Consider the following 567,834-nt stretch of genomic DNA (forward strand, 5'->3'; position numbering starts at 1 on the left):
ACATTTCAATGAAGAAGACCATCAGCTAGTGTCTTGGCAGAGTCCGGAGTTGCTGCTTTTCTGCTCCTTTGAATTTTCGACTGCATGAAAGAGAATATCACTGTGTATTTTTGTAAACAACAACCGATAGTTAAACTTTCTATTGCTCTAAAGTTGTGACCAGTTATCATAAGCTATCATCATTCTTTGACTGTTGAGTCTGATAACCACAAGTACATAATAAAATATTTCAAAAATGGAACAATGCCTTCATATCTGTGCAATTTCTATATAGAGCAGAATAAAAATAGAAAAAAAGAATGTAAAATAAAGAGGATTTATAGCAGTTAGATGCATGATGTTTAACATCTAATTAACCTTATGAAATTATGATCACCCAATGCATAATCATTTCATCATGTTATGATGCTTTTTACAATTCATTTGAATTTATTCCAAATAAACAAACCAGAAAAATGCATGATAAAACATGGAAAAAGAGTTGTGTGACCTTCATACAAAATCACGCAAGTTGAAATCTGTTCATCTAAACTAAAACCTGAGTTTTAATAAAAACCAACCCCCTTAGAAGAAAACAGTGTCCAAATTTAGAAGCATTTAAGTTTTATTGCCATTTTGGAATTGTGTCTGTATTGTGTAAAATGCTGTAGGCTTTTCGGCTTCTTTCATAGAGGAAAGGAATGGCATACTTTGAATTGGCCTGACGGGATTTTCCTCTAAAGCCATCTCCAGTGCGCGCGCACTAAGACTGCACTAGACAAGAGAAGAGCGTAGCGGGAGGCGCAGGTCAGACAAACACTCAGCTCATCCTGAGCTCTCCCGAACGGAAGGATGTTTACCATGAAGCCATCAAAAGGAAACGGGGAATAAACCCATCAGCTGGAATATATTTTGTTTCCATTATTGATTTGTTTTCTTTTTATTTGTTTCGGGTTATTTATTTATTTTTTATTTTTTCTAATTTGTATTTTTGATGTCGAGGACTAGAGAGCGTTCCAAACAAACAAAGTTTTTACCTCACTTTATCTCTCCTCCACTTTTCGTTCCCTCCCTTTATATATTAAAAGCACCCCGCGTAAAGGACTGATGGACATGTGGTGGAAAGTGGGGCTCGTGCTGGTGATGTGCTCGGGTCTCACGAGCAGCGAAGCCCGAGAGGAGCACCGGGATTCGTCTCCGCGCAGCATGATGCTCAGATTGCCGGTCGAAACGTTGGACTTTGGCTTCGTGCCATCTGTGGTGTACGAAACGCACGCATATTACGAACCGGGTCCCATCGGCGTTCTTTTCCACATGGTCCACGCGTTTCTGTACGTGGTTCAACCCAACCCTTTCCCCAAAGGTGAGACGCACACTGGCATTGAGAACGCGCAAAAGTTTTCCACATTCTTGCGCGTGTATTTGTGGGTCAGTTTCACATGACAAACGTCCACATATTCTTACAGAAGCGAGTTGTAGACTTTAGATAGATGAATATCGCAGGTGCATGCTTTAGTATCAGATAAAGGACTTCTTATGGCATCTTAATTATGGCAAGCCGTTTTAACATTTATATTTCTTAAACCTACCTATCTCTGGTAACACATAACGGTATCATTTGTTACACTATATTTTAAGTTGTCATTGTGTACATTTAAGTACTGAATAATATTAATTAACTACATGTACTTATGGTTAGGGTTAGGATTAGGGTTAATTGCATGTAATTGTGCATAATTAATTGTTATTATAATAGTACATGTAACATATGTAACAAGGACACCTTAAAATAAAGTGTTACCGTAACATTTTAAGGTGTCCCTGTTACAGAGGAACCACACAAGTAAGTAGTAAGTAATATGTATAACAACATGTATTTAGTATACACCAAAAATTTGGTCAGAAATTTTTTTTTGGTCAGAAATAGCTAGTAAATTTCACAATTATTTAAGAAGAAACACAAGTAACACGTTGGATTAAATGTTAAATTTTGAAATTTTTGTAAAATATACTCCAGTAATCTTTGTTTTCTTTGCAACTTCTATAAATTAGTAAATAAATAAGATGCTTGTAATTGTGCATAATTTACTGTTATTACTATAATAAGGACATGTAACACTTTAACAAGGACACTGTAAATGCAGTGTTACCACTTTAAATGTTAATAGTGGCCAGTTTAATTAATTAAATAATCTGAGTTGCTAAGTATGTTTTTAAATTTCACTTGTTATTTATTATATACTAGGCCCACTTATTGCAGTAGTGACTTAATATGTATTCAGTTACCATGATAAAAATTACATTGCTTCTGGTAACAAATGGTTAATAATGACTTGTATTAACTTACTTGTAATTTTTATTTGAAATTAGCGGATTTGTAGATAAGATATGAGACACTAGTATTCATCTCATTTGTTACCTTCAGGAAACGGTAGATGTGAAACTAATTGAACAGATGTTCGCTACTGGAATAAGTACTAGTATCTAATAAATATAGGGATAGGCACAACTACTCAAGTATTTAGAAGTGACACCAATGGTCAATTATGAAAATTCTAAATTCACTATCAATTTTACAGAAACATGTCAAAAAGCACTTTCTTCCTGAATGGACCAGAATGCAACGGTTAGTGGCAGATTTGGTCAAGTCAGTCACAGTTAAGATAATTACATGATGCCATCTGTTTTGATTTGCAATTTTGTAACAATAATAATAATAATGATGGATATGCAATATCAGTGAAGCACAAATCTCTGATTTACATAGACACATATTTTTAAACAATCTGCACCTCTGACACAAAAAGTTATACTTTCTAGATTTAAGGAATAAATATTAAACCAATTAAATTAAATATTAAATGGCTTGCCATAAATAAATGAATTGAAATAATGTGATTTGATGTAATGTTATGCCTGGATGCACTCAAGGATCCACTCATGATTCATTCATCATTTGCTTTCTGAACCTGCAGAAAGTGTGGATATGCTGGAATGGAAATGATTGCTATACACTGGATAAGACTGCACTGGTTTTGTTACTGTACTGTTTGTACTAACAGTAAAGTTAATGAATGTACAGATTTCCAGGTATAATTCAAAAAGTGATGTTCGGTTTATTCAGTGAGGTAATGAGGAGTGCATAGAGACTGGAATTATGTGCAACATACTGTTGCATAGTATAATTGTTACATTATAGTGCATAGGTGAGACCAGTGCTAGCTGTTACACAGAGAATTTGGCACAAGTCACATTCATATTGGGGCAGTTTGTCTCATGTTAATATTTTTGTAAATATCACCAATAATAATTTTAAGACTTGTTTTGTGCTTTACAATTCTTTTATATATCTGTGTATCTGTGAATATAGTGTGACAATATGCCCCACTATGGCAATAATGGTGAAAATGTTTATATGTTATGTAGTGTCTTATATTTATATTTCATCTATATTTTTAGACTTCATGGCATGTGTCTATACACAGAAAGGAATTTCAAAAATAAACCTACCCTAAGAAACATTCACTGCAGAAAAAAATAAAAAAATGAAGAAGTGACAACTAGCCTCGGTCTATTTAAGGTCAGGCTATTGGCAGGTGGATTTCTTTGTGAGGTCAGCATGTTGAGCATAGAGGAGAGCTTGTGTGTGTGTATGTGTGTTTTTAGAGTAGAATAGGATTGCATGGTTAAGTCCCTGCTGCCTAACCAATTAGCCGATCTGCTCTATGAGTCACCTGCCCAATCAGGTAAGCTGATAATCTGAGTACCATATGCTCCAAAGGTACACGCAATGCAATGCTCCTAACAAAACATACGGCCAAAACAAACAACCATTTTGCAATATTTCTGACCGTAACCTACCAATTTTAATGAAAAATATCCCAATATAAGAAATGGGATGCCATTTTTAATCCGTAAATATGTGGGTGTGGATTTAGAGGCAGACACACATCAAACACAAGCCACAAACAGATATTATTCCCTCTGCAATCTCTTTAGTACCGCTAAATCATTCTTTGCAGATTTGTAACTCCTGATCTTATAGAAAGGTACTTCTGATGTGGAGATGAGGCTGGATTACTGGATTAAACAGCAACAGTAACATACACATGGTTCAGGTTAAAGACCTATATAAAGCTATATTTCTCTATTCCGTCTGTCTGCAACTCTTTTTCCAGATTAGTCACAGCTCACAGGTTTGAACACAGTTGGAGCGTGTTGTCTGTGAAGGAATAGATGGATTTATGCACGATAGACATAATACAGTTTAATATCATGACATTCATTCTGTCTAAAGTCTGGGCTTTAATCCGGGGACTCCCTTCGTCTCAGCCCAGATAAAGCTTAATATCACTGATCACTGGATTTAAAAAAAAAATGCACTGTAATTGAAGGACAGGAAGATCAGCACCCAGATATGACCCAGTTATGCTGGCGTTGTCTGTGTGTGAAGTGCTGTTCTTTATTTATAATATCATACTGCTTTTGAAGACTTTAACTGTTCAGTGTATTTGAATGGCTTGTTGTTTCTGTGAGAAAAGGAGGGAAGGAAGTGAGAGTGTGTGAATAGGGGGTAAGGATTAAATAGGAGAGGAATGGGGTTTGGTAGAAGAAGGGAAAAAAAAGGGGAAAGAAAGCATTAAGGGAGAGGGACCACTTAACTGCCCAACAGCAAGACCAGTGTAAGAGGATTAACCATATGCCATTATAACCAGTGATATCTTTCCTGTTCACACAGGATTGTTCTTGTTCTCTCTCTCTTTCTCTTACACAAATGCACAATTTGAGATAAAGAGTTGCCATATCTCACACACACACACACACACACACACACACACACACACACACACACACACACACACACACACACACACATTTATATTTTAGAGTGTCTAAAAGTGAAAAGTCAGGACATAGATTTGTATAATGACAAAGGTATGACATAGGTATTACAAGGTGAAGGTGACATCTCAGGACATTGACCCATGTCCCCACTTTTCAAAACGCTTATAAATCACTCAGAATGAGGTTTTTTTGGGGAAAGTTGACATGCACAGTCTCCTGTAAGGGGTAGGTTTAGGTGTAGGGTTGGTGTAGGACAATAGCACATACAGTAAGTACACTATAAAAACCATTACGCCTATGGAATGTCCCCACTTTTCACAAAAACGAACATGGGTAATTTTCACGGTAACACTGTGTGTAATATAAGAGGTAATACTGTAACGTCACGTAATGTAACATCAATCTTTTTTTTGCTGCTCAGGAAACATTTCTTCTTATTATTAATGTTGAAAACAATTGTGTTGCTTAATATTTTTGTGGAAACCATGATACATTTGAAAGATTTTTCAATAAACAGAAAGTCCAACAGCATTTATTTGAAATCGAACAATTATATAACATTTGTAACATTATAAATATGTTTACACTTCACTTTTGATTAATTTAATGCATCTTTGCTGAATAGAAGTATTAATAAAAAAAAAAAATAGTACTGACCCCATTGTTATATTTAATATCTCACTGATTCTTTAGAAAAACAGGGTGCAATGTTGAAAAATAAAATAAAATCTTGTACTCAAAAGAAACTATATTGTTGTATCTTACATGTAAGCTACTGAGCTATGCTTTGATGCAACCTCCCAACTTTTCTCTTTTTCATCAAAACGTGCTTTTTACCCTGCCATCACTTATTTTGCAATCAAGATGTTTTTAACATTTCAAAACACATTCTCATGTTAGCAGACAGATTACGTTTTCAGATGTGACCAACAATTCCTCAACAAATATAAAATATCATAATGAAATATTATCAAAATATTTAACTGACGTAGGTGACTGACCTGACACATGTGAGTTAACACATCTGACGGTGGTGTCGAAAACCTGAATTTGTAGTAATTTTAACTATCAAATACATTGAATCAATTACTGTATTAAAATAAATACAACAAACAGTGAGTAAGTTATTGCTTATAAAGCTTTTATTCAAGATTCATATTAAAATGATATATCATTGGAACACAAAATTGTTTCTATTTTCTCTCATGTCAGAACAGTATGTCTGCTGTGCATCTGCTATGGTGACAAGGTAACTTTTAAAAACAGTTAAACGAACAAATAAAACAATTAGTTGTTACCTCCCTCCATTTACATTCACCAGGAACTTAATATTCACATTTAAACATCTTAACAAATGATACAAACATTATCAGAACACATATAATCAGAATACAAACAAACTGTATTATGTATAGATGTTTTATCCAGTGTTTTGTGTTTCTTCAGCCTTATGTTCCCTGAATCTTTTGTTCCTTCAACCCTAACTCTGATAAAAATGATGATTATCAATCCACAAGAGCAATATATGCTGTATATTTAGTATTTATACATTATTAGAAAAAATAAACACTATTTTATTTTGACTCTGTTGATGCTAGCTGCTAATAGAGCCTGCTTCAGGAGAATAAACTTATCAAAATATTTCAAATCATTTCAAAACATTGGAAGATGGTGTTACATATCATGATTGTGACACAGGACATTTTAACATTAGGATTTAAAATATCTTAAAACTATAAAATTGACCCGAGCCTGTTTGACATTGAGTTACTCTGCAGAGGTACAATGTAGCAAGGAGTGACAGCTGCCTCTGATATTCCCTGATTTTATTACATTTTAATGAATGTATGAAGATGTTTACAAAAAACAGGGACAAAACTTTGAAACCTTATGAAACACACATGTGTCATTGAAAAACAACCTTGCTTTGATATGAGATATTATTAAGTGTTGCTTTTGATATAAAACAAGCTCTTTTTCATCATAAAAGAAAATAACAAAAATAATCAATTTTATAGCATTTGAAAGATTGAACCCTTCTCTGTGGACACACTGTTAGATGTAATGAGAAGACAATAATTGTCATAGATTTCATATAATTATGATAAAAATAAATAGAAGGGGATAATTGCGTTAAATACATTCTGTTATTAATCCCTCATAACATTTACAATTGACCTAATAGTTTTAATGTTTTAAAGACCTAATGTTTTGTCCCATGTCTTAAGAATCAGTAATAATGTATTCTATCTACAAGCTTTTGGGAGACTGCAGAGGCATTATTAAAATGAGCTAACTCAAAGTATTTTGTGATAATGTTATATTGTTTTGAATGAGTGGGGATCTGTGAACTGTTGTAAATAAGTGCTGCATTAGTTAGTGTTGTACAGCGCAGTCTTGGCCATGGCGTTATATTTTGGATCATGCTGTGTTGATCTCCCTGCAAGGTGTCATGGCAGAAAAAAATACCTGCTAAATTTAGTACAACTGTAAAGAAGCTTATCCTTTATGTAAAGGTGTTTTAGGGTTAAGTGTTTGTTTATGTTCAGGTGTGAGCATTATCAGTTCACTTGTGCAGTACACAAAATTGCCACTAGGGGAGGAGACGTTTCGTAGATGACACTGCCTGTAGCAATTCATATTCAATCATAATATCTCTACATACATGAACATGCATTCTCTTTGTGTATGTGTGTGCATATAGATGGAAATCACGCTTACTCCGTGGTACAGAGGTCACGTTTGTTCGCTGTACTTTCTGAACCTCACTTTTATTGCAGAAACATTTCTGCATTTTTTTCATTAAGAATATTATTTAGTTTTCATTGGGCAATAGGCTGTTTTATTTAATTTAATTTAATTACATTTAAATAGTTTGATACAAATACCCAATAATGTCTTAAAAACATAAGAATGCATAAGGTTTTCAGGAAAGGTTAGTTTCAGAGAGTTAAATTTAATTGTATGTGGGTTTTCCAATACTGCCATCATTAACACACTTAGAGGTGAGGTGTATAAGTGCATTAAGGCTATGTTTAGTTCAGATGAGGTAAAACGTGATGGGTGAGACTGTGCCATAGGGTATCAAGGTAAGTATCTTGTAGCTTTCAAAAGTAGATTTCAGTTTAAATGGAACATATATATTATTCTGACAGTCTCTGGCATTTTATTAAGTAAAAGGCTTTTTTCATGCCTTTTTCATTTTTTCAAGGTCTACTTAGGGTTCCTTTTCCATTTTTTTTTTAATGTAGTAGACATCATTGATATTTAATGGATATTGGTTTAGAGTGTAGAAGACTAAAATTAGCTATCAATTGTTCAACCTAAACATGAGCATACATATTACACAGAAATGTAGGCTGAGCAGATGGTTTGTAACAGATGCTAACTGTAGCAATAGCATTAGCACTTAACAGACATCTGCAGTGCTTTATTTATGATTAACATGAATCTAATTTGTTGTTTTAGCATAACGGTGCATGACCCACTATTGGTAACTGTTGTTTGAATCTAAGAGCATGTGTGTACTGCTGTAGCCCCTTCATTAAAACAATGATGGTCAGCCTAAACGAATCTCAACAGATCATTTAAACAACAGAAAACATTTTGTTTTCTCGAACTTGTGTGTCACATGTTGACCCAGTTTTCCTCTGTTCCCTTATTGGTTAATTAACTCCTCACCTGTTTCTGTTCCCCCTTTGATTACGTTGATTATTTAAAGCCTGTGTTCTCCCATCATTTTTGTCTGCTATTATAAGTTTGCCATATGTGTTTTGCTACTCCGTCCTAGCCCCTGGAATTCTACTGTGGATTATTAATAAAATACTTTCTTTTGTCCTGCTCCTCGTCGTGCGCCTCATTAGCAGACACATAACGTTACAGAATAGCAGACCGATACAGTGAATTATTAAGCGGCGTTTTCTTTATTTAAATTTTTTTTTTCTGTCCTCTCCCGGAATGGATCTGCCCGCCGTCCAACTCCTATGCCTGAAGCAGATGGACCGTTCGCTGGAGGACCATACAAGGGACTTTCTCAATCTGGCGTGCCTTACACACTTCCCGGACTGCTCGCTCTGTGTTTTTTACATCATCAGCCTGAGCGAGCAGTGTAAGGCACGCCTGCCAGCGAACAGAGTGGGTGCTGGAGAATAATGGACTGTTTTTCTCCGTCTGCCCTGCCGAGGACGACTCCAGCCCCACTCCCGAACCAGAGACCAGCCAGCCATCACCTCGATCTACGGAGACACTGCCTGAGCCCACTTCAGACGGAGAGCCTGGGCCCGCTGCGACTGAGCCGCTACCATCCACTGACCAAGTGCGTGAGCCGGCAACATCGTCCGTCGCTGAGTGAGTTGTGGTGGTACTCGAGGGCTTGGAGGGAAGCCCCGCCCACACTCCTACGACTGAGGGTGAGCTACAACTGGTTTCTGGGAAATATGAAGAGGAACTGAAGGACATTTTTCAGATAGACCTTATTGACTGGTGGGGAGAAGTACAAACCTGTGCTCCCGAATCTCCTGCGTCTCCACTGGTTCCGTCCAACCCTGAATCTCCTGCGTCTCCGCTGGTTCCGTCCAGCCCTGAACCTCCTGTGTTCCCTCCCAGCCTCCCTCTCCCGCCTCCTCTCAAGCCAGTCAATCCTCGCCTCCAACACCGCTGATGCCTGTCAGTCCCTCAGCTCACCCTCAGTCAGCGCCTGCCATGCGCTCTGTTCCGCCGCCTCGGGACTTCCAGTCTCCAGCTCCGCCCAGACATGCAGATCCCCTGTCTCCACTCCCAGCCTCCGAGCCTTGGACTACACCTCGGCCCTCCGACCCATCGGCTCCACCTCGGCTACTAGCTCCCTCGTCTCCACCGTTGCCCGTCATCCCACCGGCTCCACCGTTGCCCGTCATCCCACCGACTCCCTCGTCCCTCCGGCTCCGCCTTGGTCAGTTGTCGACCATCCGCCGCCTCGGGACTCCACTCCTCTGGCTTTGCCTTGCCACTCCATCCCTCCGGCTCTGTCAGGCTCCTCCTTCCCTCCGGCTCCACCTTCATCTTCAGTCGCACCGGCTCCACCGCGGTCTTCTGGATCCCTGCCTCCGCCTCAGTCGCCTGAGCCTTCAGCTCCGCCTTGGCCCTCCGGATCCTCAGTTCCGCCCCGGCTCTCCGTCTGCCCAGTTCCACCTGGGTCCCCTCCTCCAGCTGCTCTGTCTCTGTCAGTCGGCCCCCTGGTGTCGTCGGCCCGTTCTCCACCATGGCTCCTCCCGCCGTCGACTCCGCCGTGGACCGCTATCCTGGCTGGCCTGTGGATGTCCACCTGGCTCCTCCTGCTCCGGGCTCCTTCCTCCATCAACTCCACCCTGGCCCCATGAACTTTGTCTCTTCCCCATTGCCTGCCCTCCTCCTGCTCCACGCCCACCTCCAGAACCCCCACCCTCCCTCCTCTGTTGGACTGTTTTTGTTGGCGCGGGGACGCACCGTTCAGGAGGGGGCGTTATGTCACATGTTGACCCAGTTTTCCTCTGTTCCCTTATTGGTTAATTAACTCCTCGCCTGTTTCTGTTCCCCCTTTGATTACGTTGATTATTTAAAGCCTGTGTTCTCCCATCATTCTTTGTCTGCTATTATAAGTTTGCCATATGTGTTTTGCTACTCCTTGCCCCTGGAATTCTACTGTGGATTATTAATAAAAGACTTTCTTTTGTCCTACTCCTCATCGTGCGCCTCATTAGCAGACACGTAACATAACATGGTGAGCTAATCTGGTAAATTCTCTGTTACAGATCTCATTATTAAAATGGTCCAGCAGAACATGGGAGGAATCAAAGGGAATGATTACAAAAAGGTGTGTGAGTTTGGTTGTGCTAAGGATTTTTGTGCCACACTGTATATTATATGTATTTTATATAACAGTTTATATCAAATCACATGCTCCAATCACAGTTTTTTTTCTCTTTATCTTCGGCATGCACACTAATGATGTCTCTTCAACCCTGCAACAATGCAGCCAGAGAATGTTGTGTTATTACTACAGGTATTGTTTAAAAATGAAAACTCTAAAGACTTATGGTTTTATCTCACAGTTCTTACTTTTTTCCTCACAATTGCAAGTTTATATCTCCCAGTTCCAAATTTTCTACTCGGGAGTTAAAATCTTGCGATTCTGACTTTTCTCTTGAATTTGCATCTCACAATCTTTTCTTAGAATAGCGAGTTTATATCTCGCAATATTATAGAATAGGGAGATATAAATCCAGAAATGCAAGAAAAAAGTGAATTATGAAAAAAAAGAATTGTGAGATAAAAGTCACCTTAATAAAAGTACCTCTTTATTTTTCATCTCCTATAGTTATCAAAGTTACTGTTTATATAACTAAATATATAATGTGTAAGTTGTATCTGACCCATATATAAATTCCACACTACAGCATTTGAAGCTGTAACCCCAATTCCAGAGAAGTTGGGACATTTTGTAAAATGCAATAAAATCAAGAATCTGTGATTTGTTCATTCTCTTTAACTTTTATTTAATTGACAAAAGTACAAAGGAACGTCATTTTACTGACCAACGTAAATGTATTTTGTAAATATGAACTTGATGGCTGCAACACACTCCAAAAAAGTTGGGACAGAGGCAAAATAAAGTGAATATCAAAGGTTATAGAATATCCATGTTCACAGTAAGCAGGTGAATTGGTAATAAGTGAGGGAATCATGTTTGGGTATAAAAGGAGCATCTCGGTCTTCGCAAGCAAAGCTGGATCATGGCTCATCACTTTGTGCCAAATTTCATGAAGTGTCAAACAAATCAAAAACCACATTTCGCAATGCAAAATCGTAAAGAATTTAGGTCTTTCACCAATTACCATATATAATAATGTGAAGAATCAGGGAATACCGAGGAATCTCAGTCTGTGTAGGGCAAGGCAGGAAAGCACAGGTGAATATGCATGACCTTTGAGCCCTCAGATGGCATTGCAAGAAACCGTCATGCTGCGGTGTTAAATATAGCCACATGGGCTCAGGAGTACTTCAGAAAACTGCTGTCAATTAACACAGTCTGCTGCTGCATCAAGAAATGCAACTTGAATCTCTGTTACTCTAGGAGAAAGCGATACATCAATTCTATGCAATGATGCTGCCGGGTTCTCTGGGCCAGAGCTAATCTCAGATAGTGAAAAAGACTGTGCTGTACTCAGATGAGTCCACATTTCAATGTGTTTCTGAGAAAAACAATGTTGATTTCTCAGTCCCAAAGACCAAAGGGACCATCCAGACTTTCATCAGCGACAGAAGCAAAAGCAAACATCTGTCATGGTTTGGGGTTGCATTGGTGCAAACGTCATGGGTGACTGGCATATGTGTGAAGGTACCATTGACATGGAGGCATATATTGGAATTGTACAGAGAAATATACTGCCATCAAGATTATGTCTTTCATGGGAAGTCCATGGTTATTAGATCAAGACAATGCCAGCTCTCGTTCTGCATGTGCTACAACAGCATGGTTTCGTAGAAACAGAGTGAATGTGCTAGACCGGCCTGACTGCAGTCCAGATCTGATTCCTATTGAAAATGTATGACCAGTCATGAAAAGGAGAATCGGACAACGACAATCACAGACTGCTGTCCATCTGAAGTCTTGTATCAAGCGAGATTGGACAAAAATTTTGCTCACAAAACTTTAACAATTAATATCCTCAATTCCCAAACAACGAAACATTATAATTAAAAGGAAAATTGATGTGACACAGTGTTAAACGTGCCTCTGTCCCAAGTTGATGTGCCTCTTTTTAAAAATGTTCAAAATAAAATTAAGTTGGTCAGTGAAAACATTGGAAATTTTTCTTTGTACTTTAGTCAATTAAATAAAAGTTAAAGAGAATGAACAGATAACATATTCTTGATTTTATGGCATTTCACAAAACGTCCCAACTTCTGGAATTGGGGTTCTAATTAAGCTTTGCTATCTTCATTTGGGGGATTTTCTCAACAGTATATAGTGTAAGATTAATTGTGATTAAATGCTCTCCTCCTCTCCAGGCTATCTACTATGAGCTCGGCTTTATAGTCCTGACAGTACTGGGGGTGATAATTGTGCTGCTCATGCCAATAGTGGGCCTGTGTTTCTGTGTGTGCCGCTGCTGTGAGAACTGTGGGGGTGAGATGCATCAGAGACAGAAGAAGAACGGCGACTGCCTACGAGGCTTTTACATGGCCACACTCATCGCTACTTCTGTCTTCCTCGCGTGAGTCTTCCTCATCTTCAAAGAGTGTTTGTGACCATTCATAACAGTTTATACATTCCACATGCTTGTGAAAGTCAATTGTTATACATGAAAACATGAGAAATTTGCTAATTATGAATTTGTTCAAATTGGCAAATATGTACTAATGAGATTATTGGTTGAGATTATTGGCACCAACCAATAATTTGTGCCAGTGTGTCAGTTGGACAGCCTTGTTAGTAGATATAAATATAGTAAAAAAAAAATATATATATATTATGCATGAATGTTCATACATTTTAATCGTTTAACATGACTTTTTGCATACTTTGTAGCAGAAAAGTACACATATTGTAACCCAGAGTGAGTCATATGACATTTACAGCTCAGATGTTTGGTTCAAAGGAAGATGGCAGATTTGAAAAGGAACGCTAATTGACAGCCTTCTCTAGTTATTATAGACTGGAGACAGTAGTGCAAGATACTGTTCCCAGATTATATCACTCAATATTCTAACATAAATATATGAAATATTATATTAAATATATAACAATAATTTAAATAAATTATTATTTATGAAATATTAATTTAAATATTTACTAATAAAATAAAAGTATTAATTAAATTACAATATACCTCTTTTAATAATAACTTATATAACAATATGTTTTTTTTTTCAAAGAAATTTATATTTTTATTCAGCAAGGATGCATTAAATTGATCAAAACTGTTCTTATATTATCTCTCTCATTCACTCACTCACTCAGAAACAAATAAAAGTGGAGTATCCAATATTATATAAAATATTAATATATAACACAATTATTAATTTACTTATATATTTACATTACATTTATAATTATATTTAGTCTTTTAGCAGATGCTTTCATCCAAACTACTTACAAATGAGGACAACAGAAGCGATCAGAACCAACAAAAGAGCAATAATATGTAAATGCTGTGCCAAGTCTTGGTTAGCCCAGTGCAGTACAAGGATTTTTTAAATAATAAATAAAAAGAAAACAGAATAGAAAAAGAATACAGAATGCTAGTGATAGAGGGTCATTTTCTTTTAAATAAATATAAAGAAAACAAGTCAAAATATATAGTTACATTGGAAATGAAATAGAGAGTGCTAGTGTTAGAGGGTCAAGAGAAGATGGAAGAGATGTGTTTTTTGCCGTTTCTTGAAGATGGCTAAAGACTCAGCTGCTCGAACTGCTGTAACTTATCTAACATTATATATAATTAATAAAGCATATAATATATATAATTGGTCAGACTGGAAGTTCCACCTTACAGCCAATCACCTGTTTGTTTACTCTAGAACATACATGTGCATTAGCTAGACAAGCCTGAAAAATTTGGAAGCACATTAATATCCTTGTTGTCAGATTTGATTCCTGATATGAAATGTTATTTAAATGTTTTTTGTTTTTTTTGAAAAGCATACTATATAAACATATATATACGTATATAATCAAAGTAGTTATGGATCAAATACAGTATATTATGTATTGTAAAGAATACTTAAAATATTTATTATTATTAGAAAATAATTGTGTCACTGTATGTGGGCCAGTTTGTGTGCAAATGTGAATTCTAGTTAAAGTACATTAGAGTTATTTAGATCTAGAAATAGAATAGAGGTCACAGGTACAGTACACTGAACCACCATCATCCTATCACTGCGCTCTCTCTCTTGTGTGATAAACACAGGCTGTGCTGCTCCACACTAATCTAGCTGGGTCTGTGTGTGTGGTTGAGCAACTGTGTTTTCTGTTTTCTGTCACATTTGTATTATTATTAATTGTTAACTGATACTGACATTTTAGGAGAAGAAAGATAATGATTAGAATAAATAAGAGACATTTTGGGCACATAGTCAATTGGTTTGTGTGCACCATTGCTAGAGAGTGTAATGAACACACCTGCAGTGGTCTAGAATGACACACACACAGACACATTCACACATGTGACATTGATAGCCCTGACTCTGTCCAGAGAGAAAGACCCCTCTTTATTTCTGTACCACATCCCCCCCTTTCTTTTGCCTCTCTTTTTCTTTTCTGTTTTCTTTCTGTGACAGTGCTGACAGCAGTTGCTTGGGTCACAATGAGCGTTTGTGAGGCATAGACTGTACTGTGTGTGTGTGTGTGTGTGTGTGTGTGTGTCTTGATGGACTTTCAATGACTTACTGAGAGGTTTGCAGTAATTGTGCAGGACGAGGCCTGGGAGCAGAGAACATGACTGTGCAAATCTGCTCTTTTTCTTTCTTCACTCTTTTCTTTTTCTCTCTCTCTCTAAGGCATCCTTTGTTGAATCACATTTCCCCTTTATTAAATCTTGAGAGAGAGAGAGAGAGAAAGAGAGAGAGAGAGGGAGAGAAAGATGAGAGAGAAAGAAAGAGCGAGAGAGACAGTGAAAGAGGAAACGGGAGAGTGGGGGAATGGAGAAGGAGGTTTGTCTGGCAATAATCTGTAATCAGATGCCACAATTTAATATGTATCTGCACCACTCAATTAGTACAGTTTTAAGTTACACTTTACTTGAAGGGGTGTGCATAAGACTGACATGACACCTTCATAATCATGACATGACACATGTCATGAATATGAAGGGTTTTTTATGCATGTTTATGACAACTGTGATTAAGTGTCATTTGCTCAGTTAATGCAAAGATGACATTGTTTGAGATGTCTTTGTTATGGGCTAGGGTTAGGGGTAAGGTTAGGGGTAGGGTTATGTTAGGTTAGGTCAAATAATATCATCTTTGCATTATAAATGGCATAACTGAGAGAATGACACTTAATAACAGTTGTCATAAACATGCATAAAACCTCCTTCATATTCATGACATGTGCACACCCCTTCAAATAAAGTGTTACCAAGTTTTATCTCTAGTTTGTGGCCATGTGAGCACCACTGTATGTGTGTGTGTGTGTGTGTGTGTGTGTGTGTTCACTGATTCATGAAGTTTGAGTTCAATGTGACATTTTAAAATGCATACACTGTAAAAAGTTATAAGTTGACTTTACTTTAAAAAAATTGAGGAAACCCGTTGCCTTAAAATTATTAAGTAAATAATAATTTTTCAAAAAAATGTTAAGTGAACTTGACAATTCACTTAACTTATTTTTTTAAAATTATCATTTACTTAAAATTCTTAAGGCAACAGGTTTCCTAAATTTTTTTAAGTTAAGTCAACTTATCACTTTTATATATATGTGTGTGTGTGTGTGTGTATATATATTTGTAACAATGTAAATGTAATGCATCCTTGCTGCTGGATAAAATAATTAATTTATTAAAAAACTAAAACTTTCTGACCCTAAACTTTTGAACGGTAGTAAATATAAATATTTTGAATATATATTTTTTATAAAATATATTTTTTAAATAATTTTTAAAATATAATTACAAAAATACTTGTATTATAATTGTAAATATTCAAATTCACTTTTAATCAACATTTATTTCATTTAATTGTATATTTTATATGATAATTAATATATTTATTATATAATATTGATTAAAAATATCTGGGAACAGTACCTTGCTCTACTGCTCTGTTGCCAGGGAGGTCTATAATACTTGGAGAAGGTTTCTGTTAACATTCCCATTCATACCAGTGCTGTTGTTTGGCTAGTGCAGAACCTTGTGTCTGAAATCATATGTTTGAAGTCTGCCATCTTTGCTCCAGGCTTTGTTGAACCAGTCACCTGAGCTGTAAATGTCACAAGACTAACCCTCCCTTCAAATATGTGTACTTTTTTAGATACAAAGTATGCAAAATGTAATATGCCAAATTAATAGGATGTCCAATATCTCAGTATTCATGATCTAGCTGTCGAACAAATACCCATCTTGGAAGTGTGCAGTCAGTGGTTACTTTGCTTTCCTATAGGGTCACAGGGGCTACAAAGCCATCAGAGTTGGAGGATCTTTGCAAACATAATGCTGATTGGGAAATAGCTGTCAAAAAAATAAAAATAAAAATAAAGTTTTGAATGGTGAGAAAAATGCTCACTTGTTTGTTTCCAGATGGTGCAGTTTCTACCAGGGGCGAACAAGGCCAAACTAACTGTATCCCAAAAATTGACCCATGAATCACATTACACAAACAGTTAGGCTGTTCTTAGCACAACAACAGTACCACACTGTGGCCGTCTGATATTACTGCATGTCACTGACAGCAATATACAAAGAAGGCCTACCTGAATTGTGAATATATTGAAATCACTATCTCCCTCCCTGAGAGTGTGTAGAGTTTACATTACATGTAATTTGGTGCACTGGCTTTATTGGTGATAGATAAACGTTCTAATTTGCTGTTATTCCAAAATGTACAATTTCACTATCATAACAGAATGTCATAACAGTACTTGTAAGCACATTATTTCAAACAATTTGTGTGTGTATTGCTTTGTTTACAGAGTGGGAGTGACAGTTGCCTACGCAGCAAATCAGAACATCACAAATCAGATCAAGAGCACCAGACGCTTCGTCAGCACTAACATAAGAGACCTGAAATCTTTTGCCAACTACACACCAGCGGTAAGTCATAAACTATGGAAGCATATGTGTAGCAAAATTCAAATTGCAATGTAATATGCAAAATGCCAATGCAATATGTAAATGGCAATGGCAATGCATTTTCCCATACATATGTGATCCTGGACCACAAAACCAGTCTTAAGCCCAATAGGGTCTGGCTGCAGACATGCACTTGCATTTTCAGACTTGCACTCTCAGACACCTGCACTTCCGCAAGTGACGTCACTTGTAGTCGTTTTTTTTATTTTTTTTTAAATTATTAAGTATTTTTTAAATTGAATCTCTCAACATTTCACACAAGTAGCCAGGTGGTGAAGACAAGAAAAAATAAACAAAATTACGAAGTTACTTGCAATCGCTACTTGCACTCCTCGCTGCCTGCGACGTCACTTGCAATCCACACAAATCGTGCGTGTTGCCAATGGAGACAAGACGCTGTGGTTAAACGATTAAAACTAATTTAATATCATAACATACAGGGTCCTGCAAGTCATCTGTAAGAGAAAAAGACAAAACCCACAAATACGTGGCCACAGAACAGCAGAATATTTGAAAATCTGGAATCTGAGGGTGCAAAAAAAAAAAATCTAAATATTGAGAAAATCACCTTTAAAGTTGTCCAAATGAAGTTCTTAGCAATGCATATTACTAATTAAAAACTAAAACTTTCTGACCCTAAACTTTTGAACGGTAGTAAATATAAATATTTTGAATATATATTTTTATAAAATATATTTTTAAATAATTTTAAAATATAATTACAAAAATACTTGTATTATAATTGTAAATATTCAAATTCACTTTTAATCAACATTTATTTCATTTAATTGTATATTTTATATGATAATTAATATATTTATTATATAATATTGATTAAAATATCTGGGAACAGTACCTTGCTCTACTGCTCTGTTGCCAGGGAGGCCTATAATACTTGGAGAAGGTTTCTGTTAACATTCCCATTCATACCAGTGCTGTTGTTTGGCTAGTGCAGAACCTTGTGTCTGAAATCATATGTTTGAAGTCTGCCATCTTTGCTCCAGGCTTTGTTGAACCAGTCACCTGAGCTGTAAATGTCACAAGACTAACCCTCCTTCAAATATGTGTACTTTTTAGATACAAAATATGCAAAATGTAATATGCCAAATTAATAGGATGTCCAATATCTCAGTATTCATGATCTAGCTGTCGAACAAATACCCATCTTGGAAGTGTGCAGTCAGTGGTTACTTTGCTTTCCTATAGGGTCACAGGGGCTACAAAGCCATCAGAGTTGGAGGATCTTTGCAAACATAATGCTGATTGGGAAATAGCTGTCAAAAAATAAAAATAAAAATAAAGTTTTGAATGGTGAGAAAAATGCTCACTTGTTTGTTTCAGATGGTGCAGTTTCTACCAGGGGCGAACAAGGCCAAACTAACTGTATCCCAAAAATTGACCCATGAATCACATTACACAAACAGTTAGGCTGTTCTTAGCACAACAACAGTACCACACTGTGGCCGTCTGATATTACTGCATGTCACTGACAGCAATATACAAAGAAGGCCTACCTGAATTGTGAATATATTGAAATCACTATCTCCCTCCCTGAGAGTGTGTAGAGTTTACATTACATGTAATTTGGTGCACTGGCTTTATTGGTGATAGATAAACGTTCTAATTTGCTGTTATTCCAAAATGTACAATTTCACTATCATAACAGAATGTCATAACAGTACTTGTAAGCACATTATTTCAAACAATTTGTGTGTGTATTGCTTTGTTTACAGAGTGGGAGTGACAGTTGCCTACGCAGCAAATCAGAACATCACAAATCAGATCAAGAGCACCAGACGCTTCGTCAGCACTAACATAAGAGACCTGAAATCTTTTGCCAACTACACACCAGCGGTAAGTCATAAACTATGGAAGCATATGTGTAGCAAAATTCAAATTGCAATGTAATATGCAAAATGGCAATGCAATATGTAAATGGCAATGGCAATGCATTTTCCCATACATATGTGATCCTGGACCACAAAACCAGTCTTAAGCCCAATAGGGTCTGGCTGCAGACATGCACTTGCATTTTCAGACTTGCACTCTCAGACACCTGCACTTCCGCAAGTGACGTCACTTTTAGTCGTTTTTTTTATATTTTTTTATTTATTAAGTATTTTTTAAATTGAATCTCTCAACATTTCACACAAGTAGCCAGGTGGTGAAGACAAGAAAAAATAAACAAAATTACGAAGTTACTTGCAATCGCTACTTGCACTCCTCGCTGCCTGCGACGTCACTTGCAATCCACACAAATCGTGCATGTTGCCAATGGAGACAAGACGCTGTGGAGGTTAAACGATTAAAACTAATTTAATAACATACAGGGTCCTGCAAGTCATCTGTAAGAGAAAAAGACAAAACCCACAAATATGTGGCCACAGAACAGCAGAATATTTGAAAATGTGGAATCTGAGGGTGCAAAAAAAAAAAAAATCTAAATATTGAGAAAATCAACTTTAAAGTTGTCCAAATGAAGTTCTTAGCAATGCATATTACTAATCAAAAATGAAGTTTTGATATATTTACGGTAAGAAATTTACAAAATATCTTCATGGAACATGATCTTTCCTTAATATCATAATGATTTTTGGCATAAAAGAAAAATCGATAATTTTGACCCATACAATGTATTTTTGGCTATTGCTTCAAATATACCCCAGCGACTTAAGACTGGTTTTGTGGTCCAGGGTCACATATGTGCGACATTTAGTGCAAAATGAAAATGAATATTCAATTATAGAATTGAAATTTGCCATTTTCTACACTAGTTTTAATATGCAAATTAAAAACATATTTTAAAGCTTTATACTGACCTATCGTGCGTCTTGTTGCCGAGCCCCGCCTTGATGTAATGATTGACAGCTGGGGGCGTGCTTGGCTCGGAATGCATTTTCAAATCCACAATGACTTAAACTATATTCATCGCGGGGTATTTCATAAAATGCAATTGAAACGTCATATATGTCGGTGTCAATGCATTTAAGAAAAATAAAAGACATTTAAATCCCCATTTTGCTACCCTTTTGCTGCACCTTTGGCTCAGAATGCGTTTTGAAACTCTCATTGCATTTTGCTACAATTATCCCGCGGTATCACGATGAACATGCAATCCCAAGTGTCCTACCCCTAAATCTAAATGCATTTAAGAAAAACAGCATTTAAATGATAATTTTGCTACAGTTTTTGCTTGGACATGTTAAACATATCTAATCAATTTTGGTAATACATTTTCATTTTCATTTTGCAACTTGTAAAGCTTTAAAATATGTTTTTAATTTGCATATTAAAACTAGTGTAGAAAATGGCAAATTTAAATTATATAATTGAATTTTCATTTTCATTTTGCAATAAATGTCGCACATACGGTATGGGAAAATGTCATTTTAAATAAAGAAATACATTGCAATTTTACATATTGCATTGCCATTTTGCATATTACATTGCAAATTGAATTTTGTTACACATATGCTTCCATAATAAACAGGTTCAGATGGTATAGTAAAAGTGGTAAAATGTGTAAATAAAGCTATTAAACGGACTGCTATTGTTAGCTGAAAAGCTAAGAATTCAAATCTGCAGATTCTGTGTGAGTCTGATCATAGACACACATGAACATATTTTCACACACTAAAGCTGAAACTGTTTGTCTTTGTTCTTTTATTTTATAGCAAATAGACTATCTCTCTGCACAGTACACAACAGCCAAGAACAAAGTATTATCAGACTTAGACAGTAAGTATTCTGTCTTTCTTCCTCTGTTACAGTTTGTATCAATGTTAACATTCACTAACATTCAAAAGTTTGGGGTCTGTAGGAGTTTTGCAATGTTTTTGAAATACAGTGAAGCAGTGATATTGTGAAATTTAATTACACTTCAAAATAACTGTTTAAATATATTTTAAAATGCAATTTATTGCAGTGATTCCAAAGATTAATCTTCAGCAGCCATTATTCCAGTCATTTTAACATGTCGGTTTGATGCTCAAGAAATATTTCTTATTATTATCATTGTTGACAGTTGTGTATCATTATCAATGTTGCTGACTAATATTTTTGTGAAAACTGCCACTGTAAAAAGTGATAAGTTGACTTAACTTAAAACAATTTAGGAAACCCATTGCCTTAAAATTATTAAGTAAATAATAATAATAATAAAAAAAAAAGTTAAGTGAACTTGACAATTCACTTAACTTATTTTTTTAATGATCATTTACTTAAAAGTTTTAAGGCAATGGGTTTCCTAATTTTTTTAAAGTTAAGTCAACTCATCACTTTTTACAGTGTGTGATACATTTTTTCAGGGTCCTTTGATGAATAGAAAGTTCAAAAGTACAGTATTTATTTGAAATAGAAATCTTTTGTAACAATGTCAATGTCTTCACTGTCACTTTTGGTCAATTTAATGCATTCTTGCTGGATAAAAATATTAATTTCTTTGAGTAATAAAAAAAAATCTTACTGACCACAAACTTTTGAGCATCATTGTACTTGCTGGAGCTGTGTTTACTAATTTATTAATTTGTTATCATTGTGGTTTATCAGATATTGGGACTTTGCTGGGAGGACAGATTCATAATCAGCTGGAGAGAGAAGTGATGCCTGCTTTAGACAATGCTCTTCGCATGACAGCAGGTGCAAAACCAATCAAATAAACACACTTCACTAAACTGGTCGTACTTTTTTTAACATGTGGCATTTCAGTGCAATCCTGAATAACCTGAATAAAAAAACAGTAGTTTAATTTCACATTGTGAGATATAAAGTACGAGAAGTAAAACCGCAACTGTTGGATTTAAAGTCACAATTACCTGAAGTCACATTTGTGAGGTTTATTGTCACATTTTGAGGTATAAAGTCGCAATTAAAGTCATAAAGTTGAGACAGGATTGGATTTCTCTTTATTTCAGCTTATTTGAGGAGCAATTTGAAGTTAATTACTTACAATAGCTACTAATTATCTTCGTTCTTATTCTTGCATGGGGTTTCATAGTTTAATCTAATAAAACTAAAATCAAACTACACTGACAAACCTTAAATGTCATACCCTGACACCTTCACAGTTTTTCACTGTCCTGCTCACACATGTGCACAGTGTAGAAGTACTGTAAGTACTGCAAGAGAGGCCTGGACCAGAAGGTGGCAAATGACAAAAAGAAACCAAATTTAAAGGGTAACTCCACCCCAAAATGAACATTTTGTCATTAATCACTTACTCCCATGTCGTTCCAAACCCTCAAAAGCAAAAGATATTTTGGATGAAAACTGGGAGGCTTGTGACTGTCCCATTAACTGGTTCAATCTGAATGTTATGAAGCATCAAGAATGCTTTTTGTACGCAAAGAAAATAAAAATTACGACTTTATTCAACAATTCGTCTCCTCTGCGTCACATAACATTCAGATTGAACCACTGATGACAGATGGACTATTTTGATGATGTCTTTCATACTTTTCTGGGCCTTGACGGTGTTGTTTACTTGGCAGTCAATGGGACAGTCACAGGCCTCCCGGTTTTCATCCAAAATATCTTAAATTGTTTTCCGAAGATGAACGAAGCTTTTACGGGTTTGGAACGACATGGGAGTAAGTGATTAGTGACAAAATTTTCATTTTGGGGTGGAGTAACCCTTTAAAGACATTTTAAGGACAAGTAAAAACTACATTACCTAAAGACAATCCAAAAATACCTAATATAAATGATATAATAAAGAAAAATTAACAAAAGCAAAATAAATAAATACAATACTTATTAAAATACTCATTGAACCCATGACCTTGATGTTGCTACTACCACACTGTAAAAATTAAAGTTGACTTAATTATTAAGTACATAATAATTTAAAAAAAAAAGTTAAGTGAACTTGACAATTCAATTAACTTATTTTTTTAATTATCATTTACTTGATAACGGGTTTCCTCAATTTTTTAAAGTTAAGTCAACATCACTTTTTACAGTGCATGCTCTACTGTTTGAGCTACAGGAACACCACGAAACACACATTCATGGTAATATTATTCCTGTTAATTTGTTCCTTTCTTTTTCTGTTGCTTGTGATTTTGGATAAAAGTTAAAGTGGAGGGTGCTATTAAAGGTAAAAGCCAGTGGTTTCAGCCACGTGTTTTGTGAACGTAGAAATTGTGGTTGTTGTGCATCCTGTTGTTGTTTTAAGTATTGTTGTGTATCTTTATGCATTGCTGCCATATTTTTTGCATTTCATCATGTTTTTGTTTGATGATGAAATGAGAACTTTAATAGCTAAAGACAAAAACACATTTATACAGAAAATGGCATATACATGGAAATGTTCTGTGATCAGTTGTGTATTTGCAGTAGTGTAATCCCTCCCAATGGTTCATATATGATTTGCATGTGGGCATGTGTTGTAATGAAGGTGTTCTGTGTGTGTGTGTGTGTACTGCAGCCATGCGGGAGACCAAAGAGGCGTTAGAGAGTGTGACCACATCACTGGAGACCCTGCAGGAAGGGACAGGAAGACTCCAGAACTCTCTTCAGTCTGAACGTGCGTCTCTCTCAAACACACTCAACGACCCGGCCTGCTCTAATGGAGATGTAACACACTCCTGCAACACCATCCGCGGAACACTCAGCCAGCTCGCTCTCAGCGCCAACTTTCATGGGGTAACACCCACACACACACACACACACAAAACCCATATATACTGTACATATGTGTTTATCAGGGTATATAGGAAACTGTCAATTATTAGACAGTACTTTGAGGTGAAATATTTCTTGATATTATGTCTCAGTTTTATGTGCAGAGACAACAAAAAGTAAATCATTCTTACAGTAGGAACTATTAGTAGAAAAATACTTAAAAATACTTATAAAGCATTTACTAATACATTATTAAAATCAAAAGTTGTATCTGTTATTATTTAATGAACCAGAGCTGACATGAATTAATAATGAACAGTTTTATTTTTATTAACTAACAGTAACAAAGATGAATAAATACTTTGAGGAAATTATTGCTCCTTGTTGATTAATGTTGGGTAAAGTGTTGCCAACTTAACTTCTAACCCTAAACATGAATTTTAATTTCAGTGATGAACATCCCCACATTCCCGATTGTCAAAATCAAGCCCGGTCACATAAACTTTTTTTTTGTTTTTGTTAAAGGGGTCATGACATGAGAAACCAAATTTCCATTGATCTTTTGAAATAGAAAAGGTCTTTGTATGTTTAATACATCCTGCAAATTTCATAACTTAAATGACATTAGCCAATCATAACAGTAGCTGATTACTGAGTAGCCTTAAAGGACCCGCCCCTTAAAACAGGTCGTTTTAGAGAGAAGGTCAGAATGAGGGTTGAAAATCATTTTCCACACACACACACATATATATATATATTAACATTATAAGTAAACCGTAAGGAACATATTAAAATAATTAAATCCATGTCATGACCCCTTTAAAGAAACCATTTCACTTAGATATATGTAATCACAGGGAAGAAAAGCTCATTGCAATGTTAATGCCAAATTGAAATGCCAGTAAGCATTAATTACTTTACAGTCATGATCAATGATTGGCTGACCTGCTAGACAGTTGCAGGTGCCCCTAATGAAAGGGGCATTGTCATTCTAGAAAGCATTTGATTGGACAAAAATCTTTGTGGTTTAATTGTAACTTCTATGTGTCATCCAATAGTTGCCTGATGTTGAGGCACCTTTGGCCAATCTGGATGCTGTGCTTAAAACAGACCTCAGCAATATTGTACAGAAGGTCAGATGGGTCTATCTTTATCATGCACCCACTTTAAGTCTCCTGTAATGTACTGTGACAGTTTTTTCACCTCCTTTTCTTTTTGTTTATCTCTTTAGGGCTACTCTTCCTTTAATGACACACCAAGGTTGGTCAGCGAACAGACAAAAGAAATTGTGTCAGGTGAGGGCGTTCTCTTTATTCATCTCTTTAGCGCTGTCCCAAAACCTGTTGTGCTGCTTTGCTGCCTACATGGGTAATATTGCCTATGTTGCTTTAATGTGCTGCCTTCATAAACCCATTTCAACAGAGCATCTGTTGGTACTGTTATTAGGCCTACAGCTTTCTTTGTTCTCTTTCTCCATGCTAACCTCATTTGTTCTCTGTAACTAAAGAAAACACAGAAAAACACTGAATATTATTCTGCTGTTGTTCTCATATCTATCCTTGTGCATGCGGGAACCAATCTGTCTCTCTTTAAAAATGAAGCTCTACCCAGTAAGTTTTGCTGTGTATAACATTAATCCTCACAGAGTTTTAGTGCCAGATGGAAAATCCCTCCACATTCACAAACACATATGCACTTTGTCTTTCTTTGTCTGTTGAAGAAATGAAAGGGCTGCTGGATAGGTCTGGCGGAGAGATAATTGGTTTCACAAGGATGTTCCCGATAGAACCAGCACTTGAGAACTTCACAAAGTTCTTGACAGAGAGCCAGAAGAACATTGAAGCGTACTATCCACAGATCGACCAGCTGGACTTCTACAGGTACTTCTGTAAACTCTTTTTCTGGGATGTTATTTATGGGAGTGACAACCATATGTTGTCATAAAATTCTAGTAGCGACAAATAAATTTACATTAAAGCTAACAGAGTGTGTAGAACCAAACTGAACTGGGCTGCATTATGTACTTAAGCTGACGATGCTTTTGGGAAACACTGCCCTGGTTATTAATGACATATTTAAAAGTGCAAAATATTTATACAATACCAGTCAAAATGTTTTTGAAAAACTAAGCTACATTTACATTTTTTGATCAAAAACACAGTAAAAATGGTAATATTGTTAAAACTGAAATATTCATGCTTGAATATACCTATCTGGTGCTCAAGTAACATTTCTTATTATTATCAATGTTAAAAATAATTGTGCTGCTTACAGTTTTTCTCGATTGCTAACACACTGTAACTGATTCATTTGGCCCAATTTTCCAAACCATTCATACAGTTCTCGAAACAATGACACGTTTCTCAAAACTTTTAACACATTCCACCTGTTTTCACACATGCTCCAATTTGCTCAATGTTTTCTGCAAAACTTTACACAAGAACAGCATCATTTTGCAAAGGTTTAACCATGTTCTCATTTAGAAAACACAAACACACTATAACTACCTCAAGAATCACAAAATGAACACAAATAGCACACATTTATCCGTGTTTGAACATTCAGTAGCAAAACTGATGACACGGCAGTCAGAATCTCAGGATGATATGAACAAGAGCACAGGTGATTATGTGTTTTGGAAAATGAATCCTGGTAGTGGGAGACAAAGAGAAATAGGAGGAGAAAAGAAAAATTAAGGGGATGAGGTCAAAGGTCACTTGTTCCTGATGAAATGTAAAGCACTATAGTTGAGCATGTTCTTGTGCATGGAATGATCATAAGGAATGCTGCCTGCAGGCTCATCTACTTACACATTACAATTACAGTACATCGCAGTACTTCAGATGAGAGAACTTTCACTATTCTTTGTACTGTAAATACTGCAGCACACACCCTCAAACTCGTAACTGTTGAATTGATTTGTAGCCAAGTACTTTTTACATGTATTTGTGCAGAACTGAGAGTCGACTGTCTAGGGGAGGAAGAGAAAGTCTTTTCTCAGAAGACTAAGAAACTGTTATAGTATAACAAATAAGGATATTACCAATACTGTAATGCAGCTTTGCAGAGGATGCTTTATTTATTTATTTACTGCTGTACAGAAACTGACAGTATATTCCAATGTGTGTTTACTGTATATTCAGTTGTTTGGTTATTGCACTTTTCTCTTCTAGTGCTCTTCATCTACTGTAAGATAACTTTACAGTAGTGTAATGAAAGTAAACTTTTCTTAAAATGTATTGGTGAATTTTACCGTATCTGCACAACTCTATTTATGCTGCATACTGTAACAGACATTGACTTGCAAGATGTTTCCTGTTTCCCAAAAGGAGGTTTTTGTAACAGTGTTTTGAATCGATCTCACTAGTGTTCACTAGTCAGGAAAACAGTCTGTGTATTTGACAGCTTTGTGTGTCATCTGAGGCCAAAGATTAGATTTTGACAAAAGAGAACAAGTTTTTGACTAAAATGTTTGACTTTGACCTGGAAGTTTGAAGTTTGCACAAGTTGGTGTGTAGTTTTGAGATTGTGTTTATAGTTGTGAGAAAATGGTGAATTGTTTCATGAATTGTGTGTTAGCAATCGAGAAAAACTGTAATATTTTGGTGAAAACCATGATATATTCTTTTGTTTTCAGCACATTTTTATGCATGTATTTGAAATAGAAATCTTTTGTAACACCTTCAAAGTCTGTATTGTCAATTTTGATCAATTTAATGCATCCTTGCTGAATAAAATGATTAATTTCTGAAAAAAAAAAAAAAACTAAATATTTGTAGACCAATGCAGTGTACACTCTCACTGTCTTTATCTTTGTGTTGGTGTCTTTAGATGGATAGGGTGTGTGGTGATTTGCTGTATGGTTGTGTTGGTTCTGGCCTTTAATTTCCTGGGTCTGCTGTGTGGATCATGTGGCTATGATAAAAATGCCACACCCACAACACGTGGCTGTCTGTCCAACACCGGAGGAAACCTACTGATGGCGTGAGTTACAATGACAACACCAACACAACAAATACTGTATACAATAACACAATTTGTTAACCTTACCACAAAGTGCTTATAAAATATATATTTGATGATAGTTAAAGTTAGATACTAAAATTCTTTTGCATTTTTTGTTTTGTTTTCTTGATGGTCAGTTCTGTTGGCTTCAGCTTCATCTTCTCCTGGGTGCTCATGGGAGTTGTCGTCACCACATTTGTTGTTGGGGGAAACATAGAGAAGCTTGTGTGTGAGCCGCTGGCTAACAGACAGATTTTTAAGGTACTGGTTCACTACTCTATAATAAGAAACAACAATTTGATTTTGTGTTTTTCAATAGATGATAGCTTATATTTACAAAAAAAAAAAAAAAAAAAACTCTACTTAGGTAAATTAGCTATCTTGGGTTACTTCTTGCACACTTGTAAGTACAGATGTAAGCACAAACTCTGTGTAGTTTTTTTTTTGGAAAGGAGAAGAGAAACAGACCAGTATATTCTTAAATAACTCACACACAACACTAGAGTCCTTGTATTTATGTTAAACTGTGGTTAAGTTTGGGTTGTGTGTGTGTTTGTTGTGCTTAAGCAAAAGTTTAAAAAAGGGGGTCGGAAATTCAAAAGTAAAACTGGGTTAGTTTCAGATCACAGAGAGCAAAGCATTTACTCACAAACACTTCTGACCTCAAATATATTTAAAAGATCCTTCTTGTGGCTTATGTTATATACATGAATTTTAGCAAGTATTAAAGGAAAAAAATGTTTCTCTTAGAGCTGATCCTTTCACGCAGCACAGATGCACTTAAGGCAAAAAATTGTATTCAAATCCTGGCTTGTGGTCCTTTCCTATCCTGTTCCCTCTCTCCACTATGTTGTCTTAAAAAGTTGAAAATTTGTTATTATTACTCATGACAGTTTGTACATTAATATTAAATGAATATTGCTGGTCCACAGAATTAGAAAAGTCATACACGTTTGCAACAACACAAATGTGTAAATGGAATTTATGTAAATCATGACAGAATTACCATCATAAATTTGTGTTTTTTTAAATAAAATGCTGTTCAGATCATCGACACACCATATATGGTCCATCCGGCCAAAAAGAACTTCCTTCCTGGTATGCTGTTTCAAGATCCAAACATTGACCTTACTATTGGCAGTATGTACAGGTAAGTGTGTGAGCAAAGATCAACGCTAAAAATCAGTTACAAGTAGTTAATCTTGAAGAGCTATTCTGTCATCAGTTACTTGCCCTCATGTCATTCCAAACCCTTGAGACTTTCTTCAAAATACTAATGAAGATACTATTTATAATGAAACCAAAGTTTTGGAACAACATAAATAAATAAATAATTAAACACAGAAGGCTGTTTACTCTGTTTACTTTTTCCCCCTGCTCATAGGGATTGTTATGAGAATAATGGTTTATATTCTGCACTACAACTGGAGACCAAGTTCAACTTCAACAAGTTTCTCAATGCCACAGTGGTGCGTGAGCAGATTTAAGAAATACATTTCATGTATTTTTGTGTATATCTGCATACTGAACATGACATCAATTCTTTAACCATGTGTTTGTGATTTCTTGACAGTATAACCCGGAACTGACCAAGATATTTAACAGTGTGAATGTGGATCTCCGGGGGATGTTTCTTCTGGAACAGGAGGGCAAAGATAACCTCATTGACTTTGCCAACACAGGCATTGGAGATATCGACTATCAGGCTTATCTGACTGAGGTAACCAACACGCTCTCTCAGACACTTACAGACACAACAACCCAAGACATTTTAATGAGAATGGTTTGATTGACAGGTGAATAAAGGAGTGACAGTTGTGGATCTTTTGTCCTACGCAAATGAACTCGAAACTCAAGCTGACCAAGTGGTGAGTCAAATACAAACCACTTTCAGTTAGTAATGATTCCAGCCACTTCATGTATAATATTTGAAGATATTAGGTTAGGTATTATTTACTGTATGTATCAAACCAAGTGACGTCAATTAACACCCAGAGGCCAGTCTCTGGAACATTTTGAAACTTTTTATAGTGATCTCCCCTGCAGTGTAGAGGGACACAAGCACTTCATTCATGAGGGGAAAACACACAGCTACAGGATGTGTGGAGCTGCAATGTGTGCATGTACTTATAGGAATATGACTGAGGGTCTTTTACAGCACTTGGGCATAAAATGTTGGTCTGAGATGTGAGCCTGTTTGTTAATATTGCAGTTAAATAGGTCAAATTCTACCTGTATTATTGTAAGTCTTTGCCTTTTAAAGTAGGAGGATGACCCAGACCCAGCCGTTAAATCTTAAAATATAAAAATTCATTATAACATTTTTAAAACCATTATCTATAATCTACACAAAGAGTGAATAAATGAAACATTTCAGTATTTATTGAATGAAGTTCGCAGAAATACAGCTGCTACAGTTTTAGTCCCATTTCCATAATGACCAATAATATTGCAATAATTAAAAAACAATTTAATTGTATTTGTTTAGGGTTAATAACATTCTAGCTCTGAAATTAGACTTAGATTATTTCATCTTGCAATTTATTCCCAAAATGTTTCAAATTTCCAACATGTAATGCTGTTAAAGATGTGGTAAAAATGTTTCTGACTTAAATAAAAGAAAAGAAAATACAAAAGTGACAGATCTTAATTCTCTTGTGGTGCATGTATGTCCACTGCTGAATTTGTTATTGGACAAGTTAATTAAACAAGTGAAAGTAATTTGTAATGTGTTTTTATGGAAGGACAATTCTATTCAATTTCTTTCTCTCTATCTTTTTCTTAGCCACGAGGGGCTCTTGAGAATGCACTTAAGGGTCATGCCAGCAGTATTAGACAGATCCACAAAGAACAAGTGGTGCCAATGGAACAGGCTATGGTAAACATGCACACACACACACACACACACACACACACACTTACTTAACTATCTAAATTAAGGCATTCCATAGACTTCTCTTTTTTAATGCAGCCAGTTATAAATACTATAACCTAAATCTAACAGAATTTTTTTTGCCATGTAAAAAAGTATTTACTTTATTTTTAGACCATTTTTATATATGATGATGTCTCCAAAAGGAGGTTTTGTAAGATGTAGCTCATTTCTGGGTACAAATTTGTCTCCAAAATATGGTTAAGTACTGTAGGTACAAAAACAATCACACACAAACTGGCATATATATGGTTTACAGGGATTCTCCATAGGCATAATTGTTTTTATACTGAACTAGTCATATTTACTATGCCTTAAACCCACCCCTAAATATAACCCCCTCAGAAAACGTTTTTACTATGTTTTAAAGCTGTTTTATTTATGAGGATGCATGAAATTTCATTCTAAGGTTTATTCTTTATTTTGTTTTTAATGGAACCAAAGAAATTTGTGAAAGCAAGGGTAAGCCAGCAGTTGGTACTGTGATGTGATAATCCAAAAAAATGAATGTTTTTTGAAAACTGTTTTAGTAAATGTGGACTGCAGTTTGTGTTTTAGTAAATGTTTGTGTTTGCAAGTTTGTGTAAATGTCCTCTTTTTGGCTCATTGTGTTTTGTTTGGCTCATTGTGATTTTTCAGCATCTGTAATTCAATGATGGGTTCAAAAGAGCACACTTGAGCCTAACTTACTGAAAAGATTTAAAAGAATCAGAATGAAAGAAACCAGTGACTCTTTGAGGGTTAACCAGATTGTAAGTGATTTATATAGTATTTTATATGTATTTAAATAGAATGTATATGATTTTTTCCTTGTAGGGCACTTTAAGTCAAAGCATTAAACTGCTTCAGAAAACATCCAGAGAACTACCTGTAAGTACAGTAAATACACAAATCTTTATGAAAAATGTTCTACATAATAAATAGCACTTGGCTTTTGATATTTGTATGACGCAGTGACATTTATACATTGTTACGAGTGGATAAGGTGTTAATAATTATGTGATATTCCTCATGTTTTTTCCTCTAGGTTAAAGTCACAAATGTCTTGAATGCAATCGAGGCAGTAGAGTACCTCATCGCTAACAATGCCTCACATGTGGTCAAACAGGTACAAATACATTTATTTCATTTATTAATCTAATTTATTCATTTACTGATTATTAATCTTGATCTATACAACCATAGACTGCAAAAAACAAACAAAACTTCATTATTTCTCTTGTTTTACTGGGGAAGATATATATTATATATTTTAAGGTCAGTTATAAATGCTCTGTATGTATGTTTTCTTTTAACAGTTTGTTGTTGTGTTGTTGTTAATTTGTCACAGGAGACTGATAAATTCATTAAGAACATTGTGGGATATTTTTCACAATATACGGAGTGGGTCAAGCACTCTGTGAGTATGCTAATACATGATAAAGTCCAAAAGAGCAGCACTTTGTCATGTAACACTGCAACTTAATCAGTTAAACTAATGTCTGTCTCTGTATGTGCAGCTGGAAATGGAGGTCGCCCAGTGTAAGCCCATCAGCAATATCATAGACTCCATAGAGATCGTAGCCTGCAGCTTCATCGTTGACTCAGTGGTAAGAAATACAAAACCGCATTCACACATATAACACATACAAGAACCCACACTCATGAAACATATAACCATGAACATGCGCAGAATATGCATGAATGTTCCTAAACACACACACATATACAGAGAACAAGATTGGCAGTGTTCACATTCAGTGTTCACAGTGAGTATGCTTGTGTGAACTGAAGCCATGAACTTACAAACACACTCACTTTTCACACAAAAAAATTCCTACAGTATGTGTGTTCATATATGCCTATATAATTTAGACAGTCTAATAATACTCTTATGAGAGTTTGTTGACATGTAGTTGCAACATTACTTATAGTCAACAGAATGTTCAAAAGGGACCATCAAAATAAAGTGTTACCAAATTATTTATATGAGGTGTTTATTGTGCGTTTTAGAACACATTCTGGTTTGGTCTGGGAGGATGCTGTTTGTTACTCATTCCCAGCATCATCATGTCGGTAAAACTCGCCAAATTCTACCGCAGGATGGACACTGAAGACGTCTATGATGAGTGAGTGCATACATACTTGCTGAATTTATACTGAATAGCCACAAGATTGTGCTACGTGTCATATGTGAAGTGAAATATGGCAGCTTTTTCGAAAAGACTTCACATTCAGAACTGCAACTAAACTGAAAATCTTTTCATTTATAAGATTCGAGGATATTCACTCCACATGTTTGAAACAACCTTGTTTCCTTCTTTCAAGAATCATCTTAAGTCTCTTATATCCTGAAGTTTTTCCATATTCTCCATTTGTTCGCATTCTGATAACAAACCACTTCTATTTTCTCATCTTTTCATCTACAACTTTACGTTTTTACTTATCATTGCACACTGAAATTGAAAAATGCCTTTTTTATTTTTACTGAAATCATGTCATTCTACTTACTGTAAATCATACATCTCATGCTCATTTTATAAGCAACTAATGTTTACATTCACTGTTTTATTTACAGTAGTATGGATGTTGTTGTAAGTGGTTATCATAATGAGTCTATATATGGCATAAACAACCCCGTGATGAGCAGGTAGAGTTTATTCCGCCTCTTCATCTCTGCATGATTAACTGAAGTCAATTGTGTGCATGTGCATCTATATGTACAGTATGCATGTGATATCAACATGAGCTGACTTTGAAGATTCTATTATTAATATATACAATATATATTTGACTAGGTTTAAAAATGAACAGATATGTGTCTTTCATACTGTACATGAAAATATTCTATTGCCTGAATGCACTTTAGCATGTAAAACTCTGGTTAGGGTTTTAATATTTTTTTTCTTTTTATGTATTTAGTTTTAAACAGACAACATAGCATAGGTCTGTTGTTTCATTGGTCAAAGTTTGAAAATAGTTGAAAAAATTGGTGGACTTGTTTTGATACCCAAAATTAATTGATCTAAAATTTAATGAAACTAAATGAAATGCACGCATAGTGAATAATGTAATAGCATGATATTTTTCCCAGCATCCATCTCTATCCATCCACCGCATGACAGTTTTCTGCTTTTTTGGAGCTAATTGAAAGATATATTTTCAGTTAACAGTTTTCACAATTAACCTGGATTTTTTTCAGCTATCCATCCTATGACACAATGAGGTGGTATCCTCGGGCCTCAGCCCCCCCAAGACAGCCTGAGTGGTGACACAAATTCACACACACAAACACACTTTCACACGTGGTATGCAACCGTATATGAATCCTACAGGTACCAAACCTTTCAACAGTTCATCTGTTCTCCTTTTATTGACCTTCTTTCTGTCTTTGCATTGATATGTCCATACGTCTCCTCTCAAAACACATTCGTTCATGTCAGTGTTCATCTTGTTTTAAAATTTCTGCTTTATGTCTCAACTTCTCAACTGACATCTCAACTCGAATTTTTCTCACTTAGTATTTATTCATGCTCAACCACCATTACTTTTGTTGTCCTTCTTTCCATCTTTCTCTGTCATCGGGAATTCACCATCTTTCCATGTTCTACGCAGTCCTGTTTATGTTCCTCATAGTTACTTTCAATTAATGTTTCACTTGAAATCATCTGTGTTGATCTTTCATATATTCTTCCGGTAACATTGCATGACTTTCCATGATCTTTGACTCATTTATATCTTACTCTCCATCTTTGTATAATTTAAGTCATTGGAAATATTGTCATTTCTGTGACATTTGAGTAAAATGTTCTTCTTTTTCTTCTACAGTGGTACTGAGAACTGGAACTAAAGAGAGTTTAGCAGGTAAGACAATCATACTCTGTCACATGTTATGGTACCTTAAGCTTTTAAGATTTTTATGTATTTTTTCAGTCTAAATTGATTGATTGTTTTGTTTTTAGTCAGGGATTGTCATTCTTAAATAAGATTCTGAGGACGACAACCGAAGATGGAAAAAAGGGAATATAATCAGTATAAATTTAATTAATAACAGTTTATTCCAGTTTCTAACAACAATACATACTCAGACCTTAAGTGAAGAATTCAAGCATATTCTACATACAGTTCATCATACATGGTAAACAACAATGTGTTCTTTTTATACACTTTCAACAAGTTTTTGAAAGTTTTGTATGCATTTTGTTAATATCTGTTTTATAAAATGTACTTTAGACAATTGTGGGTACATCTAGATTTTGTATTGGTCTTTTTATCATTTGATATAAAGCGGAAAGAAAGGTCTGGGATGTCAGTCTGTGCACTGTGATATTGTCTTTTCAGTTATTGATCATGAAACCATGAAATGGTGTTTCTGAACCAAACATCTCAAGTCTGAAGGTCAAAGCAGTTTCTGAAGTATTTACAGTAGAAAGTGAAGTTCTTCATTTATCAGTTCTTCTGTGAAATGTTACTTTTTTGTACATTTTATTGTTCAATGAATGAATCAAGTATTAGTTTCAGAAAAATCTTTTAGTAAGAGGAAATTTGATAACTACGTTGAATGCACTGGAAAAGACTCAATGTCTTGAAAGACAAATTAAGCCAATGTCCTAAAAGACTTATTGATCCTATATGTTTAAAATATCAGTACTTTTGATACAAGACAATAATTACACCACTAAAAATAAATGACTATTATAGATCAATTTTTTTTTTTGTTTCTTGTTCTTGTCTTTCTGTTTTCTTCTTTTGAGTGTCTTACATATTTGATTTTCTTTTTGCGTCTACTTCAATACAAGAAACTGAAAATAGTTTAACATGTCCAGTTTGTAATGTACTGTAATTTCTTCAAATGCAGGTTTCAGTACAGCATACAGTGTTCATACAATTCCACATTTAGTCCTTTATTGCAAAAACCAAAGGTTTTTCTCATGATATACCAAAAAAGGTTTGTGAATGAAATTGAAACTAAATTCCAAATCTGTTACTGATACCCACAACTCCAAACATCTCTCTCATGGCCTACTGTGTGCCACTGTATGCACGTGTTCTTTGGCAGTGGTACAGTACAGATCCCCAGGGTCTTGTTGTCACCCATGTTATGAGCCTCAAAGGCACTTGTAGCAAGTGTTTTGGATTTTTATAATGTTAACCCCATTGGAACTGGAGGCTGTGTTACAATAAAAACAATCAGCTCAAAATGCTTTGTGTTTGTGCTTTGTAAAAGGTACAGATATATTAATTAAATGTATGCCACTTTTGCATCAGGTTTATTTTAGTATATAGTAATATGTATTATTAACATTTAATTTTTAAATGAATTAATTAATTTTTATTCATTTTTTATTTCAGTCTAATTTTAGTTATTTTAGTAAATCAATTTAGGCTAATGAAAATGAGAAATGTTGTCTTGGCAACTAGCTGAAATAAGTTTGTTTTTCCACATATTATTTCAGTTCACCTTTAAAGTAACAGAAATGTTTGTTCGTTTTTTTTGTTTTGTTTCTGGTTTTGGTTAACTTTAATAACCCTAAAGATTGAAAGATCCAGTCAACATTCATTGTAATTGCATAGAAAACAGTGTTTACATTGTTCAAAATTTCTCCTTTTTGTTTTCAAAACAAAGGAAATCATTTACAACAGATACAATAAAGTTTTTTTCAGTAAAAAATCAATGTGCTTGCATCTCAAGTGTAGTTTAGCCATTAAGTTCATTTTCTTTAAATTACAACACAGTATGTCAGTATAAAGATTACAGTGTAACAGTTATTAATCAACTAAAAGTTACTATTGTTAATAAATGATGTCATTTATAATCATGTTCATAAAAATATAAATTTACAAAGAATATGTATGAAAGCTTTCTTAAAGGAATGATCTTTTTACCTTCTTCAAACAAACGATATGCAAACATATAACAGCTAAGGAAAGAACTGTCTGGAACAGTTTTTTGTATCTTAATGTCCTTTTCTATCAGTGTCCATTACATTTTTCATAGAGTTTCATAGTGGATGTGTTCTTATGAACTTGTGTGTCCCCCAGCATCACTTTCTCAGCCCTTTCATTTATTAGTCCTGTACTTCACCTGCTGATGTTGGGTTCCTCCTGTAGTTTTTGTATGGCCTCTGCCATGAGTTTGCATGCAGGCTTGTGCTTGGGCCAGTGTTTCACCTGACACTCTCTACAAAGAAAGTCCAGACAAATAGATTAATAAACGATAATATAATCATGAACAAATAATGGCAAAGCCAAAAGTTAAGGGGCATTTATTGTATATTACCCTTCTCTTCATCTAGTTTATAAATTAAGAAATTAGTATAGTAAAGTAACTTATTACTCAGTTAAAGTGGTCAAATCTGAAAGACTGAATCATTATGTCAGAAAACAAACACGTGTTGTTATACCTGTTGCAATACCACTCTCCCTGACAGCGGGAGCAGCGTTTTGCACCTGTTCTTCCACAGGCTCCACACTTGGGTTTGTCTGGGACTAAATTCTCCATCACATCCAGATTATATGTTTGAGCCAACCTGATCAGAAAGGCGCAAATAAACAGTTATACAGTATATATGCATACTGTTAGACTAACATTCTATAACTGCATTTCCTCATCCCTCACGGAGGACATTTCCAGATAGACATCAAGCCTCACCTGCTAGCTTGTTCTCTTAATTCAATTTCAGAGGGGTTGAAAACATGTGTCACTTGGTATTTAGCAATGGCTTTCCACTTGTTGCTGTTCTTCGTTACAATATTATTCCATATCTCTGGTATCTAAACAAAGAAAGAATTTTGTTGTTGTTGTTATTCTAAAGTTTTAGGTTGGTAAGATTTTAAATATTTCTTTCAAGTATTATCAAAAATAGAGTAAAAACACTAATATGCTGAAATATTATTAGAATTTAAAATAACTGTTCTATTTGAATTTATTTGACTTAATTCTTGTGAAGCAAAGCTGAATTTTCAGCATCATTACTCCAGTCTTCAGTGTCACATGATTCTTCAGAAATAATTTTGATATGCTGACTTTTTAAAAAAAAAATTATTATCAATGTTGAAAACAGTTGTGCTGCCAAATATGAAAAAATTGATCACTTTTAGGATTCTTTGATTAGAAAAAAAAACTGCATTTATTTAAAATAAAAATCTTTTGTAATGTATTTACTGTCATTTTTGATCAATGTAATGCATCCTTGCTGCATAAAAGTATTAATTTATTTTTTAAAAATCTTACTGACCCCAAACTTAGTAGTGTACTGTATGTGTATGCTGGAATACCTGCTCCAAGATGAGATCTTTTTTAGGGGCTGCTGGATCTGTGATAGAAAGTTGACTGAGAAAGTGCCTGAGATCAAGTAGATTTGGTAACTGATCTATCACAACCTCTGTCAAAAACCTACGAAGCTGGATAGAAATAATTATAATGATATGATATACATGACAGGCATAATTTATAAATAGACTATATATATATATATATATATATATATATATAAGACGAGAATGATAAAATCATTCAGCATGTTATAAAGCTGATTAAGTGCCTTAATTGTTTGCTGTTTCATAAATATATTATTAAGCTGGTATTGTTCAAATATGCAGGCATGTTTTTATATTCTAATTTACTATACTACAAGAGCCCTATACTGGCTCACCCAGCAATGCTATTTTAACAAACGATTTTTGCCCCTGTGCAAAATCTTACCTTTAAAAGCTGTGTTTTGTTAAAGCTATTGAAATCATATTTCCGTTGGCAGTCTGGTTTGAGCAGCAGGTTCAGTAAAGCCATCCACACTTGGCCATCATGTTTACTCAACTTTAGCTGATCTTCAGGCGGGACGGTTCTCCACTTCCCCTCTGTGTATTTTTCCAGTGTTCCTACATGGGAGAAAAAGACTATGTAGTCAAAAATGTTACTGACCAATCCAACCTTAGCAACAGTTGCTGTCTGCCATATTATCAGAAAAAGCTTTGCTCTTTTCTAATGTAAGTCTAGGGAGGTGTTTGGATAGATTGAAGCAGTTGACGTTTATGCAAATTATTACAAATATGGTAATTACAAACTGCAACTGTGATTATGATTTTTCTTAATTAAATTTTGTAACAATTTATGAGCGATTTTCCTTATAAACGTTCTGCTCATTGAAATATTTGATCCACTTCTATGTGACATTGTGTATTGCTGTTCTGTAATTTGAGTCTTATGTATTCTGATTGTGAGAGGTTCTTGAATGGAAAAAATACAAATAATAAGAATTATTATATATATTCCATATATATATATATATATATACTGTATGCTTAAAATACAGTACAACTTGGAGACTAACCTCTGTTCCATGGGCAATTTTCCACCAGCTGTACCAGCACACAGGGCATATTATGAGTGCACAGCATCCTTGAGAGCACACTCAAACCCAAACTACATTAAAAGGAGAAATTTCAACATTTATTAGTAGACATATGTTTTAAAACTGTTTTTAAATATGTATTTTATTTTATTTTTTTATTTATGTAAAACGTTTAAAAGAATAGTTCACCCAAAAATGAAATTTGCTAAAAAAATTACTCCAAGATGTACAGTAGATGAGTTTCATCAGAACAGATTTAGCATTACATCACTTGTTCACTAATGGATCCTCTGCAGTAAATGGGTGCCGTCAGAATAAGAGTCCAAACAGCTGATAAAAACATCATAATATTCAACAAGTAATACACACATCTCTAGTCCGTCAGTTATTGTCTTGTGAAGTGAGACGTTGTGTGTTTGTAAAAAACAACTCCTAATTAGGGCATTTTAAACCATCACTTCTGGCAAAAATACAAGTCCATAATCCATATTAACACTTCCTCCAGTAAAAACTTATATTTGGACTCTTTTCAATTCCAAACGGAGCTTGAACTGTGCACACTTCCTTCTGATTCAAATGGGACAACGTTTTTCACAGCAGAAAGCAATATTATGGATAGAGAACTTGAATTTTAGCTAAATTTATCCAAATTTGTTCCAAAGAAGCAGCAAACTCATCTATATGTTGGATAGAGAAAATATTCAGCAGATTTATTTTTTTTTTTTTTGGGTGAACTATTCCTTTAATATTGTCTATATAAATAGACAAATAGCTTAGATACCTCTCAATGTGATCAGTGATGTAGCAAAGTACTGACAGAGCCTTGATCGAGATTTCAAACTCTAACATGTCACTTTGTCTTTGCAGATCCTGCAACAAAAAGTGTACAAGTTCTGGTAAATGTAATGTAAATTATGCTCATGAGAATGAGTTAGAATTACATTTGCTGTAGTGTTCTTCACCTGTACAGACGCCGTGTCTGACATCTGTGCATGTGTAATTCGGTCCTCAGTTGGGATCTCTCCAGAGACAGAGCGTCCTGCCAGTAATGTCAGTTTGCGATGACAGTAATCCACTAAATCAAGTACACTATCACCAGCAGCCTCACTGGACTCCTGCATGTGCAACACATCAACATTTAGGTATTCTCACATTGCTATCAAATTAGAATGTGGTCAAAAGTTTTTGGGTCATCTACGTTTGCTGCAAATTTTTGTTTTAAATCACACTTTCAGATATATAAAAACATGTTTCTCAGTGAAGATGTGCTTACTTTGTGGTACATAATTGTCTCCAGCAGGTTTATAATGGTAGCTTCATGATGAATCTGAAATTAGGAGAAAATGTAATGACAAAGAGAAAATGTATTTAAATCATAGCCTGGTAACTTGAAGCTGAGGCCACTTACCACCATGTGGAGTAGAAATGTGCTCTTTGGATTAAAGTCCTGGAGTTTGCAAATTATGGGAAACACTTTATGTTTCCAGACTTCTGTAAGTATCATTGAATGTACCAGTGTGGGTATCTGGAAGAAATCCAACAACAGCAGCTGTCATTCATTTAAATGATCTCATCTCTGTATGCTAAAAATAAGCTTTTTCACAACATGAGAGGGTAATGTGTCAGTGGGAAAGCTGATCTACGATCAAGTAATACACTACCATTAAAAAAATTTGGGGTTAGTATTTTTTTATATATATTTTTGAAGTCTTTTGCTTATAAGGGTGTTTTTATTTAATCAGAAATACAGTAAACCTGTATATATGTTTTTTTTTTTTTTACTATTTAAAGTACCTGTTTTCCTTTTCAATACATTAAATTAAAATTAGTTTATTCTTGTGGTGACAAAGCTGAATTTTCAGCAGCCAATACTCCAGTCTTCAGTGCCACATGATCCTTCAGAAATCATTCGAATATGTTGATTTGGTGCTTCAAGAAACTTTCCTTATTTCTTTGAAAATAATGTTGAAAACAGTTGTGCTGCTTATATTTTTGTGGAAACCGATATACCTTTTTTTTCAGGATTCTTTGATGAACATAAATTTGAAAAGAACAATATTTAAAATTCGCAACGGAATAAAATAATTAATTTGACTAATTTACGTTACCTTTCCAAGAGAAACAAAGAGGTCTTTTATGAATTCCTCCTGATTGGCACTGGCATTCAGAATAGCTTGCATATTCAGCTTCTCAATGTATTCATGTTGATGAAACCACCTTTAGAAAGAAAAAATAAATAAATAAAAAACATAACGTACACGGAATGGCATCGGTAAACATTAGATTAAACCTGTTTACCGGTACTTTTATATTAGATATTCCCGTACCTTGGGCTTCCGATATCTCGCAATGACATCTTCTCCAGACTCTGAATATAACCTTCGGCCTCTCCATGCAGAAGTACTGAATCCATCGCTTTTGAAAGCTGTATAATGTAAAAGTTTTATGTTTTCGTCCACACAAACACCTTCCGTTTCGTCACTATGGTTACAGGTACACACACTGAGTGCGGAAGTGACGAGCTCTAATCCCACTGACCGGTTATTTGAATGGCAGCGTTCAGATGGAGGCGAAAATGGTAATTCAATACAAATATTTAGAAATAATGCAAAAAGTTTTCTTTAATGTTACCTTGTTATTCAACGGCCCAATTGCTGAGGTATCATTAGGCCTAAAATGTATAACACACTGTCAAAAGCACTTCCCTGTTTGTTTTTTGTTTAATACCATTTTTTTTAAGACCACCCCTTTTTAAGTCTCCTAAATTTGGAAGCCCAAATTACATTCATTTTTCTCTCAGATGCTGAAACAATGCATGATTTCACTATACAAAGTATTAATATATTATTATAATATTTATTTAATAAGCACTGGTTATTTTTTTTTTTTGCTGTTGCAAGTTTACCAAATCGAATTCTCCAACAGACATGAGTGCTACACTGACCACCCAGAGTGAACACACTCACATTTTATCTTTGAGTTACTACAAGGTTGTTATTCTACACACATGCAGAATAAAGTATAGAAAGGTAAGTTTTACAATATGTTGTAAAGGCAGTATTCTATAAAACAACACACATATGCACAAAACTTTTCTTTCTATGCACTCTTTTATTCTAAATTCTAGTACATGTAGTACTTCACGTAAACCAGATGTTAACCGCAAAACATGACTGGGTTCCAGGTGAATTACTCTCCTTGTCTCTTCGCCTGAAACTAAAACGTCTTTCACATCAATAGTCAATAGCCCACTTATGTTAGCATGTATGATTATATAATGAAGACCATGAAGAATCCATGAATGTAACCACACCCATGTCCTTCACCTCAAACCATCAACACACACTCAAGGAAAATGAACCACAAAATCATCTACACAAAGATCAACACAATCTCTTAGCAGCTTGTAACTATTTTACATTTTGTTGGCTAATTTGTATGGAATTATTTCATTTGAACGTTTTCATACAATCTGCTTAGATCCCAGCGATGGTTAAGTTTAGGGGTGGACCTTCATGCTTTTTTTCTTTTCCCCTAAAAATGGTACATTTTGAGACTAAATTGCTCACACACACACTTCTCCAAATATTCCTACAATTAGTTCTTTCAGGCAGCTCCAGACTGGAGACTAGAGGCCCCCCAGTCTGGAGGGATGTATGCACTCTGTCCTGCTCAAAGACCCCTTTGTGGGACTTGTATTTATAAAGCCAGGCTGCATCTGCAACACCTTCGCTGAGTCCTTTCTACACCTCCATCATGAGAGCCGTATGCAGCGCCGCTTTTCTTCTGGTCTGTTTTATTCAGGCCACTAACGCTCAGGCACAGAACAGCAGTAACCAGGGGAACAGCATTAACCACATCGAAAGCACCCAAAACAGTCGACAGCAGCAGCCGCAGAAAGGAAGCATCTGGGATGAGCCCATTCGTTTCAACACCAAAGCAAAAGATAGCTGCTCCATGGTGATCTCTGGCCAGACCAACTTCACCAAGCTGCGTGTCTCCTGCAAGAGCAAGGGCAAGTCATACTGGTGCGATTTCCTGGGCAAACCTAACCTATGCAGAGCATATAGCAACAACCCTCGGCACTACTTTACTCAGATCATGTGGGACATGAGGAAGCTTCACAACGCCTGCCAGGGACCACGGGTATACAAGCCGCAGATGTGCCGCTCTGCTTCAGATGAGGTCCAGATGGTGTTCCATGCCTCTTGGCCCAAAATTTCCATCCCAAAACCTACCCAGGCTTCCCCGAACCAGCAAAAGCAACAGCAGCAGGTCAAGTCCAGCATCACCCCTACCAAACCTCCAAGCTCAAAGCAGCAGCCTAAACCCCAGCAACCAGCCAAACCAGCCTCCAAACCAGTCAAGCCTGCCATTACCAAGACTGTGCCACCACGTAAACCTGTAAAGACCATCACAGCGAGACCCACTGTGGCAGACGAGAGTCAAGCAAACAAAACGGCAGAGGAATACTGCTGGAAGAGTCTCCAGGGCATCTGCGCATACTTCATTAGCTGGTTCCAGAATTAATTCATCACCACCTCTGGTAAACATGTCATTATATAGCAAATAACTAGTCAATGCTTGTAGTACTGTATGTGGAATCTAACTCTAAATCACGTGTAAGAAAGATATATCAACTGTATCTGACTGTAGCAAAAATAAACTAGCTTGAAGGAACCACATCATTCTGATGAACAAACTTCAGGTAGGCTATTTACGTAAACAGAGAAGGTTAGCCACAAATCTAACTTAATGGATTGTCAACTGCTTTACACCCAGCGCCTGCCAAATCTCAACCAAATTTCAACAGGATATTTATATTACACCTCCGCATTTTTCCAAAATAGCTCAAATTAAATTTGTTACAGAAGTAGATATTATTTCTATCCATTGTTGCTCATATTTTAATCTTTTGACCCCTTATCTCCTCTCTGTAGGTTAACAGTGTCAGAGACTTTAGATTGTCTGACAACCGGCCAAGTGTTTACTCCAGAGACCACGGCTTTATGTGTATATGTGTCTGTGTGTGTGTGTGTGTGTGTGTGTGTGTGCAGAAATGCGGAAATGTGTTTATGACTGCACTTTTGAGGTTATGTGAGTCAATGTACATGCTAAGTGACAACAGGAATGAAATAAATAAATTTGTAATATGTTGTTTAATTAAAAAAAAACATATTTCTTAATTCTCTGTGTATCATGTCTGAATAAATATTTATTTATTTGTGCTTACTTTCTTATTAAAGCAGATAATGTAATGACGTGAACAATAATTGTGTTAAGATACATTTTTCGCAATAATGGTCTGAAGGATGACATAAATCTGAATTTGAATCTGAATTTTAAAAATACTCTTTAATCTCAAGTTCTCACATTTTATAGTTAGGCTACTCATTAATTTACAACTAAATTATTTTCAGAAACATATATAATCCTGGGCAAAGATTCCAATAAAATATTAATACAAAATAAATAAATTTAAAAAACAAAAATCATAAAATAATATATGCATTCTCTAAATGACAAAAATGGAGGAGGTGGGGAGTATGAGGAGTACTATGTCAGAGTACATCAACACCACTAGAGGGCAATGTTACATGTAATTTAAAAAGACTCAATAATTATGATTTTTGTTTCACTCGACATGTCAGAGCACATCAACACCACTAGAGGGCAATGTTACATGCCATTTAAAAAGACTCAAATTAACTGGTTACAAAACCCATGTGGATTTAATGTTTGTTTGTTTTTCTAATGGAGGTCCAGCATCTCAGTGGCAGTTGCTTACGCAAGACAGAACATTTTGAGCCAATCTCTTGAGCTTAGTAATTACTCTCGAGCAGCTGGAGCATTACTACATCATGAGAACGCTGATTAACTAATGGCACCATAACACTCTCAGTCCCAAAACCTTTATTACTGACCATCCTAAATTGTGACATCAAAAGCAGCACCTTTTAAGAGCCCTCAAAAAAGAATCAGACACTGGTAAAACATCGACTTTACTATAATCAAAATTAGCAATTTAAATTTTGCTTTTAAAAATATGCATTTATATATTTAGTCAGAATACACAGCTAATTTTGAATGACAGTCAATGGAGAAAAATACTTTTAAAGCCAAATAGCATAGTTAAAGGCACAGTCTACACAAAAATTAAAATTATGCCATTATGCTCAACCTTATGTTGTTCCATGACTTTCTTCTGTGAAACACAAAAGAAGATATTTTGAAGAATGCTGGCCACTAAACAGTTTTGGTACAAATAGACGCCCATCATGGACAAAAACTGCACTGGAAGTCAATGGGAACGGAAACCAACAACATTCTATCTTCTTTTGTGTTCAGCAGAATAAAGATATGCACAAATTCTGGAATGACATGAGGGTGAATAAATGACAGAATTTGTATTTTTGAGTAGACTATCCCTTTAAGTCATCTGCTATAGCAGGGGCTAATGGGGCTGAGCTAACCAGCCAAACTGTAAACCCTAGAGCTACAAAGACTGACTGGAATTTCTAAATCTCAAGCTTCTAAATGACAGCTTCTTTTTTTATAAATATATTCCAAAAGCTCTTAGCAAACATTTAACCAAAAGAAAGAAGAATGCATGTATTTGTATTACAAAGAGCTCAAATCCCTTTAGAGCCCTGTAATGTTATGATTTGAATATGTCGCACAGCTGGAAGCTGACACACCTGCCTAACACAGACACACCCTCCAGACACAACTCATGCATTAGAGTTGCACAGTATTTTCTGTCTTAAGTTCCTCACAACCTCTTCAGTGAGGCTCAAGTGCCTCATTCATTCATTAATTATACTATATCATATAGCACCATCAAAATATTATTAGTCAAACCATTTTTTTTTTAACAAAGCAAATTTGCAAACACCTGGAACCTCATATACGCTGCAGCCCAGGCCCTTCCTGTAGCCTAAATAGGTCATAGTGGAATAATGGTCACCAAATCAATAAGCACCAAACCATTTTTGTGATAGAATTCCAAGATGAGTTCATGAGCTTCTCCACCACAGTATCACTAAAAACAGTATCACTAAAAACCATCACACATGCACAGTATCACTAAAAACCATCACACTCACATTCATTAACGTACACATGGCTTTATGAATTTGTGTATGCGAGATCATTACATTACTGATAACACTGATGTAGAGCTTAGCTATAACTACAAAGAATTATTGCTTGGTTATACAATTTCTCTTCATCTCTTGATTCCTTGGTAAATAAGTAATGAATATGCACAAGGAAATTGGACTTTCATGGATGACTCATTGTTCATAACTCAAACAAAACTCCAGCGTGCATATATATAATATAATATAATATAATATAATATATATATATATATCAGTTAAATTTGGATTTTTTTCATTTAATTTTATTATGAAATGAACCTGAACGCATATACAAATACATTTTAAAACTCTCTTAGTCCAGCTTTCTGTACCCCATTTCTAACCCTTCCCCTTCAAAAGTGACCTAAATTCATTAAACTCCACTTAACAAGTTACAAACACCTCATAAAGACAAAGGTGGTTTTTTGCACTGCTGTTGTTGTAATATTACTTATTTTACACTTATTTGTGTATGCAAATAGGCTGCGAATGCAATGAGGTTAATCAATAAAGCACATTAAACTGATATTAAGAGGGAGGGGTGGAGTGGCTGTTAAGCTATAGAGGCCACAGATACAGGCACAATCACAGGGACCCCTCACCCCTACCACATGAGTGCACACTCACAATGACCCTTTAACAAAACATTTTTGCATACCAGGGCATATTACACAAGCATAACAGTCTTAGGTATTTGCAGCCATATAGCCATGACTCTTACATACATGGAATTCAGGAACAGGTTGTGGTCTTGTGAGCCCCCAGGGGACTAGCTGTTTGGAATCCTCCCCCACCCCCAAAAAATATTCCCATCTTGGCTCAAATATTCAATCTTGGCTTCTTTCAATATTATGGTGAACATTGCCAACATTATCCACAAATAATGCTTTTTGTTGCACTCAAAATCTTATAAGTGCATATAAGCTCAGATCAATGAAAATTTTCAAGGTTTAAAAAAGCCTCAGGACCAAGGACATGACAACTGCAATTCCTATCTTTTAGTTCAGCCCCCTCTAAAAATGCTAATATATGAATGACGTAAGCAGTGGATTCCTGCATGTGTGCAAGAGCTCATTAAAGGGCTTTTCTCATGTGAAAGAATCTGATTGTCCTGTAGTAAGTGAAGTGGGTGTGTCACTTGACATAAAAACCACGAGTGAGTTCATTTTGACGTAAACTAGTGAGGGAATCTCATCACACATCTGTCCTCATAACTCTTATTGGTAAGATCAATTAACTTTTCTGTGTAAATCAAAGTCCTATATGAGATTTGTTTTCTTTACCTTATACAAAGATGTTACCTATTTACTATAAGCCTATTGGATCTTTTAAAATGTAATAAAGGACATAATATCGTATTTATTCTCATAATTAATATTCCTTAGATCGTTGCGTCACTGAAGGAAATGTCTTTCCGTGGGACTCTCGCGCTCCTGCTGTTCCTCGCGTGTCTTTCACAGCTCATCTTCACTGCTGACAGCTTTAGGAGGAGGAAAGGAAGGAGGCAGGAGAGCCGAGGTGATAATAACATTTCCGTACAAAAAGGAAAGTTCAAAACCAAGGGCAATGCGCAGTGCTCGTGGGTGGCACGCGGAGAGGACGAGTACACCATGACTGTTACATGTAAGCCTAAAAGCGGGGATGGATTCACCTGTAAATATACTGCAAAGCCAGCGACGTGCACCGAATATGGGTCTAATCCCGAGGGCTATTGGAAACAGATCGCCAGATCAGTTAAAAAGCAGAAGAAACTTTGCGCGGATCCGCGCGCAATGATCCGCGCGGGCATGTGTAAGCGCGCGCCGCTGGATTCGCACTTCAAACTCACCGAAACGCCTCAAGCGAAACCCCCCAAGACAGAAAAGACGCCGATAGCCACGAACACAACGCCTCCGGACACCAAGCGTCAGTGCACGGAGCGCGTTGACCACAGCGAGGTAGCTAAAGAGAAGTGCGGAGATTCCTGGGCGAGTCTCTGCACGTTTCTCTTCACTATAATCCAGAGCGATGACTGCTGAGCGCGCGCGCTTTTATTCGACGTGTATGTATGTGTTTGTGGGCACTGTTATAGGCTACTACTGATAGTTTTTTAAAGGTGTAAAATATCGCGTTTTTTATTGTAAACACAAAAATGCACTGTACTGATTCTGACAATTGGGAAGGTGGGTCAAGATGCGCTTGTTCCCACCACTTGTTGTTGCCTTGACCATAGTGGCACTAAATTTATTCTTGACACATTTACAGTTTTTAATGATGACATTTAATCAGATAATAGTGATATGTCTATTTATATTATGTTGAATATTACGTTTTTATTTATATTTATTAAAGGGGCATTTTGAGGGATGTAGGAAAAGTAAATAATTGAGATGTTTGGAGTTATTTTTATTTCGAAGTGAAAAGTTTAAATAGACCCCTAGGGTTCGACGACCCCAGTGGCTTTTTGTTGCTACTTTTATGATTATTAGGCTATAAATAAGTTGTTTTATATCTTTCAATGAATTTGATTTTAAAAAGGGGAAGATAGGCCCTTTAATTTTGTACATTATGTACATTTGTTTCTCATAATAAAAAAAAATGGACGATGTTTCATCCCCACTATCACCTTCATCATCATCTCGTTTTAATATCCAGATGTTGTTACACAGCAAATATAGCCTAAAGTATTTTCGTCAGTCTACTGTAAAATACAAGACTCATTGCATTGTAACATGACATGCAAAATAAATATTTTTTTGTATCTGTGTTGAAAGACACCCATTCTTGTGAAATGACCACAAGATGTTTGATTTAATACAAGCTTGATTTTTAAAATGCAGCTTTGAGGCAGAGATGATTAACAAAAATTGCATTTATATTTGGATTTTCAGTCGGGAAGTTTTAAAATTATATAAGTAAAAATCACACAAACATATAATCAGCCTAAACAAGTGATAAACCTTATCCAAATTTTAACCATAAGAAACTTCCTGTTCATGATAAGCTTTTAAGGATGTTGTCAGATCCCTCCACTACCCACACACACACAAACTTTCACTGTCTGTGGAGCAACAGAAGAGATAAGGTAACCACAGATTCCAAACAGGTCTCTCTCTGTCTGTCAGTGTGTGTGCGTGTGTATGTATTGCCTATGTTATGGGGAGCAAATGACCAACAAGTATAGTAATACCATGAATTTTAAACCTTGTGGGGACATTTTTTGATCTCCGTGAGGAAAACAGCTTATAAATCACACAGAATTAAGTTTTTTTAAAATCTAAAAATGCAGAAAGTTTTGTGTGAGTGTTAGGTTTAGGGGTAGGGTTAAGGTAAGGGGATATAAAATACAGTTTGCACATTATAAAAACCATTACGCCTATGGAAAGTCCCCATAAAGCATGGAAGTGTGTGTGTGTGTGTGTGTGTGTGTGTGTGTTGACTGAAGTAATCTGAGTATAGAAGCTGGAACTCGTCATTGATACTTTGCCTTTATAACAGCATTCTTGGCAGTAGCCTAATACTTGTAGGTGAGTGTGTGTGTGCGTGTGTGTGTACCTGGTGTTGTGGGTTGGGTATTTCCAACATTATGAGGACCAAATGTCCCCACAAGTATAGTAATACCAGTAAATTTTGACCTTGTGGGGACCCTTTTCTTTGGTCCCCATGAGGAAAACAGCTAGCTTATAAATCATATAGTATAAAATGTTTTGAAAATCTAGTAGCAGAAAGTTTTGCACTGTTTCTTGTATTTATAAAATGAAATAATGAAATACACTGATGATGAAAAAGAAAAGTGAGAATTAAACCTATGTTATGGATTTCAATATAAAGTATGATCTCAAATGGAACCTTGACAACAATCATGTGACCATGATTTGTGAGGTAATTAATACATTCCATTTATATGACATCATATCAAGACGTGACAAATCATCCATTGGGGTCAAAAAGGCAAGGGTTTGTAACGTGTACATTTGTTTTTGGAGATACTTTGTCACTGTGCATTCATAATTTGGCTCCCTGTCTATGGTTAATATGTAATCTTTTGTGTTACTTACAGAGGAGATTGAAGCTATTTGGTAATACTAATTACAGTTCGGAAAACTTCACCCAGTCATTTTTTTATACTGTCATGAAAATGTAATTATAAATAATAACAGTCTGTATAAGCTGTCATATCGCCATAGAAAACTATGGAATAAAATAGTCACCCAATCACAGACTTCATGTAAAAATGGTACGCGTTTTTTTGTTTTTTTTCCCCTTTCCAAATATGATTCCTAAAAATGCTTTTAGAAAGGTATCTTTATTCTAAAACATCTTGTCCCTTTAGAGTAAAAATAAAAATCATACCAAACTGAAACTGTCCACCCTAATCAATAGCCAAGCCTTTAAAACACATATAGGCACATTTTCAAAGACTGATTGGATGTGAAACTGATGAAAAGAAAAGCACACACTGTGAAGTTTAATATGTGAGGTGCACCAGATGTCACACACACACACACACCTTTCCTGTCCTACAAAAGATCTCATGAAACGTTCCATTCCCACTGAAGTATGAAAAACGTAACATTATAAAACTAAACCCATAATGAAACTCTTTCTTCTGCTCCTAAATGCCAAATGATTGCTCTGTCACATGACCATCCATGACATTTCCTTTAGCAAGAATACTTTTTCTTTAATTTTAGTTTCCCATGGGCACTCAGGCAGACACACACAAAAGCTGAACTTACATGTTTATTCTGTGATAAATCCTCAAGGTGGTCTAGCATGTGTGAACGTGTAATACAGCAGATGGTGCAGATGTGCACATGATGAGCAGGAAGCATAAACAACAGGTTTACAGCACTGGATTGAAAGAGGATCAGTGGAAAGCACATACATACATCTTGTAGACATTTACTTTCTGCTGACTTGACTTCTTAAAGGAATAGTTCACCCAAAAATGTTTGGAATAACGTGAGGAATAACGCTGATATCAAATTAACAAGGGTCTAAGATTACTACTACTTGTTAGAATGACTGTAAGTACAAATCAATTTTATGACAATTTGCCCACACATACACAAGAACACGTGAGCATGTTTTTGATTGGCCGATATTGTGGATCATATCATGCCCATGGCCAATAAGAAATACTCAACTTCTGATAACAGTTACTGATTTCTTTCTTTCTTTCTTTCCTACACACACCCAACACAATATTTATATTGTGCAATTTATACTTTACAGTTTGTGTGATCACACCACATTCCACTCCAACACACACTTAACGTCAACACAGTTAACGGTCAAAGTTTAAGATCATGTCATCATGCAGTCAAGACCAGGTTTTTGGACCGTGCCATTTTGAAAATGCTATTTTTAATATATCTTGTCACGTCTTTCTGTCAGTAACATTTGTAATATAATTATGCAAAATATAATTACAGTTGACAATAACTGTATTATATCTAAATATATTTTAAAATGTAATTTATTCCTGTAATGGCAAAGCAGAATTTTCAGCAGTTATTACTCCAGTCTTTAGTGTCATATGATTCTTCAGAAATCATACTTATTTGGTGCTAAAGAAACATTTCTTATAATTATCAACATTGGAAATGTTTGTACTGCACATAATTGTCAATTCTGATCAATTCAGTGTGTCTTTGCCAAACTCTCAAGGGAACACTCAAATCACACATTGGATATCAATGAACGAAATATTATAAGTTATTATCATACAAAATATTATAAATATTATAAGTTAAATAATATAAGTTGTAAATCTTTACTTATGTACATTGTGTAATTCATTGAGAATAAAACGATGTGACAATGGTCAATGGAAACCCATCAACCCATTGAGGGCTGGATTCAAAATCAGTAAAAATTTGAAATGATCCAACTTGCATGAATTTCATCAAAGCAACTTACAGTATAAAGTAAGTCAGGGACAGGGACGAGGAAGAAATGTTTATGTTGCACTAAGTAGGAGACCATGAATTCAATATTACTGATAAAACCTTCACATATTACCGCACACACACCATTTAGGCTGAACTGAAGTGAATCTTAAAGCTGTACCTAATATATGAGCTCACTTAACATTAGGATAAACTCTATAATCTCTTCAAGCCAAAAGAAAAGTTAGACAGGAACACAGTGCACCTCTCATAGTATCAAATACAGTTCAGACATCAGTGTGTGGGTGGGTGTGTGTGTAAAGGGAAGGTTCAAGTCTATTCAAGTTGCAGCTCAAACAGACCCAGGTATTCACTGGAAGTGAGCAGACTCTTTGCACACACATATTTGCGAATGCATGTGTGTGTATTCACCTGTAGAATATCTCTTCCTTTCAAAGGTCATGTTCTTACATGACTACTGTTGCACCTGGTTTGCCAGAAGAAGAGATCAAAGTCATACAATTTCCTTAAAAGGGGGGTTTACCTTCCCACAAACTATCAGATGCATGGGGTTCATCCACAAAGTTTCCACAAATACTGAATATAAACATCTAAATGTGATGAACACATGCATAACAACACACATCGGCCTATATTGTGTCATTACCTCAAAACTGCAATCATACAGGCTTAGTTCATCGTGACAGTAATGCTTCCTCGCTTTCATTCACTCACACACTTGGGAGGTGAGCGTTGTTTGGTGGGATAGGTTTAGCATGCATTGTTCCTTTGTGTTGCTTGAGGTGGCCTGACAGTCCCACCCCTGAATTCAGACAGTCCGATTGGCTGATATCCTGCTATGAAGTCACACCTATCAGTACAACATCTGCTCTTCTCTGAGGCTGAGGGTGGAAGTGACATACATAAGGGTCTATAATCAAAACTGCTCTCTTTGAAACTTATTCAGTTGACAAAATCTGAAGCACATCCACAAGCAGAACTAAAGAATTACATGTACATCACCCCAATTTTTTTTTTTTTTTTTTTTGAGGACAGGTGTGAATGAAGCTTGTCTACACTTGCAGTACATTCTCCAATATGCCTATAGTGATACAAGGGAGAATTACAAGCCGGGTGTCAGTTTTCCTGGAAATTTATTTTACTGTAGGCTACCTTAGCATTATGATTACTTCACCAAATAATAGGACCATTATTAGAGCATATTTCATATTTCAACCAATAACAAACTACATGTAATGTAGTCGCAAACTGGTAAGCATTAATAATCTAATTCCTTAATTGTTTCACTCAGTAGGTAATTTGAGCCCAGTCTCATTAAAATGTGTATACATTTATACACATTCATAGTACGCCAAATAAAAACAGAACATCGTGGTATTGATACACAAAAAATGACATTCTACCTCACAAAACCTAATCCTACCCATTGCGTATCATATGCACGCCAAAGTCAGTTTTTGCGTGTAAACAGTACGCCAAATCGATACGCACTTTCATGAAATCGGTTTGGTCATTTGACGCCTTCTGTCTGCTCTGTCAGTTCATTCTTTGACTACAGCGCCCCCCTTTGGTCAATGATGATAGCGCACTAAAATATAGCACTAAAAGTCACTGAATAAACAATTAAGTAGTTTCATTTTCACATTTAAAATAGGGGGGGTCAGTAAAGGTCCTTGGGCCAGGATTCAAACTCAGGACAACTGTAGTTGAGCAAAGGTGCTATATGTTGGCACACTGCCCACAAGGCCAAAGACTTCATACACTGACTAATAAATCTGTTCTGGTAGTGTGTACGTTTGGTGAGCAAAATTACACAAAAAGGGTGAATTGCTTTACAACAACAAATGCACAAAACAGCCCAGTTGTCATGATATCAGTCACACAGGAGACTATTTGCTTTTATTTCATCAGTGTTTATTGTGAACATTATGGCAATGAAATATTAAAACATTTTAGTAAGTAGCACCTTTTTCTTTAGCTTTTAATAAATATTAATAAGCTTAAAGAGGACAAACTTTTTGCTAATCTTTATTTGCTGGGTGTAATTATATATATATATATATATCAATGTGCCAATCATGGGCAATATGTTTAACTTTAACAGTGGAATACTGATGAAATGACCTTCTTTTTTTCCAAACCACTGAAACCAAAAGTACAGTGAATCTTTCCTTTAACTACCACAAATCTAGTTTAAAACATACTCAGACAGACCTTGCTAACGATGCCAATTATGAGACTGGTTCTTATACTATATTGCTATAAACTGAAATATCAAGGAAGTTAGTAAGTATACAAACAATAAATAAGTGAAAAATTGTTGAATGCATATAAAATATTGCTTCATCCAGTACAAATCTTTGGTCTTAATGTATATTTTGAGAAACTTCATAAGGCTTGAGTTTTCATCTTTAAAAAGAAATGGCTTTTTCTTCCATGATAGACTGCATAAGACAAGCAGAGAAGTGTTATGTTTTTCTCTGAGTCTTTGAATATACTAAAATATTTTTCCTCTCTAAATCTATTATGCAATTCATGAAATATAAGTGCCAAAATTTGCTTATTGCTAATTTGAATTAAGTAATTCTGTGCTATACAGAGCACCTTCACAGTTGGACAAAAGATCCTTCTTTTGATTTGGAATGTCATGTTTTTGCAATTTGTCCTGAATTGGGTTCAGAAGGGGACTAGGCCCTCATCCCATAGACCTGCCCCTGAGGTGGGAGTCATGTGATCCGACCCAGGCAGAGAGGGTGGCAGGGTTTATGCATCATCACCGCCACACAGCAGCAGCAGGGCTTTACGGTAGTCACCTGCGGTATCACCCTGCGGTAGCGGAAAGAGATTTAAGAGAAAGATGAGAGAAGATTCAATTTCAGTGATGTGGATAAAGAATAAAATTTCTAAGGCATTAACTACTAAATACTAACACCTGTATGCATGAGTATACCTGAATCATTTTGTGCAGAGAGGTAGCAAACCTCTTGCGGAATTCAGCACGTATATCCAACATATCCACCTCACTGCGGGAAACCATGATCCTGATCAAGGTCTGGTCATCGGTGCCTGCCCCCTGCAGGATGAAAGTAAAATTAAACCAAGAGGTAAATTCTTTGCAGGGTTATTATAGTTAACTAAAACTAAAATCATAAAAAATAAAAAAAAAATAAAAAAAAAAGTTTTTAAAATGTTAAACTCTTTAATTTCGCTTTCATTTAGTTTAACTTGATGTACTAAAATAACTAAAAATAATAAAACCTATATAGCAGGAATGGGCAAACATGCTGACTTGAGGGTAAGTGAGGGGTCGCATAGTATATGCATGACAAATAAAGTTTAGATTTGTTTATTTATATATTTTAAACTGACACTCAGTTACTACTGTACTGTATACAGTGGGTACGGAAAGTATTCAGACCCCCTTAAATTTTTCACTCTGTTATATTGCAGCCATTTGCTAAAATCCTTTAAAGTTCATTTTTTTCCCTCATTAATGTACACACAGCACCCCATATTGACAGAAAACACAGAATTGTTGACATTTTTGCAGATTTATTAAAAAAGAAAAACTGAAATATCACATGGTCCTAAGTATTCAGACCCTTTGCTGTGACACTCATATATTTAACTCAGGTGCTGTCCATTTCTTCTGATCATCCTTGAGATGGTTCTACACCTTCATTTGAGTCCAGCTGTGTTTGATTATACTGATTGGACTTGATTAGGAAAGCCACACACCTGTCTATATAAGACCTTACAGCTCACAGTGCATGTCAGAGCAAATGAGAATCATGAGGTCAAAGGAACTGCCTGAAGAGCTCAGAGACAGAATTGTGGCAAGGCACAGATCTGGCCAAGGTTACAAAAAAATTTCTGCTGCACTTAAGGTTCCTAAGAGCACAGTGGCCTCCATAATCCTTAAATGGAAGACATTTGGGACGACCAGAACCCTTCCTAGAGCTGGCCGTCCGGCCAAACTGAGCTATCGGGGGAGAAGAGCCTTGGTGAGAGAGGTAAAGAAGAACCCAAAGATCACTGTGGCTGAGCTCCAGAGATGCAGTCGGGAGATGGGAGAAAGTTGTAGAAAGTCAACCATCACTGCAGCCCTCCACCAGTCGGGGCTTTATGGCAGAGTGGCCCGACGGAAGCCTCTCCCCTCAGTGCAAGACACATGAAAGCCCGCATGGCGTTTGCGAAAAAACACCTGAATAAGATTCTCTGGTCTGATGAGACCAAGATAGAACTTTTTGGCCTTAATTCTAAGCGGTATGTGTGGAGAAAACCAGGCACTGCTCATCACCTGTTCAATACAGTCCCAACAGTGAAGCATGGTGGTGGCAGCATCATGCTGTGGGGGTGTTTTTCAGCTGCAGGGACAGGACGACTGGTTGCAATCGAGGGAAAGATGAATGCGGCCAAGTACAGGGATATCCTGGACGAAAACCTTCTCCAGAGTGCTCAGGACCTCAGACTGGGCCGAAGGTTTACCTTCCAACAAGACAATGACCCTAAGCACACAGCTAAAATAACGAAGGGATGGCTTCACAACAACTCCTTGACTGTTCTTGAATGGCCCAGCCAGAGCCCTGACTTAAACCCAGTTGAGCATCTCTGGAGAGACCTAAAAATGGCTGTCCACCAACGTTTACCATCCAACCTGACAGAACTGGAGAGGATCTGCAAGGAGGAATGGCAGAGGATCCCCAAATCCAGGTGTGAAAAACTTGTTGCATCTTTCCCAAAAAGACTCATGGCTGTATTAGATCAAAAGGGTGCTTCTACTAAATACTGAGCAAAGGGTCTGAATACTTAGGACCATGTGATATTTCAGTTTTTCTTTTTTAATAAATCTGCAAAAATGTCAACAATTCTGTGTTTTTCTGTCAATATGAGGTGCTGTGTGTACATTAATGAGGAAAAAAAATGAACTTAAATTATTTTAGCAAATGGCTGCAATATAACAAAGAGTGAAAAATTTAAGGGGGTCTGAATACTTTCTGTACCCACTGTATGTATATAAATATATAGTGCTGCTTGAAAGTTTGTGAACCCTTTAGAATTTTCTATTTTTCTACATAAAGATGACCCAAAACATCAGATTTGCATATAAGTCCTGAAAGTAGACAAAGAGAACCCGAATCAAAAAATATTTAGAGAAAAATATTTTCTTTGTCATTTATTTATTGAGAAAAATGATCCAGTGTTACATATCTGTGAGTGGCAAAAGTATGTGAAATCTCTTGGATTAGCAGTTTAATTTAAAGATGAAATTAGAGTCCATCTGTGCAGAGGTGTTTTCAGTCAGTGCGTGACCCGTTTTATTCAAAGAACAGGGATCTATCAAAGTCTCATCATGTTTGTGGAACTGAATCATGTCACAAACAAAGGAGAAAAAGGGGGTCACACCAGATACTGAAAGCAAAGATTCACATACTTTTGCAACGCACAGCTATGTAACACTGGATCATTTTTCTCAATAAATAAATGACAAAGAAAATATGTTTTGCTCACTTGTTTGATTTGGTTCTCTTGTCTACTTTCAGGACTTATATGAAAAATCTGATGATGTTTTGAGGTCATATTTATGCAGAAATATAGAAAATTCTAAAGGGTTCACAAACTTTCAAGCAGCACTGTAGCTAATAAACAATAGGATAAAAAGACAAACTATTTCCATGTTTGTCCCATGAAATTACTTTTTATTCTCAATAAAAAGCAAACTTTTACAGATTCGCTATTGGTAGAGACGCATGCTGCCAAAGAATGTTGAGAGATGAACATGCAGTACTCTGGTACACTAATTCACACATGCTTAATCTCTCTCTCTCTCATAACTGCATTAGTTTGCATATTAAAGGCTGAAGCTGCTGTTCCATGGATTATGATTAATTTTTATTTGCTATTTTGGGGTGGTAATATTATATATTAATAGGCAAGAGGGCCGAAACATTTATTTTGCCTATGTCTTAATAAAGGGTAAATCCGACTCTGACGATATTACTGAGCACATTCTAATTCTGAGTGAATTGCGTAACTCTTATCTACTGTGCCATTTATTGGATTTTGCTGACATTGCATAAAATTAGTCATTTTGGACCAACTGACTCGCAGGCCGGATGATAGTGCTAGGTGGGCCGTTGTTTGTTCCCTCTGCTATATAGACATACTAAAATAATAATAATAATAATAACAACAACAACGATAAAAATGACAAAAACACAACAAAATTACTAAATCTTTAAAATTAAAATGGAAAACAAAAATGAAAACTATAATTGTATTTTGATGATAGTAAAATAACAATTGCTTGCAGTCCTTTTTTTGGATCAGAAAATCTTCTAATCAAAGAGATGAATACTACACATATATAATTTTTCACAAATATTAAAACATAGATTCACCTTCATGGCACCGTAAAGGCTATCGGCAAAATAACCTGGCACACTGCGGGCACACTTCACTGAGGAGGCAGAGAAAAGAATGTGTTATGAGACGAAACAGACACATATAGAGAAAATCCCATGATTTGTTTGCTTATTCCCTCCCCTAATATGATTTATTTATTTTTTAAAGTGCAGATTTCTCTATAATAAATTATAAAAAGTAAAATAAGGAAAATTCTATTTTGCACTTGACTGAAGAATTGACCATATTTAATTGACAGAGGAGTGTATGTTTGTGTGTATGTGTGTGTGTGTGTGTGTGTGTGTGTGTGTGTCTTACCCACAGCCAGCAGTACTTCTTGGAGAGTTCCTGATGTCTCTCTCTGGATGCTCTCCTCTATTTCATACCCTGAGAGCTTCCTATACTCCTCAAACACTGCAGAAAAACCATTAACAAAATAAACGAATATATAAAACCAAAAATACTAATTCCATTACCTACACGCATGTGTCACACTAACCTCTCCTAAGGTGAGCATTACTACGGTTTCCCAGTATAGTGATGAACTGGCCTTCATCAGTTCCATACTTCTTTTCTCCTGCGGCAAACAGAGCCTACACCCAACACAAGCAGTTTTTAAACTTTTAAAGACTGACAAACTGATATTACACACAACAAGCGCTAGATGGCAGCATTTCACCTCATTTTAAGTCAAAAGATGATGCACTTTTTATTCCACATCCAAATTTTTTTTCAGAGTGTGACAATTTTGAATCCAACTCAACATGACAAATAATTTAAACAAGTATTTGCAAATATTTAGTTGCATTGGACTTGATGTGAACTTACAAACTTACCTGGGCATCGCTTTGGATGAGGTCTTCTTGTATACCCTGCTGTCTGCTGGCCTATAGAGAAATCATATAATATCAAATGAATGAACAGTAATACTATAAATGACAAAACATGCACACTTAAGCCTATTAAGTCTATTTAAAGTGGCTTGAAATTTCCAGTCTCATTTTATAAGAACTATTCACATACACCGACACATTATTGTTGATTTAAATCTTGCATTTTCATTTTTATTGTTAATGGACAACATACTTGTAGCAAAACAACCAGCATCCTCTCGAAATGACCTCCAGTGTCACCAGTCACATCTTCCTCCAGGTCATCATTATTCTCTATAATACATGTATAGACATCATCAAGAGTAAAGAACTAAGAATGAGAATACAAAGTCAAAGACTTATAGTACACAATCCACACAAACACAGTTACCTTGCTTGTATAAACTTTTGATCTGGTTGACTTCATTAGGTGACCTAGATGCCAAGATCTCAACCAACACCTTCTCATCTGTGCCTGCACCCTAAGACAACAAAATGCAAATGTACAGATATACACCGATCTGTCTATTAAACTGTCAAGTGTATTTCACTACAAGTACTTTTACAAAAAAATAAATAAAAATCTTAAAATTGTCTTAATGTCTTAAAAATGATTGACAGCCCATAGTTATTGGTATGTACCTTAATAGCATCCCGCAGACACATGACCGCATACATGATGGGAGGAGTCATCAGAGCCACTATCAGACTCTCAAACTTCCCACCCAGCTCTGACTTCAAATTATCCACCAAATCCTAAACAGAGATGAAAAAATAAAAAATAAATAAAAAATGTATACACCTTTTAAATGTTCTGCATTCATTCAAATTAACCGGTGTAAAGAGTACATAAGTAATGCTGATGATATTACCTTTCCATGCAGGGTTTTGTATGCAGCTTTGATTTCTTGGCGCTGTGCATTACTGCGTGCTGTCAACAGCTGGATAATGGCATCCTCATCAGTGCCTGAGTAAAAAAAAAACAATTCATGTTGATGACCATTTCATAACAAGTAGACCGATATCCATGTCCTACACCCAGATGCAATGTTTTGGGTTATTCGTGTATAAGAATGAACTAAACCGATTAAACAAGCAAAAATCATAATAATAAATAAGTCACACCATGTGTAAGATCTCTGCTATTCTACAGCATTATAGATTCTAATTTGCAGTTATACTGGTTGTATTGATATAATACTGTGTTGAAATACAGACATGCATTTGAAGGTCTACTGATAATTAATGTGTCAATATTGACATCTAATATGTTTGTCAAACTCACCGAGTCCTTTCATTGCCTTGTAGAGAACTTCAGCATCACTATTAGCATTGAATCCACTGTGGGGCTTCACTGTACCTTTGCCAGCCTAATTAGAAAAAAATCAAGTGTTAGTTTCATGTTCTCTTTTATGGTATGTATATATTTAACTTTAGGAACTTAAGTAATGCATCCATGAGTCACAACCACACCCACACCCACATTTCCTCTGCAGCCAGTGCTCTGACTCTTTAAGAAGATGTGCATTTAACTTTTACATGTGGCAGTTTTCCCACATGGAAACTTTGAGCAACTACCACAAATCTTCTGTAGCAATAATGTTTTGGGGAGGCGGGGGATGATACCAGAATACTGGATGTGGACATACCATACAATTCATACAATACCACATATAAATGAATTTAAAAATTGTTTTCCAAATATTGTTCATATTTACTTATCTCCATCGTATCATATTTGTGACTTAAAAGAGATACTACTGTCCACTCAAATTCAGAAAGTTATGCAAGACACCATAAAATGTCTTTAATTACCAACTGATGTAACTGAAAATCTTGTGAGAACAGAGTAAAAGACCATGCTGATCACGTGATCTTTAGGGAAACTCACATGCTTTTTAACATTTTTCATACAATTTAATAAACTTCAATGCAGAAACACTTTCCCAGTTAATTTCCCTGGGTGACAAGACTACTGACAAAAGCCCTCAGCAAGGCCTCATTAAAAAAACTGATGCTGGTAGGTCACATGACAAATGTAGTACATTGGGATTAAATTCATACTACATAGAACTAGAGCACAGTTTCAAAGTAATAACTTAGTCAAAAGAGGTATACGATTTTGGACACAGCCATATGGTATTTCTGAATTTGGACCCGCATATTAGCGCATTACAGTTACTATTTTATCATATCTTTCTGTGGCAGGAGTAGTAAGGGTAGTATGCTATAAAGCGATTCTGAGTTTGGCATATGTGCCGAGGCTATTATATAAGGTCAAAGGTCAGAAGCTGTTAAGCCCCCAGAAAATGTCCAATAAGCAAAGTGAACACGTCTATTGTTTACAAACTTGTGAGTCTAAATCAGCTGCTGTCTGCCACTCAGCGGTTACTTGCCAATTACTACTCACAGCTTTTTATTAAATAAACTAAATTACATTCTGTTGTTTGGGATAGGAAATGTATTGTTCGTCTCAAGCCTAAGTTAATGTCTCAGCCACAGGAATGTGTTGAATAGCTCAGGCCTGAATGCTTTCTGTGGTTATCTAAGAATCTGCAGCCATCCATTCAAAATCTAGGTCCAAACAGAACAGATTCCTGCTTTTGCATAATGGCAACATACAAACTGATTTTAAATAGTTTCATCTGAAATGTTACACAAAATAAGCAAAATATGATTCAGATCTGGCCGTGGTGACAATTCACTAGATGAAGCTGAAGCGAATGCTAATTTATATTAAATATTTGACAAAACAGAAGCAAGGCATTGCACCGTGATATATGAATACATCTAAACATGCTGTGCAGATTATTCCAATTTCCATAACCCCCCCAGTACTCGAGGCTCAGTGAGCTGCCAGTTGGAGTCATGTTACTCAGACTATTTCCATACAATAAAGTGAACAAACATATTTCGAAATGAAAGCAATATTAATTTACCTACTTTACCTGAGCAACATGTGTCAGAGTGTTTTCCAGTCTCCCTGGCATAAACAGCTAAAAAATAACTTATTTTAAAATGCAGCTGCAGCTTTCACTCTATGAACAACAGTGATTTCAAACACGTTTAATGCAATGGTTATACTGACAGTAGGCTAAACGTCTGATAGTAGTATCAAAACATCACATTACTGACTTTGTCCTTTATTAAATGTTATAATTATCTGCCACGATAGCGGAAATAATCCATCAGTTTACTTTAACTCAGCGGAACAAGGGTGAAGTAGAGAAGAGAGGATAGAGTGGAGAAACTGAGAGGGACACAGACAGGAACGCCCTTTGGGTCATTTAGCTCACGCGCATGAGTCATCGTTGCTCTCATTTACAACTATTTTGTTTCTTTCTAAACATTTGTGCATGTTTGTGAAAACTTAAACTCTCTCTGAAACAGCTGTAGTCCATAAAACATAGTTATATAAACAGTACGATCATTTCCAGAAACACGTGTCGCCTATTGTTGGCTAATAAAGAAGCATCGTTTCATTCTGTAGTAAGTGTAAGTGACAGCGAAACATCGAGTAAACGGACTTATATGGATCCTGTGCCCCTTTAAGTAAGGTTTTTTTTTTTTGTTCTTACTCAGCTGTCATGGGCGTCGACACATGAACTGTCGGAAATGTAATATAGTATTATTCTCTATAGAAGATTAAACATCGGCACAAATAAAGGCGTGTTAAAACTTAATGCATGCTAAAATGATGATAGACTTTTATTACAGCAATAAACAAATAACTTACCATCTTTGAGATTCACGTACACTTCAAAGAGCTCGAATCTAAAAAATAATAATAATAACAGTGGAGTAATAAACATTAATGTGAATATAAATCATGTGAATATAAATCATGCGAGTATAAAATGATAAAAAGCTTAGTTTATCATGTACTGAGATAGGAAAAAATTGTTTCGAAGATTTTCAGACAGGTAGGGCTGTACGTGTGTACTCTATAGAAATATAAGTACGAAAAGTTTAAGCATTAGTGTTTAAGTGCCGTTTTCATTTACTTACCGAGAGAAGAGTTTCAATTTAGGAGCAAAGGACTGCAGCACAGACCGAAACAGCAGCAGGTGTGAGGAATAAAATACGCTAGTAGGAGGATTAAACTTGACTACGATGTGTTGAGCCACACCCTGGCAAATAAAGCAGTCGCTGTGACTTCTGGGTAGTGGTGTTTCTGCTTTCTTCTGTTATTTCAAATGTGCATACGAAAGCAAAGAATGAATCACATCTGAAGGCCATTTCAGAAGAATACAGGCCTTTTTTTTTTTTTTTTGTCTCATATTGTAAGTATTTACCACGCAAAATTGTAAACATAAACCTTTGCCATCCAGGAAATTTATGAAATCTGATGCGGTTGTCCCCCACCCTGTTGGTCAACAAACTGTTGTTCCAGCAGGTGCTTTCACTGTTTAATAAAACAAACGGGAAAAACTATTTGCCAAGCAACATTAAGTCTAATCAAACACAAAGATGAGTGTCACATTACAGAATTTTTTTTTTTTTTTTTGGAAAGTAACCCATTGTTGATCATTTCCACATGGTTGAATGCAAGACTTGCTGATCAAATTTCAAGCCCTAACACAATTGAACTGCATTATGTTCAAAGACTTAGCATGACATTAAGAATACATATAGCTGATGAATATATATAAAAAGCCATACTCTTGTCCTTACAATCACATTTTAGGTGAAATTGTCTGTAATCACGGTACAGTGTGCACATGTACTGTTTATTCACCTGGAACCTTTATTGCTTGGCACTATTATTGTTTTTTTTTTCCCCTACCCGAAATCAGCCATTTATAATGTACAGGATCCTTGTACATGCATTTACAATGAATGAGGGACTGGAGCTTTCAAGTTTTAAAAAGGACACACAAAAAAAAAAAAGAAAAAGAAAAAATGATAAAATCATCAAATAATAAAAGTTGTCCATATGATCTATGCAGTAGGCTATATTTCAAGCCTTATGAAGCTTTATGTGATTAAACTGTTAACATTTTCACCCAAAAATGAACACTTGATGAAAATTTACTACCATCTGAGATGTGAGTTGTGAGATGTGATCTGGAGAAATTTATCACCACATTGCTTGCTCATCAGTGGATCCTCTGCAGTGAATGGGTGCCATCAAAATTAGAGTTCAAACAACTGATAAATCATCACAAACCCACATGACACCAGTCCATCAGTTAACACCTAGTGAATCAAAAAGCTGTGCTAATAAACAAATTCATCATTAAGACATTTTAAATTCAAACAATTGCTTCTAAAAGATGAATCCTATATATCCATAATATTATTCGGCAGTCATATCACCCTGTAGCCCAAGACTGGTTACCCACTAAAACTAAGCAGGGTTGAGCCTAGTCAGATGGAAAAGCTGGGAAAACTAGGTTGCTGCTGGAAGAGGTGTTAGTGAGGCCAGCAAGGGGTGCTCACTCAGTGGTCTGTGTGGGTCCTAAACCCCCATGACGGGGATGCTATACTGTTGAAAAGCACCATCCTTCGGATGAGATGTTAAACCAAGGTCCTGACTCTCTGTGGACATTAAAAATCCCAGGATGTCCTTCGAATAAAAGTAGGGGTGTAACCTCGGCATCCTGGCCAAATTCGCCCATTCGCCTCTGTCCATCATCATGGCCTTCTAATCATCCCCATATACTGATTGGCTTCTTCACTCCTTCTCTCCATCAATAAGCTGGTGTGTGGTGGGCATTCAATATTGATTGGTGCAATATGGCTGCCGTTGCATCGTCCAGGTGGATGCTGCACATTGGTGGTGGTTGAGGAGATTCCCCCTTCCATGTAAAGCGCTTTGAGTACCCAGAAAAGTGCTTTAAAAACGTAACAAATTATTATTAAGTAATTAATATTACTTTCTCCAGTGAAAAAAAGAAGTCTGAATCAGGAGAGAAATATGAAAAGAACTGTTTACAAGTAAAAACAGTCCAAAACTGTTCTAAACAAATATGTCAGTAGATTTTGACAACAGGGGATAAGATTTATTTATTTATTTTTTTCACTGGAGGAAGCATTATTATAGATTATGGGCTCGTATTTTGGCCTGAAAAGACAGTTTAAAGTTAAAACGCCTTAATGAAGTTATATCTTACAAATACTCAGCTTTCCTCTCCAAAAGATGTTCATTGATGGCCTGTCACATGGAATACTTGTGGGCTATTGTGATGTCAGATGTTTGATGTTGTGTGATGTTTGAACTCTCATTCTGACGGCACCCATTCACTGCAGAGGATCCAGTGGTGAGCAGGTAGCCTATGTTTTGCTAAATTTCTCCAAATCTGTTCTCAATCATCCGCTAAAGAAACAAACATCTATATCCTAAATGGCCTTTTTCCAGCAAATTTTCATTTTTTAGTTAACTGTTTCCTAATTATTACAATTGGATCAGTGGGTCAGTGAACTGAACCCAAGAGATCAGTCTAATTTGTAAATAAATGATTCATATTGGTTTTGTAAACTGGTTCAAACAGTTCATTGAAATGATTTTACTCAAAAGAAAGATTAGAATTGGATATTGCTATTGCAGTACTGTAAATAGTCCCTAACTGTAATGGCCCTGTATGTTTTAAAAATACATTTTTATTTGTTAGTCATTCAATCCTCATTCTCTTTCAAGATGAAGAGTCAGCATGTCCTTCAAAAATGAATCAAATTATTGTAATAATAATCAATATGCATATATACCTCTGTGTGTGTAAACTGGTTTCACAAACACAGAAACAGGAGTGACAGTAAATCCACTTAAATTGGACATATTTAAAAGATATTAAAAAGTGCAAGTCATCAGCTGTTATTTCAACAGAACCACTCTGGTCAAAGTAAAGTGTTATGTGAGTTGGGTAAAGTTTAATTTTGTCCCTCAATTCTGATTTATGCAGCTTCGAGTCATTAACGTGCTCTTACTTAATATTTTGTCCATACTATCTAAAGTAAAATGTCACTAATTCTTTTTTTATTTTAATCAAATGATCTGAGCTGGAGAACTCTGGTAGCTTCCAGAATCGGCCGATGGCGGACCAGTCTATTGCTGGAGAATCTTTGCTGGAGAAACCAACTTTCCCCGTTTCTCTTTCTTCCGTTTTACGTTGACTTTTTCCGACACTCTAAATATACAGAAAAAAGTGACTAGCAGGGTGAATATGTGTGTCAGTAGTTCATAAATAGCTCGTGTATCTGGGCGGACACCCCTCCGGTCTGCGTAAATGGAATATGACCGGTCGCATAAATGGTCCTCGTGCTCCTCCAGTCTGGTTTATGTTTTCTCGGGCGGCGCCTTTCTGAACTCTGAGGAGTGACACTCAAGACTGTCTGCAATCATGGAGTGGAAACCTATGGAAATAAACCCCGAGGTTTAACGCTTTATCGTGATTTATCCTCGCTAGCTGATTTGTGTATCGTGCATGCTTTCGCTTTCTCTTGACAGACCATGACCGACGTATTTGTGCGCTTGTATTGTTTCAGATGCTGAATAAGGTACGTTCGCTGAGTCATAAGATGGGGTGATGATGAGACTGTCTGCTGGACAGGTCTGTGGCGTCTGGGACTGAACTGTCATGGACCCCAATCTGAAATGAAAGGGCGTGGGCTTACACACAGCATCACCTGCTATGCACAATAACACGCAGCATTTTTATATGCATGCTAAACGCAATAATTTGTAATTTAGCATAATAGCACAATTAATAGTTATATTAGTCGTTTATGATACACGGTAATTCCAAACTTTGAGTAGGCTATATCTGACATAGATTTTGTTTGATTTGAATAGATAACGAGTCTCGAATAATGTGATGTACGTAAACCCCTTTTCTGTGATTCTGTGTAGGTGTTAAGTAAGTTGGGTGTGGGCTCGAGTTGGCGTTTTGTGGATGTTTTGGGTCTGGAAGATGAGTCTTTGTCAGGGGTGCCCTCACCCTGCTGTGCCATGATGCTGCTCTTCCCTTTAACGCAACAGGTACGTACGGACGCACGCACGCAGGCACGCACGCACACAAAGCATTACAGTAAACGCGGGCGTGGTCATCTCTCTCACGTGAGGAATAGATACGTGAAGACCTTATATATGCTCAAAGTTGTGTAGTTTTATTATAGGTAAGAAATATTTTTGGGTTTTAGTAAATAGTATTTCAGTTGGAATTTAGAGCATCTTTACAATAATTTTCTTACTGGCATACCATATAAATTGTATAGGCCTATCTTTAACCCACATCTCTCTTCTTTGTTTTAGCATGAGGATTTTCGTTCCAAACAGTCTGTTGATGACTCTAAAAGTGTATATTTTCTGAAACAAACTGTGGTCAACTCTTGTGGAACTGTGGGTTTGGTACATGCTGTGGCCAACAACCAGGACAGTATTGATTTTGGTCAGTGAAAAAATGTGCCATAAACTTTCACTCCTACACAAAATGCTGATCTTGAAGAACTGGTGCCGAATAGAACGGATAGCTTTGTTGATTTAAAAATAATGGATTTCTAATTTATTTAACTGCATAATTTGACTAGCTAAATAAATTCAAAAACATTTAGACTCGTAGTCATGTTAATCCAGACTGCAATAATTTACATATGCATCACTACAGTTGAAATACAAAGTTACAAATTGACAATACCTTTTTTTTTTTTCGTTTTGTTAATGTAACTTCTGGATCATTAGCCGCTGTTGGTAAATAATGAGAATAACAACAAAGTGCAGTAAACAGTAAAACTGTTTGGACTACAAACCAGTGTGTTCATAATTAAGATAATACATTAAAATATGGTGAAGACACACCGGTTAGCAATATCAGGCTGCAAAATAAGCTGTTTTGTACAGATAAAAATAGCTGGAAGCAAATGACACCGGAAGCCAGACACATTAAACTTAGAAATTGCCATGCTTGCTCTTATGGGAAAAATAAGGTGATTGGTGAGAGAGGCAGATTTATGATTCAACAATTATTTTTTAAATTTATTTATTTTTTATTTTTTCCCTTCTGTCTATAGACAGTGACTCTGCACTGAAGAAGTTTCTGGAAGCCACCTCAGGGATGTCTGCCACAGAAAGAGCCAAAGAACTTGAACAAAATAAGGTATTACTAAACATGTGATTTGCCACAATCTTTGCCAAAAACAAAGATTAACTTGAAGTGTTAAGTTCTTGCAGCTCAAAGGCCCATTTAATTTTTTGTGCAGTATTCAACACAACCAATAGGTGGGACTACTGTAATGTTTTTATTTTCCATGTTTATTTTTTGTTTAAAACAAATGCATTCAAACTTGATTTGTGCTTTTAAAATTGTTACCATTTTATTCAGGCCATCCAGGAAACTCATGATGCAGTTGCTGATGAAGGACAGTGTCGGGTAAGACAATGTCATACATACACAAACACTAGAAGTAATGACTAAATTAATAATTTTTTTTTCTTCCCTCCATCTCTCTTATTCTAACAGCCAGAGGCAGACGAAGTCAACTTCCATTTCATTACATTTGCCAATGTAAATGGTCAGCTTTATGAGCTGGGTAAGTGGATGACACAAATTGGGTTGTAGTGCCTGTTTCTGTGCCAACGACTTGCATTTAAATATAAACTCCTTAAATGTCTATGAGAATAAAAGGTGAGTGTTTTGTTGTCTCAGATGGAAGAATTGATGGACCTGTGAATCATGGACCTACAAAACCAGAAAGCTTTGTCATGGTAAGCGGAGTTTGTAGTTAATTGCAACTGTAGCATGTTCTCTTGTAAACTGTCATTAGTCAGAACAGCATCTTAAAGCAATGAGTCATCTTCCCATGACTGAATAACTGACATAATCTCTCTCTGTAGGATGCGGCAAGGGTGTGCCGTGAGTTTATGGAGCGAGAGAAAGGGGAGGTGCGTTTCTCTGCTGTAGCTCTCTCCAAAGCCTGAGAGGAGCCAGACAACTTAGCTTGAACCATGAGCAGTTTCGGAAAACCCTTCATGCATTTATTATACAGAGCACAGAATCCAAACCTATACAATCCCTTGATACATGCTACACAAACTGCCTGCCTGTCTGACTGTGAATTACTGTAATTTCTAATTTATTTTATTTTGTCTCCTTATCAATCTACAACTACTATGCTCTTTGTAAACATCAGTATTTATTTTTAGCTTTTGTTGATGTACCTCATTTAGTTCTAATATTTTTGGGCACTTTTTTTGATGGGGGCAACAATTAGCAGAAATTTAATGTGAACTCATAAGCTTGGAGGCGTATGTTCAAAATAAACAAAACCGAGAAGGGTAATTTGCTTTTTGTGCAGTATTGTTTTTGACGTAACGATGCTGGAACTATGACATCACTGACTGACAATTTAACTTCTCATTTAGACATTACATTAGGTGCTTGCTGAATACTGCAGCATATATACAGTTTATTTAAACTTAATTAACCCATGCGTACCACCTCATATCCATAAACTGAGAGCTGTGACTCCAGCTAACCGAAGGGGATCTTGGCCTGGCTTTTCATTGATTTCAAGAACTCAGAGATTTAAAAGGTACCCAGAGATGCTTTTTTTCTTCCTTGACAGGTAAGATTGAATTGATTGATATAACATGCTGTAATTGTAGGATGAGTTCATTATAATGTTTGACCATAGCTGTAATCATGTCTTGAACACTGAGTAGGGAAATAATTTTGAACAATTTGCAAATATTTAAAAATAAGCACACATTCACTCGTATGTTAAAAAATATAAATTACATGTAACATAAAAATCACAATAAACGAGGAGTTTACATGCATCAAATTATACCAAAACGGCTATATAAAAATGGGTGTCATTCACTAATAATTGCAATTTTTTTGTATTTACACAAACTTTCGAACTTTTCATGTTCCAATTCACAACGTATGCATACGTCTTAATTTGCTAATTAAGAAGAATACCATATATACCATAATGTTTTCAGATACTTAGAAAACGTTAACATGTCGTTTCTCTGAAAATCAATGCTACAACTAGTTCCCTTTCGAATTTGGTCTTTCTACATTGTCATTAAACGCTGGATTTTCAAAAGTATGTGAAATATTTAAAGTTTGCGGCATAGAATTTTTACACACCAGTCTGTTATTGATGCGACATTTCCACGTCTCGAAATGTGAAGTTGAACGAAACGAACTGTGATTGGTTGTTAGACATGTCGGTCATACGGCCTCATGGGCGGGCCTTGGCCAATGAAAGCTGCCATGGAATCCAGACCTTCAGCAGTCTGTCTGAAGGTCTGGCTACACCTATTCCCAATTTTAGGATCTTTTGTACTGATTTGAAATTATTTTATGAATCTCTCTGCTCATCGCTTAATAAGAAAGCTGTTAAAACAACCGTTTTGATGGAAAAAATAATGACACTGTTGTAAGGGTTACCTCCTGAGTATTCTTTGAAGTTGATATTTTATGTGTAACTTATTTATTTTTTATTTTTTCTTACTATTGTTTAGGTAAATAATTTGTATTTTGACTTGTGTATGATTTTGTTTGTTTGTTTGTTTTGTTTTTTGCCTTGACTGTATCCCCTGTGAATGTTATTAGTTCAATAAAATAAAGTAAATAAAATAAAATAAAATAAAAAAAAGGTCTGGCTACACGAGACTATTTTGCCGGGATCTTTGAGAGGTCACAGAAACCTTTCCGATGTAAGTTAAATAGTAATAATCATTTGGAAGAAATACAAAGTGTTCCATGTTTTATTGGTGCTAAGGTGAGTATAATTATTTTGTAGGCTACAACATTTGTAATTGCTGTTTATCACTTAATTAGAAGCACCACAAATCAAATTGTGTCATCTGCTATAGGGACTACTAAACAATCATTTAGAAGTTAATTTTAAAATACTATGAATAGAAAATAAAAATAAATCTATGTAAACACTTGCAGTTTTACAACACTATAAGTGTGTCCCATCAGGTAATGAAAAGTTCTACACACACTTGTGTTCTGCATGGTCACTTGAACACTTGGGCCAAAACAGGAAATATGTCATATAATTAGTCAAATGGTCAAGTGCAAAGACCCCAAGTGTGGATATTGGGACAGGGCAACTGATTAGCTTGTTCAGATGTGTTTGATTAGGGTTGGAGCTAAAGTCTGCAAGATAGTGGCCCTCCAGGACCAAAGTTGCCCAGCCCTGGCTTAATGGCTTTCCTTAGAATCTTTTCCTTCAGACAATCTTCTGTAAGCCTATCATTTTACTCACCATGATTGACAAGCCACAGCAGATAACGGCCTCCTCATCCCCTGCTGTGTTCCGGTGAGTCATTGGATTAAGAATACAATGTCTTCTCAGGATTCCACCCCAGTGCGGAGCCAATTGAACCATCTGATGGCCACGGGTCATGTGTCTTCTGCCAGGGCCACATCCACGCAGAGGCGTTGCTTAATGTTTTGGACTACCCCCACTGCATAGACATGAGCCTCGGGACTTTCCGGCTCTGTGTGGCCATCATTTAGGGTGTCAAACTTGCCCTGCAAGCCCTGCCTCGCTCTTCCTCTGCCACCTCTTTTGAGCCAAGGAGGAAGGTGCCACGAGCCCCTGATCTGTCAGTCCTGTGCGATTTGTCAGTCCCCTCCCCCGACACCCAGGATGTTGTGTCCTTTGGGGCTATGAAGGATTCTGAGAATGAAGATGCCATATTAGTGGCCCCTTCAGGAAATGTTTAGTGGTCTAACAGCCCGCTGGATTACACCATGGACCATAGCAGCGATGCTGGGGACCTCCATAATGGTGATGTCGAGCTCGTACACATCCTAAGGCAGTTGAAGAGCTTGGACTGGAGTGGGCACCTCCTACCAAGCCAGCCAGAAGCCATCTTGATGAGTGGTACCTCAAGTTCGATCACGGCCAGAGAGACGCCCCACGCCGCTCACAGCTCGGGTGCACAACCCTGAATCTTCCCTCCTGTCTTCCATAGACAGCACTGACCAGGTGGGGTATATGCCAAACTCCCCCCGTGGAAGTCGTGGCCTAATGGATAGGGAGTCGGACTTGTAACCCGAAGGCTCAAAAGGTTTGGATCGACTTGAGGGTGAGTAATTATTGACAGAATTTTTTGGGTGAACTAAACCTTTAATATGTTTTTAAGATGCTGAATAAAACACAAATGTCAGGGCATTTCAAAACTACTCCAGGGCCTCAAAACCGCCTCAGACCCCAGAGGGTTAAAGGGAGCAAGGGGACTAAAACCCCCTCACCCTTGCTTTCTGCCCTCTTGGGATATGGCACTTGTGTTGGATTCTCTCATGGGATCCCCGTTCGATAGTCTGCCAGCTTGCATGCGCTCTCTCTCAAGACTGTGCTCCTGTTTGCATTAGCCTCTGTTAAAGGGATAGTTCACCCAAAAAAGAAAATTCTGTCATTGTTTACTTACCTTCAAGTAGTTCCAAACCTGTATGAATTTCTTTGTTCTGCCGAACACAAAGGAAGATATTTTGAAGAAAGTTTGTAACCAGGCTGTTTTGGGGCACCATTGACTTCAATAGTAGGAAAAAAAATACTATGGAAGTCAATGGTACCCCAGAACTGCTCTGTTTCCCACATTCTTCAGAATATCTTCCTTTGTGTTCAGCAAAAAAAAGACATTCATACAGGTTTGGAACTACTTGAAGGTGAGTAAACACTGACAGAATTTGACATTTTTGGGTGAACTATCCCTTTAAGCGAGTTGGGGACCTGCAGGCATTGTCAATTGACAACTCGTGCATTGATTTTGGGCCGGGTGATTGCAGAGTCACTTTAAAGCCTAGGAAGGGTTATGTACCTAAAGTGCTTTTGACTCTGTTTAAATCACAAGTCATAACACTATCAGCTTTGCACCCTGAGACATATATGTCAAGCTCTCTAGACAGTTCAGGCTCTCAGGACAACTATTTGTATGCTTTTGCAGAACACACAAAGGCCTGCCTGTGTCTAAGTAAAGACTCACACTGGATTGTCACTGCGATTTGCCTTGGCTTATGGCTCTAGGAATGTGAAATGTCCTATTGGGGTACAAGCCCACTCCACTAGGGGAATGGCTTCCTCCTGGGCCTAGGCAAATGTCATATCTGTTGGTAGCAGGTTGGTCATCACCCAACACTTTTCGTGTGGTTTGATTACTTAGATGTGTCATCACTTGCTTCACATGTATTATCCATGCGAGCAGCACAACTGTCCACCCAATTATTATCTGAGTCATTCGCCTGTTTTCCACTAGGTTGTATACACCTGTAGTGTTTAAATGCAATCAAGATGTTCGATCAGGTTTTAGGCATCGTAAACTTTCCCTCCTCCCTTGTTGTAACGAAATTACAGATGCATGTCTAACGTCCACCTCTGGTTCAAAGGGCGCTATCACCTCTCCTATCTTCTCCAACGCTAGCAGGGACAGTCGTCAACTTTCTCTTTGAGCTTCAAAGAGATTCCGGGGTGGAAGGAACGAGTCCCCCATCCCCACGAGGAGCCATTACCAGTGGCCCAGACACACTCAAAAGCCACAATACACATAGGAAAGGACACTGGCTCCATTTATCCACAATCAAACTGTTCCAAAATGTATATAGTGTATTCCTGTGTTGTATGCATGCTCCTAGGTTATAGTAGCTTAGTTACAACTCTGTAGCACTGTAGTGAAGCTCCAATTACTTGGAACTAGACATATGAATGTATCACTGCTTTAATGGTTTCCAAACCTTTACATGTTAGGTATCAAAATGACTGTCTTCTGATTCCCAGATTAATGGTGTATATTATGTCACCATAACTTGCACCATACTCTTTTTACCATACTCTGACTTAATATTGGACAAATCCTCCAGACCACCATAAACCGTGCAAATAAGGTGTTGCGTGAGACAAAGGAACCTCTCCCGCTCAAAATTCACACTTCTACATTGGTCAGTCTGCCAAAGATGGCTGTGACCAGGGACCGTTAAAGGTCCCTAACCCAAACCCATCATTGCTCAATCCCTTTGAGACACACTCTCTCAGACTCACCCCTGAGTCTGACCTTCCAGCAGTTTTTTTTCTTCTTTTTTTTTTCTTCAAGTAACTTTGTCGATTCGCTGTGGACTCTCTGTCTCCTCAAAGAACTCCTCAAGAACCTCCGTTGTCTATCGCATCAGGACTCTTGTTCAGCAACAAAGCCAATGCAAGTAACCGTTTACAACTATTTAGATGCATGTTTAAGTTTGAGCCCCTTTTTAAGGTGATTTTTGATTCTTTGATGATTCTCATTAGGTTGTGGTTAATTGATGTGAAATACTGCCATTCTTTGTTCTTCTCTCTCTTTCCTTACTTTCCTTCATTCTGTACAGTATATGTATGTTTTGCTTAGTCTAGTTGTGTGTTAGCTGTAGTTTCATTTATTAAATTCATTATATTCACAATTGATTGCCTCTGTGTGCTGCTCATAATTCGGGGTCACTGAATGTTGATTTTGCTACATGCTAAGTTAATGCTAATACTGTATGAAGTAGGAAAGTTATTCTTTCTTGGCCAGGAAAATAATCTTTCCTAGAATTGATAAATGATTATACTGTCGGTGGACGAACAGATTAAATCATTGTAATATTGATTCTGCTACAGTTAATTCTAAGATCTGATCTAAATATTCATAATTAATTATAACCAGTTAATATTAATTATAAATATTTCCCTTTCGAGCTAATTTGCTACACACCCCTGTGCTGATGCTATACTGATCCAGTATTCTTGCTGCCCTACTATACGACACGATTCATATGTACTCTGTAACTTCACATGCTTAGTTTGGCCAAACCCCTCACTGTAACATTTTATTTGTTCCCCAAAAGTGTTAATGACACAATGTAGAGAGACTGAAATCAAAAGGGAACATCTCCAGTTAACGTGAATTGGGTCACAGATCGCAGATCTACCCAACATAAAAAAAAAAGTCTCGGCATCCATCTAAAAAGCTCTAAAGGAATATTAAACATGAGTAAAACAACTCATCACACTTACACTGTAAGGCTTATTGGCTAGCCTTGTCAGTTGCGCTTGTTCCTTGTTTAATATAGCAACCTGCGTGAGTGTTGAGTAAGCGGTGGGTGGGACAAACTGTCAATATTACATATGCTACTGCACCTTCTAATATCTTCTAACCCTTCTATTACATACTGTATGTTTTAATGTTAGTGAATGTGGAGTATTCTAAATGAGCGCCACATGCCCAAGGTTAGTTATTTGCATAAACATGCCTAAATCATCTCCATATAAGGGCTTTCCGTGGGACCTTTCCTTAACAGCCTTTCCTCTAGAGTCTAGACGAACATATTCCAACCCCATATGCCGGTTTCTACAGCTGGGCCATTGCCAGATTCTTGAGCAATGCCAAGTGTGCGGTCCTCAAAAGCAATTAAAACACGCAAACAACTTTTATACAGACCATATATGAATATGAGAGCGCACGCGTGACAGGAAGTGCACATAGCTGGGAAGGAATACGTGAAAAATCATGAAGATTGGGCACTTCTGGAAAAGTTTTTGATTTTTGGCAGGGTGTTAGGTATGGGCCTAAGGTTTTCAAAAATCCATGGATACAAGTTGTGGTGGCCCCTAGTGGTAGTTATCCATAAAATCCAAATTGGCCCCTGACAAAAAGAGAAAAGGTTATATCTCAACTTCCTTTAGTCTAATTGTTGTATAATTACACTTTTTCTACTTAATATGTTACAAGGACCATATGTGAGGTAAGTGTACAGTGATTTTACATATTTTAGTGATAGGAAACTAGCTTTTACTTTTACTAACTCGTCTCAGAAATAATTTGAAATTCTTTGTAAGGATTATCTAGAGGTGTATAAACCCATTTTCACCCACATTTCAAACATGGGTGACTTGATTCTGCTCAACAGCCTTCACCAGAGCTTCATGTTTGCTGATTAAAGCAAGGTAGGCCTACAGTTTAAAGTGATATTGATTACTGAGGTAGCTAGTCATACAAATGTAGCCCTGGAATGTATATGTAGCCAATTTAATTGTTAAATTAATTTAATTTAAAAGTCTCTAAATATTAGATGACATTTAAATTCTGATGTGGTAACCCTTTTACATTTCAAGTTTCCCCTCTTCATATGTCAAGCCTAAAGATCTCTCATCATGAGTGATGAAAATCCGTTAATTACAAGAAGAGAAACAGATTGGACATTGTGTTGCTTGTGTCAACAAAAATCTAACAAAGATTTGCGATGTCCATATAAAACTGACCGTCATCTTAAAGCATATCAAACCCTTGAACATGATTTGACAGCATTTGCTGAAGCTAATATCCCATTGCCTCTCGGAGTGACGGTGGAAAGTTTAAATGATGGATCAGGGATAGCCCGCACCTTGGAAAAAAATCAGGCTAAGTATCATCATGGATGTCGAGGACACTTCCGGTCTCATATTTTGCAGCGAGCTAACAATAAGAGACCAAAGGAGGAGTCGAACAGTGAAGTGACTACTTTCAGTCCCAAAAAAACCAGGTCAAGTTTTAATGCTAGCCTAGACCGTAAAAAACTGCAGTGTGTTTACTGTGAAAAATATGAAGATGATACCACTGAGCCCATTTACAGGGCTAGGAGTGAGAACTGTTCAAAGAATCTCAACAAATGGGCCCTGGAATCAAAAAACTGGGCAGTTTATGCCAGGCTAAACACTGCAGTTGATGCAGGAGCTGGAGATGTTAGTTATCATGCATCCTGCTACACAAAACTAAACAATGATGCTCGTGCAGAAGAAAGAAAGAAATCAGAAGCAATGAAAATGCCAATGCAGTATGATCCATTAGTTATTGCTCAGCTTGTAGCATATGTACAGCATAATGAATCTACCTTTAAGCTAGCTGACTTGAGGAAACTTTACGATCGTCGTCTAGAGCAACTGGGCTCAGACTGGAGTGGAACATATGTGCACCAGAAACGATTCAAAGAGCACCTCCTAGAGAAGCTTGGGCCTGAGTGGTCTGCTTTATCAGAGGGTCGTGATGTCTACATATCCCACAAGAAGATAGTTGGTGCAGCTGTGGCTCAGACCTCTTGCCTTCAAGTGACCGAAGATGAGGCAAAGACAATAGTTGAAGTGGGTCTTATGCTGCGCAAATACATCCTTCTGCAACAGATGCCTTTCAATGGATCCTTTACATCAACCTGTCTAAGTGAGCCAGTTGCAAAACCTCTTCAGACCCTTCTAGATGTTTTGATTCAAGGCTCAAGCTCTGTTGAGCAGAATGAAGAGAATCAGGCCACCATCAGTGCCAGGGTCAGAGTCGCCTGCACCATAAGTCAGTTGATATGCAGCAATGCTGCAAAGCAAAGTAGTCGAGCCCTCACCCTCTATCAGAGGAAGGAGAGAGAGACACCCTTTCCGCTCTATGTGGGACTGAAACTGCATGGAAATGATCGCAATAAAGGCATCATCAAGAAGTTCCATGCACTTGGCATATCAGTATCTTATGAACGAGTCATGGATGTCAGGGGCCCTTGCCCGTGCCATGTCAAGGCAGTTTGCAGTTGATGGAGTTGTTGTTCCATCAAACATGAAGCGGGAGTTTTCACTACTGGTGGAGTTGATAATATTGATGAGTCTGGTCGATTTGAGCTCCATGGTACTGCTATATCCCTAACCAACCATCTCACTCATGACAGCATGGGGGTGGACCCTCCTCCTCTAACCCTTGAAGGTTCTGAAGGCACCTTTATCAAGCTTCCAAATGACTTTGCCATTGTGCCGTACATCGCTGAATATGCTGGGAAATCAAGCTTTCATCAATTTCAGATGGAGCAGCCAGACCAGCTTTCACTGGGAACACTCGAGCAGGAGTGCCTGACGAAGCATGGCTAGACCATCTCCAAACGGTCCTGATAGAAAAAGATGGAATACTTCAAGACACACCAGTGACCTACTCTGGATTCTTCTCTCATGGCCAACGCAAAGAAGATGTCAGGCCAAGGGCCACAGTTGGTGTTTTCCCTGTTTTTTATGAGAAGGCCTCATCTATGGCCATGCAGAAACACTCAATGCTTGTGGTCATGAAGGCAACCGAGTTCGTGAATCCTGGTCAGGTTCCAGTCATAGTGGCTGACTGCCCTCTGTATACGCTACAGAAAAATGCCAGTGGAAGTTCCTGACGAGGTTGGTGAATCAAAAATTGTGTGCTTCATGGGCTTCCTTCATATTGAGATGATGTCCCAAGAGTGTGAAGGTAAGCTTTTAGCTGGCTCTGGATGGGACCGGATGTTTGCCCTTGCAAAGATCTTCAATACTGGTGTTGCAGCATCTCTACTAAGCGGCAAGCATGTCAAACGTACACGGTATGCCTACCAGCTTACCCTTGCCTGGCTCCATGTTCTAAAAATACAGGCATATAAGGATTACTGCCAAGAGGGCTATGGGCCTCATGAAAGCATGGAGATGTGGGAGTGTCGACTCAGGAATAATGCTCCAACAACCTCTTACTGGCTAACAGTTCGAGACTACCTAATGATAAACTGCTGCCTCATCCGTGGTCAGCGAGTGGGGAATTGGCCACTGACCCTGAATGCCCTCGAAGATTTGTGCCCGTGGTTATTTGCCTTTGGGCATACAAATTATGCCCGCTGGATGCCAGTATTCCTGAAGGACATGGCAAACCTGCCAGATACCCATCCAGCAGTCCACGAGGCGTTCATGGAGGGGAAGTTTGTGGTCCAACGTGGAGATAAAAAATTCTCCCTTATGGCGCTTGATCAGAGCCAGGAACACAGTATTAAGTTTCTGAAGGAGGACAGTGGTTCAAAGGGTTTGTATGCCCAGCAGGAGGAGAAGGAGATAAACGAGCTCTCAAAACCGGAAGTGCTACGGGCCATTGATGAGTTTGAGGTTGCCTGTTTCTCTGCCTCAAGCGAGAAGGAAAGTCTGGAACATCCAGAGTCTTCAGCTGCTGAACAGAAGAAGTTCCTCAATCATCTGAAAGAACTATGCGAACTTGCAAAGGAAGATAAAATAGTCAATCCCTTCAAAGAAATGGGTACAGAGCTCATCACCCTAGACACTGGTGAGGTCATTGACCATGAGATCTCCAATTCCCTCAGGGAAGCTCCTAACATCGGTAAAGCCATGTTCACAGGGTTTGTAAGGGACAGAATAGAAAAAGCCACCAAGCCCCTATCTGATGTCATTCCAAGGGCCAATTTGTTCACATTCACGAACAGGCCACCCGTGGATCTGAAGAAGGGTGCCAGCAAGTTGGGGTCTGCCAAGGCAAATACAGCTCTTGTCACCAAACTCTTCATGTCCCTACGAGCCCGTCCTGATCTGGACATCGATGACTTCTTCAAGCATGAGAATCAGCGTGAGCCTCCATCTTTGTCCGATCAAGGCAAGCTGCGATCAGGAACCAAGTCAGATATTCTTAGGTGCTTACCAGGAATGCCAGGTCTGTATATATCATATTTTCTGTTTGTCTTAGATAGGGTTAAGAAAGGTTCGGCACCTTTAAGCTCTGCTTCTGCCGTAACCCTTTTCAATCGGCTAGTCTTCATTTAAAATCTTCTGTTCATTTGTATGATCTGCTGCTGCTGGTTGAAATAAACTCATTCATTAATTCATTCAGGTCCTGGCCCCTCTTCATCAGCCAAAGAAGCTTCTGTGGTCGTGCTTGATATGGCAGCATTAATACACATCATCAAAACCCAGCGTGCCAGAGTGTTTGGAGAGTACACTCAGATGGACTTGATTCCATACTTACACAGCCTGATGACTGACAAGACGACAAGAGTGGATGCAGTCTGGGACAAGTATATAGAGGCAAGTCTCAAAACCCAGACTCGTGTTAAGCGTGGTGGGACAGCAGGGTACAGAACACGAGTCTCCGCTAAGATACCTCTGCCAAAGGGAGCTCAATGGCAGAAGTTCCTCAAGGACAGTCAAAATAAAGATGAGCTGTTTCAGTACATCAGTGACGAACTTCTGAAGACTACAGCTGGCTCAAAGTACCTCCTCCTCACAACAAAGGCTAATTTGGTCCTGAGCAACAAACCTACTGACCTAGAAGCATTGTCACCATGTCAGCAAGAGGAAGCAGACACACGAATGATGCTACATTTACATCATGCTGCCGAACAGGGTCACATGCGTGGACAGCTTACCCAGAAGTCACCGACACCCTCATTATGATCACCCAAGACCCAACCAGCCTCACACTGGAATCCGTGCACATGCGAGTTCTCGAACGCTGGACTGTACTCATGTATAGTAAGAACTGCGGTGTCAAGTCAGTCAATGAAACCCGGAAGCTTCTTTTCACTCATGGAATCAAGTCCCTGGATTCAATCCCCCCGACCCAGCATGCCTTACTCCAGCATGGGTGAAAACTGTGCCCTGCACACTGCAGCGTTTGTCTGGAAGCAGTCCCTCTCCAAAAATCCAGAGATTCCAGACCCCAGTGAGTGGGGTTGGGAATGGAATGACAGAACCAAAGTCTGGGTGCCATATTGGACAGATCTGGAAGATGTCAGCAAGGGATGCTCACTCCTCCTCAACTGTGGCTGTGTGGTGGCCTGTAAGGGCAACTGTAAGTGCCACCGCGCTGGACTTCGCTGTACCACACTGTGCAAGTGTGAGGGAGGCTGTACTAATAATGATGAAGAGTGAAACAATTTTTTTTAATAAATACATGACGTTTAAGTATGTATTGTTTTTTTGTGTGTTATTTGACTAAAATGTAATATTGATCCATGGTGAACAGCCTAAAATAATTTTTCACTGTGGCATAGTTCTGAAGTGTTAATTTAAAGCCTCAACAATGGTCTTTTTGGTCATAACATGTGATTTTTGACACTATAATGATAGTGACCTGTCCAATCAACAAAGAAAAGCATACCTTGGAGGTAAAAATATGGGTCTAGGGCCCTGAGTAATATTTAAATGTGACCTTTTCAGAGATATTGACAGTTTATTTGAGCTAAATATGACTATGATAATAGATTTAACATGGAATTGGACTTAAAATAAGAAGAATATATCAGAATTGGATTCCTTGTATCAAACAATGTAGAAAAAATGTCATTATACAACAATTTAAGACTAAAGGAAGCTGAGATATAACCTTTTCTCTTTTTGGCGGGGGCCAATTTGGATTTTATGGATAACAACCACTAGGGGGGCCACCCCAACTTGTATCCATGGATTTTTGAAAACCTTAGGCCCATACCTAACACCCTGCCAAAAATCAAAAACTTTTCCAGAAGTGCCCAATTTTCATGAATTGCATCCTAGCTAACAAGACTGTCCCAGGTCTTAAAAAACGCCAAAGCGCAGTGACCTTAAAGCACACTAAATCCAGGAGAGCAGGGAGAGCAGTATTACACGAGTGCTGTTTGTCCCGAACATCACGAGTTCCTTGATTATTATGCCGGAATGAGAGTATAGTTCCTAGCCAAATCGCCCTAGAAAATCGAAACTTTTCATTTTCTGCCGGTCTTAGTACCCGATATAACTACAGAAGAGTCAAGTTTTAAATAGGACAAATATTGAAACTCTTTGGTAATTTTTGAACGCGATGCTACTGGTGTAATCGGATTCAATGATCTATGCTAAGCTATGCTAAAAGTGCTATCGCCAGACCCGGAGATCGGCTGAATGGATTCCAAAACGGTAAAACTCAACTTATTAACTCTGGGGGAGTTGGAGAATGAGCCTATTTCCAAAAAAAGTGGAGTGTTCCTTTAAAGAGTGGAAACGGCCAATGAGTGATCATATGCTGCCTTCTACTGGTTATAGTGGGAATATCATGTCATTTTCCTACAGGTGTCAGAAATCTTAAAAGGATAGTTCACCTAAAAATTCTGTCATTAATTACTAGCCCTCATGTCGTTCCAAACCCGTCAGACCTCCGTTCATCTTTGGAACACAATTTAAATGAAATAAAATAAAATATTCTTTAAAGATTTACATAGGCCTATAATGTTTCCATTTTATATAAAATATATAACAATATGAATAATTTATAGACAAATACTATAAATAAGAATATACAGGGGGTGTCAAGACTGATCTTGCATACCCCTCAGCAAATGTACAGTTGTGCCCCTGCTCTGCATCCCCTCATATAAAGATCTGGTTTCACTTTATTTTGATGGTCCCTTTAACACATTCTATTGACTATAAGTAATGTTGCACCTACATTTCTACTGACTCTCATTAAAGTGTTAGTAGTGTATTAGTTGACTGGTAGGGTTAGGGTTAGATTAAGTTGACAGGTTCTTGCAAAGTTACTTATAGTCAGTAGAATATCTGTTGGGAGACCAACACAATAAGGAGTTAGTAGATATGAAGCAGACAGTTTACTAATACTCTTATGAGAGTTTGTTGACATGTAGTTGCAACATTACTTTGTGTCAACAGAATGTTCAAAAGGGACCATCAAAATAAAGTGTTACCAAAGATCTTTGCTGAAATTCATATGTGACTATGTGATAATTCTTGCTAGGAGTTGCAGGCCTCCCCCTTGTGTAACCTATGGTGTTATTTTGGGCTCCAAATTAGGATTTTGTAATAACATTTATTTATTTATGACCAAAAATGCAGCCTCACACAACACATTTAGTAAGACGCGAGGTCATACTTTAGAATGCTATGAAAAGGATGCTATTATTATCCAAGGGGATGCCATATTAACCTGTTAACATGGGTGCTGCTTGTGCACCTAGTGAGAAATTGGCCTTTCTATGGAGACACTGCTGTTTCAGTGTAAATTGTGCATTGTGGTATGAATAGAGAAGCAAAAGTTTGCTAATCTACATGCCTTCACTTTCTTAAGCTTTCATTTTAGTCTGCAGAGAACTGTCTTTAAAATATGTAACCTATTAAAGAAGGTGCATAGTATAATGTACTGTATGTTGTCGCTAATTAAACTTATAAAGTGCCATTTATTTGGAGGGCTTAAAAGCTGCCACTCTTCTGTTGGAGACATTTAGTGGAGAGTCAGTAATGTGTTTATAGGGTTTTGTTAAATGTACTGGAGTTTTTTTTTCTTTTCTTCTGAAATATCAAATATCTGTTTTGATGTTATGAAAAATCATACCGGTTTCTGTGACTGCGCTGCTGTGGCTTACCTTTCTGCTTTCTTTTTTTCAGGAAAATCTTCTAGAAGCTAGCAAAAGTAGACATTTCTTCTCTTCACATCTTAAAATGGGTAAGCAATTATTTCAGTCGCTTCACTTTTGCCACTTTCAACACTGTGAAAGACCCTTCTGCCAACTCTGAGAACAGAGTGTCATCTTCATTTCATGGATTTCTACCTGACAAGAAGACACTTCAGGGTGTCTTGACCAGGCCAACTATACTCTTAAAAATAAAGGTGCTTCACAGTGCCATAGAATAACCTTTTTGTCTAAATGGTTCCATAAAGAACCTTAAACATCTGAAGAACCTTTCTGTTTCACAAAAGGTTCTTTGTGGCAAAAGAAGGTTCTTCAGATTAAGAGATGGTTCTTTAAAGAACCTTTGACTGAATGGTTCTTTGTGTAACCAAAAATGGTTCTTCTATGGCATCGCTGAGAAGAACCTTTTGAAGCACCTTTATTTTTAAGAGTGTAAGTCATATCAGTTAGCTGGGAAACCTTTTGAATCAGTGGGCAGGATCCTCTCTATTTGCTGTACTCAAAGTCACTGGACCCAGTCATTCAGGTATAGCCTATGGTTCTTTTGTCCTTAAGGCTTTTACCAAAATGATTCATAATTTAGCTGTTTGTACGATAATAATGTTTGAGTAGCCACTAGAGGGCGTTATTGTACCGTGAATGATCTCTCAGTCCCATTTATTTTGATTAATGTCTAAGGTACAGAATGCCTTTTCATGGTTTTACAAGATTTCAAGTGAAACAAGGTGAAAGTTTGAACATATTTAGAGAATAAAGTTAACATTTGTATGGTGGAAATGGTTGAGAAATATTTAGCTATTTTCTGTGTACTCTGTTTTTGGTAGAAAATATTAATCTGTGCCTTAGTAATTGTGAATAAGTGTAAGATACACAGCTGTTTAACATTATGCGTATTGTTATGTTAATACAGTTAAACTTGTGAGGTTTTCTAATGTAAGTTCTAATCGCTTTTTGGAGTGTATTAATCTAAAACCCCACCTTGTTTGTTTGTTTCTTTTTTTTCCATTAACAACTCATTTTGTGTTTATACTGCAAGCTTTCAGCTGTGTTTTAATGAAGAATGACCTTTCTGGTGCATGATTCTGAAGAATCTTGCTTGATTGAACCAATCTTCCCCCTCTCTCAGTATCTTTCTCTGTTTGCCATTCGTTCCTCTCTACCCTGGAGGCTGAAGCCTTGAAGAGACAGTAGCGGGTACTGGGTGAGAAAAGGCTATGTGCATGCAATGTGTGTGTGTGTGTGTGTTACTGTAGGTGGGTAAAGTATTTGAATAGTCTGGAGGCAAGGCTTAATCGACTTTAATCGACTGAGCCTCTGAGATTACAAAAAGCTCCTCGATTTAAAAACCCGGATGGTGCATCATGATTGTATTTGTTATGCAATCTGTCCCCCAAAATCACACAACCATGAAACAGACACAGGGACAGAATGTGCAGTGACATCACTGAAACACTGAAAAATGAATGAGCACGGGCTACTGGGAGTTCTCCTATCTATTAAACATTAAAAATGAAATTCACAAACAGTGACTTGAATACACCTCTTCTATGATGAGAATATTCTAAGATTTTGTATTAAAATTAATTTCAAAAGTTTTAAGGTACAGAAAGTAAAAAAAAAAACAGTTGCATTGATATCACAATGAAGAAAATAGTCTTATCAAAGGAATATAGAAAAAAAGTAGTTTGGCAGAATCTTTTATTATTGTTATTTCTTCCAAAAAATACTTCACTCATTATTAATATTTCCACAATCAATCAAATCAGAAAGGACAACTGTGTTAACAAGTCTTATGTAATATTATAAATCTTACAAGTCTTTTAATGATAAAGTAGGTTGTAAAATGTCATGTGGTGCGACTCTCGAAAATAATGATTTTTTTATGAAATATTCATTCAAAAGATTTCTAAAAAGGTGTGTTTACAAAATTTTTACAAATTTTACAAAACTGCATTTTATTTAATTATTAACTATTTGGATTTCTTACTTTAAAATGAGTTAACACAAAAAATGTTTTTAGATGTAAGATGTACTCCATGATTCGGTGGCGGTTGCTGGTTTGAGCTGAAATGAACAGGCAATAAGAACACAGGCCTGTCTCTTCGGGCAGATACTGACCCCAAGATGGTTCACAGTCGAAAACAAAAATGCTGGTCAGTGTTTTGAATGAGTGAGTATGAGCGCTGTGACTCCAGAGGATGAGAGAGAGATGCTAATTAAATCTAACCCCACCTAAGGGCTTCACACTGACCTCATGTGTCAGTCAAGGAGACTTAGGGAGGCTGATTCAACATATTCAATTATATAATGCTGCGCTGATCTGTGACGACTGGCCTGTACCAGAATGCTGAATCCCATTAGACTTTCTAATGCTACGCTTGAGTGTTACCTCAAGTAAACATTGTGATTTGGTCGAAGGCACAAGTTGTAGCCGAGTGATGTTAATAACACACAACTTCAAATATTCTTTACTTTTGGTACAAAAGTATGTGCGTTTTTTTTTCTTTGTTTCGACATCACCACTATAGATTTTTCTTACAGTCAGATCTGGCCTTGATACTGTACAGTCAACATTTACTGGGAAATATCCAAAAAACAAACAAAAAAACAAACAAAAAAAAAATCAACAAATAATCAACAGTTTGGTGTATTCTTATTAAAAAAGGATGCACTGGTGAGTTCAGTTACATAAAAAGGCCTTGGTCACTTGTGTTTATTGATGATTTGACAGATGACAGAAGCAGCTGGATGAATTCTGAAGTGTATAGGATACACTGTCTGACCATATTCAGCCAAATGCAGCAAAGTTGATTGGATGGTGCTTTACAGTACAGGTGGACAATGACCTAAAACATACTGCAAAGCAACCCAGGAGTTGTTAAAGAACCTGAAGTCAAAGAACCTGATCGAGCATGCATTTCACTTGCTGAAGACAAAACTAAAGGCAGAAAGACCCACAAACAAACAACTGAAGACCGCTGCAGTAAAGGCCTGGCAAAGCATTACGAAGAAGGAAACCCATGGATTCCTGACTTCAGGGAGTCATTGCCTGCAAAGAATTCTCAACAAAATATTAAAAATGAACGTTTTATTTATGATTATATTCCTTTGACCAAATTACATTTTAGCCCCTGAAAATTGGGGGACTGTGTATAGGTTGCAATTCCTTAAGGCTGATGATACATGGGGCAACGTTTTGAGCAATTTTGGCGGGCAACTTTTTTTGAGCAATGTTGCTTGGGCATTTTCCCCACTGAGAATGGTTAACAAATTTGGATTCTTTAGATCAGTCGTGGGATCTGTGTCTCACCTAGTTGCCCATTGATGGCAACATTAACCAAAGTTGCCCCAGTATATCATCAGCCTACATTATAAATTAATTAAATTTATATAGATCTAACTGTACTACTTAAATAAAAAAAAAAATTAAAAAAAAAAAAATGAAAGAAAGTTGTTGGATTGCTGTGACTCACAAGCAATTCTTGTTGTAATATAATGAAAAGCCTAGTTGGCATCTTCCAGGGCAAAGGTCATCTTCTGGCTTGCAAAAACTAGTCAAGAAAGAATCTTAAACTCATGACCTCACACTAAAGAAGTCATTCAGTGGAAGTTTGCTTGATTATCTGTCAAGCCCCAAGCACAGTCCAAGGTAACTCACCTTTTACGTTATGAATAGAGCCGTAAAACTGAATATCATGTTCAGTTCAACTTTCTGAACATTTTCTAGCATGCCTTTTATGAAAACATGCTATTTTTCTTTCTTTCTGTGCTTAGGGGTGTAAAGAAGTTCAAAATAACATTCACTCACTGTTTTCACTCTGTCTGACCTTGATGGATGAAACAGAGGAAATAAATCAAAGATTTCTGCACTCTAAAAAATGCTGGGTTAAAAACAACCCAGCTCTGGGTGAAATATGATGGACAAACCCAGTCCATAGTAACCCAACCACTGGGTCAACACAACCCATTAGCTGGGTTTGTCCATATTTTACCCAGGGCTGGGTTGTATTAATCAGCCTACATCCTTCACCGATGGACACTGCAGTGATTTAGGTTAAAAAAGAATTAAATACTCATTAATGCATTAATACTCAATAACTCAATGCATGAGGCAGTCGTAGCCTAATGGTTAGAGAGTTGAAATTGTAAGAGTTGAGGCTGTGGGTTCGTGTCTCAGGTCTGGCAGGAATCGTCATGGGGGATGAAGCTCAACACTGTTGAGGTCAGGTAAATAGCTTTGTCACACTTTATATTCAATAGAGTGTACCACACATTCCACACAAAGAGATTTGTGATGTAGAGACTGTTTTCTATCAGTCAATACATTACTTTCTTGATTACATCTCTTTTTTTTCTCTCCCTCTTTATTTATTCAGCACTTTTGATTTTCTAGAAGGCAAATGTTGACAGTCGGCAAGTAAAAAATATGGTTATTTGCAGTGCAGTGAAACGGATATGAAACACACATGCAGGCACATCAGTGAATGATAAGAGCAGAGGGGAGCTCTCATATTCAACAGCACTAATATAAGAGCTAAACCGATTATACATCAAATCTAATGAGAAAGAGAGAAAAAAATGCCTCTGTCTTTTAAATATCATCATTAAGCTCTTTTGCTCATCATCAATATATCAGTAATATATGAAGAGTTCAGAAGCAAAAGCCTCTAAGTGCTATGTTTATGTTCAGTAATTTTACTCTAATGGCAATGTATAGGTAATTTTCTATGCAATTAAAGTGAAATAACTGAACATAAATATAGGACAGTGATTTAAAATGCTAATTTTAGAAGAACATTTCAGACGGTTCTTAGAGGCTTTTGCATTTTGCAACTCTTCATATACACCATCAGTTAAAAATAAATAAATGTTTAATTGAATCAAAGACGTTTGCTGAAGTTGAAGCTTTATTAAAGTGTTTGAAATGAAGATCAAGTGAGTTTTAATTGATATGCTTAACATAATGCAGTACTCCGTAACAGCTTTTGAATCAAATTAACTCTTGATCAGATGAATTTGTGTTTGAGAGTACCTCTCATGAATAAAAATCAGCTCATGAGACTAACAAGACTTGTTCAAGGGGACTAAATCTCTTCTTAATTGGCTCTGTTCTATGAGTGAATGTTCAGATTCATTACACTGGCTAAACAGTCTAGACTCTTCTGAAGTGTGTTTGTGTGTACAGATAGTGTTTTTTCTTTTCTCATTATCAGTCAGGATTTCTGTATGTAAACATTTGAACTAGACATAAACATTTAACTGTTTTAATATGAGGAGAAAAAAGCATATGGTACAACATATGGAGTAGATTTTATTAATGTATACTATACTGTAAAAATCTTATTTTTTTCTATAGATAAAGACAGACAGACTGGATGGATGGATGGACAAAGCCAAATTATCAAAACATGCCAACACACTCAGCCTGAATTGGTCAATCAATCAAGGGATAAACCCTTTAGGATGGAAGAAGGCGAAGAAATGTGATATGGGTCACTGGAGTCAGTGTTTCTCATAAAAAGGAACCAATTCAAAAGTATGCTTAGACACTTAATGCTGATCGGATTAGTGTCCGATGGTGAAAAAGCTTATGCGTCAGGAAGCAGTGGAGATGGACAGCAATCCATTTTTCTCAAACCACTTCAAATGGTTTGAAGTGGATTGTGGGCCTGTTTTGGCACTGACAAACACGGTTGGAAAGCAGGAGAAACCCATGTCGCATTGTGGACACACACACACACACACATTTATTTACTTAGCTATCTAAATGGGGACATTCCATAGCCATAATGGTTTTTATACTGTACAAACCATATTTTCTATTGCCCTACACCAACCCTACACCTAAACCTACCCCTTACAGGAAACTTTCTACATTTTTACGATTTCAAAAAACCTTTGTTTACTTTATTTTTAAACTGGTTTTACAAATGAGAACGTCCCCAAAGGGAGGGTTTTGGAGATTTTGTCAGGTTTAGCTCACTTTTGGGTACAAATTTGTCCCCAAAATATGGTTAAGTAGGTACACACACACACACACACACACAAAAATAATAATTCCATCTAACAAACAGAGGCACATTTTATGAGACTGAGTGTAAATAGAATATGGATAAATTATAACTGAATATTATAAGTGAGTAAATTTGTGCAGATCTTATTTATTGCGTAAATGAAAGCACTAATAAGAGCAAATTATGTGAATGTATACCAGACCTTATGCTGTTCCTGGCTGTGTACAGCACCTACAGCTCTGCATTTTCTTCTGAAGAATCCCAATGGACCCTTTTCACAGGCTGTGATTATGCATTTCCACAGTTATAAACACTGTAATCTACCAAAGTTTATTATATATATATATATATATATATTTTTTTTTTTTAATTAACGTACATTTATAACACTATACTTTGTGTTATATTGTCTTGGCATTAAAATGACTGAAAACTAACATTTCTAACACAACGGCTGAGAGAGTGGTGGTAGAAAATTCAGATTTTATATGTTACAGTTCTGACTTTTTATATTCTCAGAATTGTGTCCAAAAAAAAGGTTCTTTTGAGAGAAAAAGTCGCAGTTACCCCCTGTGGGATTACATATGCTTTTCAAAGTAAATTAGCACTTGAATTTAATGTTTCTGTGAATATTGTCTGAATACGTTTTTAAGTATACTTGCTTCAGTCTCTAAACCCATCTTTCCCACGGTGTTTTATCCTCTTCAGTCTAAAATTGTGCATGGTTTTGTGTGACTTCTGTTTCTCTGTCTCCCACAGTGCTCACTGTTGCTAGAATAATCACATTATCCACAGAGTGCCATGTGCACAGATGCTGCAAACTCACAGAGCATGTGGCAGTGCAGCTGAGCTTGACATTTGACTCAACTCAACTCCACAACAGTGCATTTACATTTGCCACATTCCATCCGTCCCCATTGGGCCAGAGGAGACAACAAATTAACACAGATTCCCAACGGCGAGCCAATGAGGCGGGAAGAGAGCAGCGCTATTGTGAAATGACACTGGGGCAACAGGGGCATATGTATATATGATCTGTATTTCTGTTGTTGTTCTGTTTTTAATGAGGAGATACAGCTGGAACACATGGTTTCGTATAATGCTGAAATAAACTATTATATTGGGAGTGCAAGGTACAAAAAAAACAAACAAAAAGCAGCAGAAACATCCTCAGCAGAACTGGTATTTTGTGGATGAGGGAAGGGGAATGTGTAATAACCTTTAATCGTGTGCTTTGGATTCGATTTGAAAGCATTACTTTGATCAGCTCTCTCGTAATCCCCTGGCCACTGGATTCTGTGAAGGAGCTCCATAATCTACAGCTCAGCCGCGTTTAACCACTAGAAGGATGTAGTTATAGAGTACTGTAAGGCACAGTGCACTTCAAGCAACATCAACTTGGTAAAAGTAAAAATGTGTATAATGTATTATGTAGTTCATGAATCTGGGTCAATGTTTTTGTCCTGTCTATTAATTTATTCAGAAATACATTTACATTAAAATTGCAATTCATAGTTACAATGACTAGAATACACCTATTCTATGAAGTTCATGCTTTGATTTAACTGTCAGAAAAAAAAAGAATTAAATTTTGAAGAAAACCTTAGGTGTAATCTTTTAATATTTTTTATATAAGCAAAATTGTACCATTTTAACAAATCTGTATTTATTTTTGGAATGTGGCATGACCAACAAAAATGATGTTGTGTAATGAACAACAAAATGAGAAATGATGTCAGAGAGAAGGACCCCTGCAGACCCTCGTGACATGACATATCAAATAATGTGACATTTATGACAAGGCAGGGTTACTTCAGGTTATAAAAGGTCATGTGAGTGTATTCAACCCCAAATTCAATTATATTTTTGAATGAATTTAAAATAATTTTTATTAATATGATTTGTTAATATAATGAATAAGATGTATTCAGTGGTGTAAGGAAATGTTTCAACTGCATCAGTCAATAAACTGCATCAGTTTTTGAAAATGGCATAAAACCATACGAAAACCTGTAAAGTTGAGAGTCAGTTTCAGTTTAGTTAGTATTTTCTTGTGTTGGTTTGTCTTCTGTTTTGTATGATAAGAAATGGATTAGATCCACCTTCGCCTTCCAAGCATTAACAAAACCAACATGAATACAAAGAGTACATTTTTAAGAAATTGGCATGCGTTATCAACTAGATTTTTCCTTTGTTTTAAAAGAGTTTTTCCTTTTTTATTGCGGACACCCTTATATCATTGATCCGTGTGTCACTATACCGACCCAGTCACAACTCTGTCAGTCAACACATCAGTTCAGTGTTTTGGAATATTCTTATGTGCTGTGCTGTGTGATGCTGCTGAAGGGCCTAAACCTAAAACACATGCACAATCACAGGGGAAGACTGTGGCGGCTCAAAGCTTATACACAGGCTTTTGTTGGTTTCTCCAGTGGCCATTTGCCGGCATGCAGACATTTAAATGCTATTATTACCTGTTCTAAAGGAACAGGAAGCTTAGGCTTATATCCCATAATGCATCATGCAGACCACATAGTATGTTGGAAGGCAGGCTGTTGTTGATGTGTTCTGTTCTTTGTACACTGCTAATACTCTTTTAGTCCTGCAGGAGGAGAACGCAATCTGTTACATTCATCTCAATGGCAGTTGCTCAACTGGCTGCCATCTTTGCTCATTCAGTTCCACATACTGGTTTTTCTGAGCCAATCACCTGAGTCATAATTTAGATGCAATTAATTATGCTGGATCCACACTGAAATGATGTCATAATAACAATGTCCAGCACAGTTTCCAGCCTTTCACAAGCAAATACACCAGACATGGAAAAATATTCCTTTACATTTGTTTAAAGGGACAATTTACTCTGCACCCTCATGTTGTTCCAAACTTACTTTCTTCTGAGGAACAAAGGGTGAACTATGAATCTTCCCCAGTTGATTTTTGAGTCAAGCGGATTTCCAACAGGAAAAAAATAATAAATAAATAAATAAAATATTTTTACATTTGAGTATTAAAGTTCCACGATTATTGTACAAAATTAATTGTTCTCCAGATTTGTTGTCTGTTGGTGAATTTCGCCAAATGCCAAAGGCATTAATAATGAATGCTCTCAATTCAGTTCATATTAAATTCATAAATACATTTTAAGTTAAATTTTATTATAAATAAAATTTAAAATTAGGGTTGAGGTTTTCCTATGAAACATTATAGTATTATCAAAATGTTCCGCTTTTTTCCATACATGAAAATGTAGGGCAATCACTGGTAGTCTAATTTAGTTGTTTCATTATAAAAATAATGCATATTATATCAGGATTTGATCCTGGCCCCCATGCATATACTAAATTACACCACTAGAAAATCATGACTCACACTGTTAGGAAGAAGTAGCAGAAATGCCGTTGGTGCCCCCTAAAAATAACTAGGTACTTGACCCTGCTGCCTTTAGGAGTCTTTCAATTACACATAAATTGCAAAACTTTACTATGGCAAAACTTAATTTACTCTAATGACATATGCAATTTGTATAACATACACATTTAATGTTCAGTTTTTGACTAAATCACATTAATAGACTGTCAACATGTTTGTTCAGGACATGCTTTTTTCATACTTATTTTTTCTTCTCATTTGTAGAGAATTTTCTTTTTTCACTACATACGTAATTAATCAGTAATATTTGGTTGAACTGGTTAAAATGAGCTACTTTGACAGCAACGCAAACAACAACAAAAAACATGCTTAACTGGAGTAATGGGTAATGGCACTTATTACCTTGCCTGAATAATTTTTGTCCTTTCTGATTAGAAATGGTGACAGAAAAAGAAGGCTTTGTTGGAGAGAAGGATACCTGGCTGTGGACAATCAGGTACTTCCAGTTAAGGGTGAACAAAATCTATGAGAAATGTCAAAGCATGATGTCACAGTGCCAGTTTATTCTAAACTTTAAAATCAGAAGATGAAGAAAAAAGAGATTGAGGAAGTTTCAGACTTGCAGTAATTCTGTCAAAAAATCACACACACACCCCCGGCCCAGTGTCTGTACTAGGTCATGCTGAGTAAATGTTTTTGCTGATATAGTCAAATTGAAAGAAAAGCAGTGCCAAATCTGGCATTTCTATGACAGGAAATACCTTGTGGGTGTGGGTGTATATTTGCATATGTGTGTGTGTATGACAGACAGTGTCAGAGATAGTCCCAATTACACTTTCCTCAACTATAAATTGCTCTGCACTGCCCCTGAAATGGAGTTTGACCTTTGGTGGTGCAGCAGTCAGGGCTAAAGCTTTCCACTGTCTTTGACCTTATGATCTTGCTGCCACTTTCATGAAATAATACAGCTGAATGAACAAAATCACATTCAACAAGGGAAAAACACAAAAGCACAAAATGACTGGCTTTAAAAGCTGAAGTGTTCAGTTTTTGTGACACAACTGGAACCAAACTAAATTGCAAAACACGTGCCTCAAGCTCATGCCAGTGTTTGAGCGCATGGGTGTGTGTGTTCCAAAGAAGGGTCTCTTAATATAGAGGCCTACAAATTCAAACATTAACCGCAAAAGTTACCTCAAGTTAGGGCAATCAACAGACACTCTTGATCACAAATCACTCGCCTGAGAGTTTTGTTTTATTAGTAAAATTATTAGCATTTGGCTAATTCTGTTATGGGTGCCAATAACAATTTGGGTTGCTTGAGATGAACCTCAAGAGATTGTGCCATGAACAGGGCTGGATTTACCCCTTTTTGTGAATTTTGGACCCCTTGATTATCGATTGTGGTCCAAGGGTGAATATTACTGTGTTTATTATATATGATTTATACACGCACATGTTTAAAAATAAATAAAAAGCACATGCCCCTGTAATCCTTAATAAAAAAACAATGACTTGAGCAGCAAACACAGATGATCCAATCAATTTCCGAAGGACAAAATCAGGCCCCGTCCTAAATTTTCTCTCTTTCACGAAATTGTTTGAACCTTGAATGCATGAATGTTTTGCCAATCATTATTACATATTCGGGTCTGGAGATGCTCTGACACAGTCATCTGTCCATCACTATTTGGCTCTCATCAAAGTCATTTTTTCGAGCTTTTCGCTTGCTTCCAATCCCTGAAATTCCAGAAAAGACTGTTCATTTGCTGCCTAATATATCCCACCTCCTGACAGGTGCCACTGTAATGATATAATCAATGTTACTCACTTCACTTGTCAGTGGTGTTATTGTTTACTTTAGGCTGATCAGTGAACATCACAATTTGTGAAGACAAACACAATTTCCGTTTTATACCAACTGTAAACTCTCTCATCATTTACTCACTGGAATGCCACCCCAGATGTAAATGACCTTCTTTCTTCTGTAAATAGACTTTCTCTGTGAGTCCATATACTGCAAGTGGTCCCTCAAAGTGAATGCAAAAACCATGCGAAGTGAACTCAATGGTAATCTCTGAACTCTAACTGGTAACCCCAGTTGAAGAATCAATGCTAATGAGAAGTGACGGTACTTCTGCGTCACATGTTGTGCAGGTTTTACAATGTTTCAACATGTGCTGATGTTTACATCAATGAACATCAAAGAACGTTTGACAGTTGGCCAGAAGCAATGGTTTATAGTTTAAAAGGTTAAAAATATTACTATTTTCTCAAACACATATCGTTTTGCTTCAGAAGACACTGATTCATCAACTGGGGTCAAATGGAGGACTACCGTGCTCATTTTGCATGGTTTTCGTCAACTTTGAGGAACCCATGAACTTGCATTATTTGGACACACAGCGATTATTTATTTTTCTAAAAATCTCTGTTTGTGTTACACACAAGAACAAAAGTCATATACATCTGGGATGACACAAGGTTGAGCAAATGATGAGAGAATTTTCATTTTTGAGTGTATCCCTTTAAGACTCTGCCATAAAAACTAATTTACTAGCATTATATATGTGGTGCCCACTCATAGACTGACCACATGTGTTTGTGTACCCAGGAAGACAAATCGCTTTATTTAAACTATTAACTGTCCTCGGCTGATCTTGAACACAGTACACACTTATATCAACGACAGTTGTAGAAATATAGTGGAAAGTGTCTGCTGTTTGCCGGAGGGGTAGGATGTGGAGGATGGATCAGAGCTGTAATCTCACCTCTCAGAAGACAGGTGTTTGTCTTCCAGGAAAAAGAATAAAAATGGTACATCTAATGAATCATCCCTTACCCTTTTTTAAATCTGTGCCCATCCCCCAGATATTACAGAAATCTGTCTCTCACAAATCTTTGCCCGTCAATCTCTTTTACTGTGGGCCACACAAGGCGAGATGTGATTCAAGTCCATTACGACAGATTGGAATCTCCATCATCCCGTAAATGGGAGGTATGTGAGAGCACAATTTACGCAACACTTCTCTGTCATAAACCACCTCTACACCTAATATAGCAGCCACAGCTTTGATTGAAATTGTAATGACTCAGTGTGAAAGAGCTGTGTGTGTGTTTAAAGCAGCAACAGATCTATGGATAATTACAGTACATAAGGCACAGAATTAGGATAGTGGTAGTGGTGGTTAAATATGAGAATACTGAATACTGAGAATACTGTTAGAAGAATGTGCCATAATAACAAGCCATGTCAGTAACACTTTAAAATAATGTTTAATTTGTTAATATTAGTTAATTCATTACGGTAAGGACTGAGAGCAACAATAAACAAGGCTAGCAGCATTTCATTCTACAGTCTTGTTCTACATGTATTTACTATCTGCTTACTAGGTACTAAGCCTGAACCTAACCCTAACCTTACCTTAACCCATATTAAGTCCAAGTAGTACCTATATATTACTCAGTACTTTCTTGTTTAAATACACTGTAAATACATACTCTAAAATAAAGCACATCCACAATTCTTCCACAGCATTTATTTATTATTATGATCATTTTTATGTACACATTTTACATTTAAGTTGTGCAAATTCAAATTATTAAAGGAATAGTTCACCACAAAAATGAAAATTCTGTCATTTACTCACCCTCATGTTGTTCCAAACCTTATGTTTCTTTCTTACGCTGAACATAAAATAAGATACTTTGAATAATGCTGGTACATAAGAAAGAAACTTATTTGGAAAGACATGAGTAAATGATGACAGAATTTTCATTTTTGAGCTGAACTATTGCTTTAATACATGCATACATTGACATATAAACAAAGATGAATTAACAATAAACAATAGTACATTTACTGTATAAATGAACATAGCTTAATAAATGTATTTAAAACATTATCAAATGTGTCTTTCTGGATGTCACTCTTGAAGGAAGCCAATTATAAATTGGGTTATGATCCAGCATGTTTATGGATTAGATTCTCTGGATGCCAAAGATGTCAGTCTTTATGCAGTTTTGCCACATTACACATCTTTATAATCTTTCTCAACATTAACATCAATATATACTGTACACTAGGTGCCACACTGAAACGAGTGTCTCAAATGTGAGTGTCTAATGACATAATGAGAAATAATGAATCTGTATTGTACAGTATACATGACAGTGTGTATGTGTGTGTGTGCATTGTGGAGATTTTTCTATGCTGTGAACAAGATTCTGCTTTTAACAGTTGGCAGGTTACCTACTGCGGATGTGGAATGCAGAAGCTGGCCTTTAACCTCACTATATCTACTTGTGTTGTGTTGTCAGTGTGTGTGCAAGAGAGAGAAAGAGCAGGCATCTGCAGAAACGTCATGCCCATTTAAACAAATGGTGTCTGAAACATGCCCCTCAAATCTTTTAGTCAAGTGGATTTTGACTGTAACTACTTCATCATTTTATCTAAAATGTAGACAAAATCACCATTCATGTACACATTTGGTCAGTCAAATTGTGTTGCTTTAAACGGAATATTCTGTCATCATCTACCAAAACTTATCAAAAGGTTGTTTTTAATTAATCATTTTGTTAAAATGTATTTATATTTTACAGGTAGAAGATTTGGTTTATTTATTTATTTGTGTGTGTGTGTGTGTGTTTTCTCTGGAACTGAGAATGTCCAAATGAGAATAGGAGGATATTTTTGACAGGTATGTGTGGGTCAGCAACTAATAGAAGGATAATACTTCATGTAACAACCATAGTTAATTAATGTTAGTTAATGCATTATCTAATGTAAACTATGGGACCTAATTCTGAAGTGGTATACCACAATATTTCTATAAACGTTTTGAAGCATCAAAGTTTTGATGGAATAGACTTTCAGTCAGGTCTCATAAAAATACCTTCAAAAATATTATGGATAACAGAAACGATAGCATCATTAATAAATCTGAATGACAACGTGGGAATAAAACGTGGAAATAAGACAGACAGAATGGTTAAAGTGAAACATCTTTAAATTAGCATGCTAAATGTTTCATCAAATACCTGTTATGAGCCGCTTCCTTCACCTCGCTCGCGCTGTCTGTCACGTGGTCCTCCCGGAGCGATGTCCCATATGAGAATGAAGCTATTTCTCACAGATTATTGCACAGCATCCGAAGATCACTCTGCCAGGAATACACAAAATAACAGTGCAATAGTCTTAAAATATTGTCACTACCTAAGAATGTGAGCTTAAAATAGCAGACGTGTGAGGGAAATTGAACAGTCTCGCCGGAAAAGGCTAGTTCTCAGAGTCGGTTCTCGCGCTTCATCGCTTAAAAGTTTACCCGGAGCCGGAGTCTGCTGTCATTTATTTTCTTGTTGTCGGGAAACATGTTTGCAAATGCAACAACGGTGTTTCTTTCTTGTTAAGACATGCGTACTGACTTGATGAATGTCTTAAGTGTGCTTCAAATATAAGCGCGCGTAATCGGACTGGAGTCTGTGGACGGTTTTGCGCTTCTCTCGACGGACTGGAATACATTGTATTAACGCGAGCAACACATCTGTCGATGACTGGGAGACGGCTGCTGAATACTGAGAGAGGAAGAGCAAAGCCTGGAGCACAGAGAATAAGCTTCTGTGGGGTTAAACACGACAGCACCCGTCCTGGAGAGGACGAAGGATTCTGGAGGGTGATAGTGGCTGTGGACTGGACATCACTGTGAACCTTCACCCGGGACAGAGAGATAAAGAGAGAGAGAGAAAAATGGTCTCCGTGATGGCATCAAAGTGGCTTTTATGTTTCTGCCTGCTTTGGTTGTGCGTGACAAGTAAGAAGCTATTGCATACTTGTATTCAAATAACACCTTTTTTGTTTGTTTGTTTGTTGTTGTTGTTGTTGTGGTGTATGTTTTTGTTATTGTTTGTGAAATATTCAGAAAGTAAGCATGCAGTATTTTTTTATTACTGACATTGGTAACATTGGTGCTCTCTCTCTCTCTCTCTCTCTCTCTCTCTCTCTCTCTCTCTCTCTCTCTCTCTCCCTAATGGAAGACTTGTTGATTAGGTTTATTTTTGTTCACTGTGTAATAAGTAGCCTAGGTCAAATACAATTCTTTCAGTTTCCATGTTCTGAAACTTCACGAAATTCATATGTAATTTTTAAACTGTTTGAATTTTATGTTCTGCAAATCTATCATATTGCTTCAGAAGACTTGAAATATTGTGCTTGAGTTGTATAAACCGCTTTTTATGCTTTTATGATGCTTTTTTAAAATTAATTTTTGAATCTTGACAGTGCCTGGTCTCCACACTCTAAAAAATGCTGGGTTAAATACAATCCAGTGCTGGGTAAAATATGGACAAACCCAGCAATTGTATTGTTTTGACCCAGCGGTTGGGTTACTACCCAGAAACCAAGCGCTGGGTCAAAACAATCCAATTCCTGGGTTTGTCCATATTTCACCCAACGCTGGGTTGTATTTAACCCAGCATTTTTTTTTTAGAGTGCATCCACTTTTTATTGTATGAAGGAGAGCAGCATGAACATTCTTTACAACTTCTTTTGTGTTCCATCCAAAATATTTTTAGTTAAGATGTTTTCCAAGCTGAATTATTTATTTTTAGGTTGTCCAAATGACCATACACTCAAAACAATGCTGGGTTAAATACAGCCCAGTGCTGGGTGAAATATGGCCAGGAAATATGGGTGAAAATTTAACCCAGCATTTTTTTAGAGTGTAGACTCTTTTCAGTTTTAGAAAGTGGCAGTAAATTAAGTAAAAATAGAGGTAAATGGAAAGCCATAGCAAAACAAATTCCACTTGCACTATTTATTGAAATGAATGCCAGTGTTATATAACACAAAATACAGAAAACATTTTCTATATTTACAGGCTAAATTAAATCAAACTGTTAAAAGAGTCCATATATTTAGATTAATTTACTGTAATTCTGTAGATATATTGATTTGGATTCACTTTATAAGCATTCTGTTTATTTTACAGAAACATTATGGTCCAAGACTTTGTGACTGTTGGTGCCCACAACCAGGCAGAAAGACTAGCCTATATACTGTCATCATCAATATATTGAAAATCAACTGTATATGTAACAGATTCGAAAATACAGAATTAAGATTGATGTGCAGATATAATCTAATAAAGACAGCATGTAATTTGGATTTATTTGCTATTTTCATTAAATTACCTTTGCACATTGAAAAAAATGCAATTGTAAATTGAACCAAAATCAAAGGTGGAAAACAGTAACCATGATGTTACAAAATTGGTCATGGAATTGCTGGTAAAACAGTATACAGGCAAACAATTTTATTTTGTTATGGTTGTGCCTGTGTAATGTTATTACTATACAGTACTGTTGGATAATGTGAGGGATGAGAGCACTTAACATCCATTAAAATCAGAGCAAGCATGACAAAAACACACAGCCTCTTCACAGTAGGGATGGGATGATACAGCTACCTCCCGATTTGATACTATCACGATACATGGGTGCCGATACGATATGTATTGCAATTTTTTTTAAGAATTTCGATTCTGCAAGTATTGCGATTTGATATTGCTATGTGTTGCGATGTTTTTTTTGTTTTTGTTTTTAACTCTATGGGAAAAAGTTGAATGATACACTTAATATACAGACTGTCACAATTAAAAAAACAACAACAACAAAAACCCCACATCTTAGCAGTTACTATTGCGATTCGATATTACAATTTATTGTGATTTTTGTTTGCTTATTAAAGACTAGACAATGGAAAATAGTTGATTATACCCTTAAAAGAGACTGTATATGATGAGTAATATTAACAAAAACAATGCATCACATCTTTCTAAACTTTTATTTCAGGAGCATACACAGTGTATATTTAAAGTACCTTGAACCATGAAACTTTAAAGTACCAAAACCCTGAACTTGCACATGAATATAACAGTCAAATGTTCAACAAAACGAGTAGAAAAAATACTTTCTGAAATAAAATAAAGTGCTATGTTACACTATAAAGTTTAGTCATGTTTAGTCATGTTTTCCCGGCAGGCGGGATTCAAAACATGAAAGGTGCAGAAAGAATTCTGGAAGAGGTTTGATCCTCTGCCTCAGTCATGGTTTTGCTTTCTGGCGCCGGCTTTAAACGTATATGACGTCATCTAATGCAGCGGCACTGCGCGCGCAGAACGATCGTTGTATGAATTCAAAGCACCGCAAGAGCTACAGAGAACATCAGGCGGCTCCCAAGAGGCGAGTTCGACTTGAAGCGGCGCTGCGCAGAATGATCGTTGTATGACATCAAAGTACCGCGAGAGCGATAAGAGGAGCAGATGGATCCTGATGCTTTCAAATCGCTCTCGCGGTACTTTGACGTCATACACTGATCATACTGCACAGCGCCGCTTCAAGTCCAACACACATATACATTTCGCCCTCTTTTGGAATTAAAAAGCGCTAACTTCTCCCTATCACCTGTTAGGAAAAATAAAATTATGAAATAAAAATAGATTCTGAGGTAAACCAATCGATTTTTAAATCTTTTTGAAAAGAATCGCTATAGTTAGGTGAATCGATTTTTTCTCCCACCGCTACTTCACAGGCAGTTCAGTCACATGCACATAAATTACAGCTCAGCTGAATAGCCACAAACACACATAAAGTGTAAATTATAGCTTCATGATTTATTTCATCTTTAATTATCAGCTTTTTCAAGAGTTGTTGCTTATGTCGATGTGTCTTTTACACAGCCTTTTTACTAAAGAGTTGCACAGTTTAGGAAAAGAAAAGCATCTACAGGCCTCATAAGTAAATATGAGATCACTGATGACATCAAGAAGAGTAAAGATGATCACTCTATTCTGTCTGTAGTATGATGTAAAGGCTGGCTAACAGCCTAAAAGACGGCAACAGGGTCAGTGCCCAAATTGTCAGTGCCACGTCTTATTGGTCAATAAACTGTAAGTCAAAGATACATATCAATAGCACAATACAATTCTAAAATAAATTTAGGTCTAGTATAATGACTAGCATTCATAGTAAGTGTATTGTACTTAAAAATAAAATAACCCAGATTTTAAATATCAATTGAATATCAATATATAATAAATACATCAAAATGTTCATTATTTTAATTTTGCAATAACTATATAATTGCCGTTATTATTTTTGCTGCTACTACTACAAAAATATGTGGGCAGCCCCAAGTCTGTTGGTGTTTGTTAGGACATTGTGAATTCTCCTTAACATGATAGTATAGCATATAGTTCCAGCCTTTGAATTTTAATGGCCAAGAAACGCTTGAACCAAGAGTTTTGATATACAGTCCAGTGAATCAGTCAGCTTCTCTGTGTTTGTGGATTGCAGACAGCCTATCAGTCTGTGCATTATTGGTGGAATTTTTTAGTGACACTTTCTGCAGTTAATATTGTCATGTCAGTTGGTGATGACAAGTGAGTCACTGAATCATTCAATCAAATGATTCATTCCCAAAAAAAAAATCTATTCTATTTGAAATCTAGTTCAAATCTATTAACATATTTGCTGACATATCACGTGAGACTTAATGATATAAAAATTATAATTCAACTTTATTTGGAGTATCGCTTATGCATTGCATTTCTTATATTAAGCCTAAAATGTGTTTTAATATCACTATTGATGAGAATTGTATGATCTTGAAATATTTAAAGTGAACCTAAAGTATACTTGCAGTAGTTCCACTTTATATCTTTATATCAAATATACAGTATATCTTTAGTTGTACTAAAGTACAAAATTAGTTGTTCTAGTTTAGCAGACTTAAAGTATACCGTTTAGTATACTAAAAGTACAATTGCAAGGTATTTTTATTAAGTACATAAGTATGTAAGTTTATTTGTACTATACTTAGCATGAAATAAATGTATTTTAAATTTTAGTATATTATTTTCACTAGGGTAATTCAGGAACAAAACACCACTTGTATTTATACTACTGTTCAAAAGTTTTGCCTTGGTAAAATTTTAAATGTTTTTGAAAGAAGTCTCATCAAAGGAACATTCATTTGATCGAAAATACAGTAAAAACAGTAATAGTGTGAAATGTATTAAATTTATTACAGTGTAAAATAACTGTTTTCTGTTTTGTTATACTTCAAAATGTATTTTTTCCAGGGATGGCAAAGCTACATTTAGCAGCCATTACTCCAGTCTTCAGAGTCACATGACCCTTCATAAAACATTCTTATTTGCTGATTTGGTTTTGCATTTCTATTGAAAACGGTTGTGCTGCTTAGTAGTTTTATTAAAACTGTGATACATTTATTTTATGATATTGATGAATAGAAGCTCAAAAGAACAAATTGATATGAAATAGAAATATTTAGTAACATTGTAAATGTCTTTACTGTTACTTTTAATATATTCTTGCTAAATAAAACAATTAATTTCTTTAGAAAAAATACACAACAAGTTGATTCTGCCTTGCGTTTGTTTGGAACAGTTTTCACTGGAGATAACAAAAATGCGGTCTAAAATGTAAAATATTACATTCTTGTTTATTTATAAACATTCTCATAATTTTATAAGGAGATTTTGGTCTTTAGGTATCTATTACTGTATTTGAATCCACTCTAGCTCATAAAGACTGGCAAAGAGAATGAATCAATAAAATGGATATTAGAGTCAGATGCTGCTGCAGATGTTTTTTCTGTCTGATGAAGCGCTAAACTGGAAATGATGGTCACACACAGATGGGTCTGAGATTAAAGGTATTAAGTCAGACACACATATACTCACTCACTGATTGTCTTTCGACTCGCATAGGTGAGAGTCATCTATGGCTTTTGCATGGGTATAACATCCTTGAGGACTGAGTTACACAAACACATAAACTGATATGAAGTGGATCTGGACCTTGCTTTGCTTAAAGGGACAAGCCATGCAAAATGACTAAAGCTCAACGTAGCCACAAAAGCTCAAAGGTGTGTGTGTCTTCCTGTGTGGAATGGATCACACCAATTGAGTCTGACACAATCTTGGATTCATGACGGAAACTAGGTGTGTGTGTGTGTCAGCGTTCTGTTTTGAGAGGAGGAGTGCAGTCACTGGAGATCTTATCCCACATGCAGTCGGGAGGAAATGGCGTGTGTTTTGTGCGTGCGTGCGTGTGTGTATGTGTGTGTTGCTACCATCTTGGCAAGTCATTGTTTTGCCATGTCATTGGCACACCCCCTCCACAGCATTGGTGGGCTTATGAGTTATGATGGGATAAGATGCAGAGGAAAATTTTTCTGACATGTTTGTGTGTTTTTGCTCTGCAGTGAAAGCAGATTACATGCAGCTTAGCAGACACTTCTGGCCTTTTCATGATATTCTCAAAAACTCCAGAACTATAAAAAAAAAAAAAGGGCAGGAGATGGCACTGCTTTGTGACACCAATGTCTGCCGATGATTATTTGATATGTAATAAGATAATTTCAAAAGGTTTTGGCAAACAGACACTAGATACAAAGCTAGAAGGGATCATATCGTACACTTTAAAATGATTTCAAATTAAATCCAATACCAATCTTTTTCAGTGCAGTATGGTATGTTTTGTTGGCTGGAACATAAAAGAATGTTTTTATTATTATTATTATTATTTTATTTTCCTTTTTTTGTGATCAATGAATGTGCTAATGGATTTTTGACATAGAGAACTTTCCTTGATCAAAGATGCATTAGACTAAAAACAGCTCAGCAGACATTTGACTTCAACAGTCCGAGCAGCACATTTAAGAGTGGATTATTGTGTTAACAAGACTATTTATAAATGACTATAAATAAACTAAATTGCTTTGCCTATATATATATATATATATATATGTGTGTGTGTGTGTGTGTGTGTGTATAAAGAGGAAAAACTGAAACAGTATTTTTTTTTTTTTGTAAAACAGACTTCAATAATCTTCTATAATCATTTTAAATTTTAAAATTGCTTGTAAATTTCACAAATAATTCCTCACAATATGACCCCTTAAATGAGTAAAAGGCATTTACCATGTGTTTATGTTTAAAAAAAATTCAATCTCCATGTAAATCTTTTTGTGTGTGTATTAGGGTCTCTTGCTGCTGATGCTGAGGAGAGGCTGGTAGATTTTCTGCTTGGTCCTGAGCGCTATAATAAACTTATCCGGCCTGCGGTCAATAAGAGTCAGCAGGTCACTATTGGCATCAAAGTCTCTCTAGCACAGCTCATTAGTGTGGTAAGTGTTTCTCATATACACACACACCAATCTCTAAATACTAGAGCAGAGGAGGCCAACTCTGGCCCTCAAGACCTACTGTACTGAGTTTAGCTCCAATCCTGACTACCTGTGATTTTCAAGAGATCCTGAAGACTTTGTTTAGATTTTACAGGCGTGCTCAATTATCATTGGAGCTAAACTCTGTATTAGAGCATATAATTTATATAGAATGTGTGACTTATTCAAATAAATGTGTGATATCAGCATCATAAATATATGAACTCATGACTATATGAAACTTTTTTTAAGAGATTCTGGGTAAGTCTGCTAAATGTTGTAATATTCTGCTTAATATGTCATTCATTACTGTTTAAAAGTTTGGGGTTAGTAAGTTTTTTGTTAACACTTTATTTTAAGATGTTCTTGTTACACGTTACATGTACTTATTATTATAATAATAATATATTATGCATAATTACATGCAAGTAACCCGAAGCCAAACCCTAAACCTAACCATATAGGAAGTACACTAATTAATATTACTCAGTACTTAAGTGTATAATTATACTGTAACAAGGACACCTTAAAATAAAGTGTAACAATTTTTTTTCTGTTTTTGAAAGAAGAGTCTTATGTTTAACAAGGTTGCATTTATTTGATTAGAAATAGTAATATTGTGAAATATTATTACAATTTAAAATTTGACACAATTGCATTAGAGCCATGGTTTAGCAGTAACATACCCTTGACACATTAGAGACTTAAGGAACATTCACACTGACAGGTAAAATCACATTGACACTATGTTCTAACCAGGCGCAGTGCCACTGCGTGACAAGCGACAAAACAATTTGGTACTATTTTTGTCATGTTGCACTGGGTAGCCCCGCCCACTGCAGAATCTCATTTGTTCAAATCTGTGCTTCGCACAGCTGTATATTAAACAGCAAATATATTCAGACTGACTTTTATCTTCAGTAATAACAGAGACACTGGAACCCTGTCACGTCATGTCTGGTTAGAGCACATTGTTAGTGCTCACACGGGTGATGCAGGTTTGAGTCTGGATTGTGTCATGTCCTGATCTCATTATATCCCTGTCACTTCGCCCAATAATTTTATGTTCCCTTTTCACTGTTACGTACAAAAACATGCAATGTTCTGTTCTTTTTACAGAATGAGAGGGAACAAATCATGACAACGAATGTGTGGCTGACTCAGGTAAGCTCACCTGCTATGCCTGTGCACTCATCTGGATAGTGTTATAAAACACAGTCAGATGAGCTGTCCTACATGAGTGCACTCACAGCACGTGGAAGATTTGAGTTGTAATTCAATTATAGTTCACTTTTAGGTCATTTCTAAAAGTGATGGGAAATCCTGTTGAACTTAGTTTAACTGTTCTGTTTTAAATGAGTTTGGTACAAATGCTAGTACATCGTCTGATCCAATTTGAACAGTTTTAATCACATTGTACTTTCTCTGTAGGAGTGGAATGACTACAGACTGGTGTGGGATCCGAATGAGTACGAGGGCATCAAAAAACTACGAATACCATCGCAGCACATCTGGCTTCCTGATATAGTACTCTATAACAAGTATGCCATATTTATACCATATCACATACTGTATATATATATATATATATATATATATATATATACTATACTATCTATAGAATATATATATATATATATATATATATATATATATATATATATATATATATATACTATCTATAGACCTCTATTCAAAAGTTTGAGAACAGGAAGAGTTTTAATTTATCTTTTTAAAGTCCCTTATGCTCAGCAAAGCTGCATTTATGTGATCAAAAATACAGCAAAAACAGTAATATTGTGAAATATTGTGAAAAGTTTTCTATTTTAATATATTTTAAAATGTAATTTATTCCTGTGATGGCAAAGCTGAATTTTCAGCAGCTATTACTCCAGTCTTCAGTCACATGATCATTCAGAAATCATTCTAAAACGATGACTGTCACTTTTGATCAATTGAATGTATTCTTGCTAAATAAAAATAAGTTCTTTCCAAAAAAAAAAAAAAATTAAATAAATTAAATAGTACTGACCCTATTATTTTGAATGATAATGAGCATAATATGATAATATAATGCGCATAATATGATCATATGATTTGGTTAAGTAGTTCTATTGGTTGAAAAGTTCAGATGTGTATTTGACCTGCCAACATTACACTGGACCACACCACAAAATAAAGAATTTTTATTTTAGCAATTTATTTTATTATTTGCTACAAATGTATATAAAATTATATGTAATTATACATAAAATCTAAATTATTTAAATATTTAGATATTATTTTCTTTAAAGTAAGAAGATGTGGAACAAGCTGAAAATGTTATGGTCATAATACATCTATGTAAGTAAAACACTTTGGTCACACTTTATTTTACTAACTATTAACTACAACTTTTGCCTCAAACTCCTAATTTGCTGCTTATTAATAGTTAGTCAGGTAGTTCTTAAGTTTAGGTATTGGGTGGGACTAAGGGATCTGAATACGGTCGTGCAGAATCTGTGCTTTATAAATACTAATAAACAGCCAGTATGCTCGTAATACGTATGTAAGCAGTAAGCATCCAGTAAGCAACTATTTAATGGTGAGAACTGTTCCTTTAATTAAAGTGTTACCAATAGTTTTTCTGGAAATTATGTGGGCCATGCGCTGAACTGATATCATATCCTGTATATAGTTATACAAGTCTTATACAAGTCTGATGCATATCACAGCGTCTGATAAATGAATGTTTTATTTGGAATAGCTCAGAGCAGTAGCTTTGGAAACAGTTCTTAGTAGCACACTTACATGTGTTAAGACTTCATTTTTGCAGCTTTTCTCATTAAGCTCTATTACTGTTCTTATTAAGGCCATAAGCCTTGTAAACTTTTGGGATGTTTTGAGACTTTGATACACAGTCAGTGTTTAGTGACAAACTCAATACAACAAGCAAGCTGTCACTGTTCCAAGAGACTGACTAATTATGCTAGAAAGTTGCCAAAAGCAAGAGCAGTCTCCTCCCTTGTTGCTGTTCTTTCAGGTTGTTCACGTCTACACTCTTGACAAAGCTCAGAAGAATGAAGAAAAAAATAAGATGAGTGACAAGCAAAAATGTTTAAACTGTTTGATCTAGGTCAGATGTGTGTTCCTAGTGGATGCAATGTGTGTTATATAATCCCCAGTTTAGTTGATAAAAATGGAGGATGCACTTGCACATGTTCATTGCTTAAATGGATAAATTGGGTGGGATGAGACTTTAATTTGCTTAAGAGGCATTTCCTCATGTAAAGAGACACTGGTGCATGTAATCCTTTGCTAAAATAAGCATTGTATTTCTATGCTAATTTTAATTGAAAAGCTGTACACTAATAATTTTTCAAGGGCACAGAGGGAGAGAGATCCTGGATTAAAGATCTGTTAATTAATGCATACTAATCAGCAACTGTGTGTGATGAGGAGGCGTTCTCAGCATCTCATATACATGGGTTTTTCAAACTGGGGGCCGTAAAGAAGTGTATTGGAAAATTTGAAAGACAAGATTCTTACAAAATGCTCAGAACAATCAAGGTTAACTTGTTATATTATATACTTGGGATATTAGTTTAATATGTTTAGCATAATTTGTAACACATCAAATTTTATATTTTCATGAAACCATGATCTTAACCACAATTATTTTACTGGATTTCCAGCCCTAATATATATATATATATATATATATATATATATACACTGTAAAACATTTCACTGTTAAATTACAGTAAACTACTGGCAGCTAGATTCACAAGTATAATGCTGTAATTTTACAGTGTACCTACTGTAATCTGCACTCAATGGGTTTCCAGTCCAACACACATTCATGGCCATACGCTTGATCTGATATTAACCCATGGTTTTTCTATTTCAAATATTGAAATCAGTAGTGCATCTTTCTCTGATCACAGACCGGTCTTCTGTACTGTCCCTCTTATGGGCCGAGTCCTCAGAAATCCATCGCTGTCGCGTTTGACTCGCTCTCTTACTCAACATTCTAGTGAAGAATTTTCTGTAGCCTACCGTGATGTATGCAACTCTTTGGAGTCTGAATCTACTCTGTTTAATCTGGACGCTGATGCACATCTTAATCTTTTTAACTCTACCTGTGCTGACATCATGAATTCTATTGCCCCCTTGAAGTATAAAAATCATAAGCCTGTACCTGTGCCTTGGCACACTGAAACTAAACGTACTCTGAGAGGGTCTTACAGACAGGCTGAACGCAAATGGAAGAAGGACAGATTGCAGGTTTCCTATGAAATTCTGAGAAAATCATATAACATGTTTCAGAAAGCTGCAAAAGCTGCAAAATGCAAATATTTGTCTGAACTCATTACAAATAATTGTCACAAACCTCAAGTTCTGTTTTCTACTATTAACTCTGTCTTAAATCCCTCTGTGCATTCTATTCTTGAGTCTTCAACTTCTCTTTGCAACAATTTTGGGACGTTTTTTGTTGAGAAGATCACAACATTAAGATCCCAGCTGTCTAATTCAGTATATATTTTGCATGATGTTCCATTATGTTCTTCTACCTGGTCTGAGTTTGAGCCTATTGATTTGATTTCATGTAATGAAATTGTTGGTCACCTAAAACCAACTATCTGCCCTCAAGATATAATTCCACCTCTGTTTCTTAGACAAATCATGGACACAGTTGGTTCTGGTCTGTTATTGGTTATTAACAAATGTTTGTCTACTGGTTCCTTCCCTAACAGTCTTAAATGTGCTGTGGTGACGCCTTAACCTGGATCCACCAAACCTGGATCCTTCTTCTTTTTCCAATTTTCGTCCTATTTCTAATCTACCCTTTATTTCAAAGATCCTTGAGAAAATTGTATTGACTCAATTACAATCTTATCTGACTGTTAATTCTGTTCATGAGATGTTTCAATCTGGCTTCAAAGCTTTACACAGTACTGAATCTGCCCTTTTAAGAGTCTCAAGTGATATCTTTACAGAAACTGACTCTGGGATCCCCATGGCTTTAGAATTTAAGATTTGGCTCTCAAGTAATTTTTTACATTTAAATGAAAATAAAACTGAAATAATTTTATTTGGGCATAAGGAAAATTGTGTGTTGGATGTTGACTGTGGCCCTCTGGCCCCATATGAAACTCAGTGCGCTAGAAATCTGGGCGTTCTATTTGATCATAACTTAAAATTTGACAAACAGATTAATGCTGTTGTAAAATCATGTTTTTATCATCTCCGTCAACTTTCTAAAGTAAAACCCTTCCTATCACAGAGTAATTTCCAAACGGTGATCCATGCTTTTGTAACAACTCGTTTAGATTATTGTAATTCACTTTATTATGGTGTTTCTCAGTCTTCTCTCTCCCGTCTTCAGCTAGTGCAAAATGCAGCTGCTAGACTTCTTTCTGGTACCCGCAAGTATGAGCCAGTAACCCATATTTTATCGGCATTGCACTGGTTACCCATCAAATATAGAATTGATTTTAAAATTCTTCTATTTGTGTATAAAGCCCTCAACAACTTGGCCCCTCAGTACCTGACAGACCTGCTTCATCCATACACCCCTTCTAGAACTTTGAGATCTAGTGATCTCTATCTACTCATCGTGCCTAGATGTAGACTTAAAAAAAAACGAGGCGATCGCGCTTTTGCGACTGCAGGTCCGAAACTCTGGAATAGTCTACCTCTTTATATCAGATTAGCCCCCTCTATCTCTGCTTTTAAGTCTGCTCTAAAGACATATTTCTTCTCTCTAGCTTTCAATACCCCTTGATCATTGGTTGAATTGTTGTTTTGTTAGTGTTGTGTTTTAAATTTGATAGTCTTGTTGTATCTATCCTATTCCTGTGTTTTTTTTTGTTTTTTTTTGTTTTTTAATTCTATTCTGTACAGCACTTTGGTCAACCTTCGTTGTTTTTAAATGTGCTTTACAAATAAATATTGTATTGTATTGTAATATTGTAACAACAGTTTATTACTGTAAAACATAGTACAGTACCGTGCCGTAGGACATATAAGCTTTACAGTCTTTTAATACTGTCATTACACTGTTATTTTAGTATTCCAACTGTAATTTCATAAGCTCTTTATTACTGTAAAATGTATTAAAGTACTGTAGAATGTGATCTTAACATTGTAACACTGCTAGAAGCTAATGATTTAAAATTTACATTCTAAAATTAAATACAACTTAAAATGACTTGAACACAAATTGCTCGGACAAGAGATGGCTTTAAAACATTAGGCTTTTATTAAAGCATTATTAATGACATTTTTTCCACTTCACCAGTGAGACTGGACTGAATAAAACAAAATGCTATGATTTCTGGTTGAAGAACATGTGACTTCACCTTACTAAATACTGTCCCACTCAAAGTTCAAGAGGTTTTTATAAAACCTTGCCCTGTATTCTTCGACACCACCGTCACTTGGCTGGCCTTTGTTTCCCTCTCGTGGTTCACACCAATGAAGTGCCTAAAATGTAATAATAGAGAAATATTGGATGTTAGGCGTGGCAAGTAAAGATTAATTGGGGTCAATTATCCAGAGCTGTATCCAGACCTACTGTGTTTGACAGAAATAAAGAAAGAGAGAGGTGGGGTGGGAGGTAAAAAGAGAGAATGACTATTTCTGAACAAAGCTGGGAAGAGGGGCATAAAAAAAGAGATATATTTACCTTTGAACAAACTACAATGTCCTTGTAGCTTTCTCTTGGTTTTGTAAGTTGAAGACAGTAGCTGGCTTTTAATACTGATCATCCAACCTCCAATTGTGACAAATCAGCCTACACACCGTAACAGCAAAATACAGACAATCTTTAAGGTTCTCTCTGACAGAATAATAAAATGATGCTATAAATTATAACTGTTAGCATAACTTTAGTGCACATTTCAATAAACCGAACAACAAATGGTAAAATAAAGCCCAGTCTAACATAGATTTTACAAAAAAAATTCAATGGATGATCACATATACCACGGACATTTGATTAGATTGCAAAATAACAAAAGTTAAACTTGAATGAACAAGCTTGCTAACTTAGTTAGCTGATTTGTTTACTGTTCACTGGATATGAAAAAAAAAAATAATTGAATTGTTATTGGTAACTTCATTCAATAAGAAGATATAACAGTGTGTAAATAATATTTAATTAATAAAATTGCAATTACCTTAGTCGGTGAGTAGAAAAGCAAGCCGAATGCGCCGTCCATTTCGATGCTGGCAGCTCACAAAAATAGTCTTTAATTCTGCTTCTTATTGTTCTTTCTCTCGTTAATAAAATATTGTAGCTCAGTAATTTTAAACCTGCATGAGTGCACACCTCTTGACTGTTGATGGGAGCTGATGCGTCGTGCTCAGATGAGTTATGAGCGGGCTCAAGCAACAACGTCAAACGTCTGACTAGACTAAAAAAATACTGTATTATACCGTTAAGACTGAACAGTAGCTTGCTGTTAATATTTTATCCTCATTTATAGTGTTTTTTACAGTGTATATATATATATATATATATATATATATATATATATATTCATCTACATGCAACATTACTCTAATAAAAATAAACCCATTTAAAATTATATTTTTATTAGAGTAATGTTGCATGTAGATAATTATATATATATATATATATATATATATGTATATATATATATATATATATATATATATAAAATTTATATTATCTACATGCAACATTACTCTAATAAAAATAGTTTAAAAATAGTATAATATTTTAATACTAATTAAGATATTAATTTATTTAGAAATTAAATAATTTTTACATTTTTTAAATAACATTTATTTTTAATTTTTTTTTTTACATAAAAAAGGTATTTATAAATAATAAAAAAATGTTTTTAGCAATGCTGTGCTAACAAAAGGTTTGAAAACCCCTGTGTCAATGCATGCATGTTGCAATTGTAACTCACTTTATACTCTTTAGGAATACACAGCATACATTTAATTGAAATAATATTTATTCTCTTGTCTTACAGTGCAGATGGTGTGTATGAAGTATCATTTTACTGCAATGCAGTTGTCTCCAACACTGGGGATATTTTCTGGCTCCCTCCTGCCATCTACAAGAGCGCCTGTGCTATTGAAGTCCGTCACTTCCCCTTCGATCAACAGAACTGCACGCTTAAATTTCGTTCTTGGACCTATGATCGCACAGAACTCGATCTTGTCTTGACGTCCGATTTTGCCAGTCGTGATGATTACACACCAAGCGGTGAATGGGATATTGTGTCGCTCCCTGGCAGAAAAAACGAAGACCCCAATGACCTCACGTACCTGGATGTCACGTACGACTTTGTGATCAAGCGCAAACCTCTCTTCTACACGATTAACCTCATCATTCCATGCGTCCTCATCACTTCTCTTGCGATTCTGGTTTTCTACCTTCCTTCAGACTGTGGAGAGAAGATGACACTTTGTATATCAGTTCTTCTGGCTCTTACTGTGTTTCTGCTCCTGATATCGAAGATCGTTCCACCGACATCCCTGGCTGTTCCATTAATAGGGAAGTATCTGATGTTTACGATGGTGCTGGTCACATTTTCTATTGTGACGAGTGTGTGTGTGCTCAATGTTCACCACCGTTCTCCATCGACACACCGCATGCCCGAGTGGGTCAAGCGTGTGTTCCTGCATAAGCTTCCTATTTTCCTTCTGATGCGACGGCCCGGAAGGTCTAATGTACGGGAAAGGTTTCGACGGAAGCATCAGCGGAAATCATTCTCATCTGATCCGAAGGGCATAAGGTTGGACGGAGACTCATTCTTCTTAAGTGATGACCCTGGGCGTGTTTGCGGGGCCTGGAGGGTCGGTGACCTTCCTGAGGGTTCAGAGTTCAGGCAGAGAGTGAAATTCAGGCATGACCCAGATGTGGATGAGGCCATAGAGGGTGTGAGGTTCATTGCTGAACATATGAAGATTGAGGATGATGATGAAGGGGTGAGAAATATTTTTGTGTTTGGCATATTAAATTAACTGATTAATTGAGTTTGAGTAAATGAGTTTAATCAGTTTGAGATTTCAAAGTGAATCACTCTTAAGAACCAGTCATTTAGTAAGTCAAAAACATACAGAACAATAAGTGTAGTCTGATTCGAATAAATCTTAGGAGCTGGTTCTTTTTAGCGAATCAAAAAACATGAGCGTAACCTGTGTAGTCACATTCTTGCACGAATGACTCTTATGAGCAGATTCTTCTTAGTGAATGAATAAACATACAGGACTAACAGTGTTGCCTGATTCCCAAATAAATTACTCTTATGAGTCAGTTCTTTTTAGCGAATAAAAAAAACAAAACATGTAGTGCCAGTGTAGTCCGATTCTTGAACTTATTCTTTTTAGTGAGTCAAAAAAACATGCAGTATAGCCTGAACAAATGACTCAAAAGAGTCAGTTCTTATTAGTGAATCAAACACACAGAGCTTACAACTAACTTTAAGATTTAAAGGGGTCATCGGATGCTCATTTTCCACAAGTTGATATGATTCTTTAGCGTCTTAATGAAAAGTCTATAACATACTTTGGTTAAAATTTCTCAATGGTAGTGTAAAACAACTCCCTTTTTACCTGTCAAAAACAGCTCTGTTCACAGCAAGCCATTTCAGTGCATTGTCCTTTAAATGCTAATGAATGCCAAGAATCTCAGAACAGCCTGATCTGAGGAAGTTATCTTGGTAACACTTTATTTTAGGGTCTCTTAACTAGTTGCTTATTAGTATGCAGATTACTAGAATATTAGCCATTTATTAGTACTAATTAAGCACATATTAATGCCTTATTCTACAAGACCTTATTCTACATCCCTAATCCTACCCAATACTTAAACTTAACAACTACCTTACTAACTATTAATAAGCAGCAAATTAGTAATTTATTGAGGGAAAAGTTGTAGTTAATAGTGAATTAGTGTTCCCTATTCTAAAGTGTTACTATTATCTTTATTATTGGGGATTTTAAAAAAAGCACTGGGTGGATTTTTATCGGGTGGATGTGTGTGCACACTGCCAACACACATTTATGTTCAAACAACATGTAAAAATGAGTTTTGCATCCGATGACCCCTTTAATTCATTAACTCAGTCCAGTGCAATTTTTGTGTGTGTTTTGTCAGTACAATTATATAAAAATGAATGAATAGTAACGATTGATATTTATTTCTTTTAAATATTAAAAGAATCATTAATGGAACTGTTAAGAAGCTGGTTAATTCTTAACAATTCCCATGCCTAGACCTGAGAAACTAAGTCTGAAATATAGAGAAAAATTGCAGTGCTGAATTTATTTGTGAAAATACCAGGCAGGCATGAAAACTGTGCTAAACCCCCATGACTATGCATATATGTTATAGCAATGAATGTTTTTTGCTTGCATGTGCCATATAGATCATTGAGGACTGGAAGTATGTAGCCATGGTGATCGACCGGCTCTTCCTCTGGATTTTTATCCTGGTGTGTGTCGTCGGCACACTCGGACTCTTTGTTCAGCCTCTCTTTCAGAGCTACAACACCCCCGTGGCAGAAGAAGTGTGAGTCACATCTTTCTTTCTCTACTCCTTCTCTTTAATTCATGATAGAGGAGTGTTTGGAGGCAAGTGCCTTCCGGATTTTTGTAAACTTCTTATGCATTTAACAGTAGTGTCACCTCCAATGTGGAAAAGTTTACTGACGTTAACTGATGCATCTGGTTCTCTCTGTCCCTCCCTGCCTTTTCCCATCATATTCTTCTCTTTACTGTATCTTCCTTTTGCAGATATGGGGATTTCTAAAATATCTGCTGAGTGATCCTGTGACTTTTGGATGAACTTGTTGACCGAGCTTTGACATATCACAAACACATATCCACATTAATGTTCAGCAGAACAGAACCATTATGGGAATTCACTAAACAGTTGCATTGGCGTATGATGTTTCAGCGCAAACATATGAATCTTATTCACAAACCACCCGCAATCCAGTTTAAGCAGGCACAAAATAGCATTTTGCATTTAAATGAATTATTTTCAGCGCAAAAACTTTCTATGCAAATTAGGCTTCTTATAGCATGTGTATTCAAAAAATGAGTGCTGTTTGCCTATAGTACAATTAATGTTGCATTATTATCGCCCATGGAAAGCAGGCTGTAAACACAATTTTATTTCAAACTGATATTTGTTTACATTTTCTATTGATCATGCTTGCAGTAAATTATCAAATGATGATTAATTGGAGTAGAGCGTTATAATCAGCCATTACCTGATTTGCATAATTCCTTTAGATGCAGATAAACACATCAGCTGGTTCAGTTCCTTCTTAGTGAATTCCCCCTGTGTGTCAACACTCTCAAAGCTATTAACCAATGATCCTGTTTCTTTAAGAATTTCTCATTTGAACAATAATAGCAATATATGACAGCTATCAGTGCCACTCAGTCATCATCTTTGTAGCCAAATCGTTGCATAACTATATTTATATGGCTTATGTAGTGTTTACTTTTATATTTTTTCAAGGCACACATTCACTTCTTTCAAAGTAGGTTTACAGGGTTTCAAGAGCAGGACGATTATTGGAGACCTTGATGCAAGGACTAATTTTCTAAGACCTTTTTTTTCTCCTCCTTGCTTGACCTCACACAAATGCATTGACACACAAACTGTAGTTCACTCAGCATTGTTTGATATGAACGTTTGATTAATGGCTGTGAGTGGTTTTCCGGAACTGAATCACATTTTAATTGCCTTAAAAGAAAGTTTTATTCAGAAATAAAACTTGAAAAGCACTTCACCACCACAACAGTATGATCAATAGACTTTTCAAAATAAGCATTGTAATTAAAAAAATTATTCAATAAAACGTTTTTCCTTTCCTTTTCATGTGAGAGCAGTATCTTTCTTTTCACATTTTTTCTTTTAATGCACTTTCAATTTTTATGTCCCATCTTTGAATCTAGAGTGTCCATTTACAGGGTGCACAATTGCACGATCCCTAGTAGAAAATCCTGCATTATTGATATATGGTTTATATATTATATGATACACACTGTGGTGCATATCTGTTTGAATATGTCTGTATGTCCATGTCTCCACAGGTATCAAGACGCAGACAAACCTTTACCCTTTTAACTGATTAATAAAATGCAGGTGCTGGCAACATAATGAGTGTAGATGCCTTTGCTAATCTTTCTTCCAACATTAGCATGGAAAATATTCCATTGCCATGGAAACCACTAAGACATGGGTGTGTGTCCATTTTAAAGTGGCCTTCCCCATGTCATTCATATTCCCTGTAAAAGGATTAATCTTTCAAGTGGTAACACTCAAAGCCAGAGCTTTAACATTTATTCTTCAAAAATAAACAATTATCCTTTTAACCCTGCAAGGCCTGACAAATGACTGAAAAATCGATGAGGTCTTTCTCTATAGCAGTATAACAGACTACTTACAGTACATAAAAAAACCCCTGATATTTCCCAATAATTTCTTAGCAAGATGATATTAAAATGTGTTTTTTTTTCTGAAACTGTAGTTTTAATACAGAACGGCAAAACATATAATGCAATGCAAAACAGTAATATGTGAGAATAATGTACCAATGAACATTCCTCAAAAGACTGATGTATCATATTTGATACATTTGAACATTTTTCTGAAATTATGATTTATGGATAATCATGTAAACCTTGCTTCAGTACAGTAAGTGCTCATCTTGAAATATTACTAGTAATAGTTATTCTTACTTTTTTTTTCTTCTTACACATCATTAAAGATGTCAAAACAAAAAGGCATGCATACCACAACATAAAGGGAGAAGTTTTCAGAATTATACTTAAGACCTTTTACTAAATATAAACCATCAATCAGACGACAGAAGGCATGTAGTAGTTTGTGATCATATTGACAATATAGAAGGCATTAGAATTTTGCATAGAAAATATGATACAGGCTTTATAAAATTAAAGCACATAGAATATGAATGGAACATGGGATTTTTTCAAGGTCTGACTTCCAGGAATAATTAGTGTTCTTACCGAAATGCACTTACAAATGGTTGATGAGCCACTCAGTGGATTCTTGAGTAGTGATGCTATCTGGAATGTAGCCGTTGTTACTGAAAACTGTCTCACCATGCTAGGAAAATGCCTAAATGTATTTCTAATGATCCTTGAATTTGCGAGAATGCAATACTGGGATCCCTGCCATAAGGCAGCATGCAAGACAAATGAACCATCTTAGTGAAAATTGGCACCAGCATTTCACCCAGTGAAACAGAGGCCAAAATTGGACTGTAATGCATCAAAGCTGTCCTCACCTTCAGTTTAACATTTTTTCCCTATAAATTGAAACTATTCTCTTCTTTTGTCACCCTTGAAACATTCAACTTGTGTGTGTGAACAACATTCAATTACTGAGTACTTCATAAATGAATTAGTCTTCTTTAGAGTCACGCTTCTCTCTATGGCTCTGGGCCCTACATGACCCTAGTTACCTGTGGTTGGCCTGGGACGTGCGTCACTCAGAAAACAACAGGCCAATCAGAAGAGAGGCTCATGAATATTAATTAGGCCAAATCGACCTGTTCTTAGCAGAGCTCCTGAGAGAAGAGCTTTGAAAATATATTGAGATGGTTTTTGGTACTTATACCGCAAATATATATTCTTAAGGACATCACAACCTAAAATAAAACTCCAGAAAGGTGTACAATATGGGATCTTTAAATGAACACATAAAACATATAAGACCTAATTGAATGTCCTCTTCTCTACTGATCTACTCATCCATTCTGTCACATCAACAAATTACACCCACTTCTCAGAGTGGACATAAAACATTACTGATGTGTTGTTTAAATCTCTGTCAGGTATACATAACATCTAGACAAGTGTCACAAGAAGCTGTGTTTGTGGTAAATACGCACTTAAGCTGATCTTAATTTTGACTAAAAATGATTTGAAATAAGGAGACAATTAGAGCTATATGAGAATATTGTGGCTGTAAAGTAAGAGGAACGAAAGAAAATCCATGAAATATGTTATTTGTCGAGAGCTGAAAGACCATATTTTGTATTGCCTGTCGGGTCTATTTATATATTTATTTTTTTATTTGCACATATATTTTCAGCTGCCCATAGTGATGATGTCGGGGGGAAGATTTAACATGGTGGAAACTTCATTGCCTCAGCAGAGACAGCCGCTGTTGTCTGCAATGCTGCTGATCAGCAGAAATGCCCCTCCACTGCTTATGGCGTGCTGAGATATTGACGTCTCTCATATTTACTGTCAGATTCTCACATATGCACTGGTGCATTCTGAAATGTGGAGAAAGGAAGGATTACGTTTGTTGGTTTCAGTGTATATCTTTAATACAATATATTGTATAAATGGCAATAATAAAATAGTAATAATAATAATAATAATAATAATAAACAGATTTATGCTTAAATAGTGTGTTTATTATCTAAACAGAAACAGTAGAAATTGGTGTGTTTTGGGGAAATGGCCTTTATACAAGGTCATATTTTTTAGGGGGGAAAAAAAATACACATTTTTGCTCAATTTATATGCACAATTAGATTTTAAGAAAAAGAAGAAATAGTTTGACCTAATCTTTTATATGTATATATGTCATTTTAGAAAATGTATTTATTACAGGATAAAATATGGTTTTATGAAATATTTTCACTAAGTGTATAAAAGTTCACAAAGCCTCCAGAGCTCTTCAGATTATTTCCAGAATGTTTGCTTTGGTTGAGCGTGGCATTTCTGGGTTTGTTTCGCCAAAATTATCAGTGCAAACTGCTTGGCCCTTTGGCCAAACCAGTCTTCTGCAGATTTGTCAGACTGCTCTTTGCCTGTTGTTTTGCTCTGATTTTACAGCTGGAACACTGCCCATCTTAAATGTTGAGGGAGAGAGAGGATGAGAAAGAGAGAAAAAATGAAGAAAGCATGTGACAAAGAAAACTATAAATACCATTAGAAAGGGGTATCTAAGGAGCCTATGCAGCACACACACAGACACACACACACACACACACATACAAACATAATTTCATTAGCTTGTGAGCCTCTCCCAGATATCTCTCATTAAATATTGTCTTAAGGTCACATGTCCCCAGAGGCTTATGGGGAGACTAGCTGTGCTTGCGTTTGATCACTCTTGCTGCCATTGAAGATTAAAAATAACAGAAAGCAGTGACGTTAACTGCTAACACTAACCACACACAGCTGTCATTTCAAAACAAGCACGTAAGGACTCCTTAGCACTCTGTTAGGACTCTATACTCACAAGGTCAAATTTGCAGGCATGCTTTGATTGGATAATTGCTGCCTTTTTGCTGTATTTCTGCTTGATTAAAAAAAACAAAAAACTATTTTGATTCATGATGAATCGTGCACTCATTCAAAATGAATTCTGTCTCCATTTAAATGTCATGACTCATGTGGGTGTTTCCTGTGACTTATTAAAAAAAAACAAAAAAAAAAACAATATAGTTCATTTAATTTGTTCTCTAACAATGTGCAACAGTGGACATGCATACATCTTTTTTTTGGAAATTCTACCAGTGTCATTTCCACCGCACCTCAAATGATGTGTTGCGTTTAAAGGAGATCTATTATGCCCCTTTTTACAATATAGAACATAAGTCTCAGATGTCCCCAGAATATGTCAAAATCAGCTCAAAATACCCCACAGATCATTTATTATATCATTTTACAAAATGCCTATTTGAGTATAAACAGAAACAAGCTGTTTTCGTGCATGTATCTTTAAATGCAAATGAGCTGTTGCCCCACCCCCCTTTTCCAGAATAGGGCTGTGCCTTATTCCTCAGATACTTTGCTAAAAAAAAAAAACATCTGTTTGGTTTTGATTATCATGTCTATCGTGCTGAAATCATGCGTTTTAAACCATTAGTTTAAACTTCTGATATACGGTTTTCTGGGTGCACACATCCAAAGCACGCACACAGAAAGCAGCTGTCACATGGCATGTGAGTACTAAACTAAGTCCTCCTTCATGTCTTATTGCACTTAAACTGTCAAATACACAAAAGGTTATGTTAAAAACACTCATGAGTTACAAAAACAGTCCGTTATGTCTGTGAAGGTAAACAGCTGGGAAAGAAATCCCATGTTTATATTAGATCTGTGTGGCAGCAGCATAATATACAGTAAATAAATCAATAAATCCACTGCTCTCTCGTCTCCTCTGAGGCTGGGACTCTAAATAGTGTTCTGTGTTCGTCAGTGCAGTCAAAGACAGAACAGTAAGGATGCTTTGCTCGAACTTTCACCATGGCGTTAGAACTGGTACATTGAGGGTGGAAACTTGCAGATTAAGGGGCGGTAACATTATAATAAGATCCCCTCTCCATGTCACTTTTCACAAGTCATTTTTTCACAAGTTTGCATTGAAAGGCTTACCAAAACAAAGTTATTGGGTTGTCATTTTTCATGTTTTCTGGGTTGGTAGATGCACCAGGGACCTGGTTATAGCACTAAAACACAGAAAAAGTCTGATTTTCATGATATGTCACCTTTAATATCCTTCTCTAATGGGAATGACATTTAAAACATTCTGTCGACTCCACTTTTTTTGCTTAAGCTAATTTCATAGCAAGAATATTCCTTGCCATAAATACACAGAAATTTGTACATCATAAATGACATTTGTCACACCTTTTGCATAATTTGACAAAATTACATCCATCCATCCATTTTCCACCACTAAACCTGGGACCGGGTTGTGGTGGCAGCAGGCTAAGTAAGGACAACAATATGTCCTTCTCCCTGGCCACTTCCTCCTCGTTCCCAGGCCAGACGAGACATAATTCCTATATCTAATTTATAATAATTCCTCCAGCGTGTCGTGTTTTTGCCCCGGGGTCTCTTCCCAGTTGGACCAACCACCAGAAGGCGTCCGGGAGGCATCCTTACCAGATACCCGAACCACTTCAACTGGCTTATTTCAATGTGGAGGAACAGAGGCTCTACTCTGACTCAGAGTCTCTCCTGGATGTCCAAGCTTTGCGTCTTGTTCCTCAGCGTTAGCCAAGAGACCCTGAGGAGAAAACTCATTTCAGCCGCTCATACCGGTGATCTCATTCTTTCGGTCATTACCCAAAACTCATGACCACTGGTGAAAGTTGGAACTTAAATCTACTAGTAAACAACCATGTCAGCCCAGTACAATGACCATATTACTGCTGCTCCACTGCTTACATGCTCCAACCTACCCTCACTTGTTAACAAGGTCCTGAGGTACTTGAACTCCTCTACTTGGGGAAGCAACTCAGTCCCTACCCAGAGTGGGTAATCCACGCTTTTCCAGCTCAGAATCATGGCTTCAGATTTGGAGGTGCTGACCCTCATTCTTGCCGCTTCACACTCGCTGCAAACCAGCTAAGTAATATTATAAATATATTTAATGTATTTGCCATGAATTTTCATATTGTAAGATTACAAGTCAGTGTCTGAGCCAAGGATAAAACAACAAAATCTAGACAAAACATATCTGAAAAGTACAGTAGCAAAAATATTCTAAGACAGTTTTGAAAATTTCAGAAAAACAAAGTAGACAAGAAAAATACAATAAATAAATTAAAAAATAACTGATGGAATATACAAGTGCCTGAAGTTTAAAAAACCCTATATATTTTGTACAACTAGCACAATCGCTCTCTTCCTCCTTTAAAGAGGTAGTTTACTCCCAAAATGAAAATTCTGTCATCATTTACTTACCCTCATGGAATTCCTTGTATGGCTTTCTTTTGCAGATATTTTGAAGAATGTTAGAGACCAAACAGTTTTGGTTATCATTGACGTCCATCGTATGGACAAAACACTTAGACATTTCTCAAAATATCTTCTATGTTCTACTGAATAATATCAGTCAGGTCATGACAGGAGGGTGCGAATGAAGACATGATTTTCATTTTTGCGTGACGTATTCTTTTAAGATGATCTATCCTTGAAGATCCCTTAGACTGACATTGGCATGTCATTGATACTGTATATTATTTTAGAAAAAAAAACAAATTCATGTTACTTCCATGCAAGCCACTACCAATTCAAAATCTCTTTACATATAGGCTATTTCACTGTAGTTTTTCACAGAAAAAGAGTGAGTGAGAGGTAGAAAAAAGGGAACAGAATGTGGAAATCCTCTTCATCATTTGACTGTCACAGCCAGTGAAAGTCATGGTGGCCTCTGAGCTTCCTGTAAGCTGGTTAAAGACTAGCAATACTTGAGGCAATAGACTCTGAGTCACTGTATTATGTAGCTGCAAGATTGTATTTGTCTTTGCATGTCTTAGTATTCATGTTTGTAGTGTAATGTTGTTCTCCACTGACTAAAGTGATTTGTTATTCAGAAATAGTTTGGGTCTTTAGGTCTTAAGGTGGTGACTGGTCAAAAAAATCTTAGTGTCTGTGAGAAATTCAAGAAAAAAATGTGAAAACAGACTTTTTTATTACAAGTGCAATGGACCAGGTGAGTTTTCTTAATATTAATGCTAAATAATGTTAACAATGTTAATGACTTACCTGGAACACGTCAAATTGAAAATTACAGGATTACTTTGAAGTTGACAAAACCAATCCAATCAGGCTTTATTGGTACCATGACATTAAATTTCTCTGTTAAGGTTTGATCCTGAGTTCATGAATAACTATGGAGCATGTGCTCATGACATGACATTCATTTGCTGAAAATGTACTCACTCTCAGGCCATTCAAGATGAAGATGGGTTCCTTCATCTGAAAAGATTTGGAGAAATTTAGCATTACATTTAATCTCTGTAGTGAATAGGTGCCATCAGAATAAGTGTTCAAACAACTGATAAAAACATTACAATAATTAAGTAATCCATACGACTTCAGTCAATTAACATCTTGTAAAGTGAATAGCTGAGTGTTTGTAAGAAACACTTTCATCATTAAAGGCATTTTAACCGCCAAAATACAATAAATAAATAATTAAATAAATAAATAATTCTAATCTATAATTCATAATGTTTTCTCCTTTCACATTAAAACAAAAATTATAATAAAATAAAACTGTAGTTGATCTATTCATATTTTTCTCCTGATTCAGGTAAGACAACTTTTTCAACAGAGAAAGGAATATTATGAATAGAGGACCTATTTGCCATTAAAAATGTCTTAATGAGAGAATTTTTTTTTTACACATTTTTTATCACAAACACTCTGCTTTTTGCTTCAGAAGACGTTAATTGATGGTCTGGAGTTGTGTTATGGATTATAGTGATGTTTTTATCAGATGTTTGAATTCTGACAGCACCCATTCCCTGCAGAGGATCCATTGATGAGCAAGTAATATAATGTGGGATGTTTTAGATAGTTTGAGAGTCACACCCGTTGTTAAAAATGACTTTCAATTCCAAACACTGACTCTATGAATGCTGCCTAAAGCAAACAGGACAATATCAGTAAGTAATTGGTAACAGAGTCATCCAAAAGATCATTGTATTTACCAAGATCTTGACAGGAGCAGCTGGATTTGTGGGTTTGTCTGTGATGATGGTCTCTGCTTTTTCTGGTTTTCAGTGCACCCATAATGGATGATCGTGATTCCAGATATTCCCGCTGTACTAGCAAAGAATAAAAGCACTCAGGTATAATCATCTAGGTATTGTAGATGTGTGAGCTGAATAATTTACAAGGCCATAAAAGTCCTATTGGGGAATGCAGCTTTATTTTTCTATTTTTAATATGCACTTCACTAGAAGATGGCAGTCCTGTTCCAAAGAGAGAAGAAGCTTTTAAAAGAATGTTTGGGACACGGCAGGGTGGATGGAGAGACAGGAAAAGCAGACACACAGATTTAAGAGAGAAGGACAGCGAGAGACGAGAAAAGAGTGAGACATTAATGGCTCTGTGACTCACTACGTCTTGCTTTTAGGAAGCCATGAATTAAAGATGGAGAAAAGAGGAAAGGAGGAAGGGAAAAAAATCATGGTGTGATTCTAGTTCCACTGCTGATTTATGATGGACACATCATCCATGACCTATTCACTCTGTCCACCTCTGAATCCTAATCCTTTTCCATTACGATTCACTCAATTCTAAATAACACATTGTTTATACAAATAGTACCAACTCCTTAAACTCAGTGTTAATATAGTAATATTTATATACCATTATACTATTTATTCATGTTTTTTAAGCTTTTTCTTTTCTTTTCTTTTTTTGTGTCCTTTTGACATTTATTATCATTATTACTATTTTAATATTTCTTTTTAGATGTAATTTATTTTAATTTTAATTAAAATTTTAGTACTTTTAGTACTTAATCCTATATTATTAGTTAGTTGCTAAGACAACATTTCCAATTTCCATTTTTTAAGTTTAGGTTTTAATTTAATTAATTGAATTGAATTTTCATTTTATTTTAGGTTTATTTTAATGAATTAAATTAATATTTAATAGTTTTATTTCACTTTTATAGTCCACCCAACATTGAAATTCTGACATCATTACCAAACAGTCTCGGTTCCCATTGATTTTCATCGCACCATCTTGTTTAGAGGTTACAGGACTGGAATGACATGAAGGTGAGTAAATGATGACAGAATTTTTATTTTGAGTGGACTATCTCTTTGACAAAAACAACACTGTTATTTTTAACTGAACAGAAAGAAAAAAATCTCACTTTTGCCTCCTTTTGTGGCAAAAGGCATCTACTGTAGCCAAAAAAGAAATATGGCACATGATTATTTCATTTATTTTATTATTTTTAAACTTTAAAAACTACAGACATCCTGATAAACTATGTAGTGCTTTTGTATAATACAATTATATTTGTGCTGTCACTATTTTGAAGGAGCTAAAGTACTCCTGGAGGGTGTCATGTCCTGATCCCACCCCATATCCAGGCATCACTCACTTCCTTGTCTAATTAAAGGCGAAGAGCTGAAAATATAAGCATCATGAAAGCAAAAGGCTAAAAAGTATCAATAGTACCCCAAGGTACTAGTCAGTTTACATTAACAGACACATAAAATATTCCTTCAAAAACAGGGAAAGCTTCATAGACACTGCTTTGACCACAAATCAATGTTTAGCACCATGGACAGCGGCAGCTCCGTAGCCATAAAATGGTCTAATTCTCCCAAAGTATAGACAAAATATCGACCATTTTGCATGCATACACACAGTGATTTCTTAGCAACGCACACATTTTATCTCATATTGTCCCATTTCAAAACCATGGACAGGGATTTTTCTGCTGTTGTAATTGCTAACTATCTAACAAAATCTATCTAAATTAATGTGTTATGTTAGTACTGCAGACTACTAAGCAAGCAACAAAGGATTAAATTAAGTAACATGCATGTATTTTCAAAAGGTTTTGTTAATATTTATGACTGTTTTTATTGATGGGGATGGGGAGACTGTATAATTACATATAATTATGCACATTTTCAGTTTACTAGTCATATACATTTTTATATTCTGAAATAATTGAACTAAATTTGAACTGATTTGTTTAATTGAAATGAAAATATGTGTGTGAGGGAAAAGACAAAAGCCCCTGATTGAACTAACAATTGTGTAAAGACTGATACAGGCCTTCAAATTGCTGCACCTGCTCCCTCTAGCGTACACACACTTAGAGAAAGAGAGAGAGAGAGAGAGACAGACAGGGGGGGGGGGGGGACTAATGAAGACAAACTGTTCCCCTACTGCACACACAAAATGAGTTAGAAAAATAATTACACTTCTTAACCTTGCTCCCAAACTATACACAAATTTGTTTACAAAAAAAGAACATCTTTTTCCAATAAAGAATTTCTGTGAAAATTTAACACAAACAAACTCCCAACACTTGTGAAACACCATATTGACAAAATAAGCAAAGCCAAATGAAAAGGGGTGGGACATACCATAAATAAATAAATACCTTTATTCTGTGTACATTATTATAATATTACTGTTATATTATATTATAATTATTAATGTTTAGCCACAAGCAATGTTTTGAAGTTATAATCGTTATAAAGATGGATTTGTTTCTTACAAAACACATACTTCTTGCTTCACGAGATGTTGATGGACTGGAGTCGTGTGGATTATTGTGATGTTTTTATCAGCTGTGTGAACTCTCAGTCTGACGACACCCATTTCACTGCAGGGGATCCATTGGTGATCAAGTGATGTAAAGGTAAATTTCTACAAATCTGTTCCAATAAAGAAACAAACTCATCTAAATCTTGGATTGCCTAAGGCTGACTAATTTTCCAGCAAATTTTCTTTTTTTTTTTCTTTTTTTTTTTTTTGCGTGAAATATTCCTTTAAACATTTCAATCTGAAACACACATACACAGAGAGAGAGAGAGAGAGAGAGAGAGAGAACATACTCCATAAGATGATATATCTACTAAAAAAACAACGAAAAAAAAGACCGCAACTTGGATAATACAGATATTTTACACTTCTCTAGATAATTTAGACATGATCATATTTTCATGTGAAAATGTACACTGCTAATAGCACTTTGAAGGATGAAATGAACATTATATTTCTGTATACCCTGTTATTATCCAAAGATTTAATTGTAAGGACAAATCTCTCTCGCTCTGTCTATTTTTCTTTCTGCGTGTAAGCATTTACACATGGATGGTTTCTTTGCTTGTGCACATGTATTGAAACTTCAAAATGTTTCTCTCCCATTATCATCACAGCACACATACACAGATAAATGCAGCCGTTTGATGGGAAAACAATAACAACAGCTGCTGAGCCATGTGTGTCCATCTGGCCTATACATTTGTGTTAAAGGTTTAAATGTTAAATATGGATTTACACAAATGAAAGACCATCTTTTACCTCCTGTGAAGCCTTTGTGCTTGCTCTGTATTATTAAAGTGAGATTTACAGTTTTTTTTTTTTTTTTAAATTGCTAACAAGCGTTTACCAATACTTAAAGTACTTTTTCTAAATTCTTAACACAGCAACACACCTACATCACACAATTAGTCAATTAGTTAACTTTCTGGCCAAAACCACATTTTGTTAAATAAATACAAACTCAACATTTCAAACTGCTGAATACCTTTTTCTACATATACTAACTCTATCAAAACACAGCAAACCTGATTCAAAATCGAGTCATTTGGTCAAAACTTTGGCACTGGTTTTCTGTCCAATAGGAACATACAGTCAATCATAATGCATAGACTGTCAAAATGATAACAATTAATGGCATTACAAAAACTGCATTACTTGTCATGTCTCAGTTCTACCTGCATATAATAGACAATATAAAAAAATCCACAGTTTTTTGTAATTTAGCCTTCAGTTTACCTTCATCTGAAAACCATTTTACATTTTTAACATTGTGTTTTTACATTTTTACATTGTGTTCATTCTTGGCAACACACTATCTAAAATTGAATGAGTCATTACTTATAGAATGTACAATAGAAAAAAATAGGGTCCCCTATGCAGAAATTCAATTGGAATCTTGATTGAAATTGCTTTCCAGTGGGTGAGGGTTGGAAGTGGATGGTGCCCCCATGGAGCTGATGCCAGTGATCAACAAAAAATCCAACATCCTTTGGTTACTATGCAAGCTTGTTTATACGTTATACTATATTTAAGGTTTGGAACATTAGGTCTTCAATTCTGACATGCTGTGTTTAAGCATTTGTAAATATGGCTAAAAAAGATCCATGATTTTGGTTTTGGGTAAGCTTGTATAAAAAGAAAATGTAAGCATTTTAGAAACATGGTAATTGACTGCATATTGTGTGAAAACAACACAAATTGTGCTAATGGTATGGTCACAACAGACGGGTGTTGTGCTAATTGTGTTTAGAGTTTTGAAAATGTGACTACAGATTAGACAAAAGGATGTTAGCGATTGAAAAAACTGTAAACTACATTTTCCTAAACACTGTTTGATGATGTCAAAGGCAAGGCTTTTATAATGGCAAGCTAAATTTAATCAATATTCCTGAGGCTTTTCCAGCGGCACTTTGTTAGTCACCTGCTGTAACCCGGAACACTTTATCGACTGCTCTGCTTTTAAAACTTGACAAAAAACTTTATGTAGCCTACCTCAGAAAGCCTCTTCAATGTGCAATTAAGGGAAGATAAACCTCCTTCATAGAGGTCACATTTCTGTCTGATGTTCTGTGATGCCTAGGGTGATATGAGAGTTTTATTGTGATAAAGGGACAAAGGGAAGAGAATGTGTTTTTAAAGAAATAGTAAGTAACTCCATTGACTGTGTATATGTTACAGAGATAATTCCAACTACAATCTATGAGTATGTGTAACAATGGTTTAAAGGAAAAACTTGTTGTTGCTTCACAAACAGCTGTAACTGAGTAGATTTGCATATTATGAAGTAAACAACTGTAAAAGGATAGTCCATCAAAAAATGAAAATTCTGTCATCATTTACTTAGTTCATACTCGTCCTGTATGGCTTACTTTCTTCTGTGGAACGCAAAAGAAGATATGGTTTGCTTAACATATATTTCTATATTTTTTATCTTTTTGACCATACAGTCAAAATCAAAGGTATAAAATGTTTTGATTAGCAAACATTTTTCAAATGTTTTTCAAATATGTTCATACAGGTTTTTTCATACAGGTATTCCTTTACAGGTTATTCTGTCAGCATTACACTGTTCCAAAACTATTTGTTTTTTTCTTCTGTGAAACACAGAAGGTGAAATATTGAAGAATATGCTGATGAGTTTTTCCAAGAAGTAATAATAAATTATGAGCGTAAAGTAACGTGTTATATAAGTGGTCCAAATTAAGTCTTCTGGAGCCATTCAATAGTAAAAATGTAAGTTTCTATTCACTGAAAAGTCTGGTGCCTTGATGAGAAAGAACGGTGATTTCTTAATGAACCAGCTGAAGGAACAGTTCATTTGAGCCGGATCGTATCAATGAATCGATCGAGCCATTTCACAAAACTCTTAATGATTTGTTCGTGAATTAGAATTTGGGACTGTTTATCACACAAAGCTATCGTATGGCTTTAGAAGACAATAATTATACATGAACTACTTACTTTTATTGTGATTTTGCATCTTGAAGCGTCTTCAGGCACCATTCATTAGCAATACGCGAGGAAATAAACAGAGTACATTTGTCAAAATGCCTCCTTTGGTGTTCTGCAGACAGTCTAGCTGGACGTGAAAGACGTCAAGTTGGGTAAATGATGATAGAACTGTCATATTTGCAAATACTACTTCTTTAAATTGCTGTATAAAAGACACTGTAATTGTGCGGCTCATTAATGACACTTGCTTGAAGATGCGCGTGGGGAAGGATGCACGCGCCCAGGGGGAGGGACGAAATCAAATCCACCTCACGCGCTTCTTCTGCTCGCGGAAAACACAACTCCAGTCACACAACCGGGATCCACAAACATCCTTTCTACAGTTTGTTCCTTTTCGTCTCTTTTACGAATTTGTTACTTTCTTCTGGAAAGGGAGACTGACTCCCTTACCTGCGACGCTCGATGAATTCTGCTGGGAGAGTCACTTTGTTTTTTCTTTTAATTGTCCTGATAACGCAAGGTAAGTTCCACTGTATTTAACATATTTATACATTTTATAAACACAAAAACTTAGAAAAATATTATTTGCTCTGCGCCTCTTTTGCCCATTGACTTCAATAGTATTGAGATCAAGTGGGGGAAAAGTATTAGCTCATGCTCTGTCAGTCGTGAACTAATGAACAACCATGCTCTAGCCTATAATTGTCCTACCAAGTTTGTTAAAGGGCATTTTCTCAGTTGTCATGTAATTTAAAGGAATAGTTCGCACAAAATGAAAATTCTGTCACCATTCACTCTTATGGTTTTCTAAACCCGTATGACCCGTAAACAAAAAGATATAGGCTATTAGGCAGAATGACAGCCCCAGTAACTATTTACTGCAGTATATGCACAAAGATGAATGGAAATCGATGGTTGTCAGTCACGAATATTCTACCCCTTTTTTCGTTCCACGTAAGAAACTAAGTGAGAAAGGGTGTCATCAAAATGGTGATAAATAATTCATGACATAATTTTTGGTTTTGTTAATGCAAGATATAGCCTAACACAAGTTGACTGTCTTAGGCTTGTTCATTTAAATTAGTAAATAGTCTGTTGGCGTGACCGTGACATTCACTTCGTATCTGTCTATAGGTGAGTTATTTTGTTTTGATAATAATCTTAATAACGATTTATGCCAAAGCGTTACGTTTTAATATAGTCAAATCCGTTCTTCACGCTTTTGGCGTGCGCGCGGAACGCGGAGTTTCGGGCGCATATTCGTCTCGCTCGGGAGACACTAACTGCGGGGAATCCGAAGGCTATTTTAGACAACAGCAATAGCACAATTTTGTTTAATCACTTTAAAGCCTTTTATCGGCAGAATGAAACCGGTAGGTGAGCCCAGTGGCATTGTTGTAATGAAATGCGTGTTAATCACTTCGTTTTTCACTTTCTTCAACACCCGCTTGTGCGTCACAGCGTTGAAATATTTACAGTCTTCTCGATTCAAAGAAAGCTGTTTACGTAAAATTAGCAACAAGTCCACGTTTGGTCGTGTTCACTTGTCACTCGTTCTCTTCTTGTTTGGAGTAGCTGATAAATCTGGATCTAAATAAGAAACAAGAGGCTTCACTTTTTTTGTCACTGCCATGCAATGTGTCACTCAAGTGTGAGTCATACATTTTGGAGATAAACTTAGAAGCAGGCAAACACTCAAAGGAAACACACCGTTTTCATCCTGTTGAGTTTTCACATTGCTAAATTCCTTATGCTATTCTGAGCTTGGAAAAGAGGAGCTGTCTGAGGATGAACTTGTGTTCAACTCCAGCTGTATGTCATTCTTGCTGCAAGCATTCTCTCCATGCTGGACTGATCACAAGGCCACTGTGTGAAGTGAGGAGCAGGAAAGAGACAGAGAGAGAAAGAGAGAGAGAGAGAGAGATGTTTGGAGAAAGACACCAGATCTATGGTTTCTCAGGAGATATGCACAAATACAAAGGTTTGGTAAGCACTATATATTTGTGTGCCAATGATTTGCAGTGGAATGGTCATTAAATTATCCATTGATTGTCATCGGTGAGGATGGATAGCTTATTTTTGTTTGAATTGTTTTTATTTTATTATATTATTTCTTTTATCACCTGCTGCAGAGTTAGACACAACATCAATAAAATTCAGGTTTTGTAGGGTTAGATGATGAGCTATATAATCCCTTTGAAGCAGCTGCCAAAAAGATGTATTTTGAGACACATCATGCATGTAGTTTTACAAAGTAAGGCAGTGGCTTTTTGTAGGTAAGTGACAAATTTTGATCGTGTAAAATAATGTAATGACTAAAGAAAGACTGAATGAGCATTAGAAACATTTCTGTCTCACACACACACACTAAATTTTATAATTGAGAATACTGTATATATTTTTAAAATATATTTGTGAACATTGCACAATTGTTTTATTTTAAATGCAGTACTTACATCAAAGTATTTACATGACTTTTCCAATTCTAAATCAAAATTTTGAATATTATGCTAAAATACCTCATATATCTACATTTTGCGAGACAGTGGAAACCTTGGTTTATTCTAGGGTGCCAGGCACCCTGGTGGTACCCCTAGGCCTAGAATATCTGCATGTTTCTTTTACTTGGCACCTCTTTTGGGATCCATATTACTTTTGTCATTAAAGAAAATCACAAATATCAACTATAAAATATAATAAACGAATATGAAAGTATCTGTGAAAGTGATATTTTCATTGTATTTGTCACTTTATGCAAAAAGAACATTTATATTAAGTAATAAATATTTATTTATTTATTTATTTCATTTTATTGACTTTAACACCAGGTGTTACAATGCATAATACTGGTGTATGTGTGTGTGCAAATTCATAATGTAGGCTTTACACATATATCCAATGTTAAATCTCGCCCAGATCTCTGGGGAGGAACATTCTCAGGGGAGGATTGCACTTTTATCCACCCAAGCGCTCTTTTTCTATAGCTTCACAGCTGTGTTTTGGTGCTGAGGAGAGAAATCAATGAAGTTCCAGCAGGGAGAACGGTTATGGGAGGCAAACTCCTCTGCTCCAAAAGAGAAAAAGAAAGAAAGCTAGAGAAAGTAAACAAAAGAAAAGCGAAAATGAATCTCTTCACCTCAAGAATGGGTGTAAAGACATTTTGAATTGTTTCCCGTTCTTTTTCTTTCTTTTTCATCCAAGCTTTGCCACCTCTATTTCTTCTGCCTTCCTGAGGCTGGTTTATATAGATGATGTCAAAGGTCTTAGAGCCCCAGGACCCTGCAGCTGCACAATTTGATGTTTCAGTGTGATATGAGGTAATGCTCCAATTCATATGTAGGGTGAACTGAGAGAAGAAATTATGATTGCCCTAAGTTCACCTCGAGACTACCAGAGAAGCTTACCTCTTAAAGAATGGATGACAGTGCTGAAAATATGAAGATTTCCAGGTGGCTTAGTGTCATTCTTCCTGCATTCGGAATTAGTCACAAACTCACATAGACACACATATCGCCCATACTCTTTGTTCGTGATAGCGTGCACACACACATATGCACCACATGCACAGACAGTGACGCATGTCCTGACAGCACCTCACACACACATACAGAAGCACACAGTCTGCTGTGGGGAACAGGCATGTGTGTGCTGCTGCAGGCTCAAGTCTTTGGGCAACAAGAACAGCTCACCTGTCTGATTCTATCTGTAATGCTTTTCCTCCACTGACAGAGAAACACACTTAGTGTCCCGCTCACTTTGAGAGGAAGAGATCTCTCTCTCATTACTGCTAAATGAGGTCATATGTGCTCAGCAGCAGTTCATGAGTGACTTACACACATGGCTTTATATTATCACAGATGACTCTTTAGTCTTTCCAACTGATTGAACATTCTTCATCACTGTTGCTGGTGCTTGTGTGTCTCTCTGATCTTCAGCAAACCAGTTTCTGGAAACATTCATGTATTTTGGATAATATGTTATTGCACTAGCAAGGTCGGGTAGTATTGTTAAAATATAGAGCATTTTTATGATATTTAAGATGAATATCTTGGCTTTAAAAGAGTAATTTTACATAAACCAAAATGTTTAATGCAAGAAAAATCCAGGGTAACACTTTATTTGAAGGTGTCCACGTGTTATGTGTACTTACTATTATAATAACAATAAATTATGGATAATTACATGCACGTAACCCTAAGCCAAACCCTGATCCTAACCCTAACCATATAGTAAGTACATGTAGTTAATTAATATTACTCAGTTCTAAAATGTATAATTACACTGTAAGGACACCTTGAAATAAAGTGTAACCAAATCCAGTTATAAATAACTAACTATTTTTGTCACTGATATTTAAAATAAAGATGCTATTGAAACATGTACAAGTTGTGAGATATGGAAGGATTATAAAATTAACTGAACAACCTGCTCTTTAGTAAATTGAATGACCAAATAAAAAGTGTGTTAAAATCATTTGAAACATCAAAATGCGCCCTTTTTTTTTTTTTAGTATCACTAGTAAAATCATTGTTCACATCTTGTGAATATTTCATATATCACCAATCCCTAGGTACTAGTGCCTTTAACAAAAACCCTTTTATATGCCTTATTGGAGTTTTATCATACCCTGTGCTCAGGAATACAAATTTACCAATAATGTGTAAGGCCACAAGGTGTATCATCTGTTAGAGGATAAAGGAAGTGCAGCACATGCACAATCTCAGGTATACTTTATTTTTTCAGAAATCTAATTTCAGTAAAGAGGGAAAAAATTCCACAGTGACTCATACTTTTTTTTTTCTTTTTTTTTTGGATGTAATTGCAATTTTAATGGGCTTCAGTGCTGAATCCAGTGGACCAAATCAAATGTGTTGGGTTTAACTGTTATGAACTGTAATTTTAACGTAAGTACCGCTGCTATTTTTGACCAGGCTCCATCCTCATTGTGGCCATTGACAGCTCTCTTGCAATTATGATAATGTCTTCTCTGCTGCATTCTTACGTTTTTATGTGAATTGGGCTCTGAAATGAATAAATACGATGTAATTGCCAGATTTTGTGAGTAGTATCTTGGACATAAAATATGGATTCATCCTGTTTTATTTTTGTTTTTGACTGAGAGTGTTAATACAACATATTATCAATTGGCAAATATTTTCCTGCTTTGCAAGTTTTAGTAAATACTCAGTATCATCTCAGTTACGTAGAAGGAGGGAACGGAGACGTTATGCTGAACATGACTGACTGAAAGGGAACCTCCAAACTCACTGGACAATAATGTATAGTTAAAAAACATTTCTTAAAAGAAATTGTGCACCCAAAAGTTTACTCACCCTCATGTTACCGTGTATATTTGAAAGATATTTATTTTTATCATACAATGGAAGTCAATGGCAGTAAACTTGGTTATCAACATTTTTCAAAATATCTTCTATTTTGTGTTCTTCAGAAGAAAAAAAGTCAAAGTTTGGAACAGCATGAGGGTAAGTAAATCAAAAATCATTTCATTTATGGTGGACTATTAAGTTTCCCACCAGGGTCTGTTTAAGAGTTCAACTTTAAGAGACTTTATGGTCCATGTGGACACTGTTCTACTTTAATTTAAAAGGGTTATCTTAAGCTTTATGGGGTTCAGAAAAACTAACTCTAAACTTCAACTCTCCACTTTGTATCTTAGGTATTTGAATGAGGGTTAAGTCTGTTTAATTAATGGAAGCAGGGCCTTGCTATCCTTGGCTAACCCCATTAACGGAGGGGGCCATTGGAGAGTTAACTAGTTGAAGTAATTAGAAGAGGAAAGTAAGAGCCATACACGCATGAGACAGCAGCACTGAACTCTCAGTGTACATGAATGTGTCTGGGTGTTTAAATTCACGGCAATTGATTTTCTAAAAGACTCACTGCATTCAGTCCTATCCTATTTTTGCTAGACATTTACAGAGGTCATAACTGCAAAGTATTGTTTACAAAATTCAGCTGAAGTCAATTTATGGAGCAGTTATATCACAGAAACTTATACAGGGCATAATGTCACCAATTATGATTACATTATTTCTTGAAACCACATATAACACAATTCAGTATACTTTCTCCACACATTTTGTGTCTTTCACATGACAGCTACAGTATAGCATAAAACGAATAATTCTTAACTTAAATCTTAAAGGAACAGTTTACCCAAAATTGCTGAACGTTTGCTTACCTTCATGCCAACCAAGATAAAGTTGACTTTGTTTGTTCATTGGAACAGATTTGAAGAAATTTAGCATTATATCACTTACTCACCAGTGGATCTTCTGCAGTGGGCCATCAAAATGAGAGCTCAAACAGCTGATAAAAAACATCACAAGTTGGCGGTGAAAGCCTCGTGGTTAGTGCGCTGACATATACAGTGCAACTTCGCTCACGGCGACCCGAGTTCAATTCCCATTTTGAGGTCCCCTCCCCTCTCTCTGCCCAATGCTTTCCTGTCATCTCTCGACTGTCCTATCTGAATAATAAAGGAATAAAAAGCCCATAAATATAACTTAAAAAAAAAAAAAAACATCACAAAAAATAATCCACACTACTCCAGTCCATTAAGTGTAAAGCTGAGTGTTTGTGTAATATTATATAATGTAAAAGTTTGTTCAGTATCCATAATATTGCTTTCTTTAGTGAAAAAGATGTCTCGTCTGAATCAGGAGAGAAATATGCACATATCAAGCACTATTCTAAACATGTATGGATTTTGATGTGAAAGGACAACAGGCGATTATTAGCGTTATTATGAATTATTATGTATTTATGTAATTATTATATTTGGCCAGAAGCTACAGTTTAAAGTTAAAATGCTTTAATAATGTATTTGTTTCTTAAAAACACAGATTTTTCACTTCACAAGGCATTAACTGATGGACTGAATTTGTGTGGATTACTTGTGGACTATTGTGATGTTTTTATCAGCTATTAGAACTCTCATTCTGATGGCACCCATTCACTGCAGAGGATCCATTGGTGAGCAAATGCTGTAACTTACATTCCTTCTGTTTATACTTTTTGCATCAGTAAAGTCAAACATCATATGTGATTACATGTTCGACCAGTATCCTATTAGATTTGCCTTAAGAGAAATTGGTGCAAACAAGTTAAGTTCAAAGTTACAAACGAACTAGTCCTACGCAGTGAAATTTTATATCCCGTTTCAAGTAAAAGTTCGACCCTAACCTGTTCTTGACTTCTCCTGTGTTCTTTAGCATTCCTTTAGACTTGTCTAGCTCCATCAGAGTGCATTATTTTAAAGTGATTCCATTTTCCACTTGACTTCACCTGGTCTCTTTGGTAATAGTTGATGATGACCTCTAACCTTGAGAGCTATGTTTGGTGCACTTAGAGTGTCTGGTAGGACAGTGGCTCTGACCCTGAGGAATGTGCTAAAAGCAACACAGTGCACACACTCACATATTTACAAAAACACACATTCAAAATATAAAGCAAGAAACAAGAGTTTGGGCATAGCCACAAAAAAACAACAACAACGCAATTTTGCTTTATCAAATGCATTAATAGTTGGCCACATAATGCTGATTGTTTGAAATTGAGGCTCTTCGGAATATACAGGTATAAATGATTTGAGATTCTGACAGAAACCAACAGCTGTTGTTGGATGACTGGCAGCTTTGTCAATGGATTGTGCACTGGATATCACTCAACTACTGTTGCTGATGTATAGCACTCCTGATACTGAATGTTATATAGCATGCGTCTCGTTCTCTGTAGTTCCTATTTCGCCACCCACTGTATTATGAATGAAGCTTATCCCTGGGTCCCACCCAGTGCACTGCATACTAAAGTACATTTCTATTCCTGTGTGTGTTTGTGTGTGCGTGCGTGCGTGCGTGTGTTTATCTCTGTATGTGCAGATTGTTTCTCATCTAAAGGAGAAGACAGGCTGTTTCGTCGTTTATTCAGGAGGTATAATCAGTTCATTCGGCCAGTGGAAAATGTGTCCGACCCCGTCACAGTGGAGTTTGAGGTCTCCATCTCACAGCTTGTTAAAGTGGTAAGAAAACCAGTGGCCACTGCCTCAAAATACTTAACCTGCTTCTCATCCAAATATTGGGTTTTAGATGAGATTTAAGCCTGTAAAATTGTTTCTTGACTTGCATTGCTATTAGTATTACAAGGGTTACACAATATATTATTTTTTTATATTAATAATAAAAATACTGGATATTGTTCATATTGTTCAAATTGTATTTCCTATTTTTACATTTAGATTTCATGTTCAATAATCTAACATTCATTTACATCTTTAAAACCAATTAAATTACAATGCTAATTGTAATCTTTAGCAAATCTCAATATGAATCTATATTTTTCATATTGTACTGTACATTATAATGTTGTGATGCCTAAATTCACTTGTAGCATTTAAAACAATGGATTGTTTAGGATTATTACTTTTTTTTTTTTTTGTAGCCTAACATTTATTTAGAAAACAAATGTGGATATTTAATATTGACTATTATCTGACATAATATAAACTTCATATTATTCATAAATCATCATATTATTTTAAGATTGTGGAAAGAATCAAGCAAAGCTGAGACAATAGTGTAAAACACTAGAGAAATTTACTCCACATTAGTTAAAGTGTACAAATTTAAGCTCAAACAAATACAAGCACTTTTAATGTCTTTATAAAGATAATAGTGTGTGAGGTCTTTTTTCTAAAATGGAAAAAAATGAGATTTGCTCCGCAGGTGGCTTCCTGTGAGTGGAATTCTGTGCTGTTTTCAGTTGTTGTGAGGGCTTTTTGTTTCATTTACTGTGGTCAGAGAGAGCAATTGAGTTAAAAGCCTTTGCGCCCCACTGTTACAGGAAGTAGTGCAGACTCTGTGATTTTCCTGGCGTCATACAAATCAGCACTTCTCTTAAAACTCCTGGATTAAATTTCCACTTCACCAGGGAAAGCGGCCAAGATTATCAGCACACCTTCTTTTCTTGCTTCACAGAGACAGACACCTGAGAGATTAACAAGCCATAACCCACCACTCTAGAGAACACAATCCTGGATTATAGATTATACTCACTCACTCACTCACTTACTCACTAACTCACCCACCCACTCACTCACTGGATTAAGGAAAATTTGCTCAACAAGCATTTTTTTTTAAGATTTTTCTTGTGAATATGCAGGACCTATTAGTACTGTTGAGGGTACTGTGATGAATGACTTGAAGCTAGTAGATGAAAGTACTCCAAAGTACCTCCAAACTCCTTTTCTTGTCAGACCTCTCTTTCCCATTAGCAAGAACTGTATTGATTTTATTGCCAGAACATGTTCCATTCTAAATAATAGAGGATGGTTGTCTTTCTTTGTTTCTTTCTTTCTGATTGTTTCTGTCTTTGCCCCTGCCTGTGTCTTTCTCTCTCTAGGATGAAGTCAATCAGATCATGGAAACAAATCTTTGGCTGAGACATGTAAGTGATTTTTGTGTGCAGCATGTAGGCCTTGTGCACATGTTTGTGTTAACACAAAGATCTAATCTTCTTTGGGCCTGTTTACACCTGGTCACTTCATGCATTTTCTCTGATTGGATAGCTATCCAATCATGAAAAGACCAGGTGTAAATGCCCTCCGAAACGCTTTCGAGACGCATTTAAATTCGATCCCTCAAACCACTTCAGGAGGTGGTCTGGGTTGCAGACGAAACTGGATAAGTGTAAATGCATCTGGTTGTTGAAAAGCGCAAGTTTCACTCCTCCCAAAATATTAAAAATAATACACGTGTGAGAGCGTTTTAAAGGCTATATGGCATGTTATAGTAAGATATGACAGCGCTAATGCAACACACATCGCCGCGGATGAGTAGCTGAGTATCTCTTCAGCAAACCGACACGCAAACTGCCGCAAATTAAACTGAAAGTAAGTCGCAGAGGCTCAACACACAATCATCCTCATTAAAAGTAGTGAGACTAACCTATCTTTCCAGTGCTCTCTCCTGTTGCAGTCTTTGATCTTGAAATTAGCCGATAATGAATAAAATGCAGCACTAATTTGTTCTTTCGTTAATATGAACTCCGTTAAATTTGCATATAGCGTGGGAATTGAAGACTGGATTCATATCCGTTTTGCGAAGACACATTTATGGAAACGTTTTAACAAATCAGATAGATATCCTATCAGAGAAAATGCATGAAGTGACCAGGTGTAAATAGGCCCTTTGTGTCTTGTACCACTGTCAGTAAGAATGTAACAAGAAAATGTGTATAGCATAAACATACAAAGGATGAGATTGAGTAATGCAGGCGAAGAACAATACAGTACATACTGTACTGTATATACATGGAGCAGATGAGTAGGTGGAAACAGCACACCATGAAAAAGAAAAGTTATGTAAATAATAGAAAACTAGGTATAGCACAGTAGTTATCAAAAAGGTAGCACAGTAGTTATCTCCAAAAACGAATGGAAAGAAAGAGGTTAAAAAGATGGTAATATATGTGCAAAAAGAGTCTAGTCTAACTAGATCAAACATTTTTTTTTTTTAATAACCAGCAGAATAATAATAAACTACTGTTGTTTCACAGTCAGCAAAGATTGTTTTGTTAGTTATTTAGTGAACTTATTTATTTAGCAAACCTATTTTTCATCCTCCAAGCATGAAGATACATGCAGGAAATGAACTTAGCTTTATATGTCTGAAGTGCTTTGTTCTTATTTCATACTGAAAATATTTTTGTGCTTTGTTATTCTTTGTGACTGTCTGCTTGGATAGATATTACTTAGATACTGTACATGTTTTCAGTGTTTATAGTTGAGAGTGATTTGTGTGTGTGATATATTGTGTAATATTGTTACTAAGAGTGTGTTGCCCTAGCTGGGTTGGGGAGGGTTCTGGATTTGGATGAATATTTGCTGAATTTTCTGAGAGTGTGTATGTGCTTTTGTTAAGCCCTGTAGTATTGTACAATAAGTCTGTGCAATGCCTGATAACAGGATGCTTGATATCACTGAACACAGAGAGATCAGCAGTCCTAATAACATATCTCTTCACAGACATGTCAACAAACCACAAAATGAAACAGAAATGGGCACAAATACACAGCTCTGCAAATACACTATTGTACACATTTACACCTTAGTTTGCTAAAAAAACTCAATAAACAACATGCCTGCTCAAGCAGAAAATGTGCTTTCTTTTTTCACTGCTGATGGAGAAATGCACATACAAAAATAAAGGCTGTGAAAGGGCACAGGTGACAGATGTATAAATACAGATTAAAACTGTGTCACTTGTATGGGCACCAAAGCCTGAAGCATTTGCGTTAATCTATAGTTTATGGTTTAAGCATAAAATTACAAATTATTTTTTTTTGTGATTTTATCATAGATATGGAATGACTACAAGCTGAAGTGGTCACCTATAGAGTTTGATGGAATTGAGTTCATCAGAGTCCCATCAAATAAAATCTGGAGGCCTGACATTGTACTTTACAACAAGTGAGTGGAGTCTTCTAACCTAACTTTAAACTTCTATGAATTTAAATTCATAGTAATTTTGGGCATATTTCCAGGTCCTTTTTTGTTTTGTGCCAAACGAACATGATCAGAGCTAGCACTCTGAGAAAATGAAATATGAATGCAAATATGAATGAATGAATGTTAGCGGTCATAACATTCAAATGTTCTTTTTCTGACACAGTGCTGTTGGGGACTTCTTGGTGGAGGACAAAACCAAAGCTCTTTTGAAATATGATGGAACCATCACTTGGGTTCCTCCTGCAATCTTCAAATCATCCTGCCCTATGGACATCACATACTTCCCCTTTGACTATCAGAATTGCTCTATGAAGTTTGGTTCCTGGACATATGACAAGGCCAAGATTGACCTGGTACTTATTGGCTCAAAGGTAAACCTTAAAGACTTCTGGGAGAGTGGAGAGTGGGAGATCATTGATGCACCCGGTTATAAGCATGACATCAAGTACAACTGCTGTGAAGAGATCTACCCAGACATAACCTACAGTTTTTACATACGGCGACTGCCCCTCTTCTACACTATCAACCTTATTATCCCCTGCCTCCTAATCTCCTTTCTGACAGTACTCGTCTTCTACCTTCCATCAGACTGTGGTGAGAAAGTGACATTGTGCATCTCTGTACTCCTCTCTCTCACTGTGTTCCTTCTTGTCATTACGGAAACCATCCCGTCCACCTCACTCGTGATCCCTCTGATAGGCGAGTACCTTCTCTTCACCATGATTTTTGTCACCCTCTCAATTGTCATCACCGTCTTTGTATTGAATGTGCACTATCGCACCCCTATGACCCACACTATGCCTAGCTGGGTCCGTACCGTCTTCCTCCGAGCTTTACCCCGCATTATGCTCATGCGCCGGCCTCTCGATCTATCAGAGTCATCTGGAAAAGGAGGACTAGAAAGTGGGGGCTCGTCCGGGACTGGAGCAGGACGAGGAGGAGAGGGAAAGAAGAGGAAAAACAGTGGATCTCAGCAGGGAGCAATGAACTCTTTGGAATTTGGAGAAGGGAAAGCAGCATTAGAAGGAAAGAAAGGCGGATGCCCATGTCACCCAATGAAAGAGGCAACTGAGGGGGATTGTGGGAAAGTAAGTCGTCAGTTGAGTCCACAGGCTATTAACACAGTTGTGGCTTTCTCTGTGGTGTCACCGGAGATCAAACAGGCTATTGAGAGTGTGAAGTACATTGCTGAGAACATGAGGAGCCGCAACAAAGCCAAAGAGGTAAAGTGATTACCATTCAGTCAATCCACTTGGTACAACACACTGACTATAATTGTGCCAAACACACTGCCAAAATTATTATTCCTTAACATGGAATTTGGATCCACATGCAGAGCTTTTCCATCCCAGCAGAGATTAGTCATATTAGAGTCAGCTGGGCAGCAAACTGCACTTGTGTGTCTGCTCGGGCTGATGGCCCCTATGATAGCAGAAGTCAAATTAGACTTCATGTTGGTGTAAGCTTTTCAGTCCTCAGTTTTTTCCAGCCATCTGTGTATATCCTATTCACAGGATGGTGGGAGTGACATCTCTAGGCCCATGGAAGGATCCTTTTTACACAGGGAGTTCCGCAGGGTTCTGTTTTGCCAAATAGTGACAAAAGGCACCGGAATTGGGAACCATGTAATGTCTCTTTGTCTCCCATTATACAGGTCAGCATGCTCTGATCAGAACAGACAATACAACTGTTGTGTCTTACATAAGCTAAATAGGACCTCTGCACCAAGCAGGGGCGGACCTCCTTTCCAGGGGAGGACCTTATATCAGGGAATGGTATCTTCAAGGGTGAACACAGATCTTTTATGTCAGTATAGGTCTCTTCGAATTGTGTGGAAATGTGAGGTGTCCTATGTTTTTATACCAAAACAGATCAGTGTGCTTCTCTAGGAAAATGCATCCGTGCATCAGTGGTCCAAGGCTATTCATTTATGCATTTATTTTTGTACCATCAAAAACATGGTATGCTGACATCATCAAACTCCTAGTAGAACAACCTTGGTGTGTCCTATTTGTGTACAGATCTGCTCAGCCAATCAAAAGGGGAAGTTATGCATCCCTGACCAGAGCTGTGGGGTTTTGAGGTCAGTGTTGTGGGCTGAGTGTTGTTTCTACAGTTCATAATGGTAAAGCCTTCTCTACAAAAGTCTTTCTTTTTCATTATTTTTTTAACATCTGAAAGTCTAGCAGAACTTTCAGCATGTCATGAGGAAATCTGTGGGGTTCCCTTGAGAGATGCATCTCAAGGTGAGGTGCATCACACTAACTATTCAGCTGTATGTCTAGGACCTTTCAGATTGTTTGATCAACTCTTTGTCTGTTTTGCCAACCCGGCTCATTGTACATTGCAGCCTAAGAAACGTCTCTCTCACTGAATTGTGGAGACTCTTGGCATGTAACAGCCTGAGGGAGTGCACAGTCATTCAACTCGTGGGATGGCTGTTTCTGAGCTGTCGTATTAATTCCTGTTCTATATTTGCTAGATTCATTGGGCGTGAGCATTGGTCCTGTAGTCAATGTGTTGCACAGAGCAGAGCAACTATATATAACTATGAATACATAACAACTGTCCCAGAAGCTGGGGAACAATGTTCAACACATCACAGTTCCTCTCTACCTTAGCTACCGTGAAGCGCCTCCTTTAACGATAGGAATGACGTACACAGCAGTATTTGTACTCCTGCCTGGTGGATGTAGCTACCTGGCATCACTGTGTGTTAATGGCTTTTCAGGCATTCATTTCTGGTCTGATTTCCAATAGTCAATGTGTTGTACCTTGTTTCCCTCTGGGAAAAGTAATTATTTGCTTAACTGTACATTTACTCACATAACAAGGCATGCACTCAATCTGTCAGTCATTGTTTCATCCGCTTGTCCATTCACACGTCATAATGTCTTCATAATAAACAACTGCACTGCCCATTGGATAATGGATATGACTCAAATTCCAACATCATGTCATGCTTTGGTTGTAATGCCCTCACAAGGACAGGTTATACATCACAGACATCTAGCATAAGCTTATGGAAACGACTCGGCTGCTCTCAGTGGAAATGTTTACTGAGTGCTTCACTGACAATAAGTGCTTTAGATCCCTCAGTGGAGACATCACACTTTGATATGGAAAGTCTCACCACTTCATCCTTCATCTTCACTCTTGGCTCAGAGCCTCACTACTGAATCACATTAGCATTGTAATTCACCCAATGCCTAAATATGTGGAGGGAAAATGTTTCGCGTTGCTCCGCTTATAGTAGCACAATCTAATTTAGCTTATCCCCGTGTAGTGTGAATAAAGCATTCTGGACAGTCAGCAGACCTGCTTTTCACTCATTCTCATCGTCTCGTTGCCATTTTCTCCTCCATTTACCTTGCTTTCTTGTGTTCAAATTTTCCTTCTTTCTCTCATTTTCTTTCCCTGTTACCTCTAACCTCTCTTTTCTTTCATTTATTAACCTTCCATCTCTCCTTTGTCTCTGTTTTATTGTGTGCCCTTTCTCTCTTAGGTGGAGGATGATTGGAAATATGTTGCCATGGTGATTGACCGCATCTTCCTTTGGGTCTTTGTGCTGGTGTGTGTGCTGGGAACTCTGGGCCTCTTCCTGCAACCTCTGATTGGCTTCTTCTCGTAATTAACTATGCCAGCTTGCCTGTTCTAACCAATAATTATCTGAGTCACTAACATGCTCCATATTTAATTAGTATCACAAGTGTTCCGTCACTACAACAAAACTCTCCTACTATATACTGGTGTTCTTGCGCAGCAAATAAATAATCAGGTGTTCTGTTTTTCTCTCTGCCACTCATCAATTGGAGACTCAAAGACTGTTTTTTGTCTTTTTAACAATCAATCACTCCAAGTGAACTTTCTAATCACCATCTATCCTGAAGCACTGACATGTCCATAAGAAGACTAATCAGACTGATTGGTGTTCTGTGTCCACTGCTCAAAATTACATTCCACTTACAATATCTGATTACACACGATATGTGGCGTTTTATACCAAACAACATGGCCATTTTCTCTCAACTACTTGACAGTCACTCAGGAAAATCTTCAAAAGACATTGATGGTGTTTTTCTTGCCAGTGGGAATAGAGTAGAAGAAATCCAGTTTAAGCACAAAGAAATGTGTTGTGTAGATTAGTTCACCAAAATCTTCGAGGATAAACAGTGAGCCGTGCGATTATGGGATGAAATTAGTCAAGAATATGGGTGATCTATAAATAACTTTGAGTTGTAGCATGGCTGCACTCCAGAATAAAAATGACTAATCAGGTCCCATTTATGCCAAATAATTTGTGTTTAGAATGAGATTAATTAATCTGTTTTTTTTCCTCAGTGTCTCATCCCTATGATATTGCATGGTAAAGATTTTTTTTTTTTTTTCATTTGAAGCAGATGTGTTGACCAAGATGTCTAAATCCTTAACTGTTTTTAGTGGTGTGCAGGCTATTAAAATGACTGCTTTCCCTCCCTCTCTTACTCTCACGCTCTCTCTCTTGCTCCATCAGCAAGAGACATAATCCCCTCTTTAATATCAGCATTTCAGTTTTTTTTTCACTTCCACTTGTCAGCTTCTGACACTTTTGTAAAACATTTTTTAAACAGATGTCTTTCAAATAAAAATAAGTTCTTTTTGTTTGTTGTACACACTATGATCTCTGTCTTACTGCCTCTGTGTTAAACTCGGCAAGCAATGAGTGTATTTATGTGGTGTGTGTCTGTGAAACGCACATGCTTATCTTGGTTTGGCTGCTATAGCAGAGGTTGGAAGTGCCTCTGGTTTTATGATTGGTTTTAGTAACATTAGGTCTTTTGAAGTAGCAGCTTTTTATAATCATTTCCTAAGTGTAAAAGCAGTTTCAGAACTATCTGACTTAATTCTAGCACAGTTGTAATCCTGTACCACTGTTTATGGTGTGTAGGAATGACAATTTTTGCAACTTAAATGCAACATAATGATTTAGCAGATCAGTCTGCAAAGATTAATCTTTATTAATGTGCTATATTTATATATACTACAAAACTAAAACTCTTCAATATGACTTTAGAGCAATTCAGAAACTCTAAACAAATAATAATGAAAAATAATTAGATAAATAGTTTTTTATGTCTAAAGTACATTAATCTGGCAGCAATTCATTTATAATTAAATTTTCAAATGCTGCATGAAAATGTTTTTTTTTTTTTAATAGTAAACGGTTAATTGAGGGCAGTCAAAGTCCCTACACTGCCATCATTTTAGAGAGAGAGAGAGAGAGAGAGAGAGAGAGAAAGGCAAATGAATTAGGGTAGAAACACTAAGACTGTGCTGTGTCTGCACTGGTTTATGTTCAGGAATGTATATTTTCTTCTTTATATCAGCGGAATGTCTTGAATCAATAGCAATACAGACTGCAGTTGCATCTTTGATATGTGCCAACATTTGTCTGTGGCTCCAAAGGCTCATGTAATTCATTAATTCCAAAGAAAAAATGTTCTATACACGTTCAGATTGATGTAAAGAAAAAAGCTAATTACCAACATTTGACTGGAATTACCATAAAACTAAAGAGTCTTCTTTCTTTAATCTGCAATTTTGCACACAACTGCTCATTATTCACAGAATAATGCAGAAAAATGACTTTCCTGAGTTTATTTGTTTGTTTGGGAATTAGAGGACTATCAAGGGGAAAATGCACCTCTCTGCCCCATTGTATGTATATGGAAAATCATAAAGTGTATTTGAATATACACTTTAAAGTTCAATACCAGTATAACATTTAGGGTATAAGTGAAGAGATCTGTCTTGCACTTCATAATTCAAAAAAAGAAAAAACAAATGCAAGTCACACAGGGTAAAAAAAATAAATAAATAATAGTGTTCACTGTTGTTGTCTCTCATATTACAGCCTAGTGGAATTTGGGACACAGATAATAGTCCAAGATCTGTGTTAATTCGGTGATCGTAATAAATGGATTTATTCATTTAGATGTCTTCTTATGGAAAGATGAAATAAAAGATTAGAGTTTTCTATTTGTGAATGTTTGCTCAAATGGATGAACATTATGTTCATTTTCTTGATTGTTGTTTAAAAAGAACTTTGCATAAAAGTACTCATCAAAACCTCTTCCTCTCTTACAGTCTTCCTTTCTGTGTTTTCATCTGATTCATTATACTGATTACTGTGGATGTGCTGCCATATCCAAAATTAACATTTGTTTGTGCATTTGCATGTTTTTGCATTTGTATTACTCTCCCTTTGTCATTCTTTTTTTTTTTTTTTTTGGTTGCCTACAAAACTGGATGTGTGTGGCTGTGGCATGAGAATGCATAAGATCCTCAAATAAATTGCACACATTTACCTTCCTGCAATCCTCTCTCTTAGAGGATAGTACTTTTGATATTGTTCTCTTATTTTGCAGTGCTTAAATTCTGAGGTCAGGCTTACCTCAAAATACCACATTTCTGTCCTCCCAGGATTAGTCGGTCAACATTGTGCTGTTGTCATATTATTGTTACTCTTGTTATTATAGTTGTTTTTGAGCTCTTTGTTGTGGTGTGCCTTGGTCTCCATGGTCCAGGCTATAGCCTCCTTGTCACTATATATGGAATCTGAAGCTTTTGTCACGGCAACAGCAGCCCATAATCCAATAGCAAAGCCTCCTTCTCCAGAGCGTATTGTGTATGTGTTCTAACAAACACACCCGCTGCTGTAACTGGGCTGAGACAGCAGGAACTGCTGTTCCTGTAGTTTGTGTTCTTTTTTGAGAGTGTTCTTGTAGCTCAAACAGTAGGACATGGTGCCAAGGTCATGGGTAAAATGCATACTTTGAATTCACTGTAAGTTGCTTTGGATAAAAGCATCTGTCAAATGCCTAAATGTCAAGCAAAACAAAAATGCAGTTTTTACAGAAAAAGCAAATGGCAGCTGTGGTCCCAAGAATAATCTGTAAAAATACAGTAATAATGTAAACATTGTTACAGAACAACCTATGCATAATAATAATAATAATAATAATAATAATAAACATTTTGATCCAGTAGTCCAACATCCCCTTTAAGCAGAATAGCAAGGTCAAATTTCAGAAAAGTACCAAAAGAATCAAACTTTATCTCAAAACATCATTATGGTAACACACATGACACTAAAATAATGCCATAAACATTAATCAAACAATATAAGCTGTAAAATATAACTGCACATATTTGTCAACACACACACACACACACATATACAGTATATATTATATGTAAGGAATAATTGACGAAGGGCCGTTGGATTATTAGAAAAATAATGCACACCTGAGGTGGTGATGCGGTCACGATGCGAAGCGGAGTGGCCGTTACACCTTTTTTTCATAGTCCTCTGTCGAGATGATTAATTCATGCCATCTCATAGTGAGAGAACTGGGATTCTTATTAATGTCAAACTCAAGGCTAGTGATCATGCTATGACATTCAACACCAGAGACCCAATCATAGAGCTTCCTACAGCAACACCGTACCTTCATAACTCAAACACAGATTCTGCTGCTGTCAGGTTGGTTCATAGCGGACTGACCTATTTGTGGTATGTGTCTGTCTAAGGAACTGTATGTTAGTTAGATATGCTTCCGAGACAAAATTGTTCTTACAGTTTTTTACAATCATTTTTGCACTAATAACAGAACCTTCATGTCATTTTTCAAAACTCTAGACACATAATTCACAACCGATGATCAAAATGCATTTTTCAAAACACAACACTTTTTCCAAATGCTTGGATACAATACACATGAGCCAGCGATCTTTTGTTCATTGAACTAAAATCACTGGTTCAAAATGACACAACATCAAAGTATTACTGTTTCAAAATACAACTCACACATTACATATGAATTGAGTGTTTATTCATTTCATTACAAGGATCTAACTATCAATTGATACAACTGCTTAAATGATGCATAGCTTTTATGGACAAGCTGATGAACAATATTCTATGTTTAGATCATGAAAGATTCAGGATAGATCAGTATATGGATGTATTGGATGTATTGTCTATGGATGTCATATTGCATTCTTTATCAGATATGGTTTCTATGGTCCCATGTATCACTTTTACAGAACACATTTTCATATTCAACTTTACTGTATGCAAGATGTCACTTTTACGCAATTGCTTTTGTGGTTTTAATGAGTTAATGGCTACTCATTACTGCTGATTGATTTCACATATTTGTACGCATGTATAAGTAAGATGAGTGGTATCTTGGTAGCCTACTCAACATAGTGAGGACATGGAGCCAGAAGTGGAAAGGTGAAAGGCAAGGATTACATGGTGGTCAAAGGAATAGAATGGGACAAGCACCTCTTCTGAGAGGTGGCCGTGGGCCTCATCAGAGGGCTAAGGCCTCACCAGAGAGGTCGCCATGGGCCTCGTTTGAGAGGTGTGGGTGAACGTGGTAGAGGACAAGACCACAGACCTAGACACCGGCAGCAACAGCAAAAGGTGTCAAATGAAATCAGAGCTATAGTTGTGGACTGTAAATTACAGTAGTGTATACAGCATGGCAGTGTGTACCACAGAGTGTGATTTCTGTAAATTTGTTGTTACTGTGATTTTCTCCCTGCAGAATAGAGACTAGGCCAAATAGGGGAGGTAGAAGCAAAATTCTGACTGACCAACAAGAGCAGGCTGTGGTCAGTTTGGTTCGGGCCAGAAATGATATTCACCTTACAGAAATTCGGCAACACATCTTGGACAATAATGACGTATTCAGCAACGTGGAAGCCATAAGTTTGCCGACTATTGCACTGGTGCTGAAAAGACATCAGATGTCTTTAAAACAACTATTGTATATCATGTGCCTTTTGAAAGAAATACAGATAGAGTGAAGCAACTGAGGACTGAGTATGTTCAGGTATGATCAATTTTCCTGTTTTTGGGGGAGAAAAAAAAATCCCCAAACATTCTATATCATTGTAATCAGTAATTGGTTTTGTCTTTTTAGAGGGTGATGGAGCTGGATGCTGATGAAAACCATCACAAATGCATATTTTTGGATGAGGCAGGCTTTAACCTAGCCAAGACGAGGAGGAGAGGTCGGAATTTAATTGGCCAGTGGGCAACCGTCGAAGTACCTGGACAACGTGGAGCCAATATCACCATATGTGCGGCTATATCAGAAGATGGAGTGGTTGGACGCAGACCTCGTGTTGGGTCATATAATCCAGCTCTCCTCATAGCCTTCCTTGATGAGCTAAATCAGGTCTGTAGAGCTGATGGTGTGACCTATGTAATAGTTTGGGATAATGTTCAGTTTCATCATGCTCAAATGGTCCAAGCATGGTTTCAGGCACATCCACAATTTCTCACCCTGTATTTACCTCCATACTCCCCTTTCCTTAACCGATTGAGGGGTTTTTCTCCACATGGAGGTGGAAGGTCTACAGATACCCTCACGAACAAGTCACTCTTCTCCAGGCCATGGATGATGCATGCAATGATATCACAGCAGATCAGTGTCAGGCCTGGATTTGCCTTGCCAGAAGATTCTTTCCAAGATGTTTAGCGAATGAAAACATCCATTTTGATGTAGATGAGAACCTGTGGCCAAATCCACAAGACTGGGTTGATGGAAACATAGATGCATAGTGCAGGGAGGAACACTTCAGTTTACAGTATATTGTATTGTTTTCTTTTTTCTTTTTTTAATCTAAATTTTTCCTATGGAAACTTATGTTGTGATTTTATTTCATCAGTAAATTTCACATTACAGTAATTCAATGATACCACTGTGTCTGTACTATTCTCTATAGTCTACAGTAAAATAATGAAACCTGAATCACATATTTATATTAAACTATATTTAATGATTGTACTAACAAATAAACATTGAAACTATGGGTACCTTGTGTGGGGGGGATCTAAAGTAATTTTCCTATGATATTTCATAATAAATTAGTTTTTTTGAGCCAATGCTTCTGCAAATGCAAGGCTTCTTTAAAGATATGAACGCAATATGCAAATAATGACTGTTTTGAGTTTTGTGTCTAGAGTTTTGAAAAATGACACGAAGGTTCTGTTATTAGTGCAAAAATTATTGTAAAAACTGTAAGAAGCTAAATCTCACAAATCTTGCTTAGGGGGTTTCCAGGGATGTCCCTAAAGGTTAAATGATTCATAAATAAAGTATATTTTTCTTTCTTTTTTTTTTCTAAAAATGATAGACATTTTCAAGTCTGCAGCATGTCCTCATTTAGTTACATAGTGTGTGTGTGTGTGTGTGTGTGTATGTATGCATACATGCGTGTATGTGCACACAGGTTTAACCTACATTGTGGTCCCCACAAGAATAGTAAAACCTCAGATATATTGTGGGGACCAGTCGATGTCATAAAGAAAACTGGTTAACAAACCTGCTAAATAATGTTTTAATTGATATAAGTATAAATATGCATAAAGGGTTAAGGGATGGAAGTCAGTGGAAAGTTCCCACAAAGATATAAATATAAATGTATGTGAACTTAACCATTTATTGGAGACAAATTTGAGTTGAATATGACAAAACCTTCTTTTGGAAGGCCCTTCTTTGTAAAAATGGTAAATAAATGAAAATGTAGTAAATATATATATATATATATATATATATATCAAGCTATAGAAAAAATAGAAGTCTTGAATGTCCCTGTATGGATAGCGCAAAGCAAGGGTGTGTGTGTGTGTGTGTATACATCATAGCTCAGAATTGTATAATGCATTTAGCGTTGCTCAACATGGTGTTCAATAATACCACACGGATTTTAAATATGATTGTGATGGGCCTGAAAAGCCAAACTGTTACTTGATTTGTGAGTGCAGCCTATTCAGTTCACTAATAATCGGCTTCACTGTCACCACAGAAGAGCACACAGCTGTATCCCTCTCTGTTCTCAAAATAGAATTGGTTTATGAAAGTTTATAGCTACGGTATCCATTGGGATTACTCCAAGGGAGGTAGACAATCTATTTTTGAAATTTTTTGGAATAATAAACATTTTTCCATCAAATGGAAAGAGGTTTAAAAAGTGGAGCACTTTTATTCGCTAAGTAAGAGCTGTCATTTCTTTAATCCCCATATTTTCTGTGATATTTTCAAGGAGTGGCACATGATAAGAAGTCAGATTTTTTTAGGGAGTTTTAGGGATCTCTAAGGACAGCTTGTCAATTACATTAGCAGTGAGGCGTTTCATTCACTCTGTCTCACTTTCTCTCCAAACTACATAATAAAATCCTCTCTCTTCCCTGTTTTGATCAGGCATGCAGAATCATTTCCTAAGCCTGACTGACTGGCTTGGTTTTTATCTTGTCACTGCTGGTCTTTCAAGGACATCACCTCATTTCAACTCAAACTTTTGAATGTCACCTGTTCACCGGCTGCTCCTTGTACTCCCACTGTCTATTGTGTTCATGCTGCTATTTCGTTCTCTTTTTTTCTAATGTACAAAGCAGAGCTGAGGAATGTTTGTTGCTTTCCACACACACACATAGAGGCACATTGGAGGGATAGAGAGCTTTTAAATGTCTAATGGATCTCTCAGAAGGCTTTAACAAGGATATGTTTTACAGATAAATCAATGCGAACACTCTTTCTAAAAGCAGCGCACTCATCACTGAAGTAATTTCTGAAAAAATTACAGGGGGAAGAATATTAGCTATTGGCACACATGAGGTATAAAAGGGCCCCAGGTGTGATTTTTGGATGGTTCATCTGCTGCAGCCTCTTGTGTGTTTAGTGTAAAGGGTTCACAGTCCAACACGCAAAAGCACAAAAACACATACAGATGTCATTCATTCCTATTCGAGTTAGAATGGAAACATAAAATAGTTTGTTTATGCATATATCTGTTTAAGGTCAGCAAGAATACATGAGGAAAAGAATATATGCTCATGCAAACTTGTGTGCACATTCACTCACACGTGTCTCAGTCAAGTCGACTGGAAGTAAAGGGAAGAGGCTATCACTCAATAATTCATTCTAGTGTGCAGAGCTTCTGTTAGATTACGCTTGTCCAAGCCACACAGCAGCTTTTGTTTTACTAGCAAGAAAACCCCTCATAAACCAGTACTTTATCATCATAAAGCTCTTTTATTATGGTGCTATTCAGAAAGCATTTGAACAGCTGTGATGTTAGGGTAGTTACATTATGGCTTTGTTAAAACACACACACACACACACACACACACACACACCTACAACAGGGGTAAAGATCCTCACCGGGATAAAGTCCTTTACTTAAAGGGTTAGTTCACCCCAAAATGAAAATTATGTCATTAATTACTCATCCTCATGTCGTTCCAGACCCTTAAGACCTTCGTTCATCTTCGGAACACAAATTAAGATGTTTTTGATGAAATCGGAGAGCTCTCAGACCCTCCATGTACAACGCAACTGAAATGTTCCCAGGTCCAGAAACGTAGTAAATACATCGGTAAAACAGTCCATGTGACATCAGTGGCTCAACTTCAGTTTTGCGACGCTACGAGAATACTTTTTTTTTGCGCAAAGAAAACAAAAATAACATAATTTACTCAACCATTCTTCTCCCCCGAGTTACGTCGTCCACCATTCAACTGAAGTTGAGCCACTGATGTCACATGGACTGTTTTACCGATGTATTTACTACGTTTCTGGACCTGAGAACATTTCAGTTGCATTGCTGTCTATGGAGGTTCAGATAGCACTCAGATTTCATCAAAAACGTCTTAATTTGTGTTCCGAAGATGAACGAAGGTCTTACGGGTCTGGAACGACATGAGGGTGAGTAATTAATGACATAATAAGGGTGAACTAACCCTTTAAGGGGCCATTAAAGCCCCTTGTATTGCAAATTGCTTCTTTGTCATTATACACTGTTAAATTGTCATGATTCATTATCATTGACAAAAGGTCAAATTTGAGGTTATTCGATGTGACATTTTTAATGTATATAGCAAATTTTGACACATTACATGCGTTACATGTTACTGTACCAATATTTAATTTAATATAATAATTTCATTTTAATATATATTTTACGTCTTTGGCCTCTAGCTGCCTTTATATACCTTTTTTTATCAAAACAAACCTTTTTACCGCTTTTTACACAGAGATTTACCAATATTTAATACAAATAAATTATTTTAAAATATTATTATAAAATATATTTTGTTTTATTACAATATATATTTAAGACTGTTTGCATCTGGCTGCTTTTACATTTACAAGATTTTTTTTAATTAACATTTTTTTACCAATTTTTACATTCTGCTTCAGGAATATTTATTATAAATAAATATGATATAAATATGATATAATAATGATATAATCTATCTATCTATCTATATATTGCATCCTTTATATTCATGTGTTTTACATAAAACAAACTTTTTTTTCTACTTTTTACATGTTGCTTGAATGTTTACTACAAAAATTATGTGATTTATATAATCTATTATAAAACTATTTTAAAAAAATGATGACAATATCAAGTTTATTTGATGTGAAAAGCTTTTAACTCATTTCACACTAAATAAAAAATAAAAAAAAAATAGAGAGAGAGAAAGATAGAGTGTCTGTTTTCTCTCTTTTTGAGTCTCAGTTTTATCTCGTTCTCCCCCTGCTGTTAAACCAGTGCAGCTCAGCTCTAGCAATAACCATTGTGCTCACTGCACAATCACAGTGCTTTTATCTGGCCATCGAGCACTTTGTTCATTAGCAGCAAGTTAATGATGAGTCACATGCCCCTTGCAACCTCTCTAAGAGACTAACAGCCTTTTAAATGCCACTTACACAGTTACCGAAGCTCAGCAGTGCACCCTCATGATTATAGGGTTCTAAACTTACTGTTTACTGTGTTGTGTATGTTTGAATGACCTGCGGTGGGAGACAGTGATTTATTACATGACTGCACTGCAGGTCAGTCTTTTTATATGTCTATTGTCTAAGTGATTGGCATTTTAACAAAGCTCTCTTTTAAAAGCAGGTGTAAAAGAGCTATAGTTTTGTTCTGTCAATATTATTCAATACTCCAATCATCAGGCAAGAGGCTGAGAACTTGACAGCACAGATATCCTTCCTGTGAAGGATACAGAGATAGGCTCGTCTCAAAGCTGTCATGTATAGCTAGAATAAAAATAAAAATAAATATATTTAAAAACCAATGGACCCACTCTCGTTGTGTATACTTCTATGTGAGTTTTATAAAGCTGGTGAAAAATATTAGTGCAGAAGAAAGCAGAACAGAAAGTATAAACAAATATAAACAAGATTTAATAGAACTATAATTGTATTGTTTACTGACGAGAAACTGGCATCAGGAAAGGTCAGTGGTGAATAAACAAAACTGTATCATGCTGTGGAAAGGCTGTCGAAATGTTCTGTTCATAACAGTCAATGTTTAATATGCCCTATGAAATGATATAACTGCTATTTTAAAACCCAGTTTCCCTAAAATTGCACTTTATGAAAAACAAAATACAGTCCTTAGGTTATTTTGAAAATAGTATGTACCTGTGTCTCTATCCAAACAAAAATATTTAGGCCAAGGGTATCTATCTCTGGTGTCCTAATTATGTCTTATCAGTGCACTAAAACAGTCAAATATGAGCTAGTAGTATGTAGTGGCCAGCTGCATGCTAATGTCGAAGTGCTGTGTAAAGCAATAGACTTGGGGATTTATAACTACTTTTAACAAACACACACTGTTTTTGTCATATATATATAGTTCTAAATATCTTACCATATACTGTAAAATTGTAAATGTTTTAAAATCGCATTACTGTCAAATTTATGGTTTTTAATTGAATTAAGATTTGCCATACAATTTACACACAAAAAAACATAAAAGGAAATTCCTATTAGTCCCTCCATGACACATCACATATGATTATGTTTTCTTTAAATCGTTTTGTTTCTTCTTATTTTTGTTATCAGTATTTTTTGCATTAATACATTGGGTTGTTTTGGGCTTCATATTTCTACTTCCTGTGAGTTACCATGATGGTATTTCATGTATGACCCTGTGAATTGTCTATATACATGTTTTATGTTTATTTATTATCATAGTTCATCATAGTGTATTTTCATGTTTTTTTTGTACCACCAGTAAGGTAAAAAGCAGAGTTTGGTGTTTTTGTTTGTTTGGTTTTTTTTTACACAGAGGAGATGTGAAAATGGGGCTTTGTTTTTCATAAATGTCTAAATTTAGATTTAAAGTCTATTTTAAGCTATTTAATGGCAGGTTCTGTTTTAACAACACTATATTTTGACAGCACTATACTGTATATCCCATACGGTATGACAACATGCCTTACTATTGGACCACTAAAGTCAGAGGTGGACAAAGTACACAACTCCACTACTTCAGTGAAAGTACAGATACCCCTCGTCAACTTTTACTCCATTACAATTGAAAGTTGTAAAGACAGAATTTTACTTGAGTAAAAGTACAGAAGTACTTGCTTTTAAAAGTACTTAAGTACCAAAAGTAAATTTCCTTTTTATGTCAATGTACTGTTTTATTATTGTTGTATGAAATACTTGCAATACCTTATGCATTTAAAGCAACTTACAATACGTTACACCTACTGAATACACTGTCTAGCTCGCAGTATCTTTGGAGTAGAGAGCTTTTAGATAGCTGAACTGAGTGGACAGTGAAATTGAGAAAAATAAATAAAAATTAAATCTGCTTTAAAACACACAGCAACACAACTGCAGTAGCATAACTTTACAACAGCAACACTGCTTATCAACAAATGTTGTGTTATGTGTTAAGACACAAGACAAACAAAGAAACGTTAAACAAAGACAACACAGACAAAGCTGCCAGGGCAGAGCCCTGACAATTAGTGCTGTCAAACGATTAATCGCAATTAATCGCATCCAAAATAAAAGTTTTGTTTACATAATATGTGTGTGTGTACTGTGTATATATAAATGCACACACATGCATGTATATATTTAAGAAAAATATGTTACATTTATATACTAAATATATGTATACATAATATAAATTATATGAATGTAAATATATACATGTATATACATGTAAATATTTTCAAAATATATACTGTATGTGTGTGTATTTATACATACATAAAAATACACACACACATATATTATGTAAACAAAAACTTTTATTTTGGATGCAATTAATCGCGATTAATCGTTTGACAGCATTAATTATTATTGAATTGTTGTAAATAAATATCACATTTGCAACTGGTCAGTGTTCAAAGAATGGTGGAAATCATTTCACGTAGTAATACAAGAGAGATTACTGATAAGCTATCAAAAAAAATAAATAAATAAATAAAATCACATTTTAGAAAAGAAATAAATCACCCACTGACTTTCAAAGCTGCTACATAGTAACAACTTTCTACTTGGAGGACCTTGAAGTTAAGTCATAAGGTTCCAGAAAAAAATATACTCTAAGTACAGATACTCAAAAAGTGTACTTAAGTACAGTACTCAAGTAAATGTACTTCGTTACTGTTCACCTCTGACTAAATATCAACATTTGCTCGATGAATCTTGTCTTTTTTTCTGAACAGTAACTTTGAAATGATCAGTAAAACGTACAGGGAAATATTAATTGCAGTAAAAAGTGACAACTAGCCCCAGTCTTCCATATATATAAGCCAACATCACTTAAAAACTTTACACAACAAATGACAAAATAAACGAACCTTGTAATTTCTTGGTAACTCTACACGATTAGCTCAGTTGACTGAGATGTCTTTTTTGCTATATGATAGAGCTTTCCGTTTCTATTTATACTGAACAGGTCCCGCTGCTATTGATAGTTAAATCAAAGAATTATTGACATTCACAAAGTTCAGCCACAGAGGCCTTACTCGGCTCCCCACACACACTCACACAATGACACAAAACACACAGCAAACTACTTTGAGGAGCTATGCAGCACAATTCATCTGCCCACAGGGTGAATCTAATGAAAGTAACTCCCTCAAACACCCTTTCTTTCTAATCCTTCTAACCTACTCACTGTGCCCTGCAGCTGTGTGTGTGTGTGTGTGCATCAGAGCCATGTACAGTATGCATCACTGTGTAACATTCAGAACACAGAACAAGTCTAAATGCAGAAAACATCAAAGTTGCACCATGCAAAAGTATTCAGATATTTAAGTCTTACTAAAAGTCTCTTTTACTGAACTAAAAATACTTCATTAAAATATTATTCTGTCATATATATATATATATATATATATATATATATATATATATATATATTGTTTCAAAGCACTTAAGATTAGCACTTGAAAGTCTAAATGAATTATTTAATGTGGAACAAATTATTTTATGCCAATCATTAGGCTTCCTTTATATTTGTCTGTATTTGCAGTTTTACATTTTTTGTCATTCAGTCAGTGGAATATCAAAAGTAGTGTAAAATAGTTTTATGCTGCCTTCATGAGGCACCTCAGCTGCAGAATGTGACAAACAACTGTATGCCGTCTGTGAAAGCAGCATTTCATTTTTTTTATTATTATTAATATAAATTACTAACTGCAGTCATTGGAATATCAGAATTCATCAAAATTAGAACAAGGATAAAAACCAATGTCTGTGCATGTGCACCTGTTGTGAATATTTCTGTGAATTTCTGAAATTTAACATTAGAACTTTCTATGTACATGTACACAACTGTTCAAACTCAGGTCAGTAGGATTTTTTTCTTCTTCTTTTTTTAAAAGAAATTAATACTTTTATTCTGCAAGATGGCATTAAATTGTCCAAAATTGACAGTAAATACTTGAATATTGTTACAAACAAACTAAAAAACAAATGTTGTTCTTTTGAACTTTCTTTTCAGCAAGGAATCCTAAAAAATGTATCATGGCTTCATAAAAACATTAAGCAGAACAATGTCTGCTTAACAACAACATTACAAAAACAGACAATTGCCTACTTTTAACAATTATTTCCAACTGTGATGATAATAAGACACGTTTCTTGAGCAGCAAATCAGCATATTAGACTGATTTTTTTCTGATGGATCATGTGACACTAAAGACTGGAGTAATGGCTGCTGAAAATTCAGCTTTTCAATTACAGGAATAAATAACTTATTTTTAAAATATATATTAAAATAGAAACTTTTTAAAATGTGTAATCATTTTTTCACAATAGTAGGCTACTGTTTTACTATATTTTTGATCAAGTAAGAGACTTTCAAAAACATTAAAATATCTAATATATAACATATGAGTAGTAAGTATACTCGAGTGCAGTAGAATAACTATTAAACTTGTACAATTATTATTGAATAAGCTTTAATCCAGGTGACCGACTTACTCCCAAGCTTTGCATAAAACTGAATAAAACTTTTTACCTGTTTTAATAACACAGTCCTTGATGGAACTTGAAAAGCAGCTCTAAAGATTGATGCTACCACCACCAAGATGGCATATGGCATTTTACACATAGATGTGTACCAGAAAAATATAAAAGCTTTAAAATGCTCTCACCTGATTACCTAATCTTCTCTTTCCCATCTTGCAACTAGGTCATTATTAAGCTTTGACAAACACCATGTGATTTAGTGTCACATGAAACTGTGGCATTCCTACATAAAGCCTAGTGTTATGTAGAGAGCTTTATGTGGTTTACTGGTGCAACTTCAATCTGATCTCTGATACTGAACTGAACCTTGTAACTCCTTCAAAGCAATCATCTGTGGCTGTGTCTCTCACATGTTTCTTTCTTTGATCGAGAAAAGTTTTGAAGGTTGACCTTTTCTAGGCAGCATTTGTTTTGTTTCATGTAACTTACATTTCCTGACGGTTGCGTCAACAGGGCTCAGTGGGGTTTCCAAACACTTGGTAATTGTTTGGTACCTTTTTCCAGTTTCTGCAATGGCTTTACTTATATCTCATGCTTTTGTTATACTTTTTATGAACTTTCTATTCATGACTATTGTTCACTGCTGTCTTGCAGAATCACAAATTGAATCCCTTAACTGGGTTTTATGATTCACAGCAAATTGCAATGCAGTTGTTTCCTCATTATCTTTGAATCTCTGAAACCATAATTGAATAGTGTATACTATTGCCTATTAATGCATATCAGTTGTTTGGAATATTTTCTATCGAAACAAGTTTTAATTCCAGCTATTAATTTTGAAAAAAAAAAAAAAAAATGGAAAGAAATGAATACATTTTTACTTATTTTATTCAGCAAAGATGCATTAAATTAATCAAAAGTGACAGTAATGACTTTTACATTGTTACAACAAAAAAAAGAGAACTGTTTGAACTGTTCTTTTGAAATTTCTATTCATCAGAATTCATCAAATCCTGCATAAACTTTCAAAAATATATATTGCAACATTGACAATAATGGCTGTGACGAGTGGGGCGGGGCCGAGAGCCATGGGAACGGAGCGAGGCCGGTGGAGTTAATGATAATGAGCGACACCTGCGCCACTCACCGGTCTCGAGTCCCACGGAGGAGCTCCGGAAGGATAAAAGGAGGGGCGACGACAGTGCAAGACGAGAGAGGACCAGGCCTGGACTTTTTATTTGTGTTTTGTGTGTGGCAGTCATCCGTGAGGGGCTGTTGCTTTACTTTTGTGTTTGTTTATTTGATTAAAATCTTTAAATGTTTGCCGGTTCCTGCCTCCTTCTTCCCGTTCTACGAACTGTGTTACAATGGCAATAATAAGAAATGTTTTTGAGCACCAAATTAGCATGTCATAATGATTTCTGGAGATGAAGACTGGACTAATGTCTGCTGAAAATTCAGCTTTGCCATCACAGGAATAAATTACATTCTGAAAAATATTACAATAGAAAACAGTTATTTTAGATTCTAAACATATTTAACAATATTACTGTTTTTACGGTGTTGTTCTGTTTTCACTGTTTTGATCAAGCTTAGGCGAGCATGAGACTTCAAAAACTGTAAAAATCTTCTTTTTATTATTATTTTTTTTACTTATTTTAGTTTTGTCAAGTCAAGTCACCTTTATTTATATAGCGCTTTTAACAATACAGATTGTGTCAAAGCACTTAACAGTATCAAACTGGAGGATAGAGTGTCAGTAATGTATAATGATAAGATTAAACACTCAATTTTCAGCTAAAGGCATTTCATTATTGAATTCAGAGATGTCATTGTCTAGCTCAGTTTAGTTTAAATAGTATCTGTGCAATCAAATCGGCGATAATCGCTAGAAATTAAGTGTAACTTAATTTGTAACTTACTTCAAAGTGAAACTTTCATATATTCTAGATTCATTACACGTAATGTAAAACATTTCAAAAGTTTTTTGTTTTAATTTTGATTATTAGAGCTTACAGCTTATGAAAGTCAAAAATCCAGTATCTCAAAATATTAGAATATTTACGTTTGAGTTTCATTAAATGACCATCCCTACAGTATAAATTCCGGGTATATCTTGTTCTTTGAAACCACAATAATGTGGAAGACTGCTGACTTGGCAATGGTCCAGAAGACAATCATTGACACCCTCCACAAAGAAGTTAAGTCACAGAAGGTCATTACTGAAAGGGGTGGCTGTTCACAGAGTGCTGTATCAAAGCATAATAAATGCAAAGTTGACTGGAAGGAAGAAATTGGGTAGGAGAAGATGCACAAGCAACAGGGATGACCGCAAGCTTGAGAATACTGTCAAGCAAAGCCGATTCAAACACTTGGGAGAGCTTCACAAGGAGTGGACTGAAGCTGGAGTCAGTGCATCAAAAGTCACCACGCTCAGACGTCTTCAGGAAAAGGGCTACCAAGCCACTTCTGAAACAGAAGCAATGCCAGAAGCATCTTACCTGGGCTAAGGAGAAAAAGAACTGGACTGTTGCTCAGTGGTCCAAAGTCCTCTTTTCAGATAAAAGTAAATTTTGCATTTCATTTGGAAATCAGGGTCTGGAGTATGGAGGAAGAGTGGAGAGGCACAGAATTCAAGCTGCTTGAAGTCCAGTGTGAAGTTTCCGAAGTCAGCGATGATTTGGGGTGCCGTGATGTCTGCTGGTGCTGGTCCATTGTGTTTTATCAAGTCCAAAGTCAACGCAGCCGACTACCAGTAGATTTTGGAGCACTTTATGCTTCCATCTGCTGATAAGCTTTATGGAGATGCTGATTTCCTTTTCAAGCAGGACTTTAGCACCTGCCCACAGTGCCAAAACCACTTCCAAGTGGTTTGCTGACCATAATATTTCTGTGCTTGATTGGCAAGCCAACATGCCTGACACTGAACCCCATATGGAATCTATGGGATATTTTCAAGAGAAAGATGAGAAACAGTCGATCCAGCAATACAGACGAGCTGAAGGCTCAATTGTGCCTCAGCAGTGCCACAGGCTGATCTCTTCCATGCCACACCTCACTGATGCGGAAGTTTGTGCTAAAGGAGCCCCCGACCAAGTATCGAATGCATGAATGAACATACTTTAAAGAACTTGAACTTTTCTGTTTTGCAAATCCTTTTTTTTTTTTTTGGATTGATCTTAGGCAATATTCTAATATTCTGAGATACTGGATTTTTTGCTTTCATGAGCTGTAAGCTCTAATCATCAAAATTAAAACAAAAAAACTTTTGAAATGTTTTACTTTACATGTAGCTAATTAATCTAGAATGAAAGTTTCACTTTTTGAAATAAGTTACAAAAAAATAACTTTTTCACGATATCCTAATTTTTTGAGATGCTTGTAGATATACTTATCCACTTATCCTTATCTCTGTTCTCATATATATTTTACAGTGTGACTTTATATCTCACAATTGCAACTTTATTATTATACATCAACCCGTATTTAAGCTTCAATTTAAAAGTTTGAAATGTACATGACACTTTCAATAAAAATAAGTAGAAACACAGTGTTAGCTCATTCACTGACCTTTAAACATTGCTTACATTATCCTAGTATTCTGCATCAAGACATAATGTACTTATCCTATGACTAATCATTGTTAGATCAGTAAATATCCTGAGTGGATTAACAATAATTATAAATAAACTGTAAGGCTGGTGCCTATTGTTAAAAAAAAAAAAAAAAAAAAATCACAAATGTTAAAAGCTTTCATTATAAATTCTTCCATATTCTTATACAGTCCATTACTAAAGCAGTTTGAGTGTGAACATCTTGCACTGACATCAGTGTGAGCTGGTAAGAGGCCATATGTGAGCGTCCTGCATACGGGACACTAGTCGTTGTGTGGCGGGAGCAGAGTGTGTGTCTTTAATGCAGCCACACTGCTGTGCTCTGTGCCTTTGCAGCAACTGGAGCAGAAAATCGTCTCATCACGCAGTGCAGATTACATGTCTCTCCACAGTCTGTATGTGTTTGAGCAATGCACATTCTGCTTGTTTACTTATTTATGTTTGTACAGTTCATGTTGTTAATTTTCACCCCATTTTGTCTAAAGTGATGTATAATGCAGTACATTAACAATCTAAAGCTAAAGGATGTAATGATGGAGAGGTTCTCTCAGTCATCGTCCAGTTGAACAAACAACATTTGTACTAGTACCAGTTTATAGAATTATTGAAACTGCTTAAAAGCTACTAATCATTCACTAATTGCTTTATTGAAACACATGCTACTTAATGTCCAGTTTTGTGCAAATTCTAAACTGTAATTGTTTTAGAAACTTACTGGGCCTACTGCAAAATGTAAGAATTGGCTACCTTTCAATTCGTGAATGGAATTTGAATTCAATTGGCCATGTCCCGCAGCAGGGCCTGTGATGTTTCTGTAATTCAATTTCCAATGAATTCATCCTGACACTGCCCCACAGGATGTTTGGGATGTGTTCTTTTTTGTTTGGTTTTGTATTTGAGACTTTTAGTTTGTAGTGCTCTTTTGTGCCTTCCTGTATCCTGTGTCACATTGTTTTCTCCTGTCGTATTATGCCCTTTTACCCTTGTTATTCATCTTATTTTTAATGTAAGTGTAATTGCTGCCATTTGTAACTTGCAAACTGATATTTGTTATGGTATTATTTTAATTTATTATTGTAATTATAAACACACTGGTTTGTAACGTAAATAGATTTGCCATTTAAACTTTGTTATTCTTCTAGTTATAGTGGCTAATAATAGTAAATATAGTCTTGTCTTGCATATTCACATAAAATAGCTTACTTCCGTGTTGCAAAATAATAACCACTAATGTTACCTTTGTTCTTTGTCAGGATTTAAGTAACTGTATGTAAAGCTTTTATTGTTTTTGTAATATGTAATTTTAAATCTTCCTATTAATTAGAAACTAAAGACTGAAAAAAAAAAGAATATTTAAAAATGAATTGGCATGAAACAGATATATTTTCTTAAAAAGTAGGGTAGGACTTGATTTTGTCCACTGGGAATTGATTGGATTGTTATTGTTTGTTAATTGCTGTAGTCATTTTATGTAACTGTTGAGTTGCTGGTGGGGAAGGATTGAAACTAGTGCTAGTATACACATCATTAGGGGAGAGATGTTGTTGTGAGGACAAATGTTTTTGATTAAGGATTGTGAGTGTACTTTAAAAAAATATATGAACAACAATAATTATGATGACGTGAATGAATAAATCATTAATAAAAATCACTGCAACATGTTATAAAATAAGAATTGTCAATTTAAATTTAATGGTGACTTTGGATCTTAATGTTATGTCTGAAGACTGCTATTCTGTTACTATGCTGAACTGGAATAAAAAGAATCAGGAATTTATTGAATTGCAGTGCAAAGACATTTGGGCAAAGCCCCTATCAAGAAAAGTCTGTTCACTCATCAGTGCTATTTGCAATGCCTGCAGGCAGATATTTCGGGCATCCAAAACCAAGTCCTATCTACTTGGAGAATGGGGAAATCCTGAAATCTCAAAAACTGCTTGCCACACTCATGTTTAAACAATGTATTTCAAATCATCGGCAGAATCTGACATGAACTGTCACATAAATGTTACTTATGCCAAAATGGCATAAAAAATTACATTTTAGGCTGGACCAGTCAGTGCGCATTGAGTGAATCGTATTCGTATCTTAGTACCTTACTCTGTTGTAACGAGTGGTTATTTGAGTTACTGTTGTCGTTCTATCAAGTTTGAATCAGTCTGGCCATTCTCCTCTGACCTCTGACATCAACGAGGCATTTTCATCCACAGAACCACCACACACACACACAATATTTTCTCTTTTTCAAACCATTCTCTGTAAACTCTAGAGATGATTGTATGTGAAAATCCCAGTAGATCAGCAGTTTCTGAAATAATCAGACCTGGGGAGTATTCCAGAAAGCAAGGTTAACTTACCGTGACATATACCCTGAACTCTCGGTTGATTAACTTAAACCTTGCTTACTTAAGGTATGCTGGTTCCAAAAATGCATCTGGGAGTAATTTCAGTCAGCTCAGAATATGTTCAGGGTTAATGCACAAGACATTATCAATAGAGCGACGAATCGACAAGTTACTATGGAAACGGACGCTATTGAAAAGCGCGCCATACTGATTCTTTCTTATTCTTTTGTTCAGTGGCCATTTACATACTTAGTGCATATCACCACCTAACCTAACCTGCTCCGGAACAGATTATGTTCAGAGAAGAAGTTGCTATGGCTAACCTGAAAGTTACCTCTGTATTTGGAGATTATCAGCTTATCCTTAAACATGGGTTTGTCACACAACCTGCTTTCTGGAATACTCCCAGCCCCTCTGGCCCCAACAACCATACTAAAGTCACTTACATCACCATCATTTCCCATTTTGATGCTCAATTAGAACTTCAGCAGTTCTTCTTGACCTACGTAAATGCATTGAGTTGCAGTCATGTGATTGGCTGATTAGACATTCACGTTAACGAGCAGTCAAACAGATGAGTCAGAAGTGGCCAGTGATTACTACTAACCTACTACTAACTTAAATTTGAAACTATGTTTGCAGGTATGTTCGAGCCTATTCCAGCAACCTGGATGGATGGCCAGTCCACCAGAGGGCTCAATTCAATTCAATTCAATTCAATTCAAGTTTATTTGTATTGCGCTTTTCACAATACAAATCGTTGCAAAGCACCTTTACAGAAAATTTTAAGTTTCTACATTATATTTAGGAGTAGGTTATTAGTGGTGACTATGGCAGAAATGTACAGTAAAAATCATGCAGTTAGTTACAAATTACATGGAATCAAACAGACGGTGAACACTATTAACTGCAATAATAGCATTGCCAAAGGTCTAATGATTACACCCTATGGATGGTGTCCAAATGTCCAACTTTTCTATGGATGATGTCCAAATCTTGTCCAAATCTTGCATCCAGTTTGTTCTCCTAAGCTGCAGTCTCATACTGCATCCAATACTTAAATTTTGCCCTTGACCCCACATTAGATGTTCTTGCTTTCTCATCCTCTCTATTCTCAGCACTTGTCAAAGAGTTGGATAAAAGTAAGCTTACAACAATCACTAACTCTTACATAAAGGATTTTACTTACATAACCTCCAATCAAAGCTCAGTTGTGTCAAGAAAGGTGACCTTTCAGATTGAATTCTGTGTTTATGAATCATCTACAGCTGATATTGTGCTAAAGAACATGAATAATGTTTCCAATGAAGACAGCAAAACATCAGCTTAAGATACAGTAGCAATCTAAAAGTCTTACATTGTTTCTTAGATTGGATGGAACCTTCTAGAAACGTCAGCATGATACCCACTAGAGTTAATGCATCCCTTGCCAGAATCCACATCCCTTCATCCTCCAGTACACACACACACACTGTGCCCAGGTCTCCTTGGAGGGCTTTCTCTCCTTTCCACCTGCCTTTATATGAACACATTCACAGCTGGCTAAGCAGTAAAGCACCAGCTGTATGAACAGAAAACACACAAACTTAAATTCTGCCCAATGCTCTTGGTATTTAAAACATTTGTTCTCAAAGAATAAACTTCTTAGGGGTTTAGATGTTAAAATGCTTTGTGTTTTAGTACATGTTTATAAAAAGTCCACATTTATGCAGTAGGACTGCATCAAGACCAATGCTACTGATGTTAAAGGACTAGTTCACCCCAAAATGAAAACTTTGTCCATGGGGTCCAAAACACTGACTTTTATTAGCTTTGTTTCCAGGCCCAAAGAGCATGCTGCTAATTTGTAATGTTTTCATGTCAGGTTCCCAGACAGCAACCAGTGTCGGCCCGATTCTGGCCCACATCTGCCCCGCATGAATTTCACACGGGTCAGATGTGGGCCGGATCTGGGCCAACACTATGTTGCTGTCTGGGTTACCAGCTAACCTCAACATTTAAGACATTTAAAAAAATTTTTAGATGAAAATTCACTTTCAGACACCAGCAAGCCTTTGAAATAACTTCCGGCTTGCACTGGCCTGTCAAAAGCGGCTATTGAATGGACAAAAATGATGAAAGAATTTTCATTTTTGGGTGAACTATGCCTTTAACGCTGCCTGCACTCTGTATGACACATTCATATATTCACAACACAAACCTTCACCCTTGTGTGTCACTTTTTCCAGACCAACTTGCTGCATCTGGTCACTGCAGCATATGTATATGCACACACTCACTCTGTGAAATCTAATGCTTTATGACAGGCGTTCTCGCATCAGTTCTCCTGGCCCCCATCTCTCATCAACTTCCCTCTATCATTAGCCACTAGAGTTCTTATCAACAATTTAAACAGACATTTCATGAATGTGTAATGAATGTGTTGGTGTGTATACATGTCTTTCTGCTGCTCTTGCTTTGTTGGTCTCTCTCTTTCTCATTTAATCTTCTTGTATAGTCTCATGCGAGGATGGACTGTGGTGAAGACAACTGTCTGCTGCCCTGCAGGCCAAATTTATGAGAATGACTGCAGCCTTGATAATTATATGTTTAATTAACTGTGCAGAAATGAGGGAATATGGTGAGCTGTGCGTTAAGTAAAATTGTCTCTCTCATATGTATAAGACTGGTGCAAACAACTTGTGTGCTGTATTCCAAGTGTTCTTCTGAAGATATAGTTTTAGGTTAAAAACAGACTGAAATTCATCATTTTCTAAAAATCTTGATATCAGCCTAAGCTCCCTATGGCACATTCATTACAAAGTTCTTGAGCAAAGTAATTATCTCAGATTTGTCACTGAATAATTCTTTTGAGATTTCAAAGGAATCTTCTGATATTCTTCAGAAGAAAGTAATTCTTCTGATATTTTAATTATTGTTCAAGACTGATCCAGTTCTAAAAACTTCACATCACAAATCATGTTGATTCTATCAGATTGACTCTATTCTCAAGTTTATCCCACTGACTCCATCTCCAGTTAACAGTCTACCACATTTAAATAAATGAATAATATTAGTATAAAAATGGAAAAGTTACTGGTAATTTTCTGCCAGGACATTATCTGTTAAGTTTACAAGCATTTCCTTTAACCCTAAAATACACAATTCCTTCATATTAACACTGTACCTTGTGCCCTATTTTTACAGACTTTTCATAAACTGTAGAGGCGAACATTATGAGTGAATAATGACTTAAATATCAGTATGTTTGTCACACATAGGTGTAATAAAAACATAGGTATAAAGAACAATTGGAATATAGCATATTAGGCCACATGGACCACTTTAATTATATTTTTATGATGCTTTTGCATCCTTTTTTGAAGCTTTCATTCTCTAGCCCCCATTAATAATATTTATTCATCAATGCATTCATCAAGGTTTCTTCTTTTGTTTTCCACAGAAGTATAAAATGGGGTTGAAATAATATCCATAAATGTTTGATTGATTGATTATTTATTTATTTATTGAATAAACAATTCCATTAAATTATAATTATGTCATTATCCTACAAATAACTCAATGTACACATACTTTTGCCATTACACATTTATAGCTAGTGTTCTGTACATCTCCATATATTTTCTCTTTGTCCTCCGCCTGCATGCATGCTGCATTTCCGTCAACCATGTGTCAGCACTGACCGGAAGAAATTAACTGTTAAGTGCTGTCTCAGCTAGAGCTCTGGCCAATCTCTCTGCCTTATTCAGTCTCTGTTGGTGAAAGCAACAGTCTTTTGTGTTGCATACATATTTTAAACCGACTGAAGCTGGGCACAAACAACGCACCCTTCCCTCTCTCTTCTGTCATTTAGTGAAGTTTAGTATGTTTTGACAGGAAAAATGATACCTGTTTTGGTTAAACAAAGAAATAACAGATTTATAGACGAATGGGAGTAGCTAAACTTCTGCCATGCATTGTTCTGTCTGCGAGCATGAAGATGAGCTTGGCAGAGTGTGTTGGAGAGATCAGGTGCTGGATTCTCTTGCTGTTTGATGAGCTTTTCATGCTTAATTAGACTCACATTTCACACATCAAAATTCAGAACCTCCTTTTCTTAGTGGGTTGATGCTGATGCGTGTTTTGGTTTGCCATTGCCCATTAGTATGAGACTCCCTCGTGGCCCAGCAGGGAAACAAACCTGCTCTCTCTCTCTCTCTCTCTCTCTCACACACACACATGGTGTATAAAGGTGTAAGTGCGTAACAGTACCCCTGCTGGTCTCTGTTGATCTGTTTTGCGGAGAGTCTTAATTAGTTATGGGAGATTTACCCAGCATGCTTCTTTAAACACATGTCTCTTTGGCCTCTCTTCTTCCTTGCAGTCTCACTCTCCTTTACTTTCTTTTCTCTCGTGTTGCCCTGTGTTTGTTATGGAAGCCCGTTTCCACCACAGGATGAAAAAAGATAATAGCAACAATAACAAAAATAAAAAAGATAATAGCAACTTTTTATCTCAAAATACACATTTCTGAGGGTTTTTCTCAGAAATTAAAGAAAAAGAGTAAGAATTGTGAGATAAAAAGTTGCATTCTGAGATTTAAACAGAGTTCTGAGAAGAATTATATAAGAATTATATCTTGGAATTCTGAGTTGCGAGAAAAACATCAGAATTTATAATATTTTCTCTTGTATATGTTTTCTGACTGTGAATTTATATTTTATTAATATATTATACAGTATCATGATCATTCTATACCTTGATTGTTTTATTAACCAGTTGGGGTGCCTAGTGTTAGCATGCTATCTAGTTTTCATATCTTTGACCAGCTGGCAGGCTAATCTCTTATTTCATTACACGCATATTACAGTAAGTGTTTGGCCGTGTCTTAGATTTATTTTTCAGGCAGACCATGTTAATGATAATACAAATCCTGACTGGGCCCCGTTTCTAAAGTTAGGAGTGGTAAACACTCCTAGGTATCAGTGAATGAAAAAAAAAAAGCTTTAAAATTTTTTACATAATATCTGGCTTTTTCTATCCAGGCATATTTTCAAAGCTGTGGATGAACGTCACATGCCTTCCATCTGCAGCACTAGCACATGCACACTTTGTCAGTACTCTGCATATTTTAATACGGATAGGGTTTTTCTAATTATGAGCATGATCACATTAACATAATCACAGTATTCTGTTTGCATTAGCTTCAAGTACTCTCTTAATCGCATTATGAGGGAAAATCTAAACTTGATGGCAGAATATAAAATAAAGAATTATCCTTAAAGAATTACTGTTTTTTTTTTATCATTTCCTTTTGCTATTTTTAGTCAGGTGTTATTATTCAGACATACTCCTTTTCTGCAAACTGACTAAATAATAATTCACTGTAATGAATGGTGAGTTACATAGTATACAGCAAATATATACCCAATACTACAGTTTACAGTGAATGTATAATGAAGGCATATTTTCAGCATTCCAAATACAAAAGATAGTGTATTAGGACACAGGCATGGTGAAAACTGTCACCTTCAACAAAATTGTGGTAACACTTTGTACAAAGGAACCCAAAGAATCTAGGGTATAAAGGAAATAACATTGGTCTTAGTACAAAGCCTTGTTGTATTCCACTTATGAAGGTGCGGGATATGGGCCGATGGCACCACAATGGGGTGGCCAGAGGGGCACAATAAAAAGTCTATAAAATATAAATTATAGAAAAGGGCTCTACACGATTGCAGGCAAGGAATAAGGGTCTTATTTTAGCAAAACAATCAGTCATTTTCTAAAAAAAAAAAAAAAAAAAAACATAAAAAAATAAAAATGTATGTACTTTTTTAACCACAAATGATCATCTGCATTGAAACTGCAATTTGGGCCTTCAACCCGTTGGCTCCCATTGAAGTCCACAATATGGAGAAAAATCCTGGAATGTTTTACTAAAAAAAAAAAAATCTTAATTTCTTTTTGACTGAAGAAAAAAAAGACATGGACTTCTTGGATGATGACTAATCATTTAATATTAATAAAAATGAATTTTATTAATACTGATTTTTATTTTCATTTCCAACTTATTTCATTGTAGCCATTTTTTCGTATTCCTTGGCCTGATTTTTAAATTTGGCTAAGTGTTCGGTTTTAATGACAGTTTTGATTACCTTTTCACGCTATACAGTTGTGTGTGTCAAGTCGTCACTTGATGTCACTTGTAAACTGTGGCTTCTGAAGCAAAACCACGCCAGTCTTCAAATATATAAATATCTTCGTCTCGAAGACGTTGGTTTGTTTATCCCCTCCCCTTACGTTCTCGAGCGTTCATTTTTTTCTCCCTGCTCTGCTGCAGCTGCTCGGCGAATGAATGGCATCTTTCTCAACATCACATAAACGCCGACTGGGGGAGCGAAAGCATCTTCCTCTTGTGTTCGGCTCGGACGGAGCAGCCTGAAAACCCCACTCCGTTCATGATTAATTTATAGCTTTATCACACAGCAGGTTGCAGTACATCTTATCGTTTTACGAAACGGCTCGGTGTCCGGCCGTATGAATAAAAAAAGAGAATACCCCCTTTTATTGATGACAGAGACTCACTGTTCAAACAGCATGAAATAATTCCATTGAATGAAGGAATTGGAGCCGGGAAAGACAGCATGAAGTTACAAATCTCCGGTCTTTTGCTCGTAATGGCAGTAGCCTATGCAACGATAGAGGGTGAGTAACCTGCTGCACTTGAAACTGATCATCTTTAAGAGTTTTCTTGCATTTCTCCGTGTGTGGTTTCATAGCCTATATCACTGCTCAGTTTTACTTATTACATAGTCAGTTATTAAAATGATGCTAGTGCTTTCGGCTCCAGTAGCCTATATCTGACCTAAAATGTTAATTTAGACGAATTCATAAATGTTCAGAATGAAGCCAAGTGCATTCAAGCATTATCAGACGTTTTATCTTGTGCTTTGAACCCTGCAACAAATGAATGATACAAAAGAAATACGTCTCGTTTAATTTACGTTTATTGCTTGGCTTCTAGCGCCCTCAGCTGGGTCTCTGAGAGTTAATGTTTTGTGTGACCTGTTCAGTCATACATCCCATAATTGAACCATACACTTTTACTGGTTTTCCACCCTTCAGATGTGTCATTTAGGACCAGCTTTGTAACAAAACAAAACAAAAAATAAACAGACACCAACACTTTGATGTGTTAATAGTATGAAGCACTAATGCAAGAAAATGTGTTTTGTAAAAGTGAATATATGGGGGTTCTTATCAATGTAGAGGCAATGAAAGCCTTCATCTGCAGCTTTAATCCAAAAATGGAGCGGCTGGACTGGATTTTCACTTATCTTGTTTGTCAGCAACACTTCGGAGTGAAATACTTGACATCTTTTCTCTTCCTCTCTGTTCATTGAAATGAGTGAAATTGTTTAATCAAGGGGAAATTGTGGTCAAACTTGGCATTCATAGTAAAGGAAATATTCTGTTTTATATCTTTAACACAAGGCCTATATAGCCATAATAATATTTGCAATCCTGAATATCAGCATGGCCATATGCTGAATAATATTCCATGCTAATATCCAGTATAGCCTAAAAGCTTGATGGTGAGTGTGATATTATTTTTATACAACAATTCCTAAAAGAACTTAGTATCAAGTCATTTTTAATTGCGATATGGCTGGTTTTATGTCCATTCCTGCTGCATCTACACAAAATGGTTCCAAAGACGTCAAAGCAGGATAATTTGACTGAAAGCATATCTGTTACGCCATGAATATGCTTATTTGACTCTTGGCTTTTGATTCAGCCCTAAAATTTACCCTAAACTACCTTTTACCCTTAAAAGACCAGACCAGATGTTTTGCTGTTGGGGAAGACAAGAGAACATTTGTTCACATTTATGGCCAGTGACTAATGAGGTCTGTGTCTGATGTCTGTGAACTTTGTCCATCTATATGCAAATAACCCCAAGGTTTTCATGATCTTTTATTTGATACTGTAAGAAGGAAATAACATTATTTTCACTGTAGCAACATAACATCTGAATGCAGATGTCCTTGGATCGAGAAGGTTATTCTATGTAGCAAGTCTATGTTTTTTACTCTTTGTGTAGGGATGTCCTATGAATTGCAGCATGCTTGAGTACATTAAAGTGGCTTTGAACGTCCTGATGCAATTGACCGAAATCTAACTTCTATTGAGGAGAAAAATAACTCATTAACACAATGAAAAAGGAACCATCAACTTCACACACAACTTTTTTCTCACAAAACATTAACCTGTTTTTACCTTGAAATAGGCTTGTAGACACTTCAGAATACATATACAAATACATTCTGTTTTTTCACACTCTTGCTCACCCTCCTCCCCCCTCCTGTCTTTTGATTTACATGTCCTTGTCCACTCCCTGGTTGGTTGAATCGTAAACCCAGGCGAGATGGCCTGCCCTGCGTCTTTATTTATGATGTCATTTCATATACTTGCTGTTGCAAGACCCACAGCCCTGCTGAGCTGGAAAAACAGCTTCCCAAAGATAGGCTGAGCAACCTTTTGCCAGGGCACGACAGACTGTGATGAGAAAGGAAGTGATGCTGGTCGTTCAGCAACGATAGGCGTAGCATCCTGTAAAAATGTCATTAATGTGGTGGAGCACAGATTGCTATGCCATTAATGATGGAGGGTACCTTACAGAGGACATTTATGGATAACCCCAACCCCCAAATGCACGCGCTTAATTTTTATTTAATGGAACCTACCTACATTTACAAACTGATGCATTTATAAACTTGCAAGGGCATATCAGGAAAGGGCATATGTAAATGGAGAAAGACAAAACCAAGGAGGAAGAGAGAAGAGAAAGGGTAAAAGAATTGAAAGAGAGTAGGTTTCAAATAATCATAAAAGCCAATTAGGCACAACACTTATATTTACAATATAGCATGACCTCTGGTGTGTTTTTCTGCATAAAAAACAGGCTTGTGAAATGTTATTTTATTAAGAAAATTCATTCTGTATTACCCTTCCAACAGATCATTTAATCCTTGACATGCAGATATACATTATATTAAATTTATATTATAAAATGTAAAATTATATAAAATTACATTATATACATGATATTAAATATGCATTAGCTGTTGCAGTATTGTATATTTTAGCATGTCTGGAATATACAGGACTGGGACCATCCTAGTTATAATTACCTAAAATAGAATTATGAATTATACTGTATAATGGAATTAAGAACTCTCAGTGAGTGCCTGCATGAATGTTCTGGAAGTACTCTGAAAATAACAATCATGCTGAGAATTACAGTGTAAACTTTCATTCAAGTTTTATTATTCTGCACCTCAACCAGTCAGAAATACATATTCCATGAAAACAGACTATTTTTTTGTAAATGCCCAATTTATTTGTTGTTACATATCCATGTCTGAAATAGTACAGACATAGGATTTATTTATTTATTTACTTGTAAATAGAAAGTCAATGAGTAGCATGTAGCATTTTTTGGGGAAAGAATAAAGAAAAGCTTTTACAGATAAATATACTGACAAAAGATAAAGAACAGCAGCTTGTAAATGCTTTATGAAAATGCTATTTACAGGGATAGTCAACACTAAAATTAAAATTATGTCATTAATTACTCTCATTGTGCCAAAATAAATAAGCTTTCCTTCATCTTTGAAACACAGATTTTAATATAATTTTTTTTTTTTTTTAAATCCTCACATATTTTTTTATATAAATAGTAAGTATGTAATCAATATTTTTAAGTGTCAAAAAGTACCTAAAAACATGATCACTTAAATGATGAACAGATTTAGGTTTTAATTTAGGTTTTTATTCACTTATAAATATTTATAAACACACATACTGAGGGATGCTCAAGAACTAATGGCTTTGGAATGCCATTTATAAATGATGACAGAGTTTTCATTTTAAGTGACATAACTCTTTAAATGTTAGATTTAAAATTATTTAACATTTTACTATTTACTATTTCATTTAATTTCATGAATTAAATTGAATTAAGACTTAAGAGTTTTTAAAGGCATCTATTTATAATACTAGCAAAATATTATTATTTTTTTTAATACATTCTGTGCTCCATAGTTCAGTCAGTGTGTGTGTGTGTGTGTGTGTGTGTGTGTTTGTTTGTGAGAGTGTAATCATTAATGCTAGAATGTGTATGTGTGTGTGTAGTCGTGGGCTCATCTTGTTCTCCTGATGCTCTGTGTAGTGCGCTTGTCTGAGGTCATCATGTCATGGTAATGGTTGCGTCAGCAGAAGGAGCTCTGAGGAACATGGGCCAGCTGTCACTTCATGACTCTGTGCTCATCTAACTCTTGTGGGAGAGTGTTTCTGAATTTCTGTGATTTCTCTAGATGGCAAATCCAACATGGACATACTTCCTACATAACCAGACAGATATGTGTATGTATAGGCCTATACAATACTGATAATCAGCATGGAAGCTTTAGATTATGCGTTACCTTATCACCACATGCCACCTGAGGCTGTTATGTCATTTTAGTTCCTTTTAATTGTTCTAAAATTAATCCACCCTCTCTCCCTAGCTCCTGAAGAGTTTGTCTCACTAGCTGAGATGGAGGACACATTGTTGAGGAATCTTTTTCGGGGATATCAGAAGTGGGTGAGACCTATCCTTCACGCCAACGACACGATTACTGTTCGCTTCGGTCTGAAGATCTCGCAGCTGGTGGATGTGGTGAGACAAACACACATTTGCACTGCAACATCTGATCTTCAGAAGTCATTAAATGCCCTAAACAAATATGTCTTTACTGAACACAGTGTGTAAACATGCAAAAGGCAGGGAGGAAAAAGTATGTGAATGCTTGGGCTAATGACTTCTTCAAAAGCTATTTAAAATCAGCTGTCTAAATACTGTCAGTTGCTTTGCTGTTGAAAAAGTTCAAATTGATTGAAAAAAGTTGATTTTCCATTTTATGTGCCAACTGTTTTTGTCTATTGTTGTTGCACAGCCAAGATGCATCTGCACATTGTCAAAAACAGGTTCAAAGTCCATATGTCACTACATGGATGCCCGTTTCTGCCACTGAATAAAAAATATAAAAAAGCTAATTGTGACTTTTTATCTCGCAAGTCTGACTTTTATTTTTATAATTGTGAGTTGCAAACTCGCAATTGTGAGTTATAAAGTCAGAATTGCATGATACAAGCTTGCGATTCTTACTATTTTTTTTCCTCAGAATTGTGATATAAACTCGTTTATATCTCACAATTCTGACTTTTTTTTCCGTTTTAGAATTGTGAGATTCAAACTCGCAATTGCAAGTTATAGTCAGTTATAAAGTCCAATTCTAAGGGGAAAAAAGACAGAATTGCAATTGCGTGTTATAAAGTCAGAATTGTGAGATCTAAAATTGCAATTCTGAGAAAAAAGTCACAATTGCAAGTTTATATCACACAATTCTGAGAAAATTGTGAGATAAAAAGTCGCAATTACCAATTTGAAGATGATCAATTTAGGAGACACTCTTTAGGCTGTAGTCAAACGTAATTAAAAGTCAATAATGTAACTATTACACTGACATTTTATTAATCTAAGGTCTCACCAACATCGGAACGGCAAAGCTTACCTGACAACCCTAAAATGTGTATGGCATCATCCACGTTTTTTCCTTTTTACTTATTACTGAGTTTGTGAAAAATAACTATGACTGCCAGAGCCATGGCCTAGCAACTAGCACATGTGCATGTTGAGATGTAATGTAGTGCTCATGTAGCATTATGATTACCCTTCAAGGCTTATATTAGGTTTTTTGGGATTATTCTGTATATTCATACTTCAACATGACATGTAGTATAATATAGTATAGTATTAAAGGGAGAGTTCACCCAAAAATAAAAAATCTCTCATCATTTACTCATCCTCAAAGAGTTTGGTTACCATTTACATCCATTATATGGACAAAAACACAGATACATTTTTCAAAATATCGTTCCAAACCTGCATGATTTTATTTCTTCTGTGAAAGAATAAAAAAAGTCATACAATTTTGGAACGACACAAGAATGAGTAAATGATGAAGTTTTGGATTAACTAACCCCTTAAAATAACATATTTAATATGCTCTACACTCATCAGACACTTTATTAGGTACGCCTATTCAACAGCTTGTTAATATAAATTAATCGCAGCAACTCAATGAATTTAGGCATGTAGACATGGTCAAACTGAAGGACAGAATGGGGAAGAAAGATGATTTTAATGATTTTGTAGATAGCATGGTTGTTGGTGCCAGATGGGCTGGTCTGAGTATTTCAAAAACTGTTGATCTACTAGGATTTTCATGCACAACCATCTCTAGGGTTTACAGAGAATGGTCCAAAAAAAAAAAAAAAAAAATTATTCAGTGAGTGACAATTCTGTGGGTGAAAATGCCTTTGTGATGCCAGACGTCAGAGGAGGATGGCCAGACTGGTTTGAGCTCATAGAAAGGCAACAGTAATTTAAATAACCACTCGTTACAACAGAGGTACACAGAAGAGCATCTCTGAATGCACAATATGTCGAACCTTAAAGCAGAAGATGGGCTACAGCAGCGGAAACCACACTGGGTGCCACTTCTGTCAGCTTAGAACAGGAAACGTTTCGGTTATGTATGTAACCCTCGTTCCCTGAAGGAGGGAACGGAGACGTCACGTTGCGGAAGCCCCATACTTCCCGAAGGAGGTTTCAGAAGCACTTACACATATGGATAACCATTTAGGTGCATATGGAAGATTTAGAGGTGATTGTAACCCTCTTGGAAAATGACAGAGAAGTCTGCCGGGGAAACACGGGCTCTGAGGTATATCATGGAATTTACATATATGGGATCCACTCAGGTCACTACATATGGCACCCAGCCCTCTACCGGCTCTCATGGATTCATCGAGTGAGGGCCTGGCACCAGACGCTCCGCCACATCTGGCTGCCGAGGGTGATGGAGGAGCTCGACAGTTTTAGCAAGCCGACACTAACCAGGGCCTCTCGGTGCTTCTACCTGTTTGAGGTGAGATCACAGGAGGACACTGGCTCAACACAAAGGCCATAGAATCTAACGAAAGTGTTGTGGGTTGCCCAGCCTGCAGCACTACAAATATCTGTCAGCAAGGCACCATGAGCCAGCGCCCAGGAGGATGCAACACTCCTAGTAGAGTGAGCTTGCAACCTGAGTGGGCAGGGCTCACCCTGTGCCTGATAAGCCAGGGTGATGGCATCCACTATCTAGTGGGCCATCCTCTGCTTGGAGACGGTTTTCCCCTTCTGGTGGCCTCCGTAACAGACGAAGAGCTGATATGAGGTCCTGAAGCTTTGTGTCCGGTCCACGTACCATCTCAAGGCACGGATGGGACAGAGCAAAGCTAGGGCTGGGTCTGCCTCCTCCGGGAGCAGCTCTTGCAGACTCACTACCTGATCCCTGAAGGGTACAATGAAGTAAGGGCAGTAAAACCCTGTCCTCATATCAGCTGGAGGGACTGGCTCTATCGCATCCTTCGCCAGTAGGACTGCGATCTCTGCACGCAAGACATGACCCAGAGATAGTGATTTGTCGAGTTGTTGCCCAGGTTTGGCGGGGGCCTGGACGGGCAGGTTGGCCACCCTGTGACCGGCTCCACGATTCTGCTTTGCTAGAGGCTGCTGCGCTTTCTGCGTGGGAGCGGGGGCGGCGGCAAGGGGTCACCCACGGCGACGAGTAGACTGGGGCACTGCCGGGTGGAGGCAGCAGCTGCACGCCGGGGCAGGATGTGCATGATGGCCTCAGCCTGCTTCTGTGCAGCGGAGAACTGCTGGGCGAAATTCTCCACTGCATCGCCGAAGAGGCCGGTCTGGGACACAGGGGCATTCAAGAACCGCATCTTATCAGTCTCCCTCATGTTGGCCAGACACAGCCAGAGATGGTGCTCCTGGACCACCATAGTGGACATCACACGGCCCAGAGACCGTGCAGTGACCTTCGTTGCTCGTAGCGCGAGGTCAGTCTAGGCAGAGGCACGGGCACCTCGCCCTTTGCAGGTCCACAACCCCGCGACGGTCATTTTCCAGCAATGGGAGCAGGACTCGTCCACGAAGGCCGTCTCAGCGTGTTTAACGCCCAGACATGAGAGGCAGCGATCGTGACCATAACAGGTAACCATCCAGACCATCCAGAAACGCACGGGTGGAAAGGCATCTTTGAAAGATGTGTCTTTAAAAAGACGTTCCACCCTTGAATGCTCTTTTAGAATTCGCTCTTTTAGAATTCACTCTTTCAGTGTGCTGAAGCGCACAGGGGAGATGGCCGCCTGCAACACAAACAGGGGGGTAGTGCAACCTGATGTGTGCAACCCACTCAACACGGGAAGAACCACCGCTGCTGAAGTGCCGTACCACCAGCACGAGAGCTTCCAAAGAGCGTGCCCAACACTGCTTGACAGTGACAGTTACTAGATCTCAATCCAATAGAGCACCTTTGAGATGTGGTGAAACAGGAGATTCACATCATAGATGTAGGGTAAACGTACCTATTAAGCTCATGTACCCATTAAGCACACTTCCATTTTTGAGCTCAGATTATAAAAAGAAAAAATAATTTATTATCCTACATGATCCTACATGATCCTACAACCAATTTATGTGTTTGTTACTATATACCTCCTGTAATTTCAAGTCAATCAGATCATTGCACACTGAGATATGAATCTCCATGTGTTCACACTGTCTGGCGGCCATTTTGAAGCCTTTTAAATGTGCATTTTTTAGATGTTTAAGCCTTTATTTTGGGTAAGTTTCACTACTTACTGTACAATTAAGACATTAATGTTTAGACTTTTGTATATTATATTATTATATTATTTGGATTTGGGAAATAATTACAGTTAGATCCAAATGATAGTTTTAGCAAAATAGCGCAGATGCTACAGAACACAGTTAGTTGACTAGCTGTATACGATTGTGTGCTACGCTAATATATTACTTCACAGGCATTACTGGCTTTTACTTTTACATCCATAATATTATAAATTGACAGTTTATTGCTGGTCTGTGGTTTTACAGTGCTGTAATTTTTAAAGATTTTATATTATTTTAAGGTGAGCTTAAAGGGTACACTACTATGAAAATCACACCGCTTCAGTGTGACATCAATAAGAAAAAGTATAATTTCATAGATATTGTTAATAATAGTTGTTCATATAAAAAATATGTACAAATTTATTACAGGACCTAGAGTACTTATTTAGCAAAATCCTGGCATTTTAATAAATATTACATAAAATTTATAAAAAATTGTAGCTGCTCCAATTAAGCTCAGTGTGCTCTCTTTAAGCTCTTCACATTGAACGTCTATGTAAATACTTCATAAACAGACTTTAAATATTAACTGATGGTTGTCACTTTAAGTTAATCTTTATAAAATGGTTAATAACTTATTTTCACATCTTTAAGATGACAAAATCTAGACGTAACTATTGTTTATGCCCAAAGATGAAAGAGGCATGTCGTTCATACAAAGAAGGAGCCATTAGAAACCTGTCGCATCTGTCCAGGAAAAAAGCAAATAAAGGCTGGAATACACTATATGACTTTTAAAATTTGAACAGTTTTTAAAACACCAGGCATCATACACTTACCGACTTTGTAAATAGTCACAAAGGAAAACTGGGCATCATACACTAAACAACTGAGGATCTCACACTTCCGATCACAACAGACTCACACAGAAATGTGCACATTGTTGCTAGGAGATGTATGACAAATGAAAACAATATGTTTTAAAATCTGCTGAAAATATCAAACACATTTGATCCCTTTCAAATGGATGGAATCAAAGTCTGAAGCTAAAAGAATCGGAGTCTGTGATCATCATACATTATGTGATTTTCTATGGAATCAGTCAACTCAAATAATAAGATAGATAAGTTGATAAGACTATAGATAAGTTGACATCCATTTAATAAGAGGCTTGTCCTTCAAAAAAAATTGAGTGCCTTGTTGCTTGATTTTAATGTTCTGTTTTTTTGTGTGTGTGTGTGATTGACTTTGTACCTTCAAATAAAACATTTTTCAATTATTCTTTTAAAAGGTTGTTTAAAATAAACAAGAATTTTTAATAAAACATGACGTGAGCTTAATGGGATCAGGGGTGTGCTTAAAGGGTACAAAAATGTACCCATTAAGCACAGCCAGACTTTTTGCATTTAATTTTTTGCTTGTTTAAGCTGGTCCTATGCTGGAGCTGTCATGTCAGTATGACCCAAAATCTCTGACGAATGTTCCCTTGTTGAATCTATCCCATGCCAATGAGTGTAGTTTGTTTGGATTTTTTTTTTTTAACTTCTGATTCTGACTAACCTTAAAGTAAGATATTGCCCTTGTGACATCTTCCCTTTGTCGCACTTTGCCTCGCTTTCCTCTATACTGTAGCTTGTCAGTATGTCAAGATCCATGTGGCCTGTGTCTTGTGTAAAATGTGTAGCGTTCCAACCCTGTGTGTATGTTCAGATCGGGTTTGGTGTGTAACTTTTGCATTTAGACCGTATTTAACCACCCAATCTTCTAATCAAAACTATGAGTGTAAGGTAGGAATTACCAGTATTATAGAACATTATTCTTCAAACCCTATTTCTTGGTGGTAGCAAATAATTCTGTCAGAAATATTATTTTATAATTATTACATCATTATTTATGTTGATTAGCCATAGAAAATGCCTCAGGTTACGTATGTAACCCTGGTTCCTAGAGGGAACGAGACGGTGCGTCTAAAAACGCTAGGGGAACGCCTCCAGCGTGAGCGGCTCTGAATATCGTGTGCAATCTATCCAATGGATGGGCGAGACGTCACGGACGGGGTGACGTAATGACCAGCTGGTATAAAAGCACGTGCGGTGAAACCGGCGTCAGCTTCTAGGAATGAAGCAAGCGCAGGCAGGGATGCCGGAAGTATGGCCTCGAGACGCAGCATCTCATTCCCTCGAGGAACCAGGGTTACATACGTAACCTGAGGTGTTCCTCTTCAGGAACTCGAGCTGCGTCTGAAAACGCTAGGGGAACGAGATATCCACGCTGCCAGGCTTCCAAGTCCCTGCCCAGTGTGTATCCCTGCGGAGCACATCTAGGGCGAGAAGACGGAAGAGCCTGCAGTGACCCGCATGTCAAGACCATAAAATCTGACAAAGGTCAGGGGCGTAGACCATCCCTCAGCATTGCAGATGTCCTGTATTGGGACACCTGCGAGAAAGAAACCGCACCCCAACCGGTGAGGGATGTGTCCGTCACTAGCGTTATGCAGCGACAAGAAGCTCCCAGCACCGGGCCCTGAGGCAAGAACCAGGGTTGTCTCCACATGTCTATGGCACATAGGCACCGCCGCGTGACCTTGATCATGTGAAGCGGGTTTCCCCTCAGGGAAAACCCCCTGATCTTGAGCCACCACTGCCAAGAGGTATCACGTTGGACGCAGCTGCCATCAGACCCAGTAGTCTCTGAAACTGCTTTACAGTGAGTGACCGGCCTTCTCTCACTCTCGTGACTGCAGTGAGGATTGACTCGATACGAGCAGGTGACATACGTGCCTGCATCATGGTCGAATCCCACACCATGCCCAAATAAGTGGTTCTCTGAGCCGGAGAAAGCACACTTTTCTTGGCGTTCAGTCTTAGCCTCAGCACTTCCATATTAGCGAGAATGACATCTCGATGTTGAATCGCCATCTGCTCTGATTGAGCTAAAATCAACCAATCGTCGATGTAATTGAGTATGCGGATGCCTTGCAGCCACAATGGAGCTAACGCAGCATCCACATACTTCGTGAAGGTGCGGGGTGAGAGTGCTAGGCTAGTGCTAAGCTTCGCCCCCCAAAAGCAAACCTCGGGAACTTCCTGTGAGTGGGAAGGATGGAGACATGGAAATATGCGTCTTTTAGATTGATTGTGACAAACCAGTCCTCGGACCTGATCTGAGACATGACCTGTTTGAGTGTAAGCATCCTGAACTTCAGTCTCATGACTGAGCGGTTCAATTGACACATATCTAAAATGGGACGCAACCCTCCATCCTTCTTTGGAACTATGAAGTACCAGCTATAGAACCCGGACTCTCTTTCGTGAGGAGGGACCACCTCGATGACCTCCTTCCTCAAGAGAGTATCTACTTCTCGTTCCATTACCAGAGCCTGCTCGGGGCCCACCAGAGTGGGATTCACCGCGTTGAATCGAGGTGGAGGAAAACCGAACTCGATTCTGTAGCCTCTCTCTACAGTATGCGAGACCCACCGAGACACATTTGGCAGTAGTTTCCACGCTGCCAAATAGTCTACTAAGGGAACCAGTCTCTCGAAGTTGTCCCCGCAGGTCCTTCTTCAGCTTCGAAGGCCCCGGCCCAGAACCACCTCAGTCCCGACTCAGGGGAGGCTGAGTGGTGACGCTCTGTTTTTGCGCTTCCCTAGTACGCGGCTGGGGCTGCTCCCGTCCAGCAGCCGTCTGAGCTGAAGAGCGGCGAGGCAGGAACCGCTGAAACGCCGCCGCTTGTTTACGACGGTATTGACGGTGTCGCCAAACAGGCCAGAAGGCGCAAGCGGGGCGTCCAGGAGGAACACCCTGCCCTTCTCTCTGATGTTGGACAGGGTCAACCACAGATGCCTCTCCGCTGCCACCAGGGCTGTCATATGTGCCATAGGTCCTTGGTGGCGCGGAGAGCCAAATCAGCGGTTCGCCTGAGGTCCGTGATGTCATTGGAGCTCATCGCCTCGTGCTCATCCAGCTCTTTAAGCAGGTCAGCCTGGTATGCCTGCAACACCGACATAGTGTGCAGGCACGCGCCAGCCTGACCCGCTGCCACGTACCTCTTGCCCACTAGCGCTGAAGATGTACGCAGCGGCTTGGAGGGCAAGGATGGAGCCAGATACCTCCCGAGCGTCTGTGTAACTTCGGATAATTCGTTTTTCCGTTTTTTTCTTTAAAACAGGAAAACAAATAAATCAGTGGTTTATCGCATATTTAAACCTTCTCCTGGGCATAATAAACGAATTTCAGGTGTTTTTCTCACTTTTAATTTAGTCTTCGTCACACTCCGTTCAAATGCATCAAATGAAAATACAATAAAACCAAAACGAAAAATTAAGCTTTTTGATTCACAAATCCGTTTTGGTGTACCGGAAGTTCCCTGTCGCTTTGGGTCCGGGTCGTTTCAGCTATCTTTTTGTCATCTTATAATATTTACTATATATTTAGGTATTGATCACAGGATCGATTTGAAGGTTTAGAAGGCTTTGCCGACTCTGCTGTATATGTATGAAATATGAATTCAAATAAATGTACAAAGTAAATATACCTCTAACAAGTATATTTTCTTGTCGTGCAGCTTCTCAATCTATATATAGGCTATACATAGAGCGCTTGTATAATATATACAATCAGTGGCGCCTGCAGGTGTGGCTGTACGCACTGTGCGTACCATGAGTACTCAGACTGACCTGAGATTTGCCCCGCAAACATTTCAGCAGTAAATTATAGGCCCGTCGTTTGTCCCGCATTTCTGTCGACTGAACCAGCCTTGCCATTAATTATGAATTTATCAGTCTTTTGCACCGCGAAGTCAATTTCTGCATATAAATATTGAATATAAAAGTCAATTTCTGTGTATAAATATTACGCCAAATAGAAACAGAAAATTGTAGGCCTACTATACGCATTTTCATGAGCTCGGGTTAGACTAAAACAATTAATTTGTAGCCTATTTTACAAATGGGAATTTTAAAGCTGTTTTTAAAGCATGTGCTGCATGGATTTTATAAAAAAAAGGCCAATAAATAATTCACATATCAGACAAAATTGCCTTGCAGCAAATCCTTTCAATTTTAAGGTATTCAGAACAGAGCAACATAAAAATCAGAAAATATAAACAGCTATGCAATTATAGGACAAAGTTTTACATATTATATGGCATTATGTGGTATTTTTTAAAATTATATACAATTAACAAAACGCAAATTATAATCGGGCCTGTTTTAGGCTTTTCCTTATTTTTATATATTAGATGGTGATGAAAAAATGACTCGCCATCTCCTCGTTGGACGTGCCTTTAGAGAGAAATGCATCTTTACAGATTACATAAAGTAAGAGTTTTTGTTTTCGATTTGAATTATTTCGTTTTACAGTAGTAATTTAAAACTTTCTATAGATATATATTTTTATCATGTCTGTGAGGCAATTAGTTGAGTTTCGGTTCATCATTGTGAAGCGCTCCTGCTCAAAACTGAGACGGCAGCAAGCGCATCCTATGTTTTCTTATTTATTTTATAAAAGTACATTTTGTTGATATTGTGAATGCACACAAATGAAAGTAGACCCTTTACAGTTCCAAATGATGTATTACTCTTACATTTATGAGCAAAAAGTTGTTTCTACTGTAAGAAAAAATGCAAGTGATTGCGCTGGCGCCTCCATGTTCTGTAAAGTGAGCTTCAGCTTCCACTCTCCACACAAACTGCTGTGCTGGATATGCGTCAGCGCACATTTATCTAGGTTAAATTTTAAACTAACATTGTGATGAACTGTTTTATATCTATATATTTTATTTTAGGCAAGTCGTGATGATTTGAGAAGGCTAAATTGATCAAACCTTTCAACTCACTGCTGCCACTTTCATTACTTTCCTGTAGCTCAAATAGTAGAGCATGGCGCTAGCAACGCTAAGATCATGGGTTCGATTCCCAGGGAAAGCAAGAGCTGATAAAATGTAAAAAAAAAAACTGTAACTTGAATGCAATGTAAGTCGCTTTGGATAAAAGCGTCTGCTAAATGCATAAATGTAAATGTAAATTACTTAAAAAAACCTTACATTTAACGAACAAAAAAAAAAAATTCTAACTTTATAAAAAATAATTTTAAAAAACGAAATATAATCACCTTTCCATTACATTCAAAATGTAACTAGTTTCTAGTTTAGCTGAAACAAGCTGTTTTGGGAGAAGGGGAAAATGGGCTCAGGTCGGACTCGGGCTGATAATTCTGATAAGCTGCCACCACTTTGGCAACTCAAACGCTCCTCCTCACCGTGTAGACACACTGTCATGATCAGTGTTGGGGAAAGTTACTGTGTTATAAGTTAAAAGTGATGCATTACAATATTGAGTTACTCCCTAAAAAAGTAACTAATTACGGTAACTAGTTACTTTTTATGGAAAGTAATGCATTACATTACTTTTGCGTTACTTTTTAAATATGAGCAGGGCTTGATTGTTTTTAATATAAGAAGTTCTATTTATAGCAAATGTGAAAGCCCTTTCACACCAAAAAGTGTAATGAATAAACCTCAGGCTGAAGGAAAAGTAAATTCACGTCTGTACAGTAGAACGCAGGAGAAGAAGGTTCAACACTCTTCAGCAATAAAAAAAATAAATAATGAACCACAATTGTTAGTTTATCTAAAGTCATTTTTGCTTATTAGTATGGTTGAACTGGATCATCAAAGGTCAGCAGCAAAGACATTGGTTAATAGAATGGGATTAGATACATTTGTGTTATTTAACATATTTAATTATTGCAGGTTTATGTCATATTCTGAGTTTGCATTTCACCGTTTTAATTAATTTTGATGAATACTAAATCAGTTTTTTTGCGAGTGGGATAAATTAATGCATATTCACATTTAGTCTAGAACTACAGTAACACCATGTTCACATACAGCGCCTCTGTACTTCCGATTTCTCCCAATATTGGGACAGGAGACTTGTCAGTCAATAAACGGGAAAACAAAGTAACTGGCGTAACTTTTTTGAAAAAGTAACTCAGATATTTTCTTGTAAATTAAAAAGTAATGCGTTACTTTACTAGTTACATGAAAAAAGTAATCTGATTACGTAACTCGCGTTACTTATAATGCGTTACCCCCAACACTGCTCACGATACGCTGTTGGAAGAAGCACGAGGGAAACGTGGAGAAAAATAGAGAAAAATATTTATTTCATAATGTGATTTTCCCCCACTTTTGTATTTTATTTTATTTATTTATTTATTTTGTACTTCAATAAAAGGTTAGATTTTTTTGAAAATTTTTGAATGAAAGATCAAATGAATAAACAATGCGGACTTATTTTCACAGCCTTCTTTGATCATATATACCAAGGGTATGAATAATTTTGAGTCCAACTGTATATTTTATGATATTGTATATTCTATTCATTTGGGGGAAAAAATGAAAAACTAAAACTAACTAAAACAGAATTTAGAGAAATCTAATTATTTCTAGATACATTAATAAAGGAAAGTTAATGGTAAGTTAATATTTTATAAAAACAATAATTATGCAAGCTAATGATATAGTTGAGTAATTTTGCAAGATCGTTAGTTTGAAAATATGGTGCTTTGTTAGAAGCCTCTTTGAAGTCTGTTTAGTCTGGACAGTGAGGCAGCAAGTCAATTGTTTTGAGATTCAGACACATTCTATATGTGATAGTCCTGCAGAGCCACCTGATGGTCATATCTGTAATCAGCACTACATGGTATTCAGTGCTCACCTTGTCACGACTTGACAGTGTGAATTTTCTAGGTGGTGGAACACTGAACACTGTGGGAACAATTGATTTTCACACCATTCTTATTTAACAGATGAGTCTAAGTATATTAGTTCCTATTCATGGTCTGAATTTCAATTTAATGAAACAAAGGACATAAGATACTATCGTTTAAGCTGCAAGTATAAATAGCACAGTTGAGTTAATAATCTGTATGACACAAGTAGGTCAATGGTGAGAGATTTTTTGAGATTTTGGGAGAAATATTGCATTTGGGTTCATTCAAAACATGTTCAAGCTCAAGTATGGTACTAAAATCATTTTGCAACTATGGATGTTTATCTTCTTTCATTGTGCATTTTCTTCATTTTTCTTTTCAGGATGAAAAGAATCAACTAATGACTACAAATGTCTGGTTGTGGCAGGTAACTCAGAAATTTAGCTTTATTTTTTAAGTATGTCCCAAAATACTCTCCTGATTGATGCTTTATTGGTCTCTTTCCTGTAGGAGTGGACAGACTATAAGCTGCGGTGGAATCCAGAAGATTATGGTGGAATCACATCTATCAGAGTGCCCTCAGAATCTATCTGGCTACCAGACATTGTCCTTTATGAGAAGTAATTTTTTTAGAACCTCTTATCCATATCAGTGTCATACAGGTGCACATATTAATGAATAATGTGATCGTATTTTGATTTCATTTTTGTGTGCTTGATCTGAAAGACAGAAAATACAAACTATGTTTATTTAGTCTCCCAAATATCTGCATTGTGGCATGTATAAAATACAGACAGATTTATTTTTTGTTTTAAGTAAGCAAAAAAAAAAAAGTTTTTAGAAATGCCTAAAATGCCTGGCCACTGAGCAGAAACAGCTGAAAGTCTGTCAATTCGTTAATCATGTTTTTATGACACAAACGATGTGAGCATGTCTAGATAATATGAAGAGCTCTGCAGCAGCTGTGGTGTCTCAGTCTCCACCAGACGAGAGAAAAATAATAACCTAGTTACAAGATGTACTTTATTAAAATAACTCATGACCAGTCGGTATTAACAATAACTGCTGTTCAGTCCACGTACATGTGCTGCTCTTCTTTCACTCTCTGCTGAACTCTTCCCTCATACATCTTTGTTCACTTTATTAAAGCTCCAGATAAAGGGTTGCAAGCAACCTTGTCTAATAAAACAGCTACCACAGTTATTGTGCTTTGGGTAGGAGGTAATATTCTCAAAACAAGCCCCTTAAAAATCACAATATAATAAGCAGACATGAATAAACTGTTGCAAGACAGCAAATATAAGAGAAACAAACTTTACCAATATCCGAAAGAATAAAAAAAAAAAAAACAGGAAATGTAATTTATGAATAAATTGTAATATTTAATAAAAATATAATAATGATTCATGTTTAATTACACCTATGTGTTGTAATTAATATCTTTTTTTAAAAGATTAAATAACTATGTGGTTAGGGGAGAGGAATGTTTGAAGCATCTCAGATATGCTTATATGTTCGGGGGGAGGGGCTTCAAGGACAAAAGGTTGGGAACCACTGTGTCAGACAATATTTGATTTAAAGTCTGAAAATGTATATAGATAATCTAGGTTTTTTTTTTTTCTGACAGTAATGATCTATAACATGTTCAAAAGAGTCTGAGAAGTGTAAGCTGAGCAGAAAGGGAATCATAGGTTGACAAAAATAAACTTTTTTCAACTTATAAACATTTTCAACTTATAAAAAGGAGTTTCTTTTTTGAACTGCAAAACCCACACATAGGATCATGTTTACAATCTCTAATTGAATTAGTAGGGTTAACTAACCCATCTGAGAAATTCTAGCAACAGAGTCGCAATGTAACAATCACGCACACCACCTTAGCAATGTCTTGTCAAACACCCAGAACTTCGTGACAGTTGCATGGGCAATCACTACTTACGTTTTCTTTAAAAAAATGAAAAATGTAGTTGTTAATATCATGTCTCCCTCTCTCCATCTCTTATAGCGCTGATGGCCGATTTGAGGGTTCTCTAATGACCAAAGCCATTGTAAGGTTTAATGGTACCATCATGTGGACTCCTCCTGCCAGCTATAAATCCGCCTGTACCATGGATGTCACCTTTTTCCCTTTCGACAGACAGAACTGCTCGATGAAGTTTGGGTCATGGACATACGATGGCACTATGGTGGACCTGACCCTGGTGGACGCATACGTAGACCGTAAAGACTTCTTTGATAATGGCGAATGGGAAATACTCAACGCTACCGGCCAGAGAGGCAGTCGGCGTGACGGCATTTACTCCTATCCTTACGTCACATATTCATTCATTCTTAAACGTCTTCCTCTCTTTTACACACTCTTTCTCATCATCCCATGTCTCGGTCTGTCTTTTCTGACCGTGCTGGTCTTCTATCTCCCCTCGGATGAAGGAGAAAAGCTTTCCCTCTCCACCTCTGTCCTTGTGTCTCTCACTGTCTTTCTTCTCGTCATTGAAGAGATCATTCCGTCTTCCTCTAAAGTCATTCCTTTGATAGGAGAGTATCTGCTTTTTATCATGATCTTCGTCACTTTCTCTATCATTGTAACTGTCTTTGTCATTAATGTCCATCATCGTTCTTCTGCCACTTACCATCCCATGGCACCGTGGGTTAAAAGTCTTTTCCTCCAGAGATTACCTAGACTGCTCTGCATGAGGGGACACACTGATCGTTATCAGTACCCAGACATTGAGCTGCGGAGCCCAGAGCCAAAAAGAGGGATGAAAAGAGGGCAACAGAAGAGTGCCGGAGGAGGACGAGCGGGGTTAAAGGAAGATGAGAACCAGGCCTGGATTGCCCTGTTGGAGAAAGCCACTTACTCAGTGCACTACATTTCCAGACACATCAAGAAGGAGCACTTCATCAGAGAGGTGTTTAGGCTTTTTTTCCCCCCAACAGCATTAACTTTCTAAGTCATGATTTGTTCATTCAGGACACTATTTATAGAGGACTAAGAGTAAAAATGCAATAAAGCAGTCAGTTATAAAATTAGGAATAAAAAAAAATCAAATAGACAAAAAAATAAATAAATTGACAAATATTTCTATTTTCTAACTTAAATGTAACAATTAACAATAAAATATTAATAAAAAAAAATTTTTACTTCTAAAACTTAAAATTCCCAAACTTTAAATCGGAATTATTTAAACTAGTTTCTTTGCCAAATTATTCACCGTTTCGAATCGTTTTCTTGAAACTGTAATCTATTAAAGGAATAGTTAGCCCAACAATGAAAATTTGCTGAAATCGTACTCACCTTCAGGTCATCCAAATAGTAGATGAGTTTGTTTCTTACCTCACTTGCTCACTAATGGATCCTCTTGCAGTGAATGGGTGTCTTCAGAATGAGATTTTAAAAAGCTGATAAAGACATTAGCAATCCACATGACTCCTCAAGTCATGACATCAAGTAATCCACATGACTCCAGTCAATCAGTTAATGTCTTAGGAAGTTTTCAATGAAATCTGCAAATAATCAAATACCATTTAATAAGATGTGTCTGCATAATGCTTTTTAATCATTTGTAGCGTTTGTACGTATTAATGTATTAATGTATTAATGTATTGTATAGTGTATTGTAACTTGTAGACTCATTTGCCCAAGTCATGTGACTTATTTGATACAAAATTGAATACAAAAAAAAATCATGAAGCAGTGTTTCAAAACCGGCAATCACTAAGACACACCGTTTTGACACAATAGCCATCTGCAAAGCCAAATGCTGTTGGAGATGTTAGCCTGAAGCCATACTTCATCAACATAGTTTTAAATGTAACTACATAAATGCATAAAACTACATAAAAGATTTTCTCTACATTACAACACCTATTTAAAAAAAATGATCTGTGTTTTAGGGTGTGTGTCTTAAAATTCAGAAAGCTCACTGGCTGTTCCCACATGTGATTGGTTCAAATTGACTGACAAATAAATAAAGAAAAGCATTTGACAAAAAGAAAAAGAAAGCCAATATGGAAATTATAATTTTTTTATACAGTGTAAATGTTGCATTTATTAATGTTTAATAAATGTATTGTCTTACATGAAAAATTTTAAACATAAATTGAATTAAACTGTTTAAAATAATGATTTCTTTATTTGTCAGATTGAAAAGTGGTCAAAGGCACAACAGTGCAATTAAAAAATAGCACAAATTAAGGCAAAAGTATATCCTGTGTGAAAGCCCCCTAATGCTAATTGTCTGGAACAAGAGGTATGAAAACTGCTTTGTTATTAATTGACAGTATGTACCTAATTCAGTTTGGGTCTGTTTGTCTCTCAGGTTGTTCAGGACTGGAAGTTTGTGGCTCAGGTGTTGGACCGGATCTTCCTCTGGGTCTTTCTCACAGTCTCTGTGCTTGGGACCATCCTCATCTTCACCCCAGCGCTGCAGATGTACCTCAGCACACCTTAGAGATTTCAGCCAACGAAATCTCTTATGACATTCTTATGACCTCTTTGAAATATGTGTAGTTCCCACAACATTACAGTAATCCCTTTAAAAGTCATTTTCTGGCCTAGCCACATCTGTAATCCTCTCCAAATTCAGCTTCTATCTCTCCTTCCTAGTTGCTGTGTTCAATAGTTAGACTGAAAATAGCAAAACTCAGCTAAAATGAAGTTCAGGAATTTTCTGCCCTTTTAACACAAAACTAAAAGGCAGTTTATACAGCTGAGGGAGTTTGAATCTGTGTAATCTCTCTAAGGGGATCGTGGTTTTAAAGATCTTCAATAAGTTGGCAGTACTGTGTAAAAGGTATAATCACCTTTTTTATTCCTTTCATTTTGCTTTCAGTCTTATTTATTTACTTATTTCAGGTTAAAAATGTGTTATTGTCCATGTAAGTAATATTTTACTTTGTGATTTTATGATTCTGCTCACTACCTATTCACTTTATTAAAAATGCAAACTGTTTGCAGTAACCGTAAAAACAATTGTATCACTATCCAGATTAATATAATTGTTCATTAATTTTATTAATAATGTAGTGTTATTTCTGTAAGTCTGGATGATGATCAGTTATAATAGTATCTCTCTTATTAGCACAGGTGACATTTACCGTACATTTTATCATCTAGCTTCCTATTTTTAATAATGTTAAATGAAGTAGTATCATGCCTTAGATGATATTATGCCTATGTAAATTCTATGCAGATGAGGCCATGCATAAAGCAAAGCGCATGTGTATGTATCTACAATTGTCCACAGCCTGGAATTTATAAAAAGAACTCTGCAAGATTTTGCCACATATATTGTTTTATAAATCTCTATATCTGCCATTTATGTTTATTTATACTTTTAGGATGAAATTCACCAAGTGTCAGGCATCCTTATCCCTAAATCCTTGGAGATGCTGTTGCTGATTTAATGGGAGAGATGAACTGATCACGACCTTTCTTGGGCATCATTAGCAAGGACTGTATTATGACAAGCTTCTTTATTTCTGTTCATAGATACTGTTTTATCAAAGGTCAGTAAATGGAGATGTCAATTGTACAAAATAAATCACATGAATTTATGTAAATAATCTTTTCACTGATCTGTGCAAGTGTATTTACTGCTGTGACACATCAGAAACATTTCTCTATGGTTCAGAATAGCCTGGCATTTCGCACAGGAAACACTGAATCAGTGTTATTTGGGTCCTTAAAATAGTTTTCGAGAGAACCCTAAACCTGGACCTTTTTTAGAGGTGAACTTAAAAATGCAAAAGTAATAGAAGGAATTCGGGTAAAATGGACACTTTTGACTTTGACCATATTGCTGTATATATTCACAATATATTTTTAGTTGCACTTTATTTTACAGTGCCCTTGATACAGTATAATTATACAATTGCTTAGTAATATTAATCAACAACATGTACTTACTATAAGGTTATGGTTAGGATTAGGGTTTGGTTTATATTTATAGGGTTAGTTGCTTGTAATTATGCAGAATTTATTATTATTAGTATAGTAAGCACATGTAACGTGTAAAAAGGATACTGTAAAATAAAATGTTACAATATTTTATTTTCACTAACAAAATTACATTCAGTTTACATTTACAAGAAAAGTGTTAAACAAAGTTGTTACTGTAGTTCCTCTCTCTCTCTCTCTTTTACAATTAATGATACTGATGTCACATATTCAAGGCAACCCAAAATCTTATTGTAGCCTATATGATTCATCAGTGCACGCTCTTCCCCTCCAATGACTTTTATTGATTTTCAAAATATGAAAAGTAAAATGAGTAAATATCATTTCATGCTGGCTTTTGTATTCATGAATGAGTATGTATTTAACATCTACATTCCTGAATGCTGCTTTTGTATCGCATCAAAGAGAAATTATTCAAATGTGCAATGCTGCAGCGTGTTGTTGACACTGTAGTTTGCCTTCTTGATAGGCTTTAATCTCAATGCACCTCATCTGGGAGTGATATTGTCTGGCCTCTCAAAGAAGCACAGAGCGTGAAATATTTCCATTTCCAGAGTGTGTGAATTCTTCAGATATATTTTCAAGTCACATCTGGGCTCTATAACACTGGCGTGTAAACGGTAGATTGAATTTCACGCTGTTGTGCCATCTCTTTCTTTGCAAGCCATGAGCACTAGGTGTATTCTCTTGAGGTCCCCCATATGCTTCAACAAATCACAGAGCTGTATATGTTAAAATTCATTAATCAAAATTCATTGTTGACTATTTATCAGTATCAATCTAATGCATGTCAAAAATAGTTTATTTTATGTTCCAGTCAATGCAATATAGTACTGTACTATACAGAGAAAAAAAAGGTATGGGATTTACTTCTAAAAAAATTCACTAAAATTGTTAGTAAATTTCACAAATAATTACAAAGAATCTTCAAGTAACACACTGAAGACATGAAATTGAAGTAAAAAGACTGATTTTTATGTTGTATTTATATGCAAAACTTCTCACATGACACTAAAATGCAATAATAATTTAACAAAATAAGATGTAACATAAAACCCTATATGTACATAGTTGTTAAAATAAAGAAACAAAAATAGTTATTTTACTGAAAACCCATCAAATGTGAAGTGTCACACATAGAAATCTGGGAGTGCCAATTTGCAGTTTTTCACTGTTAAAAAGATTACTTGTTCTTTTTCACTTCCAAAAACTGTAAAGGTAACAGTAGGCCTATTGTAATATATCCCATTAGGCCTATTACAGTTTTTCGCGGTATAGTAATGGAAAATACTGCTATCCAATCAACAGGTTTTTACCATAGGATTTTTACAGTATTTTACAATTAAAATAATGTAATTTTTACCATGTATGCAACTGAAAAGAAGATAAATTTCATTATAATGACAGACTTGAAGAGGCCTGTGTAACAGATTTTGTATGCAAGGTCCGGGGTTTCTAATAGATTCAAATCACAGTAGATTAGGTCCATTTTTTAAATGACTTATTTTACATAATAAATTCAAGTCTTATGGATGTATTGTTCTAATAATGCATAATGCAGACTTAGAGGATGCCACAAAAGGCTTCACCTGTCAAGTTAATTAAATACAAAATGGGCGCAAATGTGTAACAGACCTGTATTTTAATTGAAAGGAACTTAAAACAGGCAACCGCAGCTCTTGAATAGTCTGACTTCATCTCCTCCTGTATAATTCAGTAGAGGAGATATTATGTGGTGTGACAGCACTAGTGCATGTAGCAGTCTCATTTCAGAAACCACACAACATCCTAACAAGTTTACATAACCTACTTTACAATACACACACTCACAACTGTATTTCTTATGTTACAGGGGTCTGACATTTTTTTGTTTTTTCATCAGCCAAATGTTCTCCATAACTATGAACTAACAACACTTCTAAATTAATCCATACCTCACTGTCTGAAAGAAAAACAGTATTTAAAGTATTTCAATTTAAGATATAGATATTATTGAATGGAAGGTTTGATTTACACACACACACACACACACACACAATTATAGTTTAAAATGGTGTAAAAGTGAGTCTTCTGAAAGGTAAAATTATTCTATGACTTTTATTGCCCAAATGTTAATTGAAGGTATTCCATTAGCATCACTGTAAATTTAAACTTAATGACCTTTAATGAATATATGTATGAAATGTACATCCAGTTCATGGAATTACTGAATAATATCCCCATGAAATACAATAAATATTACACTTTAGACACTATAACACAAGCAACTTCATTTTTCTGTCCCCTTTTTTTACTCCACAAATTAAAAATTATTAACGTGTCTACAGATCACTTATTACAAAAAAAAAAAAAAAACTACTTTGAAATTTAATCTAATACAGTTTCCCAGACCACTAAACATTAACCTCAAAACTGTTTCAACTGAATAACTCTTGACATTCAGGTAAAATGACAAATGAATAAGAGTCTAGCTAAGAAGAGATTTTGTGGCATTTAAATAAAATAAAATAAAATAAAATAAAATAAAATAAAATAAAATAAAATAAAATAAAATAAAATAAAATAAAATAAAATAAAATAAAATAAAATAAAATAAAATAAAATAAAATAAAATAAAATAAAATAAAATAAAATAAAAATAAAAACATTCATTGCCAACAGATGGCAGCATGTCCCACTCTAATGACACTGGTTGCAATAACGTTCATCTTTATGACTAATATTCATTGTGAGGGAGCTTTGATGTGCATAATAAGTATATAGTGTCAGGTTGAAAATAAAAATGGCATGATTCACTGAGATATAACACTACACTGCAACTTTCTCAGAGGGTGTTAACTAAACTTTTGCCCCAAATCCTCTCCTTGATCTGTTCAGGTAAGAATTACTACATCTAACTTACAAATATGTACTGTTCTAGTATGGAGCCAGGCCTAATGTCTTCAAGACTGTCTTTATGGGTCTCAGAACTGCATTTACCAGTAAAGTAACAAACAATTTAATTCTATTTCTCTGTATATTATGATGCTTTATTCAAGTGTTTTTGAGTGATTAACTAGCTAGTTAAAACTGCACGTCACATAGAAACCAGTGTGTCACTTACTCTTCCTTACTGTGGTAACATGATATCCAAAAAGGAACCAGTGTCACCTGCTAAGAGTAGCATATTCAATTAATCTGAAGGGATATCATGTCATTCTGTGTTAACACAATGCAATTGTCTTTATCTATATAAAATATTTATCTATATAAAAATGCACTGTGTTCTGTGCTGTCTTGATCATGGAGAATTGTATATGCCTCTGAATAAAGGAAAGGCAACAGTGCAAGTTATTTAAAAAAAAAAAAAAGCATTTCATTTAAAGTGAAATCAGGATTCCAGTTAAGCTATTCTTTCTTTCTTCATCTCTTCTCTTTGAGTTGATTGAAGGTCAGAAAAGTTAAATTCTGTTCCTCTTTTTTTCTACATCTTTTTTTTTCTTCGCCTTCTGCCCTCCAATCTTTGAAGCTTCAACTCCAATCTTCTGAACACTCATATTCTTTCTCATATAATGAAAGGTGAGAAAGTGAGAGGGTAAAAGAGGGAGAGATACGGAAACCCTGATAGTGTGCCCACTAGGGTCTTCTCTGAGGTTATAAGGGTCATTTAATATAAATTTGAGCCTGTAATACTTCCTATCGCATCGCTTTCTCTCTTTCTAGTACAACCCGAATTCCGGAAATGTTGGGACGGTTTTTTATTTTATTTGAATAAAATGAAAACTAAAAGAATTTCAAATCACATAAGCCAATGTTTTATTCACAATAGAACATAGATAACACAACAAATGTTTAAACTGAGAAATTGTACAATTTTATGCACACAATGAGCTCATTTCAAATTTGATGCCTGCTACAGGTCTCAAAATAGTTAGGACGGGGGCATGTTTACCATGGTGTAGCATCTCCTCTTCTTTTCAAAACATTTTGAAGACGTTATGAGTTTCTGGAGTTTTGGTGTTGGAATTTGGTCCCATTCTTGCCTGATATAGGTTTCCAGCTGCTGAAGAGTTTGTGGTCGTCTTTGACGTATTTTTAGTTTAATGATGCGCCAAATGTTCTCTATAGGTGAAAGATCTGGACTGCAGGCAGGCCAATTCAGCACCAGGACTCTTCTACTACAAAGCCATGCTGCAGTATTTGGTTTTGCATTGTCCTGCTGAAATACACAAGGCCTTTCTTGAAATAGACGTCTTCTGGAGGGGAGCATATGTTGCTCTAAAACCTTTATATACCTTTCAGGATTCATAGTTCCTTCCAAAACATGCAAGCTGCCTATACCATATGCACTTATGCAACCCCATACCATCAGAGATGCTGGCTTTTGAACTGAAAGCTGATAACACGCTGGAAGATCTCCCTCCTCTTAAGCCCGGAGGACACGGCATCAGTGATTTCCAACAAGAATGTATAATTTGGACTCATCTGACCATAGAACACTTTTCCACTTTCAAAAAGTCAGTTTTAAATGAGCCTTGGCCCACAGGACACGACGGCATTTCTGGACCATGTTCACATATGGCTTCCTTTTTTGCATGATAGTGCTTTAGTTGGCATCTGCAGATGGCAAACAAATTGTGTTTACCGACAGTGGTTTCTGGAAGTATTCCTGGGCCCATTTATTACACTTTGATAAAAAAAATTGAGGAAACCCTTGCCTTAAAATTTTTAAGTAAATGATAATTAAAAAAAATAAGTAAATTGAATTGTTCACTTAACTTTTTTTTTTTAATTATTATGTACTTAATAATTTTAAGGCAACGGGTTTCCTCAGTTTTTTTAAGTTAAGTCAACTTTCACTTTTTACAGTGTAATTTCAATGACAGAATCATGCCGATGAGTAATGCAATGTCGTCTGAGGGCCCGAAGACCACGGGCATCCAACAAAGGTCTTGTCCCTTATGCACAGAGAGTTCTCCAGTTTCTCTGAATCTTTTGATCTTTTGATCTTTTGATGATGTTATGCACTGTAGATGATGAGATTTGCAAAGCCTTTGCAATTTGAGGTTGAGGAACATTGTTTTTAAATAATTCCACAATCTTTTTATGCACTGTTTCACAGATTGGAGAGCCTCTGCCCATCTTTACTTCTGAGAGACTCTGCCTCTCTAAGACATCCCTTTTATAGCTAATCATGTTACAGACCTGATGTCAATTAACTTAATTAGTTGCTAGATGTTTTCTCAGCTGCATCTTTTCAAAATGTCTTGCTTTTTCAGCCCTTTGTTGCCCCCATGCCAAATTTTGAGACCTGTAGCAGGCATCAAATTTGAAATGAGCTCATTTAGTGGATAAAAGTGTACAATTTCTCTTTTTAAACATTTGTTATGTCCTCTATGTTCTATTTTGAATAAAATATTGGCTCATGTGATTTGAAAGTCTTTTAGTTTTAATTTTATTCAAATGTAAAAAACGTCCCAACATTTCCGTAATTCGGGTTGTACTTTATATGCTTATAAGATCTAATTTCTGCCTCGTCTTTTGATTCTTAAAATGACATTTTAAAAAATCTAAAATCAACAAAAGGCTTATAACCAAGAATCATATTATTATTATTATTATTATTATTATTATTAGCAATATTACATTCATTTTATTGGGGGGTACATAGTGTGGGGGGTTATAATCTATTATACAACAATAGTTTTGCAACATTTCATATTAAAATTTATAAAATACTATAAAGTGTTCTAATATAAAAATTATAAATGTATTAATGTCTTTATGAAAGTAGGGTTATTTTTGAGATTTATCACAAATCAAAACCTTTTGTTTTCTTTCAAAAGCAAGATTTGCATGGCTGTAGGTTATATGCCAGTAAGGACAGATTAAATGACCTGTGACTCTGACAAGAAAAGAAGAGAACAATACAATAAAAGTTAGTTAATGCGCTCTGAGTCGAGCTGATGGTGCATGAGGCTTGTCTTTTTCCCCCAACTGTTTTCTGCTCTTGTCTGATGCTGAGAGACAGTTATGCAAAGCTTGTGGATGCCGTGAGAAGGAGAGAAGAGGGAGAGGTCATATACCGGTGTCTGCCACCAATGGGGTTTTGGGGACTGTCAGATTCAATGCCTTGCTCTCTCATTCATAGTCCTGTGTGAGAACCAACGTCTGCCGGGGCACCAGTGTGTGATGAATCTGTTTGCAATTCATGCGGCTGCAAAGTGCAGCACACTGTAAAAACATATGTGCTCTGAGGGCCAATTCAGTTTTGCCAGTCTATAACATCAAGCAGTACAATAGTGTGTGAAATTGTTTTTAATGATAATCATTTTGTATGGGTAAAATGTGATAAGCAGGTTTTTGTTTATTTATCACATGGGATAACACTTTCTTAGACAGAGAATGTATTGTATTGTATTCCATACTCTTTCCATGATATTGTTTTCTCCAGTTAAAAAGCCAGTTTGACTGAATCAGGTGAGAAATGTGCACAAATCAAGCACCGTTGACAAGTGAAAACCGTCTAAAACAGTTCTAAACAAATATGTTAATGGATGTGTGAGGACAACAGGGGATGGGCTTTTTTACTGAAGGAAGCATTATTATGGATTATAGACCTGTATTTTGGATACATTATATAATAATACATTTATTTCTTACAAACACACTACTTTAGTACTGGAGTTTAGTACTGCAGTGGATCTGTTGGTGAGCATGTGATGTAATGCTAAATTTCTTCAAATCAGTTCCGATAAACAACCTTTTCTACATCTCGGATCATCATAGTTTTAAAATAGCAGGCTAAATAAGTAAACAAAGAAATCACACTAGTAGATTTTAACTGAAATGTTGAACTGTGTTCTCGGGACAAGAGTCAGTTTGGAATCAATTGTAACACTGATATCAGGATTAAGTTGTTTCATGTGATCTCATTAATTTATACAATTCATTCATTTGAACTTCATTATCGATGATTTTCTTTGTAATTTTCCATTGCATTTTTTGTTTTGTTTTGTTTCTTATATTTTATATTATAAATGCATAAATATTGTGGGAGATTTCTCTTTCTTTTTACTTCAGATACATGTATTACTCCACATTCCAGAAAAAAAGGTATTCTTCTCAAATCAGTGTCTAAACAACAGGTTTCAATTGTGTCAATTTATCCTAGATTGTCAACATGTTTTAAGTGCACTGAATCTTTCCCCCTGAGCAATAAGGCTGAAAATATTAAATAGGTTTTTGTAGTCAAGACTTCAAGGTTTTTAAATAGGAACTGACTTCCAAAAATAAATCTACCCAGAAAAATATTCACTGGAGTAAAAAGTGTGACAACAAGTCCCGGTTTGCGCTATCAGACTACAGCCTTTGGACGTCAGGGACATTGTGTCGTGAGCAACATGGCTTTAAATGCATTGCTCAGTGGCACAATAGTGACAGGAATCATGATTTAAATTCAACAGTGTTTAGAACAGCGACTTTCGGATTATCCGTTCACGTCTTTAACCTCTAAAATTAATTAAAGAGAGGAATGTAATACTTAAGATTTAGTGCACCGATCACAAAACACCTGATGATGCTCTCGCGCTGCAAACTCATATTTATTTATAAATCCTCACTGAACCAAATAATGACCCATGAAGAACATTGCCCAATAAAAGGGGGTTTAAATCTCCCCTCGGATTCAATACTTTAAATGTAAATTTTACAAGCATCATGTCGCGGTTGGAGCATATTATTCACAGCAAGTGAGTGAAATAATTCCCGCAGTTGCGTGATCCAGATGGCGTCTTTACGCATAATGTAAGAGCGCGCGCCAGGTCCGTAAATCGTTTATGTATTGTTATGCATAGTGATTAGACTCTTGGCTGAGTCTGATTAAACCACAGAAAAAGACAGTTAATGGGTCACCGTTTAAGGATAACATGCTGATTATAGACAGACTGCTCTTGCATTGCGGTCACAAACGTGATTGAGAAATTAAAAGCAAAGCAGAGAGAGAGGAAGAGAGAGAGAGAGCGAGAGAGAGAGGAAGAGGGCGCGCAAGTGTTACCTACCTCTGCACACAGCTCGGATGCTGACAGACTAAAGTTTCGTCGGCTTGTGTGTATAAGGACAACTTCCCATCACAGGAATGATGCAGAATCAAAGATATTTTGGAATTGTACACCTTGGAATTTTTATATGGACGTCATTTTGTATTAAAGGTAGGTGCTGTTGCTTTTTTTTTACTAAAGTAATTTGCGCAACATAAAATTTAACCGTAAAAGTGAACTCCGTGAAGGTGCATCAATGTGCTTTTACTTCAGTGTTGTTGTAGTAAGATGTTAACAGCCTGAATACATGAAGTATGACAAAACAGTTACTAAATTAAAGCGAGGATTGATCATTTCACTGTATAAATATATGAGCATGTGTGTTTATCTTTGTGTACAGCTTGTAAAAGTGTCTGTGTGCGATTTGCCTTGCAGCACCTCGACCCCTTAATACCCCATAACATCTGGCATGATCGCACTGACGCATGAGCACTGACAAAAATACCGCACAACATCCTTAGGTCTTCTCGCTATTGCGCCAATGTGAGACGCGAGCAACCATGGCAAGGACGGGAAGAAAGAAATGCTTTTATGACCTATAATTGTGTACGGGTATGCACGCGCATCAAGTGCATGTCTCTGTACTCGACTTACTTTCGATACTTTCAATTACGCCTCTTACAATAAATCTGTGATGTTCGAGTGGTGTTATGCCTGAACGACATTTAATATTGATTAGCTCTAAAAATTTCTTAGCTGACACAGAAAGTAGTTCTAAAAGAAACCAAAGTAGCCTAACAACCATTGCGTAAACACATAAGTGAAAAGTCCCATTATTAAATCAGCACTCTTAGAACATCACTCAGCCAATCAAATTTGAGGAATGGAACTAATTTTGTACAATCCACCACACTTACACATTAGCATTGGAACTGGAATTGCTCCTCTGAATAATAACCTGTCAAATAGAGAACTTGGATTGTGACTTTTTGGATAAGGAGCACATTCCATTCCTGAAAGTGGTCTCTTTGTGTCCTTTAATTCCCTTTACAGCCTGAGCATGATTAAATTTCTCTGATTGATTTTGTCTGGACATTCAGTGTGTGGGGGGGTTTCTGTTCTAACCATTTAAGGTGTGGAATTCTGTTAAACTATTTACAGAGGTCAAACTCACCCATTGCCCTTAGTATTTCAGCAAAATTACTTCAGTTTATGACTCTGGTCAGCTATGTGCCAATTATGGTAATATTGTAAGACTGAGTTTGCAGATTTCTTTAAAAGGTACAGTAGAACAGTTGCAAACAAAGGGCCCTGGATTCCTGGACCTCTGTTGTCTTTCCATAAAATAATAAGAAAAAAACAGATACAAATTAAATATATATTTTAAGGCACCATGAAATTAAAATTTACCTTTGTTATTTTTTAGGGAATAATGCTATGTTTATCTGATTTTTTTTTTTTTTTTTAATTTTTATGTGCCCTCATAATCAATAACCAATGCTTTAAAAGCAATGATGACATTTTGCTCTTCTGACACCAAAACAGCAAATCAGGATAGATATTTTCTTTATGTATTTTATCCTACCTTCTGACAATATTCACAGCATGCTCCTGGCTATCATGGTGGGTCAGAGTTTATACCATGACCTTAAAATCGCGTAGACCTGCAGCTTACACTATTTGGCTGAGAGAAAATGGTCAGCATGTAGATTAGAGCAATATGGCAGTCATACCATATGTTTTGCATTAGTAACATACTCAAAATAAACAGCCTAAACAAAACCCAGACCTGAACCCTATAGAACAGTGAGCCAGACCTCATCATCATGTCAGTAACGTAACTCACTGATTGTATCAATATTTACTTTCAAAATAATGGCAAAAAAGCATTCATTCTTCCCTTTGCTTCCACACTTCTTAGAAGCTTTTCCACTAGGTATTGGAAGAGTGACGCAATGATTTGCTTGATTCAGATGCAAATGCATCATTGAGATCAGGCACTGATGTTAAGTAAAGGGGCTTGACTGACACCTGGTATTCCAGTAAATTGCAATGGGGTTCATTGTGGTTCAGGTCTGACATTCTACATCAAATCCAGAAAACAATTTCTATATAAACCTCACTGAACTGTGTTATTGTATGATGTTGCATTAAGTTTTGTTGTCATAGAAATGACTGAAATAGCTTAACCTGTTATTAGCTCATTTTTTGGCCATGTATTTCATACGCCTAACCATATGCTGTTTAAGGTTGCCAAGCAACGTAACTTAGCATATTAATGTAGAATTAACTAAAGTGCAGTCACAGGTGTGCATATATTGGCTGTGGTTTCATGCATGGTGTATATCCAATCAGAATTTAGACTCGCATTTAGATCTGTTATAATGTGGGTAACAATTAGCCTAATGGTGGTCTATTAATATGATATTTTGGTTTTCAGCTTCCCCCATATGTGATGTGAAAAACAGTAAAATTTACTTTCATTCTGAAATTGCTAGTAAATTAGTAAATTACACAAGAACAGGTTTTCATACTTTCCCTTACTATTTAGAAAAATAATTTTATTACAGTGTAGTTGAGACATTATAAAATTATAAGAATAGAGAGGGTTTTGTTTTTAAAGTGCATTGACAGTAACAAGTGCATGTTTGATGCGATGGAGTTGGGAAGAACATTCCACCAGTGGTATATTAAAGGAAAAGATTTGGCCATTTTGTGCATATCCAATGACTTCTGTATGCAATCATCACTTCAGTCATCAAGCAAGCAGCAATTGGCAGCCAGTAGAGTGAGACAAAGAGAGGTCTAACATGCTCTCTTGGGGTTGCTGAAGACCAAATGCACATTTTCAAAGGCTGATTGTGCATATAAGAAAAAGCATTGCAGCAGTCAGTCAAGATAGGACAGGTTTGATTTACTTAATATTATAGAGGTTCCCAAACTTTTTCATTCTAGGATCCACCAAAAACTATTTCTTTTCTTTTCACAAACACACATACAGAAACTACTTTGAGGAAGATGCATGGACATTGCTGTACAAATTTCTTTCAAAATGTAGCATCTGATATCCATCACAAAATACTAATTACCAGTTTGCTAAAATCAACTTTGAAATCAACTTTGATATCATGGTGTAGCTACATTTACGAAAAAAGTTTACCATAAAAAATTTTACATTACTTATTTAATGTTACAGAACTTATTTCTGTTATCGTTAATGAATTATTAATAAAAACAATTTGCAGATTAGGTCTGGCTTTCAGTTTTACTGTAATGTTGAATGGCCATAATTACTTATATATAAAAAAATATATAAAAATATCCATTCAATAGAGGCATCAGTGTCAGTATTTGGTGTTATTGACACTGGCCTTCATTAGTAAAAAGATAAATCAATTTTTAAACTATATTGTTCCCACATTAATTTGGAGAGTCATTGTTAAAATATTATAAATACTATTTATGATTACAACAACTGTAATGTTAGGTTATTATGATTAATTACAGAAATCTGTGTGATTAAATCATTATTTTCTTTAATCAATCGACAACCCTGCTTCTACCACTTTACCCATAATCTTGGCAGGTAGATGTTCTCAGTGCTGAAAAATCTAAGAGCAATGATTTGTCGTAAAAAGTGATAAAGTAAATGTACTGTAAAGTTAATTAAGCTAATATATTTCACACTCTAAATAATGCGTGACCTTATTTAGGCACTAGAAAACAGAGAGCATGAGAATAAAGGATTAGTAACTTTCCAGGGTTTGCTGCTTCACCACTATTCTCTCTTCCCTCTGCCCCCTTTAGCCCAGTACTGCCATTACTGAATAAATGTATTAAGAAAGCGTGCTTTGTTTAGCTCTTTCCCTCCTCTATATCTTGTTTTTCATCAGGGAAGAGTGGAGTGATAGCCATTCAGCTTTTAAAGCCAAATGTTCATCGCTAATCTGGACTATAACACAATCCTACAGAGAGTGAGCTGACCCATTTATTCCACAGGGATTTTCTCTTTCTCTCTCTTTTTTCCTCACTTGTTTTTTTTTTTTTTTTTTGCAAAGGCACGAGGTGAAACTTGATGTGTTATTAGACCGGATGATTTGATGTTTGAGTCAAAGAATATCTTGTTCCTGATCAGGCTTCCATATAAAATGATTTGCTCTTTATCCTCAGTGGAGAAGAAGAGTAATTTACAGCGTTTCTGATTCTGATCTAACTTGTGCCGCCATAATCATACTTGGATTGACATAAATCCCCATAAAAGGCCTGGACTGTGAGTAAGCAAACACACATACACACACACACACACATGCAAAGAACATCTGCGTCTGATCCTTTCCAGCAGAAGATGTAATCAGAGAAAGAAGAGCTTGAGAAATCAAAAAAAGGAAAAACTAAATCTGTCTTTTTCAATGTTTGTTTCTTTCTCTCTTAAACTGTTTTTCCCCCTCTCACAAACTTACATTATATGCATTTTTCTCTTTCACTACAGTGGTTCTCAACTGGTGGGTAAAGACCCAAAATGTGTCAAAATATATAATATTTTATAAATGCAAATAATAAAATGGAACTAATCATCTAATCATGCATAGTCAGTATAGCAAAATGAATAGACTTATTGAAAGGAGAAAATGCTCCCCAATACGTCCAATTAAATGCTACAATATTTTGGCACAAACTGATTTGTCACCTAAGAGTCAAAGATTTAAACATGTAAAATTTACTTTACTGTACATCCCCTCATCCTCAAAAATCATTAACAAACCTCTGCAAAGTAAAAAGAAAGCACAATGCATTAAATACAGGTTCCCTTGAAAAAAAGGAAAAACAGCTCATTTCAATGAATATTAAATATATCATTGTTGCTGTTTTAATAATACGGATATATTGTTGTTATAGGAATAATACCACTTCAAAATTTGATCCCAAATCTGATGTAAAATCCTAAAGCAAAACCAGTTGAGAACACACTGTCTCTCTGTTCTCAGTTCTCTTTTTCTCTTCCATGTCTTTCACATTATGTCTAACACTCTTTTTTTACAAGTCTCACTGTCACAACGCTTCCATTGAGCTGTCTTTGCTATTATGTTTCAACATTTGCATGAAATTCAATAAATCACCCAGGTTCAGACTCTCTGTGAGCTTGCTGATCTCATAGCCACCCGTCTCCCTCTGGAGTCTCCTTGATTGTTGTTTGGGGTTTAGCAGTGTATGCTAGCACTGAAGTGTGAGGAAAAGTTCAGTGAGGGCTTGTTTCCTAAGCAGGCTAAAGTGACATATACTTGTTCCAGTCCTTTTAAATATGTAATATCACTCTGTCCCACATTGTGTTTCACAGCTTCTGTTTGCTCAGCTTTGAGTTTACACCGCAGCTGTTGTATTTGTTTACCCACATCCTTTGTGATGTGTGTGTGTGTGTGTGTGTTTTAAATATTTCTAATTAGCTAGCTAGCTATAACAAATTACTTATCTGAGTGGCATTTTCACACAGTGTACATTGCCAGAAATGTTTTTTAAAACGCCCACCAAGTATGAACATAAAATAGATTTTTATTGGTTTATTTTAGTCATCCCTTTGTTATTAACCATTTTATTGCCATATTTATCTTTTAAACATCATGTGCTTGCAAATTTGAGAAAATGGGTTAGTTAACCTGAGGCAATAGAGGGTTAATCAATGACGGCACATGCATAGTAATGAGAGTGTGGGAAAAAGATTTTTAAATAAGTAATGAAATTTAACAAATGTGATTTAAAGGATTTTATGTGCTGTAGATGTGACCAGGATAGAGTTGGTCTGAATCACAACAGCCACACTATCACATTCACCAGATACTGCATAACCTTCAGGCTAAAATGGGCTTGAAGCCCAAACACTTATTTCATTAGGATGAATTATGGTAATCTGGAACACCTAAACTCTGATGTGTACATTTCACAAGCAAGTCTATGTTAACACTACACTCTTTTGAGATGTCAAATGCCTCGCCTTCAGTGTTAATGAGAGCAGACGGCTGTAGTCTGGGGAGGAGGGGAAAAAAGAACAGGCAAATCAGACACATCTCACTTCTCATGTGGATTAGCAATCTACATGAGCATTTTTTTTTCATATTCTTTCTGACCAATTAAGTGCATACAGTAGAACAAGTAGTCCAATTTATCTAGTTTCACCAGAATATGTGTTTCTCCATTTTAGTGTTAATAAAAACATGATTTCCTAATGTTGTTTAAATCCCAACATTCTCTACAGAGATCAGAGTGTTGTGATCACAAAACGTATATAACACAAACATAAATAGAGTTAACATTTTAGGCCAAACCAAAAGATTGTAAGTTGTTTCCCTTCATGCTCTAGTTTGTGCAATTTGTTAAGGAGCAATTGATGGATCTGGCTCTGAAAGTGTTTTTGGCACACATCACATCAAGTCAGAAAGCATTTCTAACTGGCATATAACTAGTGGTGACCACCGGTGGTCCATCAGATTGTTCATTTCAAATCCTAGCAGGGTTGTCAAGTAATCTTGATCGTATTTTAAATAAAAGAGCACTGAAGTGAACTTAAACTTCATAAGGTTACTATAGTGGCCATATCTACTATGTACTGTACCTACATCAAAAATAAGTACAATGTATTTATTGTGTTCATAATGTATTGCAAATCACTTTAGCCGCTATTGAGGTGGGATACGGGTGAGGTTAGGGGCAGGTTTGGTGGTATGGGTAGGTTTAAAGGTGGGTTAAGGTGTAAGAGATTGGTCATAAGTGTAACTATAAATGTAATTACAGAAATTATTTACAGATGTAGTTACATGCAGGCATTTTTAAAAAATATGTAAAAACATATATGTACACAATAAATGCATTGTACCAAATGATTACATACTAGATAAGGCCACTTAATATAAAGTGGGACCAGAAACTTAGCACACTTAAGTACACTTTTAAAGAGTACCTTTGTAATAATGTTAAATTAAAAGTTTTACTTTAAAGTACATTTTAAATAATAGTTTTAATAATTTTTTATCATTCTTTAAAGAAGTACATTTGTCCTGACTAACATACTAAAGAACATGTAAAGTACTTGATTATCAATTAAAATGTAGCGCGTTATTCAGTATTACATTTAAAATATGTCAAATGTACATCGTAACCTTATTCATTACTAATTTATAAAAAATATATTTAAATACAGCTTCAATAGAAAAAATATGTTTGTAAGTATATAAACTTTAATTTAAAAGACAATAGAAGTAATTATGAAATTATATATAAAGATGTACTTAAAATTATATATTAAGATGTACTAAGTGGGTTAGAAACACGCTACTGTTCAGTTAGTCGCATTTAATATACATTTAAACTATAATTTTTCATCATTAATTTTTTTATATATATTTTTCATAACATTGCAAGCCACAGTGAACTAAAAAGGTGGTAAAATATCCAATACATGCACGATATTTTAATGTTTTTGTTTTATTTCTCAGTTTAAAGAGCTGGGTGACGTCGTAGTAAATTGCAGAAATAAGTGCAAAAAGTGTCCCAGATTACACTGATTATACAAGAGAACAAAAGAGAAATTAATGTGTTGCCTCTGATGGAATCTGTCATTTCTTCACAGTAGGGACCTCGTTAAGAGTGTCAGTCATTCTCGTCATGGGCTGTAATCCTTTAGTGTCATAGTGCTAAATCCTCTGTTGCTTCCTCTGTTGTCGGTTGCTCCATGCTGTGATTTGTGTGTGTGTATGTGTGAGTGACACTATTGCCGAACCAGTCTTTTAGAAAGTAAACTTTCAAAACAACTTTCAAATAGGATTTTTAGCCTGAGCGTTTACAAGCCCAGCCTGTATCCTGCTGCTCGGCATGTCCTCTATCTAGCAGCTATCACTGTTCCTGCGGGAACAAGAGATTGAAGTCTCATTCTTTAACAAACGCCCATGCATTGAAATGCATTCCTGACATTTCCTTTTAATGGAAAGGATTTAATAAAACAGCAGTGTGCGGCAGAGGTGTGGTTATGACTTCTGCGAAATAGTTTCTGCAAATATCAGCCATTAGGGGAAAAGAGCACCATATTGAATCAAGGAGGAAAAAAATGTTTAATGGTATATGGTTTAGTGGTAATTGAAAAAAAGGACCATGTGCACACTCATAATTGAAAATGAATTGTGACCTAGCCGATATCTCTTTCTAAGCAGCTTCTTGTGTTTAACTTATCTACCCATTTAAGGTTTGGCTGCTCTATCTGTCTGTATGGACCACATCAGTGCAAAAAGGCAGTTACCACTGCTAAAATATTTCCACTGATAATTGCAACTTTTCTTGGTTTATTAAAAAGCACATTCTTCAAGAACAGAAGTCACTCATTACTGACATTCTGACTTTTGATCCAGAATGACTTTTGAGTTTTTTTAGTGCATAGCTTAATTTAATTATTTTATATTATTGTATTATTCTAGCAATAAATTGTATTAATAATATATAATACATATAACTACAGCAAAGGTCATTGGAGTATGTTTTACCAGAAAATGCTATTTCAGTCTTTGTACTTCAAAATGTTATGTTTAATTTAATGTGTTCAGTGAAAGTAAACATGAAGTGAACCCTGTTGCAACAACAAAAATATGCTACAGTAAAAACTAACAACTATATGGGCTTCTAATTGGTAAGAACCAGTTCTAAATAATGTCTTCTGAAAATAATTTGACACCTTAATTCTTAAATATGTATGTTTGAACATCAAAGTTGACATCTTTCTACTGAATAAATAAAGAAAATGAATACATTTTCAGAAACAACAGTGATGTTTTATGTGTACCTATGATTAAAGTCAATGCATACTTGGTTGGTTGGCAGGTTTGACATTGATATGATGCATATCTTGCATCAAAATGCTGAGAGTTTGCATCAGTGCATTCATTCAAAACTTGATTTTATACTAGATTTTATGCGAGCTGCATATTGTTTGCTCTGTCTCCCTCTCTCTCCATCACAGCTGCAATCTCATGCACAGATACACAGAACATACGCTCCTTTTAATTTCCTCATATGCATTGTGAGTCAAGAGAGTGTGAGTGATGCCTCTTGCTTAGAATGTGAATGAATTCCTTTGATTTATGAAGGAAATTCTTCTTATATAACAACATAACCATACTGAATCTAAACATAGACATCATCACAGATGTTCCAAGAAAATTCAATTATCCACATTGAATTATCTAGGACTGCTAATATTATGTCATTCATTAGTTTGTTGAAATTTTCCGTTTCATCTCTCCATCTCATCGTGTTTTTACATTTGAGAAAATCCCATTTGTACACATCAGGGCGCTTTAGTCCATCTTTGGAAGGAGTGGGTCTTTCTGAATATTTTATACTGCTGATACACTGCAGTTTTACATATTCTTTTCTTTTCTCAGAACGTTCCTTTCATGTGTTTTTATCTACATGTCCCTCAGGGTATTAGTCTCAGTTACCGAGTCGCCTATCAGAGCCTGTGGAAATCAAATCTGTCTAACGATTAATTAATAATTTAACCCCGAACCATCTGTCTGTGAATTCAGTTTTGATTGGATAGTTCACAAAATATTGTCATTATTTACACTTGTTCCAAACCATTATGACACACAAAAATTATTATAATTGCCATGAAATTATTGCCAAGCTTTGGGAAAAGGACCATAAATGTATAATAAAAGTGGTCCACAGGATATATATGCTATATATGTTTTCACAGATCATATGGGACATTTTTATTATACTTTGTTTCTTTTGCCTCATTCTTTGAAGTTATAATTGTATCCGCGTGGAAAGAGCGACCAGTACATTCTGCAAAATGTACTCAGAAAAGGAAGTCATACAAATTTGGAACTACAGTACATGAGGGTCAGTAAATAATGACAGAATTGTAATCGTTCTTTTTCTTTCTTTCTTTCTTTCTTTCTATAGACTCATTACAGGGGGAATATCAGCGGAAGTTGTATAAGGAGTTGATGGAGAACTATAACAGACTGGAAAGGCCTGTTCTCAACGATTCTGCACCTATAGTGGTGGAGCTGGGACTCACACTGCTTCAGATCATAGATGTGGTGAGTGTCTGCTTCTGCTTCTCTTTTATGTGGTCTTCCTTTCATGATGCTGGTTTGCATCACACCATGCATATTCCACTTCCCAGTGTTTTCAGTGGTGATTTGCAGTTGGATGCATCCTTTACTGAATCCACTGATTTCAGTTTGATTGATAAGACTGTATATGGAGTGTGCTTAAGGTCAAAGTTTTTTGTTTCGGCATCAAAATCAAATTAAAAAGTGTGAAACCCTCCTTGAAATACCTTGACTTTGAATTAGGGTTCATGCTCTACTCATGAAGAAATACAATAGTTTAAGAACGGTTTCATAAAATCCCTGAATGAACAATCTTCACTCTCATTACCAGTCTGTTTCAAATTCTTCCATTATAGTATATGTAGGTGCATATATGTACATTATTTACCACTATTCTATCAAATACAAAAATAGTATTTGATGGTAGCTTAAGTCTGCACACACACACAAAGCTGTTTGATTACACAATATAATTTTTTGGGTTTACAAATGAATGTGTTTATACACTGACCACAAAAATATAAATGCATTATGTAACAAAATATCAAACCAAAAAAAAAAAGAAAAAAAAAAAGAGTTTGTTATAATTATTAAACAATATATCTATTTAAAGATCTACTATATTAGATAGATATTTTCTGATTGTATTTGGAAACTTTCTGGCTATCAGACAGTAGTGGAGCAAGTCCAAAGGTTACTCTGCTAGGAGACCTGCACTCTTAAAATAAAAATAAAGGTTTTTGTTGGCATCTATGGTTCCATGAAGAACCTTCAACATCCATAGAATCTTGGAGGTCTGGAGCACCCATAGTCTCGCTTGTGATTACCTGATGCGCCCCTGGTCTAGATTTTTTTCTTAGACTGTGATCCATATAATCATTTTATTGCACAAAGAGCTCTTTATGGTGAGTAAAGGTTCTGGAAAGTGTTATGGGAAGTACAACCAACTTAACAATTAACACTTCTTTATATAGGGCTTTAGGGCTAGTTAAAATATTCTGACCTGCTTGGACCCATGAGTAGACCACTTCACTTGGGGACTGTGCTGTTAATGAAAATGTTTGTTTTCTGCTCCTTAGCAGATGTTGTTTTCCTTTCACCAAGCTCTTAATAATTTAAATATTTTGTACTTCTGAAGGCAACCAAGGCCCATTGGCCAGTTATACTAAACCCTTTAATTTAAGAAAAGCTTTTATTGTTATAAATGTAAGGGCATTAAAACTGGGACTTTCTTAACTTAAGTGGTTTGTTGCAACCAACTACAGTTTTTTTCTAACATCAGAGAACAAAACAGCTTTAACAGAGGAAATCATTCTAAAAATGAAAAATGTGAATTTTTGAATTCAGCAAAAAGTCATGTAATGCATATTCATGTCACATATAGCTATTTTTATGTTTTAATGCTTACAATAATTATTTTGAAATAACCTAATAAATTAATATGGTAATTTATTCTTACCTTTGGAGATTTAGGACAAACTGGAGGTTATCCTAATTTAAGAACAATCTAAAGAAGTATTTTTAGCAATTCATTCTTGTTTTCCTTTTTTTTTTCTTTTTTTTTTTTTTTTTGTTAGAACATAAGAAAATAGCAGTTTAAAAGATTGTTTTTTCTCAAGATAGTTGTGTGAATCCAGCTCCAGCTGAAAAGTTTATTTTCTCTAGAAAGTCTTTTTGAAGACACTGTGACACATTTTCCTTTTTCATTTTATCTTACCCTTTTTATATGCCAGACGAATACATATGTTGATGTTTCATCGCAGCAGGACTCCCTGAGCATGAAAAGATCCACATGAAACATTAATAATATCACATTTTAGCTGTTGCACTTGACAATGCATGCATCTCAATCACATTAATATCTATAGGCAATAAATAAGACAGACAAAATATGCAGAAAACAATAGACTGATATAAAAAGGATTATTAAGTAATTAATAAATTTTGTCTTCAGAACAGTTTTAGTTCAGTCTTTAACCATCATGCTGCATCTTCAGCTTTTACAGTAGCCTTGCATGATGCCCCCCTTTAGATTTGATGGGGCCCAAACATCCATATGATATGGTTAATCCATCTGCAGGTTTCTTGGCATGTAAGACCTAAACTATTTGCAGTTTGATATTGCAACATCAATAAAAACACATACTCTGCACTTTAGATTTTACCCTAAAGAATTAATGATGTTTAGGTCTGCTGATTTGTGAGACCATGCATCGAAGGAATTTATCACCATCCTTGCGTTTACAAGAGTCTTGAATTTCACTAAACAGCATGCAGTTTCGCTTTATCATCCTGGAATATGGGTTCATCATGAGTGCAATGTGTTTCATGACAGATTATCCTGTGAAATGGCTGATGACCATTAAATGTATATGCAGAGCGGTTATCAGATTTAAAGGCCAAAGTGTGTCATTTCTCTGAACCTACTAGATGTTGTATAGAAGAAGTCAAACACTATTTTTACAGATTTATTTTATACAGATTTTTCTTCGAATTTGAATATTTTTACCCACTTCCTTTATGCAAACAACACAAAAAAATTAAAATTAAAGAAAATAAAAGTATGCATGCCTGACTGTCCCATTTCCGCTGTCCCAAAGGCCCCGTCACCCGGCTGAAATCTATCTCCATTCACCCATTGCACTGTGTGAATTATGAAATATCTGTTTATCCTGTGTGTTAAATCATGGCTGCCGTGGCATGGTTCTAGCACGGCCCCAGATGGCCAGAGGCCCATAGGCTATGACTGGGATGCTGTGAAACTGTGAACGCATGAGTTGTTCGCAATCAGCTGAGGGGGGGCTGGGGGTGGCAGCTGCCACACCATTCTACATCACCGCAGTGCTGAGAGGGATATGAGTGTGAGGATAGGTGGACTGTGAGAAACAAAAGCTGAAAAATACTTGGCATCGAAAAAGCCTCTGTTTGATTTGTAATGCAGTGTGTCCATTACATTACAAATAGAGTAGAGTTTATGTGGAAGGAAACTTTCCTGTATCAGAAGTGTCTTAATGGCTTGTAGTTTTTGGAGACAATACAGAAGTTTGGAATTAACATTGGTTGATGAGGGAATTGAAGCTTAATTGTTAATGATCTAGAACTGAAAACATAAGGAAGGTTCAAATCTAAGCAGGGTTGACCCTGCCATTCTTCCAGCTTTGTGGCTACTGGACCCGACAACAGATTTTTAGGTTGTTTTATTGACCACAGAAAAAAAAATTTGACTGGGAGAAATTATGTTTATGGTAAGACACAAACAAAGAATGGGGTCAGGGGGTCTGCTAATAAACATTTAAATATGCATTGTTTCAACACTTAAACATTATACATGCACCAGAAATAGGAAACAAGACAGTGGCTGTTTACTGTACGTTAACCAGTGGGAACCAGTAACCAGAAGTTCATCCACAATAGGATAGCATTCTCAGCACAAAAAGGATGATTTTAGGCAAATGTACAGCTCAAATCATAAACAGCTTTTTTACTGAATAATTAATGTGAGAACTTTAACAAAAAGAAAAAAATGAGGTTCACATTTTTGCTTTTAAACCTCCTAGCACTGGCCCAGTTTATGTATGTTGTAAGAGCATTACTGTAACCACTGTTATCAGCTACTAAAAAAAAGTTGAGTTATTTTTGAGAATAATGCTTAACTTGGAACATTTTGTTGCCTTGGAATTATAAGGTTCTATCTGCATTCTGAGTGGTTTTGAGATATTGAGCTTTAAAGTTGTTGCATTCCATATAGCAAAAATTATATGGGGAACAAGTCTCTTTCCTACATGAAAATGGCAGAGACCCTAAATGTATAATATCAAAATCCTCTCAGATTTTTAAATGGGGATTTTTGGAACGAGTCAAATGCAGATAGAACCTTCTAATTCTAAAAAGTCATTTTCCGCTTGGAATTATAAGGTTCTATCTTGCAAAACATTAATTGAAGCAACAATTTTCAAGAAATACAAATATTTTTTTCATAATTTGTTTTAAAACATAAAATTAGTGTTGTAACAATGTGTCAATATGTATGAGAAAGGTAAATTTAATGCTTTATCACATTTATTCCATATTTTAGGACAAATATTTTTTCTTGGTTAAGTTAGGCACAATGGGCGATACTAAATATTTTGTTCAGTGCTAATGTTAATTTTAGCTAGGATTATAGTGGTGTAGGTAGTTAAACACATTATTGAGGGAAGGCAGCTACTCTAATCCATCTGACCAGGACTTTATTCCACAAAAAGCGGGACAGGGAAAATGGCATTCTCTTTAAATCAGTATGGCCGAGATAACATGCTGACGTTTATTGTTGTAATAAACCCCATCATTTAAATTGTTGACTATTTGATATTTAAGGCTTAATGTTGTAAAATTTAAGACATTTTAAGACTTTAAACTGCATGAATATTTCGCCAATCATTACATATTCGGGTCTTTAGTGACCCAGACTTATATCCAGCACGGATGGATCTCTAATTGCTGCAATAGCAAACTCTCCTGATATTTTAAGAACATAAAATAAAAAAATAAAAAATAAGAAAATAAGCATACTTTCTTACCTTTTGAAACTTAGAAGGGTTCGATTTAAGCAGATGATTTTACCATCACTGCTATCGTCAGAGCGCATTTCCCCAGTATACATTCAGCATCTGGCTCATATTCACGATCTCAATATATTCTCAATTCTATCGTTTTCAGCATCTTCAAAAACAACATTTTGATCGCTATTCACCACATCCACCATCAAACGACAGTGACATTTCATTATGTACAGTAATTGCTCTGCAGTAAAGCCATTCAAGCCAGTTAAATTTTTGCAGATTTATGCAATTTTATTTGTTTTATGCATGCACTAATTATGAGTGAACAATCACGTCATCATTATGTTTTAAACAAGATGAATTGCACTTATTGATTCTGCAGACATGTAATTATTGTTGTTTAACGTTTAATCTTTCCTGCTGTTACGGAGCAGTCCGGCGACATGACAAAGAACGTTGATCCTGATTGGTTCTCTTGCGTGCATTCAAAGTGCTGATTGGCTGATTCACAGATAGAACCTTATAGAACCAAGTCAGAGTTCGACTTTGTAGATAGAACCTTTTTGTTTTCTAAATTAAAAGTCCTAAAATGTACAAAACTTGTAAAATCATGTGTTATAAAAAAAAACATCACATAATGTAAATAAGTTGTCACAGAATAAGAATATGTGAATAACTCAATTTTGACAAAAATGTCAGATAGAACCTTATAATTCCAAGGGGATGATTTCTTTAACCCCTTAACTGTCACTCACAGTTTTGAACACAGACATGATAGTGCACTATCCAAACTTTTTTTTTTATAATTCATGAATGAAAACATTTTCCAATGTGATTTTGATGTACCATTTCCAAGGTAATGCAATGTCTGATTTTAAAATGGGTTTCAAAGGATGAATTTTGAGATTTTAAGTTTTCAACTGATATATGATTTCTAAAGCGTGATAGAGAAAAAGGCAAAAAAGAAGACTTTCTGTGACAAAGGTCAGAACTCCTGTTATGATGTAGATTTTTCAGGTGCACTCTTGTCATAAATTAATCTATTACTTTTCCTACATAATTTTTTTAACAAAAAAAGTGGTAAAATACCTATTTAGGAGTCTTAGACCTTTCCAACGATATATAGTTTGTCATGATTAGATTAGGATTTAATTGTAAAATCGTGAAGTAAACGTAGGCGTCCCACAGGGTGGACGGTGACAGTTAAGAGGTTAAACGAGGTCTTGTGGAGGTCAAACACCATGTATTACACGTGACCCTTTGTATATGTGTTTACATGTCATCATAATGGTTCAGCAGACAAAATGTGAATTCTGGGAATGCAAACAGCAGTTTGTGAGGGAAAGTTCATTTCAGGGCAGGAATCTCTCACACTCACCGTCTGCCCAGAGAACCAGTAACCCCTCTGTGACCTCCATCCTTCTGTCCTCCAGGCCCCATACTGTACAGTCCTGTCTCACTCACTGCCTGCCATCCCCAAACCACAAGACAGCCAATGCCACACTCTCACTTTCTCTCATCTCTCTTTTTTCAAGGAAAGACTAATCATATATAGTACCAGTGTTGTAGTTGAGACCAGCCCATTCATGTTGAGACTGAGAACAGAAGAGGGTCGAGTCAGAGTCAAGACTGCGACCAGTAGAGGGTCAGGTCTGAGACGAGATCGAGACCCGAAATGGGTTTATTTTTAAACAGGGTTACTTCTGATAAAACTGAAATGAAACATTTGCATGCACTTTCTCTTTGTCTCATTATCTCTTTCACACTTTCACACACATAAGGAAAGATTAACAAATAACATTAAATAATAAAGACTTAATTGTCAGTTTATTCCTCACACAACAAGCCAAATTCCCACTGTGTGGAAATACTGTCATAAATATTAAACTGCTAATGAGCCCTACAAACAATGTAGCAATATGCAGCAAATACAACCTTCATCCAACCTCCCAAGTCCTGACCATATGTGGTTTCAAGTCATGCACAAAAGAAAATAATCAGTCACTGATTAATATTGGATATCAATCAAATCATCAATCAAGTGAAATAAATGTAATAAAAGTAATAATCATCATAATGAAAATCAGTAGAGCTGGGTTTTGATGCAGATTTTAACGATTCAAGAGCTCTCAATTTGATATTGATTTATTTACAAATTTAAATATAAATATATTTTTTCTTTGGAAGAAATAAATTTCTCCCAAATAATGCTGTAAACTTGGTATCTCTCTCACTTGATACATTAAGACAATGTTAAAGAACACAAACTATTAATTTGGACTATTACATGAAAGCTGATACATTCCAGTAAGTTTTACGGTTCCTTTCAACATACCTTTTGATGTTCAATCATGTTTATTATCAATATTTTTGACCCAGCTCTATTAATTAGATTTTTTTTTAAGACTCGACTGGTCTCAGCATTACCACGGGAAGTAGGGGTGCCGAGGGTGCTGCAGCACCCCTTAGCGTGTAGCCCAAGAAAAATTGAGGGTGCTGGGGGTGCGGTGTTAAAAATAAATAAATGAAGATTTTGTAACAAAAAATAAATAAAACTCATTTTATTAATTTGTATATTCATTCAAATTAATAGAAAAAAAGAAGCCTAAGCCTACAATGACAATAAGCAACAGTAAAACATGAATTAAGTTGAATCAAACTGATTGTGACAGTCGTTTCAAGTTAAACTGACTTAGGAAATCGTTTGTTGCCATGACTTTTTGATCATATTATTACCTGTAACATGTCTGTGCCATACCCAAATCAAGAATTAACGACAATTTCTACAGCCATAGCAATGATACAGCAGAGAAAGATCATTCTCACATCTGCAGTGCTTATTTTGATCTTTAACGTCAGATCTTCCCTATTCTTGGAACAAAATTATTGCTTAAGGTTGATTCAGTACTACTCTTAATGAAAAAAATTAAAATAAATAAATAAATCCCACACACAACATCAGCAATAGGCTACTACAATGACAAAGTAGCTTATATTAAACATAAAACTTTAATTAACAGAACGAATAAAGACATTGTAACATTCTGGTCAAGTAGGCAGACAAGAGGGTTCTGGCGTGCAGGCAAGTAATTTATTCACAACTCAAAAGATCATGTAAATCGTAACTCAAACATCAGTGGAAGCAGTATAAAGGGTCTTATCTGGGCCCGCGTCCTTTCCTTGGTGGGCAAGTGGCAGACCGGCAGATCCGAGGCAAGAGGTGGACAGCAACCAGAGAATAGCTTGCTACCTTGTGACCAGACAGTGAGGGAAAGGATTGAGTGAAGTCATATAGCGAGCTTGATTGGTGGCAACAGGTGCAGAGGATTCCTTGATGGCGGTCAGGTGAGAGTGATTACAGATGGTGAACGGGTGTATGAGGTGATACAGCTGGTGAGGCAGGTGATTTCATGACATTACTCCCCCCTAAAGCGGGGGGTGGGCACTCTGGAGGTTTCAAGGGCCAGAGTTCGGGGATGGACGGCCTCCAGGGCGGCGCCCATTCCGGGATCCATGGCGGAGCGGGGAGTTCGGGAGGCCATGGCGGGTCAGCGGACTCGGGAGGCCTTGGCGGCTCAGTGGACTCGGGAGGCCATGGCGGCTCAGCGGACTCGGGAGGCCATGGCGGATCCGGGAACTCTGTGGACTTGGTCCTTGGCCCGGCCACACAGGCACTGACTATATGGCCCACCCCCAAAATTTTCTTGGGGAAGTCCACTCCTGGCGGGTGCTCGGGAACTGGGGCCTCTCCTGGGCTCGGCTGGGTAACTGAAGCCCTTCCTGGGCTCGACTGGGGAACTGGAGCCCCTCCTGGGCTCGGCTGGGTAACTGAAGCCCTTCCTGGGCTCGACTGGGGAACCGGAGCCCCTCCTGGGCTCGGCGGGGGAACCGCAGCCACTCCTGGGCTAGGAACGGCACTCCTGGCCGTGACTGGAGAACGGGATTCTCGGGGACTGGGAACGGCACTCCTGGCCGTGATTAGAAGACTGGATTCTTGGGAGCGCTCTGGAAGCGCAGAGCTGGACGGGACCAGCGGGGACGACGGATGGCTCTTGCGAGGAGCTGGCACTGGCGGGCACTTGTGAGGGGCAGGCACTGGCGGGCTTGCCACACTCTCTGTCGACGGGCTTGCCACACTCTCTGCCGGCGGGCTTGCCACACTCTCTGCTGGCGGGCTTACCCTTGTTTGACACTATCATTTGAATAGGAATCCACACAATCTGCAGCCACACAATACAAACAGCCCACTGGCACCTCTGACATTAACATTGTGTTTAACACATGGAAAATTCTTGCTGACTTTTAACTTTATTATGGACTGCTAGCATGTTAAGGTCATGATGGGTACAATCCCAGAACCAGTGAGCACACTCAAAAAAGGTCTAAAATGCTCCTTGATCGCTCCAGGCAAAAATCATCCACGCTTTGCTCACATACTCTGCATAGAGAGTGAGAAAGAGAGAGACGGAGGGTGTAGATAGATAGGGCCTAGAATAGTAGCTCCAATTCTGATAGTTCTGCTCCATTATTCACTTCCTGATCGTATCGAGTGCATATTGCCAGGGTCACATCCTTTTTTTATCAAATCAAGTGACACTTATTATTATATTCTCCATTTAAAGAGCCTCCGTACTTATGTGGATAATCTTCTGTCATCTGCAATGCGTGTTCATTTCACAGCTTTTCCATATGAAAGATTCAATTTATCGGTTCACAGAGCGAAAACGCTCACACGCCCCCTTATCTCAATCCGATCACAATAGTCAGTCACTGCTCATTACAGCAGGCAGGTTTTCATGTGTCTCGTTTCTTCTAAGTACTGTAGAAGTGTTCATTCACAGATTTGTGTTGGACAGTCTCACTGTACAAAAGCAGATGCAACTGTTTATTCTACAACTATTTACAAAATCAGCTCTAAATAAGCAGCTTATGAACTCATCTTAAGTATGTTGGCTTTTTGAAGATGCAGACAATGAAAAAAAGAAATACAAACAATTTACAGTATGCATACAGTGATGTAACACTCTGAGTGATAGAATGGCAGTGATTAGCTGTGCATTACAGTGATCTCTTGTGAATTGGCAGATTAACTGTAATAGCGGTATGCTGGCACTTATAAAACGTTTCCAGTATTCAATGGAATTAAGCAATTATGTGGTTCCCTTTTTTCTTACTGATTTACTTTGCTGTTTTTATTTATTTATTTTATTTAAATTATTTTTGCGAGTTTGTATGCTGAGTGTTATTTGTGCATGCCTGATTAATAACCACATGTTCACTGGTGATAACAAGCCCTTAGAGACATAGCTCAGCCCTTAATTATTTATTATACATTTGATTTATTATTAATATTTTAATAACATTTCCCATGAACTGTAAAATACAAAATTGTGCACAAGTAATGATTTGACTACGATTAACAGCATAGTGTATTCATGTAATACAGTGAAACCAATTAGTCTGTAGCCCCATTACACTGGCTGGGAGAAAATTAATCAAATGTAAATAAGGTCCAAATTCCCAGTCAAATGGAACGCTAATTACTGCAGTAATGTCTTCAAATACACTATTACCCTACAATCTGGAACTATATAAACAGTATTTTAGTAATTGTTTGTATCATAACAGAACACGAGCTTGATAGATGCTGCTTGATCTTAATTTTAACTCAGTATGTTGTTCAATATTAAATATATGTTAATATATTTTAAATATAATAAATTGAAAATTCATTACAAATGTAATTACAAAATTACTAATATATTTAAATACTTAACATACAAGTGTCAATAAAAATTGCATTCAATTATATTTTAATAAATTATTTTTAAGCATTCTTTTTAAAAGTATGTTAAAGTGGTTTCTTTTTCACAAGGGTAATTTGAATTTGAGTGAAATGTAAGTCAATTAAATGCATCTTTATCACTTATGCATCAGCTGTCATTACCATAACTCTCGCACAGCACTCTTAGTATTTTAAGATTTCTTTTGGACAGCATTTTATTGCTCTGTTTCACAGGAGTATAATTATTTGAAGCTCATATACATAGCTGCCTGAGGCTGTGTTCATGTTTCAGTGGGTTACAGTTAGATTTTGTAGTGGAACTACGATTTATGAATACTGCCATATATATGCAGGAAAAGGTGTTTGGAAAAGCTTAGCCATGAAGGTCTAATTCATAAATGCAGTAATATACTTTATGCTGTCCCATGTGCTTCCACAGAAATGAAGCACAACACTCATGTTTACAATTTACTTGGCGGCTGCAATGAACTTTTATAAGCTTCAAATACACTTATCACTGGATTTGAAGGTTTAAGAGATTGATAGAATCAATTCTTTTGAAAGATATTCAGGGTTTTGTCTAAGGCACTTAATAGTAAGTACACTAAATTTCCAGAGCAGAATTTCTTTCCACTTTATGTCTGTGAAATAATCAGTACTTATTACTTTTGGATGGACAGAAAATCTGATCGAAGTCTACACACATTTCCAAGGACATATCCAAAGGACTTCCCCACACTATTCTAATAGTGTAGGACATAAAACTGATTTTTGTAAAACATTTATAAAGAGGAATTACTTTAATTTAACAGTTCACCAGAGGGGCTCTCATAATCATGCATAACTGTGTCTTCACACAAAACACAAAATACAACAAGAATCAAAGGAGAATAAATATTTAAATTTTAATGTCAAGACTAATGTCAAAAATTATTTTATTTCTCATTATATTAGTTCAAATGTTTTGATTAAGCATGCATCTTTAAATTATTCAAGCAGAAGGGCTTTAGTGTTTATTCTTCTCAAATTAAATTTTGCACTCTATCAATTGTATCAGTAATTAATACTCAAAACATTATGATTAATGGTAACAAAAATAAAACCTATGTTGTCAACAAATTTATTTAATTTGAGGGAACTATTAGTATTTATAGTGTGTCACTAGTTAAATGACTTGGTCTGCAAGACTGGAGCCGTACAGATGAAATTTTGTTCAGGCTTGTGCTGGCACTGTTATAGCATTCTCAACTTCATCCGTTGATGTTGATTGCATGTCACAAGCCTTCAGTTCACCCTTCACAGACAACACGTTACCTCTACTTTCTTCTGCAGGAGCAGAAAACAACAGGGACTTTAGTGTGACAAAGGAAGTGACAGAGAAGGAAGGAAAATAAGAAGAGACAGGGAGTGAGAGCAAGATTTAAAAAAAGTAAATGATAGATACTCATCAGAGAAAAAAAAGATCAAACAGGCAACTGATGTGTCATGTTAAAGGGTGTAAATTTTGGGATGCATCCCTCTCCCTCTCTTTCTCTCTCTCTCTCTATCAGGTTTTGACACAGGAAGGATATATAGAGAAATGACTAACCTTGTTTGAGGACCTTAAATCAAGATGGCTTAACAAAGAGGCATTATTTCTTTCATCAAAGTGACAATGTTTCTGCAGACAGGCCTAGAATAGTAATTTAATAATTAAGAAAAGGGAGAGCAAAAACAACAGAGCGAAACGTGAGAATATGACTTATACTCATTGACATCCTGAACAAAAATAATAGTATTTCATATCATTTAGTGGCCCAAAAAAAGTATTTGGACACCTAAGACAAGCTTATAACTCAGAAACATAAAAAACAAGCATATAAAACAAAGTATAAATATATCATGATCATTATAAGATAAAATATATGAAATATTTAAATATTTAAAATGATATGATGATATTGTTACATGTCTGTGTGTTTCAAGTTTCTGTTGTGACCTAGTTTTGCCTGTGTCTTGATTAGTTCATTGTTCCCACCTGTTGTGTCATTTATTATCCTATTAGTCCTTGTGTTCTTAAGTCCTGAGTTCTCCCCGTTTTAGTTGCCAGTTATTGTCTATGTTACCTGTTTGCTGGGATTAAGCCTGAGTTTCCCCTTCAGGAACTCGAGCTGCGTCGGAAAACGCTAGGGGAACGCCTTCAGCGATATCATGCTCTGAATCATATGTGTAATCAGTCCAATCGATGGGCGAGATGTCACAGGCAGGTGACGTAACGACCAGGAAGCTTAAAAGCACATGAGGTGCAGCCGGCGTCAGCTTTCTGTCATTCAGCAAAGCTCTGTGTGTGTGTCAGTCACGATGTTCTGTGAGTCTTATTTATTGTTGTCTGTCGAGTAACACAAGCATTCAGCAACGTAAAGCTCCAGCATGTCTAAGGCTAAAGACAAGACAAATAAGGGCAAAAGTAGATCACGTTATAGACTGTGTCTTCCTCCCTGCCCACGCTACATCACGAGCGGGGATACACACAGTTTGTGCGTGGTCTGCTTGGGAGCGAAGCATGCAGTCGCCTCTCGAGGGGGCCGACTGTCCGCATTGTGAGCGGCTGCCACTGCGTACGCTTTGCTCCTGGAAGGCTCTCTTGAGGAGGGAGCCTTCACCAACGTTCCTCACGTTGCTGGCCCCGCTTCTGCCGAGGTGGAGAAGCAGCTGCACTTGTGGGGTTCGCAGCTGGATCTGGTGGAGGAAATGGAGACAGGCGATTTTTCCTCACCTGCCAGATCCACTGCCCGCTCTCTGGGATCGGAAGCCCGTTCTGCGGTTTCTTCCCCCCAGGGAGCGAACTCGGCGCTCCTCCTATCTTCCTCCGAGGAGGTTGATGTGGACAGTGTCGAGGATTCGCCCCCTCAGTCCCCCCAGTATGAGGAGCTATTGGAGGTAGTTACTCGTGCGGTTGCCAAGTTAAACATAGATTGGCCCGCCGAGAAACGGGCTGAACCACAGGAAAGCTTTCTGCGTACTAAGCCGCTACCTCTATGCTCTAAGTCGGGGTCTTCTAAGGCGAGGCCCGATCTGAGGGTCGTGCTTCAGTCTAGGAAGCCCTCAATGAAGCGGTCCTGACATCCATAAGCCCAGGACTGCTGAGGGCGGCCCCTACTGCGGAAGAGCGGGGTGCACCGCATTGCACGGTGTCCGTCTCTCCTCAGTGCCCTCAGGAGATCGCTCTGCCAACCATTCCAGTGTTCCAGGGCGCAGCGGTCTCCAGCGAGTGTTTCTCTCAGTATTTTCCGCCCGGGAACGTAGCGGAGCTCAGCACCCCGAGGCTCTGAGAGCACCAAGCACACCAGAGGCCAGTCTCGAGAGACTGGTTCCCTTAGTAGATTATTTAGCAGCGTGGAAACTACTGCCAAATGTATCTCGTTGGGTCCTGCAAACTGTAGAAAGAGGCTATCGCATTCAGTTCGGCGCTCCGCCGCTGCCTTTCAAAGGGGTTTTTCTCACATTAGTGGGCCCCGAGCAGGCTCTGGTATTAGAACAAGAAGTGAACACTCTCTTGAGGAAGGAGGCCATCGAGGTGGTCCCTCCTCTCGACAGAGATTCCGGGTTCTACAGCCGGTAATTCAGTGTTCCAAAGAAGGATGGGGGGTTGCGTCCAATTTTAGACCTGCGGCTACTGAACTGCTCAAAGTTCAAAATGCTCACTGTCAAAAAGGTTGTGTCTCAGATCAGGTCCGAGGACTGGTTTGTCACGATAGATCTAAAAGACGCTTATTTCCATGTCTCCATCCTTCCCAGTCACAGGAAGTTCCTGAGGTTTTCTTTCAGGGACAAAGCTTACCAATATCGGGTTCTTTCCTTCTGCCTAGCACTCTCACCCCATACTTTCACGAAGTGTGTGGATGCTGCTCTGGCTCCTCTACGACTCCAGGGCATTCGCATACTCAATTACATAGACGATTGGTTGATTTTAGCTCAATCAGAGCAGATGGTGGTTCAGCATCGAGATGTCGTTCTCGCTCACATGAAAGAGCTGGGGTTATGACTAGACGCCAAGAAAAGTGTGCTTTGTCTATTACAGAGGACCACTTATCTGGGCGTGGTGTGGGATGCGACCACGATGCAGGCACGTCTGTCTCTTGCTCGGATCGAGTAGATCCTCACTGCAGTCGCGAGAGTCAGAGAAGGCCAGTCACTTACTGTCAAACAGTTTCAGAAACTGTTGAGTCTGATGGCAGCTGTGTCCAACGTGATACCTTTTGGCCTGCTGTACATGAGACCCCTACATTGGTGGCTCAAGACCAAGGGGTTCGCCCCAAGGGGAAACCCGCTTCGCATGATGAAGGTCACGTGGCGATGCCTACAACATGTGGAGGAAACTTTGGTTCTTGTCACAGGGCCCGGTGCTGGGAGCTCCTTGTTGCTGTGTAACGCTAGCGACGGTCATGAGTGGCCACCCTGCCCGCGGTCTGTGGAGCGGTCGCCATCTCACGTGGCACATCAACTGCCTGGAGATGCTGGCCGTGTTTCGAGCATTGAAACACTTCCTTCCAGACCTAAGAGATCGCCATGTGTTGGTTCGCACCGACAACACAGCGGTGGTCTTTTATATCAACCACCAGGGAGGTCTGCGTTCATGCCCCTTGTACAAGCTGGCGCACCAGATCCTTGTGTGGTCCCAGGACAAGCTCCTCTCACTGAGAGCAGTTCATATTCCTGGGCATCTCAATATGGGACCAGACATCCTGTCGAGGCAGGGGCCGAGGCCTGGGGAATGGATGCTTCACCTCGAGGTGGTGAAGCGGATATGGAGAGTTTTTGGCCAGGCTCAGGTGGATTTGTTTGTGACTCGTCAGACATCGCACTGTCCCCTCTGGTTCTCTCTGATGCATCCAGCTCCACTGGGGCTGGATGCTATGGTACAGACTTGGCCGAGGCTTCGTTCTGCTCCCGGGAGTTCTAGAGAGAGTGCGCCGGGACGGGGTCCGTCTATTGCTAGTAGCCCTGTTCTGGCTGGGCAGAGTATGGTCTCGGACCTGATTTCTCTCCTCGACGGCTCTCCATGGGAGATTCCCTTCAGGAGGGATCTCCTCTCACAGGCGGAGGGCATGATCCTTCACCCACGCCCGGAGTTGTGGAAGCAGTGGATGTGGCCCCTGAGGGGGCACAACTCATAGCCTCTGGTCTCTCAACCGAGGTTGTTGAGACCATCCTCCAATCTAGAGCTTCCTCAATGAGGAAACGGTACGCCCTGAAGTGGAGACTCTTCACTTCATGGTGCGGAGACCGCCGGCTTGACCCAGTTAACTGCCCGATTGGTACAGTGCTGGAGTTCTTGCAGGCCCATTTCTACGCAGGGTCAACCCACTCCACCCTGAAGGTCTACGTGGCGGCTATAGCGGCCTCTTGGTGGTCAGTCAGTGGGCAAGGACCCCCTGGTTACATGTTTCCTCCGCAGTGTGATGAGGCTGAGGCCTCAGGTACGATCTCGTGTCCCTCCTTGGGACCTCGCTGTGGTGCTAGAAGCTCTCTGTAGGCCTCCCTTTGAGCCTATCGAGGAGATATCAGATCGTCTTCTTACTTTAAAGACTGTGTTTCTCTTAGCAATATCTTCTCTAAAGAGAGTTGGGGATCTGCAAGCCCTTTTTGTGGCCCCTTCCTATCTCGACTTTGCACCCGGTCTGGCCAGAGCTTTTCTGTACCCTCATGCGGGGTATGTCCCCAAGGTCCCCTCCTCTACACCACAGCCTGTCGTACTTCAGGCATTTTGTCCTCCTCCCTTCAGGGAGCCCAACCAGCAGAAGCTTAATTTTATGTGTCCAGTGCGAGCACTGGACGCATATGTCCACAGAGATGCCCTGTGGAGATGGGTGGACCAACTGCTTGTTTGCTATGGCCCCCCTAAGAGAGGTCATCCTGCTTCCAAGCAGACCCTCAGCCGGTGGATAGTTGATGCCATTACTGTTGCCTATGAGTCCTCTGATCTCCCCTCACCATTGGGGGTCAAGGCTCACTCAACGAGAAGTGTGGCGGCCTCCAAGGCCTTTCTGGCAGGTGTGCCTATGCAGGACATCTGCAACGCTGCGGGATGGTCTACGCCCCTCATGTTCGTCAGGTTCTATGACCTAGATTTGTGAGCCACTCCAGGTTCTTCTGTTCTCTTGCCATAGCTGTGCTCTTCCACACTAGGCAGGGATTTGCAAGTCTGGCAGTGTGGACATCTTGTTCCCCTAGCGTTTTCCGTCGCAGCTCGAGTTCCTGAAGGGGAATGTCCCAGGTTACGTATGTAACCATGGTTCCCCGAGGGAACGAGATGCTGCGTCTCAAGGCCATACTTCCGGCATCCCTACTAGAGTTTTGCTTCATTCCTAGAAGCAGATGCCGGCTGCACCTCATGTGCTTTTAAGCTTCCTGGTCGTTACGTCACCCGCCTGTAACGTCTCGCCCATCGATTGGACTGATTACACATATGATTCAGAGCATGATATCGCTGAAGGCGTTCCCCTAGCGTTTTCCGACGCAGCGTCTCGTTCCCTCGGTGAACCATGGTTACATACGTAACCTGGGATGTTTTCCTGTCTGTTTCCAAGTGGATTTATATTAAAGACTGTTAGTGATTCCCTGCTCTCAGTTTTATATACCAGAGAACGTAACAGAATAACTTGCCAAAACTGTTTGAGTGGCATTTTTCTTGTTTGTTTGTTTATTTTTCCCATGGACCTTCCCCTGTAAAACTTCTCGGCCTGGAGCAGGGAGATCGCCTGCTGGAAGCACACACCCTGGACTTTATTCAGCTCATGTGCCTTACTAAGTATCCAGACCGCTCGCTCTGTGTTTTTTATTACACCAGCCTGAGCAAGCGGTCAAAGGCACGTGTTCCAGCGGGCGGTTCTAAAGAGGATGTTGCCGCCTTTGTGGAGTGGGTGCTGATACACAACAATTCTGCGTTCACCATCGGCCCCGCGGAGGATGACTTCGCCACCAGCCCCACGCCAACAACTACCAGCGAACGATGCGATGGAGGTGTCGCACGTGCCCACCGCTGCCCGAGGAGGTCAGCACGCCGCGATGGAGGAACCTGGACCGAGAACAAAGTCGGAAGGCACCATCGCCCCGGAGCCTGCTTCTCTGCAAGAGTCGGAACAGGTGCATGAGCAGGCTACACCGCTGAGCGCTGAGGGAGTGTTAGCGGAGCTCAGGGATGTAGAGGATTGCCCCGCCCACACTCCCACATTGTCCTCCAGCCCCTCAGCAGCCCATATTAGTAATGATGTTCTGCCAAGTGTCTGCAGGCCAGCTGCTTCATCCAGCCCTGTGGATCCCCTGTATCCGCCTCCAGCCTCTGCGCCCCCTGCTCCACCTCGGCCTGTCAACACTTCAGTTCCACCTTGGCTCCTCCCTCCCTCGGCTCCACCAGAAACCATCGGCCATACGGCTTCTCCGGGCTCCCTCGTCCATCCAGCTCCGCCTTGGTCCGTTGTCGACCTGCCTGCACCAGTGGCTTTGGCTGGCTCCTCCTTCCCCCCGGCTCTGCCTTCGTGCTCAGGATTTCCGGTTCCAACTCGGACATTCGTCGCCGCAACTCCTCCTCGGTCTCCAGGACCATCGGCTGCGCATGGGCACTTCGGCTCATCGGCTCCATCTGGGTCTCCATTATTGATGGCTACATCTCCGTTGCTCGTCCCCAGAGTGTCTTCTACCACCAAGTTGTCGGCTACTCCATGGCTCCCCCCGCCATCGACTCCGCCCTGGGGCCTCATCCTGGCTGGCCTCTGGCTCAACACCTGGCTCCTCCTGCTCCTGGCTTCCCATTGGCTCCTCCCATCCTCCACTCCCCCATGGACTTATTTTTTGTACTGTGTTTGGTTTGTCCTCTCTCCTGCTCCACACCCTCCTCCAGAGCCCCCTGCACTCCCTCCTCAGTTTTAACTCTTTACAGCGCGAGGACGCGCCTTCCCAGGAGGGGGCGATCTGTTACATGTCTGTGTGTTTTAAGTTTCTGTTGTGACCTAGTTTTCCTGTGTCTTGATTAGTTCATTGTTCCCACCTGTTGTGTCATTAATTATCCCATTAGTCCCTGTGTTCTTAAGTCCTGAGTTCTCCCCATTTCAGTTGCCAGTTATTGTCTATGTTACCTGTTTGCTGGGATTAAGCCTGAGTTTTTCCTGTCTGTTTCCAAGTGGATTTATATTAAAGACTCTTAGTGTGGATTCCCTGCTCTTCGTGAGTTTCATATACCAGAAAACGTAACAGATATGGTATTTCAATTATTTAAAATAAATGTATATAAAAATATAAAGAAGATCTGCACACTCTCATCCCACTAAAGTAATGCTATCTGTGTCAAATAAAGATGTCAACTTTTTGATAGTTTTATTTATTTGTTTATTTAATTTTTTGTCAAAAATATGGCTTTTTCTGTCAAATTATTCATAGACTCCCTATACCTCTTTGTCAACCACATTGAACTATTTTAACATTTTGCAAGGCATTCAATTGGTGTATTTTATGCTGGAATGTCCTAGGAACCATTCTGCAGTTGCCAAAAGAGACATCATTGCACATTACACAGGAAGCTCAGTGACAGAGGAACTGGAGACAGAGCACAAGGATGGGTTTCTCTTAAGCATGAGTAATCATTGGTGCCTTAAGGAAAGATTTAAACTGAGATTCAAGATCAGCAACAAGGAAAACTGTTTTTGTCAACTGTAAACTGACCTCTATAATAGTTCCTTTTCAGCAGATACTTTACTTCAGAAAGCAGTGTTAAATACAGGCTTCATTCGTTACAATGTTTAATTAACTGTTTACTATTTAAATATTTTAAATGTAATTTACTCCTGTGATGGCAAAGCTAAATTTTCAGCAGCTGTTACTCCAGTCTTCAGTGTCACATGATCATTCAGAAATCATTCTATATGCTGGTTTTGTGCACAAGAAACATTTCTTATTGTTACCATACAAATGTTGAAAACAGATGTGCTGCTTCATTTTTTTACTTTTTTTTTTTTTTATAAATCCTGTAGAGTGTTAAAAAAACTGTGTATTTATGTATTTTTTGTAACAATGTAAAAGTTTGTTCTGTCACTTTTGATCAGTTTAATGCATTCTTGCATTGAAAAAGTTACCTTTTGAATGATAGTGTATACTACATAATATACTGACATATTAAACATCAATGCCAAACCATGGTGTAGTGATGATACCAGAAGTTAATATCTGTTATGGAGCCGATGAGATGTGAGGCGAGCAGATCCAAGTGCAAGCTTTTATTAGTAAACAGAGTCAAATCACAAGCAGGGTCAAATAACAGAAAACGGATATGGCACGGGCAAGACACAAGAGTAATCCTAGGGCAAGCGTGGGTCTTTGATCGGCGAATAATATCCAAAGGGCTTGACAACAGGGGAAATCCAGAAACATGAGCTACAGTATAGTCCAGATGAGGTGCAAACAGAGTCCGAAACAGCAGGAAAAGGGTTAATCCAAGATACAGAGGCAGAAGATAAGGAAACAAACAACAAGGCAACACGAAATGACTAGACTTAGACTAGAACTGGAAACGTGGAATAGCTCCGTAGTGTAGCTATCGCTAGAAGAGTGATATACACTAGACAATACTCTGCGATCTGAATGAGGAAGTCCATGGCTTAAATAGCATGTCTGATGGGAATCAGCTGTGTATTTAGTGCATTCAGCTGTGTGCGTGTCATCAGTGTAATGGATGATGGGAACCGTAGTCCGGGGTGAAGTGCAACAGTTAGTGTAGTGCAAGAGTCCATGTGGTGAGCGGGTGACCTCTGGTGGTGAGTGAACGGAAGTTCATAGACCGGATTCGTGACAATATCATGGTGCTTTGATACTTACTGTGGTACTGTATGATTAACATACTGGATTTCATAGACCGGATTCGTCACAGAGCCCCCCAAGGAGCGGCTTCCAGATGCTCCCATTTCAATATAATCCAGGAGGGCGGTGGAGCGGAGGCGGAACAGGGGGAGGGATAGAGGGCCAAGTCCATGTGGAAGTGGAGAGACTGGGTACTGAGGCAGAGCCAGCAGGACAGAGCACCAAGACGGAGCAGGAAACCAGAGTGAAACCGACAGAGCAGGGAGCCAGGGCAGAGCCAGAGGCCAGAACAGGGCCGACAGAGCAGGGACAGGAGACCACCAGACTGGAGCAGACGGAGCAGAAGACCACCAGAGCGGGACAGGAGACCACCAGGCCGGAGCAGACGAAGCAGAAGACCAACACGGTGGAGAAGACCACCAGAGCGGGACAGGAGACCACCAGACTGGAGCAGAAGACCAACATGGGGGAGCAGACTGATCAGGAAACCATGGCAGAGACAGAGATCTAGGGAGAGCAGAGACAGACAACACTGGCAGTGCATTCACGGTCTCAAGGACCGTGGCAGGGAACAAAAAAAAAAATCATCAATAGGTTCGCTGAAATTGCACAGAATGACAGTTCGTAGAGTTACTGACTGAAACTGGACACGATGACAGTTCATAAACAGGATCACAGACTAGGACTGGTGAGGCAGACGGTTCAACTGACACACTTGGGGGAACAGAACAAGCATCCGGTTCATGAATAGTCTCTAGGCTCAAGACAGGCGGGTTTAAGGGTGCAAAGGCAGGTGTTTGAGCTGTGACAGACAAGGCTGAAAGTTCAGTGTTCATTTCATTGAGAGTGGTTGGACAGACAAACCGTTCAGCATTGGGTATATTGGCAAAGGCTGATTGGGTTGACAGTTCACAATTAGATGCAGGAGCTGATTTAAAATGGACAGACAGTTCAACATCAGACTCAAAACCTACCTTCGTGCAGACAGAGAGTTCATAATCAGGTGCATTGACAGAGGCTAGAGCAGACAGTTCAGATACATTACTTAAAATGGAACTGACAGATGGCTCAATGTCAGACATATTTAGAAACCGAACAGACAGATAGTTCATGAGTGGTTATTTTGTCAGTGACAGGGTTAACGGGGCAGACATTGAATGGTCTTTTTGTACCGGGGTTCACGACAGGGTTAACAAGGCTTACAGAAACTTCATTTACAGCTTCCATGGCCGTGACAGGCAGGGGTGAGGATTCACGAACAGCCTCTATAGGCACAGCAAAACAGTCAGGAATTTCACAGCCTGCATCCTTGGGTGTGACAGACAAAGTTGAGAGTTCAGAGGTAGCCTCCTCGCTTGGGACAGGGCAGGACAATAGTTCATAACTGGCCTCCATGGCCAGTTCAGAGCAAAGCAGGAGTTCACAGACGGCCTCCATAGCTGTGACAGGGCAGGCAGAGAGCTCACAGATGGCCTCCTTTGCCGTGACAGGACAGGGTGAGAGTTCACAGATGGCCTCCATAGCCGTGACAGGGCGAGGGTTCACAGATGGATACCACTGATACCTCTGGAGGTTCCGCAGCAGGTACCGCCACCTCTGGAGGTTCTACAGCAGTACCATTAGGAAACAGGGAGAGTTCATTACCAGGACAGGTACAGCACTCACCTACGGTTCCTTCCACTGTGACGTGACGGGCTGAAAGTGTATTGTTGGGCGCCACCACCACGCAAGGATCTGAAGCAAACATGGCAGCTTCGAAAGGTTCTGCAGCATGCGCCTCCACCTCTGAAGAAACTGCAGCGGGCACCATCACTTCGGGGAACACAGTAGAGGGCGCCACTACCTGAAGAGGTTCTGCAGCATTAGCCGCCACCTCTAGAGACACCACAGCGGATGCTGCGACCTCAGGAGGTTCTGTGGTGGTGTACGCAGCCCGAACACACCAAAAAGTGATCCCCATCATGGGAAGCGCTTTAGACAGGGGAATCAGTTCAGGAACAGGAGGGCTAGAGTGAGTGGGTTTGGGGATACCAGCTGCACGTGCAGACACCAGCGGTGCATCCCTCACACTGGATACCAGACTGGGATACCAAAGGACTGACCTTGAATATCTGGGTGTGATGGACAGGACGTCACAAGACTCTGGATGATCAGCGGTGACGTGAAGAGACTCTGGAAGATCAGCTGAGACGTGAAGAGACTCTGGAAGAAGTGACTTGCCTCGTGACGATCAGTTGAGACATGACTTGACTCGTGAAGATCAGCTGTGACTTGACTTGACTTAACTCATGAAGATCAGCTGTGACTTGGCTGGACTCACGAAGATCAACTGTGACTTGATTCATGAAGTTCAGCGATGTATTGGCTTGACTCAGGATTGGCAGCTGTGACATAACGGGACGCTGTTGTGTCCGCCATTTTGCGATCAAGCTCCACTGTCGCCGCCATTTTGTGAGCATGCTCTGGTGCGGCCGCTATTACACGAGTGAGTGCGGTGTCGCATTCCTCCGTGACACCCACAGTGAACGCTGAACCAACAGTCATCAAAGCATAATCCATAAACTGACTGAGTGACAAACGCAGACCCTCGTGAATTAGCTTAGATTTCAGTGGTTGATTAATGCCCTCACAGAAAAAGTCTATCAAAACACAGTCTGGCAGATAAGAATAATAAACTACGTTCAAATATTCTTGAATATAGTACTTGAGTAATCGTGTGCCCTGTTCGAGGGCTAATAACAGTCTTGCAATATCCATACCTGGCCATTGTCCACTTGAAAAGCCGCTGGATCTTTGTGTGGCCGAGTATTCTGTTACGGAGCCGACGAGAAGTGAGGCGAGCGGATCCAAGTGCAAGTTTTTATTAGTAAACAGTCAAATCACAAGCAGGGTCAAATAACAACAAACGGGTATGGCGCGGGCAAGACACGAGTAATCCTAGGGTGGCAAGTGTGGGTCTTTGATCAGCGAACAATATCCAAAGGGCTTGACAAAAGGGGAAATCCAGAAACATAAGCTATAGTCCAGATGAGGTGCAAACAGAGTCCGAAACAGCAGGCAAAGGGTTAATCCAAGATACACAGGCAGAAGATAAGGAAACAAACAACAAGGCAACACGAAATGACTAGACTTAGACTAGAACTAGAAACTAGGACTGGAAACTAGGACTGGAAACGTGGAATGGCTCCGTAGTGTAGCTATAGCTAGAAGAGTGATATACACTAGACAATACTTGGCAATCTGAATGAGGAAGTCCATAGCTTAAATAGCATGTCTGATGGGAATCAGCTGTATAATCAGTGTATTCAGCTGTGTGTGTGTCATCAGTGCAATGGATGATGGGAACTGTAGTCCGGGGTGAAGTGCAACAGTTAGTGTAGTGCAAGAGTCCATGTGGTGAGCGGGTGACCTCTGGTGGTGAGTGAACGGAAGTTCATAGACCAGATTCGTGACAATATCATGGTACTTTGATACTTACTGTGGTACTGTATGATTAACATTCTTGTACCGTGATATTTACATGATACTATATATTGGTGTCCCCCTCCATACAGATCAGGCCCTAGCCCGGCCCTTGTCCGACAGCTTAACAGAATACAGAATTACCAGCCCGAGCCCGACTTTTTTCCCCTTTCTCCCAAATCAGATTATACTGTTTCAGCTATTAAAATAGTTCAGTTTTGTATGTAATGGCAAAGTGATTATATTTCGTTTCATTTTTTTTTTTTTTTAAGTTAATTTAGAAAAACGTTTGGAGCATTTTTTTGTTTGTTAAATAAGTTTTTTCTTTCTTAAAGTAACAACCAAGCAGCCAGCGGCAGACTGGCAGGCTGATCATAGCCATGTTTGATCAATATAGGCTTCTCAAATCATCACGACTTGCCTAAAATAAAATCTATAGATATACTAAAACAGTTCAAGCATATAACAATGTTTAAACATTAAACCTAGATAAATGTGCGCTGCATCCTAGTTTGTGCAGAGAGTGGAAGTTAAAGCGGCAGAACATGGAGGCACCAGCGCAATCAATTGCATTTTTTTCAATGGAAACAACTTACGCCGTAATATTTGCTCATAAAGGTAAGAGTAATACATCATTCGGGAACTGTAAAGGGTCTACTTTTATTTGTGTGCACTCACAATATCAACAAAACTTTTTATAAAATATATAAAATAATTTTATAAAATAAAGAAAACAATGATGCGCCGTCTGGTCTTGAACAGGAGCGCTTCACAAAAATGAACCGAAAGTCAGCGAATACATGCTTCACAGACATGATAAATATATCTATAGAAAGCTTTTAATTACTACTTAACGAAATAAATCGAAAACAAAAACTCTTTCATTATAATCGGGGCCGGGCTGAAATGCAGGGCTCTAGCGTTCCCCTCGGTAAAAAAAATCACGTTTCCCCATCGCCAACTCCCCTCCCCCACTTACGGCGCCCCTGTTTGGACCTCTCTGAAGCTGATGCTTTGTTCTTATCGGTCAGTTACTTATTGAAGTATAGCTGAAGCAAGAAAATCTAATGGTAAATTGATGACACTGTGGATCATCCCTGGTCCAAACTGAATGAAATGTGAGGAAATGAGAGCTGACAGTCCTCTGAATGAAACAAACGTCTTTGATCATTCAAAGCTCAATGTTCTATAACTCACATAAACACACACACACACACACACACACACACACAGAGAGAGAATCTGACACAGATCAATGCATGTTGAAGTCAAGCTTTAAAGCCCAAGAGGTTTACTATGAGAACTGTATTGTAATGGTGATGTCACTTTGTGAACCTGCTTTAAGGTTAGATTGCTCCTATTCATTGGGTGTCATAGCTGGTCTCTTTTGGCCTAATCTCAAATACTCCAAAAGGCAAAGTCTGCAGATGTGTGTGTGAGAAGATAGAGATAGAGAACAAATGGTACACAGAGGGCAAAAAAAGAATAAAAGTCCTTGTTCATAGAAAGGGTTTGGATTATAGAAGCAGAAAGGAGATTTGTTCAATTTGAAGTAATCCTTCATTTATGTCCTCATTTGATACTGAATCTCTTTTTTTCTTCTCTTTCTCTGCCCCAGGATGAAAAAAATCAGGTATTAATAACCAACGCCTGGCTACAGCTGGTGAGTTTTTACTTAGTTTCCTTTTGTACTCTTTATGCATGTGTATGTAATAATGTCAAGGCTTTAAGGCAAGCAAGTTCACTTGACAGCCATTTTGGTAACATTTCTAGGCAGCTACTTACTATTTATTAAGAGCCACAGCTAATCTGTACTTGGAAAAGACCAAAATGTGTTTTAACTGTTTGTCACAATTACATTTCAATATCATCTAAAATTAATTAAAAACATCAATAAAATCCAACATCAAAAAAACATTCAAATAAAATAAAAAAAATGAAAAACACACACACACACACACACACACACATTGAAATATGCCTCTACCTGCATTTTTGCAAAAATCCAAAACACACAACATCAAAACTGTCTTTCGTTTTTTAAAGACAAGCCATGCTCAGAATTAATGCTAGAGATTTCTTCTAATCGCCATAAACTCTCTCACGGAATGCACATGATATGTTGCCTTTGCTATGATAAACAACGGTTGTGCTGCTGCTTTTATGTGGGTGTGTGTTGCTTACATTATTCTTCCTAAATATGCTAGGTATTGCCGCCATTCATATACTTTTCATGATAGCCAACATTTCAGCCCCACGTGTAATGAAGCTCACAGTCACTGAGCATGTATGGGTTGATAATGTAAAACCTCGGACAAGTTTACTTGGTTACACTTTATTTTGTTAGTCCACTTTAGACATTCTACTAACTATAAGTAACTTTTTAACTACATGTCAACTAATTCTCATTAAATTGTAACTACATGTCTACTAACTCTCAGAGTGGACTGTTAGGTTAGGTTTAGGGTTAGTAGAATAAGCTGACATGTACTTGCAAAATTTCTCGTAGTCAGTATGTTGTGAACCCATCAAAATAAAGTGTTAGAAGTTATTAAGCAGACAGTCTACTACATACTCTAATGACTGCTCATCAACATGTAGTTGCAAAGTTACTCACTGTTAGTAGAATGTCTAAAGTGGACTACCGAAATAAAGTGTTACCGTTTTCTTGTACGCACCTGTTTTTATTGCTTTCTGACTGTCATACAGTCTGACATTAATGACATCTGAGATCCCACAGTGTGACATGATCATCATGTTCGTACAGTCTGACAAGCAACAATCGCAAAGGACTTAAAAATCCTACAGTGTGCACCCGTCTTAAGTCTTCAAAACCATGCACTGGTAACACTTTAGAATACTGTTTCTTACTTACTGCATAACTAATAAGGAATTATCGAAGAACTAACTACTGTTAACTACTAAGGAAGATGTGTTAACTAATCAGTGTGTAATACAATTTTATGATTGTATTAAGTAACCGTTAGCTAATCAATGACTAATGTATTCTGTCATACCTCCTGAAGAACTACTATTAATTATCTACTAGTTAAGGTTCAAGAAAAATAACTATGAAGTAATTACTAATGAACAGTCATACACAATTACATTGAGTTGTGACCCTTTCATATAAGTGGTATTAGCAGCAGCAGCAGTAGTAGTAGTAGCAGTAGTATGAAAATGCAACGTTAATAAATGCAATAAATTTTATAGAGGTTTTGCCTGTGTAGTGAATTGTTTTGCGAGTGTGTTTTGTAAGAAATCAGCTTCCGATAGGAACCCCACCACCACTCCAGTGCCATGCAATAACTTACCTTAGTTTTTATATTTTATATACAGTACTGTATGTGTGCCTCGTCGGCATATACCATATTACCATTAATTCAATTCCTGCATGTAAGGCAAGGACTGAGGGAAAGTGAAAATACAGTTAACCCATTAGTAATTAATAAATAATTCTGCAGGGCTTATTTCGAACCTGAAAAAGTATGCCTATTCTAAAGTGAAAATATTGGGAACCCATTAGTTATTAATAAAGAATTATCAAATAATTCTGCATGACTTATTTCTAACCTGAAACAGTAGGCCTATTCTAAAGTGAAAATATTGAGAACCCATTAGTAATTAATAAAGAATTATTAGATAATTCCGCAAGAATTACTTAGAACCTGAAACAGTATTCTAAAGTGAAAATATAGAGAACCCATTAGTAATTAATAAATAATTATTAAATAATTCTGCAGGACCTATTTCGAACCTGAAACAGTAAGCCTATTCTAAAGTGAAAATATAGTGAACCCTTTAGTAATTAATAAAGAATTATCAGATAATTCCACATTAATTACTTAGAACCTGAAACAGTATTCTAAAGTGAACCCATTAGTGAAGAATAATAATTACTACATAATTTTGACTCAAATCAAACTTACATTCTAAAAAAACCTGTAAAAGTAATCATAAACTTTGTAAAATACACAACACAACTTGTTTACGATCTTTATTTCAGATGAGAACATTTCTTAATACAGCATATTTTATTCCGTTTTAACATGTATACTTCCCACATTTAAACTAATTTAACAAACATTTTATAATCAAAAGTTTAAAATAATAAAAACATTTAAAAGTCTCCAGTTTTCTCGGTAGCGGTGCTGGATCTTGTGTGGGAGCTGGGCTCAGGGAAACTGCAGACCACCGCTCTGCGCTTCACTCATAGCTGCAATTTGCTGTGACTGACTCCGTAACCTGTCCATAAACAAACAGTGTACAGCTCTGAGAACATATTTTAACATCCAAAGCATTTAGATTTAGTATCTTTAAAAATAAAATCATTTGTTTTATGCAAAGGATCAGGCATTTCCATCACATAAAACAGAATAGGCAAACTGACATTTCGTACCTGTTGTTTTGCATAACATAAATTGATTTACAGCACAGTAATGATTTTATAGATTAAATAAAATGTACACAAACCTGTATTTCGCCAAAGAAATGCACCAATTCAGCGGTGCCACAACTTCCCTCTCCTGAAGAGGATGAAATAATGCCCATGCTCAGTGAGAATGGGGTTAACACAACACAAAAACTAACCAAGACTAAAAAACAAAAATAATAAATATGACCCAACAGCTTCATCCCAGTGTTTCAGTAAATAAATAAATGAATAAATAAACAAACCGCTATTTTACAGAGTTTACTGTATCTGTAGTAAGTTGGATAGTTATGGCAAGACAGTGGAGTTGGGGTTCCTTTCCGAAGCAGATTTCCTACAGAACGTGCACAAAGCAAATATTTACTATACAGGCAAAAACTTATGTGCAATTATAGTAATGAGTCCTTTTGGGTGTGCAGCAAACAAAATGCATATTTCATTTCCATTATAGGCTAATAATAGTAGCAATGGACTGTAACAAAGTTGCTACTGTAGTAGTACTTTGTACTTGTCCTTTTACTCAAGTAATTTTGAAAATGAATAGGCCTACTTATAATTTTACTGGAGTAATATTTTATTGGGGTATCTGTACTTTTACTCAAGTACTTGATTTGTGGGCCGCAGCCTGATTATTAAAGTGACTATTTGCATATAACTGTTCAGTAGTAGTTATTTCATAGTTATTTTTCTTGAACCTTAACCAGTAGATAATTAATAGTTCTTCAGGAGGTATAACAGAATACATTAGTTACTGATTAGCTAACTGTTACTTAACACAATCATAAAATTGTATTATACACATACTGATTAGTTAACACATCTTCAACAGTAGTGAGTTAAGTGTTAAAGGTGCCATAGAATGGAAAACTGTACCTTGGCATAGTTTAATAATAAGAGTTCTGTACATGGAAATGACATACCATGATCCTCAAACACCATTGTTTCCTCCTTTTTATGTAAATCTTGTGAATAAAAAAGACCACTGAAAAATAGGTGAATCAGAACATAACACCGACTGTGACGTAACAGTCGGGATCACTAATAGTTACGCCCCCAACATTTGCATATACCCGCCCATGTTCTAGGCCAGCCGCCAGCCGAACCATCAGAAGTTCTGCAGGTATTGTGAAGAAACAAGCGAGGACAACAGCGAAAATGGCAGATGATGGAAATAAATGTTATGTTCCAGGCTGTGCAGGGGATGTGAAGTACAGGGATGGGTTTGTGTGTATTCAGAAAGGCACGGAAAGCAAATAACGCGTTCTAATAAAATAACGCGAGCCACTAAAGGGACATGGTTAGCTCCTTGCTATCGGTAGCCTGTTACATTACATAAGATTTCACTTACCACATAAACAGAGTAAGGAGAGATGACTGAGGATGATGGCGAATGATTTACAGATCCTGAGCACCACTGACAAGCATCTGATCTTGTAAAATGTGTGGTATGTACTGCCACTCCATAGTATAAACAGAGTGCATGCGATGGCGAATCTCCAAAGCGAAAGTGAAACTAAAAAGTGATCGTGCATTTGAAAGCAGTTTCAATGCCCAGCATATTAATAGTGGCTCCCTGATGCCCGCATTTTATTTACAGTATAATTAACCAATGATATAACTGCGCGGGAATGTATTGAAATATATATTTTCCCTGTGTTTCCTTCCTGTAAGCTACTGAAATGAGCCGCACTGTGAAACAGCCAATCAGAGCAGAGCTCAACATCAATGCATTCTATGGCACCTTTATTGAATAATTACCAGTTAGTTCTTCAGTAATTCATTATTAGTTATGCAGTAAGTAAGAAACAGTATTCTAAAGTGTTACCCATGCAATTTATATTGTATGACTTATAAACTAATACATTTTGACATTTATACATCATATGTACCATATGAATGAGTTTTCTGAGGTAGAAAACTTGCTCAATATAGCTCACCTGGTACAGCATTCAAGTCACAATTAAAAAGCTCAAAGACTTGTAGAAGACAGCTAAAACGATGATTTTATGTGCTTAAATGTATTTTTATCTCACGTTTGGTTTTGTTAACACTATCGATTAGGTTTAGGGTAGGGTTTATTGTAGGTGGTACATTATTTTAAAATTAAACCTTTTAGCAACACACACTTGACATTTTATCTGTGGACTGCCACAATACAAACAAAAACCAAGTTGCCAGATTCATGTTTATCTGTGTTTTGCAGAGTGTTTGCAGAAATTTATCTCAACGTTTTGCAGAAATGTCGCCATAGGCATGTTTTTCCAGCCTGGAATAAAATCTGATCACAGTGGTGTCATAATGTCAGACCTATGGACCTGTTTTGTTGTGTTTCATCCCTCATGTGCTCTGTGTGACCCAGTTTTCGCTCATGTTTGATTGTGTCATTTAGTTCAGGTGTGTGCCATTAATTATCTTCATTTTCTTCAGTGTATATATAGTTGTGTTCAATCCTGTGTTCCCTTGTCCGGTCTACTACATCCCTACGTGTGCATCCTGCCTGTCCAACCTGTGTTTGCTCTTTTGTGGATTATTAAAGACTATTTGCATTGATCAATGTCTTCTTTGTGCGTTTCCGCACAGAAGACCGGACCTAGAATAGAGTACGCGGTGCTGCGATTTCCTGCATTTTGTTTTTTTTCATTTTTGTGAAAGTTTCTGTTGTTTTTTTGTTATGGAGCACATGGCGAGATTCACCGCCCTGGCTCGGAGGAGTCAGCATATCGAGGATCTCACGAGGGACTTCAGCCATTTCACTGTCACTACCACCTTCGACAACGAGATGCTGAAGTCCCTGTTCAAGATCGGGGCTAACTGCCACCACCCCGTCGACCTCCCAGACACCACAGGACTGAACTGGAGGGAGGCGATCGTCCGGTGTCTGGAGAGCATCTGGCCCCGATCCGGATCGCGACTAGACCCAGAGCCCAGCCCACCAACACCCCCTTGCCCGGAGCAAGAGCCTGAGCCCACCACTGACGGAGAGCCAGAGCCCGCCACGACCGACGAGTCATCGCCAAGTGGAGCGACATAGCTGAAGATCGCCCTGGAGCTAGAGCCCAACACGTCAGACCAAGTGCGAGAGCCGGCAACAGAGCTCGCCACGGGGGAGAGCGTTATGGACAGTGAGAGCGCAGAGGGAAGGGATGGTGGGATGCACACACCACCCCTGAACCCTCTACTTGTCTGGATTTCCCACCCAGCCTCCCTCTCCCACCTCCTCTATATCAGTCCTCATCATTGCCATCGCTGTCTCCTGGTAGTCCCTCTGCTCACCCTCAGCCCACCATCTGTGCGGTGGGATGGCCGCAAGTCTGCCCGTCTCCATCGGCGTCGTGGCTGCAGGATCCCTTGTCTCTGCCTCCAGCCTCTGAGTCCGGGACTCCTCCTCGGTCCTTCAACCCAGTGGCTCCACCATGGCTCCAAGCTCCCTCCTCTCCGCCGTGGCCCGTCAGTCCACCAGCTCTGTCAGGCTCCTCCTTCCCTCCGGCTCCACCTTGGTCCTCTACTCTTTGTGTCCCCTTCCGTCCCTCCCGTCCCTCGAATTGTCAGACCTATGGACCTGTTTTGTTGTGTTTCATCCCTCATGTGCTCTGTGTGACCCAGTTTTCCCTCATGTTTGATTGTGTCATTTAGTTCAGGTGTGTGTCATTAATTATCTTCATTTCCTTCAGTGTATATATATATGGTAGTTTTGCTGAGTCCTGTGTCCCCTTGTCCGGTCTACTACATCCATACATGTGCATCCTGCCTGTCCGACCTGTGTTTGCCCTTATGTGGATTATTTAAGACTATTTGCATTGTTCATCATCTTCTCCATGCATTTCATTCACCGTAGCGGTGACACATAAATGTTGCTTCTCTGGCTCAAATCATGCTAAAACTGTATTTTACTGTATTCTTTTATGGATAAATCACAGAGTAAATTTTTGTGTAAGTTAATTGAGTGAAAAAGATGATTGGCTTTTTAACTGAAATGTGGGACTTCCATTCCCATAGCCGTCATATTGAACATTATGATTTCTCTCCTTCATTTAAAGGTGCAGTAGGATATCTTGGAAAATGCTAACTTTAGCCTGATAGCACAGAAAACGAACGTTCCACCCTCCTGCAATCGCCGTCTAAACCCACTCCCCCTGCACGCAAATACACTCACAGACCAGAATACCAGAGACAACATTACTACAATAGGCTACATCAGCAGTTTCCAATTCAAAGCGAGCGTATATGTTCCATACAAAGGGCATTAAAGTGTGCGAGACGTAAATTTAAATAGTATTTATTTACAGAGCTATATTATGTCACACTTCACACTTCTCTAATAAGTTTCGTCTGTGTGTGAAGATGCTGTGCAGCGCAAATCTGTGAATGAATGTTCCGAAGTGAAGTAAACTTCAACGAATTTCCCCTGCTCAGGGAGTAGGGAGCAAAGAACACTGTGTAGGGAGCATGTCAATCGGAACACAGTTCATGCACATAGCTCTCTTCTAACGAGCTGGTTATCTGAATCGGGTGTGTTAACTAAGTGAGAAATATGCAGAGCTGGGGGCTCGAGGACTGTAATTGGGAACCGCGCTGGGCTACATCATGTGTCATTCACCGGTGAGAAAACTTTATAGTACAGTTATTAAAAGTACTACAATACCAGGAAGGGAGATTGCGTTGTTGATGTTTGTCTGCCATTCTCGCTCTGTCTGCACAGTGTGCGTGATTGCACTGATGACGTATCCTGTCTGCGCGAACAGGGTGCGCAGAGATATGCAAATACATATGATGACAGGCAGGTAGGAAAGTCAAATAAAAACGCTCAGACCGAGCGTTTTGATTGGACGAACATTGGTCCTACGCCTTCCACAGGATATATAAATACAGATAAATACATGTAGACCACTTAACTTAATTTTTACTATCGGAATGTGAAGAGACTTTCAACCAGCATAACAAAAAATGTTTCTGAAGACAATCACCTATTGCACCTTTAATACAAAGTAGTCCATGTCCTTCCCCTTATACTGTTACGACATCATTTTTGAAAGTCTAATAGCAATTTTGCTTGCTTTAAACATGACCCCATGTTCCTGTCCTGCTCAATTATGCCGTTCAGTGGCACGTCTTCCTCAAATGCTCATTGTTCAGACATCACCCTGGAAAGCAAAAAACAACAGCAGAATTATTTGAAATTTAAATAGATTGTTCCATGGCTTGCAGGTGATGATAACAAAGATTTCAGTCCTCAGAGCAACAAGATAATGACATTTCAATGGCTTCTAGGTTTAATGTCACACCCCTTGGTCACATCAGGCAGATTTACAACTAAAATAACAGCTTGAAGTGGAGCAGGACTGTGTCTGGGAGCTTGACTTATAATGGCTTTCTGACTTCATAACTTTTGGAACGGTCTGTACAAGGCTGCCATTCTCTGGTGCACCTCCTTTGGACTGCATTTTTTGTGTAGAACATGTGACCTTCAAACTTCAAACTTCGTTGACTTCAAACGGGTGTAGCTCAGTTATTTTTTGTCCGATTCCAACAATTAATATATTTTCTTTTAATGTAGAATATGAAAATAAAAATAACTATTTTTTGAGAATTTGCTCATTGTGACTCATTTTGCTAGCAAAGGTCACATATTTTGTTTCACTTTTAACAATAAAACTGAGTCTTAAACAAAATTAAAAAAGAGAATGTATAAAATATTTCTATTATATTTCACGGCAGGATTTAAATGAACATCATAAAAAAGCATATGAATGAGGTTGCTGAACTGTTTTCAGCGCCCAAGAGTGCTTTAAGATGAGCAATGTTATCAGACTTTGAATATATTTTTTCCAGTTCTGCATTCAGAACTCATATGGATATTATTTACTTGAGTAAAAGCTTCCATGCTGAGAAACATTACAAACCAAAGTAATTGCTAAAATTCGCAAGACCACTAAAGGTGCAAAACATAAGCACATATATTTGGTAAACATAATCAGCCTAAAAGCAGGCGAGTGTGAAATTTCATGAAAGACATGTTCGTAAATGTGTACTCAAATGGCACCAATTGGCTCACGCAAACTGTGGGTTTTAGTTGTTAAAAGGTGTTTCTATCTGTCTGAAACATTGCTCAGCTCTAATTCACCTTTATTGACCTCATCAGCCATAATGCATGAGTTTAGCCAACTGAGCACTTAACCATGAAATTAAGCTGGATAAGAAATTTTCCACAAAGGGACCGCTCTGATTTTGAACCCAACATTCAGACCAGTTGCTTTCCAAAGTGCCAAGCAGGCTTAGAGACAGACCTTGCACAGATGATCACCCACAAACTGACTTTTGATTTGTTGACGTTGCAATGTATGGCCCACAGATGGATGTCACATGTTAAATGTAGCATGAGACACACAGGTTTATGATTGAGATAAAGGCTGAGAAAGAGATGAGAGGGAATAGTGATGGTTGTAACTGCTGTGGTGTGTTTTGGTCCTATAATGTCAGCACAAATAAGCTACATCTGTCTTCTACTAAGCTCAGTTGCTTTAATATATATTGATTTTGAATAGGAGTTCCATTGTTGCAGTCTCCTCCAATAGGCCTTACTGAATTAACTGCAGCTTTTTATCCTTTCTGCCTGTCATTCCTAATGTCTAAAAAATAAATTTTGATAACATTTTATTTTGATGGTCCCTTTTGAACATTCTGTTGACACTAATGTTGCATCTGCATGTCAACTAACTCTCATCAGAGTATTAGTAGACTGTCTGCTAATATCTGCTGTCTCTCAACAGACATTCTGCTGACTATAAGTAACTGCAAGTATGTGTCAACTTATTCTAACCTTAACCCTACCATTCTACTAATACTCTACTAACACTCTTAGTAGAGTTAGTAGATATGTAGGTGCAACGTTACGTATAGTCAATAGAATGTGTTAAAGGGACCATCAAAATAAAGTGAAACCTAAATTTTAATTGGGGTTGTCAAAAAGTATTGTTTTTCAAAAAGTACTAAATTTATTTTCATTCATTTAAGCTGTAACCTGCCATTATTATCTCCACAATCTATTTCTACATGATTTAACATAATATAATTTTTTTTTAATGGTGGCATGATCTTAAATAAAGTTAATCAAAATGCTCTTGAAAGGCTTTTTCATGAGTTCACTTAAAAAAATAAATAGCACAAATTACATTTATTTTATTAAATAATATATACATATATTATATTTGATATATTTTATTTGTATTATATTTGCATATTTAATATAAAGTTTAAAATGAAAATATCAGCAAAAATCATTCAAATATATAAATACAAATTTGGTCCAAAAATTATTTTCTCACCTTATCTTTTATTGGTTCTATAATCTGTTGCTTAAAAAACATGAAACTGTATGTGACAAAGTGGATCTGTTGTTTTCTTCCTATGCTTTTATTAGACATGGAGTAGAAACAATATGTTCTTCTGTAAGTATGTGTTTCAGTACATATATGAAATATGTGCAGCGCACATTCCTTGATCCTTTCATGATGTCAGTGCCGAGCAAGCTATTGTGTCCGGAGAGAGAGACAGTGCCTCAGGGAATACGCTCACTAAAGCACACTGGGACATCTGAGCCACAGAGACACACAGAGCGAGAGAGATGTGTGGAACAGAAACTCCTCTTTCCTCCTGACTGATCTGATGTGATCTGTGAGGATGAAACAAACATGATTTTCTCCCTGTTGTTTTAACTCAATTAAGTGTGCATCAGTTAACACACACACACACGTAATCAGAAATAGTTGAAAGGTTGTATTATAATGACAGCAATCTGTAATATATGAGATAAAGAGGGGCAAACGTAATAAAGAATATATGTGCTTAACCCTACAACCCGAATTCTGGAAATATTAGGACGTTTTTTAAATTTGAATAAAATGAAAAGTAAAAGAATTTCAAATCAAATGAGCCATTATTTTATTCACAATAGAACATAGATAACATAAATGCTTAAAATGAGAAAAGTTTACAATTTTATACACCAAATGAGCTCATTTCAAATTTGATGCCTGCTACAGGTCTCAAAATAGTTGGGACGGGGGCATGTTTACCATGGCGTAGCATCTCCTCTTCTTTTCAAAACAGTTTGAAGACATCTGGGCTTTGAGGTTATGAGTTTCTGGAGTTTTGGTGTTGGAATTTGGTTCCATTTTTGCCTGATATAGGTTTCCTGCTGCTGAAGAGTTTGTGGTCGTCTTTGACGTATTTTTCGTTTAATGATGCACCAAATGTTCTCTATAGGTGAAAGATCTGGACTGCAGGCAGGCCAATTCAGCACCCAGACTCTTCTACTACGAAGCCATGCTGTTGTAATAGCTGCAGTATGTGGTTTTGCATTGTCCTGCTGAAATACATGTCATCTGGAGGGGAGCATATGTTGCTCTAAAACCTTTATATACTTTTCAGCATTCATAGTGCCTTCTAAAACATGCAGGCTGCCCATACCGTATGAACTTATGCACCCTCGAACCATCAGAGATGCTGGCTTTTGAACTGAACACTGATAACACTCAGGAAAGTCTCCCTCCTCTTTAGCCCGGAGGACACGGCTTCCATGATTTCCAACAAGAATGTCAAATTTGGACTCATCTGACCATAGAACACTTTTCCACTTTGAAACAGTCCATTTTAAATGAGCCTTGGCCCACAGGACACGGCAACGCTTCTGGACCATGCTCACATATGGCTTCCTTTTTGCATGATAGAGCTTTAGTTGGCATCTGCAGATAGCACAGCGGATTGTATTTACTGACAGTGGTTTCTGGAAGTATTCCTGGGTCCATTTAGTAATGTCAATGACAGAATCATGCAGATGAGTGATGCAGTATCGTCTGAGGGCCCGAAGACCACGGGCATCCAACAAAGGTCTTCGGCCTTGTCCCTTACGCACAGAGATTTCTCCAGTTTCTCTGAATCTTTTGATAATGTTATGCACTGTAGATGATGAGATTTGCAAAGAACAAATATCATCATCTCATTGTGTTTTTGCGCACTCTTTCACAGATTGGAGAGCCTCTGCCCATCTTTACTTCTGAGAGACTCTGCCTCTCTAAGACATCCCTTTTATGTTACAGACCTGATGTCAATTAACTTAATTAGTTGCTAGATGTTCTCCCAGCTGAATCTTTTCCAAATTTCTTGCTTTTTCAGCCCTTTATTGCTCCCGTGTCAACTTTTTTGAGACCTGTAGCAGGCATCAAATTTGAAATGAGCTCATTTAGTAGATAAAAGTGTAAAATTTCTCAGTTTAAACATTTGTTATGTTCTCTATGTTCTATTGTGAATAAAATATTGGCATGTGATTTGAAAGTCATTTAGTTTTCATTTTATTCAAATTTAAAAAACGTCCCAACATTTCCGGAATTCGGGTTGTACATCATTTTTTTTTTTGTGGAAAGTCATGCCAGTTTTTTGAACATGCTCGGGAACTTCTACCAAAATTTCCAAGAGTTACGGGGATATTTCATCCAAATATTTTAAAAATCATTTACTCACCCTCATGTCATTCCAAATTAATAAGACTTTCATCAATCTTCAGAACACAAATTAAAATATTTAATACTCTTTTAAATGTGCATGCTTGCAAGAACACACCTTGTTTATTCTTGCCCTAAGCAAAGATGGTTGTGCTTCCATTGTGCATAATTGATGTGCTCTATGCATGTGTGTTGATCAGTGTTTACAGTGGAGGCCAAAATTATTAGAACCCTAGAATTTTCACCAGCTAAAAATGGTTTTAAGTCAGTTATTTCTATCTTTGCTGTAGTGTCAGTAGGAAATATCAGTTTACATTTTCAAACATTCATTTTGCCATTGTAATAATCCAGCGAGATTTCTGTTTGCACAAGGAGCCTGACAACAGCCAGTGCTCTACACAGAGATCTGATCTCATCGTCATCCAGAAACAGAACAAACTAAGACAGACTAAATCCAGAACAACTGTGGCAACATCTCCAAGATGCTTCAAGAAACCTACCTGCAAAGCTACAGTACTGTTAAAAGTTTTAGGCACTTGTGTAAAAATGCTGTAAAATGAGGATGAACTGATTCTTTATCAATTAACTTCAATTAACTAAATGAAATCAACATTTGGTGTGAGCATGCTTTGCGTTTAAAGCAGCTTTTGCCATAGGTGCACTTGTGCATAGTTTTTCGGGTCGTTTTGTAGGTAGGTTTCTTGAAGCATCTTGGAGACGTTGCCACAGTTCTTCTGGATTTAGTCTGTCTCCGTTTGTTCTGTGTCTTCATGTCATTCCAGACAGACTGGATGATGATGAGATCAGATCTGTGTGGAGCACTGGCTGTTGTCAGGCTCCTTGTGCAAACAAAAATCTCACTGGACTACTACAATTAATGACAAAATGAATATTTGGAAATGTAAATGATATTTCCTACTGACACGCTACAGCAAAGATAGAAATAACTTATTTAAAACCATTTTTTTAGCTGGTGAAAACACTAGTGTTCTAATAATTTTGGCCACCACTGTGTATGAATAAATAAAAGCCCATATTAAAATCTGTTTATCACATAAAGCATTCATGTCTCTTCAGAAGACTTGGATTAAACTGCTAGTTTTATCCGGATTACATTTTACAGTGTATTTGTGTACTTTTTAAAGCATGAAAATTTTCAGTGGATGGACAAAAATTATGAAAGAATATTAACATTAAAATATTATTAATAATAATATTATTATAAAAATATTGATATTAAAATTAGCTTTTGCATTCATGTTTCGAAAATGTTTGTTGGGTTTGCATGAACATTAGGGTTAGGAAATGATGACAGAATTTTCATTTTGAACGCTTTATTAATAAATCAGAATGATCAATCCAGTGTTTGTGTCAAAGTATATTTAAATGTGAACATTTTTAAATTATGCATCCACACACAATGTTTTAACATTTCAATAAATAAGGAATGGGGCTTGAGGAAGCTTTGTGGCCAAGCTTAAACTCTGAATGAACTATTTGTACGTTTTCCCTAATGAGAAACTATCAACAACAAACAACCCACAATTGTCACCATAGAACTGCAGCACTGCAATGCTACTGTGTAGGAATAAATGGGCTCAGTATCAAACAATGGAAATATTTGTTCTAATTATCAATGCAGCAAGTCTGATTTCAGAATGCAATGTCTTGTTTGCCTCAGTTGACGGTATCTCTAAATTAATTTAATAGAATACTAGTGTGCTTTCTGTTGCTTATAAGAAAGACTGTGACTTTGTGTGCTGCTTAATAAAGCTTTAAAAAAGAATATATTATGCTAAATCCACAGTGGCACCGCATATTATTCTGCCCTCTAATACAGCGGGGAGGCAACTTTAGGCTAGAGAAAATATAGCCAAGGGTGTCTACACCTCAAAGGATCAGGTGGAGTTCATGCACAAAGAAGTGAGATGTTCAACACACATTACTCATACTAAAAAACTTGACTTTCAGTGACTTTATTGAACTTTAATTATTTGCATTTATGTGATTTTTAGGGACTGTTTTAGCACATTGCGTTATATTCAGTTTTGTGTATTGCATATATGCATATGCCTTTGCTCTGTGTTGTATGTGTATTTATGTTCTCTTCTTATTTCCCATTGGTAAATTTACATGTGTGTGCCCTGGGCAGACCACAGCTGTATGATTGTGTTATTGTGTTTTCTGGCTCTGTGCGCGTGTGTGTGTGTGTGTGTGTGTGTGTGTGTGTCCAATATGTTTGTGTCATAGCAGTCAAGCATTTTAATGGTGTTGAATCTGTTGTGTGTTTTGTGTATTCAGGCATGGACGGATGTCTATCTGAGCTGGAACCCTGATAACCATCCTGGTGTTCAGACCCTGCGTTTCCCATCCAATCAGATCTGGACACCAGATATTCTGCTGTATAACAGGTAACGGACACATTGTCACATTTATATACTGTAATTTTGTTTGCTTGGAGCCCAACCAAGCATTAAACTTGCCTAATGATCGGTTTTATTTCAATAAAGCAATAAACCACAGGAGGCTGTTCATACAATACAACACATACAACACACTCCAGTGGCTTATTGCTTTTCTAAGACAGCAGCAACAGCAATTTGCTATATAGATAAAAATATAAATTTTTATATGGAGTAATATCAATTTACAATGTGTGCTTACTATAGGGTTGGGATGCGAGAGTGCTAATAAACAATCCTTTGGTTGTCAAGAAACAAAGCAAATTGATACATGAATATACACTCTCAGGAATAAAGGTACACAAGCTGTCACTGGGGCGGTACCTTTTCAAAAGGTACACTTTTGTACCTATTAGGTTCAAATATGTACATTAATACTTAAAGTGTAATTATTACACTTTAAGTATTAATATGTACCTTTAAGGTACCAAAATGGACCCTTTAGGTACAAACATGTACCTTTTGAAAAGGTACCGCCCCAGTGACAGCGTTTGTACCTTTATTTCTGAGAGTGTATGATTTAACTGATGTGGTCATGGTCTGTATAAAAAAAAGTGGGGTTACACTTTATTTTAAAGTGTCCTTGTCACAGTGTAAATGTACAATTAAGCACTGAGTAATATTAACAATGTGTACCTATAGGGTAAGTTGCTTGTAATTATTATAATTTACTGTTATTATAGTAAGTACATCTAATGTGTAATGAGGACACTGTAAGATCAGGTGTTACCAAAAGTTGGCATTTGGGGGCAAAGGTTTGGATCTGGAGTATTCATTAGATCGGTTTATGCACAAACATTAGAACAGGTGATGTATTATGTAGTTTATGTTCTGTTTATGTACTGTAGATTAAATTTAAACTGTTTTGGGTATTCAGTTGTACTTTGGACGGTCTACGCTAACTACAGATATCTATACAGATGTCATCAAGACACATGAAGTGACTTAGAGTAAATTTATATTTCCTCTGTGTTGAATGATGGCCGACAGGGACAGAGACTGTTTAATAATACAGGAGCTCTGATCTCACTCCAACAGGAGAAAGCCCTTAAAACATAGCAGAAAACAGAGCTTTATCGAGCTTACATAGACACATTTTCATGTGTCTCATATCTTTGTGGATATGGTGCTATGATTTTTTTATGATTTTTTGGTGAACTATGCCTTTAAGCAGGGTTAAAGTTTGGGTGGGCTTTGAAAACACAAGCCAACACTCAGTAGATTTGAGTCACCATCTGTTCTATCTGAATGGACGTCTTAACTGATTTGTGATGCCGTTTTATTACATCTTGCTTCAATCTAGTTGCTCTTACCACAGAATTGAAAGCTCAGGAAATAAAGACAAGCAGTGAATATCAGTTTACACATCACAAGGCATTAGGCCACACCAGAGGCTATTTTATTTATTTTTTTAAATATTTTCCTTCATAACTCACAAACTACTACAAATCCACCTGCCAACAACAGTAGAACCATTAAAACATTTACATTGAGAGAGACTCATAATATTGAATTATGGATTTAATTACAAGAAGTTATAATAAAACTTTTAAGAAGCAACTTAGAGATAAAATAGTAAAGGCATTAAAAAATATTGGGCATTAAAAAAAATTTTCTTTTATATCTAGAATTTTTGTATTTTCTCAGACAGAGAGAGAATAAATATGTGTTAAATGAGTGTTAGCAGTTCCTTTAATCAGATTTATTCTGTTCAGTAGTATGATAAATGATAGTCAAAATTTGTGTGAAGGACCATTCTGAAACATTTAGATAACCTTTTCTTCATTAATTTTTAGTGCTACTTTCAACAGATTTAACCACTTGAATAGTCAGTGTCTGGTCTAGTATGTCAACAGGTTTAATCTCCAGAAGGGTTGCTCTACCATTGTCATCATTGTGCCCTTTCATTGTGCAATTAATTATGTGCAATACCCAACACACTATTTATACTTATTTAACATATCCTACCTCTTGTTTTTTTATATAATAGTTTTTACTCACTTACCTTTATTTTATTTGTCTGTCACCAAGATACATCTCTTGTGCATAAACATACATCTGATTCTGAGTATTCAACCTTAACAATGTAAAGTAAACCAACTATTCTGATCCTCTTCATTTAGCAACATTGCATTTATCACATCTCATCTTTAATCCAATGCATGTGGATTCTTTCTAATATATTCCACGCCCTTTTCTACTTGATCAGCAGATGTCCAGATCATTTTATAGAGGTGATTAGAACAAAGTGTACAGTAAACACACATCTTAAGTTGAATACCACTAGTAAAAGAAAAGAGAAAGGAGAAGAATACAGACAGATAAGTTAGTGAGGCGAGAAGAGAATTACACACATCATTAAGCTGCTTTACCCATAGATCATCAACTCCTGATGATGGCAATGTCACTCTTCTGAGAAGAAATGAACGATGAAAGAAAAGAGTTCAAGAGAGAGAACGTGAGTGAAATAATACAGAAAAACAATTTCAGGTCTGTCTGTCTCAAAGAAATGGTATGCAGTGGCAGTCTGGTGTCTTTAAAGTGGCCCTATTATGGGTAATGAAAGGTTCATATTTTGGTTTTGGGATCCCCAACAACAGGTTGACGACAGGTAGAAAAACAAAACAAAAAAAAAACAAAACACTTTCATTGTCTTATAATATGCATTTATTTTTAACTTACTTGCTCTACAACTCCCAAACGATTCGCTCAATGATTCATTTTTCCAAACTCCTCCTTTGTGTGATGCTAATCTGCGGTGATTGGTCTGATTTTAATTTCATCTGTAATGCCTGATAAAGCAGTGTTTGTGGGATCAGTGCTGCTTTATGTACAGCGTTACCGGGGAAACCGCTCCCGCTATTTTTACCGCTCCAAAAGCGGCACCTAGTGGCAAAGAATGAATTTGCATTTTTATTCAGACCAACGCGAATTCACGAAAAGACCAACAAGTGGGCGGGCAATGTGTTAATGTTTCATGTTGACGTCAACATGAAATGGCTTGGGATTTGTTTTAAAAACGACTTGTTTCAATGATTCAGAGTCGACTCTTTCTTTTGAGAGACAATAACTTTATATACGGTGCACTTTCAGATTTAAAACTCTGCAGGATGTTTTCATTCACTTAGAGCTGTGTTACACACTGCATGAAAGGTCATTTTCAAAAATCCATAATAGGGGCACTTTAAGAGATTCATTTCAAGAGAGGAAATATCAGGGGTGGGTGCAATCCATTTTAAGTGTCTTTTCCTGTCCTGATGCACACATACATGCAGTAATCAGTGATAAAATCAAGGTGTTGTCATATTTGCTTCTTGTTTTATATTTTAGAACAAATTAAATCTGAATTATTTGCAAGAGCTGGTCAAGAGCTAGTGTTTGCTGACATACATGTTATAGTCTGATATCATACGGAATAGACGATGACTCTGAAATGTGTGCAGATATATACACTACATACTGTAGATATTATGTTACAGTTTTTCTACAATCACTTTGGCTCGGTTATCGAATTACAGTTTTTTTTTTCTCTCAAAAAAAAAAAGTTCAGATGTCTGATTTTAAATTGCATGTGTTTTGGCACATGTGTGCAAATTGTCTACAATTTGCACAATATCTAAATTCACATGGCTTGTTGATTAAAACTGATGAGTTGATTCTCACTGAAAATTATCAAATTCATCACAACTTCTAAACATTCTTTAATCATGTAAGCCATTTTATGCAAAATGATCCATTCAGTTATCAAAATCTGTCAGAGATGCTTGTATATTCCATATTCCATAAATATCTGACATGGAATGGTTGTAATGTCCACTATGCAGATGGCTTTACAGAATTTTTGGAAACTTTCCAGGATTTTTTTTGGAAACTTTAGAAAACTTTGGTACATTTTTGAAAACTTTTGGAAAGTTTTCAGTAAATTCGTTGGACATTTTCTGCCTCTTTGCAAACCTACTTGCCATCATAATGAAATAGGAATCACAATCAATCAACAACGTTTGGAAGCATAGGCTATATATGGAGTTTGCCCAGCACTACCATTTTTGAACAAGGAGGAATGTCACAATTCTAAACAGCAGCAGCTACAGTAGTACTATATAAATACATTTAAATTTATACAATACATTTATCCCTAGAAATGTGTTACATGTAAACTGAAATTTCCAGCAAACAGTTGACAATTGCACTTGTGCATAGCAGCGTGCTGTATTTGTAGTGTAAATCCCAACATAATCACTCTCTCACTTCACACTTAATGCCCCCTTATCAGTAATATAAAACATGCTGTGAGTTGGCCGTGTTTGTGTGTGCTGAGAGTGGACAGATGTAGTGTTATGTATTATTTAGACAGAGCTGCTCAGAGGTCAGATTCACTTTCCCTACCACCACCCTCTTTTTATATAACGGACTGCACTGATTACAAGACTTCCATCCCCCCGTTTCTTTCTTTTTTGTTCTTTCAAACAGTCTTTTGTGTGTATTCTGCAGAAATGCATGATTACAAATATTTGCCTCAAATTCCAGTGATAAAGATGATCAGTGGTATTTCCCTTCAGTTCCTCCTGTTTCTCTATTGATAACCATTCTAAACTATCTGTGTATTCTGACAATCAATCAATCAATATTCCAAGCATCATTTAAATTGCTAATGTGTAATTCTGTTATAGCAGATCTTTAAACCAGGGTGTCATTTTGTTTTGATGGGATTTTGATTGTTTTGATCACAGACTCTATGTTCTTGGTGTTGTCTTAATAAGAGTAGTAATCCAGGTTTACTATATGATCTGGATTGAGTACAATAATTAAAATGAGCTTTTTCATTTTGTAGCAGAACTACAACTACATATTGCGTGCCAGCTTTTGTGTGCAACACTCATTTATAGAGCAGATTGCAGCTGGGTGATTTTATTAGACAAAAATAACTGGGCTTGAAAGACAATGTAATAAAACATTTGGTGAGTTACTAAAAATATTTCACTAGTTTGCATCCTTAAAAGTGGTAAACAACAACAACAACAAAAATTTGATAAGGATAAACAAATCTGGCTGGAAGAATATGCCAGATGTTTTGAAAGAAACTGCAACTTGTGCATGTGCAATGTGTTTGACAGGGTTCAAACCATTCAGAATTTTGCAGATTTCCTATCGGTTGATGGTACAACATTAATAAGACAAATAATGAACATCTTGTGTGTTACCACTGGACTAACAAATTGAATGGAGAAGCATGACGTGTAGAAAGAAGGAAATGTGTCGAAGGTTTAGAATAGATCTTCCAACTTAGTACATGTATTAGTTATTATTCACTTAGTAAAGTGATGACCAGCATGTTCTTTTATTCATTACTGTATTGGTCTAATTTGGTCCCATGTGCTCTGCAAACAGTTTATTTCCACCATATATCACCCTAACAATAACTTCATATTTTCGACAATCATTTGGTTTTAATTTAACACGTTTGTCATGGACAATTAGAATTGCAACAAAATGTGCCTGTATGATAGAGAGAAATGGGAGCTGTGTTTTGTGTCAGTGACTGACAACAGTAATTGCCTTCTCTATGGCCAGGCTTCATAAATCTGCATTATGCAAATGTCTTTTGTCGTAGCTTGACAGGTGTCACCTCTTCCTGAAGCTGCATTACAACAACTTACTTGCTGTTTGAGGAAAAGATGTAAAGAACTTTTAATCCATCCATACATCATCCAAATTCTGCCAGATCATGCACACCTTAAAATATCGCTCATGGCCACTCAGCCAATTACAATGATCCTCTTGGCAGAAAACAGTAGCTAAAGCATCATGCTATGTTAAGATGAATATATTAAGAGATGAACATCCAGAAATGCTGACTGTGCTGCCTGACTCTGAGGATGAGTTGAAAGTAGATAAACCTCTAAAGACAAGATGAGATGCATTTAGCTAAAATATTTAATGTGGATGGATGTGGTGTGGTGCCAGTGGTGTACGGGACACCCCCGCAGCCCCCGCGGTGCGTGGGACATTCTAGACAGGACATTCTAAAAGGCATTCACAAATCATACAGAATGTGTTTTTGATTTTAAAATTTGGAATTTGGGGGGACCTTTAAACTTGTTTCTGTAACGCTCATGTTCAAGACACTACAAAAGACGAGAAACATGAGCGCAAAGGTAGTGCAGTGGAGTGGAAGAGCACGTGAAAAACTCTTAACGTGATTTTAAAACAACAAGGCAAGGCAAGGCAAGTTTATTTATATAGCACATTTCATACACAGTGGTAAATCAAAGTGCTTTACATAAAAGGAAGCGAAAAAGTCATTAAAAAAAAGTCACAACAATAAAAACAAGGAATTAAAAAATAATAATAATAAAAAGAAGATATAAAAATTTATTTAAAAAGAATTTTAAAACAGTTAAGAATAGAAAATGATTATACATAGTGCAATCAGTTCGGACGTAGCACAGTGCTCGTTTGACAAATACACAGCTAAACAGATGAGTTTTGAGTCTGGATTTAAATGTGGCTAATGTTTTAGCACATCTGATCTCTTCTGGAAGCTGGTTCCAACTGCGGGCGGCATAATAGCTAAAAGCGGACTCCCCTTGTTTTGTGTCAACCCTTGGTATTTCTAACTGACTCGATCCTAATGATCTGAGTGGTCTGTTAGGTTTATATTCAGTGAGCATATCTGCAATGTATTTAGGTCCTAGGCCATTGAGTGATTTGTAAATGAGTAAAAGTACTTTAAAATCAATCCTAAATGTAACTGGAAGCCAGTGTAAGGACCTGAGGACTGGTGTGATATGCTCAGATTTTCTGGTTCTAGTCAGAATCCTGGCAGCAGCGTTCTGGATGAGCTGCAGCTGTCTAATGGTCTTCTTCGGAAGGCCGGTGAGGAGACCATTACAATAATCCACCCTGCTGGTGATATACACTGTACTTCAACGACAATGACACCATAATTGAAGTAGATATTTTTACACTTAACATGGCTTATGCATTAAGACAGCGATATTAAAGGATCAAGAGCTCAGAATATGAACGCAATGCACAAAGTTTTAAGTTAAGCATTTATCTCCCACTGTAAAAGGTCATTGCACACTGAGTCTGAAATTTTCGCACGTTAAAAAATAAATAGGACCTCATGTTGTGTCAATCATGTTTACACACTGCTTCCGAAACTTTCATCCATCATAAAAAAATTCGGATCAGGTTCGATTTTCTGCATTTTCGCATCCGTAGCATGCATTTGGATAGTAAAGGATGAGGAATACGAAAAAAACAGAAAAACGCACACGAAAATTTTGGACTCGGCATGCAATGACCTTAATTGTCATGTTAAACAGATATTTTGACCTGTTCTTACCCTTAAATTTAGTTTTGCCTCCACGTTCATAGACTAAATACTTTCCTGCAGGGATTTCAGTCTGACTAAAAAACGTCATTCAATAATAACCTAAAACGCATCAATGCAATGATAATTCACCGCATAAACCAGTTATCTAAATGGGGGAGACAGACTCAGTAGTATGTTGCAGCAGGTGCACAATAAATTTTCTTACATGACATCACTGCTGGTGGGAGGGGCCCCATCATAATCTTTTGTGGGGGCCTCTAAGATATGTGTGGTATGCCACTGTGCATTAAACTGGAGACATTTGTGCCAGTTAAGCAATATAATGTAAATGTGTCAGACAGAAGCTAAAAAAGAACGTATGATCATCCATTGATTCAATTTGTTTTAGAATAGATTGGATTACTGTAGAATAGAGTAGATTAGTAACTGGTATGAATCAGATTATTTTGTATGTGTCTGCGGATTGTTTTAGTGTGAAGATTCATGGAGAATGCTTCAGTGCACAATGGAGTTGTCAGCTTAATGTTATCTCTGAGAGCCAAGAGGATATTGTCAAAGAGATGCTTCTTTTCTTCAGCTACACAATCAACCACCTGTTGTCCACATTAACACTAAAACTGAATGTATGACGTCAGCTACTAACTAAAGAACATTCATTCTTTAATACTGCTCTGTGATATTTTATATCAATGATTGAGAGTGATTTCATTGACACTAGTGCCATGGAATTGCTGAAATGAAGATTCCAGTTTTATTATACAAATTTTAGGTTCCTTTTTTTGTTTACTTAAATACTGTAAGATGAACTATTTAGACATACTATTACACTTCATTTATACAAGTATTACTTGTCAAAAAATATCAACTATTGCTAATAATGGGTTAATTTTACATAGTTTTGACCTGACTGCATGACTGATTAGCAATTGAGTTACTCTTTTAGAGGCATGTAATGGATATTTTATGTTGAGCATCACTGTGAGCATGACAGGTGATTTGTATGGCAAACTGGTAATTTGCAGGCTGGTTCTTGTGCTAATTGCTGTCAAAATAATTATTCCGTCATTATGTGAGATATTGTTTTTTTTTTTTTACCATGGCTGTTAGTCAGGCAGGCTCCTTTCAGTTTGGCAGGTTGTAATCTGCCAAACCACCATTTAAAAAAAGGGACAGCTTTCTGAGAATGGAAAGGATTAGGGACATTATTATCTTGGCTATGCAGCTGAAAGGTCATCTTTGATGTCCAACAGCAAAGAGCAGTGACAGTTAAAATTTCACAGTATGGAACTTTGATTGGGATTTTGTCCTCTATGACTTTACAAAAAGGTTTTTAAGAAAAGTTTTAAGATTGAAAGGAATGTCATAGGAGAATATCACAAATAGGGCAGTACTTTTGGGGAAATTGCAGTGATTGCAATCTTTGCAGTTTGTTTTAAGTTACATGATGGTATTTGAATTTTTAGCTCAAAGCCCAGTAATAAAACAGTGTGAAGAATAAGTAAAAAAAAAAAAATCATTACTTTTTATTGATTGAAAATAAAATACAATATTATAATATTTTAAACTTATTTTGGTTACATGGCAGCATTTCTATAAGTTTCATTTAAGTTAAAATACTAAAACTAAAATAGATATAAATTAAAGCTAAATGAAAATAAATAAAGAACAAATGCATAAAAATGACTAAAGCTTAAACTAAAATTAAAATTAAAAATGAAAATCTATAAATAAAATTAAAAAATATTAATAAATACTATCATGTCTAAATGCTGGATTTTCTCATTTCAACCAGACCTATGCTGCATATGCTGACTTTGTAAATATGATGCCACATAGTGCTTACAATTTCATAATGTGTAGCATGCATATTGCATGACATGCATATTTCAGCATTTTTGCTTTAGCATCCATAGTACCTGAAGTCAGAGCACAATTATACACACAAAAACACACTGGAGTGTACTGGACATACAGTATATACATGATGCATATTTGTGTGTTCCCATTTTACACTTCCACTCACATACACACATGTACAACCCTACACAAACTCTGTCCAAATACTAATTAAATGACTAATGTGACAAATAAAAGGTCACAACGTGTATAATTACTCTGACATATTTAAAACCATATTGTTTAACTCCTACATACTAATAAGTCCTAAATGTCACTGAGGAAATGTCACTATGACATTATTTTACAAAGGTATTATCAAACGCCTCTGTCCCTGCTAAGATTTTACTTAATAATTTTACTTTAATTTCATTTCTTAATCATATTGCTGATGGTGCTTTGGTATGTATGATTAATTATGAATAGGTTTTTGAATAATACAACTGCTGGACTGCCTCCTTGTTACCACAATGTCAATTGCATTGGACATTTTAATCAACAGAACATTATTCTTGTGGGAGGTAGGAGAAACACAAAAGGACAAGGATACAAATTATTCTGCAGAGAGCTACTGGGATAGAAGCTATTTTAAGTTGCATCATGACCGATTACATAGTATGAAGACAATAACTAGTATTTGATTGTCCAATGTGTGTTAGTTGATGCAAATTACAGGGCAGCAAACATTTGAGGAAACATTGCAGAAATATTCTAAGTGAACTTTGTTCTGTTCTTTCTCTGCAGTGCTGATGAGAGGTTTGATGCCACCTTCCATACAAACGTCCTGGTTAATGCATCAGGTTCCTGTCAGTACATACCACCAGGTACAAATTATTCTTACCACTTAATGATAATGACCATATTTAAAACACTAATCATTTAATAACAATTTTAAATATATTTCTTTAGCAGTGTTTCATTCTGTAGGCTACATGACCGATGTTGATGTAGAGCGATATCAGACATCTACGAGTGTGATATTGCATTTATACAACAGTTGAAAGGCAAAAATGTGTAAATGAATAAGAAACTACAACAGTGTCTTAAAAAACATTTTGTATGCAGAATTACTTCCTTCTGCAACGTATTCAAATCTCAAGTTGACAGTTAACATTATTATTCAATAGATAAACAACTAAATTCTCACCTAAAAAACTACATTCTGTCACACAACAGCAGGAGCAGGGTTTAGAAGTCCACCATGACACTTGCTGTGAGAAATACCAAAGCCACTGGAAGGCTCTGGAAATACCACAAGCGGAGTGATACAAATGATGAATCAGAAAGAATCAGGCTACGTTTACACTAGTACGTTTTCATTTTAAAATGCATAAGTTTTGCTACGGTTATGCCTGTCGTTTACACTACTCCAGTGTTTTCAAGACTTTTGAAAACGCTGCAGACCCCATTTTAGTAAAAAAATTCTGGGGTTGCATTTCAGTGTAAACGGACCAAAACGGAGACTTTTACAATATGCTACTTGAAAACGATGGCATATTGTAAACAATAACATCATGTTCATTGTTGAACGCATATTAAAACGCCATTTTAAAATGAAAACACACTAGTGTAAACGTAGCCTCAGCCAATCAGATTCGAGGACCAGAATGAACTGTTGTATAACATGTACACATGTCACATGTAGCATTTAAATTCAAATGTTGCATTTTAAATGCACATTTAAAATGTACATATTTTTCTATATTAAAACAAAATATAATATAATTTTTATTATCAGCCAACTTGAAAAGAAATGATCATATTGGCAAATTTTAATACCGGAATTTTAACCCGTATTTTGCCAGGTAAGTGTCGCACCGCGCACTCAGACCCCTCTCTGGGACACACTGCCTTCTGGGTCAGGTCCCTGTGTTCCACTTCGCTGTTCCCCTAGTCTCGCTTGTTCGGTCTCTGGGGGCCTGGCTAGAGCTCCCCAGACCGTCTTGCTGGCTCACAAGAACTATCAGACTCGGCTATGCGATTCAGTTTGCCCGGCACCCTCCCAAGTTCAGGGGCACTCGGTTCACCTCTGTGCTGAACACCTCTGTGCTCCTGTCTTGCGTGCAGAGATTGCGATCCTGCTGGCGAAGGATGCGATACAGCCGGTCCCTCCAGCCGAGATAAGGTCAGGGTTTTACAGCCCTTACTTCATCGTATCCAAGAAAGGTGGTGGGTTATGACCAATCTTGGACCTGCGTGTTCTGAACCGGGCCTTTCACAAGCTCCCGTTCAGGATGTTGACGCAGAAACGCATCTTTCAATGCATCCCCAGTGAGCCTTCTCGCACAAACACTGTGCAAGCTCAGGGAGGACGAGGAGCAGGTCCTCCTAGTGGCGCCATACTGGCCCAATTGGACTTGGTTCCCAGAACTGATGTGAATTCCTCTGAGGAGGGATCTCCTTTCTCAGAGAGGGGGCACCCTCTGGCACCCACGTCCAGACATGTGGAATCTCCACATATGGTCCCTGGACGGGACGCGGAGGTTCTAGGTGGGCTACCTCCAGCGGTAGTGAACACCATCACTTCAGCTAGATCCCCGTCTACAAGACCTGAAAACTAAATTAAAGATTTTGCATAGTATAAATAGAATCATTAACAGAATATAATATAATCAATAAAAAGAATAGAATAAATAGAATTGCTATTTGCACTTATTGCTATTTGCACTGTAAAATAGCTTATCACTAAGAAAATACTGGTATTTTCACCTGGTGTCAATAGAATCCATTCTTATTCACACTTAGTGTAAATAGTGGCCCTGTCTTTAGAGTATAGTGTAATAGTTAAGATAATTTTCATTCATACAATTGCAGTTGAAAGTGTTTTTCTCTACTATTATTAATTTTGTTGATACAGGTATGTATGTGTTTGTGTGTAATCATGCAGGTATTCTGAAGAGTACATGTTACATAGATGTGCGCTGGTTCCCATTCGATATACAGAAATGTGACCTCAAATTTGGCTCCTGGACTCATAACGGCTGGCTGCTGGACCTACAGATGCAAGCAGTGGACATCTCTTCATACATTCCCAATGGAGAATGGGATTTAGTGGGTGAGAGTCCCTGGCATTACTATTGAGATACTGTAAAGTTCTTTCTTTGGGTAGATTTCAGAGATGTCTGGCCTTTTGAGTTGTTTTGGCAACTAGCTGCAATAAAATATGATGTTTATACAGTCTTTATATATTTTATATTATTTTTTAGCTAATATATATATATATATATATATATATATGTGTGTGTGTGTGTGTGTGTGTGTGTGTGTATATATATATATATTTGTTTCAATTTTGAATGAATTTGGTGTTTTAAAAGAGGGAGCATTTTGTGAGAAACCAAATCCATTTTTATGAAAGCATTGAGTACAAACACCTGTGACTCACACATTCCTTCTTTAATGGTATATAGATCTGTTTGCCTTTCACACATTTGGGGTTTCAAGTGTCAGTAATGCATTATTGTGTGCTCAGTATAGGTCATGTGTGTTTGAATGGTTTTCTTTGCCTGGAGGGACACTTTTGATGAATGGAAGACTGTTAAAGTGTTGTTGGTTTATCTGAATGCTGAGGTGATAATTTCGTCCTCCCTGCTGGACTGTAGGGAACACAAACTTAACACACGGTACAAAAGGTCTTTGAAAGAAATTTCTTTATGTTCATACTCAGGTGGACAATAAAAAGAAAGTGTCTTGACTCATTTTCTCAGGAGAGCATTCCTTCTGTCATTTTCATGGATTAAGACAGCACATACAGAATTTTAACATCCTGTCGATCACAACAAAGTAATTTCTTTTCTGTGTGATTTTACATTGTAACAGGATTAAATATCGTGCAACACTATAGGATGTTTTGCACTAATATTAGAAATGAATGTTTGTGTGGCGCAGATTTTCTAATCTCATAATCTGATTGTGTTTGGTTTTTTAATCTCTCTATTTCTGTCTCAGTCTCTCATTTTTTCGCTTTCAATGCCAATGTGACCCAGGGTCTGTTCGACAGATGGGGTCCTGATGGTAGTTGGCAGTGCTTTGGCACTGATTTTGGCTGGCGCCAATAGCCAGTTGCGTGCCAAGGTTGTGCAGTGACATGGGCAGTCTGTGAACGGGCATCTTTAACACTGCAGGGAGACACACATTGCACACACACAGCCACAACCTACTGGTCATCCCGTTACAGAGTAGTGCAAACATATATGATATGCAACAAGAATCGTTGTATGTGCTATTAGGTGTTTTTTTCATTCATCTCACAAATTTGCATAACTATGATTGCAAATCCCTCCCCCTTCAAATACACACACAAACCACATCACTCAGGTAGCCCTTTAGTAATCAGTTAAATGACTCAAACCAGAAATTTGCTTTGATGTGATTGTCTCTGAGTGTCATGACAATTCTGACCAGCGTGAAATCCTGATGAAAGCTTTTCCTCCGCCTGCCTAGTTTGATTAATTACAATTTTGATTTAATTTTTAATCAATTGGAGAGGAGGGCTGTCTGACCCTGACAGATCAAGACTGCCTCGTTTGCAACATGTCATGTCGTTGTTTCCCTTTACTCTTGCAACTGGTAGAAATGATGTTTATTTCATGCATTTTGAAGTATGGATTGCATTTTAAGATACTATATTATAGAAAACATTGCTGTGTTTCATATCATTAAAACTTGGGTTTGACTATGAGGCACAGAATTATTGAACTGCATATTGAATTTCTCTAGGCGTGTTCAATACATTTCATACATAGTCGTTTTACCTTTTTTGGCTGTCTCCAGCCTGCTTTTAGGAAGTAGACAGGGGCCTCAATTTATGTTAAGGGAGATGAGGAGTGTGAGAGTAGAGTGTGCAGCTTCACCATATACTGTAGTTTTGAAATGTCTGCACATTCCATTCTCATGCAGGCCTTTACACACAGGCAGAGATATGATTATATTAGGAGAATAACTTGATACATAAATGGTTATATTCACATTGATTATACTTAATTTATATTTTGATAAATAAAACTCTTCGTCATTATGAAGCACAGAGTTATTGAATTGCATAATTGCATTTTAAGATACTATACAGTATATTATAGAAAACATTGCCCATGTTTCATATCATTAAAACTTGGGTTGTGCTTGTTTGACTATGAAGCACAGAATTATTGAATTGCATGCACACTTTGGAGAGCACTACAGGATTAAGTGGAGTGCATTGCAAAAATTAGGAAATTGGAAAGCAAATATTAGTCTTGTGCACACACAGATCAAGGACAAGAAATAGAGAATAAATAATGGCTGAATCTTATGTTTGCTTTAGATTTAAAGTTTTGGAGGTTATGCACTTTAAAGGTCACGAAGATCCTGTCTATGATTTGGTCCTGTCACAAATACGCTCGTCTTGGCTGACAGCCTTTATTTTCAGAAAAGCCTTCATCTCAGTTCTGTTGTGGAAGGGTCACTTTGAAGTGCTGCCTTAGCTTTTACCTCTTTTAATAAAGACAGCATATATAAAAAATATACAAAAGGATATATATATATATATATATATATACATACACGGAATACATTTTCGATGAAATAGAAGTCATTATGACTTAGTATCTTGTGAATTGACAGATTTTTTTCATAATAATGACAAAACTTTCTCATGTTTTCTCATAATGACTTAGTTTCTCATTATGAGATTTTTAGTCATTAATATAAAGTAATCAAGACCCCTGAGGTGGGACAGAACATACAGTATGTAAGACAATATCTAATCATTTTAGCAACAAAAAGTAAGGCGACACCAGAGTGTACTGTATTAGTGGAAAATATCTGCTGTTGTACGACATAAACCTGAATGTGTTCCTTTGTGTTTTGTCAGGGGTCCCTGGGAAGCGTAATGAGTTGTATTATGAGTGCTGTAAGGAGCCGTACCCTGACGTGACATTTACAGTAACGATGCGCAGGCGAACATTGTACTATGGTCTGAACCTGCTCATTCCCTGTGTGCTCATCTCTGGCCTGGCTCTGCTCGTCTTCCTGCTGCCAGCAGATTCTGGAGAGAAGATATCACTGGGTGAGATGACATGCTTAACCATAAAGCTTTGTTTTTTTATCACAATGCTTTATGCAAAGTTTATGCATGTTGAAGGAATGACATTTTGTTTTATACTTACTTTTCCACTTTGCCATCTGTCAGGTATCACTGTCCTCTTGTCATTAACGGTCTTCATGCTGCTAGTGGCTGAGATCATGCCGGCCACCTCTGACTCAGTTCCTCTCATAGGTAAGTGCAAATTGCTGAATTTTGATATCATACTGAATCTCACACAGAACTTTTTGGCCGTTGATGATGTTTTAGTCTGCACAGCTTGCAGATTTAAAAGCTCGTTTCTTCTTTTCTCCTTAGCTCAGTACTTTGCCAGCACCATGATGATTGTGGGTTTGTCCGTTGTTGTCACCGTCCTTGTTCTGCAGTTTCATCACCATGATCCACAAGGGGGAAAGATGCCAAGATGGGTAAGTGAAAACTTTTTAAAGCAGATTGTTTAATTTTAAGGTGAAAAAAGAGGAGGACTATGACCCCAGAACAGGCTTGTTGACTAAAACTAAGAACCATAAACTATTTTCATTATTTGAAATAAAATAAATATTAACTGAAATAAAAGATGAAAAACAAAAAAAAACTATTTCAGCCAGTTGCCAAGGCAACATTTCTCATTTTTGTATTAAAATACCTAAAACTGAAAACACAAACTCACACAGAAGAATGTGCCTCATTGCCAGGAGATGCACAACTGAAAACAATATTGTTCTAAAATCAGTTCAAAACATCAAATGTGTTTGAGATACTGACTGGATGGAATCAGAGTCTCAAGATAAAAAGTTCCATCACACACTGTGCGATTTTCTGTGAAATCGGTCAACTCCAACTGCCCAAAATCTGCGGCATCTTTCAGCAATTAGCGTCAACTCCTCCAGACTGCAAACTGGGGAAAAAAATCTGTACAAAAATAGCATAGTGTAGGCTATTCCAGACTTCGGGCTTCCTTATCCATACATCTACACTCTTAAAAATAAATATTCCAAAAGGGAATCACAGTGATGCCATTAAAGAAAAATTTTGGGTTAAAAGAAACATTTTTTTTTTCTAGTGTGAGGAATCTTAAGAAACTTTTTTTCCACTATAAATAACCTTCTGTGCAATGGGAAGTTTAAATGGATGTTAAAGATGCTACATGGAACCAAAGGTGTCAATAAAGAACCTTTATTTTCAAGTGTAAGTTCATTAAAATCACTTCACATCGTTTGCAGACTGTTACTGAAAGGCAAGGCAAGTTTATTTATATAGCACATTTCATACACAGTGGTAATTCAAAGTGCTTTACATAAAAGGAAGTGAAAAAGTCATTTAAAAATAAAATAAAAGTCACAACAATAAAAACAAGGAATTAAAAAATAATAATAAAAACAAGATATAAAAATTGATTTAAAAAGAATTTAAAACAGTTAAGAATAGAAAATGATTATACATAGTGCAATCAGTTCGGACGTAGCACAGTGCTCGTTTGACAAATACACAGCTAAACAGATGAGTTTTGAGTCTGGATTTAAATGTGGCTAATGTTTTAGCACATCTGATCTCTTCTGGAAGCTGGTTCCAACTGCGGGCGGCATAATAGCTAAAAGCGGACTCCCCTTGTTTTGTGTAAACCCTTGGTATTTCTAACTGACTCGATCCTAATGATCTGAGTGGTCTGTTAGGTTTATATTCAGTGAGCATATCTGCAATGTATTTAGGTCCTAGGCCATTGAGTGATTTGTAAATGAGTAAAAGTACTTTAAAATCAATCCTAAATGTAACTGGAAGCCAGTGTAAGGACCTGAGGACTGGTGTGATATGCTCAGATTTTCTGGTTCTAGTCAGAATCCTGGCAGCAGCGTTCTGGATGAGCTGCAGCTGTCTAATGGTCTTCTCCGGAAGGCCGGTGAGGAGACCATTACAATAATCCACCCTGCTGGTGATAAAGGCATGAACAAGGGTCCCACTTTATATTAGTTGGCCTTAACTACTATGTACTTACATTTAAATTAATCATTTGGTACAATGCACTTATTGTGTACATACATGTGTTTACATTGTACTTATATTCTTAAAAATACCTATATGTAATTACATCTGTAATTAATTTATGTAATTACATTTAGAATTACACTGTTGACCCATCCCTTACACCTTAACCCACCCTTAAACCTACCCAAACCACCAAATCTATCCCTAACCTTACCCATATCCCACCTCAATAGCAGGAAATGTGTTTTGCAATACAATATGAACACAATAAGTACATTGTACTTATTTTTTGATGTAAGTACATTAAGGCCACCTATAAAGTGTGACTTGATTTTTAGTTGTTTGACCCCTAGAGTCAAGGTATGCATTCACCTTGAGAACTTCTTTGTTTCCAAATGCAATGATTTCAGTTTTCTCCTTGTTTAACTGAAGAAAGTTATGGCACATCCAACAGTTTATTTCATCAATGCATTGGCAGAGGGAGTCAATGGGGCTATAGTCATTTGGAGATAAGGCTAGGTAAATCCTTGTGGGACTCCGCATGTCATGGACGTCCACTTAGACTTATGCTCTCCTATACTCACATAATAACCTCTCCCTTCTAAGTATGACCTGAAACATTTGAATACCATCCCAGAAAGCCCGACCTAGTTTTCTAGTCTCTCTAGAAGTATGTTATGATCAACAGTGTCAAACACAGTACTAAGATCTAGTAGTACCAGCACTGATATTTTGCCAGAATCAGAATTGAAACGAATATCATTTATTATCTTAATAAGCGTGCGTGTGGGTCCATGTACATGCTGAATCAGGTCAAAAGTATTTAAAACAGTTATAATTTCTTTTGCAGTTTTGATTTCTGCATTATCTATGTGAATATTAAAATCCCCTGCAATAGTAAAACAGTCAAACTCTGAGGAAATCATTGATAACAGTTCTGTGACCTCTTCCACAAAGGCTGGAGAGTATTTTGGAGGCCTGTAAATAATGATAAACAGAATGCGTGGAACACCTTTCAGCACAATACCTAGGTATTCAAAAGACAAAAAAGACAAAAGACTGCAATATTTTTTAAGTAATACAAAGGGTAACACTTTAGTATAGAGACCAGTTCTCACTATTAACTAGTTGCTTATTAGCATGCCTGCTATTAACATATTGGCTGTTTATTAGTACTTATAAAGCACATGTTCTGCATGACCATATCTCTAATCCTACCCAATACCTAAACTAAACAACTACCTTACTAACAATTAATAAGCAGCAAATTAGGAGCTTATCGAGGCAAAAGTCATAGTTAATGGTTTGTTTATAGGGAGAATTGGACCTTAAGTGTGACCAAACACATTTTTGGAACAATACAAACTATCAGGAATTGTGTTCTTAAAACTTAAAATACTGCTTTCCGTTCAAACAACTAGTGCTGCATTCACAAAAATCCAACTGAATAAAAAATCACTTCTCACAGAAATCTGAGAAAGCCTCCTGAATATAAGCAATGTAAGCGAGTTGTAGAATGCAGTTGGCATCATGGTCTCCCACTGGAGATGTAATGAGGTCTATTTGTATTAAAGTTTAATGTCTCCTCTGCTACTCTTACAAGAAGAAAAGAGCTCTTAGCTACAGCTGTCTGGTATTTCTTATTTGGTTCATGTCCAGTGGGACGCACCTGCCACTTGAAGCAGGTCTGAATCTTTAAACACACAAACCTTCAGTGGACACTTTCTCCACAATCTAATGAAATATACCAACTTCATACAGCATATCATCAAAATAAAGACAGGAATGTCTCGTTCACCCATCTGAGAGCTTCATCTTTAAGTAGATTCTTCCTGCTTTTCTTAGGTGCGCGTGATCCTGCTAAACTGGTGTGCCTGGTTCTTGCGCATGAAGAAGCCTGGTGAGGAACGCAAAGCTAGCTACAAATATGACCACTCTCCAGCGCACCACGCCAGCGCCAGCAGCATTCAAATGGGAGTCATGCCTGGTCAGCCATCCTCTACCAACTCCACCACCAACGGTCACATGAACCTGTACTTTGGCTACCACTCCATTGACAGTGCTTGCTGCCCACCCAGCAGCGACTCTGGTGTGTCTTGCAGCGGTGGGCGAGTCGGTGGGTCACCAAACGAAGAACAGCGGGAGGCAGTTAGGATGTTTGTAGGTGAACAGGAGATCAATCGCATCCTAGCGGAGGTGATGTACATCGCTCAGCGGTTCCGTGACCAGGATGAGGCCGAGGCCATCTGCAGCGAGTGGAAATTTGCAGCAGCAGTCGTGGATCGGCTCTGTCTGGTGGCGTTTTCACTTTTCTCCATTATCTGCACCTTTACCATTCTCATGTCCGCGCCAAACTTCATTGAGGCTGTCTCGAAAGACTTCACATAATCGTAATAGCTTTGCATTTTCATTTGTTTTCTTTTGTTTTTAAAGATATATATATATAAAAACACCACGTGATTGAGTGTGAGAAGTGTCTACCACCAAAGTAAATTCCTTCCTCTTCTGAACTGTTGTTACAAAAAAACAAACAAACAAAAAAAAACTTGACAAAGTTGTGTATTTTTGAAATGTGACTTTTCGAACAAACATACATACCCTTGGACAAGCTGTTTGGGTGATATTTAATGTCTTTATATAATGTATCTGGACTGAGCACTTGAGGGTTGGTTTATGTAGAGATGTGTTCAGTGAGCTAAAACTGTTAGTCACAACAGCTAAAAATGTGTCTGTGAAGTTTATGTGCTGAAATTCAAACATAATCAATCCCATAATCCCTTTGGAAGTCACACTGAAACATTTGAATACCATCCCAGAAAGCCCGACCTAGTTTTCTAGTCTCTCTAGAAGTATGTTATGATCAACAGTGTCAAACACAGTACTAAGATCTAGTAGTACCAGCACTGATATTTTGCCAGAATCAGAATTGAAACGAATATCATTTATTATCTTAATAAGCGTGCGTGTGGGTCCATGTACATGCTGAATCAGGTCAAAAGTATTTAAAACAGTTATAATTTCTTTTGCAGTTTTGATTTCTGCATTATCTATGTGAATATTAAAATCCCCTGCAATAGTAAAACAGTCAAACTCTGAGGAAATCATTGATAACAGTTCTGTGACCTCTTCCACAAAGGCTGGAGAGTATTTTGGAGGCCTGTAAATAATGATAAACAGAATGCGTGGAACACCTTTCAGCACAATACCTAGGTATTCAAAAGACAAAAAAGACAAAAGACTGCAATATTTTTTAAGTAATACAAAGGGTAACACTTTAGTATAGAGACCAGTTCTCACTATTAACTAGTTGCTTATTAGCATGCCTGCTATTAACATATTGGCTGTTTATTAGTACTTATAAAGCACATGTTCTGCATGACCATATCTCTAATCCTACCCAATACCTAAACTAAACAACTACCTTACTAACAATTAATAAGCAGCAAATTAGGAGCTTATCGAGGCAAAAGTCATAGTTAATGGTTTGTTTATAGGAGAATTGGACCTTAAGTGTGACCAAACACATTTTGGAACAATACAAACTATCAGGAATTGTGTTCTTAAAACTTAAAATACTGCTTTCCGTTCAAACAACTAGTGCTGCATTCACAAAAATCCAACTGAATAAAAAATCACTTCTCACAGAAATCTGAGAAAGCCTCCTGAATATAAGCAATGTAAGCGAGTTGTAGAATGCAGTTGGCATCATGGTCTCCCACTGGAGATGTAATGAGGTCTATTTGTATTAAAGTTTAATGTCTCCTCTGCTACTCTTACAAGAAGAAAAGAGCTCTTAGCTACAGCTGTCTGGTATTTCTTATTTGGTTCATGTCCAGTGGGACGCACCTGCCACTTGAAGCAGGTCTGAATCTTTAAACACACAAACCTTCAGTGGACACTTTCTCCACAATCTAATGAAATATACCAACTTCATACAGCATATCATCAAAATAAAGACAGGAATGTCTCGTTCACCCATCTGAGAGCTTCATCTTTAAGTAGATTCTTCCTGCTTTTCTTAGGTGCGCGTGATCCTGCTAAACTGGTGTGCCTGGTTCTTGCGCATGAAGAAGCCTGGTGAGGAACGCAAAGCTAGCTACAAATATGACCACTCTCCAGCGCACCACGCCAGCGCCAGCAGCATTCAAATGGGAGTCATGCCTGGTCAGCCATCCTCTACCAACTCCACCACCAACGGTCACATGAACCTGTACTTTGGCTACCACTCCATTGACAGTGCTTGCTGCCCACCCAGCAGCGACTCTGGTGTGTCTTGCAGCGGTGGGCGGTCGGTGGGTCACCAAACGAAGAACAGCGGGAGGCAGTTAGGATGTTTGTAGGTGAACAGGAGATCAATCGCATCCTAGCGGAGGTGATGTACATCGCTCAGCGGTTCCGTGACCAGGATGAGGCCGAGGCCATCTGCAGCGAGTGGAAATTTGCAGCAGCAGTCGTGGATCGGCTCTGTCTGGTGGCGTTTTCACTTTTCTCCATTATCTGCACCTTTACCATTCTCATGTCCGCGCCAAACTTCATTGAGGCTGTCTCGAAGACTTCACATAATCGTAATAGCTTTGCATTTTCATTTGTTTTCTTTTGTTTTTAAAGATATATATATATAAAAACACCACGTGATTGAGTGTGAGAAGTGTCTACCACCAAAGTAAATTCCTTCCTCTTCTGAACTGTTGTTACAAAAAAACAAACAAACAAAAAAAAACTTGACAAAGTTGTGTATTTTTGAAATGTGACTTTTCGAACAAACATACATACCCTTGGACAAGCTGTTTGGGTGATATTTAATGTCTTTATATAATGTATCTGGACTGAGCACTTGAGGGTTGGTTTATGTAGAGATGTGTTCAGTGAGCTAAAACTGTTAGTCACAACAGCTAAAAATGTGTCTGTGAAGTTTATGTGCTGAAATTCAAACATAATCAATCCCATAATCCCTTTGGAAGTCACACTGTTTCATTTCATTCCTTGGCTTTAGTAATATTTTTGGTATCATTTAATACTATTATTTTAGAATTTAGTTATCACTGAACTGACATAAAATTCCGTACATTTTTAGCAAACATTTCCTTACCAAAGCAACATTAACATACATGTATGGTAGAATTAATATGCTCTTTAACTGTCACTTTTCATCATTTTGATATTTTTTATATAAATATTACAGTTATTAGTCTGTTGAAATCTCTCACTTGTGTCTGGTTAGTCCGAGTAATCAAGAGTGTCATTATTTTGTGACTTCATTCTGACCCTGTGCTCTGTTGTATTATGTAAAAATACTATGTAAACACTGTGGATATACGTCATTTTGTTAGAAAATATAGATTTAAAAAATAAAAAATTTAAAAAGTTATAGGTGAATCTATGTATTTTGGAGAAGAATTTTCCAGCATTTAATTTTCACTTTCTGTATATTGTGCATGGGGCATGTTTTGTTTAACCTCGTTTTTTCTTTTACAACTGGTATCTCTACTTATTAGAATTGCAAATACCAAGGCAACACTGGTGGCTCTGTGCTTAGCATATAAACACTACGACATTCCAGTTCATTTTGATTTACAATTCATTTTTAATGTTTTTTTAAGGCTTTAATGTTACTTATGCTCAAAACACTAAAAGCTCTGTTGAGAAAGGATCTAAATTTTCAAGAAGTAAGTGAAGTAAAGCATACAGCGTTGCTTATTCATTGAGTTGGCAGAGTAGTGCAGATGCTTTTGAGATCCAGTAGTCACTGGGCTGGTTGGATGGCAACATCACAGTTACCACAAAATTTGTGGAGTGTCCTAACAGACAGAACAAAATATACAATTAAATAAAAGAAACAATCAAAATGATAAAAATATGATAAGACATATAATACAATTTCAAAGCTACGGTCTGATACTAGTGGTTTAAAAACAGCTTTATAGACAATGTAATTTTTTTCTCCAGTAAAAATATGGAACCATGTTTCCAGGATAAAACCTGAAGTTAATTATGGGTAATTGTGGGCTAATTTTGAGCTGAATTTTAAAATATGAAATAAATTTACAATTGTGAGGTTTAAAGCTACAATTAGGCTTTTATATATTTCACTCTGTGGTGGGAACAGGATAACTATTTAAACTTGACACAAGATGAAGTTCTGAACAAGTCAAAAAATAACCTGTAGTTGACAGAGTTCCAGCACGAATGGAGGTCTTGTACAGAGGTGCATGGTATAGGGTGGGCTCAGGAACATAGTTTTGCTGAGGTTCGAAATGCACCACAGGCAGCATGGGATTCATCACTCTCGACAGAGCATCCTCAATAACCATGTTTGTGTCATCCCAGCGACAAGCATCCATGAACATCCCATGAACCAACACACCATCCTCCGTGGTGGGAAGCTAAAAGGGAAACCACAAAGTATTGACTTCATTCATGGTGTCAGATTTTAAAAGAGCTATACCATTACAAACCTTTTCCTTGATATTTTGAAATGAAATAATTAACCAAGGAAAATTGTATGACAATGAAAGTTTGGTTTCAAAACACAAATCTTTCTCCTCAGTTCAAAAAGCATATTTTAAGACTGGCCCATCCATTTCCATGCATCATGGTTTCTACTGCATACAACTGTTTCCACAAATGTTTCTTGAGTACCAAATTAGCATATTAAAATTATTTCTGAAGGATCATGTGACATGGAGTCGTGGCCGTTGAAAATTCAGCTTTGCCATCACAGGAATAAATTACATTTTAACATATATTAAAATAGAAAACAGTTATTTTAAATAGTAATAATATTTTACAATATTGTTTTTACTGTATTTTCTGATCAAATAAATGCAGCTTTGCTGAGCATAAGCCAAGTCCAAACGCCTCAATGGTAGTTTAATTCAATAAGTAAAATGGTCACGAAAAAATTAATTATGACTTGTTGTTCATGCTAAAAAAAAAGTGAACCTCAGAGAAAAAATAAAACTTAAATCCCTTTATCATGTAACCATCTGAAGTTTCTGCTGTAAACATATCAGAAAATATATGCTGAATAATCCCTGCATGTTTCTGGACTGACCTCCTTGTCCATGTCAAGTTCTTCCCCTGGCTCAAGGGTTTTCAGAGCTTCAGTGACAAGGGTCTGGTCTCTGTACACTGGTACCATGTTGAAACGAAAATTCAGCTCATCAATGGGCAGGTTGTATTTGCGCGCATGATTCTGCAGTGCACCTATGAGACACATGAACCAACTCTTCATTGAAAAAAAGGTGTTTCAACAAAGTTTTAAAAATACTGTAAACATTTGGATTTCACCTATGGGTGAGGGCCAAATTTTGTTAGGATTTTATTTCATTTGCCAGAGCAAGTAAGCAAACGTGTTACTTACCTGTGAGAAATCCTTGAGGAAAAAATAATCCAGAAATCCAAAAAGACTTGGGCTGACCTGTTGTGATCCAACTCTGCTCAAACACAAATACAACCAATGGGTACTACTTCTCAATTCAAAATGAAAAGAAAAAAACAAAAAAGAAGCAAAACAACTCAACTTTTGCCACCTAAGGGAGAAAGAAGTTAGCTCAAGGTAAAGTCAACAGACTTGGATCATTTCTAATTCAAATGATATGAAAGAATCAGTAACTAGAGGGTTGAAGGTTATAGCTGATGGACACAACTACCCACCCTGCTGGGGAGAACATCAGGATATTTCCAAACAGATAAATAATAAATGCTAATATTAGTGTACTACAATCTGTGTATAGAAAAAGTTCACCTCATTTTCCCCAAAAAGTTTTGTGTGAGAAACAACTGAAATTGTATTTATTCCGTGAAAATCTTGCCTTCTGGCTTAGCTCTCAAATCTCATTCATCCTCCAAAAATTTAAACTTGCTGCTTCACAAGAAACAAGACAAGAATGTCAATGAGGATTGTGCTGGTGCATGTTCTTCTTCACCACTTTCCCTAAACCTGATTTTCACCATATCATGGTAGAAGACTTTTTCGTTTTCATACATGATGGTGGGCTTATATTATGCAGTGTACCTCAGTCTATTCATGCTGATGTAGAGGAAACTTCTCACTTCAATGCTGAAATTTAAACTAGTCCGGTTACATATTCTGAGCCTTTTTCTGATTTCAAAAACAGCATACATCTGCAATTCATCCATATTAACATGAGCTTATTGTGGGTGTCTGTGTGTTATATAACAGAGCACTCAGACCAGCCATACGGAACAGCACATCAGGTCAGAGATAACAGTTTGGGTGTGCCCATCAACCCGTGCAAGAGAACTATGACCATATGTGCGTGCCAGACAGTGAAGCTAGAATATACAGTGAGGAAACTATAGTTGTTTATGTAGCATTTTTTTGACTGAATGTCAGTGTGCTGTTTGGAATGGCTGTGGGTCTCTCTAGTTCCATTTGTGAACTATAATACCAACAGCACACAGCTCATATATCACTGGCCTTTACTGGAATCCCCTACCCAGAGGAAATTGTCCATGTACAATGAGGGTGAACCTCCTGAATACAGAGTAAAAAAATGTGTGTGTGTGCGCATAAGCTTGTGAGTGTTAAACCAGAGACTATTTTAATGCCTTGCTTTAGGAATAATAGAGTCAAGAATATGATAGTCAAGATTTACAGATTGGAATAACATAATAAAGATTTAAATGCATCAAAATTTTAAGTAAGCAAGCTTTTAAAATATATATAAACTACATGTGTCACAGTGTTCCCTACAGGATTTTGGGAGACTATGGTGGTCTACGGTAAAATTCATCAATCTGGTGTCTGTCGGATATCTTTTAGAGACCAAATTGCAACTGGAAAAAACCCCCAAAAAAACAGTGACTTGAACCTGGACTTAAAAGTGGACTCAAAGTCTCAGTGCACTCACACTGTAAGAAGCCAAACTATTTGAATATGGACAACAATATGAAGATGGGTTTAACAGCATTTACTGTAAACTGAGCCAATCTGAGATTAGCAGGCATTTGTGATATGATAATTGCACTAAGTCATATGCGATTACGATTTTAGTCTGACTGACAATGCGCTGTTAAGCAACTGCACATAACACAGCATTAGAAATCTTTTATGTTATCAGAAGTGTAAAATGTTTTGGTTTATCATGAATCAGACAGGACAAATTAGCGAGCTTCCACAGTCTAAGTAATTAATAGGAAACACAAGTGTCATCATTTTGACTCCACAGACATACCTCTATAAATGCAGTGCGCAGGGTGAGGTCTTTAACCCAGCTGCCGAGGGGTTTGAGAGATGGGTAAGCAGCATTAGACCAGTGATCAGGAACCTGGTTATTCAGGAAACTGTTATAAATCTTCTCCATTTCTTCTGACATCACCACTAGACCTGCTATTGCCTTCTGCAGAGTACATAGCGAAGTCTGCAGAGAAATGCAAGCACACAAATACAATCAAGAGCAGGGAGATTAGTGTGATCAATAATTAATTCATTCTTGTTGGACTGGCTGCTGTAATCAATTCATCATTTGTAGTTTACAATAAAAAAATAAAAAAATAAATAAAACGTTATCTTACCTTAAGTACACGCAGCAGGAAGTTAAAGCGGTCTACTTCCTGTCCGAGCACAGTGGTTAGAGAGTTGACTCTACCGTTTGAGTCTTGCAAGAACAGACTCTCCACTGCTGCATCCATATCTAATTTCTCTGCTCAGATACACACACACACACACACACACACACAAGCAGGTTCAAAATCTCATTATAAAACAATGAAGTGACAGTAGACTTGTGTGCAAGGAGCTACAGGGTTTTGAGACTAACCAGGGATTCTTGCTAAGATGGAGTCAGCCAGCTCATGAACCACCTCATCATTGCTCTTCCCTCCACCTGCTGAAGAGGAGCGGGGCTGGACTTCCAGAATGGTGCTGATCAGCGTCATTGTCTCCTGCCTCTGTTTTCAATGATGGAAAGAAGACCCACATTTCTGTCAGGACCACTATCGTCAAAGATGACTGATAATTAGCATACAGTTTGGATTGGCAGTATGGTTCTGTTCTGGGCAAGAACAGCAATAACCCCGCAGGGTAAACAGAATAGAACCAACATAAATGTATTGCAGATATCATTAAGGCTCAATAATTTAATGTAACATTTTAGAAATTAGTCTGATTCAAAGGAGAATCGGAAGGCTGAATCCTGACTGATAAGAGGAGGAGTCGGGGATGGAGGTGGGTAGATATTGAGCAACACGAAAGCAGGTGATAATACTGAAGGACCTTATATATGAGTGCTGTGATAGGTGTCGCATCCCTATAGGTAGACGTGGATCAGCTGAGAGTCAGCGGATGCGAGCTTGACTAATGTGACCTGCCAGAACTGACGCTACGCTTGATGTGTTATATGTCAGGTAACAGGTGCACTTTATCTAAAGATGCGTGCAATGCACAAAAAGCAAGGACAGTCACACTGGAAATAAACATGGCTTAAGTCAAGTCACCTTTATTTATATAGCGCTTTATAGACATTGTTTCAAAGAAGCTTTACAGTATTAAACAGGAAAGTAACAGAATCATTGATGCAAAATTCTGGGGTAAATTCAAATTCAGCTGTAAAGTGCTCTTATGAGACAAAAACATCATTATTCAGCCCCAGTCAGTTCAGTGCTGATTCAGTTCAGTTTTATACCTATGTAACTTTTATCAATGATTAATAATAGTGTCAATGTTGCGAAATGTGCGAATTATGAACAAATTGGATTCAGTGGGGGCTCAGTTGGGGGACCAGTTCTCCAGTTTCACACAGTGTGGTTTATGAGGCTGCATTACAAATCAGATTTGTGGATTGATATTATTTAATAACATTTTAGGTGCATTAGGTGGAAAGGGACAGTTCACTCAAAAATGGAAATTCTATCATTATTACAAGGGATTCATGTTGTTCCAAATCTTTTTTTTCAACTCAACATGGATACATGAATGAGGACTGGGGCTATCGGGCTTCAAATAAACTCACTGGTTCTTGTGAGTCAAGTAAGTATGTGGCATATTTGATGAGCTCTATGTATTTGCTTTTATTAAGTGTTTATATATGAACATGTCTCTTTAGAAGATGTGGAATTAATAGTTCAATTCATACGAATCACTTTTAACATGTCTTTTGTATGGAAGAGATTAATAAATAAAGATGGTAATAAAGATTACCAGGCTTATGTTTGTGAGAACTAGACAAAAACCTACTGTAACCAAATTTTTATGGCATAAAGTTACAGCACAAAATTGTACAGAATAACAAGTTCTAAAATACTGGACTTGAACAAATACTCCTACTTACAGCACTAGTTTGCTGAGTTTGTTATTCTGTGTGCGGTTAAAAGAGGTGAGAATTACCTGGAAGGCCAAGTTAGCATTTTCATGCATGCCAAAGACCTCTGGATCATCAATCAGTGGCAGATCCTCAATATATTGCTTATATTCAGTCAAGCTGTCTGAATTAGGAGCAAAGTAAATCCCTGCACAAAAGGGAAGAATGTCTTGGTTACTTGAAGGTGAAGTGTGTAATGGTCTAGTGTCACTAAAATAAAGTCTGCAATGAAGTGTAGTGGCACTAAACAATCTCCAATAAAAAAAATAAAAAAAACAACATTCCCCCCACCACAAAACCAGTCTTAAGTAGCACGGGTATATTTGTAACAATAGCCAACAATACATTGTATGGGTCAAAATGATCCATTTTTCTTTTATGCCAAAAATCATTAGGATATTAAGTAAAGATCATGTTCCATGAAGATATTTTGTAAATTTCCTACCATAAATATATCAAAAATGTATTTTTGATTAGTAATCTTCATTGCTAAGAACTTTTTAAATCTCAAATTGTGGGGTCAAATTACACCCAGAAGTAAGCAAAAACTCACAAAACGTCCTTTTGGGGACACCTTCATTTGCAAAAAATGGCATAAAAATAGAGTTTTTTTTTTTTTAATTGTAAAAATATATAAAGTTTTGTGTTACAGTACTACACTAGTTGTACTGTATATAAAAACAATAGAAGTCTATGGAATTCCCCATTTAGCTAAGTAGACATGTGAACCTGATTTAGAGAAGGTATAGACGTCCTCTAATGTGGCTGGGGAGAAAAAACTCTTGAGTATGGTGCGCAAACATCGCTGATCCCAGGCATCCGTCACCCTGCCTCCATACGTAATCTCACCTACAGAGATAATAAAACACACACACATAAACACATTCCATTTCATTGCATGACTGACTGACACCTTGCCAAGAATTAATGAGACAGTTTGACACTGTGTGAAGCTTCCTTAATGAGTCTTTCCCAAAGCCTCTCATAACAACATTACTGGAACATTCTTTTATAGTCCCCGCACGCCACCAGCTGCACCAAATTTAATAACATTTATTTTCACCAACTGATGGTCTGAAAAATGATGCCTACTTAAACCAATGCATTCTTAACAATTAGAAAACTTTTTGGAAATCTTAGTGAAAGAGACACTAAATTTTTATGACAAAATTCAATCATACCACATTAATATTCATATTTTATTTCTTTATGAATAAAGTACTTTATACTTGATTATAAATTTAATTCTTAAGCAAACTCAGAGAAACAGCTGAGAGAAATGTGTGAAAGTGTGGATCAGTAACTGATGCTATAAATACTTCTGCAATAAACACACACATACCCGTGATGTATATAAGAGCATCCCAGGGTATATGTCCTGTCTGGCAGTAGAGGTTTAGGTTGAGAAGAGCACACTCTCTGTCACTGTCATTGAACTCATAACGGATGTTCCAGCCCAGAGGACCAAATTTCTTCCTCTCCTATACATACATAAAAGCATACACACACGTACAAGAAAAACACTTACAGACAAATAAGTGAAGGATTTAGAGGATGTGATTTAGTAAGGCCCTCTTGAACATGTAGCAATCTGCAAATAATTGGCCAATTTTTTTAACTAAATTAATATTCAATTTTTCAAATCATTTCTGTATCAAATAAATGCTATACTCAGAGAATCCTGGGAAAAAAACAAACAAACAAAAAACTTTCTATCACAGTTATAAATATTAAGCAGTACAACCATTTTTGGTTTGATACATTGGTAATACATTCATCAGTGATGATTAACATGGATAATAATAAGGGTCAGGATCTCAGAAACAAGACATGAGAATGATTTTCGGGAGTAATTGCTTTGCCATTTCCTGGAATAAATTAAATTTTAAAATTACAGTTATTACAGTTAAAATTACAATTATTTTAAATTGAAATAATATTTAACAACATTACTGTTTTCACTATAATAAATAATGCAGCCTTTGCGAGCATAAAATACTTTAAAAAATAATGCAACCATAGTGTAGTGTATATGAACAAATATCAACATACAGTGGGGCAAAAAAGTATTTAGTCAGCCACCAATTGTGCAAGTTCTCCCACTTAAAAAGATGAGAGAGGCCTGTAATTTTCATCATAGGTATACCTCAACTATGAGAGACAAAATGAGAAAAAAAAATCCAGAAAATCACACTGTAGGATTTTTAAAGAATTTATTTGCAAATTATGGTGGAAAATAAGTATTTGGTCAATAACAAAATTTCATCTCAATACTTTGTTATATACCCTTTGTTGGCAATGACAGAGGTCAAACGTTTTCTGTAAGTCTTCACAAGGTTTTCACACACTGTTGCTGGTATTTTGGCCCATTCCTCCATGCAGATCTCCTCTAGAGCAGTAATGTTTTGGGGCTGTCGCTGGGCAACACGGACTTTCAACTCCCTCCAAAGATTTTCGATGGGGTTGAGATCTGGAGACTGGCTAGGCCACTCCAGGACCTTGAAATGCTTGAAATACATGGCCCCATTCATTCTTTCGTTTACACGGATCAGTCGTCCTGGTCCCTTTGCAGAAAAACAGCCCCAAAGCATGATGTTTCCACCCCCATGCTTCACAGTAGGTATGGTGTTCTTTGGATGCAACTCAGCATTCTTTCTCCTCCAAACACGACAAGTTGAGTTTTTACCAAAAAGTTCTATTTTGGTTTCATCTGACCATATGACATTCTCCCAATCCTCTTCTGGATCATCCAAATGCTCTCTAGCAAACTTCAGACGGGCCCGGACATGTACTGGCTTAAGCAGGGGGACACGTCTGGCACTGCAGGATTTGAGGTCTTTGTTACTTTGGTCCCAGCTCTCTGCAGGTCATTCACTAGGTCCCGCCGTGTGGTTCTGGGATTTTTGCTCACAGTTCTTGTGATCATTTTGACCCCACGGGGTGAGATCTTGCGTGGAGCCCCAGATCGAGGGAGATTATCAGTCTTCTTGTATGTCTTCCATTTTCTAATAATTGCTCCCACAGTTGATTTCTTCACACCAAGCTGCTTACCTATTGCAGATTCAGTCTTCCCAGCCTGGTGCAGGTCTACAATTTTGTTTCTGGTGTCCTTTGACAGCTCTTTGGTCTCGGCCATGGTGGAGTTTGGAGTTGGACTGTTTGAGGTTGTGGACAGGTGTCTTTTATACTGATAACGAGTTCAAACGGATGCCATTAATACAGGTAACGAGTCGAGGACAGAGAAGCCTCTTAAAGAAGAAGTTACAGGTCTGTGAGAGCCAGAAATCTTGCTTGTTTGTAGGTGACCAAATACTTAATTCTTTAAAAATCCTACAATGTGATTTTCTGGATTTTTTTTTCTCATTTTGTCTCTCATAGTTGAGGTATACCAATGATGAAAATTACAGGCCTCTCTCATCTTTTTAAGTGGGAGAACTTGCACAATTGGTGGCTGACTAAATACTTTTTTGCCCCACTGTATTAAGTATTTTGAATGTAGACCTGCAATATAATTCCGAAAGATATTATGCTTAATATTTTTTGGTAAATGTGTTTTTTTTTAGGATTCTTAGATGAATAAAAAGTTAAAAAGAACAGTATTTATTTAAAATAGAAATATTTTGTAACAATACACTACTGTTCAATAGTTAAGGGTCAGTAAGTATATATATACAGTATATATATATATATATATATATATATATATATATATATATATATATATATATAATTTTTTTTTTTTTTTTTTTAAATTAATACTTTTATTCTGCAAGGATGTACTAAATTGATAAAAGTAAAGTGATAGTGAAGACTATTAGTAAAATATTTTTAGAAAATATTTCTATTTTGAATAAATGCTTTTTAACTTTTTATTCAATAAAGAATCCTGAAAAAAGTAGTACAGGTTCCAAACTTTTGATCGACGGTGGTTATTTAAATATATTTGAATCAGACACAGAGCTTTTACTGTAAAATTTACCACTAAATAAGTGGTTTGAAGCTGTTCTTTCACAAAATCATAGACACATAAGAAATGAAGAGAAGCAAATTTAAAGTTAACCCCAAAAAAATTTACCATACATTATAAGCTGCACAAGAGCAAAGTTTCCATCCAATTGTTTTTATTTAATCATAAAAACTGCATTAGCGTTCCACACCAGTCCTGCTCATATTTAATGGCAAGAAAAACATAAGGCTTTCCATAAGGTTTCTAATATTTATAATCTCTATAGGCTTCAAATTGAATAGAACCCCCCCATCATTGGCTACACACTGAATTTTCAACCCTAGAGCCCTGACCTGAATGATGGCGTGGAAGAAACACACTCCAAAAATGATCTTCCTCCATTTCCTGCCAAGGATGTGTTCCTCAAAGAACGTACTGCTGATCTCAGTAAAGGCGCGTCTTACATTGGCACGGAGACCCTTTGGGGGCTCGTTAGTAACCTACCATCACATTAACAAAGGCTCATTAGTTCCCTGGCAACACAAGCATATTAACAACAAAACAAAAATTAGAGCCAAAGAAATAAAATAGAACTCATAAAAAAGAATTCATAAACTAAGTTACAAACTCTAAAAGTCTGGCTGCTAAAAGACATCCATGTCACTGCACTTTCATTATAATGAAACATTGTTTAAGTTCTTATAAACTACTATTGGTTCCAGTGATTTGGTAAAGCTAGGGTTTAATTGATAGGGACGTGAGCACAGGGGTGTTAATGTATTAGGTTGAGAGTGAATAAAATATGAAAGCACTCCTCCTTGTGAAGTGTTATCTTCTTTTTGCAGGAGTGTGTGACTAAAATTTTAATTTGATATACATGCAGACATATCCCAGTGCTAGAAGGATGAATGACGTGTAAAAGGTAAAAATATGTGCATGTCATCAGCATATGGATGCCACTGACGCGTGAAGCTTCACTCTATATTGATGTATGTTTTCCTCCCGAAAGATAAAAAAATGAGATAAAGGCATGTGAATGCTTTCCTGAAAAATCACTACTTGTTTGTGAGCACTCACAGAACTTTATGACTATCAGTTTCTAGAGCTTTTAAGTATGTATAAGCAAGTGTGTCTTTGTGTTACCTTGACAGAGTTTTGCAATACAGTGACAGGAAACACATTGGTAGGCATGGAGCTAAGGAACAGTCTGAAGTCCTCGTGGATAACAGTGTCTGCAAAGGTCGTACAAGAACAGGACAATAGAAAACAGGAAAACAAAATAGCTTTATAGTGGATTCACATGTGCAACACACACTCTGTAATAAAAGGTAGAAGCAGGTGCAAAACAGGTGAGTCTGTCTAAAACAGAACAATAATATTTTCACTGAACCATACAAACAAGCACACAGACACAAATATAAACATACAAAAATAGTTTTCGTGAATCTAGTCATTCATTTGACATGTTTAATGTCATACTGATCTAACAGTGTCAGCTTCAGGGACAAGGTTCAGGAGAAGTCTGTAACTATAATAAGCAGGTTTTGATGGATGAATTTTTTTAAGCAGGGGTTTCAAGCTTTTTCCTGCTCTTCTTATTTTTTACATTTACTTAATTTTTTAATGCAGGAGAGACAACCAAACAAATACGGTACACTACAGTTTAAAAATGGGGTCGGTAAGATAAAGATTTTTAAAGAAATCAATAATTTTATTTATTTCAAGGATGCATTAAATTAATCAAAAGTGACATTTTTTAAATGTGTTCACTATTTCAAATAAATGCTGTTCTCTAGAACTTTATTTTTATCAAAAAATCCTAAAAAAATGTATTGCGGTAAAATATTTTCCATGTAGGTTACACTTTATTGTAAGGTGTCCTTGTTACAGTGTAATTATACATTTAAGAACTAAGTAATATTAATTAACTACATGTACTCAATATATGGCTTGGGTTAGGATTAGGGTTTGTCTTAGGGTTACTTGCATGTAATTATGCATAATTTATTGTGATTATGATAGTAATGTAACGTGTAACAATGGCACCTTAAAATAAAATGTTACCATTTTCTACAGTAATAAGGGGAAGAGGAAGAAGAAGAAGAAGACGAAGAAGAGGTTTCTTGAGCACCAAATCAGCATATTAGAATGATTTCTGAAGAATCATGTTATCACTGAAGACTAGAGTGAAAATTCAGCTTTGCCATCATAGGAACATATTTTAAAATATGTTTGAAAATAACAAAAAAAACAATTAATTTTAAATGATATTTCATATAATTACTGTTTTTATATGAACATCTAACAGACCCCTTTGGACAGTAATGTAGTTGAACTACAGCATTATTGCTTTTATTTTTGGTTGAATGTAAATTATTTTTTTACACAAGTCTTGATATTAAACAATGAATGGCTCTCTTGGGGTTGCAGGGGTCCTTGCTTTATATTTAAAGGACTTTAAATTAGGCTACAAAAGGCTACAAATTAGGCTACAAAGCAAGACCTCACTTATACACACATACAAACTAACCAGGTTCAGTGAAGGTTTTGATGAGCTCCTCCATTGCCAGCATCCACGACACAGCAAGGTGACAGTTTTGCAGGAAGATCCAGTTGCCTGTCTTCAGAGCTTCCATAATCATCCTCTCCGCAATAGGCCCTTGACCCTGACCCAGTGAGATTGATTTCACCCTGCAATACAAAAAACGCAAATGTTTATATTTTAGGTACTGGATTTGCCAAAGTTTGTCAGATCTATCATTACTACTACAATTATTTCAGATACACCCATTCCTAAATGACATATTAACACACACACACACACACACACACACACACACACACGCACAAGCGCACACACACACACACACACACACACACACAGCTTTAGTTTTCTAAGTGTCTCTTTGTATTTAAAGGGGATAGTTTTTGGCTATCCAAAACTAATACAAGTCCTTGGCAGCAGGTAAACCTTTTGAAAATGTTTTTCTTGTGGCTTTGTTGAAATGACTAATGAATCAACTGTTCTCATAGCTGGCAAGCAGAAGCGACCGATAGTACCATCCAGGCTCAGGTTAACAATTTATTGCAAGACTGAAAGTAACGGGAATACAGGAAATTGGCAGCAGTGTGAGCTAGAAACAGTGTCTTGAATTTAATTCTATCATATTCTGGCAGCCAGAAAATGATCTGAGCAGAGGCGTGACATGAAAAAATTACAGAGGGTTAAAAACCATTTGAGCAAAGGGATTTAGGAGCCACTCTAGGAATATAGAAGACATATATAGCAGATGCTGGTTGGCAAACAAGAATAGAACCTGGACAAGAAAATGAGTAAAGTAGTGGTCAAATAAGGCCACTGCTATCGTAATGTGGTCCCTAATGCTGAGTTCACACTGCATGATTTTCAAAATCATCGGATCATCGTTGTTTTCACACTGCACGACTATCTGGGGTGCATTCAGTTGCTGCTTTGTTCACACACCAGCTACAGGTGGAGAGGAAAGAGAGTGATAGAGCCAATCAAGTGGATGGGGATTATTGGGAGGCCGTGATTGACAAGGGCCAGTGGCGGGAATTTAGCCAGGACACCGGGATTAGACCCCTACTCTTTACGATGAGTGTCATGGAATTTTTAATGACCAAAGAGAGTCACAGGAGGAGGAAATTACTGTATGTGTACTGCTGAATGTAATGAGCACAGCAATGCTAAAAGAAGCATGGGATCTGAAGTAGAAGTGAAGTGCAGGCAAAAGAAGAATAGAAGTTCAAGCACTGATCCCTGTGGTACCCCAGTTTTGAGCAAAATGTGAAAAATGTAAGCCTTTCTTACAGGAGAACCAGGGCAGCAAAGAAACCCTCTTCATAAATATCACATACTTAAGTTTTTTTTATTTTTAGGAGATCTGTTTGTAAGCTATATGAAACATGTATCACACATTCAATATGAATGAATATATTCAGCAGAAGTTAATGTACAACACTCTGAGTATTCAATCATGTATGTATGTACTTACATGTGTCACTTAACTGGGAGTGACACTTGGGAAGTGAGTGAGTAAACGGGGTATACTGTAAATGTCACAGTGCATGTACAAGTACCTATCTTGGTATCCTCTCTCATTGGCAAACCGCTGGAACGCTCCCATTGGATCTGAGCCTGTGCTTAGAATAAAGACCAGGGTAATGGAAGGAGACATATCTGCATACAGGGTTGCAAGATCCACTGGGGGATTCTCCACAAACTGTTGTCCCAAACCAATGATAACAAACTCAGTCACTGCAAACACAACCTGAAAACACACAGAGTAAGAGACTTGAAATACATTTCAATGAAGCCATACCAGCTGATAACGATGCATAACTCAAGCAGACTTACAAGAAACTTGACACACACAGGAACCGTAACACATATACACACACACACAAACAAATCACAGCTTCTTAATATCAAAGCATATATGCTGGTCTGCTATTAAGCACAATACAGGAACAATACAACAGCTAGGGAGTCATCTGAACAGCTTAAAGGCATTAAAGAAAGCTTGAATTTTGAGATTTGAACTCAAAATTGTGATATATAAGTGAGAGTAGTGAGACACAAGGTTGCAATTACCTTTAGTGTCAGTTATATTTTTTTTAATTATTTCTAAAAATATTAGAGAATTTTGAGGATTTAGAGAATTGTGATATTTCAAATCAGAGTAGACAGAAAAAAAGTCAGACTTGTGAGATGTTAGGTCAAAATTACAAATTTCAAACTCGTATAAAGTCAGAATTGTGTGTTATGAACTGTTATAAACATTTCTGAGGAAAGAAATTACGAATTAATCTGAGAATCAGTGAATTTAACTCAGAATAAAATCGGAATTGCAAGAAATAAAGTCAGAATAGTGAAATTCTGGCAGAAACAGTCTTACATAGCAAGTCAACTTTCTTTCTTTCTTTCTTTCTCTTTTCCTTTCTTTCTTTCTTTACCTTCTCCTCCATAAAACTCTTGATGAGGATGAGTTTCTGGAAGGCCCCAAGTCGCTGGTTCCAGTGACCTCTGACCTGTGGCTGTTTCTCAGGGGGTATGTCTTCTGAGAAAGGAGGAAGGTCAGTAACATACCTGTCCCACTGTTCAGGGTTTATTGTTACCTCTAGTTGCCCTGAGAAAAAGAGACAAGGAAAAATAGCATTAAGATAAAAATTACTGTACGATTTCCATTTTGTGATTGATGCTTTTCAAGAAATTGTAAGTATGAGCCAGTGATGTTTTAATGAAACAGGAAGAATATACCCAGTTTGACAGATATAGGTGTGGATATGATCTCCTTTTTAATGCCATTAAAGCATGGAAGTCGGTCTTCTAGATTACAACAAGTCTCCCAGGCAAAATCAGACAACCATGTCACTTCTGGCTTCTCTGGCAATTCCTGCAGTGGGAAACAGGAGTGTTATGATCAGAAAATGTGTGTGTGTGTGTGTGTGTGTTTGTGTGGTTGTTTGTGAATAAGGCTGCATAAGTAATATTTCATCATACTGATACATGTCAGAAGCCATCAAACAGCATAAATTTAGATAAGTCATAATTGATTTGAGTACAACAATGTTGACAAACACTGGAGTAGACTGAAATATAAAACCATTAGAAGAAAATTAGTTACAAGCAGTGATGGACAGCATATTGGATTACTACACTTGGAATCTTTTCTTCTCTTATTTCTCTCTGCAGAGAAATTCCCTCTTTTCCTTAATTTCTAAACCATATTAACATCCTACACGGAGAGGTTCATAAATAAAGTAACAAAAATATCCGTCAATGTTTATAAAATTTGATAAATGCAACCTCTCGTGTAATATGTAAATGGTGATTCATTTTGTGCGGGATACACACTGGAGTTGAAAGTGCAAATACAATCCTTTTCAAATAAAAAATCAATGTTAATATAAGGTGAAATGGAGCTTGCAAGAGCAGTAGGTGGCCACCAGGACGTTAATATGTGGTTGCTAAATTGTTAAACGATATAGCATGTTTCCTTGAGGTTACCTGGGTGTTCTAAATGGATTCCAGATGGGTAATAGGGTGTTCTGGAGGTTTGTTTATTGGCAAAAGAGTCTTCCCCTAAGTAAGAATGTGGAATTTTTTGCATGTTTGATTGCCTGATTGTCCAAGTCTGATCAATTAGAAAAGTAACAGCACACATCTTCTCAACAAGCCACACGATTTGAGTTTCATTCATGTCCCTAATAGTACTGGAGCCAAGTTTAATACTTAGGGTTACCCATGAGCAATAGCAACAGAGAAGCTTTCCTTAGCAACAGAGCAGAACTGGACTCAGTTCACTGAAATACACACAAAAACATATTGCTTCAACGCACACTAAAACAATATAACAGCGTGAGGCATTAGAGAGATGCCTTTTTAATGGAGGCAGAGACTGTAGACCCCTGAGGAAAGGGAAAAGTTAGAAAACAGCTCTGCAATCTAACAATCAACACAATTAAGTCCCATTCATGACTTGTAGAAGGATAATTGCCTTCTACAGAATCAGAATAAGAACTCACAAACATAAGTACTTACACACACACACACACACAAACACACACACACACAAGTGTTCTTTCTTTTTCTGTTAACACATATGCCCTTTCAACATCACTGACCTTCTCCATGCCTCCTGCTCCTCGTAGAAAGTACTGCCACTCCTGCTGGGAGATCTCTCCTCTCTGCATCATGATCTCCACGCACAGCATGAAGCTGTAGATGGCCTTGTGCTGCTCAAAAAGGCCACGAGACACGTTCTTGTAGGCACTCAGCAAAGTCTGATCCAACAGGATCTGCAGTCTCATGCTCAGATCTCTGTGCTTCTCTGATGACTCAATAGTATTGTTGAACAACTGCAAAGACATTTCAGGTAAATTCTCAGGGAATGCATGAACTGACAAAATCTATACCTTAAATGCACTTAAAGTCACTTTGAATGATATAGCTACTGTATATATACATATACATTACTGATCAAAAGTCTGGCGTCTAAAAATATTTAACAATATTACTGTTTTTATTGTATTTTTGATCAAATAAATGCAGGTGAGCATAAGACACTTAGTGAAAGAATTAAAAAAATCCTACGGACCCCAAACGTTTAAACAGTATATGAAGAGTTTATTTGCAAAAACCGATAAACGCCACTTTAAAAAAAAAAAAAAAAAAAAATAGCTGATTGCCGTGCATTATTCTCCACATATAGCGCGATCTGAACCCTAAACATGTTTTGTCAAAAAAGCCGGCATTGTCCACTTTCAAGGCATCGCGAGTTCACGTTTTACTGCAGAAGCCAACAAGTGCCCTTGTTTTTTAACAGAAGCCGATAAGTCCATTTTAGCAAATCAGCGCGCTGTATTCAGGTCAGGTGACAAAGCTATTTTCACTTTGAAAAGACTTGCTAGCTGAGAGGAGTTTTGTCAAAGCTGACTAAAAGTGATCTGAGGAGATTACAAAGATTAAACGTGTGTTTTTTTTAACTCTAAAACATGAAATGTGGAATTATCTGCTTTTTCCAAAGAGAGACTTATCTGCTTTTGTTATAAAACAAACTTTTAATATGTAAAAAAAAAAACATATTTTCAATGAACTTTAATTTTGTAAATTACCTGTATTTGTTTAAGTTATTATTACTTAATCAAAACAACCCAACTACAGTTTGATTGATATTACTTGGAATGCGCAATAAAAAACCTATGATTTCTGAAAAATAAATAAATAAAAATGGAGTTATTGTATATATGAACTCTTCATATATAAAACATTGTATATATAAAAGTAAAGTAGCTGGGTTTATTTTTTTATTTTATTTTTTTTAATTAATTATTTTTTTTTACATGAAATCCTGAAATAATATTCTAGAATGTCTGCTCTAGATTGAAATTACCTGTTTAAAGTACTTTAGGGAGAACTGGTACATGGGGTCAATCTCAGACAGGCTGGCAATGACAAAGTACATGATGGAGCCACGTGTGGCAACGGGGCGATACTTCTCTCTGGCTGCGTTGATCATCTCCTCTGTCGTCTCCGCCTCCACCAGACGAGATTTAATGGCCTGAGATGTCACCTGTGCAAGAGAAAAGAGGATAAATTGTTAGCAGATCTGCTTCATGTCAAATGTAAGTGTTATACTCCAAACAGAGACAAATGTAATGACTCGACAGCTTGATGTGTTTATAAAGCATCTTAAAATGCAAAAAGAGCTATAAAGCCAGCCACATTGACAGCAGTATCAGTGTCGCAGAGATACATGAAACTGTAGCAGAGGTGTCAGACAGAGACAGAGCTGTTTTTGCCTTTGAGACGGATACTTCGTTCTTTGCTGGCCCAACCTTTCGTTCATCTATCAATCTATCCGTACCTCCCATTCAGCCTTTCATTACTCTCTGTGGGCGGTGGAAGGTTGACAGTGACGTGCAATCTGTGCCTCTGATCCTTCTGCTTGCTCAAATTTGGCACAAACACACTATGTCAGGGGAATTTGCTAAAAATGTATTGTGCCAAGTGAAAGCACCATTTATTAGTAAGCGGCATCTATGCTGGTTTTGCACCTGATTCACTAAAGAAATTATGCAGATCAAGGCAGCATTACAAATGCTGGCACAACTGTACAGTACTATAAATCTAGAGGAGTACTTTTTTCTATAGTTCCACATTATAGAATTTTACAGAAATTATTCAAAAATATGGTAAAATGCTTGTGTTGAGTTGCTTGTGATAGTGACACAAGAGGAAACATGGCATTTGTTTTTCCATTTCCAAATCCTAAAACAAATCCTCAGAAGAAAAAGATTAAAATGTGTCAGCCCTCATTCCCAAATGTTCACATAATCTTTTTAGTTGACTGTGACATTTGCTTTGTTTGTGAAGTAAACCTCTCCGTTTTGTATGCAGCAGTCATTAGCATAGCGGAAAAAAGGTTTAATGACAATTATTAGATAAACAGTGGCAACAAAAAGCGTCTGGACACTTAAAATAAATAAAATGTAATTGAATGACATAAATTATCAAACAAAGTGGCTTCTGAAAACAAATGATGCAAGTGCTTTTCAGAGCTAACTTCAGTTTTGTTAGATTCTTTTCCAGGATTTATTTTTATTTATTTATTTTGAAGTGAATGTTAGTGGTTTTAACAGTTCAAAAGTTTGGGATCAATAAAATTGCCTTTTTTGACAGAAATTAATACTTTTATTCAGCAAGGATGCAATAAACTGATAAAAAATGACAGTAAAGAAAAAGAAATGTTCTTTTGAACTGCATTTATATATCAAAGAATCTTGGGGGAAAATAATCATGGTTTCCACAAAAATATCTCAACCGTTTTCAATCAAAATGTTTCTTGAGCACCAAATGGCTGCTGAAAATTCACCTTTGAAACAAGATATATTTTAAGAAATTAAAATAGAAAACAGTTTATTAAACAGTATTTTACATTGTAATCGTATTTCTCAATATTACAGTTTTTACAGTATTTTTATCAAATAAATGTAACCTTGGTGAGCATAAGAGACTTCAAATCCCAAACTGAACGGTAATGTATGAATTCATATTGCTTTAGGGTAAACAAAGCTTAAAGTAAATAACATCTTCAGCTGCTTTTATATATAATTACTGGCCTACTGATGTCTATTACTCTGTTCACTAAGTATTTAAGTACTGTCTTCACACTTAAACTATTATAGATCAGTAAAAACACACAACTATGCCCTCTCTTTTAACTTCTGATCCCAAACCACTGACCTTTGACTCTTGTAATGTTTGTACAAGCTCCTCGTTGTCGAGGATGTTGCCCTCAGAGGTAAAGAGCAGTTTGAGAATTCGGTCCTCAATGGCTTTTAACTGGTTCCGGTCTGCATTGATGCGAACTATCAGCTGGTTTCTCTGTTCTTCCAAGTCAGGACGCTCCAGACGAACTACATCACTGGGTATAAACAAAAATAAACAATCACAACAAGTCAAGCTAAATTTTACAGAGTAGTAATTGGCAAGAGAATAATCATTTAATCAAATAATCATTATAAACATCAAATAATATTTTTTTGGTAGACAAAATTGTGTTATTATGCCATATGTCAACTTGTGTAATGAAATGTGTTTGCATATGATGCATGTTAATACCAGTTGTAAATGGTAATGTGTCCGGTATAAGTAGGGCTTGTAGGGCTTGAGCCAGGGGGTGATGGTTTTCATATCCATGGACCATGATATAAAAAGCGAAGACTCGGAAATCTACAACTCTTATGCTACTGCATTATTCCATCACTTCTTGCTTTTAGAAAAATAAACACCTATGATTCAGCTGCTGTCTCCTATATTTTAGACCTCAGAGGACTTACATTTTAATTTTCCTAAATTTGCAAGTTATTGCATTGGACAAAAACATACTGACTTTGCTCACACAGGGTTTAAAAACACTTGTGGTGTTAACAGTCAAAAAAGAACGGCCTACAAAAAAATTGCTTATACATTTCTCATTATGCTATATTATTAACAAATATTGGATTCAGCATTACGTGCCTAATGTTTTTGAGTGAAGATTGACAAAATGATCCACAAATAATGCTTTCTTCACTCAAAAACGTCTCGGTTACGTATTGTGAGGGATTGGTGGCCCTCCCCCTCATCATCATCACCACCCCGTCCCTTATTCGCCGCCCTTCACCAGGCTCCCGACTGGAGTGGGTGGATGAGAGGAGGGGGCGTGGGATCAACGCGGGCTGGCGGCGTGTGATGAGGCACAGCTGGACTGAATGAAGCCTCATCACCGCCGCTGTTAAATGCCCAGCGCCTCTCCTCGAGACCGGTCTCTTCCCGTGCATGCACGCTGGTGTCCTCGTGGGTCCAGGAAGGGTGCGTAGAGGGACATCGCGCCACCGGAGATGTGAGCTGCAGAACCCGCGGTCCGGGAGAACGCCGCACCCGTATTACGGCCGTCGGGCCAGGATGCCGGGCCGTACAAGTCCTGCCAAAGGCCGTGGACGACGTGTAAGAGCCGCCGCTGTGATGAAGCTGCCGCCCTCGCGCCCCGGACCCGAGTGGGAGCGCGTGCGGCCGCCGGACTCCGCCCCTTCCCTGGAGCCGTCCCCTCCTGGAACACTGCCCTCCTGCACGAGCCCCGCAGCACAACGAGGACACCAGATCCCCCCGTTTATTTTGGACACTTCTTCCCCTGGACACTTTATTTTATCAATTTTGTTTAATAAAAGCCTCTCCGAGGCCTGACGCCACACCCACTGTGTCTGTCGTTGGCTCCTCTCGTCACAGTATGTAACCCTCGTTCCCTGATGGAGGGAACCGAGACGTTATGTCGTGACGACATAGGGGATTTACTTGGGAGCCTCAATCATCTCTGACTAAAGAGAAAACGGCAATGAATATTGGCTAGTGGATTTTGCATACCTGCGCCACTCCCCATGCCCACGGGTATAAATAGGCGGCAGGTGCATCCACTCATTAGGTTTTACGCTGAGGAGCCGAGAACGAGTCCGTGGCAACCAGCGATGGTTCAAGATTATGGCATGGGGACATAACGTCTCCGTTCCCTCCATCAGGGAACGAGGGTTACGTACGTAACCGAGACATTCCCTATCTGTTGGTCACTACGAGTTATGTCGTGACGACATAGGGGTCCTATGGAAAGCGCCACAACCTGAACCCCGTCACAACCTTGTGGCACGCAGATGCTGACAAGCGAGCGCGTGACAGACAAATGCCATGCGAAAGGTCGCAACCTTTCCATCGCCCCAGCGCAAATTCGCTAACCTTGGTGCCCGCAGGGACCACTGAGTACATCGCTGCTGGAGATAGCCAAGCCGCTGTTCCTTACCCCACAGAAGTCGGAAGGGATTTCGACCTTCAATGAAAGATAGCTTCAAGTCTTTCCTATTTGTTGTTAGAGCTTGGCAGTAATGACAGGGAAGCGAGCCTTCCAAAGAAGGGCGCTACGGAGGCCACATCCTGCCCGAAGGGAGGTAACATGTGGAGACACTGATATGGACCCAGGCCTGGGGCAGTACTACATACGATTGGACCCTGGGGCAGATCCTACCTAGAGGTAGGGAGGAGAGCTGCCAGCAGGGCCTGACAGAGGGCTCTGTCAAAGGGAAGACACGGGTTTACCGTGAGGGAAACCTTACCGTGGTAGAATACACATATGGGATTACCGAAGGGAATCAAGCCATCTGGACACCTAGCCCAGTACAGGGGCTGACCGGAGACCAGGCGAGCTAACACAAGTACTGGGCCTGGCGTCAGACTGCTCCGCCCAGTCTGACTGCCGGGGTGCTGGAGGAACTCCACCAGGGTTCGCCGTCCGGGAACTGAACTGGAGGAGGAAACGGCGCTCGAATCCCGGGTGAGGGGAATGGCGCAGCAAGCGTGACACCGGCCAGCTCTTCCCGCCACTTACCTGTACTTACCTGTTACCCAACACACGGGAAGAAGCTGGCTTGACGCGGAGATTGTAAAATCTCACGAAGGTGTTCGGTGTTGCCAGCCCGCAGCTCTACAGATGTCTGCCAGAGAGGCGCTGTGCGCCAACGCATAGGAGGACGCAACACTCCGTGTGGAGTGAGCCCTCACCCCGAGGGGGTGAGAGTAGACCGGCCCAAACACAAGGCACTCTTCGCTCGCCGAAAATGCTTGGTGGTCCCCGACCCTCTTGATGGAAGTGAGCGTGGTCAGGAGCGCTGTCTTAGCAGACAGGAACTTAAAGGGATAGTTCACCCAAAAATTATGTCATCATTTACTCACCCTCAAGTAATTCCAAACCTGTATGAATGTCTTTGTTCTGCCAAAGACAAAGGAAGATATTTTGAAGAAAGTTTGTAACCAGGCAGTTTTGGGGCACCATTGACTTCCATAGTAGGAAAAAAAAAATACTATGGAAGTCAATGGTGCCCCAGAACTGCTCTGTTTCCCACATTCTTCAGAATATCTTCCTTTGTGTTCAGCAGAACAAAGACATTCATACAGGTTTGGAATTACTTGAGGATGAGTAAATGATGACAGAATTTTCATTTTTGGGTGAACTATCCCTTTAAGCTCATCTGAGTCCAGCGGCTCAAAGGGACCCCTCTGAAGCCCAGCCAGGACAATAGAGAGATCCTAGGAGGGCAGCAGGGGTGGTCTAGGAGGATTTCATCTTCTAGCACCCCTCAGGAACCTAATGATGAGATCGTGCTTTCCCATGGACCGGCCGTCCACTGCAGAGCGATTTGCTGCGACAGCAGCCACATACACTTTCAAGGTGGAGGGTGACAGCCTACACTCCAACCTTTTTGCAGGAAAGAAAGCACTACTCCAATCGTGCATCTTCGGGGGTCTTCTCAGCGAGAAGAACACCAGTTCACGAACAGACTCCATTCAGCGCACAGGCTCTAGCCTGAGTGATCGTGTTAACCACCTCTGGTGACAGATCAGCTAAGTCTGCCGCGTCCTGTCCAGGAGCCACACATGGAGGTCCCAGAGATCTGGACGCGGGTGCCAAATGGTGCCGGGCCCCTGAGAAAGGAGGTCCTTCCTCAGAGGGATGCGCCAGGAGGGGCTGTCACGAGGAGTGTGAGTTCCGAAAGCCAGGTCCGGGTGGGCCAATAAGGCACAACCAGCAAGACCTGCTCCTCGTCCTCCCTGACCTTGCACAGTGTCTGTGCGAGAAGGCTCACTGGGGGAAACGCATACTTGCGAAGAGCCCGAGGCCAGCTGTGTGCCAGTGCGTCCATGCTGAGGGGGGCCTCGGTCAGTGAGATATTACAGCTGGCAGTGGGAGGACTCGCGGGAAGCCAACAGGTCTAACTGAGCTTCCCCGAATCGACTCCAGATCAGCCGGATCGTCTCGGGATGGAGTCGCCATTCTCCGGGGAACGTGAGCTGTCGTGAGAGCGCATCGGCTGCACGATTGAGCTCCCCCGGAATATGGACAGCACGCAGGGATTTGAGCCACGTCTGACTCCAGAGGAGGAGATCTGTATACCTCCCAGCCGGTTGATGTACGAGACGGACCAACACGTGCTTGCCGAACAGCAGTGGCCGGAACTGCCGCAAGGCCAGATGCACTGCCAACAACTCTAGGCAGTTGATGTGCCAAAGCAGTCGAGGCCCGAGGCTGCCTGCCCGTTGCATGTAGTGCACCAGCCCGCACTGGAGGCATCCATCGTGACAACGACATGCCAGGGGCTGCATGAGTGGCAACGCGTTGGCGAACTATACCACGGCGCCATGCCCATCTCGGGACTCGGGAGTGTAACCAGTGCTGAAGTGGTCTCATATGAACCAATCCAAGCGGCAAGACTGCAGCTGCAGATGCCATATGCCCCAGGAGCCTCTGAAAAGGGTTTCAGTGGTACCACCGTCCTGCCTCTGAAGGAACTTTGCGAGACGCGCCACCACACTCACCGAGTCTAACTCCATACTGAGAAAAGAGTTTCTCTGCACGAGGGAGAGCTTGCTCTTTATCCAGTTGACCTGAAGCCCCAACTGGCTGTGTGCTGAAGCGCTGGGTCCCTGTGATCACACAACTGTTCTCGCACACGGGCCATGCTCGAGATAGTTGAGGATTCTGATGCCCACTTCCCGTAGCGGGGCAAGGGCGCCCTCCGTGACCTTCGCGAAGACACGGGGGGGACAGGTACAGCCTGAAGGGGAGGACCCTATACTGCCATGCCCGACCCTCAGACGCAAACCGTAGGAACGGTCTGTGTCGCGGAAGGATCGAAACATGAAAGTAAGCGTCCTTCAGGTCGATTGCTGCAAACCGTCAGTATCTTGAACGGGAGCCTGTGCAGGGCCCAGTTCAAGACTCGCTGGTCCAGGATTGGTCGAAGCCCACCGCCTTTCCTGGGTACGATGAAGTAAGGGCTGTAAAACCCTTGCCTCATCTCGGCTGGAGGGACCGGCTCGATTGCATCCTTTGCCAGGAGGACAGCAATCTCCTCGCGCAAGACAGGAGCGTTCCGAGCTACCACTATGCACAGTGTCTGTGCGAGAATGTGCGACAATGTGGGTACCGCTGGCCCTTGAGCCAGCGGCGGAACAGAACCAGAGATTTTCCCCCCGGCACTCCTCCGGGGGAAGGAGCGGCGCTGTCCCTGCCGTCTCCTGAGAAAGAGCAGCTTCCCACATCTCCGGGTTGCCCGTGTCAGGGCCGCTTTGTCGCCTATCTGGGCGATTAGGGGTCGACTGGGACACGGGGGGCGCCGCGCTCCTGCGAGAGGCTCGACGCACCGGCATACGGGACAATTCAGCACGGGGCGGAGCAGCTCTGGAGGGCGCAGGAGGGTGCCCACGGCGACAAGCAGACTGGGGTTTGCCCTGCAGCGGAGCGAGGCATCACGCGGGATCACAAGATGTGCCACTTACCTGTTACCCAATTGGCCTCGGTCTGCTTCTGTACTGCCGAGAACTGCTGGGCACAGTCCTCGACAGTGTCGCCGAACAATCCAGCCTAGGAGACGAGAGCGTCGAACAGCACACTGTCGGCACCGCTCCTCTCAACAAGGCTGAGCCATAGATGGCACTCTTGGACCCCAAGTGTGGACATCGCCTTCCCGAGGGACTGCGCTGTGACTTCCGCCGCCCGTAGGGCACGGTCAGTCACCGAGTGCAGTTCCTGCATCAACCTCGGGTTGGTACTACCCTCGTGCATTTTAATGCCTTGGCTGGTGTACTCGCAGGATAGCCATGGCATGCAGGGCAGAGGCAGTTTGGCCCGCAGCACTGTAAGCTTTGGCTGCGAGCGGCCGTCAGCCTACAGGCTTTGGACGGGAGACGAGACGATTCCTCCAAGTGGCACAAGTGCACCGCAAACGCACTCTCCACCTGGGAAATGTCAACGTACCCCCTTGCTGCCCCGCCATCGAGGGTAGTGAGGATGGGGGAGGCAGACGAGCTGCTTCTGGCCGTAAAAAGGGGCCATCCACGACTTCGTCCAGCTCCTCATGCACTTCCGGGAAGAAAGGAAAGTGAGCCATGGCCCGTGCCGAGGAACCAATCATCTCGCCGCGAGGGCTCAGGACTAGGAGGTGTGCACGCCTCCAGCCCGATGCTCGCGGCGGCCCGGGAAAGCACGGCCGTCAACTCTGGATCCAATTTGGCGGTGGCCGCGACTCCTGAGGGAGGCAGCCCCGCTGAATCTTCATCCTCAGAGGACGATTGCCCAGCCCCCGATGCTGCGATCGACATCTGATCCTCTGTCGGCGCACCGAATGAAACGCTGGGCACGCCGTGAGACGGCACAGCAGAATCACCGGGGAGCCGCACAGAACAGCTGCTGCGGGAGGAGTGAGAGGTCCGTGGGGACTGGCCCGGTGGAAAGGCTCTCACTGTAACCCTCAGATCGCCCAGAGCACTAGCCGATGGTTTTCTGCTCGTGGCAGAGAAGCCAGTGCGGGTAGTGATAGAGGGAGCCCCTCCCATCCTCGTGAGGGGAGAGAGGGGAGAGAGGGGAGAGAGGCGCGATCGCAGTGCTGCCATGGTTACACGCTCAGAACGAACACATAAACCATCCACGAACGCAGCTTCAGACACTGAAGACAACGATCGTGGCCGTGGACAGAGGATAGGAAACGACCGCAACCAAGAGGACAAGGCCGGAACGGCGTCTTTAAAAAGACGCGAACCGACCGTGATTTGCTCTTTTAGGAAATCTGCACTTTTAGTCGAAGTGCCCAAGGTAATTGCTGCAGACAGGGACACCACTGTTCGCACCGTAACGCCAACCAGAACAGCTTTCAGACAGATGATGAATGGCTCTTTGTGGAGATCAACACATTCATCCACTCGACTCCGAAGCAAAAATCTAATGAGTGGATGCACCTGCCACCTATTCATACCCGTGGGCACAGGGAGTGGCGCAGGTATGCAAAATCCACTAGCCAATATTCATTGGCGTTTTCTCTTTAGTAAGAGATGATTGGGGCTCCCAAGTAAATCCCCTATGTCTTCACGACATAACTCGTAGTGACCGACAGATAGGGAACTGAGGTTCATAAGCTCAGATCAATGAGGCCTATGACCAATCAATTTCAAAAAGAAATACAAAACCTCAGATAATTGAAACAAAAAAGAGTTGACAAAAAAAAAAATTGTTGACAATATAATATTGTGAGAGATTTACAAGAATTTTTGACTGGAAACATAAAATTAGATAAAAGATAAGATTTTCAACATAGCCAAAAGGTTAACTTTAAGTTTTTCTCTATAGCAGATTTTAAAAAGTTTAAAACTTAACATCATGTGTCTCATGTGCTTTTTGTTTTTAAATTGAATCTGAATATACAAAGCACGGGGTTACCTGAGGATTTGATCTTCCAGTCCAGACTTGGTAACAGTGAAGTTGATGATGGTCACTTTGATGCACACCTGACACAAATAAGTCACAAAACAATTATGGATGTGTAGCTTAAAGGGATCATACCATAATTTGTACAGTATCAACATTAATTGAAAGCAAGCTACATAAATAGCTTGTTCTGGTTTTCTCCACCTTGTCATCATTTAGACATTAATGAGACAATGCTGCTGGCTCAGAGGAAGGCAGAAAATCATTCAAATTTGAATTATTAAAAAAAAAACAATTCTAAATAGCACAAACATGCATTCTTTAGGGGCATGTGAATAATGATTGGCATTGTCTGCTAAATGTATCCCCTAAGAGATGCTACCTTTCCACTCTAAAAATCCTCTAGAGGCCCACTTTGTGCTTTGATTGGCCCTATGTGCTTTGTATTTGCTGTCTGTCTGTGAGAATGTTTCTTTAGTCCAGAATGGTCTGTCAGGACAGCTCATCTCTCTTCATATAAGCTGAAATGACAGGTCTGTCCTGTCTCTAATGCTGGAGCTTACAACGGCACATCCCCATTTGACAGGCAACCGTATCTGGCAGTGTGCTCTCTGCCTGCTGCAAGCGCTATTGCCCGTGGCCTTGTCTGTTATGATTGCTAGGGCATTGTCTCTTGGCAGGTGGGCGCTGATCCGCATCCACCCCAGAATTTTGCAGTGAGAGTTGATATGGCATGGAGCCAGGGAGGGATTGGTGCACAAGGTGGTGCCACAACAGATATGTGAAGGGCTGGTGCCAGCCGTGTCCACTTTGCTACAGTGCCAAATCTAGTTGACCTTAAACAGGTGTCAACCTTGACCCCAGAATGCTTTCTAAAATCCCCCCTGCCATTTGCACAATAGTCTGAGAGGATAAATTAACAATGAGCTGCTAATGAAACACTGACAGTAATTACATGTAACAAAAAGACTGCGGGGGTCAGACATTTGCAGGGAAGAATGAATTATCAGTCACATACAGGGATTGGACAAAGTATTGTGAACACATAGGAAATAGATGATATTTCTTCCTAACACAATTTGCTTTTAATACAGCCTCCAACATTCTCAGAATAGATTCATATGTAAACTTTTGAATAGTCTCCAGTAGAATGCTGTCTATCAGAACATCTGCAACTTGCTTCAGAGATACTGGAGATGGGAATTTGTTTCTCACACTACTTTAAGAACAGCCCACAGTGGCTTGATAAAATTCAATTCAGGTGATTTGACAAGGCCAGGGCAGATATTGAAGCTTATCTTGGTGCTCCAACTGTCCAGGTTTCATGATCATGACTTTATCTTTTCAAATTTTAGCACTGGTGTCTGTGATTAAAGTTCTAGCAATTGCAGCTCTTTTATGGATGTTGGTTTTGTGAGTTTGTGAAAACATGGTCTTCAAGGTGAATATTGAGGTTTGCTGTCACTTCTGCAGTAATTATGTGTTGTTTGGACACAATCCTTCGTAGTGTTTGATGGTGCCTTTGATTCAATTTCAGTTTTTTTCCCAGAAATCTTCTTCGCTGATGAAGTCTTGCCATGCTTTGTCTACGCAGTCATAATCGTAAATTAGGCTGTCAAGGTTACAGATGTTCCTGCTAAAAGGGCACCCATGATTTGCCTTTTAGGACGTCAAACAAATCACCCATTTCATCAAGCACTTGTACTAACCACTGCTAAACACAACTTATACTACACTGACACAACCTAGAGCATATAGAATATAGACAATAAAAGATAATCACTACAATGACTTTTTTCACTGTAGCCTACACAAACTATATGAACACCTAAAACAATGGGTGTTCAACCCCTGTAGATTCTCTGGTTACAGGTGGTGACAAAGGAGTTCCACATACCAAAAATATTTATATTTTATATGAAATGAAAATTGAAAACAAAAATTGTTAATATAATTTGATGGAGCTGTTTGTTTGTTCTCTTGCTCGGACTGACACACCTACCTCTGGGAGGTAGTGGGGATTGGCCATTTTGGTGGTCATGTAGAAACGGAAGTTTTTATCATAGTCAATGTCAGAATCTCCCAGCCGGATCAACGTTCTTCCACCTAACACAAATGTTTGCTTCAGAAGAATGGGTTCCAGAGCAGGGTCCAGTGTTTCTTTTAGCTGTACACACACAAATATTGTATGAGTGAAATGCATGATATTTGTTTATTTTGCAGTTATGATAAATATTCAGCATTCAGTTTAATTTTTACGTTAGATCTCTTGGTATGGTACAGATGTCTGATCTCTGTTCTTAAAACTGATCTAAAAATAGATGCTAGGGGAAAACTATAGGCCTCAGTTGTCAGCAATGAAAACAAACATGACTGAAACTAGATTCATCAGAAAATCACATCTGGCAAGAGTCAGAACTGATAAACTCACTACAGAATCACTCATTTAAGACCGAATTAAACAATTCAAAGTCAATCAGATATCAGTTATCAGTTCCTAACAACTCTAATCCATAATTTTAAATATTTAAATTCTTATTTCAGCAATGTATTTGTATTTACATTCAACTAAAAAGTTTCAAAAGTGAAAGAAGGGTCAAAGTTTACCTCCTCTAGAAGTACAGGCATGCCAAGCCGGATGGCGTTTTCAAGTGTACGGAGGAAACCTGCATCGGTTAGCTTGATCACCTTAAGACCATTCTTTGTCTCTTTCGACCGTATCCAACGATTTGCCTAGATATAATGCGTAAAAGCCTGCATTGCATTACTGTAAAAACGCAACATGGTGTAACCATCAATTAAAAAGTAATAACAGATTTCCTTACTTCTTGAATACATGTGAGAGTACGTCAACATGAATAACCCATTAATATCATTCATTTTTAAGCTTTTTTTGTCACATGCTTTTTTTCATTATGACAGTTACATGCCTATGTATGGTGTTGTTTTAATGCCACGTATATATAAAAAATAATAAAAAGATTACAAGAATAAAGTTGTAGCAATACGAGAATAAAGTCAAAATTATGAGAATTACATCATAGCAAATTACGAGATTAAAGTTAACATAAATAAATATAATATTTTGAGAGTATAGCCTATATTGCACATGCGAATTCGAATACATTCATTAGCCTATTTGTAATGTGCCACCCACCCAATAATAGTAATAAGCTTTGTGCTTTTGGTACTTTTAATATAAAACACAGTCTCAGCTTTCAAATTCTGTCAGTTTTATAGTGAAATACAAACAATATGTCTTACAATAATGTGTTTTCTCGCTCTTTAATGTGGCGTGACAGATCTCTGTATTCGCCTCAGTTTAAGCAGCATGTGAATCAATCATCTTTTCGATTACGAGACATTAGTTTAATTAAATTATACCGGTTTTTATGCCTTCTGATGTTCCTTCATGTTTATATCATTCTATAACTTGTAATAAAGAGGAAAAACGCATTTATAATATGTATTTCATGATAAAACTGACAGAATTTGAAAGCTGAGCTGTGTTATTTTAAAAGCAACAACACACAAAGCTTATTGCGATTACTGGGTGGCTGGCGCGCTACAAATAAAAAATGGATTTGAAGACGTGAAATGTTATTTCCAATCATTTATTATACTGTGAATAAAACATCTTGTGAATAGTCACTTAATATTATTTACCTCATAAAAGACAACAATAGAACTTAAGGAGTGGGATACCACTTCAACCTTTAGAACGTTTTATTGCTGTTTTTAATTATACACATTGAACATTAACGTTATTCATGCAATATACTGGCCTTGCTACCACTTTATTCTCGAAATATGACCTTAATCTTTTATTGCTACGACTTTGATTTTTGACTTTATTCTCATACTACGACTTCATCTTTATCATTATGTGAGTGCATGAGTATATTTGTGCATGTATGTGTGACAGAGAGACATGAAGAGAAAAGACAGATAAAGAGAAAGATCTTTATCAGATGAAAAGAATGTGACAGATGTCACTTTGTAAAGAATCTGGGTTCAGATTCTGCTGAAATTAAGTATTGTACTATATAGAAATGTGTGTGTGTTTGTGTGTGTGAGACGTGCATGTAGAATCTATCCATTATGACATCAATGCCACAATACAGAATGGAGATGAGTTGAGTGTAGATTGTTTGTGTCATGGTATTTGTCTGATGTTTGAATGTCTGTTTCGGTCTCTCCAGAAGACAGAAGTCTCCCAAGAGAGACAGCCAGATGGAGAGAGAGTAAAACACAAATGACAAGTAAGAGCAGAGGAAAAAAGGAGAACGACAGGCAAATGTGCTGAAACCGGAGGACAGTAATGAAAATGGAGAGGTTGGAATGGGAGAAAGATATCTGTATGGTAATGCAGGGAGGCTGGTTGTTTTCCTATTTGGGTTGCGAAGGCTGTTCTTCGTACCACTGTGACACCATCTCTAACCAACTGAACAACACTCTGCTATTAAAGATGCCCTTCACCTGAGACACTCATTTTTGTCCTGATGACACAGGCTATATGAAATGCAAAACAGGAATTAATAGAGAATTGATCTATTGATGTGGCAAGAATTATACCGCAAGCATCTTTAAACAAGTCAGTCTAAATTTAGCTCCATGTTACTTCCATTTGTAATTTAAACATACATTACCGTTCCAAAGTTTGGGATCACAATTTTAATTTTTTTTCAAAGAAATTAATACTTTATTTCTGATGACAGTAAAAACATTTACAATGATATAAAATATTTCTATTTTAAATAAATGCTGTGCTTTTGACATTTCTATTAAAGAAATCATAAAAAAAATTTACTACAATTTCCACAAAAATATTACGCATCACATCTGTTTTTAACTATGATAATTACATGATGTCTAAAGGATTAATAATTTTAAATATGTAATACTGCATTTTCAAATAAAAGCAGCTTTGGTGAACATAAAAGTATTCTTTCAAAAACACCAAAATGTGATGGTCAAATGTGCACGAGAGATATAGTCGTATATTAATGGAATGAACTGTAGTGTCTGGTGTCATGTGGGCATTTGTCGTAATTCTGCAGTCTCTTAACAGTGTCTACATTAGGAATTCAGAGTGCTTGAGGGAAGTAGCTCCTCCTGTGCCTATCCATGCTGGCCTTGGTTGCAGTGGGGAAAGTCTGTGGTTAGGCTATCATAAATGCTGATGCCACCATCAAGTTCGCATGTGGTAAACTATAATGATCATCTTGAAACAGTGTGTGGCAGCTGCTTTGCCTTCCAGAAAAAGAACCTATTAACTTCCTTTCAACCTGAAAATAAGCTGCTTTTGAATGAACTGATCCATCTTAACCCTTTCATGAAGAGATTAATTAGTTTTAATGGTTATGTGAGGCACTGTGAGCTGGAAACTTTTTAGTGCTATTTAAAGGAATATAAATTTCATCATTAAATAAAAATTTGTTCTTGTGACTTGCCTTGCTAAGGCACTGGAACAGCATTAATGGAAGGTTTGGGAAAGTTAGAGGTCACCTGATCTTGAGGGTCAATCATGAGTGGCCAGCGGCGTCCCCGCATCACAAGTATTCCATTCTCCGTGGAGACATTATCCCGCGGCAACCCTTCAGCATTCCACTGTCGGATCTCATAGGGATCTCCTAGAATGCTGATAAGACTGAAGTTGTCACTGATTGGGATTCCCAACTTTTGACAGCGTGTGATCCAGTGATCTATAAGCTACACGACACAAAAAATGCTCATTAATCATATGCACGTTTCTCAGAAATACAGTAAGTGTTAGTATTCTGTAAGCTGACAGGAAACTCTGTTTTGATGTGTCATAGTTTGGTAAGGTGGGCATTTGACATAGGTCATGATTAAGAGGATAAGACAGGTTTGACTTTAAAGACTTGCCAGATAATGTAATATACTCAGTGGCATTTTATAATTAAGGTATGCTGTGTGGAGTGAGAAAAGCTTGTGATCTAATACACTACCAGTTGTCTGTAATGGGAGGTGAACGCTCCATAATAAGCCACACATGCAGCAGCGATGAACACATTTCCAATGACGTTGTGGATCTCCTGTTCAAAAAAAGTAATGCTTTCCTGCCATCGCACCTGCTCGTCTCCCAGAGCAGATGTTAACTTCCCCGACCGACCCAGACGTACTTCAGTCAGAACCCTGGTTTTATCTACAACCCGCACACAAACACAGACGAACATACACACAGATTCATATAGGCATACTGTGTGGCACCTTAAAAACAGTTCACTATAATTTTAAAAAATGTGTCCATATTATGTCAACAGTCCCTTAAAAATCCCATCTAAACTGGTCCAGGCTTTCATAAGATTAAGTCAACTAGTCATTTCGACAACCTGACTAGTTGACACAAAAATAGTTTTGTACAAAAACAACATGAATACTTCACTCATACACACAAAATACCACAATTACTGAACACACACCATATATAGGACACTGCAGTGCTAATGTATTTTTGTAGGCCAAACCATAAGTTAGCATCACACTAGTTCCCTCAAAAAATATCCAATAGGATTTTTTTACATTGGCCTTCCATTGAATCTTCACAAATCATCACAGCTGAATTTTGAAGTCTATATACAGTCGGCATAAATAAAAAGCTAAATGAAGGATATAAACGAACTACACCATTGTTGCATAACATCCCTATAACTAAGCATCTAACAACTCTTAAATATTTTCCTTGAATGTTAAAAAGTTAGAATAGGCCACAAGAGTGTGATTATACACACCACGAGGCAATAAAAGCAAACTAGTAAATAGATGAGTTTTAGCATGCAAAAATACATAATTCCCTGCAGCACTCTTATTTGTTATAAATGTAAATTTTATTCTCTTGACTTTGCACAGTAATCCAAGAATAACCGTTCTTCAATCCTCTACTCAATTCCATTATCCTTTTTTTTTTAATCCCTTTATTTGGCCCCAACACAATTTCTTGCTTTCTGTTATTGCCTTATTATCATTTAGCACACTTTGTGATACATTTCAATAAATTCAATAATTATGCAGTCATGGAAGCTATCTGTCTCTTCGTCTCTCTCTTTCTCTCTCACCCAGCATCTCTTTCTCAGCCACACTGGACTCAAATAGCTCCTGTAAAGCTTTGATTTGGTTCTCCACCTCTTGTAGTTTTTTCTGCTTTTCTTTCAAAGTGGACATTGTTGCATCCAACTCGGCCTGATAAAAACAAAACAAATTAATAATAACAGCAAACAACACATAGTTACACACACATAATGCAATAGAAATTATCTACATTTCAACATAAAAGAAAATAACCAGACTCACCTGAGCAGCAGCAAGTTTCTCACGTTTGGGCCCAACCTCTTTAAGAACTCTTGAGTACAGGTCCATGGCTCTTACCCACATACACATGGACTTGCAGGCCTTGGACACTTTTTCCACTTTATCAGGCACAAAGTCTGGATTAGTAATGTATTTCTGCAGCTTCTGAAGAATCTGAGGTTTGATATTGTCCTTGTCATAGTCCATTAGCTTTTTCAGGAAGTTTCCATCACCCAGGAGCTGTTTTGCACCGGCCCAGTCTGTCCTAGTTGGGCGTAAACAAAGGAATGAAGTCTACAACTACTGTAGCAACTAAAACAATAGGTTTCTTTAGCTCAAAGCATGGATAGCCAGTTTGTCACTATGAAATATAGAATTAGACAGCTTGGAATTAGACAGCTTGGAGCATTATGTTACCAAATATTTTTCAGAAAGTGCAGTTCAGCCAAGTGCCTTATTTGTAATAACTGAATAAAATGATGAATGTCCAGTTTAATGAATAAAGAATGTACAGTGAAGTCTTTTTAGTTTTAAAATCCTACAAGGCTCGTCTGAGTTACTTTAAAGTGTTTATTGTTCTTTTCTTTTGGCAAATCATTATGGTTGGTAACATCTGAATGTTCAACATATTACAACACCTCCACATCCTCTCCACCAACACCTTAATTACATTATTAGATTTAACACCAGCTGGATGAGTACGCAGCTGGAAATATAAAACAAAGGCAATTACAATAACAGAGGATTTAACACAGGTGATTTCCAGTCACACTAAAACATATCACATGAAATTAGTTCATAAATATTTAACACCTAAAAACCAGGCAATATAGAGATGGTGTCTAATTTTATACTGGAGTTAATATTTTAAAATGTTAATATAGAGCAATTAAAAGTCTCTCATATTAAACAACACACTGTAATATTAATAAGTAATATTACAAATCATTATGTTAAAGTCAATATGAAATATTCACTTCTGTAATGTTGAATATTTCCAGTGAAACTGGATATTCAATACAAAAAGTCCTGATTTTGTCCATCTGAAATTATCTGGATCATGAAAGTGGACTATATAAGTGCTTGGAGGGTAAAATATGGATTAATTATTCACAGTAAGACCAGGAACATGTATTAAGAAAGTAAATGGGGTCAATTTTGATTTCATGTTGAGTTTAAACTCCACTAATCTGCCACTTAGATGCAGCACAGGTTTAATATCATGAGCAAATTGAACAATTAGAAGGATAAAAGAACTGCAGAGAGAGAGGAAGGAGGAGAGACAGAAACACAGATTGTTCAGTCAGTGTTATGACATTTTAAACACCCATTAAATTGCTGTCTTATAAAGTTAATAATGAGTAGCTCTGCGGCAGATGATGATGCTGAAAGTAAGGAGATGAAGGAGAAGGATGAGATCGATGACTGAGTGAAAAGAGCACAGATGCTCCACAGTCAGACAATCTGATGTTAATATGGCCAGCACATACTGAGTCACACTGTGGAGGGTCTCAGAGCCAGAGGGGGTTTATGATGTGTGAGAACATGTTTTTCTGCAGCTATATTAGATACCTAAAAAGATTTTATACCAAAATTTAGTATAGTTAGTAAATCGTTTGTAAATGTCACAAAAAACAGTAATTTATACTTAATTTGGGTTTCTTTAGATAAGTCCTGTCTATCATCTATCACATGCTCAATGCGATGGCAATGCAGTTCTTTTTTTCTCTGCAAGCCTGGCAGGCATGAGTAGGACAGGTGTCTGATCACAGCCGCATCAACTTGGATTTAATGTGATTCTGCACAGTCCCCCTGGAGCAACATAGGGTTAAATATGCATGCAGTCATTTTTTCACCATTAAAAATGTTACTCCTGCAGAAATTATTGTACTATTAATAAAAAGGTTGCAATGCTGTACACTCACATGAGGTGAGGGTCTATAAATTTTGTAATATAATACAATACAATACAATAAAATATAATATAATATAATATAATATAATATAATATATAATATAATATAATATAATTAATATAATACAATATAATATAATATAATATAATATAATATAATATAATATAATATAATATAATATAATATAATAATATTATATAATATAATAGTTTATTAGGCTAATATTAGAAGGCTACATCTTATTGCTAGTTTTACTTGATCTTAGTGCTGCGTTCGACACTATAGATCATGACATACTCATAGATCGATTACAAAACTATATGGGTATTCAAGGGCAGGCTTTAAGATGGTTTAGATCCTACCTGTCAGATCGCTACCACTTTATTTAATTATCACCAGTAAAGTAGAGTACCACAAAGATCTGTCCTAGGTCCTCTGCTATTTTCAATATACATGTTGCCCCTTGGTAAAAATATTAGAAGATACGGGATTAGTTTCCATTGTTATGCTGATGATACTCAACTATATATATCTCAACAAGACCAGATTAAACTTCTAAATGATCTAAGCTAAAGAATGTGTTAAAAATGTAAAAGTTTGGATGACCAATAATTTTCTCCTATTAAATTCAGATAAGACAAAGATATTACTTATTGGACCAAAACACAGTACACAGAATCTCTTGGATTACAATTTGCAACTAGACGGATGTACTGTTACTTCATTTACAGTCAAAAAACTGGGTGTTATATTAGACAGCAACTTGTCTTTTGAAAATCATATTTCCAATGTTACAAAAACAGCATTCTTCCATCTTAGAAACATTGCCAAGCTACGAAAAATGTTACCTTTTTCCGATGCAGAGAAGCTAATTCATGCATTCATGACCTCTAGGCTGGACTATTGTAATGCACTGCTAGCTGATTGTCCTGCATCTTCAATAAACAAGCTACAGGTAGTCCAAAATGCAGCGGCTAGAGTCCTTACCAGGTCAAGAAAATATGATCATATTACCCCAATTTTACAGTCTCTGCACTGGCTACCTATTAAGTTCCGTATCAGTTACAAAATATTATTACTTACCTACACTGTAAAAAGTGAAAGTTGACTTAACTTAAACAAATTGAGGAAACCCGTTGCCTTAAAATTATTAAGTACATAATAATAAAAATAAAAAAGTGAACTTGACAATTCAATTAACTTATTTTTTTTAATTATCATTTACTTAAAAATTTTAAGGCAACGGGTTTCCTCAGGTTTTTTAAGTTAAGTCAACCCTCAATGGTTTAGCTCCTACATACCTAACTAGTCTTCTACCACACTACAATCCAACCCGCTCCCTAAGGTCGCAAAACTCTGGACTTTTGGTAGTTCCTAGGATAGCAAAGTCCACTAAAGGAGGTAGAGCTTTTTCACATTTGGCTCCCAAACTCTGGAATAGCCTTCCTGATAACGTTCGGGGTTCAGACACACTCGCTCTGTTTTAATCTTGATTAAAGACACATCTCTTTAGCCAAGCATTCACATAATGCATCTCATATTCTTGTACTGCAGTTATATCTGATCAAACGCACATTATTATTCTTTAGCTTGGGTTGAACAAATCATTTTTGCTTAGATGGAACAGCAGCTACGCTAATTATGTCTCTATTTGTTTCTCTGTTTCTGCCACGGGATTAGCAACCCGTGGTAACTAGGAATTACACAAACTTCAGTCTGGATCCAACCGTTAAATGATCTGAGATGACCAAACACCGGAGAAGACATGATGCCAAACCCTCAGAGGATGCCAAACTCTCAGACAACATACAGAATTACCAAATTTTGCCATAAGTTAAATATATTAAGTTTCTATAATATATAAATATATTGTAGAAACTTAATTTCCTGTAAAGCTGCTTTGCAATGATTTGTATCGTATTAAAAAAGCTCTATTCAAATAAACTTGAAATTAAACTGAATTGAATATAATATAATATAATTTTTCCATTGGCTTTTGGATTATTGCAGAAAGCAGATTAGTGTGAGTTGTAATAGTTTGCAAGAGCACAAGTACATGCTGTACATAAAAAGGCTGTAGAAGTGAACTAGTGAGTAGATCAGTTTTCCTGTTTGGTGTGATGACATTTAATATGTCGTCTCATTTTGTTAGCAACCACATTGTAAAGGCTTAAACACGAGTGGGGTATTACTGATGTATTTTATGTTATAGAATAAGACTTGAAACACAGACAATATTTCAGGCGTTTAACCTGTTTTGAAACATATTGACTTCAGGACGATGGAACTAGATGTGCAAATATTTCCGGGTTTTAGGACACCTGCAGCACTCTATATAATACAGTATAATATAATATAAAGATGCAACTCACTTGCTGCTGAGCAGGATGCACACCGCCTCCATCACAGTCATGACGAGATCTGGTGGTTTGGTGAAGACACGGATTTCTGATATATCAGCTTTATCCAAGGCATTCAGGGCCTTGTTGGCACCGTCGAGTGCAGGCAGAGCCTCATCCAAATCACGCTGAGCATCGTCTGCAATGGCTTGAGTCTCTTCTGCCTTTACCTTAGCTAAAGCTTCATCCTCTTTCACAACCCTACGCACCTACAGGTAAAGAGGTCCATAAGAGCAACTGTTAATGTTAGAAGATGTACTTCTTCAAAGCATTATTGAGTTCATATCATGAAAAATCAAAACATTTGAATGTGTTTTGGGACTTCCAACATACAGTAGACATCGCATTACAAGTGGACCTTAGGAGAAAAAAATTGAATTATAAAATTAGGAGTTCCTGTGAAAACAGATGGGGAATGGTTGAATTATTAGCAATACACATACCTGGTCAGCATTCTCTTGATCCACAGCAAGTTTCTCCATGAGAGCATTGACATCGATTGATTTTTGTTTAAGCACAGGCTCCAGAGCAGAGAGGTCTTGTTTCATCTTATCAACTAGTTCATTTGTCTCCAGCAGTTTAGTAAGACCATTTTTCACACGATCTCGAGCCTGTGCAGACAAACACACATTATATTTCACATACAAGTCACACATTTCTATGTTTATCGAGCTCTGATGGATCCTTTACTCTAATATATCTTCCAGTTGACACATTGCTTACTTTAAAATTTAAAAAGGTAGCAACTTCTTTTTTTAACTTCTTGGAAGATAGTCATTAAGAGTCCACAATCTTAAGTAATCATGTAACCGCATCAATAATTTATGCATCTATGCATCACTCATAGCCCAGTCTCCTCACCGCCTGCAGCTGCTGTCTCTTTTCTCCCAGCATGCTCAGGTACAGGTTAATGAGCTCTAAATAAGAGGTGGGCGTTGTGTAATAGTGTCTGCGCAGTTCGGAGTAAAAACGTTCCGCCATGTCAGTCACGCTAACATGGATCTCCACACACATCTCTGAAAAACACTGCTTCATCTCCTCACTGCCAAACTCCACGTTCTGGAAGAAGGTCTGGGACACAGAAAGCAGTGCTTCACGGGGCCACTGAAAAATAAACATGGAAAGAAAGAAAGAAAATTTCCCTGACTGCAACGTAACAAATTTGTGAAAGCATCACAGAGTGAGCAGCACATAGAAGTTGTTTACTGAATTGTATTTGAAAAGATCTTTTACAAATTCACATCATGTGTCATTTTTGGGTACACTATTCCTTTAAATGTTCATTTCCTTTTTCTGACTTATTTATGCAATGTATTGGCTTCCACACGTACAACAATAGCATGCAGATTGCACTGAAGACATTATAATAGACTGTTCTTTCATTTCATTCCGCAAGAACCATAGTGGTCACCTTGAAATATGTGGGGCGAGTGCGTTTGTGTGTGTGTGTGTATACAAGTAAACAAACACACACTGATGGAAACAAATAAGCAAATAAAAGCAGAGTGAACAGACATACGGGCTTGCTGCTTAACATTAATGAGCAGCTGCAGTTGGCCAGCACAGAGCCATTCATCACACCCAGAAACACGACACTACAATGGACAACACAACAAATAAAATCAACACTCTACATGCAAACAAACCACACACAAACACACTTTATAGTAATTAGCAGAACACCCCTTTCAACCAAACAGCTCACAGAGGTCAGTGAACATACGTCTCATTAGATAAGAGAATGAAACAAAAGAATGGCGGTGAAGAGAGATTGAATGATAGACGCACAGTGTCTGTATGTGTGTGAGACCTGAAGCCCCCTCTCTTTATTAGAATAAGTTTCCATCACCGTCTCTGAGTCATTCTATAAAAAAGTAGTAAGTACCATTTGTGTCCACAATATCTGATGAAAAGCACAACAAATCTGATATTAAGTGTTCTAAAATTAATTATATTGAATTATAAATGTATTCTATATATAAAAATGTTATTTTATGTGACTGTGGTGTATTTTTATAAACATTTATAAGAGGTATATATATTTTGCATGTCCATATAGCCACTCTACTGTATAAAAAAGGTTGTATATACAACAAAGATTATTGGAGTAAATTTGACAAGAAAATACAATTTCATTCTTTCTACTTTAAAATTTCAGGTTGAATACAATGTGTTGCGAAATAAATTTGAAATTTTATTACAAAAAATGTGAAAATTGAACTTAAAATTGTGTCTACACCAAAGTTCTTTAATATATATATTTTTTCATATTTATTTTAAATGCAACAATTGCTGATAAATTTGTTGAAAAATATGTATTGATTATTATTATTATTATGTTAAATTACATTTTATTTGCATCTGTGAATTTTGATCACCCCAACACATTTTTTACATAATACCACTTTCATTTTAAATGGCATGATGAACAGAAAGTGACCATTTACATTTCTGGAGTTTCTTTTCAATATTCTAGCAGAAAAATTAATACGGATTTACTCTATATCAGCACTCTTGGAATGTCGCTCAGTCAGATTCAAGGAACAGAACTGTTGTATAATAGCTTTTATTAATTTAGCTTGAGATAGCAGTGTGCATAATTTTACTTAAAACATTCTTTGGCTGTTTCATTTACTTATTTTCCATCTCCCTCTCCATTTCTCGCTCTCAGGGCCTAAACCAACACCAGTCAAAAATCACATTGATATGCCTTTAGACATGAGCAAATCAGCTACTGACAAGAGCCCTGTTCCCAACCATGATTACTGTGAAAACAGAGAAATGAAGCAATGGACTCGTAGGGGTGAGTAGGGCGGAATGCATAAGTAGCCTTTTTAAAGTATATACATGAGCAAAAATGAGAGTTGCTCCTTATCATCTTGGTATACTGCTGCCTGTCTTGCACAAGTGACTCTTTAATATGCATATTAGGGACTGGGGTAGCAATTTTCCTTATCAATGTCCCATGCCATTATTGGACAGATTGGCCATGGAGAATAAATGTGCTCATATTCCTGATGTAGACCAAAACTAGTCAGGTCACTTGAAGACACATTTTTTCACATTTTTAAAATATTTCCCTGCAACACACAATTATTTGGTTTGCTCTCATTTCATAGCTGTGTAATAGAAATAGTGTAAGAGATATATGAAGATTTTTTTAATTGTTTGTACAGTAGATGCTGCTCTTTTGAAATTTAAGAAATGTTCAAGCGCATCAAATAAGCATATTAAAATGATTTCTGAAAGATCATGTGACTCTGAAGACTGGGGTAATGATGCTAAAAATTCAGCTTTGCCCTGAAAGGAATAAATTACAATTTAAAATATACTAAAATACTAAAAAAGATTTTATTTTAACTTCGCATTTTGGATTTTAATAATATTTCACAATATTACTGCTTTTACTGTATTTTTGATCAAATAAATATCCTGATGATCATTAAGAGCATTGAAGACTCTAAAATCCCCTAACTTTTAAACAGTAGTGTATGTACAGTATACAACACTTCAGGTGTCTGTGGGTATTTCAGGATGCCTTCAGGTTTCATTGAATTTCTACTTTCTTACATGCTACTTTAAGGGGAACTCACTAAGAATTAATTGTGCCACTGACAGTATAGTTAGCATTCACTGTCTGTTGTTTTAGCAACCAATTTACTAAACAAGTTAAGCAAACAAGCCCAAAAATTACTGCCGAACACTATGTGCATGACACAATTGCCCATCACAATTGATTTTTGTGAATAAGGCACACCTGTAATAAACCTTTGCCTTTGCATGTGCCTGTGCATATTTAAATTAAGTCATTGTTATTCTTTTTATTGCACACATTTCCTCTGTATGAAAATGATTTTACAGAGAGGAAATGTGTGCGGCGCTAAAAAGAATAACAATGACTTAATTTAAATGTGCATAGTGAAACACTGCATGGTTAAGTTTGGTTGCGGGGTTTGCATGTGCAGCAGTTTAGTGGAAACGTGTTTAATGAATTCACTGTGTGCTCAGTGATTTTGGTTTGAAAAAGAGAGAGTCTTAAAAGAGAGGATGTGGATTCTGACCTGTACAAACCAGTCAATGGTGCAGCAGTTAACCAGCGATGGGAACATGCGGCAGCGTGAGCGGAAGGAGTCACCCACAGGGCTCATACACAACACTATGTGCAGCTTCTCACGCACACGAGAGATAAAGAACTGGAAGACCTGAAGACAAACAGAGATAAAACATCTAAACAGAATTGCAGAGCAGCTGAGAATATATAGTGACATTCTGCACTTGGTTAGATGTCTTGGTTATGACCAGGTTGCAAGATTGGATGGTTCTTAGTTGTATCATGTACCTCATCCCTATTTCCCTCAGAGATGCCGGCCTCTTTAGCCTTGGGGCTAATGGCAGCCAGCACCTGTTTCAGTTCATCCTTCTCAAAGAGGTTTGGTACTTCACCCGAGTTCAGCATGTTATTAATATCCTCCAGGAACTCTTCCACCACAATCTAAAACAGATGAGAAAAACAAATCACATGGTCAAACATGTGATGGATCATTCCACCAACACTGGTGCATGTTATTAATATCATGTTAATACTATGACTGGTTGAAAGGTGGTGGTATTGCACCTTAATGCTGGTTGTCACCTGCGTCAGTACCTACAGTAGCACACCTCTTTAGATCAGGGGAGTGAGGTTTACCCATAAAGCTCTTACTAACTGGCCTCCGTTACACTCTCCAGCCTAAGGCTGATGATACACAGGGCAACTTTTTGAACATTTTCGCCATGCAAACATTGGCCAAAAAGTTGCCCCGTAATTAGGGGTCGACCGATTATCGGCCTGGCCGATTATCGGCGCCGATATTAAGCATTTTTATGATTATCGGTATCGGTCATTTTCAAAACCGATGTGCCGATAAAATTATTTAATTTTGAAACGCGGTATTTGGCTCTTATGCAGCCTGTCAGGACTCACCACTCTGTGGCCTAGAGCAGTCTCCGCCCACCGCGCATCTGATTTGTTGGGAGTCACGATTCAGACCAATCAATGTGGAAGGCACTCTCACACTGATAGCCCTTGCTACAGTTTCAGTGATCACGCATCAGTTGTCTCTCAAAGGCAGCAGCAGATGTTGCTCAAGTTGCAATAAATCACAATCCACTACACTGAAGTTGCAAAACACCTCAATATTATCTATTTATGGTTTCCGCGATGGGAAAACGCAGACAGAATCGCGGAAGCCAGTCATATAAAGGGAATTTACTGCGCACGGAGTTCGTCAAAGTTTGGATGAATTAATCAAAAGTAGGTCAGTTATATCGACTCGCGCTATGGACTAGTATCTGTAAATACTAAGCTGCAAAAAGACTTATTTAAATATGAATTCTGCATGTTCTGCGTGTCTCTGTATATGTGAATGGCACAGACGCGCGGTTTTGATTATACACACACACACACACACACACACACTGAAGTGTGCGACGCTCGCGGTGTTTTCAGCATCTGCCTTCTCACTAAATGAGGACATAAATACATGAACAACATCCCCAGAACTGCTCTGAGAGTTGCTTCATGAGCATTTGACCGTTTCATTTGAGTAAAACGATCGTCATATCACATACATAGGCTATACAGAAACTTAAGAGGTCCTCATGGCAACCCGTCAAAATAAAAGTTCGGTTTATCTACTGCTACTACAACAACAACAACTTTTGTTTAAAAGAATAATCACACAATACGCTATTTCTTCCATGTTTTAATTGTAATGGTAAACCCATTTGTTTGCCAAAAAATTTAGTTTAACTCTCATTTGATTAAAAGATAACTGAAATTAATGTTTTATGGCTTCATTTGCACTGCACTGTAAATGAAAACTAATCGAAATTACTGTCACATAGGCCAAGATTAAGATACTGTCACACAGGCCAAGATTAGGATGACATAAATTGTGACATTTCAATAGGCTATTGAACCAAGTGTGCCTATAACAGGCTATTAGTGTTATAGTTTAATTAAAATAGTTACAGTCTTCTTCACAACTTCTACAATGGAGCTATGAAGACAATTAAATTATTTACACTTATTATATTATAATTATGAGAGGTTATGCTATTACACATACATTTCTAACATGTAAATTATTGAAGCCAAATACTTACTTTTCCCCAAGCTGTTTAGCTGTAGTACAGTATTCATAGGCTTAATCATGAAGCATGCAGTGGCCCCACTTTTAACTCTCTCTTTATATTACCCTTATTGTAGATGGATGCATGGAGGAAGACAAGAGTAAGAAGTGCAATCAACACCAGGGAAGGCAGTTTTTGTCAGAGCCCTTGTTATTCTTAATTTTGACATTAATTTTCATTTTTACATCAGACATAATATATTGGTTAAAAATATCGGTTATCGGTCCACTTGGTCTGTAATAATCGGTATCGGCATCGGCCCTGAAAAACACATATCGGTCGACCCCTACCCGTAATCATCAGCCTAAACCTCATTCCTGTCCGGGTCACGGCACCAGTGCACTGTAACCCATCCGATTCTACTCGTCATTCTATCTCAGAGCAGGATTTGAACCGGCATGGGAGGCATAGGAGGCAGGCACACCAACAAGGGTGCTAATGACAGCAGCCTCTTGCATCAGATGCTAGAGCACCTCTTGAGATCAGGGAAGTGAGGTTTAACTGGCCTCTGTTACATACACTTTTGTACAGTTATGTTTGTGGACTCTCTCTGCATTCCTACATTCATATTTTAAGTGTGATTCACTGGCCAAAAGAAGGAAAAATACTAAATAAACAAATTTTAAAATGATTTTGATTCATAGCATAATTAATTTATTTTTAAACATTTCTTTATAAAATTCATGATCATACTGTTATTGTGAATTATTTTGACCATGATAATTCTGTAGTGAAAATCTAATATTGTAACCTATTTTCCATACAGTATGATCATCAAGCAGTGCTTGATAAAAATTACTTTTCCTTTTTGTGTAAACTGTTCCTTTCATATGTTAAATCCAGATGAAAACTAATCCGAACATTACACCCACACACACACCCATGGGATGGTACTCCAGGTATAGAATTTAAACCAAAAGGTCAAACACCCTCTAAGGGCAAGTTTGAAAAACAATGTTTCAACAGTGAGTGACTATCTATCAAAAACACTGAAGAGTATTTACTCCCTTCAGTCCATTAAACACAATAATAAATGACATTTCAAACAGCCTATTCAATCAAACATTGAAATTAACCTTACAGATGGGCACACAAACACAAACATCTAAATAGTGCTGGGCGGTATGACCAAAAATTTATATCACGGTATTTTTCAAAATTATACCGGTTTCACGGTATATTGCGGTATATTTTTTTTTCATGCATGACCGGGTGTTAACCACATTTTCTACTGATTGAGGGAGGAAAAACTGCAGTAGATTGACTTAGAATGCCCTATTTTACTGTCATGATGAGCGAATATTGTAGAAAAATTCCACACTAAATAGTGACTAAACACGACCCATTAATACGTTAACCAGGAGTCACTCTCATTTATAATTGCGACATCGTCTGATAAAATCAACATGCATCTAACATTACACTAAAGAGCGGCTATGCAGCGCACTGCCTGCGTCTGAATAACGAAATAAAAAATAAACAAACAAACAAAAAAAGTGCATAATTATGCTCATATTAATAATTCCAAACAGTCAGTTAGCGGCAAGTGCTTGGAAACGCTGTTTTGTACTCATTTACTAACGAGTATGCGGCAGTACGGCCAGCTGAATGCGGTGCTTCTCTGCCGCTCGCTGCACAGAACAGACGCAGAGAGACACGACACTGCACCGGGAGAGTCAGACCTCACGCTCGCGGGGCAGCACTGGCGATATCTTCCAACTGAACCATAGCTAAGGTTTATCCAAAAATGTTGCTAGGTTTGTCAGTTTGTATATTCTATGGAAAAAAAGCCGCTAAAAGGGTCTAAAAATTGCTAAATATAGTGCTAAAGTCGCGCTCGTGTGTGTGAGACGCGGGAGCTGATGGCAGCGGGCGGTGGATATTGTGGATGAGTTCTTCTGTGTCATCACGTTCTACAGCTTCAGAACTTTCACGCTTAGTAACACCAAAGACTATAGGTAACACATACAGCTGTGTTCTTGCCACAATGCAATAGTGAAAAGAGACCCCTCTCAAACAGTGTCGCGTTCCGAACGTTATTTAAATAATACCGGTATTGCGGTATTTTAAAAATTCATATCATAAGAAAAATAAACACCGGTATTCGGTATGAACCGGTATACCGCCCAGCACTACCTCAAAATCACATATATCTCTTGTCTATAGCACCAGCTTGTGTCTGTCCCGTTAGGAACTGTTCATGAAATTATTTAGGGGGTCATTACTGCTGCAGAGCCTGTATGCTGAATCACAAAGCAGTAGAAGTCTCTTGCTTTCATGAGACAGTATTACAGCACTGGCAGAGGGCCCGGAGTCATAACAGAGATGACCTACCATCCACTCTACAGCTCAGAGAAAACCTCTCTGCATCCAGATTCATATCCACAAATCAATAAATCATAACTTGTGAATTGGTTACAAGGAGTTTCGGAGAGGTGTGGTTTTGGGTTATGCTAGGGCAAACATTACATTTTACAAACTTAAACACACAACAAAATTACTAAAACTTTAACTAACATTAAAATGAAAATAACAAATTTATCAGCAAATTTCTTTTTGGCTGTACCTGGGTATCTGTAAAGAGAAACACCATGTCCTGGCCTTCCACACCTGCCATTTTGTAAAGTTTACGCAGGTCTTCGTGGAAGCTGTCATAATTATAACCACGGCTCAATTCAATCTGAAAGCAGCGGTAACCACACATGTGAGCAGCTAAACGTGTTAAAGATTGCTTTCCTGTGCCGCCCACACCAACTAACAGGGCATTTCCACGTTCTTGGCGTATCATGCGGGCGATTCTGTTGACAGGGGAAGAGATGAATGGTAAGACAAGAAGGTCAATTGGGTGAATGAACAAAACCGATTAGTAAACCGATCCAGATGCCCAGCCTGAATGTGATCACCAGATGAAAAGGCAAGCTGCTTGCTTACCTAGACACGTGCTCAATGGCATCTTGGAAGAACACAAGCTTAGTTTCCTTGGCAAAGGTCGTGTTATAGTCATCCAGGTAGTCCTGTAGTACCTGGCGAATTTTCTCCATGTCTGTTAGATCCTCATAGACACGGTCAGCCTTGTCTGCTCCAACCTGAACAGTGTTAATTCAATAATTTAATAAAAAAAATATTAAGCACTGCCATTACATCAAAAAGGGCCATAATCAAAAAGACAAGTGACTGTTATAGCGAACTATCTTTATATGTGTAACTATACTACTGTATTAAACAGCTAAATGTAAACACACAGAAAGAAAATACAAAACAGTGACAGACTGTCAGATACAAAAAGATCACGACAATCCCCAAAATACTTTTACCTTGATGAAATCTCCAAAAATGATGGGCTGATTCACAAAGTACATCGGCTCTATGTTTATGCTGAAATATTTACCTGTTGGACAAGCAGTTCAGGACATTAATGTTTACTGTAGCAAAAGGATGACAGATTGGGGGCAAAACAAAAATAAATAGATCACTCTGATAAGTCACACTGCAAAACAAGAATTATAATATTGCTTTAATCTGACCCACTTTCCTCTATCTAAAAATTTTAATTTCATAAAATAATAATATTAAATCTGCTTACTGACTTTTTTGATCAATAAATACATTTCAAAATATAATGTATTATAATATTAAATTATTGTATCTATTCATAGCTTTCAGTCACATGAACGGCTTGACGACTTGGAGGGCAAAACAGCCAAAGAACTGCAGCACAAGCCTCTCAATTTTCCATCTGTTTCACAGCCGCAAATATTTAGATCACTTCTCAGAAGAATGAAACAAAGGTATGTGAACAAAATGCAAGTTTGGCCATTTGCAATCCATATTAAGCACCCGCAGCAATATTTCAATCATTAAACAGCGCGACAAAATGTTGTAAAAACACTTAAAGTGCCTTAATATATTTAAAACAGTAATATTAAGAGATCAAATTCAGAAATCACAATATTAATGATGCATAGTTTACATAGGCAAGCAGATGAGGCCGAAATATGAACGCAATCCGCTTAATGGTTCAGTGTTTTCCTTATAATGGTTTTCTATGGGAAATCATTTAATGTGAAACTTTGCACATTTTGTTTATATCCTGGGTTCATCTGCTTGCCTGTACAAAATACACATAATCAATAAGGCGTTTACTGAATTTCACCTTTTAATATCTGCGTTTTACTACATTACTACTACTTGATGCAATCCGCGTAAAAATAATTGGCGGACAGTGGAGCAAAGCCCTCCAGGTGGGCGTTCCTATAAGGGTGTGACGTCACGTGAAAACTATCATTTAAGATGCCTGGTCTAAGCTCCTGAAGATTAACAGTGAAAAGGATTCAAGGGTCAGATGCTTACTGGCCATCTCTGAGATCATGGTATGGAAGTAGGTCTTGTCCTCGTTGTTGATGAGTCGATCGTGGAACACACGCTGACACTCGTGACAGAACAAACGGAAGATCTGGGTTTGATCTCTCACTGTAGTTGGCTCACACTGCAACATACCTGCACAGAAACACACACATACAGCAGCAGAGAATGAATTCATACATATTCTTCATTATGTCTTTAATTTCTTAGCAAGAATGCCTACTAGTAGAAAATCAATTCTGAGTCTACAGATCAATGAACAGTAACATGAACTTGTCTGTGACCTTTGGTTAATAAAAAAAAACGAATAAAAACATAATCAGATGGGGGCTGTGCTGGTTGGTTTTAGTTTACATTGACAGTATCCCTATTGAGAGTCTATAGTTCAGCCCCTGGGCAAGTCCTAAACCATAAAAGAACATTTTAACAACTCACAAGGTGCCTATTCAAATTAAGAGAAAGCATTTTTATTACTCATTTAACAGCTCCAAAACGAAAGAAGCTCTTTACAAGCCTTTGGTGGATTTAAGAAAAACAGATGCTAAACACCATGGGTAAAATTGTTAAAAGTTGTATTATTTTGGATGAATTGTGATTTTGAGCAGGTTTTAAATTATTTGAGTACAATATATAAATGACAGTTTTTGTAAATTCTTTGCGATTGTCTTCCTGCCTTATATGTCTCTGTAGGTATGACTTTGTTCAGTTGTGTGTGTGTGTTTCTTACCCTGCACACATTTAGAGAGGTCTCTAAGGTTAAAAACGTAGTGGGATTTGGCTGGTGTAGGCAGCAGGTCTACACTCATACGATGGTAGATCTCAACAGCAGCATCCACAATGCTGTCAGATGCCTGCTTCACCGCTGTGGGAAACTCAATGAGGAATCCACCCAAAATTGCCTGCAAACATGCAGATACAAGAATAGTCAGTGTGCGCAGCACATGTAGAACTTGCGACAGTACTATTTCTAAGCATGAAATGACTTTTGTCATTATGGACACTATGGACTAATTTGTTGCACAATATTATGTTATGACTTCAAAACAGTTTTAACATGCTGTAAAAAGTATCAAAACTGATACTTTCGAATGTTAGCGTCACATGTACAGCTTCATATGTACGGGTTTTCTAATGCAGTAGATTTGTTCAGTCGCTCACACAATACGGCGCTGTATTTATGAGGTGAAGCACTCTATTATGAATCCTGTGAAACTACAGTTTGACAAAACAGCGCAAATCCTTATAGAAGGATATTAAAATTGCACAGTTGCATCAGCAAATGTATTTTAATATCACTTTTGCATTTGTAGGTTTAGGGGTGGGTTTGGTGTATGTATATCCAATGAGCTTGGGTTGGTTTCTTCTCTGAGTCTGTCAGTTCAGAACCATGGACAGCTACAGCTCTCAGGCTGTAGTTTCAGAACCCAGGACAGCTCCGTTCCAATACCTAATGAGCTGCTCTGCAATTATAGCCGGGCTCACACTGTGCGGTTTTTTAAAAGTCCTTTAGGATTGTACTTGTCAGACCGTACGAACATGATGATCATGTCACACTATGGGACCTCAGTTGTCATTAATGTCAGACTGTATGACAGTCAAGACGAGTTAAAAACGGGTGCGCGCAAGAAAACTTGTCCAGAGTTTTACATTATCAACCCATACACGTCCAGTGACTGCGAACTGCATTGCACGCGGGACCGAAATGTTGGCTATCATGAAAAATATATGAATGGTGGCAATACAGGCGTATTTAAGAAGAATAGTGTATGCAGCTCTACACATGAAAACAGCGGCACCACCAGTGTTTATAGAAAAGGCAACATATCAGATGAATTCCGTGAGCGGAGGACGGGAGCGCTGGAGTTTATGGCTGATAGAATAATTCTCTAGCATTAATTCTGCTCATAGCTCGTCTTTAAAAACGGAGACAATTTGACATTCATCGTAGGGGTAGTCACACTGCAGGACTGTGCGCCAAATCTTCTGACACTGCCAGAATTTCGTCGGAGGTGAAATTTGATTGCAACAGCCATTAATCGGCTGTCAGTGAACATGTCAAACCAGCGATCAAAGACTACAGATTTTAGCCTAGGATTATAGGAATCTTTCAGGATTTTCAAAATTTGTCTCAGACGACCAAATCGTGGCCAAAATCGCAGTGTGAGCTGGCCTTAACTTAACGCTACTAGAGATGTGGAAAACTGCATATTTTAAAACTCAACTAGCCAGTGGGTTGTCTTAATGAGGAAGTCCAATTACACCGGTGAAGGGTCATGTCTACCAAACACTACTCAGATGCTTAAAGGATTCTTAAGGGTTATTCACATGATATATATTCAAAAACAGCTAGACAGACATGCAGCATCATGGAACAGAACAGAACCTGTCATGTATTGTTAAAAATGAAATCAGAATTGTTTTGAATATATTGTTTAAAAGTTATTGCAAAGGTGGTTACAAAAGTTATACTTCGATTGTTGTAGTGGCTGTGCTTTAAAGGAATAGCTCACCCAAAATGAAAATGAAACACCATTAGGCCAAACAAGATAAGTTTGTTTCTTCATCGGAAACTTAGCATTACATCACTTGCTCATCAATGAATCCTCTGCAGAGAATTCAAACATCTGATAAAGATATTACAATAATCCACAAGCAATTCATATGACTCCAGTACATCAATTAACCTCTTGTTAAGTGAAAGCTGTGTGTTTGTAAGAAACAAATCTATCATTAAGGCTTTTAACTTTCAACGGTCGTCCCTAGCCAAAATATGAGTCTATACTCCATAACATTTTCTCCAGTGAAAAAAAAAAATCGATTCCCTTTTGTCCTCTCATCAAAATCCACCAACATGTCTGTTTGTCTTTGTTTCCACTTGCAAGCAGTGCTTGATCTGTACATTTTTCTCTTCTGATTCAGATGAGATTACTTTTTTACTGGAGAAAATAATATGACAGGACTTGTTTGGTGGCCCGATGTTGAGTAAATTTTCAGCTATTTTTAATTTTTGGATGAACTGTTCCATTTAAATTCAATGAATTCAAAAATGCAACTTTTCTGAAAGAATTTTAGCTCCAGTCCAGACAGATATCAAAAGACTTTGACATCAGCTTGTTGCTGATGTAATGCAACACTCCAGTAAGTTTCAGTGTTGAATGAAATACTAATATGCTTATCAATACTCTTTTTCAACTCATCTGCCTATGTCGCCTACTTTTCAAACACCCCTAAATGCTGTCTAGGAAGGCAGCTTGGAACACATTTTAAGTCGGTTCAAGATCATTGCCATTTTCTAAACCAATGGGCTGATTCAGTCTTTGAAGTCTCCAGAATCATCAGGCACAGCATGCATCAGCTTTAAAGTCAACATGATGAAACAGCGTTGGCAACTCTTTGACTGTCTTACATATATGTGACATAATTACGAGTGAAACTGGATATTCAATGAGAAAAAAAAAGTAGGCCAGGACTTGAATTTATCCAGAGGGACATTACTGGATGTTACATAGCCAGGTGGCTGGAGGGGAAATCATAATGTTAACAAAAGAAAAGCTGCTTCAGATGCAAAGCATTTATTATATTTTGACATGTTTATTTGGAATACTATGTACCAGTGAAATAAGTAAAATAAGACTGAAAACATGCATTAGGAAAGTAAATGGGTCAACTGTGATTTCATGTTAACTTTAAAAATAAAATGTTCATTCAAAATGAGTGCTACCATATGTCTGACCTTAAAAATCTGTTTGAGGCTCTGCTCAGAGGGCGTTGGGAGGCACAGCATGCTGAAGTGGCGGATAAAACGAGGGGTCACCGGGTTGCGACCTCCACCAGGAGGCGCACAGGCTGCAGCTATGGTCATATCCTTTAGGGAGGAGAAGGAAAGAGAAGAAGGTGAATAAGCGCATAAGAAAAAAATCCAAGGACATCATTTAACTTTTTTGACACTTCCACTAATCTCATCAATCCTTTACCAGAAGAAATTAATGTAATATTGATTAAAACCCAAATTAGAATAAGAGCATTCATGACAGCTGGAAAACTTAATGACCAATTACTCTTCAAATGACAGAAAAATCATTCAGGAAATGTTGCTGTGTCAAAGTCAAAGCAGAGTCATATTCAGCCACCAAAGACCTACACCAACCCAGATGAGTTTCTCCAAGGGCAAAGCTCATTTGAGACTCACAAATCATTCTTTTAATCCTCAGCAGGTTATTTTCTCATCATATTTCTGCCTTTTATTCATCATAACTCATATTTGAGATAAATGAGTATTGAGGTCATTTACATCTCAGATCACCATATTTCTCTGTAACCTTGCCAAATCGCATAATTGTCCCTGTTTATATTATGCACTTTTATCTTTGTTTGTATGTGTGTATGAGTGTGTGTGTTCAACAAGCACAGGGTTTACTTGATGTGAAAAATACATAATTAAGTCATTCCCGAGGTAAGGCAACATTACAGCTACTTCAAACATCAAGCATTAGTGCCGCTCATTATATGATAATCGTTACAACATACATTATTTTACATGCCCATAAAGAGAGATAGTGAGGTAGAGAGTGAGAAAATGTTTAATGATTAAAATGCTTGATAAAATTGAAATGTAGTCCCTGAGGTTTCTGCACAAACTACTGGTCTCACAGCAGATGCACAAGATTAGGATTGGAAATCTTAAGGAAAGTAACAAATTTGGTTCTAGAAAACAATTCTGATACCTTAATGATTCTACTAATGACTTTTTCAGTACACCCCACATCTGACCCTCAATAATAAATCCTAATTATACAGTGCTATATCAAAACAACACTACTACTGTGGACACACACACACACACACACACACACACACAATAAATTTATATATATATACATATCAAACTGAATTTATAAAAATTCCTCTTTTAAATACAGTTTTTGTTTATTTATTTCCGTTTAAACAATACCGGTCATGAATATGTGAAACCAGGACAAATGTTTTAATATCTCTGAAGGAATCATGACACACAATTCTATTTTTTATGTGTAAGTGTCTGTTGCTTACGTGTATATCTTTCCAGAAGAACTTTTCTCTGTCATAGAAGCCATGGAAGTCCTGGAACTGTCTGAGCAGCTCTATAGGGGGCTGAGAGCCATAACTGTCAAGTTTTGGCATGTTCAGATCATCCACAAACACCACAATCTTTTTATTAGCAGGAGCACCTGAAATACATAAATACACAGATGATGATTTTCAGTATGGCAGTTTACACACCCGCCCAAATCATATCCACTGTCCCTTACCAAGTATATTCTTTCTCTTCTTCTCCAGTTTTGACTCAATGATCTCTTGAGTTCTAGCTGATGAAGTTTGGGCTGAGAAGTTGATGTAGACGGGTACATAACCTGCCTTCTCCTGCACACTGTTCAACAATGCCCGTGCCACCACAGACTAAAATGCACAATATGCCTAATAAGCAGTTTTGTAGTGATGAACACTGGAAAACTTTATTGCTTCATGCACACTTACATCACATTAAACACACCCGCCTTACCTTTCCCACTCCAGTGATGCCCGTAAAGAGGACAGAGTGATTGACAGATAGCAGCTTTTCCATCAGGTATCCGTACCTCACCGTGTCTGTGGTGGGCACCAGCATCTCAAAGAAGGGCAACTCACTGTTATAACTGAAGCAGGGGATGATCTTCTCCCATGGCTCTAAACATTTAGCATCAAAGTTCATATACACACTCCATAAATCACCTCCACTGGGCAACTGTTAAAGGAGAGATAGAGAGCTCTTTACTTGTACTTTATGCCATTTTGAATGTTATGAAAACAAATTTACATGTTTAGCAGAATGTCAGTCGCTCCTTTCTATGAAATGAAAGTGAATGGGGACAGGGATATCACACTATTTTTAAGAACCTATCTATCTATCTCTATCTATCTATCTAGGGGTCTTCTGGTCGGTTGGTTGGTTGGTTGGTTGCTTTGCAGTGGTCAAAGTCAAAAGATTGCTATGATATTCTGGTCTCTAAATATTGCTTGGGTCCTTCAAAGTAACAATCATAAGGGGGTTTGTGTATGTATAATCTACAGTATTAGCAATGCTGTTAACCCACTGGAGTCTGAGAATAGAAAAGAAAGATTTTTTTCTTCTGGACTCTTTATTATAAGGGCAGGTTCTAAGACCCTTGTTCATCTCAAATTCACCACTTCCTTTTCTTCTGCTCTCCACTCCTCCCCTCCTCCCTTGCTCATTCTGTCTTGCTCTGTGGAATACTAATAATGACACTCTCCACTGCATTCTGACCTTCTGAAATAAATACCACACCTTCTCTTTATCCTTATACAAATGTCTAGGACATATTGTTTTCCCTCAATCTAGTTCTCATTAAATATTCCTAAGGTCACATTTAAGAATGTAACAGACAAATGAGACAGAGAAGACAGCTGTCTTTATACAAAGAATTGAACCAGTCAGGTGCTATATATAATTTATGATGACCTCTGAGTCAGGTTAATGCACTCTTTTCAGGGTCAAAGCCCAGAGGAGGTTTGTAGTGGCTTCAATGTTCCATATCAGTTATTAAACAGGAATAGCTACTGCATGGTCACTAAGAAAACATTATAATGGGACAAGAGAAGAAAAAAAATCATTACATTTTAGATTATGTAAAATTATAAAAACACTATGGCTGCAGATCTGTGAAGAACCAAACATGTTCCTCCAAATCTTGTAACACATAATGGTGTCTTTTTCTGAACAAAACACTATGAAGCTGATATGATTGTCATAAATTATGACAATAAAAGTCCCCATTACTGTGTGTTTATTGATAAAATTATCCATAAATATAAGCATACTTAATCAAAATGATCTGAGGTGTATTTCAGTGTATATAAAATATACCTTTGCATCACTGTTGCCCTCAAACTGCTGCCTGACGAATGTGTCGAATGTGTCCCAGTGGCTGTCAATCAAATTTCCCCCCAGTGCCCACAGGTAGCAGAACACAAACGTCTGACATAACATACTGTTCAACTTACTGGCCTCCTGCAAATACATACACAAAAAAGCACACACAAATTTAAAAGACAGCTGACAAAGCAAACAGTTGGATACCATAATACTGCAATTTCTAGCAACTGCAGAACTACTGCACATCGATATGAGTGTGCAATAGTTTTTGGGTCTGAATGTTCTGAACTGTGCCAGTCCAGGGTTTTGATTCAGGATACTCAACTTGCAACTCAAGTTCACACTCCTCTCTGCATCTTTATATCTCAGAGAAACCAAACATTCAGAGAGAAGTAAGAATGTGAATTTATGTTTATGCTTAATGGAGTAATGGAGCAGAAAAGCTTGCATGTCTGTACTTAAATGTATGACTGCAAATAAATCTGAGTTTCTTTTCAGGTTTATATATTGAACATTACTTTATCAGTAGGTAAAAAAAAACAAAAACATATATATATATAAAATTATTAATAATTTGCTTTGTCTCAGTACAGTAAAAATATAAAAGCCATTTAATATCACAAAAGACATTTGTCTTCATATTATAACACCTTTTTTTCCCCACACAATATATATGGGTCTTTGTACATGTGAATATATAGCATTTATATTTTAAGTAGGGGGTCATTTGAGGTGGTAAGATTTCTGTAATGTTTTAAAAAAAAGCATCTTGTGCTCACCAATGCAGTATTTATTTAATCAAAAATACAGTGAAAACTGCAATATTGTGAAACATTATTACAATTTAAATAACTGTTTTCTATTTTAATATATATATTAAATATAATTTATTTCTACTATGGCAAAGCTGAATTTTAACTTAACTAAATTTTAACTTACTCCAGTCTTTAATATCTCATGTTTCTTTAGAAATCATGATAGCATGCTGATTTGGTCCTCAAGAAATATTTCTAATTATCATCAACGTTAAAAAAAATATATATATATTTTTTTTAAACTAAGACACATTTTCAGGATTCTTTGATGAATAAAATTTTAAAAAGAACAGCATTTGATTGAAATTGAAATATTTTTTAACATTATAAATATTTTTACTGTCTCTTTTGATCAATTTACTGTTTCCTACTCCTACCTAAATAAAATTGTACATTTATTTATTTTATTAGTAGTATAGCTTCAAATGTCTTTTGTGTCTTTAATATTATAAATCAGACATCTTGCCAAAGCTTTCTAACATATGTTAGAATGCTGTGTCCGATTCATTTTGGTGATAGTTGAGATGCATTATACCATTTTAAGGTTAGGGGCTCCATCGCTGAACAGTAACGCTTCCAGTAGGCAGCAGAGGGTTGTGACTTTACTTATGTCCACCTGTCCAATGGCCTGCACACAGTGCTTTGATACAAACTGCAGGCCCTTCTCCACATATTGTTCAAACAGCTCCATCAGATATCCACGTACAGGCTCTGTGATCTAAAAAACACATCTCCGAGATGGCAATAGCTCTACAACCAAACTAGAAAACACTCTACAAACAAAATACATATTGCTTATACAACTAAAACTCCTTCTAATGCTTCCAATAAGAACTCTGAGAGTTTTAAAGGTTTCACCTTCTCTGCAAAACCTGTGAGCCACGTCTGAACGTACGGCATCCACTTAAGCTCCTCTGGGTCAATGTACACCATCCCACAACGGCTTACTGTGGCAGGAGACGCCACTGCCAGGTCCTGAACCTGATTGAGAAAGCATAGCATGTAAGTATGTGTGACTAGCCTCTAATTAAAAACAGAAAGTGCGTGTGGAATTCAACAAACAGGTGCACATTTGAGCATCTCACCTCAAACATCATGTGTATGGAAGGCGTGAGCTTGATCCTTTCACTGTTTGCCAAGCAGAGCATCTTATTATCATCCAGCACCGTGTTCATGTTCTCGATCCACAGTGCATCCACCGGGCCATCACTGATCACCCATTTGTGGTCGTCACTGAAGTCCTGGACTGCTGCCCGCACACAAAGCGCCATAAGACCGTCCCGCCATTCAAGCGTCAGCGGGTTCACCTCCCCGTAAAGCTCGCCCATGCTCACTGACTTCGGGTTGAGCACATAGGTCTTAACAGGGCGGTAGAAGGGACTTTGGTGGCCAGCATGATACAGGGAATCCAAGGTGTCTGCCAGCACAAGGTAGACAGTGGTTTTGCCGCTTCCGGTCGGCCCCACGAGCATTACCCCATGTCGGACTAGCATGGTCTCGTAGAGTTGGATGACCTTGCTTATGATGCTTGGGAGGGGCTGGAGGGAGCGCTGGCACAGGGATGAGTGAATGGTGGACTGCAGGACACCATAGTCATGCTCTGGGATGGTGACGCCAGGGAAGAGGTCTGACAATATGCCACTTAGGGAAGAAAAAAAAGGAGTTAGGGATCCACACATATATACAGTATTTGGACCTGGACTGAATTTAACTGAATCAGGTCTTAAAATATCAAATTATCAAAAGTAAAAACACCTGTCCAGATGTTTATAGCTAAAGAAATGAATGGTATGACAAATATGCGTACAATAATGGACACTCACATGAGATGGATTTTATTATACATAATGGTGGCTCCCCCTCATGGTGGAGATCATATGATCATGTGAAATGACTACAGTACTCACACACACATTTGCACACATATAAACGGGGACATTTCATAGCTTTCAAATGTTTTTATACTGTATATATAGGTATTATATATATAGCTTTTATAGCTAGTTATAAATACTACAACCTAACCTTAATCCAGTTTAATTTGATGTACTAAAATTGCAACAATTAAAAAAATAAAAATGAATAAAAACTGTATAGACATAGTTTTAATAAAATTAAAATGAAACGGAAAATATAAAAATAAAAATGCCAAAAATGCCATTTTTTTAAACAAACTTTACTTTATTTCTATACTGTTTTTACATATGAGGACATCCCTAAATTGAGGTTTTGGGAAGTTTTGGCAGATTTACCTCTCATGTGACACTGCAGACTGAAAATTCAGCTGTGCTATCACAGGAATAAATTACATTTTTAAATATATTAAAGTAGAAAGCAGTTGCTTTAAAATGCAATAATATTTCAAAATAATGCGCGGTCAAAATAAATACAGTCTTGGTAAGCATAAGAGACTTCTTTCAAAAACATTTTAAAAGTGCGTGTGTTGTAAACACAATGAGCGGTCACCTGAAAAGCACTGCATCATCTTTGAGGAACTTGGGCAGGTTTGAGTCTCGCAGAGCTCTGATCAGCACAACATCCTCGCTCAAGTGAGGGTTTTCTCTTTTTAATGACCTGAACACACACACACACAAAATACATAATATATTAAAGGTTGTTCAGAAAATGTGATGTGAGCATGAACACACAACCAGCAGCACAAAAAATTGGACTTACTCAGTATTTCACACTGAATACACAGAGGTAATCACACAATAGATCTGACTATAGATGGAGTTCACAAATCAAACAAGAATTTTACATTTTCTGAAGAAAATGGAAGTGATGCTCTGTGAGTGGACTGTGTGAGTGCTTTTAGTGCAATGTTATGTGGTTGCTAGGGTGGAAAATATGAGGTAAGTGGTGCTTGCCTGCCACAATATTAGGATGTTGGAGGTGGTTTTGCTAGGGTGGTTGCTAAGGCATTTCTAGATGGTTGCTATGTGGCTTCTTCCTGGCTTAAGGTTTTTTTCACACATTTTAATGTCTATCATCCGTAAATCATAGGCCTGATCGCGTCTCTCAACAACCTGCACAATTTGATGTGTTATTATTGCCTTGGTAAGCACCAGTAATTAGTACTGTGTGAATCATAAAGACTATTAAACAACCTGTATTAACTCCATATCAGTACTTTACACAGAATACAGTGCTCCCATTTACTGTCTTTTAAACACACTTGCCTACAGTTGTTCATATATTCTTGTAAATAGTTTAGTAGCCTAAATCACATTGATTTAAAGACAGACTTTTTAAATCACTGAATCACACAATGAAATAAAGGGACACTAAAATGAATTTATGCTGCATATAAAACTTGAGTACTAATAAAATGTGCCAGTAACATGATGCTGACACACACACACACACACACACACACACACATTTAAGTAAATACAAGTGAGGTTCGGCTGTACAGCCACTGATCTAAGACCAGGGCTAATGAAGATGACAGTCATACCAAATGGGCCTAAATTATCCGCAAAGAGGTTTCTTACACAGCTGTATTTTATCGGTCTTTACTCCAAAGGCAGTACCAAGTGGCTCATTCATGACAGTGACTGAGCATGTACAAATTAATTCTCAATCAAATACTGACTTGTTTATAAAGCAAAGACCATAAACATGTTAGAAGACCCTAAATAAGCACATCCCAAGACTGTAGGACTGTTTTATGTAATTTAAAAGAAATTAAATGGTTTATTCAGCAGGCTGCATTAAATTAATGAAAAGTGACAAAAGATTTATATTTTTAAAAAATGCTGTCCATTTAAACTTTTTATTTATCAAAGAATCCTTAAAAAAGCATGTCTCGGTTACGTATGTAACCCTCGTTCCCTGATGGAGGGAACGGAGACGTTATGCCGATGATGACATTAGGGGGTTTACTTGGGAGCCCCAATCATCTCTGACTTTAAGAGAAAACACCAATGAATTTTGGCTAGTGGATTTTGCATACCTGAGCCACTCCCCGTGCATACGGGTATAAATAGGCAACAGGTGCATCCACTCCTCAGGTTTTACACTGAGGAGCTGAGAACTTGTCCCTGGCCACCAGCGATGGTTCGAGGTTGTGGCATGGGGACATAACGTCTCCGTTCCCTCCATCAGGGAACGAGGGTTATGTACGTAACTGAGACGTTCCCTATCTGTCAGTCACTTCGAGTTATGTCTATGACCAAATTAGAGGTCTATGGAAAGCGCCACAACTTGAACCCCGTCACCACACTATGGCATTACCGAAAATGGCGCAGCGTTAACTGCGTTAGCAGCCACATACACTTTCAAGGTGGAGGGTGACAGCCTATGCTCCAACCTTTCTTGCAGGAAAGAAAGCACTACACTCCAATAGTGCATCTTTGGGGGTCTTCTCGGCGAGAAGAACATCAGATCACGAACAGACTCCATTTCAAGACAAAAGCTCGCCTCATAGAGAGGGCTCTGGCCTGAGTGATAGTGTCTTCCACCGCTGGTGGGAGATCACTTTGGTCTGCCATGTCCCGATTAATGGTGCCAAGCCTCTGAGAAAGAAGGTCCTTCCTCATAGCAGTCCTTCCTACCAGCAGTGTGCCAGCAAGTCCGTGCCGAGGGGGGCCTCGGTCAGGGAGTAATACAGCTGGCAGTGGGAGGACTCGTGGGAAGCAAACAGGTCTACCTGAGCTTCCCCAAATCGACTCCAGATCAGCCAGATCGTCTCGGGATGGAGTCGTCATTCTCCGGGCAACGTGAGCTGTCGTGAGAACGCATCAGCTGCACGGGTGAACTCCCCCAGGATGTGGACGGCACGCAGCGACTTGAGCCGCATCTGACACCAGAGGAGGAGATGGAGAGCGAGTTATAACATGCGACATGATCGTAGACAACCCTGCCAGTTGATGTACGAAACAGTCGCAGTGTTGACCGTACAGACCAACATGTGCTTGCCAAGCAGCAGTGGCCGGAACCGCCACAAGGCTAGTAGCACTGCCAGCAACTCGAGGCCAAAGTTGATGTGCCAAAGCAGTCGAGGCCCTGTCCAGACCCCCGAGGCTGCCTGCCCGTTGCATGTAGCACACCAGCACACACTAGAGGCATCCATCGTGACAACGACATGCCGAGACACTTGTTCTAAGGGCACTCTGGCCCATAGAAAGACAAGGTCTGTCCAGGGGCTGAATGAGCGGCAACATGTCGGCGTGATGGTCACGCGAACTGTACCACGGCGCCATGCCCATCTAGGGACTCGGGAGTGTAACCAGCGCTAAAGTAGTCTCATATGCAGCAATCCGAGCAGCTTGACTGCAGCTGCGGATGCCATTTGCCCCAGGAGCCTCTGAAAGTGTTTCAGTGGTGCCACCGTCCTGCCTCTGAAAAAACTCAGGCAGTTCAGCACAGAAAAGAGTTTCTCTGCACGGGGGAGAGCTTGCTCTTTTCCCAGTTGACCCGAAGCCCCAACTGACTGAGGTGCCAGAGCACCAGGTCCCTGTGATCGCACAACTGTTCTTGCGCGGGCCATGCTCAAGATAGTCGAGGATCCTGATGCCCACTTCCCATAACGGGGCAAGGGCACCCTCCGTGACTTTGGCAAAGACACGGGCAGACAGGGAAAGCCCAAAAGTGGAGGACCCTGTGCTGCCATGCCCAACCCTCGAACGCAAACCGAAGGAACAGTCTGTGTCGAGGGAGAATTCGAGACATGAAAGTAAGCGTCCTTCAGGTCGACCGCTGCAAACCAGTCTTGGGGTTGGATGCATCTGATGATGCGCTTCTCCGTCAACATCTTGAACGGAAGCTTGTAAAGGGCCCGACTCAAGACTCACAGATCCAGGATTGGCCGAAGGCCACCACTTTTCTTGGGTACGATAAAGTAAGGGCCCTGCCTCGAAAAAGGGGCTCATTGCATGCAGGGCAGAGGCGGCTTGGCCCGCAGCACTGTAAGCTTTGGCCGCGAGAGCGGCCATCAGCTTACAGGCTTTGGACGGGAGACGAGGATGATTCCTCTAAGTTGCTGCGTTTTGCGGGCACAGATGCACCACAACCGCACTCTCCACCTGGGGAATGTCAACGTGCCCCCTATCTGCCCCACCATCGAGGGTAGTGAGGATGCGGGAGGCAGACGAGCAGCTTCCGGCCGAAAAAGGGGCCGTCCACAACTTCATCAGCTCCTCATGCACCTCCAGGAAGAAAGGAACCAGGGCAGGGTGTGGTCACAAGCCAAAGACTGTGCCAAGGAACCAATCATCCCGGCGCGAGGGTTCGGGTATGGGTGGTGTGCACGCCTCCAGCCCGATGCTCGCTGCGGCCCGGGAAAGCATGGGTCCAATTCGGCAGCGGCGAAAACACACGAGGGGGACCGCCCCACCTAATTTTCATCTTCAGAGGAACGATTACCCATCCCCCGATGCTGCTATCGACATCTGATCCTCCAATGGCGCGCCGAATGAAACGCTGGGCATGCCGTAAGACAGCACAGCAAAATCACCAGGGAGATGCACAGAACAGCTGCTACGGGAGGAGTGAAAGGTCCGTGGGGACTATCCCGGCGGAAAGGCTCTCACTGAAACACTCAGTTCGCCCAGATCTCATGGCAGAGAAGCCAGCGTGGGTAGTGACAGAGGAAGCGCCTCCCATCCCTGTGAGGAGAGAGAGGCGCGATCGCAGCGCTGCCATAGTCACATGCTCACAGTGAACGCATGAACCATCCACGAACGCAGCTTCAGCATGCTGGATGCCCAGACACTGAAGACAATGATCGTGGCAGTCAATGGAGGATAGGAAACGACCGCAACCAAGAGGACACGGCCGGAACGGCGTCTTTAAAAAGACGCGAACCGACTGTGATTTGCTCTTTTAGGAAATCTGTTCTTTTAGTTGAAATACCCAGGGGAATCGCTGCAGACAGGGACACCGCTGTTCGCACCGTAACGCCAACCAGAACAGCTTCCAGACAAATCGATGAATGGCTTTGTTGAGATCAACACGTTCATCCACTCGGCTCCGAAGCAAAAATCTGAAGAGCGGATGCATCTGTCGCCTATTTATACCAGTACGCACGGGGAGTGGCTCAGGTATGCAAAATCCACTAGCCAAAATTCATTGGCGTTTTCTCTTAAAGTCAGAGATGATTGGGACTCCCAAGTGAATCCCCTACTCAAAGTGACCGACAGATCAGGAACTATGTTTTCCACCAAACATATTAAGCGGCACTGTTTTCAACATTAGTAACAATTAGAAAAGTTTCTTGAGCCCCATATCAGCAATTCGAATGATTTCTGAATCTGAAGTAAATTTCTGAAAATTCAAATTTGCTGTCACAAAAATAAAATACATTTTAAAATATTTTAAAATAGAAAAGTTGTTTTCGATTGTAATGATATTTCACAATATGAATACTATTATTTTTGTATATAATAAATGCAGCCTTGGTGATACTTCTTTCAAAAATATTTTTTAAAAATTGTACCGACCCCAAAATCTTTAATGGTAGTGTATGTTACAATTGAGTAATGTGAAAATGTGTTTGTGCTCTGTCTCACCCTGCCATGACCAGCACAGATTTGACAGCTCTCATGCCAAAGTCATAGTGATCCTGCTGAGAGAGCTGCTCACTGCAGAGCTTGTACAACTGAGTCATCTTTCTTGCAAGAGTCTTACTAGACTCAAAGCCCTCAGAGTACAGGATCACCTACAGGGAGTGAGAGGTTTTAAGGTTAATGATATTGTAGAACTGCTTGGGCTGTAAGATAAGACATGCTAATATTGAAAGACTTAATAGGACCCGTAACACCACTTAAACAGATATCCTCTAAAGCTGTGGTTCCCAAACTGTGGGATAGTGTATTGTTTGGGGGCTACATGGGACTTCCCTAGTTCCCTAAAACTGTTTTGTTGCTTTGGACGAAATCTGGTTGAACTGATACATCTACTAATATTTATTATCATTATTGAATTTTAATTAATAATTATACACAAAATAAATTAATATGGGCGCCAAAGAGAGGGGATTTTAGGAATTGGGAAAATATATTAGATTTTTATTATATATACACATATATATATATATATATATATATATACACACACATCTTAACTGGCCAAAAGTAAATATTACATTACATATATATATAAGGTTTGGGCACCTCTGCCCAAACTATTAAATTATCCAAATTAATTAATTAACCAAATTATTAAATCATTTGATCATTTTACACAGGAAACAAAGTGTGTGTGTTGAAATAAAAAGTACATTTTCCAACCAATCAACTGTGGAAATTTACAAACAGGAAATCACAGTAGTAAGACACCAGGTTCCACTGCCCTGCATTCCATTGTTTTCCTATGTTAACATGCACTAGACCGAACAGTTGGATTTAGTCCAATACTTAGTTGGATTTTGGCCCTTTATAGTAAAAGGTTTGGGCACCTATGCTGTACATTCTTCTAATAATTCAATCATTTTGTTATTTTACACAGGAAATATAGTGTGTGTTAAAGTTAAAAGTACATTTAACAACCAGTCAAGTGTTGAAATTCACAAACAGGAATTCAGTTTACACCAGTTTCCTCGTAGTAACACACACACACACAAGAACAAACAAAAGCTTTTAATGATTACATGCATTAGGTGAGTAGCGACATCTCTGACCCCTCTACTTCTCACCTAGTGTGATTTATAATCATTACTGGGATCAGACCAGGTTGTTTAATCACACACCTCAGCGATAAGAGTGTAGTTGGGCACCATCATGGCTATGGGTCGGAAAAGGGCTTTCAGGTTGTCAGGGAGTTCAGTTCTGCCAGCGTAACCGGGGTTCATAGTGATGAAAGCAGCACAGGTCATCACCAATTTTATCTCTCTCCCCTCAAACATGAACCGAGGTAGCTGCCGAACACAAACACAATCTAGACACATGCAGTTGCACATAATTCCTGTATAACTGATCACAATTGAGATTGTACATGCATACAGTATGTGAGTGTGTACATGCATTACCCTGGCTGCCTTGGCGTTTCTGATAGTGATAAGCTGTTGAGCAATGACTGACAGCACCTCTATGTTGATGCGATTGAACTCGTCAAAGCAGCACCAGGCACCAGACTGAGCCAAACCGCTGAAGAACGTCCCCATCATCTGAACACACAAATGCAATATACTGTAACACTTGCAGCAAACTGAACAAAAAACACTGAACCCTCCAAATGCTTAAAATGAAAATATAGTATATAGCATACAATAAAACAGAGCTATATATATACTATTTGTACCATAACACTGCCACAGCATGAATATTAACATAGTAACTTATATTAACTATATCAACTTTTTTACAACTTGAGTCTTTTGCATTGTTTGGTCAACCTGTAGTATCCCCAATGTGTCGATTCCAAAATCAAGTGACAGCCATGCCAATGATTAATGCAAATACTGTAAGTAGATATTGCATTATACAAGTGTACATATAATTTACTTTCAATAAATTTAATTATACATTTAATCATACATATTGGCCTCTGGTCACTCTGCTCCTTAAATACTGACATAATGTAGGCCACTGAAATATCCACTGGTGAACCACTAATGGATGAAACCCATACTGATGGACCACTAATGGATGATGGGTTGGACAAAATAATGCCAACACCCACAGGGGTTAATATCATTTGTGGAGGCTACAGTGAAAAAACAAAAGTTGTGATTATCTTTTATCTTTCATTGTCTACATTCTATAGGTTGAGTATCAGTATAGTAAAAGTTACTTGTCAGCAGTGGTTACTTGTGTGTTCTGTGAAAAGGGTGACTTGTCAGAATTCCAAAATGGACAAATCATGGGAGCCCATTTAGCAGGCGCATCTGTAACCTCAACAGCCTAATTGTTTGGTGTTTTAAGAACAACAGTCTTTACTATTATTACAGCACACAAAGCATGGCAAGACTTTGTTAGTGAAGAAAACAGTGGGAGAAGACCAAAAGTGAATGATCGAATACTAAGAAGGATTGTAACCAAACAACACATAAGTGCTGCAGCAAAAGTGACAGCAAACCTCAATATTTACTGTACCTTGAATACCCTTTTTCCACAAAAAAAAAACTCAGACAACTCTACCAAGCCAACATACAGTACATGAAAAAGCTGCAATTGCTAAAACATTAATCACAGACAACAATGCTAAAATGTGAAAAAGATGGAGTCATGGTCATGAAACCTGGACAGTTGGAGCACCAAGATGGCCAGTTCAATCACCTGACTTGAACATTTTCAAACCATTACGGGCAATTTTAGAACTAGGAATAAGAAGATTCCCTCTTCCAACACCAATTGGTAAAATGTTCTGATAGAAGATGAATCTATTAAAAGAAGTTTGGAAGCTGTGTTCACATTATTTTGTCCAACCCCTGTAGATAAAATAGCAACTGAAAATATGAAGCAGTAGTGATTAATTGATTTCATACTGTTTAATAGCAGTATACTGTTCCACAGGATGACATTCTCACATGCCCCCATGTATTGAACAGCAATAACAAACCCCAGCCTGGAAACCCCGTAGGTAAAGGAATGATCTACAGAAGGAACTATATGCTAAAATAATGTTCCAGTAACAGAATAAAATAAAACAAACCTTGAACAATGACTATGGCTGTTTCTAAGGCCTAGTCAGAATCTTACACGTCTTTATGATGTATGACTTGCCTTAGCAAACACTAAACACTGGCCATAAATAAAGAGATAGATGTATCAGACAGATGTCTACAATGGTTTTCATGTACTGCACAGAGAACTCAGTTGGGGATCTTCTGCCTCCTAGTGACAGATACAATGAATTCACTCTAATTTGGCAGGAAAAATGAGTATCTCTGTCTTATATTGGTTGTCTAGCTGCTTAAAAAATTAATGAGGAAAAAAGAAAATAGAAGTTGGACTGGCAGAGAGACAGATTCACACCTTATAGTCAAGTCCATCTGAGCAGTTAAAGACCACACACTGGATTGCCAGAGCTTTCGCAAGGTCTTTAGTGGTCTCAGTTTTGCCTGTACCAGCTGGACCTGCAGGAGCTCCTCCCAGATCTAGCTGCAGCGCTCCCATCAGGCAGAGGTAACATCGATCCTAACATAAAAAAAAGCAAACAGATACACAATTTGAAGACACAATCATGCATCTTAATAACTCATACACACAACACTGACAGATCCATCCATGAACTGATACCTTTATTTGTTACTCGCACTTTAGTATGAGTGGTTAAACTGTTATTTCTTATGCATAACATGTGAAAAGACAGAATCTGATGTTTGACTAAAGTTTATCAGGTTTAGGGTCAGAGGCAGATCAGAAATCTGCCAAGGGCAAAAATGCAACCCAAACTGACAAAAAGCCCCAGGCATTTAAAATGTACAGACAAAAAAGGCTCCTGCAGTGAATTACGCAAACAATTTCAATCAAAATAGACCATGAATTAAAAATGTAAATTATATCATAGCTTTATTGTTTTTGATAATATTGTGCATTATTTATAGCTTCTTTTGATGTTGATTTAATTTTATAAAGTTTTATAATTTAGTTTTACTTTATACTGAACTTTAGAATTTATATAAAATAAAAGCAATCATTGTTCAATTTTATGGAAATTTATTTACATCAAGTAAAATTCAAATGTATTCAAAATAACTGGACAAAAATCCATGTTTTACAGCATATGCATTAAATACACTCATTAAAAAAAGTGCATTTATGTACCGTCAGTGGAGTGATCACCAAACGAGGACATGCTCCCAAATATTCATATCCATAGACATATTGAGAGAGAGCCATCCGAGCCACACAGTCATCCAGGTCCACATCCCAATAATACCGCAACTGCCTCTGCCACTCGAAATTATCACTGGAATCCACCTACAAATACACACACACACACACACACCATAACCCATTGTACTGTCAAAAATAACAGGCAAATAATTGGCATTTACATTATGTATTACAGTAGTTCTCAACTGCCTGGTCGCAGATTTATTCTGATACTGTTGGACAGGGGGGTACAGTACAATTTATGCTGCTAAATATAAATAATAAAATAAGCATACAATATGATACTATCAAAAAGTACTTACTCTCAGGCTATCCAAGATGTTAATTTTAAACTATCGCTTCTGGCCAAAATACCATAATAACACTGGAGTCCACAATCCATAATAAAGCTTCCTCTTGTAAAATGGCCCATCCCCTGTTGTCCTCTCACATCAAAACCCAACGACATGTATCTATTTCACTTTCAAAAATGCTTGATCTGTGCATATTTTTATCCTGATTCAGATGAGATGGCTTTTTCACTGGATATTATAGATAGAAGACTTATAGATGGAAGCAACAGTTTTAAGATGTTAATTGAATCAGTTATCCTTTTGGCCATGAAAATCCTGTAGTGAAAATATAATATTGTGATAGCCCTATTAAGAAACACAGATCTATTGCAAAGAGGTCACATTTTTCTTGGCCCCTGTGTGATAAGATGAAGGAAATAGACAAACCTTTTCTTTGACAAGCTCTGTTACAATGTCTCTGGCGTGCACATCTATGGTGATGAGCGCTGTGATGATGTTCCGATGAAGACTAGGCAAATTCCCACGGACCAGAGCAGCAAGAGCATTCAGTCTCTATTTGTACACATAAAAACAGACACACACATACAGTATATAAAAACACATGAATGTACTACACATACTAAATTGTAAAAGACTTGCAAGAAGATAAACAAATCTATAAGAAGATACATCATTTGGTCTATGAAAGCTATATGTTGTCACCTCAAAGTTGGTGATCTCAAATTCTTGTAGCGCTTGATAGTGGTCATGATCTCCCTCTAGGCAGCTGTCCATGTCCCTGCACCACATGAGCTGAGAAATGGTCAACACCACCTGCAGAAAAGTGTAGGTGAGAATTGCTCATACACTCAGAGATGCACATAAACAACCTCACCTAGACAAGCACAAACCTGTGAGGGATGTCCAGCCACAACCCACTCCACTCTGGGTTTGCTCTGGTAGTCAGCAATTGCAGCCTTACTAAGCCTCCTAAGAGAGGAAAACATGGCCTCCTCCACCTTCCCCAACCAGTCCTCTACATTTCCACGAGCCTTCAGGCCTTTCCCCAGTGCCACCTACAGCACAGACACACACATACATATTTTTTACATTATCCTCTTTTATTTTATACATCCTTGCTATTTGGTCCATGTACTTTTGGATAATTTGACTTCTAGTTTTTGTTTTCAAGACGGAAAAACAAACCGCTCATTTATCATTTATAACGTCTGTGTATTTGGAAAGAAATAATAAGAAAGGAAAAGATGGCTTATTTCTGTGTACAGTAATACCCAAACATTTCACTTTTATCCAAAATGACAGACCTATTTTCATTGCATTTATCAATGGGAAATGAAAACACTACTTAACGTTATCATATATTAAAAAAATACACCAAACTGTGTCAGCATCTCTCATGTGTCCTACATTAGGCAAAGCCTTGCAAGTTGCAGCAGCACTAATTACTGCTTCATAATGGTATGTGTAGCAATAACAGTAAGTGGTGGTTTGCAACTTTAACATATTTATAACAAGTGTAAAGACACTGGCAGAGTCGTATCGACTCTTTATGAATTAATGCTGTACAGAAGACAGAGTGGTTCAGTGCCACCCACATGTGCAAATAAAATACTATAAAATACCATGAAAAGGGTTGACAATGTGATAAATGAATTGCTTATATATTTTTAATTTTGAAGACAAAAATAAGAAAACAAATTAGCCAAAAGATACACTGAACCTATTTGTATTGAATTTGCTTTACACGAAAAGAAAAGAAAAGAAAAGAAAAGAAAAGAAAAGAAAAGAAAAGAAAAAGAATTCACCTTTTCTCCCTCAGGTGATACCATGGCTAAGATATCATTGGTGTACTGTATTTTTTCACCAGTCTCTCCCTCTCCAGGGGTAAGAAGGCCGAACTCCAGCTGGGATATTGCATCAAAACACTTCCTCAGATGAGGCTGTACAGCCTGAGGGTTCCGCGTCTGAGCCAAAATCTCCAACAGTTCATCATTAGACAAGAAGTAGAACCTAAGCCACCCAGAAAAGTGAGTTAAGTCATGGCACAGCATCAAAAGAAATCAGCATTCTGATGAGAAACTGCTGTGAGTATGTGCGTGTGCGTAGGCACCTTGGGAAGATAACTCTCTTGGACTCCAGGTAAGCCTCCAGGCATTTCTGTATCCTCTCCAGGAGTGCGTTATTATTTTGGAAAATATCCAGAAGCCCTGAGGAGACAGATTAGAGGGCAACACTGGTGAAAGTCATTTATAATTTACGTTATTGAATTCATTGTTGCATTTAACCAACAGTTTTCATTTTTCATGCACTAATTTGCAGATAAAAACTCTTTTGACACTGAAAAAGAATTTTATTTTTAAAAGTATATGTTTTCATCTAATGTTCTGAGTTCATCTAATGTTTTAAGATGTTTCCTGAGCTACATCCTGTCAGACCTGTTTGTGTGGCAGCACGCAGGGCATTAGGCAGGCGGTTGACCTTCCTCATGATCTCTTTCCAGGACTTGTCCACTTGAAGGAACATCTTAGACTCAGCAGGCAACTGCCTCTGGATGTCAGGAGCACTGAAAATACTCTCAAGATAAAGCCAGCTTCTCTGACATGCCGACCACTCATCCTAGGAACACAGCAGAAACAAATCAGAGAAAGACTAATATCTGACGTAAAAAAAAAAATGTTAAAAAAGGGTTTGTTTTAGAAGATTATCACTCAAGCCAAAAAAAAAAAATCCAAAAACTAAAACTAAAACCAAAAATGATCTGGCTTTGGTTTTGTTTTTGGTGATCACCACTCTGGTGTGATTACCAAGGTCTGGCTGAAGAGAGAAAGCTGTCTCTGCCACTTGTCCACTCTGGCCTTGATGGGGCCTGCGTAACGGGATGATGCAACTGTGGCCACATTGACTATACTGTCATCGAGAAGCACCTAGAAGTTTTACATTCACATAGACAGAATACAAATATTCATAAACGAGAAGACATCTCTTCTGTATTAAACTCAGGCAAGGTTAGGGGTGGGCGATATGGCAGAAATATCATTAATTTTTTTTTTCTTTTTTTTTTTTTTAGAAAAATCACAAAAATCACGATTTTAGCACAATTCATTGTTATGTTGGTTTTACTAAGTTGTACAGCCAACCTGATTCCCCTACTTTAAAAACAAAGCCTTACAAGGTAACAAAATATAAAATAAAGAATGGCAAAGACATTCAAGCCATTATTTAGAGAGACAATCTGTCATTATTTAATCTTTGTCATTAAAATATAAGAACAAAGATACACATTACAAATACAAATAATGTGCAAATAAAACAAACAATGCTTTATTTTTCAGGTATAGGTGTATTTAGCAGTAGGATTAAAGAAATTGAATTAACAAAATATAAAAATAAAGCACCTGTATACACTTCACTGTATAAATTACACGCTGATTCTTATTAAAGCAACTGTATTAAAGTTCTTCAGTCAAGAGCAGTAAATGAGTTTTATTAACTTTGTGTTTTGTTGTTTTATTAACATTAAAGGAAGAGTTCAGCCAAAAAATGAAAATTATTCTGCAATCATTTACTCACTCTCAAGTTGTTTTAAACCTGAATGAGCTTCTTTCTTCTGTTGAAGATAAAAGTTATTTTGAAGAATGTGGGTAACCAAACAGTTGCTGGTCCCCAGTGACTTCCATAGTATTTTTTCCCAACTATCAATGTCAGTGGGCACCGGAAATGTTTGGTTACCCACATTCTTCAAAATTTCTTCTGTGTTCCGCACAAGAAAGAAATTAATACAGATCTTGGACAATATGAGCGTCATGTAACGTGGTCTATAAAACACGCACAAAGATGAAGATCAAGCCAAATAGTCCTTAATAAATCCACAGAAGGGTAATTCACAGAAGGCAGGCAGGAGACACACATAGGGACAACATTCACAATACCAGACAAAGAGAGAATGAATAGACATGAACTTAAGTAGGTGAGCAAATAAGGCTAATTAATAAAACACAGGTGAACAGAATGACACAATCAGACACGAGGGAAAACTAGGTCACGGGCACACGAGGGAAGAAAACACAACAAAAGTCCATGAGTCTGACAATGAGAGTGAGTAAACAATGACAGAATTTTTATTTTTGGCGGAACTATCCCTTTAATGCAATAGTAGTATGTTTAATACTATAGCTTTAAGAGCTGCACGCATGCGTTCACGCCATATCGTAATTATCGTAATTACTAGATACCAACTTGTAAAAAACGTTCACGTCCTCGTAGAACTTGTAATTACAACTTGTGAACTGGGAGTTTTCTGAGACCTACGGCTTGTACCATGTGACTGCTGCACCTCACGCGGAACCAGAGAAAAATGGCAGCGCTTTCAAAGAAAGCTATTACTGCTCTAAAAAGGGAAATAGATACATATATAGATACTATAATATAAAACATATTATGTAAGTGTTCATACTGTTATTATTTTGTTCTTGTTTGTTTAGGTTAGCAATAACACATTTATCGCCGTCATTAATAAAAACAACAATAACAACAACCACAAAAAACAGTTAGTAATTATTTTTACTTGACACGGTTTCCGTGTTCTACAATATTTCACAGTAGCATACAAATGTAATATGTGTTTTACATCTGCCAGTAACATTCTTTCACACAGTTGCAGGTTCATTTTGTTGACTGTCGCTATAGAAACGGATAATCCCCAGTCAGAGGACTTGAACAGCACCAAATTGAACGTCACGTGTTGTCATCACGAAATTACGGTAATTACTACATGGCGTGAATGCACCATAATATACAGGCACGCATTCATTTCTGTCAAATGTTTACTTTCATTTTAGACATAATCAGCTGTATTTATATGTAAACCTTGTGTGTTTTTGACAGTATTAGCACAATTAGACGCGAAAGATAACTGTTTGACAGGCTTTTTAGTGTGCATGTGCTTCAGCAAGCGAATGAAATGTTTAACCGGCATAACAAACACTGACGTGTTTGTTGGCATTTGTCTGTGTGGTGTGAATTGGCCTGTACAGTATATTGAGATGGAAGCGCCAGAACTGCAAATGATAGAATGTGTGCTGTAGCATGATACTAACATATTTCTTCAAAAGCAGATTGTGAAGACATTTTAATCGTCGATCAAAAATCGTGATATCACACACCCCTAGGCAAGGTTAGGGTTGGAATATAATTATGATTATGCATGAATCTTACAGTTTAACAATCGGAAACTCTCTAATACTGTGAACAATGGTTCTGACACACTCTTACCTGAATATCATCAGTTCCCCCAAGGATAAACACATCCTTGGAGTCCCGATGGGGCAGAACCACAAACTCTGTCGTCTTCCAAGATTCTTCAATCTGTCAATAGTATGAGTGTGTGAAGTTGAATATAAAGACATGTATAAACGTTATTAAATGAGAATGATAAACATAGATGTCACCTTTCTCAAAATGTTCTCCAGAGATGCTTCTCCTGAGGCTTGTGCTGACACCTGAGAGTTTGAGAGGATTTATAGAGTTAAAAGAAGAATTCTCAGCACCTATGCTCTGATTTGCTCTATCTTGTCAGGTTGCACCTCAAAACCTAGTGAGCTGCCTACACAGACAGCAAGTTGAAAATGTGGACTGTGTCTATGATGCCCAGAAATGCTGTCTAGGTAAGTACATCCTTGGATACTGAGAGCCTCTGTGTTTCTCTCACCTCCTGTATTTGTGGTCCAAAGTGGAAGATGTTGAGTTCTTGCAGGTAAGCGAGAGTCAGTGGCTCTTCCAGTAGGCTGGAATCCACAATGTCCTCCAGCATCTCCCAGTGACGAGCTTTCAGACATGGGTTACGCAGGTCTGTGATGACTGGCAGCTACACAAACACAGAATATTAAATTATTAAATATGCAGGTACAATCATCAAAAGTGACATTAAAGACATTTATAATGTTATAGATGTTTTCTATTTAAAAATAAATGATTTTCTTTAGAACTTTACACTCATCAAAGAATCCTTAAAAATCACTCACATTTGATAATAAGAAATGTCACTTCAGCACCAAACCAGAATGATTTCTGAGGGATCATGTCACACTGAAGACTAGAGTAATGGCTTTAAATATTTGGCTCTGCCATCACAGAAATAAATTACAATTCAAAATATAGTAAATAAATGAATTGAAGTTTTAAACGGTAGGGTACACCTTAAGAAAAAATGTGCTATTCATTGCGCCTAAAATGTATAATTGCAGAAACAATATATACGTTGTATTGAACATTAATGGAGCAACATATTTTGTGTGAAAATAAATCATTCAAGTTGTGTATTTTGTTTAAAAATCTTATAAATGTATGAGGGGGCAAGGGGGGCCTTTTACCCCACACACAGGGTAAAAGGCCCACGGTATTAATACAAATACTTCAGCTAAAATAATTTTTTTTAAAATAATGTCTAAGTTAATACTCGTTCAAAACAATCACTTTAGCAAAGTTTGTACTATTTTCAGCTTATTTTGAAAAACAAAATAATTAATTTTTGTTCAATAAATATAGTCATTTTAAAATACAGAAACAAAATCATTTAAAAGAGTAAAGATTCTGAAAGCATTGATGGAGATCCAATAATAATTGAATATATATTTACAGTAGTAACAACAAATTATATTTTATTATATGATATGATTAATATCATGTTTTTAAATATGATGGTTTCATTCTAAACATGGTGATTATCTCTAATATGGACACCTATATATATATATATATATAACATAATATATGATATTTACCATCTGAATCTAACCATGTCATGTCAACAAATGGAAAGGTCAGCCTTCTATTAATTATCATGTTAATTACTGTGCGCCTTTAGCCCCAATAGCAGGGGCGCTTTTTACCCCAAATACCATACTTTTACATATTCTTTCATTATTTAAAAACTGTTGCTTTAATTATCTTAAACAAAACTGAAAATCATAAAGACGACCTTTGTCTCAAAATCTATGCATTAATTTTAGTGATTCTCACTTGATACTTAAATCTACAACATTTTAAAAAACATAAAATATTAGATCAAGTAAGCACAGAATCAACTTTGCGCTTCTGCGCATGATCGTGTCAAGAATCAGACAGATATACAAGTGCATCTTGAAAAGCGGATGTTTTGGAAAGTGCTAAGCCATGTTTTTGTGCCATCTAGTGGTTTAGATGAAAATAATATCAAAGGCACCTTTTACTAGGGATGGACAATACCTCTTATTTTATTTTCGATCCGATACCGATATTTTCAAGCCCAGTATTGTCGATATCGATACCGATACCTCTAAACTGATCTTTTAAATTATTAAAAGAATATAATCAGTAATTATACTCACTTAATATTAGATTTTAAAGCCATGTTTTTAACATTCATAGGCCTTTTTTTGTTTACACTGTCAGAAATAAAATATATAATTGTATTTTAGCCCTTTACTGGGGCAGTAACCTCAAAGGTGCACCTATACTCCTAAAAGGGAGCATATACCATACAAGTATACATGCTTTAAGGGTAGATAAGTTACAAAGGTGCACCTTTGAGGGTACTTCATGAAAAAATAAACATGGTGTTACATAAGTACTAAAATGTATTATTATTATTATTTTTATTATTATTGCCATGGTAAATTTGTGGTTACTGCAGTTTTACTACAAATACTGTGGCAAACTGGTTACTGTAATAAAACCATAGTTAATTTTTGTAAAAGGCTGCCAGGCTGTTGTACTCCTAAAGGTGAAACTTTAGCATATTTTTTCTGACAGATTTATTAACAGCAATTACAGAACATAACACAATCCATTTGAACTTTTAACAACCAGTGTAAATAAATTTACTTGCACAAACTAGCCTATTTAAAATAAATATTACATGTATTATTACATGTAATGTTTTTCAAAGCTGTTTGTGGGGAAGTCATGGCCTAATGGTTAGAGAGTCGGACACGAAATCCAAAGGTTGCGAGTTTGAATCTCGGGCAGGCAGAAATTGAAGGTGGGGGGAGTGAATGTACAGCATTCTTTCCACCCTTGATACCACAAGGCACCAAACCCCCAACTGCTCCCTGGGCGCCGCAGCATAAATGGCTGCCCACTGCTGTGTGTGTGCACTTTGGACGGGTTAAATGCAGAGCACAAATTCTGAGTATGGGTCACCATACTTGGCCACATGTCACTTCACTTATTTGAACAAAAACAACAATATTGTGAAATATAACAATTAAAAATAACTCTTTTCTATTTTAATATATTTTAAAATGCATCTGTGATCAAAGCTTCAGTGTCACGTGCTCTTTCAGAAATAATTCTAATATAATTTAAAATATAGTATAATAATTTGCTTCTCAAGAAACATTTCTGCTGCTTCATATCTGTTTGGAAACAGTGAGGCATTTTTCAGAATTAATTTTATATATAGTAACAATGTTATATAATGTAATGTAATAACGTGGCAATGGTTTCTTAAGATCTACTTTTGATGCTTTTGGAAAAATGCAGCCCTATTTGAACAAGCACTGTGAGCCATGCGTCAGCAGCGAACGCTGTCTGTGATTGATTGGTTCTGTCTTTCAGCATTTGCATGTGTTCCGATGAGCAGGAGAAATGGTTCTATCCAACACAATAATTCGCTAATATAGTCTATTTTTTCACTTAGAAGCTTATTTTATGCACCGAATTTCTTGATAAATAAATACAATTAATGGTTAAAAAATTCACTAGAATCTATATTTTTATGTGATGATCGATCCTTTCGATACAACGTCATTATCGAAAGTATCAATACTTAAGGATCGATCCACCCATCCCTACCTTTTACCCCGGGGCGCCTTTAGCCCCGTTGTACCCTGTAGTGTACTCCTAAAAGTGTACTCCTAATACTACACTTTGTCATGGGGTTTAAACATTTTTCCACAGTCCAAATGCAAAATACAGCAGTTGACTTCAAACAAGGAAACTGTTGAAGAGCAATGACACAACTAGCATTAGTGCCAACCTCACCCACCTTTTCTCGCATGCTCTCCACATTCTCTTTGAGGCAGGGCACCACATTGTTTTTTGGCAGTCCTTTCTCCAGCTGGCTGACATATTTGGCAAACTTGTTCACCTGCCTGCTCAGCAATTCTGGGTCCAGCTCATCAAACTTATTCTGCATTAAAGAGATAATTGACCATTTGACATTTAAAAGACACTTTCATTCAAAATGCCTTCCAGTGCACCATTTGCAAGGATACTTCACCTGAAGCTATCTAGCATAAAGTGTCTAATTTAAGGCCGTAATTAAGACAACCATAAGATTTTATCTCAGTAACTCTTAAGTTGCTGTATCCCTACTCCTCAGTACTTTGGAACTGGACTTCAACCTTTGGGTTTGGAGAATTTTAAGTGATTGCAATCACCCTCAAGAATATACTATACAGTTTAAAATTAGATAAATCAATAAATAAAATATTATAGTGATGTGCACTTTCAAATCAGCTTCAAAACCTTTGTGAATTATTTGTTTTGTATCAAACAGCCAAAGTAATGTGATTCAATGGTTGAAAAATTTCAATGGTTTGCTGCTAGGTGGGGCGATGATCTTTGTGAACCCCGAACCAGTGCCTACATTGTTTTTATCTAATCTCAGATCAGATTTATAAATTGTTGACATTTTTAATGACACATTTGTATAATACAAAGAAGAGTTTTAGTGAGCTGGCCTGTTTAACCAAGCTCTCCATAAAACAAACAAAACAATCCCTGTAAAATAATAAAATAACATATTATACAGACACAACAGACATTACTAGAATGTGGCGTTTTGAGCACTTTAAAATAAGTGAATAATTGATGTTTATACTTAACAATTGGTTCAATGAATTCAAAGTTTCAAAGAGAATTGTTTCTCCCATCACTATCATATTAATTTACATCATCTCTAAACAAAAATAATTGAAGTACAGTTGTTGTAAATTATACTACACTTCAATTTGCAGTTTAAATCTAAAGAGTTATGGTGTTTCTCCATTAAGTGGATTTAAGTGAAAATGAAAAATTCAAATGCTTCAGAAGTATAAAAGATTACCTGCAACCAGCTGTTCTCTAGATTTTCCCATTCTTCCAGAGAGTCCCACAGTAACTGTTTCAGCTTCACTTCAGCGGTCAGTTCCTCTAGAGCTTCATATTTAGTCACCTCCACCTGAAAAAAAAAAAAAAAAGACACAGGTTAAAAATATGTATAACTTGTGATGGCCAGTCAGACAAGGTGAAAACATAAAAATAAATAGAGAACAAGCGCCCTCTAGTGGACAAATAGACACACTGACTTTAAAGTTCTTCTGGTAGGTTTTATATTTGAAGGCTTGAGTCTGCAGCTCATCAATAGAGATCTGAGTATCTCCCAGCAGTCGGCGTATGTTAGAGCGATCTGCATCGATGTCAAGGAGCTGACTGTTCTGTAGAGACAAAATCAAAATGACACAAATGTAGACATGAGTATGTTATTCAGCAGTAATTCACATTTCAGATAAGTACAAAAACTTAAAGTACTGGGTATACAGTAGTACAGTTCCAAAAATTGGGGTCAGTGAGATTCATTTAATGCTTATCAAGTATTTATTTGATTTTAAAAATCAGTAAAACAGTAAATATTATTGCAATTGAAAATAACTGTTTTCTATTTAAATATATTTAAAAGTGTCACACGATCCTTCATCATTGTAATATGCTGATTTGGTGCTCAAGAAACATTTCTCATTATTATCAATGTTGAAAACTGCTGCTTAATAATAAAGTTCAACAGATTTATTTAAAATATAAATCTTTTGTAACAAAAGTATGTCTTTACTGTCACATTTAATGCATCCTTGCTGAATAAAAGTATATATTTCTTTCAAAAAAAAAATCTGCTGACACTTTTGAACAGTATAAAATAAAAATATACAAAATAAAAATACCATAACAACGTTAGCACATTATTCTAATATAGTATCGCTATTTCTTTCTCTCTTCTTTCTTTCACCTCTGCTTGCTCTTTCACTTCCAGCACTTTCTTGTTTAGTTGGTTGATGTCTTGCTGGAGGTGTTGGCAAAATTTGTCCACATAAGAGTGCCGCTCCCCCACCGCCTTGTCTATGGTGATCCTAACGGCAGTTATACAAGGAGACAATGTGGCAAAGACGGCAATATCCTCAGGAGGAGTGGGGACAGAGTAACACTCAATCAACTTGTACATGTCACAGACAGTCTCAGTCTCCTTTTCCAGCACAACAATCTATCAGAAAAAGATGAAAAGATGAGATTAATACATCTGAGCAAACAGCCTGATACTCAGACTTCTGCTTGATGGGTCATGGTTTCTTCTGATTCTTACCCTCTTCTGAATTTCCTCTAGGAAGTTGAGGGAGTTGACATATTCGCTGGTTACAGTTGGAACAAAGTCCAGTTTGAACTGGGCATCCTGAGCCTCTGCAATGATGTCATCCATTTTTTTCTTTGCCAGCCGAGGTAGGATGTCATTAATCACCTGGAAAAGGGTTCAGAATGAGGTGGGTTATGTATCTGTGTATTTATTTGTCCCTTATTGCAGGCTGTGTTGGGATAAATGGTGTCCACCATCTACCACACAGTCACAATGCAAATATTACAGAAGAAATCATTTTGTATTTGTGTGTTTCTGTCAGTTTGTAACCTCTATGCAACGTAGAGGGGATGGTATTAGTTTCTGCTTCAGATGTGTAGTATCCACCAGCAGAATTCCCAAGGGTCTTTTCTGTTTGATGGCTAAAGCCTCTTTATGCTCTCGATGATATTTATCCAGACTGTTCCCAAAAAACGCAACCTCTGCATCAGACACACATACACAACATAAGAAGTGTGTGACAATCACGCTTTTCACATAGATTATGATGGTTATGATAAAGATGATGTACCATGGTCTTGCTCTTTGAGAGCCTCCAGATCCAGGTCTTCATTTTCTTTGTAAAACAGTCTGAACGGCTCAAATGTATGAGCATACACATTAGCGGTATTGAATGCAAACTGAATAGATTTCTGACAGGGGAAGAAACATGAAACATTTTCACAATTAGAGACATATATGAAAACATTTTTTTAAGCTTGCGGTAAACACGGAAGCACAATTGTGCTTTCTTGGTTTGTTTTTGTGCATCAAGCAAGCACGGTTGAGCTTCTGTTTACCATATTTGATGTACTCTATGCATGTGCATTGTAGGTTTATAATTAACTAAAACTAGAAAATGCATTTTATTTTAGACAGCTGTCAAGGCAACATTTAACATTTTCATTTAGTTTAACCAAACTAAAATAACAAACCAAAACTGAAATAAAAATGAATAAAAACTATATAGACATTTAAAAAAACTAATAAAAATGACAAAGACACAACAAAATTACTAAAACTACAAAAATTAAACCTAAAAACCTAAAATAAAATAAAAATATCTAAATAATAACTAATTTAAAATATTAATAAAAACTATAAGCATCTAAATTATACTAAAATAACACTGGTGCATTGATCAATGTTTTTATGTAAAAAAAAAAAAAAAAAGACTAGAATATGAATGGACTTTCAATGAATGGATAAAAGAGAATAAAAATATCCAAATTTGTGTCCCAAAGATGAATGGAAGTCCTGGAGTGAGACGAGGATCGTTTCAATGGTAGACGAAAATTTTTTGGATGAACTATTCCTTTAAGCTTAAAGCTGTGCATTTTTCACTTGAGAATAAAATAAATATCTTTTATGTTAAAAAGAAAAATTGGAATTGTGCTTATTTACACAAACAATGACTATTTCGGTCATGAAAGTCTATGCACAGACTGATAGCTAATTTACATGCAATCTACTATCGATCACATCACTGTCAACTATCTACACGAACTTGAGAGTTTTCATGGCTGAAATATATTTAAATAAGTTACTTTACCTGAGAACACTGTTGATTTTTAACTGCATTTATATCATAGTCATGTTAGAATAAAATAAAAACCTTAATATTGAGGATGATGTCTTGCAGATAAGCATCATCTTCCAGGATTTCCTCAAGACTAGGGCCATCCCCACATGTCTTCTCCTCAACCTGAAACCCACCCATATACATGCGGAAAAAACATCAGCAATGGCCAAATTATAAAAGAGTGTATTGAAGCAGCAAATGCTATTTTTTTAACCTTTTTGTTGATAATAGGCTGAGTAAAAGCATCAAAGTAGGTGTCTTGCAGCAGAGTATCCAAAGACAATACTGTCTTCTCAAACCTCCCAGTAATCTCTACTACACAATCCTGATATACACACAAATGGCACACATAAACATATGCATTGTGCAGATAAACACATACTGGATATGCTGCAGACAATCTTTGCAACAGACGCAAATATAGTGTGCAGAAACACAAACCTGGAAGTCGTCATTGGAGGGCTGGTATGATAAGGAGTGTGTGTCCAGCATCAGCTCAGTTATAAACATTGGCTGGTGGGAAGTATTGACATTTTGCTCTCCTGTGACCTGTAACACACACATACTTTTGTTTGTTTAACTATAATACTGAGGGTATCTCAAAGACTTCCACTGTTTATTTAGGTTTGATGATATTTTCACCTAACCCGACCCCTACGCCTACACATAACAGTAGTCTGTGTTTTACAGGTTTCAATATATTAGTGTGGTCATTTTGGACCTCACGAGTGTAGTCGAACTTGCACACGCACACACACACACACACACACACACCACACTGAACTCTAAAGTTTCAACTTGCACACACATTGAGTGTTTGGTAATATTCTGTGGAGGAAATTACATTTTTTAAAGAACTAATTACAATTAAAACAAACAGAATAAAATAAAACAAACAAAAAAACTTACAAATAAAAATTCAAAATTGATACACACTTGCATAATTTGACAAAATTGAAGCTTGTAAATTAAGCACAATAAAATTATTCTGTTTACAAGTGATACTTACCTTTTATATTTACCTGATATTTGACTCTTTTGTTTCTCCGTACATCGCATGTCTGATATTTGATGCTCTTCCCTGACATTGTCCATCATTAATTTTGATCAAATTTATTTACAAAACTTTTGGTCACAATGGAAATGAAGCCAGTGAAGAAGGTGATGAACTTGATTTAATTTAGTGTAAAAAGTGATAAATGTCACCAAATAATGAAAAGTTTCTTTACATTTCTTAACATTGTTATAATTATTATTTGTTCGTTAAATCTTCATATTTGTAAACTGAAAGTCTTGCTTTGGAACAAAATGCATTTGAAAAGTGGCAAAAATAAATTAAATATATGATAAAAAGGTTCCAGTTTTAATTATCCGTTTGATATCTTAGTTTTAATTAAAAAATATAATCAAAGTGACAGTAGTTTAAGAATCACAGACATACAGACTGAAACGAACAGATTAAAAAAAAAAAAAAAACTGTAATAATATTACCCTGAATCACATACCCAAACAAGCTTACTAACCTTTACATCAGGATCAAGGCTAGTCTCACCACCTGCCCAGCTCTGGATGAGGGTGAGTGAAGGGGTGTGTGTGATGTGCTCTTGAAACACACTTAGTAGCTTACTGATTGAGTTGACTACAAGCATGTGCGTGGTGTTCACAATCAGATAATCAGCCAGTCTGATGAAACTATGGAGACCAAAAAAAATTCAACAGTTCATAAAAAAATAATAACTTTTTAGAACTTGACAGAAGTCTGTCACTGCCAAAACTGTCACTGCAAAATAACTAAATAAATATATTTTTTCTTAATATCTCCTTTTGTGTTCCACAACAAGAATAAAAACTAATGAGTTTGGAATGAGATAAAGGCTTTCATTTTGAAAGTTACACATTTAAGCACCTAAGAAAAAAGAGTGTATTTAATATATATGCTTCTAAACAAAAGTTGACTTATATGTGTTATTCATATAAAGTAAGATTATTATATATCGTATGTTGATTATTAAATATAATGGGCCGATGTGATCATGCTTTCAGCTGCCTGAAGCTACATTAAATATATTTTATCAGTGGCGTAGCATTTGGGTATGCAGGTACATATAGGCCCGGGCAGATTGGGGACCCGCCGAGCCGGGGAGAACTTTTAATTGAAACGAGGGAATGAATTTCCCTGCAATTTCCCTTGTCCGACAGCTTATTAGAATTCTCAGCCCGAGTCCGACTGGAGCCCATGTCTTTTTTCTCTCTCTCTCTTCCCCATTACACAGCTGCAGTTGCAGTCATTAAAATAGTTAAGTTTCGGATTTTAATGGCAAAGTGGTGATATTTCTTTTCGTTTCTTTATTAAGCTAATTTAGAAATATGTTTGGAACATTTTATGTTTGTTAAATTCGAGTTTTAGTTTTTTAAAGGAATGTCCAAGCGACCAGCGGCAGTCAGTGAGTTGAGCATATGTTTGATCAATTTAGCCTTCTCAAATCATCACAACTTGCCTAAAATAAAATTTATAGATATAAAACACTTCATACATTTCACAGTATTAATTTAAACATTTAACCTAGATAAATGTGTGCTGTTAGGCGCATATCCAATCATTTGTGTGGAGAGTGGAAGCTGAATCTCGCTTTGCAGGACATGAGAGGCGCCAGCGCGATAACTTTACATTTTTTTAATAACAGTGGAAGCTTAAAAATATGTTGTCATTTTTGCTAATAAAGATAAGAGTATACATCATTCAGAACTGCAAAGGGTCTACTTTTATTTGTGTGCACTCACAATATCAACAAAACCTTGTGCTTTTGGAAAATAAGGAAAACATGCTTTCTGATTGTCTTGAGCAGGAGCGCCTCACAATGATGAACTGAATCTCAGCAAATAATTGGCTTACCGACATGATAAATATATCTATATAATGCTTTAAATTACTATTTTAAAACGAAATAATTCAAATCGAAAACAAAAACTCTTTCATTATGTAGTCCATAAAGATGAATTTCTCTCTAAAGGCATGTCCAATGAGGAGATGGCGAGTCAGGTTCATCAAATTCATCTTTGTGACACTGACTCAGAAAACACTAGTTTATTAACAAATAATTCAAATATCCCCTCACTACTTTTAACTATTTTGTTTGTTTTTTATTTATTTTGTTTGTTTGTTTGTTTTTTTGGGCTGCTGTGCCAAAATTTTGTTTGCATTCAGTAGCTACAAATAGCCTACGGCCGCATTTTAGTGCCAGGTTGAAAAATAACTAAATAAATAAGATTAATGTCTTCATATTTTAAGAATAAAGTCAAAATTGCAATAATAAAATCATGTTATATTGCGTGAAGTTAATGTGAATATTATTAAACTTATTAAATTATAGGCTACTCCGCCAAAAAAAAAGAAAGAAAAAAAAGTCTGTGGCATCCATCATTTTTCACATTTAACATAAAAAACAGCAATAAAATGTACACTTATTGACGTTTTTTGAAACTCTGATGACTGAGACTTTGTAGTAATAAAGCACAAAACTGGGATTATTGGGTGGCTTGCGTGCTACAAATAATGAATGGACTTGAAAATGTTAAATATAATTTCCAAGCATTCAGCCTATACCGTAAAACAGCTTGTGAATAGTCACGATTCACATAACGTTATTTACTTCAGAAAAATCAACAATAGGGCGATAGAGTTGGAGCCCATAACGTTTGGGGGGGCCGTAAAAATGTTTTTGCATATGGCTGACTTGCTACGTCACTGTACTTTATCATGTATAAATTCATTCAACAGAATAATTAATCAGCCAAGAGAGCATGTTACATTGTCAATAATCACCAAATGGTGAAGCGTCTGCTGATTAATCAGTCTGGATGATCCATTGTGTTTCGAGTTAGTATTGTTAGTAATGTTGACTAACCAAGTAAGACGTCTGCAGTGGTAGCATTTGTTTGCTTGCTGCGTATAACTCATCTTCTGAGGTGAATCCTCAAAGAGTAATCCAAAAGCAGGTGATGCTAATTCTTCATTGTCATCTGATGCATGCATATAAGAAAGGGAAAAAAATACTCAAATTCACAATATGCCAGCTGTTAGACATATAATTGTTTTTTTATTTGAATAAAGGTGTCACCGGTCTCCAAGTCGCCATAGTCAGGTGTGTGTCCAGACTCTTTCAAAGCATTTCGACAGGCACTTCTTGCCACTTCCATTACTAGCTCCCTGAACTGCTCAAGACGAGAGGACACCTAGAACACAGATACACAAAAAGAACCAATTATAATTGACAATGACAGATAAGACTCTTCCCATTCCAGTGCATGCAGAATATAACCCTTATGAAAAAAATATGGGAATACATTGGAAAATATAATGCAAAATATTAAGTAATACATTTCCATATATGGGAAACTAGTGCTTATATTTTTAAATATACTGCAATATGTGAATAAACCATGTATGGCTATATGTTGATGCTGATACATATAAAAAATACATAGCAATGAAGACAAACTGCGCTACATTTTTTACATGTAACAGCTTTTTTGAAACATTCCTTCATGAGTTAATGCATGTGTTTACATCAAGCTGAACACACATTCTTAAATTTTATCTCACGTTATTGTTTGCATACTTCATTTACATATGTGACCCTGGACCACAAAACCAGTCTTAAGTCGCTGGGGTATATTTGTAGCAATAGCCAAAAATACACTGTATGGGTCAAAATTATTGATTTTTCTTTTATGCCAAAAATCATTAGGACATTAAGTAAAGATCATGTTCCATGAAGATATTTTGTAAATTTCCTACTGTTAATATATCAAAACTTAATTTTTGATTAGTAATATGCATTGCTAAGAACTTCATTTGGACAACTTTAAAGGTGATTTTCTCAATATTTAGATTTTTTTGCACTCTCAGACTCCAGATTTTATTGAATGTAAAATTACATACTTTAACATACTCTTACATAAATTATAATATATAAGTAAATATATTGTCACATATTTTTTGATATATGGGAAACAGTAATTCCTTATATATATATATATATATATATATATATTCAATATATTGTAATACATTAACTAATTTGTTTTTCAATATATATTAAATAATTAAATATATTGAACGTTAATCTAGAAGTAAATGTATTTTCTTTGCATAAAGGAACATACAAACACAGATCTCTCTCACCTCCTCCAGCTGTTTGTATTGTGCACTCTGAAACTCTTTTAGTGTATATGTATGGTCTTTCTCTATTCGACACAAAGGCATGTCACTGATGTGGTAACACATCTCCTTGATGTCAATCAGAGCTGGTCGCAGAGACTGAAATACAGACATGATACTTTTCATCAATCTTTTGCTAGTCTTTTCATAAAGAAGATGCATTGTTCAAGGAACCTTATTGTAAGTATTTACAGTAGGTAAAATTCAAGTTGCTCTCATTGATAGATCATATAATTTTTTATTTAAACAAATCAGCTTTTTTTAAAAGCCATATAGTATATGAAATAAATACAATAATCACTGGCAAACCTCATTGAGAATGAAGAGATGTTCTTGCAATGACCGTCTGCATTTACTGATTTTCTTATAGCACACATTAGTGCGCCATACACGAAAAGCCTTCCACTTGCGGAAGAGGGCAAATACAGGGATGCGCAAAAGCTTCCGGTGATATTGGTATTCCTGTTCCCAGCGTTCTAAGGGCAAACAGTCCACCTCAGACCCATAGTAGTGCATAACTGCATGAGTGCTGACTGTATAGTAGTCTGACTTGTTGATATTGTCAAACGTTGCAATTCTGTTAAAAGAATAATTGGAGTATTCAGAGATAAAGGTCTGGTTTAACACACAGTTTACAGTTCATGTGTATTTGCATATATCACTTTCATAATTTCATCATTCAAATAAAAAAGTCCTCATAAATATGTGACGCCAAACATTATTCAGAATATGCAAATTAAAAATTACTGAATATTAACCTTTATTTGATGAAATATGTGAAAATGTTTAAACAGAAAATAATAAATTTAAGCAAAATGTATTTGGTTTGGTTTGGTTTTGTTTTAATGTGTATATATATATATATATATATATATATATATATATATATACATATATGTAAATTATGCCTGTGATGGCAAAACTAAATTTCCAGCAGCCATTACTCCAGTCTTCAGTGTCACATGATCCTTCAGAAATAATTCTAACATGCTGACAAAGCCACTAGAAGGCAAGCCTGCAACCATTAGCCAAAAAAGCATAACGGCTAATGCTAAAAGAAAGGAGACCAGAGGCCGTTTTATTTGAATGGATGTCAATGGAAGAGAGCTTCACTATGCTGAATAAATAGCTTTTTAGAGGAAACAGCTCATCATTTCATGAATCGACAGCCTATCTGTCGTTTTACACTAAGCAATACTTTTGGATTGAACTATTTTTAGAGTTTACACCGAAAAAAATGCCATTTTATAAGAGAAGTCACTGACTTTTTGCGACAGGTGGAATTCAACTTATGGCATTTCTCATTCATTCCCATGGTATCCATAAACAGTGATTGAGTGTTGCACAATTCAGTGATGTCAAGGCTGTAATGTGATTGATTTTTACGGCACACGTGATCCAAGTTAGCCGTTATGCTTTCTCCAATAGTAATACAGACCTTCTCATCTCCCTGTAGTAAGACAATCTCTGATGCTGACTTGGTAGCATTTCTTATTATTGTCAATGCTGAAAAAAAGCTTAATATTTTTGTGGAAGCCGTGATACTTTTTTTCCAGGATTTTCTGATGAATAGTTCAGAAGGACAACATTTATTTGAAATCTTTTGTAACAGTGGAAAAATCCATTGATCAATTTAATGCATCCTTGCTTAATAAAAGTATTAAATATTATTAATAAACGGTAGTGTACAAACACATTTCTATGTGATTGAAAAAAACTACAGTTCTTACTTGAGATTGTATGAATCAAATTTGATGGATGATTTAGGTTCTGCAGACGTCACATAGAGGAATCCCAAGTGAGGGTTATTCCGGATGGTTTGGACAATGTCGGGTGGGGAGTGAATTTTGGCACGAATTACTTCCTCTACTGAGTTGAACAGCAGTGAACTAGACAGTGGTGGAGAGGGGATGTAGCTCAGAGGTGAAACTGCAGTGGCATAACTTCTAGATGAGCTCTTGGCTCTTTTAGGAGCTGATGGGATCCTGAGCGAGCCCTGAGTCAACTGCACCTGAAATCAGCACATAAAATGCACAAAATTGTAACTAATGTTACAAGACACATCTGCCATAGTTGTCTATGATGAGAGTGTCCAGACCTGTCTATCCCTGACATGGTCAGGAATTCTGGGAAGCTGTAGTGGAGAGGGTCCTCTCTCTGAAGAGGGGTCAATGGATTGGACCTCATTAGAGGGAAAAGACATCTTAGGGCTCAAGTTGACCCTCTGGCTGTTCTCCGGTTTCATATGTTCACTGCGTCTCTTCAGAACTGGCTGGAGTAAAATATAGATCGTGTACTTATATGATTAACAGGAATGAGTATACAGTTATTTTTGTTTACCATTGTACATTTTACAAACTGTTTATTAATATTTGAGTCATGATGACATACAACATTAAGAAAAGAAAAATCTTTTAATACTTTCTAAGGTTAAAAGTAATTTTTACAAATATCATGAATTTTTAATTAATAAACATTTGTTTTTTTGGGAAGCACCATGTGACATTTTACAACCTGAACTAATCTTACAACGGCTTTGCAAACAAACGTTTTTCAAATAATTATAATAAAGATTTTATAAAATATTTTTCTTAGAAATAATAATGACTACTTTATAAGCTTGTCAAAAAATTTAATTCTTTTGATGAGGCTTTCTTCTTCATTATGATTTCAGGACAGCTGCTTTACACTGACATTTCTAACTTCATACTCCCAAAAATAATATAAAAATGAATTTTAATTGATACATTAAAACATGCCCATTTTAGCAGGTATATTCAAGTATGTAAGTACTTTTATTATACATTTTAGGACTTTACTATACATTTTAGGACAAAAAATGTCATGTCATGTCACCAATTTTGACAGCCAAAAGAAATTAAATGAATGAACAAATTAACAAACACACAATTTATACATTGAGTTCTCAGATGGTATTGCTCTTACCAGCATCTCAACTTGTGCTGGTCTCTGTGCGGCCCATTGTCTTTCCTGAGCTTTGGTTCTGTGAGGAAACACCAGAGCATCAGCGTTCGGCTGTGGACGTCTGGGCACTGCTGAGACAAGTCTAGACCTCAGGTGCTCCACATCAACAGGTGCCAGAGAACCAGGTACATTGGTGGACACAGGTAAAGACACAGCTGTCCCAAATAACTTCTGTTTGCCAGGACCTTGCTCTGGCCCTGCCTGGCTCCTGGATGACCCTTTCTGAAAAGAGTTCATGACCAAACTGTCCTCCTATTTGTGTTCTTCCCAAAAAAGATTCAATTCCTTCTCCTCTGAGTTATGTCTGGACGGTAAACTCTTTAAACACAGTCAAGAGAACAGCATGTTAGTGACCATGGTAGTGAACTGCCATATTACATCTCACATCTGTAAAGTAAAATAAAATTATTAGTGTTGCTAAGCAACCCGCGGGAAGTTGTTTTGCTTATAAAACTTGTGCCAAATTATACAGCAACATTGACTAAAATATTGTCCTTTATATCGTTATATATTACAGGTATATCTTTAAGTGTTTTGTTAAACGTTTTCGTTGTAGCAAATTAAAAGGCGCACTGACTGTCCCTCAACAGACAGCAGCAATACTTACAACATTTGTTTACAGGTCCCAGAGTATGACAGGCCAGTCAGGTGCAAACTAAATTAACTGCTACCAAGCATTCACGAAAAGCGACGGCATGTTTATGATTTGTATGTCTTCTAAACTGAACAGAAGGGTAGCGGTTAAACTCTTCTACTGGGCTGTTTATTGTTACTTAGCAACGAAGTATACTTTTCACCACTTCCGCTTCAGATGACAGCACTAAGGAAAGCCGAGCTCATTGCTGCAAATCGGCTCTTTTGAATAATTTATTTCAAAGAACCGACTCAGTGATTCTATATGCAGGCACATACTGCGGCTTTTATTTTTTATGATTTTAAATAATCGTGTTTGCTGTAATTTAATGTGTCGCAGACACTGATCTATAATTATATATAGATCAGTGATCGCAGATCAGTTTGTATAGTAACCATGATTCAGCAGTTTATATTAAAGTTATTTAGCCTAAGTATATTTTGCATTTACATTAAAAACACAAAAGAAAATCTCTTAGATGAAAAAGGTTTTTGCAAATTTTGGCAAAAGGTTAATTAAAAAAAAATAAATAAATAAAAATACGCACGTTAAAAACTCAAGTCTTGAAGATTTTATTTGTAACCGTTCTGCTATCTGGCTATTAAAGAAACGTTGTATTATGTAATTCATTCCATTGCAGGACTTGGTCCACTCTCGTATTAGCTCACTGTTCATTTTGAAAGATCCGACTCAAAAGATTCACAGATAATACAGACAGTGATTAGTCAAAATAAATTATTTGATGAAATAAATTGCAGTCCTGGTTAGCCATCCACAATTGTCGTTCCCTCACCTGTTTAACCATCTAGTTAGAACTAGAAAAAGAAAGAAAAATGTCCTATTGATATTGTGAGATCAGTCATTCTTGAGACATGGGACCAGCAATTGTAACTGCTATCATGTTTTAAAAATAAAAATATTTTAAATTGTAAATGTTATGGGGATTAATAACAGAATGTATTTAACACAATTACCTTCCATTTAATTTTATCATTATTATGTCAAATCTATGGCACTTGTCTTCTCACTACATCTAAAACAGTGTGTCCACAGTGAAGAGTTCAATCATTCATATGTTATAACATGCACAAAAATGTTGTTGTTGTTTTTTTGTTTTATGATGAAAAAGACCTTGTTTTATCAAAAGTAACACTTAATATCTCATATCAAAGCAAGGTTGTTTTTCAGTGACACATGCATGTTTCATAAGGTTTAAAAATTGTGTCCCCACGTTTTGTCAACACCTTCAGACATTCATTAAAATGTAATAAAATCAGGGAATATCAGGGGCAGCTGTCACTGTAAAGGACCCCCTCGCCACAGTCCTCCTCTGCAGACTACATCAGTGTCAGACAGGCTCTGCTAAGTTTTATAGTTATAGTTTTATAGAATATTTTAAATCCTAATGTTAATATTTCCTGTGTCACAACCATGATATGCCAAGACCACCTTCCAATTTCTGAGGAAATTATTTGAAATATTTAGATCATTTTATTCTCCTGAAGCAGGTTCCATTAGCATCAACAGAAAAAAAACAAAATGGCTTCTACATGAACTCCATTTGTTTTGTGAAAGAAATGCCAAATTTGTCAACACCGTCAGATGTCACCACTGTCAGATTTTGTGTTCCAATAATATATCAAAATACATGTGACTTGAATAAAAGCTTTGTAAACAATAACATACTCACTGTTTGTTGTGTTTTAATACAGTAATTGATTGATTCAATGTATTTGATAGTTAAAATGACTACAAATTCAGGTTTTCGTCACTGCTGTCAGACGTATCAACTCCGTCAGTTCTGTCACCTCTGTCAGATGAATATTTTGATAATATTTCATTGTGATATTTTATATTTGTTGAGGAGTTGTTGGTCACATGTGAAAGTGTAATCTGTCTGCTAACATGAGAATGTGTTTTGAAATGTTAAAAACAAAGATAAAATTGAAATCATATTACACAGTCCAAGGAAAAAGCACATTTTGTTAAAAAAAAGAGAAAAGTTGGGAGGTTGTATCAAAGCATAGCAGTAGCTTAGTACATATAAGATACATAAATGTTGTTTCATTTGTCTGAGTACAAGGTTTTACTTTTTCAATTTTGCACCCTGTTTTGTCCCACTTCTCAAGAATGACTGAGCTGTATAAAGTAAATTATCATAAATCAATATCAGCTATAAAACAAAAAATTGGTAAAGTATTCATCAACAGAGGTCAAGGCACAGATCACAAAGCAAACATCTCTTTAATTTTTTTCAACAGCTGTAAGCACCACATAGAAAAGAATAAAAGCCCAAATAAATAAAGATGATCAAGATTTTAAGTAAAATGTGACATGTGCTTTGCTGGACATCAGTAGCAACCTTTTTTTTTTTTTTTTTTGGCATTTATACCATTTTAAGCTCAATGCTAATAGTGTCAGTGACTAGGAATGGTGCATGACAAGACAAATCATATACAAAACAAGCATGCAGGTGAAATTAGTCTCAGCAGTGTTTGGGAGGAAATTACAAGATTACAATGCTACAGAATACCATTTGAGGCTAGAAAAACCTCTGAAATATAACAGGAAAAACTTCTAATTTAGAAAAACATTCTTGTCCCTGACATATGAGACCACAGTATTTCTGTCTTTTAGAAAATCATGATCTCACTGATGTACAATCTTCAAACACATTTAAAACAGCCCCTCTCATTTAAGCGCCCTCCATCCCTCCATTAGTTGGCTTTACTGCGTGTTTCTGAGTTCCTGGTGAAGGTTCGAGGGCTAATATGGGCAATATAATCCGTCTGAAACCGCGAATTTGGTGTGCGTCGCCGTTTCCTTTCACCTTGTGTGGTGAAGAATGCATCCTGGAAACGCATGCTGGATGCCGTGGACTGCAAAGCACACATACAATTACACACATATACAATTCATTCAAAAGAAAACCATAGAAGGTAAAGTACTTCTTGACCACTGATTAACGTTGTGTGAATTTAAGAATGAACCTTTCGTTTTAAAATCTTCCTGGTCTACTGACATTTGTTATGAGCTGTTTAATCCAGAGAAATTTAAAAATATCTTCTTTTGTGTTCCACAGACAGTCTTAATTGTTTGGAATGATGTAAGAGTGAGCAAATGAGGACAGAGTTTTGACTTTTGAGTGAACTAGCCTTTTAAAGAGAGTTCAGTGAGTGAGAACTCACCAAACGACCTTTGACTTTTTTGGGCAGGTCTTCATCCAGCGTGTAAATGTCCTCTCTCTTCGCCAATACTTGGGATCCATCTTCAAATTCCACCTACAAACAAGAACACAGGACAAACCATGAACAGTTATTGTGGTAGCAGTTGAGCAGCAGTACTTGAGAGAATATGACTATGAGTGTGTGTACCTGATACATATATGAAGTATTAGAGCCAAGGTACTTGGCTCCATAAAAAAGTCCATCAGGCCACTTCACCTGAACAGCCTCCCCCACTTCAGGAGGCCCAAACTGGGCACAATCTCTGCTCTGCAGGGCAAAAAGAGAACAGATTTCACTCTGATGTCAGGACGCCAAACTAAAAACATTATGCTTATATTGTATGGACTGTAAAAATGAATGAGAAAATGTGTAGGCCTGCACTTTTTGTGAAAAATAAGAGGCTGTCAACTTTGTAAGTATATATTGTATTTTGTGTGCTTAAGTTTGTTTTCATGCTTTAGCTCGCTGAAAACATGCCACAAGATATTCATTAGAACAACTAATGGCTAGCAGCATTAGAAACACTCACCACAATGTCTTCAGGGAATGTATCATTGCTGAATGAGCCATCATCAAACATAACCTCATAGAATGTTTGGGCCATGACCTGGGTAACACGTGAGCTGTAGTAACGAAGATTTTTGTGTTTGGAGATCACCGTCTGGCCCACTTCTAATTCACTTTTGCTAACTTTCACTTTCTGGGGGAGAAGAAAAAAAATTCTTGATGATGGGCCAATTATGTGATATTTGACAATTATGTGTCTGTTTTTTTATTAATTAAAAAAAAATTAAAGGCAATTCATATAGACAATATCGTGAATATGCCTCTTGCACAAGTAGTTGTGCTTGCACGACTACCATTCAAACACTTTGGGGTCAGTAAGATTTTTTTTTTTAAGAAAGTAAACCAAATCAGCATATTAGAAAGAATTCAAAAGCATCTTGTGACACCAAAGACCGAAGTGATGAAAATTCAGCTTTGTCATCACAGCAATAAATTTCATTAAAAAGAAAAAAACAGAAAACAGTTACTTTAAATGGCAATAATATTTCAAAGTATTAATGGGTTTTTTTAAATCATATTTCTGATAAATAAATGCCGCCTTGGTGAGTCTTACTGACCTCAAACTTTTGAAAAGTAGTATAATTAGTTTAACATAATTTTTCTTATTATATCTTTAAAATGATATGGCTAACTATAATGTAAGTCAGTTTGATGCATGACAAGACCACCATAAAACAGAAATGTATATCAAAGTCAGGACCAGGGCTGCACGATTAATCGAATGCAATAGTCATGCACATCTTGTGAGTAAAGTCGGTTCTGTGATTAGTAGTAAATCTCATCACCTGCTTTCAGATGGAGCAGCATTTGCTACACAGAGCCGTAGTTCTCTAACAAGCTATACAAAATTTTTTTATAAATCGGAGACGATATAATCGTACGATTATGAAATCGAAGAAATCGTTCGCGATATTGACAGCTGTTTGCATAGCTGAGATGATGTGGCTTCTTACACAGAATAAGGCACGCAACATATTTCATAGTATTCTAAGCAGTGATAAAGGCTATGTTGATTAACATTGCATCATAGATATACTTTATTATGATGAAAATTATAATAATAAGAACTCAGATAAACCATATATTGCCGTAGTCATGTGTTTATTAGTCACATTGAATCAATGAAAGCATTTAAATCTTCTGTTTATTCAGCAACCTCTATAGGGATTTCCTGGGTTTATTCTGCGGGGTGTATTTGGACTTTCCGTGAGAGCGCCCTCTGGCCTACGGATGGAGATTTACTACTGATCACAGAACTGTGCTTCACTGACAAGATACGCATGAAAATCGCAGCTTCTGTCTAATCGCGATTTCAATTTCATTTCGATTTATCGTGCAGCCCTAGTCAGGACCCTGTAGAATCCCATGAATGTAGCGTATGTCAAGGTCAGTAAGTGAATTTATGAGACGAGTATTTTAAAAATTTTATTCAGTCAGTGCCGACAGCCTTGTGGGCGCGCCAACATACAGCGCTGTTGCGCTACAGGCGTCCCGAGTTTGAATCCCGACTCGAGGACCTTTCCCGATCCCGCCCCCTATCTCTCTCCCACTTCACTTCCTGTCAGTTCTGATCTGTCCTATCATAATAAAAGCAAAAATGCCAAAAATAAATATTTAAAAAGAAAATTCTATTCAATGTGTATGGTATGGTGTTCTTGTTTTTAGTGTGCTGGTTAAACACAACCTATTAAAATATACTCACAGCACTGGAGCTCCGTGACTGGTGCCTGTGACAGGTGATGAAAACCACATACGGCCAATCATCAGGCTCCATGGGCACTCCAGCTGCGTGTGCACAAGTGACATGGAAAGAGGTGGGGCAACGACCACATGAGCACTGAATACATGCTCCGGACAGCTTCTTTATCCTGTTACGGCAATATATACACTTCTACAGAGAGAGAGAGAGAAAGAGAGTGAATGATAGAGTGCACATATGACAAAAAAAAAAATAAAAAATGTCAATACTTTGTCTAAACGTGGAAACAGCAGTGCAGGCAACATGCATTGTTTTGCAATTTCTACCATCTACAAATGTGTGTGTTTATAACTCACCAGTTTATATCTCTGTACAGGTATAGCACTGATATCAATAGGAGCTCTCTTCACAACATCAATGAAATTCACCTCAGGAAGACCCACAGCACACATCACATGGACCCATCTATAGCATGTATAATGCATGAGACACTTGATGCATTCACTAACATCTAAGAACATTAGCCTGACTGAACTCTTATTTGCTTATTATTTGAAATACCAGAGAATGTATAAAAATACTCTGTCTTCTGCTCTGTTTTGTATTTAAAACAATACTATATTAGTATTAATGGATCTGAATAATGGAGATTACCTGTCATCTGAGGTTCTTTTTAATGCACCTCCCCTCAGGTTACACAAACAGCATCCCTGGTATAGAACAGACACACAAACAAATAGAAAGTTAAAAATAAATAAATAAATAAAATGCAAAATTGTAAGTAGACCATAAATGATAGTGATACAGAATGACTGAATTATTACATACAGCTGCCAGGTCTCCGCTCACACATCTGTCACATGTCCACACTGGGCTGACATCATGAGCAGCAACACCGTAGCAACCTGTGGACCAATCAAAACAAACTGTTACATTCTGTACTATGCCAAGCTATGCTTTTGTGTATGTGTGTGATTACTTAAGATGGTAATTATTAAATGTGTACAACGCTTCTTGAACACATATACCAAAGAATGCTTTATAAAAGGTGTGAAATCATGAAATTATTTGCAATCATTTTATTCTATTAAAAGCCCAATTTTTCAAACCATTTTGGGACAATATGTAACAGGAAACGCATAACACAAAATTTATTAAAAACGTTTTCCTTCCACGTTATACATCTAACATCAGTCTAAAATTGAGTGGGAAAAGATAACTCAAGTGATTTTCAGATAATATTATAATGATCTGCTTTAGTAAAATGGCAATATAAAAGCCAATTACTTAATTTAGCAACAGCATGTTACCTTAATAATCATCAAAGTCAAATGTAAAAAAAGAAGTAAATGAATGATTGATATTTTTTGATCTTATATTATAAATGGGTCTTCACACATGAAAATAATACTTTTATAAGTAAACATTTAACTTATGTATTTAATACATTATATACACTAGCATTTAAATGTTATGAGTCAGTAAGTTTTTATTTTTTAAATAAATTTATACCTTTATTCAGCAAGAATACATTAAATTGATCAAAAGTGACAGTTAAGACATTTACATAGTTACAGAATATTTATTTTAATTAAATTCTGTTCTTTCAAACTTTTTATTCAAAGAATCCTAAAAAGATATCACCACAAAAAGATTAAGCACAACTGTTTTCAACATTTATAATAATAAAAAGGTTTCCTGAGCACCAAATCATCATATTAGAATGATTTCTGAAGGATCATGTGTCACTGAAAACGGCTGCTGAAAATTCAGTTTTGCCATCACAATAACAAAGTAAATTTCCAAATAGAAAACAGTTATTTAAAACTATAATGATATTTCACAATATTACTGGGCTCATTAAATATGGGGATTTTTCATGTGTTAAGTTTGTTGTTGAATGATCTCAGGGACGTACTGGCATGAACTTGAACACAGCAACTATTACAGGCCACAAGAGGACTGGATCCATCCTCCTCCAGCAGTGTGTTCAAGGGACATGGGCCCTCCTGGTACGCAAAGCAAATTTCAGGGATCAGAGGTCGTGATCTCAAGCCCGCCTCCTGTGAACATGACCCCTGAGACTCTGTCGCAGCACTCATTAAGACATCATGCCTTCTCTCCTCTAAATTATCAGGCTGTGAGAGCAAAAACAAGAATTTGAAATATCTGTGTGATTAAAAACACAAATCAGTACATAGTATCTCTATACAAAAGTTACCTGATAGTATGGCATGAAAAGAGTGCAGACAGCACAGTGTGGAGAGGTTTTAGCTGCAGTTGCGTTGTACTCTCGTTCATATTGAAAATGAGCTTTTCTGTGTTGCCACAGATGCACTAAAGGCTTTGCCCATTCCTCAGTTTCTGGCTCCTCTTCTTTAGTTGCACAGTCCTCTAAAGTCTCTGACATATACATACAAATATATATTTACTCCAAGGCTGTCAATTTAACATGTTAATTTAGTATGATTAATTACATAACTTCACACAGCTTCTTAAAAGTACACATGTGTGCATGATGCGAGACAAAAATGTCAGTCTATATACATAGATGAATAATTAAAAATACTATAGACAGAATGCAACGATGTAATATTAGTGCAATTTTGTCTAATAAACCATTTCAACCAAACCAGCATGTGGTAAAGATAAATATTCAGAAGTCAGGAAAGATTTGTAATGTAATAAAACATTATATGTTATTAATAAAAGTACTAATAAAACAATTGTTCAAATTCCTGTTGTTTATTGCTCATAATAAAAATGAAAGTGGTTAAACATTCACCATCATCGCTGGCAGCCTGCTGTTTCACAGCACTTGGCACTGCTCTTGCAGTGGGTTTTCTGAGGGGGTGACGCCAACTCTTGGCTGTCTTCTTAACAGTTTGCATGTGGTACTGTGAGAACAAAAAAATAGAAAGAGGCAAAGAGGAGGTCAGTGAGAGAGACACTTTCCAAAAATATAAAATACTGTGCTACCTTTATTGTGCATGTGTGTGTATAGTATGTGCACATTTATTAATGCTTTGACACTGTTTACAAAATGTTAAGGTGTGAAAGCAACTAAGTAAGTGAGTGTTCTGATTTATGTGTACAGAAATTTCCACTGGATTCACAGCAGGTGTAAATTAATATAAAATTTGTGATCAGTAAGACTTTTATACTTTTAATTAACATTTTTATTCAGCAAGGATGCATTAAAGTCACAGTAAAGACTCACAGTAAAAATATATATAAAACAAATAATAAAATATACATAAAAATATCTAAAATCTCTAAATATGAAAAAAAAAACCTTAAAAAAAAAACACCAGTGTCTGTGCCTCTCATTTGTATGCATAATTTAGTTTAGGTTTAGTTAAGTTTAGCTAATCTAAAAGAGAAAATGACATGGCAAAACAAAATCCAATCAGAGCACATATATATATATATAAAACAAATAATAAAATATACATAAAAAATATCTAAAAAAAAAAAAAAAAAAAATTAAAACCCCACCAATGTCTGTGTTTCTCATTTGTGTGCAAAATTTAGTTTAGGTTTAGTTAATCTAAAAGAGAAAATAACATGGCAAAACAAAATCAAATCAGAGCACATCTGTTATTAAACATGCAGGTAAAATTTTTGACCATTGAGATTTTACTGTGAACAGGTTCATCCTGTAGGTTATGATTAAAGTTGAAACCACACAATCAGCAAAATGTCTTGTCACCACGGTCACTGTTTGTTTGGTCAGAATCTCAGAACTATGTAGTAGAGAGGACGTATTTCTTGTCATGGTATAGCACCAGAACTCACTGTACAGACTTCCCCTGGCTCCAGACCCGTTTCCACATACTCAGGGTCACTCATGGCGTTCTCCTCACTGGATTCACTGCTGCTGTCAGCACCTTTATCTCCTGATTCACACGAATCAGAGTCGCTCACAGACCCATCATGCTCTGACTTTGCACCTTCGTAATACTCCTGACCTTTAAACTCTTCCTCCTGAGGTTCCTGAGAGCCTGCCTGCTCACTGAGCACACAAGCTTCAGCTGGTTCCAACTCCATGTTCTGTTGCTTCAGATCAGGAGGTGCATTTGGAGCCATGTCTGCACCAGAGCACTGCATGGGAATGGGCTCCAGGTTGGTCCAGGTCTGAGTGCACGGTGAAGAGTTTGGAGAATCAGGGAACTTTTCTTGTTGGCACCCTGACTCGGACCACATGGTGTAGGGCAGCGAGTCATGGGCATAATCTGTAAGACTGCTCACACCTGTGGTAAGACCAACTACCAGCTCAGGTTGCAAGCTCTCAATGAGCACTGCAGGATTCTGGGAGCTGAGGTTTTTCCAAATGGTGAAGGGTTTGGACTCCACGTAGGGGCCCTGGGAGGATGTGAGAGAGCTTGACTGCTCTTCGAGACTAAGAGAAGTTGGTTTGTCTCCTCTTTCCACTGAGTTACTGACCATTTCAGAGTCACAGGTGTCCATTAAATCCACATCTGCTATGGTAGAACATTGTAAAATACTCTGAGTAGTAATTTTAAACTGTGAAATGGACTCATTTTGAGTGTTCTGGTCTGCGGATGGGATGTGTTCATGTCCTTCCTGTTTGGACTCCTCTGGTGGCCCCCATTGTGGAACCAAGGTAGGAGACGCTGGTTTTGCTATAAAGGTGTCTGAGATTGAGTTTTGTGATTGGCTTACACCTTCTTGGAGTGCAACAAAGGGCCAATCATGACAAGGTCTTCCAGAACAAGTCCCCACATCGTCTGTTATAACAGAAGGGGAGTGTGAATTTTCCAGATGGAGAACAGGTGCATTATTGTTCGGACTGTGAGGTCTGTGATTTGTGGTGTCCGGTCGGACAGCGAGAGTCAGTGAGGGCATTTCAGGTGCGAGAGATTGAGGATTGACTCTCTCTTCTATGAGCTCGGGCATTAGAAGAGGCATTTCACAAAACAAAGTATTCTGGATTTCAGAGTTTGTTCTGTTTTCTGAGGTTTCCGAACCCTGAAGAGCAGAGTCTAGACAGATCGAGCTTTGCTCTTTGTAAAGTGCTGATGTGCCGCAATCGATGCTGCTCTCAGTCAAGATATCCGCGAACGTCTCTTCTGTTTCAATTTTAGCTTGTTGGGAATCAGTTTCTGAAAATAAAACCGCAGCATCAGTGGAATTAAGTCTCGGTGAATGGGTCACAGGAATAGAAGAAGCACTTGTTACTGAGACAGGTTCACAGTTTAATGCTCGATTAGGAATTTCAGCAGTTCTTTCTGAGTCCAGAATCACATCCAGAGTGACGCTGCTCTCTGAGGTTGATCCGGGTCCAGGCTGTGCAGTGGAATTTGAGTTTGTGGATACTAGACCTTCATCGAAAATGAAAGATGTCTGGGAGCTTGTGTGACCTGGATCGGGGTCACACTGCCTGGATGTGGGGGTGAGTGGAGGGGTCGTGAGTTGCTCAGAGGAATCATCTGTGACTTGTCTGGTGGAGTGGGCCAGCAAGTCATTCTCCACTCTTGTTACTTTCACAAGACACATTTGTCGACATGGACCAGTGAGCCCTAAAAAAAGACAAAACAATAAAACAGAGACATAAACATACATGTAGTTATAGCATACACTACTGTTTCAAAGTTTGGGGATTTTTAATGCTTATGCTTACCAAGGATACATAATCAAAAATACAGTAAAACAGTAATATTGTGAAATATTATTACAATTTCAAATAACAGTTTCCCTATTTAATATACTTTTCAATGTTATTCATTCCAGTGATGGCAAAGCTGAATTTTTAACAGCCTTAAATCATTCTAATATGCCAATTCATTTCTTATTATTGTCAATGTTGAAAACATTTGTGCTGCTGCTTAATATTTAGTGGAATCAGTGGATTCATATTTTGTGGATGCATTTTTCAGGATTCTTTGCTGAATATAAAGTAAAAAAAAAAACAGCATGTATTTGAAATATAAATCTTTTGTAAAATTATGCATGTCACTTTTGATAATTTGGTAACACTTTACAATAAGGTGTCATTCGTTAAGTAACAATCAACACTACATTTATTACACTCTTTATTAATCTTTGTTAATGTTAGTTAATAAAAATACAATCGTTCATTGTTTGTTCATGTTAGTTCACGGTGCATTAACTAATGTTAACAAACCAAACTTGTTATTTTAATAATGCATTAGTAAATGATGAAATTAGCATCAACTAAGTTTAATAAATGCTATAGAAATATTGTTAATTCTTAGTTTATTTTAACTAATGTAGTTAACTAAAGTTAACTAATGAACCTTATTGTAAAATGTTATCGATAAATTTCATCTATTTATTCTATTTTGTTCTATTATTTTCTACATTTAATCTATTTATTAATCTATTTAGTCACTGCTAAATAATTTATTTCCTTAAAAAAAAAAAAAAAAAAAAATCATACTGATCCCAACGGTAGTGTGCATTTCATTTTAATTTATTCAGATAATTTTTATTATTTTGCAATTTTTCTGACAGGCCAGTCAAAAAAGTATACCATACTAAATCATAGACCGCAAGTTTTCATTTGGATTTGACAAAAATGCCATGTTGTGATCAACTAGGACTTACTTAAAACAAAATGCAGTCTTATACTGATTCACAAACATCTGTCCTTAATGTGAGTGTGTTATCAGATCACATCAGACTGTATTTGAAAATTAATAGCACACAAAATAAATATGAAAATGCATTTACGTTTATTTCTGAATCAGAGAACAACTGCAAATGGCTCAGCGGTAGCATGGGGAATGTAACGGAGGACATGTATTGTGATTGAAGAATGTATTGTGAGCTTACACAAATACCAATAACAGCCTTTTAATTCACCTGAGTACTGTGATTCTTTCTGGTGTTTCACTGAGTCTTCATTATCCTCGTTTTTCAATGTTAAAGCTGCCCCTCTACTCCTGCGACCACCTCCCTTCACTGGTGCAGAGTCCACAGTCTTCAGTCGTTTGGAGCATGCACGTGGATAATGGAGACTGTTAATGCAAAAAAAGATGAATAATCCACCATCCAAGATTGTGAACTGAGCCTGCTAGCAAACAACATTTTTGTTCCAAATAATATCTATTTGGCATCATATGGCTCTATATGTTTCTACCTATAATGTTACGGTCTGATAAGTATTTTAATAATGTGCTCAAGTCCTCAGACTTGAATACTGGCAACATTTAAATTTTCATTTTCATTTTAAGTTAAAATTTTCCATCAAATCTTTTATTTTATTTCAACTTTCTTTCAATTAACAAAAACGATTAATACTATTTTAGCTAACAATAACTATACTAAAGCAGAAGGAGGAGTGAAAGGGTATTAAGCAGACTTGTAACCCAAGTTGCTCTGCAAATGATTCTTCGAACTATTGTTCTGAAAGCAGTTGACCTGAAAAAGGAAGCTGACTATAGAAGATATACCTTGTTGAAAAACTGCTAATACCTTGAGGTGGAGGGTGCTTTCCTGCGACGCCTCTGAAGCCAGCTCTGCAGCTCCGGTGTAGTGCTGGGTGTGGCCAAGGTGTGATCCAATGGACATGAGTCTTTGCCTTGTGTCCAAGCCTGATAGCGATCTGGCTGGAATCGTCTAACAAATGGATCCATGGAGATCTTCACCATGTCCTTACTGCATGTACACTGCAAGAGGACAGGTTTTACACACACACAAAAAAAAAAAGAGCATCAAATGTTCACCAGCTGCAGATGTAGGTAACATGAAGGTGCCAGATTTACATCAGCAACAGCTGTTATTAAGTGTTTCTTAGTACCTGCGTAGCAACTTTTCCATAATCGATCCACCGGATACTGGCGAAATTGGTGGATTCAGCACAGTTGAAGCCGTGGTTGAAGCCAGCGTGGTAGCCATAGGGAAATGTGATCATAAACTCCCCCGCTTCCTGTGTTATCTGTCATAATATATCAGTGTATTGTGAATACATACGAGGGGAAATGAGACACCACAACATTATTCTTAAAACTAAAATAGTTTCGAAAATTGATTCTAAAAGACTGTGGATTGCCTTATCAAATGGTATGCTGTATTTCTTTAGTACAGAGGGGGAAATCAGTGTCATCTTGTGTCTCAGGAACGCCTCACAGCTTTTAAAGCTGTTAGGAAAGAAACCTAAAGACAAAGACACATTTAGCACACCCAGTACAACACAAAGGAAATAATTATATCTAGGTTAGATAGATACACCCATACACCCTTTTTTTCTGGACATGTCCTGTCCAGGATATCTAAATGTCTAGGTTTATGACCTTGTTTTGCTATTGATGTGCTCTCTACCGTTCTCATACATTATGTGTGCGCGTATTTGCATTGCTTTGACTGTTTTCTGTAGACCCCACCTACTTGCACGGCATGATTGGTTGATCATGTACAATGCCTGCACACTTTTGGTCAAACTAATTTTGAGTTGTTACTTTCAGGAAGTATGAAAACAATAGGAAAACAATGCCAAAACCTGGACATTTTACTGTATGGTCAACCTAGATATACTGTATACAAACAAATATGGTGATTTCATGCATTTCATATAAGACTACAATATACTACACACTCCTTTAAAAGACTACTTTGTAGTTTTACTTTAAAATTTTTACCTATAGCAAGACGCTCCAATCTCTTCCCATGTTCTGGAGGGATGGCATACCTGTGAAATTGGTATTTATTTATTTTATTTTTTTTAAAAATGGCAGAATTCCAGGTCCTCTGAGGTAGATGAAGGAAGAAGTTCAAATAGATCTATGCATACTCAAGAAACACAGAAAACCATAGTGAGTCCTACCAGGATTTGGGCTCCCCAAAGTGCAGGTAATTGATGCTGTAGAGGTCCATGTCCTCCGTGTGCCAGGAGAAGCTGGTTTTCCACATTCCAAAGTACAGATAGGGTGTGTTTACACCCTGAATGGACACTCCACAATCCTCCTCAATCACATCCAAGATTGAGTTCAGGTGCCCGATGTTCCACTCTTCAATGTCCTGAGATAAGAGCAGCAAACATTATCTCAACAATCACCTGCTTACTAGTTCACAGCACAATAAAAAAAAAGTACCATGGCACTACCAAGATGTTTTTGATTCTTATATTTTTCCCCTCATTATTTCACAAATGATTCATGAATGTTTTTGTGTTTTTATTTTTTGTATTTATGTAAAGACACTGGTAATTTATTATCATATTCATTCATGATATATATCAAAGCAGTGGAACTGCATAATACTCAATACTTATTTTCGATCACAGCAAAATAATAAATTAATAAATCAAATAAATAGCAAATAATATGTTATTACACACACTACTGAATTTTAACTTTAGATATTCATAATAAATAATAGCAAATGAAATCAAAACAATGACAAGAGGCTTTCAAATATTTCTTGATTAAATAAACATTGCTTAAAGCTGTTTATGAAATTATGTGTAAACAGTCAACTGCAGCCACCAAGAAAACTGTGATATCCTTTGTTATATCACACATGGCATTCACATTCCATTTGAGGTATGTTACGCTGGACATTCAGAGGACAAGAGCTGTGCTCCACCTGTATCCTCACCTCATCATAGAGTGTGCCGCTCACATCAGCACCATAGATGGGCGAGACGAATGTCAGATTCTTCCAGTACTTCCTCTCCAAGTCTTCATAGTTCAGGTAGCGAGGTGTGCAGTACCTGAGTAGGTAAATCACACATCTCCAGATGGCCTTAACGAATATAGGTCAATCCATCATTTAAAGGAATCTTATTACAGAGTGCAATAGAAGTCCAGCATATAACAATGCATAAAAGAACTATGTAAATGAACCAAACCAGAGGTGTTTGTAAACTGCATGGCAGTTTATTTTATTTTTGTTTAGATATTGTTTAATATACGGAGTGTTTTTTTATTATTTAGTAAACACATCTGCTGTCGTTTATGCACTGCTTTGCTTTTTTGGAAATTGAAATAACCTAGAACGTAGGTTATGGCTGAATACTGTATAAAGAAATGGAAAGAATGTGAATGCAATCCACAGAATAATTACTGCATGCACATACTGTGTTTAAATGTAGTTAGAGTAGAATAACAGTTGTCACTTACATGTCACTGTTGGCCAGTCTGCGGAATTCTTGCACAGTGAGTGGTTTCTTCTGGATGTTGTACTGGGTGAAGAGTCCTGATTGGCCAGCCACCATCTGCTGAATAGGTGCTTGAATCATGAAATCATCAATATCATCGTAATTGCGACGTGGCTTCCAGCCCTTGGGTGGAATAACCTGTGGAAATAATTAAGAATTATGAAGCCACTATTTTTGGTCCAAGAGTGTGAACACTATATATATATATAAAAGAGAACTACAAAATAAAATAAAATAATATCATAGTATATTATATTATATATTACCTTTATTTCTATTAAAGTTATTAAAGTACTAAAGTTACAGGATTACACAATATTACTCTATTACTATCTTACTATTATTACAATTATTATTATATTTTATATATTAGAATTGTGATCTTGTGAATATAAATAATAATAATTAAAAATGAAAAATAAAAAGCCCATCACTCTTTTGTGCTGTCCTCACTGATTTAACATAAAACCAAACATACAATGGACCTATATTGTGCATTTAGATTTTAGATTTTGTACTGTTATTATTACTACATGTACAATATACATTTTACTATCAATCACATGCATAAACATACAAACATACCAACCTTGGCCAGTCCAGCACGCTGAGCTCCCTGAGACTCCATATAAACCAGGTACTGGTTGAAATCCTTAAACTCCTCCATGGTAGGTCTGAAGGTCATGATCTTACAGGCAGGGTTAGCCGGGGAACTTGCCCCAACACCTGCCATCCTGACCTCACCCTGCTGCCTCCCAGAGGCTCTACCTGCAGAGCACACAGTGTGCAATTATACTTCCCCTTCACAGTCATGATTACACAACAAAACATTCTGTGATTAACACAGTTAGAGTGACAAAGGTCCAACAGCTTCTTCGTGCATGCATTTGACTGACCGTCTAGCCATTGTAATTTAATTAACAGAACGATTTAAGTCCTGTACAGACAAATCACCGACTAGGATTTCATCACTGCGATCACTGACTGCGAACAAACCTATAGATATAATCAATGAGTGTGTTTACTTACTTCACTGTCAATTCTAAAGAAATTTGCCATAAATCCTTATTTATAAATGAAATCAGCCCTATGTATCGCAATTCATTATTAAAGCACAATGCAGCACGCCTAAAAGTATCATTTACAAGCGTCTAGTTGCATGAGTTTTTAATGCAGGCCCACTCCCATAATCTGCTGATAAAACAATGACATAAAAGCCGGGCTAGATATAGGCGAAATATCTATATAAAAACTTATCGCATGAGTGTAAACTGCCTGCGGTATGATTTTTATCGTTTAAACAATACTGTTTACTGTACTCAGATGGGTTTATTTACAGTTAGCTCATTAGCTGCTAGAGTGACCATATTAAATGTCCACTTCTTCTAGTCTCATTGTCAAAATTCTTCTCTGAGCCCATAATAGCAAGATGAAGCTGTTCCTGTGCGCATAACACATCCATTCTCTGTCATGTGTATTGATTAGAAATACCTCAGTGTAGTGTGTTCGTGGGCACGCAGTCCAGTCCCTTTAAACACCCCAGCTGTTCTACTTCATGACAGCTCTCTGCTATCACACGATTTCATTTCTGCTTCTCTTCATCTCGCTCTGGGTTTAAAACAGCGCAGCGCCATCTGGTGGACTGTATGTTACACAAATGCATTACGAAACAATGCAACTTTATTAATCTCAGAGGGGGAGTTTAGTTTTTGGCATTAAAAAAAAAAATAGATGAAATCAAACGCAGCACATGAATAGTCAAGAATGCTCGCCTTAAAAATGTGCGATGTCTTAAATAAAATAGTTAAGAATAATGAATGTCTTTTTAATAATGTTTTTTTTATTATTATTTTTTTACGTTGAATAAATGAAAAAATGAAAGTTTTAAGGGTATGAATTGGCTAAATAACATTTTTGTTTATTTAATAAATACATTATTCACAGATTAAATTGGTAAAACATTTTTCCATTATAGACTTTCCATCAGGCCTATAGACATTATGTCTCATTGTATATTTCTCTTCGTTATAAATAGCCTACTGAGAAGTGAAAACACTTCTGCAAGCTTTATGCTTTAAGCTTTTTTGGTTTTGTGATTATTATTCAATGTATGCAAACATACCAAAAAGATGTTGGATATCATTTTTTTCATCTTTTTTTTTTTTTTTTTTTTAATGTGAGAAAAAAATATCAAATGCATGTGTTACTCAAGGAGTAAAATCATCACTGTGTATCATATTAATAGGCTAATGAGCAAGATTTGCCTGTGTATGTCAGCAACATCATTCCTAAGGTTGTGTACGTCTCTTGTGTCTCATAATATTATTATTAATAATACTGTTTTATTTAAAACAATTAAATATATTTAATTGTAGCCTATACAATTATTATACTTTTTTAAAAATTGTTATTTTGTGCATTGATATTTTGACGTAAAACGCCAGTAAGTAGGCAGTTTACTTTGAAATGTGAGAGATCGTGAGCGCGCGCCCTTTGCACTAGCATAACGCCTATAAACCTTAGTAAAGTGGATATATACGTGTATCTGGTGACGCTTTGGCAATGTAAAGGTTTTAACTGGAAATAAAGGAGCAATAAAGCTCCTAGAATCTCAACCTTAAGAAGATGAGGAGGAGGAGGAGAGAGAGAGGGCGGGAGAGCGAGAGAGAGAGAGAGAGTCGGATTTATCAAGCTCTGAAAGCAGATTAAACGGTTAAACTGAAGTGCGTCTCTGTGAAACTCCCATCGGACTAACCCGCCTTCACTTTATTTATTTACCGTCCCAATGAGTCTTCTGTCGGCGCAAGGCGATGGATAGTTCACGAAAATGTTACTCTTCGTATAAGGTGAGTGATACATTGCATGTTGTTCGTAAACGTTGTGATGTGAAGATGAAGGCGCGTCACTGACAGAACTAGGTGAATTTGACAGATTAAAGCGAAATAAGTGAATTGCACTTTCACACTATCAGCTCTATCGGCTTTTTTAGAGATGTCTTTTAGATTGTGATCAAGTAATAGAGAGTGAGCATTCATTAGATAGCCTACATAACTGAACAGAAATTGGATTTTTTTTTTTTTTTTTTTTACAGAGGCCGTTTTGTATTTCATTGCTCTGTCTGAAAAATAACCATGAAAAAACACTAATAATAGCAATAGCGTTGCTGTTTGTCTTTGCTAATTGTCTGGTACAGAGACTCTGCCCCACAGGCAATATTATTATATTATCTTCTTACAGCATTTCAGGGAATGCCAGATAACCTTGTTTATTTGAGTGAGAGGTGAATTCATTGCTTCCTTTAAGAGATGGAACTTGCACAAAAATGCATATTAAAACATAGCCTATATATATTTAGATTTCATGTATAGTTACAGCAAGCCCAAAAGGTTTACATGTTTCATTTAGTGTAGCCTGGATGATTCATAAGGGAAGTTGGGACAGGCATTCATTACAATAAGTCTATTGTCGCAGCACATTTCAAATTTCATTCATTTGATTGATGTATTCTTGATTTATTTTTACCATTAGGTGCAAACATTACAAAACATGGCTGTAATAATAGTAATTAGTATATAAAAACCGAGGGGGCAGAAATCAGGCAGGAGATCCGGCAGGCTTCAGAAAGGGCCATAATTCATTTATGCTGTTATTTTTAGGAACAGCTGAATACTGTGAATTCTTGATGCCTTGTAATCGTAAACTTACCAAAACAGACGGTGCTTAGATGTCTGCCACATGTTTAAAACCTGATAATCCAGTGATGATATGCTTGGTAAGACTAAATAATAGGCATAAGCACATAAACTAATGCTTAAAACATCTGATGTGACTGTGATCTTACATGCCCGACAACACAGACTTTTATCATAGCACATCTATCTTTCAGGCATGGAGCAGCATTTTACAAGCTGCTAACAGCTGAAATTGGGCCATTTGTGCCAATATTCATTTAAGTGGCTTTTGGAGAGAGAGATCTCCAACAGGAACTGATCTGATTACACTCTCCATATGAGAGTGACTGAAGCCCCCAGGGCAAATGACATCTCCGATTACAGACACATAAATTCAGCACACACATTTGTACATGAAAAGAAATGTATGAATCTATCCAAAGAGTAATATCTCCTTAAATAATTGTGAAGAGAGACTTAGTATTCATTGTATCAATACTGATTTCATCCGAATATACTCTAGCAATGACTAGAATAGGGAAGATGTATGCACAAATAGGCCTATGCATGGAACAAAAAAACAAAAATAAAGTTCAGCTAAAGCTTTCATTCTTCCAACCCATACTGAAAATAATTTAGTCAAACTAAATGTCAGATCAACAAGGAATCCTGAATATACTCATGGTTTCCACTTAAATATTAAGCAGTGCAACCATTTTTTTTTTTACGTTGATAATATAGAATGTTTCTTCTGCATCAAATCAGCATATTACAATAATTTCTGAAGGATCATGTGACACTAAAGAAGGGCAGCTAAGAAATTCAGCTTTGCCATTACAAGAATTCAATTTAAAGATATGTTAAAACAGAAAACAGTTATTTTAAGTTGTAATAATATTTCACAATATTACTGTTTTTACTGTATTTTTGATCAAATAAAATGTGCATGTATATCTATATACGATACATACAGAAAGGTGACAAATTAAAAGGAAAATCAGCATGCTGGGCCACCATGTTATGCCAGAACAGCTAAGTCTGAGGGGTGGAACACCATTCTTGCAAAAGATATTCCCTCATTTAGTGTTTTGGTGATGGTGGTAGAGAGACATGTTCAGATGTGTTGAGATCTGGTGACTGTGAAGGCCCTAAAATATGATTTACATTGTTTACTCATCAAACCATTCAGTGACCTCTTGTGACCTTTGGATGAGGGTAATGTCATTCTGGAAGTGACTACTTGCATCAGGATAGTAATGATTCCTGATAGGATAAAGGTGATCACTCAGAACAACAAAGAATTTTCTTCTAATTTGTCACCCATCTGTATGTATGTGTGTGTTTATACTGTATATACTTTTAAATGACTCTAATGGACTTGCTATCAAAGTATGTAAATACATTAGTGTGATACTATAATCATTTTATTATAGGCCAGGCTTAAAAGGCAACACTTTACTGTAACATTTTATGCATTATGTATGCTCTGTCTTTCCATCCACCAAGGGGTCCTTGACCTGCAAAAAGGTTGTAGACCCTTGACAGAGGGTTTAGTTAGCCCTTTATTCTGATGTCAATATAGTGATTTGGCTATCTGTCAAAGTCAATAAGTCTCTTAGAATATCAAATAATTTGACTACTTATGACAAGGCAATATTAGTTCAGGTTGTAAAATGTGTGGTGAGACTACTCAAAACGTAATGATATTTATGAATTAATAATTCATGGTATTTGTAAAAAATAAGTTTTACCTAAAAAAAATGTATTTCAGAACTTTTCTGAAAATAATTATTAAGGCTTGTAAAATATGTTATTAATTTTTGTTTGATGGTTTGACCACATGCCATTTTTGTCATTATACTGAAACCTTTCTTGAAAATGGTATAAAAGTTTTTAAAAACCATATGGAACCAGCATGAATACAAAGAAGGTACATGTTTTAAATTGGATTTATTGTTAACACTCTTAATTTACCCTGAAATAATAAGTGCATTTTAATAAATAGCACTGTAAATCACTACATTTATCGGATTGTTATCAGTGTATATTATTTCTTGGTCTAATCTCATTAACAAAATTTATGTCACTTTAAATCACAATAAATCTCTGCGAATGGCTGAATTTATTTGATTAAATTGTGAAATATTATTACAATTTAAAAAAAAAAAAACATTTTCTATTGTAATATATTTTAAAATGTATTTCTGTGATAGCAAAGCTGAATTTTCAGAAGCCATTACTCCAGTCTTTAGTGTCATATGATCCTTCAGAAATCATTTTAATATGCTGATTTTGTGTCATTAACAATGGTTATTGTTATTATCAATGTTGAAAACAGCTTTTGCTGCTTAATATTTTGTGAAAACCATGATATCAGATTTCTTTGATGAACAGAAAATTTCATTTTATATATTTATTAATAATATGCCTAGCCAATTTGAACATCAAGACGACACATAACTCATAACCCAAGCTCTTTATAGGAAGAAGAAATGATGATGCGTTTCCTCTTTCCTTTTTTATGCCACACCTCTCTCCTCATACCATGACTCCCAGAACAAATCATGCAGTGCACACACAATCATAACGTCTCCAGGTCTTTTTCCTTTGTCTGTATTTAGCATCTCTTTCTTCAACCTCACCATTTTCCCAGCTATCTCATTCTTTTCCCTTCCTTCTATACATCTTTTTCTCATTTTCTCAACCCCTCTTCCATTCACCCTTTATCTACAACCTCCCGATCTCCATTCAGCTCCCTCTGAAGATATGCAGCGCTCAGATCATGCTGCTCTGCCACTCTTTCACTGTCTTTCTGTTTTGTTGTGCTTTTGTGTGTGAGTGGTGAGGCAGCATTATCTAGATGCATTATTAAAGCCTGTGCACTCTGTGGTTCTCTCTCTCTCTCTTGCACTCAGTAAGTCTGAAAGAAGAGTTTAAGGGCAATGATAGGATTACCAAAGCATTTAAGGAGAGCTTGAAGGATGCATACTGGAAACTTCATAAATATACATCTGTTCAAACAACACATATAGCGAACAAACCAATCAGAAGCTACCATTCTAGAGTGCTATCAATTTTGCATGAGGAAAAAAAATCATAAACATTTTATTGAGTCCCTTTCATTCATTCATTGTGTACCCAGTACAAATGTACTCTCATTGTTCAATGTCTCTTTTTTCTATAGAGCTTTTGTTTGGCATTTTTTTAAACCTTTCATTTGACTAAACGAGAAAGACACATAAGTAACAGAAATGAAATAATGGCACTGGAAGATTCTGACAAGGCAGGCTGTGGTTATGAGGGAAAATAGCACTGAGGGAAGGATAAACTATGGAAAGCAGAGAACAAGTGAGTGAGAGGGAAAAAGAGAGCTGTGTTCTCTGTTTTTGCACTGGATACATTAATTATTCAACAGCTAGGAGCTGAAAATGTTCAGAGGGGACTCCGACAAGCCTGATGGTTGTCTTTCTTTCTTTCTCTTAATATCCGCTTCAGACTTCCATTGTCACTTTATCAGTGTTGAGGAAGCTACTTTGAAACAGCTTCTTTATAACCTTCCCATACCTCAAAATAGTTATATTACAGTTAAACTACATTTTTGAAAAAGCATAACACCTCAAGCTATTCAAGAGTGGACAAGATATAAGATTATATAATTTAATTCTACAAGCTGAATAATTTTACACTATAGAAAACATTTTACTCACATAAAAACAGTGATGAACAACAGTGTTTTAACTGAATATTTAGCTACATAATATACATAAATGAACTGCAAATGCACGGATTTAAATTAATCAGAGATTCATTTTAGTGAATCAGTTTGTTCGGTTGGTTACATTTACATTTATGTATTTGGCAGACACTGCCACATTTTATCCAAAGTGACTTACATTGCCTTCAACTTACATTCATTCATTTCCTGGGAATCAAACCCAAGACTTTGGTTTTGCCATGCTATAGTGTTTGAGCTAGGGGTGGGCTACTTCATGTAACTCAAACACATCATGTAGTGGAAGATCATTGGAAAAGCATTATTGTAGTTCAAACAGAGCAATGTCAAGGTCATGGGAATGATTCCCAGGGAATACATGAACTAAAATAAATATGTACCTTGAATGCAATGTAAATTAGCTAAAATGTGATGCAAAGTCAGTGTTACATAGCGGGCACACTGAATTTTATGGTTTGATGAAGGTAGTCAAGATATTTCATGCTGTGTGACCTGGGAAGAGGCATGAGGCAGTTTTTAGTGGTTACAAACAAGCTGAGCACCAGTATTTTTTGTGCAATCAAAGAATACGGCTGTATGAATGGAGTTAACAGTCTGGCCATTAAACAGCAAGAACCTGGATGAGCAGTGATTAGGAAAATACCTTATTTTCCTTTTAAACAAGAAGAGAAAACCTTTATTAGCTTCGCTTTAGATTTGCACATTAGACGATTATTGACAAAACATTCATGCACTTATATAATACTGCAGTTGTAGTAAATAAATAGAAAGGCACAACACATTGACCAAAATTGTCTCTCTTAGACTATTGCCCCAAACGTACTGTTGTTCCTGCCTCATTTAAACATTAAACATTCTTTTCATTGAGGGAGCTCTTTCAGTTAAACAAACCAAAAGACCTGAATCCTTTGTGGTACAACAGCTTTGAACATCAAACATGTTGCAACCTAATGTGACTATTCATTTTATTAGTACCTCTTCAGCAGATCTTGAATAAGGCCTTTCTTGTCATCTCTAATTCCTTTTTAGCAATTGATTTTAAGTGATAATCTGCAAGGATCTATTTCTACCTGATCTAACCATGAATTTGTGAGTGAAATACTATGGGAAATGTCTCATGTGCAACTGACCACAGAAACACAGAGTATTTTTGTCACTCCACTCAAATTCCACTCCAGGTTGTCAATTTTCCACTCCTCATTAGGGCTAGGTGATATGCTATATTATGTGCAAAAAAAGGATTACAATCTAAAAACAAAAATAATGCTTTTTAAAGCTGAAGTTAAATTCACTAAACTAAAAATGAAAATAAATTTTAAAAAACACAGACTAATTTTTATTACCCCCATTACAGTCTCTTTATAATTAGTGCTATCATAAAAATACACTTACTTGTAGGTTAAAACGTCTACATATGGCACATTTATTATCCAACAACAAATATTTTATTAAAATGTATATTTTAGTCAGAATTATTGCACTCTAATTCAATTCCGCTCCGTCTGTTTAGTGGATAATCGCACGCAGAAGGCTCATGCACTCCTGACAGCAAAATGGAAATATTTTCTTGACTTTATAACATTTACGGATGGAGAATATACATGTGAAATACACTGAGAAAAACACCACATCTCAAATGCATTAAGAAGCACAAGTAGCCTATCTGTCAGATCATCTGACGGGCAACAGCTTTAAACTACACGTGTTAACAATATCTACTGTATTGTATCTACTTGTACTGCCTCATACCATATCGCTTAGGCTATATATAATATATTGTAAAACTTGATTTATCGTCCAGCCCTACTCCTCATTCAGGGATGAGAGAAAAACACAGAAAAAAAGCACCCAACACAGATAAATTTATGTGTAGCGGTGTTACCAGTACAGCTCATCTATAAATTGTTAATTATGTTCAAGTTAAGAAGGCAATGAGAATGATGCAGCATGGCTGTACTGCTATGACTCAACTTCTGTGGTCAGTCACACGAGAGTCACATCTCATAGTGAGATAAGGAATGAATGTTTAAAAAAAACATCAGATACCATTATATGTGTCACTTTGACAGAGCTGAGGACACCTTGGAGCTCCCATTATGGCAGCAAGCAAGAGTCCATGTCTAATGCAGAGGACCACTGGATCAAGAAGAAAACAAAACGCCTGCACACTCTGGAATTCATTATTGATGAAACAAGACATCTGAATCTTTCTCTTTGCTTATAGTAACGTTCAAAAGTTCAGGTCCAAAATATAAATGCAGTGCAAATGGATAGGACAAAAACTTCAAAATTCCTCACACTGCATATAGTTTTTTTGAGCTAGCCAATGAAATCAATTCATTTAATGTTAGCTGTCGAACTAACTGACTGAGGCATCGGAATGATGAGTAGACTCAAATGACCAAAGCAATGCTGTGAAAAATTGGTGATGCAGTCCAAGGAAAAGTTCCTCCTCAATGGGGAAATATATAATCTGACTCTAAGGTAAGTGTGGAGTGTGTATGTGTGTTTGTGTGTACTGGTCTGTTCATAGTGTTGTGTGTTTACATGTGTGTAAATGGATCAGTGATCGGCTCAGTGTGTGACGCAATAACTCTGTCCCAGCCTTTACAAATCTAATCCAATTAGATATTGTCAGTAACCTTAGGGTCATCTGTCTGTAACATTCTGTGCATATACACAATGTGCTAATTGAGGGAATTTTCAGTATTGATTTAACTCATCCTGGCATAACATTACCAGTACCTTTTCCATTTCTGTCAAGTTCTTAGGCTACTTACATTGGAATGTAACATCTACACTACAGGCTTAGTAACTACTAGCTAGTTTGTAACTAACTCTGTAATTTATTCGGTTGCACCATTTGTTCTTAAGGCAAAACGTAGCTAGTAGGTTGTAAGCTTTCCATTAAAGTTATGTGTGGTCGCATAACATTTACCCTCAATGATCCAAAAGCAGTTGTGTTGAAATGCAGTGAATTTTGGTTTATCTTACTTTTTTCTTGAAATTATTTTGCCTGATGTAACTAATGGTAGAAATATGTTACTATTGAAATACGATACTATTTAATTATGAATAACTTAATAGGTAAAATAGGTATAAATATATTTAAAAACACCATTCAGAAACTGTACATGAATCTAATAAAGACACATAAATACTGATACAAAAAAAAGATATGACATTTATTTATTATGATTGATTTAATTTGACTTACACATCATGGACCGATGCACACAGAAGTGCGTTGTTTAGATTGGGATCATGTTGAAGAGCTGAAGTTGAATGAGCATGTTGTAGTTGAAGAGCCCATGTTGAAGTATTTACTGTAATGTTCTAGTTGTAATGTACACATAACTGGTTCAACCAGCCCTTTATTTTTTTTATTTTATTTTATTTTTTACAGTGGCATTAGCACAGTCTGTGAGTGATGTTTGTGAGACAGACATGTTGTGATACACCTAATGTATGTAACTGTGTTTGACACTTTTAGCCAGTTGAAAGATCTACTGCTGGCTGGGATCCTATAATAGTTAGACTAAGTGTGCGTTTTTAAGCTATTTAGCATTGTTCAGCGCTAATGTAACATAGTAAGCACAGTCTGTACTGACTGGTCCACTACCTGTAATCCTCCCATGTGAATGTGAATGAATTGCAGACAATTCTTACGTTAAGTAGTTCAACCTAGCCATTAGCGTTAGCTGGCCATGCTAATGATAGAATACAGCCATTATCTCTCAGAGAGAGAGCATGAGCAGACCTTTTTTATGAGGGAACATGGGCATGAGGGGGAATTAAACCCCACTCTACAGGCCACTAATCTAATATAGAGCGAAAGAGAGAGAGAGACAGACAGAGAGAGAGAGCAGTAAACTGAAATGTTTCATTGTGAAATTCATTGAATATGGGCCCCTATTCCAATGCTACAACACAGATTTAATTTCTGGATCCATTTTAGTGATCTAGCAGTTCACAGACTCCTAACTGTAATTGAATCTCTCTATCTTTAGTATATAAAATAATCTTAAGGTCTTCCGCTGGCCCCTGTTTTTGCTGTGAAAGGAGGCCATATGTACAATAGAGCCCTATTGATCAAGACAGCACTGAAGCATATATCATGAATAAAATATATTAAATAGTGCAGGGAAACCTCAACATTATTTGGTGCTTAATCCTCTTGAAGATGGAAGGATGAGAGAGGGGAGGTGGTATCTTTAAGTAACTTGGCTTCAAAGAGAGATTTATAGAAAGGGATCTATGGATGGCTACCTGCCACACCTTTGTATTTAAAAATAAATAGAAGTGTGTTTTAAGTGAACAGTGTGGTTAGGCAGAATAGCTGCTAATATATTATCATTTATTATTAAAATGATTAATATTTAATCAGGCAACAATAATGCAATAACTGGAATAGTTGATGAGAATAGAAACTGATTTGTAGCAGAAGAGTGGAAAAAAAAGGCAGGTGCATCATGGTCAAGAGGTGTTTTTCCTTATTCATAATGCAAATTGCCTGAGGTACAAACTGTTCTGGAAACTCTTCAGAGAGCATATTGTTGTTTTTGCTTTTGGGATCCTCCTTTTTTGCATTAATTGCTTAGGTAAGGGAATTGTTATGGTTCAAAATTGTGGTTTAGTTATTTAAAAAACATGAAGACCAGGGGAAAAAATAACAATTGTAAAGTATATCAGAATCAGAACAATTATTAAATGTACTATTATTGCCATCTAATCAGCCGTGTTCATTTCTGACAGTGAATGTTAATGCTGCAACGTGTTTTTGTAAGTGTGATGCTCCACCATGGTGCTAAAAAAAATCCAGTTCAGCTTCATTTAAATCTATTGTTCACTGTACAATTAGATAAACAAAAAAGTGTAACCTTATTAATCTAATGAAGCAAAAATTGGCACTATATGAAAACTGCCCTCGAATTATGTAATCAAGTGCTTGAGACTCTATTAAACCACTATGTATACATTTTGCAATAAACTTTAAAAAAGAAAAGGATTTTGTACTAATTATCAATGAGTATAATAAAATTGATCTGTAGTATAATGTCATTTTAGATACAGTTACATAATTATTGGGTTGGTATGTATTGTAACTTTCTATTTTTCTTAGATTTTACAATATATTTTTGCTGCATATTATGGTTGTATTTATAATATATATTTATAACCATGGCTAGTGAAAATGTAGGCGGTCACTATTGTGCAAGTCAAAATTGCTGGGCAAGTGTTGCACAGTCTAATGATTTTGATGTGGTTTATGCAGTATTGATAACAGTGTTGACAGCAATAAAATAAATGGAAAGTGAGATCCAAATCCTGCGAAATCTGAGAACATAATGTGACCATGAGTCATGATCTCCTGGGATCTCTTTCTCTTTTTTGTCACAGTATATTATTTATCTCTTTGTCTTTGTTGGTCCCTCTCTCTTTTGACCATGAGGCTCCAGATTGTCTCTCACATTCCCTAGTGGGACATACTTGATATAGAAGCACAATAAACTTCAACTCTTCATAAAAAGCAATTCTGCAACAACACCACAATATGCAGAACCTACAATATAAAGGCAGGCCATGTTTCATACCACTATAGGAAGAGAGGGTGACCACTCATTATCAGAACATTATCAGTTTATTGCTGTACGCATCATTTTGCTTGCCACATCTATGACCAATATGAATGTATATGCTCAACCTGAAAGGCACTGTAAACAGTATGAATAAGTGTAGAGCATTAGATAACTTCACAGGAAGTGGACAGAGAAATTGTGCACCATCTACACAAAATTTGGCTCAGACATTTGGTAACACTTTAGTATAGGGACTAATTCTCACTATTAACTAGTTGCTTATTAGCATGCTAATTATTAACATATTGGTTGTTTATTAGTGCTTATAAAGCACATATTCTGCATGACCATATTCTACATCCCTAATCCTACCCAATACCTAAACTCAACAACTACCCTACTAACTATTAATAAGCAGCAAATTAGTAGTTTATTAAGGCAAAAGTCATAGTTAATGGTTTGTTAATAGTGAAAATTGGACCTTAAAATAGACATTTTTATTAATGGTTGCATGACATGCAGGTAAACAAATATTTAATCTTTTATATGTTTTATTTTGAATAGCTTCATTTTAAAATTATTTATTTTAACAATATAAAAACAATATAATAGAATAGAAATACATATGTATTACACACATGTATAAAGTCATTTAAATTAGATGCATTTACTCTAGACTCTGGAGACATCTATTGCAGATTGAAGGAAAATGGAACACAAAGACGTCAGACTTTGATTGGCTGGATTGAATATATGTTGTGTCTGATTGGCTAAAGAGGATATACGATGTATATGTGTGTCAATCCTCTGTCGTGTGTCATGTGTTCCCGCCTCTTGTGTCCATATTTGGTCATGTTCCTGTCCTTGTTAAGTGTGATTATTAGTTAAGTCTTGTCCAGCTGTGTTTAGTCATTATCTGTGATTGTCATGTGTATTTAGCTCCTGCCTGTTTAGTTAGTTTTCGTCTGGTCTATTCGTTATTCCCCGGTGTTCCTGTCTGTGTCAACCTTGCCTTGTCTTGCCCTGCCGTCATGATTAAAGACTATTATTTTGAAGTTTATCCTCGTCTGCGTGTTCCTCGTTCCTCCCTGCTGTGTGCACCGTGACAATGTGCAACAGAAAGAAAAGTTTTAAAACATCCAAAATTGTGTAACGATTTGTATATTGCATATTTACATATTCATAGTCAGATATGATTTGTTTAATTATCATTCAAATTGTATAATTATTACCTTTTTTTCTTTTCAATAAATAGTGGCCCAATGGTGACCTTTCACCCTGTGTGTAGCTAAATGGAGGAGCGGGATCGCAGTCGCTCACCGTCTCGCAGGACCAGCAGAGTAGAGCAGGTGGTGGGACGCTGGCTTCGCCGCTCCAGAGAGTCCATCAGCCGGTACTATTTTTTAATCTGAGAATGATTGTGTGAACATGTATCTTTGCTTTTTTTTTTTTTGCTTTTGTGTTTGAAAAGCATCACCCTCTCTCTGTCTGTACACAGAGAGCGTGTGCTAGAAGATGGGCAAGTTGCCGACAATGGCTCCCAAGAGCAGAGGAGCTGTCCAATTAGAGTCACTGTTAAGATCCCACTTGACCCCACCCTTAACTCCCATGGCTTTACTGTCTCAACACACACTCCACCCCAGGTGCTGGACGTGACAGAAGGTACATTACACACACAATCATCTCTAAAACATTTATCAGCTCAAATGGATTCTACACTGAAAATTACACAATTTATTAATTACACAAAATCAAGTAGATTGAATTGAATTAAACATAAAAATGTGTAGAAAAAAGACTGAAATTGTGTTTTCTTGTAAAACCTACTCCAATAATCTTTGTTCTATTTACAACTTTGAAAAAAAAAAACCCATTTTACAGTTTAGTAAGGTTCTTTCACAGTCAATTGTTAATTATGTATTATAAGATTTATACTATTTATTTTGAATTTTAAAGTTTGCACTGCTCTGAGCCTTCTTGGCGTCCTTTTCTTTTCATGGAATGAAAGCACTGAAGTTATCTTAGCCAGGTGGCCTTGGTTACCTTCAGAGTTCATCTGTGGCACTTCCAAATTAGCTTCCAGCAGTTGCAGTAACAGGCAGGGGACCATTGACCATGAAATTCTGAAAGAAGATTATCTTTTTTGGAGATTTGAGAGCTTAAATTTTGGAATAATCCCACCGTGGGAATCTCTAGATTAGCTTTATGGTAGGAAAATGCCCATTCTATGAACTTCATGAATATGTCATCGTAATATGAAGGGAATGTTAAGGTCTGTTGATGCATTCTGTGGCACAGGTCTAAGGCAGCACTCTAAACAGTCTGAAACTGTGGAGATAAAGCCATGCTGAGATTGTTTCATTTTGAAGTTAAATTTTGATTATACAGCATACAAGCCCTTCATGAAAATCAATAGAACAGCTATAGTGCATTAGCTACAAAACAAGCATACATTACTGCAAAAAGGATACAGTGGTAATATATTTATTGTTCAAATAAAGTTGAGTCAAATCACATTAAATTAGCAAAAAGTATCATGTTAAAGGAACAGTTTCAAAAATTACCCTCTTTTTATTTTCACTATAAAAATATTTTGTAGTGCTTTCTGCAGATGAATCTATTTGTGTATATTTATATGATATATCCATAAGATAGTATATTAAAAGAGTTTGTAACATTTTGCAGTAATGTTTAATTAGTTTAATATTGGTTAACATGAATTAACAGTGAGCAATACTTCATTGTCAGTTCACGTTATTATATTAATATTAGATAATGTTAATGTCAACATTAATGTCGACATTTACTAATACATTTTTAAGAGCAAAAGTTGTATCTGTCAATGGTAGTTAATTCACAACATTAATTTTCATTAAATAACATTTACAAAAGTTAATAAATGCTGTACTGTAAATATTATATTGTTCATTGTTAGTTCATGTTAATAAATTAACTAATGTTAAAGGGATAATTCACCCAAAAATGAAAAAAGTGTTAAAAGCTTTTATCTTTAATAGGGCAATGAAATCTGATTCAGTTATACAGACATTTTTAAATGTTCATTGAACGTAAGTTTGATAATTGAAATGTGACCCATCGGCTATTTGCATGTATAGCCTGCATGTACAGCAAAATGTTGGCTGACTTGCTTGGCACATGGAGTTGTGTCTACAGGAAACCCTACTCTTGGAATGGCTGAAGCCATCTGGTTACCCCACAGCCAAATAACTAGTAACACAGCCAGTAACTAGGACAACATAAATACTGTTTTTCAAACATTCCTATAAAACATGATAACCCTGATAAATGACAGAGGTAATTGAATTCTAAATCTTTTTCCAATGATTGACAGCTACAGTATCATAGTATGTTTGTCCATTTTAATAGGTGGCCCTGCTGATGGAAAGCTTGTCCCTGGTGACCAACTTTTTAAAATAAACAATGTTGCCGTTGATGATCTATCTACAGAGCAGGCTGCTGATATCATCAGGTATGTTGCAGGTGTAATTGTTTATGTGAAACTACAAAATTAGCTATACATGGCTGCCCAGATGTCCAGTTTTACCTAATATTTTAGTTATTTTTCATGTGGCCAAATTTATAATAAATTTGTATCTTCAGAACATGAGGAAATGGGACATCTAGCAGCTAGATCTGCATCTGTACCTCTAATTCTGCCATACTCTTTTCAATTTATTTACAGAGAATGCCAGAACACTATAGTACTGACTGTCCTAAGAAATACTGTAAGTGTACGTGCACACAGTTAGAGACTCATTCCCTCTCTCGCTCTCTCTCTCTTTCTCTCTCACACACACACACACACACACACACTGTTATGTCTGAATGAGACATGGCAGGAGGATGTGGTGTTGTGCTGCATTATAGCAGCAGGCAGAAATGATGACCAAAAGTTTTTTATTATAATCAGGCCCAAAGGAAATCTGTGCCCACAAAGCTCATCAGAAAGCACACTACCTTTCTGCAGAATTTGAAGTGCCTGGTAAAGTGCACATCGCTCGTCTCTTATTTGTTCATTTATCACCTATTTTGTCTAAATTGATTATGTTTCAGCTTTCAATAAGCCTATTAAACACATTTTATCATACATCTATTCAGCAGAATTCTGTAGATATATACATCTATTATACATCTATTCAGCAGAATTTCCCTGTTCATAAGCAAAGCATAAAAATAACAAAAATCATGTATAAGATTTTAATATGGGGTCTAGAGGGGAAAAATAGTGAGAAATAAAAAATAAAAAAATGCATACAGTATTAGTATTTTTTTTTCTCGCCACTGAAAGGCACAATGATATTACCATGATGTGGTAAAGATTTGAATATGGTAATCATTCAGGACCATGATAACATCCCAAGAAATTATCTCATATCTGATACCATTCCTGTAGCATGGTACCACCACAGTACCTATTTTTGTAAGGGTCTTAAAGAGGAAATACAGACAGTTTGGTCTCAAGAAGTTTTGACTTCTCCCTGTTTACTTTATTTCTCAGTGATGACAGGTATGTCACAGTCAATGCAGTGACATTTTTCCATGCCAGTGCAATTCAGCAATGAATGATTGTTGAAATAATATGTCATTGACATATCAGACATGCCCATAATTGTGCCGTTTGTCATTATGGATGTGCTATAGGGGCCAAAGTCATCCTTTATAACTCCAGAGAAGAGAGCCAAGCTGAAGTCAAACCCAGTTAAAGTGAGGTTTGCAGAGGAGGTGGTGGTCAATGGTCACTCACAGGTTTGACACATTCTGTTCATTCATGCTGTTAATAATGGAGTATTCACATGTGCTTATTAACAAAAAGAAGATAAAGAGAGTGAGTGATAAAGAAAATGAAAGCGAGAATATGAACAAAAGACGCAGAACAATAGAGAGGCATTGATAGGGAAAGCATTTGGCAGTCTACCAGTTTTGGGCAAAACCTCTGTAAATAATTTATCTGTAATTTATTAATTATTCAATTAACCATTAATCATAATCTTTGTATAGCTGAGCTGACATGGTGTATAGTATAGCTGCAATTTATATAGGTGGTGGGATTTATCATAATTAATATTTATAATCGAGTACCTTAAAGAAATAGTTCACCTAAAAACATCTTTGAATGTTTCTTCAGGTGGATTGACGTGAGGATGTTCGTTTTCCTCAGCCCGAGATGTTTTTAATTAACTTCTAATTAAACAAGCCCATTATCAAGCACACCACAAGACTAAGGCAGTGATAAAACTGTTTATCTTTTATGTATGCAGCTTTTAGAGGGCTTAATCTTTTTTTAATATGATAATAATACTGATAAATTTGGCTTGACTAGAAATGTTTTAACACTGTGTTGAAACAGGCAGTTGTTTTATAATATAGCATATTCACCATTACTATTATGCATTTTACAAATATTATTATTTTTTTTAAATATGTCTATTGGCCTTGGATCCTACAGTCAAACTAAAAATTATTGAGACACCAGATATAATTTGTGATATTTTTTTACTAGTGGGTGCAGGACACAATGGTTCATTTATGTAAGTGAGGATAGCAAAATAAAGTTGTGACATATTATACCCAAAATTCTTCATACAGTGGACTACCAGTAAAATTGATAAAAATTTGGGTCCAAAAATTAAGTGTTTTTTTTTTTTTTTTGCTAATGCAACCTTTTTACACCACAGACTGAACAAAATTAAGCATTGCTTAGTAATTGGTTGAGCTAAATTGGTATTATCTAATTGTGTACTTAAATTTAACAGCTGACAGCTATTCAGCCTAATTCATTTGTGAGACAAATGACTTCTCACAAATGAGAAATTTGTGAGATAATTCATTTGTGGCATTTGTGCCAGAAGGATGGCATCATCAATATTAATTTGTTCTGACACAGTTTAACTCTTGAGTTCTTGTCATATTTTATTACCATTTTCTAAACTATAGTGAATAAACTGTGACAATGTGAGAAATGTTGAAGGTGTCTGAATAAATTTTGGGTTGACCTCTGACCTCCAGGGTAACTCTCTGCTGTTCCTGCCCAATGTCCTGAAAGTCTATCTGGAAAATGGCCAAACGAAGGCTTTCAAGTTTGAATCTAAAACCACTGTTAAGGTACTGTAGATATATACACTAAAGTCTGATGTGTTTATTTTTCAGTCAGCATTAATTATATTGCCTATTTTATGACAAAAATAAAATAAGCAAAAAGTACATGATCATGGTAATTATTTAGTGCCATTATCATTTAATACCATGACTGTACCATGGTACAATCATCACATTGCCGTTAGAGGGAGGTCTTCTTAGCTTTAACCTGTGTTGTGCATTAATGTCCTCTATATAATTTCACATGCTTCATGTATACTCTTATGTAATCACCAGGACATAGTAATGACTCTGAAGGAGAAACTCTCAATCAACCGTATCGAACACTTCTCTCTGGTGCTGGAACAACAGTACAGCATCAGCAAACTATATCAACTGCACGAAGAAGAGATTATTCAAAAGGTACACACACAAACACAGTAAAGGTCCACATGAAAATGCACACAAGTTATCAATTATTCATCCTCATGTTGTTCCAAACCTGTGGGACGTCCTTTGTTCTATGAAAAAAAAAAAATTTAAATAAAAAATATCCTGGCCACTTACCACCACTTTTAATAATAAAAGTGAATAAGTATGTGGGCTGTCAAGAACTGAAGTCATAAAAATTGTCTAAAAGATTTTTAGTGAGTGTGAATTTCTTACATGAAGCTGTCACATGACTCCAGAAATCCTTCTTTCTAATTACTGTTTTGACATTTAATTTCCTCATTCACTTTCCTTACATTGAAATGAGTATATTCTTTAGGTGACACTTTATTTTAAGGACCAATTTTCACGATTAACTAGCATGCATATTATTAGCATATTGACTGTTTATTACTACTTATAAAGCACATATTAATGCCTTATACTGCATGATCATATTTTAGATCCCTTAATCCTACCCCTTACCTAAACTTAACTACTTTACTAACTATTAATAAGCAGAAAATTAAGAGTTACTGTGGCAAAAGTCATAGTTAATAGTTAGTTAATAGTGAGAACTGGATCTTAAAATAAAGTGTGGCAAAGGCTACTTCTTTCTACACTCATCTGTAATTCTTAAATGGCCAACATACAGTAAATATATCTAATAATTCTCTGTATGTGTGTGACAGGTGGTTGAAAAGAAGGAGACTCACGACTACAGGTGTCTGTTCCGTGTCTGCTTTCTACCTAGAGACTTTAAGAGCATGCTCAAAGAAGATCCTGTGGCCTTTGAGTATCTATACTTACAGGTGTGTGATTGTATCTGGTTGTATATAAAGATAAAAATGTAGGACATCTCAGGACATCCAAGATGTTGATAAGTCTGTTTCTTCATCAGAACAGATTTTGAGAAATTTGCAGTAGCAAAGTAAAGGAGTTCAAACAGCTGATCACAATAATCCACACAACTCCATGAAATTGTCCATCGCGTCTTGTGAAGGACAAATCTGCATGTTGCTAATAAACAAATCCTTCATTAAGATGTTTTTAACATCAAACCATTGCTTTTGGCTTTAAAAATTAGAGTCCTCTGTCCATAATACTGCTATTCTGCAAATAACAGCATTTGTAAATCATAAAATGGAACATTTTGCTTTGCACTGGGAAAAATGGACCAAATATGCAACATCTCATAGACCTGATTTGATCCTTTATTTAAATTTCTGATGTAAAGAAAGCTCACTCCCTATATGTACATAGATTTTTCTTTCTTGCCCTTTTTTGTTGTTGTTGTTTTTGTTTTCCTTCATAATATGTACACAACATATGTAACCTGTGAATGTATATAAGGGCACATATAGGTATGTACATATATGCAGTGGTCTAATTGTACAAAAAAATTAGCGGGGCTGGTGTGGTCAATTTCTCTTTCGGTGTTGTGGGGGTCCTGTAGCTAATAATACGTAATGATTACAGAATTTGTCTAATTATTTAATGAAACATTTGCCTTACTAAATGAACTATTATTTATAAGCTTTTTTTCCTTCTCGGGCCTGAAATTGAGGAATTTTGGTCAATATTGATAATTAAACAATATTTTGCTGAATGTGTTTTTGTGCTGACACCTTGGCTGGTTTAGGCCTGTCATGGATAAATAATGATGACAATAAAACCTCCAGTAGGTGGCAGCAAGTCCCTGTTTTAATAAATTATTTATTGAATCATTCAAATCAAACTATTCCTTCAAAAGGGCTGATTCAATCAGAAACTAAACAAGTGAGTCCATCTGAATGGACCATTGAATCACTGGCTCACTCAATTCATTCAAAAACTGATTCATTCAAGAAACACCATGTTGCACTGTTGTATAAAATTAATAGCACATTATTTTGTGCTCGTGCACATGTACTTATGTTCAAAAATTACTTGTGCAATGAATATAAGAACATAAAAACTCATGCATGGGTATTTTTTCTTTCATTGCTTGAATTATAAGGACATTCTAATTGCATTTTAATAGGCTTTATCGGGCAGTGAATGCTGTTGGTTTTGGACTCTCAAGAAGTGTTTTTGTTTGGTTTTTGCAAAGTCAGTGACATACTCGATAATGTCAGCTCTACTATCGTCTCTCAATACCTCACAGTCACACATATGCACAATAACATATGTCAGAGGAATGTCTTTAAATTCTAATCAAGGAAAAATACTATATAATACCTTTTCTGTTGTCTTTTTTTTAAAAGAACTTCAAAAGTTGCGCTTGAACCATTTTGTGCGAAAAATGACGTAAACTTGCTTCCGCTTGTGCAGCTTGTTAGAGAGTTCTAATTGTCCAATTGCCATTATTTAGTTTGTGAATTATCGTAAGTAGAGAATTTTAACGTTATTTGCATAATAGGTTTTACATAATACTCATTATTAATCTAAAGGGGATGGTAAGGGGGGACGGTGGTTTTACTGAGGGGATGCTTTTTTTAAATAAAATAAAAAAATTTAAAAATACTGCTTTCTGTAGTGAAAAAGTCATCTAGTCTGAATCAGGTGAGAAATATGTGAAGGTTAAGCACCTTTTACAAGCGAAAACAGTCCCAAAAAGATCTAAAATAAAATAGGATTGTGGATTATGATGTGTGTGGACAACAGGGGGTGGACCTTTTTGCTGGAGGAAGTGTTATTATAGATTATGGACTCATATTTTGGCCAGGAGCAATGATTTGAAAATAAAGTATCTTAATGATGAATTTGCTCCTTACAAACATACTGTCACATGTTTGAGTTCCTGTTTGTCCATATGTGACCCTGGATGACAAAACCAGCCTTGACTGTCAATTTTTCGAAATTGGGATTTATACAGCATCTGAAAGCTGAATAAATAAGCTTTCAATTGATGTATGGTTTGTTAGGATCGGACAATATTTGGCTGAGATACAACTATTTGAAAATCTGGAATCTGAGGGTGCAAAAAAATCTAAATTTTGAGAAAAACGCCTTTAAAGTTGTCCAAATGAAGTTCTTAGCAATGCATATTACTAATCAAAAATTAAGTTTTGATACATTTACGATAAGAAATGTACAAAATATCTTCATGGAACATGATCTTTACTTAATATCCTAATGATTTTTGGCATAAAAGAAAAATCAATAATTTTGACCCAGACAATGTATTTTTGGCTATTGCTACAAATATCTCCCAGCGACTTAAGACTGGTTTTGTGGTCCAGGGTCACATATTTGGTTTCGTTCCTGTCCTCATTATCAGTTAGTCACCTGTTCCTTGTTAATTCCCTCGTTTAGTTCCCTTCTTAAGCTCTGTTCTGTTGAGTTTCCCTCGTCCAGTGTTATTCGTCTATTCAGTGTGCTGTGAGTGTGTTTCCTCGTATCTGGGATTATTAAATATCTCCTGCGTCTCCATGCTCCTTTCGCTCCTACACTACAGTCATTGTGACAGAACACTGGACCCAAAAGAAAACCGAAAGTAACTGGCGCTCCGTTTTCCCGTGTTTGTTTTCCCGTTTTTGTGACGTTTTCGTTTTCTTCTTTTTCTCCCCGCGGCATGGAAATCGCCGCACGATTCTCCGCCCTAGTCAACCTGGATCTCCCGTTTGTGGAGTATGCACGGGAGTTCTGTGGGCTCGCGGTGTGTATGGCATTGGATGCCGCCACTATGAACTCTTTGTTCTGGATCGGGGCCAATTACCATCGCCTCGTGGACCTCCCAGACACCACTGGACTAAGCTGGAGGGAAGGGATCCTCCGGTGTCTGGAGAGCGTCCGGCCCCGATCCAGAACCATCTCGCCGTCAAGCCCGCCTGACTCGCCATGTCCCCCTGAGCTGCCAGCTCTGCCATGGCCTCCTGAGGCCCCTGATACGCCATGGTCTCCGGAAAGGCCAGCTCCGCCATGGCTTCCTGATCTGCCCTGGTGGCTCTCCTTGTCTCCACCCTTTTCCAGTCCTGCACCAGCCTCCAGGGTGTCCGCCCCCCCTCCCCGATGGTACTGTTACGGCACGGCACGCGCCTTCCAGGAGGGGGGGCGATCTGTCACGTGTTTGAGTTCCTGTTTGTCCATATTTGGTTTTGTTCCTGTCCTCCATTATCGGTTAGTCACTTGTTCCTTGTTAATTCCCTCGTTTAGTTCCCTTCTTAAAGGGGGCATAACACACACAGTTTCACCCAATCTCATGTTAATCTTGAGTACCTAGAGTAGTACCATCCTTCATATCTCCAAAAAGTCTTTAGTTTGATCATATTTATAAAAGAAAGATACAGCTTTACGTTTCTCTCCGAAAAAAGCTGAGCTCCTGGAGGCGTGCCGTGGGCGTAGTGACGAGCACTTGCGCCGATCGCCAACAAAACAGAGACATTTGATGCCGTTTCACTTACCATCTGCAGTTCTGAATCATGACCAGGACCATGACCATGACCAGGACTGCTCCATCTTTCAGTATTAAACGATGTGAAAATCCAGCATCGAACTGGGCCTTGTTTATAAAATGTTTGTCAACAAACACACTTGAGAAACTCCGTTGCTGCCCCGGAAAAACAAACTGCATCCACTGTTTACGTAATGCTGGGTTCTTCGGGAAGCTGAACAAGGTTATCTTTCCCTCACAACCAAAAACACACTTCTTTAGAGACATTCTTCCCGAGCGAGTCCCATGCAGTGCAGCCGAATGAAGCGTGTTGATGGGCGCGCTCTTGCTCTGGTCGATGCGTGCACGGGCGCGTTCTTCCGGGAGAAATGCCCATATAAGGAGTTCCACCGTCGTTTACGTCAGCAAGAGCCACGATCGAAAAAACTCTCCGAAACTTGTACGAATGCAGAAGTGAGATTTTTGGCACAGAAATACTCTGTTATACGTCCAGATTGTTTTTTGAAACTTTTTCCATGCTTAGCACGAGAATCCAACTCTTTAACAGCTTAAACAACTCTGAAACAGCATTGTATCCCCCCTTTAAGCTCTGTTCTTTTGAGTTTCCGTCGTCCAGTGTTATTCGTCTATTCAGTGTGCTGTGAGTGTGTTTCCCCGTATCTGGGATGATTAAATACTGTTCTGCTTGATATCTCCTGCGTCTCCGTGCTCCTTTCGCTCCTACACTACAGTCATCGTGACACATACAGCTTTTCTTTTCACAAAACGTTAATTGATGTACTGAAGTTGTGTGGGTTACTTTTTTACAAGCTTTTTTTACCCAACTTTCATTGGGTGAGTAAGTGATGTAATGCTAAATTTTCTGTAAATTGTCATTTCTGTTTAAACTATTCCTGTAAAATACAAATTTTTGTAATGTATTTTTGTTTGCATACTTAGTTTAGTGGCCAGTTTGTCCTCAATTGTGAGCTAATTGTAACAAAGCCTCAATTGGAAAATCGATTCATAAATAAAGCAAATATTGTTTTTAGGTTTAGTCGGTAGTCATAATTACTAGGGCTGCCCCTCTAATAGTCACTAAACATTTGTCAACGAGAAGCTTAGTCGACTAAAATTGTATTAATTGGTTGGTCACATAAAACATGGTTCATGTCCATGAGGATTGGTAACAGCTGGTCCTTGAGGTGATTGAAGTATATCAGGCATGAAATCCAAATGATCGCTTATCATTCATCGACCTCAAATATGGATTATCATTTGAAAGTGAAACATATTAGTAGCAACTTTATATGCCCGTGCGCTCTAACATTAACTAAATGTGGACTTTTATTAGGTACATATCGAAATGTTTGTGTGGAGTGTGGAAGCTATCAGCGTGCCTACTGCATGACATAGGGCACCGGCGCAATCACTGACTTTTGGCGCAATCACTGACACATTCTTTGTGTACACTCACAATATCAACAAAACGTGCTTTTGTAAAATAAAGAAAGCAAAAAACTAACCGAAACTCAGCGTATAGACTGTTTGCCTCACAGATGTGAGAAATAGGCTACATCTAGAAGCTTGAAATGTCTTAAACAAACCAATTCAAATTGAAAACAGAAACTCTCTGACTATGTAATCCGTATGAAAGGTGCATTTCTCTCTGAAGGTGTGTCCACTATACTGTGGAGATGGTGAGTCAACTTCATCTTTGCAGCCGACACTACTCAGAAACAGCAGTTTATTAATAAATCATTTAAATATCTTGTTATTTTTTTTCAGACACATTCAAAGTCATTATTCTAGCTGTGTTTTGCGACAAACTTTGTATGTGCTTGAGTGCTTTTTGCTTATATTTAAGTAATTAAATTAATATAAATGTGTGATTAGCTGACTGATGGCTTAAATGAACAACTATTAGTCAACTACAAAAATCTATAGTCTCTGCTCCAATAATTACCTTTATAATAAAACAGTAGAAGTATATGGAATGTCCCCATTTACACACATCTGAATAAATGTGTGTCTGTGTGTGTATAGAGCGTGAGTGATGTATTGCAGGAAAGGTTTGCAGTGGAGATGAAATGTAATACAGCTCTCAGACTGGCTGCTCTCCATGCACAGGAAAAACTAGCCAGCAGTGGACAATCCCTTAAAACACCACTGAAGGCCATCATGTGAGTACACACACACTAACACTATGTCATACGTATCCATACTGCATAAGAAAGCTTGCTGCTACATTTGTTGTTCCCCTTAGTAAGTACACCACTATTCAAAAAATTTGAGGTCAGTAAGATTTTTTTAAAGAAATTAATACTTATTAATACTTATTCATTAATACTTAAGTATATATTAATATTTGATGAAAATGTATGGGACTTCTTTTTCATTAAAAATGACAATTAAAAATGTATTAAATTGGACAAAATTGACAGTACAACAGTATTTTTCTACAACAGTGATAATATAAAATGTTTCTTGAGCATCAAATCAGCATATTAGAATGATTTCTGAAGGATCGTGTGACACTGAAGACTGGAGTAATGGCTGCTAAAAATTCAGCTTTGCCATCACAGGAATTAATTACATTTTTAAAATATATTAAAATAGAAAACAGCAATTTTAAATTGACTTTCAAAAACATCAGAAAAGTCACAAATATTTGAACTGTACACTGTAAAAAAAAAAAAGAATAAATTGTAATGATAAAAGAGTTTAAAAATGTGACGGTAAGACTATTTGGTTAATGGCAAGATCCCTTACTATATACAGTCAACTGTAGTAAATCAAACTGTAGTAAAAAAAAATTCTGTGTAAAATGTTTTAATAGTTTTTTTAATAGTAAAATGTTTTAAGAGTACGTAATGTTTATTGCATTTTTTTTTATTGCCATTATTTTCAATTCTTAAAACTTAAAATGTTGCTTGCTACCATATTTTTTTACAGTAAAGTTCTGGCAACTACAGCTGCCTTTTTTTGTTCCGTAAATTTCAGAGATTTTTTTTTTCAGTGTAGTGTATGCATTATGGTTGGAGTACTGATAATAAATTGACACTTGAGCCAAAAAATATACAGTTTCTGATGAAATCCTGATGAGGATGAATGAAATTCTGATGAGTTGTCAAGAGATTCAGTAATTCAATGCAAATAATTCATTCTTATCCTCAGAATTACTTTGGAGTTAGCACATACAATGCAGTGCCAGTATACCACACAACTCTAAAGTGTGTGTAATACTATTCTACACTGTCTGTACTATTTCTGTCTGAAGGAAGGAGTGGGGTATTGAAAGCTTTGTGTCCCACACCTTACTGCGAAACATGAGAGAAAAGGACTTGAAGAAAGCAATCAGTTACCACATGAAAAAGATTTTGTCTCAGGAGCCCAAGCAAAAGGTGTGTTCATGTGTGTTTTTCCCTGAGCACTGTGTGGAAGAATGTAAATCATTTACATTTTAGGCCTATACAGTAAAACTCTAAAATTAAAAACCTATAAAAAGTACCAATATGTATCAGTAATGATTTTAAGTTGTATGTTGATACATGCCATGTTACTGAATGATACTAAATTTGTGAACAGTACCATGGGTTTTTACTTTGAAAGAATATCATGGTTTGTGTGAAAAATACCATTGCCATGGTACACACACACACACACACAAAAGGTTTTAGAATGATTCTCTTAGTATTCTTTATTAGTTAAGTACAGTATGATGTGTATTCACATTATTTTCAATATGTGGGATGTTTTCAAAGGTGATCTCAGTGGATCAAGCTAGACTGAACTTCTTGAATGAGATGTCTGAACTCAAGTCCTATGGAGGAAAGGCTTTTAGTGCCACTATGATGGTGAGAGATGCATTCTGAGACTTAATAGCCACTTTCAAACATGAAATCCATTAAACTGCAGTAAAATATTGCCGGTAAATGTACCCTACCTGCATTTACACATGCAATGGCTTTACATCGTTCATCCATGTAACACACTCACACATCAGCACCAAAATGCCATTTAAAATGTCAGAAAATCAAAGAGACCTAACCTGAACAAAATAAATAAATAAATACATACATACATACATAACTCACTGACCACAAATAATTTTAATGGTATACTTTGTATGTTTTAGTGACTGTATATGTGAAAAAATATTTAAAACATAACATTAAAAAATACGTATATTTGCAAGGCATAACAAGGCAAGTAAAGGATCACTAAATGTGAGACTTTTCATTTTAATGAGCCCTTTGCTTTCCATAGAAATGTGTCATAACTTTCTGTTTTATGTACTTCAAACAGACTGTATGTCTAGGTAAAGCAAGGAACTGAAGATGTACTGTAATGAAAAGCCTTTTGGTTTATCCCCATCCTTCCATTTTTCCCTGATCTCCATTCTTCCATATATCAGTCTTCGTGTATCACATACCCTTCTTTCACTCTCTGTCTCACTCTCTCTCTATTTACTAGCTGCAGGACAGAGAGTCAACGGTGAGTTTGTTGGTGGGAGCTCAGTATGGGGTGAGTCAGGTGATCAACCACAAACTGAGCATCATGACCACACTAACTGAATTCAGCTGCATTACCAGAGTGGAACTATTACCTGAGTCTGACAGAGTTAGTTTGGTCAAGATCTACCTGCAGGATATAAAGGTATATAATATACAGTACATGCTTGTACTTTTATCTACATATATGTACACTCGGTATAATCCTTTCATTGTTCTCTCTGCTCTATCTTTATTTCACACTTTTCCTGTCTTCAGCCAATAACCTTGCTGATGGAATCAGTGGCAGCTAAAGATTTATCGTGTCTAGTTGCTGGTTACTGCAAACTGCTTGTGGACCCCCAGGTCTGTGTGTTCCCCTGGTCAACTAATACAAAGAGCCACCGCATATCAGCAGAGGAGGGTAGGCAACCTATTTGTCTGTTTAACTGAATTCTTTGGTCTGGCAAAGTTGAAAAAAAATCCATTTGAGCTTTGATGAATTTTGAATATTTTGAAAACTCTTAGAAAGCCTCTTTAAACAAGAGAAAACATTGCTGCTCTGATTTGAGAAAAAAAAAGCTTCAGGCAGAATCTAAGCACTCCACTTCCACTCTACACTGCTCACATACACGGGTTGTAACAATTTTCTAAAAATAGCAAAACAAAAATAATAAATAAAAATTTTACACAGACGTTTTAAAAGTGGAAACTGTTTGCATCTATAGCCTATAAAATCACAAGGTATATATATGACATTTATGTCATTACTATGAAAAAAACAATGTGACAAAAACTAATTGTGAGTAGCGATCATGTAGCCACCCTATACTTTATAGCTAAGGAATTGTGAAAAATGTGACCACTGTTTGCATGTTGACAAAGACAATTTTCACAGTGTGATTTTATCTGTGCTTCTGCCATTGTGTATAGGTTATGTGTCACACTGTGGCAGTGACTCTGATGACTCAGACACAGACGTGGATGCTCTCCTTGCTCATGTTGCTAGCACTGCCAAAAGCAACAACACAGCAGTTAAACCCAGTCATAAGCTACCAGAAGAAACCAAAAAAGCACAAAGTTACATGGAAAAAGATGAAGAGGTGGAGAAGGAAGGAGGCAAAGAAGAGGAGGTGGTTGAGAAGAAGGAAAGGGAGGAGGACAAAGAAACCATCCATGAATCTATACATGGTAATAATGGAAAAACAGTGGAAAGAGACAACGAGAGAGTGGGCACAGAAAAGGAAGACAAAGAGCAAGAGAAAAAGCCTCAACATCCTCAGTGTGTCATTATTGTCGATGACCCATCATCTGAAGCATCTGATTCATACCAAACCGAGTCACATTTCATGACCAGCATGTCCAGTGACTCTATAGATGCCCTAGAGGAGGACGACCTCATGACCTACTTTTCTACCAGACGCCCATGCCATTTACCAGTGAAAGACTCTTACTGCTGTGAAGATCGCTATTCACCATCATTGTCTCTGCAGCAACTGCAGAGCAAAGATTCTCATTCCCAAAGTGTCCTGTGCTCTGCTGATTCCCACTGTGAGCCTGATATTGACCAATTCTTTTGCTTTCCTGCACTCTCAAATATTGCTGAATGTCTACCTAGTCCCCCTGCAGCCAGTGAAGAGGAGGATTGTGAGGAATTGGTAACAGAGAATGAAAAACATGAAAAGGGGTCACCTGCAAAATGTCCTGGGAGCAGCCTACCTCCTTCTGGAGACTATGTGTTCACATTTGAACAAGGAGACACCAGACATTATTACAATATCTGCTCCAATGTTACCCCTGATAGTGCCCGGAGCCTTCCACGACCTCTCTCTCCTCCAGGTCCTGTGGAAACACAACCAGATCAGGGAAGAGAGAAAGTGAATCAGACAGAAATGGTGCCAATTTTTCAACCCCCACCAGGGTTTGGAGACAGCAGTTCAGATGACGAGTTCTTTGATGCTCAGGAAAGATTCACATCCCCTGAAGAACCCTCCTCAACTGCCATGACAAGAGGTATGACATAGAGGAGATTATCCATGAAATGTTCTCTAAATATTTTTATAACATGTTGTAGAAGTTAAAGTAAATCATATGAAAATTAGCTGTCTGTACCCACCACTAAAAAAAATCATACCCAAAATAGTCATGTGTAGTTTTGCTAACAAATACTTACCATATGTATTTGCTGATATTTCTCTTAATAGAAAAATCTGCAGAGTCAAGCACCATATTACAGACACTAAGCCTGAGGGGGATTGGCATCTGTGCAAGTGAACAAGAGGCAGTGGATCTAGAGAAGAATGAAAAGGAGGAAGGAAAAATGGTTACTCAAGTTGAATGGTCAAATTTCAACAAAAGATCCAAAAAGCGTCGCTCATTCATGGAAACAAATTACACATCCCTGGTATCATTCCCAGAACAGGATCATTTAGGTAACAGCTATGGAAATAGCATCCCAAACTGTGGATCTATATCATTCAGCCAAGGTGCTGGCCGAATGGCATGTTTTGATGGTGGATGCTCAGATCAAGGTCCATGTCCTACAGTCTTATCCCTAACCGATTCTGAAGGAGAACCAGCGCAGCTGGAATCCAAACCCATCAACCCATCCAAAGTCAATGGATCAGGACCACATAATCCTACTGATACACACTCAAACAAAGTATATCAGCAGAAACAGCAACTTATAGAGATGGAACCAGATTCCATGGTGTTCAAATCAGTCACTGAACTAATGTCTACTGTATCGCCAGCTATAGTAGCAGTACGCTCCCACATGGACTTGCAGGATGAAGGAAACACCAGTAACCATAGCAGAGATGATCAAGAGGAAGGTGCAGTGGGAGGTCTAGTTGAGAGACTGTTTGGAGGTCACTTGTTCTTTGATATGTCTAGAGGACAGTGTGATAGCAGTGTTTTATTTGATCAAAGAGATGATCAGGTAACCAAACAAATGGAAGATTTTTTCCAAGGCAGTTCAGTGACTCAAAAGAGCAGCTCACTACCAAGACTAGGCCAGATATCCCCATCAAGTTTACCCTACTTCCATGTCCCAAGCATATCTTACACCACAAGCCCTGATATAGACACAGATGATGATACTGTACATCTACAATTTGGGATGGGAAAGCACTCAGTGGAGCCAAAAGAGAGAACCAGAAGTCAGAGCATGTCTGCATCTTTTGGTAACGGTGCACTGCATTGCCCATCAAGGCACTTATTTTCCCAGCAAGTCAAAGGACCAGAATGTGATGAAACCGACGATACTTGTGACCCTTCACTCCGAGAACTGTCTTCTAGTGTACCATCTTATGAACCAGCCCAAATGTTCCTTCTTTCACCCTGTTCATCCGGCATCCTTGGGCGACTCTCTGCCACAACATTACGGGGAAAGATCCAGAACCTTCCCCTCTACTTATCACGTTCCCAGGAAATGTTAAATACCAGTTCTAATGGCAGTGGCAATGTTAAGCCTGAGAAAAGACTTTCAGAAACGCAACTACAAAAAAATGAAGTTGAAGTTGCAAAAGAGGCAACTGAGGATGTAACGCTGAATGAAGGTTCTCCTGAGGTAACAGAGGTAAAAGTGGTTACCATAGTATCTGAAGAGGTCACTGAGGTCATTGAGGAGGTAAGAGAGGTCAGCCACACTAGTGCTAAAGCATGTGGGCTGCAGAAAACCAAAACTGAACCTAAAGAGTTTTCTGTAAAAGCCATATCCCCCTTGTGCACCAAAGCAGGCAACTCTTTCCAAGTCAGCCCCTCATCTGTAGTGGTTACTACACAGAACCTAAACGGACCCTGGGGGGTGGTAACGTCTAGTGGATTACAAGGATGTAGCCACTCTCCCTCAAGCACAACTCCACATAACTTCACCTCTAGTTGTGGGGTTTTTGCAAACTGCAAGTCTGAACCTACCGTAATCCAACCACAATCCTTGCCTAGCCCAAATCTACAAGAGAAACCAGACCTTAGCTGCAGCTCGGTACTGGCTATGGGGTGTGACACTTTAATGGAGGGTGCTCAAACACCTTCAGAGGCTTGCCATACAGTATACACCAACTGTTTCAGTGGAGTTCTTGACAGCGCCAGTTTCGATGATGAACTCACCGTATATGAGTTTTCCCGCAGAACGAGCCAGGGTGAAACAGGGGATGCTATTCTGACATCTGTCCCTCCTTCGTCGCTCTCTGCATCCCCTGCATCTTTCTCTCCATCTTCTCCATTGCCCTCGTTCCCTCATCTAGTACTGCCTGCTTCTTCATCTACAGAGCTCAGTCCCCTTCTGTCTCCATTGGATGCCCCTGACTGCTTCCTTTCAGACCTTCATGAACATACCATCACTTCACTGTTGACTCATCGATATCCCCTTCCACCAACAGGATTCCTTTCTTTGCAAAGGGATGTGGATACCCTCTTAAATGTTCTTGCTGGCGCTATGAAGAACCAAGGTGGGGTCCACGAGCACCCCAGGGATAACTGTGTGGCTCACTTTTCAGAGAACAAAAGGCGATTACATGCAGAGGCTCGGGGGCTTTTAGCTGGATGCCAACGTGTGGTCAGGGTTGGGCAGACGCCAGAGGAAACACTTCAGTCGTTGTCTGAAAGTTTCCGCTCACTGGTACAGCTGACAAGTGTGTGTTTATGTTTCTCTAGCTGCCAGCGATGCAGGGAGCGCCATGCCCAAGCACTTACAGGACTAGCAAGTGTTGCAAAAACTTATCAGGACTTTGCTCGTGCAGCAGAGCTAGTGGGAAGTGCTACCGAAAGAAAGACTTGTCATGATCTCAGTATTAAACTCCTGGCTCGCCAATGCACTGCATTGACAACTTCAGTCTTCTGCCTCACCCAGCTCTTTCGCACTCTCACTGCCCTTTGACCTTTGAACAGTTACATTGAGTAGTTTTTTTCCTCCAAACCGCAAGAATAACTCAAATGTTTTTCAAATAAAACTGTTGTGATATATAACATTAACATTGATGCAGTGTCCAAAGGTAGTGGCATACCAGTAATAAGCGCGCACCAATACATTCACACACATACAGACACTGAAACATAAAACCTGCCATTTAAATATTTTGAATGGATTAACTTACAATGACAAGTGTGCTGAGAACAGAATTCCTAAACAGGGTACTAAACAGCTTGTTTTACAGTATTTGTATGTTGGGTTCAAGTATTTAGTATTGAATGTAATTCTAAACCATAACTGTCTTTGTACTATGGTTGTCCATAATTTATTCTGCTTCATGAGGAAAGCATAGACAGGGATTTTGTGTAATGTATTTTCCAACATTCTCTGCTCTTATTTGCTCTCTCTTGCTTGCTTTCGCACTACTGTTCTCACCAATGTTATGCACATACAGTATATTCTCTTCTCTCTGCTATACCTAGTGTCTATTAGAGAATGTTATAAAAGCTATCTGCAGTAATCACCTGGGTTATAAATGTTTACTAAATACAAACAATATTTTACTTGAGTTGCCAGTAATGTTACTATGTGTTCCTTTAGAAGAATATACCAAAGCCTATGGATGAATGATTTTGCCGTGAATGCAGATTCATTTAAAAGACTTTATATTAACTTTTGCACATGCTTTACAGTTATAACTTCAAGAAGGGAGGTTTATTTGGATCATTAGATTATTTTTGTGGAAAACAACAGAATCATATTTGGTGCCATTGATTTATTTTTCACTGATACATTTTTCCTTTTCAGTCATTCCTCCCTCTATAATTTTCCAGTTTTCCCAAAACACTGCTCACATAATCTTACAATGATCAAATTATTCTAGAAAATGTTTGAAAAGTGACAGAAGTGGAAAATTACAAATTTGAGTGTGACAGAATATTAAATGGCTAAATTAAATGCAAAGTAATTTACCCACCAGTACATGTCTGAATACCAAATAGCTGCCATGCACTCTTCTCCTATAAGGCATGCTGTAAGCCATAGACATACTGTATACCTTGGAAATAGTGGGCTGCATGTAAAAATGAATGCATGATTGAAAGAATGACCATTGAGAGAATGAATGGTTATAGTAATGAAAAATGGCTTTGTAATGCAGTATTCACCCCATTAAAAGGACATCTAAATGACTGGAGAATGTATGTTTTATTAATTAGACTTCACACTATTCTCTTCTATGTAAGTACCAACAGCCTTTTCATCAACTCTGCATTCTAGTCAGGATTTTTTTTTTTTTTTTTACGACCCGAATTCTGGAAATGTTGGGACGTTTTTAAATTTTAATAAAATGAAAACTAAAAGACTTTCAAATCAAATGAGCCAATATTTTATTCACAATAGAACATAAATAACATAACAAATGTTTAAATTGAGAAATTTTACAATTTTATGCACAAAATGAAATCAAATCAAATTTAATGCCTGCCACAGGTCTCAAAATAGTTGGGATGGGGGCATGTTTACCATGGTGAATGAGTTATGAGTTTCTGGAGTTTTGGTGTTGGAATTTGGTCCCATTCTTGCCTGATATAGGTTTCCCAGCTGCTGAAGAGTTCGTGGTCATCTTTGACGTATTTTTCGTTTAATGATGCGCCAAATGTTCTCTATAGGTGAAAGATCTGGACTGCAGGCAGGCCAATTCAGCACCCACTCTTCTACTATGAAGCCATGCTGTTGTAATAGCTGCAGTATGTACACGTCGTCTGGAGGGGAGCATATATTGCTCTAAAACCTTTATATACCTTTCAGCATTCATAGTGCCTTCCGAAACATGCAAGCTGCCTATACCGTATGCACTTATGCACCCCCATACCATCAGAGATGCTGGCTTTTGAACTGAACACTAATAACACGCAGGAAGGTCTCCCTCCTCTTTAGCCCGGAGGACACGGCGTCCGTGATTTCCAACAAGAATGTCAAATTTGGACTCGTCTGACCATAGAACACTTTTCCACTTTGAAACAGTCCATTTTAAATGAGCCGTGGCCCACAGGTCATGACGGCGCTTCTGGACCATGTTCACATATGGCTTCCTTTTTGCATGATAGAGCTTTAGTTGGTATCTGCAGATGGCAGGCGGATTGTGTTTACTGACAGTGGTTTCTGGAAGTATTCCTGGGCCCATTTAGTAATGTCAATGACAGAATCATGCCGATGAGTGATGCAATGTCGTCTGAGGGCCTGAAGACCACGGGCATCCAACAAAAGTCTTCGGCCTTGTCCCTTACACACAGAGATTTCTCCATTTTCTCTGAATCTTTTGATGATGTTATGCACTGTAGATGATGAGATTTGCAAAGCCTTTGCAATTTGACGTTGAGGAACATTGTTTTTAAAGTATTCCACAATCTTTTTATGCACTCTTTCACAGATTGGAGAGCCTCTGCCCATCTTTACTTCTGAGAGACTCTGCCTCTCTAAGACATCCCTTTTATGTTACAGATCTGATGTCAAGCAACTTAACTAGTTGCTAGATGTTCTCCCAGCTGAATCTTTTCAAAATTTCTTGCTTTTTCAGCCCTTTGTTGCCCCCGTGCCAACTTCTTTGAGACCTGTAGCAGGCATCATTTGTTATGTTCTCTGTTCTATTGTGAATAAAAATATTAGCTCATGTGATTTGAAAATCTTTTAGTTTTCATTTTATTAAAATTTAAATGTATGTATGTTGCACTGACTATTATGGGACAATGAATTTTTCACTGACCAGAGGTGTAAAGTATTGGAGTAAATGTAACTAATTACGGTACCTGATTATCTTTTCCGATACTTTGTAGTTTTACTGAGTATCAAAGATATTAGCAACTTTTACTCTCTACTTCACTACATTTTTGAATGAGTGTCTGTACTCTTTACTCAACTACATTTGAATTGAGTGTTGCAATTACAAATTACATTTTGCATGGCACCTAGCTTTTCTGCAGCAATTTATTTCTGCTACAAAAGATGTGATATCGCCAACTACAGGGCACTGAAAGTACTATATCTTGTGCATGTTTCCCTTACTCACCCAAACTTGTCAACAAGGCTACTTTACGTGAATGTGTTTCTTAGCCAGTAGTTGTGAATCACAGGTGACTGCAGCTGGCAATGAGGCCGAAACCAGCACATCCGGTGCAAGAAGACTTTGACTTTTTAATTACATTTTTTAATTTTTGTTTATTTATTGCAATTTTGAGGTGTTCAGTTTTATTTTGGTTTTAGAAAATAAACGTGATTGCTCTCCTCACAAATAAGCTCTTTCTTGTTTGTGTTACATGTTCTCTGTGCCTTGTCTTGTACTTTTATGTCACTTCCTGTCTCCCGAGGTGTTTGTAGTCAGTTTGTATCTTATCTTGTTCAGCTTGTTAGCCTCCTTTATATAGTGTTTCTTTAGCTCTTTGTGAGTTGTTGAATGTAATGGTTGTCTGTTTGCCCGTCATTCTGTTCTTTGTTCCCTTTGGTTTTTGGCTTATTGCTTGTTCTAGTTTTCTCATGAAATGCCTGCATATAGATCCTTGCCTCTGCCTGTTTTCCCCAGCTTTTCCACAACGTTACAGTTTTTGACTGGCATGTCTCTTTGACTAGTGCATCTTTGAGCCTATATTTAGTATAAGTAAAATACTTAAGTACTGTTCAAATCAGATACTCTAAGACTTTTATTCAAGTTGTTTTGGAATTGGTGACTTATAACTTGTAGTGGAGTAATTTTCACTGTAAGGTATCTGTACTTTTACTCAAGTATGGTTTTCAGGTACTCTTTACACGTCTGTCACTGACACCTAACTGCGTGGGTGCGGCCCAGGCAGATGAACACAAGCCTGAAGGGGTGGGGTTTAAAAGGATCAAATGATTGAATAAAAGTCCTGCATGCATCGCCAGAAAAAAGTCCAGAAGGTCCAGTTATGACATTTTAATTAAACATTACAAGGTCAATTTAAAAAAAAAAAAAAGAAAAGAAACATATGCACAGATTAATTGTTCACGGATTCTAACAACATTTATTTAGAAAATATATGCTAATTGTTCACGGATTATAACATTTATTTAGAAAATAGATGCTGATTCGAGGCAGCGCCATGTGAATCAAGTATTATAGGTTACTAATGTTAAGTCTTCATTTTAATATTTTTTCAACCGTAATATTGATTTCTGAAAATACAATAATAATATATCACATACAATTTAGGTGGAGTTGGTGAAGTCAGGTTTTAAAGCATGTTCATTGGCTATCTGCAATGAATGGATAATATCGTTTTCTAACTTTCTGGTAAATCAGGTATTTTAGAGCTCCTGGTCACAGATTGATTTAATTAATTTTTTTTGTGTGTGTGTGTGTGTTTTTTTTGTAATTAATTTAGTAGTAGTAGTAGTATTGTCGTTGTTGTGGTTTTAACAGATGAGGTTGTAAATTTTTGCTATGCTTATGCCATCCCTAAAGAAACACTGGCATTGTTTAGTTAATAATGACATCATCAAACGTAAATATTCCATTGTGACAACTTACCTGATGTGTAACCTTTCTTTTTTGGGTTATATATATATGTGGCTATTGACTTTCAAATACAAACCCACAACTAGCTCCGATCTATCGAACAAACGCAAAACAACTGAAACGTAAAATCAAAGTAGCAGCTCAATCATAATTTGCATTTATGTTTTATTCAAACCATTATTCAGTAATAACCATAGGGTAATAATGCATGTTATTCTTTTTTGTTTTCCCTTCCAGAACCCGCTGATCTAGATCAGTGCTTCCACCGCGAGCAAAAGGACTTTTACCGGAACAGGAAACAGAAACTCCTCTGACGTAGCAAGTGGGAAATTCAAATTTTTAAACATGTTCGAATGAAAGATGCTTTGGCAGCTTTAATTTTAGATCACATTGTAAACATATGTAATCTCGAGTAACAGAGTAAACCATTGCCTCTTTTTAACATTACATTATAAGTTTTTGGTTTTTTATTGTTCTTCGCTCGCTTATATCGGCGTTTTAAAGTGAATCATTGGAGCACAGCTGGTGAGTTTGTTGTTGTTCAAAACAATCCTTTTATTATGACTGCTTTTACCAGTTCATTAATTGTGTTAGTTTGACGTAGGTACATTTTAAAGTTTTTATCTTTGTGGAATATACATACTATGAGTTATCCAATAAAGTTACATTGTTCCGCGAGTCTCCGATCACGCTTTAGGTATGTTGAGCTGTCTTTCCACAGTAGAAACCAATCGAGACAATTAAAATTAAAAAGGATTCTCCTTAAAGATAGTCATCCAGCATTGATAGGGTAAAAAAAACAATATAAAAGCTACTCTTTGTGGTTTGATCGTGTTGTTTGTTTACACCGTTGTGATGATCACCATTCTCACCAAGTACTTGATATTGCAAATGTGCTAAGTGTCACTTAATCGGTGGTCTTATATAAACGTGTAGCTAAAAATGTGTAACTAAAAGAAAAAAAAAATGGTGTTTTGATGCAGGTGTAACTTAAGTGTCCTCAACATGCCTGTAGAAAGCGCTTCTGAACTTCTCAAGCACTATGAGGTTTATGAAACCATCGGCTCAGGTAATGTCCATTCAGATTATGCTTTTATGTAATGCTTTAGTGATCGTGCACATGAGAGAAACTTTCATTAAGCGCACATTTTGTTTTATTTCCGTTATACACCATAGGTGGGTTTGCTAAGGTCAAACTTGGTAGACACATACTGACAGGAGAGAAAGTGGCCATCAAAATAATGGAGAAGAAAGACCTAGGGGTAAGATCTTCTTTAGGTTGACCTTGCCTTAAAACACATTTTACGTTTGCACACATTCTTTCTGCGATTAATGAAGAAATATGGAGATATTGCTTAATTTATTCTACTTTTAGATTAAATACAGTGTAAGCATGCTGAAAATGAGAAGAGTATATTGTTTGAAAAAGAAATGCTCTTTAAAGTATGTGTTACCTGTTTTTTAGGATGATCTGCCCCGAGTTAAGATAGAGATTGAGGCTATGAAAAACCTCAGTCATCAACACGTGTGTCGTCTCTACCATGTCATTGAGACATCAAGCAAGATCTACATGGTGCTTGAGGTATGTTTTCTTGAAAGTGATTCTGATCTGTTGCTTAACGAAAATGGATTAAGCTTCACAATTCTTGTCACTTTTAGCACTGTCCTGGAGGAGAACTGTTTGATTACATCATTGCTAAAGACCGGCTGTCAGAGGAAGAGACCCGAGTGTTTTTCCGTCAGATCATCTCTGCGATGGCCTATGTTCATTGCAAAGGCTATGCCCACCGAGACCTCAAACCGGTGAGTTAGTTGAAGAGAACATTTGACTTTTAGATAGCTTAATCATATACTGAGTTCTCCCATTTAAAGGAACAAATCACCCCAAAAGGAAAAATGTCTTAAATGAATTAGTTCACCTAAAAATGAAAACTAGCTGAAAATGTACTCCCCCCTCAAACCAAGTTTGTTTCTTCATCTAAACGTCTTGTCTGAAGCGGGAGAGAAATATGCACAGATCAAGCACTGTTTACAAGTGAAATCAGTCCAGAACATTTCCAAACTAAATATGCTGGTGGATTTCGATTTGAAAGGAAAACAGGGGATGGAATTTTTAACTGGAGGAAGGCTCTTCTGGATTATGGATTTTACTGTATTTTGTTAAAGTTAAAATGCCTTAATGATAAATGTTTTTACAAACATGCCGCTTTTCACTCACTAGATGTTAATTGATGGATTGGAGTTGTGTTGATTACTCGTTTATTATTGTGATGCTTTTATCAGCTGTTCGAACAAGTCGTTCCAAATCCATAAGACTTTATTCTGTGGAACACAAAAGAGAAATTTAGGACACCGCTCATTCCTCTTTTCCATTCAATTACAATAAACAGGGACTGATGCTTTTAAGCTTTGAAAAGGACACAAAAGCACCATAAATATGGTCCAAGGTGTGCGCTATATTCCAATCCAGGTAGCCATGTGATAGCTTAATGTAAGAAATTGGCTGAATGATATTCAGATTTGGTAGGTACACATGGATATTTATTAAAAGGTGAAGAACCACCATCATGCCTTACTTGCCAAACTAAAATGACTGTGAAACATATTTTATTGAGTATTTATTTATTCATATTTATTTATTTATTTATAAATATACATATTTATTCAGAGGTGTGTCTAACTTATTTATTTAAAAATGTATCACCTGAATGTATTTTAGAATTTTTGTCTAGTGTACATCTGAAATGTCTTTTATAACCTTTTGTTAATTGTATACCTTGTATAATTTATTCAGAGACCACCATGAAAATAGCCTTGATGCTGGCATGGCGTTAAAAAGTGAATAAATAAATATTCAGGTTTGGTAAAACATGAGTGTGACTAAATGATGACAGTATTTTCATTTAGGAGTGAATTATTACATTGTCAATGTTTGCTTGACACAACTGTTTCTTACTGACCTTAGGAAAACCTGTTAATCGATGAAGATCATAACCTAAAACTCATTGACTTCGGCCTTTGTGCCAAACCAAAGGTGTGTATCCATCTATTATGTCCATTTGCTTGCTTAAATAAAGTCACATTTATTTATATAGTGCTTTATACAATACAGATTGTTTTAAAGCAGCTTCACAGTAAATTGGAATATAACAGGGTTTATGTTGCAAAATTCATCAATTATGTCACAACTAAAATTTCAGACAGTAGTATCATCATTCAGCTCATGTTGATTCAGTTCTGTGTCACTGTTGCAAAGTTCATCAGTTCTGAAACCAATTTAATTCAGCCATAAAGCAGCTCTACAGAAAACAATAGTGTTATTAATATTTTATCTAAACTTACTGTTTTAAATATGTCCCTTGGTATCAGTGCTTCAACACATTTTTGACTTGGTTTTGATTCAGGTTAAATGTTTTAATGCCATTTTAAAAGTTGTGAATTTACTTTGATCAGGGCGGTTTGGGTTTTGAATTGCTGACCTGTTGTGGCAGTCCAGCATATGCAGCTCCAGAGCTCATTCAGGGCAAGGCTTACATTGGTTCTGAGGTCAGTGTGGCATATGTGTTTCATGTCCAACGTTTTTGAAAGCAATGACAAATTAAGCATGTATGTTTCTTGTGATCTCATGGCACATGTGTTTCAGGCTGATGTGTGGAGTATGGGCGTATTGCTTTACGCTTTACTGTGTGGTTTTCTTCCGTTTGATGATGACAATTGTATGGTCCTCTACAGAAAAATCACAGTAAGTTTGTGTTACATGTAAGAATTAAATCCCGCCACAACTATTTATTCATCCATGCATTTATTAGGTTACTGAAATAAAAGTAGTTTTGTACAGTATATGTAATCTCATATTATGCTATATTGGCTTGTGTTTTGACAGAGAGGCAAATATAGCAATCCCCACTGGCTTTCACCTGCTAGCATTCTGCTTCTAAACCAGATGATGCAGGTACTGTGAATGGTTTATGTGTCTGTTTTTTGTGTTTTACAACTTAATGCAGTTTATTTTCCTCTCCTACAGGTGGACCCAAAGAGGCGTTTGACTGTGAAACAGTTGCTTGGTCACCCTTGGGTCATGAAGGGATACAGCACACCAGTGGAGTGGCACAGTAAACATCCTGTAAGATGAGCTCTGTAAACATTATAGTCAAATCATATGCCTCCAAGATCCAATTAGTCAAGTAAAGCCAATAATTTTTTCTAAAACATTTCTGGGCTTAAAAGTTGTTGTGATTTTTATTATTTACTTATCCATAACAAATTATATCTGCTTTAGTTTCTTTAAAGTTTTAACAGGTCCATATGACCTTAATGTGTTTATGTCAAACGAAACAGACATGAGTCAGTATGTTTATTGATCAGCAGTGTTCATTGATTCTTTATTGATTGGACACTCAACTATTCAACGCAGCCAATAAATGTAGAGAATACTGTATATGAGTCATTGAGTCAATGTATAATTTCCTTTGTATGTTTGTTCTTTTTAGTTGGGTCATATAGATGAAGACTGTATCACTGAAATGGCAGTGGCTTTTAAACAGTCCAGACAAAGAACAATCCAACTTGTGTCAGAGGTACTGAGTGATTCCTGTTATTTAAAATTAGTATTATATTTATTAATATTAAAATTCATAATTGTTTATTTGTTTTTATATTAAGTGTAAAGATATAGCAAAGACACTACTGTTCAAATGTTAGGGGTCTGTTAAGATATTTTTTATTTTTTATTTTATTTTTTAAATGTTTTTAAAGGAGTCTCACAAAAGCTCCATTTATTTGATTTTATTACAATAAAAATTGTAATATTGTAAAATTTTATTACATTATTAAAATGTAATTTATTCCTGTGATGGCGAAGTTCAGTTTTCAGCAGCCATCACTCCAGGCTTCAGTGTCAGATGATCCATTAGAAATCATTCTAATTTGGTGTTTAAGAAACTATTTAATGGAATAGCGGCTTAATAACCAGAGAAAGATAACAACTGCAAAGAAAAGCATCAAATCGCTTTACCATGACCACTAGATGTCAGTATATGCCAGTGCATTGTTCAAAGCTGCTTCCCTTAACTACAGAGATGTGACTTGTTCATAATTCCCTCTGTTATAAACATCAGCATTATATATCAATCACACAGAAGAGAAATCTTTACTCTGTGTTTTTTCAGTGGAAGTACGATCAAGTGACTGCCACCTACCTGTTACTGCTGGCTAAAAAGCGTCAAGGCCGCCCTGTGCGTCTGAGAGCAGAATGCCCCGTGATTGACCCCATGTACTCTCCTTTACAGGACATACAAGTGAGTTATATTAACACAATATTAACACATTTAGGAGCATTATGAATGCACAATGGTCAGCTCATGCTACATTTTTTACACAAATACAAAGGTTTTCCCATGGTTCTGTTAAAAGTCACACAGGAGTGATAGCTGTGTTTATTTATTAATATTACTATAGTCATGTTTGCGCGATGTATGGAGTGTGATTTTGTGTGTCTGTGTCAGCTGAAGAAGAGTCTACGCTTCAGTGAGGATGATGATGGTGTTCACCCAGTGGTGCTTGGCTCTATGGTCTTCCCCCTTGATTGCTACGATGACGAGAATCCCTGGACCCCTCTCACACCCAAGAACACACACACCACAAACACTCCACGCATGGTTAGCCTCTATGTTCTCTTTATTTGTCTGCTCTTCCCTCTTGTCCATTGCTGCTTATACAGCCAGTCTTTTTTTAACATTTAACTTCCTTTTTGATTTCTCCACCCTCTCTTTTTCTCTTACTGCTTCTTGTTTTGTTAATTAATAATGTTACTTGTTATTTAATGTACTTTATTTATCCAAAGTGAAATACTGTGCAGAGCACCAATTGGAGAAACAGTGCTCCTGAATTATTGCAATGTTGATAGACCTGGATTGTGTCTGGTCAGTTACCGATAAAAAAGTTCTAAAGTTAAAAAAGTGTATAAAAAAATGTTTTTATAAGTAGTCTTTTATGTTCACAAAGGCCGCATTAATTCTAGTCTTCAGTGTCACTTTCCTTCAGAAGTCATTTCTAATATGCTGATTTGGTGCTTAATATTGTAGATCTTGAAAACTGTTGTGCTTGAGGCTCTCATTAATTATTTTTTTAATACTTTTATTCAGCAAAGACACATTAAATTGAACAAAGGTGACGGAAAAGACATTTATAATGTTACAGAAGATTTCAATTTCATATAAATGCTGGTCTTTTGAACTTTCTATTCATCAAAGATTGTATCATGGTTTCCACAAAAATATTAAGCAGGAAAAATATTTTCAAAATTTTTAATAGTAAGAACCATTATTAATATTTAAGCACAAATAATATCTGATTGCTAAGTACAAAATCAGGATATTAAAATGATTTCTGAACGATCATGTGACACTGAAGACTGGAGTAATGGAGTAATTCCACCACACCAAACAATTACATTTATACGTTAAATAAGAGAATTTCTAAATTTTAAAAATATTTCACAATATTACTGTTTTACTGTATTTTTAATCATATAAAAGGCTGCTTTGGTAAGCATAAGAGACTTCTTTCAAAAACATTAAAAAGTCACATTTATTTACTTTTTAACAACGTTTTTAGGCAACTTGAAACAATTTTCAACACATTTAACTTTTTGATAATGTGGTTTCCAAAATTAAACCAAATGTTTAGCAGGAAGTAATGTTGTGCATTTCACTGTCAAGTTTGTGATTCCCAGTGGTTCACTCTCAATTATTATTTTACAAATTATTTGTCATTACTAAAGGAAATACTCTGTGTAGTAACCCAGAAAATGCTTTAGTTACTAATTGTTGTGAAAACTCTTGTCGTCTTCAGAAGCTCACCTCTGAAACATCGGAGAAGCGGCGGAATGAAATAGGCTACTCCCCCATCATAGAGCAAGGGAGGCCCCGTCCACAGAAGCCAGAGAGACGTGATGGAACCAGAGAAAATAAAGAGAATCTTGCTGTGACAGGCACAGATGGAGATGTGTTTGCACTGCCTGCCCCCCGAACTCCAATGTTCAGCAGAAAGACCAAATCCAACAGAAATGTAGTGACAACACCTAACAACAACAACACTACCACAAGCAGCGACGCAAACAAAGGTGAGCTGGATAATGAATCAGTTCAGCATCGCAAGTATATACTTTTAATGTTATAATGTTATCCTAAATCTCATCACTTGTATGAACATGTCTTTATCTACCTTGAAGAGCACCTTTTGTTTAATTTCATTTATTTTGTGCAACAATTTTTATGTGCTGTATTTTTTGGAATTTTCCTTACATGTGACCCTGGACCACAAAACCAGTCTTAAGTAGCACAGGTATATTTGTAGCAATAGCCAACAATACATTGTATGGGTCAAAATGATCCATTTTTCTTTTATGCCAAAAATCATTAGGATTAGGGCTGCAACTAACGATTATTTTAATAATCGATTAATCTGTCGATTATTTTTTCGATTAATCGATGAATCGGATTTAAAAAAAAAAAAGCATTCATTTCCAACCCTTTATTCAAAAACAGAACTAAAATCTTTAGAAAGTGCACAAACATGTTGCTCCTTGAACATCCCTGAGCTGTTATAATAATAATAAAATAAAATAAAATGGACTAACACAAAAACATACACATGTATGCTTTACATCTGCCAAATATATAGACTTTTTGGGAGTGCAAAAATTAAATAATTTAACAACACTGCGTCGTTAGCGTTGGTATTGTATCAGACACCTGCACTTAACATTATATGAAAATCAAGCTAAAATGGAGTTAATAATGTTTTTGACCAGAGAATGACGGAGATGGAGTGTTTTGTCTGTCGTTAGAACGGCTGTTATGCAGTGCATAAGTGCATTAAGTGCATTATGCTTTCATCAACTTTACAGGTTATATAACTTTGATTGTAGCTATATGGGCGCTTAGTTTTTCTTGTTGTTTAATACACTTGGCCAAAATCTCAAATTAAGCGCTTATGCACATAATGCACAGGATATTTAAAACGTATATAGACAGCAAATAACTAATTCTTCTCCACTCTTCAAACACACAAAACATTATCCTTTACTGACATAGTGTTTGAGTAAAGAAAACGCTGTACTATTCAAACACCAATTATTTATTCACCCTTGCATTGCGAAAAAGCAGAGATCTCATCTTCTCCAGGCTGTGCGCGTGAGTCAATCTGAACGGAGGCGGGTGAAGTTACGAGGTCTCGCTGAGAGCTCGATGATCCAATGGCGTTACAGTTTTACTGACAAGTTATTTTAATGCTTATCATTGGTTTACTATTTTTAAAACTCTCTGATTTAAAATAATAAAACGAATTATAAGCGACTCAAGTTTGGATAATTTTTCACAGCACCTGACTGGGCTAGGGTATGGCAACTGCCATACTCTGCCATACGCAAACGCCGCCCCTGCTCCCACACCTTGATGACTTGGGTCGCACGGATTTCTCTGCCTCCGCCATGTATCTTTCCTCTACCTCCGCTCGTTTTTTTTGTTTTTTTTACTTTTTGTTTTTATTTATGAGGCGCCAAACTCTGCTAGCATCCGTGCGCAAGAGAGACCGAGTGTGTTCACTCCGCTCGCGCTCAACTAAAGTTTTTTTTTTTTTAATAATCAAACGTCTCCGCGTCGCGACACAACGAATCGATTATGAAATTCGTTGCCAACGCTTTTAGTAATCGATTTTTATCGATTTAATCGATTCGTTGTTGCAGCCCTAATTAGGATATTAAGTAAAGATCATGATCCATGAAGATATTTTGTAAATTTCCTACCATAAATATATCAAAACTTAATTTTTGATTAGTAATATGCATTGCTTAGGACTTAATTTGGACAACTTTAAAAGTGATTTTCTCAATATTTAGATTTTTATTTTGCACTCTCAGATTCCAGATTTTCAAATAGTTGTATCTCAGCCAAATATTGTCTTATCCTAATATACCATACATCAATAGAAAGACTATTTATATTGAATAAATATTTATTTAGCTTTCAGATGATGTAGACCAACCCTCATGGCTGGTTTTGTGGTCCAGGGTCTCCTATAGTGCCTCATATGCTTAGGGTCAGTAAGATTTTAGTTTTTTTTTTTTATTATTAAATAATGAATATTATTATTATATTTTTAACAATGTATTGTGATTATGAACTCCTTGGCGCTGGGAAATTTTTTATTTTTTTAAATTCTTTGAAGGAACATACAGCTGAACAAAAGCATTAATTGTGCTTTAACAGTGAATGGAAGTTCTCTGGAGATATCATGTCTATCAAGGCTTTCACTGCTGGCAATACCTGGATCTTTCCTCTTATCTTTGTGTGCTCTCTGCTGATAAAGCATACAAAAGTCTAAATACTCATTTTCTGCAAACGTTGTATTTTTGGTGTGGTTCAGTTCTAGATGCTTTAATGGCATTTCTGGGGTTTAAAAGAATATACCTAAAAAGAGTGTTATGTCATCTAGCATCTATAGTTTGATTCGGTTGACCAGAGTGGGAGTGTGTGTGTCTGTATGGGCACAGTGTGTCTGGGGAAACGTCTTCATGTCCCAACATCCACTGTGTCCACCTCGTTACTGTCACACACCACCTCCTGCATTGGAACGGACAGGTGCACACTGGGGACGGAGCGTGTGTGTATGCGTGCATGCATGTGTATGTGTGTGTGTGTGTACGAGACAACTCCCGAAGCGCATACTGACAGGTGTATGTGTCACTGTTCCCAGTGCTGCGGCAGCATGTAACATGTAGTGACATGTGTTCATCCTGTATGTGCAGGAGCGGGCAGTGCCACAAAAGAAGTGTCCCGCAGGAGAGAAGTGGACCAACAGCAGAGCGGCCAACAAGGAGAACTGGATATACTGGCTTTCAGCCCAGAGAGAAGGTAGAGGACTTTGTCTTTTGTTAGAAGAGTCAAATAACCAGCAGAAAGAAGGAAAAAGAATGGAGTGGAGGACGACTTTGGGGTTTAAAGGCGAAGTGTGTAATTCTGTCTTATAAGTAAAAAGGATTATAAAATCACAGGTTTCCCCATTTCACCCAAAAAATGGCTTTTAAATGAATTAAAATAAATTTTAAAATTTTAACTGCCCCTTTTTCAGTAGTAGCCTCTTGGCAAATGCTGCATTGCATTGTGATAGTTTTGTAATTATACAAATGTGCAATTATGTTCTAAACTGAATTTCCCACTTGTCCAGGTCTCGATCTCTAGACCTGGCTGGCTGTCAGGTGGACAGTGGGCAGAAGCGTAAGGGAGGTAAAGTGTTTGGCAGTCTGGAGAGAGGACTGGATAAAGTTATTACAATGCTCACACCCAGTAAGAAGAGAGGACCTCGAGATGGACCACGCAAAATTAAGGTATCATTCGTCTCATTTTTACATTTGTGCTTCACCTTTAAGATTGTATTGTTTGTCTGTCCTTCTCTTGAATCCCTAAAATGTCCTAATTTTTTATCATATTCCAATTATCCAGTTGTGATTTGGCATGTTTATCACACTGCTGCAACCAGGCACATTGCTTTAGCAGTGACTCCTCTCACAAACACCACCCCACCGGAGGTTAGAGGTGTGCGATATTGAAAAAAAATGATATCTCAATATTTTTGGGGATTTTTTCGATAACGATAATTAGACGATATTTTGCCGAGTGTGTTATTGTGCTGATATCTGACTACCGTGGACAGCTGCGGTTTTTGATATTCTTCATATTCTGTGTGGTCAGTTCACATCAGTGATAGAAATTAATCTTTTCATATAAGTTTAAATTGATTTTTACCTTTTATGGGAAATTTTACCTTTTAATGAAGCCATTTTTTTTCTAAAAGTATGCGTCTTTTGAGTCAAATTGTTACATTTAATCAGTCAGTTAGAATGATAAGACATTTAGGCTGTTACCAAACAAATGAAACCAGTATCAACAAAATTAATCTTTGCAGAAGTTGCATCTGAAGTGGCATTTAGATGTATTTACACACTGTTTAGGACATGGAGTGCTTTAACCTGCAGTTAGGAATGCATAATGTTTTGATATTTTAAACTTAAAACATTAAATACTGATATTTGAAATTATTTTAAAATGAACAGATACTTTGAATGTGAAGTTAAAATCGCCAGCAGGTGGCAGCAAGTCACTGTTAACAAGTGAGTCATTGCGACTGAACCGAATCATTTAACGGTTGATTCGTTCAGGAACGAAACTGTCATGTTGCTCAGAGACGCAAAACAGCGCTGTGGCTGTTTTTGTAATTAAGTTGGCTTGAAAAAGCCAACTTACTGATCTACTATATAAACTTATTATTATTATTCTGAGCCAAAATTTAAATTGTATCTCCTCCTAGAGCTTTCAAGCTAGAACAACCAAACTCGGCCCAGACCTTCAGACTGGTCTGACTCGGGTTGCTATATCTCTTCAGACTGATCCGACTTACGGTTTGCCTAAAAATGAAGATTAAAACTGTGAAAAATCCCATAGACTTACATTGATGGAATGTTCAAATGAGCCATGACCTTGCAAGCTCCAACTGACAAACATTCAAATGTAAACACACTGAAGCCCATTAGACTCAATCAAGCTTCCCTTCTTTGTACTATTTCTAACCCATTCAAACTCATATAAGCTTCCACTCTGTCTAAGGGTGCGTCCGAAATCGCATACTTCCCTACTATATAGTATGCGAAAAACAGTATGCGAGGCGAGTAGTATGTCCGAATTCATAGTATTCGAAAAATAGTAGGCGAGAAGTACCCGGAATGACCTACTACTTCCTTCCGAATTCTGTAGTAGGCATACGATGGACACTTTACTATCCCATGAGGCTGCGGGAGAGGTGGCGTCATATTCGAAAAATGGCGGAAAGCCGCGACGCGGCTGTCTTCAAGTGTAAAGTACCTCAGGGAAAAACATTGTTGTTCATTGTGGTTAACTTGTACTTGTTTAACATCATCCAAGTAAACGACTGACTTGTTGAGGGTTTAACAAACAGATTAAACGATTGTGTGAATTGTGTGTAAAAAGATCTCTAATCATTACCGATCAGATGGAGTTATGTTAACCTCATTGTAGTACATCAGCTTGTTAACGCTGCTTTCTTTAAATAGGCGGTTCGTTAAGCGTTAAGAATTTAAATCATTAACGATGTTTGCGCAGTGAAGTGGGCTCTTTAAATTTTCGTGCTGTTGTGAAGACGCATGACACGTGACAACATCAACATGGCGGATGTAGTACGTCCGAATTCCATTCATTCTATATAGAACGTACTTTTTTAACGGTCGAGTAGTACGTTCGAATTCAAATGTAGTACCTACACAAGTAGTATGCGATTTAGGACGCAGCCTAATACTATTTCTAATCTATCTAAATCATGCTATGTACTATTCTAACCCATTCAAATTCATATAAGCTTCCACTCTATCTAATACTATTTCTAATCTATCATGCTAGCAACATGCTAGTAACATGCTAATCATGCTTGAAACATGCTAACATCATGCTAGTAACTTGCTAATCATGCTAACAACATGCTAGTAACTTGCTAATCATGCTTGAAACATGCTAACATCATGCTAGCAACTTGCTAATCATGCTAGTAACATGCTAGCAACATGCGAATCATGCTTGAAACATGCTAACATAATGCTAGTAACTTGATAATCATGCTAGCAACATGCTAGTAACTTGCTAATCATGCTAGTAACTTGCTAATCATGCTAGCAACATGCTAGCAACTTGTTAATCATGCTAACAACAAGCTAGTAACACCTTAGCAACCACCCCGAGAACCATAGCAACCACCTAGCAAACCACCCCGAGTGCCATAGCAACCGTATAGCAACAACCCCGTGTACCCTAGCAACCGCCTAGCAACACCCTAGCAACCACCCCGGTACCTTAGCAACCGCATAGCAACTCCTTAGCAACCACCCCAAGTACCCTAGCAACACCCTAGCAACCACCCCGGGTACCTTAGCAACCGCATAGCAACACCTTTACAACCACCTCAAGTACCCTAGCAACCGCATAGCAACACCCTAACAACTACCACAGGTACCCCAGCGATCTGTTCTTCTGATAGACTGTATTGCCTTTAAAACATTCAAACTTTAATCTTTAAAACTATTTTACGTATTTCAAACTACTTCAAACTTAAAACCTTCAAACTTCAAGCTTTTAAAACTTTTACAAACTTTCTGGCTAGGCTTTTTCAAGCCAACTTAAAGTTTGTATCCAAACTTTACTATCTAGTTATTTATGTTGGTGAAATGGAGCAAAAACAGGCAGTATGGTGTCTAAAATGTAAGTCTCTTAATATTAACTTATTATTTATTGAACTGTTGTATAAAATCAATATCACAATCATGCTTATTTTTGAACAAAAAACTGCACTTTGTGTGATTGTGACTATATGAAATGATATGTGTGTGTGTATATATATATCTTGAATTTTGTGATCATTCTTAATGCATTTTAATAGACTGAATCGGGCAGTGAAAGAACACACTCTAAATGTGCACGCGCTCTAGTCTAGACTTCACGTAATGTTTAGACTGGCGTGAACCAATAGGACTTCAGGAAAGGATGGAAGGGAAGGAGTTCCCATAAAGGAGAATTTCTCTGTGATGTCTCGTGAAAGCTCCAGAGGGAACCATATGTCTTCAAAGAAAACAAATAGTTGTTAAGGGGTGAAATTATAATAAGAAATATTTTGAGTTGCCTCAGCTTGTTTTAATGCTTTTTTTTTTTTTTTTTTTTTTGGTCATCTTGAGGCCTCCTTAGAAATTTACTGAAGCCCCTGGTTGATAACCACTGCCTGACACCATGGGAAAAAGTCCAAAATTAGCCCAACTCTGTTTGAGGAACAAACTGAATTTTATTTGTGTTGAATGGAGAAAAAAAAAAAGAAGGTTTTAAAGGATTAAGAAACTCGTACAACTTTGGAACAACTTGAGAGTGAGTAAATGATAGAATTTTAATTTTTGGTTTAACTGTTACTTTAAAAGGGTAGTTCAGCAAAAAAAAAATCCACCATCATTTAGTCACTCAAGTTGTTCACTCTCAAGAGTTTATTTCTTCTGGTGAGCACAAGAAGATATTTTGAAGAATGTGGGTAACAAAACTGTTGCTGGTCCCCGTACTTCCATAGTATTTTTTTTAACTATCCCTTTAACATTTACTTCATGTGTCCATATTTCTTTCCATTTTATTTCAGGTAGTCTCTCCATAATGCACATTTAGATGTTTGTCAGTTACTATATAACTCATCCTCTGTGTTTTTTTTTAGGCTCAGTACAACGTGACACTAACCAGTCAGACTAATGCTGATCAAGTGCTCAATCAGATTCTCAGCATCCTACCAGAGAAGAATGTGGACTTCGTTCAGAAGGGGTAAGTTAAACTTTTCCATCATGTGTTTCCTGAAATTGCAATTCAAATTTGTTTTTCTGCTAAACCAGTGGCTCTCAACCAGTGGGGAGAAACTTCTGCAGGATGAGTATTTAAATGAACAAATTATTATTAATATATTAAAACAATATCATTCTAAATTGTGTTATTTTTATTGTTATTATTTATTTTTATTGAAGAAGTTCTGGAATACAGAACATAACTGCATGTTAATTTAATATAACAATAAAAACGTTTGAAAACAAGCTGCTGTCATAAACACTATATTGCTAGGTATTGAGTCAAAAAGGTTGAGAACTGCTGCTCTAACCAAATAACTTGGTTTAGTTGTTAAGTTGTTATATGCTATCATAATGTCCTCTTTTTCTGTTAGCTATACTTTGAAGTGCCACACACAGTCAGACTTTGGAAAGGTGACCATGCAGTTTGAGCTGGAGGTTTGTATCCTGCAGAAGCCTGAGGTGGTCGGGATCCGTCGACAGCGGCTCAAAGGTGACGCCTGGGTGTATAAACACCTGGTAGAGGACATCCTGTCCACCTCCAGCATCTGATATCATTTTGTCTACTTCAAGAGTGACATCACCTCTTGCCCACCCTGAGTTTAACACGGTGGATGTAGTCTGTTTGTGATGTCCATTACACAATGCCCTAATTTACACTTCTTATGGTGATGTCCATCATTTTTCATTATGTGCAGGAGATGGTACAGTATTATTCTGCCTTTGAGAGAAATGCAAGTATTTTGTCACTTTACTTTTTATGACCTAATTCAGCAATAAGCATTGCTCATATAGCATTATGGCAGCAGTTGTATCTTATTTGTCTTTTGTTTTTGTGTTTGTCTCCATGATGTAATGTCCATGTCATGTTTTATTTGTTTTAACGTGTAAAGTTTCTAATCCGTTACCCTTTTTCCAGATGTCTGTCATTTTGTTCATGTTTGCTTTTGATAATGTCATAATGTAATTAAATAAATATTTGTAACACCCATGTCTCACTGTATCAGCGACAGATGTGTTTTAAAATGTTATTTATATCAAATAAGATATTTTCCTAAATTTGAACTTGTTAACCTTACTATTATCCCAAGCAACTGCCCACATAGAAACTTACAAAATCTATTTTCATCAAATTTTACCCCATAAATAGTGCCTTGTGGCGTGGTTTATTCCTAAACTAAAAATATAAACGATATATTGGCAAAATTGGATGTTTGTGGTTACAGCAAATTTAAAATGAATTTGCCATATTGCAGAGCTGTTTATAAGAAGAATAAAAAAAAACTGAACAGTGACCAGTCTGACTAAATTAAAGTTATACTCTGTTGTTTTTCTTTGTTTGAGCGAGTACATGATAAATTAATATTCCAAACCCTGAATAACTACTGTAAGCCTAATAGTTTAATAGTAGGGGGCTAGTTCCTGCATGTGGCTGGTATACAAGTAGTGTGAAGCTACAAGTTATTTGTGACATCGAACTAGAAATATTGACCATGAACCATGCAAAACTGTAAACCCCGAGGGATTACCAGTTGTAAAAACAAGAAACTCCAAACAGAGAACAGTCTACAGGCCAAAAGGTAAAGAGTCTGTAATAAAACCCGAATCAACATTGTCTTTTCGGTGGTGATGAGGCATCTGAGATTTGAAAGACGTAGAGATGGCTTCCTTCTTACTTAACGGGTAAGATATTTAACTAATAGATAACAATGTAAATTTAACAGCATGAGTTATGCTGCGTTGTCGTAATTACCGTAATTCTGAGATGACAACGTGACGTTCAACTTGGTGCTGTTCATGTCCTCGGACTGGGATTATCTGTTTCTGTAGCGACAGTCAACAAAATGAACCCACGTGCAAGAATATAACTGGCAGCTATAAAACACAATACAAGTAACAGTTGCTATGCAAATGCATTATTATTATTACACTTTATAATTATTTCCTTAGGCTGTTATTACATGGATAGCCTAGATATCTAACTGTGCTACATGTCTTTCGTTTATGTTCACATTACTTTTGTATGAAAACATCTACAGGTGCATCTCAAAAAATTGGAATATTGTGAAAAAGTTCATTTTCACAATATTCTTATTTCAATAAAACTTATTTCAAAAAGTGAAACTTTCATATATTTTAGATTCATTACAATGCCAAATTCCGGAAATGTTGGGACGTTTTTTTAAAATTTGAATAAACTGAAAAAAAAAAGACTTTCAAATCACATGAGCCAATATTTTATTCACAATAGAACATAGAGAACATAAATGTTTAAACAGAGAAATTTTACACTTTTATCCACTAAATGAGCTCATTTCAAATTTGATGCCTGCTACAGGTCTCAAAAAAGTTGGCACGGCAGCAACAAAGAAAGAAATTTTTTTTTAAATTCAGCTGGGAGAACATGTAGCAACTAATTAAGTTAACTGACATCAGGTCTGTAGCATGATTAGCTATAAAAGGGATGTCTTAGAGAGGCAGAGGTTCTCCAATCTGTGAAAGAGTGCGTAAAAAGATTGTGGAATACTTCGAAAACAACGTTCCTCAACGTCAAATTGCAAAGGCTTTGCAAATCTCATCATCTAAAGTGCATAACATCATCAAAAGATTCAGAGAAACTGGAGAAATCTCTGCGTAAGGGACAAGACCGAAGATCTTTGTTGGATGGCCGTGGTCTTCGGGGGCCTCAGACGACACTGCATCACTAATTGCAAGATTCTGTCATTGACATTACTAATTGGGCCCAGGAATACTTCCAGAAACCACTGTCAGTAAACACAATCCGCCCTGCCATCTGCAGATGCTAACTAAAGCTCTATCATGCAAAAAGGAAGCCACATGTGAACATGGTCCAGAAGTGCTGTAGTGTCCTATGAGCCAAGGCTCATTTAAAATGGACTGTTTCAAAATGGAAAAGTGTTTTATGGTCAGATGAATCCAAATTTGACATTCTTGTTGTAAATCACAGACTCCGCATCCTTCGGGCTAAAGAGGAGGAGATCTTCCAGCGTGTCATCAGCATTTGGTTCAAAAGCCAGCATCTCTGATGGTATGGGGGTGCATAAGTGCATATGGTATGGGGAGCTTGCATGTTTTGGAAGGCACTATGAATGCTGAAAGGAATGTAAAGGTTTTAGAGCAACATATGCTCCCCTCCAGACGACGTGTATTTCATCAGGACAATGCAAAACCATATACTGCAGCTATTACAACAGCATGGCTTCATAGTAGAAGAGTCTGGGTGCTGAATAGGTTGTTTGCACATGACGTCACTGATGACGCGCGAAATGCAGCTGGAGGGCAGGAAGTGATTTTTCTCCATAGGAATCAGTAGCAGAAACTCAAAATTCCTGTGTTTTGCGTTGTTTAAGGATGCTTAAATCGGCCAAACCGAGAAAACACAAGGAGCTTTTACTGTGTACGACAATGTGTTGTTCATAAGAGGGGGAAAGTCAAGAAACTGACTGAAAAACGCAGGGGAAAGTGGCTTGTAAAGCTGCGTCTGCGGTCGGGAGGAGCGAGTCGGATAATGCTCGTGTGTGCAAATGGTTAATATAATATAAGATATAATAGTATATTAAAATATTAATAAATATATAAACAGATTGCACCGCCACCGCTCACGCATTTAGCGTGAGACGGTCAGAATTCACTCAATTCTAAACGGCCACATCCGGCGCACCGTGCACTTCAGTGTCGGGTCGATTCCAGCTCGGATGCGGCAGTGTCGGCTCGCTAACGGCCGCCGCATCTAGCGAATCATTACACGAAAAATACGTCAAAGATGACCACAAACCCTTCAGCAGCTGGAAACCTACAGTCATGGCCAAAAATATTGGCACCCTTGGTAAATATGATCAAAGAAGGCTGTGAAAATTAATCTGCATTGTTAAACCTTTTGATCTTTTATTTAAAAAGTTCACAAAAATCTAACCTTTCATTGGATAATAAGAATTTAAAATGGGGGTAAATATCATTATGAAATAAATGTTTTTCTCTAATACACATTGGCCACATAATGGCACCCTTTTATTCAATACTTTTTGAAACCTCCATTTGCCAGTTTAACGGCTCTAAATGTTCTCCTATGATGCCTGATGAGGTTAGAGAACACTTGACGAGATCAGAGACCATTCCTTCATCCAGATTCACTCCAGACCCTTTAGATTCCCAGCTCCATGATGGTGCTTCTTCTCTTCAGTTCACCCCACTCATTTTCTATAGGGTTCAGGTCAGAGGACTGGAATGGCCAGCAGAAGCTTGGTTTTGTGCTCAGTGACCCATTTTTGTGTTGTTTTTGAGGTTTGTGTTTGTATTATTGTACAGGTTGGAAGATCCAAACATGGCCCATTATAAGATTTCTAACAGAGTCAGTCACTTATTGACAGTGTTGGGCAGTGTTAGTTACTAGTAATTTAGTTACTGTAATAATATTACTTTTTGCAGTAACTAGTAGTGTAACTAATTATTAATAAGATTTCAGTAATAATATTGCAGTTACTTTCCATAAAACAGCTTAGTTACATAGTTACTTTTGAGCCTCAACCCCGCTGATTTAAAATCTAACAATAAAATAATTCCTAGATTTATTTTCATAGTTTTCATGACTCACATATGCATGTGATGTCCCCAGTGCAGCAGGCAAGCTTGTAATATGGAAAAGCTTACATTCAGCAGATAGAAATATTGCATTATATTGATTTTGTCAGGAAAAAGATCTGTTGTGTAATTTGTGGCTTTACTTTACTCTGGCGTTGCATCCCTCTGATCAGCATGTGGTACATTATATTAATATAATTAAAAATATTTTTGGAAAATTTAACAGTTTCTTACAAACTCATGTGATTTGATAAAATGCATAACGAAATTTAATCGCATATGGGTAACGGAAAAATTACTTCAAGCTACACATGACAATTAATGAGATGAATACAACACTTCTACTTGAATGCCACTATCAATCATTGAGTGTTTGTAATAACTTCTGACTGCGATCCAATGTGGATTTTGGTCAAATGATGAGGCAGAAATATGTTGTTAGTAACATTCTAGAAGAATTTTATCTGGAAGATACACAGTTACAACTTCTGTGGGGCGTGAAGAAAAAGTAATGTAACTAGTAGTGTAACTAATTACTGTTGCCAGAAAGTAATAAGTAAAGTAACAATATTACTTTTGAAAGGAGTAACTAGTAATGAGTAATATATTACATTCTTTGAGTAACTAGCCCAACACTGCTTATTGATTTTTTATCTGTTGGTATTTGATAGAATCAAATCTGTCACAGTGCCGTGTGTCTAAACAAGATGTCCAAGACCTCCAGCAGGAATGCAGGCCCACAACATCAAAAATACAGCAGTATATTTCATTGTATACATGGGGTACTTTTTATCCCTGTGTTCACCAAACCCATCTTGAGTGTTTGCTGCTAAAAAGCTCATTTTTTAGTTTCATCTGACCATAGAAGCCAGTCCCATGTGAAGTTCCAGTTATGTCTGATAAACTGAATATGCTGGAGTTTGTTTTTGGATGAGCTAGGAGAATTTTTCTTGAAACCCTCCCAAACAACATGTGGTGATGTAGGTGCTGTTTGACAATTTAATTTTAAGGTTTTCTGACCCCGAGACTCAAATATTTTCTGCAATTCTCCAGCTGTGGTCCTTGGATAGTCTTTAGCTACTTGAACTCTCCTTCTCACCGTGCATTAGGACGATTTAGACACACGTCCTCTTCCAGGCAGTTTTGTAACATTTTATGTTGATTGGAAACACTTAATTATTGCTCTGATGGTGGAAATTGGAATTTTCACTGCTCTAGCTCTTTCCTTAAAGCCACTTCACTAATTTGCGAAGCTCAATTATCTTTTGCTGCACATCAGAAATATATTCTTTGGTTTTTCTCATTGTGATGGATGATTAAGGGAATTTGGGCTTTGTTTTCCCTCCTATTTATATTTCTGTGAAACAGGAAGCCATGGCTGGATAATTTCATGTTCATAATCACCCTGGAGTGCTCAAAATTGTGAATATGAATGGGAATATACTTCAGAGATATTTTACTCATAAGAATTTATAGGGGTGCCAATAATTGTGTCCAACATGTATTTGAGAAAAACATTTATTTCATAATGATATCCCCCCCCCCCATTTTAAATTCTTATTATCCAATGAAAGGTTAGATTTTGTTTTTTAAATAAAAGATCAAAAGGATTAACAATGCAGATTAATTTTCACAGCCTCCTTTGATCATATTTACCAAGGGTGCCGATATTTTTGGCCATGACTGTATATCAAGCAAGAATGGTACAAATTCCAACACCAAAACTCCAGAAACTCATAACCTCAATGCCCAGACGTCTTCAAACTGTTTTGAAAAGAAGAGGAGATGCTACACCATGGTAAACATGCCTCCGTCCCAACTATTTTGAGACCTGTAGCAGGCATCAAATTTGAAATGAGCTCATTTTGTGCATAAAATTTTTACATTTCTCAGTTTAAACATTTGTTATGTTCTATTGTGAATATATGATCAGTGAGGTGTGGCATAGAAGTGATCAGCCTCTGGCTCTGCTGAGACACTATTGAGCCTTCAGCTCGTCTGTATTGTTGGATCGACTGTTTCTCATCTTTCTCTTGAAAATATCCTATAGATTCCATATGGGCTTCAGGTCAGGCATGTTGGCTGGCCAATCAAGCACAGTAATATCATGGTCAGCAAACCACTTAGAAGTGGTTTTGGCATTGTGGGCAGGTGCTAAAGTCCTGCTGGAAAAGGAAATCAGCATCTCCATAAAGCTTGTCAGCAGATAGAAGCATAAAGTGCTCCAACATCTCCTGGTAGACGGCTGCATTGACTTTGGACTTGATAAAACACAATGGACCAGCACCAGCAGACATCACGGCACCCCAAATCATCGCTGATTTCGGAAACTTCACACTAGACATCTGCCTCTCCAGTCTTCCTCCAGACTTCAGACCTTGATTTCCAAATGAAATGCAAAATTTACTTTTATCTGAAAAGAGGATTTTTCTATTTTTCTCCTTAGCCCAGGTAAGATGCTTCGACGTTGTTTCTGTTTCAGAAGTGGCTTGGTAGCCCTTTTCCTGAAGACGTCTGAGCGTGGTGACTCTTGATGCACTGACTCCAGCTTCAGTTCTCTCCTTGTGAAGCTCTCCCAAGTGTTTGAATCAGCTTTGCTTGACAGTATTATCAAGCTTGCGGTCATCCCTTTTGCTTGTGCACCTTTTCCTACCCAATTTCTTCCTTCCAGTCAACTTTGCATTTAATATGCTTTGATACAACACTCTGTGAACAGCCACACCTTTCAGTAATGACCTTCTGTGACTTACCCTCTTTGTGGAGGGTGTCAATGATTGTCTTCTGGACCATTGCCAAGTCAGCAGTCTTCCACATTATTGTGGTTTCAAAGAACAAGAGATACCCGGAATTTATACTGTAGGGATGGCCATTTAATGAAACTCAAACGTAAATATTCTAATATTTTGAGATACTGGATTTTAGAGTTTCATGAGCTGTATGTTCTAATCATCAAAATTTGAACAAAAAAACATTTGAAATGTCTTACTTTACATGTAATGAATCTAGAATATATGAAAGTTTCAATTTTTGAAATAAGTTACCAAAAAAATACGATATTCATGATATTCACATTTTTTGAGTTGCACCTGTACACTGGCAAAAGTCAATTACACAAATTTTAAAACATAAATATTACTAAATAACTGCTTAATTACATTTAGTACTGGAAGTGCCGCCATTTTTCTCTGGTTCCTTGTGAGGTGCAGCAGTCAGGTGCTACAACAAGCCATAGCTCTCAGAAAATTCCCAGTTCACAAGTTGTAATTACGAGTTCTACGAGGACGTGAACGCTTTTTTCAAGTTGGTATCTCGTAATGAAAAATGAAAGATTGGCTGTGAAGAGATGCCACTGATGTTGTAGGTCACATGACCATATCAACATTGTGGCTGTAGCACATCCAAATTTTATTCATAGAGGTGGGCGATATACCGGTAGACATGATTAATTGGTAGAAATTTGTCAACTGGTAGAGATTTTGGACTGTTGTCTCTATCCCAGTAACACGCTTACGTGACATTGCTGTGATACGTGGTCATGAAAACTTATCGTTTGCACACATTTTAAGCATTGCTGTTTTTAAACAAGTGATTGAATCAGTGGTTGAAACGCAATCAACAGAGACTGGTTTTGTCAGAGAGGTGCACACATGTGAAGAAGGAGCTCATAGAGTGTGAGAGTATTGAACAGAGTTATTTTTGCTGCTTTATAGGCTAGGCCTTGAACAGTTAAATACTCACACTTGTTTGTGTCAAAATGCCCGTCTTTGCAAGTATCCTCGTAAACACAGTAATTTAATTCTTAAGTGTAAGCAAACAGCTGAAAAAACAGATGTGTAACAGTATATTGGATCCGGGCAGCTCTTATAATTCGTTACATTTATATAGCGCTTTTCTGGGTACTCAAAGTGTTTTATATAGTAAGGGGGAATCTCCTCAACAACCACCAATGTGCAGCATCCACCTGGATGATGCAAAGGCAGCCATATTGCACCAGAACACCCACCACACACCAGCTTATTGGTGGAGAGGAGACAGAGTGATGAAGCCAATCAGTGTATGGGGATGATTAGGAGGCCATGATGGTCAGAGACCAATGGGCAAATTTGAACTCTTCAAATTCTACACTTTTTCGAAGGACATCCTGGGATTTTTAATGACCACAGAGAGTCAGGACCTCGGTTTAACGTCTCATCCGAAGGACAGTGTTTTTTACAGTATAGTGTCCCCATCACTATACTGGGGTGTTAGGACCCACACAGACCACAGGGTGAGCACCCCCTGCTGGCCTCACTCACACCTCTTCCAGCAGCAACCTAGTTTTGCCAGGAGGTCTCCCATCCAGGTACTGACCAGGCTCAACCCTGCTTAGCTTTAGTGGGCAACCAGTCTTGGGCCACAGGGTGATATGGCTGCTCTTAAAGTTACAGCAGTCTTATATTCCTGCTGTCTGTCATTCATGTGAATCAAACAACAAAAGAGAAAATCTGTCACTGTTCTTGACTAAAATACTTTTGTAACTTTAATAACTTTTTTTATAGGCTAGTATTAGTTTTTGTGATATTGACACTATTGACAAGAATTATGAAATTTCTATGGTAGAAAAATAACCATATCATTATATATATTGTTACCGTGAAATAAAATTACTCCGTGATTTTGATTTTGGTCATATTGCCCACCCCTAATACTACCCAAATTCATACTACCTGTATAGAACATACTGTTTTAACAATCACGTAGTAAGTTCAATGGAAGTAGTGACAGATCTTTTCTTTCATATTGTGATGCTCATCTGAGTGAAACAGATTCATATCGAAATATATCGAAAAATAAAAATATGTAGAGCAAGATAAGATCTGGGGTGTGTTTCCCAAAACCATTGTTAGTTAATTATAGTCTTAAGTACCATCAGCACCATTGAACAAAATTTGCGACCATAGTTGCTTTTGGGAAATGCACCCCTGAATGAGAGCTTGCGGTTGATTGTAGGAAAGAGGTAGAGTTTAAGGACACTAAATGATTGGAACAGTCTGGTATTCATCACCAAAGAAATATCTGTCCTTTCACCAGAAGACTGTGTCATATTTTAAATAAAAATTACGAAGTCAAAAGAAAGTTAGAAACATGCATGGATGAATCTTCACAATAAGATCAACATGCATTTAGAAAATATATATGGTGAATTTTCATTTCATGCTAAGTTTAAAATCATGTTGAAAAGTCCATGTTATATCATTATAACTACCCAAGACAGATTTACTCAACAACAAATTTATATGAGAATAAGACAAAACGGTAGTCTTAGAGAAGAAAGAAACTCCATTTATTCTGTCAAACTGACTGTGTAATTTTAATTTAATAAAGCTGAGTAGCTTAAATTTGGTGTAAACCCCTCCCACCATTTTATGGTATGTGCAGGTCTGTAAAACCAATATGTCACATGCTGGTAAGATCATGTATTATCTTGCTTTAACTGGTCTGTTATGATTGAAGTGGGAGCAACCTGTGTGTCAGTCCTACTGTGCGTATCAGCATAACAATAGCTATTAGTGTGACAGATATGAGTGCTTACATAGTTAACATCAGATGAAGTGTGTGTGCTGCTGGGGAGGTGGATGGTTAATGGGGGGGGGGTAAGGTGGTAATATGGGGATGAACTCACCCCCCCCACTGATAATGACTCCTGCTGTGCATTTTATAGAGGGGGGGGCAAGGGCCAGCTGCAGGAACAGACGCTCGCTGTCATCTCTCTCACATCTCCTTAAGCCGTCTCTCTTTCTGTTTCTCCACATACCCTTACAATCTCTTTTTAGTTTAACTTCAGGTCTTCAGGCCCATACTAAAATTCAAATAAAAACTGAAAATATAAAAATAATGCTAAAATAAACTGCTCTTAAAGAAATAAAAATCTAGATTTATTAATTACTCAATCTGACCTGTCTTAAATGATCTTAAGTTGAGTGAGTGTGCTAACACATGACCCCAAGTCTTTTCCAGCATTACTCTCACTTATACACCATTGAGGAGCTAAGCGTAATGAGGTGAACGTGTTTATTCCTTTCTCTGCTTGTCTTTGTGTGTTTTCTTGGGTCAACGAAGGCAGTGATGTTTCTCTTCATTACAAATCTGACACATTCGGAAGGCGGCTGCACTGTGACAGCTCACTTTCCAATTACCTCCTTCAGTTTTAACGAATTTTGCTTTCCATTGATGCCGCTTGCAGTCGGACGCTTGTTCATTAGGGGACTTCATATTCCAGAGATGTGGGTTTCCATCATACATACACAGAGACCCAGAGCTAATGGGCATGTACAGTAGATGGCGGCGTGTGATGTCTCCGATGGGAAAAATTATTCGCTGTGTTGTTTTGTTAACGGACGACTGGTTCCAGTGGTTGAAGAACAAATGAAGAGCTTGATTCTCATGCCGAAATGTCTTTTCAGCCTGAGGAAACTATTGGCAAATATGCCAGCAGTGCAGGACGATAACATGCTGTTTGTACATTTAAAAACAGCTGTTAGTGCAAGATTTTAGAATTGTTAAAAACAATATCAGACATCTTTATTGCTTATTTGACTAAGGGATATAAAGTCTTTTTCTAGGCAAAAATAAACAGACAAAGACTTGGTTAGAAGATTAAAATGGTCATATCTTGAAGAAATATTTTTTGTCATATCATGAAGAAATAAACTAAGCTTAAACAAGTTCCACGATGGCTACTAAGAGCAAATAGGTGTATGAAAAAAGCACACTTTAGCATACTTTTAAAAAGAGTTATTTTATACGCTTAAGTGTGAATCGAATGTAATGTTTCAGACACTTAATTGCGTGTTAATTCCAATTAAATGAAAATTTGTTATAGTTTATGCTTGTTGAATTGGTTAATGCAATCAGAGTGATTTTTGACTTTCAGTTAGTACATTTTTTAATATATATATATATATATATATATATATATATATTTCATAATTACTTCTGTTGTTTTTGATACAGTACTGCCAAATGTACTAACATGCATCTATGGTAAACTAAAATATAATTTAATGTCATTTCTAGTGAAATTTGTATGTCATGTATTTAAATATATTTGTAACTACACATTTATAATTAGGTTGCAGTTTAGTCTATTTAAAATATATTAACTTTAAATGTAATATAAAATACACTATTTTATATATAAAACACTACAATTAAAATTCTAATGAAGTACTTTACATGTAGTTTAGTGCGTTAGCCAACACATCATAATAAGTGTAGTTAAAGCATGACAAAGTATTATTAAAACATTTTAAATGTACTTGAAAGTTTTAATTTGACAATTAGTGCACTTTAGCATGTTAGAAACCGTCAAGAAATTGCACTTTAAGTACACTTAAGCTGCATTTTATTTATTCACATTATATTATTTGCACATTTTCTTTAAAAAATACTACTTTTACTACTTTTTTCTAAAGGGTAGACACAATAATTTGTTCTCTTGGTGTTTAGGAATAATATAAAAGTAATAACTGGGAAAGTTTGTCAAACCTTGTTCTGTTTCTGATTGTATGTAGCACCAGCATTTAAAAAAAGGTTGTTATTTTTTTTTTTTTAACAAGATCACTGATCATTTCAGTCCAACTTTATAGAGTGAAAAATTATTGTTTTCATTGATTGATTTTGGACATAAAAGGAGATAATAAATATTTGGTTGGGTGAATTCAGTAAAACAACAATATATAGTAGGCCATTTATTTTAATGCTAAGTAAAAAAGCCCAATCATGTTAGCGATTTCCCCTTTCACTTTGGTGCATAGAAACATTTCTGCCACCTACTGGAATGGAGTGCTGGATATACAGTATTGCACACAGAAAAGTCTTCCGAAAGAAAGTCAGTCATACAAGTTGGAACAACGTGAGTTTAATGATGACTGCACTTTCTTTAGTGGGTTTAAGAGTTTGTGCAGCACATTTTGTGAAACATTTTTTTGAAGGATGGGGCAGCAAGAACTATACTGGAGCCCACAGGAAACTCACAGCTCACAAGTAACTAAAGCAAACTTACACAGAAATATTCAATTTAATTACAATGGTCAGAGAGATGGAGTAAATTTTGACTAACATTATAGAAGGGGGGGAAAAATCATGAATAATGTATGATATGACCATGAAATTTGATGCCCATGAAACTTCCAACAAGTTTTAACAAGTCTTTTTACTTTGTATAAAAATGCACAGAATATTTGTGAAAAGAGAAATGATCAATGTAAACGTGGTGGGTGCCATGCAGTGTGTGTGTGTGTGTGTGTGTGTGTGTGTGTCAGTGTATCATAAAGATTTATTACATTGAAACTGCTCATTATCATGTAGACTGGACTTACTCAGTCAAGCAGAGAATTAAAATCCCTAATTGTGCTGTCATCCTCTTTTTCTCCTCTCTCTCTCTCTCTCTCCTTGTATCTGACCCCTCCAACTCTCATTCTCACCCTCTCTTCCTGTCCGTTCCTCCTCTTTTCTGTGTCTGATCACTTCCTCTGGACTGTCTATCTTGAATTTTACATTCCACATTCATCTCCTCCATCTCTTCTTGGTCTGTTTTTCATTCCTCTCATCCTTCTCATCCCTCTGTTCACCTCCTCTTTATATCTATATATTTCTCTCTATTCATTAAATGATTTTCTGTCTTACTCTCTGTCCCTTTCCCCCTTCAGCATCTCAGCCATTTTCACTCTTTCATTATCTGTCTGGCCCCATCCCTAATCTTCACTCTTCACTCTCCATCTGTCCTTCTTGTACAGCATCCAGGTTTTTATCTCACTCTAACTTGATATATTTGTTTAGTGGCTGCACTCCTCAGGTGATTGTTGAAGTTCTCACACCACACATGCATAAAATGTTTATACGTTTATTGGAACTATATAACAATGCTGTTCACTGTTACCTTACCATATGCAGTATGTATCATATTTAACAGGACTACACGTGTAATTTTACTGCAAAATGTAAAAAAAAATTAATAAAATAAAAAATGTTTATAATAAATATAGAAAATGTATAGTATATTTATTTACACATTCTCATATGTTCTTCTTATATTTATATTATATTATTAAAAAAATAGTATGAATCGTCTATTATATAGGTTAATTTATAGTAAAATAACAAATCTCATGTAGTACATGATTTCACATCAAAATATTTCTATACATGCATGCAGTTATAGATTGTGAAATTTATAGACAGCAAAAAAAGCCATCCCATAACACCTAGAACATTTTAGTAATACTTTAGTAGGGACTCTAGGGAACAATTCTCACTATTAACTATGTTTATTAGCATTATTAATATATTCTCCATTTATTAGTACGTATAAAGCACACATTCTGAATGAACATATTCTACATCCCTAATCCAATAACTAAATTTAACAACTACCTTATTAACTATTAATAAGCAGCAAATTAGGAGTTTATTGAGGCAAAAGTCATAGTTAATGGTTTGTTAATGGTGAGAATTGGACCATATAATAAAGCATGACCACATTTTTTTTTTTTTAAATCATTGTTTTGGTTATTTATTTATTTATTTTTGTTTAACCATATATTTAATAGTATTAAAGGATTTTACAAGTGTATTCATTCTTTTGTTTCAGGGCCATTCCACCAAATGGGCACCATTTCTGTCCCCAGGACATTATAGGTACAAACACGCATAAAAATTAACTATAAAATACATTTTATTATTAAGCAAAGTGTCCTGCACATTAATCTAACTGGAATTGAAAAATATATAATTTAAAAAAATTATTAAAAACTACCTAAAACACTGAAAATATAGCATTTGTACATGTCCCCAGTGTCTAATGCTGGATGTTTAAAATCCTTCAGAAATCATGTTTGTTTTGCATTTTTGTGTATCTCCATGTCCCATCTGTGCTTTACATACATTTATTTCAAAATAAATGTATAATATTTTGGATAAAATACACATTTTAGTCGTGTGCCCTGCTTTTCACTCAGTCCTGTTACCCTAACACATTCCCCGCTCTAAAAAACTGGGAAAATTCCACAAGACACATTTTCAACATAATATTGCAACATCTGGATCTTTTGAAGGCAATGAAATTACCGAAAGTATGTGGTCTTGTTTTCTTTTCTGTATATTTGATGATATTGTAACGGTGGCTGGGAGCGTCATTATAAACATACTGTCCTGTTACCTAAATTATTTCTTAGATGTTACTTGTTTATTTTAAAAATACAAATCTTTGTGAATCACTATAATTTGCTGAGTATTCTCATAATTTTATCATGTACTCCATGTGGCTAGATTATATGTATTTGCTAATTTTATCCTAAAATCTCAATCCTGTTACTTTCAGTCCTGCTACTCATATACTCATATATCCTATACTTATATATAGTAACTGAGTAAAAGTAACAGGAGTGAGTAGTGTCATCAAAATTATTAATGTAAATATTAGGCAACATCCATATTAATCTAGATAAATTTGAAAATGCATCTTTTTCTCAACATTTTGGCCTTCTATCCACATGGAGACAATGCTTTTGCCCAGAGAAAACCTATGGTTGTTCCTGCATTGTTGTTTTATATTACATTCCTGCAAGTATATGACAGAAAATGTATGATTTCTGTCCTGTGGCAAATATGTATTAGACTCATATATGGAATGGCGTTTGAGTGTGAGCTGCGCTATAAGAAAACAATATCCACAGAAAAACTGAAAAGATATTATTTAAGTTTATTATTTTTAATATTAATTTTAATTTAATATTTATTATTTTTTAGTTATTTATATATTATCTTATAACCTGTCCTCTACCCTTAAACATAACCCTAACAAAAACCTCAACAGACCACTAGATTTAAATAGAAACATGATTTGGCCTTTTTTAGCACTCACTAGTCAATGTTCAACACTTTCACTGAATCAGTGCCAACATTAACACCTCACATGTGTAGTCAAACCTGTATACTAATATAATGGATATTATCCTGTTACCAGTTTCATTCCTGTTACTAAATAGTTTTTTTCTTTAAAAAATAAAGTTAAACAACTATTTAAAATTAAAAATTAATTAAGTTTAATTAAGTAATTGATCCTATTGTTTAATAAATTGCATAATAGAAAATTGATAAGCTTGAGGTTTAAGTCGCCTTTAAAATGAAAAAAATGGGTTTGTGTACTTTAGAAAAATACACCTTGTGTAGATAAATAGTGACTTTTTATGATAAAAAATAATGTTTTTTGACCGTGAAACCAACAATTTCTTTAAAATAAACACCTGCCTGAGGGGGAAATGAAGGAATTTGTTGACATAATTTTAAACATGCTTTTTAAAAGACATCAGAGTTTTGGTAACAGGACTGAGAAAAATGCATCCATCTTCCACTTAAAAATTGTGTAAAAAATTAAATAAAGTTACCTGAGATGGACCAATACAGATTTTGAATAGTTAAATATGTGTATTACTAGATTCAGTCTTTAAAAAAAGATAGAAAATTATTATAATTTTTTTTTTTTGAAGAGTTTTGGAAGCAAATGGCAGCCATTCGGTGGAATGACCCTTTAACAAACAAGTGGGGAAAATCATTTTAAATGTGTTAAAAAAAGAAGGTTTCTTTTAATACTCTCCAATTCTTTGGGTCATATTCTCTCTGTTTCTTTCTGTCTGTCTCTCTCTCTCACATACACACACACACACACACACACACACACTCTCTCTCTCTCTCTCCTGTTCTCTCCTTGTCAGTAACATTACAGCTTAAACCGACAAGGTTAAAGTCCTAAGACCTCTTTCAGGGCTGTGTAAATGTGTGTGTGTGTGTGTGTGTGTTTGTGTGTGCCTTTGAGCTACAGAACACTAATACTCACACACACTCACACAGTCTCCACTTGTAAGCAGGAAACAAACACACCAAAACAACAAAAGCCCAGAGGAAATTGAGAAGATTCAAGGAAAAATCCTCTATTCACTGCTGTACGAAATGCTCCCGGTGGCTATTTCAGGTGTCCGATGTGTGCAAGAGTGTGTGTGTCTGGCTTTATTTAGCTATACTTTGGGGAAATTGTTCCCATAAGTTAGCTCGGTCTGACTTCTTGGGACATCTAAAGGTAAAGGTAAAAATATATTAAATAATGTGTTATTTAATATTTTATTTAATTTCTTAAAAATACAATAATATTTATTCATTTATTTATTTATAGAAAAAAATATTGGAAAAGAAAACATCCTAATCAAAAGACACTTGTTTCATATCCATAATAAATATTTCAAATGGTTTCATTAATCTAGAAATAGAAATTAAAATAGACACTGTCAAAGTTCTAGTTTTATCTCAAGATATTATGATAAATAATTTTTAGAGCAGTTCGTTTTTTACCCTACTTTTATTCTTGTTTGGTTTTACATTCTAAGAGCTGGCAACAATAATGAAACATTTATTGTGAAAATTTCAAATATTTAAATTTCAATTATTTAACATTACACAGACAGCTTCAGTACAGTATAAACAAACAACATAAACATAAAAAAATATTTAAAGGGAATTCAATATTTTCTGAATTACATAACTGGCTTAATTATGTCATTTAGCAAATGTTTCATGAAAATTTATAAATTTCTTTATACGGAGAGGGAGCACAAAAAGTGATTTTGGTGGTCCTTGGCATCAAGAAGATTGAAAACCCTGCTCTAGTAACTGTATTGGCAGAAACTGTGGTTACTGCGGTACTTTGTTGTGTGAGATATGTCTGTCTGGTATATATCTGTCTGTGCATGTGTGTGTAAATGAATTCAGACTATAAATGCAGTCGAGTCCATAGCAGTATAGAAGACCTGCTATAAAAGTGAGTAGACTAAAATAATATGGCTCTTGCCTGCATATAGCTTACTTGTGTTTGGGATTCTTTCTCTCTCGCTGTCACTCTCTCTTACTCTTGCTCATTCTCCCCCAGCCCTCTCTCTTTCTCTCTCTGTCTCTAATTGGGTCTAGGATGAGTTTCTTTCGACAGGTCCATTCATCATGGACGAGACCAGAAGGACAAACCCTCTGGGAGAGATGGAGAGAGAGAGAGCAAGGAGGGGGGTCAGACAGCTGGATGAGAGGGTCTTTTGCCTGTCAGCTCACTTCTCTCCTCTTTTTTCCCCATTTCTTTTTTCAAACTCGTCATGAGTGTCAGTTTTACAGGCATAGGAAAATACGAGGAAATTGTACAGCTCACTGGAGCATTAGTTAGATGATTAGATCAACATTTGTTTTAACCCTTTAATGTGCACACACATACTTGAACAAAACTTGCATTTTTAGAAATAAGAAAGGAGCAGAGGGTTATGAGAGGAAAGTGAAGGTTGTGTGTTTGAAAGCAGGATGACAGTAAGCACTCAAAGGCCACTCACTGTAAGATGCTCTGTGTCCCCTTCGGATATCCCTTTAGCAAATGACTGATGTTTGAATCAATCTACATTTTTCATGTCTTAGAGACACTTGGATACTGTGAAGTTCTTCTGATACTGTTGTCTGTCTTTTTTGTGCATGCTTTTTGCATCATGTGACTCACTCTTCCAATTTTACAGACTACAAGTTTAGTTTAGTCTAACAGTCAGTATACAGTCAATAAGTCCAACATTGGAATGATATTGAATTTTGGTTGAAAATCGAGTTGACATTAACCTCCAACACTGGACAGACATTGGATTTTCTTGGGAATGAAAATCAGGTTTACATCAAAACCTAATGTTGGCTTCATGTCAGCCTCATTGGACAGACATAAAATTTTGGTTAATTAAAACAAATGAAATAGCAATGTCAGTTGTTGGTAATATTCTACATCAAATTGGCATTAGCATTGAACATTGGCAATTGACAGAATTTTGGTAACCCAACATCAAAAACTATATTCAACCACATATCAATGTCACATGACATTGGTGGCCCACTGAGCAGAGACATTTTAAGGGGAGGTTACACTTCAATAATATAAGAATGCATGGGAGAAATTGTAACACTCAACATTGTGGCTGCCCTGCAGTAGTCAGCCTTTTCTTTTCTCTTGAATGCACATGCATGTTGGTACCATGAAAGATATCCATTTTTGATGCTGTTGTTGTCAGATTTGATTACTGATGTGGAATATTATTTAAATGTAACATCGAAAAATAATTTTAAATATTTGATTTTCCCATTAATGTAGTTAGGATCTCATTTTTCTGTCTGTCTTTTCAGGAGGAGAAGTCACTGAATGTATACATCCTCATTTACATATTCATCAATTATACTTCTTATGTAGATATTACCTATACTTGCATGACTGGAAATAGTTGCATGGGGGCATTAACAAGATGGTCACCGAGTGTACTGACTTGCCTAAGAGAATTTAAATTCTTTTGCCTTAAAATAATTTATTGTAATTGCTTCTTTATTCATTACAACCTTCTATGACTACTTATGTGACAGTATTTCTTCTTAAAACATTATCTCACAATTGCTCAAAGATTTATTTTATTTTTTTCCAGATTTAAAAACAGGCTTCCATAACCAACAGTGTATTCAAGTTGCAAACCCACAACCTTGATGTTGCAAATTCGCTACAGAAACACCATCATTCGCCCTCAACCCAAATCCTTTTTAATTTACCAGAGGATTTCTTTATCTTACAATTGCAGAAAAAATGGAAAGACCTTTACCATCTAACTTCTTGAGCAATATAAAAAGTTTTAAATAAGAGCTAGTACTTCTCTAAACTAATTACTGTGGGGAGTTCACTTTCCTGAAAACGACTGTTCACCTCTTAGCCTCCCCTAAGGCCCACCCACGACCGTCAGCATGTGTGAATGTGAGAGAAAAAGAGACTACAACTCCTTGTAATCAAGTGTCTCCAATTCTTCAAGCGTGTGTGTGTGTTTGCTTGTGTATGAGGGGGAGAGAACATGTGCATCCTCATGTAAGCGTTTGTGTACGTCTGTGTGTGTGCTTGCAAGTGTCTTCACCTGCACGTCAGCTCTACGCTCCTCTGTCTTAATAAGACTCTTGCAATTACCTTACCAGCACCCTCCATTTCCACTCACACACACGCAGAAGTAGCTGCTCTGTGAGTGACGTTAATTTGCATGGCTTCTTGGCCCTCTAATGGCTATCTCTCCCACTTGCGCTCTTCTCGCCGAGCAAGAGCAAATAAAATAGACAGGAAAAATAAAAATGTCATGATTATTTATTTAATCAGGCTTGAAGGAGCTAGTCTAATAAAGGGAAGGAAAATTTGTCCAACACAGATGATTCATTTTAGTATGTAGACTAAAGTTCAGTTCTAAATTATATTTATCTTTATATTGGTGTATGCTCTCAATTATAGCTCCCTGTGTCTTATTAAGTCTTGTGAGGGGTGGATGTAATTAACAAATGTGGACATAGCATCCATATATGGTTTTCCCCTCTGTAGTTACCAAAGCATGCAGAGCACTTTAAATGCACATGTCATTGGAGGAACTGTGATATAATTATTAAAGTGCCCCTATTATGGATTTTTGAAAATTAGCTTTCATGCAGTGTGTAACACAGCTCTAAGTGAATGAAAACACCCTGCAAAGTTTTAAATCTGAAAGTGCATCGTGTATAAAGTTATTGTCTCTCAAAAGAAAGAGTCGACTCTGAATCATTGAAACGAGTCGTTTTTAAAAGGAATCCCAAGCCGTTTCATGTTGACGTCAACATGAAACATTAGCATATTTCCCGGCCACTTGTTGGTCTTTTCGCGTTGGTCTGAATGAAAATGCAAGTTCATTCTTTGCCACTAGGTGCCGCTTTTGGAGCGGTAAATCGTTTGGGAGTCGTTGAGCAAGTAAGGTAAAAAATAAATGCATATTATATTTACATTTATAATTATAATTATACATTTTTTGACCTTGCATGCATGTCAACCTGTTGTTGGGGACTCCCAAAACCAAAATATTAACCTTTCATTACCCATAATAGGGGCACTTTAACAGCACAATGCAATTTTTTTAACCCATCCTGAAAAAGCTGCCTACTGAGAAGATAAGCTTATAGAAGCATTATACAACAGTTCCAAATGTCAAATTTGGGTGGCAGAGCATTATTCCAAAAGTGCTTATATGCAATCTAACATCACTAGCATTTTTCACTGTTTGTGCAACTGACTGTCGGTTGAGACTCATTCTGCAGCTTACATTGTCCAAGCGAGTGGACAATTGAATTGTTTACTTAACCTTTTCATTTAACACACTTATTCATTCAGGAACAAAGCATCACTGCTGTGGTGTAATCCATTTTGTCTTTTATTTTTGTTGACAGAGCACGTAACAAGCTAAAAATTTAATGATCAATATTAATTTATTGTTTATTGAACCGTTGTGTTAAAAAAAGTACATGAAGAAATCATTAAAGTAATCCATATGAATGAAGTGTTTAGTTTAAATGATTGCTTTAAATGCTGAACAGATTTTATATACATATAAACATTAATCAGTGCACATAGAACTAATCAAATATGGTACACAGGATTTTAATCGTGAAGCACTAACACAAATTTCTTGCATTCCAGGTTTTTCTTTCTGTAATTGATGTGCTCGGTTGTTTAAAGTGATCATGTCTTAATTTTGACCAATTGGAATTAATTTGTAATTTGTAATTTATTTTTCACCTGATGGGGATAAAATTCCTTGATGGAGACCAGCGTTAACAACACAACATATGTCGGTCACCGATCATACAGGTTTTATTAATAGGGATGTTCACCTGGTGGTACTACAATGCTTTGGTTGTATTATACTTTAAGCAATCCCTGAGAGAATAACTGTTAGAAATCAGAAAAGGTTTGTTGGCTTGGTTTGGAGAAACAATTTAGGTGTTATGTATTAGGTTTTGTGGGACACAACTGCATATTTAGGCAAGTAATTTCCAGATGATAATGAGCTTTTGAAAGTGCTGCTAGGAGAGAGTGATCCACTGTATCCAAAGTCAAAAATGTACACACCTGAGGAACTCCTCTGCTTTGAAGTGCTCATTCATCATGTTATCTGGCTGAGACTCAAGCTCTGCAGAAATCACAGTTTGCCACTGTGCTTCTAATCTGGGAATGCACCCAAGTGCCGAAATATCGCAAGTGCCAACCTGGCAAACTAGGTATTCGGGCAGTGACCCAAGACTGTGTTACTGAATGTGTGTGCGAGACATAGTAAACTGGCACATGACCAAATCCCAGCTGGTGCTGAGTGTGTATCCAGCTGGGCTGAAGCTGTTTTTCATGTGTGTGTGGGGTGTTGTTGTTGTATTGCAGCTTGTGGTCCATTATCACCCCCTGTTAAGACCTCCTGTGGACCAGGCCACCAGCCAAAGTGAAGCGCTGGTAAGCTCCATTCTCACAAATAGGGAGGTTGTGTTTATGCAGCTCTATAGAGGGAAGTGGATTCATTGTTTAGAAACGCTGCAGTTGTTGCCTTTGAAAGCGTTTCTTTAATTAGGTTTATGAAACCTGTATCCTGTCTAGTTCTATACCCAGGATGTTTATAGCGATACGACTTCATTGCTTCTTATAAGCAAGAAGACAGACAAAACACATGTGAATGACATTTATATTCAAATATGTCATATATAAATAAACATTAGTGATGTGTGTATTATTATAGTATGCTACAATGTTAAAATTATTTAAAATTTGTCCTACTCTTAACTTCTTAAATTTAATTATGCGCATTCATAACAGTACCACGACGCATGCATGTGTATTCCAGACTGACATGGAAGAGAAGAAATTGCTGAATAAAGTCGCTATTTTTGTTTTCTTTGAGCACAAAAAGTAGTTTCTTAACATTACGGTTGAACCACTGATGTCCTTACTAGCTTTCTGGGCCTGGGAACAGTTCTGTTACATTGCTGTCTATGGAGGGTCAGAGAGCTCTCAGATTTCACCAAAAATATCTTCATTTGTGTTCAATTGTGTTGTGCAAGATGAACGCAGGTCTTATGGGTTTGGAACGACATGAGGGTGAGTAATTAATAACAGAACTTTAATTTTGGGTGAACTATCCCTTTAAACATAATAATCATGATAATCATGCCATATTTTCTATAATATTATACATGCATACTATTTCCGCTTCCCTCTGTGTGTGAGATGACAATATAAACAGGGGAAAGACACATGTGATGAAAGTCAATCTTTTTTGATCAATACTAATACAACCTGTGAACTTAAAAAATTACTTTTATTCTGATGAACCAATAAAATTATGGCCAATATTTACAAATAATTACTTCTTAGTTTCACATTACAACATACGTGAATTGATAATACACAAACAACATTCACTCATATGCACATACACAGAGTAGCCTATGACCCTGTATCAGGGATTAGGAGGAATGCCAGACAATTGAATAACCCTGAACGACAGTAAAACAAACAAACAAAAATCATCATCATCATAAAAATAATAACAATAATAATATAACAATAACAGTTTAATTCCATTAGAAAATCAATATTAAATCACATTTATTTCCAGCTTGTGGGCAGATTTGAATAAAATGAAGAAATAAGTCATGAAGAACCAAAAAGATTGAAATCAAGTGGCATGATATCTTTGGCAAATTTTGTTCTGCAGTAAATACATTCAAATATTAAGACAACACACGACACGCAGAGAAAAACACCAAGATTTTTTTACTACTAGAAAATTCAATAAAAAACATACACATTTCTTAAAGAAGCAGTTCATTCATTTACTCGCTACAAACATCTGTTGCCTTCATCTTTCTGTCATGTTGGTTATTTCATAATTTGAATATTTTTGAAATGATCACCAGAAAATACTTTTAAACCAAGCATCTCTAACTTTGGTGGATGCTACAGATATGTTATTGGTCTGACTTTTTCTTTTTCCTTTGAATTGAACTGATTGCTGTTATCAAATTTGTCAAAACGTTTCAAGCTTTCTTAAAATCTTTAATCTTTACTTCAAAAACTGAGTAAAAAATACTTATGAACCCCTTGGGAAAGCAAGTAATTACAGAAGGAGCTTCCGATTGTACACAGAAGGCCACGATAAGGTGATAACCAAGTCCTCTGTTTTTATTTATTTTTTATTTTTTTAAAGTCTGCTTTTTAAATTGGGAAACCTTTAATGTTGATGTGGACATACCGCTTTTGGAATCAATACATTACTTAATAATATATTCCTGTTTTAGAATTGTAAACCAAATTTGCTTATTTGGAAAATGAAGTGAAGTCAAATAGTATTTGTCTCACATATTCTTGATTTGAACTGATGAAAACAGTGGGACGCTAACAATAAATTGGGGGTTGTTCGCTGGATGAATGTGTATCAATTATGATGCTCAGCCTTTACTTTGGAAATATTTTAAATATGGAGTCATTACTAAGCCATATTTACAGAGTAAATGACTTTGTTTTAAGGTATAATTGAAAGCCGGGTATTTATTTTGCCACTTTTTTCGGTGAATAAGAGAGAATGAGAAAAATAGTACTAATTAATTGAACTTGTCTGCCAGTGATCTAAACCAAGATTTTATTTTATTTTTTATGCATGTTGTTTATAACTTAAAATACATGTTTTTAAACTGAAATGTGCAAAGGAAAACATGGATGCATATATAACTAACTGCTAATATTGTGAGGTGCTTTTTAAATAATAATTATAAAATTGGTATATTTCCTATATATATATACTGTATATAATAGGAAATATGCCAACTGTAATCATCCCAGAGAAAATGGGGAATTTTCACAAAGGTGATCAATGGCCAACTTGTAGAATTTCTAATCCTGATGGCATTGGAGGAAGGTGTTAGGAAGATCTGATCAGATTAAAGTTGCACCAGAGAGGCAAATGGAGTTAAATGGTGGTGGGGGTGGAAATAAGAAATTGAAATAAGAGGGGATGGGAAAAGAGAAAGGCGTGTTTGATTTTGCTGGTGCAGCAGGTTTTGATCATATCAATGGAGAGGTGTGGCATATTCACGACCTGACAAAGGACAAAAGGACTGCGTGTCTATTTCATTTGTATCTCTACTTTAATCCAACAGGAACACCCAGAACGTCTATATATATAAATGACAAGACAATCCCTTCACAGTTAATCTAATATTCATTCTCAGTGCTTGAAGGAATAGTTCACCCAAAATCACCCTCATAATGTACCAAACCTGTATGCATTTTTTTCGTCTTTGAAACACAAAAGACATCATTTTGAAAAATGTATTGTCCCTGTGTTATTGTCCATACAATCAGAGTCATTGTGGCCCAATGAAACCATTTGGAATGACATGAGGTTCAGTAAATGATGACAGAGGGTTCATATAATTGGGTGAACTTTCCCTTTAAGAGAATGGAATTATAGGGGGGGGGGGGGGACAACGGTTGAGTCTCAAAATATGTGAATTTTGATAAAATCTTTCATTGAATCATAATAAATCTGATTTATATTGTAAATAATAGATCAATGTTTTATAACGGATAATTGTTTCTAACTTGATGTTAAGTTAAGTAAGCTAGTTTCATATTTTGCCTCCATTTTGTTTGCTGGGTTTTAATTAGATTGTAAAATTAACATGTAAAAAAACGCTGCTAAAATGATGGGTAGTGGCATCTGTTCATTGATTGGTTGGTCAAGCTGTGATCTCGTTATGTCATGCAGACAATTTTGCTATTTAGTGACGCGTGGTCATTCTGGATGACTCGGTAGAAAAATAAAGGCACTGTCCTTGATTTCAGCTGGTGTACTTCAGGTTCATAATGCCTCTGACTAAAAGTTTAAAAGGTCAAAGTTCACCAGTAGTCATTAGTGGTGAACGGCATCAAGGGTTTCTTTAGAGTTGCGTAACGTGCAACTTATGGTCTACAAACAAATGTAATCCTATTACTACTTTACAATCCAGAGCAACAACATAAAAACATAAAAACTATCAACTTCTATATATATATATATATATATATATATATATATATATTCATAGGTTTGTCATTTTTTTTCTTATTTCACATCAAAGTTTTGGTGCTTGTGACTCACTACTAAAACTACAGTGTTCTCCTTTTTCGAAAGCTACTCAGCAATGCACAGTGTATTAAAAAAAAAGCAAGAAAATTAAGAACTGGGAACACTCATCACAGACAATAGCTAAATAAAGCACACTTTTTGTCTTTTCTCGTCTACTAGATTCTAAAGTTAGATATCAATATATCAGTCAATAATGATATCAAAAGCTCTTGTCATTGTAAGTGATAGATGTACAGGATATCTCAGACAGACAAACAGGAAGGATGTACAGCATGATGTTGCTACATAGAGAGTTTGGTAAGGCCTCCACCTTGGTCTCATGCATTGTCTTGGCGCAGTATGGATGAAGGGAATAATCAAAAACAAATGCACTCAGAGAGGAAAAAAAAAAAAAAGAAGCCATTTCTGGATAACAGATTTGTCACTTTGTGCTTTTAAGAGTGTCTATTTGCACTACTGAAGAGTATCTTTGGGGAGGCTAAGGAAACGGTTTGAAGTGACAGACAGTATGACATCACTTCCTGTCAGGGGAAGTAGCATCGCTAATGGTTTTCCCCTTCTAAAACGGAGCGACTTCACAAAAGGTTGTCAGTGCTTCAATACCAGCAAGCTCTTTTAATTGCAACTTAATTGTGATTGGAATGAAACATCAGGGGTTTAAAAAGAGAACCAGCTACGTATTCAACGGCAACATCTTTAGCTAGCAGTAGCATTGTAGCATTTGTCCGCAGTAAACTTTTACACACAATTATATATATTACTCTCCATCATAAATAGCTATAAATCTTACTAATGTACAGTTGAATAAGGGTATTCTGTACATACGTAAATAGTATTTATCTACATAGAGGAAGGAGAGGAGTCTTTAAAATACTGATGCTCTCATTCATAACGACAGTGCTTAAACATTTAAATCATGCTGCAATTTTCCAACATATTACACAATGACCGAATCACAAAACAGTTCATTTTCCGTGTAATTCGGTTTATAAGGAGTCCATTATGTCTAAATGGTTCCTAGATTACAACAGAGGGCTCAAGTATTCTTGTGCATCTGATTTCAGCATCTTCCAGTATATTCTCTCCTAGCTCTACCGTATTTATGCTACATTTTCAAGTGGAAGCATCCCATGATCAAAAGTGAAATGGGTCTGTCCTTCACGCTGGCTAATTTTAATGTAAATAATGCCAATATTCCGACCTGAGTTATCTGTCCAACTCTATTAAATCTCCGTTCACTTGATACGTTGGGTTCTCTCCGAAACAATAAGTCTGCCACAGATTATGACGCCACATTCACACATTTGATAAAATGACTCAGAAATGAACTCAAATCATGTAGGTCATCTCAAGCTGCCACTAGTAGATTGTCTGGTACCAACTCCCAACACCTGATCATCTCTAAGAACAGACTGCATAGAGATGCAAAGACGATAGGATAAGCAAGGCTTTAATGACAGAAGATAAATCAAAGCAATAACAGATTTAGTGTGAGCCGAGACCACAGGAATACAGGTGAATGGGTGTATACTTTCCACTAATCAACAGAAATAAGAAACATCAGCTGAAGCTACTGATTGGACCATTGATTGTAATCGGCAGGAAAACATTGTCACCTCTTCTTTCTTTCTTCTTTCTCCTTCCTGCTCCTCCTTCATTTCTTTTCTTCCATATGTAGACAGTCTTGTGTGGCTGCTATCAATCCGTTCTCGCTCCTCTTTCTTTTTGTTTCGTCCGCTCCTCCATCATTCCTCCTCTCCTCTGTCCGGCTGGTCAGTGGCGGTCATGGTCAGTGGCGGTCATAGGCAGTGGCAGTTGCTGTGGCAGCCGCTCCTGCTCCCCGTGTGGCTGCGCTATAGTAGTATGGAGATCCTACAAGGGATATGAAAAAACAAACCTGTCAGTCAAAAATCCTCTAAATTTGTTATCAACCACTAATTTAAATTAATCCAAAATATTTTTAAAAGAAGTCTCTTATGCTCATCAAGGCGGTTTTTATTTGATCAGAAATACAATAAAATGGTAATATTGTGAATCATTATTATTATTATTATTTAAAATAACTGTTTTAATATATTTAAAAATATATTAGTAATTTATTCCTGTGAAGGCAGCAGCCAATAAAATCAGTGACACATAATCCTTCAGAAATCACTCTAATATGCTGATTTGATGGTAAAAAAACAAACAAAACATTTTATTATTATTATCATGTGCTGCTTAACATTTTTGTGGAAACTGATCAATTTTTCTCTAGATTCTCTGATGAATATGAGTTAATAAAAACAGCATTTATTTGAAATAGAAATCTTTTGTAACATTATAAATGTCTTTTTGATGTCACTCTTGATAAAAAAATATTCATTTCTAAGCATTAGAACTGACCCCAAACTTTTGAATGGTAGTGTAAGCTATGTGAATCATGTGTTATGTTAAATATATTATTTTAAACCATATAAACATAACATAACATGAACATTATAATACCCCTTCACTTAAAATGGTCTTGGACTGCTGTTGATCTCAAATCATATTAAGATAAATGCTAAATAAGAAGCAGTGAATTCATTACCAAGAATAAATACGATCACAGGATGATGGATGTACATCCCAGTGTACTTTTTATTTATCAAGTCCCCCACAATCATGTCACCCTTCCTCTTATTTGAAATGACACCACCATCATCAGCTCAGTTTCTGCAGGGAAAAGACCATTTCTGCTCTATAAGACACATGATCCATCTTGATCAGTCTGTGTTGGCATTAAGTGCTGATGGACCCCTCAAAGATGAAATGTCTTTAGTATCATAGTTAGTTTTAGCAGGAAGTATTTTTCTTTATTACACAGAGACAGCGGGCATGAGCGAGGGGTATAACAGAGTAGAGCGACAGCTGTGCTGCTTAGTCTTTGTTGCCGGAGTTAAAGAGTTTAAAATTGTGAGAAATGTGGTGGATGGGTGTGTTTGTCTTCACTTGAAATAAAGATTATGTGAGCGTGATTAAGTAGCTTTTGTGTTGCTGTAAAAACAGGCTTTGAGAGTGTGAAGTATATCAAGATGTCACTGTTTTTGAGTGAAAAATCATTATTTTCGGATCATTTTGGCAATGTTCACTCAAAATCTGAGATGCACAAGCTCAGGTCAATGAGACCTACTGCCATTAAATTCCAAAAAGAAATACAACACCTGTGCTAACTGAAAGATTTCATTTGACAAAAAGATTGAATCCAATATTTGGTATTAATATAGCATAATGAAACATTTATAAGCAGTATTTACACCACAGGGAAAGAAATCCCAAGAAATTACAAAAATGAACAATTTTGGGAGAAGTTGTTATACCCTGTGTGAGCAAATTTAGTAGATTTTTAGCTCAATACAAAAACATTAGCTAGCTTTATTAGGAAATAAATACTGTCTCACAACTACGGGAGCATTAAGGCAGAGACATTTCAGTGGCACTTATGCTTTGAACTTCAATGTTTTGTGAACCAGTTATGTTTAACTAAATCAGGTTAACACACTGAATCAGCAATTAACTGTACGTAGGTAAATATAATTTACTACTATGACTTGTATTATAAAAATGATTAAAGCATTACATCCTAAAAGATTCTGAATCTACAGTGGAAATGTTTTAATCCATATATATAGTCAAGCCCTAATAGTGCACTTCACACAAACACTGTCAGACGTCTGTCAGATCAAGGTCTCTTTCTTGACACACAAAGCAAAAAGCTCATGAAATCTCCAAGGAATCCCTTCTCCACTGGGAGCATGAAGGTCAGCTCTGTGGCTCTCTCTTACACACATATAACTGTTTTTAAGCCAATGCCCCTTCACCTTGCTTTTGACTGGTGTGTCAGTCTGAGGTTTTGCTGATCGGGGGCAGGTTCTTCTGTACCACTCATTCTGTGCACCATACATACACATATGGCAAGCTAACCCGACAATGTTTCAAACATCAAACCACCCACACATCTCCCTCTTATAGCATGGGTGTTATGTACCTGTAGGTTGTGGGGTTTGGCCAGGGAATAGACCCGATGAAGCTGCTCTCTCCGAGCCAAGTAAAGAACCGTACTCCTGCTGGAACACTGCAAAGTGCACACACATGCAACAACTTAAATCAGTAAGTTTATCATTCACAGTAAATGAGGTTATTTTAGAAATGTGACTATAAATGAATCCTTTATAAAGCATTCTAAATCAATGCATTTATTCTACTTAAATGAGTAGTTCACACAGAAATCAAAAATTCTGTTTTTATTTACCCCACGTGTAATCGTGTTCTTTTTTTTCACACTGTAAAAAGTGATAAGTTGACTTAACTTAATCATTTTAAGGCAACGGGTTTCCTCAATTTTTTTAAGTAAATGATAATTAAAAAATAATAATTTAAGTGAATTGTCAAGTTCACTTAACTTTTTAATTATTATTATTTACTTAATAATTTTAAGGCAACGGGTTTCCTCAATTTTTTTAAGTTAAGTCAACTTATCACTTTTTACAGTGCATGTTTCCAAGAAATGTGGTTATTTTTACCATCATTATTTGCAAACCCCACAACACAAACGATCAACTCACATATCAGGCATGTTACTGGCCACTGTCCACTTACAACAAATGTAAAACATGACTACAGACGTAGGCTATTGGAAGGTTATTCAGCTCCGTGATGAACATTGTAACATTGCGATTACACAAAGGTCTGTTATAATCCATGAATCTCTCTATGATGCACAATGAATCTATTATTTACATTGTGTCTTCAATATAATGAGAGGATTTTAACGTGAGCTTGCAGCGTTTTGAACAGTGAAGGGATGCTTGAACTGAAATACTTCTGATTGGCCTTTGCATTCAAGAAATCAACCAATATGTCTGTGATTGGCTTCATTGCTCAATGCTTAAAAACACGCTGTAAATAGAAACCTTTGAAGCTCTCCTGAGCGCAAACATGAATACGTACTGGAGTGTTTGCCAAATCTGTTTTGCCAATGTCCTATTTTTACAGTCTCAACCAAGGGCGCTCTTGTTTTCATTTGAGGGTGCTTAGCATCCTCTAGCACCCGAACAGAACCAGGCCTGCTTCAGAATAATGTCACAGAATTCATTTATGAAGTTGTGTGAACAACACACGGCATCCGTGTATGTCCAAGGCAAGCACATGCGTATGTTGGTCAGAGCTGTAATAACATGATTAAAAATTGGCATACGCCAAATATTTGAATACGATTGTGCTTGCTACGATTATGAGCTTAATCTCACTATTTTGATCAAAGTATTGCGTTTACATAAGGTAAAGTTTAATGGCAATATTACCAAAATCCCATTATAAACTGCATTACGAGTTGTGCTCAATGTTGTGTTGTGCTGCTTTGAAATTGGATGCTTTGTTAAAAAGCATTTATTTAAAAAGAAATCTTTTGTAACGTTATAAATGTCTTTAGTGTCACTTTTGATCAATTTAATGCATCCTTGCTGAATAATTACCTTCTTTCAATTACTAATAACTTTTTTTTTTGAATGGTACAGTAAATATAAGCTGTACAAAAGCTTTGCATGAGTAATTTCCCCCTTCACTGAAACCCTGAAATTGAATTTACGTATATTGGTTCTTGCATGAGTCGTAACTAGTCATGGCACCAGTTCAAATTTGCAGAATGTAATATAAAAATGCAAATTGTTTTAATTGCGTTAAAAGTTTAACTGTGAGATATAAAGCTATAAATGTTACATATAATGAGATGTAAAGTTGCTTTTGGGAAATAAAGTCAAAATTAACTTTTTGTTTTTTATTCTGATGCAGAAATTAGCATCAAAATGATGGTGAGTAAATAATGACAATTTCATTCTGGTTGAATTATTCCTGTCAAGGCACATTATTATAAATACATTATTATAAATTTAAAAGCATTAAGAGAGCAAGTATTCTGCATCACTGTCCATATATTTGTGCTTTTCAGCTTTTACCTAGTAGACTGGGGTTTGCAAATCTCCAAGACTCGTTGTATGTTGAATACTGTGGATGGGAATAAGGACTGCCAGAGAAATCTCCTCCTGAAATTCAAGAAAAGACAATGAAAACTGTTAGATATGCATGTACAGTTACTCGAACTCTTCCATCTGAAAGTACATCCTAGTGTGTATGAGCCTAAAAGGTCCAATTGGCGAGGTGGAAGTGTCGATTTGTGACAGTTTTTCTCCTCCATTGCTTCAGTGTAGTTTTCCCCTTATCTCCCTCTTTCTTTCTCTCCCTCTTTTTCCTCGTTCTCCCTTTCCCCGGGGAACACTTTCCCTTTGCTGGCTGTCACAAATCAGAGGCCCCAGCTCTCTCTCTCTCTCTTTTCCTCCATCTCTCGCTCTGTCGGTTCTGCCTGGCTGGTTTTGTGCCCCCCTCCCCTGTGTGTCAGCCCCCTGCTGAAAGAGAGAAAGCAACGGAACGGAGGAAAAGGAGAGGAGAAATAAGCGATACACTGTGGGATAAAGTGCAGGAAGAGGATCGAAGAGATATACGGAAAAATGAAAAAGCACTACTAATCAATTTTCCATAAAAGTGAAAGCTATCATTTCTGAGAGCTGTAAATAAGCACTTGAAGCAGTTAAATCTATATATATCATCTTTCTTTGTACTTTTATATCATTACATTAAAAAATTAACATATTCAAAGGAACTGTTTAAATACAAGCTGTTCAAAATGCTGACTTTTTTTTACTATGAGGTAGAAATTGGCTTCTATTTTCGTTGTGTTTACACCTTTAAAGCACATTATTTCGAGACAACTGAGAGAATAAGTTTTCATAATTTTGTATTTAATACACCTAACCACAACTGAAGTAAAACTTAATTTGAAAACATTTTATTTAAAGCAACAACACGGTATGTAAGTATTGTTTGTACTGATTGTATTGATTGTTTGTACAGAGAATGAAGGAAAAAGTCAGTGAAATAGAAAAAGTGAAGATTTCTCATCAAGCAACAAATGTAATCACAAAAGTGCATGAGAGTAATACAACACATGGTTTCCAGGTTTGTAGCAATAATTGGACTGTTTATACTAAAAGCACAATATGGAACAATAACAGCAATTCAAAGCATACAGTATATGATATGATATTTTTTTTACCAGTGTAACGCATTAATGCTGAAGAAGTGACAGTATAGAAATATGTGTAAAAAGCATCCAGTTTCCACAAAAATATTAAGCAGTACAACTGTTTTCAACAAGAAATACTTGGAATAATGGAGACTGGAGTAATGGCAGCTGAAAATTCAGCTTTGCCATCACAGGATTAAATTACATTTTAAAATAAATTTAATTAAGAACTGTTATTTAAAGCTTCAATAATATTTCTCAACATTACTGTTTTTACTGTATTTTTGATCAAATAATAAGAGTCTTTCAAAACATAAAAAAAAACGCGTTAACCCAAACATTTTGAACAGTAGTGTGGCATTTATCACTTTTAGCTTTGTGTTGTCAAATTAAAACTTAACTTTATATTTTATATTATTTCATATACAGTACATAATGGATATAAAAAATTAATGCGTACTATATATTATATAAAATAATACGGATACATTAATGCAACATGATTCATTAAATATTTGCTGTCAGAGTAAAGCTTTAAGTGTTTTTCATTTTTATATTTTATGTTGAATTTAATAAGTTCCCATGCATCATAATAAACACAGACAATTGAAAAAGGGCAATAGTAGAAGGTAAATGCAGTAGGATAATCTAATGTGCATGTCTGGAGCTTTGCTCCTACCCTTAACCTTCAGCATGCTTTTAGATGGGATCGTTGGCATGGTTACCTCCCCTCCGTCAACTCTGCGCCACAGCGACTACCGCATGTCAGGTTGTTTTGGGAAGATGCTGGTGAAAGTGCGGGGGATGACTTATGGATGGAGAAGAAAAGAGGGATGGGGTCTCCCCAGCGAGAGAGATGGGTTGCAAGGTCATAAATGCTTGTCAGAAGTGGGGGAAACATGGGGGATTCAGTTGGAGGGAAATACGAGACAAGGTTACGGATCTTGCTCTGAAGAGAGGGGACCCGACAAGACCCTATGAGTCACGGTGGCAACCGGGGAGAGCATCGACAGAGACACCAGTGTGACAGACTGGAGACACGACAAGAGACATGTTGTTGTTGTTGTTGTTTTGGCTTGGGTTTGTTTTCCTGTGTTCAGGGAGTTGATACAAGGGTTGGTGAACAGTCCTTCATCCCACAGTTCTTGCTTTTTTATACCACTCTATTTGTCTTGTCACACTAGAGTTTCCACTTGTATCCACTTGTGTTACCTTGCACTTGATACTGAAGCTAAGCAAGCAAATCCCTCCTTCAAGTTTTGCTTTTTTCATCAAAGTTATAATTTTGCTAGTTGGTAAGCCACATTTAACAAGAATAGTAGTTGATTAAAGTAAGGAAAGAAAAAAAAAGCCCAGTGTAATGTTAATATAAAGCTATTTTTCATATTGATTTTTCATAGGGATTTTCTGGATATTTTAAATGTTGTATTGTAGGGTTAAAAGAAATGTCTGTAAACTTAAGCATAATACCCTGGCAGAAAATTACCAGTATATTTTCCATTTTTCTATGTTTCACACAAGTTGTGAAAAATCAAGATGAATAAAAATGCAATATGAAATAAAATCCATGTACTTTCTTTTCTGAGGTAAATATATCTGTTGCACTCATCGCAACAAGAAGTTATCACATTCATCTGTCAACTGTTTTGGTCCAGAGATATAACTTATTAAAGCATTTTTTAAAGTTGCATTTAAGATTTAAACCATCATTTAGCAGCCCATGCTGCATAATAATAATACTTTTTTTAAAACGCCAATATCCACTGATAACCAGATTGTGGATCCATATACTGTATATTCAACTTTTTTTGTGTATTGTGAATCATGTTGTGCATCATCTTGTTTCAGAAATGCATTCTAATAAACAAAAAAAATAAATAAATAAACAATAAAAAAAATAATAATTCAAATCCAATTATAAAACATCTGTTAAGCCAAAATTTTTTACTAATTACTTGATAACTAACCACATATTTCAAGACACTGAAATACTGTAGGGTGTCAGACAAGCTGGACCACAATTCCTACTTTTTCAAGTCTCTACTACTATTCAGCAGTGACCCTAAATAATATGACATTAAACCAAAAATATGATTCATAACTGTCAAATGTGACGGACAACCACAAAAAAGCAAGTAGCCCTTAACCAAGGTTGCCAGGTTTCTGTAATAAAACTAGCTCAATGATCCTATCCCAAATATTAAAACTCAAAATATGCGACTCCCATACCTAAAATAAATTTTTAACAGTCACTGTTATGCTTTATACACAATTTCAACTCGAAAATCACTATAGTAGTAATCATAAACACACTCTCTTTTCTTAAAGGAGCTCACAGGGACTTAAAGGCTCCCTAACGATGTTTAGTGATAGAATATATTTTTGAAAGATATTTTGGTTAGAATATAAAATTGGTGAAATATGTAAGGAATAATTGATGATGGGCCACTGAATTATTACAACGAAAAGCGGAGTGGCCATTACACCTTGGGTGTACATTATTTTCAAATAATTCAATGGACCGGAGTTCCACTAATACTACAGTTACCACACCTCAAAACATTGTTCAGATAAAGATATTCGTCTGGTTTTTGTTCGGCAGCACATCTACTAATAGCAAAACTGTAAGTTCATCTGCTTCATGAACAGCACTGTTATTACCACGTTAGTGAGAAATGTCATGTAGCTAATTTACTGATAAAATAGACCTTGTAAACCTACCCTTAATAGTAAAAATAAATAAAACTTTAGAACTGATTTTATTTTAATAACAAATAGGTAGGTGATTTTCAGGTAATTTCAAAATTTCAGATGATGTTGTATCAAGAAAAAATGAACGAGGAAGCATTATTTAATTTCATACTGTATGTATCTAGGTGAACTGTGTTCAAAGCCATTTACATGCTATTGTGTTTGTGAATATGAATATCCAAGTGAGAGAATTCATGTGTATTTTTGTGATTCTGAAGTGGCCTGTGGATTAAAAAAATAGCTAAAAGAAAGGAGGCCAAGGGAGTCTGCAGGAGAATGAATGAATTAGTCAAGGGTCAGTGATGATTCTCATTAAAAACAAATTACTGATGTTGAGAAGGGACAGCTGTGTGACTGGGGTCTAATAGTCCAGCCACTCCTGCTGAAGACTCAAAGCCAGTCCACCCGCCCCACACTCTGCCAACCACCCAACACCCCCCTCCCTTCCCCATCCCATAACCCCCTGGGAGTGCTGTCAACCTGGCAGATGGGGGGAGACAGGAAGTGGCAAAGACAAGACCCCCTCCCACTGGGACCTCAACTGAAATAAAGCAGAGGTGAAAAGGGGGTATTGGGAGAGTGACTACAGCACGACGAGTGCGAGAGGATGAGAGAGAAAGAATGAGGGTGGCACATGTATGAAAATTAGTCACTCCCTTCTTTAGAAATATGCCAAAAAAAAAAAAAAAAAATTCTAAAGAACTGAACCTAGTATGAAAAATCTAAAGAACTCAACCTAGTGTCTGTGTATGTGAAGTTTGTGTAGATGGAGTTAACAATTGATTGACATGCATGTATGCAAGTGGGACTCACCAGGTACCATCCCTGTGAGGGAGGGTGTGGAGTAACTACCCTGCCCAGTTGGAGGAACATGAGGAGGGTAACCAGGGAGCGTGGTGCTGGCCAGGTCGCGACCTGTAAAGATAAAAAGAGCATTTCTAGCATGAATAGGATCTACTCCATCGGGAAGAGTTTATTGATCTGACTTCTCAGTGACTCGTTCCAATCACCACAACCTCTTATGAAGCAATTTCATCTATAATTGTTCCATAAACTAGGCTTTAACCTTTTTTATCTGCTTGTTAAGTTGTGACATAATGTTTGAGGGTCCAAACCTTCGAGATTTCCAAGACCTCAACAGCCGTTTATGTGCACTATTCATTTATAGCAGCCATTTAAACTATGCTAAAAAAAATTACAGTGTCTCAGACACCAATATTTTAACATTTTTTAATAAATAATCACTTACCACCAGGGGCATCGCTAGACTTTAATGAAATAATGCTGTGTCTCAGTACACTATTAATGATAAATTAAAATATTACTAATATCAATGACTGACTAACAATTGACATTAGACCTGAGAATCATTTTCCTGACAATATTTCAGCATTCATGTCATGTGTGTTTTCTGTCAGTTGTTTAGAATCAGAACTGGCAATTCGCTAATTAATACAGAACGAATCATTGCGAATAAATACAGTTTCCAGCAATAGTAACCCAACTAATGATTTTTTATTTCCCAGAGCATTCTAAGAATGTTCATTTCTGGTTTTGATAGTTATTATTATTTAACAGTTTTTTAAATAGTTATACACTTATGACCCATAGTAACAAATGTTCAATTAAAGACTAATGTGATTTAAAAGCTGGTACAGAAAGTTGCCATTGCAAAGTGAATGAAGCATGGATCTATGCTGTAGCTTATTAAATCAGATAAGTGACATCTTATGAGCTTGGTAAACTAGCGACATTCTGTTTAACCATCCCGATTAATACAGCCATCTCACTTTATGTCAGATCACAAATCTGCCTTTGACCCAGTAATAGGGCCTCTGGTATAATTATGCTCTGATGTATGACAGGATCTGGTAGTCTCTACTGTTAGTGTACAACGTACATGCCCCTGTCTCCCTCAGGCCTGATTCACTATATTCATAGGAACGAACAAGAAAATCAGGTCAGTGAAGTTAAAGTTTAAAAAAAATGATCTCTTTAGGCACAGGTAACTGACCCGAATGTGACGACAGTCAATACCTTACAGATTGTCGATTAGAGTTCATTAAAAACAAACAAGGATGGATTAATAAGAATATTAATGAGAGATTTAACTTGTCCATTTCACAATGATCATTGGGCAGTTTCTAAATTTAATTCTCTCTCGCTTTATCTCTCCTCTCTCTCTCTCTCTCACTCTGTTGTATGGATGTATAACTGTATTAGGCTACATGACATGGCTGTCAGAGTGAATCATCTCTCAGTCTGCACATGCTGCTGATCTGTAGACTGCAGCCCATTCATCATAATAAACACCATCACCCTCAGTTCATCCATCCCCTTCAACACAGCCACCGTTTAAGCCTCTGTAGGGCCTATGAGGGGGAGGGGGGCAAGGAGGGAAACTGAATACTTTATCAGAGATTAAAAGGGTGATAGAAAAGACGGGAGAAGGTATAAGAGACAGAGGCAAGGTGAAGAATAACTCAGGGACGGAGAAAGAAGAGTGTTACAATTGAAAGAGGGGTAAAGTGTGGAAAGGGAAATTGTTGTGCAACATGACTACTATATGACCTTTGGGTAAAGTTGCAGATTCTATGTTTGCAGGTATAAAGCAAATGAGATGTGAGTGATCATAGGTCACATATCAATCAAAAAGGTTCATAAGTATCATAAATAAATACACAGAAAATGGCAAGTGACTGTCTTTGAGTGAGTCAACGGATTTATTCAAAAGTGCTAATTCATGCAGTAAAAACAATGTATGTTGCCATTGTGTCAAACAAGTGATTGAATCATTCACTTAACTTGTGCTGATTCACAAAACATTCTTATTTTCTAAATTAAAGGTAAAGGTAAATATTTTGTATTCCTAAAAACACTTAAGAATGTTCTTATTGATTGTTCTAAAGACTAAACTAAATAAAGTTCTTAAAAATAAATAACGTTGGGATAACATACAACTTGTCTTAAATTCTCAATACTAAGATGTTTAATGAATTTATTGGGTTGTTTCAAATATTAAACATTACAATGTAACACTAGCTACATTTAATACATATTTTTATTCATATATTTATTTATTTTTAAGAAAAGAAAAGACTAGGGTGTTATCTGATTGTACCGTATGACGTTTCTGGCTTGTTGTATAAAAGCAATGCCATGCTTTGGCCAAACTTCAGTGATATTGCTTAATATACAAAAAAGGGCATGCTGTCACAAGCGTTGGTGCAAGTTGTCACAATGGAACTTACCATTAACAACCAAATATAAGCTTTTCAGCAATATGTTAGCAATGAACAATGCATGAAGCAGCCAAAATGTAAAAAGTAACATACCAAAATATTGGTAATTAATGCATGTTTAGCATTTAAAACATATATGTGACCACTTGCCCCAGTGCAAATGTACCTTGCACGGACCTGACACAGTTACACACAGAGTCTCATACTCTCTGTTCTGCTGGTTGCCATGTTAGGGAGTTGTCCATGTTAGGTGACAGGAAGACATTAGTGAAGACTGGATACTAATCCACTCTGGGTCAGTGGACAGGGCAACAGCAAGGGACAGAGAGAGATGGACTCTTCAGAGGAAGAACAGACAAGGCCTAGTCCTCTGAGAGACGTTGTCAGAAAAGAGAAGAATGAAAGAGGGTAGACAGGAAAAGATTTTCTTGCTCAAAAAAAAAAAAAAAAAGAGATAAAATCATTGGGAAAAAATAGTATATGTGTAGTAGAGGGGGCTACTTCTCGAATCTAATTTCCTTTTCTATAAACTAAACAAGAGAGATAAAAAATTGCCAAAATAAAAAAAAAAGTTATTTTTTTAAAATATTTTAAATCTTTTTTTTCTGCATTCCTGTATAAATTGCATGAATGTATCATTTGTAAATTGATACAAATTGTTAGTTATCATAAATGTAAATATAAAATGTTCATTTGTGCCAATAGGGGGCGCCATTATGCAAACAAGAGGTAACAGTTCCATAGTCTTTTCACATGGTTCATTATGAGGCAAGCTCTGTTTGTAATTCATTCTGGCTTTCTCTCCTTCCACACACACACACACACACACACACATGCACACAGGCACAAACACACACACAGTCTAGACATACAGGTTTCGCTCTACCTTGTCAGATGGTTCACAAATCCCAATTCCATGATTCCCTCGTTAGGGCTCCTGTCCAAGCAGCTCTTAATTAGCGCTCCCTTACTCCCAAATGGAGTGAGCCAGTAAGGGAGAGAACGAGACGTGTATATAGTAATTACAGGTCTCCATCCACTCTCTCTGTCCCTTAGGACATAGAGTGTGAATCTGAATCACTGAGCACTGTTTAACAGGTCTGATAACACTCTCATCTCACCTCTGAGCTGCCCACAGCAAGCTGATCCACAATCAGGTGGTTCTAATTCACGTTTAACACAGCTGTAATACAGAAGAAGCCTAGCAGATCTCAGACAAAAGTGTCTGCTGCTTAATTCCAGTTCCAACAGTAATTTCCATTTCTGTGTTTTTTTGAATAATTTAAGCCTTACATTTTTTTTATCCACTAAACAAAGCAATCTTTTTTTTTTTTTTTTAGCTTTTTATCTACTAAACAAAGCTTGTTTCTGTCACTGAATAAAAAAATACAAAATAAAAAAGGTAATTGTGACTTTTTTCTCGCAATTGCGAGTTTATCTCTTATAATTCTGTTTTTTTTTTGCCCTCTGAAGTCTGAATTTAAAAAAATAAAAAGGTAATTTTGTTTTACTAATTTTTTACAACATTTTCTCTCACAATTTGGACTTGGGTCGCTTTGATAAGCAAACATCTGGGAAAATTGTGTATGTGTGTGTTTTTAACACATAGGTAGTTTGCTTACCAGACACAAGTGGATATGATTGAGGCCCTGCAACAGAGGAACCCAGTTCTGCTCCCGTCTGATTGACCAAGCTGTTCTTCATCTCCTCCAGTCCGCCAGCCAAAGACGCCATAGCCGAGTAATCAGATGTCTATGGAGAGAGATTTCATTAGATGGCTACAATGAAAGAAAATCATCTTCATGAAATTACTTTGTATGTTAACCCTCATCTTTGTGTTTGTGAATGGCACACAGGTACATAGTCAACACTAATGAGTAGTGGTGGAGTAGATCCAGCTGATGTATGTGGCTGACCTAAGACTGACCCCGCTTGTGTGCTTTCATGACCAATTACTTACAATGATCTCTGTCCCACCCCACACCCACAGTGATTCATCTCCATTGGCGGTAATGGGGTTTGTCACTCAGGTGTGGATGTGGTTTGATGGCAGAGTTTGGGAAGTGGATGTCGCTTCTGTTTTAGTCCAGGAGGAGGTTATTAATAACCCTGATTAGGAGTAAATTAAACCCCAACAAAATCCTGATGGTACACCTGCCCCTGCTGTTACCGTACAGTTACGTCGTTAGAAGCTATTACCATCCACTTTAACATTCCTGTAAATAAATGCTAAGCTTGTCCTCTTTTACTGGGAATACTAACTCTCTCTGTCCACTTAGAATGGGTTCCATTGAAAAAAAACAAAAACAAAAAAATTTACTAGAACCACATAATTTGAGTTTAGGAAGAGTTTTGTGGATTTTAGTCCATGTCTGTCCATCTATATTTGTACTCCTAAAAGTTACACATTTACAATTTGCAGTCATTCACTGAATCTGTCAAAGTGATTCTTTAATGAACCATTGCTTTCATCATATCCGACTTAAAGCACTTGTTCAGCTTTTAAATCTGCATAATTACTGATTAGTTGTCCATATGACGTTCTGTATTTAAAGATATGAAAGACACTCCAAGACTCATCTTTGTAATGTCATTGTAATGTTATTCACATCTGATGGGTTTTTTTTTCTTTTCTTTTTTTTGTAACAGTTTTTATTTTATTATTAATGTGTATGTGTGTGTGTTTGTCATTTATGTTTAATTTATAACTATTGGTCATTATTTTTGGATTTGTATGTGATCCCTTGACTATGTTCTTCTTGTACTATCTGTTCAAGCATTAATAAAAAAATAAAAAAAAAATAAACTCCAAGACTTTGTTATAATAAACTGTATTTAAATGTAAAACAAACAAAAACAAAAAAAATTAAAGACTCCATGACATCAAAATTACAGAGGCCACATATACAGTATGTTAATGCAGAAGTTCTCAAACTGATGTATGGTGACATACATCAAAATATAAATATCAAAATTTAAATAAATAATAAAAAATAAATAAAATGATAAAATAAAAAGGTAAAATTCACATATCCTGACATTATTCATATTTCATTCAGCTTTTTAAAGACTGTTGCCTTTACTATGCATAAAACTGTAAAAAAGTGCAAAAGTACTCTGGGAATAAAATATGCAGTACCAGCTTAATACAACCTAAATATGTCTGATTGTTGATAACTGAATAATTTCCTTTGGTGTTTTAATGTATGCACAATATACACTAACTAATTTTTACTGTACTATATGTTCAAAAAGCAAATTGCAGTTCTCTGTTGTGATAAGCTTGTGGTGTTTTTTTTAGTTTCTTGAGCACCAAATCAGAAAATTAGAATGATTTCTTAAGAATTAATAATTGAGAATAATTAATAACTAAGAATGTAATAATATCTAACAATATTACTGTTTTTACTGTATTTTTGATCAAATAAATTTTCTTTCAAAAACATAAAAAAAATCTTACCAACCACCTTTGAACAATAGTAAAACTAAAGCCTTTTATCTATCTATCTATCTATCTATCTATCTATCTATCTATCTATCTATCTATCTATCTATCTATCTATCTATCTATCTATCTATCTATCTATCTATCTATCTATCTATCTATCTATCTATCTATCTATTGCGCACATCCCATTTCAACTGAATTATTTGTTTTTGTTTGTTTGTATGTAGTTAGCCCAGATTATTGAGAGAGAGGGAGGTTCGTCTAAAGTACTAAGAGAAGTGTGGATAAAACTGTAATTCTATACTAAAATTACAACTGAAAAACCACAACTTTTAAATCCTTATCTAATACACAGGGTAAGCAGGGTGTTTGTGTATGAATGTATGTGTGTATCCCAGTGACCCCTTAAACACCTCAGTGCTCATCACCACAGCGAGGGCAGTAGACTGTGACCTTACCAATCACAGCTCACACCGTCCACTTCCTCCCACTCTCTCTCTCTCGCTCTCTCTCTCCAACCCTGACTCTTTTCCACTGTCTGTTTCAGTCATTCGGTCTGAGATAGGCATTTCCTCTCTATTTATGCGGCTCGCACACCGCCCCCTCATCATGTGTGTATGTAGATGGGGAGGTTAGTGCTAGTAATTGGGGATTATGAAGTTTGGCCCTGCCTCTGACAGCAGCCTAGTGAAGATGGATGATTCTCATTTTAGCCTGTAAATGTTGTCAATTCTGAAGCTACGCAACCCATCAGCGACCATGATGCACACACACATTTCACATATAGAAGCGGCACACACTCACACACACCACAGCTGGGGCAAAGATTGGAGAGAAGCCAGACATTGAGAGAGAGAAAAAATGTGTAAAGGAATGGGGATTGTAAAATAAATTGAGATGAAACAAAGAAAAAAAAAAGAGTAAAAGAGAAAAAAACAACAAAAAAAGACTTTTATTGATTTTCACTAAATAACAAGCACGTAGCCTATCTAAAACTCACTGGAATTCCATTTTAACTGTATTCCTTGCTCTCTCGATTTCTCTCTGGGGTCACAGTTTTCTCGGGGGTCATTTTTGACACAGCCCCTCTGTAATGGCTCTCCTCTCCGCTCACATCAATAACAGATGAGGCCCCTAATCGCGCGACACCAAAATAATTTCACCCCAACCCGCAGCCGCATTTACATAATAGTATTTCCTCTCAGTCGCTCTTTCTCTCTTCCATTCCCTCTATCTCCCTTCCTCTATTTTTTCCTCAGCTTGTACGTATTGTCTCTTAGAAGACCCTGTAAACTGCACGATGTGTGTGTGGGACTGAGAAAGAGTGATGGGGGAGGTATTTAGCAGTGCATGCAGTATTAAATGAGCCTGACTGGCAGGGAGGCATTTATTGGTGAGCTCCTCTGAAGCAGAGAGTCGTGGCTCTCAGCATGTGTAATACACACTCACAATTCTAAATGCTTTATTTGAGACCACGTTGCTCTGTAATTTTTTATTTTTTTTTGGTGAAATCTAATATATGCAGAGGGCATAGTTTCACACAAAAATTAAAGTTCTGTCATCGCTTACCTTCATTCCAAACCTGTATGACTTCCTTTCTTTTGCAGAACACAAAAGAAGATATTTTGAAGAATGTTTCAGCTGTTTTTGTCCATAAAATTAAAGTTGGGGTCCAAAATAACATTACATTAAAAAAAATAACACACACACACATACACACAGACGTCTTCTTTTATGTTTTGCAGAAGAAAAAGTCATACAGGTAAATGACAGTTTTCATTTTTGGGTGAACTTTCCCTTTAAGCAATGTGTTATAAAAGTGTTTGAAAAGTGTCATTTTAAGTAACAAATATGATATAAAAAAAATTTTAATTAAAGTAAAAATAGTACAGGAAATTATAAGGAGAACAGGACCAGGACAAATAACAGAATACATTTTGGCTTAACTGTATGAATGAAATATGTTATGCAAGTCATACAAACTTACTACAGTTCTCTCTTCTCTCTCTCTCTCTCTCTCTCTCTTACAGTAGAAAGAGTATGGGAAATTATATTGGGAGAACAGGGCCAGGCCACAACAGCGTGCGCCAGTGTAAACCCTCTTTAGCCATTAAAAAAATAATAATAATAATGTCAGGATTTACTAAACACATGCAGTGAAAAATTTGTGGAAAAAAAATTTGTGTATGGTTATTTTTGAGGGCTGACCTTACTGCATATGCATTTGTAGGAGTTTCACTTTAAGATGCAACATTTATGGAAGGAGAGTTCTTAAATAAATCATGCAATGTTTTGCGGTAGTCAATTGTCTGGTGTTTATTGCAGTCTCAGGCTAATTTGCCCTGTCTAGTAAATCTGGCCCAAAGTGTCAAAAATGATTTCATATTGCTTCTAGAATGTTTTGCAACACTTTCAAAGTGAAATGTCCAGTGAGTGGCACTAAAAACATGTTCTGTTTTATCCAAAACTGATAATTGTGAATCTGGCAACATTTTATTTGCATTTCATTTGGCATTTCAGAAATGAAATGTCCAGTGAGTGTCATTAAAAGGTTACTGTTCTGTCACACTTGAAAATAAAGTACCACCTGCACTAAATCATACCCTAAACCTTACCAATAATGTAAACAAAAACAAATGTTAGATAAAAATGCATTTGCTGAAGCAACAATGCAATTTAGCTTGCTTCTACAAGTCTTTGAGCTCTTTTATCGTAACTTGTGTTTCACGGGACTCGTACCCAAGTGTTATGAATCTCAAGCAATGCTGTACCAGGTGAGCTACTGAGCAAGTTTACTATGTCAGAAATGCAAGACTATGGAGTATGATGCAAACATCACACTGTATTAGTTTACATATCTTGCACTATGGTAAAAGTGTTTGGAGGTCATAACATAGTATTGTTCAAGCAACCGCACGAAAATAAGTCTTTATTAATTGATAATCTGCCCCGAAATCATAATTTGTGTGAAAAGTTTTTAATGTCTTACTGCCACTAGTGTTCTTTTCAGCAGGTAACTGCAGTGAATTGTATTTATATGTACGTAATTTTTTTAAATGCTTGAGTCAAACAACTGAGCAAATATTTTGCTCTGAACTCTATATTAACACTTTATGAATTTGAATATTTAATTCACTTTATGAATTTCCCTGGAAAGTGCCTTTATCACTCTCTCTCTCTCTCTCTCTCTCTGTGTCTCTTGGTCTGGTTGAGTAATTAGTTCAGTGTAAGGGTTGTTGGGCTGTTGATGTATCTTTGGCATAATGTAAGGAGATGGAAAGAGGAAAATTCAAATGAAATGACTCTCACGAGCGTGCGCTGTTTTATATGCTCCCCCTTGAAGTGCAGGACACTAATTAATAGATCTGCCAGTGCTTAATGGTCCTTCCAGCACCACAAACTGAGAGATGGAGAGAGCAAATGAGAGAAGTAGAAAGAAATGTAAAAGAGGCGGAGAAAGGACGCAGGAGGGGAGGATGAAAGATGAAAAAATAAATTTCATCACTATCTAATAGATACAGCTTGACGGTAAATTTATGGGTGGAGAGAAAAGAGATACATTTACATTTTATGTTTACATCATAGCAGATGTTTTTTTTTACCACAGTGACTTTGCACAGTTTCACTTTATTTTCTTGATTTGTATGTATTGTTCTATACATAAAGATGTCTGATCTTGATGGCACTTGATCAGCCATCATATAATCCTCACCTCCCCCACCACAGAGGCAAATGGGCACTCATATTAGGATATAGCTGTTTGAACCAGTCACCTGAGCCGTAAATATCATGTGACATGCTATTGGATCTATTGTAAATATAAGTTTCCTAGTCGAAAAAGAGACATCCTTGAAATCATATTTGCAACATCACACCAAACAGTAATACTCATTATAGTGAATATTCCATTCACTATATTTAGTTTACTTTTACAGCCATATTGCGTTTATTATTGCGCCATTTAACTATTCTAAATTAAACTTTCCAACAGATTTGAAATAAAGATTTTACGAAAGCTTGGTGGTGGTGACTGAAGTCATGCAATGATTTGTAGTTCATTTATAGCCTAACTTTAACTTTTTAGTTCTGCCGATTGTATTTGAGATTCAGAATTCATAAAAGTTGTGTTCATTTGTCAAGATTAATTTGATGAACAAAACATGTCAAATGAAATTTTGTTGGTCACAGAGTTTATTTTCTGCAATAATCCAAAGGCCAATGGGAAAATCCTGCTTTTGTCGAGGGAACCAGAGCTATGCTAACAGGTTGGCCTACAAGAATATGTCATCCCTGGAGATTTTATCTTTCCAAATTATATTGCTACTTCTAAATAGCCTAAAGATGCTTTGTGCAACCACGAGAAGTTAGAAAGTTACAGAAGTTCAGAATGAGACTTGTTTTGACTTTGAATGTTATAGTGCATTTTCATAGTACAAATTATTTTATTTTAAAAGAGCAGGGAAATGTCAAATTTCATGATATAACATTTAAAAATGAGAGGTGCTGAATGAACAGGTTAATGGAGAATAAAACACTGGTGTACAGCTTGATTTGATATTAAATAGTAGTCATTTATTTTGATGTGACTACATAAAGCACACTTTTAGGTTATTCTAAAAAATGAATGATTATAATCACACCATAGTTTTTAGATATAATTGAACCTGGCCTTATGTACCCTAATCTAATAGCAACTACAGAGGAAAGAACAAAATCAAGTCCCAAGTTCATTTCATGCCCCTAGGAGACACAAACACACTCAAACAGAGCTCTCCATCATTTCTCTCTCCTTCGGCAGCATTCACACTGTCAGTGGGAGTAAACAACCTGTCAGTCAATCACACAAGACCACTTAGCATATACCTCTCTAGCACACTCTCGTTTCTGAAAAAGAGACAGCTCAAAATTCCCGGTTCTCAATTTGTCTGATCATTTGTGCCACAACAATCCTGACTCACACACACCCAAGGGATGTGGATTGACCCTAAGGTTAATGCCCTGCTCAGTAGCCTTTGACCTTGCCAGCCTCAGCGCTCAGTGGTGAAATGGACAGAGGAATTATGGGGTCTTTCAGACAAGTCTATAGAACTCTGACACTGGCCTTGTATGTGTGCCTGAATGAATGTGGGGGTGATAGCATTTGACTTTTGAGTGACATCTTTGACGGCCTATTCTTGTGATCAGTTTTTATGCATCATATGATTGTCTGTATGTGAAATACAGCTTTACTTTTGCATCCTATCTGTCATGTGTCAGCATGTCTAGCCATACTGCAATCATTTACAAGTACTGAAAACACAACATAGCTTTGACCAGAATGGAAGCAAAGACTAGAACGAGGCAAAGACATTCTTTGACCAGAATGAAGGCCTATTTTGGGGGATTTTTCCCCAAAAAATTGTAAAAAGTGTTAGTCTAAAAATCTGTTCACAATTTAGCCTAACTCTTTTTGCTTTAATTCAAAATGTGGACATTATGTACCCTCCCTTACATCACTCTAAACTAAACTTACTTTTTCACTAAGCATCCCAGGACTACCACTTGCGACATCATCATGCATTAATAATGATTTCTGACATGGTCACTTGGACATATAAACATTATGTCATGTGGGTAACTTTTGCAAACTAACGAACAAGTGTTTGCTACTTAACCCTAAAGCTCTACGCAGTGCTGAGACTTAACCTCAGCCAAAAACTCTATAGAGGGGACATCAGCACCAGCAGGGTCAAAGCCCCAGCATTAGCTCAGAGAGGTGAAAGCTCAGTGTTAGATTCAGTGTGGGGGTGCATAGGTCAACAGCAGGGTTGGGACAGGGTCAAGCAATACTGACAGCCAGGCAAGGGCAAGCGTGAGCTTTAAGAGGAGGTGCACACAACCACCGTGGCAGGATACACACCCCTACCCCCCAGCCCTTACCTGGGCGGGCTTGTAGATGCTGCTGTCAGGGACGGGGTAAATGTCGGGATATGGCTGTCGATCAAAGACATGGTCCAATACCTCGAGCTGCTGTGGTGTAAAGAGCTCTCCTCGCATCTGCTTCCGCAGGAAGTCCCGCCCTGAGTGGGCGTGGCCATTCGCCAAAGGAGAATCCTGTAGAGCTGGAGAGAGAGTCAAACAGATTTCATGAAAAAGCAGTTAAGTACAATCTAGCATGTATTGTATGTATTGTAGCATGTGAATAAGACGCGCAAGCTTGAGTTTTAGATGTAGTAAAGAAATAACTGTAAACCAACTTTACTGTTACAGAAACGTAAAGCTATATTTTTCAGGCAAAAAAAAAGGTCCTTTATCTAATGTCACTAGTAGTGATGTTTATAAAACGGCTAGTTCCGGTCCTTGATTCTGATTGGTTGAGCCGCATTCAAAGCTGTTGTAAATTACTCTACAAACCTACACCTTTGTAGGTTTGCGTCCGCTTCGCGTCGTGCCTAACAATGCCCCTTAGCTGTTATAAATTCACTGTAAACCACGGCTTCAGAATGATGACGTCATTAATGAACAAATAAGTCTGGAGCTGAGACTCAAACACTGAGACTTGTGCACAGCTATGGCATATGACACAGTTCTGCCCACATGGCTATTGCTCCTATAACAGCTCATTTTTATCAGTTCTTTTGTCTTTGGGTCGTTATATTTATCACAGATTTCTGCTCGTTCTAAATCAGATACAGATAAAGTAGCACAGTAAAGATTCATATGAATGCATTAGTGAGAGCGATTGCGTGTGTGAATTAATTCTAACTGGCAGCGACTCTCTACTAGTAGTGAAGCTGTGGGATTTAGTTTAGAATAGTTTAATCACAGAACAGTGTTGACAATACATTTCCGCGCTTAACGATTCTGTGCACGCGCAATCTGTGCGTGATGTACGCGCTACTGTCTGTAGCCTATGTGTGTGCGTTACAGAGCAGCAGTGCATTATATCAGAATGGCGATTAACTGACCTGTACTATGAGCTGTTTAAAACGTGCATTCTCCCATTCAATTTCGAGCATCCAGTAATATAATCACACATGTCTTGTGTAGCGCTTTCAGAGTTTGCATTTATTTGTCATTTTAACTGTTTGGAAACGGAGTGTAAATGTGGAAATCCTTCAGAGATTTCTTATACTGTTGCGCCCTCTATAGGACCAGCGACTAGTCGACGTCAAGCTTAAAGCGTCATGGCAGAGCATTAAAGTCGACTAGTCAACTAGTCGATTAGTCTAGATGCTTAGTATTAGTATCTAAAACTTAGTATCTAAAAATCTATAGCGACCAGGGTTCCCACGGGTCCTTAAAAAGTCTTAAATTTAGTCATATCAATTTTAAGGCCATAAAAAGTCTTTTGGTATTTGGTATTAAAATGTTTTTTTTTGGGGAAGGAAAGACGAGAACTCTGATATAGCTTAATGTGACAAACTTCAAAAGGCTATGTTTTCATTGAATAAATATGAGCCCTGCATTTTGCAAATTCATGTGCTGGCTACTTTGTGTACAGTGGTTACCGTGGAAACCACTATATTGCTGCTGTTCCGAAAGCACCACCTACTGGCAGAGAATGAATTAGCATTTTCAATAAGCCTTTCTTCTGTTTTTGTTCAGAGTTCAGACCTAAGCGAAAATCAACAAATATTTTTATGCAGCAAACATGCAGAGTTGTACATCTCAACCGGTGAATTGACGAATCTAATGCATTATACAAATCTAAACAATTAATACACTAAGAAGAAGAGATATTCAGAGTCTGTTATTGTGGGGACATTTTCATGCCCCTAAACATGACACGGCACGAAACGAAATGTGATTGGTTGCTTTACCTGTCAGTCATATGGCCTCTTGGGTGGACCTTGGCCATTCAAAGTGGTCAAGGTTCCAAGACTTTCTGCCTTTTGACCTTTGTTCTGACTTTTATTTTTGTGAAAACTTGTATCTGAACTGTAAATCTTGCTTTTTACAGTCATTTTACAGTTTAATATTTTACAATAGATATTGCCCTACCCCACTCATATGGTATTAATTTTATTTGTGCAGGTCTTAAAAAGTCTTAAATTTGATTTTAAAAATCCTGCAGATACCCTGGCTACATCCAAAATCTCCAAAACTCTGAATGTACACTTCAGAATCTCGCCAGAATTAGTTAGTCATTCAAGTACCTACTGTTTTATGAATTTTACCTCTAATTTGGAAATACTACTCTTTTTTTGGTCTACTATATAGTAGGGAAGTGGGGATGCGGGGCCTGACTATAAGAGGTTCTAATGGTTCCAATTACATGCTATAAAAACATAAATAATAATAGTGATTTATTTCTCTTTGTCATTATGATCATAAGGGTAAGTACTTGAACTTTTCTGGAAACTATCATACAGAGACTCAAGCACACATACAGGCACACAAACATAGATTCTTGGACTTGCGTCCTCCTCTCTGAGTGAGTGTTAAGGCAGCGCGTGAGTCAGTTATTACTGGGCTGTTGAGTTTCTGAAGAGACAATTATAAGAGCTGAGAAAGCTACAGCCCTCAAATGATTACAGGGAGAGAAAAAGAGAGAGAGAGGGATGAAAAAAGAAGAATAGAAACGAAAATCCCTGATATAGAGCCAATTCATTTCTTCAAAATGCCTCTGAGAGGTTATTCTAGGGAGTTAGAGTCAGAGGCCAGAGCAATCCCCACAAGACGAGAGAGAGAGAGAGAAAGAGAGATATGGAGGGATAGAGGGATAAAATGACAGGCAGACAAAGCAGCTATCCAAACATTCCCTTTTCCTCCTTCATTTGAACACAGAAATCGATCCATTTGAATGTGAATTCAGATCCAGTTTACTGCCATCTGTGGTTATTTAAAAGAAAGATCTTCTTGTCTCCGACTCCTTGATGGCATGCAGGTCCCATGTGTCTCTAATACACCTCAACGCCAGGACTTACCTCAACAAAGCTTAAATGCTCTCTCTCACACACACACAAACAGAGTGTATGATCTCCAGTGTTTTGACCCTCTTAATCCCAGCGGTCAGTGTGTCTGATAGAATTCAATTGATCAATCGTGTCTGTGAGATGGCACCATTTCAGCAGGTTTATTGCTTTCCACTCTTCTCAAAGACTGTCCACCGACAGCACACACACACACACAAAAGATGTCTGAAAGTGTGCATCAGTGCACATATCTTGGTTTTTTTTAAAAAGGCAGTATGTAAACTGCCACACTCTGGTTTGTGTTTGTGTGCATGGTTGTTTATGCATCAGCAGGGGCCAAAACATCTGAGACCGCTAGAGAAAATGCATTCATTTTGCATTTTTCTAATTTAATACAACACTTGTTTTATGACAAATTATATTATTAGCTCAAAAATTTAATTCATATGAAATTCATAATTTCTTTATAATTGGTTAGTCCCCTTTTTCTTTCAAAGACAGCAGCATGAATCACACAAGTGTGATCATGTTGATGTTATTATATCATCCAACAAATCTGACCTTGAAATCTGAAAAATCTAAAGGAGTTCACACGGTCAAATATTATATTATATTATATTATATTATATTATATTATATTATATTATATTATATTATATTATATTATATTATATTATATTATATTATATTATATTATATTATATTATATTATATTATTATATTATATTATATTACAACCCGAATTCGAAATGTTCGGACGTTTTTTTTACATTTGAATAAAATGAAAACTTAAGAGACTTTCAAATCACATGAGCCAATATTTTATTCACAATAGAATATAGATAACATAACAAATGTCTGCCTGCTACAGGTCTCAAAAAAGTTGGCACGGGGGCAACAAAGGGCTGAAAAAGTAAGACATTTTGAAAAGATTCAGCTGGGAGAACATCTAGCAACTAATTAAGTTAATTGACATCAGGTCTGTAACATAAAAGGGATGTCTTAGAGAGGCAGAGTCTCTCAGAAGTAAATATGGACAGAGGCTCTCCAATCTGTGAAACAGTGCGTAAAAAGATTGTGGAATACTTTAAAAACAATGTTTCTCAACGTCAAATTGCAAAGGCTTTGCAAATCTCATCATCTACAGTGCATAACATCATCAAAAGATTCAGAGAAACTGGCGAAATCTCTGTGTGTAAGGGACAAGGCCGAAGACCTTTGTTGGATGCTGACATTACTAAATGGGCCCAGGAATACTTCCAGAAACCACTGTCAGTAAACACAATCCACCGTGCCATCTTCAGATGCCAACTAAAGCTCTATCATGCAAAAAGGAAGCAATATGTGAACATGGTCCAGAAGTGCTGTCATGTCCTGTGGGCCAAGGCTCATTTATAATGGACTGTTTCAAAGTGGAAAAGTGTTCTATGGTCAGACGAGTCCAAATTTGATATTCTTGTTGGAAATCACGGACGCCGTGTCCTCCGGGCTAAAGAGGAGGGAGACCTTCCAGCGTGTTATCAGCGTTCAGTTCAAAAGCCAGCATCTCTGATGGTATGGGGGTGCCTAAGTGCATACGGTATGGGCAGCTTGCATGTTATGGAAGGCACTATGAATGCTGAAAGGTATATAAAGGTTTTAGAGCAACATATGCTCCCCTCCATAAGATGCGTATTTCAGCGGGACAATGCAAAACCACATACTGCAGCTATTACAACAGCATGGCTTCGTAGTAGAAGAGCCCGGGTGCTGAATTGGCCTGCCTGCAGTCCAGATCTTTCACCAATAGAGAACATTTGGCGCATCATTAAACGAAAAATTCGACCACAAACTCTTCAGCAGCTGGAAACCTATATCAGGCAAGAATGGGACCAAATTCCAACACCAAAACTTCAGAAACGTATAACCTCGATGCCCAGACGTCTTCAAACTGTTTTGAAAAGAAGAAGAGATGCTACACCATGGTAAACATGCCCCCGTCCCAACTATTTTGAGACCTGTAGCAGGCATCAAATTTGAAATGAGCTCATTTTGTGCATAAAATTGTAAAATTTCTCAGTTTAAACATTTGTTATGTTATCTATGTTCTATTGTGAATACAATATTGGCTCATGTGATTTGAAAGTCTTTTAGTTTTCATTTTATTCAAATTTTAAAAAATGATCAAACATTTCCGGAATTCAGGTTGTATATTATATTATCATAAAATTCCTAAATCCTAAAATGTTGTATTCCCTTCCAGGTTTCAGTTAACCAATTTTACAAAATTTCACAAGCAAAAAAGGCCCATTGTCTATTGTCAATAGGGTTGCAGTATATGAAGCACAGCTCACATAGAAGCCACTTTCTAACCGACCAACTTGAACCAACTCCGAAATCTGCATTGAGAAATCTTTTACCCTCAAACTAAATTCCTATTTGCTGGATCCTTATTGAAATGACTAACAGTAAATGTGACCATACCTTAAGAATGTACATTCCCAAAATTCCTAATGTTTCCACTTAAACTACTGCTTCACATGTCCTCAAACATCCATATCCTTCTGGGATCACTTGACCTTATGAAAACACAGCCAGCGAGTGTCAAAACAATGTTATGGACTTTTTTCCAGTCGTTATTATTACACAGATATGTGTTTATCTGTGACTGTTTGTGTGTGTGTGTGTGTGTGTCTGTGTGTGTGTGTGTGTGTGTGTGTGTGTGTGTGTGTGTGTTATGCGTGTAACTGTTTCACAGTGTCAGCCACCGTGTGTGAAATGCAATTTCAGACAGATCTGGAAGCCCACTCAGCCATATCAGAGCAAAAGAGAGACAGAAAGAAGAGAGGTCACCAATAAAGCTATTTTCACCAAATTTAAACAAACACACCATACCAGCATCACGTTTAACCAACCTTTCTCAAGTTTCCAACCCCCTAAAAAAAAAACACACGCACACAAACAGACTCATTGGTCTTAGGTATTCAGTTGGCCGGTGTTTCTCTGGCCTTTTGTCTTTCAGCCTCTGAACCTGCTATAGGGAACCACTCTCTGTAACCAGACACAATACAGCCCAGCTGCATTCAGGGTTAACCCCACTATTCACACACACACACACACACACACACACACACACACAGAAGGAGAACGGAGGAGAGGCATCTTCCTTGCTTCAAAAGCAGAGACAATAGCAACAATGAGATCACCGTTGTGCCCCCTCTGTCTCTTTCTGTCTTCCTCTCTCTTTCTCTCAGGGGTGAGGTTGAAGGTTTTTAGGGGGCAGAGAAAACTGCTCAGTGGATTCCTTGTGCGCTTGATATACTTAGAGAAGAGTGTGTGTGCATGTGTGTGTGTGTGTGTGTGTGTGTGTGTATGTGTGTGTGTGTGTGTGTGTCAACCTTGACAGATCAAAGTATGAGTCTCTGAAAGGGGGATACCAACCTTTAACAAATCCCACTGTTATCATCTATCCCCTATCCTCCCTCTCTCTCTCTCACTCCCCCTCTCTTTCACAATCCCCCCACCTTATTAAAAATTTCCTCTATCTTCCATTCAGAATATTCCACAGAATGAACGAGATAAAAATGACTGAAATGAAACTGGACAAGGAGTGAACACATTAAACGGTAGAGAAAACCACGTCTGTCCTGATGATGTCCACTGCGGATGCAAACATCTAGGTGTGGTTTGTTAAATTTAACAGATTATAACTATAAATTTGTATATTTTTTCAATATGTTTCCTTTCATTTCCTTCATGTTTTGAAGCTGTTACCTTAAAGAAAGGTTTCATTATTGTTTCAGGGGGCAAAGAGAACATTGTCCGACCCCTCTGCCCCGTACCACAGGCCTCCTGTCTTTCTTTATTCTGTTTCTCCTTTCCTCCACTCCTCCCCTCGTCCATTCCTCCTCCGTTCAGAGAGAATGGGCAGACACAATGCTTCTGTTCTAGAGGCCCCACAAGTCAAGTTCTCTCTTTCAGATCACTTCCCTTGGGTCAAAGGGCAGCAGTGGGCTTTCCCCAAACACATATACACAACACACACACACTAAGCCGTCCAAACCCTCTGTTACTTCCTTTCCTGCTTGTGTGCAGCTGGAAATCATAGTGTCTTGCTTCACTAAACATGCATTTTGCCTCCCTCTCCTTTTTTAAAAGCATTACCACTAAGCATAGAAATTCCTAGTATTACATAGACGCAATTTAGTGAAGTATATGGAAAATGTCTTTATTTAATTTCTCACTTTCTTAGGACTGGGTTTCGATACAAATTTTCCAATTCGATTCCGATTCACAAGCTCACAGTTTGATTGAAATTCATTTGGGTATATTTCAATTGTATTTAAAATGCATATGAAAGAAATTCTATCTTTGCTAATGATGTAAATTATACAGGGCAATGAGTAACTTGTCTTTTATTCATTAAAACTATTCATTAAAAGAACTGGCTAACAAGAGTCGTTCATTTTTGGATTTGAGCTACACTGGTTATGCTGTATATTTTCGGTTCACTAAAAAGAACAGACTCAAAAGACTCATCCACAGCAGTAATCAGTGTACACTGGTCACACTGTATATTTTTGATTCGCAAAAAAGAATCGGCTTATAATACTTATTCATTGTAGGAGTCAGTCTTCACAGGTTGCACTGTATGATTTTGATTCACTCAAACACAGCTCATAAAAGTCATTTGTTGCAGGAACTGGTCTACCCAGGTTGTCCTGTATGGTTTTGATTCACTAAAGAACCGATTCATTAGACTGATTTGATTTGAATCAGTGTACACTGGTTGCACTGTATATTTTTGATTTTCTAAAAAGAACCATTCCATAAGACTCATTCAGGAATTGGTCTATACTGGTCATGCTGTATATTTTTAAATCATTAAAAGACATACGACTCATTCATTGCAGGAATCTGTCTACACTGGTCATGCTGTATGTTTTTGATTCAGAACTGGCTCATAAGCGTCATTTGTTTCCTGAATTGTCCAATACTGGTTGTGTTTTACAAAGAATGGGCTAATAAGCATCGCTCATAGGAGGAATCAGTCTACACTGATCCCACTGTATATTTTTTTTGTCTTGTAATTGTTTAACATGCAATACAAATGGAAAACTCACATTGACTCAGATGAAAGATGATTCATTTTTGCTGTAATTCTGCTGAAGTGGTGCAGAAAACATCCCTTTTTTGTCCATTCTATTTTTTCTTATACTCACGAAATCATGCACAGTCCTTATCGTGCCTTATGCTTTTAAAATTTGCAAGCAGTATTGGCTACTAGCTTCCAAAACTATCGCTCATGTTACTTTATGCCTTCAGCAAACCCATGAGAACATCCCTCGCTGCGAGCGCACTGACACACTCACATACTGCAAAACATCACAGCACTGACCACCCGCAGTTTCACCATGTCAATTAAACACACAAATTCATTTAGTCGCCCCTCCCTCCCTGCTGGATGTGATGTGTTGCATTAATTAAAGTGGCAGACGTCGGCCTAATTGGAGCTTGGATGAACGTTGATGTTTGTGTGTGTGCGTGTGTGTGTGTGTTCTGCAAAGCCAGTAGTTAGCATATCAACTTACGTTTCATTGTATCTATAGTTTATGCATGTTGTTAATTTTACCTGAAGTATTATTGTATTATATTACATACAGTATACACTGTAAAAACTATAAAAGACTCTAAAAATGCTATCCTGTCAAACTTTCAACAGCAAGTTCCCTTACTATATACTATAATAGATCTAACAGGACATTTTAAGTAATTTTACAGTAAAATACTGTTGAAAAAGTCTTTGTAAAATTAAGTCATCATAATTTACAGTAAAATAAAAAGATTAACTGATATTCCATGCAAGAGAATTTACATTTTGATGGGATTTTGTTTAAACAATTATGTTTCTTGTTAATTTCTGATAACAATTATCTACATTTGAGTTACATTTTATGTTGCTTATTAATGTTTATTACATTGTTTTAGTGTAGTGTGTTACCATGATGGTGTTTTGTATTTCATGTAGGGTTGCAAAAAGGTGGAAATTTTCCAGTAAATTTCCGAAACATTCCAGAAATTTTTGAAACTTTACAGGATTTTTTGGAATCTTCCGGGAATTTTTGGAAAGTTTATGGAAATTTACCGGAAATTTTCCACCCCTTTGCAACCTTAATTTCATGCATAACACTCTGTGCACCTTCTGTTTATATACCTCAGCTTGTGGAAGGGCTATCTAATTCAACATCTCTTTTTTTATATTATTATAGTGGCTATCAGCATATTTTACAGGTACAAAACAGAGTAGTAAGATCTCATATTAACATTACATCAGTTAATTAAATTTAAGTTCAATCCCTATAACCCTAAAATGTTGCTACCATCATTTTTACAGTAAGGTTCTAGCAACCACAGCTACTACCGTAAATTTCATGTGTTCATTTGATAGTCTATATAGCATCAAAATTATATACTGTCAAAACATTTATTCTTTATATTTACATATAATTACATATACATTATTGCTAAAAGTATAGGCACCAACAGTGTTATTTTAGTATTAAGTTAATGTATTATTTGTTTTATTAAGTTTATTTCTATTTTCAGTTTTGACTTTTAGATTTTCGATATATAAGTATGAATTTAGTTAAAGTTTTAGTAGATTTGTTTTTGTGATTTTTAGCTTACTTTATTTTTTTTGGGGGTATGTCTATTTTTTCCGTTTTAGTTATTTTAGAACATCAAATTAAACTTCAGTGCATCAAATTAAAATGAGAATTGTTGTAGCTGAAAATTTTCTTTTGATTTTATTGTTTATTGCTAATGTTTATTTTATTTCAACCAATTACTTTTTTATGGTTTTCATTTTAGTTTCAGTTTTAGATTTATCTGAAATAACCCTGGCCAGCAAACATAAAGGAATCTTCTATTGTTGATGTCTGATACAAGTCATACTGTGTGTGTGTGTATGTGGGTGACATCTGGAGTTCCCTCGTGTACTGCAGGGGTCTGCCAAGCAATGGCTTTTTAATAGACACATGTGTGCAAACACACATGCGTGCGCATCCACATGCACATGCTGTGGCTCCCCTGGATAGAGATGTTTATCTAAGACATGCCAGCGGTGTCCAATCCCCCTCCTACTCTGATGCATCTGTCAATGTTCAGCAACTTCCATCTGTGCTCTCTGTGCTTGTGTGCATGTGTGTGAGTGCATTAAAATGCTGTGCGTAGGAATGAAATAAAGAATGAAAGAAAGAAGGAAAATGAAGGTTGAATTTAGGATGTAATTGATTTTTTGTTCTGTAATTGCTGGTAGTTACTAAATGTCCTGCATGGAATAAATTCCCTTTGTTGTGCAACAGCATTAATAATACTTTAAGTTAAGTTAAGAGTGAGTTTGGCATAGAGTTAAATGTTCAAAACCTAGGCCTTTTCAGTTCCCGAAAACAAAGCACACATATGGACTTACATTCATCTCTCTTCCGTTTGCTTGCGTCGGCAGGTGAGCTAATTCCCAGAATTCCACTGATGGAGTAGGAGGAGCCTGCAGCATCACTGGTTACTGCAGATACCTGGGTCACTGCCACAGTAGAGGCTAGAAAGTTACAGAGAGGTAATGAAGACCAGAAATGTTCTAAAGCATACATGAACATGGTGGACACCATTATTGCTGCTCATTGCACTGCAATCACTTTGGGCAGAATATACAGTTTTTAAATATTTTTAATTAAGTTTTTGAATATTTTAAATATTTTTCCAAGCTAAATATCATATATCAATATTATGATTAACTAATTAATTAATAGCATTTTACAGCCCCGACTGATCTTGCCTAAACCTTAACCCACATTCCTGATGTTCTGCAGGGGTCATTTCCATAATATCATTTCCTGTTTTAAGATTTTTCATCTGCATGTTGGTTGTTAACATGACTTTTTTGGTCTTTGATTTGGCAGACAAAAGTTTTTCAATTATTAAAAAGTTGTGAGGCAGTTTTGTGATTTTTTTTTTCTTTCTAAATAATAATAATAAATTGTTATGCCAAATACTTAAAAAGGATCGACTTGCATTATATTGACAAAAAATACAAATGGAAGTCAAAGAAGAAAATAAGTCACACAGATTTGGAAAAACATCACCCTGAGTAAGAAATAATGAATTATTATATCAACTATGCCTTTATTAAAGCTTTCTTTTCCAGATTTTTTATTATTATTATTTTTATTTTTTGTCTTCCATTTTTTAGTCCACTTTAGTCTTCGGCTCAATTTCCTGGAAATGCATGGACTGAGAAAATATGTAGCTGTGTAAATGTCTCTTAATAGACCTATTGACTGTATTGGGTTTTCTGAGATTCTAGCTTTTGCTCGCTTAAAGCTTCCAGGCCAATGTCATTTGTTTATGTGTAGTATGTTCTTGAGTTTTGTTTTTTCTTTCATGGTTCTTGGCCTGGCGTTTTTTCCTGCCAAAGGCCTTTCACCAAAAACTGCTGTCACTCAGTTTTGGCAACGTGCTGCCGCCCAAGGATAAGACGCTAACAAGCTAACAGCTTTTCGACATGTCTGGCTGTCTGTGAGGTCTTGGCGGTAGGGGACAAGGCCACAAAGTCTTCTCTCTGTCAACCCTTCATTCTCTCTCTCTCTCTCCTCTTTATCTCACTTCCTGTCAGCTGACGTACAGCCTGAGTGACAGTACAGTGGCCCCAAGGGGACACTAAGGTGTAGAGATGAGGCTAATCCCACATCCCAACAGACTGTGCTAAAATGGAGAAGGTGGGAAAAAAGAAAAACAAATCGCTCGGAGAAAAGATAAACGCCTTTGCTCACCCGCCGCTCTCGTTTGCTAACCAGGTGGAAAATGTAATGAATGCATATCCCTCCATTTTTTTACTCTTGATTTATCGTTTCAATTATCTGAATCTCTTATTCTTTCACACTTTTTTTCTCCTCGCGTTGAGGAATGGAAACCCGAAGCAAACGCTTTATATTCAAAATCCCTAAATTTCAATTTTCCGCCTGAGTATGAGAACTATTTATCATCATGATCTGAAGGAGACGGAGAACTGGCGAGCGTTGTGCGTGTGAAATTAATTTAGATTAAGTGGAGGTGCGCGATTATGAAGATTACTGACAGTGAGACAAGCGCAGTTCAATACTTTATTAACTGCCGACGGGAGTTTTCCTCTAAAACTGATCTCAGACCATTTTTGGAGATTCCCCTTTGGTTTTCGGGGACATTTGAGTGTCAGAACAACAGTATAGATTCAAGCATTTAATCAAACATTAAAGATTGGGGAGATTGATTGCAATACAGTTCAGTAAATGTTTAAAAAGCTCAAATCTGATGTTGATGTTGAAACCTTCAGGAAATAAATTCAATGGAGAGCAAATGAGTACTACTTTAACGTTTTACTTTTTTTTACTTTTTACTTTCTCCTGAGATCTCACATGATCTCATATGTGCTTCAAGAATGTCTCAAACTGCCTTTATTTGATCAGAAAAACAAAAAGAAGTATATATTCATTTTACAGTATTTATCCAGTCTTCAGTTTGACATGATCCTTCAGAAATTATTATAATATGTTGATTTGGTGCTCAAGAAACATTTCAGAGTTTTATAAATGTTGAAAAAGTTGAGCTGCTTGTACAATCCATGATTAATTTGATCAAAGAATCCTTGAAAAAAATGGACGAATAGATAAACAAAATAATGAACGCTTTGACGAATAGAAAGTTAAAATCTTTTGTAACATTATAAATATCTTTACTGTCACTTTTGGTTAATATAATACGTCCTTGCTAAATAAAAGTAATAATTTCTTTACTTACCCCAAACATTTGAATGGGATGTATGTCAACACCTTTTTTTCAGAAGCTACATTTCTCTTTTTTTTAATCCAAATATGTTACTCCCTGGTATTCCAAAAAAGAACTAAAGTTCTGTATTTTGAATAGTTTGAAATATGACAAAAGTATATGTGAAGTTGACTCTTACCTAAGTTATGGGCAGAGACAGCTCCTGATTGGCCAGGTGGTTGCTGAACTTTAGTGCGAATGATCCTGCAGCAAAGTTGGAGCAAACAGACATTACCATGTGTTTAAGGTTTACCATGAAAGGTGCTGTGATACTGTATATGCTTTGATATAAGTATGCAAACACGTGAAGTGTGTGTGTGTGTGTGTGTGTGTGTGTGTGTGTGTGTGTGTGAGAGAGAGAAGTGGCTCATGCAGGCTGACATGGCAGCAGAGTCTCACACTTCCTGCATGGCTGCTCAAGCAAAGCACCTTTCCCCTCTCCTCCTCGTCTCTCTCTCTCTCTCTCTCTCTCTCCCTCCCTCTGTTTCTTTCTCTCTTGCTCTCGCTCTCTGAGAAAGGTTGTCATTGTACACATGCTGTTGAACCAGTGAGCTGGACACTGCTCATGAATATGTGTTTCTTTTTACACCACTGACTCAGTCGCATTGTTTTCCTTTATCTACGTCTCTCTCCCTCCATTCTTTCTATCTCTTCTCCATGCATTGCTCTATCACATTTCTAATCTTATTTTGCACACATACTGTATACAGTACCATTCGAAAGTTTGGGGAAGGTAATACATTTTTAAATGTGTTTGTCTCTTATGTCTTAAGTCGCTTATGCTCACCAAGACTGCATTTATTTGATCAAAAATAGAGTAAATACATCAATATTTAAAATATTATTGCAAGTTCAAATAACCGTTTTCTATTTTAATATATTTTAAAATGGAATTTATTCCTGTGGTGGCAAAGTTGAATTTTCAGAAGACATTTCTCCAGTCTTCACTGTCACATGATTCTTCAGAAATCATGCTAATATGATGAAACATCCATGTTGAAAATAGTTGTGCTGCTTAATATTTTTGTGGAAACTGTGATACATTTTTTTCAGGATTGTTTGACTAACAGAACATTTATTTGAAATAGATTTTTTAATGAAATGTTATAAATGGCTTTTCTGTCACTTTTGTTCAATTTAATGCATCCCACGCTCAATAAAAGTATTAATTAAAAAAAAAAATTTAATGACTAGTACAAAACACTTTATTCAAGTGAGGCAACACCACAGACACATTCGGAAAACACACTTTAAACTATTTCAACCCAATAAAATCTTTAAAATGTTATGTTTTATCCCCTTACATTTTAAGAGAAACAAAGTGAATTGAATAACTGATGATGAAATCGACTGATCAAATGGACATCAAATAGACAGAAATGTTTGTCAAGTTAAATGGATGATTTTTACAATGCACACACACCTGTTGATTGAGCTGACGCTGGGCACGCTGTCATTGTCACACACTCTCTCTGCCAGCAGTCTGTCTCGGATCTCCCAGGCAAACATGGTGGGGTTTTGGCGTTTGTAATCAGCGATTTTGTCGACGACTTTGGGTGTAGCAACCTTTGGTTTGGAGCCTCCGATCACCCCTGGTCTGATGCTACCTGTCTCATAGTACCTGTGGAGCAGACAGATAGAGAGCTGTATATCACCAGGCAAGATAAACAGAGAGATAGAATAGATGCTTATCCAGCATCGTATGCTGTAATGTCTTGCGGTCAGTGCACAGTTGGTAACTAGTAACGCAGACACAGAGAACGTGCAAAAAATATCAGTCTGTTCAGCATGTTTACAAAAAACAGCCACAGATGAGCACTATCAAACCTTATATGTTAGGCATACACACAGGAATTATAAAACAGGGTCTGGTCTAAATTCTGAATGGATGAGACGCTTTAAAGCCATGCAGATAACAGCACACCTGTGACCACACATTCTGTATTAATGCTGAATTAAGATACATGGCAAGTGTAAACAGCCTATATTTAAGCAAATTGTTATGGTGGAATGATCGTTAAAGTTATTCATATTTAAAAAAATCCTATTATTATATATTATTCATTTGAATTAATTAGTAATAATAATAAATTTATTAAAAACTCTAAAATATATTGAAAATTAGGTAATTTGGTGGAGTAATTATTTTAAATGATTAATATGAATTAATAATTTTTCTAATATGCTGATTAGGTACTCAAGAAACATTTATTATTATCATTGTTCAAAACAGTTTAATATTTTTGTGAAAACTGTAGTACTTTTTTGGGGATTCTTTGAAGAACAGAAAGTTTAAAAGAACAGCATTTATTTGAAATATGGTAGCATTCATATAAATTTGTAGCATCAAATTTTTTTTTGGGGGGGGGGGGGGTGTATTTCGACACATTTAATGTATCCTTGTTCAATAAAAGTATTAGTTTCTATTGACCCAAAACTTTTGAATGGTAGTGTACATTAAGATAGTATTGATAGATGATATTATAAGTACCTTAATATCAATATGCTTATTAACCGAAAGAAAATGTATTGGAAACTGTAATAATATTGATAAATTAATGCTATCTTAGATTATTAATATGAACACATTTATTGAACACTGATGTCTCATATATTGCTCTTGCTGGTGTTTTATCAAGCAACAAGCCATGTTGTGCATTATAGAGATTTTTCCCAAGGTTAAGGGGGTTTTAGGTGCTCCGCTTCATCTCACGTGTCTAACTGCTTTAGTTTAGTTAAGGTCCAACACACAATCATAAACCAAAAGCACAGCTCATACAGCACAGCCATGAAAAGCTCACCAAAATGAGCGTGCAGAAAATTCCCTCATTAACAAGAGAGCAGAGTTAGTCATACGCCTTATTTACTCAAACCTCACTTGCAGCCCACATATTAGTGTGTTTTCTGCCTGAGCAGTAAGAGGGAGGGAAGATATTACCGCACACACACACACACACACGCACCGAGCGCCGCAGTAACGGTTGAGTGAGTTGGACCAGGGCTGGGGGAAGAGGGTTGAGGCAAAGGAGAACAATGGGAAACACATTTTTTTGATATAGCTAAAGGCTCTAGCACTAATCCACACCTTTATCCATTCAAATTCTGTCCTCCCCCTTAACCCCTTCCTCCCTCTCCTTCTCTCTTTCCTCCTCTCTCTCTCCCTCTCTCTCTCTGTCCTTCCAGCCATCCCTCCCGCCTCGGGAGACGTATGGTGCCAGTGTCATTTTGATGCAAATGTAAAATGTGATGAATCTTTTCTTTTTTGTCCCAGAAAGACAGAAAGAAAAGACGGCGCTTTGACTTTGGCTTCAGTGCGAGATTTGAGAATTTTTGAATTTCAACGTGTCTTCTTTGAAAGGAAGCGCTGAGTCAGCCTCAAGTTGAACCGACGAGGGAATATCAAGCGAACGGACAGCATTCATGGATATTTCAGAAATTGATATTTATTATGGATTAAGTAAAAGTTGACTTGATGAATGAACGGAAGGAGGGTTGGAAAGCATTTAAAGGCAAGACTCCAAACACATACTGGCCCCACTGTTTGAATGCAATAGAGGACATTAAGCTGGTTTCCCAGGCAAAGATTAAGCCTATTTCTGGATAAAATAGCACGGGCAATAGAGATTCTCTATTCAACATCCTTTTCAGTCTGGGACTAGGCAAACTCCATGTGTGGGAACTAATCCGTGGTGTCTGATAGCGCAGACTACAAACACATTTGGCCAACATTACACTGCCAGTACATTGTTATAGGAAATAATCATTTAATAACTCAAGAAACTGTTATTTGACCTCTGTAATGAGATATGAGAGGTCCAGCATGTCTAATCACGTTTGCCAGTAGTTGCCAGACTCATTCACTCTTGATTATAATATTATACAGCTCATGTTAATCTAGATGTTTACAGCTTGAGAAGTGAGCTGCATAAAGTGAATTAAAAAAAAAAAAAAAACAGCTCATAACCATTTTAATGTTTTTCAAAGAAGTCTTTAAAATTGTGAAATATTTTTTTTACAACTGTATCAAATTTTATTTGAATATGTTCTAAAATGTATCTTTTTCCTGTGATGGCAAAGCTGAATTTCTTAGTATTATCAGTGTTGAAAACAGTTCAATATTTTTGTGGAATTGTGGAGTTCAGAATTTTTAAAGTTCAGAATCAAGACAGAATTTTTGTAACATTAGCGTGCTTCTCAATGTTTTAAATGTAATATATACAGCATGAGTATATGGAAGTAATAGAAACCACACAAAAAAGTATAGTTGTCCTAAATGGTAACTATATACTGCGTGTACCATGGTATTACCATTGTTCTTACGTTACATGCAAAATACATTAGTACTATGTACTTTGGCACTTTTTTGCTAGTGATGTAAGCTCAAAAGGCTTCTTCACTTTTCTTTACAATAAGCAGAACTCACCTGCCCAGTATCTTGCTGACGCAGCCGTGGCTGACCCGGAGCTGGCGGGAGATGTCACACGGACGTACGCCTTGATGGGCCAACTCTACTATCCTCTGCCTCACCACATCAGGCAAGGGCCGCCCGTTTACAAACACCCCACCCAGCTGATTCACCCCTCCATGCCCTGCAGACACAAACAGCAATAAAAGGGAAACTGAGCAAATCATATCTTCCTTAAATACAGAAGCTGACACGTGGTGGGCAAAAAGCGTTGCTGTCCCATCCTGGTGTGTGTGTGTGTGTGTCTTTGACCTGAAGGTTATGATTATGCAGTCTCTTCCTCTCCTCTTTATCATATCACCCCTGGTGGTCACCTAGAGAACTGCACATGACCTCCTCACCCAAGTTAGTATTTGTGTCTGTCTGTCTTATTTGTGTGTCTGTCTATAATCGTTGTTGTGTGTCTTTTTTGCACAGTGGGTGGTGGGATGGACCTCCTTGGTGGGCTTAGACTTTTGGATACCAATTTTCCTTCATTCTTGTACTGTATATATTCATTAGAATTCAGTATCTTATCATCATTTCAGTGCAGAAGTCTACGTGGTAATCCAGTCAATCTGTCATATTAACATACTGATTGCTTCAGAAGGGGAACACACAAACACACATTTACACACACAAAAGAACTGGGGGGTGTCTGTTAATCCAAGCTACAGGGTAATGGATCTTAAATACATCCGAGAAGGCAATATCAAACAGACCTAACTGGCCTTGTGTGCCCATCACTAAATACATAAGTTCAGCTAACAGAAAATTAAAACCCAGCTACATGTCATTTTCATTTTCTCAAGGCAATATGCAGAAAAAACAGCATTTTCATATTTAAAAAAAAATAAATCCTTTAGTGAGTGATTTGACCTGTTAGATTTCTGAGAGGTGGGTTAGTAAACCTTTTTTTTTTAACTCATTTTGTTTTCTATTTCATTTTACCTCCTTTTCTTTTTCCTTTCTATTAATGTTTTAGTTTCCTTTTGTTTTTTCCTTATGTGTCTTTCAGTTACAGTTTATTATTTTAATACCCTTGAGCAAAGTGATGAAGTCATGGAGTCAACTAGCTAAATTGATTTTTAAAGATGTGCATTTAAAATTAGGTGTGCAAACACATTTCTCATTTGTAAGTCGCTTTGGATAAAAAGATCTGCTAAATGAATAATTATTTTTAAAACAAAGCCAGTTTTGCTTAATCTCCTGTTTAAATAAAAAGTACTATATTTGTATATACCCACTACAAAGGAAACAGTAAAATACAACAAACTGAGTTGAAACTTGAGTATAAAATGTTTCTTCCTCTGGAAGTGCTTATTTAAGTTCTAAAAAAATGCATTGCTCAGAATATTTTTTTTAGATCAATTTATCTTGAATTTCAAATACTTTGTCAACTGCAGCTATAAGCACTGATTTACAGTAATAAAGTTATGTACAAAGCATGCATACAATTAAATGATGCATAGTGCAAGTTTGTGTTTGAGTGTGAATGAGAGCAAGTATGAGTGTGTGTGTGTGTGTGTGTGTATATGTATGAGTGTGTGTTTGTTTGAATATAAGTGCATGTCACAGAGAGAAAGAGAGAAAAGGCTGCAATAGGGATTAAACGAAACAAGCTATTCAGATGTGATCTGACCAAGACTTTTGCCCGTTTCTTCTGCAAATACGGCTGGCTTATAAATCGAAGTGTTCCTAGAGCTTTGATTGATTTCGAGGCAGGTTCCGTTTAGAAATAGCGAGAGCGACTGAAAGACATTCATGCTCCCCCATCCAGAAAATAAACCCGATTAGAGACGCTGCTCCATTACGATCCGCTATCGGCCGCTCCGATTAAACCGAGCTCCAAACAGAGCGAACCAAGCGCCAGCAACGCGACGTGACATCAGCGTGCTTTAACAAACAGACTCGCGAAGGGAAAAAAACAAGTAAGGGACTACCTTCTTTCATGCATGGTAAATTCAGTGTTTTCGGGGAAAAAAATGCAGCGTTTGAAACTAAAATCACAGATTTAAAAATGAAAAGAATTTGTTTTATCATGTAATGGAAAAAAAAGTATAATCATAATATTAAAGTAGCCTAATAAATAAGAAGTAGCCTATCGTTGAATACAAGCGTTTAGGTTTGCTGGATTTAAAAAAAAAAAAGTTTTAAAGAGAGGTTTTTTTTATTCATAATTAGCTTATAAACTATTGTAGGCTTTGTAAATCAAATTACTTGCGACAGATTAATTATTATTTTGTCATTTATCTTATACTCAAGATAATCACGTAGCCTATCATAACCTATTAGTAATTAATGCCTCATTGATAATACCTGGTTATTTATTTATTTATGAATTCATTCATTTCTAATAAGACATTTAGTCTAATCTACGTAAAATGTTGCCAATTATTAAAAAAAAAAAAAAAATGCTGATGGTTTTAAACAGGCGACAACCAACAACCAAGCAGAGAATCTCAGAGCACAGAAACAGAACAATGACACTTTTCAGAAATTTCAGCAAAATATATATTTTTTTCTTAGCATAAACTTCAAAGCTCTACTTCTAAGTAAGACTGAATTATTATTATTATTTTAAGTTATTGACAATAAACATTTATAGGTTTGCATCTTACATTTAAATAAGATCAGGTGAAACAATGTTTGAAATTCACGAAATATTCATATTAATCTGCATTCGTCGTTTATGTCAGTTTAGCATAAAACTGTAACAAATTTAGAAGGCCAACCGGTGGCCTAATAACATCTAATTTACTGCACCAGAGAGTGTTAAATATAGGCCCTATAGTAACTTAGGCTGCATTGTACAAGAGTTCACACTTTTTATGATCACACGTTTTTAGTTTTTAAAACCGGCAAAGTCTTATTAATATTCATGAGCAAGATAACTATGAGTTTAAAACGTCCTAAAGTCTTCTTGCTCTCTCTGCGTCTTTCCTAAAAGTCTCGCAGGTTCGTGTCACAGTCTATTCTTAAGGCTCGCACCGTTTGACATTTTCGGTGTAATCGTTTTACCCCGCGGATTGTGTTGAGATATTGTAGCGGAAAGGAAACGTGATTCGTTCTAGCTTCTGAAATGTGTATACATCTAATCCACCGTTTCATTCACCGTGCCAATAGATGTCATTTCACATAGATGTGCGTGTGCGAGTGGGTGGGTGCGCGCATATTTGAGTTTTGCGGTGGCTTGGTGTATGAGGTTTTATTCACCGATGAGAAACAAGACTGGAAGAGAAAGAAAGAATGAGAGAGAGAGGGACGAGAGAGAGAGAGAGAGATCACAGTTGTATTTTCAATGTGCATAATATGTGATTGGCAGCTCATGGTTTTGGTAACAAAGACATTGCTATTTTCAATTTTCAAACTATTTTTCTATCAAATTGAGGACATGTACACAGAATTTCTTTTTTTTTCAGAAATAATTTATAAATATTTATAATATGAAAAATACTTTTTAAAAATTAATTCTAAAGTATGTCTTGCAAATTAAATATGCCTATTCGTAATGATTTAAAGTGTGTAAACTGTGCGTAATTTGCGCGTTGGCGGCAACAAGAACAAGAAATAAAGAGAGGGAAAGAGAAAAGGGGCCCTTAACGCTGGTATCTTGGGGACCACCGGTGTCCGCCATGTCACGAATGAGTGACCACACATCTCTCCGCTACAGTGGGCAACTTCAGCTTTCGTTTTTAACCTCACAAGTGGCCTGCTTACAGCCACCCTCAAGCAAAGTATTTAAAGGTTACGGAGCCTGGTTGCCATATTCTCAACTGCGGTTCAAGTTCAGTTTGTGTCCGCTGGCTGCTGGCCTTGGCCGCGATCTCTTCCCCCCTCTCTTCCCCCAGGGATTGTCAAACAGAAGGCAAAAGCTCTAACAAAGCAACCCGGTTCTTAATAAAGAGAAATTCCCAAAATAAATTGGCCCAAACAGCAAAAACTTCACCTTTATTTAAGACGCTGTTGCCTTTTTAAAGTTTACCAGCTACAATGCACAAAGTGCTTTGCTTTTATTAGATTTAAATTCTATTCTAATTCTGAAAGGAATATTAGAATAGGAGAAAAAAGAATATTCTGAGAACTTTGAAAGAAATCAAACATTTTAACAGCAGTTAGCCTAAAGTGAAGGTCTACCGTGAACTTACTGTGCATCGCTGCGAACGGGTCGTGTTTGCAGTGGATTTCCATCGGTCAGTAGGACAGGCCTTCCCGTGAAAAGCCACCAAAAAGCTTATAATGTCCTCTTCTTGCTCTTTTAAAGGTTTGTGCGTATGTATTCTGTCCGTTCTGCTCGGAAATGTTTCTCTTAAACAGTTTCAGCTGTGTGGAAGTCCAAGGAAACTTTGGTTGGAAAATAAACAATTGGACCTGAAGACCCTAAGGCCTAAGGTCAAGAGTAGAAGAATATACGTAAATAGTTTTTGTGATTCTCGCGGGGTAAAGGAAAAGAGATACTTCATAAATAACCATTTATCTGATTCATCATTAATTAATCAACAAAAATGTAAATGCGCGGTCAGGGTACAACCCTGCGGGGTCACACAACTGCTTCTGCGGCCCAACATCCAGAGTGAACCAACTCAGACATCAGTGAGGATTCATAAAAATTGAATTTCAAGAAAAGTCCCGGCGATATGTACAAATTTGAATATTAGTCCGAACAGTCTTAAGCTTTAGATAAAAATGTAGAAGTCTCGTTTCCAAGCTCTATCTTGACATCCTCGCTCCACTGACCGTGACCCGTGAACTGTGACTGAGGTTCGCACTGTCAGAGCGCGTCTCTACCAGGGATCTGTAAAATCCTGGTGAGGTTTCCGACAAACCAAAACATTTACTTCATGTTCAACGTATCTTCACGTGAACGCGATTTCCTTGCATCTTGATCTTCTAATCGCCCAAAGCGCGCCCTCGGACTCTCTTTTTTAGAAAAAAATGCAGATAACTCCGACGGTACGAAGATCCCCAAACAATAGACGTACGACAGTGGACATGTGAGATTAAAAAGTACATGGTATGAACCCCGAATCAAAATGTTTGCCAAAGTTAAATAGAAAATAAAAAATAGCCATTGCGCGAAGAATTTGAACTTGAAAAAATGTCCAAGAAATGTCCTGAAGAAGAAAACAGGCTTTATCAAGTTTTGAACCACTCAGTGCGTGCGTAAAAATCCACGGAAAGTCTCAGATGGCTGATACGGTAGTGTAATTTGTCTGTCTCGTCGCATCGGATGTTCTTCCCGTGTGAGCGCTCCGGCGGTGAGAAGCAGTGGTCGAGCCTCCGTCCTTACCGCGCAAACACTGCACGAGCTCACGGCGCGTTTCAGAACCTGCTCTCGTGTGGACAGCGCCAAAGCTACGGCGCTCTGAATCTACTACCGAGCGCGAGTGCGACTGTCAATCAAGATAAGCCTACCTATCCGGGCTCTGCACCTCTGCCGTCACAATCACCCTGAGTCGCGCTCAGATAAAGACGACACCGATTGGCTAACACTCAGCCAATATGAAAGTGACGTGCTGTCCCAATTGTGCACCGACAAATAGGGAGTCTTGAATCGAAGTTGGTTCAGTGGTGTCGCTGATCCCATGTCTAATTTCAATTAAGGAAGGGGATAAAATTGAAATATTCAAATATCCGTTTGCATTCTTTTCAGTCATCCAATTAATAAATAGTTAATAATTAGGTATTGCGTCAGAATGTTTTCAGTTATATGAATAAGCCGATATAATGCATTGAAAATCATTTTAAAATATTGCTTATGGCATTTGACACGTTGTAGCATTGCACTGAGCTACATGTGCATATAAAAAAAATGCATATAAAATAAATGAACAGAGTTTCTCAAACAGTATTGTAGGCCTATTTGCAAATTATTAGAAATTATAAATATCGCACTTGCACGTGCAATTGCGACTTCAAAACACAAACAAGTTTTTTCGGTAAATTGTTTGGTAAATCTTAATAAACGAATTGAATGATTATGCATTCATTAAAGTTGCCCAAGTGATTCGTTGTAATTTATACGCCTTTCGAAAAAAGGTTCTTCCTATCTACATTGTTTGACGGACACGAGCGCTGCTCCACGCATATTTTTGCTTTATTTTCAAGCCAAATAAGTTTTCACTACAAGCCTTCCAACAGATTATTAAGCACTTGGTATTTAGTCATGTTTAGTTTAGTTGACTTAGTAACTGTGATGTGTTTTTAAATAATGGTCATTATAATTGTTGTGGTGGCTAGAATCATGGTGATCAGTGTAATACCAAGAAATAACAAGCATTTTTAAAACGTAATATTAGGGTTATCAACGTTAATGTGGTCTTTAATTAATTAATTAATTTATTTATTTATTTTATGCAAGAACATATACACACGCACACAAAACATACTTGAATTAAATTGATTAAATTACTGAATTAATTCACTTGAAGTATTTTATTTTTTTAACAAATGTAGTCGGTTTTTTTATTTATTAGGTGTATACGTTTATCAATTTATGTCCTTATATAGGCTACAAAAAACGTACACTGCTAAAACAAAACTTTTGTATCAAAACATAAAACATAAAACGAAAAAATAAAAATAAAAATGTTGCATAATGTTTCTGAATGTATTATATTATGCCGAGATGTTTCTTTGCCAGTATGCAATGCAAACTCTTCATTTCTGATTTTTTATGTTTTGTTTGAGAACATTTTGGAGAAAGTTTTCGTGCATCTTCTATGACCAATCGCAGTGTTATCCTCTCTTAGAGCACAGAGACACATGCATTTGCCTGTGTGGTCAGAATAAGGCAACATTTAAGTCGCTGGAATCCTGTGGCTCATGTTCAAAATTCATGTGCTTAAACACATATTCGTCTTATTCTGTTAAGTCTTGAAAAGATTCCCGCGCGGTGCGCCTTAAGTGCCACGAGGGGGCGAACCTTTGGTCTCGTGTGAAGAAGCTGGATCACGTCAGCTTGCCAGACACACACACACACACACACACACACATTTACACACACGCTCACTTATACACTTGTGAAATCACAGTATCTAATGATAAACGTGTTGCAATATTAAAATAGACAATAACGCTATTTGAAGATATTTTGCATTCCGTTTTAAATTTAATAAGATGTTTAAATATGGAGATCATTAAGTTATTTTACTTACGTTAACAATTAAGTTGAACACTTCCATGTTCTTTCAGTGTTATGAAGGACTTTCAGTTGACATTTCTCAATCATTTATTTGTTAGTTGTGTTGTTTTGTTCCTTATGTTGAGAGACAAACGCGGACCACAATAATTGTTTTATAACGTTAGGCTGATTAAACAATTTAAATTTTTCGAGTAAATTATCTTAATTATTTTAGTTTATCTAATCTGCCCCTTTTTAAAGCTGTGGCCCACGTGATACTCTCAATATAGTCAATACAAATTCTGTCTTATTGGGGAAATTCTTGCTTATAAGAATTTACCCAAAATTATTTTTCTGCATATATTTAGCAAATTAAATATTCAAACAAGTCAAACTAAAACAACTAAAATCATGTATAAAAATTTATTTTGGTTCTGGTTTGGATTTTTTAATTAAAGTTCATCATTCAAACTATTTGTTAAATCAATATAATGTATTAGCCTAATTTTTTTAACGCTTTGAGAAAATTAATAAAGCAATAATAAGGAGTCGGATTCAGGTCACTTACGTAGGTAATCTTAAGAAAATAAATATAGCCTAATAAATAGTAAACAAAAATATAACATTTCTATAAAAGTGTTCAGAAGTGGGCACAAATCTGAATATTTATTAATAATAATTGTGAATATTTCAAAGCCAAGCACATGGTTCCAGTCCACCCCAAGTTGGCCGTATGTGCAATGAATCACATCACTGACACAAACTCTCATATTGTATTCGTGAGAAGTGGAGATGGTGTTTTAGTTCAATCGAAAGTTAGATCAATTCTATAAATTATGTCCCAGGTGCTATCATTGGGTGAAACACGCAGAACTTCTAGCCAAAGGACTTCAAGACTATCAGATATTTAAGCTTAAAAGGCTGTGGCCTATCTATCAAAGATGTATTTTTGACACAAAAAGGCCAAACTGAATCACAGTAGGCCAATAAAAACAAAACAAAAATAAAATCACCAGACAAATAAAAACCAAATATGCTACTAGAATGTCGCATAATAATATTATTTATAGTCTTCGAGGAAAGCCGGGCGAGTCGTTTTGAACCAGGTGAGATGAACCACTGGTTTAAACTGGTAGGTCCCGCTTTAGTTGGCAGAGCAATTAAAGAACATGTGTCATTTTTCATTATGTTATGAAGAAAAGTAGGCATACAGCAATGCATGTCCCCTTTATGTATAGCTTTATACTAACACAATGCAATTTCTAGATGACAACAATCAATTTTGACTATTGTGCGATTTGTGTATCTCACGTTTAGCAAAGCACCGGCAGAATTTACGCATAAATCTCGATTGCACGCGCCATTTCATTGGGAGCTCTAAATGTGACGCGTGAACGACGAACGTTTATGAAAACACAGAACTATTTGCTACTGAATCCATGGACTGAACAGTCATAATTCATGCTTTTGGATCCTGAATGAAAACATCTGCAGTATAGACACTCACACTCGGGCTCAAACCTTTTCCATTGGAGCATACATCTTTCAACAACCTCATTGTGTGACAGGAAATGTAATTGGTTTCACGTATAGTTCTGTTTTGAAATTTCGTGTGACGGTTTTGAATTTTGATTATGTCCCTTTGGACTGTAATAGTCCCGGCAAATAGGCCTAAACCCAGCACACTTCAAGCTCAAAAGCACATTGCTGTCAAAATCACAGAGTCAGCAAAGGTGTGGCCCACATGAAAGCTTATAGAATTTCTAGGCCCGTGTTGCTCTAGATTTTTGATGTTAAAAGTGTCACAAGATGAACCTTCAAAATTCATATCGATATAAGGGTCAATCCAAAAACCAAGCAGTTTTATAAAAGACATATTAGCTCATGTAGTAAGTGCACGAATGCTGTATTTGTTAGTTTAGTTTTGTAAAAGAGACAGTTTTATTAGTAGACAACTTTGAACAAACAACAGTAGTTCAAATGAAATGGAAAAACAAGGCCCTACCCGACCGTCCGATGCGCAGAGATGGACCCTTTTGGTCCAAGTCCATGCCGTGGCTAGAGGTTGGACAGAGGGATGAGCGGGGGGGGGGTGAGAACAAAAAAAGTTCCCTCTCCTATATCCTCTGTTGCTGTTCTCTCTGCTCTTTTTTGTAACAGTGGTTTTGACGAATGGTAGTTTGAAATAATGTGACTCTTCCGCTCCCTGTTGCGCCGTTGCAATTGTTCACTGGAGTGAGACTAAACGTTTTAGGTGGAAAAGAGACTCTGAAGGAAGCGTGAAACGATTATGGGGCAAAGTCAAGAAAGAGCCGCGCGCTCATGCCTTCTTTCTTCCTCTTTCTCTCTCTCTCTCACTCACACACACACACACACACACGAACTGCTCCCCTCTTCTGATATGGGCAGTGGGTCTATGCGTAGGCGCGTATATCTGTTCGTTTGTTGGTAACACTTTTCAAACATAACTTTCGCTCCCTCTATCGCAGTCTCTCTCTCTCATGCTGACAAGTTTAAGTGCGTCAAGGGATTTGGGGTTCAGGAGATAAGTGAAATACAGAACATGATATTTAGTTTTTTTAAAAATCATGGCAACACTTTATTTTAAGGTGTCCTTGTTGCATGTTACATGTACTTACTATTATAATAACAATAAATTATGCATAGGCCTAATTACATGCAAGTAACTCTAAGCCAAACCCTAACCATATAGTAAGTACGTGTAGTTAATTAATACTGCTCAGTACTTAAATGTATAATTACACTGTAAAATTTAACCAAAATCATTTTAAGCATGTGCAAGAATCGTAACCGAGCTAATTTTGGGTTTATTAAAGTCAAATAACACTACAGTAACTTTAAATATTAAGTTACTAAGGTATTTTATTTAAAAACAGTCCAGTATTGATTCAGATACATAGTCTATTATAAATGCATGTGCATGAACATTTAGACATGTCAAACAATAATGCAGGTCTAATAATGTTTATAGTATCCTACCAAATAAAATAAATAAATAAATAAATATGGAGAGGCTTTTTGGTTGCATTGCATTTTTTTTAAAGCATCTAACAAGACTTCTGCAGAATATTGTTGCTTTTTTTTTTCGTAACACCAACAATGCACGCGAATCCACGCGCTGGATGATGACAGGCGATGATTTGAGGTCTCGAGGTTCATGGGCGACACAGACACAATTGAGCGTTGAACAATGCGATAGACGCGCCGTTCGGCACTCTCTGACCTCTACTCAGAAAACAACAAATGTAGCTCATTTAATCGCGCCTCATAAAGCCATGTTCCATTGATAGAGGGCTAAAGGCAGAATAATGAATGAAGCTTTTAGACCTTATTAATTTAATACGGAGTGGCCCGTGGCTTGTTTCAGATAATTTTGGCCCAGAGGTCAATTATTTAATTACAATACTTTTCGCGCATGACGGGAAGTCTGTATTCATTTGCGATAAATAAATAAATAAAATCATTTGAAAGTGGGGCTGTATTTTGAGGTGAGTTTGGCAGATGAGCGCAGTGTTACTGTGCAGGTGGCTGTTGTCACGGTGACCTGAGGCGATGTAACCGCATCGCTACACACGACTCTCCGCTCCGAGATCAAAGGCCAAACTTGTCCTACATAAACTTACATCGACGTCCACTCTTTCTTCCTCTTTCTTCCTTCTTGTCACATCTTATAACACTTGGGACCACAGGGCTTCTGTTTTCCATCCATCCATGGAATTAATAATAGACTTTAAAATAAAAGAATTCTTTTCCACGATGGCCAAACCACAGGCAGAATTTTTAGGACATCAAGTGCGACAAAATAGTTATTTTTAAAAAAAATTATTCTAATGGATTTATTATTTCAGTGAAGAAGAGCCGTTTCCCACTGCCTCTTATTTTTCAAAAATGAAATAAAATCTATAAGCATGTAGCTATATAGGCCTATAGCTTATATGAACTGTATATATTTTTACATGTGCACCTGTTTAATGTATAATTAAAGCATTATTATTATTATTAACAACATAGCCTAATTATTATTATTATTATTATTAATAAATTGATAATACTAATATAGCTGCTACTACAGTTTTTGTTACCACCTGGTAAAGTTACTATTAAAAGAATAAAGGAGAAATGTCAGATCTTATTTTTTTGGCAGTGTGAAGGTTTTCCCATACAGTTTATTATGTACTGTAGTGTTATAGTTGTAGAAAATATGCCTATTATTATTATTACTATTATTAATTTGTATTTTTTCGTTTTTTATTTATTTATTTTTTTGCAGAAACTATGGCTACCATGTTATAATGTAATTATAATGTATATAAAGTGAATTGCTCTGTGACCATAAAAAAGTTCAAATATGTTTGGAAATAGGATATTTGTGCTCTAAGCAAATGAATACAGAATCATTTAAGTAATACATTTATTTATTGAAAACTGTTGTGTGAAATTGCAAAGGATTTTATAGCCTACATCATGACTCTGTTGATATTTCGTTTGGCATCATTGCTCCACACATGCAGTCTTAACGTGATAGGATTACAAAATGCGGTGTTTCAGTCTCCTTCTTAATTTAATTAATAAAGTAATTAAAGCGCAGAGAGTTTTTGGTAAGGAGGAATTTTGGCTGTTGCCCTGCTGGAAGCGGAAATAATCGCTTTTGACCGAGACGCGAGAGTCAAAGCGGACAATTAAAACAAAAAGTAAACAAATACACAGAGAAAATCAACAACATTAATGACGCCTCCGTTTTTAATTCAGCTCATTTGTTCTCTGAATGGTGTTATGAATAGAAGTCCAATTTATAATGATTATTATTATTATTTACACGCAAGCTCACATAAAACAAATCTACATGATCCAAAATTGTCTTATCGGACTGTCTGTCTCTCATCTGATCCTCGATTTTTATGACAGAAGCACACTTTTGAATGTTTCTTGTCCCTTTTCCCCTTTCAAAAATACCAACCACTGTTTCCTCAAACTACAGTAGAACTAAAATAGTTGTTTCTACTGTGAAAACAAAAGCCAACATTGTCGTCAAACAAACAAATACAATAATATTTCGAAAGAGATCTCCTTTTATGGCTCCACATATAGCATATTTCGGCAAAATATGGTAATTTTGGTAAGCAACTTTCCGTATTAATGACATATCTTATATATGGACCGGACATAGCAGAATTTGCTTGGTTATAATAACTACCTCACAAAGAAAAGCTTCTTCTTTTTTTTTCTTTCTTTTTTTTCTTTTTTTTTTTTTTGCAGTGCTGTCAAATCTATGAAACCACAATTTTCCACCTGTGCTTATTTAACAGTTCAAAATTGTTAACATGCAGCTTTTCATATTTAAAGAGAGACCTTATAGCCAGTGCTCTGTTAGTTAAAAATCCAGAGGACATTGATAGGGTATCCTTTTCTTTTTCATGTTCCTTTAATAAAAGAGTAGTCTGTATTATTAAAACATGAACATGTGTTAATAACTTTTGCAGAGGTCTTCTCTTTGATTGTCAGCAAGAGGAAAAGAATATTGAAAATATTTTTTTCTTTAGTTTTTCTTCAGCAACATGACAAGTTTGGTGTTACGCCAAAATCTGTATCAAATGGGTAATTATCAAATTGAGTGATTTATTATAACGATGTATTATAAGAATTAACCTGATAACAAGTGTGAAAAATGTCTACAGAAGGAGTGAACCCCAAGCCTCAGCAGGAAATAGTGCTGGTTCTAAACCTGTCAACACTTGGCACAACACCAGACCACACAAAGAGGACATGGGTTTCTTCAGTGAATGTTTTGTTCCAGATCGTGTGACGTGTAGCGACATGCTGGGGTCAAACTGTGCCTTGATATTCTAAGTGGACCCTCAAAAGGGAACACAATCAAACAGGCAAATGACATCAGTCTGTATAATAAATTGTCAGAACCAAAGGCTCTGGATATTAAATCTGTACAAAGACGAGAGAGAGAGAGAGAGAGAGAGAGAGAGCAATGGACAACCTTTTTTTCTCTTTTTTTTTACATTTAATATTAACCCATTATTAAGTATTCATGTATAACTTCATATTTTCTGTATCTTGTGATGTGATTGTTTTCATCAGAAAATCTACAGTAATATTCTCATACAGTAATAAAGCTATTATGTTTGTATATATCACCCAAATAGACTTATAACTTTCAATGCCATGATAATTGTATGCTCAAATATTGATCATAGCACAGTATGGGTCAATGTTACACTTGAATAACACACTGAAGGTGCAGGCTGTGGAGACATCAGCGATATAAATGCAGGGGTTGGTGAAGGTGGCCATTTGGCTTCATTTCCTAAATGAAAATCTTTCTCATGCAGAACAGCCATGTGGAATCAGATATTGGAATGGGAAAGCCTGCATCCTCGCTGGTGACTCCATCTTCAACACCCGACTGGTTTGAATTTGTGCAGATTAACCGACGAACAAACGCTTCCCTTTTTCCTTTTAAGACAATAATAGTAATAACGATCAACAAATACGTCCAATATGGCAATTTCTGTGGAGCAGCCAGGCATTCTGTTCTCTAGCTGCAATCACTGTTTCTACTGCTTTCTCCTAAAATATGGTATATGTGGTGGGCTTTTGGCTTCATTTAGGAAATGTAACCTTTTGAAAGAAAACAATCCACTGCTTTGATGGCCTTTTCTGACACTGACACGCATGGAGACGTCTTCAGAATCAGATGGCATTCACACCATGATTCCCACATCAGTCGCATGCTCTGTTCATGTCATAGGCGCTGGAGATGATAAAGGTAGGCTGTGATTTCACAAAAATAGAAAGAAAGAAAGAAAGAAAGAGAGAAAGAAAGAAAGAAAGAGAGAAAGAAAGAAAGAAAAAATATTAATGTGTGATTTATATTTAGATATGTTTCTGACAGATATGCTGCCTGTGAAGATATGTAAATGTGGACCTCAGAAGAGGCCAAACATAGCAACCGATAAAAAGAACATTTTGCATGTTATTTCGATCACAGCAATAAAGATAGCAAGAAGTTCACATCTCATAAAAGGCCAGCATCTTGAAATGCCAGCTTATGTCTTGAATAACTGAAATGAAATTGTCTTAAATGTGTATTTATGATATTTGTTATATATATATATATATATAACAAATATCATAAATATACATGTTGACAATAACAGTGCTTCATAACTTGCTTGCAAAAATAAATAAAAAAGTGTGTGTATATAAATAAACCTAACCCAATCCAATGTAATATTTGTGCCACAGCTGCCATAAACTTCAAAAACAGTATCGGTGATTACCAAAATAATTTTTCATATTTCTGTAATGGTTAATCCACCAGTATGTGTAAGCTCAGTGTTTGTCACAGTGTTTGTAATGCTAAAATATCATTATTGCTGTTATTCATGAATTTTTGAATGTACTGTTTTACAAGAAAGTCGGAAAAAACAGTTAAGCACTTTATTATTATTTTTATTCAGATGCCCAATTACAGTCAATAAATTGTATGTGCTTAGCAAATTGATTAGACCACCTGTCATAATAAAGAGAAAAACACAAATATTTTAGGAATCTGTCAAAAACTTGTTTAAAGGTCCCATGGCATGAAAATTTCACTTTATGTTTTTTTTAACATTAATATGAGTCCCCCTAGCCTGCCTATGGTCCCCCAGTGGCTAGAAATGGCGATAGGTGTAAACCGAGCCCTGGGTATCCTGCTTCACCTTTGAGAAAATGAAAGCTCAGATGGCCCAATCTGGAATCTTCCCTTAATGTCGTCATACAGGGAAAGGTTACCTCCCCTTTCTCTGCTTTGCCCGCCCATGAGAAAATTAGCTACTACTGTGGGAGGCGAGCACAATATTTTTTTTCCCCCTCGAGAGACATCATGGCTTGCAAACGAGCGAAGCATGGCAGTTGCTCAGAGTTTGGATGTACAAATGAAAACTGAAGTATTTTTTTAGTTCCTTCATCTGAGCCTATGGCTAGCATTAGCTACATGATAATAACTGTAACAGCATACATAAACAAACCAACTAAAGTACCGTACCGTATTTTACACTAACCATTCGGAGACGTCCTGCTGTAGCCGCTGAGTTGCAACTTCTATATTCTTCTATATTTTATTATTTTATTGTCATTTATTAGGCAAACAACAAACTGAAACAACTAAATACTCTTTATTTACACATAAAAACCCAAAAAACCCAAAAATAAAAACATAATATTTTAGATGACCCCCTTTGGCCTTGATAACAGCTTGCATTCTTGCTGGCTTTGTTTTTATGCACTTTTCCACAGTCTCTGTTGTTATTGACTGTAACTGGGCATTCTTGACGTAAAAATGGACGCGGCCATTTGTAAATTCTATGGGTCTAGCTTCTGGTCTCATCCGAGTCCAGCTATTTTTAGTTGTAGAAAACAGTTCGTTTTGCTGCTTGATATTGAAAATTGGTGTGTCTTATCATATTATTTTAATGTAATGAACACACTGGTTTGTAGTGCAAACAGTTTTACCGTTTACTGCACGTTGTTATTCTCCTCGTTATTTACCTATAGTGGCTAATGAACCGGAAGTCTCACCCATAGGCTTACTTCCGCGTTGAAGAAAAAGGTGGATATATTTATAAAAGCATAGTCCTTGATTCTGATTGGTTGAGCCACGTTCAAAGCCATTGTAAATTACACTACAAACCTACACCTTTGTTTACTTTGTGTGTTGCTTGGCAAGCACTTTGTTCCAACCATAGACTGTGGTTCCAACCACAACTGTTCCTGAGGAACTACAATTGTTTGGTGGAAGAATACTGTTTTTATTAATATCATTACACTTATTTGCTCCGTTTTATTTTGTGAAACCTTACTAAGTATATGGAATAACCGTTTTATAAAAGCAATAAGCCCCGTGAAGCCGTGGTTTACAGTGAATTTATAACAGCTAAGGGGTTTTAGGCACTCCGCTTAACCCTAACCCTAACCCTATATATATATATATATATATATATATATATATTCATTGCAAAATGGAAAATTCTGCTAAAAACCCAACACACAACATTGCCTCAAAATTTATATGCATTTAATATTTATATATTTATTTTTGTAGCCAGTGAGGGAATGCTACTGTTCATCATATTGTGTGTGTTTTTGTTTGTTTTTACCACCAAGAATTTAGCAATGATTTTTACCATTGTTTACCGATGGCAAAACAAAACATTATTGATATTTTTATTGTTGTTGTTATTATTACTGTCATCATCATCTTCATCATTGTGTTTATCATGAAATTAAGAGCAACCTCTCCCAAAAGATTCTCTTTATATCTGTACAAGGTGTAAAGATGAAGTTTCCCAGGCCTGAAGGTATAAATTCAGGAACCATTGTTTAATGCCTGGCTCCCCTATGTTTCTTCTAACTTTATACAAACAGAAAATTCAAGTAAGTACAGTTCCTAAATTTCCAAGTGCTCTCTCATTCACACTATGAAGAAGCATGCTAATAGTTAAAACAATCCCCAGACTCAGAGTCACTAACCTTCCGTGCGTGTGCTAAATGTAGCACTTTTTTTTTTCCCAGGGACGCAGACTAGTTGGCCAACCATTTAATTTTCCTGTGGAGTCCGGAAGCTGGTGTCCCTGTGTTGCAAATCGGAATTTATAAACAGGTCAGATTTTTATTCAGTTTCGTGCCAAACCCGATAAAACGTGTCATATGGTGTAGCTGAGGTTACAAATGTTTCAAAACCCTGTCGTTCAGGTTTATTAATAATACGTCCTTAGCCGGCGTCCATGTGTACGTGAACACACGTGGGTCATTTAGCAGCACTTGATAGCACTGAGGCTAACATATGTTCATCTGAAATATGTTATCTAATGTTGGTCTTCATTGATTTTAGGCTGTTACAGTACAAGGGTTTATTTATTCATTTGTTTTATACAGATATGTATTATTGTGAATACTCTAGGTTTCTTGTTTTTACTGGATACTTGAGGTTTTAAGCTAGCCAACTAGTTAGCATAGTGTCCATGGCTTATGTTCTGTGGTGTTGTTTATGTGTTGTGTTCATAATCTTTGAAAGTTTTTATGGATTATCTATAAGTTTAATGATTAAATATCTCCCTGTGACTTACGTGCTGCTGTCAAACTGGCTAAATTTAAACAAAGTCCACACGTACTGTGTGTCGTTATGTACAATTGAGCCATATAGAAAGTTACATTGATCTGGCCTTATTGTCATCCTTCAGGATACAAACTGACAGCTGTTTTATGTTCATGTCATTGCACTTTGCGCTTTGGATCGAGATTGTTTTCTCTTGGCTTTATGTAAGTCCTGTATTTGAATAAAAGTATGACTGTTCGAGGAACTGTTTATGTATTTACCTGATACTGATTTCATTTTGTCCTATCTAAGTTCTCCCCAGTCTCTCTGTTTAGAGCACTGACTGATCATAAAGTTGCAGGGGTCAGAATGGACATTTAAATTAATATCGTGTCTTCCGGGAAAAGCCTTATACATCCAACAATATGTGTTGTTTAATGGCTCACGTGATTTATAACATAAGATAATTTAATGACAAATTAAATATTGCAGTGTTTACTGTAAACTATGCAGTTGTCTCACACAACATGTATTTTAGGTCTATTGATCAAAATGATCATAATAAAAAAAAAAAAAAATATATATATATATATATATATATATATATATATGTGTGCTTTTGAACTGTTACATAACAAAAAAATACAGAACACAAATATTACACAACTTGTTAAGGCAAGACACACACACACACACACACACACACACACAAAATAGAATTGGATGATACAGGATATCATAATTATTACAGTGTAAAACCTCACTCAAAAAGAGAATCCATCCGGTCTATTGAAGTGCCTTCCATATAACGGAAAAGGGGTTGCCAAATTTTATGAAATACTTTACTTTTATTTCTTAGCCAGTATGTTAATTTTTCCAAGGGTACACAGTTATTAACCTCAGATAACCATAGACTTATGGGGATAATCAAAATGATAATTAATAATATTCACCAAAAGAAGTTGTTTAGAAATGTTTCTGAAGTTGTCATGGAGTAGAATTCTAGCTGTTTAATTTACCATTATTACTGCATATTATATCTCTTATAAATTTATTAAATGAAACTTGCTTGTTTTGTAAGGATTTTGGTTAACACTTTACAGTAAGGTTTCAGTTGTTAACTACATTTAATCTATTAAGTAACATGAACTAACAATGAGCAATAAAATTGTTACAGTATTTATTAATTATTGTTAATTAATAAAAATTCAGCTGTTCGTTGTTAGCTGAGGTCCATTAAATAACATTAGTAGGTACAACTTTTGATTTTAATAATATAATACTAGTAAATGTCGATATCAATATTAAGATTAATAAATGCTTTAGAAGTATTTTTTCAGTATTAGTTTGTTACAAATGTAGTTAACCATTATTAACAAATGAAGCCTTATTGTAAAGTGTTACCTGATTTTTGTTAAATAAAAAAATAAAAAAATTAAGAATACATTTCTGTTTGGCACATACAGATATTTCTAAAAAAAAAATTAAAATTGAATAATAATAAAAAAGTATTTGTTTTTTTGTTTGTTTGGATCCTGTGCAGATATTGACAGGGTGATATACTGAAAAGAAGTCTTTATGGCCTCTGAGTGATGACTCATGATGGTGTTTATGGCTGGGCTGCTCTCTGTTTAGGGCTCTCCTTGAGATGTTCTCAGGGACTCAGGAGCGGGATGACTACGAGGACGAGTTGTACCGGGATGATGCAGACTCGAGTTTGTCTGACAATGACAGTGAACTGGAGTTCCGGCTTTATTCCCAGCTGCACTACAGCGCTGAGACCCAGGAGGACCGGGAGGACTCGGGAGAGGTCCAGTCATCAGTACCACAGACTCAAACAAAGCAGAAACCCTTGCCTCCTGCTCCACCTGTAGATGTTTTTGTGATTGACTCTGGCACAGATGCTATCACAGTGTCAGACAACACTGAAGAAGATGACAGCGTCTGTGCTAAAAAGGGTCAATCATCAAAAAGCTGGAATGGGAAGTTGCAGACCCATAGCTTGCTTTCACCCTCTCTACCACAAATTCAAGCAAGGAGCTCCCCAGATGATGTTGTTGTGTTGGATTCTGATTCAGACGACAGCTCTCCTGAATCTGTACCTCCTTTTGTGGAGGATCTGGATTCGGACTCGGATGGACTGGAGAACTGGATGGTCCTGGGCCAGGACAAACAGGATGGAGATCAGAACATCCAGCTCAACCTCTCCTTACCAGGTAAGGATTTTACCCATGTGTTTATGAGCATGTTTTAGTGTTGCTTTTATAAAAGTGCACTCACTCATTATTTTCAAATTAAGGCTTTACAAATCCACATTTTAATTAAGACACAAGAAACGGTTAAACAGTTAAATAATACGCAGGTAATCTATTAAACATTATTCTCAAGAATGCTTAAAATGGTCCAGATTCAGTGCTAAGTACTGTCACTACTTAGTTTATTATACTTTTAACACTCACTTAATGCCATTTTATATCTCACACTGTGACTGTATATATCCAAATTGCACTAAATTAACTGTGTAATTTGGGCTTCCATACTATAAACAAAAGGTAAACAAAAACATGATGAGTGCATATTTAAAGAAATAGTTCTGTCATAATTTGTTCATCCTCATGTCATTTCTTTTGCTTTACTTGAGTGAGTAACGTGACTAACGTTCTTCTAAATGTCTTCTTTGGTATTCCACACAAGAAAGAATGTCGTACAGTCTAATGACATGAGGGTGAGTAATTGATAACAGAATTTTCATTTTTTGGGGACCTCCCTTTAAGGCATCTTCTCTTGCGATACCCTAATTAAAAAATAAATAGCTCACCAAAAAATAAGATTCTGTCATTTACACACCCACATGTGCTTCTGTAGGACTCATGTAACACAAAGGTATTTTGTAGAATGTTTGTGCTTCTCTTTTCCGTACAATGATCTATTAATAGGGGCTATCAAGATTCAAAATTTACATAAAATTAGCTCTTGTGATTGGTACGCTGTATACCATGCCTTTAAAGCCCTCAACCTAGGTTTGAAATTAAAGTAGGTCTAACAATTTAGTTTAGGGACTAATTCTTACTATTAACTAGTCGCTTATTAGCATGTCTATTATTAAAGTATTGGCTGTTTATTATTACTTATTCTGCATGACCATATTTTACTTCCCTAATCCTACCAATACCTAAACTTAACAACTACTTTACTAACTGTTAATAAGCAGCAAATTAGGCAAAAGTCTTAGTTAATGGTTTGTTAGCGAGAATTGGACCTTAAAATAAAGTGTGACCGAATATAAGAGTGCGAATTACATTTGAGAGCACAATGTCTCTCAATATTTTTTTATTTTTTATTTATTTATTTTTTTAAATAAATTTTTAATTTTTTACTGTTTACTTGTTTTATTCTTAATTAATTTATTATTATTCACGTGAGTAAAGTTAATTTGCATGCGTGTGAGAACATGAGACAATGAGGGAATATTTCTGTGTATGTAGAGGAAAAACAAACAAAACATAACAAACCTCCTGTCAGAGAGCGTGAGCGAGGGAGAGAGAGTCTTTAATCATAGATGAATAAAAATGTCTTATTTTTATTTTTTATATTTTATTTTTATTTTTTAAATACATTTTTCCTTTTTTACTGTTTACTTGTTTTATTCTTAATTAATTAATTTATTATTATTATTTATTTATTTATTTTTTTTACATTTTAATTTCTTTCCCGGGCAGTGCTGAATCATATTGTGCACAAAAACCTGATATTGTTTACCTATAAGAAAAAGTGTGTGTGTGTGTGTTTATTTTAAGGTGTTAGTTTGTTAGTCAGTGTTTGTACAGGGGCGCCTGAAGGATTTGCAGGCCAGAGCACCTGTGGTCTCCATTTGTGTTAATGTAAGCACAAATTTGTGTTTATTCCCAATGCACTTGGCTGTATGTGCATCCTAATCACTGAATCTGATGTCTCATCCTCATGTATTTGTTGTAAAGTTACTGTGCCATTCGAAACGACTAGGTGTATGCGTGAGCACATGCATCCGACTTCACGTGAGTAAAGTTAATTTGCATGCGCGTGAGAACATGCAGGAAAAGCAATGAGGGAATATTTCTGTGTATGTAGAGGAAAAAACAAACAAAACATAACAAACCTCCTGTCAGAGAGCGTGAGCGAGGGAGAGAGAGACTTTAATCATAGATGAATAAAAATGTCTTTGCAAATCTCTCCAGATCTACACATTAGGCTAACCTGCAAAGCTCAGCAAAGAAGCAAGCCTCTCTCTCTCTCTCTTTCTCTCTGTTTCTTTCTTTCTTTCCTCTCTTCTCTTTTTTCCTCAGTCCTCCTTGAATGTGTTGTCCTCATTTCCATTCGGAGACTCCTTCCTGTTCCTATTATTCATTTTCTACTCTTTTTCCTTCTCTCTTTCTTTTTATCTAGTTCTCCCCTTCAAATACAGAGCGTTTCATTGTGTCTTTTCTCCCTCTTTCCCTCCATCCATCCATCCTTCTCTTGCTCTCTCTTGCTTATTTGAATGGTGACTGTGGAGGAGTCTGTGGGCTGGTATTTCTGCTCTGTCGGTCATGCCTCTCACACTCATGTGCAGAGGGGGCCTTCTCCTGCCCTGGCCTGCTTTTGTTACCCAGAGAGAGATTCAGTGGAGGATGAGAGAGAGAGAGAGAGAGAGAGGGGAGGGGTACAGAGGGATAAACAGGGGGTGGAGGGAGGAAAGGGGCAGCTCTCAGTCTCTCTTTTTCTCCTCTGTGTCTCTGATCTCTGGGGCTTGACCCCGCACTCCAGAACATGTGGGTCACACAAGGGAGGGGAGCTGGGAGGAAGTGGCTGGAGAGGTTGCCGTCTGCCTGTGCACTTACACGTCTTAAAGCCAGAGGTTTCCATTGCCAGGTTAACTGTGGTAGAGCTTGACAAAAGATGCTCGGGTGAGGTGGGAGTGTAGGTGAGGGTTTTTTTTTGCGGTGAATGGACTTTTTGTTTTTAAAAAAAAGTTGTGGTCAGAGTGGGACCTTCCTGATAATTTTGACAAAGGCCCCACAAATGCAAATGACGTCCTTAATCATAGTATATTTTATCATGATATATTTATCACGCACACTTTTGGCATCTAAAAATTTTGATTGTAACTAAGGCTAACTTATTTGATCAAGAATACTCAAAACCATAATATTGTGAAATATTGCTACAGTTTAAAATAACTATTTCTTTTTTAATATTTTAAAATGTAAATGATTTTTGTGATGGCAAAGCTGAATTTTCATCAGATGTTATTCCAGTTTTCAGTGTCACATGATTCTTCAGAAATCATTCTAATATGCTGATTTGGTGCTCAAGAAATATTTCTAATCATTATCAATTATGAAATCAGTTGCACTGCCTAATATTTTGTAGAAACCTTGATTTTTTTTTTTTTGGATGAATGTTCAAAAGAACATAATTTACTTAACATTATGACATGTCTTTTGCTGTCACTTTTCATCAATTTAATTAATCTTTGCTGCGTACAATTATTAATTCCTTTTTTAATTTTTTTATATCCAACTGACCCCAAACATTTGAATGGTGTTGTATAACATATTGAATATTGACTTAAATATCAGCCACACCATGTTCCTGTAGCTCAAACTTTAGAGAATGGTACTAGTAACAGCAATGTAAAAAATTTATACTTTGAATAAAAGCACCTGTCAAATACATAAATTTAAATTGGAAGATGTTTGACTAATTTTAGATTATTGGCATTGGCCAGTTATTAGAAACGTTAGCTTCCCTTTGTGTCATTTTCAAAATCTCACCTGAAATAATTAATAATTATATATATTTCAAATCTCAGAATTCAAATATTTTTAAGTGAATTGAGTAATTATTTTTGTTTAAATCAAAAATACTAAAACACAGTATTATATGCATAAGGAAAATTCTAACACATTTTTATTTAAGATTTTCAGTCCTGTCATGGCTATATGCACTCTCCATAGGGGATGAGGGAATTTGTGTTTGTGATACACTAGTAAAAAGCTTAAGACAGCGGTGACTAATTTCATTTGAGCACACCGACTCGCACTCACACACTCTCACACAAATCCAATTCTCTTCAGTTGCTAAGTCTCAAGTATGTGATGTGTCAGCCGAACAACATACAGTCGTATTGCGACACTAAAATCCAATTCTCTACAGTTGTTAGTGTTGATGTTACTATATGGTAACAGATACACATACACTGGTCGACCGAGGTTGTTTTGAAGAATGGTAGACATTTAAAGAACACAAAAACCCAGGGATTGATAATGTTTTTGTGTGTTTATGATCAATTGAAGCAAGATTTTAGTAGTATTTCAGATCATCCTTCTATAATACTTTGACAGACAGACAGGTGGGTGGAAAAGCATAACAATGGCACAAAGAGACAAAAACATCCCCAAAATCCCTCCCAAATATCCTATTTGTCCTTACAGTCCAGCACACACAGGTTGTGTCTCTGAATCTATCTGACTTTAGGATGGAGGCAGGGAGGGGGGCCCTTGGACCCCACTCAAACGGAACAGACAAGGAAAAATGAGAACCTCCAAAAAAAAAAAAAGAAAGAAAGAAAGAAAGGAGGGGGGAAAACTCTGCAAAGGGGGGCTCTAAACTTGAATTAGAGTTGTTGAGCCTTCCTCAGTGGTCACACTTTCTTTTTTCTTCCCCCTTTGTGCCTTTTTAATTTCCCTTTCCCCCTTTTTATCTTTTTTTTCCAGTGTTTTTTCCCTCCCCTTTTTGGTTCTGTCTGGTTTTTCGCCCTGTGAACACCGAACTTTGTCATTAGGCTGGACTAAAGCAATGGCAGCAGATGGGCATTAGTTTAAGCTGAATGCATGGGTGTTTGAAAGAGAAGTGTCTCTGAGTGTGTTTGATATACTGCAGGGCGTAAGGTAAGATATTAGCTATCCATCTCCCTCTTTTTTGTTTCAAGGGTTCTGAAATGGCATTACTGCTTATTCGTAGTTGTGAATCGTTCTGTTTTTAGCTCTCTTCTCTGTCTATCGTGACTTGACTGCCATTTTCACAGTAGTGAACGTGGCCTTGTCACTCACTGTATCCTATTGGTTGTAGTTTTCTCTTGCCGTCATCGCCTCGTTCTCTCTCCGTCTCCCTCTTTTCCTTGTATTTTCCTCTCACTCTGTTTAATGTGGCCACACCCAGACCTCCACCAATAACTGACAGCTGTCAATCACCTTTGTTTTCCTTTCTCTTGCACTTTGACTATTGTTATAGTCTACATGGAAATGTTCGAGAAGCAATGGTTATATAAAGTATGCTTATCTTAATGAATGAAACTAAATTTTTTGGCAGCCATTTGGCAACAAAGGCTGTGTTTATTTGATCAGAAATACAGTAAAATCGGTAATATTGTGAAATATTATTACAATTTAATTAACTGTTTTCAATGTTAATATATTTTATAAAATGCATATAAAATGTAATTTATTCCTGTGATTAGCAAAACTTAATTTTCACCAGCCATTACTCCACTCTTCATAGTCACATGATCCTTCAGAAAACATGATTTGGTGCTCAAGAAACATTTCTTATTATTATCAGTTATGAAATCAGTTGCGCTGCCTAACATTTTTGTGGAAAGAACAGAACATCTTTTGTAACAATGGAAAATTATTACTGTCTCTTTTCATCAATGTAATAAATGAATAAATGCAAGAATGTAAAATATTGGATTCTTTCATATATATATATATATATATATATATATATATTTTAAAAGCCACATTTTTATATTACTCACTTTGAGAGAGCAAAAGAGATTCCTTCAACATCGAGTTGAGATTATAATAGAAAAAAAGAGATTATATTTGGAGCTGCTTATTGTGCATGTGATATTGATGTAAAACTCTTAATTTTTGCATGTGTGTGCATTTTTACAAATCAGGAATCTTGTATTCAGTTTCAGTAGAATAAATCATCTTTGTCAAGGTTTTGTTAGACTACTAGACCTTATAGTTTGTGTTTCTCTGCGCAGTTCCTCCATATTTATGTTTTATGTACCTTTTTTAACACATTGAACTGTGTATTGAGAAGAGCTTGAAGGTAAGGTGAATATGAATATGAATGTGGTTGTTTTGAATACGCAGTCAATAGTAGAGTGCATCATTACGGATGGGTCACAATGCTTCAGTTCGAGACGCCAGCGGTCGGGCCGGAGAAACGAGACCGTGTGTTGTGTAACTTGTGTTGCTGAGTGCTAGAGAGTGAAGGTGTTTTATCTGCAGGATTTATGAAGACTGCATAGTGCTACAAGATTCTAGCAGCTGTGTGTGTGTGTGTGTGTGAGGCGTGGCAGCTGTGTGAGGTGATATGTGTCTTTGGGTCTGCGTGTGTGAGATTGGAGGGCTTTTTGGGGTGTAAGTTTGTGTGTGTAAGACAAGTGGTGCTGGTGTGTGTGTGTGTTATTGTGAGTGTGTGGACCGGGAGGTGTGTGTGTGGCAGGGATAGGCATCAACTCTTATCTGGGCACAGCAGTGCCACTTCAGCTGAAACACCACACCCATTTCTCCACACGGTGTGTTTGAACAGACGCCATGTCCTCATACAAACACAGATTCGCCATAAAATCACAGCACGAGGCTGTGTTTTTTATATATATGTATTTTCAGACAAGACGTTTATTGGTTGTTTTATTGTACAAATATTAAGTAATTCATTTGACATCAAATTTTTTATTGTAAATGTGTTCTCAATATCATTATTACGAAATATATTGTAATATGAAATAGTCTTTATTGGCATTTATGAGAAATATCCAAATGCGGTCAGATAAATGTTAAAAAACTATCAATTGAGATAAGTGATGTTTAAAATTTATTTGTATTGATATTGGCATTGTATTGCTTCTGCCTATTCAGAATGTTAAATATATTTTTTTCCTCTGGTATTCTACATTATCAAGCCTTTTAATTTAGATGCAAATTATTTTCAGTGTTCATATTTGTACAGTATACATTTATGATTGTTATTTTACCTAATTATGCATGTTTAACTAATTCTCTTTCTGAGCACACACAAACTCTGTTGTATAATTCCCGAAGTATCATTACATTCCATTGATTAGTGACTCTAATTGGAGTCTCCTGTTTTCAAGGACAGTCTAACCAGCTCTCAGAGGTCTATTATTTTATTATAAAGTCTTTTCATCTATTCAAACAGTAAATCTTTTTCTTTATAGCAGATCTAAAAAGAAACAGTTATCCATATGTACTCATACTGTAGGTACACCTTAATTCACTTTTAGTACATTAACTATTTTTTAATGCTTTTTTTTTATATATAATTGTCAATTTATCAGTAGCCATCCTTAAAATAAAAACATAGTCAGTGTGCAATGATCAGATTTTATCGGTTTGTCATTGTAAGCTGTTCATTTTTTTTTTTTATTCTTTATTTTTCCACATTCATATATTGTTTAATTTGTGGGGAAAGTTGGCATGCATTTCGGCTGCTGCAAATGTGTTTCATATGTTATTTGAACCGTTTTTGTCAGGATAGTTCTCTTGATCATACAAAAAGTAGTAACAACACGTCTCGCTGAGCTTTTGCCTTAAATCGAGAGAATCTCATCAAACTTTTCCAAGAGATTGTAATTTTTCATCGGGTCGACATCCGGCTTCTCTGAGAAAAGAGCATTTCCATCAGCCCTTTCTTCACGAATGGCCGGTGAACTACGCTATGAGAGTGGGCAGTGTAATCCTGTTTGAAAGGTCTGCGTGTGTTCCTGGTTGGACGTCTGGCGTTTTGGGTGGGCTCTGCATGGGACAGCAGGTATCCTTAATCATGTTACGGGGTGTGGGGTGTATTTTTGAGAAGGGGTTAGCTGGCAAGCTCCCATCCCAATTTCATACTAAATGGTCACACACCAGGTTTGATTAGAGAAGGCAAGCCTGAGGTACCCAGCCCCGGTCCATTGTCATAGTTTCTGTCAGTGGTGCAGAGCGGCAGGGTCTGTGCATTTAAACCGGCAACGCTGTCTGACCGTAGATATTCTGTTGAAGGAATTATACACTCCATTTCTGCAAGGTTTACGTAGAAGTGAATAAGCATTTTGACTATGGTAACCTGTGTGATTAGACCTTTACCTCACATTAGTCTAGAACAATTTTTAAATATTATTACATGTGTAGTGTCCCTTAATAATACATTTATTAATATTCTGTCTTAGTTATTAAAGATTTAGCTATTCACCAATGACTCTAAATGAAGTTATCAGAATATATTTATTAATATATTTTGTAATAGTTAGGAGAGTATTCCCCCACAGTGGGTTAAATCTGAATATTGTGTCTGTTCCTCTGTGATTATCTTCACCACACGAAGATGCAGTGTTGTCCCGGAAAACCTCAAGTCCAACATCTGTGTTTGTTTTTGCAGGTGCTCATTTGGTTTGATGCGAACGTTTTTTCAATATAGAATATTTGTGTGGGCTGTTGTTGAAAAAGTCCCCACACCCACTAGCCTCTGTCGTTAATTCCACGCACCGAATATATTTGTTTTTCACAGAATTATTCAAATGCGATGACAAGATGGTGCTCAGAAAACAGAAAATGCACGTTTTGTTTTTGTTTTTTTTAAGAAGAGGAATTGAGGCCACAAAAATTCATATTTGATTTTGTGTGTCCAGAGGTGAGAGGTCCGCTTTCATTGTAATGGCACTGTAACATACTATCTGTATGATGACAAAAATGCTGAAATGAGTTATGTTGGTAATATACAATGAATATGAAGCACATTATTTATTCGCATTCAGACTAATATTTGTGTTAAAGCCAATTTAAGTGTATGGTTAAAATCCTGGCCTGTGGATACGATCACTTTCTCTTGGTTTTTATAGTCTGGCTTGATTATCATTCTGCGGTACCGGCCCTCATAAGTTGTCTCCGTGCGGGGGGAAACTTCAGTGAGGGAGGAAAGGTAATTGCAATTACCAATAAAATTCATTATAATTAAGCAGTCATTTAATATAAAATCAAATTATTGCGACAGAGGACGGAGGCACCCCAGTGAGACCTGATTAATTTTTTTTTCTCTCCCTTTCAGCACAACTGTAACTTTTAAATCACCCTGCCTCTTTGGGTGGGGTGTTTGGGTAAGGGGTATTTATTAAGACTGAGCCAATATGATGATTACCTGACTGTTTGGAGTATTTATTAGACTGTAGACTATTAGATTATAGTTTATTAATATAATTTCATTAGAGTGGTGCAAAATGAAGTGAGGAAATTTAGAATTTTGTGGCCTCTTTAGTAAGTCGGTCTATACAACAACTTGTATACAGCACAAATACAGCAACTTACTACTGTATGTATATTTATATAACCGCTAACAACCGATTTTCAACAGAAATCTGATTTTATATGAAATATTAATGTACAAACGTAGAAAAAAACCTTTATTTTAAAATCCTAGTTGCACGAGTTGCATGTATTTACTATAATAATAACAGTAAATGATGCACAATTATAAGCAACTAATACTAAACCTGTTAATAATATTACTAAGTATTTATTTCTGTAAATATGTTGTGATAAAGACACATTAACATAAAATGTAACCCAAAAGTAAAATTAAATAGCCACCACATTCATCATATGTGCTAACGATATTCAAAAATGTATAGATGGTCACCTACAATACAAAACTGTCAAGGTTTTTTTTTTTTTTTTTTTTTTAAAGTTTTACTTTCCAAATGCATCAGTGATGATTGATATTCACTTATTTAGATGTAGTTCTTAAATATCTACTCCAAAAAATGTATGTATATGAAAAATCAGCATTGAAAAGGCATAGACATGTTGCCTTATTTGTTTATCTCATTTATTTGTCTCTTGCTTGTGACTATACTGATCTCTCCACTTGAGTGGTGAGGTGTTTGTGTGTAAATAATTTTATGCTAGTCGGTCTGTGTCTCACTGTTACTAATCTCTCAAGCCTTCTTAACTCCCTTAGGGACCTTCCGGAAAACGCCACCTCACTATTATTAGGGTCTCTTTTGCATATTGAGGGAGCTGCTCTCAATTGTGTATGTGTGAAGGAGAGAGTGAAAGTGTGCAGCAAGAGTTTTCCTTTTTGTTGAGCCGACTGTTAAACTGAACTTGTGACATGAAAAACAACTTCATGACTACATTTACTTCTATGGTACAACTACTGAGAGGCAGACAGAAGGAAAGAAAGGAAGGAAGAAACAAACAAGATAAAACAGTCATCTATTAACGTTCCCTTAAGAAACTATATTTACCACAGTTCGTGCATTGTAACTATTGAGTTATTATTTGTAGCAAGAATGTAGTAAATTCAGGTAAATCCATGAATGGCTTCATTGTTACAGTTTTTCTTTTAATGGTATTTTTATACTTTTTCATTTATATGATATTAGTCATCTATTAATGCTCCTCTAAAATCATATAAAATTTGCTACTCATTTTTTTATTAATACTTCCTTTAAGAATTTTGTATAATATCATTTATTTATTCATTTTTTTTATTTATTTATTTATTTTTGTTCTATGGCATTGGTCTTTTAATAACACTCCTTTAAGAAACTATATTTACTATAGTTATTCCATTGTAATTATTGAGTTACCTGGTATTTACTGTATCCAAGTTAATCCACATTATCATTGTTACCATGGTTAATCTACCTTTTTAATGTTTTTTTTTAATTTATATTTTATTTTTAAATTGTTTTAATTCATGAAACTTTCAATCTGAGACCTTGTGTTTTGACATGTTCTGACTTTGGTTATTGAGCATATCAAAGCACTTTCCTCGTTCAAATTTTTGGTCACTATGAAATTAGGGTATACTGCACTATTTGCTTTATAGTTGGCGTTATGTGTTAAACCTCAAAAATGCTTGCTGTAGCATGTAGCCGTACTAGATTTGTTTCATATTGTGAATGATTTTAAGATGTTTTATTGTTATTCACTGAAGGCTTCTGTCCTCATTGATTTCTATATTTCATACAATAATACAAAAACATATCAAATAATCCTCCAACATGCAGAAATAATGAAACCCGCTTTCATCTGCTGGGATTTTAAGCTTGAAAATTTCTGGTCGTAATTCATAATGACATGGAGATGTAAAGCTTTGAGTTTCTTTTGCTATCTACGGCCCAAGCTTACAGTTGGTTTAGCTGTGAGCTGCGATAGCTGACGCTGGAGCGGAGAACCTGGCTGTGTAGATTTTGGCTTCATTGGTAGAATAAGGCTGATATGTTCATGGGGCGACAGTCAGGAAGCCATTTTTCTCATATCATTTCACCTCTTCTTCTATTTACTGTCGCTGCGATTGCTGCATACGCCAGACATATTGCCAGTTTATCTTTCCACTAAAATCCAATAATGTTTTGCCAGCTATCATCCTCATTATCACATAAGCAGTGGTTTGTATTATAATATTATATAAGATGAAGCCTAAACATTTCTTAGAGTAAATAATAGCGGTAACAGCAGAAACCCTGTTTAAAAAAAAAAGGTTTACTTTGCATGAAGAATGTGAAATCATTTTCTTTAAATTTCCTTTTTCAAAGCCTTATGTTGACTGTATAGGCCTAGTTATATTTATATTTTTATGTATGTATGTATGAATGTATGTATTTTTAAATCTTTTTATTTATTTAATTTTTTTTTTTATAAACAGTCCATTTATAATTCAAGAGCCCCTGTTTTTTTGTTTTTTTTTGATTGGAACAGTTGTTAGCTCATTTGCCAATTGGCAGATCTGTTAAAGTTGTCATGAAATGAAAAATGTATACTGTTTTTCCTTCCCTATTGTGACATATATCAGATTGAATCTGCTTTTCAAATGATTTGACTTGATTGGATCATTGGATTGTTGTCATTTAATCGTTTCATGTGAGTAAAAGCTGAAGCCTCATAAAAACGTTGCCATATTCCTCAAAATATGAGTCTGTTTTGATATCACACTGACTTTAACCTTCTGAACAATCCTGCGTATGACATTGGCTTTATAACTCTCCTTAGTTTATCTTTTTTTGTGAAATGGACGGAACTTAAAATTGTTTTCAAAGACCTCACGAAATCCATATGACGGCTTTGTGGCTTTTAGTCCATGTCTGTTAGCTTTAAGACAATGGTGTCCACTTAGCATGCTAATTAACTTTTAACACATACACATCTTTTTTTAGACCTATTGATGACTCATCCTCTGCTCTACAGATATTGGTCTAATCAAATGCTCACTAGAATGAGAATCTCCCTCTCCTCAAATACCACCTACCTCTGACTAGCAAGTAGCAAATAACGATTAATGGCTTTGACAGAATTAATACCTATTGGCCATCATTATGCACAACCCAAACTTTCCTTACAAAAGGAAATCCATCAACGCAGAAAAGAATAATACGCTTGTCAAGTGATTTCACTTGGTGTTTATTGACAAATGGCTCCTATCCCACAAGTCTCTCTTCTCTGCTTGTCTCTGGGTGATATCCAGATGGCATTTTGCACCTATGAAGCTCCATACGAAAGCAAGCAAAGGAAATCTGAAAAAAGCTCCCTTCCCAAAGCATTTTTACTGTTGCTGTTTGGCAATTTCTCACTAAAACCTGTGGTAATTAAGACATTATCTATTAGTTTGAAACTCTTAATTGCTCAGGAGATGTTTTGACATTTCCCACAAAAACTATATCTAAAAAGGATATTTAACCCATAGATGAAAATTCTGTCAGCATTTATTCACCATCACATCGTTCCAAACCTGTACACATTTCTTTCTTCGTTTGAACACAGCATATGTAAAAACATGCTTTGATCCCCATTAACTTTAATTGTATGGACAATGACAATAGAAACATTGTTCAAATCTTCTTTTGTGTTCCACAGAAGAAAAAGTCATGCAGGTTGAGAAAGGAGGGTGAGTAGATGATGACCGAGTATTCATTTTTGGATCCCTCTAATAGCAGTATATTTTGCTGCAGTCAAGGTAACATTCAATTGTCGCAGAGTCTTTGTGTACCAAATGAGCACACAGTAATGCCCTGCACCCTTTAGAGTATTCACTCTGTGTTGCCCTCCAGAGTGAGTAGGGCAAAGTAACGCTCACTTTTGAACGGATTTTGCTGTCTATCTGTCTATCTCCTTCTTCCCCTCGCTCTCTTCCTCCCTCTCGTTTTCCTGAAGTGCGGTGATCAATAGTAATTGGGTTGCCGCTGCTGACCAGCTTAGTGGCCTGGTGGACCAGCGGAAGGAGAAATGGAGAGTGTTTACGAGGTACTGAGCGTGACTGACTTTCCTCCGCAAATCTCTCCATATTTATTCAGCATTAGGCCTAATCTAAAAATCTTTCTTTCTCAACCCCCTGTTTTATATATATATTTTTTATTTTCCGCTTCTTTCCCTCTCTGTCTCTGTCATGCACCAAAGCGAGAGAGGGGTCTGGAATGTAATCCTTTTTGAGGCTAAACCACCGGTACTCTTTGATGGCATATTTAATAGATTTTTCCCATAAAGGCTTTGCCTTAAGTGACTACATTCAAATAGAGAGGTATTAGTGAGGGCATTAGGCATACGTTAAGGTGTATTAAAGAAACCTCCTGTTGTTCATATAAATACGTTCAATTCAATTTGCAGATCCCTTTTGGTGTAATGGGATTTTCTGATGTATGGTGCAAGGGCATTTTAGGGTTATATATTGACCTTACTTGCTATTTTGTAGTAGTTACCTTTTAAACAGAAATGCACACAAGCTCACTTGTTTTTTGAAGATTAACTGTTTGAAGACATTTCTGAATGGAAATGCCAGTGCTTAGATGGGAGCAAAAGAATAGTTACATTTTTTTTAAGGTAAGATTAAATTTTTGGCTTTGGAAATGCTTTCCATATGCTGTTGTTTTCATTTGTACACGACAGTCATCATGTAATGCTGCTTTTGTGCACCAAATATTACAGTGATAGATTCTGAATGGTGAGCATTTAAACAATGCAAGTCAAACAGCTTTTCTTGAAAAATAAGTTATAAAATCCAAATTATTTACAGAGTTTGAAACAAAGTTTGAATGGAATTAAGTAGTTTGAACCGCATTAGTAGTTTGGCAAAAAAAAAAAAAAAGAAGTTTCAGGAATAAATTCAGTATTTTTTATTTTGGCACACAACTTGTATAGTAAGCTTTGACTTGTACTACTTAAAGAAATAAAAAACACTAATAAAAAATAATCTTATATAATAATTTTTTAATGAGCCAGGCTCAAAAATGCCACCAGTAGTGACAGAGATGCCATAAAATGTGGACGGAATCACAGAGTCCTGTAATTTAAATGGAAATTGCTATATAGCATGGAATTTAATAGAATTTGTCAAATTTTGGGTTAATAAATCAGAAGTAGGGCTGTAAAATTAATTCAAACAAATTCAAATTGCAATATGGAAAAGTGATTTTTAAACCACAAAAATAAAAATGAACTCTGTATGTTTTGTGTTCTGCATGAGTGACACAGTTTCTTTTACTGCATATACAGTCTCACTATATGAGGACATGAACACATGAATTTCATCTGGAGAGAGAGTCACTTCACGAGCATTTCACCGTTTCATTTGAGAAAAGCTATTGTCATGTACACAGAGACTCAAAGGTCTTCACTGCAACCCTCCAAAATAAAAGTTTGGTTTAACTTAAAGAAATTATGACAGAAATAAAGCCAAGACAACAAAGAGAGCATCTGCTAGAAATCTAACACTGAATCAATAGGGTAGTGGTTCCCAACCTGGGGAACCAGAATTTGTGAAAAAAATAAAACCTGTTATTGTTAAAATTGTAATAAATGATTAAATTGTTAAAGTTTTATGAATTCAATTAATTAGGCGTGCATTTTGATGATTAAAGTTTAAATTTCACAATTTTGAAAAAAAAAAAGAACAGATTCCATAGGGCTCTAGATATTTAAAAGTATAAAGTCAATATTCTCCTCTGTACCCATCTTTTTATGGGTTTAGAACTGTAGTAACATTTTAATTAATTGAAGAGCAATCCAAGTATTTGATGGGCGATGCACTGAATTTTAAATTTCAAAGGTAAAAAAAAATCCCCAAAATCAAGTTTGTTGAACCTTCCACTGATAGATTACTTTGTGTTTTATTTAGAAACATTGCAATTCAATAGTTTGAAAGGATTTGTTAAGTGTTTCCATTGGAAGAATGGATATAGGCGAGACAGTAGACCTACCCCGGCCTATCGTTATCATATTAAACACACATTCAAATGGGCTTGTCAGGTGGGTTTTCTTTTGGATGTTATTACCTGTCAAAGGCTGAGAAAAACAAAGTCAGATGGAGGGATGACTAGAGTGAGAGATGGATGGTTTCTGAGGAGTATAGTCCTGCCTGTCATCGTATGCAAACCATTTTATCCATTCATTTGAAATATGCATTAATTATCACTGTAAATTGATGTATATGTTGTGAAATTTTACTGAACATTTTAGAATGCTAAATAAAAAAAAAAACATCAAACAAAAGCCTTCCTCTAGTAATCTGCATAGTCTGACTGTATTGGAGGAAAACAGCTGAAATGGGCGAACCAACATAATGAATAAACAAGAGCTCAGAATAACAAGGGAAGACCCGATAAATGAGAATTACGAGCGGGAGAATGAGCTAGAAGGAAAGGGAGGAATGCCCTGGGGAAGAGAGTGAGGTGAAGATGGACAGGCAAACCCTCTCGTTACACCTTCTCTCTCTTTCTCTGTCGCTTCCTTTGGCCCCCCCTTTACCGCTCTTTCACCCAGCCATAGCCCCGCCATCTGTCTTTCCCCTTCCCTTCGCCTCCGCGCCTGACATCTCTCAGCCTTTTTTAATCTCTTTTTGTTTGATGGAATTTAATGTGACTGTTTAAAAATTTGACATATCATCTCAGTCTGCGTTTATTAGTAACGCTAAGCTATGTAATGAAACTGAAATCACCCTTTAGAAAAATTACCTTGGTTTTATTACAGTGAGTAACACTAAATAATAATGGTATTTGGACAGAAATGTTCATGCTAATTCATACTAAATAATCTGTTAGGGAACTGAGAAAATCTGCTTTTTTATTCACACTTCAGCTTAGTATTTTCTTAAGAAAAACTGTATTTTTATTGAAACTATTTAAATTTTTTTAAAGATTTAATATTTGAATGTTTTGAGTTCAATACACAGAACATACTACAACAGTTATTTCTGCAAATAAAGAAATAAAAGTAGGTGTTGACAATTATGCATTTACTGTGTAAGTTTGAGTGTCTCGGTAGACATTTATTGTAAGTTTATTTATTGTAATTTTGTTGCGTTGTTTACAATTTCAAGAATTAATTGTTATAATGCATTTAACCAGGAACATTCCATTAACCATCCTATTTATTTATTAATATATCTGTGGCTATTATGGTCTTACTACAAATAAACTGTGCCGACTATTCATGAATTATTGTTTTATGATCACTTAGTTCAGTTTCTCCAATAACTAGTTCTCTGCTTTCTAACTTTTATAGGAAATAAAAACTAAATGTAAATGTTTCTTTTTTTCATGCTTCCTGTTTACCAACAGGGGATTTAGATTTTTGTATTCATTGATGCACCGTTTGTGGAAACGCCACATTTGTAGTGTTTGTTTCAATGCAACGGTTATTTTTACGCGCGCTGCCTGCTGTCAATCTGGTGGAACTGAACCCCACCCAAACTCATATTTTATTCCAGGTTGTCCGAGCTGAACAGTGCAGGCCTCCCAGACCCCCCCGCCTTGGACTTTTTCTCGGATCTCTTGTGGGAAGAGTAGAAATAAGTCCCATTGTCTTTCATTATAATTCAAGACTGAGAGATATCGTTTTTAATAATGTCAGCTTTATGTTTCCTAATCTAATTTGTGTGGATCTATTTAATGCGTATGTGTGTGTCTTCTGTTCCCACCTGTTTTATATCCTTCCTATATTGTTACCACTTTTCCTAAAGTCCAATGATGGGCTACGGGCAAAAAAGAAAAAAAAAACAAATTAGAATCTTAAAGCGCTATTATTTAATTACCCCAATGGCTATGGATTTGCTGTGTGTGTGTGTGACTGAAGAGGGCGATAGAAAGGGCAGGATTATTCTGCTTTTTCAATTTACAGAATCCCCACTGCCCACACACACCCCCTAACACCCCAGACCCATAACATACACACACACACACTTCATCAGCCCCCCCAACCGCTGGAAGATAAAACAGCATTATGGTAAATTCCACTTAATGACAAATTTTTAATTTGCTGAACACGGCTGTCTCTCACATCCCTTGTGTGTGTGTCTGTGTGTGCGCGTTCACGTTTTAGTGAGTGAGTGAATGAAAGGGAGGCCTAATTACAGTGTGGGTTGGATGGGAGGAAGAAAAGCCCTCCTCTCCTCCTATCACGGTGATAAGGGAAAGGGAATGTAGCCGATTAATGATGGTGTTTATCTCTTTTCATATAATAACAATCATGAAAAGTCGATCTGCCCCTCAGCCTGATAGAAAAACACTCCCAGAGGAGAATTTTCATCAGAATGAAATTGAAGTCGCAAGCTACTGGTTTTATTAAGTATTTCATTTTTCCTTCTCGTATGTTTGTGTGTACATGGACGCAGAAGGAAAACTGAAGGTTTGGAATATTAAGTCTGCTTGTTGTGTGATGGGGATGTTTCCAGGGTCATTTCAATTTAAAATTAATTTTTAAAACACACTGCAAGCTGTAGAGACTCTAAAGGCCGAGTCTGAGTATTTTCTTTTAGGTAAAGGGTACGTTCATATAGAAGATACAGTGGAAGATACACCAATATTTTAATACCGCAGTGATTCTGATCCGATTTAAGAGCCCCTTTTACCACACTTTTCAGCAAACCATACGTGCCAGCAAAATGCACAATTTACATACAGTTTCGTTTTGAAATGCATGTTTTGGAATAAATATCGAACTGACATTGTGATACTGGTGACTAGTAATGATATATTCCAAGTCTTCTGATACTGAGAGCTTTGCGTTTGGAATAGACAGAAGCATACCGAAAGTTTTTCTTCACAGGAAATGTTATGCTTCAAACATGAATGTAATTTGAGACCTGTAATGTGGAATATATCTAATATTCATTCATGCGCCCCTTTAACCACACTTTTACAAATTACAGACAATTTACATTTGAAATGCCAGTTTTGAAATATACATGTTGACAGATTGGTAACTAGTAATGCTGTTTCTGTATCTTGCATATATTCAGTAACAGGCTAATATATATCCCATGCTAGCTCCAAAGTTGCTGCAGTGACAAATCAATAATATTTAGCATATAATATAAACATATGCATGGTGTCTTAGTGCTGTTATCATTTGTATGGCAGGACAAGCTGTGGACATATTTCTCTGGTGGGCTCTTGAAGCAGGTTTGTCACAGACTAGCACTGTGACGAGTGACTGATCGAGACGGAGATGTGCATGTGCACACAAGCTGTTTCTGTCGATGCACGTGCAGCCTGACTGCCAGTACGTTCCTTCCTTTAACCAAATATACATTATTTGTGTCATAATTTGTTGTTAAGTACCCCCTCTTTTCTCTCTTTCTAACATTACAGGATTCGGATAACTTTCTGTAATCACTCTTGAAAATGGATGTTAGTTAGAATTGTGAATGTTTACAGTGCATAACAATTCTGTGCATTACGTGTTTTGTATTTGCTTTTTAACTTCATGTTATTATAAAACTCTTATGACTTTATTTCTTGGAACACAAACTAGACCATTCTTGACCATGCAAACAAAAGCATGCCCGGCTATAAAGCTCCTAAAACTGCTACAAAATCAACACAAAACTAGTCCAGACATAAAAATAATAATTATTTGTTAAGTGTTTTATTGTAATTATTTCATTGAAATAAATTGACACAGTATATTTTGAGTCTCCTGAAGCCGATGGCTTTGTGTTAGGAATAGACCAGAGCAGACTGAAAGTTTTTATTCACAGAAAATTTTTGAGTTGGAATTTGAGAGCTACATTGTGGAAGTTTTGGAAATAAAAAAATTGGATTTGTTTTTAGTCCCTTTTGAAGCTTGGCAGGCCCTTGGTCACTGTTCTGTAAAGAGCAGCATCGACATTCTTCAGAATTCCTTCTTTTGTGTTTCACGGAGGGAGGAAAGTCATACAAGTTTGGAATGACATGATAAATAATGGCAGAATTTAATTTTGGTGAACTCCTGGATGGACTGTCTGTATCTTTTTTTTTTTTTTTTTTTAATGTTTGAAGGCTTTGTTTTTGTTTTTTCATTAACTTGACATCAGATTACCAAGTACAAAGAGTCATGTTGAGTGTGTGCATGTGCTTTTTTTCAATCCCATGTGACTCTCTTCCCTTATCTCCTGTCACTTACCCGTCTGCCACTCTGATTGGAGCGTATGGTTGCCGTGTGGTTGCCATGCTGTTGCCATACCGCGCCCCGCTGGGCAGTAATTGGGCCCCCTCTGGGTTGCAAGAGGCAACGGTACATTGACAGACAGGTTTGGCCACCTGCCCCACCTCCCCCTTTAAACCAGGAGTCAGGAATGCCAGGAGCGTGGCAGCACGTACCGTGTGCCATGCCGAATCTTGGGTAGGGGGCACCGCTTTGGCCACATGCCCCACTATCATGTTGTACTTGCAGAGTGGGTGTAATATGAACTGATTGTCAGATTGTTTGGCAGACTTGGGGGTGTGCTTACTGTACATCTTCATTGTCAAGTGTTTACCTGGCTGTCCAATTGAGGACTTTTTTTCATATTCTATTTTCCATTTTCATATAAAGCCAATTAGAATTTCTACTGGCTAACTCAAACCTTTAAAAGAGTTTTTTTTTTTTTAACAATAAATGTTACAAATTTGTTGATTTACCAAATTTTGGCCCCAAATTATACAGCTCTTCACAAAATCATAAATGATCATGAATACTGTATTTACTTATTACATACTTATAACAGCATACTCCAGGTCATCATTTGTGAATAACGATTTAAATGTTGACCTTTTTGTCACGTTGAACTATTATATGCCTTTGCGAATTGCAAGAATTGCAATATAGTGTCATATGGACTACTTTTATTTTCATACACTCAAAATAAAGGTTCAGAGGTTTTTGAAGCAATGCCATAAATGAACTATTTTGGTTTCCACAAAGAACCTTTCAGTGAACATTGATTTTCTTAGTGAGAAGAACAATTTAATTATCTGAAAAACCTTTTCCACTTTAAAGCACCATTTTTAATAGAAAGGATCTTCGTGGAACCATAGATTCCAATACAGAACTTTTATATTTAAGAGTGTAGTTTTTCAGAGATTGACAGCCTTTGGTCACTGTGAATGGTTCTTCTTTAACAACAGTTGCGTAATTATTATTTAGTAAATTCTGCTTTTATGTTTCTCTGGTAAAATTGAGGCATACAAGTTTGAAATGACATGAGGGTGAATAACTAATGACAGAATTCAGATTTGGATTAACTTTCCCTTTAAAAACCATATCATGGCAGTAACAGAAACTACAGTGAAACTGTTTGTGTGTGTGTTTTCCAAAGGTGGTTTTTGGTGCTAAAGTTGTGTGTATGTGTCCAATAGAGATATCAGTGTAATCCATGTTGCAAGGCTCCACAGCAGTGCTGCAAACATGAAGACTGAGCATGAAATGAAATGAAATGTGCCACTGTAATCCATAATCGACCTGTACATGATGTATTGACCGAGAGGGAGATCTCTCTCTCCATCTCTCTCATTTCATCTCTGTCTCAACATGTTTGTCTCTTTCTGCTTGATTTCATGTCCTGGTCCTCTCTTCCAACATGTTCTGTTTGTGGTCCAACCGGATGCTTGAATTTAGTCGAGTGTGAAACGCTAGCGAGTATATTTGTAAGCACGCGTATCTCCAGTCTCTTGTAGTGAGGTACTCTTGTGTGTGTGTTTTGTCTTTGAAGTGTGGCGTTGTTACACACTGTTTGGTTTTCACACTCACATTCACCACTGCTCACCTAACTCGCTGTGGTCTGTTCACGGACCATGATGCATTTCACTGCACCGCTCATTTGAATTCTGCCTTCCGTCTCCTCCGTCAAGTAGAGTTTAATTGCCCATGTGGATGTAAATCTGGCATTTCTGATACAAAGACTGATTCAAAGTTTTAAGAATATAGAATGGCATGAAAGAACAGAGAGGACAGAGTTGTGGCTTAGCAGATGGTGCTCTTGTGGGAAATAAATGTTTGAATCCAGTTCGCAACATTTCCTATTCCCATTCCCGCATTAATTTCCTGTTTTCTCTCTACTATCATTTCCATAAAAATGGCAAAAAGGCCATAAAAATAATGAAGAGAGTGAAAGGACTGCACAGAAGGTATGAAAGCGATTTGGAGGGATGGATTCTGACAGGAAATGAGAATGAGCGAGGAGATTATTTAGCTGATGAAGGAAGTGGAGGAATAGGAGAATGGAGGCCAGGAGGAGAGAAAGACATGCCTTTGGTCAAGCAGGCGCGAACGCTGTGTGTGTGTGTGTGTGTGTTTGATCACTGTTTGATTGGATTAAGGTCTGCTCCAGGCAGGGTGAATAGGGACGTAATGCATTTGCTCCGTGGTCCATGTCAAGTATTTGTCAGGGGGTCTGTGAGGGCTGCTGACCCCCCATGTCTGCCCTTCTGTGGGGCATTTACCCTTCTCTGTATCGCTGGTCTCGCATATCCAGACCTTTGACTAAATGGCGAAGAGTCTGGTCCACATTGCAGCTTATTCTGGCCAAGAAACGCCCACTTAGACAGGAAGAGAAAGCAACCAGCCATAGTTCCTTTTGCATGCCATTTGGAGGCGGGTTTATCCAAAATAGATTAAACCAGAGTGGCCAAAAAGTAATTAAAATACCGCTGTGGTAGTTTCAGTTTCATGGAATATTCAGTTGTACTTGTGAACTTATTACTAAGTGCCTCAAGCAATCTCTGAATATCATTCAAATATCTGATGGCACTAACTGTCAACATCCATTCAAAATAAACAAAACAACAGACATATAATCAATACTTTAAAAGTCCAGTCAAAAAGGAGAGAGGGAGGAAAAAAAAGTCATTCCTTTATATAATCGAGTACGTTAAAGAAAAAACCCTGCCAAGCATCAAAATTAGAAGGCTTGGCCCCATTAATTCGTCCATAGATTAATGACGATAGGACACTCCTAAAACATATGAAGAAAAGTACCTCCAGTGCTGTTTTGTGTAGAAGTTTAGTTACAACCATGTTCTTTTATTTCCTATCTACTTTGCATACAACTTGAAAAATCAGTTGCACAATACAATGCTAAAAGGAAGTTTTTAGTTCTAACTTTTTGACTGGTTCTATCACAAAATTTGAGTTTTTTTATTTTTATTATTGTGTATTTATATATTATGTTTAGTTTATTAGTATTTAATAATTAGTATTATTATTATATTATTATATTAGTATAATAGTTCTAAATTATGTCTAAATTAAGTGCCCCTATTATGCTATTTGAAAGGTTCATAATTTGGTTTTGGGAACAACAGGTTTACATGTATGCAAGGTCAAAAAAAACACTTTCCTTTTCTTATAATATGCATTTAAATTTACAGGCTCTCAAACGATTTATTCAAAGATTCATCTTTCCAAACCCCTCCTTTGCGTGAGGTTGCTCTGCTCTGATTGGTCTGATGACCCAGTCTGTTGGAAACGGACCGTAGTAAAAACCCAAACAATAAAGGGTATATGCTTTAGCTGAACACAGACATTGGAGCGCAGATATATCACTGCAGTTTGTAAACCAACATATTGCTCCATCCTTTATCATGACTCCAGGCAATAAGAATGACAGACATTCTATATTAATCAACACATTTCTAAACAATAGTGGGCCGACAGCTGATTGGCAGAATTTTAAACGTGAGTTAGCCTGTGACCTACAGCTGCATTGAGTGTATACACAACACAACACAACACACACAACTATGTATTTTGCATACTTGACAGAACATTACGGCAACAATTTTTTGCTGACTGTTTACATTCATATACAGCTATCACACACTGCATGAAAGGTAATTTGCAAAAATCCACAATAGGGACACTTTGAGTAGCTCTAAAAGATGTGAATGAATACATGAAGACAAAAATGTATTGCATACTTTTTCAAATATTACTGAGCTGTTTTTAATACTTTAACTTTGATACAACTGTTATTTTTAGAAATTTGATAAAACCTTATCTGCACTACCTTTCAAAAGTTTGGGATCGGTAATGTTTTTGAAAGAAGTCTCTTATGCTCACCAAGGCTGTCAGTCTTCACATGATCCTTCGGAAATAATTTTAATATGCTGATTTGGTGCTCAAAACATTTTTTTTTTATTCGTTCAAGATTCTTAAATGAATAAAGTTCAAAAGAACAGCATTTATTTGAAATTTTTACATTTTTTTTTGGCAACAGTGTAAAAGTGTTAGCTGTCCGTTTTGATCAATTTAATGCATCCTTGCTGAATAAGAGTATTTCTTTCATAAAACAACTTTTGAATAGTAATAATAGGTTAGCTAAATAGGTCAAATGAGGGTTCAGTGAGTTGTCCCAAAACCTTTACATTGACCCTAGTCCATCGGACTATCTATATTGTCGAGTCCCGCAATAAGAACCAAAAATGGGACTGAACATGAGCAACTTCTCCTTTCCCTCTCTCCCTCTCTTAAACGTACACCCTCACACACAAAGGTACATGGGGTCGCACACACTCGGGCTCCATTGTTATGTATGGCTGTGTTAATCTGACTGCTGGCCTCTCTTCCGCTCTCTTTGTCCCCTCCGCCAGCCCAGTGGCAGAAGTCAACAGCACCGCACAAAGGGCCCGCAAAACTGGTTAACGGCGGGGCCTGCTTGAGGCTTTGATCAGCTTTTTTAGGGTTCAGTCCCATGTTCCCCCTCCCGGTGCTGTGGAGTCTGCTAGAGGAGGCTGAATGGTTACACTTGAGGGATGTTGTTAAGGGAGACGAGTGCAGAGAGAGGTGCTCAGGATGGATGCGTGTGTCCCTGCTTGGTATGGGATGTCATGCAAACAAACTACCCCAATAGCTTACTTTTTAAGGACTAGTTAATCCAAAAATGAAAATTCTATCTTAATTTACTCTCTCATGTACTTCCAAAGCCATAATGCTTTTGTTAATCTTCTAAACACTGTTGAAGATACTTTTAACGAAACCTGAGAGATGTCTGCCTCTCAATTGAAAGTCCATTGCCCAAAAACTTTCATGATTTAAGACCATATGATTTGACCGGATTAATTAGAGTCTGAAGAGACAAATGCTTTGTATGATGAACAGTTTTAATTTAGGCTTTTATTTACATATAAACAATGATTAATGGAGCACTTCAAATATGGTCAACATAAGTTCAAACCTGCTTGCTAGACACTGTTCATATCGATTACATTTACAATGCCTTTATAACATTTTTGGAGCATGAAAGTTTTGAGGGAATTTTGTGCTTTTTTCAAAGATGCAACATGAGAACAACATGATGGTGAGTAATTGATTACAATTTTTATTTTTTGGTGAACTATTCCTTTAATACACTTTCTGGACCAATGCACGTTGTTCCGATTGTATTATTATTGTTCAATATTGTTTCAATATGTAGTACGATTCTTTACCTCTAAAATGACTTAGCATTTCAGCTGAAGTCACCTAGGCCACATGAGCAGGAAAAATATTATGAATAGCCACGTCGTTTAGTATTTAAAGCATTTCTAAGCTACTGATTTAGGTGATTTAGCCTCTCTAAAATCTGGTTGTTAATGCAGATTAATGCCACTTAATAGTAATATAACAGTGAATAACCAAGAAACTTGAAAAAGTCATTGATATATACTTGAGGGTGAACTTGATCTTCAGCATCCATATTTGGGTGTAGTGTTTTCACCATTTATTGCAATTCAACATCAAGATCTTGGTCTGCTATGCTATTGAAAGCCCACTTTTCATGATCCAGTCAGTTCCAATGAATCATTAACATCCTGCTCAACAATTTTTCCCTCGTTGAATATTCTGCTTCATTTGGAAATATGTGTCATTACCTCAATCGTGGTTGCCTCAAATTCCTTCAAATGCACAGTGCATGCAAAAACGGTGAGCTGTAAACAACAAAGCTGACTGAATTTTAGACCAATAGTCAGACGTCTGGCTGAGTGAGCCTACAAAATTGGTATTTAATGGATCAGTCTAAACAAGTCCATATAATTGCATGAGAAAATTATCGGATAACATTCATATTAATGTCAAAGGCTCTTGATCGGCTGCTGCTTGACCCCATAGAAGTATGCAATTTCAAATATGCCATATTTGCTCATGGTGGCTAATGGGTGGTCAAATCTGTTTTGGGCCAGTCACCTTAACCGAAATGCCACGTGGCACTAGAATCAAAGAATGTGACATGACAGCACCAATTGGCTTTAGATCCCGTGGGGTTTAAACGTACAACCTGCCAAGTTTTTAGCCACTATGCCACACCACCCTCATTTCAATTAATTTACGATGAACCATAATTCTTTGTTTCTGCACACTTTCAATGAATATTATAAAAATTGTACTAAAGTTCAAAAATTTGGGGTCAGAAAGGTTTTTTTTAAATATATATATATATATATATATATGTATGTATATAATGAATGCTTTTACATTAGCTAGGATGCATTAAAAACATTAACCATCACATTAAAGACATTTATAATGATATAAAAGATTTCTAATATTTCTATCTCAAATTAAAGCCGCTCTTTTGAACTTACTATTTGTCAAAGTATCACAGTTTCCAAAACAAATTAATCCGTAAATACTTTCAACATTGATAATGACAACAGGTGTTCCTTGAGCACCGAATCAGCATATTAGAATGATTTTTGAAGGACCGTGTGACACTGAAGACTGAAGTAAAGGCTGCTGAAAATTTGGCTTGGCTATCACAGGAGTATATTAAAATAGAAAACAGTTTTTCTGTATTTGATCAAATCAATGCAGAACAGTTCAAAAACAAAAATTCTGAATGGTCCTGTATATTGACTACGATAGTCTTTGTGGCCTCTTGTTCACTTCAGAACTGGCTAAATGAATTTTCCAAGGAGGATCACATTAACAAGTTTTAGTAGCAGTTTAGTTCAGGACCGTGATTCAGCTGTGAGAGGAAACACTCAGAGAGTCCCAGACAGTTTGTGTTTTGAGATACGCCTTCACATGGCCTGTTCCCTACACACAGAGTACTCTTAAAGTCAGAATAGTGTCTCAGTCTCTTTCTCTCTAATGGGAGCTTGTGTTCATGGTTAATTAGTTTCTCCTACACATCCGTTTTGTTCTCCATGGACCCAACGCTGGTGGCCGGGCGCACGCCAGCTTTCTTCTCTCTCAGACTATTAGTCAGCTGGAATTCATTAAAACACACACACACACTGATGAAGTTGCACCCTGCGCGCACACCTCTTATTTTTATTTGTTGGTTCTATGTTAATTAGCATACCTATGAGACTTACAAGTAGCATCTGTCGCTATTCCGCTATTCCCCCCTCCTTTGCTCTACTTTTCATCCTTCCATTTCGGTCTCGCTGTATGGAAAGCGAAAGGTTTTTTTGTGATGTTGAATATGGCTTACTCTCTAGCGCCCCCTCTGGTGGTGGTGTATATTTTGTGTGGATGCCATTTGGAAAAACTCCACATGCTGTTTTATTTAAGTGTATAAGGGGGATTTGATGTGAAAACTGGGTGGATTTATGAAAATATTCCTAATATTCATATGAGAAGTACATTATAGTATCTTTGGTGTGTGTGTGTGTGTGTGTCATTGTGAATAGGCCTGGCAGGATTACCATAGTGAGGTCCTCCTTTCTCTGGCTTTGTGTGATTGCTGGGCCGTGACTGACGAGGCATTTCCCCCACGTAGAGACACGGAGGTGTGTGTGTGTGTGTCTGTGAGAGAAAGAAAGAAGGGGGGCATCAGGATTAAAGGAAATGTTTCCTGTTTATTGTACTGGGGGTCCTCGGGGATCTTTGGGGGGCATTGTTGCGATGTGTTGGGTGTGTAGATTTAAAAAAGCAAACACATTAATGAATGAACGTATATGGTTTGTTTTTCATAACAACCATTTTAATTATTTTGCATGAAAGTGTGGATAGCTGTAATTGTGTGTGTTTTTTGCCTGTGAAAATATGACTTCAAATTTTGTTTCATGAATCAGTATCATTTTTCAGTGCAATTAGTATGTGACACACTAAACTAGCATCAGTACTTGTTGGTATCATGCTGATTTTGATGACCCTGGTCAGCTCTGGTCAGTTCCCTGCAAGATGTTTTGTGTATTTTCATTACTTTGGACTCTGAGGTTTTTTTTTTTAGTGTTCTGCATGTATGTATGTGTGTGTGGTGTATTTTAATGCAGTGTGTGTTGATGTGCAGCTGTGTATTGCTGTAGTAACTGTCTCTCTGTCTCTTGAGAATGAGCTAAAAAAAAAAAAAGGTCAAATTAGGGGAGTGGGCCTCTATCATCCACACACACACATAATCACACACAATCTCTTATTGAAGTTTTATCTAATTTCATGTTGATGGTTTCAGTTTGTTTTTTCATGTACTGATCTTTTTTTTTTTTTGTAGAACATGCAAATTATGAAGAGAATAAACAGATCTGGACTGTATCAGAAAAGGATAAAGAGGTAATTTTGCTTTTTTTTTTGTCAAATCTGATATGAATAAAAATAATACTGGAATTTTATAACATACTTTTTATTAAACAGAAAATAAATGGTATTTTTAAGGATCGTCTTTTATAGGAGGTGATTACCATTTTGTCTGTCTGTCTGTGTTTGTGTGTGTGTGTAGGCTCAGATCTCTAATAAAAGGTTTGGCCCGAGGCGTGTTTCAAACCGTTACTACGCTGAAAAATCCATCACGTGTCACAACTGCAAAAAGTCCGGCCATCTCTCCAAAAACTGCCCCGCACCAAAGGTACGTCATTATCCACCCGTCACTCTGTCTACACTATAGTCACCTGCCCCACAGCAAAGATCAAAATCCGCTTATTTCCACTCAATGAACTGCTGACACCTATAGTAGGCTGTCAACTATACAATTTATCCACTTTAACAAAAATATTGCGATTGACTGATCAAAACTGAATTTTAGACAATTGGATTAAAATAAAAATGGTTTTTGTGTAAGATAAGTGTTGAACGGTTGCATATATAATTTTAATTCACTGGATTGTTATAATTAGCAATTACTTAATGGTTATGGGTTCCCACGGGTCCTTGAAATCCTTGAAAGTTTGTGAATCTGATAAAAAATTTTCAAGGCCCTGGACAGTTTTTGAAAATAAACAAACATGGATACAGGTCCTTGAAAATTCCATATTATTGGAATTATGTTATTTTGTGCGCTAATGTGTTATTTCGTCAACACTAGCTTGCTTGATTTACGTTGCACATTTATGCGCTACGTTAAGTGTTTCCCACGTGAGGTACTTTGTGTTGTTCGTTGCCATGACGTTCACACGCACACGAAACTACTAAGAAGGTACCTCAACGTTTCACAGACACACAACATTGCAAAAGTAGGCTGAAATCACTGAAACGTGATGACTGGAAAATGCAAGTTTCAAGATATTTGGCTCACCAAAGAAGATTACAAAGAATGGCTTGCCAGAGATCCAAAGGATGTAATGTTGAAATGCTTTGCTTGTTAAGATAATGTAAAGCCACGAGGCAAGAAAAACTTAAAAGCATATTCATATATCTTAAAACTTCCGGTTACAGGAGCCTAAGCTCTTTTCAATAAAATCCATGCAAAAGTTAGTATCAGATCATTTTAGAATACAGTATAGTATGTACCAAATATTATTTAATTTTATGCAAAACAGAAATACGACAAATATCAGATTTCTGTCATATGGCCAAAAATAAATGCAAAAAAAAGAAAAAAAATTAGCTTTTTTGCATAGTTGTGTTTGACACATGAAAACTGTAACAATGTATCTTACAAGGTGACGCGATGTAACCTTTGCTCTCACTTGAAATGTGTCCCCACATTAAGTCCTTGAATTTGAGGGTATTGGACCTGGAAAGTCCTTGAAAGGTCCTTGAATTTGAAGTTAACCAAGGTGTGGGAACCCTGTTATTTAATACACTACCATTCAAAATTTTGGGGTCAATAAGATTTTAAGAAAGAAATTAATACTTTTATTCAGCACGGATACATTCAATCTCTATATTTTAAGTATAATATCTTTAAGAATATAATGATATATGCTGTTAGCATACTACTGTCTACTTCCTTAATTAATACAAAAAATGCTTTAAAAATTGAGCATGGTCCTTTAGGCTAAAAGGTTGAATCACCCTGGTATTAACTATAACACGTTGTAAGTTTATAATGCAGTCTTTCAGATTTGATGATTATTTTGTTCTTTTGATACAGCTGTTTTATTTAATCTGTTTTGAACATTGTTATATTATATATTATTTATTTGCACAAAATAGCAGTAGAAACTGGGATATTTAGTGTAGTTATTTTATTGCTGTTATTATTATTATAATTACAAATCTTTGATATTCACAAGACACTTTAGAATTCTTAAAAAATAAGAAATCTAACCTAAAAATAAAGTTTTCTGGTTTTAATGCTTTGAAGACAATGTCGTATGCCAACTTTATAATGTCATAGTTGCCCTTATTGTGACTTAGAGTGTGTGTGTGTGTGTGTGTGTGTGTTTATGAGCAGAAGCTGTCGTGCTGCTCATTATGTGGGCTTCAGGGACACTTTCTGAGGATCTGTCCGAACCGTTACTGTTCTAACTGCTCGCTGCCCGGCCACACCAATGACAACTGTCTGGAGAGAGCTTACTGGCACAAACGCTGCCACCGCTGTGACATGACTGGACACTTCTTTGACGTGAGTAGTGCTGTGTATGTGTTGGTGTTGTGTGGACCATGGAGCTGAGATGTGTCTCTGTGTGTGTGTGTTGGGTTTGGAGTGTATTGTGTTGCATTGTGTGTGTTGCTTGTTTGTTTGTGTGCGTGCATCTATCTCCTGGGCCATTCTTTCTCTCATTAAGACAGACGCTTCACAGGCTGTGAGTGGGACACACGCTCCACTCGTCACCCCCAACAACAACCCCACCGAGAGAGACAGAAATGGGGGAGGAAGAAAAACAAGTCAAAATGTTACTTTTAGAAACTGCAGGAGAGATGAAAGAAAAAAAGATACATCTTGTTAAAACAAAGGTCGGAAACATGTTTTATAATTAGAGACGAGTCAAGATCAGTTAGTGCAGTAAACTAGTTTTTTCTTTGACCATTGGTCTTCAGAATCTCACGCAATGAGCGTTGATTATTATTATTATTATTTTTTTTTAGATACGATTCAGTTAATTATAGTAGCCCTGCGTTCTGTTCAATGGTGTTTTTGAACACAACAACACATTCCCTCACCGTAAAAGCTAGTTGAGTTTGTTCATCTTTTGTTGTCTTGTGATTTGGAAACAGTTTTAATATAATTTTGGCATAGTTTTAATTGAAACGAAATTGGCCCCATTCATGCATAACATGACAAACAAACACATTTAGGTTTTGGGCGCAGTTAAACAGCGCTGCTTCAAGATATTCTGCTGCATTCTATTAGTCAAAGTAAGAAGTTTTTCTGATTATCTAGGCTCAGTAAGTTCTCACATCACATGATAACAATCACAATGGCCATCATCCCTCTAAGACCTCTAATTGATTACGCATCTAGAATAAGCAGTAAATATAGAATGCAGACCCTAGTTAAACCAACTGGTTAGCTGAACAAACAATTCTTCAGCCGCTAGCACAACACGACTTTTAATTATGCTTATAATCTATAATTACACCAGTCTCAAAAACTGCTATGTGGCGTTCGTTAATGAACTCTGAGAGTTAACAAATATCAGTCCATTTACTTTACGGTTTCTGGCTCACTGTAACATACTTCTTCATAATGAATGACCTCAGTTCTTCATATTTACATATATGTTACATGTTTAGGGTATGAAAATGTCAAGCACTGAATTTAGTCTGAACAAATATTCAGTTCATAATTATTGCAAGACTGTTTTTTTTGTTTTTTTTCAGTTTTATGGTTTCACTCTTCCCATTATTTTATTACTTTGATCTATTTTAAAACCTTTTTTTCCCATGTTTGGCAATTTTGTAACACTTGTAACACTAATCACCCTGATAACATGTTCCCTTGTAAACACTATTTGTGTTTAATTTTCCACAAAGCTCATTTGGATGTGAAAATATGAACTTGCTTCAAATTGGCTTCAATATTTGTCTGATGTTCCTTCAAAAGACCTTTATTTTCCCACTATCAAAGCACCCCCTATATTTGGGTTTATAAAAAATGTAGTAATTTTGTCAAAGCTCCTATGGTTTTAGACAACCAATAGGCAGTAAACCATCCTTATAAAAAGAACAACACTGTAAGGGCAGTCACTTTAAATAATAATAAAAAGTTCAAAACAACAGCTTTGGTATTTGGCAGTATGGAAATGTTTTTAATAGCTTCACTGCTGTATCATCTTGTCACAGCGAGTGAGGGAAAGGAAAGCAGATTCTTAGAGATTTTGAATGTTTCCTTCAATACACTCAGCAGGGTAAACCCTACAGGGGGTGCTGAAGCCTCTGCCTGGCTCTCAGGTGGGGTTAAATGAAAAGCTAACTGTATAAATGAGTCCAGCTGCTGTGCCCTCAGCACTTTCAATTTTCAGAGAGATGTAGGAAGCTCACAGGGTAAATGCACTAAGCACCCTCGCTCAGTGTCTGTTGAGGCGGCTTGAGCTGTCAGCACTGCACCTCTATCTCATCCTACTATTGTCCTTTCCTTGTCAGTTTATTTATTTTTCCTGTTACATTTTTCTTTTTCATTTTCCCTGTTTCATTTCCTTTGTCTTTTTTCTATTCTATTTTCTTTTTCCTGTTCCTTTATTTTTCCTCTTCTCTTCTCTTCTCTTCTCTTCTCTTCTCTTCTCTTCTCTTCTCTTCTCTTCTCTTCTCTTCTCTTCTCTTCTCTTCTCTTCTCTTCTCTTCTCTTCTCTTCTCTTCTCTTCTCTTCTCTTCTCTTCTCTTCTCTTCTCTTCTCTTGTCTTCTCATTCTCTCATCTTATTTAATCTCCACTTCTTCTCATCTCATCTTCTTATTTTGCGCATCTTCCTTATCAATTTCATATTATATTTGCTAATTTACTTTCATAAAGTGAAGATTTTCCAAATAGGCTCTAAAAGGTTTCACTTTTTGCTTCTGCAGTACATTTAATCAAAGATAATAAAAAAAAAAACAAAGCTTGGAAGTATATAGTAGATCAATAACGAAAAGAAACGATGCAAAAACAGAAAAGGGGAATGTCTCAATTAATGGATGTCTGAAGCACTTTTTTTTTTTGTTTTTTTAAATATCATAAACCTTTGTGTGGTTATTTTTACTTGTGTTTCTGAATATTGGGTTTTCTCAATGTCCTTTTTTCTGTTTTCAACAGGCTTGCCCAGAAATCTGGAGACAGTATCACATTACGGTAAGCTTCCATGTGTTTCTTTGTTTCTCATAAAATGTGAGGACAAGTTGTGTGTAAATTCATAGAGAGTCTGCCTGAGGGAATTCCAGGTGACCTTGTGTGTTAAACATCTCAAATAATAGAGTCATTTGTGACAAAAGCAAGTCAAGCCAACATGCATTTGTATGTAATAAAACCTCACATGTATAAACACACAGATTCATCATGAGCACTATTAGTTACGATTGTGGCTTTCAGAGAAAAGGCTCCATGCGTCCTGCTGGTTTTGCCTTTGTGTGAACGTGTATAAATGGTGGACTCCTGATGGTGTGTCTAAGCGGAGGAGAAATCAGCTTTCAATCACCACAAAGGGTTGTTTTAAAAACTAGAATTGTGTTAGTGTATAAAGTCACTCAATACAATGAATTTAAAAATGTCTCCGAGATATTTGTGATTCTTTAAATAGACAACATTTGTTTACATGAGTTTTATTGGGTCGCTGTGTGCTTTACTCAGTATTTGCATCTGTGTGTATGCGTTTTGTCACAGAACAATCTGAAAGTGGTTAATTGGCAAACTCACTGAGCATTTTCTCCCCAAAGATCCACCAGGGTGAGAAGGCATGTGACAGTCACACACACAGCTAAACGTCAAGGGGCGTGCTGGAACATCTGCACACACACACACACACACACACACACACACAAGCATCCGCTCAGACTCCTGGAATATAGACCTCAGCCTAAGAGAAAAGAGCAGGTTGTTTGTCAATTAAAAGACGTGATAAAGCATGAAATGGGCTGCCAGCATCGCGCTGCGCCGAGCAGTCACTCGACCCGTCACACACACACACAGTCTAATTAGCTAGGCTTCCTAATGAAAAGGCCAGATCGTTAGCGCTAGCCTGGTGCGCAGGGTGGCAGAGTGGAGACAGAGAAAAAAGGAAGGTGGGATGAAAAGAAAATGTTGCCTCTAGGGCTGTTAAAGAGCTGCGTTGGAGGGTTAAAAGTCTTTAAAAAAAAATAGCTTTTCACTGTTTCTGAGATTTTTCATTTCTTTTCTTCAGTGTTGAATAAAAATAGTGTTTCCTGAGTTTGTACCGATTAAGTTCATGGCACAAAGAAGGAAACGGATACTATTATTATCCCTTTTTGAAAAGGGTGTCATGGTATTTGTTGATTGGGCCAAAATACCATAGTTACTATAGTTATTGTTTGTACAGTAAAACTGTGGTAAATTGATACCAGTGGTTCTGGTGGGTCACCGTTTATTCTTATTAAGGTTGAGGACTGCAAGGAAAAAGTGAAAAATAAGTAAATAATGCAATTTAGAAAAAAATGTAAATAATATAATTTAAAAAAATAATTTCCTACAATTAAACACAGATTGTCTAATTTAGTTTTACAGGCTCGGATATTAGCTTCTGCTGCTGTTGTTTACTATAATTGTTTAAAATAATATAATACCAATTTTCATATTCAGCATGTGGATAATTTTCTATGTTGACAGGCTTATGCTTGGTCATAATGCACGTCTGAAATATATTTAATATATTTTGACATTTAATATTTTTGTAAGATCAAATATTTGGTAACATAGTTAAATGTTACATGTACTTACTATAGTAAAAGTAATAAATTATACATAATTACCAGCAACTAACCATAATCCTAACACACGAACCCTATAGTAAGTGCATGTAGTTAATTCATTTTAAAAAATAATAATTTTTGTGTAATATTAGACTGTAACAACTTCACCTTAAAATGAAGTGCAATCCAGTTTTAATACTGTGTTGGTACAATTTTGGTGCATGTGATGTCCAATTTAAAATCTTAATTTTGAATCAAAAACAACATGAGATGCACATGATTTCCACAGTTTGAAAAAGATCCAGTATTAAATATTTTACAGTAGTGTAATTGAAATCATTGTTATAATCAGTGATAACTATTTTGTCGCACCAAAAAAAATAGTTCTATCGAGGTTAAAAGCCCATTTGCCGTCACAGTGAACTGCTGTCCAGTGCCCTGCGCCTCCGTGGATGACATATGTGGACTTTCATGAGTCTGCAGGCTTTATAATGGCGTAAAATAGCGTGTGATGGTTTCCTGCGAGTCCACTTGGTTCTGCTGGGCTGAGTCCATCTGCTTGTGCATTACTTTCATCCTCTGGGTCCTGCCCTGGTTCTGTTTGTGTGTGTAGGTACTTAAATTGAGTCACCCTCAACAGACGGTCTTTAAGGCCTTTAAACTATCCTGGAGTCTAGAGGGCTCAAAGTTAAATACAGTACAGATACCCCTGTGTGTGAGCGTGTGTGTGCGTGTGTGTTGTGCTTTGGGAGCTGTGGCCTGTCGCCCTGTGCTAGGCCCAGTCAGGTGTGAAAAGGCATTCTGTCAGACCAGTCCCTTTCTACTGGGTCTGTTTATACTGTGTGTGTGTGTGTGTGTGTGTGTGTGTGTGTGTGTGTGGCTGGGTGGGTGAGGCCTGCACCTGTCTTCACTAACAAACAACCACTCAACTCTACTGAGTTTGCCACAAAACCCAAAGGAGACACACAGAAAGAAGTGCGAGTGTTCACAGAAGCTATGCAAAGAGTGAAAGTTTTACAAAGCAAATGTGGTGTCTGGGCCAAATTTTCTGTTTGGTGCGATTACGCTGTTCTTTCTAACTTACTGGACAAGTTAAATCAAATATTCTCTGTAAAATACAGTTTTAAGCATGTTCTGTACACACACACACACACAACTAGATACATTTTTGTGGTGACTAGGTGCTTTTAGCAACGCGCTACAGAGCTTTTATGCTTTGGTTCAGATATTACGGGTCTGAAGGGGATACGGATTCCAAACCTTTTAAGAGGATATTGGTGGGCAATTACCATTTTTAAAACTTCTTTTTAAAATCCCTCCTTTCCTCAAACTGATCAGCCTAGTAATCCTTTACACTGTAATGAAAATTAATTGAATCATTAGCATAAATGAAATGTATGAGGGACATAAAGTTTATGGCTTCAAAGCGATCAAGAAAGTCGGCAATATAGAGAAATGGTTTTGCTTTCAATATAAACATTTCTGAATATTATTCAGTAAGACCAAGCCAAACATGGTCCAAAAACCTAACGATGAATTCAGTGTTAGCTGGAAAATGAGTAAATTATATTTTGCAGATAGATGTACATTTAGCTGCACCTTTATGCCATCAGGAGATAGAAAGGTCTGTTTAAATGGGGAGCAAATATATAGTTTGTGAATATCTACATGCATTTATATGTGTTGGTGTGATAGACACACGGCACCATCTACTGATATAGATGATGTACTGCAGCAGTACTTCAAGGACAAATATTACTGTAAAATCCTCTTAGAAAAAAAGTGATTCATAAACCTAAATATTTGTAGGTATTTTTCTTTCTTGTTGCATTTTAATAATATGACCCGTAAAAGATTTTGCCTGGTATAAAATGAACGGAAGAAATCCATTAGACTTGCATTTAAAAAGGGCCCAAGTCATATCTAGCAATCAGAATATCATAGTGAGTTATGAGGGTTTTGCAAAAAATGTAATTGTAACTATCTTTATCTGTAATGAGTATAAATCAATAGTATGTTTTCATTGGTTGCCAGGTAGACGGTTGAATGTGAGCACTGACATTTGTTTGAATGTAATGATTTCTTCTCTCGTATAGTGAAGAGGTACTCTGTCCGTGAGACAGAGAGAAGCGTCTGACACAGTTTATTTAGAGTGTTTGTATCGATTAGACTCCCGTGGGAACAGCTCAGTGAAAATGTCAAAGCACAGCACTCAGATAAAGCTGTTCTTTCTCACACTGATGTTATGCTGCTGAGCTGTCAGCACAAGACATCAGAGTTCAGGGCAAAAAGAGTTTGAATCAGTTGAGAAGTTAATGAAAGTGCGCTTGAATCGAGGATTTAATTTGAATGCATTCAGTGAATTTGATTCTGATGCTATCATTTATTTGATCAAAAATACAGTAAAAACAGCAAGGTTGTGAAATATTTGTACAATTTTAAATAACTGTTTTCTATTTTAGTATATTTTAAAATGTGATTTACTCCGGTCATTTTTCAGAAATCAGTCTAATATGCTGATTTGGTGCGCAAGAAACATTTCTTATTGTTATCGATGTTAAAAACAGTTGTGCTGCTTAGTATTTTTGTGGAAACCATGATACGGTATTTCAGGATTTTTTAATAAATAAAATAGTTCAAAAGATTTAATTCAAATATAAATCTTTTGTAACAATGTAGTCTTTACCGTCAATTTTTGAGCAATTGAATGCATCCAATGTTTCATATTTTTATTGTTGATGAACTGTGACCATTGTGATTTTATAGGTGTCATCATGCTGTGTGAATGTTGTGTGCTGTCGCCACCTGGGGGAAAAACCTCAAAATGCTTTAGTAGATGTTTGTTATTTGGGCTTGTAGCAGTATTGTGATGTTTTCGCTTTGTCATACCATCTCTTTGTGTGGCTTTAAGCAAATGTGTTTTCTTTCTTCTGAGTCATATGTCATGCTCTTTGAAAACCAGGTATTCATTTATGCAGAAGACATTGTTAGGGCTTCGTTTATAAACTGATTATTTTATTCCAGCTGTGAGATGAAGAGCTTTTTTCTGTTTATCAGACAGGAAAGTGAAAATGCAGCTGGTAATATTGGGAAGAAAAAGGGGTGGGAGTATATATTACAATGCATTGATGCAAAAATCTTATCGATCCTATTTATTTTATAAGCAAAATAGAATTTCTTCTTTTCTTTCTTTTGATTTTGAGAGTGAAATAAAAAAAAAATCTTGACCAGTTTAGTGAGAATCACCTCAGGAAAATTTGATTAATCATGATATTATGACCTTTTTAGAAGCAAACTTTCGGATCACTGATACAAACAGTTCTTCTTTTTCCTCCATTTCTGTCTCTCTTAAACTCACAAACCCACACACAGTCGTTCACTCCTCCGCTGGTTTGGAGGAAGGCTTCTGGTTATCAGTTGGAAGGCAGGCAGAGAGAGACCGGTGTGTGTGGCATTGCATGACAGGCCAGGGGTCGATAGCATTACAAGGCGTGTGTGTATGGCCGCACATCTGTGTAAGAGTGTGTGTGTGCCTTTTGGCTGCCAGTTTCCTGTGTCTGCATTTGAATTACAAAAGCAAGGGGAGCTGGCATGAAAATAGAAAAATGTTTATCTGTTAGCCTCGCTCGGCCTTACGTATACACACACTTCTTACTGAACTGAGAAAGACAGAAGAGTAAACGGTCTGCAGCTGAGACCAGAAATGGGTCAGAGCGTCCTTTATAGCATTTCTTTGCATTTTTTCATTTATGGAATATTTTGCGTGGAACAAACATGAAAATAGATGAAGTTATCAGGTGTGTTGACATGGCGTTACTACACACTCTTAAATATAAAGGTTAGGAAAAGGGGTTTCACAGCGGTGGCGAAGAAGAACCATTTTGAGTTTCCCAAAGAACCTTTCAGTTGACAGCTATTAAAATAGCAGTGTTTTTCATAGTGTAAAGGACATTTCTCCACTAGAAAGGTTAGCATGGATGCTAAATGTTGTACATGGAGCCATCGATGCCAGTAAAGAACCTTTTTTTTTTTATGGTTGCACAGGGGTGGTAAGATTCCAGTTAACTTGCATTAGGTTAATGTAAATGGTAACACTTTAGGACCAACTCTCACTATTAACCAGCTGCTTATTAGCATACCTATTATTAACATATTGGCTGTTTGGAAGACCATTTTGATTCGTTTGTGATTTCTGAGAAATGGTTACACAGAGGTTTTGCACACAAATGTAAGCATATGCACAGTTAGTAAATGTAAAAATTAGATTTACCTTATCAGAAACACTTTCTTCCTTAACATCAGTGAAATGCCTACAAAAGTCCCACATTTAGCGAGTGAACCGTCATTGGACTATCATATACAATGGGTATGTGCAGTGGCACAGTGTAAACCTCTGTTCAAAGCTCTGTTTGTAAATCTCATCACAGGAAAGCAGTTGACCTGGCAAAGGCTCCGCTGAGCTACAGCAGCTCTGTCATGTCAATCAAAACACATCTTGCTTTCTGTCCCTTGTGCAGAGAAACAACAATCAACATTTGAGCATGATACATTGTTTCCTGTGATTGTGTTACTATGTATATTCATATAGGCCACCTTTGTACGATATTAAAAATGTCTGCGCAGATAAATCCACACTAGATGTGCATTTTTAACCATAATGCAGTGGTATCCATTTTGACAGTGCATGTCAGGTCATGGCATGTACATTTTATATAAGCTGTTGCAAGTTGGATATTGGCGGTTATATATGCTATGATGCACTACATGTGTATATACAGTCAAACCAAAAATTATTCAGACACCAGATATAATTTTTGATATTTTTTTACTAGTGGTGCAGGACACTATAGTTCATTTATGTAAGTGAGGATAGCAAAATAAAGTAAACTGTGACATTATACCCAGAAATTCTTCATACAGTGGACTACCAGTAAAATTTATAAAAATATGGGACCAAAAATTGACACTTTGACCTGACCATGTTTTGCTCAAGTGTTTTTCTTTAATTGCTAATGCAAAATTTTTACACCACAGACTGAACAAAATTAAGCAATTGCTTGGTAATTGGTTGAGCTAAATTGGTATTATCTAATTGTGTACTTAAATTTAACAGCTGACAGCTATTCAACCTAATTAATTTGTGAGACAATCTTACAGAAGGATGGCATTAGTGGCATTGGAGTTCTTGTCATATTTTATTACGATTTTACAAATAATTTTACGAATATGTTACTGTGATAATGTGAGAAATGTTGAAGGTGTCTGAATAAAGGTGTCTCCCTTTCGCTCTCTCTTAAGAGCCATTTTGTAGGAAAATTATGGTTTCTTAATCCATAATCTTTATTAATTGTCTAATGAGTTATGTGATTTTGGTGGAACATCATATATTGAATGCAAGTCTGGATGAAAATGGTGAATGTCTTTAAATGCTTTCTCTTTACCCCCACCCCTTTCCTATCGTTCTGGGGGGTGCTCTAGAGTTTTCTATTACGTATGCAAAATGCACCCCAAATCTCCCACCTCTCCCTAATCCACCAAGCACACAAAGACTGTTTACACTGTGTGTGCATGTTTGAATTGTGATTACACTGGAAACAGTTTGAATTTGATGTGGGTTTAAGGATTAAGGTTGTGTCCGCCTGTAGCCAAGGTGTGAAGTACTGTTGCCAGGATGCAGTGTGTGTGTGTTTTATTTGCTTAAATGTGTGATTGTGTGAGCACGAGGACTGTTTTCTTTGAGGAGGGAAGGGAGGCGGTGTCTCTTAAAAACATTGGATGAGAAAATAATCAACAGTACAGTAGTAAAATGAGAAATATTACGAAATATGAGAAGTAATACTATGTAAAGCACTCATCTTTGTAAATCAACGCTCTCCAAAAGCAACACCAGCAGATGAGCTTTCAGAGAGAGGCAGTATCTCTTTGGCCTCCCTGGAGCACTTTATATTCTCGTGGAAGCCTTGAAGCATGGTGTGAACGAGAGGGGAGAAATAGTCGAGAAGTCATGTGAAAGTGCCTCCGTAGTTCTATGACTGGCTTATTACTTAATGCAGTAATGCCCATCTATCGTAGTTGTTGTTTATTATACATTTAGTTTTGGTTGCTTGTTGATAAGGTAAGGTGAACATGAATATTGCACTAAATGTTCTTTTTTTGACCAAAATAATCAAATTAACTTGAGTTTGATTTAATTTGAAGGTTAATTTTTTTTTCAGTTCAATTTTTTTAACTGAAAAAGATGGTGCAGTGTACAGATATTTGTGTCCTCGAATGCTTTTTTACACAAGGTCATATGAATGTGTGTGAGAGAGAGAGAGAGAGTGAGAGAGAGAGAGAGAATATGCTCTGTGACTCTTGGCCCTGAAACACAAACATATCAGAGGCCACCCTCTGCCCCGATAATCCTTTCAGATAGAGGTGATACACACACACTAAAGAGAGGTAATTAATAGTGCCACAGAGCAGCTCTTATGCACAGAGGATCGGATGAAGGAGGGGTCGCTCTGTCGTCTTTTTTTTTTTTTTTTGTTCCCCCTGTCAGTCTTCCTCCCTTTTCCGCGACATTTGAGCACGAGTGCGATAACAGGAGCTCAAGGTCAGGGAGGGGGGCACAGGGTATGTGTAATGGAGGGAGGGTCTACTTACACACCAATTTGCATGAGATATCAGCAAGAATGAAAAATTGTTGAGAAAGACAAATAGATGGATAGACGGGTGAAGGTACAGTAGAGATGAAGAAAGAGACAGAGGTTGACGCATGAACCACAGAAAGATTCTGAGGTAGTAAGAAGAAAGGAGCATTGGAAAATACAGAAGGAGAAAGGGAAGCTTTGGAAATAAATGGAGGCCAAATGAAAAAATGTTATGTTTTCTGAGGAAAATATGAGTGCTACAGTTGTTACGTTATGTGATTGCTATAGTAAGTGGTTGTCAGTGGTTTTTAGCACATTGATGTGTAGTCGTTAGTGGGACTGGGAATGGAGAACCGGATCTTCTCTTAACTGTTTTTAAGTGTCTGCATTCTTCCACAGATGTGGATGGAACATCATACTAAAATACTTAGACAGCATGTCCTGAGTCTGCAGGAAAAATCAGTTTTAGCTTAGTTGTAATTTCAGTCTGAATTGATAATGATAGGAGAGAAACTGCAAAATAATACAAAAATAAAAAATGTGTCTTTCTCTTGAGTCGAATGCTGCTGCCAGTATGGTCTAGGAGGTGAAACAAATGACTCGTATGAGCTGATTCTTTTTAATGAGTCAGTTGGAAAGATCTGTTTGAACCAGTCTAACGACAGTGATTCATTCACTGAATCAGCAGGAGTCATAAATTATGTCTTTCCTAACGCAAAATTATAGAGAACTGTGTACTATTATGTTTGTGTGAGGCCTAATTATTGATTCAAATTTATTATTTATTTATTTTTTTTTAAGTGTTGCATGCAGATGATATATGCATGTAAATAAATAAAATGTCCTTGCATTTTAATTAATCAGTTGATACAATGCACTTATTGTGTACATACATGTTTTTACATTGTACTTATATTTTTAAAATACCTGCATGTAATTACATTTGTAATTAATTTCTGAAATTACATTTATAATTACACTGTTGTAACCCATCTTTTACACCTTAACCCACCCTTAAACCTACCCATACCACCAAACCTGTCCCTAACCTCAATAGCAGCAAAAAAGTATTTTGCAATACATTATGAACACAATAAGATCATTGTACTTATTTTTTTGATGTAAGTAAGGCCACCTAATATAAAGCGGGACCATAAATTCTCATCTCAAATTGCTAGGTTGTTTCTTGGGTGGTTTCGATGCTTGCTTAGTCGCCCAAGTCAAAAGAGCAAACTAATTTCTCTATGATATTCAAGCTCTTAGATATGGCTTAGATCCCTCCTTCAGTGTGCATGAGATTTTTTTTCACTCATTTTAGCATCCACCAGGCAATCACTTGGAAAAGTAACGGCATATATCTCCTCAACAAGCAGAATGATTTGGTGTCACTTGTGTCCATAGCACAAGTTGCACTGAAGTTCAATACACTTGTTCAAATCAGTAACCTCTGTATTACCTTGATTAATAAGTATCACTAATAAACAACAGTGGATGACAAACCTTGCATTGAGTTTGGGGGCTAGAAAGAGTGAGTGAGTGAGTGACGGAGAGAGAAGGGTGGGCGTCTGGGGGGGTAACCGGTGGTGTCTTTGTGATGGAGATGGAGCAGTCTCCAGTGCTGAGCTGATAATGACCAACGGTTCTAATAGCATTCACCCCTCCACCCTTTAACCACTCAAGCGGAAAACGGACAGAAAGAAAGAGAGAGAGTGTGTGGAACGGTGGAAGATACGTTTAAAATATGACGTGGTGGGACCGCGTGTGTCCTGGCTTATTGAAAATGCATGTATATGAGTGTGTGTGTGTCTCGACGCCCCCTTGAGGACACATTAAAAGACAATATGTGTGTAGTTTTCGGCCACGCACACACGCGCACGCAAACACGCTCGCACCAGTCGGCTTACCCTCTTTATCGTGCTGTATTTACGGAGGGCGATGGAGCGTGAAACGCCTTTGGGCTCCCCGGGACCAGATGGAGAAACACACACACACATACACACACTCCAAAGGCGGCCTTATCACCAGCGCATTACTGGGATTTATTGATACCCTCGGTAATCACTCCCTTATATCACCTCAAAGAAAAGAAAAATATACAGATTATATGAATGTCTGTGAGAAAGAGTGGGAGGAGGAGACAGAGTGGATGATGGGAGAAAGAGAGTGTGAATGGGGGTCATCATTCACTAGCGAGATGGGAAATGTAAGTGAGGTTTATAATAACAGAACAGAGTGAAAGGAATTGAGTGAAGTCGAGGAATATAACACAGGTAGTCAGCTGACATACGCGCACACAAAGGGCACAGCTGAGGGACCGAGGTGCATTCACACACTTGACATGAGCGGAGTTGTATTCTTGTGTGTGTTTAGAGAGTGTTCTAGTACTGGATGCGCCTGGATTTGTGTCTCCCTAATTGGAGGTTTCTTGACCTTACTGCTTTAACTTGTCACACAGTAGATGCTTCTGCTACAAATGGGCATATCAACCTGTACTGTTACGAGTATAGCCTGCTACAAGATGTTTAGTAGAATGTCAAAGCTGCTCTTTTTCACACTACGTAAGCATAAAGTGACCAGGGACTATCAAAAATGGACATTAAAGTATGATAATAGTCCATTGTTGAAAAAGAGCAGCAGAAACATTCTGTTAAAATTGTCTTTTTGTGCTCCACAGAAGAAAAAAACTTGTGCGAGTAAATAATGACAGAATGTTCATTTTTAGGTCAATTATCCCTTTAAATGAACGGTTCCCAGCCAGGGGACCGGGGCTTACTAGGGTTTCTCAAACTTTCCCCTTGACAAAAAAAAAAATCCCCTTGAAAATACAAAGAAACCTAATATTAAAAGTGTGATTGTTCTAAAAGTTGTGCTAAAGTTGTAATGCGTATTTATTGTTATAATTATAAGTATCTATAAAATATTTTTTTGGGTTGAAATTGTGAGTTGGATATTTTTAAAAACTACCAAAAAAATCAAGTAAAGTCATTGGTTAAAAAATTTGGATCCCTGAAGAATATTCAGCTCCTAGAATTTGGCCTAAAATGTCCTTTTTTCTTTTCCTTTTTTATTTAAGGAAATCAAGCACACCTGTAGATTAAAATAAATTTTCAAAACATAAATGGGGCTAGGGGGCCTTCAGATAACATTGAGTGTTAATGAAGGAACTGGTTCACTATTTTTCTTCTTACAGACTTTAAATATAAGATTTTATGTTGGTGCATTTTTTTCTCAAAGGAGGCAGTCAGACTCTGCGTTGTTGGTAATCAATCTCCTTTCTAAATCCATGTCTTTTTGTTTATTTGTAGACCACCAACGGACCCCTCTGCAAAGCCAGTGATCCAGAGGCCTGCAGGAAACCTGCCTACTGTTATAACTGCTCTAAGAAAGGACACTTCGGCCATGTAAGTGGATCAGCCTCATTCAAGGGCGTCACATAGCGGGTTGCTTCCCACAATGGATAACAACTGCAAAAAACAAAACAGAAAAATATTTTAAATGCCACTTTTCCACACGCATGCTAAAAAAAATAATAATCCCTCATTGAGCTCTATGTTGGTCCTTGTCACTTTCATACTGCTTTATTTGTCATACTGAAAACAAATAGTATGAAATTATGAAACTCAGAAACACTTCAGTCAATTTTTCACAAATGTTATTCTCAGTGTGCAAAATCGTTTTGCCATTATTTTATATTCATGCACAACATGCTAAATGAAGCACTGCTATATACACTACCATTCAGAATATTGGGATTTATTTATTTTTTTACATACAGTATCTTTGTATACTTATATTCAGCAAGGATGCTTGAAGTTACAGTAAAGAAAAGTGACAGTAAAGAATTTTACATTGTTACAAAAAAATCATTTGAGCTATCTATTTATCAAAAAAACATCTAAATTTTCGCAAAAATATTAAGCAGTATATTCAGCATTTTAGAATGATTTCTGAAGGATCATTGGACTGGAGGAATGACTGCTTTATTACAGGAATATATTACATTTTAAATATAAGCATTAAAATGGAAACTAGTAAATAACTTTTCACAATATCACTGTTTTTAATGTATTTTGGATCAAATATATGCAAATATATGAGATTGTGATAGAGAGATGTCCATGATTTGAGATGTTAAAGTGTGTGTTTTCTGCAGGAATGCTCGGTGAAGAGAATGTATAACGGGACGTATCCCACCCTGCCATTTATTTCCCATTACGACACAAAGAATGACGTCCATTACCGTGAAATTCGAGTTAAAAAGCAGGCCAGAGGTTTGTTAGACTGTTTCTGACAAGTTGAATTTATAAAAGCTGATCATACTTGAAACCTAAAGATCTAATGACGTGTGTATCTTTCAGAACTTGAGCAAGCCGGCTTGATTTCACCTGACAGAGCTGTCATTACATATACCCCCCAACCGCCCAGGAAGAAACAAAAAACCAGCTACAAACAGTCTCCATACTCATACAACACTCACACCAAAAACCAGTACACGCAGAAGAGACGTGTCGCACACACACCCAAACACACACACTTCAATGTCAAGCAGAACTCAGAAACACCGGGGAACCACAGCAAACACACCCCTAAGAGCAAGTTTAAACCACAAGAGCAAAGCCAGAAGCAAGCCAAAAAGAAGAAAAAGAAAACACAATCTGAAGTTATTGTTTTAGATGAAGATGCAGACTTTCCTAGAGGTTACAAAAAGAGCCCTCACAAGACGACAAGAGATATTTCATCACCTCGGAAAGCCAATGTGAAGCCGAATAAGCCCTTTGGAATGGAAAAGAACAATAAAAAGGACAAAATAACGAAAAAGAAGGAGAGGAAATGGCAAAAGAGAGAACGAAAAGCTGCAAAAGATTCCTCCATGTATCCCTCCGATGAAAACCTTTTTCTGATTAAGCAAAGAAAGGTGTGAAGATATATTTCAAAAATGCAAATTGTGTGAATGGGACATAAAGTGATTCACATGAGAGTGAAAGGATTGTGATTCACCCTCTGCTGGTGGTTGGCTTTGGTCCATCTTCTTCCAATCCACATGGTTTTGTGTACAGTATTATGGCTTTTTAGGTTGTTCTTGGAAGAAGACCCTTTCACCCAAACACAGTTCATTTCTCAGTGCTTGCCTGCACTATGTAATGTTACTCATATACTAATTTGACATTAAAAAAAAAAAGTGCATAATTTTGGGAAAGATTTCATGTTTATCAAATTCGGGGATTTTAAAAGCAGGTTGTACATGATAAGTGTATAGAGTTTTCAATTTTATGTACATGCTGACTTCAGTAACATTGTGATTAAATTAAAGTCTGTTTGTATTGATATCCTGTTTGAGATCTTTTGTATGATCCTTTTTTATGGCTATTCAGCTTTATTTTAAGGTAAAATATGTAAAATCCCAGCTTAATATGCAATGAAAACTGATAGGATGATTTTCTGAAAAGCATGAACACTGTCACTGTGGCACCATAACAACATTCCTCTGTTTATTTTAGCATCCCACCAGCACAACCAATGGCATGACTGTGGGGGCGGGGCTATTAGTTTGGCCAACCAATGGCAGATGTGGGAGTGGAAACCAATTTAAAAACATTATGTTTGCAATTTTGCTTAAAAAAAAAAATGAATTCCAGAAATTCTGTGCTTGTCTCTTTCTGTTTTCCAGACAGGATGTGCACTAATATTACCTTGATACTTTATGAGAGTATCATTCACATAATCATTCAATTATTTTCAACACTGATTCATTCAGAAATGAAACTCCACTTTGGCTTTGTTTAGAACTGATTTTGTTGGCGTATCAAAATAGATATGTTAGGTTCGATAATATGAGCTTCTTGTTCATTGAACTCACAACCATGCTCTTAATTTCATTTCTATTAAAAAGCTGTCTGTTGAACTAAAATCTCACTTTCAGACAAAAATATGTGCTCCACGTTTCTCCTCTTTCCCGTGATTATCTTCTTGAGCTCCAGGTGTTGTGTTTAGGGCTGTTCAGCTTTAAAGTAATGACAGAGAGCAAACAGCTGGTTAAGTGGTTAAACCGTTGCCATTTCCTTCGCTTTCCCTATTTTTCACTTTTTAAGATCCCACATTCCTTCTCTTTATCCCATACAATTCCTCTTTTTGCTTTCATGGGTTGTGTTTTTGCTAAGAACAATATTTGAGCTCTAAAGGAGTCCAGATTTGTTCAATTGTTCTGTGAGTGCGTGTAATGTTATTCTCTGTGTGTGTGTGTGTGTGTGTGTGTGTGTGGACATTTATGTGGAAGTGTGTGCCATCAGGCTTTTATTGCCTGAAATGTTTTTCAACAGTAAAAGAGATGATTTCTTAAGCCAAATATAAATCCAACACCAAACATGGCAGTCCAGCCCACATGCAGAAAGAAAAATCAGATTTTTTTTCTCCAAGATTTGCAGACAGTATGTAAACTCAAAGGTCCCCCAGGGCTTGGCTGAGATGTGTAAGAGAGATGCAGTACGATGTGAGAGAAGGAACATGCAATCACTGAGTCACACACGATCACTGACACTGATTAACTCTGACTAATTCCTTAGAAGTGATTAATCAGGCTTTTTACTGGTATAGTTGGCCACAACACATTCCCAGCATTTTGACTCAACATGCAGTCCTCAAAACATTTACAGTCATCCTCTTAAGTGTAATTAATGAACCATACTAAAAACCATTTCACTTTCAAGGACAGTATTTGCCTGTAAAATCTGTTTTAGGTCAAGCTAGTAAGTACTCTTTCTAGTTTCCTCTTGAAACTAAATTTGCCTGCAGGTCTGAATCTTGCCTCCACCACTGTGGTCCATTTCTGTATGTGACATGTCTTTTTCATTAGTCCAGTTCTCAGTGCAGCCCAACTAGGGCTTAATAAAATCTATATATAAATGGGCACAGGCTAAAAAAGCATATAAATATAATATATCTATGAATATAACTTTAAACCCATGAAAGTAATAAAATAATGAAAAATGGAAAGAGTTTGTGGTTACAATAGATGTTCAGAGGTTTTTTTTTTACAGTATTTTTTATGGTCCATGCATATGTGCTGATTGCTTGCCAGAAAATGTCATTCAGTGCTGAGCATGGCCAGGTTTATGGAAACCATGACAGAGATGAAGTATGATTTTAAAAAAAAGAAAAAAGAAGACCTTTTGTTTTGAACTGAAAATGTAACTGATATCCCCAAACATTTTTATTGCAGTGTTGTTTTAGTATTTATATACTATTATAGTATTCATTAATATTTTGAATGAGCTTTTATTATTTAATAATTTTAGTTTGTTTTAGTAATTTTTCATTTGTAATATTTAGCCATTTTTATTAGTTTTTAAATTGATTTTTAAATTATTTTATATATATTGTATTTTCATTTGAGCAATTTAAGCACCTAATTTATCAGTAACACTTTACAATAAGGTTCATTAGTTAACATTAGTTAACAACATTAGTAAACATGAACTAAGAATGAGCAATACTTCTACAGCATTTATTAATCTTAGTTAATGTTAATTTCAGCATTTACTAATGCATTATTAAAATCACAAGTTGTGTTTGTTAACATTAGGTAATGCACTGTGAACTAACATGAACAAACAATGAACAACTGTATTTTCATTAAATAACATCAACAAAGATTAATAAATAGTGCAATAAATGCATTGTTCATTGTTTGTTCATGTTAGTTAATACATTAACTAATGTTAATAAATGACACCTTATTGTAAAGTGTTACCAATTTATCTAATATTTTTCAATTTCAATTTCCAAAAAATAAAAATATGAGAAATATTCTTAATAGTTCTAGTTTGGCCTGAAATCACAAATTATCCAATTATAGATGCTGGTCATAATTATAGTTTTATAACTCAGTCCCCTCAAAACATATGATAGATAATCAATT

At 36.8% G+C, this 567,834-nt stretch overlaps 16 protein-coding genes across 32 annotated transcripts; 11 read left to right on the forward strand and 5 right to left on the reverse strand.

Moving 5' to 3' along the window:
• Positions 1-776: 776 nt before the first annotated feature.
• On the forward strand, positions 777-36,598 carry prom1b (prominin 1 b). Its single transcript, XM_058790365.1, has 25 exons — positions 777-1,342; positions 10,593-10,654; positions 10,817-10,843; positions 12,853-13,058; positions 17,474-17,594; positions 21,308-21,371; positions 22,182-22,271; positions 24,061-24,278; positions 25,316-25,390; positions 25,489-25,552; positions 25,978-26,137; positions 28,089-28,241; positions 28,400-28,523; positions 29,309-29,412; positions 29,647-29,731; positions 29,836-29,982; positions 30,059-30,130; positions 31,048-31,140; positions 32,011-32,064; positions 32,222-32,302; positions 32,525-32,593; positions 32,694-32,783; positions 33,187-33,302; positions 35,002-35,037; positions 35,136-36,598. Exons 1-24 carry the CDS (start codon positions 1,087-1,089, stop codon positions 35,021-35,023), a joined length of 2,553 nt encoding a protein of 850 aa, XP_058646348.1. The 5' UTR covers positions 777-1,086; the 3' UTR covers positions 35,024-35,037; positions 35,136-36,598.
• A 135-nt stretch (positions 36,599-36,733) lies between these two features.
• On the reverse strand, positions 36,734-42,011 carry zmynd10 (zinc finger, MYND-type containing 10). Of its 2 annotated transcripts, XM_058790336.1 has the most exons (12): positions 41,852-42,011; positions 41,633-41,741; positions 40,933-41,049; positions 40,798-40,851; positions 40,487-40,639; positions 40,306-40,394; positions 39,504-39,595; positions 38,879-39,051; positions 38,452-38,577; positions 37,826-37,947; positions 37,578-37,703; positions 36,734-37,354 (listed from the first exon to the last, which is right to left on the reverse strand). In XM_058790336.1, exons 1-12 carry the CDS (start codon positions 41,935-41,937, stop codon positions 37,255-37,257), a joined length of 1,347 nt encoding a protein of 448 aa, XP_058646319.1. In that variant the 5' UTR covers positions 41,938-42,011; the 3' UTR covers positions 36,734-37,254. The 2 variants fall into 2 exon arrangements, with proteins under 2 accessions (XP_058646319.1, XP_058646326.1); XM_058790343.1 differs by lacking the exon at positions 37,826-37,947 and having other exon boundaries at positions 38,452-38,489.
• Positions 42,012-42,041: 30 nt separating this feature from the next.
• On the forward strand, positions 42,042-44,727 carry fgfbp2b (fibroblast growth factor binding protein 2b). Its single transcript, XM_058790354.1, has 3 exons — positions 42,042-42,102; positions 43,329-44,070; positions 44,465-44,727. The coding sequence occupies exons 1-2, from the start codon at positions 42,088-42,090 to the stop codon at positions 44,052-44,054; spliced, it is 741 nt and encodes a 246-aa protein (XP_058646337.1). The 5' UTR covers positions 42,042-42,087; the 3' UTR covers positions 44,055-44,070; positions 44,465-44,727.
• Positions 44,728-47,786: 3,059 nt separating this feature from the next.
• On the forward strand, positions 47,787-49,253 carry fgfbp1b (fibroblast growth factor binding protein 1b). The gene is made up of 2 exons (XM_058785373.1): positions 47,787-47,889; positions 48,052-49,253. The coding sequence occupies exon 2, from the start codon at positions 48,073-48,075 to the stop codon at positions 48,682-48,684; it is 612 nt and encodes a 203-aa protein (XP_058641356.1). The 5' UTR covers positions 47,787-47,889; positions 48,052-48,072; the 3' UTR covers positions 48,685-49,253.
• A 5,199-nt stretch (positions 49,254-54,452) lies between these two features.
• On the reverse strand, positions 54,453-63,996 carry anxa5b (annexin A5b). The gene is made up of 13 exons (XM_058784593.1): positions 63,846-63,996; positions 63,574-63,611; positions 61,123-61,207; positions 60,710-60,804; positions 60,480-60,593; positions 60,229-60,319; positions 60,052-60,131; positions 59,802-59,852; positions 59,465-59,558; positions 59,284-59,379; positions 58,962-59,020; positions 55,511-55,633; positions 54,453-55,386 (listed from the first exon to the last, which is right to left on the reverse strand). Exons 2-13 carry the CDS (start codon positions 63,574-63,576, stop codon positions 55,324-55,326), a joined length of 954 nt encoding a protein of 317 aa, XP_058640576.1. The 5' UTR covers positions 63,577-63,611; positions 63,846-63,996; the 3' UTR covers positions 54,453-55,323.
• Positions 63,997-67,056: 3,060 nt separating this feature from the next.
• uchl1 (ubiquitin carboxyl-terminal esterase L1 (ubiquitin thiolesterase)) lies at positions 67,057-70,116 on the forward strand. The gene is made up of 9 exons (XM_058784606.1): positions 67,057-67,210; positions 67,323-67,334; positions 67,687-67,815; positions 68,089-68,224; positions 68,844-68,929; positions 69,155-69,202; positions 69,293-69,362; positions 69,479-69,537; positions 69,667-70,116. Exons 1-9 carry the CDS (start codon positions 67,178-67,180, stop codon positions 69,748-69,750), a joined length of 657 nt encoding a protein of 218 aa, XP_058640589.1. The 5' UTR covers positions 67,057-67,177; the 3' UTR covers positions 69,751-70,116.
• Positions 70,117-98,518: 28,402 nt separating this feature from the next.
• chrnb5a (cholinergic receptor, nicotinic, beta 5a) lies at positions 98,519-117,428 on the forward strand. The gene is made up of 7 exons (XM_058774232.1): positions 98,519-99,182; positions 105,438-105,583; positions 106,742-106,786; positions 107,054-107,163; positions 113,614-114,574; positions 116,017-116,159; positions 116,384-117,428. The coding sequence occupies exons 1-7, from the start codon at positions 99,119-99,121 to the stop codon at positions 116,397-116,399; spliced, it is 1,485 nt and encodes a 494-aa protein (XP_058630215.1). The 5' UTR covers positions 98,519-99,118; the 3' UTR covers positions 116,400-117,428.
• Positions 117,429-131,110: 13,682 nt separating this feature from the next.
• On the forward strand, positions 131,111-146,838 carry chrna6 (cholinergic receptor, nicotinic, alpha 6). Its single transcript, XM_058774400.1, has 6 exons — positions 131,111-131,168; positions 138,550-138,689; positions 140,069-140,113; positions 142,027-142,136; positions 142,339-143,398; positions 145,681-146,838. Exons 1-6 carry the CDS (start codon positions 131,111-131,113, stop codon positions 145,804-145,806), a joined length of 1,539 nt encoding a protein of 512 aa, XP_058630383.1. The 3' UTR covers positions 145,807-146,838.
• A 25,759-nt stretch (positions 146,839-172,597) lies between these two features.
• Positions 172,598-194,439, forward strand: chrnb3a (cholinergic receptor nicotinic beta 3 subunit a). 2 transcript variants are annotated; one of them, XR_009273543.1, is made up of 7 exons: positions 172,598-173,117; positions 176,984-177,135; positions 189,310-189,354; positions 189,438-189,547; positions 190,933-191,836; positions 193,247-193,720; positions 194,268-194,439. XR_009273543.1 is itself a non-coding variant. In XM_058792583.1 (6 exons), exons 1-6 carry the CDS (start codon positions 173,057-173,059, stop codon positions 193,376-193,378), a joined length of 1,404 nt encoding a protein of 467 aa, XP_058648566.1. In that variant the 5' UTR covers positions 172,598-173,056; the 3' UTR covers positions 193,379-194,439. The 2 variants fall into 2 exon arrangements, 1 of the variants encoding a protein (XP_058648566.1); XM_058792583.1 differs by having other exon boundaries at positions 193,247-194,439.
• Positions 194,440-202,857: 8,418 nt separating this feature from the next.
• chrna8 (cholinergic receptor, nicotinic, alpha 8) lies at positions 202,858-273,082 on the forward strand. The gene is made up of 10 exons (XM_058775973.1): positions 202,858-203,075; positions 212,853-212,992; positions 238,242-238,286; positions 252,854-252,963; positions 262,997-263,076; positions 265,140-265,307; positions 268,104-268,298; positions 268,422-268,508; positions 268,632-268,741; positions 272,142-273,082. Exons 1-10 carry the CDS (start codon positions 203,003-203,005, stop codon positions 272,682-272,684), a joined length of 1,551 nt encoding a protein of 516 aa, XP_058631956.1. The 5' UTR covers positions 202,858-203,002; the 3' UTR covers positions 272,685-273,082.
• A 1,801-nt stretch (positions 273,083-274,883) lies between these two features.
• On the reverse strand, positions 274,884-366,824 carry dnah6 (dynein, axonemal, heavy chain 6). Of its 2 annotated transcripts, none has more exons than XM_058775961.1 (79): positions 366,632-366,824; positions 365,986-366,342; positions 365,138-365,311; positions 364,770-365,050; positions 363,349-363,616; positions 363,004-363,138; positions 361,937-362,051; positions 361,724-361,838; positions 359,342-359,510; positions 358,260-358,367; positions 358,033-358,143; positions 357,852-357,941; positions 356,769-356,889; positions 356,528-356,679; positions 356,210-356,362; positions 355,859-356,110; positions 355,164-355,292; positions 354,923-355,036; positions 353,861-354,004; positions 350,543-350,698; positions 350,283-350,333; positions 350,107-350,199; positions 347,640-347,759; positions 347,271-347,451; positions 346,946-347,042; positions 346,641-346,845; positions 345,726-345,890; positions 345,538-345,648; positions 345,262-345,387; positions 344,471-344,626; positions 343,679-343,840; positions 341,731-341,868; positions 341,452-341,619; positions 340,274-340,422; positions 335,226-335,333; positions 333,845-334,400; positions 333,618-333,740; positions 333,295-333,477; positions 331,936-332,079; positions 330,574-330,795; positions 330,323-330,470; positions 330,084-330,241; positions 328,768-328,899; positions 325,762-325,933; positions 325,023-325,169; positions 323,987-324,060; positions 323,604-323,758; positions 323,239-323,470; positions 318,838-318,990; positions 318,560-318,700; positions 315,360-315,602; positions 314,942-315,109; positions 314,472-314,707; positions 310,187-310,448; positions 309,952-310,075; positions 308,845-309,041; positions 308,381-308,584; positions 305,480-305,605; positions 304,875-305,039; positions 302,885-302,952; positions 295,336-295,516; positions 293,483-293,662; positions 292,215-292,448; positions 290,848-290,983; positions 290,544-290,716; positions 289,668-289,858; positions 288,097-288,257; positions 286,710-286,798; positions 285,920-286,066; positions 282,963-283,101; positions 282,350-282,469; positions 281,647-281,768; positions 280,082-280,211; positions 279,837-279,964; positions 279,497-279,682; positions 277,660-277,732; positions 277,351-277,502; positions 276,457-276,679; positions 274,884-276,094 (listed from the first exon to the last, which is right to left on the reverse strand). In XM_058775961.1, exons 2-79 carry the CDS (start codon positions 366,259-366,261, stop codon positions 275,991-275,993), a joined length of 12,495 nt encoding a protein of 4,164 aa, XP_058631944.1. In that variant the 5' UTR covers positions 366,262-366,342; positions 366,632-366,824; the 3' UTR covers positions 274,884-275,990. The 2 variants fall into 2 exon arrangements, with proteins under 2 accessions (XP_058631944.1, XP_058631933.1); XM_058775950.1 differs by having other exon boundaries at positions 365,986-366,411.
• A 1,422-nt stretch (positions 366,825-368,246) lies between these two features.
• Positions 368,247-383,908, reverse strand: kdm4c (lysine (K)-specific demethylase 4C). Of its 4 annotated transcripts, XM_058780730.1 has the most exons (22): positions 383,787-383,908; positions 382,885-383,063; positions 382,258-382,433; positions 381,734-381,848; positions 380,961-381,154; positions 380,776-380,825; positions 380,190-380,293; positions 379,938-380,075; positions 379,613-379,806; positions 379,001-379,155; positions 375,950-377,694; positions 374,937-375,048; positions 374,373-374,554; positions 374,070-374,289; positions 372,980-373,056; positions 372,806-372,861; positions 372,508-372,616; positions 372,155-372,343; positions 370,415-370,585; positions 370,033-370,152; positions 369,847-369,939; positions 368,249-369,537 (listed from the first exon to the last, which is right to left on the reverse strand). In XM_058780730.1, exons 2-22 carry the CDS (start codon positions 383,026-383,028, stop codon positions 369,376-369,378), a joined length of 4,506 nt encoding a protein of 1,501 aa, XP_058636713.1. In that variant the 5' UTR covers positions 383,029-383,063; positions 383,787-383,908; the 3' UTR covers positions 368,249-369,375. The 4 variants fall into 4 exon arrangements, with proteins under 4 accessions (XP_058636723.1, XP_058636713.1, XP_058636741.1 ...); XM_058780740.1 differs by lacking the exon at positions 370,415-370,585 and having other exon boundaries at positions 368,247-369,537; XM_058780758.1 differs by lacking the exons at positions 382,885-383,063; positions 383,787-383,908 and having other exon boundaries at positions 381,734-381,880; positions 382,258-382,396.
• An 888-nt stretch (positions 383,909-384,796) lies between these two features.
• Positions 384,797-418,729, forward strand: LOC131548453 (FERM and PDZ domain-containing protein 1). 6 transcript variants are annotated; one of them, XM_058789730.1, is made up of 17 exons: positions 384,797-385,141; positions 391,769-392,183; positions 396,534-396,671; positions 396,777-396,940; positions 398,666-398,768; positions 398,982-399,024; positions 399,941-400,045; positions 401,306-401,401; positions 401,672-401,797; positions 402,496-402,615; positions 408,204-408,340; positions 409,438-409,561; positions 409,922-410,014; positions 410,634-410,816; positions 410,930-411,074; positions 411,584-412,663; positions 412,855-418,729. In XM_058789730.1, exons 3-17 carry the CDS (start codon positions 396,571-396,573, stop codon positions 415,527-415,529), a joined length of 5,295 nt encoding a protein of 1,764 aa, XP_058645713.1. In that variant the 5' UTR covers positions 384,797-385,141; positions 391,769-392,183; positions 396,534-396,570; the 3' UTR covers positions 415,530-418,729. The 6 variants fall into 6 exon arrangements, with proteins under 6 accessions (XP_058645713.1, XP_058645722.1, XP_058645705.1 ...); XM_058789739.1 differs by having other exon boundaries at positions 396,567-396,671; XM_058789722.1 differs by lacking the exon at positions 391,769-392,183 and having other exon boundaries at positions 384,798-385,141.
• A 1,635-nt stretch (positions 418,730-420,364) lies between these two features.
• On the forward strand, positions 420,365-435,539 carry melk (maternal embryonic leucine zipper kinase). Of its 2 annotated transcripts, none has more exons than XM_058798307.1 (18): positions 420,365-420,618; positions 421,077-421,162; positions 421,270-421,355; positions 421,559-421,675; positions 421,753-421,896; positions 423,059-423,127; positions 423,547-423,639; positions 423,737-423,835; positions 423,977-424,045; positions 424,118-424,216; positions 424,584-424,670; positions 425,262-425,390; positions 425,598-425,750; positions 426,946-427,216; positions 429,902-430,007; positions 430,321-430,480; positions 434,401-434,504; positions 434,896-435,539. In XM_058798307.1, exons 2-18 carry the CDS (start codon positions 421,099-421,101, stop codon positions 435,071-435,073), a joined length of 2,028 nt encoding a protein of 675 aa, XP_058654290.1. In that variant the 5' UTR covers positions 420,365-420,618; positions 421,077-421,098; the 3' UTR covers positions 435,074-435,539. The 2 variants fall into 2 exon arrangements, with proteins under 2 accessions (XP_058654290.1, XP_058655043.1); XM_058799060.1 differs by having other exon boundaries at positions 420,393-420,415.
• A 21,786-nt stretch (positions 435,540-457,325) lies between these two features.
• pax5 (paired box 5) lies at positions 457,326-509,370 on the reverse strand. Of its 5 annotated transcripts, none has more exons than XM_058787730.1 (11): positions 509,002-509,370; positions 499,853-500,018; positions 496,853-497,050; positions 495,569-495,633; positions 493,043-493,168; positions 482,696-482,796; positions 474,870-474,999; positions 470,819-470,920; positions 466,131-466,217; positions 464,165-464,251; positions 457,326-462,027 (listed from the first exon to the last, which is right to left on the reverse strand). In XM_058787730.1, exons 1-11 carry the CDS (start codon positions 509,045-509,047, stop codon positions 461,945-461,947), a joined length of 1,191 nt encoding a protein of 396 aa, XP_058643713.1. In that variant the 5' UTR covers positions 509,048-509,370; the 3' UTR covers positions 457,326-461,944. The 5 variants fall into 5 exon arrangements, with proteins under 5 accessions (XP_058643713.1, XP_058643701.1, XP_058643706.1 ...); XM_058787718.1 differs by having other exon boundaries at positions 482,615-482,796; XM_058787723.1 differs by lacking the exon at positions 509,002-509,370 and adding an exon at positions 504,022-505,242 and having other exon boundaries at positions 482,615-482,796.
• Positions 509,371-516,555: 7,185 nt separating this feature from the next.
• On the forward strand, positions 516,556-565,588 carry zcchc7 (zinc finger, CCHC domain containing 7). The gene is made up of 9 exons (XM_058779665.1): positions 516,556-516,672; positions 518,743-519,323; positions 546,784-546,842; positions 547,009-547,134; positions 548,905-549,075; positions 551,681-551,716; positions 563,225-563,320; positions 564,073-564,190; positions 564,278-565,588. Exons 2-9 carry the CDS (start codon positions 518,756-518,758, stop codon positions 564,838-564,840), a joined length of 1,737 nt encoding a protein of 578 aa, XP_058635648.1. The 5' UTR covers positions 516,556-516,672; positions 518,743-518,755; the 3' UTR covers positions 564,841-565,588.
• Positions 565,589-567,834: the final 2,246 nt, after the last annotated feature.

Source organism: Onychostoma macrolepis, chromosome 01 (genome assembly GCF_012432095.1).
Source record: "Onychostoma macrolepis isolate SWU-2019 chromosome 01, ASM1243209v1, whole genome shotgun sequence".
Taxonomy (NCBI): Eukaryota; Metazoa; Chordata; class Actinopteri; order Cypriniformes; family Cyprinidae; genus Onychostoma; species Onychostoma macrolepis.

Bases quoted from the DNA above. Each gene is read 5' to 3' on its own strand.
- zcchc7 (XM_058779665.1), top strand. From the start codon at position 518,756: ATGTTCTCAGGGACTCAGGAGCGGGATGACTACGAGGACGAGTTGTAC. The intron at 546,843-547,008 runs GTAATTTTGCTT...GTGTGTGTGTAG, and splicing joins TATCAGAAAAGGATAAAGAG to GCTCAGATCTCTAATAAAAG. The intron at 547,135-548,904 runs GTACGTCATTAT...GTTTATGAGCAG, and splicing joins AAAACTGCCCCGCACCAAAG to AAGCTGTCGTGCTGCTCATT.
- melk (XM_058798307.1), top strand. From the start codon at position 421,099: ATGCCTGTAGAAAGCGCTTCTGAACTTCTCAAGCACTATGAGGTTTAT. The intron at 421,676-421,752 runs GTATGTTTTCTT...TGTCACTTTTAG, and splicing joins AGATCTACATGGTGCTTGAG to CACTGTCCTGGAGGAGAACT. The intron at 424,046-424,117 runs GTACTGTGAATG...CCTCTCCTACAG, and splicing joins TTCTAAACCAGATGATGCAG to GTGGACCCAAAGAGGCGTTT.
- fgfbp1b (XM_058785373.1), top strand. From the start codon at position 48,073: ATGTCTTTCCGTGGGACTCTCGCGCTCCTGCTGTTCCTCGCGTGTCTT.
- chrnb3a (XM_058792583.1), top strand. From the start codon at position 173,057: ATGAAGTTACAAATCTCCGGTCTTTTGCTCGTAATGGCAGTAGCCTAT. The intron at 177,136-189,309 runs GTGAGACAAACA...TTTTCTTTTCAG, and splicing joins TCTCGCAGCTGGTGGATGTG to GATGAAAAGAATCAACTAAT. The intron at 189,548-190,932 runs GTAATTTTTTTA...CATCTCTTATAG, and splicing joins GACATTGTCCTTTATGAGAA to CGCTGATGGCCGATTTGAGG.
- uchl1 (XM_058784606.1), top strand. From the start codon at position 67,178: ATGGAGTGGAAACCTATGGAAATAAACCCCGAG. The intron at 69,203-69,292 runs GTAAGACAATGT...TTATTCTAACAG, and splicing joins CTGATGAAGGACAGTGTCGG to CCAGAGGCAGACGAAGTCAA. The intron at 69,363-69,478 runs GTAAGTGGATGA...TTGTTGTCTCAG, and splicing joins TGGTCAGCTTTATGAGCTGG to ATGGAAGAATTGATGGACCT.
- chrnb5a (XM_058774232.1), top strand. From the start codon at position 99,119: ATGGTCTCCGTGATGGCATCAAAGTGGCTTTTATGTTTCTGCCTGCTT. The intron at 106,787-107,053 runs GTAAGCTCACCT...CTTTCTCTGTAG, and splicing joins CGAATGTGTGGCTGACTCAG to GAGTGGAATGACTACAGACT. The intron at 107,164-113,613 runs GTATGCCATATT...CTTGTCTTACAG, and splicing joins GATATAGTACTCTATAACAA to TGCAGATGGTGTGTATGAAG.
- anxa5b (XM_058784593.1), bottom strand. The intron at 60,594-60,709 runs GTAATATCATCA...ATCTCTGTTTAG, and splicing joins ACAAAACCCTGCATGGAAAG to GATTTGGTGGATAATTTGAA. The intron at 60,132-60,228 runs GTAACTGTGTTT...CATGTATTATAG, and splicing joins CAAAAGTTTATACAAGCAAG to AGAATAATGATGACCTGGAG.
- prom1b (XM_058790365.1), top strand. From the start codon at position 1,087: ATGGACATGTGGTGGAAAGTGGGGCTCGTGCTGGTGATGTGCTCGGGT. The intron at 28,524-29,308 runs GTACTGGTTCAC...AATGCTGTTCAG, and splicing joins CTAACAGACAGATTTTTAAG to ATCATCGACACACCATATAT. The intron at 32,303-32,524 runs GTACAAATACAT...AATTTGTCACAG, and splicing joins CCTCACATGTGGTCAAACAG to GAGACTGATAAATTCATTAA.
- zmynd10 (XM_058790336.1), bottom strand. From the start codon at position 41,937: ATGGATTCAGTACTTCTGCATGGAGAGGCCGAAGGTTATATTCAGAGT. The intron at 39,052-39,503 runs GTTAGTCTCCAA...TCTCCCATGTAG, and splicing joins AAATTGCCCATGGAACAGAG to GAACACTGGAAAAATACACA. The intron at 37,948-38,451 runs GTATTCCAGCAT...TTCTTTGTTTAG, and splicing joins AAGATCTCATCTTGGAGCAG to ATACCAGAGATATGGAATAA.
- LOC131548453 (XM_058789730.1), top strand. From the start codon at position 396,571: ATGGAGGAGCGGGATCGCAGTCGCTCACCGTCTCGCAGGACCAGCAGA. The intron at 408,341-409,437 runs GTGAGTACACAC...TTCTGTCTGAAG, and splicing joins ACACCACTGAAGGCCATCAT to GAAGGAGTGGGGTATTGAAA. The intron at 409,562-409,921 runs GTGTGTTCATGT...ATGTTTTCAAAG, and splicing joins CTCAGGAGCCCAAGCAAAAG to GTGATCTCAGTGGATCAAGC.
- chrna8 (XM_058775973.1), top strand. From the start codon at position 203,003: ATGATGCAGAATCAAAGATATTTTGGAATTGTACACCTTGGAATTTTT. The intron at 265,308-268,103 runs GTGAGAGTCCCT...GTGTTTTGTCAG, and splicing joins TGGAGAATGGGATTTAGTGG to GGGTCCCTGGGAAGCGTAAT. The intron at 268,299-268,421 runs GTGAGATGACAT...GCCATCTGTCAG, and splicing joins TGGAGAGAAGATATCACTGG to GTATCACTGTCCTCTTGTCA.
- pax5 (XM_058787699.1), bottom strand. From the start codon at position 500,190: ATGATAAAGAGGAGAGGAAGAGACTGCATAATCATAACCTTCAGGTCA. The intron at 495,634-496,852 runs GTGTGTGTGCAT...ACTTTGCTGCAG, and splicing joins AGCGTCAGCTCAATCAACAG to GATCATTCGCACTAAAGTTC. The intron at 462,028-464,164 runs GTACATAACACC...TATCCCTTGTAG, and splicing joins CCAAACCCCACAACCTACAG to GATCTCCATACTACTATAGC.
- kdm4c (XM_058780730.1), bottom strand. From the start codon at position 383,028: ATGGCAGGTGTTGGGGCAAGTTCCCCGGCTAACCCTGCCTGTAAGATC. The intron at 382,434-382,884 runs GTTGGTATGTTT...TTATTTCCACAG, and splicing joins AGCGTGCTGGACTGGCCAAG to GTTATTCCACCCAAGGGCTG. The intron at 369,538-369,846 runs GTGAGTTCTCAC...TGTGCTTTGCAG, and splicing joins AAAAAGTCAAAGGTCGTTTG to TCCACGGCATCCAGCATGCG.
- dnah6 (XM_058775961.1), bottom strand. From the start codon at position 366,261: ATGAACTCTTTTCAGAAAGGGTCATCCAGGAGCCAGGCAGGGCCAGAG. The intron at 350,200-350,282 runs GTGACATCTATG...TACTATTGACAG, and splicing joins TGGAGAACATTTTGAGAAAG to ATTGAAGAATCTTGGAAGAC. The intron at 277,733-279,496 runs GTATGTCTGTGG...GTGTTTGAGCAG, and splicing joins TGCGCACTGCATTTATAGAG to AGTTGGATCACAACAGGTCA.
- chrna6 (XM_058774400.1), top strand. From the start codon at position 131,111: ATGAATTCTGCTGGGAGAGTCACTTTGTTTTTTCTTTTAATTGTCCTG. The intron at 131,169-138,549 runs GTAAGTTCCACT...CTGTATGTGCAG, and splicing joins AATTGTCCTGATAACGCAAG to ATTGTTTCTCATCTAAAGGA. The intron at 142,137-142,338 runs GTGAGTGGAGTC...TTTCTGACACAG, and splicing joins GACATTGTACTTTACAACAA to TGCTGTTGGGGACTTCTTGG.